Below are 562380 nucleotides of genomic sequence, written 5' to 3' on the forward strand. Positions count from 1 at the left end.
TGTAGACTCGACCGCTCAATCCATCCTACGATTTGTTACTGAATATATTCATCTTAGATGTTCATTCAGTATGACAACGCATAAATAAGAAAGTAGCCTTCGGTCATTAGGTTGGCGATTAAAGCACAGTAAACAACAAATGGCGAGTACATGGTCACAAAATGTTCCCCCCATTACATACATCGCTTATTGGATGTTTTTCATTCGCCCCCGCTCGATATACTTTACCCTAAAATAAGATTGTAAGATGTATATGTTATTAAGGGTCGAACGTCTAGTTCCAACTTAAATGTATTACAAATAATTGAGTAAGCGGGGTTCATATCTTTCTGAAGATTTCGCGCGAAAAGTTCCACCTAAACTCGCGTTGGAAAGCTTGTCAACTTGCATTATCTTATCCGTCTGAAAAAAAACGTTTTTATGTGTACTGGCGACCAGAAATTTGCTGGTCCGTTTGGTGTAAAATCAAAAGGTGGAATTTTTTAAGTTGGTGCTTTAAATCCTTGACAATATATATCGTTAATATTTGGGATCTAGACAATGACACAAAAGAGTCAGTCGCAACGCATATAATAATGTAATATGAATGTATATAAACTGATTTACATTCAATCGTTTCTGTTTTTACTGTAATTTCTAATCAGCTATGTTCGGCGAAATACGCCAGAAGTCTCAATCGAATGGCAATCTCTAGCATCTGATTATACCAGTCTACACCGATAGCATTTATTGTGTATTCTATCCAGATAAGAATATGGCGTCACCTTTTGACATGACTTGTGGAATATGTCTAGCCTCGTTCTTCGAGTTTCTTGTTACAAATGGCGCCGAAAAGCATTATGGTACACGATTCGTGTACCAATGGTAATATGATTATTTTGTCTTAAATATTGGATATCAGAAGCCCATCTTTTCCCGCTAAGATCACAACATCAATGTTGATTTAAATTGACAAATAATTCGTGCTTTCAAAGACTTTGGATGATATTGAGTTAGAGACTTAGCTACTTTAATGTGGGTGTGCTTTCTTTGACCTCCACCTGTTTGTACTTTACACCAATATAATAATAATAGCGGATTTTGTCTTGAATACGACTAGAGATAAGAGCAACGATAAGATAAGGATTAAATAAATCTGGTCAAATTCGGGGCTGAACTAAGAAAGATGAGGTAAGTAAACAGAGTTCCATTATCCATGTGGGATCAATGTTCGATAATCATGGGGCGAGTAGTGTGTGGGGGGGGGGGGGAGATGGCAGAATGGTTAGCACGTGCGTGCTGTACGTATCATGCGGCCTGTCATTGACTCAACTGGCGTGGTTTCGAATTGCCGGTTGTACGTGACAAGGAGTAGGCTTGCCTGTCCAACCTCGTGGGTTTTCTCCGGTTTCCTCCCACTGCTAAAGACCCCTACGCGCAAGCGAATTAATGAAATAAAATTAAACCATATGTTAGTCCAGAAATGACCTAGTTTGTGTCGAGTGGACGTTAAACCCCATTTCTCTCTCTCTATCTCTATTCGTCTTAATCACCAACCAAGTCGCATCTATCATCTACTCTCCCACATTCATACGTCGATAATACCCCGATTGTTGATGTTGATACTCAAGAAACTGAGCTAGGACGGGACGAAGTATAACGCTTGTTGGAACCAAAATCAACCTACAGAAAATAGATTCACCTATATACATGTATATAGTGACGATTGCGGACTCGGGTATCCATGCACAAAATAGTGTGAAAAGCTTGGTGCGTGTTTAGATTCTAGTCTTATAATTGAAAAACATGTCAATCATCTCTGTAAGATATGTTACTATTATTTGAGAGCAATTGGGAAGAGAAGAGAAAGTGTTAGGGGTGTAACATCCACTCGATACAAACTAGGTCATACCGGGACAAATATACTGAGCGCCATAGAAAACGCATCACTTTTTTTCCCAAATATTGTATTACTATAGGTGGTTTTGTATGTATAATATTATGCAATACTATGAATACTATGGGGGGGGGGGGGGGTCCATCAAATGGGCACAAAACCAGACCCAACTTTTCTAGAATAAAATTTTGCGTAGAATACGATGCCGAGTGGTAATCAGTCCGCCGTTGGGGCGTTTTCGAGATATTCGGGGTCAAAGGTCAAATGAGTTCATTTGCACTGAAAGTGAATGCGCAGTCATTCTTGTATTATGAAAAGAAGGTGAAAATGATCGAAAGTAATCACACTTTCAATATAAATGTAAACTTGCTAAATTCACCTTTAGTCTTAGTGACCCTGGAGGTGAAAAGGTGAAATTTACCGTTTTTGCACTAAAGCAATAAAGGGGCTACGTAAAATATAAAAATTAAAGCGAAACCTGTTCTAATTAATAATAGGAACATTTCAAATTTATCTTTGGGTGGTCTTAGCACCGAAATTTTACTTTGGAACGTCGAAAATGATCTTGCATAACAGAACCAACACATTTTGAAACCAGTTTCAAAAATACGTAAAAACTGTCAAATCGAAATCTCTCCGATTAATTTTCACAACGATTGTTATACATAATGATACTAGTTATCTGAAAAACAATTAAATAGTTTCAGTGTTGGACTCCAGCCTGCAGGCCGCGTGGACTTCCGAGAATCCCAGTCTAGGAAAACCGACGTTAATCTGTGAAAACACGCATCTGGCGACGAGATTAAAAGTTTGCAAATTTTTTATGGGTTTTTATGAATTTCGCCGGATCATGGACGCAGATAAAACCGACGAATGCATTGTACATAGTAGTTCACAGGATATATATGTCGTATTGGTAAATGTTAGCGGGGAAAATTTTGGCAGGCTTTGTGACGCGGCCTGCAGGATGGAGTCCAGCCATGGAACTATTTAATTGGTTTTTTTTTTCAGACAACTAGTATCATTATGTATAGCATTCGTTGTAAAACTAATTCAGAGAGATTTTGATTTAACAGTTTTTACGTATTTTTGAAACAGGCTCCGAAGCGTTTTGCTTCTATATATGCAAGATCATTTTCGACGTTCCAAAGTAAAAGTTTGGTGCTAAGACCACCTAAAGATACATTTTAAATGTTCCTATTATTAATTAGAACAGGTTTCGCTTTAGTTTTTATATTTTACGCCGACATTAATTTATTACTTTAAATCTTCCTTGTGCTAAAACGGAAAATGTGACCTTTTGACCTCTGGGGTCACAAAGAACAAAGGTGAATTTAGCAAGTTTACATTTTTATTGAAATTGTGATTACTTTCGATCATTTACAGCTTATTTTCATGATACAAGAATGACCGCGCATTCACTTTCAGTGCAAATGAACCCATTTGACCTTTGACCCCGAATATCTCGAAAACGCCCCAACGGCGGACTGATTACCACTCGGCATCGTATTCTACGCAAAATTTTACTCTAGAAAAGTTGGGTCTGGTTTTGTGCCCATTTGATGCACCCCCCCCCCCCCCCCGCACTGAGCCTCCAGACTAGAACTATTGTTTCACACAATGCTCCCAAACGCAAAAAATATCGGCCCGTGTGCAAAAAAAAAATTGCACGAGATGCACCTGAAAAACCCAATATTCACGTGCAGCATTGTGTGTGATCCCTTTAAAACCATGTTTTCAACTTAATGTGCAGTACATGAACTGTGAAACGTCAATCCGTCGTAATTTGTTGTTTGACGTGTGAAGGAATCGAGCTAGAGATGCCGAGACTTACTGAAAATCAACGGAATGAAGCCATGGGAATGTCAAGGGCTGGCATGTCTACACAAGCTATTGCCAGACACTTCAATTGTCATCAGTCCACTATTGTAAGGTTGGTGGAACGTGTTCGAGTTACTGGATCAACACGTGACCGTCAACGTCCTGGTCCACAACGCGTTAGAACCCAGGCTCAAGACCGCTACATCCGGGTCACTCATCTGCGTAACAGATTCCGCCCAACGACTCGAACAGGTGCAGCAGTCGTCGGAAGATAAGGACCAGTAAGTGCCAACACCGTAAGACGTCGTCTAAGAGAAGTAGGACTCCGTGCACTACGACCTTATGCTGGAGCTATCCTCAGGTATCATCACCGTCATTTCGTTTGATATGGGCTCAAGGACACCAGACATGCATGGAGAAGAGTAGACTGGCAAAGTGTGCTCTTCAGTGATGAGAGTCGCTTTCATCTTTATCACGCTGATGGCCGTCAACGTGTGTGGAGACGTCTTGAGGAACGTCTTGCAGACTGCTGCGTCTTCGAAACGAATCGATGGGGTGGGGGAAGTGTAATGATGGGGGGGGGGGCTTCACATTTCATCACCGGACCACCCTACACATTTGCAGGGGTCGCGTTAATGCTGTAGCCTACCGTGATGATGTCTTGCAACCAATTGTTGTTCCGATGTTTCGAGCGCACTCACAACTTCAGCACTTCCAACAGGATAATGCACGTCCGCTTACCGCCCGTTTTAGTATGGACTACCTGGCTGCTAACAACATCAATGTCTTGGACTGGCCAGCCATGTCTCCGGACATGGCACCGATAAAACATGTCTGGGATGAGATTGGACGCCGTCTGTATCGGAGACCACAGATGCACACCATTGCTGCTTTCAAACATTGGTAAATTCCATGCGACGTCGCTGCATATCGTGCGTAAGAGCCCGTGGAGGACACACACCGCTACTGACATCTGTGTCGTACTTTTGGTTTTGACCCCTCTGATTACAGATTAAACATCCATAAGTGTACAAATGTGTTGTTATTGATGTGTTCCCATTTGAATATTGTTCACAATAAGAAGAAAAATAAATAAGATATGTTTACAGGATCATTTTGTTATACGAAAAACTAAGTGATGCGTTTTCCATGGCGCTCAGTATATATGGTTCAATTTTGTCTCAATAATTGTGTCTTTGGCAGCGGGAGGATATCGAACGCCCCGGAGTAAACTCACGAGGTTTGGCAGGCGACTCTACCCCCTGTCACGTATCGAAATGGAAACCACTCCCCTGGACTAAATGACAGACCTTGACCTAAAGCGACCGCCCCCCCCCCCCCTTCATTAATATATATATTTACATTTCAGATTTGTAATATTACTGACTGCAGCACTGCCGATCGTGCAGAATGCTATTATTGATCAAAATGCTGGTCCAGAAGCAAGGAAATTATACAACAAACTAACAAATTTAGCAAGAGATCCGAAAAAGATTCTGTTTGGTCAGGAGGCTAACACTGTATGGGGTGCTGAAGGTGGGGTCTCTCCATACAGTGTTGGTAGGTCTCATGATGGCAACATCAATGGGTGGTTATACAGGGTTAGTTGTTTTCAATTCTTACAAAACTCAAACCAAGTAATGTACAGATACTTTAAAGTGGGGATTCATAAAAAGTAATTTGAAAAAAACGGAGCTGCATTGTGAAGCCTTGCACACATTTACCACTGACTCCTGTGAGAATATGGGCTGATCTACGCCTGTCGTGTCAGAAAAGATGTGCACCTAATCGTTTGGGTGCATGAAAACCCGCAGCTCGCCCTTTAAATAACTGATAGTGCAGGTATAAAAACATCCACATAAAATTGAAGAAAATGGACCATAGCCTGCCCAGCTACTTACACCCACGAACAGCCACGCCATCACTTATCTATAAAACCACGTTCCAAAGCATTCATAACAATTCGCTATATTTAATCATAAGCTAATAGTGACAGTTTTTGTGCACAAGGAAGTTCACCTGTATCCTTTCCAGTGCATTTAAAACCATTTTGATTTTTTGAGAAAATCACATTGTAGTGACAATTGCTGTGCACAAGGAAGTACACTCTTATCCTTTGTACTACACTTGACTCTAGTCTCGATTGTTTGGGAAGATCATATAGCTAACCCCATTGAATATATAATGACATCCAAAGTCTTTGTTATTTCAGGCAGATATGGTAGAGAATGGGATACCGGACAGCCTATGCGATGTCCAGAGACTAACGGGAGATTATCCGGCTGTCAATGGAATTGGTTATGGTGAACTGGATCACAATAATAAAGTATTGAATGACTATATCGTCAGAAGGTCATACGAACGAGGTGAACTTATAGTTTCCGCTCATCATCAACATAATCCAGTAACGAATGGAACTGCCTGGATAGCTACAGATAAGGGGGATACTCTTCATACAATTAAACGAATTTTACCCGGTGGCGATTTCCACGAAGTTTACAGACGCCGTCTTGATTCTGTTGCAGCTTCTATGAAGGGATTTAAAACGTCATCAGGACAAACTATACCCATTGTCTTCAGACCATTTCACGAACTCAATGGTGGATGGTTTTGGTGGGGTTATAAAAACAAAGCTCAAAACACGGTTCAAGAAATGCAAGAACTTTATCGATATACTGTCAAATATTTGAGAGATACGAAGAATGTTCACAATGTGTTGTATGCCTACAGCCCAGATAGATTCCAAGGTAAAGACGACTACCTGAAATTCTATCCTGGTGACGATTATGTCGATATTTTAGGAATGGACTTTTATTATCATGGCGCAGAATCTACAGATACTTTTGTAAGCAAGGTTATTAATGTCGTTGAGCTAGCTGAAGATCGCCATAAAATTCCTGCCGTGACAGAAGTAGGCATATTCGATAACGGAATTGATAAGATGCCGAACTTCTGGAGTGACCATATCTTGGAACCTTTGAAGAAATCAACCAAAGGGACGCGTATAGCTTACCTTCATGCCTGGGCGAACATCTGTCTTCAAGCATGCCAAAAGTGGACACCTTATAGAGGACATCCTGGTGCAGATGCATTCATAAACAACTTTTACAAAGATCCAGTTATGCTTTTTGCAAAGGACGCCCACCTGTATGATTAATTAACGTGTATAAGTGATAAAATATTGAAAATATAATTTTTTGAATTTGTTTGTATTTGTTTAATTTATTCCAACCTTTCGACACATCCGAACATACATTATTCATGCAACATTATTTGAAATCAGTGAGGCAACAGATTTGGTGACCGAAAACATGCTCTGGTCCAAGCTATGCACATGGGCAACGCACTTACGAATGTTTAGGGTCGATTTAAAAGCAATAAGATAAAATAACTCGATTGTTCAAATCCGTTGCGGTTCCGCGTACAATGGATAATTTGAATTTTTAAAAAAAGAGAGATTGGGTACCTATTATTGTTTGATTAATACGGGGTGGGGATAGCACGTGAGTGTTAGATCGTAAGCATTGAGTCAAATGACGTGGTTCCGATTCCCTGCTTGTACGTGATAAGGATTAGGGTCGCCTTCCAACCCAATTGTTGAAATGAAATTGAACCATATGTTAGTCCCGAAATGATCTATTCTTGGGCGAGTGGACGTTAAACACAATTTCTCTCTGAAGTAGACGTTAAACCCCATTTCTCGCCGATTCAACATTTAATAGGCCAAACCAAACATTTAATAGCTCCATTTCGTCATTCCAATGAATATATTTTTGAAAATACTAATATGCTCTTGAATAAAATACTGTTTAAACCATAACTTATAGTTAAAGTTGGTAGAGATTTTATTAAATTTGGTAAAACTGAAACATTTGTTAAAGTCGGTAGTGATTTTAATAAACTTGGTAAAACTGAACTATTTGTTACCGTACTTTCTTCGCCACTCTAGTGCGTCCATTAATGAAATCTAAAAACGGTGGTAATATTCTACCTTTGTCAGAACATTAGAGGATTTTGGTTTGTAAAATCTAGATAAAGTTGCAGAGAGCTAAAATCGGTGGTAATTTTCTACCTTTGCCAGAACATAGACGTTTTTTTCTTTTTATTATCTCCTGTGGCCTTGTTTTGCTGTGGTTTTCCCGATCTAAAGTGTTGTTGTTATCTCCCTTATCCTTGGTGTTAATAATCATGTTATCTTCTGTAGATGTGTTGTTATACACCTCCATGTGTTTCTCTTACCATCCGTTTCCACTGGCTTCTATAGGTTAACAACTTGTATGGTTGTAATGTTGTTTTTTTTTCAGATTTAGAAGAATCGAATATATTCTTATAGAATTCAGTTTCTTCCTATGATGTTAATTATGTATCTTGTTTATCTATGCTTTGGCAATCTGTTAAACGAATGTATTGCATCTTGTAGCGGCCTAGCGAATATGCACTGTGTGATGCTTTGGCTGTTAACTTTCTGATCCTGTTGTTATTATCTTCTGCAGCCCTATTTTTGCTGATATCTTACTAATTTTACTTCTTTATTCATCCCGTTATTGTTATCTTCCTTATCCTCGCTGTTATCTTCCTTATCCCTGCAGTTGTTTTCCTTTTCTGCGCTGTAGCTGTTATCTACATGGTCCATACTGTTGCTGCTTTCTTGTTTTCTCCTTTATCCCTGACGTTACTGTTATCTATGTTGCTGCTATCTACATTATTCTTGTTGCTGCTTTTATCTCCCGCATTTACACTGTGGCTGTTATCTTCCTGTCCATGCTGTTGCTGTTATCTTCTAGATCTAATGTGATGTTATCTTTATTATACTTGATGCAACTATTATTTTCACTGTCCATGATATTGCTTTTATATTCCCGGTTCAAAGTTTTGCTGTTGCTACATTATTCTTGATGTTGCTTTTATCATCTTGTGGCTGTTATTTTCCTGATCCATGCGGTTGTTTAATGTTGTTATCTCCCGTTTCCCCGTTATTGCCGTTGTCTGCCCGACCTTAGGGGACAATAACACTCTTGCTGACTTGACAGCTCCAGAAAATAAAAAAAATATCCTTATTCTAAGTACAAGATGTGTTAGTGTCTTACCTGTTGTGTAAATTATCCATCAAATCCTATTTTACTTGTCCAGAGGGTTCAAAAATATTTTTAAATTTAAGTCACATTTGAAAAGCTTTACGTCAGGCTTTTCAAATCATTTAGTTGAATTTTTCCAATTTTTTAAATTAGATGTGTTAAGATGAAATTTGTATCATCAATTAATTGGAATACTGTAAAATAGTACAATTTGTTGACCAGAATAAAGATTGGGACATATTCAGTTACAACAAGAGTGGTATTGAGCCTTTAAATAGTTCTTAAATCATAGTTTTTGTGATATGGTATTTATCCTTTAAGTGTTGTAGTTACCTCTCTTGCTTTCCATCACACTCCTCGGTCTAATGTTGTTATTTTATATTTAGAAGAAAATATTTGGGCCAAATTCTTATAAAATTCGGTTTTCTTGACTGATTTTAAAAGTTTTTTGGTTTTTGTTTTGAAGAACTAAATTTTTATTCGTACAATCATCACGGTCTGGATACGCATTATTGGTGTATCTCAATCTGCAAATGAAATAGCTGAAATATTTATTTTTTTATATAATAATATTTGATACCGTATAATTATGATTTACTGATATATACTTTCATTTTTTTGCCTTCTAAGTTTCTGAAATTAAGATATCTTTGATTTAAAAATCTTATCATGAATTATACTTTTATATCTTCAAATCTTATCGTGAATTATACTAAAATTTCTAACATCTTCTACATATTGTAATGATGGAAATGAAAATAAAACAAATGAAATTGCATGACGTAAAATACTTTTCAATGTGTCGACACCGGGAGATTCTCGAATAAAACTTTGTTTGTGGTTTCCAGGAAATTTGTTATAAAATCTGCATTGATGTTTACTTTATTCAAATCGCGTTATTTAGATCTACTTTATTAACCGAACACTTTATTGTACAAAATTAAAACGGGTTCTGACAGACATCACTGGCGAAATATCTTACCTGGAATCCATAGTTGTCGAAAAAGGGTGAAATGTTTGAAAAATATGTTGTTTTGTTTACTTAAAAATAGTAAAACACGTCTTACAAGTTCTGAAACTCTCAGATATTGTGATGGGACAATAGAAATAACGTCATTGAAGTGATTGTGATGTCGTTTGATTATGACGTCGTCTCAGCACGGATTTACCATTAAAGATACATTATGGGAGATTTTTATAGAGAGTTGGCCATTCTTGCTATAACAGTTCAAAAGTAGATGATGAAAGAAGAATATATTGAAAAATTCAGTCAAATTACTTTATTCTGAACATAGTTATCATCTTTGTAATATTTGCCTAGAAATGGTAGCGAAATGTGTCTTGATTGACAGGCGTTAACTCCACCTACATATCTCGATTATCAAGTAAAGTTTTCAATAGCATACGGAAACGCTTTACAGCGGCCTCGCTAAGTACACTCTATCATTTAGCCTCGATCTAACTGACGTATTTTCATCAGGTTACCCCATTCGGCAAACCTCGACAGATTCTACGCATCTAATCTCGGCTGTTTGACCATTTCCGCCATATTTGAACTATTTTCAAGGTTCCAAATGAAAAATGGCTGCCCCCATGGAGATTTCTGTGGAGAGTGTATTATATCAACAAACGTCACGTTTGGCATTGGGTTTGGGGAATTACCAGTGAATTTTATCAAACCAGCAGCCTTGAGACAATATCTCTGCTCATTTAGGTATATACACTCTACAAAAGACGCAATTTGGGACTTTTTTGTAAAAGCGACACGTTTTCCTGTTTAAAGTAAACCGGCAGCCGCATCGCAAATGTATGGGCGTAGGTACATATCACTTACTGTCATACAGCCGAGATTAGATGTAGGGTAACGGAAATAGTCGAGATTTGCCGAGTGCAGGTTACCCCTTATCTGATTTAATCAATTAGTGAAATCCTATTTAAATCCGAGCTGTAGCCGAGCCATCCGTGGGTCTACAGAGTTGATTTTGGTCTTGTTGGTTAAATAAAGATCTAATTTATAATTTCTATAACATCTGAAGCCAAAATTAAGACTTGCAATAATCAGATTTAGCTCTTGCATAATGCATGTTTAATTATATTATAGCCTAGTACGGGTGAGTCCGGGCCAAACAATTTATGTATACATTCCTAATTCATTTATAATTAATTGTATTATCAAAAAATGAAATGAAATGGGGTTTAACGTCCTACTGTTCTGCTCCTATACTGGGCTAATGAAGACGGGCATACGCCATACAGTGTGCTATGAGGGAAATTTTGCCCGGGCAGCGGCACTATCGCCTACTCTTATATCAAATTCCAACTGCCACGGGATCTTTTAAGTGCATTCTAATGTATACATGGGACCTCGGTTTTTCGTCTCTTCCGAAGGACTAGACAGCTGTCCTTGTCAGACCCTCTGTTCTGCACCACTGACAAGGGGAAACCACGTCGGAAAATCCAGATGAACTTTCTCGGCCAATGAATTTGTATTATCAAAATATGTAGTATGTTTCGCTGATTTCAAACATGTATAACATCTATATGTTTGACTTTTGTTATTATTATTACTATTGGTTCTTTATCTGAAATGTTTAATTCGGTTATGTTTATTATTATTGAATGTATACTTGGCAATTTGGTCCGGTCTTCCTTAATTTCATACTATATAATATGTTGTTAGTAAGTACCCATTTAGAATAATTTGAACTTCTCCCATTTAGGCTAACCCCTAAACTTGTCCGATGAGAGTTACTTCCCTTTGCCTACTTCCTTTTCAATTAACGATGTATGGGATTGGTCGATAAAAATAGCACAATCATCAAGGGCGAATAATTTGAAAATGTGTCTCCCCCAAAGATTAACCTAGAGGTTAGTGGAGTAGAACGGAATGAAACCACTGGGAATACCGAGGATGACATAGGTAGGGCTACTAGTTGCTCTCTACAAGGTCGATTTAAATAAGAACATGGAAAATGAACTCATTCAGTAGGAAAAAAGCGAACAGGTAGAATCAGCGACTAATCATTCCCCAGTGACTTGAAAAATTGTGGTGTCAATGGTGCCTATCTGGATGGGGACACAACTTTTAAGAAATACTGCAACTTCATTGGATATATGCAAATTGATTTTACTGGTCAGCCAATCGAATTGCAGTATTTCTTAAAATTTCGATTGTATCTTAGTTTAAGTTTTCGTGAATAAGGGCCCTGAATGTCAACCTTGTTTTTCGTCCGATTTTGGTTACAATGAGACGTTTCAGTTTGTATCTAAACCGATAGGAAACAGCTTTGCCTTAAATATTATTTACAGCCATGTAATTTTCAGACCGCAAAGGAAACATAAATTACTTCTTAGTCTTTTCAAACTTTTTGTTCCAAGGTAAAGTTACATGTTTATTCCAGAAAATTAATTAGTATATTTCCCTGTCTCTTAAACATACATTATGCAAGAACTAAATCTGCCAATTTGCAGGTCTTTCTTTAGGCCTGAAATGTTATCTAAATTATTAATTAGACATCAATTAACTTATCCAGACCATAACTAACTCTCGATGGCATTGCTAGCCTGCGATATTTACTGGATTATGATCCCATTTGCTGCTCGACTTCCATTCATAATTTAATCATGAAATGGATGATCGAGACTATGTTTTTTTATCTACAGACTTCAGTAATGATGATCAAGGCTAGGCTGAAATTTCAATCGCTTAATTCTCGGTTTATAGTGGATCAATTTGACTGAAATTTTCAGCAAATTGCTTTTACATCATATAAAACTATTAAAGACATTAAAAATGGTTTCACTAAACATATTTGTAATATATATATAGGCATAAATGTCTGGGATTATGTTTCGCGGAAATCTATGTTTTATTGTTTCAATGATAAGAAACAGAAAAATTCAAAATGTTCTTCAAAATGGGGTTTAACATCCACTTGACGCAAACTAGGTGATTTTGGGACTAACATTTAATTAATTTGCTTGCACATAAAGGACAGTGACCCTTTCCAATATACTGTCTTTTAAAACAAAGTAGGTAATGTTTTCAACAATATAGTAAACTGAACAAAACTACACAATTAAGTATATCAGATAGTATAGGTGTTAATACAGAACAGAAGTACACAATAACAAGTATATCAGATAATTAAACATAATAACATAAAAAGGCTCAATGATAATGTTTTGATACCATGATTAAAGTCTCTGAGGAATTGTTCAATCTGCCCAGTATTTACAGAGATATAGTGAATGGAAATTATCGCAACATTTGGTATCCTCTGCATAAAAGTTTTCAGGCTGTTTTCAGTTAACGGTCGTTTCGTTTAAAACCCTTATAAACATGCTTGCGCCATCTTTATGTTTTGCTAATATCTTTTGATGGGTCTCTTTTTAATTCAATTGGATCCAAGTCGGATGATTGTCTTTTGATTGGTTAAATAATCAATTGGGATACATTTGTAGGGTGTATTAAGGCATCTAAAATTTGAGATTTTTTGAAGAATGCAAATGACACTGAGAGGCTGTAATGTAACCTGAATGTTGTTGAATGTCTTCATTAATTGACTTACATGTAGTTTTTCCAGTTTCTATTGCTATATTCAATACAGCTGAGGAAAATGGTGTTCACAAGTTTGTGATGCCAGGGTGTACTGCTACAGAGCATTCAGGCCTAGTTTCGGAAAGGACATCAAAATAATATGTAGTTTCCACAAGCATTTTCATAAGTCATATAATTATCTAATCTGTAATAATTCTTATATTTCCTATAATTTTTGTTGCTGTGGGTCAAGAATAAAATTGTGAGCATAAGAAAACAAGGTGCATATTTTTTCCAGCAGTATTAAATTAAGCATTAGTCTTTATTCACAAACTTGAAATGAACCCAGTCTATAACCTTATCTGGTTTTCAAAAATTAAAGATATATAATATAAATTGAAGAAGGCTATGGTATAAAATATAGCTCCAACAGTACACAATGTTTCATTGTGTTTGGACGGATTATTGTTTTTCTTCAGGATAAAAATGTCACAGTTCAAAGTTCATCACATACATGGATGCACAAAATAAATATCACATTAACCATTTAATCACAAATTATTTTTGTAATATTAATTGTTCTATAAAGTCATTTTGTTCACTTTCTTCTTTCACTAAAGCATCGTGTTGAATTCGTAATCTGAAAAAAAAAGAAAAGCCATATAAAAGACATAAGATTACAAACCACTTTAGTAACTTAGGAGTTATCTCTCTTGACTTGATTAATTAAATCATTGATCTTAAATGCACAATGAAGCCATCTGTCCTCTGAGCCCGGGTGCACTAAGTGTACCTTGGACTAAATATAATACATGTATGTATATTAAACTATGTTGCTACTGAACTAATGAGTATGTAAACCTTTAGGGGCATTTAGTAACTGGATACAGCAATAAACTTTAACACATACTTATGAAGAAGAATTACTAAATTATTTGGCTAATGTTTCAAAGACTATTACCCCAAATTAAATGAGTAATTGTTCTTCCATAAGCATGTGTTATAGTTTAATGAGTATGCATCATAACCATGGGTGTGTCTTGGCATAAAGCCACAACAACAAAGTTCGAGTGATAAGGATCAGCAAATCTCTTTAAAGAAATGAGCTGTGTAGAGGGGCATAATGACTTTTAAACACAATATTTTGGTTATTTTTAAAAAAAACAACATACTAAAATATATTTCTACAGTTACAACCATCACGTGTACAGCATGCCCCTTCCAATGGAGTAGCCACACTACTTTAGTCAGCCTCACAGATGCCACCCTTGATATGTCAAACCTGGGCTTGATATTCCCTGACGGTTCTTCTTAAACCAGGGACATTCTAGTCGAGTGTCCAGGTCTGAGGAGCCTTGAGGGCAGTTCACACCAACCAGTCATGATTCATGTATATACTAGTAATATGTTTTCTATTACTAAGCCTGGGATTATCAAGTTTTAGTATTCTACCTTTCTAGCTGCATTTTCTTTTCTGTGATTAGTGCACGCAACTGCTGTTGATGAGATTCTCGTTGTTTTGCTATCGACTTCAATAAATTTCTTGCACCTATAGCCTTCAAGACAAGAAAAAAAAAATGTAAATTTTTGTCAACATTACCAAAATTCTCATTTTTATTTTTAAGAAATCAGAATGAAAAGATTGGTGTTTTGTTTATTCTCTTGTCAACATAACACATCCTGAAAGAACTTGTAATGTTGCAATAACAAAGAAAATTCATCTTCATAATATCATCTAGTATAGTCTAAAAAATTACCACATTTTGTCTAAACAATGCATAGGGTGACTTTGTGACAAAAGCTTTCATAATTAATAATTTACATCGATTCCTTTTACCGTAATCAGTTCTAGATGAATGCATAGCACTTTGAACATGAGCCGAACCCCGATGCTTAGAGATCTATTATGTATCCGGAATGAGGTGTAAACTATATATCACTACTGCTATAAATAACACAATATTTACCTTCATTTTCTCTTTTTCCACCTCTGTAGCAACATTATCAACAACTTCAATAAATGTACCAACTATTTTCTGAAAATCTCCAATTTCTGAATAATATAAGAAAAAACAATGACATTTCTACGTGGTTTACAAGGCAAAATGGCTTTACTGTGTGTTTTGATGCTAGACATTTATATAAATTGTTCGGCTAATTTGGGATAGAAATTTATATAAATTGTCTGACAAGGCATATTAATTGTGTTTGTTCATATTAACCAGTCCTGGTTAGGGTTAGTTTTTTGTTTGAATCCACTCAACTAAATAAAAGCCTTAAGGGCAAATGTATATGACATTACATTCATTGATACGGGACATGGTGGAAATAAACATGAATTCATTTATTCTGACAACCAATTTGTATGGACAGTAAAATTCCCAGAAATCTACCGTATCGCTTAGTATGAAGTCCTGTTAAGGTATCAAGTTTAATATAATTGCCCTTAAATCAAACAGTCCGCTAGTCCAATTTTTCTTTACTCTAGACTCTAGATCACTGCTGGACTTCTTTTGAGCTACTAGTATAATTCGGCGCCGAATTGCAGTCAAATTCATCCGAACAAGTAGACACATCAGGCGAATCCTTAGCCGGATTCACCAGTCGATTGTATCTCCATTCATGTCACATGATTCGACATGGTGACCATGTCTTCAAGCAATCGAGCTTGACTTTTTGATAAAAGTGGTGATTGGCTAATGAATTCTACAATCAGGTGAATGCTTCGGTGAAGTGGCCACACTAGGTTAATATGTTAAACATGTTTGATTTGACTGAATGACACTGTGAATGGTCACACACTGGGAAAAGATGGGCTTCTGATATCCAATATTAAGACGAAATAAACATTTTACCATTGGTTCAGAATCGTGTACCATAATGCGTTTCAGCCCCTTTTGTAACAAGGGACTTGACGAACAAGGCTAGATATATTCCACAAGTCATGTCAAACGGTGACACATATTCGTATCTGTAGAGCATGCACAATAAATACTATCGGTGTAGACTGTAAAAACCAGACGCTAGAGATTGCCATTCGATTGAGATTTCTGGCGTATTGCACCAAACATAACTGATTAGAAATTACAGTAAAAACAAAAACCACTAAATTTGAATGTAAATCAGTTTATATACATTCATAATTACATTATTATTATTATTATATGATGATAATATTATAGGCCTATGCGTTGCAACCCATTTGTGTCAATTTATAGGTCCCAAATATTTGCGATTTAGCTCCTTTAATTTTTATATTTTACGTTGACATTTTATTGCTTTAAAGATGGGTTCCCAGAAAAGTATTTATCGGGTGGTTATTTCCAATAAAAGTATGGTAATTTTGGTATATATGGAAAGTAGAGATATCCAATCTTAATAGAAAAATACTGGATTCAACAAAAATGTAAGGGTTTCCCTAATCAACAGCCCGACGATTAGGAATTTCTGCACACGTGATGTCAAAGGTCACACACGAACATTGAGCGCTTGATGTACAAGTTGATAAACTTTATGAAGAGTTAGACATACAACACTTTCTGAGATAAAAATGACGGAAAAAGACGCAGGTAGTGGATAATCTGAGAATTTAGTTAGGATTCGATATTTGTAATAAATAGTAAGTGATTAAAGACAACATTGTCTTATGTATGCAATGAATTCTCCACTGACTTCCAAGTGAGGTAAGTCACATGACGTAAACATGACCTGGTTTGATCGAATTTTTATAACAGGACATTCCTTCGCAATTACAATGTTTGAGAAGGATTCGAAGCAAAGTTATGAAAAATTAATTAGTTTGAATATGTTTTTAGTCCATATATACCATTAAATCACCCAGTTTGTCCGCGGGGAACTCATCTTTAACTTGTATTGTATATCATTATTAAGTATGAAAACAATCATTATCAATATCTCTCCGGTTTGTTGCAGTGACAAAGCCTAGCTAGTTTACGGACCCTTCTTCATAATAATCATGATAATAAGTTCATAATAAATATAAATAATACGCTAGCCTTAGGCCTATCTATACTCAAAGCCATTAAAAATGCAATGCCTAATTTGTGAAATATTTCTGGTAAACATTTTCTTGGGCTTTCCTATCTTTTATGGCACATAGGTGAAACTTGTGATAGGTCTCTTTTTGTGGAGTTCTGGGTTTGAATCCAATATCAGTTCTCGGCAATGAACTTTGTTTGTGACCCTTTAAATACAGATCAAAGTTTCAACATTCATCACTTCGGAAAAATGCCACACCTTACACAAGAAAACAGGAACAGAGCTATTGGCATGCTGGATCAGGGGGCTTCACAGGTAGCCATCGACCATTGCTCGCCTCAGACGACGCTTCCACGCCACTGGAAGAGTTGCCCATCGACCCCGACCTGGAGTGCCACCTGTAACAACCCCTGCTCAAGATCGCCACATCCGACTACAGCATCTGCGCAACAGGTTCCAGTCAGCTACTGCTACTGCCAGGGGAACTGTTGGAACACGGCAACGTCAGATCAGCCCTCAAACAGTCCGAAGGCGCCTGGCTGCTCTTGGGTTACGCTGCCGTTGACCTTACCGCCGTCAAATCCTTTTGCATCGTCATCGACTTGCCAGACAGCAATGAGCCGCAAATCAGGGCTATCTGCACAACACACCATGGCGAAATGTCATCTTCTCAGATGAATCCTGATTCAACCTCAGTTTTCCTGATGGACGTCACCGTATCTACCAACGTCGACATGAACGCTTTGCTCGTAACCCGATCGAACATCTTTGGGATGAACTTGGACGACGGGTTCGAACTCAAGCCGTGCCACCACAAACTGTTGCAGAGTTGGCACAGGCACTCCAAAATCATGACATACCCGATATTGACTTCAGTTGATCCCTGCTTTGTTTCATGGTTTTCTGACGTTTCGGTTTTGTGCATTTGTAGTGAATTCTTTCATGAAATTATCCACAGATACTTTCTTATCTCGACTTTGTCAACTGTTATGTACATTTTTTGAAAGTTGTTTGAGTAAATAAACTTTGAATTTGGTATTGCGTTTTTTTTTAATGGCTTTGACTTGAGTGTATACATGTATTCATCAAATATTCAAAGAAAAATTATTATTATGCCTAGTTACTTTCAACAAAGTCTTTGCAATCTTCTTTCAATTCCGATGTCTGCTGGGCAACTTCTGGTTCAAGAACTCGTATTTTATTCAGTTCATCAAAGTGAAGTCCAGCTTTTGCAAGAGCTTCGTCTGCCATGTTGTTTTGGAATGTAAATGTTGTTTCTAAGAAGAGTGGCAACAATTACTTTCGTATTCTATTTTTATTTTTTTCCAGTTTCAAGTTCAACGTGCCAGAAAATGTATGTAAAATATTTCAATATTTCACTGATGCCAAAAACATAGTTTTAAATTCTGCAGTGATAAGAAGAAAAAATCTATTTTAGTTTAGTATAATCTTGGTCCAACTTGATTGGGGTCACAATGCTGATCTTTTCGGCCCTTCAATGGTTTACAGGAATTCCCAAGAAGTTTTCAGGCGTCGGCCACGGAAAGGCGTCTAGTCGCTCTGATGGGGCAACAAAAAACAGGTGTGCACCATGGACCGTATAATATATTTTTAAGGTCAATGGTGGGCCCGTAAGAGAAAGAGAACCCTTGACACGTCTAGGAGGTTTGGACAAAATTTCCCTGCGTGGCGTTTGCCCGCCTTCATTTCCCCATTAATACATAGAACTAGATGGTTTCCCCCATTGACGTCATATATATGACGTCAATGGTTTCCCCATTTCCCCGGTCGGTGCAGAAAAGTAGGATGTGGATAATCGAGTACACCTAGCAGACAATGACGTCATATATTACGACTTCCTGTTTGTAAGACGATAAGCAATCTAAAAATAGAAGTCTTTTCAACCTAATATAAGTGCTTTTCGAGTTTATTTATAGTTTATTTCAATGTCTATCGATCTGTGGAGGTGAGGATTTATCAACGAGTTGAGATGGTCGAAGCAGACTGACTGAATTTTCATATGCCAGAGTAATTAAAATCCTAAATCTGATAGTGATGAATGAATTTGACTCTTCTAGTCATCAGTGACTGAGTGAGGAGGAGAGAGGCTGAGGAATCCGAATTGAACTATTCTTTTCAGTGTTCACTTAATCTTTTATCTTTATTGAAAGCGAAGGACCATTCCTCTGACTCATTCAAGTTCTAATTTAACTTTTATATTTGACAATCGGGACAACCACTTGGACAGAGGTCTTAAGTGGGAAAGTGAGTAAACAAAGCTGGAAGTTAATGGTTATATTGTTTCCCAATCCAAAGATTTGAAAGAATTAATACCAATCATGTCTGGTGATTCTCACAAAACTGTGATAAAGGGAAATACATCAAAATATGTTAAGCTCAATGTTGGTGGATCGTTACATTATACAACAATCGGAACGCTTACAAAACATGATACAATGCTTCGAGCTATGTTCAGTGGAAGAATGGAAGTTTTGACAGATTCAGAAGGTATGTTAGAGATCTCATGACAGAGTTTCTTTGCTTATTTACTAAATACCATATACTATTATGCAAAGGGTTTTGTTTTTTACAGGCAACGCCTTTTCAGAGATAAGCATATGCGAAGCCATCAGAGGATGAAGAAATTTATAATTAGAACGATTCAGACTTTTACTAATTGTCTGAATTACTTCTTAATTGAAAACTTCCAAGATTTCTAATATCTAGACAGTTCTTAATACCTGTCACTGCATTTGATCTGTTCAATTTCAGATTTATATTCATTGTTAGCCTAGCTAAGAGATAAAAGTGTCTTACAGATTTGACTTATTAATTAAAATGATTTCTTTTTATAAATTTCAGGATGGATCTTGATTGATAGATGTGGAAAGCACTTTGGTTCCATTTTAAATTTTTTACGAGACAGTACAGTTCTATTACCAGAATTAAGAAGAGAACTGATGGAATTACTTCAAGAAGCCAAGTATTACTTGGTCGCTGATCTAGTCACACAAATAGAAACAGCATTAAAGAGTCGTGAAGAACATGAACCAATTTGTAAAGTCCCTTTAATTACTTCCTCCAGAGAAGAACAACAACTGGTATCCAGTACATTTAAGGTGATTACATAAATATACAGCTACAATGGGGATTGAAGGGGTTAGGAGTTAGTCCCAGTCACCAATCTCTCCCATCCATTCTGTCCAAAACAGGGTAATTGAGCAAAAAAAACAGAAACTTTTCAGACAACGGTATACGACATAGCAGAAAAGAGATTCGACATAGCAGTATAGAGATTCAGCAAAATATTTTGCATCACCCCCCCCCCCCCCCCCAACCATAAGGTATTATAGAGATTCAGATATATTTTGCATGTGTATGGTAGAGAAAGTATACAGGACCGACAGAAAATATATTTATAATCCTGTACATTCTTGTTTCATATTGGCATCTTTAATCTTAATTTTATGGTATTTATATGTTAAATTAATTTTGGTATATTTATTTTCATTTCAGCCTGTAGTTAAATTGATATGTAATCGTCACAATAATAAATATTCATACACAAGGTAGGTATTATTGAATGTACAGAAGGGTTCAAAATATTATTTTCATCCAATTCAACATTCTAGAATTGTATTGTCTCGTTAACCCCATTAACAGAAGAATATCAGGCAACAAAGTAGACAAACTCAGTGAGAATAAATCTCTACCAAATACTGCATGAAATGAGTTTACCATGTTTGATTTCGCCATGATTCTCCTAACATGTATATCATTCAACTCCACATCTTTCGATTGCAAATCTGTCAATTCAAGATGATTTGGAGTCAATCAAGCACCTATTAGAAATGAAATAGCAAATGTTTTTAGAGAATGAGATTTATTAGCCAATTGTAACTATTTAATATTCTCTTCTTTTTTTTATTTTTTCAGTAATTCTGATGATAATTTATTAAAGAATTTGGAGTTATTTGATAAGCTGTCGTTACGCTTTAATAGACGTGTCATGTTTATTAAAGATGTTATCGGCAGTAATGAAATCTGCTGTTGGTCATTTTACGGACATGCTCAAAAAGTAGCAGAAGTCTGTTGTACATCAATTGTGTATGGAACAGATAAGAAACACACAAAGGTACAATATGATATTTTTTCATTATTAGGGGTGGGATTGTATTGGATGAGTAAATCTTCTAATGCACTGTAGATGTATATCTGTCATACATGTACAAGTTTGATCGCAATATTGGATGTTCCTAATCAAGACTTCTTCTGAGATCTCTCTTTTTCTCCCACTTCTAAAATGCTCACATGCAGACAAATTAATAAAAGAAAGATGTATGTTATGTATATGTTCATAATATACAGTTAGAACTCTATTTTCCCAGATATCTGATAGATATTTTGTGACAGATATCAACCTGGTTATGTATCATATGGTTGTATGTAAACACACGCATGTTGGTAGACACCAGTTACATATTGGGTGTTTCAAAATAATGAAATTACACAGAGCTAGATCTTTCATGGTGATCCTAGTTTATGTTTATCACTTTGAATAAGCTTATTCATAACGGCTTCTGCTACTTCAATCTTTCATTAAACGAAAGATCAGTGTATTAATTAATCAAGTAGTGAAGAGTTCTGTGAATCTTAGAAACAGAGGAAGAAAACATTGTCTGAAATGAGATGGCGATGCAGGCGGTATCTTTACATAGAATGTGTCAAGATGCTGTTCCTTAATATTAATTCCCTGTTAACGAGACTTAAGCGGCGTTTACATGATACAACCAATCCATACAACCGTCGGATGCAACATATTGGACGACTGTTTACACCATACAATGGTTCTATTCGTTGTATGGCAACATTTATTCCTTCTTAGTAACTGAATAAAATGACAGTAAGACGACACTTCTTATCCCCGTCTTGACGTCGAGGGTTCAACAGCTCTGTTGTCTGCACCATTTACAATTCTTATATACAAGTAACTCACGATATTACATAATTTTCCATCATGAAGCAGTCAGAAAATGGATTTACATGTACATGCGAGTGAGATACATTTGCTTTGGTTAAACTGTATCCAACTTCCAAGGAGAGAAAGAAACTGTTTTTTTTTTTTAATTTAGGGGAAATCAGCTTTTAAATACATGTAGTTGGAATCTGAATTTTCAATGTGTAAAAATTATATTATATTGGTAGGTTGAGTTTCCTGAAGCCAGAATATATGAAGAAACTTTAAATATTTTGCTCTATGAGCACAGAGATAAAGGTCCAGATGCCGAGTTGATGCAGGCTACTCGGGGATATACTGTTGGACGTAGTGGTTACCATAGTGATGAAGATGGGGAAGAAAAACATGAAAGAGTTGATCGTTTAAGGCGACATTAAGCTAAAGTTTCAAATACGAGTGTATCTTTATGAAACCTGGAACCTTTATCGTGATCTTGAATTGTCAAATTGTTATTCAAAATCGTGAAATGAAACTGATGTTGTATTAGCCTTGACTGTTACAAATAAGAACATTTAAATAGACAATAATAAGTTTTACAATAAATTCTGTGTGTATGGTTGAGGTAGGATGTGATCAGAGTTACATGTATGTGAAGCAGGGGTCAACTTGTTACACATAATACATCATGTTCTTCTCCAATGGAAATGGATTAATAATTAAATTTGGACAATTTATACTGTTATATATCTATTTCATGTTGTAGTGGGATGTTTTCTCAAATTATTCAGCAATGAAAGTGGATTAGACAACTTGTTAGATTGTATTGTGTAGTGTTGAGCTATTCTTAGATGCTTTAGTTGACTGCATTCATAAAGAGACTTTTTTTTTATAGAACAACATGAAAATTGTGTGATATATTTGTAATAAACCTAAAAATTCTGTGATTTACTTTTCAGGCAAACCAAGATTGAAATTAAATTTAAATTAAGTTATTATGTTGATAAAACTACATGTAACTTGTAATATCCACCATAATTAGGACATAGTTAATATTTATAACACTACAGTGTCGTAGTTTGTAGGAACCACTAGAATTAAAGAGTTAATATTTATAACACTACAGTGTCGTAATTTGTAGGAACCACTAGAATTAAAGAGTCTTTCCCTGTATAATCTGTATGATTTGATGATATATTTGGACTAAAAACATATTTAAACTATTATATCTATCAAATGTTTGCTTCAAATCCCTCTCAAAACATTTTAGTGAGAAGAAAAGGAACTGTGCCACAAGGATCTATTTTATCAGCCTTGTTTATTACATGACTTGATTGAGAAAGAATCCATTTTGCTCTTGTATTTGTCGTTAGTTACTGTACATTTGCGTTTAATACTCTCAGTGTTGTCACAACCTTTAGCCATTAGATCAACACATAAGAAGAAGTGCTCCATAGGTCACTAGAGGAGATTGGCTGCCTTTTAGGTATACCCTCATATTTTTGTCTTATGCGCCCCATGGGTGTTTTTTTTTTAGGAATCCACTATTTTTCCACATATACAAAATAGCCATACTTTTATTGGTGATAACTACTCATTAAATACTTTAGTTAGGATGCATATCTTTGATGTGTGGTCAAGATAGTTTCTATATTAATTTTAAGCAGTAATGATATCCATTTCATTAACAAATTTCAGTAAACAAATGTACAAGGAATGGTTATCATCCATAAAAAGATGTGAAAATAACTCAAAAAGAGTTTTTGGGGAAAGCAGATAACATCCCCAACCCCTCTCCCCCACATTGATTGCAATGTTATATGAATTTTACATGTGTCCATAATATTATATTTTGTCATTGAAAACATTAATACCGGTACTGAAAAACATTGTGTGAACAATTACATGTATTTTAAAATTCAGAAAGTCTTCTGTGACAAATGTTTTTTGATTTCTCATTTATTTTGTAATGAAGTATATCTGACTTAATTTAGGGTAAAAGAATTTGATTATCTTTTCTTATATTTTTTATGTGTAAAATATAGTACTATAGAACGTTTGCCAAAATCCAAGTATTTCCATACATGTATATTACAAAAAGAAATTGCCGGAAACATATTTTTTTGCCAGTAAAATAAAATGAGTGGCTAAAAATGCGGCAACCACACATCAAAAAGTTTAGGAGCAATTATATCCAATCCTGACTATTTTCCAGATTTTTAAAAAAAAAATGTATTGGGGCAATTCGGGCTAAAAAAAATTCAAGTCTTTCTTACAGAGTAAATTAACACATAGTTTTTTCAGTCGGACATTTGGCTTATAAAGATGACCCAAAGGGGGATCCAAAGGTAAACCCATTTTACGACATGTTAATGATCATTATTTCAGTGAAAATGTGGTTGATATTCAACAGAGTCTTAGATATTTTATATATATATTATATATTGTTGCATTGCTATCTGTTGCAAGCTATGTTTATATTACAGAATAATAAATGTATAGGACTGATTACTGTCAATAAGATAATTTATTTGTCATTAAAAATCTTATCCAGGAATATTGAAGCAAACTGGGAGAGATTCTCCCAAATGCTATGTTGAGGTAGATATATATGTGTAAAGAAAACTAATTATTTATGTAAATAACAGAACTAAAATAAAAATCCTAAAATATGCTTTGAAGTACTGTTAAACTCCAGACTTAAAAAGTTCTACAATGATCAATTATTGTCTTGCCTCTTTGCTATCCAGGGGGGGAGGGGTGGGTGGCGGAATGGTGAACATAAGCATGTTGCATCATAAAGTCTGTCTTGAGTCAAGTTGCATGGTTTTGATTCCCCACTTGTACGTCACAAGAAATAGGGTTGCCTGTCCAACTGGGTCCTCCAGTTTCCTCCCACTGCTAAAGACCCCCTATGCATATGCAGAAGAGTGCAATCAGGTATCACAATCTTCTTCTTAACATAGGCCAATCTCATCCTGTGTCCAGCTATATCTAGGCAAAACCAAACTATAAACAGACTATAGAAGACATACTTATTATTCTATGGACGTATGCAATAGTCTTAACATTAATTAGCTAAATAAATTTGAGCTCGGGTGTATTTAATTTAGATTAGATAAAAAGTAATACCTGATAGATAATTGTTGAATGTCAGATATTTTCATCGAAAAAATAACCAAAAGCAATGATGAAACATTACAATATTTTGAGTAAGATTTGAGCTACATGCATACAGCCTTATAGTTGACCGCTTCTTCAAGACAACCGTTTTCTATGCTGATGCAAGGATTTCAGATATAACAACATAAATAAAGGGAAATCTTCTTGCATTCAGGCCCTCATTGACTGGCCACCAGTCTATCATAGCTCTGTTATGAGGTGGTACTGGTTGGATTGTCTGTCTTTCTATGTAAAATGGACTGGGGAAGCAGAAATTAGATGGTACTGGTTGGATTGGCTTATGTCTTTGTATGTAAACTGGACTCGGGGATCAGAAATCAAATTTTTGGCAGATTTTTCCATAATGATTAACATCTCAAACATGTTACATACTTAATGACATGATCTGTTGTTTCAGGTTAGCAAGAAGAGACTATTTTTCTTAGCAATGATTTGCAATAGCAACAGCGGCTTACTATCTGTCAGTAATACAAAATCAATCAACAGCATCATTTCAACCAAATTTGCATGGTGACTCCCACCATTGTGCTACAAAAGATTCCACACCCAGTTCTTGCTGTGGTATGATAAGGTAAGGACTTAAAAACAAAACTAGTGGTGACGAGTGTTAAACAATAGTGCTGGATAACTGAATCAAATCAAGGGAAATCTGTTTAATAAGATATACATGTAACAGACAAAAAAATTAACAATCAGATATTCATTTACTTAACAAAATTTTATTAACTTATAATATTCAAGTACATGTACATTTGTACTGTCTCAGTATTCTATATTCAATATAAAAATATACTCTCTCTAATAATGTACAAAAAAGCAATTAATTAACTGATTAGACATGTACAGTTTCTCGCATGATAAGATCTATAGATGAGGGAAAAACATCCATTACTTAAGATTAGGGCAAGAGCTATGAACTGTCAGTAACTTTAAATAATGTTAGTTATCGGCAAAAACTAACAATCACTGTAAAAGCTGACAGGCGTTTTAAAAATAAATAAATTCTTATAGCATGTTGGCATAAATCCAGTTCTATTTAATGATTCTTTTCGTTAGTATGTACATCTACAAGTAAACAAGACATTTTACAAATCAACAATTATATAAAATTGCATTCATCACAAATCAATATGATAGTTCTTTGCATCTAGTACAAATAAGGAAATGTTAATATTAGCTCCATTTCTACAAACAACCTTACAAAAAAACAATATCACACTGGCCTCTCACTTCAGAACAAAGGGATATGAATGATGAACATACATGGATCACACATTCATGATATAATGCATTTATCTTCTTTACTGAGTTATTTGGACACTGGAGGTGGTGGTTTCTCAAATTCTGTCCCAAGTACATCTTTTTCCATGCTATCTAAATCTAGATTTTTTTCTTTAATGGCTTTCTATAAAATAAATAGACCTTATATTGTTAATGTAATATTACCGGGTTAAAATTGTGATATTAATATTATCATTAACACTAGCCTATGGAATTGTCAGGTTTATTAAGTCAGAGGTGAGACTTTAAAAATGTTACGTAACCCATAGGCCTATAATATATTGTTTTGAAGATCATTTCCAAACAAACGGCTCAATATTACTTGACATTCACAGTTGCATAAGCTTACTTAAAGATAACTTCCCAGGTGATGGGACTAAAAACATATTCAAACTAATTAATCTATCAAAATTTTGATTCAAATCCTTCTCAAAACAATGTATTTGTGATTTAATACCCCAAGCTATAAAAAAATCTATTTTCAGAAGTCATATTTGTGTAACGTGACTTAGCTGTCGCGGTACCGAGCAACGGGTGCGAAGCCAGAGGAAAATTCATTGCATATAAAAAACGATGTTGTCTTTAATCGCTGTCCATTTATCAAAGCCTAATTAAATTCTCGGATTATCCACTGCCCACGTCTTTTTCCAAGATTTTTATCTCAGAAACTGTTACATGTTTAAGTCTTTCACTTTTTCCTAGTCAACTTCAGCATCAAGTTTATCAACATATACATCAAGTGCTCCCAAACGCTGAGAGATCAGACTATCTTCGCATGCAATTTAACACCCTCTCATTTGTCCTGTGTGTGCATCAGGAATCCAGTGTTTCAAAGGAATGCAATATTTTTCTAGAAAGATTGGGTGAACCACTTTCCATATACCAAAATTGTCATACTTTTATTGGAAATAACCACCCGATAAATACATTTGTGGGAAAGTATCTTTAATATTAATCAAACTTTTCCATGGAGACATTAGCAAAAACTGTAATTTCTCCTTTGAAAGAAATTGTTGAGTTGGTTTGCTCCGATAAGCTAATTCAAATAATCAATAATGGTATGATAATCTACGATTTCATCAGAAATGTCGAATGTCTCTCAAATTAGAAATGTAAATATTCAGCTTTACCTTGACACAGGTCTGATACACTTTAAAAAGGGGAGCACAGTCGTCCTCATTATTTCCTTTTAAAAATTTCTCTGAAAACCATTTATTAAAGCAATCTTCGTAATTTCTTTTTAGAGTGGTACATTCTTCACCAATACTATTCATTTTGAATTTAGGATAAAAGATTTCAGAACACGTTTATGAAATAACGGAAGTGCCTAGCAACTCCCTGTAAACAAACAACTTTCATTTCCGGTATATAGTCCTGAGAATCATTATTAATTACTAATACCAATCACCGGTGAAATCTTTTAAAACTGCAACAAAAGTGCCATGGATCAATTTATGTTTGTAATGATATATGTTCAAATTATTATCTATGTAGTATTTTAACAAGACCCTAGATATATATCCCTACGCCAATCAAGCAAGTGCCCTTGCACTGTAAATTTTATTTTATGAAAAGAGTCTGGAAAGAATGCAACTGAAATGCTTAAAGTTAACTGTTTTGTTTTGTTAGGAAGGCAATATTTGTTGTACAACAAGCATGTACATACCAAAGTAATTACCGTACGCCGATTGTTATACAATTGATATAATTGATGAAATAAAACTTAAATTGTTAATGTTAGGGCCTAGGCCTACATCAATCAGATGAGTAGCCTTAACTAGTAGTAGTACTAGTATAGTAGTAGGCCTACATTGTGTCAACTAGATTTTGAGTGAGAGGACGTGGTTTAATTGGTATGAAACAGAATTCGTATGATTTGAAACCTGCTAGGGCCCAAAGCCAAAGTGTAGAGATTTTTTTCTGACATAAGAGGGCCTATTATAATAAATATATTCCCATGGCATGGGCAATTATTAAAGGCCTATTGCAAGGCTGACAAGGAGTAGGCCTACCCACCGTTGGTGACAGTCATTCAAAAAGAAAGCGAATCCAATGTCTTGTGCTAAACTTCAGAGAGCGTTGTGGTGACTCCGTCTAATAGTAGGCCTATTGCTGCCCATTTTGAACCATTTGGTATATAGGCCTACCGATAATCCTGCTCTAGATTTTATAATAATAATTAATTTTTTGTTGATCTTCCACTTCAGGTACCTTTGGTTTCAACATGGAATAATTTGAAAAATTCTGAAAACTTACCAAAGGTATGGTTTATAATAATAGGCGCTACTGGGGAAAATAAAGGAGTAAAGCAAAATATTCTATGCATACATACTCATATCTGAAGGATGAATAAGGTCCCTGGACCATTTATTTTTAATAAAAATTTACTATTTCAGGTTCCAAAAATAAGTAAAGAACAGGTAAATCAGTTAGAGAGATTGGGTTTGGTTGAGTTGAATAATGAAGAAGCTATTGATAGATTAACTGAAGCTATAAAAACAGCAAACCAACTCCATGTTGTTGTAACAGAAGGTGTCAAACCTTTAGATACTGTTTTAGAAAACAGGTACTGATGTAAATGTTGTGTGATGTTTTTTTCTGCTTGTACATATTGGGCAATGCAATTGGGATTGTTTCGTCCCTTTTGTCCAATGTTTTTAGAGGGAGGGGTGGATGGCTGAATGGTTTGTGCGTGCGCGCTGTATAATACGGTCTGTCATTGAGCCAACTGGCGTGGTTTCGATTCCCCGATTGTACATGTCAAGGAGTAGGGTCGCCTGTCCTCCGGTGTCCTCCCACTGCTATGCGCAAGCGAATTATTGAAATAAAATTGAACCATATGTTAGTCCTGAAATGACCTGGTTTGTGTCAGGTGGACGTTAAACCCATTTCTGTCTTTCTCCCAATGTTTTCAATTCCAACAATGCTTCCTACTGACTTAGTCAGGGAGGTTTCCTTCACTCAATTGTGTGGGAATTAGAATAGTGACCAAAATGTGTGACACATCTAATCTACATAAAGATTGATTTTTGGAGCTTCAAAGTCCAAAAATGGCAATTTGTCCTATTAGACTTCAGTATATCATTCTCTTTGTGGTAGGTGTAAATATTTTATTCTGTACTCGGTATTTTACAGTATGAAAGATCTGTTACATAAACTTGATGATAAAATGTATTGCAATTGGGTTTTATCAGTTTGACGTCATTTGTAGGATTACCTTGCAGCTTACTCATGACACTTTCCAAGCTCGATCAACCACATTTGATAGGCATACTTGGCTGAAATAAGATGCTAATTTGGATAAAGTTTTCAAGTATATGTTTAAATGTAACTGCATGTTTATGGAATTTAATCCCTTGAAATTTATACACATAAATAGAAAAAATCTCAACTCATGAATATTAAAATGGCTTTTTGATTATTAAATGAATCAAAAGTTAAGTGGTGAGCTCTTGTTGAAGTTTTATGCATTACCCATCACCAAGAAGATTGATAAAGCTTACTCAGGGATTCTAGGGGTGTTGGGTGGCCGAATTGTGTGGTTTCTATTCACCGTTTGTACTTGACATCTCTGGGTCATCCAGTTTTCTACCACGAAAGACCCGTACGTACCTGCAAGCAATTATTGAAATAACATTGAACCATATGATAGTCTCAAAATAACCTAGTGGACCCCATTTCTCTCTCACTCTTATGGTTTCTATTATATTACAGTGCTGTGTATTTGAGGGAAGATGAAGTGATAGAAGGTAACTGTAAGAAAGAAGTGTTGATGAATGCAGTAAAAACAGAAGAAGATTATTTTGTAGCCCCACCAGGTGATTACTTAAAGTAGCAATATTATTATTTTATAAATAAAATTAATTTCAAACTTTAATTCCAAATTTTCTTTTTCTGAGATTCTGAAACACACTATAAATTGCTTTATTGAATGAATTGATTGTTTTGAGGATATTTGATACAGGAGAAATTTGGAAAGATCAAATTTCTCTGAAAGAATATTTTGAAATCTATATTCAGTATTCTCTCTCTGTTTTCCTTTGGGGGTTTGTATTCCTTTTATCATCAGTATGATAAATCTTAACTTGCATATGATTTATTCTCTCATTTCTTGTCTGCTGTGCCAAGGGAAATAACTCTTGTAAGTAGTGTATTCTCTTTTTTAGTTGACACTTCACATTAATTGATAGTCTGTCAAATTTTATCAGTCTTTATTTCTATTTGCAGGAAATATTCCCTTGAAATCTAAGAATAAAGGATGAACTGACTAGTTAAAAAATTCAATAATAATAAAGAATAGTATATGAGTGACAAGATAACTCAAGAGGGTTACAATCACATGGAAAGAGTTTTGGGAAGGATTGCTAGTGTTATGGACTATTTAATAAGAATATACTTTTCAAATATGTGACCAGCTCTGGTTAAAGGATCCTCATAGGTCAAAAAATGAAAACTGAGTTATTGATATATTCAGATTTAATATTTAATTCTAAAGGTTTGTTGTGAAAGCCCTGGCAGTTCGCTTGATATGGTACTGCAAAAACACTTAAATGGGCAGGTTTTTTCCTTTGTGTTAGCATATTGGTTGATGCATGCTACTTTTTACCTACTTATGTACTGAAATACATGTACGATGCTGTGCGCCATGCAGATATTTTAGCTCGAGCGAGTCACATATGATATGACCATGAGTGTGATAAGTTGCATGCGAGAAATGTAAAGAATTTGGATTTGAATAATCTTCCTGCACAGAGCAGATCAATTGAACTATTTGTTGGTTACATGATGTATCTAGTGTAACTTTTTCTTGTGCCCACTTCTGTTTCAGGAACCATACTTACAGTGTAATCAATTTTGTAACCTACAAATAAATGTATTTTTTAAAATTTATAGCTGCTATTGATTTTTCAAAGTGTTGAAAATATGTATTTGGATCCGATTGGGCTAAATCAAAAAAATTACCTGTGTTTATAGTTGCTTAGTCACAAAAAAAAAAGCCTTGTCAGTCAGTCTTTTTTTTTGTGGGGCTTGTGCCAATTTGTGGGGTAAGATTGGATAGAACAGACTGAACTAATCTTTTAATAACCTACATCTATACTTGTAGTTTATAGCGTTTAAATCTTGCAAAAGTGTTTATTTATTTCCCAGCATTTAATTATTGAAAATAATGCTGTTTCGAACTGTTATAAATAAAGAAATTTCAGTAGTGGAATTTGTCTGCAGAAAACCATGCAAAGACAAATTTATAAGACCACAGATTAAGATTTAGGGTTGACGATTTGGGCTACAGAAAAGTAGAGTTGGTCGGGCCTACAGGTAATTTGTATTGTGGCCTTGTTTACCCATGTAAACCAATTTTCCATGTTTATAGAACTTCTGGCAAACGAATTCAATGCACAATGATTGTTCACATTTTACGTCACATACATTACATGTATCTCTTTTCAAATCGACCCTGCTTACCACACAAGCAAAAAAATGTTTTTGGACATGATATGCCCATGAATCGGGTTGATTCCATCAGGTAGTCAAAATGTTAAAACAAACCACAATATCTGGTTAAATATACATGTGTCAATTACCCAACTGATCAACTTCATCACAACAAATTTCAATTTATACATTTTACGTGAAATATCCCCTTAGCAAATGTGCCTCAATTTGGCAATATGTACCCTTTTCACATTCTTTATCCATTGGTTTCACAAGGCCAAACAATGAGGCTTAATCCCAAAGTAGATACATAAACTACCTAAACATGTATGTGTCTTTCAGAATAATCTTTTCTATTAAGCATTTGGCCAACATTTTGCTATCCCTATACTACCCTGGGCAGGAAATGCTCATTATTGAACTTACCGTAGTCCAGATATTGGTGAAATGAAACCCTACACCAAGTTTTATCACTCTCTCAGAATCAAAGTTAACATGTTTCAAAGAATTGACAAATCAATTGCACATTTCTGCTTAGACTAAGCAGAAAATACTCATCTTAGAACTCAGTCAAGTTCACATAATGAATATTTACATCAAGTTAGGACAATCTTCCTCTATTAAAAGCAGTGTGATTGTGTTTCAATGGGTGTGATGAATAGACAAATTCATCCTCCGTGGGGAGGAGGGCTAGATATATGGCAAATGCACACTAGTCCATCGATATCTATTATTGTCATATTTACGACTGATGATCACTTGTAAATGCACACCTGTAACGAACTCTCACAATAATACTAACGCATCCACCCTAACAATGAAATATAAAGCACCCACACTGACATAACACACCCGGACATAACGCATCCACCCTAACAATGAAATGTAACGCACCCACGCTGATAATGACATAACACACCCTGATGTAACGCACCCACGCTGATAATGACATAACACACCCTGACGTAACACACCCAACCTAAAAATGAAATGTAAAGAACCACCCATCCTGACAATGAAATGAATGTAATGATGCACCCACCCCGACAAATGTATGTACGCCATGCACCCACACTGACAAGGGTATTTAACCATTTTTTCCAAGAATTGATTGGACACATTGAGCCAATAGGGAGCAATCAAATGCGCAACATTGTTTTAATTTCCCCATTTTTCCACCAATTGATTTGACACTTTCAGCTAATGCAGAGCAATAAAACTCGCAACAATGTTGCATTTTCTCGTATATTCCAAAAATTCAATCGACGTTTTCAGTCCAATCTGATTAAACTACAGATCTATATTTTGTTTTTTTTTTGTTTTTTTATACTTTCTATGATCTCTACTACATGAGGATCTGACCAGCTGTAGTGGAGGTCGCGTTAGGGGTCATACACGCAGCTTTTGACCCTACATGTATGATGTTAGAATTTTGATTTACTACATGTAATTAGCATTGATGTTTCTACTGAAATACCCACATTTCCGTGCAAAGCACGACAAACACTCACATCAACTATAACAACTCTTCCAGATCCTAGTGTAGTAAAACCAAGTAAAACGAAATTTTGAACTATAAAAAACCGAAATAAAAATAGGATCTGGGTTTTAATCAGATTGTTTTTAGCCAATAGATACCAATCAAATCTACAACTTTGTTTCAACTACATGTACTTACACGTATTCCAAGAATAGTTTAATCGACTAAATTCAGCCAATGGTAAAAAAAGGCCAAATTCCAAACATTGTTGCTATTCTAGTGAACGTGCGGACCTTTCAGATATACAAATAACAACCTTCAGAATTGCATGATATTATTACTTTATTAGACAAAACATGCCATTTTTAAAATCATTATAATGAATTATGATTAATATGTTCATTAGATGATACAATTTAAAACTTTGGAAAAGGACCAATAAAAATGTTCAAAGACGAGGGAGAAAATGAACACACTTACGTTTACTGATTACTTACCATAGTTCCAATGCGAAATTTATTCCTATCCTTAAATGAGGCTCCTTTCCATTATCTTGCCTTGCCGCAAATACAACCTCAGAATGAATTCACTTAGGTGATGATCCAAGGCGAGTTGTTGCAGGCTTAGATTATGAGAAGCTCCAAATGCAGTGACAAAAAGAAGCATTATCATTTAAGATCCGAAAGTTGTTATCCCAACTGCCCGTAAACTTAAATCCAACGTTGTCTTTTCCTATGAATTTCCCATGTATATTTTTTTCCTTTTCCAAAGTTCTATTGGTCCTTTTTCCATCCTAAAAAGAGTCCCTCCTAAGGCATCCATTTGCAATGGTAATATCACACATGGGCCATGATGAACAAATAGGGAACATTTTAAATGTAGATGTTAACGATCCCTTGACATTTTAATTTCAAGATCGCTTTTTTCTAAGCTACATTTAATTTATTTGAAAAAGAAAGATAAAGTCATTCAATTCCCCCTACTTTCCATGCACTCTACATTGTTTTTGGTATAATGCCTAGTCTAAATATTTCACAACACAACATTTAATATTGTGTACTAATTTTTGACTAATGATATATACTACATGAAAGTTCCAATGGAGTATGGACCCACAGTAATCCCTCAGTTTTATTTAAAAAATTCCTATAAATCCTAAAATTCCTATTACATTTCCTATTAATCTCAAAGGTTTTGTTTCAATGATACTGTACCTAACATTCCTTATGGTAAGTGAAGTTAAGTCCCAAGCTGAAATCTTTACAGTAGATACTGAATTCATCCTATCAGACCATAGTTCACTTATGTCTAGTAGTAATCCATTTAGTCTATGATTTTCATTTTGAAATTGAGATTAGTATTCCTTACGCTTAAGTATGAATCCTTCCTAGTAATCCTTAAGGGTCAGTTGGAACCAATCCTATTGATTCTTTGGGTCAGTGTGAACCCACGGTCCGTTAAGTTTAGTTAGAATCCTTACCCATGATCTTTAAGACTTAGCATAAATCCATGCTTGCAATCTCTTAGCTTGAATCTCAAAATTTCATACGGTACAGTTTGTATCCTCCCAATGATCCTTAAAACATCTTAACCTGAATCCATCCTAAATATCCTTAATGTTTAGTTCAAATCTTTATCATGATCCTTAAGGTTAAGCATGAATGCTTCTCTGTTAATCTTAAGGTTAAGCAGGATTCATTCCCCGTGATCCCAATGAATTGCATGAATTTTCGCTAATGATCCTTTAGATATAGCTTGAATCTTCCCCAATGATCCTTAAGGATTAGTTTAAATCCTTCCCTAAAATTCGTAAGGGTTAGCATGAATCCATTCTAGTTCCTTAAGGATGGTTTGAATCCTGGCCAAATTTCCTTAAGGAGTAGTGTGAATCCTTCTCGATACATAGAATTTTTTTCACAATCCTTAAACGGGGGCAGTTAAATCCTTCCTTACGTTCCTAAAGGTGCAGTATGAATTCAGCAATCCTTATGGTTTCATTCTGAATCCATCAAAATTATTTTAGAATCCTCCCTAACAATCCTTAAGTTTCGTTCCAATCCATACTAGCAATTCCTCAAATCGATCCTTACAGTTTAATTTAAATCCTTCCTAGTGATCCTAGATGTATATCAAATCCATCCAAGCAATCCTTAAGGTCCAGTTTGAATCCTTCCTAGTAATCCTTAAGGTATACTTTTGATCCTTCTTTAAGATCCTTGATATTCAGAGCAGAATCTGGTCTCAATCCCCCCAAAAAATTTAACCCCTCTTAGTAATCCTTAAGGTTTGTTGTTTTGCATGATTAAACGCTTACTTTTCTTTTGCCTATACGATCCTCAAGGCTGAATATGGACTTTTTCCATATAATCCTTAAGGTTGGTCTTAATCCATCGCAATTTATTTGGTTGAAATTTTGGAAAGTGACTGTTAGTTTTTACCATCCTTAAGGTTCAATTTCAAGCATTTTAGTATTCCTTGAGATTGCACCTGAATCCTGGCTTGCAATCTCTAAGGATCGTTTAAGTAACACTAACATGATTATTCCTAATAACCTAAATATCGACCGCATGCCATCCTACAAGATTAATCCATTCCAAGAGCGCTAAAGCAACAAAACTGAATTTTGATTCCTTCCTTGTAATTTTTAGCACTTAATGATCCTTAAAACGTTGAATCCTCCCCACCAGTCCAGTATATACATCCCATGTCCCTTGATGTCCATATTGGCTAATGCAGTCCATTTACTAAAGTGAGTGGAATCTTATCCCAGAAAGATCTTCCTAAGACGATTCCACCATAGGAACTGTTCAATAAAAAAGTAAAAAATTATTAACATGTGAACAAACCAGTTGCATTATTATTTAAAAACTCCACACCCCAGATATTGTCATGTCACATTTCAATGACTAGATTTATGGTAATAAGAATGGTTTCATTTAAATAGATTTGATTTTGAAAACTGTGAATATTTATGTTCCCCTGTATGTACAATTGATACGATAAAAAAAAGCAAGTTGATGAAAATGGTTAAAATGCCTGGATAACAATTTGGTGCTACAATTCATGACATGTAATAACTATAAATGATCAGAGTAAAGACATTTTTGTGAAGACACCAGATTGCTTATTAATTAGCTGAAATGTGTTTTAGTTTATTATAATATTTTGTCAGACAAGACAATTAATATGACTAATTTTAAAGTGATTTGGCATTTTCACAAGAATGTTCAATATAATATAATCGTGGTGAAAGGATCCAATCCCTTTTTCAATAAGGTGATCGTGAACGATTCATTCTTCCCCTTTGAGGGTTAAATGAAGGAGAACGTGAACGCATAGGAGAGTATCTTGGTGAACCACGAGCATTTCTGGGTGAGAAACTGCGACTTCGAGATCTTGATGTTTTGCCCATAGCTCCAGCTGGACCACCACCCCTGTAATCTTCCTTTACTCTAATGTATGAATTTTCTCCCTGAAAAATAATACATATCTTCTCAGATTAATTTCGTATATTTTCGTTTAAAGTTTTCAACTACTAAAGTAAATCCATCAATTTGTAAAATATTAACGGTGACTCAGTTTGCTCTAAAGGGTTATAAGGTGGACACCTCAAGTGTTATGGCGAAACCCTAATGTGGCCTAAAAACACATATTTCTGTGTTCCAGTGAAGCCCTAGTGTTGTCAATGGACACATACCCAGAAGCATAGTGAAGCCAAATATAGGAGTAGACAGGTGGGAAGAAAGTATAGTACAAATCTTGAAACACAAACCTCGTGTGATCTAAATTTTGAGTCATCTAGTTTCTTCACAGCATATTTCATATCTTCTTTTCTCAGAAATTCTACGACACCAGTACCATCTTTAAAAACATCTGCATAACAAACATCTCCAGCTTCTCGCATATGATCTTTTAAATCTTGCCAACTACCAGTTGGTGGTAGACCTGAAAATGTTTTATTAATCATTTTATTAAATGCATTTTTATGTGGAGTTATCTTTTAATTCTTGCCAACTACCTGTCAAAATGTTTTTTATTTTCAGTATTCTTAGCCTTTTTATATTATTTTTTTGTTGGATTTGTAAAGATAGTTTGTCAGGTAACAGAAAATGGTCTCCACAGGTTGTCACATATTTATTTTTCTAGGTTATATCAACCTTTATCGGACACTAAAAACTGATCAAGATTAACAACCCATTCAGTAATTATCAGAAATAATCAAAATTTGTTGCTTCCTATTATACAAAACCTATAGATGTACCACCCAAACTACTTGGCCCTTTTAGTTAGAAGTTTCATGTCATAAACTTCTTTTAAATATCAACCCAATGACCTTTATAGGTACAAGATAAAAATAAATAAGTGTGTTGGAATGGGTTTTTATCATTGCAATAGGTGTATCATGGAAAAAGAAACAAAATGACACCAAAATAGTCAAAATCGGTCATGGAATCAGTTATTATAAAAATTTTAGTCTTTGAAAATCGACTTAATTTTCCTGTTGCATCAAATTCATTTATAGAATGATATGTGACTTATATTTTGATCATGTAACCTCAATTGCAATCAAATGGTGAAAGACTAGAATTAGAATACACGCCATTTATTTTCAAATAATGGTTTAATCAGGTCGATTTCAACGGCCATGACGCCCCAAACTAAACCATCAATGCATTCCAGTCAATATTTCAACAATATGAAGATTAATGGTTATTTTAATGTTCCTTATATTTTAGAAAGAATTCCTTTCACTTAATCCGTTATTTTAGGTGATCTGACAATGAGCCAAATTCATCATGAAAAAAAAATTTGACATTTTTGTTTTTGAAAACGAGGCTATACATTTTTTTCCTCTTACGTTATGACATGGAATATTCTAAAAATACCCAACAAGAAAGCAATGAGAAACCAGGTACAAGGGAGTCCCTAAATACGATCGGCAAATTATGCAACATGTCACAGTGGAATGCAATGGCGTCCATGATAATCGGGATAGCCTCATACCTAACCTCTATTTACAGAATTCAAAATGTCATTCCAATTTGTAGTTTTTGTGCAGGAGGAAATTTTGCCTTTTATGATCTAGTAATAGAAACAGTAATTTACAGTAGGTCTAAACTATCATCATACCAGAAACAAGAACTCTAAACTCCGAACGTCGTGATGGGGGCCCGCCTCTACCTCTTCCACCGCCACCACCTCCACCACCAAATCCCCCTCTTTCACTCCGTTGAAATCCTCCTCCTCCTCCTCTGCCACGCTCACTATATCCTCCTCCTCCTCCTCCACCACCACCACCAACGCTACCCATTCCATCACTGGGTCCGCCTCCACCACTTCCACTTGCTCCACGTGGAAATTCGACTCTCAGTGTGTAACCATCATAATTATATCCATCTCTGTGATGTACTGCATCTTCAGCATCCCTTAAATGTAAATGTTTTGGACTAGACTTTTAGAAATTGTAAAATTTAAAATACTTACACTGGCCATACTCACATACCATACATGTGTAGGCCTACTGCATGTACAGTAACCAGGTTACGCCAGCTAGTTAAAAAAATCAATTGTACAGATTCAAATATCACTCCCCGTTTTCCACATTTTTGGTGAACTGCCCAGTCTGCTCCCTGTGGCTGTTCTTACAAACTGAGTTAGCCTACTGTTTTAATTTCTGGAGGACTTTGTTTGTCTTTATAATTATTTGTGCCCGTTTCAATTGGTTTGTAATTTTAAAATGTTCAGAATTATCTTTGCTGTGAATATGTTTGCTTGTTGTCGCATATTTCCCAATCATTCTTCTTTTAGATTTAAATGAAAAACAATGTAAATATGTTTACCTTGGGTCTTCAAATTCAACAAAAGCGAATGGCGGACCGCGTCTGTTTTTCAAGTCAATAAATGTAATTCGTCCAAATTTGTAAAATAAATCTTCAATATCCTTGTTTCTTATGTCTGGTGGAAGATTGCCGACATATATTCTGCTGTCATTAGTTGGTCGGTAAGACATAATTAATTGTTTTGTTGTAGGAAAATTAAAACAAAGCAGGTTAGCTTTTCTTCGAGAAGTCCAAAATGGCAACGACCAGCTCGAAAGGAATTGTGGGTAATTCGGTCGCGTCCCGTATTACCCGAGTAACTCACGCTCGGTAAAATAAAACAATTGACACGAATGATTCACTCTTACAAATGCTAATAAAAAAGCACTGAAGATTAAGTGAAATGAAATGAAATGGGGTTTAATGTCCTACGTTTCTGTCCCGACTGGACTAACGAAGACGGACATGCGCCATACAGTGTGATATGAGAGAAATTTTGCTCGGACAGCGGCACTACAACCTACTCTTATATCGATTTTCAACTAATAAGGGATCTTTAAAGTACACACCAATGTGTACGCGGGATCTCAATTTTTCGTTCGTACCACCCGAACAACTATACGTTGTGTATTGCCAAGCTCTCTGTCCTGCATCACTGACAAGGGGAGGAACCACGCCGGAAAATCCTGATGAACTTTCTCGGCCAAAGCAGGGATCGAACACGGGGACGGTACCTTCAAGTTAGCGAGCAAACGTCTCACTCACTGAGTCACCATGGCTCCATAGTTTAAAAGGACATATTGGACAAAATAAAGCAATATTAAGTGGATTCTCTAAAGTGAAAATCTTAGTGCTACTATTAAGTTTTTCGGAAAATGTGCAACACAAAATAATATGTGCAGGGTGACCGCACTGCACGAAAAATAAAACATACAGGTAACAACATAAATAACCCGTTACGTGGATAACACCAGCTATATCTACATTTCAATTTAAACACTGTGATGTTACTTAGGCCTTGCATGGAGATGGGGTATTTTAATCATGAACCATCATAATTTAATTTTTCGATGTAGAGGTTTCTACAGACAAGAGATATTTCCAAGCCTGGCAGATTATTTTATTCCATAAGCACACTGTCCCTTCTTAGAATTTTGAAAGCCCAGTGATCTCCATTATCAAGAATAACTATATTCATGGAAGTACCGATACTGTTGTGGTGATTCATAGGTATCGAATTGTAACCAAGGACCGTAGAAGGTTTGCTTTTTTTTGTTTTTTATACAGGTCACCACAGCTTATCTTTTTATGTTCATATTGAATAATCATTTTTTTTTATTTTTTTTTTATTTTTTTTTTTTTTACATATTTTGTTCTCTCGGCAATTTCCTGGAATTTCTGTAGGGTGGTCCGCAATGGAGGCAACGTCAAATGGAGTGAATCTAAAACGGCGGGTATGCTTCGCACGTTTGTTTGTTCGACGTTATTTCGATGAATGTAGGATAAGAAATCTTTTGCGCGAGCATGTGTCATTGGACCGTGTCTTATCTGATAACCACGCAACAACACTCACCTCCCCCCACCCCGGACACGCGCCTGCTGTCATGATTTTATCATCTTATTCGTGACGTGTTCGGAGTTCTGATATGGACCTGTCTATATTAAAGGAGCTAAATCGCTAATATTTGGGACCTAGAAATTGACTCAAATGGGTAGCAACGCATATAATAATGTATTACGAATGTATATAAACTGATTTACATCCATTCTTTTCTGTTTTTACTGTAATTTCTAATCCGTTATGTTCCGCGAAATACGCCAGAAGTCTCAATCGAATTGCAATCTCTACCGCCTGGTTATTCCAGTCTACACCGATAGTATTTATTGCGCATACTCTCCAGATAAAATATGACGTCACCATTTGACATAACTTGTGGAATACGTCTAGCCTCGTTCTTTGAGTCCCTTGTTACAAATGGCACTGAAACACATTATGGTACACGATTCGTATACCGATGGTAAATTGTTTATTTTGTCTTTTCCCTGTAAGATCACATCATCAAAGTTGATTTAAACTGACAAATAATTCGTGTTTTCATTGTCAGAGACTTTGGATGATTTTGTATTATTGAGTTAGAGACTTAGATACATTAAACTTAGTAAGCCTACCCTATCCATCGTTTGTTATTGCTGAACGCCTGGCCCCATATGGCGAGTAGCCATTGTCGCGCAGCGACCCATTTCAAATTTCGGGCATTACTGTTCAGAAACAGCCCAAAGGGAATGATGTTTTTTTCACACCTTCAAAAAGTAAGTTACTGATTATGAAAGAAGAGTTCAACCTTAATTGACTTGACAAGGAGAATAACGCGGATCAACCGAGTATGGGATGCACATTTCTGTCCACGATTTTCGTAATACTAGAATTCGAGTTACTCCGCTTCGCACTGATGACGTCATTTGGCGTTTAACGATCAATCCTAGTGATCATCGAAGTTTGTTCTAGTTATCTTAGTTATAGGCCAGAGGCTGGGTCGTTTTTTATGACTTTTTGTTCCACCCATCGGTGTTGTGGCTAAAAATATTTTTGAAAATTCAATAAAGTATCCAAGTTGCCGAAACGAGGTCCCACGCGCGAAAAATCTGCTAACAGGTATTCAAATTATTTTCTTATTTTAATATTTCATTTTGTCGCGGATTCAGCGCAATCTGATTAAAATACAGATCTATATTTTGTTTTTGTTTTTTATACGTTCGACAGCCTACACTACATGATGATCTGGTCAGTTGTAGTGGAAGGTCGCGTCAGGTATTGATTAATCAATCAGCGTTGACGTTTCTAGTGGTTTACCTAAAGTTCGATGTAACAGACCGTTTCATTGGCTAATCCCTCACATCATCCATTACGCGGGTTATATAACAACTCATATAACAACTCTTCCAGGTCCTAGTGTAGTAAAGATAAGTAAGACGCAATTTTGAACTATAAAAAAACGAAACGAAATAGGAGCTGTGTTTTAATCAGATTGGAATCCAGCGATGACAACTAGCAAATAACTGCTAATGAAATCGCTGCGATTTCCAGAATGGCGTCCTTTACGGAAAATGCAAAATCAGATTTGAGAACCGATAAAATGAAATGTTTAGTGCATTTAGACCAAAAAACTACAGGAATAGTTTTGAGTTTCACTGAGAAAACCTGGGATAAAGTTGTTTCGTACGCCAAAGAGTGGATTAAGCTGTGATCTGTGAAGGTAAAAAAAACAACGTCTCTTGCATTATTTGCCAAAAACTTGTATTGCCTCATACATCAGAGTTGCAGGAAAATATATGAAAGACAAGCTTGTTCAGGCAGAGACAACTGATGCAGGTAAGCATATTTAAATACTATATATGATTTCAAAGTAAAATGCAATGAAAAGGAAATATGAATTAACTAGTATCTTTGTAAGACTCCAACTTACGGTAAAGACAGAGAGCAACTGTTTTTTTTAATGTAATGCATCCTTTCTTATACTGTTTAGAGCAATGAATGAGCATGTTCATTTTCGAAATATTTATTTTATTTTTCAATAAAACTGCGTGAAGCGGCTTACAGTTAGTTGGTACTGATTTACATGCAATCTTATTTTAAGAGATATTGGTGCAGGAATAACGCAAAATTTGAAGAAAGGTTCATATGAGCTTTCAGCCTGGGGATGAGGTTGATCAACAAAAATATTGGATTTTCTAGTCGAAAACAACTTGTGTACTTCATTCTCTTTTATATTTAATAATATATATTTATTCGTACTCAAAGTACTATATAATACAATACACTTACAAAAATAAATATATGTCTATAACCTTATTTTGTACACAAGTATTCTAATATACAATTTAGACGTTCTTTATTTTCATTAGGCCTACTTCTGTCAATTCGTAAATTGTCTTTCATGCACCGTCAAAATATTTTTTTCGGGTTCAAGGTCTAATCACCATGCCCATCCCCATCCCTAATTTTCGTTTGGGACGTGGTGCTCGTTAAACTGAATACTAAAATTGTTCATCTCCAGATGGAAGACGACAGACAGACAGGTCTTCTCTTTCCATACCAACATTTTGTTAAGGGAGCTAGGCTTCAGGTAGCTTGCCATCTTGGGATTTTCTGTAAAACTTAACAGTGAATACAATTTTGAATTTTGTATCATAGGACTGACAACAATGCAACCAGCGATGATCAAGTATCTAGCTTGACAAATGGCGCCATAATTTATGGATCTTGCTTGATGAACAGTTTTCTTGTGATGATGTCGAGCAATTATTTGAGTGACACTGTCGACCACCAACTTTGATAAAATCTTCTTCGATGCAAGATAGTTGTGAATACGGAGACCCTGTAATTGACGTTTAGAGATACTCGGGTTTGCTGTAAAACATCTTCAATATTTCGGGCAAAGCTTCGTGTTGAACGTGTCGCAAAGTAACTACGTCAGCTTCCACCAATATCTGACGATCCATTTGTTTCTTCCGACGAATAGGCAGCGATACCAGATATCACAGTAAGCAAAACAAGCCAACAGTGAGGCTGATGTCCCCCGACGCAATCCCAAAATAAATATATAGTTGACACATTAAAGATACATTATTCAAAAGAAAAATTCGCCTACTGCAGGTCTTTCTTTAGGCCTTAAATATTATATAAATTGTTAATTAGACATTTATTAACATGAAAAGACCATAATCAACTCTCGATGCCATCGGATGCTTGAGGTTTTAACCACAGATTAGAACGGTTCGGCCATTTAAGGATTTAATTTAAAATTGAAGAAGCGAGGCTTAGCCTGGAATATACCGGCACCGCGGTTAAGATAATGCACACATCTTGTCAAAACTACAAACAGTGATAACTTGGCTCAGAATAAAGTAATTTAAATGAATTTTTCAAAATATTCATTTTGCATTTTCTAGTTTTAACGAACGACCAGCTCTTTATTTAAATGTTATCTTAATTATAAATTTGACATTAACTAACTTATTCAGACCATAATCAACTCACAATGTCATGGCTAGCGATGTGCAGCGGATTGGAATAAATTTTGTGAAGGACAATTAAACATGCATTATGCAAGAGCAAAATCTGCTTATTACAAGTCTTTCTTAAGACCTGAAATGTTATCTAAATTATCAATTAGACATTAATTAACTTATCCAGACCATAATAAACTCCCGATGTCAAGGCTAGCCTTCGATGTTGGCTGGATTAGATTCATATATGCCGCTTAACGGCCATTGATAATTAAATCAAAACAGTGGATAATCGAGACTATGCTCATAGTGGATCAATTTGACTGAAATTTTCAACAAATATACCTTTACACTATCTAGTTTTTAACTATTATAGCGAGAACTACCATCTCTTTATCTTATCTACAATACGGTAATGTATCTTTACACGTTTAAATGGATAATCGAGGCTTTGTTTTTTGAGGGGTTTTTTTTGTTTTGGCTTTTTCGTATATCGATTTTAGAAATGATGATCGAAGCTAGCCTAAAATTCAGAAGCTAATATGTCGGTTCAGAGTGGAGCAATTTGACTGAAATTTTCAGAATATTCTATTACGTTATCTATTTTTTTAACTATTATAGCGAGAACTGCCAACTCTTTATCTAATCTCCCATTTATCTTTTTGAAAAGTATCGAGCAATGAAATTGATTATCTACACTTAAAGTATAAACAGAAAATGTTCACGGTGGAACTCATTCAAGCTTTTGAAGTACCTGGTAGTGAAACTCTACACTCAGTTTGACAACTCTCTAATCTGATTAAAACACAGATCCTATTTCGTTTCGTTTTTATAGTTAAAAATTTCGTTTTACCTGTCTTTACTACAGGATCTGGAAGAGTTGTTATCATTGACGTGTGAGGGATTAGCCAATGAAAAGGTCTGTTACGGCGAGCCTTTGGTGAGGTACACGGAACTGTGGGTAATCCACTATCAATGTTGATTGGTTAATCAATTGTCTGACGTCATAGGGTCAAAAGCAGCTCGTATGACCTCTGACGCGACCTCCAAAAAACAACTGGTCAGATCTTCATGTAGTGTAGGCCATCGAAAGTATAAAAAAACGAAACGAAATATAGACCCTCATAGCACACTGTATGGCGTATGTCCGTCTTCATTAGGGAGCAGAACAGTAGAACGTTAAACCCCATTTCATTTCATTTCTTTAAAGCATTTATTTAGTATGGTGGCTGAAAGCGTCCATTTAGATCGGCGTGTTTCTAGATACAACGCGAGAGTCGCCGTTAAGCCAGCACGACGAAAAAGGCGCCGATCGGCGACTTTTTCGTCGTACTACCTTATCGGCGACCCGCGACTTTCACAACACGAGAGTCGCCGTTAAGCCACGCGCCGAAAAAGTCGCCGAAAAAATCTGCGCCTTTTTCGGCGACATGCTTAACGGCGACTCTCGCCTCGGAAGTTTATAGATAGTTACATGCGCAATGGCTACATTTTACTTCTTGTATATAAAATGGAGGAGCTTTTGGATGAGTTAGGACTTGTAGGCTAGCCTACTTTCTGCCACAGATGGAGCAACATGTGGCAAACTCTTGCACAAAAGCATGTATGAGGTTTACCATGAAAAACTTGAAATACACAAGCTGGAAGTAGAGACAAGTAAACATGCAATTTTCGGCCCTACATTTCAACCTAACCGACCTCTCAAAATCATGAATATTCACCAAAACCTGGCAGAAAATATATTATCAAACCCCTTTCTTCGATTCTACACCAAAAATCGCCATTCAAAAGGGGGAAAAGGGAAAGGGAGAGAAAGACTAAAAATAACTTTCCCCCTACATTACGGCGTAGAAATATTTGGTGATCTGTGTGTGTAAAATGTAGCCATTGCGCATGTAACTAACTATAAACTTCGAGGCGAGAGTCGCCGTTAAGCAAGTCGCCGAAAAACGCGCCGATTTTTTCGGCGCGTGGCTTAACGGCGACTCTCGTGTTGTGAAAGTCGCGGGTCGAAGATAAGGTAGTACGACGAAAAAGTCGCCGATCGGCGCCTTTTTCGTCGTGCTGGCTTAACGGCGACTCTCGTGTTGTGAAAGTCGCGGGTTGAAGATAAGGTAGTACGACGAAAAAGTCGCCGATCGGCGCCTTTTTCGTCGTGCTGGCTTAACGGCGACTCTCGCGTTGTATCTAGAAACCCGCCGATCTAAATGGACGCTTTCAGCCACCATAATTTTGCGTAAAATTTAAAATGTTAATCATTGACCTCAGCCACTTTCACCTAATAAACATCCACACCAAGTTTTAAACATTCTACCTCAATTAAAATCAGAGCGATGTTCCAAAGACTTGGCTGGCCAATGAAATTGCGTATCGCTAGCCTACTTAGCCTAAGCGGAAAATTGTCTCCATCGAACTTAGTCAAGGTTTTGAATGAATCTATAGGCCTACCCCGAGTTTCATCACTACTGAATTAGAACCAAAGTTATCGTGTTCCAAAGTCTCAACCAATAAAGTTGCTTAAATCTGCTTAGCCTTAGTGGAAAATGTGCAGGATCGAACACTGTCACGGCATTCACATATATGCCTATAGATGGACATTTACACCAAGTTTGAACATTCTATACCCCGATTAGAAAGAGTGTTGTGTTCCAAAGTCTCGACCAATCAGACTAAATGAAATGAAATGGAGTTTAACGTCCTACTGTTCTGCTCCTAACCTGGGCTAATGAAGACGGGCATACGCCATACAGTGTGCTATGAAGGAAATTTTGCCCGGACAGCGGCACTACGGCCTACTCTTATATCGAATTCCAACTGCCAAGGGATCTTTTACGTGCACGCCGATGTGTACACGGGACCTCGGTTTTTCGTCCCATCCGAACGACTAGACAGCTTTCCTTGTCAGCCCCTCCGGCCGTCATCACTGACAAGGGAGAACCACGCCGGAAAATCTGGATGAACTTTCTCGGCCAATGCAGGGATCGAACACCCGACCTCCAGGCTAGCGAGCTACAGCGTCTTACCCACGTGATCCCCCCAATCAGACTAGGCTTAAGTAGAAAATGCTCACCATCGAACTTAGTCAAGGTATTGATGTATTAATGAAACTACTACACGAAGTTTTACCACTCTCAGTCTCATCCAATTAGAATCAAAGCTATCGCCCCGGCTCCAAAATCCCATGTCCGGACGAAGTTACACCAAACTACCTTGGTGTGCTTTTTGTTCGTGATTTAACTGAATATTTTCTACGTGTATGTCTACCAGCTAATAAACAAAAATTGTGTGGGGGGGGGGGGGGCAGGGCCCCCGTTCCATTGACCACGAATTTTAATTCACGGAACATGAAAACTTCTATTATAGGCTAGGCCTATTAACCATAATTTAAACTGGTGGATTTGGAATCAATTTTGGTCCGAGAGGTCCATGTTAAGTGCTTCTGACTCTGTTTGATTAAGCTCCATTCCATACATATTTTTATTCCGGATTGTTCTTCCGTAAGACGCCTTAGACGGGCAACTAGCTAGACGTAATAATTATAGGCTTATTATTATACACGGTCCATGTTATAACTTATACATTTTTTTTAATCTGTTCAGTTTTGACCTACAAGAAAACAGACTAGAAAACGTGTTAGGCATGTTTTAGAATCCCGTTGAGGAGTGGTCATTTGCTTTGGTTACCGAAATCTGGCAATATTCCAATCTTGTCAGTTATGGATACTGTCTTTTGTGTTGTATGTCTAATTATTATGAATGGGTCCAAGCTTGTTTGAAGTTATCTGAAACCAGCAATAAATGCCTTGGTAACCTACAGAGCACGCGCTTTTCGTTGATAGAAACCACTGCGGGAAGACTAAAAGTAGCCAATGGCTACACAGAAGCCATCCAATCAGAATTGAGGTCCAGTGTCTTTAATAGCGAACGTTATATTTCTGTATTCATTAGAGACACAGACAGTGCCAGTTGTTGGGAAGGATATTATATTTTGCATTGAAAAAAATTCAAGACAAATTCAGGTGAGTTATTATAATATTGTTTTTCTCTATCATAACGAAGTAGTCATTAATATCAGTCGAATTATAATCCCAAAAAAGAATAGACGCACTTTACTACTAGCCTACTACGTAGTAGTAGGAATAGGAATCAGGGACAGGATGGGCTAGATCTACCAAAAAAATTGAAATATTTTGTAGAATTATTCAGTTATTAATATTATATTAGATCTATTGAGCTATCTGATTATATCTCTACGTCATACCAATTGCCATAGTCACTAAGTCGGTTCTCCGTGTAGGCAGTTGATTCCAACCATTCTAATAAACCAGGCAGTCCTTGTAGATAGTGGAATTTGAAATATAATCAGTTAGGCCTATTGTTAATTAAATTCAATCATTCTAGACCAAAAAAACATTCCATTGTACTAAACTGACTTATGTTTAATAGAAAAACATGTACTAATTAGACTAATCTTGTTTCTTTCAGTATGACGGAACGAAAGGCCGTTATCAAGAATGCCGATATGGCTGAAGATATGCAAACTGATTCCATTGATTGTGCATCTCAAGCCTTAGAAAAATTTAATATTGAGAAGGATATTGCTGCTTTCATTAAAAAAGAATTCGACAAAAAGTACAACCCAACATGGCATTGTATTGTTGGTAGAAACTTTGGAAGCTACGTTACCCACGAAACTAAGCATTTCATCTACTTTTATCTTGGACAAGTTGCCATTCTGCTCTTCAAATCTGGATAAATTATTTGACTGGACTTAGCAAAATATGTATATTATGGAAACAAACATTAAACTCTCTGTACAGAGCAAGGTTGCTGCAAATGTCATTGATGTAGTCATTTCATTTTATTAAACTACAAGTCGAGCAAAGCTGCTGTCAAATGTCATTGCATATAATTCTCAGTTTGTTGCTTCCGTGATTTATGTTCGATGACCTCCAAATTTATTTAACTTTTATAATTTCTATTTTGTATTTCTTACATTGTTGAGTTTTATGTATCTTGTATAAAATGTGAAGAGCAAGTATATAAAAGTGTAAAATCCTACTAATAGTTTTTAAATGCTTTTCCTCCATCTGCAATTAACACATCCCTCAAGTGCATGTGGATTCAAATGTGTTCTTTCAGGGTGCTTTTTGCATGTAATTCTCTTGGTCAACCACAGGTGCAATTGAGATTTTGCATGCATTGTGCTTGCATCCCAGCTTCTAAAGAAAATGTCATCCCATGAGATAAAGTTAATTATGGTTATCTCATAGAAAGGGGGATAACTCTTGAATTTGGTACCCAATCTTGGGGGAAAGTTTGCTTTGTTGTATCCAGTGAGTTGAAATGCCTCCAATTTATTTTGATGGAAGTCAGTTATTGGGTACCGTATGTCATTTACAGTGGCTCATTGGAACTTAGAGGATATTTTTTAAATTGTCAGGTATGTTACACTCCGCCACAAGCAGTGGCGGTCACAATGGGGGTTTGCTCCCCCCCCCCCCCAATAATTTTAGAAAATTCTACAGTGATTAAATGCCACAACCCCACTCAGTCATAAAATTGCATGTTGTAGAGTTGGAGTGATTTTTTTACCAAGCCCATCCTGCTGTAAACATACTATAAACTATAACACATGAATCAATTGGGAAGTGCTTTTTACGATATTCAAAGTTTTGAGGTAGTGGAATCTGCTGAGGTTTGCCGAATGGGATCGCTGAGTGCAGTTTGGATGATTTGGTAACGAACAGTATGTGTGAAATAGCTTTATTTAACGTCCGCTTCCAACGAAGTGATATCGCATAGTATCTGGTCAGCTCTATTTATCTTGACCAGTGTCTGAAATGCTGCAATTCCGGCAGTCTGTCACAAAATATCGTGGCGAAAATATTCATTCACTTTGAGTCACTCACTACGGATAAAGTAGTGATTTGGCGACAGGCGGTATCTGGTAAGCTCTATTTATCTCGACGCTCAATGCCGAAATATTGCCAGACTGCATTTCCGACAGTCAATTTTTCAAAATTTTCGAGGGCTTCGTTGAGGTTCGCAAGTCCGTTCATTTGACACTTTCCTCTCTGGGGTCGGATAGACTTATAGTGATCAGGCGACAGACTGCATCTGATCAGCTCTATTTATTTCTACAATCGGCGCCTGAATATTGTCAGACAGCATTTCCGACAGTCTATTTTTAAAAAATTTTAGGGGAGGTTCCCAATACCCCCACAAGGACTGGCTACTTTGGTGCTCACAAGGGGATTTCGTTGAGGTTAGCAAGTCCGTTCGTTTGACATTTTGTTCTCTGGTCGGATAAACTAGTGATCAGGCGACGGACGGTATCTGGTCAGATCTATTTATCTTGACGATCGGTGCCTGACTGAATACTGTCAGACAGCATTTGCCGCAGTCTATTTTTCAAAATTTTCTGTGGAAGGTCTCCCTTGGCGCTCGTGATTGGGCTTTGTCGCGGTTCGCAAGTTCGTTAGTTTGACACTTTACCTCAACGATCAGTGCATGAAATACTGCCAGGCTGCATTTCTGGCAGCCTGTTTTTCAAAACCTCGTGCCTTTGCCCCTTAACCTTGGACTTTGCCCCTCCAACCACCGACGGCTGGCGCCGCCACTGCCTACAAGTAAAGGATTCAGTGCATGCTCTTCTGAAAAATGTTACATGTTCTCCCCTTTTTTAAGGCAAAATTAGAAGTTTGGGTTGAGCTAATTAAAAATACCTGTAGACTAATATAGGTATTGTCTATATTCGCCAGGTCATATTCAGGAACTTAATTCTACTAACAGCAGGGCGGGAAATAGCTAAGAATAAATTTCACATAGCAATTCCTGTTTTATATAACCAATTAAATTTAAAACCAGCAATTTCAAAAATAAAGCTTACGAAATGGAGGTTCGGAATGGGCAGCAATTAGTCTTCCAGATAGTATATAAAAAAAAAACCTTAAAAGAAGTTGTCACAGATTCACAGTACTTTTGCAAAATTCTTAATAAATTACATAATTTCCCAAGGGTAGTACTCAATTTTACTCATGTCATAAGTGTTTTCTGACCAGAATTCTGCAAAATCTTCCCCCAAAGTTCAGAAAATGGCATTTCAGGGACTCTATAGATTAAAAAATTCTAAGGGGGAGCATTTCCCCTGCATCCCCCCCCACCCCACCCCACCCCAAAAAGCTTGTGGTAAATGCCCCACTAAAAAAACTCAATATGTACGCCCCTAAATAAGGACTGGGTCACACTAGTGTCGGCAGTTGATTTATCTTGCGGTTTAATATCTATAGGAAAAATCCTTTATTGTGAGGTTTCGATTCCCCGGTTGTACGTGACAAGGAGTAGGGTTGTCTGTCCAACCTCGTGGGTTTTCTCCGGATCCTCCCACTGCTAAAGACCCCTATGCGCAAGCAAATTATTGAAATAAAATTGAACCATGTGTTAGTCCCGAAATGACCTAGTTTGTGTTGAGTGGACGTTAAACCTCATTTCTCTTTTTCTATCTCCTTTATTGTGAATAGTAAAATTAGTTCAAAAAGTTGCAGATTTTTTGGCCTATGGAAAAATCCAAATAAGTCCTATTTAGTTGTCCTCAGAATTCTTCTCAAAATAGCTGACCACAAACCCAGAAGGATTTATTCTTTAAGACTTGCTAGGTTTTTGTCTTGAAGGGTCAATCCACTAGTGAGATTTTGCCTTACCTATAGGTTAGCTACAAGCAACACCATTCATTTTTATTTGATAAATTCACACAAATAACAAGTTTTCAGTAATTTATATATAAATACACTGTATTCACAAGTCTCATCTTCTATACAATTTTAATTTTTATCCTAATTTAAATTTTAAATCCAGAATGTATTGCTGTCACTCCAAATGTTATGTTTTCATATTTTGCCATTTTAAAACCTGCTTTCCTGATCATTTCAGCAAATTCCTCCTGAAAAATAAAAGAGTTAAACAGGTTACAATAGGTAAAATAATGTACCAGATTTAACACATTGTCAAGAAACATGCACTCACCTCTGCTAAAGTCATCTGGCGGTTTACAAAGGTTTTTGTAGGCAACCAGAACATTTAAAAGACAATAAAACCTGATATTTTATATGACTTCGATATCACTTCGGTGGAAGCGAACAGTAAATAAAGCTATTTCACACACACAGGTAATAAGAACTTTAATTACTTACGCTAAAACTGATCAAGAGTAATGACCATAATAGTAATTATCAAAGATAATTTAAATTTGATTGGCTTAAAGTTCTTCGTATTAGACGAAATATGTACCAGTTATCAGATAACTTTAGCTGTTAAAGTTATCTGAAATTCACAATAAACGGGGGAGAGAAAGAGAAATGGGGTTTAACGTCTACTCGACACAAACAAGGTAATTTTGGGACTAACATATGGTTCAATTTTATTTCAATAATTCACTTGCGCGTAGGGGTCTTAAGCAGTGGGAGGACCCGGAGAAAACCCACAAGGTTGGACAGACGACCCTACTCCTTGTCACATACAACCGGGCATTGGAAACCACCGTGCCACGCCAGATAGATGACTCAATGACAGACCTGATTATACAACACGCACACCCTAACCAAGGTCACAGAAGACGGGTATCCAGCTAGTAGCTAATAATCAGGAGCCCTGTTGATGGATAAATTTCAGATGTGAATGGAAAACGATTAAAATATTGTGTGATCACAAATGAGGTTCCAGGTGTGACACATGTAGAGAATTGGTTATAGTTACAGATAAAAAATTATTGTGTGATAACGATTGACATCGGCAACATTTCATTCATAGGATTATAGATAATAATTTGGGATGCCAGGCTACTTACTGGGCGTGTTATAAATAGTTATCTAGCTTATATTTTTAAGTGATATGAAAATTACCCTGCTATTTATTTTCTACATGGTGCGGTGTAGTAATAATGACCCAGTTGACAATCAAAGATTTACTGTGTTACCATGGATGTTAGACCTGTGGATAACTCAGATACAGTTATATAATACACATATTTATAACTGGTGCATTCAAATCCACAATGTTTAATAGCACAGAACAGTGGGATCTTAAACCCCATTTCATTTCATTTAATACATGTTAACCTGAATCCAATTTAATACATACACCATAACAGTTTTATGAACAATATTAACCCAGATAAGGCCAAACAAGAATATAAACATAACAGAAAATCCACAATGTCAAAGTGACTGGCAAAGTCTTTCACAACAACATAAAAAATATTAGACAAACTACCAAAATAAACCAAATGTAAAGGTGAAACAACATTATCAGCTAGGTTGGGAACCTGCCACAGATAAGCCTTAGGACAAAGTGATATAAGTTGTTCCAGAAAGAATAAAGATAGGTTGCCAGACAACATAACATACGCCCACGTACAGCAGCTCAGTTGTCGGGAAAGTCAACAAGGGTTGTCGCATATTTTCTCCTTTTGTCAGAAATGAAAACATTTTTAACACACCATGACTAACAACCCATTCAGCTTCTAGTTCTGTCCTGTTCTAACATTCAGCATACAAAACATTTAATATCAATTGCCATAATCATTGGAAATCATTGAAAATTGATAGGCTTCTTCATCTCATGACCTTAAACACTGTATTAAAGTCAATTGGATATTAACTTAGCCTCTAAAGCGTCCACAAGATTTTTTTGAGTGATCAAGGGCCATAACTATGGCAGTAATTGTCAGAAATCATTGAAAATCAATAGGATTCTTCAGCTCATGAACTTAAATGTTGTGTATAAATCGGATATTAACTTTAGTCCGTAGAGTGTCCACAAGCAATTGTAGAGGCAGGACCAACAGACGGATGGACGGTGGCGACAGTAATACAGGGTTCCTGCAGTCCTTGAAAATCCTTGAATATCCTTAAATTTAAAATTTCATTTTCAAGGTCTTGAATATCCTTGAATTTCGTGGAAATAGGAAAATATCCTTGAATTTCAGTTGAGATCTTTAAGTTTGTTTCAAATGTCTTCAATTCCTTTTAAATATGAGATAATAACAATAGTTGGTAATGTTTTGGTTATTTTTAAGATGAAAACTTTAGGCTAAAAAATGTCCTTGAAAATCCTTGAATTTGACATATATTTATCCTTGAATATCCTTGAAAAAATGTTTGACGAAGCTGCGGGAACCCTGTAATATACGACCCCATTTAAATGTGGGCCTAAAAAATTGAAATGAAATGGGGGTTTAATGTCCTACTGTTCTGCTCTGACTGGGCTAATGAAGACAGGCATACGTCACACAGTGTGCTATGAGGGAAATTTTGCCCAGGCAGCGGTACTATGGCTTACACTTTTATCGAATTCCAACTGCCAAGGGATCTTTAACGTGCATGTCAATGTATACACAGAACCTTGGGTTTTTTTCCCATCTGAATGACTAGACAGATGTCTTTGTCAAGCCCTCCGTCTAGCACCACTGAATTTAAAACCACGCCAGAAACTCCTGATGAACTTTCTCGGCTAATGCAGGGATCAAACACGCGACCTCCAGGCTAGCAAACCAGCGTCTTACCCACTTAGCCACCATGGCTCCCCTCCAGCCCCATACCCGGCCATATACACAACACCTGTCACAATTTGTTGCTATAAGGCCAAAACAGCTAGAGTCTAAAAGGGAAACTATGTCCAAATGAAATTTAGAATAGAGAGAACTATAATGGCATAGAAGGATAACAAAGAACCCCCCACAAAGTCAGGACCTGCAGTAGTTGACAAGACAACTAAGCAGACGTAAACAGTGCTAACTTTATCTAAGGTATTAGATTGAGCTGTAAAAAATGGGGCTGGGATGCAACCAGGGGCCCCAAAATTAAAGGGGCTTCAAATTAGTTCAAACCTTGTTTTATACTGAATTATATAATTATTTCATTTATTATGTTGTATATATTTCTTCCAAATAAGTCTATCTATATACCATACTGACATACAAATTTGGAGTGTGTTGGACAAACTATTTTAGTTCTACTTTCAGATACATTGATTTTTACAATAATCAATTTTTTAACGAAACAGATGGTGGCTAATCCAAGTTTGTTTTGAAAAGAAATAAAATATTTTATCGATGTCATGTGAATTATCTTCTGATATAATTTACAATTCACACAATTTGAAAATACTGCAATTATTTGATGCTTTCCTAGGCATTGTAACAATGTTTCAGCATAGGTCCCAACTCCATTTGATGGTCCTTTATAGGAAATATAATGTAACAGTATTGTAATGTAACAGATATTTCTGTGGAGAGGTTTGGTCATCTCTATTGCAAATTCACTGATTTTTCAGTTCTTAGGAGATGATACACCTTGCTTTGATCTAAGATTGTATGGGTAGTGTGTAAGACCTCACCCCTGCCCCAATATGGCTATAGAATATTATCCATTTTTTTTTTCTGTGTTATGAGAATATTCAGTTAGGGGATATTGTCCAACCATATTGTAGGGTTTTTTTGCTAGGTCACCAGCATAATATCGGTTTTTTTTAGGAGAGGGGATCAAGGGGGCAGTTTACCAAACACCTCTACACTTTAACAACCATTTAGGCAATTTTCAAATTTTGTAATCCACTCCAATCCCACATACCACAGTACCCTCACATTATAGTAGAAGTAATTTCAGTTAATCAAATTTCGTGGATCGAGAATTTTTAAATACATTTATTTATCAAAAAAAGCAATCTAAATCTCATCTCTAATATTTCTCTTATGATGTATTTTAAATATATCCTTCTTGCTATAAATAAATCTGTATAATGGTTATGATTAATATTTTTCATGTTATCAGCTTAAGTTACATGTAATGGAACCCCACCTGTTCCCATTAACATAGATATCAGTCTCTTATCTCACAAAAATAAACATATGAAGTCTTGTCAGAACACCTTACTCTGGTAAAAACATTAACTAATAAAACTCATCATGTAACACTTTTATTGCATAAGCAGACGTGTCAAGGAAACACATACACCTTTCAGTGAATAATGGACTGATCCAAAATATGTATTTGTGAAATGCCCTCATGAAACAGAGGATGAGTCTAATTATTCAAAAAGGGAGTTCTTGCCAAAATAAATAAATAAACATTCAATATTTTCAGGTACTGCTGAATATTCTAGTATAAAATGTTAATTTCTTTTAACTGCTAGTTTGGCTTCATTCCAAATATTTGATAACGCTCAAATCCAATGAGATTTCCAACCAGGATATTGGAGTAGAGGTGGATATGTGCCCTCCCTTTTGTAAAAGTGCCCTCCCTGAAAAAGTACCTTTGCATTTCAAAAGAGTTACCTCATATTATACTCATGGAAATACTGTGACAATGTCATCATTGCCCTAATGACAATATTGTGTCCTCTTTTCCTGCTGCCCTTCCATTGTTCCAACCAAATCCTGTAACCGGCACCATCAATCACTCCTGGACCGCTGGTATTTCTTTTATTTCGGTTTTGATTTTAAAAAGATTGCAGTTTACTACCATATGGCCACAATTCCGCATTTAACCCCCGCATTTAAACAGTCAGGGGTGGACTGGGTAGCTCTAAACCCTAAGACCAACTGGATTCATTGACCCCCAATGAATATTTCTGGCAACATTTCAACAATGGTTCTCTTGTCTTTATCAACCATTCTTTGCTTGATAAAGACGAGATAACCCTCATCAAAACGTCAACATAAATTAAACTTTCAAGTAACAAGTATCCCATATAATTGTGTCATGTGTCATTCTCATTCAGTTACTACATGCCACTCAAACAATTTGTGACATAACGTGAAAATCAGCTTAATTCACTCTTTTCGCACCTTATACTCAAAGATCATTTTTCTCCTCGGATTTAGGCCACTATATTTTTCATTTGAAGCAAAAATTAAATTTAAATTAAATTAAAACCTGTGCTGAAATCGTGTATGTTGTACTAAAATGTAGGTGACTATCTGTGGCCCTGTAATTGTATGTATATAATTATAAGTTTCCAGTATTGAAGATTGTAACATCTGAAGGGAAATACCAGTCACATAAACATATATGATCCTTTGAAGGAAAAAACCCAACAAAATACTGGTTAATAAAACCCTCCTATCAGACATATTCCTGAAGCAATGGCCCGAGAAATCCCTCTCTGGCCATTGCTGGATTAGCTCCTGATACTTGTGCTTTGGAGGGAGTGTGTCTATTCTTCCCATTCAATCAACTCTATAGTATCCCCAAGCACAGCAACATGACAGCCCTTCTTTTAATCAGGGGCCTTCCCTAAAACTTTGGACATTGATTTAAGGTATTAAAAACGGTGAAAGTGTTGTTTGTCTCAAAACAATATTGTTTACATTATATCAGTTTGTCACACAATTAGTTTTTCTGCAATATTCTGCTATGCATATGCACTGGTTAATTGGGCATAATAAAATCGTGAGTCATGACCTAACGTTATGTAAACACATTTGGTCCAATTTGGAGCTCTGTTTGGTATTGTTACGAAGTTAGCTATTGGTTGTTAATCAGACTATTGACCAGTCATAATTTAGAACAAGAATTTGCTTTCTTTACAGCAGTGAGTAGTGGGATTAGCTCTAATCAAACGAAACACTGCGCGGAGTATGCCTATTAGATTCTTTTTTAAGGATTGTCTGAGAACCAGAAATGTTTTTGTATATAACCTAAAGTGAGCCAAACCCAAACCACTGGATGATAGCAATTAAAAATTCTGATAAAAAATTGAGAATATTTTCTACCTGTTTCGGAAATTGTCTGATGCTTTCAACTAGATATTGATAAGATTTCCAGTCTTGAGCTAGGACCTGGCCCATCACAGGTATCACTTGAAAAGAATAACTATCATAAAGTCTGAAACAAAAAAATACATTGGTCTTGACAAAACTGGTGATTTTTATAAATTGTAAAAGTTTTTGAAACCAAATATCTTTGCCTGAATATTCTTTAATATGAATTTAAATCAGGAGTTTGGAGCATTAATATCTCACAAAAGAAATACACATACCATTATGTGCAAATAAAGCTTATGGATGACCGATGGAGACACTATGGCTGCGTCATATGGCACTGGCATACTAACATGGAGGTCCTGGATTCTCCAGCCCGGTTTCTCTTTGTCCGTGATGCAGGAAAAACGAAATGGAATAATAAAACAAAAATCTGATGTCCCTTGTATACCATTGGCAGGACATTAATGGTCCCTTGGCAACGTAGTTAGAAATCAGTATGATAGGAGGCTTCAGTGCCACTGTCATTACAGGAAAGTAAGACACTAAACTCCATTTCATATTTTGCAAAATTGAACGTAATTTGAGAATAATGGTTTAAAGTAACAACATAGGAGATAAAAGTTTTTTCATAAATAAATGCCCTGATTACGACTGAACACTCAACAAGCAGATAAAATTAGACTGTAGTTTGTTTAAGGATTAACTTCAAAATATCTAAATCAATGCTGGAAAACTATAAAATCAAATAGATCTAATATTTTTCAGTATTCTGAGTATCAGATTATCCCTCGAAAAAAAGACAATTGAATCTACTTACTGCTGTATTAAAGGATTGGTCACATGACTAAATTCTAAACACATAAATCTACCACCAGGTTTTAATACTCTATAAGCCTCTTGTAACACCTGGATAGATTATAAACAAATAGACACATTCAAGGCATGTTTCATTGCTACAAATCCAAATCTCGATTCTTTCTAAATACAGAATCTATATTGTTTGTTTCCTAAAGATTATCAATCCAGACATAGACACATCCAGGTGTGTTTGATTGTTGCAACAAATCACATCTAGATTCTTTACAGCTTCAGTATGCATTTTTTTTCTATCCTAAATCTGAATCCAGACTCATAAATATTATACAAAAAATGCCAAAGTAGCCAAATTATTTCATCAAGAAACCAAGCAAAATGAAGCCTACCTTATCTATATGTGTACAGTTTCTGATACCATAGGCTATAGTATACACATCATATTTATTACTTTCTAGAGGTAAATTCTCAGCATTACCTTGGATAAAACAAGTCTCTGAAATACAAATTAAATACTTCATTTTATATAAGAAAGAGTTTTATCTCACATCAAACGAAACGAATTGCAATAGGTTTTGGACCATCCAGGCTAAGAAAGGCGGGATTATGACATGAAGTGTGCCATGAGGGAAATTTAGTCCGGACAACAGTGTTTTCTCCTGCTCTTTATTAAATTCCAACTGCCAAGGGTTCCTTTAGTGTATGCCATTCATCATCTGTTTATTCATGCCGTTTACAAGAATACATTTGTACAATTACCATACTAATTCTCATGATACGCATATCTAAATTTTAACATTACTGTAAGCTAACAGTAACTTGATCATTCTACCGAAGTAAGCAGAGATTTTCTAGTTCTAATGTGAATGCTGCTTCTTCCATCTCTCCTTGTGTATCACTGCATTCATTTCTTTCTCATTCATAAAATAATTAATTTGACAAATCTTTAAAATTAAACAGACAAATAAATGGGAACCATTTCCTGATAACAATGAATCAATTTACGATTGTTCAGGGCTATTTATCAGGGTTGTGTAAATCATAAATGAGCCTTCTAGACATTTCTGAATTCAATCCTAAACATTTAATAGGGTTACTTCCCTTTACTGTGGGAAATATTAGGACCATTTTATTGTTTATTTTTAAAAATAAAAATAGATCATATGGCTCATTTCATGTCAAAGAAGCTCAGAACCAAAGTTTTATTTTTATATGGCCTAAGTGTGTGTATATATATATATGTGCTGACTTACAGTACTGTACCTGATGAAAAACCTAAATTTTCTGCTTTTGATTTTCCTACGTCTAACATAGCTTGATTTATATCACAAACTGTTACAAAACTTTTTGCTTTTTCCGTCTTGCCTTCTCCAGATTCAGAGGTTTCATCTAATTCTGAAATGCTTCGTAATTCTGGAGGAGTTTCTACATCAAATTGTCTGTTTTGATTATTATAATTTTCACTTTCTTCATTTCTAACATAATTCAAAAATCTAAATGCTATATCACCTGTAACAAAATTTTAGGAAAGGTCAATAAAAAAGATATTAGACATGGTTACCCCTTGTCAGTGATGCAGGACGGACAGCCTGATAAGGACAGTTGTCTAGTCGTTCAGATGGGACGAAAAACCAAGTTCCCGTGTACAAATTGGCATGCACGTAAAAGATCCCTTGACAGTTTGAATTCGATATAAAAGTAGGCCGTAGTGCCACTGTCTGGACAAAATTTCCCTCATAGCACAATGTATGACGTATGCTCATCTTCATTAGCCCAGTTCGGAGCAGATCAGTAGGACGTTAAACCCCAATTCCTTTCATTTCAGTAGATACTGCTTGTGTGATATCTTTCATATTCAATTTTAGATATTGCTTTACATGAATTTGATTTATACCCAAAGAAATATTTTTTTTTATTTGTGTGTGTCAGAAAAGGTTAGGTGATAAATAAATCTCATACTCTTCTCTATTTGTCCAGCATTTACATTACCTGAATGAAACGTGCCATCAACAAAAGTTAGAGATATAAGTTTTAAATAGTTATTGGAAAATATTGGAGGGATATGTTTTAAATAGTTATTGGAAAATATTGGAGGGTTGATATATATTAAATAGTTATTGGAAAATATTGGAGAGATGATTTGTTTTAAATGTTCTTTATTGTTACAGATATATCACGATATATCATAATTGTTTTGATCTTATGACTAATCTTGAGTCTAGTTCAACCTATATCATTATTCTCCCCACTCGAAGTGACAGCTTCTTGAATACAGAAACCGGAAATATTTTTAATACCAGTATATAGAACAACAAATTTTTCTTGAATTTGAATAAGGTATAATTTATATTTCAATAAAACTTTTAATGAATGAAATGAAAAAATTATCACAGAACAGATTATAAATTTTGAAAATATGACTAGAAACTTGGCCTGTACTTGACTTGGTATCATTTTAGTGTAGTACCATAATATACAGTACCCAAATAATGTGGGTCAATATGTACCCAGCTTGACTCATTTGCTTGTGCATGACTGAAGAGAAAAAACAAAACCATCCAAACAATAACATCAGTCTTAACTAATTCTGTGTTCGCCTTAGAATGGCATATTGGTTAATACACACCTGTCCCTCCAGCAACATCTACTAATTGCGTTCCTGGTGTTGGTGCCATTTTGCTTATAAAATAATCCTTCCATAATCTATGTATTCCAGCACTCATGGCATCATTCATCAGATCATATTTACTTGCAACATTTTCAAAAACTTTATACACTGCAGCAGAAGAAAAAACAACCCACAAACATGTAAAGCAAAATAATGATATTTAAAAATTTAACTTCAGTTTTAACTTAAAAATAAGCTTATATGTTAGATTTTGTATTATGTTTTATAGACCAGTGCTCCAAATCAGTTCATTTGTTCACAACATTAAATAAACATTTTGAATTTATATTTTGATATTTATTTGGAAATATGGTGTATCAATGGTAAATTCTTATTATAATGAGAGAGAGAGAGAGAGAGAGAGAGAGATGGGAATTAAAGTCCACTCGACACAAACCAGGTCATTTTGGGACTCATACATGGTTCAGTTTTATTTCAATAATTCGCTTGCACGTACATAGGGGTCTTTAGCAGTGGGAGGAAACCGGAGAAAACCACGAGGTTGGACAGGCGACCCTACTTCTTGTCACGTACAACCGGGGATTCGAAACCACCCTAGTTGACTCAATGACAGACCTTATGATACAGCGCACACATGCTAACCATTCGGCCACCCCCACCCCCCCAATATTATAATTAGAATATGGGTATGACCTCAAATAGTTTGTGAAGCTGACGGTTAGATAAATTTGATTTACCGAAAGTTAGGCTACTTGTAATTTCTTCACGATATACACGCCAAAGTAAGTAGCAACACAAACTGTATTGTGGCATATAAAATAAACTCATAAAAATTCCACTACTTTCGATTTATTCACCCGGTAAAAAACGCAAGAATCTGGAAGTTTGTTACCTCTTTCTTCCTTTTCATCTTCGGGAATATTTTCATATCCAAAATGGGTTTGCGAGGTGTGATCCCCACCACTAACCTTTGAAATGGATATTGATCTTTTACATTTTGAAATATTTGTTCTTATATAATTGCTAAAAATGTTATTTATTAGCGCAGAACTTCGTCTCACCATGGGCGCAGCCATTTTTGGGAAGAGTCATTGTGGTATAGGCCTATATACATTCGACATCTAATTCCGTAAATACGTATTTGAAAAATTGAATTAAATTCCAAATGACTACTCTGTTAAGGATTAATAGCCATTGCCGTCACTGAGAAACTAAAAAGTTTGGAGTTAAATATTATTGAAATGGAGACGGGTTGACACTGTACAATGACTGGTCCTTAAAAATTCCAGTTGAAGCATGGCCGCCGAAGTAGAGATGTTTTGCGACAACGACAAATATAAGCGTTGTTTTACATCTTTAGTGACATTTGTTTACAAAGATGAAGATTCCAGTCGAACCAATTTGAATGTTTTACTAGATGAATTGAATTCTGTGGATTATTCCCAAAGTTTAGTTTCACGAGAGGTATGATTTTGCTGTTGCTATGTTCTAATTCTATGAGTCTGACTCACCGAGTATGACATTACATGACAATGTTTATGACTATTCTATTCTGTTAATAACTTCGAAATGTCCGATATTTTAACTTTCTACGTTGATTGTTTTCTGGCAGGAAGTAGAAACTAAGAACTAGTCAATGTTTTTTATTATTATTATTATTTTTCTTCAGCAAGTAGGCCTAGCTAGTAGATAAGATACATGAAATAGTTTCAGGTCAGTTCATCCCACGACTCCACGATCGTTTCACCTCGGGTTGTTTCATCGCAACCTATTTGTGTCAAATATGAAGAAATACCATTTTGCCGTATCAGCTCATTTTGACAACACCTTTATCCATAGACAGTAATTTATTCATGAATTTTACTGATGTGACCATCATGGGATGAAACGACCCTAATAAGTGGGATGAAACGACCCATGTAAATTTTAGATTAAACAGCCCGAGGTGAAACGGTCGTGGGATGAAATGAAATGCTCACCATGAAATAGCAAGCGTGTCACTTTTTTCAGAATCCTATATTTTCTATTAGGTAGGGATTCCGGTACCGTGTATAAAAAGGGTGTATACAAAACATCAACAAATTACAGGAATAGCCATTTGCGAAGGATATTAATTCAAATTGAAGAAGTTTCATTGTAAAACAATAACACGCACATAATTCAGCGCAATAACAATGATCTTCCTGATTTCTAAGTTTTAGTGACTATACCATCACTAAAATCATTTAAAACTCAGGCTACTTAAACATGCATTATGTAAGAGCTAAATCTGCCTATTGCAGGTCCTTCTTTAGGTCTGAAATGTTATCTAAACTATTATTAGACATTAATTAGCCTATCCAGACCATAATCAACTCTAGATGGCATTGCTAGCCTGCGATCTTTGGTGGGTTATGAGCCGATTTACTGCATAACTTTCCTTAACGATTAAATGGATAATTGAGACTATGCTGTTTATCGGACTGACTTTAGTAATGATGATCAAAGCTAGCCAGAAATTTAAACCACGTAATTCTCGGTTCATAGTGGATCAATTTGAATGAAATTTTCAGCAAATTGCCTTTACATTGTCTAGTTTTTAACTATTATAGTGAGAACTGCCAACTCATTATCGAATCTCCCATAATGTTTCTTTAAATATTGTTCAATTAAGATTCTAAGATTTTGAATTTTTATACGCCCACATTGAAATGTGGTCGTATATATTGTTGTCGCCCCCGTGCGTCCGGCCGTCCGGCCGGCGGTCCGGCGTCCACAATTGCTTGTGGACGCTCTAGAGGCTAAAGTTAATATCCGATTGACTTTAAATTTATACACAGTGTTTAAGGTCGTGAGACGAAGAAGCCTATTGATTTTCAGCGATTTCCGATAATTACTGCTAGAGTTATGGCCCTTGATCACTTCAAAAAATCTTGTGGACGCTCTAGAGGCCAAAGTTAATATCCGATTGACTTTAAATTTATACACAGTGTTTAAGGTCATAAGACGAAGAAGCCTATTGATTTTCAGCGATTTCCGATAATTACTGCCAGAGTTATGGCCCTTGATCACTTCAAAAAATCTTGTGGACGCTCTAGAGGCCAAAGTTAATATCCGATTGACTTTAAATTTATACACAGTGTTTAAGGTCATAAGACGAAGAAGCCTATTGATTTTCAGCGATTTCCGATAATTACTGCCAGAGTTATGGCCCTTGATCACTTCAAAAAATCTTGTGGACGCTCTAGAGGCCAAAGTTAATATCCGATTGACTTTAAATTTATACACAGTGTTTAAGGATATGAGACGAAGAAGCCAATTGATTTTCAGTGATTTTCGATAATTACTGCCAGAGTTATGGCCCTTGATCACTTCAAAAAACCTTGTGGATGCTCTAAAGGCTAAAGTTAATCTCATTGACTTTAAATTTATACACAGTGTTTGAGGTCACGAGGCGAAGAATCCTATTGATTTTCAAAGATTTCTGATAATTACTGCCAAAGTTATGGCCCTTGATCACTTTGAAAAATCTTGTGGACACCCTAGAGGCCAAAGTTAATATTTGATTGACTTCAGATTGATACACCGAGTTTTAAGATCTTGAGGCGAACAAGTATATTGATTTTCAATGAATTTTTATGACTTGGAACAGCTAAATCCATGATACAGTATTAAAAGTTTTGTATACAAAACGTTAGCATGGGGCAGAACTTTATAAAAACCAAACAAATTCTAATGGTTTTCTGAGTTGTTGCTCTTAATCAGATTTTAGTGTATTATAAATGTTTCATTACCGAAAAAAGTAAAAATATGCGACAACTCTTGTTGACTGCCCGGACGATTTAGCTGCTGTGGGCGTATGTTTCGTTGCCTGGCAACCTATCTTTTGTTTTTCAGGATGGGAACAGATTAATCATACATCTGTGTAAGACTATACCATTCCATCAGGAGAGAATATTAACCAAAGCTTGTCAAACCATCATCAATTTATCTGTTAGACAACAGGTGGGTATTTAAATTAATAACATAAATTTGACGAAATAGCTGTTGATAATTAACATAAGACATTTTTGTTTTTTTAGAAACCTGCCTTCTATTGTAATTACTATAAACAAGACTGTCATTTTTTATGTTTGATTATTTTATACAGGTCTTATTATATGATCATCATGTTGAAATAGCGGTGGAGTTTTTAATTACAGCTCTACAAAGATGTCCAAATTGGACTCATGCAGACATTCTACATTCATTAACAGCTGTACTTTATAATAATATTGGAAAAGTTTCAAAGGTTAGTATGGGTTGTCCCCCCTGATTTCGATAAATATAACAGTAGGCCTAGAAAATTTAGTTGGCACTCAGCCCATCAATGCTTTTAATTAAATAACATGTTCTTATTTCTTGGAAAAAACATCATGTTGTAAATGCATTAGAGTCCAGGTAAAAACATACTTACTGTGCACAGCAGAGGCAGTCATAGTTCCTTTTGCATAGGATAATTGGTTAACTTCGGTCTAAAATCAAAGAAAAATATTTGAATTTACATTTTCTGCCATGTTTTCTTGAATATTCATGATTTAAAGACATAGGAATCGGGGGGGGGGGGGGGGTAATCAAGTCTGAATTAGGGAAATCACCTTCAGATGAATATTAGGTTTTCACAGCCTTTAGATTCCTTTGACTGGGCATAAAAAAAAATTGAGATGTCTGAAATCTCTACCTCCATTTTTTCATGACACAGATTTATTTATTTCCTTTGTGTTTATTTTGTAGTTTTATGATATATTGTTGGGTAAGGATGGAATATTACCACAGCTTGTAACTGATACAGATATTGATGAAGATGTATTTAGTGGTGCCGTACAGTGCCTTGAAAATCTTACCACAAAGTAAGTTCAAATTTTATGATTCTACTCAGAAAATCTTACCACAAAGTGAGCTCAAATTTTATGATTCTACCCAGAAAATCTTGCCACAAAGTGAGTTCAAATTTTAAATCTACTCAGAAAACCTTACCATGAAGTAATTTAATAGGTATAAAAAACTGAGTTGCCGTGTATTCATTGGCAGTACACATAAATAAATGATCACTGTGTAACAGTGTTGCTTTTTTCAGATTTTTCTTGTTGGACATTTTTAGCGAAAAAAAAGGGGCATAACTCTAATCGTTATTTAAGTTGTGTAAGTAGAATGATAGTGTAGATCAATATGTCACTGTACAGACAACCTATGCCCCATTCACAAAACACATTAATACTTACAGCTGAAAAAAGAGATAGTTTGAACATAAAACCCATCCATGTACTTATATATAGCCCAGGGAGAATGCTAAATGGTTTAACTTGTGCACTTTAGATCATAAGGTCTATCATTGAGTAAATTGGCATGAAGTAGGGTGTCTGTCCAATCTCATGAGTTTCCTCCCACTGCTAAAGACCCCTATGCGCAAGCGAATTAATGAAATAAATATTGAACCTTATGTTAGTCCCTAAATGACCTAGTTTGTGTAGACTGGACATTAAACCCTCTCTCTCTCTCTCTCTCTCTCTCTCTCTCTCTCTCTCTCTCAATACCACAATAGTTTATATAATTTGCTATATTTGTAAAAAATAAAACATAGATATTATTTAAGAGACTACCTCTATTTATTTACAGAGTACCTGGTCAAGATTATCTACCTGAGGAATATTGTATTATATGTTATAATATATTTATACAAGTTTTACATAATGTTCCTAAACACAAGATGGATCCAAATATTCAAAACAAGGTAAATTTGAAATATATAACATCTTCTTTCATGGTTAAATTCAGTTACTTCAGAACTGATATCAAATTCTGGATATTGAATAGGCAGAAATGTTCCCTAGCATTGCACACATGACCATAGCAAAGATAACAACCTAATGTTAGTCTCAAAATAATCAAGGTATTATTATTATTATTATTATTATTATTATCTGTTTGATTTTCAGGTACTGATCTGTGCTTTACGTGGACTTCATAATATACTGTTAACAACAAAGATCAACATTACTAAAGATTTAGGACCATTATTAGCAGCTGTTAGGGTAAGTGTATAACTATCTGAATATATAAGACAGGTTTGGTACATTCATTGTGTATCTGTATATCAATTCTTGTATATAACATGCTTTACATTTTAGTGAGGAAAAAAATGATTAAGACTTGCCTGGATGTTTTGTCCAGTGGTTAATGGTGGAACTTGTCAAATTCCTTTGAAAATATGCATGCAACTTAGCAAATTACATTCCTTAAAACTCTCTTTTTTTATTTACCCCCCATCTCTACAAAATTTAATTCATTTACGCAAAAAATGTTGACTTTTGATGAAGTGTTATCTATACTTTTATGATTTTTCTTTGTTTTTCATTTGAATAATTTACATTATTGTCGAAAAGGTATGCTGCAGATTGAATTATCAAGAAAAATACCTTGTTACGTTAAAAGTCTAGTCGGTCAATTGTGAAATGAAATGAAATGGGGTTTAATGTCCTAATGTTCTGCTCCGAACTGGGCTAATGAAGACGGGCATACAGTGTGCTATGAGGGAAATTTTGCTCGGACAGCAGCACTACTGCCTACTCTTATATAGAATTCCAACTGTCAAGGGATCTTTTACGTGCACGCCAATGTGTACAGGGGACTTCAGGGTTTTTTTTTGTCCCATCCGAACGACTAGACAGCTTTCCTTGTCAGGCCCTCCGTCCTGCATCACTGACAAGGGGGAACCACACGGTCATGTGTATTGTATTTATTATATTGTAGGCCTACATACATCATGGATTAGGTAGTCAGCCTACACATATTCCTGAAAGTCTGTGTCCAACCCCTCTAAGTCAGTATGATCCAAATCCAGCAAAACCTGCTGCTAAACAGACGGCGACCGATACTGAACAGAAGGACACAGATTCCCACAAAGAATCTGGAAAAAACAAGGGAAAGAAAAATCGGAAAAAGAAACAAGAAAAATCAGAAACTGCTCAAGTGGAAAAAAGTTTAGAAAAGCCAGAGATTAAAAATACTGCTAAAGGAAATGAAGAGGATTCCATTCCTTTAAGACCCTCATGGGCCAAATTCCATAGTTCTGATTCTGAATATTCTGATACAGAGGCTGGACAGTCATCGAGAGTTCGCTCTGCGTATACTAAAGTTCGACAGTGTGCACTGAATTGCCTACATACTATTATAAAGGTAATTATTATATCTGCGCCAGATTGTAATTAGATGTGCCTCCATGGCTTGATTTTTCAAAGTCAGTTGTTAGGCATACAGAACCCTTTTTCATTAGGGAGACTGTCAAATTTATTGATCAATAATAATTGATGAATAAATAAATCACTAAGTATCAATCATTGAAATAGATATTGGTAGAGAAGAAAAGAGGGGCTTTAAACTAGACTTTAATTAATGGAGACTGGTAGTATCTTGTACATGTATGTAGAGAATTTGTTTCATTATTATTTCAGAATACAGATAAAAAAATAATATTTGGTTATTGGTCATCTTTTATACCAGATGTTATATCAGGAACCAATGCCACACAATCACAAACTTTATTTACTTCTATACTTAAAGATCCAGCACCTAAGGTAGATAACTCAATCTGATTACTCAATAACTTAAAAACATACTAAAGGAAGATTTTAAAGATAAATTTCCACTAAAGTATCTATCTAGTGTTTATTTTCAATAAAAGAATGGCATATTTGGTATAGATGGAAAGTAGAGACTCTCAATCTTACTAGAAAAATACTAGATTCCCTGAATGGTTAGCATGTGTGCGCTGTACCATAAAGTCTGTCATTGAGTCAACTGGCGTGGTTTCGAATCCCTGGTTGTACGTGGCAAGGAGTAGGGTCGCCTGTCCAACCTTGTGGGTTTTCTCCGGGTCCTCCAGTTTCCTCCCACTGCTAAAAGACCCCTTTGCGCAAGCGAATTATTGAAATAAAATTAAAACCCATATGTTAGTCCCAAAATGATCTAGTTTGTGTCAAGTGGACGTTAAACCCCATTTCTCTCTCTCTCTCTGAAAAACACCCACCAGGTGCGGCAGGACAAAAATGCAGTTTGTACACTGGAAGGCATCTTTAATTTTTAATGTGTATGTTTAAATTCCTTGTATTATGTTGTATTCAGTAAACAAGATTGATATTATACTATTTGAATGTATTGTAGTGTCGTATGGGAGCTTTAGCAACACTGACAGCCATGATAGATGGAACAAAACCATATTTAGCTGCAGCTGAAGATAGGTAAATATATATTTAACATATTGTGATAAAAGTCATAATATATAATTGTTTTATCATGAAACAGCAAATGACACATCTAGTATTTAATTATATATATGAATGAATTTGTTTTGAAACCTATATTGTTCTGTTTTAGCATGGGATCACGATCAGCGTTTACATCATTTTCTGCTGTACTAGGATCCATGATAAAAGAATTACATCGATGTTTATTAATGGCTCTAGTTGCTGAAAACTATCCGGTTACTTTAACACAATTAATAAAAGTATGTGGATTTTATTTTTATAATATTATATATAAGGGCAGGAGGGCTGCACCACAAACAAGACAAAAGGAACGATGCCTTATCCAGATGTCTTTTATTGTCAAACTTGAAAAAAAAAGGAGAAAATGTGTCTGTTTGCAAATTCATTTTATAATGTTTGATATCCATTGATTAAATGATCATTGACAGTTAGTACAGCCACAAGATCAAGCAGTGTTTGATCCCACTATAAAATATTACCAGGTCCCCCTCAAAAAATAAACCAGTCAAATTATCTCCCTTGACACATCAAGTAATAATTGTCTCCCTTGGCACATCAAATTGTTCCATGACATGTTTTGTATATTTGTAGTGTATTGGTATGTTATTGAGTAATGCACCTTATCACAGATTACAACCAGGATTATTGAGTAGAACTGTTAAACAAATCAGACATTTTCTACAACATAGAGGTAAGTAAGATAACACCCAGCTAGAAAAAGGGTTACTTTAATGATAATTGGTGTGCTAACAAGAAGCAGTCACTGGTTTCATTAGATACTCATTAATAAAACTGGGTTTTAGTATCAGTTTGACCACAACAATCTGAAGAAATAGCCCAAATGGCTTGTCTGAAAGTGATCACTAGTATCATTACATAGAGAATCCCACTGTTCAATTGTTTAAGTGTTTACTTAATGCAAGCATGTAGACATGGCTATCCAGGCAATTAGGATAAGTATGGAATTTGGTGACTACTCACCAATACATATGGAAGTATTTGTGTTTCTCAGGGAAAAGACCAGAGCTTCTGATAGTCGCACAAGACTAGAAACTAGGTTTCCAGGAGTCCCCAACACAGAATTAAAGTATTGATTCACAAAAATTATACCAGGAACTGCTCCTTTAATTTCTTGACACATTCATTTCTTGTCTTACATTATTTTATTTTTATTTCAGATCCGAATGTTCGTGTGGCATGTTTGACATGTTTAGGAGCAATAGTCAGTATACAGCCACCATTATTAGAGATATGCCATATAGTTCAACCATCACGACCACCAGTCGGAACCAGAATATATCATAGCGGAGAAAATACAATGAGAAATTCTGTATCAGAAGACAATTCTACACCAACAAGAGATTCCGGATTTAATAGTCAGACTGAAACCTCCACATCTAATGGCTCACTTGAAAACAATTCAACCAATCAAAAAACAGATAACAATTCAGGATCTCGAACTCCTGTGTTGGGTGCATGTACAGGAATACAGACACCAGTTTTCTCGGATCAGACCCTTCAGAGTTACGCTCATGACACATCCTGGGTGATAAAATTATGTATTAAGAACGTTTTGTCACAGAAAGCTGATACTTCAGTTCGGAATGATTTTGCACCTTCATGGGAAACTCCACAGCAAGTTTATGAACCTATCCCTGTTCGACTGGAATCGTTACAAGTTTTAGCCAATCTAACTAAAGGTTATTTCCCTATATTAAGGTTAGTAGACTGAGTTTTGTATTATGTCACAGTTAGCTTTTTTTCAGATAATCTAACTAAAACATTGAAATATCTTTTAAGATTTTATGTTTTAAATATGTTATCAAGATTTTATCAATTATCAAGATTTTATCAAGATTTTACTTTTTCCAGATTATTTTTTTTCTTTTTTTTTCAGATTTTATAAAAAGATTTTATGCTATTATTTTTCAGTTATTATGTTATATATTTTTTTTAATAGTTTGTTTTTTAAGATTTGTTTTTTAAGAATTATCTTTTTGATATAATATCTTATTTTATTTATTGTAGAAAGAGTGTTATATTGATGAAGGATCTGATATTGTCATGTTTAGCAGACACAGATCCTGTCGTTAAATTACACGGTACTAAATTATTGGATGAATTGAGTCAGGTGATGTTACAAGAATTTCAAAATGCAACCAACGTTGGACCAGAGGCCATTACAAAACAACAGGTCAGTATTATATAACATTAGTTATATATAAGCCCATCTGAATGTTGTTGGCATGGTTGTTTTGTATTTTTTTTTATTTTAGAAGATATTTTGTTTCTTCTACCAATCGAAATTGTTTTCTAACAATTTCTGGAATCCAAAATTTTAAAAGCCAAATTTTTATTGTCAAGTTTAGGCCAAGCAAATTTTATATTTAGTTTTTCATGGTCTTGATAAATAAATATATAGCCACTTGAGTTTCATGAACATTGTTTGGTTTGAAATTTAAAATCTGAAACATTTCAAACTGAAACATTTTGAGAAGAACAAAACTTTTTTTAAATTAGCTTTTTTCCCAAAGAAACATTTAGCAACATTTAAATAGGTATTTCTACAGAAAATAAAATTTCAATTTGGTGTAGCCTTAGTAGTGCTTGTACGATATATTGTGAATCGATGTATGCGATTCACCTCTTCACAATTTATGTATTGAATCGCGAGGCGCTGAATCGATGTATAACAATTCTTATTTTTATGTCTTTCTGTCGCTTCAGTATGTAATGTGTCACTCTTAATCATCCACTTCACACATTATCCACACAAACACTCTTAAATTGTTTTGTCCTTATTTTGATTCACATCAATATCATGATATAAAACCGCTTTATTTTTTTGACACATGGCAGGACTAAAAATATCAATTATTCATTTATCCTGTTGTTTTCTTGGTAAATATTGACTGAATCGTAATACATGTCATAACTTGACTACAGAGGCAATACCCAGCATTAAGCCTTAGCATCAGAATAAAATGTCAATTACACTTTTAACAGTATTTCAATGATTTATGTATCGTATATTGTATTTATATATAGATGTTAGAATTCTGGATGTCGTTTTTAAATGGTCCGTTACCTGGTATATTACAATCAGATGGTATAAATCCTGTGAGAGCTAACGCCTGTGATTGTATATCAAATGTTGGTATGGATGTATTTCAAGATTTACCTGTAAGTTTATAACAAATTTATTATAATACAAGATTTACCTGGAAGTTTAACTAATTTATTATAATACCGGTACAAGATCTACCTGGAAGTTTATAACAAATTTATTATAATACAAGATCTACCTGGAAGTTTAATAAATTTGACAATGACTCAAGACTTGACACAATGACAAGAACTTGCCAAATATAACTTACTCAGAAGGGGGCTTTCTTTGAACAAGGATAGTGACAAGTAGTTGGTGTGGTGGCTGGAAACTGCTATAAGCCCTCCGGTGGTGACAATTTTAATGGTAGAAAAACTTGCATCTGGTCCCCCTGTCCATTGAGATGGGAGATGGAATGAGCAGCATTCACATTAAAACTACAAAATCTGTTCAAACAAGACAAAATCTAGATACTGCTTGTGAATATCTAAGTGTTCAGATTACCATACAGTACCAACTTAGATAGATATCTAGACTTATGGCCCATATTCACTTTCTAAAATCTTGTAAACTCGTTGGTGATAAATAATTATTGTTTGATTAGCTTGGAATTCATAATCATTGTTCTGGCTAGTAAAAATGAAGAATTATATTGCAACAATTTCTGATAGTTACTTATAGAGTAATTCATTATGTCAAAGAATCTGGTCAAAATGTCAATAATATTATATATCCAGGATAAAGATTTTACCTAAATATTCACATTACCACAACCTTTATAAACAGCTCGAACGACTTGGTTATATTGCCTGGCAACCTATGTTATATTTTGTTTTGTATATATTATAGTTTGATAAGAGAATAATGTGTATAACACTGGTACTAGGTTTAACTAATGATGATGATAAACTAGTTAAATCTGCTGCTGTACGAGCTCTAGGTGTTTATATTCTATATCCTTGTCTTAAAGAGGTAATATATTTTATTATGTTTATATAGCAGAAATTCGGCCGTGTATCTGTTATCACTCGTCACATCAGTCAGTTATATAGAGGGAAGACTCGTGTTTTCCTTTGGCTATCGTCACTTCCGATTCAGGAAACCTGTATTACTCAGCTATCGTAGCAATGATCTCTGTGTTAAAATTATATTTGGAATGTGTTTAACCAGCTCTATCAAATATGTGATAATGACTGGCACCAATATTGTCCTTTAATATAACCTTGGAGAGACCGAAACTTACATATTTTTACCAACCCCAAAGGACCAATATGTAAATTTCTTATTGGTTGCAGTCCAGAGGTTGTGTTTCAAAATTTTGCCTGTTGCACATATTTAGACGGGTTTAGCGGACGCCAGAAAATGTCAGCTTCAGGAAATAAGGTCAATAATTTCCATATTTTATTCCAACCGACTTCAAAGTTCATGTCAATAAACTCCATAATAATAATAAACTGTCTTGATTTATGCGATAGAAACTGACAGGGAAACTTCCATATTAAGAATAGTATACAATCCATATTTGTACCCCGTAAATGAAAATTTGAGTTTTTAAATTACAAAATGGGTGAGATACAATTATTTCAATTATAAGAAGAGCAGGTTACTCTTACTTGACTTCTTCCTAATTATTTTCTATAGATTGATTAAGTAAATAATTAACTGAATGGGTTGGTGTTTTTTTGTAGAATGTAAATTTTGTAGCTGATACAGCTAATGCTGTGTTAATGTGTATGGAAGATTCCAGTATTAATGTCAGAATGAAAGCAGCTTGGGCCATGGCTAATCTCTGCGATGCTCTTGTCTTAAATAAGTAAGTTACTGTCATATTTAAAGGGTAAGGCATAGTCAATTGTCTTCCATGTCAGAGATTTTTTGGATTGTCTGTGCTGCATTCATGCACTGTTTGTTCCATATTTTGTTGAGATGGTAAAGTGTCTCCATCTTAGTTCGAGGATTTCTATACTGTGAATTTTTTTTACACAAGTATTATGATTATATTTACATAAATACACATGGATGATTTGTTATATAATTGTTATAATTATATTTACATTGATATGCATGAATGACTTGTTATATAATTGTTATGATTATATTTACAATGATATGCATGAATGATTTATTATATAATTGTTTTGATTATAATTACATAGATACACACAAATGAATTGTTGATTTGTATATATTTACAGAGATACTAATGCTGTAGAGTTTATAGAAGATTTTTCTGATATGTTATTATTAAAACTACTGATGACGGCCACCAAATCATCTCAAGATAGTGATAAAGTTAAATCTAATGCTGTTAGAGCTGTAGGAAACGCTCTGAGATATCTGCCTCATAGAAGTTTGGGTAATATAGCATTTTTATACCAGTACTTAATTTCATACTATACTTACAGATGCATTATGTAAGATTTAGATAAAGATCTGACAATTCTCGCTATAATATTTTAAAAAAAAGATAATGAAAAGGGAATATGTTGAAAATTTCAGTCACATTACTTCATTCTGAGCGGAGTTATGGCCATTTGAAAAACAGTGCAGTCTCGATTATCCATTTTTTTATTGGATTATTAACTGGTAATCGTGTTTAAATCCGTTGAAAATCTAAACCATCCGATGCTCTAGAGAGTTGATTATGGGCTTGACATAAATGTCTAATTAATGATTTATATAACATTTGAGGTCAAAAGAAAGATTTGCATTAGACAGATTTAGCTCTTACATAATGCATCTTTAATATCATACTATTCAGAAACATTCTGTTCTTGGCTCAGTGAATAAGGCGCTGGCTGACTAAGCAGGAGGTCCCGGTTTCAATCCTGGTGTTGACTGAGGATTTTGTATAGGTTAATCACATTTATAAATATAGATATTAATTTAGTTCATATCACAAGATAGCAAACTTACCACTGATAACATTTTGTGTTTGAGTCTTACTTCATATTAAAACTTCATCCATCTCATTTCATTTCGCCTTTCATTCATTTTTTCACTCCATCCATCCAATGCGTATATATCATTTGTTTGCATTAAGCTCCAATGTAGATATTTAACAACACATAGACTGAAATAGTTATCATATGAAAGTTTTGATATTTCTATGTATATTGTTTTTCAGGAAAGAGTAATTTTACAGCAGCTATACAGAACAGTGTACAAATATTGGTTAAAAATATTCTCTCTGGTACCATGAAGGTAATACAATTATATATTGTATTTATTGTAAAGAATATTGATTCAAGTGTCGAGATAGTGTACGGCGCATCAGAGAATTGAATTGATTCAAAGTGCCATCACAGTGAATAGAGCCATCTGTGGTGTTGGTGTATAGGTCTACTGGGCTACGACTCCAATCAACATGCCTTCTTTCATCATTGTCATCCATATAAATACACATACAGTTAAATTGGAATATAAATCAAGTGAATGAAATGTTCTGCTCCGACTGGGCTAATGAAGATGGGTATACACCATACAGTGTGCAGTGAGACAAATTTTGCCCGGGCAGCAACACTATGGCCTATTCTTATATCAAATTCCAGTTGCCAAGGGATCTTTTGAGTGTACACCAATGTATACACAGGACCTTGGTGTTTCGTCCCATCCAAATGACTAGACAGCTGTCCTTGTCAGGCCCTTTGTCCCATACCACTAACAAGGGGAAACCACGTCAGAAAATCATGATGAACTTTCTCGGCCAATGCAGGGATCAAACACGCGATATCCATGCTAGCAAGCCAGTGTCTTACCACTTTGCCATTGTGGCTCCCATCAAGTGAACGACTATGTAATATAATTGAAATGTTTTGTAGGTAAGATGGAATGCCTGTTATGCTATCAGTAATATGTTTAAAAATAATGGTTTACCACATGGTAAAACTCAATGGACAGTAAGTACTATATCATATTTTAATATCTAGCCCAAAAAGATACTTATGATCAATTATAAGTTAGAATTGATTGATTTTGATAGCCAGCTCATATAGATCCTTACGATAAATTAAAACATTACAACTGATCGATATTGATTCATATGACAAATTCAAAGTTTTGAATGATTGATTTTAATATTCAGCTCATTTTGATTCTTATATTAAATTAGAAGTAAGAATTGATTGATTTTGATAGCCAACTTCTACATAGATATTTATGATAAATTAAAATTGATTGATTTGAATAATTTTTCAGCTAATATTTTTAGATACACGACTGCTTTTTTCTGACCGTGCCTCTTTGATTATGAATATTAGATAAGTATGAATATTTATTTCAGATTGATATTATACATGCTCTAGGAAGTGTTGTGACAGAGTGTAAGAATTTTAAAGTTAGAATTAACGCTGCTCTGGCTCTTTCATCACTAAAAGACAGAAGTTTCTATGGTGATGTGGAATTGTTTACCTTTGTATGGAAAAGTTTGATTGTTGCTTTAAAAACATCAGAAGATATAACAGACTTCGCGGAATTTAAATACAGGGATAATCTCACAGAACAGGTAATATTGTTTTCTATAATTCAGACATCTTGGTCCGAGAAACCTTGTGTAGAGGCCACAAAATGTTCAGGGACTTGGTAGTCAAAGGGTTGATTGAGGGTCAGAACAGTAATTTTTAGTTAAAATATATTAAGTTAAAATGACTATTACATGTATTTTATTTTAAGCTACATTGCACGTCTATTTTATTACATTACAGATTTTTCAAGATATATTACACTGTGTCTATTTTATTACATTACAGATTATTTAAGCTTATTACATTCTGTGTCTATTACATTACAGATTATTCAAACTTATTACATTCTGTGTCTATTAATTACATTACAGATTATTCAAGATATATTACATTGTGTGTCTATTTATTACATTACAGATTATTCAAGCTATATTTCATTGTGTATCTATTTATTACGTTTCAGATTATTCAAGCTATATTACATTGTGTGTCTATTTTATTGCCGGATGATTTAACAAGCCTGGTGCCATCTCTACAGCAACATAATAGTTTATTACAACCCTATCTATATAAACTACAGAAAAGTGACATCATTAAGACAGGTACATAGCTCATTTAGCTTATTAATGGCTGGCTGGAAATCAGTCCCTGTACGTAGCTATCACTTGTCAAGATCACATGTATTGTGCACATGGTTTATCAATAGAAATTTTTTAGAGAATAAAAGTAGTTGATATTAATGCCTCAACATGAAAGAACAAAGGTTTACAATAAAAATTAAAACCATACACACACAATCAAACATATTTTTATTAATAAATCTTTGGTCCAATATTTATTCACATCAATGAGATGAAACATTCTTGCTGGCTTGACACCTCCAGAAAATAAAAAAAATAGCCTTATTCTAAGTACTAGATGTGTTAGTGTCTTATCTGTTGTGTAAATTATCAATTAAATCCCATTTTACTTGTCCAGAGGGTTCAAAAATATTTTTAAATCCAAGTCACATTTGAAAAGCTTTACGTCAGGCTTTTCAAATCATTTAGTTGAATATTTCCAATTTTTTAAATTCGGTGTGTTAAGATGAAATTTGTATCATCAATTAATTGGAATATTGTAAAATAGTACAATCTGTTGACCAGAATAAAGATTGGGACATATTATTTAGTTACAACAAGAGTGGTATTGAGCCTTTAAGCCATAGCTAATTGAAATATACATTGGGTTCTATTGAACTTTCTCGGCCAACGCATCGAACATCAGACCTCAAGGTTAGCAAGCCAACTTCCTATCCACTGAGCCACTGTGGCTGCCACCTATAAATGGAATACAAATATAGATACTATTCACTAATACAAATGTTATATTTCAGATATGGAGACAGCCATTAACCACCTGACTGAACAAATGGATAAATTAACAACACCAGAACAAACGGAAGCTTTCTCCATGTTTTCATTTGTATTTATGAGTGACCAGGGTAAGATTACAAAATATATTTTTTTTATTACTTGGTTGATTAGCTGTGGTGCTTGTGTGTTTTGGGAACAGGTTCACATTATGTATGTTAACCAGAACTGGACGTTTAACTCAAATGTTCTGGGTTCACATCATGTGTGTGCTGACCAGAATTGGACCAAAAGTGGATTCACAACACAAATGTTCTAGGTTCATATATGATGTGTGTGCCGACTAGAACAGTTAGGATTTTGTAAGTCAGGTTCTCACCTGTCAGGTGTACTGCCTATATGGAAAGTGTAATTACCTCATTTCCATAGGCTAAAATAATGAGGTCCTGTATACAAATTGATGTGCAGGTGGCGCTCATGTTATCCCCCAAGTCAACACATGATTGTTTTAATCCCGTTATTTTCCATTATTGTTTGTTTTGTCTGTGTTCTATTGCACTGTTATCCTGCTTTGTCCACATAGTAAAGTATTCAAATTCTTTTTCATTTCAATTTTTTTCAGAATCTTTTGTTGATGAAATGGAACCAAAAGGAATGACATCCTTCCAACAGATTTACGATTAAAATATAATTTTGTTTATCTTATAATTATTATAAGCTTTGGTTTGTTGCATTTCTGCTTTATGTTATTTGCATAATTACATACAGAAAATGTTGCCTACAAGGTTTAAACTGCCTATTGTTATCTAGTCACAAATTTCTGTAATATCGAAAGAGATACCTTATTTATTTTTTATAAATTTTAGAACCATTATATTGTAAAGGATTTTATATTTAAACTTGCTGATTATTGCACGTTTTTCGAACAATAGCTGAATTTTTCACGCCATAGTCTACACTAAAATATACTCAAAGAAAACAAAAGCAAAATATCAATGGTAGTTAATCTTACGTCTTGAATGCGTTTTTCGAACAATAGCTTAATTTTTCATGCCACATTCTACCCTAAAACATACTCAAACAAATTAAAAGCAAAATATCAAAGGTAGTTAATCTTACGACTTGAATTCAATCAGATTCAGAAAAGGGGCCATTAATTTTACTCAACAGGTAGCTCTGGCTGTTTATATTGCCAGCAGATGATGTAGAAAAATTTATCATATTGTTGGAAATACTTAAACATGCATTATGCAAGAGCTAAATCTGCCTATTGCAGTTCTTTCTTTTGGCCCAAAATGTTATATAAACTATTAGACATTAATTAACAGACCAAGACCAATCAACTCTTGATGACTGCGATATTTAGTGGATTCAAATAGGCTGATTTAGCTCTTATACAATGCATCTTTAACTATGCAGTGGATGAGTAGCTTTTGTCCACTTGACAGTTCTTAATGCTCATTCAAAAAGATTTGTATGCTGTCTCAGTGATGGAGACATTGAGTCCATATTCATGAAAATTTAAACGTCTTAAAACCAGTTACAACTTTAAATAAACTGTAACAGATACTTATGAAAAACAGCTCCTAATATATTTAGTTGACACTTTGAAGAGTCTTCTGTGAAATCGATCCAGTTACTAAATAACTCTAAGAGATTAATACCGAGTTAGTTTCAAAGGCCCCAGGACGACCCGTTATATCCATTCACTAATTAGATAGTCCCCTTCACATTTCTATCTTGAGGGTTTCTAATACCTTGAAGAGATTAGAGTTAGTTACAAAGGCCCCGGGACAACCACTTATGTACAGATAGACCCCTTCATTAAATCCCATCTATCTCTTGTGGGTTTCTAATTAGTTGTCGTTACACATGGTGTGGTCATCCTGTATTTATTATTAAAATCAAGATTCTTATGTTTTCATATATAAATATATTGTTTTCAAAAAGAAAAGATAAGCAAATTGACTGTGATATAATTTTATATAATTTTATTGTCTGTTCATATACAATGTATATATTGATTGTCTTGTTATTGTGACATGTTTATTTAAAAGTACTGTACACAAAGTCTTATCAAATATATAAACAAAAAAACATATAGCAAATAAATAAAAATACAATCAATAATGTGTTGTCATAGTTACTTGTTAAAATTGGTTTGGTTTTCTTGCAGGCAGTTTTTAACCGTGGTAATAATCACTTGTCTTTGGACCTAGTCTCAATTCCTCTAATCCAAACCGCCTTCACTCGACTATATTGGTCCGACAATATTGTTTACAATGTCATAGGTCTTACAGGGATTTGTGTATTTCTTACGATTGGGTGAAATAGAAAATGACCTTCACCCTCACTTTCGAAGTATGCATAACCCTTTTTAACTGGTAGATTGAAACAACACTTCCCATAGGTCATTGCATACACGGTTGTATTTAGTCCAGACCTGTCAAAGGGGAGACAATTTGGGATAGAGCGACCAAGACTACTAAGGACTATATGTAACACTCTTACAATAATTGAAGACATGTTTTAATGATTTTGAAATTTAACCCTCTACAGACAGTTACCATTTGCTTCAATCTGAATATTCCCCTTTAATAACACAAAATTATAAATACAATTTTTGATCAACTTAATGACAACCTGATCTTTATCATTTCTTTCATCTGAAAGTCATGGAGTCTACATTTATAGCATCTCTATCAATTAGAATTGTACAACTGGGTCCAAATCCCAAGTAACAGTGGCGCATGTTAATATGGAACATTTAAATCATGAAGGATGCAGTATGTAGCTCTATTGCAGATGATAAAAATAATATAATTTTCTAAAAATGTATGAAATCTCTTAAACAGGCAACATAAGATGTTATTGTTAATTAATAAAAGGTTAATGGCAAAATTTGTGAAAATTTAAGGTTTGGCTTTTGACAATGCAGACAAAGGGCATTTGGTGCATTGTGGTACATTTGAATCAAGGTTCTTTCCAGATTCATAATCCATTCTCTTTTTCCAGCACAGTTTCAAATCTAAATCAACATGCTTGAACTTGTGAAGAGTCCTTGGTGCAAATTCTTTAGAATCAAAAGGGAGGTCCATCACAAATCAAAAACTGAGCATGACAAGAATCAACACGCCCAGGCAGATTTGTAGATTCAAGTATCTGGATTTGGTTTTGAAATCTTTAGGAAACAAAATGAATATCTCTTTCACAGAAATAGGACATGCCTTAAATTCAGATATGGAAAACATATTTAATTGTGATTTGAATCTATACAGAACATCTAGATGTAGATTCTTGATAATCAAACTCCTCTTAGTACAAGCTTTTTAACACTGTACAAGATAACTGACCTTTCAGGTCACATCAGCTATTAATGCAAACTGGTCCATGCAGAATTAGCACCTTTTAATCATTTTACATACCCATTTACACCAATTGTTTTAGAATTTAATTTGCAGACGAAAAAGAGTTAATATTAAGGGATAATTAACTTGCCCCAAGCAAATATTTACCTGCTGATCAGTTAGCAGGGAGATTCGTTAATGAAAATGCAAAATAAATTACATATATATATATACAATGCATCATAATTTCAATTATACTTATTTCATTTATCTAAAAAAAAAAGGATTTGAATATTGAAAGGTAATTAACAAGGGTTTAAACATGACATAAATAGTGAATATTTTATACATATTATGAATGTAAGAAATACAATTCTTAACCACTTCAATGGAAAAAAAAAGAATTAAAGGATATCAAAAAATGTATTTTCTTTTTAAAAAATAGAAGAAAGAAACAAATTTAAAGACAATGACCAGTTTAAATTTATGTGCATCAATTCAAATTCTTTCAGGAATTCAGTAAATAGAAATACAATATCAAAAGATTTTAAAATTGAAAAAAAGTTATCATAATCTAGTATATATGGCCAGGTGTATAGAAGAAAAAAAAATAAATTTAAAGACAATGACCAGTTTAATTTCATGTGCATCAATTTAAATGCTTACAGGAATTAAGTAAATATGCATTCCATAAAATATTAGTAAATAGAAATACAATATCAAAAGATTTTAAAATTGAAAAAAGTTATCATAATCTAGTATACATATGGCCCGGTGTATTTATAATAATTCACTTTTTAATTATCAATTTTAATATTTTATCATCTCCCCCTATAAACATCTGACATTTTTATAAAAGATAATCCAACAAAAAAACTTCTTGGAATAAGATAAAGTTAATTGATAAAGAAGTTTTTTGGGTTTTTTTTAAATATACTGGGATGGACAAGAAAATACATTTCATTTTCCTTGTAACAAGTCCAATCACAACAGTGATGTATATTTCTTGGCATCATATTATTCTGCTCTGTGTAGTATTATAAATATTTTCTCTGTGAATTAGATGGTGGATGAAAAATTAATGCCAATAGATTTTGTTTAATATTTAGGACAAGGTTATTTATAACCACAGTATTTATGAATAAAGTCTACTTGGTAACAAAAGTGTTGACAAATAAAGATCGGAAGATGTTATTCATAACCACAATGTTTAAAGGAGCTAAATGGCTAATATTTTGGACCTAGAAATTGACACAAATGGGTCGCAACCATACAATAATGTAATATGAATGTATATAAATTATTTACATTCAATCGTTTCTGTTTTTACTGTAATTTCTAATCAGTTAGGTTCGGCGAAATACGCCAGAAGTCTCAATCGAATGGCAATCTCTAGCGTCTGGTTATTCCAGTCTATGCCGAAGGTATTTACTGCGCATACTCTCCAGATAAGAATATAGCTTCACCGTTTGACATGACTTGTTGAATATGTCTAGCCTCGTTCTTCGAGTCCCTTATTACAAATAGCGCTGAAATGCATTATGGTACACGATTCGTGTACCAATTGTAAAATGTTTATTTTGTCTTAAATATTGGATGTCAGAAGGCCATCTTTTCCCGGTAAGATCACAACATCAGTTTTGATTTAAGCCGACAAATAATTTGTGTTTTCAATGTGGAAGATTTTGAATGATATTGAGTTAGAGACTTAGCTACTTTAAGAATAAAGATTACAACCTAAATACTGCATTTATGAATTAAGTTTACCTAGTAAATACTTTTGAAGTATTGAAAGGGCATTGTAAAGGATTACAATTATTGAACTAAAATTAACTAATCCTATTCCTAACCCTTGTGCTTGTTTATTATACAGAGTTTCAATAAAAAATAGTTGCCCTAACCCTAACCACTGTGGCTACGAATCGCATAACCTCTTCTTAATATTGATTTCACCTTGATTAATTACCTCTAGCCAGTCATTTACACCTGTAGAATTAATATGCAAACACAATATTTCATGTTTTCAGTAAAACGCAATTTAATTCTAAGTTTATTATGTATAAACCCTGTTATTGAAATAATTACATCTATAATAAAATTAAAATAATATGGCATGCTCTCTGTTCTATACACAATAAAAACTAATCATACTATTCAACAAAATATATTTAATGCTGGTATATAAAGCACAGTGCACACACTAGCCTAAATGGGAATCTGATGTAGGGTTTGAAAATGGTGAAAATTCTTGTCATAAATGGGATGTGATAGTTAAGTTATTGCATTATATATTGGCTGTGATCCTAGTCCATTTTTGATAAATGAGAGAGAAAGAGAGAGAAATTCGGTTTAACCTGGACACAAACTAGGTCATTTCGGAACTAACATGGTTCAATATTATTTCAATAATTCGCTTGCGCATAGGGGTCTTTAGCAGTGGGAGGAAACTGGAGGACCCGGAGAAAACCCACGAGGTTGTACAGGCGACCCTACTCCTTGTCAAGTTCAACCAGGGAATCGAAACCACGCCAGTTGACTCAATGACAGATCTATTGATACAGTGCACCTGCGTTAACCATTCGGTCATCCAACCTCCCCTGATAAATGCAGATAATCAAAAGATGTGTATATGTAGTGCTCATATTTAGTCTTAAACAAGCACCCAAATCCATCCGTGTCAACATTTTATAGCTCCATCGGCAAGGATGGGAGGTGGTCAAGATATATCTGTGGATCGTTCGTTTGGACCCAAGTGTTGAATTTTAGCGTAGTCCCTTACACTGATTCCAGATTCACACAATTTTATCAAGATGATGCTTCAAGCATTTATGTGATGCATAGCAGAATGTCTGTACTGAATAGTCACATGATTACATAAGACTCATCAATGAGCAAGTTAACTTAAGTGGACGCTCAAATATAATTGGATGATTTAGTTGCCAATAGCAACTGTCTGTGTGCCCTGTGCTTTAAGCTTATTGGATGATTTAGTTGCCAATAGCTTCCTGTATATATGAATGGTAAATGAGAAGATATAAAACTATAAGATACATACTCCAACAAGTCCCTGCCTCATAAAACAAAATATATAATACATATATAGATTTAATAACAATTCATATTATCATCGTTAATAATAACCACACAGTTATATTATAATCACATAACAACAAATAAACATAAATTAAAATACACTAATCATTTACAAATAATCACTGTCTTGCTCCTTATGTCCATTCACAAATAGGGTATGATCAAATATGGTCGATTACTTTATAGAAAATGACCAATCAGAGCACTCTATCATGAGAGAGAGAGAAATGGAGTTTAATATCCACTAGACAACTCTATCATGAAAATCAACCCAAACAGAGTATGATCAAATTTCCATTGGTTGGTTTATAGGAAGTGGCCAATCAGAGCACTTTATCATGAAAGAGAGAGAGAAATGTTGTTTAACATCCATTAGACAACTCTATCATGAAAATCAACCCAATTGAAATGGATATAAGCAAAACATGGATAATTTTCATCCATCTCTGTCAAATTTAGATTGTGTGTATAAGTTGATTTCTTTATCAAATTCGCAACGTTTTCACCATAAATTAAATGTTAGAGATTAAAAGCTTCCAAGTTAAAATATCATTTATCTCCAAGTCTAAAGGAAGGATAACCAAACAATAAAAGTGGCATTTATCTTCACAATAAAAGCCAACATAAGATTAGTGCATTTAAAATTCAAAGAAATTTCTTGTATCATCATCGGTATATTCCATCCAAATAAATACTTAATCCATTTATAATCAAAACACAAATATACAATTGACATACCGTAAAATAATTTTATATCTACAAAATAAACAAAACCCTGGCCAATTTTCTTGAAAGCGTTATTTAAAATAAACGAAAACGCCAATGTTCGATTATATGGGTAGTGTATATAGTGTTATGCCTGTTATTATATATATATTGATGAATGCCATCTATGCACTAATTATGTCCCCTTGTCATCTGGGTATTGAGGCTAAAAGATGGTCAACTCTTTTTTCCCTGAAAAATAGAAGATAATAATTGATTTGGGTTTTTTAATTAAAGAAGTTGATAAATGATGGTATATTATACATTGTATGTAAGATTAAAAAATAAAACAAATTAATAAAGATGATGAGGATGAACAATATATAAAAATATAAAGTAAAATAAAACAAAAAATAACATTCAATTTAATGATTGATTTTAAGACTACAAAAATAAAATATGATTTAAAATTATAATGAAATGGGGTTTAACAGCCTACTGTTCTGCTCCGACTGGCCAAATGAAGACAGGGATACTTGGTAATTACTTGGTAATACTTGGTAATTAAAAGTTAGTTTTCATGTTGCCATGTAGTGTAAGTATGGACTAAGAGAGAGAGAGAGAGAGAGAGAGAGAGAGAGAGTTTAACCTCCACTCACACATATGGTTCAAACTTTATTTCAATAATTTGATTGTGCTAGGGGTCTTAAGCAGTGGGAGAAAACCCACGAGATTTGACAGCAAGTATTGACTGCATTGTATACACTAGTCTTGGAGTTACATAAACTACAAGTACCATATTCATTTGTAGGAGCACCTTTGAGTTTCAGAATATTCAGGTAAAACCATGATTAAATAATTAAAGTCATCAATAAGCTGCTTTAATTAGTTTAAATAGTCTGTCAGATAAATGGAGTGAATCACAGTTATATTTGATTATTGATTTATAATAGCAAAGGAAGAGAATTCCAAGTATAACAGAAATAGATCTAACAACATTTAGTCAAATTGTTTAAGTTTTTGATATAGTAGTTAATCCACGCTCTGATCTATTATCATCTGAAATAAATGACATGCTGAAACAACAACACTAATTCTGTAAAATACACTAATCCATACAGATCAATCAAATACTAGTTCATACAGATCAATCAAATACTAATCCATACAGATCAATTAAATATATTAATAAATTAATAACTATGATCATTACATCAATATGATAAGCACAGCAATGGTAAAACATTCTTCATAAAAAAACATTTGTCATACAGTAGTCGATTAAACATTCTCTAAATTCCACAAATAGTGAAAATCAAAGAAAACATTAGAATATAGGCAGTCTGAACAGAATCTAACATCACAATTCTACTGACAACTCATTTGTTATCGATCTGACAGAACTGTGACAGAAATCAATTCTTTGAATTAGCAGTATTTAGATGGGGTTTGTAATTTAATTCATTCAGTGAGACTCAATCTGATGAGACATGAAACTCAGTCAGGATGTGAAACTCCATCTGAAAGGATATTAAACTCAGCATACTTAACTCAGTCTGATGAGGTACCAGTATGTAACTTCACTCGGTTCAATGTAGTATGTAACAGAAACTGAGTGAGATGGTGTACATGTAATGTAATCTGATGAGTTACATGTAATACGTAATATCTGCTCAGGTATGTAATATGATAGATAGGGTATGTCATACGGTCTGATGGGGTATGTAATGCGGTCTGATGGGGTATGTAATATGGTTTGATGGGGTATGGAATACTACCAGATGGGGTAATACAGTCTGATGGGGTATGTAATATGGTCTGATGGGGTATGTAATCCGACCAAATGGGGTAATACAGTCTGATGGGGTATGTAATACAGTCTGATGGGGTATGTAATACAGCCTGATGGGGTATGTAATACGGTCTGATTGGGTATGTAATATGGTCTAATGGGGTATGTAATACGACCAAATGGGGTAATACAGTCTAATGGGGTATGTAATATGGTCTGATGGGGTATGTAATATGGTCTGATGGGGTATGTAATATCTGATGAGGTATGTAATATGATCAGATAGAGTATGTAATACGATCTAATGGGGTATGTAATACGGTCTGATGGGGTATGTAATGGTAAATATAACCAATTCAGTCTGCCATTCTGTGAGGCATGTAAAAATTTGCATTGCACAATTCTGAATTTTCACGCCAAATCACTCCATGCTGTCTTACCAATATACCTATAACATATCTGAATCCCACGGTTCAGCCCAATCAGGCACACCTAAATCAGCTAACTGTAATATATTTATAAAGTACAATATCAAGTAGTATGTAAAGTACATCTTGATAAGGAGAGAGATAGAAATGGGGTTTAACATCCACTCCACACAAACTAGGTCATTTTAGGACTAACATATGGTTCAATTTTATTTTAATAATTTGCTTCTGTGTAGGGGTTTTTAGAAGTGGGAAGAAACCAGATCGTGGATGATGAACAGGCAACCCTATTCCTTGTCTAAACAACACCAGTTGACTCAATGACAGGTCCCATGATCAAGGAGTACATGTGTGACCAATTTTCCTCCCAACCCCACCCATCTTGATAAGAAGTTGTATCTTTAAAACAATAAGCCTTTATTCAAAAGTAGAAAGGAAGAAGAAATTGTATATTGACAAATTATTTACAGTTATTCTTTATATTATCATTAAACACAAGATTGACTGTTGGGATTATATAGTCAGTAATCTATATCTGTTTTTAGATTCTCGCATTTCAAATTCAAGCCAAATTAAATGTTTCTTTCAGAATCTGAATTGTGGAAGGATCAAATTTTGGAATTATCATTTTATCTGTATCCTCAACGAAGTGAATTCAATTACAAATATAAGGATTCAGGTTTTAAAAGAATTCACTTTGTTGCAATAAAACATGCCATCTGCAATCGAAAACAAACCTTGTAAAGCAACACATTCTCTCATTCCGAAAACACTGATAAAATAAAATTGTAAGAAAAATAACAATCTTTAAAATTAATCAGACATGACCTGTTTGATTCATGTAATAAGACTGATTTCTCCAAGTTATTTTGGATGATCATGGTCATTATAATACATCAGTTAAAATCAAATTTCATCAAATTCAAAGATAAGGCCTTTTAAGTATTTTTTTTCTGTAAATTGTGTTTTATTAGTCAATAAGATTGATGTCAATTATTAAAGCTGTTGAAAATTGAGTACATTTAGGCATGAATTAAGCTGCGAAAATTAGGTACTGACCGAAAAATGCACAATTGAGATGGGCTAAATTAAGCTGGATGATCATGGTCATTATAATACATCAGTTAAAATCAAATTTCATCAAATTCAAAGATAAGGCCTTTTAAGTATTTTTTTTCTGTAAATTGTGTTTTATTAGTCAATAAGATTGATGTCAATTATTAAAGCTGTTGAAAATTGAGTACATTTAGGCATGAATTAAGCTGCGAAAATTAGGTATTGACCGAAAAATGCACAATTGAGATGGGCTAAATTAAGCTGTCAAAATTAGGTATTGACCGAAAAATGCACAATTGAGATCAGCCACTTTAAATAACTAAATCAAGAGCATTACGTATGAAGCAATTCAGTTCATGCAAATACAGCCAACGATTGGCTAGTATTAAGACAAATAGAAGCTACCGCTCTTAAACCAACATTGAGAATATGGTCTTGACAATAGAACCCACAGTACCCATAGGGATAACTCAACTTGTCCATTAAAGCTCAAATACAACGTTGACGCATTTAAGTATTTATTAAGTAACTAGCATTCATGTTGACTGACTTTGCTGTAAAGGCTGCAAATTTGCACCAGCACAGACAGAAATGAACTAAAACTGGACAGTTTTTAGTAAATGTGACATTTTGCCGAAACATAAAAGTAGATTATTATACTTCATGCGATGAATTAAGCACAACATCAATTTGTTATTACAATATTTAGTTTTATATTTATGGTTATAAATCATTAATTTTACAATAACCATTTTGTAGCTGCTTTATTTCGAGTGACGTAAGCTAAAAAAGTTGACAGAATAAAGCTTCTCTCTTTGAACTTTTTTCTACAGTTTCTCATACATTGTAATTAAGGGTCGTATCAACTGCCCTGACTTTAGCTGAAGACGTAGTGTATTGAAATATTAAAAGGAATAACTTATAGATTCTTAAAGATGCTGATCATCGTTTTAGGGATACCATTCTATATTTATAAAAACATGACGAACTGAAATTTTTGCAACATTCGACATCCTCTGCAGACTATATGTAAACAAACCAATTCACAAAGCATTCTCAGACTAAAGAATTTAATCAACTTTCAATCACTGTTTATGAGAAATATCTTTGATCCAGAAACACAAAACTTTGCACATAGTTTCTTATTGATGTATTTGATATATCAAAACAACAAAAGTTAAAGAGCTATATTTTATTTAAACATACATTATGCAAGAGCTAAATCTGATTATTGCAAGTCTTAATTTAGGCTTCAGATCTTATAGAAATTATAAATTAGATCTTTATTTAAACAACAAGCCCAAAATCAACTCTGTAGACCCACGGATGGCTCAGCTACAGCTCGGATTTAAGTAGGATTTCACTTATTGATTAAATCAAATATGGCGCACCCTGATGAGAATACGTCAGTTAGATCGAGGCTAAATGATAGAGTGTACTTAGCGAGGCCGCTGTAGAGCGTTTCCGCATGCCATTGAAAACTTTACTTGATAATCGAGATATGTAGGTAGAGTTAACGCCTGTCAATCAAACAATCGGCCAAGGTTAAGGCACATTAAACTACCATTTCTAGTCAAATATTACAACGATGATAACTATGTTCCGAATAAAGTAATTTGACTGAAATTTTCAATATATTCTTCTTTCATCATCTACTTTTGAACTGTTATAGCAAGAATGGCCAACTCTCTATAAAAATCTCCCATAATACATCTTTAAAATAAGGCAAACATTTTTGAGTAAATTCTTAACTTAAGTCTGGGAATCAACAGATTTTTAATTTCATTTAAACTGAGAAAATGAAAATAGTACAACTTCAGCTAAAGTAAAGGCGGCACATACCAAACAAAATGTTAGTTACAGTAATTATGTTAATGTTCTAATTAAGACAACATTCATTCTGTGTATAAATCTAGTTTACAGGCTGTTCTATCTATTTATAACTTACAGTTAAAGGTGCACTATGATCTCCTTCACTTTCATCAATTTCCTAGTATTTTATATATAATTAAATATACTAACATATATATAATCTATTCTATAATAACTTAAATAAAGACTATATATCAAGGATGTATAAATATATATAAGCTAGAATTACAATATCTACTTTTTTAATCCTCTATACCGGTAATTCTTTCCAAAATGCTCATTGATCAGTGTTGCTTCAGTGTTGACCAATCAGAAAGTTTCTACCACATCTATTACTATCATAATGACATTGAAATTGACATAAAATCAATAGTAATAACATGACCAATAAATATCCAGTAGCTGCACAAGGATTTCCTAATAGGGCACAATTTGGAGTATGTCTCAATTTTGAGGAAATGAGCTGCTCTTGATGAAATCCATCCGCCGTTGTTTGGGGGGGGTTTTGCCTGAAAACCTGTCAATTATTCAATCAATGTCCAAACAAATATGTCACATAATTTTGTATATTCCTTTGGGAGGCATGAGGTGGGAACGCCCACTGAGTATCCTCTATTTCTGAAGTTTCAATTTTAAAAAGATCAATATATACATCCCTATTGTAGTGTTTGAATAATGAAAATAACAGATGAAAAGATGAGGCATGATTGAAACAATAAAATAATTTACACCATGATAGAACTAAAGTAAATAAAAAAAAAAACAATAATAAAGAGCTAAGAAAGATAACGTGTGATAATATTACCGGTAATAAGATGAAAATATCAGACAGGATCTCAAATAACCAAAACACATCCCCATATTTTAGACTACATAAAAATTATTCTGATTTCTCTGTAGTCTGAGATGACAAAGAGCTATTTAAAATTAATAATTATGGAAGTGAATTCCTTAAACAAATGATAACTTTAGCCTGTAGAGTGTTTACAAGATTATTAAAATCATCAAGGGTGGTAACTCTGAGAGTAATTATCAGGAATTGTTGAAAATTAACATGATTCTTTGTCTCATGAACATAAACACTGTGTATGAATTCAAAGCGAATCAAATAATAACTTTAGCCTCTGGAGCATCCACATGCAACCGTGGACGACCCGACAGACAGGGGTGACATCAATTGGCATACAAAAATAAATGCTTCCCTCCCATAGGATTGTCTGATTAAATATTAATTCAAGATTTGATGAAGTGAATTAGTGTATCATACACCCTTAAATAAAATATGAAATTTACGACTACAAACATACCTGATCGACCTCCCAGCCTTCACTTTCTCCCGCTAATTGATAATGTTGTTTACGTAATTCTCCCAGTCTCATTCTCTCTTTCTTTAATTCATTCTCTAATTCTAAAACTTTAACTTGAGCTTCCATCTCCATCTTTTTAGTTTGATACAGTGTCATTTTACTGAAGTCCATTAATCCTGAAACATAATTAGTCAATTGTTGATAGGTTTCACAGGTCAGTACTAGAAACTTAGTTCTTTTATTTCTATTCAGAATTAGTTCTTTAGATGGTATTTTTTATCAAGGTAGTTTTACCTGTATATAAATTCAAACGAATTGGATTGGATTTAACATCTTATCAACAATACTTTGGTAATACTGAGGTATGTACTGTGATTTTTTAATTCCACCAATGAGAGACCGAGAGAGGGAAATGAGGTTGAACAGTAGACCAGTAGAAAACCGATGAGGTTTGACAAGCGACCTACCTTGGGGAATTAAACCATGTCACTTGTTAGTTTAACGTGTCCATGCCTAGGGTCCCTGATCTTTTAATATTTCAACAAAGCAGTGAATGGATATTTGTACTTACCTTGATCTTCTATGACCTGTGAACCAGTTTTAGCTGAAGCCACCACGTTGCCAGTAGCATTATTAACACGTTTTGATGCGTTAGATAACAAGCCTAATGTTTTACTATTTTTATCCGCTTTAACTTTAGATGCAACAACAAGTTGAGCTGTACTGGCTGCAATATCCTGGGCAAATACAATCAACTCTTCAAATTTACCTTCACCCTTTACCACTCGATCAGCAGATTCCCTGGAAAACAATCACATCTTCTATAAAATCAATCACAAAAAATGGGTGACAATTGGAACATCATTTTCTTTATCACTTATTTTAAGAGAAACCCACCACAACAGGTTTTTACTTGAAACTACAGAAATCAAATGAAATGAAATGGGTTTTAACGTCCTATTGTTCTGCTCTGACTAGGCTAATGAAGACGGGCATATACCATACAGTGTACTATGAGGGAAATTGTCCCCGGACAGTGGCACTACGGCCTACTCTTATATCAAATTCCAACTGCCAAGGGATCTTTTATGTGCATGCCAATGTGTACACGGGACCTGGGTTTTTCGTACCATCCGAACGACTAGACAGCTGTCCTTGCCAGTCAAACTAATTAGTAAAACTACTATAACAGATTGATGGGTTATGCTTCATAAACATAAACCAGGACGGAAGGACGGACGGACGGACGTCTGGAAACCAATTCTATATTCTTCCCTTAATTTTGATTTTTCTTCCATCAAATTGATCAGGCTATATAAGTAAAAACCAAATTACTAGCAAGAGTTACTCACATCAGAGAGGAAGCTCCAAATCCAACAGTTTTAGCAGCTGATAATAAGCCTTCTGTCCAACGATGATTTTTCTTATAAAAATCTTTAGCTGATGAAGTTCCCTGTAAAATATTCACAATATCAAAACAAAGTTTTTTTGTGGTTTATTTTTGTCTTTTAATTTAAAAAAAAAAAAAGAAATTGGATACATCTCAAGTCTCAATGGGATTTATTATACATACATTGACAAGATTTCCAGCAGTAGAGCACCACACAGCCAGATATGAGCTCTGTGATAAAAGTGAAGTAGACTTACCCTTCCTTGTGCTATAATTTCTCTCTGTAGATCTCGAGACTGTTCCATTAATTCTTTTATTGCCTGGTAGAAAGAAATAAGATAAAATATCCACATGTACAATCAAAGGAAGAAAACAACCAACTCAAATGAAGTGGGGTTCAATCAATGTCTTCTCAACACAATAATTTGGTTATTTTGAGACAAACATGGTCATTTTTATTTCTAAGATAGGACAATTTTTCCTGGGCAGTGGCATTTGTGCCTATTCTAAGGTTCTTCTTGGCATATGTTTGGCACTGAATTCTAGTTGCAAGTTCAGTATCCTTCCCCCAACCAATTTGACTTATCAGAGGACTTTCAAAGATATACCTATAGACACCCGGCTCATATGTAAGAGGGGTATTTCCAAAGTCCCATAATTTTTTTCGTTTGCTGTTGAAACTTGTCGCTTTGGTGCCATCTAGTAGACGATTCATTTGGCTTTCAAATGATATAATACTTTAACTGTCCAATAAATAGAAAATTGATGCATCACAATTTTCACACATGCACCCATTTTCCAGAATTTCGTCACAAAGTTTTCCAAGTAGCAGCAGGCATGGCATTAAAACCCCATTTAGTCAGTCAGTGAGATATATATGATCATTAGAGTTATATACATACTATCATTAAAGCAGTACAGGCATCTAATATTCTTTCATTAACTTCTAATTCAGTACCAGTTGTTACTTCTCGTGTTTTCTTTAACATTTCCTGTAAAAAATATTATTTGTTTTTATGGAACAGTAACACATGAGAATGTTTATCTCAGAATCTTTGTCAGCCCAACAGCCAGAACACCTGAGAATCTCACTCTATACAATATTCAGATCTAAATCTCAGGCCCCGAGTTCACAAAGCATTTTCAGGCTTTAGTTAAGACTTTACTCAAAATTGTTCGCTTATTCTAACTAAAATATAGCTCTTTATAAAACTTTTGTTGTTTTAACGTATTAAATACATGAATAAGAAACACTGTAAAAAGTTTTGTGTTTCTGGATCAAAGATATCTTTCATAAACAGTGATTGCAAGTTGAGTAAATTCTTAACTCAGGGCCAGGTATTTCTAAGTGCAGATGATTGGGATGATGAATTGATGAATCCAGATATCTATTCCTTAATTTAAAGTTGTTTTTACAAGAAACCATTTGGTAGTGGGGATAATGAATGACATTACATCAAACTAAACCTCTATTATAGACAAGTCTTTAATAGAAAATATCATCTCCAACTTTCTGGGTTAACTATATTTCAAACTGAAACATGTCAAGAAATCAGATTGTCGAAAAATGGTTTTGAAAGGATCTGATGGCTCTTTCTGTTCGAACACACATAAAGGAACAAAATATCTGTTCAAATTATTTATAACTGACCTCTATTTTTGCAGCAGCTGCTTCAATGGCAGCTGTAGTAGAAGACATTTCTTTATCTACTAAATCCCCAATCTCCTCCGCTTTAACATCCTCCATCTTTGGTAGTAAATCTTCTGCTAACTTCACTAAGTTATTAACCTGTTGTACAGTTTTATCTATTTGACTGGTTACATCACTTCCTGTCAACAAGAGATAACTAACTTATAATTGGGTAAGATTTGTCCATTACATAGTAGATACTCACATAATTCGAAAAGGAAACATATTTCTTTAAACTAGAAAACAAGTATGATCATACTATGGACCAAGAACTGACCCATGTTGTTGGATGAAATTCAAAAATCTAATTGAACAAATCGATGCAGAATTGTTCAAAGAAGTAGCATGGCAATTTCCATGACGATCTGACTTGAATTGATGGAACCTTAGGCTTTTTAAAGAGCATCACCCCAAGAACAACAAGAAGAACAAGATGAGTAGCAGTTAGTGACCTGTTCCTGGTCCAAAAATATGTTAGTGTCTAGTTTCCTGTTCAAGTCTAATGAAATGGGGTTTAATGTCTCCCTTTTGTCCACCATTAAAGTGTCTAGAAGGAAAATTTTGTCCCGACGACCTACTGTTATTCTGATTTCCAAATTTTAGGGTATCTAGTATAATTTTCATCCCGTTTAAAACGATAATACACTGTTCTTTGTCAGGACCTCCATTCTGCACCACTGATAAGGAGAAACCAGGTAGAAATATGATGAGGAAGTTTCTTATTCAACTCTGGACAATCAACAATCAAGAAGAATAAAAAAAAACGTACTTTTTTCTACACTATCTAATAATTCTACACCAGATACTCCAACATCTTTACATATTGATGCCAATTCTACAAGAAATAATACATAAACAATTATACTATCAACATTCAAATTTTAAAATATATTCAGCAAATATGTCCACTTCCATTATTTATTTCTTGTCTTTAACAGAAAAAGAAATTGAATGGAATGGGGTATAACATTTCATTAACAAATTACCCTGGTCATTACAAAAACACAATACAGACTATGGTCACTGTGTGCAATGCAAAGAAAGAGAATTCTTCCCAGACAGTGCCTATTATTTTTCAAATCCACAATATGTAAACAGGTTTGTGGACTCCACTTTTCATTTTATCAAAACTTTTAAGTAACAACTTCCTTTTCAGCCTAAAAGTGCTACAATCGACAAATAGGAATCAGGCTTGAACAATCGAAAAAGTTTCCTCAAGGCCCACATTGAGGCATTCTAGTCTAGTTGAGACTCTTGTGGCCCAGTGTTAGTTACCTAATTGGGTCAATAGCCCTACTGTTTAAAGGACAATATAACTGTATAATATATTAACTGATTTAATACATGAGAAGTGGTATCAGGTGTTCTAGATAAAATCTATTTAAAACTTACGTAGTCCTGGTTCTATTTGTGCAGAATGAGATGTAGCAAACCCATGTATTATACAATCTCCTAGGTGATGGGAGAATTCATTTATATTACTTACTAATTCTTCTAACTCTGCAATAAAATAAATATAGAGATAAAATATATTTAATGTTATTATGATGGTCAGATACAAAAATATTAAACTGGTTACAAAAAACTAAAAAGTTGACAGTTTTATCAACCTTCATTTATTACCCATGATATGACAAAAATGAAAATGTAATGAAATGAGGGTTTAATGTCCAACTGTTCTACTCCGATTGGGCTAATGAAGAGAAGCAACGCCATACAGTGGGCTATGTTGGAAATTTGGCCCAGACAGAGGCTCTAAAGCCTACTTTTATATAGAATTTCAACTTCCAAGGGATCTTTTACATGCACTCCAATGTGTACACAGGATGTCAGTTTTTTTTTGTCTAATCCGAGTGACTATATGTTGGCCCTTTCCAGGCCCTCCGTCCTGCACTATTGACAAGGAGGAACCACGCCAGAAAATCCCGATGAACTTTCTCGGCCAACGCAGGGATCAAACACGGGACCTCTAGGTTACTGAGCCAACATCTTACTAACTGAGCCACTGTGACAAAGACAACTGGTAATAAAAGGCTGACTAGTAGGATGCTAATGACAATAGAAGTCAAGAGGGGTTCCAAGAGCCTATATTTCTGCTTAGTTCTGGGTAAAAGAGACTATCATTATATAATTTGGTTACCTTTTTTATCTGTATTATATACATCATAACTGGATTTCAATTTCTTGAGACTAGATAAGGCTGGTTCAGCTCGCAATAATAAATATTCTAAAATTATACAAAAAGCATTTTAACTTAAATCATTGTTAAAGTAAGGTTATTTTGATTAATTAATTTAGTTTAAAGATTTTCTTAAATAAGATTAAAGTTGTGCTTTTTTTTTTCTGCTCTGCTCTACGAGAAGATCTGACAAGTTGTACTTGAAGGTCGTGTCAGGGGTCGTACGAGCAGCTTTTGACTCTATGACGTCAGATATTGATTAATCAATCAGCATTGACGTGGTTTACCCACAGTTCTGTGCATGGCACGCCAAGAAGTCGCCATAACAGACCGTTTCATTGGCTTATCCCTCACTTCAACCAAAACGCCGGTAATATAACAACTCTTCCAGATTCTAGTGTAGTAAAGACAAGCAAAACGAAATTTTGAACTATAAAAAACAAAACAAAATAAGATTGAGTAATATTGTACATAGTTGTACAAACCTGCTGTGCATGTGACTGTTGTATGTGTTGGATTATCATGTTGTTCTAATGCATCTTTTATAATTATTTTACCTTCTGCTACACAACTACCTGAAAATATAATAAATACTCAAATTAGATGTTTACAAGTGAAAGGGAATGAAATTAAATAGTGTGTTTCTTTTAATCATGGAAATCACCAATAAATAGAGTTATAATTATGCAAATCACCAACAGACTTTTAATAATGGAAATCACCAATACACTTTTAATCATGCAAATCACCAAAAGACTTTTAATCATTTAAACCAATATAGACATTTAAATCAATGGGTTTTTTGCAACAAGACCATCCTCATCAACATGTGAATGAAATATATCTTTACCTAGAAGTTTTCTATGTAGTTCATCAATATTTTCTTTAAGTTTAGCCTGCGTTTCTAGACCATCTTTCTCTGTCTGCTCTAATCTTTGCTGTAATGACTGAATATCTTGAGATAATTTATCCTCAGCTGCTAAACGTTCGGCTAAGGTGAAGTCAAACTTTTTCTGTAGATCAGACAACTGTCCACCGAGGCTGCCCTCATTTTTATTTTTTTCTTCGAGGGTTAGGGCTAGTTGTCCCTGTAGGTCTGCAAGTTGAGCTCCTAATTGTTGTTCCTTTTGTTCCATTGCTTGCTGTGCTTCTAGTAACTGGGCTGTCAGTGTGGAAGCAGCTTCATGACTTTCATGTAACTCGGAATCTAGGGTGACTTTACAATTCTCTAAATCTTGCACTTTATTCTCCAATTCCTGAAATCAATGGGATGTAAAATATAATTTTCCATAAGGGCAAACAAAAAGTTCATGATTAAAATTTAATCATGGAAAAATACTCTTCGAAACGTCACTTAAATAAATTTGTAATAGTTTTTCCATATGTATGTGTTATAGATGCTCTATCTAGTTACTTAATGCCTATAAAGGATTTACTCTCAGGATCTCGACATCACCAGCCTTTAAGCTATGAAGGGTGATAGCTTATGAACATTTAGAGATATTTAAGAACATGTCAACAAGAGAGAGAGAGAGAAATGGGGTTTAACATCCACTCGACACAAACTGGGTCATTTTGGGACTAACATGGTTCAATTTTATTTCCATAATTCGCTTGCGCGTAGGGGTCTTTAGCAGTGGGAGGAAACCGAAGGACCCGGACAACATGTCAACAAGAGTTGTAAGAGAGGGAGCGTATATATCAACATTTATCAAACTTCTCACACTTCAATTGCTGACATTTTTTGGCTGTATATTCTAATGATTGGCTCTGCTGGAAATATAGTTTTTTCTGATCTCTATACTGATATTCAAATGGTTAAACACAGCTGATATAAATGAAATGGGGTTTAAATTTCTACTTTTCTTCACCAACTGTGCTAATGAAGACGAGCATACGCCATACAGTGTGCTATATGAGAAATTTTGCCAGGACAGCGGCACTACGTCGTACTATTATCAAATTCCAACTGTCAAGGGTTCTTGTAAGTGCATGCTAATGTGTACATGAGACCTCGGTTATCTGTCCCATCTGATTGACATTGTTGCATGTCAGGTCCTCCATCCTACACCACTGACAGGGGGAAACCATCCTGGATAATCCAGCCAACACTGGGAGCAAACCCCAGACCTTCTGGTTAGTGAATCAGCATCTTACTTACTGAGCCACCGCGGCTTGCTAGCTGATATTGAAATGGTTAAACAAAACAAAGTAATAAAAACGAAGAATATATTATATGTATATATATACTACCTGACTCTTTTGCCAACCTTCATAGAATTGATCTAATCCTGCAGCCTGTTGATAATATAGATATATATATATATAATACCTACCTGATCTACATAGATATTTATATAACACCATGCTGTCAGTAGGTAGGATGCTATGCTTCTCTAAAACTAATCACAATAACACATACAAACAAATACTTACCTTTAACAACCATCATTCACAATAACACATACAAACAAATACTTACCTTTAACAACCATCATTCAAAAAGTAGAATTCTCCCTTCTTTTTGGTAAACATTAGTTCCACAACAGAACTCCTATGCTCCCAAATTCTAGGAAATCTCATTTTAAAAGTGCAAGTTTTCCAGTACAATGACTACACATCACAATTTTAATCAATCATTTCTGCTCCTAAAACCATGGCCCAGTTTTAGACAGATAAAAGTGATGAAAAGGAGCAAATAATATCTGGTTATCAAATAAGTAATTCTTTTCAAGAGATAGAATGAAAGATATGTGCTCATTTTCAATAGCTTAGCAAGGGTTTTCAGAGCCCAAGGAAAGAATATCAATGGCCAACCCCACCATGGGAAGTCCTGATTTCGATCTATTATACTTCTTAAATTGTATAATTAGGCCGAAAAACAAAATAAATGAAATGTGATGAATTTACTGGTAATATTGGTCCAAACTTTTAGGCCTGAAATTTTGCCCGACCTTCAAACACATCCTAATGGGGATAACATAATTCTACTTGCCCCCTCTGTGCGACACCACTGCCTATATGATAAATTATGGTATTGTCAACTGGAAGTTGAATTTTCACCTACCTCTACAACAATCTGAGCCATATTTTCTTCATGAAAGTTTACTCAGAATTAAATAATGTACCGTACCTCTAATAACTGTTGTTGTCTATCATCAGGTCGGTTGGGGAGGTCATTTCTATATGGAAAATTCATCTATTAGTCTTAAAATGCTGAGTTAGTGTTAGGATTTCCTACCCCTACCCCTAACCTTATTCGTATCTAACTAGACCCCCCCCCACCTCCCCTCAACCAGACTGAAAATAGATTTGTCCAATATCATTGAAACATGTTTAAATTATCAATCGACCTCTGGATATCTTCTTCTTTTAGTGTAAATGATAATTAAAGTACACATACTGCCACCAACTACATTGTAGTCTCAAACCTACTTGTTTGTCTATTTCCAGTTGAGATTTTGCCACTTCAACAATAGAGAGTTGTTGTGTGACATCATCAGCACTCTTTTGTAAGGTTTCCTGTACAGCATTCCGTTCTTTCTCTAAACGTTCATTCTCTAATTTACTTTCCTACCAAACAATTAAAAACATGACATGCAGTTAAAAATCATGCTCATATTATCATTTATAACTGGAAAATTGTCAAAACTAATAATAAACCACTTCAAATATCCAAATCGATTCGATAAATAGCACAGTCTGTTCGGTCTGTGTAGTCATTTTTCTATTCGCGGTATCGTCAGTGGTCTCATTCCGTTCCACCCCTCTAACCCCTAGGTTCATCGACATGGGTATGACACAAAATTCATATTATCTGCCTTTTGATGACTGCTATTTTTATTGACCAATCAAAAAAATTGCTAAATACAAAGGAAGTTGGCAAAGGGAAGGGAAATGCAATGAAAAGGGGTTTAACATCCTACTGTTAAGCTCTGAATGGGTTAATGAAGACGAGCATATGCCATACAGTGTACTATGGGGGAAATTTTGCCGGGGCAGCAGTATTATGGCCTACCCTTTTATCGAAACCCAACTGCCAAGGGATCTCTTACGTGCACACCAATGTGTACACAGGACCTCGGTTTTCGTCCCATCTGAACGACTAGACAGCTGACCTTGTCAGGCCCTCCGTCCTGCACCACTGACAAGGGGAAACCACGTCAGAAAATCCTGATGAACTTTCTCAGCCAATGTAGGGATCGAACACAGGACCTCAAGGCTAGCGAACCAGTGTCTTACCCACTTAGCCAAGGTGGCTCTGCAAAGGGAAGTAACTCATCTTTTTGCAACAAACAAGTTGCCATATTGTTGTGAACGTAAGCAATGAGGCTAAGACTGGTTTGTAAACTTTTTTTTGATTGGTTCGTAGCATCAAGAGAGAGAGAGAGAAATGGGGTTTAACGTCCACTCGACACAAACTAGGTCATTTCAGGACTAACACATGGTTCAATTTTATTTCGATAATTCGCTTGCGCGTAGGGGTCTTTAGCAGTGGGAGGAAACCAGAGGAAACCCACGAGGTTGGACAGGCGACCCTACTCCTTGTCACATACAACCGGGGAATCGACACCCGCCAGTGTCGCAGGGTGCTAACCATTCGGCCATCCAATCGCCCCCCCACATGGATGAACCCAGGGTACAGTGGAGTAGAACAGAATGAGACCACTGGGGATACCGAGGATGTCACTTCTTAAAACAATATCCAGATGAATTGCATCCTGGTATACCTAATCATTGTTCATTGAAATGAAACCAAATTACATGTATTCTAAAACAAAATTGCTTTTTTTCTAGTTTTTCGGTAATTTTGTGAGACTTGGTATATCCAGCACACAATCTGATTAAAACACTGATCCTATTCCGTTTCGTTTTTTATCGTTCAAAATTTACTTGTCTTCACAACACTAGGATTGGAAGAGTTGTTATATAACAAGCGTTCTAGTTGATATGAGGTCAATGAAATGGTCTGTTACAGCAAGTTCTTGGTGTGCTCTGCACGGAACTGTGGGTAAACCCCTAAAAGGTGCAACGCTGATTGATTAATCAATGTCTGACGTCATAGGGTCAAAAGCTATTCATATGAGTCTGACGCGACCTCCCAGTACAACTCGTCAGATCTTCATGTAGTATAGGCCATCGAAAGTATAAAAAAAAAAAACGAAATATAGATCTGTATTTTAATCAGAATGTCCAGTACTGGAAATATCTCTGTGGTCTCCCCGCACACCTTTATATATGTGTTTAATTTGGTTAATCTTGGGTTGACCATAATTTAATATTGTCAAAACATGTTTCTTAAACCCCAATGAAGATTGGCACCCTACAATATTCTGGCATAGAAGTAATAAGTTACGAACTTTAATCCTGGTTAGCTCAAAATGGTTTCATAGAATCAGACCACAAATTTCATAGAATAGATCACAAACAATATGCACACAATAATATTAATGCTACAAATTAGAGAGAAGAACGTAGTTTTAATCAGTAGAGTAGATTAGTAATAGTACAGTTGTAGGTAAATAGATAGAGATGCAAAGGCAAAGTTAAATTGCTTGAAATGAAATTAGTTTTAATGGTTAGCATAATTGTGGGATCATATTCACTAAATTTTAATGGTACTTCCTTTTCATTAGATGAATCCATAACTCTGTTTAAATCTCATCCAATGAAAAGATAGTCATTGAAATATTCTATTTTTCAAGAGGGCCTTTGGCCAATACTTCAAGTTAATGTTGTAACAGAGATGAGAAATCTACAATTTGCTAACCAGAAAGATAATTAAAACATGTAACTTTAACAACTAGCAAATGAACTAATTATTACGATAGGTAATTTTAATTAGAATTGAAATAATAAGAATTTACCACATTAATTTATTCACAATCAATCAATCATGCCAAATCTTAAAACATTTTACAATCAATAAAGGATTTACAATGGCCATGTGACTATAATCACACTACATTTCATCAGTCCCATAAAAATTCTACAAAACTTTATTCTTTTCATTTTCAGAAAAATTCTGAAGTTACTAGAATATACGCCTTAAGTTGAATAGTCAAAAGTAATAGCACATTTGCATCAAGATATTTTGGGTATCTGATTTGGATGAAATTAATTTCAAATGCTTATTGTTTATAGGACTTTTAAAATACACAATAATTACATAAATATAAATAAACAGTCATTGAAAATCTATTCTTTTAAAGCGAGAAAAGTTAAGCCTGATTCCAAGTAACGTCTTGGCTTCAATCAGTGCCTTAGAAACTGTTCTTCAGTATTAACATGCTTTATAAATGACAATATTATTACTATTAAACCAATCTATAAAAAGATTATTGAGCCTGCAAATAAGGCACCTGCCACAGACATTGTCAGGCACAACAGCTCTTGTGGATGTCAATTGTCATGACCAGATATTTTCAGTGTTTTACTAATACCTTTACTACATGTCCAAGACAAAATTCATTAGTGCCTGAAATCTTGTTCAACCGAATGACAATTTCATTTGATTTAACCGCACCGCTCTGAACAAATAAACACTTGTTTGAAATAATGGTTATACCAAACAGGTGGAGTCTGGCCATGATTTATTTGACTGGAAGAAATTATGAATTTAATTCTTTTGAGAGAGATCAGGACTAGATGTCACATAGTAAAATGACATGTTATTATTTTTTAGTTTTAGTCTAAAGAGAGAGAGAGAGAGAGGGAGAGAAATGATGTTTAACATCAACTTGACACAAACTAGGTCATTTTGGGACAAATATATGGTTCAATTTTATTTCAATAATTCACTTGCGCATAGGAGTTTTTAGCTGTGTAAGGAAACCGGAGGACACAGAGAAATTTAGTCTATGCCCATCTCTGAAAATGAATAATAATTTTGAAAGCAACATACCTTAATGATCTGTTCTTTTTCTTCTAGAGCAGTTTTATCAGCAGTCAATTGTTTGGAAGCTTCAGCATGCTGTCAAAATATAAAACAATCATTGAATTAGTTACTATATGTATACTTCAAATATATTCTAGAAGATCTTCGATTTTTTATTGGTTGATTTAATATTTTGTAGAACTAACTCAGTTTATTATGGTACATCTTATGAAATCCTGTTTGCACACAAGCAAAATTTCAAGGGAACTAATGGAATGGGGATACTTCAGTCATTTGAGAGAGAGAGAGAGAGAGAGAGAGTTTAACCTCCACTCCAATGGACACAAACTAGGTCACTGTGGGACTAACATATGGTTCAATTTTATTTCAATAATACACTTGTGCATGGGGGTCTTTAGCAGTGTGTGTGTGTGGGGGGGGGGGATGTCCGAATGTACGTGAAAAGGAGTAGGGTTGCCTGTCCAACCTCGTGGGTTTTCTTCGGGTCCTCCGGTTTCCTCCCACTGCTAAAGACCCCTATGTGCAAGCAAATTATTGAAAAAAAATTAAACCATATGTAAGTCCCGAAATGACCTAGTCTGTGTCGAGTGGACGTTAAACCCCATTTCTTTCTCTCTCTCTCTCTTTAGCAGTGGGAAGGAACGGGAGGACTCAATGACATTGTGATTTCACACGCATGTGTTAAACCACTAGAATGCCCAACTCCTTCGTCATTTTGAGACTAACATATAGTCAACTTCATTTCCATGACCATATTTGCAATGAGGGGGAAGAAATCAACCTGCCATGGATTCTTTTACATACACCATTGAACCTTGGTACAATATTTTGTCAGTATCACAGGCTCCACCCCTGATGAGGTATTATTCATACGAAGAAGAATTATTTCAAGCTGAAATAATATAAAATATATAACTAACTGTTCTCAATAACTGTACATGTTCTTCTCGTAATTTACTATAAATATCTTTCATTTTCTGAAACTTTTCTTGGTTAGCCTTACTTTGCTCTGTAAACAAAGAAGAAATAAATCTAATGATATAGTTATAGTTCGTTAAATTAAACTTTAGAGGACAGATCGTTTATATTCAAAAGCGAAAGTTTAAATAAATTTTCGAAAATCAATAATGTTAAACATAAATGTGAACATCAACATCAAACATGAAAACTGAGCAAATTCACATGCAGATGTGACTATAAAATGATGCTGAACATAGTAAATCAGGAAAGGCTGGTAAACTTTCCGAACCATTGTAAGTTCTTATCGTGCCCTGGTTATTAATTCTGAGAAGGGATGTCTTAAGATAGTAGTAATACTGATTTCTCTAAGGAGCGCTATTAGAAGTAGGAATGTGGATAAAGTCCAGCTAATCAAGACAAATCAAATAGTAGTGTATAGCTTATGGAGGACTGGTTAAACATGACTTAAATTATATTCCTAAAAATATGTAACAGTGTTAGGGTGCCCCACCATAAATAAATATCTCCAAACATCTCGACAATTACACCACAATACTTATATATATACTAAGCTTTAAATCAGTTTCGCACAATTATAGTCACTAAATAGACGGTCATGTTGTACTTAATAAGATATGACCATTTAACCATCTATAAATAATACACTGAAAATGGTTCGGAGTGTCGTCCATGACATCCAGACACTTTTGAGCAAAAAATAGGTTACGTGCCCTTGTTTTGAAATTAGTCTCACTTAACCAGTCTACCGACAATTCTCCGTCTGATTGACAGGCCGGGATAATCAAGATTACTTTTTTACGAAACATGACAGAAAGCTAGAACAAAAAATTGAATTTAGAAATAACGCCCGGTGGGCGACACAACAATTGTTTTGAGAACCTTGTAAAAGTAAAATGAAACTACTGTTAGTATCAGTTTCCTGCCCAACCCGCACTATTCAGAGATATTATTTGTACTAAACCAAAAGATGCCACTCCTAACGGTCTAGTTAATGATAAAGCAATTTAAAAAATAAAACGAGCGTAATTTCTAAAGCTGCAGTAATAAACAAAAAGCTAAATATTACTTCTATTCAGAATCATCAACAATAGATTTTTTACGTCTGTAATAGTTATTACAAGTGTTGAGAATTTCACGTGCTGTGGCTATTTATAGACAAAAAGAGAGCCCGAGACTCGTCTGAAATCAATTAGAGTTACGTCACTGAAGCGTGCACATTCAACGTGTCGAGTACAACTTTTAGTAGGGATAAGTTTCGACCACGGGGCACCCTAACAGTGTCAATGAATAAAAATATGAGATTTTGATAGTTTCATATGCAAGGATGAGGTGATCACACTTGTGACGTAAAACACAGATGTAAATAATTGGATGCTATCGATCATTAGGGGTGTTTGGTTGACAGGTAGGAAAGTTCATGGAAATGAATCTTGTCATAGTTATCAAAATGTTTCAGCACTACGATGATTTGTGGAGACATTGTATGATATCTAGTAGGTGAAGGCCTATGCCTTGCTGGATATAAATTCTTTCATTTACTCAATGAACAAGTCTTGAGGGATTGAAAGAATACAATTCAGGTATGTTTAATCATGTATCCATTACTTTTGACAAAATATCATGTATCCATTACTTTTGACAAAATATCAAAAGACGTTTTAAAATAGTATATCAAAACAATATTTGAGTGTCCGCAACAGAAGAAATTCTAGATTAAGTTAATGTGATCGATAAAACTACAGCTGTGTAAAACTAAGACAAGTAACATCTATTAAGCTCTAATTGAGAAACACAGATTTTTAAAACAAAAAAAACCTGGCTGATTTTATTCTGGACAGTTTTGTTAATCTATAAGATCTATTTTTGAACATATTGATGATATACTAAAGCAGTGCTTAATACCCAGTGGTTCATATTCAAGGGCTTTATAAGGATAGTAGTAAAATTCAAGCTTATATGAACACATACGTCATTCATGAAGTATATTAATATTGGTGGCGGGGAAAATTAGTTGTCCATGGAAAGTTGTAAGGAATTAAGCCTATCCATAATACTGTATCTAGAGAATGACATGCTTACCATATATTAATTTGTATATTAAGATTCTGATTTTCTTTTTTTTATTACAATCTAAATTTCTTTGACTAAGATTGTGACTAGTTTTTTTTTATTACAATCAGAGTATTTAATATCTAACTAAATACCATTTTCTTTAATAACACACTGATAAAGGGTGGGGTGGGGTGGGGGATTTACAGATGATGGAAAATTAATAGAATTTTAGGATGGTATCACTGTAATCCGGGTATCATTTAATCTTGTGTATTTAGCACTAATTTCTTTCACATTCATTCAATATCAAATCTTGTTTAAATTTAAACAGTGGTCAGGTAATTAAATACTTGTAAATTGGACCCTTATTATCAAAATTAATCAGTCAGTTTTAAACTGGACACAAGTACAAATGAGATGATTTGGGGTGATTTTAAATGATTTTTACGAATCATTAAACAAAGATTTGATGTTAAACGAATGTGAAAGAAATTAGTGCTAAATACACAAGATTAAATGATACCCAGATTACAGTGTATATAATCATATAATACAAATAATAGATTCAATGTATTAAGATTCTAACAGCTTTCTGATTAAACTGTACTTTAAAATATCTACTTTTTACACTGGTTATGCAGAAAGTGTAATATCAATTTAACTACTGGTGCTTTTTTAATATTGTATACTACAAATATCCTCCTATTAATAAAGGATGTCTATTTCTATAACTATTAATATTATAAATATTATTTGTTAATAAATAATGGAGATTTTAATGGCCTACCATTGGCTGTTTCTGTTAAACAAATAAAACATTGTGAAATATGATAAAAGCTTTATAAATTGTAAGTCCACATCCACTTTAACAATGAAATGCAGTTTAACATCCAACTTTCCTGCACTGACCGGGCTATTAAAGACATGCATAGTTCATGTTGTGGGCTATGAGCTTAATTTTGCCCAGACAATGGCATTTTCGCCCCCTCTTCAACAAATTCCAAACACCAAGTTATTTTTTTTTTATGTACATGCCAATAGAGAACACTGGTGGATCTGGGTTTTTTGTCCCATCCAAATGACTAGATGTATTCCTAGCTAAGCTCTCTGTCATACTATACTGATGAGAGAAAACCAGGCTGAAAAATTCTGAGGAACTTTATCGACTAACACTCGGATCAAACCAAGGAGCTCCTGGATAGGGAGTCAGAGCCACACTCAACAACTTAAATCAGCAAATAGTAGCCGTTAGTTTTAGATAAATCTGGATACGGGCAAGGGGCCTGAAGATATAGAACTCAAAACTATTATTTATTTAATTAAATATCATCCCAGAATTAGATGTGACAAGTCACTAGTCACTTATATATGCCATCAACTTAGACATCACTTGGCTCAATGACAGACCTTATCATTTAAAGTACATGCATCAGATCCTTCGACTCCACACCCCCCTCCCCAAAAGTTGGACAGACTGATCATGGATGGCAATATATGTCTTATTATTATATGTGTGTGTATTCAAGCAAATACTTGACCAATTTGAAGAAGATAATTGTACATACTTTCAGCATCTCCTAGTTTTTCTGCAGCTATGACGGCTACTCTGGCTTCTTCTACTTCTTTCTTTAAACTATCATTCTCCTGTAATATAAACATAAATTAACATTGTCCTGTAATATAAACATAGATTCTCATTCTCCTGAAATATAACCATAAACTACAGTATCATTCTCCTGTAATAGAAACATAGATAATTGTTCTCCTGTTATATAAACATAGTCTTATCATTCTCCTGTAATATAAACATATCTATCAGACTATGTAGAATTACCAACACATGTTAGCAGTGTAATTATAATGAGATCATACTTTCGTTTTTGTTGGGGTTTTTTTTACATTCCCAATACAGCAAGACCGAACAACATCTTTCAGAAGATTGTGTTCAGTTCAGAGCCAAGGAACAAAAGCTTTGACTAAAGCAAGAATGGGTGTAACCGATCAAAGCGGCTACAGTCAGGTGTCAAAAATTTGCTGAAGAAATAGTCAGATCTTGATGGTATGGTAGATAATCTAAATTAAAACTATAATAAAATAGAGATCACAGGTAATTAGTTGTTAGCTAAAATTAAACTTATATAAACCTACTTTCAATGCCTTATCAGCAGACAGACGTAATTCTGATAAAATCTTCTCTAATTTATTTATTTCATCTTTTAATGATAATATCACTCTTTGGTCCTGTAATTATAAAATACATAGCATTGTTAATATCAGTCAACATGATGAAAATAAATATCTCAGATACCAGACAAAATTATATTACTAAGGAAGATTTAGCTGGCTGGATTTGACTATAAAGTTGCATCAGAGTTGGTTCAAATTAAATTTTCATTTGAGACAAATCTGTCATGTCATTGTAGACATATACATAAAATGTAGATGTTTTAACCATCAAGTTATAAACAGTATTTAGTTCTTTTCAAAGATTTTAACATGTGCTCATGCAAATAGAGAAAGAAATGGGGTTTAACTTCCAGTCAACACAAACTATGTCATTTTGACACTAACATATGGTTCAATCTTATTTCAATTATATGTTTGCGCGTAGGGGTCATTAGCACTGGGAGGAAACTGGAAACTCCACTCCTTCTTACACACAAGCTGGGAATCGAAACCATGTCACCTGACTCACGACCTAATGATCTAAAGTGCACACTTTAATTAAGGGTGTCAACTTGAATATGACATCTTAAAATTAATTAAATTCATTTTCTTGATGAGAATACTTCCTAAAAATGACAACAGCTGCTCTGAAATATCACCAGATTGATACAAAATATAGTATTTGACTTTTAATATTTCAATAACATAGGATGTTAACTAAAGAAAATTATCATTAAAAAAGGTTCCTGAGTTGTTTTTTCAATTCTTAAACAATTTTTATCCTAAAATACCTCTGCTTTAACTCGTTGCAGTTCTTCTTTTAATTGTTCTATTTCTTTCTGTAGTCTGTCAATCAACAAATCTCTAAAAGGAGAAAATAAAACATACATTTATAATATAGTTAATATAATATCTGTCTAAATTATCCTAACAATATGTCTATGGAAATATAATTGCTTGGGGCAACAGAGAGAAGATAGAATTTATGGCCCATTGGGAACTATATCTATAACATAATAGGAATGTAGAAAGTTATTGTCAAAACCAGACCAAACACTAGATTTGCATACAAAACAGCATCAACAGAATTGCCTGCAGGATGAGAATTCTCAAATTACCTTTCATCTGGTTCAGGAGGTCTGCCATTAAAATTGAAAGAACCCATATTATTCTGACCGAATGTCTGATCAAACTGATCCGGTTGCTGAAATCAATAATGATAATATTTAGTAATTTATATCAATATTTATATCTTCATGATGTTATGTTATTAAAACATACTTATGATAGCTGGACTGGTTTACCTGATTTGTTGTATAATATGGGATATCTGAATGCAGCCTCTTATTTATTTATATTTTGTTCTTTGGAAACACCTATCTAAATTTTGCATCCTATTTCTTGGGGAAAAAATACTTTAAAAATAATAAAAAAAAAATTGGCTGCTCTTATCAAAAGCTTTAGTTCCAAATGTTTAGGTTTTGAAATTTTAAACCAAAGATTGTTTGCAAGACTTGAGCAGCTATTCATTTAATTATCAAGACCAATAAGATCTACAAATGGTTTGAACTTAAGGCCATTTTAAAAAAAATTCTGGCTCTCGGATAATCCCATCTGCATCACTTAAAGATAGGTTGCCAGGTGACGAAACATACGCCCACAGCAGCTAAGTTGTCTGGGCAGTCAACAAGGGTTGTCGCATATTTTTTTTTCTTTTGTCATTTACAACACACTAAAATCTGATTACAAGTAACAACCCACTAAGTAATTATCAGAAATCATTAGAAATCAATAGGCCTCTTGGTCTCATGACCCTTAAACACTGTGTATAAATTTAAAGTCCACAAGCTTTTTCAAAGTGATCAAGGGCCATAACTCTGACAGTAATTATCAGAAATCGTTGAAAATCAATAAGCTTCTTAATCCCATGACTTTAAACACTCTGTTTAAAGTCAATCGGAGAAGTCATTTAGCCCAGTATAGTAGTGATCCGTTGACAAAATAAAAACCTCTCTCCCACATTAAATTTATCGTAAGGATTTTCGAAGAACCAGAATATTTAATTTGTGTGGCCTAATATACTTTGTTTTATTGTCTCAGAAAATTGAAAAGTTGAAATAATCAATGAATTTGACCACATGGATTTCTTGTTTTGAAGTAAATATTAATATGATATTACCTGTGGATTTGAGAGATCAAGTAATGAATCATCCGGTGTGTCTAGATCTTGTTCTGGTTCTGGATCAGCTTCTTGTGGAACAACAGCTACTGGCTTTACGTGTTTACTAAAATCAGATGCCATCAAAAAATTTGGCGGTTCCTGCAAAACAAAACATGCAAATATATTAAACTTCATTATTATACAACATCCAGATATATTCAGCTTTCATAGATTTTTTGATGAAATATAAATACAAAAGGATTTGTAATTACAGGTACATATTACTAGCATGCTATCACAAGGAGTTACCGTAAAACTATTTTCATTTAGTTCAAAATAAAGAGCTGGAATGGACTGATCTGATCTTTTAGTGGAAGAGTAACTTGCATTTCTCAAACTCAAAACTTTTAGTTTTCTAAGAATTCAAAGAGATCTAGTCTGGTTTAAGAATTGTATATTAATTTATTTATATGTTAAATACCATAGATTTCAACGTCCACTTGCCACAAATGAAGTCATTTCGGGACTAACACATGGTTCAATTTTATTTCAATAATTTGTTTCCACATATGGATCTTTAGCAGTAGGAGGAAACCGGAGGGCCCCAAGTTAAGCCATGAGGTTGGACAGTCGAATTTTCTCCTTGTCACATACAAGTTAGTGTGGGATAGAAACCTTTGCCACTTGACTCAATGATAGACCTTGTAATCTAAAGCACATGTAAAATCATTCAACCATCCAACCCCTGCATAATATGTATTAGATGAACAAACCTCGGGTAGTGAAGGAACTTGGACTAGAGTTTTAAAATACTGTAAGTTACTACTGCTATGGTAAAACTGTTTTAATCTGTAAAACATTCACAAAATAACGTTTGATAATTCTTTAATACAAGGTTATTTTGAGACTAACAAGGTCATTTTTTTTTATAAAATATATCACAGATATAACCTCAAAGAGACAGAATTATGAGGCTTACAACATGAACAGAGCAGTCAAAAGTTGTGAATTTTCTATGTATCTGATGAAGGTCTGACTAAAGACACCAAATTGTTATCATTAAACAGTCTCTGTTCTTCTTGGGTTAGGGGATCCTTTACTTTTTCTATAGATAGTCAGATACTAGTGGAATACTGTAAACACTTGTTGCTTTCTATAACATTGTTGTTGGATTCACTGATATAAACTGAGCATTAGCAAGTTCCCTATCTGTATATAATACTGAAGGGTTTTTCTGCAACACTGTTGACCCCATCTTAGATTCAAACCAATCTAAAATAGAACCACTTTATAGTGAGGTCCCATTTGTATTTATATAAATGTACTCACTTTTTATAACCATTTAAAAATCTCTCTCTGTGGCCAGCTAATGTGTCTGGTGTTAAACCTGTATAGTATCAAATAAAGAAAAAATTCGAATTTGTCATGCGATTAAAAATTTCCTTATTCGAACGATAAATTTTACATTTGAATCTACTCTACATTATATTAGTTCTTATAATTCCAAGTCACTTTTGGGAAAAATACTAATTTAAAAACCAAAAGTCCTTGGTTTGCGCTGTTCCAAATTTTGAAATTTTAAACTAAACATCTTTATTTCATATGATTCAAGTGGCTATTTAGTTATCAAGACCCTAAAAAACAGAAAATCAAATTTGTGTGGCCTTAATACAAAATACCACTATGTACGTACTTGCATGAAGTCTAAATAGAGATTTAACAAGGTAATCATAAAGTTGACAAGAATCCAATATGGCTAATATTAATGGTGCCAGACGACACTGGCCAGCAGTTGTCATAGAATTCGCTCGAGACATGTCCAGGGACCCAAAAACTGAAAAAAAAAATCAATGAGAATGATTTACTGGTAAAATCAATACAAATACAAATATGAATATGATATATTGAATCAATTATGAAATTTATTTTGAATCTTACACTGTTGTCAGCTTCAAATAATTTATTCCACTGAGATAGAAATAACAATAATCAATCAAAAATTTAGATTTTCATTTTAATTAACCTATATTTGCAGTGCAAACCAATGAGTAAATGGAAGGAACTAGGGTCTGGTCAATTAAGACATATATATTAGTTCTGAGGGCATTACCTGTGGTAATCGAAGACCAGAATCATAACTGGGTTTTTCTTATATAAAATGGCCTAAACGCACTGAAAATTGTCTAAAAAATAGTCAAAAACAGAAAAGTTATCATTTTCTTACCATTTTGTTGTAGATGAATGATTTCATCCAGTAAATCTAACATATCAATAGAAAATTCAAAACTGAAAAGACAATGGTAACATGATTTAAGATGGGTTACCAAGAAGTTAAGTCACCCGAGCAATCTATAAAGTTTCTCAGCATGTGAATCGCTTTAATACTGTATGATATCACTGAAGCATGACCAAGATTCTATGGTGCAGTAAAGGGCAATAATTCTAGATATAAGAATCAGGAACTGTTGTAAGTGTTATTCATTGCAAAAATTGAAACAATGAACACAAGTTTAATCAGATGATGATTTTTTTGCTGGTATAGCATTCACAAGTTTCTTTTTAGAGCCATTCTCTTGATATAATTAACAAATTATTTAAATCTAATATGATACAATCAATTCAAGAGGTATGTTCTGTTGCTAGAGTGTCCACAAGATTCTACAAACAGAGCAAAAGCAATAACTGTACTGTTAAACATGCATTATGCAAGAGCATAATCTGCTTATTACAAGTCTTTCTTTAGGCCTGAAATGTTATCTAAATTATCAATTAGACATTAATTAACTTATCCAGACCATAATAAACTCGAGATGTCAAGGCTAGCCTTCGATGTTGGCTGGATTAGATTCCTATATGCCGCTAACGGCTATTGATAATTAAATCAATAAAAGCAGATAATCAAGACTATGCTGTTTATATTAATGATTTTAGTAATGATGACCGAGACTATGCAAAAATTTCACCCGCTTCTTTCTCGGCTCATAGTGGATCAATTTGACTGAAATTTTCAGCAAATTACCTTTACACTATCTAGGTTTTAACTATTATAGCGAGAACTGCCATCTCTTTATCTTATCTCCCATAATGTATCTTTAATTAATGACAATCATTGAAATTTGATAGGCTTCTTTAATTCACTAATTCGAAAAAATACACAGATCAGAAAACATTTGTAGTTAATGTTAGAGCATTCACAAGATTCCACAAAGTAATCAAGGTCAATAACTCTGTAAGTTATCATCAGAAGTTATCTTATTAATGCAAACATAATATAAGTTAAAAAGATTGGGGGACAAAATGTAGCCTGTAGAGAGTTGACAATAATATGTTTAGAATGTGGGAGTAATAACAATTACAGCTGAACAACTGGTCTAAATGGATTATCTTTTACTTTGACCTACATATCCCAATATATAATCTTCTATGTACATATATCTACACATGTATACTGTATTGATTTGCTAGTTGATTATAATACTGATGAGTCATCTGTTGTTATTAGTGACACATAATACTTAAACAATAAACAATACTAATATATAATTTCTGACAATGTGTGATATACAGAGATTACATTTTAAAAAAACCTCTTTATTTACCTAGTAACTAGCCTACATGTAATCTTTTAATATATCTCAAGGCCATATACAAAGATAAACTATTGATTTAATGAATCAGAATCTATTTTGACATTTACTAACATTATTGGAAATCTATAGATTACAAAATTTCAAATAATTATTACACAATAACTGTTTCCATGGAAGCTTATTAATAATCAAAGCACATTAAAGGCACAGCAAGCCATAAAATTCACATTTAATTTATTGGAATAAATATGTACTGCTTTGATAAACAGTTATTATGTATTTCAGTACATTAGAGTATTAGAGAGTACAAGACCTTCATGAAAACTGGGTTGGCTTTTATAAACTGCTAGAATTATCACCAGTATTAAAGATGGGTTCCCAAAAAAGTATTTATCGGGTGGTTATTTCCAATAAAAGTATGGAAAGTAGAGATATCCAATCTTACTAGAAAAATACTGGATTCCCCGAAAAACACTCATGGAGCGTATACAGGACATACATGTAAGGGTTCCCCTAATCAACAGCCCGACGATTAGGAACTTTTGCACACTTGATGTCAAAGGTCACAAGTGAACATTGAGCACTTGATGTACAAGTTTATAAACTTTATGAAGAGTTAGACGTACAATACATTCTGAGATAAAAATGATGGAAAAAGACGCGGGTAGTGGATAATCCGAGAATTTAATTAGGATTCGATATTTGTAATAAATGGTAAGCGATTAAAGACAACATCGTCTTATGTATGCAATGAATTCTCCTTGGACTCCCAAGATGTGACGTAAACATGACCTGGTTTGATCGAATTTTAATAGCAGGGCATTCCTTCGCAATTACGATGTTTGAGAAGGATTTGAAGCATAATTATGACAAATTAATTAGTTTGAATATGTTTTTGGTCCATATATAGCATTAAATCTCCAAGTTTGTAAGCGGGAACCCATCTTTAAGAAATCAACATAAACCAATGTAAATTTCAAATGGCCATGACATATGTTAGTGTTAGATCTGAATAACTATAAAGCGATTTATTTAAAAAAAAAAAAAAAATTGTTTGTGTATGGTCTTAATTATAAACCCTGTATTTAATCATTATTCTGACATGTTGGGGCTTTAAGTGGCAGAAAAGTTATATCTTTATGACACAGAAAAGATATGATAATTCAAAATTGTCCTTCTTACAGACAACAATTCCTGATAAAACTCAAATTATAAACTTACTAATTATTAACATCTGTTCCACATATTTTATTAAATTGATCATCACTCATTGTCAGGTTGCCTGGTATCCGTGGAAACTAAAATAAACAAACATATATTCAATTTATTATTCAACTAATTTTAAGGGCTGATTACACTGGCAATCCATTTAAAGTTTCTCTTGCATAACAGGTATCCGTTACAAATAATGAATGTTATTTTTGTTCAAAGGAGCTAGTAGGTTGTTTGATTCTTTGTACTGTAATGGAATGGATTTTAACATCTAATCAACACTTTACTCATTATAATACAGAATTTTTATTTCTATGTTTATCCGTGCCACATGTGGGAAGAATTTTGGCTTTTACACCTACTATTCTTTTGAATTCCACTGCAAAGTAATCTTTAATATGCACTATCAATTTGTGCATGGGACCTAAATCTTTTTTTTTTATCCCATCCGAGGGAATTGACCATTGAGAAATGGCTTTAAAAGTCCTGAAAATTCATCTCTACCCACACTAGGATATTGATTGTTGGTAACAGTTTGATTGTTCCTACCTTTCTATGAAAATTCAACCTTTGTATTAAAAACCGACAATAGGCTGCTATAAGTTTACCATAGCCTTCTTTTAAATGTCCCTGAAAAAAAATTAAAATAATTCAAAATAAATGAAATTGAAGTTTAAGGTCCTACTTTTCTGCACTGACTGGGCTAATGAAGTCTACATCAATTATAAAACCTTTCAATAAACACCAACAAATATGAAACTACTCAATAAACAGTATAAAACAAGCCAACAGTGAGGCTGATGTCCCCCGCCGAAATCCCCAAATAAATAGATGACACATATCAATTAATCGCACAACTATTTTTTTTCAAAAGTATCGAGCAATCAAACTGATTATCAACTATACACTAAGTTTCATCACTCTCTATCAGATAGAATCAAAGTTATCTTGTCCCAAAGAATCGAACAAAGAAATTGCTTATCTCTGCTTAGCTTTAGCTCGATATGTTAATCATTGAACTCAAGTCAAGACGAACATCTACATCAAGTTTAAACAGTCTACCTCAATTAGAAGCAGAGTTGTTATGTTCCAAGGTCTTGACCAATCAAAATGCTTATTGCTCCTTAGCCGAAGCAGACAATTCTCATCATCGAACTTAGTCAAGGTATTGATGTAATGAATTATACACCAAGTTTCATCACTCTCACTTAATCAGAACTAAAGTTATCGTGTCCCAAAGCATCAACCATTCAAATTGCTTCTACTTAACATAAGCAGAAAATGCTCATCTTCGCAATCTATCGAGACATTGACCTCATAAACACCTACACCAAGTTTGAACATTCTAGCTCAATTAGGAGAGTTATTGTGTTCCAAAGTCTCGGCCAATCTAATTGCTTATCGCTGTGCTTACCCTTAGCAGAAAATGCTCAATATCGAACTTAGTCAAGGTATTGATGTAATGAAACTATACACCAAGTTTCATCACTCTTACTTAATTGGAACTTAAGTTATCGTGTTCCAAAGCATCAACCAGTCAAATTGCTTATCTCTACTTATCCTAAGCAGAAAATGCTCATCTTCGAACTCCATCAAGACATTGACCTAATAAACACCTACACCAAGTTTAAACATTCTAGGTCAATTAGAAGGAGAGTTATTGTGTCCCAAAAAGTGTGACGGACGGACGGACACACTTTTTGGGACACAATAACTCTCCTTCAATTTGACCTAGAAGACAGAGAGACAGACCGACGAACCCATTTTAATAGTCCCCTGCTTTCTTCGAAAGGCGGGGGACAATAAATAAAAATATGTTGCCAGGCAATGAAACATACACCCAGAGTAATTAAGTCGTCAGAGCAGTCCATATGCTTTGTTATTATTTTGTAGGTAAGCCAGAGAGAAATGGAGATTAATGTCCATTTAACACAAACCAGGTCATTTCAGGACAAACACATGGTTCAAATTTTATTTTAATACAGTAATTCACCTGTACGTAGGCGTTTTTAGTAGTGGGAGGAAACCAGAGAAAACCCTTCAGGTTGGACAGTGTAGGTTAAAGAGACACATTTATAAGACACATCCTGAACGTAATAATCAGAAATAATAAAAATTTGATGGACTTTTTCCTAGTGTTATCATGAAATGAAATGAAATGGGGTTTAACGTCCTACTGTTCTGCTCCTATGCTGGGCTAATGAAGACGGGCATACGCCATACAGGGTGCTATGAGGGAAATTTTGCCCCGGCAGCGGCACTATCGCCTACTCTTATATTGAATCCCAACTGCCAACGGATCTTTTACGTGCATTCCAATGTATACACGGGACCTTGGTTTTTCATCTCATCCGAAGGACTAGACAGTGAACAAAACATGTTTCACTAATCACATAATAAGACTTTCAGGTTTCGGTGACATACTTATATAAATATGATGCCACCTTTCGCCTCACTACATCTAACAAAATTCAGAACATTGTCCTTTCAGACTTCTTGTGGACCCAGACTAATTCATTTTTCTCAGCATGGTCTTACTATACATGTAGTTTCAATATGAAAATTGGCCTTATTGGTTTCCAATAATTCCTCCAACTTCTTAGTTCAGATCAAGAAATGGAGGATAAACTTAGTTATAAACTTACCCACAATTTTCCCAGATCTTTTAAATGGCTTCTATATTTCATAGAATCATGTACAACCTAGAAGAAAGAAGAAAAGTATATTTTATATTGAGCTAAAGTGAAATCTATGTTAAAAGTATCATTTTGAATTGTTGTGTATGGTATTCTTTATCATCAAGGGTGATAAAAGGCATTATGGGCTGAGGTCAACAAAGTATCGACATATACCGCATGGATCACTAAGTTTATCAGAGTGTTTAACCAAAAATGAAGATCTCATGTTTAAGATGCATCAAGAACTTTATGTACAAAAATTTTAATTCCATAGAACTCATTTTTATAAAATTGATTATAACTTAAAGGAAATAAACCTCAAACTCAACATATTCCATAATATTTAAAATAAAAAACACAAATTAGAATTCAATATTGATCTATTTCAATCAATACTGATGTTATCTTGCCATTAAAATATGGGATCCTAATCTTCAATATTTAAGACACAATGAACATTTTATTATCAGAATACAAGTCATGCTTTCTATGGTTTCGGGTGCCGTATGTAATGAACAAAGAAAAAGATATCCTACAAGACAATGCAAAAGTAATTAGTAATTGCCTTTTCACAAACGATGAAATAATAAATTGAAAAATGTGTAGAATGAAACTAAGCAGGTGTAAACGACTGTCATTCAAATTGGACAGTTCACATATATCACCACACATAACTGACTAGAAATTACAGTAAGTTTTTAAAAAATCAAATTTATATCACTTTGTACACATTCATATTACATTAATAGGTGCTGTTAAGGCCCATTTTCGTCTATTTTATGGCTGCAAAGAATAGAGCCATACTCCCTTCAAAGAAATAAAGATTTTAAGAAGACTGATTGAACTAAGGACTATTTCAAGAGATTCAAGTTTTTATAGAACAAATTAAAGCCTCTTTAAGGTATATGATTATAGCAAAACAAAAATCAATTCTTTTAAAAATTGAAATAAAATATCATCCCTTCCTCTTTAAAACTTCATGTTACAGGAGAATGATCACTTTCACACTCCAGTGAGCACTTTAACATCAGTAAATTTTTAGCTTCATCGAGATCTTAGAAATGAGTATGGACGGAAAGTCTATATTTGTCTTTTGCTACAAATATCATCTGGCACGGATGTGTAAATCAGTCAATAACACTACACAGAATCTCTCCTCTTAAGGAAACCAAAGTAAAACGATGAGAAGAGAACGAAAGTGTTTCCACGCATTTGTAAATTTAGTAGAGCTTTATCAATTTGAAGGCCTACACCATGAACAATTATATTCAGGAAGGTTTATTTGGTCAATAAAAATAAATGGAGAGGACAAATTCTGGGCAAATATAACTTCAGTGAAGTCCAATAATATAATTTACTTAGTAAAACAAACTTACATGTTGGTGTCCATCTCTCATCAGCTTATGTAGCACATGGCAAAACTTCCAGCAAACAATAGGATTGCCTTGAAGTGGAAGTTTGCCAGTGATTGTCCAAAACATACTTGCTCCTCCATCTTGGAAACTGCCCAAAATTGTATCTTCATAAAGTTAAAGTCACTTTTGTTACCTGTTGGTACATAAACATCTCTAGTAGAGATAGTGGGGATGGGGTGTAACTTCCATTCAACGTAAGCTAGGTCATTTCGGGACTAACCTATGGTTCAATTTTATTTCAATGATTAGCTTGCTCGTAGGGAGGAAACTGGAGGACCCAGAGCAAACCCATGAGGCAGAACAGATTAAACTACTCTTGTTGTCATGTACAAGCAAGGGATCAAAACCACACCACTTGGACTCAATGACAGACCTTATGATCTAAAGCACACACATTAAACCATTTGCAACACTTTGAAACATTCCAAAAATAAATTAGTAATTGTTCTTTCATAAGCATGTGTTCTAGTTGATTTATATAGCTACCACTTTATACAGCCCATGAGATTTCATTTTAATCACCAAATCATAATAAAAAGGATACTTCTAACATGCTTCTCTTTAACTGGTGTTTCTTGACTATTTATAGCTTTATGAATGGCATTCGTCTGAAAAATATAAAGTGAAAAATAATATTATGTCTATTAGACTGGTCGCAAAAATTTATACAGCATATATACACATTAATTTATTCAGTATATACAAAAATTTATACAGTATACAGTATATATACAATTTCTAACAAAAATAAGAACATAGGTACATATACAACTATTGCTTATTAACAGTAAGTCACAATATCAATAATACTTCAGCTAAATTTGTAGTGTTGCACCCTGCACAGACGTGAAGGGCAAAAAGTTTCTCTATAAAATAATTTTCAGCTAAATGTAAGCAGGAAAATTTTAGTTCATGCAGTCCGATGACATTAAACTATTAATAAACTAACATATTGTTCTGCCATGATTTTGTAAAGATGACATAAAACTAAACAATTTATGTTCACAACAGACAACTTTAGTTAATGCAGTCCAGATAATGTATAAGACATAATGTTGTAAAACCAAGACATCATAAAGATGAAACAATTACTGTTCTCCTAACTTCGCATAAAACTTGTTCACTAATTAACAAATTCTACTTATAAACCTACTTCAATATCATTTTACAATTGCTCAAACTTAAACAACAAGCAGTCATTGTTATCTCAATTGGATAATTTACATACCAGCTCCATTTTTTAATTGTTGTAAACTTGTAAAACAACAACCAATAGACGAGACGGATATTTCAGTTATTAACCCTACCCTATAGCACTTGGACTGCATGAAACCAGGCGTAACTGGTTATACCAGCCTATTATTTTTTTAAAATGTGATGATTTTTTAAAGAAATGTTCTTACATGTATGTTAGCTGTTTTAAATAATTCTAAGAAAAGTCCAACAGATAACGAGCTCATCTATAGATTCCTTCTGTAGGTTAGTTGGTAGTGAATCTAGAGGACAAGCCCAAGTCAAAAGAGTAGCTGTGGTGCCTCCATGACCTTTCTCTAATTTTCTTCAAGAAACCACAGTAGTCAATATTTCAAATGAAAGAAGTTTAGCATGCTACTTTTCTGCTCGCACTGGGCTAATGCAGACTGGCGTACGCCATACAGTATGCTATGACTATGAGCGAAATTTTGCCTGGACTGTGGCGCTACAGACTACTCTTATAGGACCTTGCTTTCTGTCTCATTTGAACTAGTATACAAGGAGGAACCATGCCGGAAAATCCAGATTAACTTTATCGGCAAATACCGGGATCAAACATGGGACCTCAATGTTAGCTACATGTACTAAAGGTTTAAGATACTGTACATGTAGTTTGGGCTGATGTGAGTAGTTGTGTATGTTGAAGGAGGGCTCAGCCTGTTATATGAAGGATTCTTGTCCTGAAGGTGAACTTTAAGTAACTTATTTCTGATTTTAGCAATAAAAATAAAACAAAATTGTGACATACAGGTCACTTTAGAACATGAATTTCATTTTCCATCAAATTTAAGTAAATCAAAGCCATTGGGATCCAACCACCTCCAACACTAATGTTTCAATATACATATTATTTAAAAGGAGTATCCAGCCCAGAAATCATAAACAACTTTCAGTCAATATAGTTAAAGGGGAACTCAAGTTGTTGCAGATTCTTTATAATTTGTTTTTATTATCAAGAACAAAATAGTTTCATACATGTACAACCTAATGTGCAAATTGTTTCGATTTTGATTAAAAGGTTGAAAACATTTATTTATTTATCATTTTACTGATTTACAGTAAACCCTCACATCCAACTTGTTAATGCATTAAATTAAATGTAAAACCATTTATCCTTTTCATGTATAGGTGTGAAAATATTTTTTAATACTATATAATAAATAAATATTTTATTTAAAAAAATATATAAAAATCCACACCATCTAAAGTTCTCCTTTAATAAATGCTAGAGCATTGATTATTGATTGATAGTACACCTATACAGTATATAAATGTAGGTTCATTGTTCAGGTATAATAATATACATACGGTTCACAGTGTCTTGTTGTAAAGTGTTTTCAGAACTTATCGTATTCAGAACCTAAAGCTTTCATAAATCAATAAGCTTACTTATTAATTCCACAATGTGCCAGAAGGCCAATAATCATTTAAATTTAAAGAAAATAAGGACATAAAGTATCCTATTAATAATCTAAACCATGAAACAAACATGTAGGTTAGATGCTTTTTTAAGTTCAATGTTTGTGGATAGAAATGAAATATATCGTTCAGGAGTCTGGTAACAATTTTTAGAGAAAAGCAAGATGGTGGCATTAGCAATAGGAACTTCAGATACTATAGCCATAACATGCTTTAAGGATTGATCAATTTAACTAATTTTAGGACCAATATGCTCTTTTGCATTTCCCAATAATGTGTTTGACCTAAAGTCTATAACTGCTTTCAGTTTGGAATTGTGCACCTTTAAAATTATTTATAGGCATGTACATTTCAACATTCATTAGACTGACTCAACTGATACACAGCCACTTGAATTCCCAAACACTGACTACACCAAAATATTTTAACCATGCAATATAAACTTACACCTCTATTGTCATTTTTTTTTTTAGGGGTTTTCCGCCAGTAATACATGTTTTACCATGAGATGGACAGTCTTTAAAATGTGTATGAAGTTTAATTCATTATTTAAACTTGGTTGAGTTTGAGTTTATGTTGTGTGTTTGAGACAGTCTCAGATATACTTTAAGGTATAAAACTGGTTAATTCTGTGAGAAAATCTTTAAAAAACATTTATTCTAGTAACTTAAACCTGTGCAACTATCTGATGTTCTGTGGTACAAACTTTCATATTCAAATTAATCTTAGTCCTCAATTCCTCGCTACAGTATACAGTATGTGTGTCTGGATAACCAAGTATATAACTTATAGTAGTGAGTAAATTGTAGTGCTGATATCAGATAAAGTTTTATGCATCAATGCACTAAAAGCAATCACGACAATCGTATCCATGCATCAGCAAATTTGCTGCTCATTGAAAATCATTATTTGAACAAAAATTCCATGCCTCTGATATAAATTTTGTAAATATGACAGTTTAATACCCAAATTATTACTAGTGCCTACGTTTATTATATATTCGATAATATTTATAGCTTTTTGTGAACAAAACCCTTGATTTATTTTGATTTTATCTAAAAAACTATTTAACCAAAGATGACTGAGTAAAAGTAATCGGAGATACAATTATAAAATAATCATAATATATACCAAATTAAAACCATTGGGTGACAGGTGGGCGTGTGACTTTACTCATGGCCTCAAGGTTATCTTAAAACGCAATAATTTCTGAAATTCAGTGGTCTATTTAGCGATATGTATAAAGTCGAGCGTAAGGCATACTGTTTCCAAAACATCTGGCCCCAGTTTCACAAAGCATTCTCAGACTTGCAGGTCTTTCTTTTGGCCTTAAATGTTATATAAACTATTAATTAGACATTTATTAACATGACAAGATCATAATCAACACTCAATACCATCTGGTGGGTCCGATTTACAAAAGATTTAAATCCGATCAGCGGTTGCGAGACAGGATACGCTCACATTTGGCAGGAGATGGACAGAGAACAAGCTAAAAAAAAAGGGTGTTTACGTAAAATCAGGGGCCATAATTCAGGAAGTTACGATCTGATACCAACAAGTATCAAAAGGAACCTAGATCTTTGGGATATAAACATAAGTTTCATTGAAATCGGTTAAAGAAAAAGTGACCTTTACAGGGTCCACAACCTATTTGCGTACAGAGAAACTCGAAGTCATCTGTCATTATTTTCTAACGGTGATAAATTTAAACATTTTTTTTTTTAATCGGATATAAATTGTGACCTCTTGAGGAACAACAAGCGAAAAACACGATTTTTCATACATGCAGGGGTCATAATCCAGATAATCCATGAAATTATGGTCCGATGTGCGAGAATATCGAAAGGAACTATTTGGGATATCAACATATATTTTTAAAAATCTGATAAAAATTGTGACCTCCAGAGGGTTCACAACATTGGTATTACATACTTTACGCTAATTGCGTTCAAGCAGTGGCCATTTTGTCGGGCAGTTTCGGTCTGATTTTTACGAAATTCAAAGTCAACAATCATCAGGGTGTAACGGTGAAATATATAAACAATTTTTAAAATCGGATAAAAATTGTGACATCAAGAGCCACAAGCTAAAATCGTGATTTTTTGTACGATCTGGGGCCATAACATGCACGAATATCGAAAGGAATCAAGATCGTTGGGATATAAACACATGGTTAATCAAAATCAGATCAAAATTGTGACCTCCAGAAGATCCACAACCTTGATATTACATACTTTAACACTATTTGCATACAGGGAGTGGTCATTTTGTCCAGCAGTTTAGGTCCAATTTTCACAGTGTAACAGGGATATATTCGAAGTTATGGTTTACTTTTCATCAAAATCAAATAAAAATTGTGATCTCTAGAGTGTCCACAAGCTAGAAATGTGATAGTGATGTTTTGTACAATAAAGGGCCATAATCCATGAAGTTAAAGTCTGATACATGCCAATATTGAAAAGAACCGAGATCTTTTGGATATAAGCCTATATTTCAAGTTTCGTCAAAATCGGATAAAAATTGTGAATAGTAGAATGTCTACAAACAAATTGTGGACAGACGTATAAATGTGGGTGTATAAAAATGGATAATAGAGACTTTATTTATTATTGTAACAACGGTAACAATAACAGTGTTATTGAAATGGGGTCTTCTCAGCTCAGACTGAAGTAATTTGATTGAAATTTTCAGCATATTCCCTTTACATTATCTATTTATTAACTATTACAGTGAGAACTGTCAGTTCTTTATCCATCTAATCTTCCATAATGCTGCTTTAAGTTAAGAATCTACTCAACTTTCAATCACTGTTTATGTGAAATAGTTTTGATCACAAGGAGTTCATGGGGTCCCTTACACAACTAAAGTGGTCTATGTAGTGCTGGACATCGTGCATAAGATCAGATATGCATACACTTTTTAAGTTCACCTGATATCCCTTTTCATTAGAAGAGTTCATATGGTCCAAAAATAATGAAATGTTTTCATACAAATAAATATCAAAGTTAACATACATTATGCAAGAACTAAATCTGCCAATTGCAGGTTTTTTTAAAGCCTGAAATGCTATATAAACTATTAATTAGACATTAGTGAACTTATCCAAACCATAATCAAAGCTCGATGTCATTTCATGTGTCGGATTTTCACTGGATTGGAATCCAATCTGCTGCTCAACGCTCATGATTAAATCCAAAAATGGATAATCAAAACTTTAGTAATGATGATCGAGACTAGGCTTTAAATTCAAAAGCTAATATCTAGGTTTATAGTGGAGCAATTTGACTGCAATTTTCAACATCTTCTATTTATGTTATCTATTTTCTTAACTATTATAGCGAGAACAGTCAACTTTTATCTAATCTTCCATTATGTATCTTTATAATATTACAATAATGATTTATCTGAATTCCAGTGGTTTATGTAGTGCTGGGCATTGTGCACAAGACAGGGCATCCATAACCTTTTAAGAGCAGCTGATATCACTCCTCATTTGAGGAGTTCATGTGGTCCCATAAACAAAATACTTTAAAATAAATAAATAACCAAGAGTAATAAACGATTTATCTAAGCTAGGGGGACCTTTAAAAGTTGATATTTATGGTATTATGTACTACTGTAGATAATAAATCTAATAAAGTGTTAAATAATGAAGTGGTTAAAGGTTTGCCAAGTACATATTAGTCAACAAGATATGGTGGGCTGTCAATGTAAAGGTTAGGTCATATATAAGGTTAGCTCATTTAGGTCTTAAGGACAGACCACAAAAGATTAAGTCCAGTATATTTCTATCATTAAATACAACAAAAGCCAAATAAATATATATATATAATAATAAAGTCAAAGTTCAAAACTAAATTACTTTTCTGTCCATATTTAAAGAGGCATTAGCACTTTCAACAAGGAAATAAATGTAATTACCGGTAATTTCATAGATCATATTTAATAGACTTAGATCAAAGCATTTGTCACAAGTGCCTAGTTACTACAACTTGAAAACTGCGATATATCTCTTACTAATGGACATATACAGTAGTTCAGCCAATGACAGCTATTCTTTTATAAAGCAGTCATTTTGAGCTAATTAAAAAAAAAAAAGTTATAGATCAACACTTGGTACAAGTAATAACTGCATGTCCCCTCTTTCAAATGGTATAGACAATGAATTATTTTTACTTATACATCTACACATTCATCTGAATATCAAACATTACAAATGTGGCTAATTCTGGAATTCAGAGCTATGGCATAATAACAACATTAACCCAATCAGGGGGCAAGTCCATGCCTTTACCCTTACTTCATTCTACATGTATATATGGCCTAGTTAAAAATAAGGAAACAAATTGTGTAAGTGATTAGTCATATATGGATCACCAGTAGGCCTACATGTGTACATGAACATGTATGTCAATATCTATTTAAGATCAGCAATAAACAGATCACCTATAATCACGCAATAATAAATGATCAATAATGTAATATGAATAGTCATATTGCTGTTACTCAATCTAATTAATTAATAAATGGTTACTGATATGGATGATAAAATCTATATAAATGTTACGTACATGATTTACATGATGTGATTTCAAACAATCATATAATTAATTTAGTAGGTAGATTATGTAAAGCTAAATAATTTGTTGTCATATCAGCCTTTAAAAAGTTTAAATCTAACTATCAATTTAGAAATAATTTGTTGATGTATGATTGTATCAGCCTTTGAGCATTCCCATTAATTTAGTTATATGCAGTCCTCTTGAATTACTACCTCTCTTTAACTTTGCTCACTATAAACAAATGTCATTTTAATTACCAAATGAATTTAAAAATCTATGTTTTCAAATGTTATTTTAAAAAATCTGATAGTTTGTAGGAAAAAGGTAGCTGTAGGTGGCTACAATTTTTTTTTTATTCAATGCAAAGATTGGACATAATAATTGTTTTATGAATTAATAATACATCACTACTTTAATTATCATATGTATGTCCTGTGTTTCACATATTGGCAGGAGGCGATGGAATAGAAGTGAGTTCACCATCAAATCAATGTGTTACTACATTATGAAACTGACATCGTTAATTTTATTTACTATAATTCTCCAACAAGTCTTTTTCAAATTCTCATTGTCAAGGAAACTTTTATGTGCACATTTGCAAACGGAATGACATGACATGCTTTCTTTCATTGTCAATTCCACAAGTGCTGACTTTGACAGGGAAAGATTCTGCTTGAACCATGGTGGGATTCAAAGCTCATCTCAGACATTTTACCGGTAGTTGGGAGTTCAATGGCTCCACCACCTTATATGCTATTGATTGCAGCACGACACTCAAGATTTAAATTAGCCTACCAGTCCTTGATACCGGTACTCATATTGTATATAAAATGCATGGCACCAATACCCTGGTATATGTACATGTATGTTTTATAAAACATGTGCGTTTCATTGTAAGTTATTAATTTAAATAGAAGTCTCGGTCTATATCCTTACCAAAATAGACCATTCAGTTGAATGGAAGAGTTAAATGCTTCAGTAACCTTCCATGCATCTGCTATTAATTTCAGATTTTGTTGAGACTTTCTTTTTGTCAATCTTGACAATGACTATTATTAGAATATGTTAGTACCAAACCACTGCACCATACTATACAACCAACTAGTAACCCACAAAACAAACACATAGACAGCAAGATACAAAGATAGGTTGCCAGCCCACAAAACATAAGCCCACAGCAGCTAAATCGTCCGAGCGGTCGACAAGGGTTGTCGTATATTTATTTTTTTGTATGTAATTAGGGGCATTTAATATACAATTTCATACAGATGACATTATAATTTTCGTTGTTTGAGGGTTCACAAGGGTCTAAAAACTAAAACTGGGGCAGTAACTCGGTGCAATAAGGTGAAACAAGGGCCATAACTCCAGAAGAAATTAACGGAAGTTATTGAAATTAAATAAGCTTCTTCATCTCACTAATGCAAACAACATGTATCAATTTCAAAACAATCAGATGATAAATGTAGTCTTTAGTGTGTTCCCAAGAAATTGTGGACAATGGACGGACTGACAGGGGCGACGGCAATATACAACGACATTTCCATGTGGGCGTATAAAAAATGTGAGAGAACATAAACTAAATCATTTTGAGACTAAATGTAGTCTCTTTTTGTCTATACAGTGGTTTGCAAGACGCTTTGTGGTATTAGAAGTGGAAGGCACTGGCAAAAAACCATGCAGGCGATGCTACATGTACATGTACCACTTATCATGTAGACCTTATGATCTAAAGAGCATGCGTTATACTAGTCTTACAGAGGGGTGATGGTTAAGTGGTCCAATGCATGGGCTTTAGATCACAAGGTCTATCAAGTGGCCTGGTTTGTGACAAGGAGTAGTGTCGACTGCTAGGTTTTCTCTGGGTCCCCCGGATTTCTCTTTAACTGCTAACAACATTTTATTCTGTCTCCCTCTCTTTACATAATAGAGTATCATAAAAAATATGTGTGACAAATGTGTAACCGGAAATTTTTTATTGACTCATAGGATTTGGTAATCCAAACTTGTATAATTTTCCTGTCTGTGCATTAATATATTAAGAAGCTGCATTTTTTTTTGTAGTAGTCAATCAGATTAAAACAATCTGATTGCAATCATTCTCCATTTAAAGGAGCTAAGTCGCTAATATTTGGGACCTAGAAATTGACACAAATGGGTCGCAACGCATACAATAATTTAATATGAATGTATATAGATTGATTTACATTCAATTGTTTCTGTTTTTACTGTAATTTCTAATCAGTTAGGTTCGGCGACATACGCCAGTATTCTCAATCGAATTTCAATCTCAAGCTTCTGGTTATTCCAGTCTACACCGATAGTATTTATTGGGCATGCTCTACAGATAAGAATATAGTGTCACTGTTTGACATGACTTGTGGAATATACCTAGCCTCGTTTATCGAGTTCCTTATTACAAAAAGCGCTGAAACGCATTATGGTACACGATTCGTGTACCAATTGTAAAATGTTTATTTTGTCTTAAATATTGGTTATCAGAAGGCCATCTTTTCCCGGTGAGATTACAATACCAATGTTGATTACAATTGACAAATAAATTGTGTTTTCAATGTCGAAGATTTTGGATGATATTGAGTTAGAGACTTAGCTACTTTAATGTTACATATTATAAATTAAAGGGGCATTAGGTAAGATTAAATAAAGAGCTGACAGTTCTCACTATAATAGTTAAAAAAATAGATAATGAGAACAAAATGTGCTGAAAATTTCAGTCAAATTGCTTCACTATGAACCGAGACATTAGTCATTGAATTTTAGACTAGTTTCGATCCTCATTTCATTACTGACATTGGTATGATAACAAACAAAGTCTTGATTATCCATTTTTACGTTAAACTATCTATCAGAAAATGTATTCAAATGAGGTAAATATCACAGGTTAACGATGGCATCGAGAGTTGATTGTGGTCTGGATAAGTTAATTAATGTCCTATTAATAATTTAGATAACATTTCAGGCCCAAAGAAAGACTGCAATAGGCAGACTTAGCTCTTGCATAATGCATGTTAAAAGAAGTTGCAAGATTTAACAAGGATTATATTTGGTAAAGAAAAATATTCAACAGAGGATTTTGTGCTAAATGTAACTTGTTTAAAAAATATGTCAACTGTGATCTTTTCATCAACAGGAAGAATTTGAGATTCTTTTATAACTGCTCACCTCAAATGTTTCCGCAGATAATCTTACTCAAGCTTACGATCTCAAAGGTGTGGTAATGAGGAAATTTCTGTAATAGGGGAAGCGAGGGGTATATGAATATTCACTGTTGAATAAGTTTCTGATAATATGAAAAGGTTGTCACTATGACATTATGTTCATACTGTACCGAGTAGATATGCAACCATCTCCTAATTACAAGTTAACTTTGCATACCATATACATGCATGCTGTATAGCAGGCGCTAAAATGTCAAATTCTTGTGTGACAGTATCAGAAGTTTCTACTCCCTTTTATTCTGCCATATCATTCATTCATTGTGTTCTTTACAAGCAACATCTGTCTAACTTTAAGTTTTTCACATTGAGACACCATGGCAATTAAACAATTTTCAATTTAGAATCTCATTACAATGAATACAATAGATAACAGCCCAATGGAATCAACCCCAGGCTATCTGCTGATTATCGTCTTACTCTTTATCGTGTCCCTTTAAATCAACGTTTTAATGAGGTTTTGTTGAGATTTTTATTGCATCTTATCTGAAACAGATGTTTTCAATAAATTTATTCTCCAGTCGTCAGTGAAGACTGTTCTATTTTTGTTCACATTGGGGAGATGTAATTTGTAAACACCATGTTCAACCAATAATCCGTTAGTCGATTGTCAACAAAGGCATCATGCCCAATCACATCCCTGACAGCACATCTGCACTCGGTGAGATTCCAACACAGCCGATTTACATTGAAATGTCAATCACTGAAATGCATTTCGAAACACTTTTGTTATTCTATGCTACTCACCTGTCTTCGTTCAAAATTTTCACGCTCGACCTCAAGGGAACTTTTCCCTCTCTGACTAACCACTCGTGGTAAATGCAGCGATGACATTTTAGACGAAACTAACGGTTCTTAAACTTGGTGGCTAAGTTCTATTGACATTTTAGTGCCTTCGGAACAAGTGCGATATGCAACTCCCTCTGTCGGAGAACTGTCTAAGGGAGGTAACCACTGCATTTAATACACAGTAAAAATTTAATAACCCCTGTAACGCATTTCATTATGATCTAATAAATGATGTTTACATTCAATTATAAACACGTAAAATATTTACGGACATCTAATTGAAACGAACAAAAAAATGTTAAAAGAAAAAAAGCTAGAGAAAATATACATGGTAACTCCCCTTTCCTTCCGCCTTTTGTGAGTCAGTGCGGCCGAATTCCAAGCTCAATTGTTAAGTAAATAGTGGTTCATGACCCCCTATCCATGACACAGCGTGTAAAAAATGTACAAATATACAGATTTAGACGTCAGTTGCCAGTTGTTAATAATCAAGTGACAAACAATATTGAAACAGTAGGCAATATATTTTAACTAAATGGAGAATTGTGGTAATTAGACTTTATGCGGATGTAATATAAAATTATTCTGTACTTCACTAGAATTATAGTAAACGACTTGTAAAATTCACTGTCAAATAATAGTAAATAAAAAAACACTACATTTTACAACTAAAAACTAAGCTCAGGCTGCTATATATCTTGTGAAGACAATTTCTGTCTCGGATTATAATACCTTCATCTTGTCCATCTTTCAATCTTGGAGGCCTAAACATTATTCAAAGAACTATAGATATTGCGGATATGCGGATACGCGTGTGCGGGATATGACATTTGCAAATTAATAGGTATGCCCATATAGAAACAAGGACACGATCTACAAAATTTTGAAACAAAACGCAGAAGAAATTTAATTGAAACCCGTAAACTGAAATGTAGGGGAGGATGCAGAATAATTGGTATGAGCGCGCGCGTGTGTGTGGAGGGGGGGGGGGGGGGGCTTTGGTCCTCCGAGAACATTTTGAAGGATTTATGTGTCAATTTCGATTTGTGGCGCATATCTGGACCCGAATATAACCTTCATTTCATCAGCTACATCATCTCCACAGGCACTTGATGGGATTAAAATAAAACTTCTTACTACTGCTTGACTATATTACAAGAATAACTTGTAATATATCGCCAAGCAGTAGTAACCAAATTTACACTTAGAAACAGAATAAGTGAATTGTTTGTATTATATACTGTCATTAGAAGGAGGAGGGGTGGGGCTAGGACTCCCCCCTGGATCCGCCACTGGCAAGATGGACCTGTGTGGAAGTTATAAACTCTGTACATTTTATAAGGAAATTCGGTTGATGTAGCTAATTGAAGAATTTGTTTATGATTTGTGTTTTGTTGCCTGTCTACTTTAAATGACTAATCAGGGGGGGATCCAGGAATTTTTGCAGGAGGTGTTTTGCTATGTTCCTTAGACAATGCTTCTTTTTTTTTTGGGGGGGGGGGGGGTCTCTCCCCCCGGCTTTGATAATTTTGAGAAATACATAGTCTGTTTCTTCATTTTGACTTATATTTGGAGTAACCAAATGTCACTTTGACAAAACTCAGAAACTGCGATTTTACATAAATAAAAACGTTAATTTTTATTATGAATACATACGATCACATTGTGATTCAATTTCATTGATATCACATATGTCTATATCATTATCTCGCGCTTTGGATGTCCATCCCATCCCACCGTCTGATGATAAAGGATAAAGCACAGATGGCATCGAGGGTTGATTATGGTCTTGTCATGTTAATAAATGTCTAAGTTTAACAAAATAAATAAATTCACTGATGATTAAATCCAAAACTATTTGTTCACATACGCATGACGTCATTGGTATTTGTATCGGCGTGGCTCGATAAATGTTATCAATTTTTTTTATTGTTATTATAGCCTAGCCTATTCAAGATTTAACTTAAAAGGAACCTATTTTTAAGTAAGAAATGGGGTGTTGGTTAGTTTAATTGTCTGTTATACCACCATTAAATTCTCTGGTTGCAAGTAAAGTAAGACTATAATAACAAACTTTTTTCTATAGCCATGTGTTCAATCCTAGGGAGGCGAATTTTGCCCTGACAGCGGCCTTTTAGCCATCTGTAGGCCCACGTCGGGATTCGATCCCGAAACATTCTAGTTGACTATCGCGGTCCCTGCCTTTACACGTCGACGTATAAAGCAGATTAATCCAGTTCCAGTTTGATGTAGGTTGTTAAAAATCAATTTGCTAATAAGAAATCTGTAAGAAAATAGACAGCCTATCAAGAATACAACATCACCTGACCAAGACAAACATAAACAGAGCAACATGAAAAAGTAACCGCTAAAATACGAAACAAACGATTTTAAGGCCATTTCTCCGCAGTGACGCATGGGACGATAAAGTGTTATTTTTGGCGGGAAAAATATGGACGAGCAGAATTCTTAATGGCAACATCCATGGGCGTAAAACATATTTCTTCAATTCTCAACCTATATGGTCCAGTTCGTCAAAAAAAATTGCCTATTATTTATACAAAGAAAATCTTTAAAAAAATAGAAATGAAATATGGTTTAACTCCTGCTAATGAAAGTGGACATATACGACATGCATGCGGTATGCTATGATACTGTCAACTTCTATTTCAAATTCCACGGCGTACTCTTAATTCATCTGTCAAAGGTCCTTTTCAAATTAACTGGTTTCACTTGACAGAACGATTTTAAATCTGAAATAATGGATAATTCCATTCATGTGTGCTGTTAGGATCGAGCTTGTTGCTAACAGGTGTATTGTAAGAGTAAGGGCTTGTCGCTATCGATGTACTGTTTGGGTGAGAGTTTGTCACTAAGAACCAGGTGTACCTTTGTCTTGGCTAATTGTTGCCAAGAGCTAGGTGTACTAGTAAGTGTAAGGACTTGTTGCTAAGAACTAGTTATACTGCTATGGCAAGCCGTTGTTGCTAAGAGCAAGGTGCATGTTCATGTAAGCTTGTGGCTAAGACCTAGAGCTTGTTGCTAAGAGCTAGGTGACCTGTTCTGGTAAGCAGTTATCGCTAAGAGCTATATGTAGACTACTGTAGAGTAATGCCTTGATGCCAAGAGTTAGATATGCTGTTAGGTTATGGCTTGATCATAAGAGCTCGGTGTACTGTTAGGGTACGGGCTTGTTGCCAGAGTTAGGTGTCAATGTTATCTTATGGTCTTACCACTAATATCTAGGTTTACTGTTAGGGGAAGAGCTTGTTGCTAAGAGCTAGGTATAGATTTTGGGTAAGGAGTTGTTCCTAAGAGCTAGGTGTCCTGTTCACGCAAGGGCTTATTACTAACAGTTAGGTGTATTGTTAGAATAAAGGCTTGTCGGTAGAGAAGGTGTATTGTTAGGGTTTGGGTTTGTCATTAAAAGCTAAGAACTTGGTGTACTTTTAGCTTCAAGGCTTTGGAGACTCTGTGCTCACAAATATATATCGAAAGGCTTTAACATTAACTGAATTTTATTTTTAATAGCATCTGCGTAAAGAAAAAAATAAAACAATTTCTTTTTAAAAAGAGCCAGATGTATCTATTAAAAGAAATATTTTATTCTCCTATTCAATAACATTTACGTAACAAAATCTATCACAACTAATAGTTCTCCCCTTCAAATATAACATTTACTTGTTTATTGTACAACTAAAGAGGATAGTCATTATCTTGAAGAACAAACAATGAAGTTCCAGTTATATCAGCTGTCACTCAACAAAAGTTTGGGTACACAGCTTACACATTGAAATCTTTTGCCATGCTTGATAATGGGAGATAATTCATTTTGATAATATTCTGAAAGACATGATTTGTTATATCTTTATGCCAGTTAAAGAAGTATTATGTAAGATTTAGATAAAGAGATGGTCGTTCTTGCTATAATAGTTTAAAAATAGATAATGCAAAATGAATATATTGAACATTTCATTCAAATTACTTTATTCTGAGCGAAGATATTAGCCTTAGAAGGTTTGACAAGATGTGTGTACTAATTGTAACCACCGTACTGATCATTCAAGTCTTAGCCTTGCTTCACTGTTTTTACATTAAATCATTCAATGGCTGAACAGCTCTAATATAGTTAAAAACGGATGCATTCGTTGTCATTAAGAATTGATTATGTTAATAAATGTCTAATTAATAATTTATATAATATTTAAGGCCTAAAGAAATACCTACAATAGGCACATTTAAGTCTGAATAAAATGACAGTGTTCGTCCATTACCAGTATATCTTATACTGTATAGAGATAAATAATTATATCAAACATTCTAAAAACATGATTGTGGTTATTTCTGAAGAGAAAATCAAGCTTTTCAAACATTTTTCAATCTACATGTAATAAAATGAATGTCCGATAAAAGTCATGATTTATTTTATTACTATCACATATCTGTTGTTCTACAACAACAATAAAGTTTTAATTGCCATATCTGATCATTAACAAGAGTTAAAATACAGATGTGACGTCACCCTTTGATGTTGGCATACCATTATTTCAAATAATTGTACGGGCAACTTGCCAATCGTACATTATTTATACTAGTGAAATATTGGACTCACATATTTCACAGTAAAAGCATGTGCAGAGTGTCTGTATTTTAAGTCGTTTAATGGTCTTGAGCTTAAGACATTGCGTAATATATTGTAAAAACACTCGGGCCTCACGGCCCCCTTGTTGTTACAATATATTACTTAATGTCTCGCTCTCGACCATTAAACAATACAGAGAGAGAGAAATCGGGTTTAATGTCCACTCGACACAAACTAGGTCATTTTGGGACTGACATATGGTTCAATTTTATTTCAATAATTCAATAGGGGTCTTTTAGCAGTAGGAGGAAACCAGAAGACCCGGAGAAAACCCACAAGGTTGGACAGGCGACCCTACTCCTTGTCACGTACAACCAGGGAATCTGATGTTGTTTCCTTTTATCACATTAATACTATGCATACAGATCTTCTGATATTTTATCTTGTTCGTAAAGAATATCCTGAAAGAAAAAAAAACAACAAAATATTAACAGGTATAGCTGACTTCAAAACACAGGCATACTTGGAGCCTGTTTCACAAAGTATGCAAATAATTTACTAATCAATACAGATAAGTTTTTAATAGACATGAATAGTAAAATTACATGTCCCTCTACATAAACCGTAATTTCCAGGCAATACAAAAAGTTGGAAAATAAAGAGAAAGAGAGAGAAATGGGGTTTAACATTAAGTCATTTCGGGACTAACGTTTGGTTCAATTTTATTTCAACAATTTGCAGTGGGAGGAAACCGGAGGACCTGGAGAAACCCACGAGGTTAGACAGGCGACCATACTCTTGTCACATTCAAGCGGGCAATCGAAACTATGCCACTTGACTCAATGTTAGCCCTTCTGATCCAACGCACACAAGTTAACCATTCGGCCACCCAAACCCCCGGAAAAGAAACACAATCAACTCTGATCAAGAAATGACAGTGTTACTCACTTCGATTCGGACTTTTTTTCTTTAGTGAAAGTCTGGATGTTGTTCCATCACCTCTCGGTGTTAATGATCTAAATATACAAATACATGAAATTGTACAATATGAAACAAATCTGTTTTTTTTACAATCTAGTTATTGTTGACCATTATTGGGTTCTGGTTCTTAATTTGGATTGGCACTATACAAAGATCTAACTACTTCTTTATCAATTCTCACTGTGCATCAAAGTCTAATTTTAGGCACTATGATAGGTTCATGAGTCATGAAAAATAGCGAGGTTCACCTATTTTTATTACGTACAGGATTTGAATATTTTGTTGACATGTGATTTTTAATTGTGGTATGAATTAAATACCATATGGGAATTAAATATGAAAAATAGCGAGGTTCACCTATTTTTATTACGTACGGGATTTGAATATTTTGTTGACATGTGATTTTTAATTGTGGTATGAATTCTTCTGCTTCAATAACAATAAGAGTTCAGCCCCTTTATTTTCGGTAAAATGTCTGACAAGAAATATTTTGATATCCCATCACTGTTCATGACTGGATGAAAGGTGAGGTTAGGTCAACTGAACAACTGTTTTAAAATAGTAGTTAGGTCCTTACAGTAGTGTGAAAGTAAATAACATAAAAACTTGAAAAGCCACTGAGGGATTGAGGAATCCCTTGCGAACTAAAATTTTGTGAAAGTCTCTACAAGGCCTATCAGTAGTTTAAGTTTGTTTGGTATGACCACAGAGGTTAAATGATGATGTTAAGGAGTAAAAAACAAAAAAAGCTTACTTTTGTTTCTCTGGTGAAGATTTTTCGGAGGTAGGTTCTAAATCACTTTCTTCTATCTTCTCCTGAAATACAAGAAAAATACCCTTTAATTAAACGATGAACTTCTATTTGAGAAATGATAGATTAATGTCCTGACAGTCTTCAAATTGGAGCAGTTCAAGGTATTGTACACTCTACATAGTTCAAGTTAGAGATATTGTACACTCTTCACAGTTCAAGGTAGAGATATTGTACACTCTACATAGTTCAAGTTAGAGATATTGTACACTGAACACAGTTCAAGGCAGAGATATTGTACACTCTACACAGTTCAAGGGAGCGATATTGTACCCTGAACACAGTTCAAAGTAGCGATATTGTACAGTTCAAAATTAGTTATCAGTAGTCAAAAAGAGCAAGTGTCGACAGACGGATACCCATTCTGCAGGGGGCATATGAAAAAATATTCCGTAATACTAACCATGTGTGTTTCTCTTGCTATTTTGCCCGACTGGTGGCTTGAAATGTGTTGTGTTGTCTCCCTTTCCAACGTCAATTTCTTTGTCTCGTCATCACTCATAGAACCAGTTGATGTTCGTCTTGTTCTCATCCGAGTCTCAATACTTCTTGGTGTCTTAGATCTGGTTGAAGTTTCGTTATCAGAAACCGACTTCATACTTGATCTTTTACTGGGTGTTCGTATCTCGCTAATGTGCGATTCTGATGTTGACCGTTTCCGTAACCCAATTGGTGAACGCAATTTGGGACCTGTTGTTTTATGTCCCGTAATCATTTCTTCATCTTCTTTCACGACTTCTAAAATGCCCAACATTTGTTTTCCGGAAAGTTCTTCATTTTTCTCATTTGAGCTGGAAGCTTTATTGCTCAAAGTGTTTAATGCATCATTTGATCCCTTCCGAGAATTTTTGACTGGTCGTGGAGACACAAGAGAAGTGAATTGGATATTCTCAGAACTAGATTCAGACGTCCGACTACGACGTTTTGTTTTCAAATGTGTGTCCGATTCAGAGGATGATGTTTTACGTGATTTATTCAAATGAACAGCCAAATCAGGAATTTCAGAGATTCTTTTCCTGGAACTTCTAAGCGTTGGCTCCATGTCAGTACTCTCGGAGTCTGATATTATTGTATATTCTTTGATAGAAGATTCCATCTTCCTGGTTTTGGTGGAAGAAATTAATTGTACATCGCCTTCTTGGTCATCTGCTGTACTTAAAGACTCAACAGATGAGGGAGATTTTATATAATCCTCTGCTTTCCAAGATGGCTTCCTGGTTCGACTTACTTTTCTAAGGCTTGGAGATTTACTAGCCTCCACTGAACTCTCTGACGATAAGTCAATCACTTTGTATTTTGAGATTGTAGGAGTTTGTTGGGTTACTTGTCTTAAAGGGGAAGTTAATTTTGTTGGAGACATAGTTTTAGGCGATTTTAACCTAGGTGATAAACCAGACTCTTTTGTTGTGGACATCACACCTGACTGCATTTCTCGAACCGGCGATTTAATTTCATTTTGACTGGGTGATCTAATTTCTGGTTGACTGGGTGATTTCATTTTAGGTGATCTAATTTCCGGTTGACTGGGCGATTTCATTTTAGGTGATCTAATTTCATGTTGACTGGGCGATTTCAATTTAGGTGATTTAATTTCTGGATGACTGGGCGATTTCATTTTAGGTGACATAATTTCTGGTTGATTGAGTAATTTCATTTTAGGGGATTTAATTCCTGGTAATCCCACTTCTAGCTGGACAGGAGAGTTCAATTGAACTGGCCTCAAATTTGCTTGAGTTAGAGATTTCACTTCTGACTGACTGGGTGATTTTATATCCGAAATAATGGGTGATTTTATTCCAGAATGATCAGGTGATTTCAGCTTTTGTGACTTAGTGGGTGATTTTGACTTTGGTGAAAGTTCATCTAATAGGTTAGAAGGTGAAATAACGTTTGAATTTGATGGTGATGTACTAATATATTTGGCAGTTGATCTTAATTTAGGGGAAATAACTAATGCATCATTTGTGGCCAAGGTTTTCTTGGGAGACTGGACACAAGTTGATTTGTCTGGTGAAGCTGTAATGTGCTTCTTTTTCTTTCTCAAATCATCTGAAGAAACAGCCTTGTCATCCTCCTCACTTAATGTCACTTGTTTTAATTGCCTATTTGGTGATACTATCGCTATCCTTCTTGGACTAGAATTAATAGCAGGGGACTGCATTGTTGGTTTTCTAGTATTTGCAAACTTTGTTGGACTGACAAAATCTGTTCCATTTAGTGACATGACATTTCCAAAATCCACTTCATCTTTATCATCAGAAATATCCTCCTCCACTGTCTTTACATTCTGAAAATAAAATAAGACCGAGCTTTAGCATATATTATATGAGAGTAGCCAAATTTCCAAATTTTATCTTATCGATAATATTGTTGTAATGCAATTTTACCGATCAATGTCAACCAAAGAAAAATTGTGCCCTTTCAACCAAAGCTTTTTATTTATCTATGTTTTAGTCCTTACGAAAGTTTCCGTATAAAGCTTCAAATACCTATGGGAGTTAATGGCCATTTAACATTAAATAGGACAATTTGGGACGAACATATGGTAGGCCTATATATTTAATTTAATACATTTTTTGGCATGGGTTTTTAGAAGCGAGAGGAAATCAGAGTACCATGTATAAGCCTGGGATCAAACCCATGACTTACATAGATAACAAAGCTTATGATCTTTAGCGAGCACATGTCCACCCAGCCTCCCTCTCTTGCAGTATTGACATGTATTCGGCATCTATACAACACGATTCAGCAAACTTCAATATATGTGTGTTCCTACCATCTCACAATCAATGAATGTATTTTTTGTTTTTTTTCCCTTGAAATCTTGTTTGTTTGAATTGCTCTTGAATCAGTCTTAATTTTTAACAAATTTGAAACCTTTCATTTCACTCACATTGGGCTACTTTGTGTCGTCAAGAGAAAACATATTACACACAAAGGGCGCGAGATACACACAAAATGTCTGTCATAAACAATTATCATTCATTTGTCATATGACCATTTTTGTCAATGATTATGATGTTGGGGGTTTCATAACGCTATTGATCTTGGCAATCTTTAAAACAGATAAAGCAAATTCATTTTGTTTTAGTAGTCGCTTTTACTATTAAATTTTAACCAACTTACTTGATTTTTCTTTTTGTCATTTTTTCCCTTTCTATCCACCATAAAAATATCACCCATATTATCATCCTCAGATGATATCTACAACATCAAGTATAAATTATACTAATTTCCTTTCACAGATCTGGAATATCTTCTATAAATTTCGAACAACATCAAGTATAAATTATACTAATTTCCTTTCACAGATCTGGAATATCTTCTATAAATTTCCAACAACATCAAGTATAAATTTATCTGAATTTCCTTTCACAGATCTTGAATATCTTCTATAAATTTAAATAGATTATTGAAAGGGTGTGTCTTTTACACCCTTGAAAACAATATATTTGAAATGATGAATTTGGTGATTTCTCTGTTATATTATTTGTAACCATTATCTAGATCTATATATTCAAAAAACATGCATGAAAAATTTGTGGACAAATAAATAATAAGAAGTAGAGGTACCTGAGCAGAATCAGGTGATCCAAAGAAACTTGTGTCTGATAAATCTGGATTAAATACCAATATGTCATCTTTATTTAACTTCTGTACACTTGCATTGTCTTCCTCCTCCTCCTCCTCATCTTCATCTCTTATACCTTCATCATCACACAAACTCTGGAGAAATTAATCACAAATTTACATTTGACATTAAAAGGGGGGGGGGGGGCACAGGTGCCATCACTTATAAGTGACTTTTTGTTTTGACTTAAAATGTAGGTTGACGAACATTAAAGTGTCATTTTAGCATCACAATATTGTAAAATATGAATCTCTAATAGGAATATCAGTTTGTTATTTACAAAGATATGTTGAATCAAAATTTCATCGATCTATATTGCTCACTATGTAATAAGCCTGTTGCCATTTTGTTGTAGGTGAACAGAAATTATGGGCCTGTTTTAAATCCAATGAAATCAACGCCGGGAGGTTATCTATTTTGTATTTGGATTTGGTTTTGTTTTCTTAATTAAAATATGTTAAATGATCAATCTAGGTATATATTAGTTTGATTTAAGCCGTGAGAAATTTGATATTTTAGGGAAAAATGCAAATGACACATTGTTACTTAAGTTTTGACAATCTAAACTTTCCATTACTTTCTATTGATTTCAAAATATCATCCCTTTGAACATCAGCCAGTTACTAAAGAATAAGTATTGCTACTCTGTATAGATCATGCTTTTATAAGTAATTAAAGTGAATGGAGGTTTACTTACATCAATAAGCTTTGATTGTAGAGAATCTGTCATATTATCTAATAAATATGTAGAAAGATTATCAACTTCCTCATCTACATCTGTTAACTCTGGTATATGTTCAGCCAGCCATCTTTCTGTTCCTGGTGGTGGAACAATTGTTCTTGCTTTCTAAGAAAATAAGACAAAACAATATTCTTATGAATCAAATGGTTGATTATAGGCGTAAGAGTTCCGCCAGTCTAATAATAAATTACAAGACTGAACATAAGCCAAAAGGAACTCACAAAATCAGCACATAATCAGGCACAGAATTGTCTTTTATCTTGTTCAAAATCCCGACAAAAACAAACTGGGGTTATTCAGACTAGCAACAAAATAATATGTGATTAAATATGGGGGCATAAAAACTCTATAAAGTTGCATTAGGTAAGATCAGATAAAAAGTGGACAGTTCTCGCCATAGTAGTTAAAAAATAGATGAAGAAAAGAGAATATGCTGAAAGTTTGTCAAATTACTTCACTCTGAGCCAAGATATCAGCCATACAAGTTTTTGTCTAGCCACAATTGTCATTACTACGATAATAAACAATGTCTCGATTATCCATTTTTACGGTTGTTTCATCACCCACAAAATGTATTCAAATCCACTAAATATCGGAGCCCCTGATGGTATCTAGAGTTAATTATGGTCTTTGTCAGTTAAGGCAGATTTATTACATAATGCATGTTTAAGTACTGTGCCCTGTTTCGCATTTAATACACTTAAAAAATAACTTTGCAAGATGAGATCGAAAAATTCTGACCCACGCAGGTGACAACAATATACATCCACCAAATCGTATCTGTATCACTAAGAGAATTTGATCATGAATACAGATAAATATTCTACATACTTTTATACCATGTTGAAAAGTAAGCTGAACTTGTTGACTGAGACTATTAATCAGGGCTACAGATAAAATATATTTTATATATGACTGGCTGTCAGTATTATCTGGAGTCGTCTCTACACAATATCTGTACAAAATAATAAAAAAAAACAATCAGAAGTGAAGGGTTTGATATCCAATATTATTTTGTTTAAATATTTTGATTGTGCGCAACTGAAGAAGTGGGAGAAAATAGAAGAATCCAGAAAAAAAGCTAGTTGCATACAACTGAGGACAAACTCAGACGAGGTTTAACATTCACTCAATACAACTTGGGTCATTCCGGGACTTACATTATGGTTCAATTTTATTTCAATATATCAATGCAAGCAGGGAAACTGTAAAAAAAACCCACAAGGTTGGACAGGCGATCCTACTCCTTGTCACGTACAAGCAGGGAATTGAAACCACGGGTTTGAAATTCATGAAGGATTTTCTCAGTTCCACACAAAATGGGGGAGATGGGATGCAAAAAGAAATCTACGAATCAATGTTCATACAGGATATGCATCAAATGTCAAATGGGTTTCCATAATGGCACCATGCTATTGCTAGTCTAATAAGTGAATTGAAATGGGGTTGAACATCCTACTGTTCTGCTCCGACTGGGCTAATGAGAGAGAGAGAGAGAGAAATGGGGTTTAAGGTCCACTCGACACAAACTAGGTCATTTCGGGACTAACATATGGTTTAATTTTATTTACATAATTCGCTTGCGCGTAGGGGTCTTTAGCAGTGGGAGGAAACTGGAGGACCCGGAGAAAACCCACGAGGTTGGACAGCGACTGGGCTAATGAAGACGGGCATACGCCATGTAGTGAGCTATGAGATAAATTTTTCCTGGACAGAAGCACTATGGTCTACTCTTATTTCGACTTCCAACACCAATGTGTACACAGGACCCCAGTTTTCCATCTCATCCAAATGAATATACAGTGTTCCTTGCTAGGCACTAGGTCCTACACCAGACAAAACGGAACCACATCGGAAAATCATGATGAACTTACTTGGGCAACACAGGGATTGAACACAGGACCTTCAGATTAGTGTGACAATGTCTTACTGATAAATCCAACATGGCTCCCACCAGTCTAGGCTAGATCTGAGAGTGAGACATGTGTATCGTCAAATTTGTGTACTCTTGTTTATGATGTTGGAGCCATTTCTTCCAAAAAACTATTTAGATAAAGCCATGTAGCCTCACACAAAAAAATAACTTACTGTATTAAAGGGAAGATGAGTGGAACTTGATCATCTTGCGTCTGAGTTAATTGGAGTAAAACATCATATCTCTGATCGGGAAAATCAGTTGTCATAAAACTTATAAATCCATATAATAATCTGGACAGTTTTATCTTTACTTCTTCATTTCTAGGTAAAAAAAGAAACAGAAAAATTTCTCAAAAGTCTTATCACCTTGCCAAAAGCTAATACTTTAGACCAAAAGTTTAAAGAAGTCAGATCAGGTTCATGAAGGTTAAATGAGCTAAATCTGAAAATCGCCATCACAAAAAGTATCAGTTAATTTGACTAAAGTTAAGGCTAATCTCAATAAGGCCATGATATATTAATGATGCAATAAGGAGAGAGAGAGAGAGTAACATATGGTTTAATTTTATTTCAATGATTAGCTTGCACATAGGGGTCTTTAATATTGGGAGGAAACCAGAGGACCCAGAGAAAACCCACGAGGTTGGACAGGCGACCCTACTCCTTGTCAAGTACAACCAAGAAATCGAAACCATGCCAGTTGACTCAATTACAGAGCTTATGCTTATGCGCTAACCATTCAGCCATCCAACCCCCTGTTGCGATGAGGTCAACTGCAATAATGTCATTAAGTCTTCATGCTTTAAAACAAGTTTTGTTGTCAACTGACACAATGTTATAATAATAAAAAGGTAAAACTTTGACTAACCTAAAGAGGAATACAGACAAATCTAGGTAAACTGATAATAATGATGCTACTAAATCTTTGTAATATGGCTTCTCTTCTTTTACTGCTGACTGTAAAATACAAACAAAACATAAAATATATTGACTATATGGAATCTTTTGATTAGGAGTATTAAAACTTTCAAAAAGAAAATAAAAGTATATTCATAATAACCTTTGATTCATTTAATTATTGAAAACCTAAGCACTGGCTTCCTGAGATCAAGGCATTTTGTATATGCCTGAAAAATTTCAGTTAAAACCGCCCCGAATCCTATATCATCTGTGTTGTCTTCACGGATTAACAGATTGGTGTCACTTTTATAACATAATTTATTTGGAATGGCTCAAGCTTAAATGATTAGTCTTAAACGAAATCAAGTTACGTCAAATTCTATGAATCAGTAGTGATCACCAAAGTGAGGGTGTATCTTTAAATGCTTTTTCTTTGATTACACTCAAACCTGTATACAGGATCCAGATAACGAAATTATTCAAATTTACCCAAGGTGTAGAAATAAATGGGGTCAAATGTCTCACTTGCACAATACTTTGGCCATATTAACTTGCCACCTCCACCCTTTTTACCTGCTATGATGTTTAGGTCGAGAATGTTTAAATTTACATTTTCTGCCAGATTTTGGTGTATGTTTGACCATATGCAGAATAAATCCAGATAGACAACGCTCATCCAAATTTTTATCAGATAATTGTGACATGTTGGGCACTTTGTGACTATAAAGTGGGATATGTTGACCAGAATTCCATGAAATTTTATAAAACTTGTTTGGATTTTTCAAAAATGGCTTAGTAGGGATTTGTTGATACGTCTATTAGAACTTGTGCATATTAAGTGGGCGGACAAGCTCCAATTTTTGTTTTATTATTACTAATAAAATTTACTTTTCTTACCTTGATAGAGTGATATCTCATATGAGACACGTACAGAAGCTTGTGTAGATTTTCATAAACTATAGAAATTCTGAAAATGAAAAGGTTTTAAATAGTTAATTAATGGCATTATTTAAATACATATATTGTGTTGTCCATTTAAAGAAACATCTTTGATTTAAGTCAAGATAAACAGCGGGACTGCAATGATCTTGTGAGTTATATTGTTTAGTGCCAAAACCAGCTTTATACAGTTGAATTTGATGAATTAAGCAGAAATTTATTATCTTAGTTGTTTTAGGATTAAACTGCAGACCTAAAATTTTGTATGTAGACAGATAGACAGAAAAACAAATCAACTCATCAAATTAAATTAAACCAAACCAACACTTTCATGTTTGCGGTTATCTAACACTAACTTGACATCTAACATGCAAGATACAAAATCTGTCAATCAAAACACAGAATAATGAAATATCGAATAAACATTACATATAAGATACATATTCTCAGACATTACATCAAAATGAAAACAAAAAAAAACAAAACGCAAAATATATTTTATCAAAGTCACAACAGGTCAAAGGGGGGTCGGATGGCCGAATGGTTAGCACGCGCGCGCTGTATCATGAGGCCTGTCATTGAGTCAACTGGCGTGGTTTCAAATCCCCGGTTGTACGTGACAAGGAGTAGGGTTGCCTGTCCTACCTCGTGGGTTTTCTGTGGGTCCCCCGGTTTCCTGCCACTGCTAAAAATCCCTATGCGCAAGCGAATTATTGAAATAAAAATTAAATCATATGTTAGTCCCGAGATGACCTAGTTTGTGTCGAGTGGATGTTAAACCCCATTTCTCTCTCTCTCTCAACAGGTCAAAATATATTTGAAAATGTTGTTTAGAATCTAAATATTAAAAAGAAAAAAAAAATACAACAAATTGCTTTAATCCTTAACTTTGAATCAAGAATCTAGTACAAACTTACTTGTTTGTATTTTCTTCTTCCAAATATTTTTCAGTTAATGGCTGCATTTTTCTACAAATATACAATTTAAATAAGATTAAAGGAGCTAAATCGCTAATATTTAGGACCTAGAAATTGACCCAAATGGGTCGAAACGCATATAATAATGTAATCTGATTGTATATAAACTGATTTACATTCAATTGTTTCCTTTTTGACTCTAATTTCAAATCAGTTATGTCCAGCGAAATACAGCATGTGTCTCAAGCAATTTCTAGCGTCTGGTTATTCCAGTCTATTAAGCAGGCTCTCCAGTTGAATATGTCTAGCCTCGTTCTTTCTTGTCACTTGTTGCAAATGACGCTAAAACACACTATGGTACACGATTCGTGTACCAATGGTAAAATGTTTATTTTGTCTTAAATATTGGATATCAGAAGCCTGCCTTTTCCTGGGAAGATCACAACATCAATGTTGATTTGAATTGACAAATAATTCATATTTTCAACGTGTAAGACTTTGGATGATATTGAGTTAGAGACTTAGCTACTTTAATCTTCATAGGCATTTTATATGTATAATAATAATTGAAATGTTATCTAAATTATTAATTAGACATTAATTAACCTATCCAGACCATAATCAACTCTAGATGGCATCGCTAGCCTGCGATCTATAGTGGATTATGAGCCGATTTACTGCATAACTTTCCTTCACGATTAACGATTAAATGGGTAATCAAGACTATGCTGTTTATCGTACTGACTTTAGTAATGATGATCGAGGCTAGGCAGAAATTTCAATCTTTTAGTTCTCGGTTCATAGCGAATCAATTTGAATGAAATTTTCAGCAAATTGAATTTACATTATCTAGTTTTTAACAATTATAGTGAGAACTGCCAACGCGTTATCGAATCTCCCTTAATGTATCTTCAACCAATACAAAGTCAATTCAAATAGCCAGGAAAAAAACTATTCGAAATCAAGTATTAACTTCATATTGAACTTTTATTAGGGCTTCAATAACTGTTGTGTTTTTGTGTCATGGGTCAGCTGCAGTAAACCACTGGTTATCTGAATTGTCTAGCATGTTATTCCATTATTTCAAATATGATTTATGACAAATAAAGAACGTCTGTAGTTTTCAAGATTGATCAGAATTGCGAATAGTAAACACAATAATGGAAATTGAAAATAACAGATGATGTAGTATCACACTTACCTAAGATAGACAGATAAAAGTTTTTTTACAAGTTTTATATCTTTAATTCCACTAGAAAGAACTAACAGTCGATCTAATGCTGTCATAATACTTTTCTCCTGTGTTATACGCTGAAAAAAAAAGATAATATATAGGATCGTGTTGAATTTAACTGATTCAGTACTTTCTTGTATACTTATAAAGAGGGAGAGAGAAATGGGGTAAAACTTTCACTCGACACAAACTAGGTCATTTCGGTTCAATTTTATTTTAAAAATTAGCTTGCAGATAGGGATCTTTAGCAGTGGAACAAAACCGGAGGTTGGACAGGTGACCGTATTTAATGTTATGTTCAAAAGCTGGAAATCAAAACCATGCCACTTGACTCAATGACAGACACACATTAGACCATTCTGCCACCTAACCTCCCTCGTATATTATAATCAATTCTTCCTTTAATTTATGGTGATGTGGTTGGAGTAATAATCCATTTCCCTACTTTGGTTTTATCTACTTAAAATTTCCAGCATTGCATTTCTTTATTGTTCCCGTTTATTTAGTTTTCATTTTCATTGTGAACGAATTCTTCAGCTAAAGTTTTGTTTATTTGTAAAATCATTTTTATAATAATATTTATGGAATTGGATGAATATATGAACTTGAAAGATATGGAGGAATGCAATTCAGGAATTGGTTTAAATAAGGGGAAGTAACTTTGGTACTCAGCAGGTCTCAGCAGTTATATCTCTTTTTCTGTTTCCTCCCCGGTTTCCTGTGTTGATGTTATTGTTTATGTTCCTGGTGTATTTTAGTTCCTGTTTGAGTTACATTCCTGTTTTATTTATGTTCCTGTTTATATTCTGTTCCTGATGTAAATAAATATTATTTTATGAATATTTAATATTGGCTAATAAATCAATTACTAATTTACATTACCTGAAATTCTTTGACTAGTTTAATAACAGCATTCTGATTGTCTTCCTGTTGAATTTTTAAAAGGAAAAAATTGTTTTCTGAAATAACAATATTGGAGAATCAATTTTCTCAGTTCATATCCAGTTTGTATTGCCCACTTCAGATTTGAGAGAATCTTCCTTGGGTGAACTTGATAGAGAAGAATATAATATCTACCAGCTTCTGAATTTAAGAGAAGTGGTAATGGGTGTTCTTGAAACAGTAACTATAGTAACTATACCCTTTACAATACCTGTTAGTATTTACAGCCATGTGGCGTGATAGCTAAGGCTTAGATTACAAAAGCTTAAGACCACCAGCCATTTAATCTATGTAATTAATTATGGTAAAACAGAAAAATATGTCTCAAAAAGGAAAAAATGCTATTTTAAAGTTTAAAGGTCTATATTTAGTTCATACAAAAGTATCTGCACCATTAAATTTCACATATTAACCTATTTCAAATGTTATGCTCTTAACTAAAGACCCACCATGACAACTTGTTGGGACCTCTGTCTATTCTCTAACATCAGTTCCAAAAAGATCTGAGGAAAAAATAACGTACCAACTGTATTATCTTTACTGTCCGGATTTGTCAATACATTTGATCTATCAGTTAAATAAAAATTATAAGGAAATTCATGCTCTTTATTGGTTATATTATATTTATTATCAACTGTTTCTTCTTCATCTTCCTCTTCTTGTACCTCATCTTTTGTGTCATTTTTTTTAATAGACAAAACCACTTCTGACTTATCTTGCAGTTTCTTTATTCTTCTGTTAAAAATAAAATCAAAAGTAAGCTTAAAGATTTTCATTTTCCAAATATCCATTGCATCAGCTCTTCCAAGCTACGAATCACCAACCAGCAGCTTTTTGAAGGGTGACTGTCATGTTTTCAAGGTTGGAGGCATTATCTCTGCGAAAAAAATTTGAACCTGCAAGCGACTTTGAATATAGATACGGTTATGTTGGACCTGGCAGTCACGCAATCCCAGCAGTCTGAGCACTCTCAAAAACTTAAGATATCTCAATGGACAGACAGACGGACAGTCAACAGGGGTGATGACAATATTCTCCCACATGAAATGTGAGAATATAAAATCCAGATACCAATACTTTTGGCAATATCACTTCGGTGGAAGTGGATGTTACATGTAAATAAAGCTATTTCACACACAGCAACTGTTTACAGTTATTGGTCATGAGAATTCCCCACTGTTTGATGTATGTACCCGACACGTAAGTACCAGTTTGACACTGTATTTGGCTTGGTTCCTTGTGCATCATCTTACGTGATTGAATTATGCAGGAAAAGCAGCATGTTAAACCCCATTTAATTCCATTTCATTTGAATCATACAGTTCTAAACCTTGTAAGTTAACTCCCACAATACCATAAAAGGTTTTCTGTGTCTCCAGCTTATTAACTCCTATAATAACTTTTCATCTTGTAACTTACATTTTCAAGAATTCTAAACAGTCTGTAAAATTGTCTAGTAGAACTTTCTGTAATGTACGTTCTGGTAAACCTGTAACAGCTTTAGAAAACTTTTTCTTTAGAGTTTTACTTTTAATAGGTCTATCATCTGAAATAGAGGATACAGTAATTCATTTTAAAATAAAAATTTATATTAATTTTCAGTGAGCATGCAGACAGTATTACTGGATCGGGTTGTCATTGTTATTTTAGCTTTAATATGTAACTCTTAATTTCTACATAGACACCTTATTCACCCCAGCAAAGCCAGTAGATAGAATGAAATTTAATTTGATCTTGTCATTCATAACAAATGACTGGCAGATGCAAATAAGAGATGACGATATTACTTATTGAAGATCTGTTTTGTGATCTTTTATCAGTATTAGAGCCTCAGTGGTAAAAAATTGCCCCAAATAACCATGGAAAATAGCAGTTTACTCTAATTTCAAAATGACTTTAATAAGTTTTATCAAAAATGCATCTTATTTCTACTTTTGTTTTCTTTTCCAATTTATATTTATAATAAACATATAAGCCTCACATAGATAACAATTACTACAATAAATCAATTGGAATGGTTGGCAAGAACTTATAGATAACATTTACAATGATCTATTTAATACCAACCAATTCAAAATTGAGGGATCAACTATAATTTTGTCTTGGCTCTCAAGAAAATTGTCGTCTACTTTCGATTTCAAGATTTTTTGACCTGTTTTGGTTTTGTTATTGGGTAATGGAGAGCATTCTTATATTAAATGTAATCAAAATTCAAACAATTTAAACCTTCGGTCAATTTTCGAGCAAGGGCTTTTAAAAACTTTTTTGATTTTTTGTCCATTTGCATTTTTAATTGACTTCTCCTTGGGGTTCTGTGATGAAATTATAAATTTAGCCCAAAACACGTGTGGTAGATTATTCAACAAACACAGTGAATGGATCAGTACGTGGGACTCTGACCAATCAGATAGCGTGTAATATCTATTGTTAGGTTCGAATATTGATAGCTCATTTTTTCGTATAATCTTATTCATTTATTTGTCTCAAATATAAATTTAAAAATAGACTTTCTAATGATGATAATAAAAATTTGATGAAAAATTTGAAAAATACCATTTAAGTCTACCATTTCGTCATGACTTGTTTTATACGAAAACAAGAGCAGTCTGATTACGGTGAATTGTGGGATCGAGTGTAATTTGTGGTGGAGAGAAGTTTGTTGAAACTGCTGCAAATAATCGGCTATTTATATTGTCATAATACAGATAAGGGGATGATTTTTTGCGTAGGGAAGTTCCTAAGTGTCTACTAAGAGGGACTATGCTTACCAAAATACTCTTAGTTCATCTGGTGAAAGATGGAACATGAAAGAAAAAGCAACTCATGTGTGTATTCTTCATTCTTTGATTGTAAATAAAGAATAAAACAAATGAAGTCACCTCAAATCACTTGTTTTTGATTTTTACTTGTCAACAATCAAATTCCTATTTGTCCACTTTGTTGTCATTATTTTTAATTGAATGTGTCTTTTTCTATTTGCAGTTATCAATGGAGCCAAACAGCAACCTGACAGCCAAATGGATAAAAAGAAGCACAACTATAAGTTGGTTGCTGATCCTTTTATCCATAGAGGGCAACATAAAATTTACCGATTTAATGGTTTAGTTCCAGGGGTAAGCATGAGCCAGAAAATGTCAGACACAATTGTTAAAGATTGTAACTGGCAATTTATGTTGCATTTTGAATCCAACATGCAATTTAAAAAAAAACCCTCAAACATTTGGAATTTATTATACTGAACTTGGCATACACAAATTTTGATTCCTCGATTGTCTTCCAGTATTGTACAAGTTTTGTCGTTTAGGGTTAGGGCTTGTACCAGTATTGTTAACAATATTAGTAAGACCCTAGTCCTAACCCTTATGTACCAGTCTAAAAGGTCTTTTGTTTGCCGAGTTCAGTTTATCCAGAATTTGAAATGGGACAAATTGCCTGAGACCAGGGCTGTCGGTAATTTTTCACAGATGATTAGCAGCACTGCTAATCAAAAAGTCCAATTTTGCCAAATTTGATTAGCAAATTTAAAAATTGATTAGCAGTTTTTCAGTTCCAACATAAAACACCTAAATAACAAGAATATTTTAATTTTAATTGATAACAAATGATTAGATTTCATTCTTAAGATTTTTTAGAATTTTAGAACTTCTACAGGTAGCTGTGAACATTTCTGAATGAATGTAGACTTTTGGTTAGGCCTTATGTCTGAAGCAAATTCTTGGCAGTGGCTTCTTATTTCTTCGTTAAAAAACAATTTCGTCTGCTTTTTATCGTGTGTTATTATTTTTGTTCAATCGGAAGCACGCAGTATTTTACGAATAATCTCGATTAACTAGACGCAGCGATATAAACAATAATAGTTTACACGTATTTATTTTTTATATTTTATTTACAATACGTGGGGGATACACTGAATTTATTTTTTTTCAAATTGAATACTGATATAATTACCCGAAATTGGCATGTCTCGCAACGTGAGTGGTACTACTTGATTCCCTATTTCCGGTTTAATCGTCCCGATTCATAGAGTTATGTCCCTGTATTATATAGTATAATGAATTGAATCTGGATAGTTCGAGAAGAAAATGTCACACGGAGAATTCCGTTTTGTTTATAAAATTTATTTGATATTTTATACACGTTGAAAGTGTTAAGAAATGTGGATAAATCTTTGTGTCAATATCCAAAATGACAGGCATATTAATGATTCGCAGTTACTGCGAATCAAAAACGTTAGATTTTAATTTTTGATTAGCAAAGGACAAAATATGTATCGCAAATTGCGCTGCGATACTGGTTGTCGGCAGCCCTGCCTGAGACAAAAATAACATTGAATTAATAACTATTTTGACAGTGATAAACTGCTGTGTGCATCAGATGCACTGTTATGTAAAGTGGACAATCTGAGTACCAGTATGTTTATTTTGAACAAACACTTATAATTAAAGGGACAATATCACTCTTGCTGGCTTGAAAGCTACAGAAAATAAATAATATCTCTATCTAAGTACTAGATGTTTAATTGTCCTACCTGTTGTGTAAATTATCCATTACATCATATTTTACTTGTCCAGAGGGTTCGAAAATATTTTTAAATCAAAGTTTCATTTGAAAAGGTTTACGTAAGACGTTTCAAACCATTATGTTGAATTTTTCAAAATGTTTAAATAAGGTTGTTAAGATGAATTTGTATCATCAATTAATTGAAATATTCTAAAATAGTACAATTTGTTGACAAGAATAAAGATTGGGACATATTATTCAGTTACAACAAGAATGGTATTGAGCCTTTAATATTGCTCAGTAAACAATCATTTTGTCTGATAAATTCATATTTCTGAAGCAGTGGATATGAGCATTACCAGCTGCATCAAATAGTAATATGGTTCATTGTTTTCAAAAGTCTCCCAAGTTCTCAATACAATGAGATAAGAAAAGTGCATGGCATCTAAATTTCGAAATGATTACTGTATCTGTACTCCAATTGCTTCTCTGACATGAGGTAACCTGGATGTTCACTGGAGGTACTAAATGGTAAATGTGAGAGTAAGAAAGATTCTAAAACCTCGCAAATTTTTTTAATAGAATCTCTTATCTTATGTTTTTGATTAATCATTTAGTGCGGCAATACATGTAGTTAATTAGCTTGTAATGATTGTAACTGTTGGTTCAGGAATATTAAGAAATAGGACTGTCCTGATGATGCTGTGGTCTATAATTTATTTTAAGTCAATTTAATCCGAATACTTATCAATGACATCATACATGTATCTGTTTTTAGATATTATAGCACCAAGTTTAATAACCATTCTTGAGTAGAGTAAATATTAAGGCTCACATATTCCATGAAAAAACTTTATTTTGTCATATACATGTAGCTAGATAAGGTACATGATTTTAAAATTGTTCTTTGATAGTATTGTTAGTGATAGCATTTTATGTATAAATTTGTTCTATCAGTGTTGGGGGGGGGGGGGGTGTCGATGGCTGAATGGTTAGCATGTGCGCCTTGTATCATAAAGTCTGTCATTGAGTCTACTGGCGTGGTTTTGAATCCCCGGTTGTACGTGACAAGGAGTAGGGTTGCCTATCCAACCTCCTGGGTTTTCTCCGGGTCCTCCGGTTTCCTCCCACTGCTAAAGACCCCTAAGCGCAAGCAAATTATGGAAATAAAATTGAACCATATGTTAGTCCCAGAATGACCTAGTTTGTGTCGAGTGGACGAGTGAAAGTTAAACCCCATTTCTCTCTCTCTCTCTCTCTCTATCAGTGTTTCCAGCATAAAATCCATTATTTATACAGATGGACCATTTGTAACTAACTTTGAAAGAAAAGCAAAAATGTTAGATCGAGAGTCCACAGATTTCAGAATCAAATATTTTAAAAGAAGGCACATCTTTCCAGATCAGTAGTTATCAGGAATCGATGTAGACAATTTTTAATTAAATGCAAATATAAATTCATTTCTCTGAGAAATTCTTTTGGCCGCAGCACTATTTACTGATATTATTTATTAAATACATTGTCAAACCACTTATGTATGGCTTTTTTTAACTCATTGTCCTTGATATCACAAGTTACTTTTGGATCCATTCACTTGATTTGATAGTACTTTTATTATTTATTACTTATAATGTTGCCTATGAACTTGTCTTTTGATTTCTATATTGTTGTCATGTGTGGCGTGGATATTGATTACCAAAATTGGTCACACTTCAATGACAATTATTGTTTACTAGTCAACTGGGTTATTTTTGTTGAATGGTAACTTTTGTGGCTCAACAAAGCAAATTTATTTACTTTAGGAGACGAAAGTAGTTGATGTTAAAGATCCTAGACCCAGGTTTCAGAGGATATGGTGTAGAAGACAGCCTGCAGATTTACCTGTTCCCAAATTTAAGGTATATAAAAATAATAGATTAAAGTACAAGTACTTCTACAGGGGTAGAAACTAACCTGAAATGGTCACTAGCCATTTGGGCTAGTAGCTTTCAGATCTGTCTAGCCCAGCCAACATTCTACTAGCCCAGTAAGAAACTGACACCAGATGTAAGAATTCGGATTTAGACTGTTGTTTTGTTCATCATTAATCAATCAAAATCACCAAATTACATGCACTTAAATTTATTTTGGCACATTTAATAATACAACAAATAGACTTTGTTCATTGTTGCCTCTGTTTTTTCATCAAATAATGAATTCATTAATCAGTCATGATGACATATATATTAAAATTCAATTTGGCACATTTCATTTCATATTTCATATCTGTCCTTTGGAAGTTTAATCTTCAATACAATAGATTTTTTCTGTGGCCTCATTTGCATTTATATTTAATTTATGTTTTATAAATTCAGTTGTGATGTGCAAAATAATATGATGTAATGTCCTTAAAATTTAATATCATAAGTTGTCACGGAGTGATTAAGTTATTTATAGCAGAGCATATGTATTTACGAGCGTCTTCATTGCCGTAATATATCGCTGTTATAAAACCTTTTAACATCCATGTTCTTCGCTAAATTGCTTCTTATATATCAACGATTTATGATAATTAACCTGAAATATGACTTAAAAGTTATTCGATTATATCGACTTTCGCTTCATAATTCATCAAGGTATAAACAGAGGCTGTTCCGTACCCTCCCTCGTTATCATACAATTTCAACCAATCAGCAAGCTCGCTTGCTCAGATTTCATACCGGTATGGCGAAATGGAACAGCCAAAGATTAAAAACACATAAATAGTGATGCCAATGATTTTCGGAAGTTAGTTTCATGACAGTGTTCATTAAGTACAAATTATCAATTATTACAACTACCAAAATATCAGGTCGCCACACGGGCTAATTGATTTTGAATTTCATTCGCCCGTACTGACTTTTACTCGCCATGGGCGAGCGTTAGTTTCTATCCCTGCTTTTATGTTTACGGTAGACAAATACATCAAAAGATACCAAATATAAACCACTTTTACTTCATCATTCTGATATACATCAAATCAAAAGTTAGCTGTCTGTCCTTCATAGTCGTCTTCAGATATTATAAAGTATAGATGTTAAAGACTCCTGGTTACAATTTATCGGGCATCTAATGGAAAAGGGAGATAATATAGCTCAATCAAATCTGAGTAGTTTTACAAGGCTATTCGACGTGATATTTTGATAATTGATATTCAATGACAATTAAAACAATTCAATTTGACCGTTTTTTGTCTCCAATTCAAATTTTGATAAGAAAAATATTGATTTATAAGAATGGAGAATCACTTCAGGATATGATAATAAAAAAACCCAAGTTTGTACATGTATATACACATCGGCATAGATGTAAAAGAACCAAGCGCTGAAATAAGCGTCCGGACACGGACAATGTCCGGGCGAATTGACCCCTTTTGACAGGCCAAATTGCCTTTCGTCCGACCATATTTTTGTAAAACATAAGTCAAAAATATTCTAGTCGATCGCTATTTATTATTAGACTCGAAAGTCAAGAACCAAAAATATCAATGACCCGAGTCATAGTGAAAATGTTACTATTTATATCTCGGCCGCGTGCAGATAAAATCTTCAATAATTTTTAGAATCGACTCTTTTTACTCATAGTAAAAATATTACTATTTATACATGTATCTCTCTCGGCCGCGTGACGATAAAATAATGAATAATATTGAGAATCGGCTCTTTTTACACTGGTTATACGAGTCTCGTAGCTAGCTTTGCGTTACTTTCGTTCTTTCGTATATGAAAACATGTCGAATAAAATAACTTTTTACTTTTCCCAACCCTCGGACACGGATATCCCGGCTAGTGGGACCGTTCCAGAAAATTCAAAGACTGGTACTGTGTCTTAATCTTATGTCTCTCATAAAGACACTTCTAAACGGGGGCCATCGCCATTCGAAAATTACAAACACGAACCGTAGAAAAGTGGATCAAAAATGACTTGGCAGATTCTGAACCATTTACGATGTCTATTCTTTAGTTAAATTTGAATCTTAATCAGAGTTTTTAGGATTTAGTCCCCAGCCCCACCAAAGAGATTAATGACATTATATGAACTATAAAGTTGTATTCCATATACATATAAAAATTAAAACTCCAGGTTGTATGTAAGTCATCAATTTATTTTATTAATAAATGTATGTATAATAATAATATATAAACATAGTAAATTTCAACAGTTTTTTGGTTTAATATACTTTATAAAGTATTTGTCAGGCTGAAAATCTGAAATGTCCGGCCGAAAATCAGTTCAGCCTGAAAAGAACCCTTGACCAGTTGGAATTCGAAGAAGAGTATGGAGATGTCGCTATCCGGGCAAAATTTCCCTCATAGCACCCAGTATCGCTTATAACTTTCTTCATTAGTACCAGTTGATGAAGAACAGTAGGATGTTAAATCCCATTTCATTTCAAAATATGTTGAGACAATAAACTATTTCCCTTTTTTTTTTTATTTCAGTATGATCAGTATTTTGTTGCTGTCGTTCCACCTAAAGAGGTTACATTTACCAACCTCAATGACAACATCAACAATGATTTTCTCGAAAATATGTGTAAAAGCTTTGGAAAGATTGAAGAATGCAAGATTTATTTCAATCCTAAGACGAAAAAACATCTTGGAGTTGGAAAGGTAATATTTTAATGAAATAGTTGACAAAATACCATAATCTGTCCACCACTGACATTGTTGTGATTAAAGATATAAGAAGGATTAGTTGGTAGAAAAATTGGTTGATTGATTCTAAAATCACTTCAGATAGATTTTTAGCGATAAAATTTATTCCCTCAGATAATCAAAGTATTGTAAACCATAGAAAATGATTACATTGATGTATGTAAAAAAACATACACATTGTTAAACTTTCTTAGAAATACCATTTAAAAAAGTATTTAATTCTTTATTCTATCTGTTTTACATCCAATAAATATTTTCATGTTTTACATTATGCACTTCTCAGGCCTTTGACTAGCTACAAAAAAGTAGCCTATACCATCTATATCATTTCAGCACAGCAGTATTTAATGATTGGAAAAAAATGTTTCATATTTAATTATAAAGGTTTGGAGCATAAGGGTGTATCTGAACCAAGGGAGCTAACCCTCTATTATATGTTTTTATATTGATTTGTTTTCAGGTTCTGTTTACATCATCTAAAGCTGCCAAGTCATGTGTTGATAAACTCAATCAAACATCAAAGATGGGGAATATCATGACAGTTATCCTGGATACCATGGGTATGTTAATTTTTAAAGAAAAACAAATCTTTTTTGATTGAACCTTTTGGAATTGAATTCCCTGTATACTGTGAAATGTCCCAATTTAAGTAAGCACAAAAATTGCAGGAGTGTTCTAAGTAAATAGCGGAAATAAATAAGATCCTTGTATTTGATTATGTCCCGATTGTACTCTCACCACATCAGTTATTGTGACTTGAGAGAATAGTGGCCGAATTGTTTAACATGTGCATTTTAGGTCATAAGGTATGTCGTTGCTTTTGATTCTACGCTTTTACTGGACAAGGAGTAGGATTGTCTTTCCAACCTCAAGGTAAATTGATTATGATTAATTTTTGTTTTTTATTGTTGTAGGTAAAGAAAGGCAGGTAATGATTGAAACATTAATTGGTGATCGCAAACTAGGTGATGAGGACAAGAAAAGGGAAGCTTACGATCCAGGTGATAATGAATTTGACTTTGGACATCGAAAACCCAAGACAGACGTTTATCCAACTCCTCAGTCTGAAACAAGTTTCTCAAGTCATTCTGATCTTGGATATATCACGGCTACCCCCTCACTAATACCCAATACAGAACCCGCTTTCAATGTGGGATATGGTTACGACACTCCATCGGATAATCTCAATCATCAAAACGTGGCACAGAGTTATGGTTATAGTGCTGAACCTTACAATCAACCATACACGGAGGATTTCAGTCAGCCGAAATATGCAACAGAGGAAAATAATTCCTTTGATAACCCAGCAAAAAATGAACAAAGTTATAACTCGAGAGATTATGATCGCGGGAATAATAAAGGCAGATATGATCGTAATGGCCGTAATAGAGGGGATAGTGATCGCAGTCACCACAAAGGGGACGGGGATCGAAGTCATCGTAGAAGCCATTATGAGCGAGATAGAGAATGGGATAAAAGTCGGTATCGAGATAAAGACAGTCGTTACCGTGATGGTGACAGATACAATCGAAATAGTGAAAGATACAATCGAGATAATCATAGTGATCGTGATAGGTTTGGTAGAGACAGAGATCGTGACAAATCAAGGCATAAAGAAAAGAAACCAGATCCTCCTCCTAGGCCTAAAACACCAGAGGAGGAAGTTCCAAGATTTTTAAGTTTAGAATCACGTATTCAGTCACTGTTGAATACAGGAAGTGCTGATGATAGTAGTGCTAAAAAACCTGTGGATGTGCCAGAACCGGTACATACCAACAATTCAGAAAATTGGTCTCGATCGAAATCAAACTATAGTGATAAGAGTAGTGATAGAAACTCACAGTATTCTGGAGGTCATGATAAGCATAGTCATTCAGATTGGTCTCATAATTCATCCACTAATCATTCATCGTGGGACTCGAGACACAGAGACCGAGGGGGGCGTGGTGATAGAAAATCACATCATTCTCATCTAATGAAGGATTCAAAAAGACGATCTGAGAGCCCCAAACACTCTCATAGTAACACTCCTTTACAAGATGAAAATAGTCGTGGAAGTATGGAATCAGATGATCGGATGAGTTTAGCATCCATCAGCAGTGGAGAACAAAAGTTGCACATGAATCCGCAGCAGTCAACCCCATTCATACCCCCCACCCCTGTTGCATTTACCCCGCAAACCCCTTCATACGGACATATGACTCCAGCCTCATTTAATCAGATCCCACAAAGTCCTTTCATTCCATCTACTCCATCTCCCTTCACTCAATTATCTGGCAGTTCTCCTTTCATGCCTCCTACGCCCTCATCCTTCCCCCCTTCCACTCCTACTTCGTTCTCACAAGCCACGTCTGATGCTTATAATCAGAACACGCCATTTAATCAGGCTACAACCTCTTCTTCGTTCAACGAATCATCTTTTAATCAGGAGTCTGTAAGCGTGGCCGGTGGATGGCCACTGGGATTTAATATGAACTTTGTAGATAGCAATGCTTATAATAGAAACTATATGAACCAGTATCATGATAATATGACAAACGGTAATATGGTTAACTCCACTGATCGCTTGGCCATGAACGATCGCATGTTTATGTCAGTTCTCAATGGTTTTGTGAAAGAATTAAAACAAGTGATGCAGAAAGATTTGTGTAAAAAGATGGTTGTTAGTTCAGCGTTTAAGTGTTATGAAAAATGGTGGGATGATGAAGAAGGCCGTAGTAAGGTAGGAATATACAGGAATGTGGTAAGAATATATGGGAATGTGGTAGGAATATATGGGAATGTGGTACATTGTAGGAATATACGGAATGCAGTAGGAATATTCAGGATTACAGTAGGAATATACAGGATTACAATGATTTGTTAGGTTACATGTATTGGCATGGACAGATTAAAATTAAAGGCACAACAAGCCTGATCATTCATATAGTCAAAAATATGCACTATTTTAATCTAAGTAAGCTAGTTGAGTATAAAATACCTAAATGTAGAAAGGTTTGCCATGTCATTAATATGGTCAAAAATATGCACTATTAAAATAAGTAAACATAATTGATTATAAAAAGACCTTTATGTACATGTAGACAGATTTGGCATACATGTAAGAAATAGAATGTACAATTATTCGTACTATAGTTTGTTTGACCAAGACACTACAATCAGGTTCATTTTTAGACCAAAAATGTTTGTACTTTTGATTGTGTATGGTATTAAACTCTGTCTAATCTGTATTCTGGCATATTGGGGCTTTAAAGCATAACTTCAGCAATTGTTATTTGTTGATGTTTTATTCATTATCTAATATATTAAAATAGTTATTATCAATTTTTATAAGTCAGTTCTGCTTCTTGCTGTGGCATCAGGGAATATGATAAGGCAAAATAATTGATTAGCAATTATTGCATTTTTTTTTTTTTTTTTTTAAAGTGCTAATCAATTTTGTTTCTCTTGATTGAATAGCAAATAAGTAACTTTTCACTACCGTATGTTGAATTGAATGATCTATAAAGGCCATAATATTTACCAATATATACAACTAAAAAGTTGTTTATTTTTATACTTGGTTGAAATGTCATCTCCGCTTTTTCTTGTGAAGTTAAATTGTCAAATTTATTGTGTATGATGTTTCGTATGTACTCTTTTAAGCCAAATAGACCCAGACAATAATTACCCACGTTTCTCTTATAATTTCAGACAGCAAAATTACCTACAACCACAGATAAAACTACAGAAAAAACGGGTGTCAGCAAACCTATTTCTAAAGACGCCGGTCTCAGTTCAACATTAGCATCATTATTTGAAGCTAGACACCCATGGGGTAGAGATGGTGGATTAGAAGCAGGATTAGGTTTTGGCCGAGGTTTTGGTATGGGTGGTTTATTGGGTATTAGAGGTGGAATGCCAAAACTCCCCTCATTTAAGGTAATTAAAATTCATAGCATTTATTAAAAGAAATTTCCGGTGACGATTGTAAATTTGAAAATTTGAAGCAAGGTAATTAGGCTATATGTATATTGTCATAAACACACTTTTATTTGAATTGCAGATAAGCAATTTGATTGGTCGCTGCTTCGGGACACGACAATTCCCATTCTAATTGAATGAAAGTAATTTAACTTGGTGTATAGATTTATTACGTCAATATCTTGACTAAGTTTTATCTATTTATTTGGGATTGACATCAGTCGTTAAAAAAGTTGTCGAGCATAAATCAAACATGGTGACTATTACAACCTGTAGATAAGTTCTACATCACCTATAATTGTTTAAATATATTTATTGTAGAAAAAGTTCCGTCCACCGTCACCACCACCAGTAGAAGATGAAGATTCTAAAACTAACATGTCAGCAGCTACAGTTGAACATGATTCAGGTAGAAAAATATTTCGTAGCAATAGGAAAATATTTGGTAGCAACGAAAAAATTTGGCCTCAACGAAAATATTTGGTAGCATAGAAAACATTTGGTTTGCATAGAAAGTATTTGGTTTGCATAGAAAATATTTGGTTTGCATAGAAAATAAATCAATAAACAATGAAACATACATGTAGCACAAATTGTAGTATATAAGGCTCCGGGCTAGTTAAGACTGATTAATGTAGGGTGTCGCTTACCTGTCGTCATTTGCTATTTCTCCCCCGACAATACTATAATTAATTTTTCACGGTTTAATCCACGCTAATAACATGTATATAGTCAGATTGCTTATTTAACATTTGATTAAGAAAAATCTAAATATCAATGGTAGATTATCTCCCAGCTTGTATTCTTCTGGATTGAAAAGAGGCCCATCAAAAAATTTAAGCACAGATTATAGGAGGCTCTGGCTTGTTTCGACTATTCATCATATTTTTTTTAAAAAATGAAGGAAATTGAACAATTTTTGGACCGATGTTCTTTTTAGAGATCAGCTCTCACAATATTGTACTTTGCAGAGGGTTAAAAATCTCTCATTTGGCTATCAGAAACTTTAATATTTTGCCTAACAGAATATCACTAATGGAAAAAAAACTCGATGTCCACGATGTTTTAAATTGACTCCATTTACAGTGTTCACTTTTTTTAAAACAATTATCTTTATAGTGAAATTCTCTAAAACAATTAGGTTCTTTGATAGAAAAGTTTTCCACTTCATAGCAGAATTTGCCTCTTTATCAAAATCATGATAAATAAAAATCTGCTTTATCACTTTGGTTTATTTTATTGTCTTTTTAAAATTAGATCAAGAAGATTCTGATCGTAAATCAAGAATAAAACGTCCCATAGTTAGTGAGAGTGAAGATGAATCAGAAGAAGAAAAAACACAATCAGGAGGTAAGATAAAATATTATCAGCAGATGGTCAAATTTCTGTGAACTGATTAGGACCATCAAACAATCCTTGGTTTCTTCTGTTTGCCATTAGCCATTTAGCACCAAAAAGTAGGGTGTTAACCGTGTAGTTCTTGGTACATGTAAATATTGACTACAAACCAGTTCCTTGAAAAATTAGAGAATATATCCCGGTATATCCCTGAAATGTATTTCTCTCGTTATAGATGAAGACGAAGATGAGTCTAGTGATGAAAGTAGTGAAGAAGAGGAATCAGAGGAAGAATCATCTGAAGCTGATAGTGATGAAGAAGATGATGATGATGACGAAGATGTAGAGGAGGAAGATGAAGATATGAAAGCTGATGCTAAAGATGGAACTTCTGATAAGTAAGTTTTCATCATTTACTCCTGTTTCAGTATAGAACAAAATCTTATAATTATTGTGAGATTTTCTCTAGTAATTGTATTTGGGTGACCAAATTGTCTAATGTGTTTGCTTTAGACCAGAAGGTCTTTCATTGAGTAGAGTGGCTTGGTTTGATTCCCAGCTTGTATGTGACAAGGAGTAGTGTCGGTCAAAAGTAATGGTTATTCTGCTGGTCCACAAATGATGTATGGCTGAAATATCTTATCAAGACAACCCCATTCATTTTATATGTGTTTTTTTCTAGGGAAGAGATTGATGTTGATGTAGAGAAAGTAACTGAAGATAAGGAGGATGAGGAATCTTCTTCATCTTCAAGTGATGAAGAAGAAGAAAGTAAAGAGGAGAGGTAATTGTTTGTCTTTAAAGAAAAAGTTTCTTTTTAGTTTCAAAGTTTTCTAGAGAGGTTGTGTGTCAGAGAGCTCTAAAACATTGTGTTACAGATCTTCACTCAAATTTGGCAAAGTAGTCACAACTTTGTTAATCTTCACTGAAACAGTTGGCTTCCATTTAAGTTTGCATAGTTTGCAAACAATATTTTTAATCTGGCAGATACACACGATAATGAACTGTATAGATATATGCATAAATCAGGTCTCATTTGCATGAAATTACAAAAAAAAAAAATAACTTGGATCGTCATTGGAAGTATTAAATTATAGGTCTGTCCATCAGAAATTTTTAAAAACGAACCCTCTTGTATTATTTCAGTGAATTGGATGACTCTAAATCAGAAGTCTCAAAGAAACCATTATCTCCGATCCGGGAGGAAGGTGAAGAAGACAAAACAAAATCCAAAATTGAAACAGTTGTAGAAAAGGAAAAAGTAAAGGAGGCAGAGAAAGAAGACGAAGAATCCATGGATGTTGATGTTTCTACTGTTGAGTCAGAAGAGGAATCTATGACCACTGATTCGGCAATCTCTCCTAAAAAGCCTGTTCAGGAATCCAAGACACTTTCAGCATCAACAACTACTGCAACTTCCAGTTCAACTTCCTCCTCATCATCCACAGAGTCCAGTGCATCTCCTGTTAAAAGCTCAACACCACAAAAGGTACCAAAAAAACGAGGACCAAAACCAAAGACACCACCTAAAGCACCAGAACAAATCAAGCCTCCAGAGTTATCTCCAGTACCTGTGGAAGCAACTCCAGAGGTTACCCTCGCAGATATTGAGAAGAAGCCGTATGTTAATCCAGCTATTGCAGAACATGATTACTTTGCGGCTCCTCCTCAGTCTGGATTTGAGTCAGATGCAACAGAATCCGCAGATGAGGAAAGTAGTGGAATGTCGAGAGAAATTTGGATGGATCATAGTTACTGCTTACCTCCAGCTAAATATGATTTTGAGGTCAAAGGGGAAGAAATACAGCTTGATAGTGATACGTCCGCTTGGGCGACAAGTTTTAGTGCTAAAACGGACAATAGTGAATCTGATCTCTCTGATGCTATATTGCAAAAGAAACCTAAAAAACCACCAGCACCGAAAGGCAAGAAGGCAGAAAAATTGAAAGACATTACGAACAAATTAAAAGGCAGTCGTGAGTTAGCGAGTATCTTACCTCCTCCTACGCCGAAACCAAAACCGACTTACACAGCCAGAAGTTTACAAGAAGAACGGCAAATATTTTTTGAGATATTTAGTAAGGGTATCGATGAAGAAGATATTCGGTACATGAAGCGCACATACGATGATCTCATGCAATCAGATGATCCAGTGTTTTATTGGTTAAGTTCTATATTATGGGTGGATCATCCGCACACCAATATACCTGATCCCACTCCACCTAGAAAGAAGAGAAAGCTTGATGAACCGCCACAAGTTAAAACACATAGAACAGGTATACTGAAAATATATTTACAGACGGGTGGGTGGCCGAATAGTCAAACATGTGCGCTGTCGGTCATTGTGTTAAGTGACATGATTTCGATCCCACACTTGTGACAAGGAGTAAGGGAACCTGCCTAACCTCATGCACAAGTAAATTATTGAAATAAAATTGTACCACATGTTAGTTCCAAAATAACCATGCTTGTATTGAGTGGATGTTAAACCCCATTTCTTTCTAAATCATATTTAGCTACAATCTTTTTTTGAAAAATCTTAACTGATTAGTAAAACAAGCTTCTTATTTACCATCTGATACCACTTCTATTTGAGCTAACAAATTTTGTTGTACTTTTGCTTAACTCAATTTCCTCCATTGGATTTTTATACTTTTATCCGGCTATAATTCTTAAAATGGTCTACAATTCAGAGTTTTTTGAGAATTTTATTTGGAACTGTTAGGAATTTTCAAAGGCGTTCAGTGATGATTTTTTTTGCAGAGTTTCAGGCCCTGTCGCCAAAACCTTATAAATTCCCTCTACCAAGTCAGGATTTATGAGATATGGTTTTAAAAACTTGCTTAGCAAGTCCTAAGAGTAAGTAGGAATCCTATTACAATGGGTTTTTGCATGGTATTATAGATTAATAGAACATGTATATTTGTGATTATTACAGGTTGTTGTAGAACTGAAGGGTATTATAAATTAACAGAACAAGAAAAAGCACCATATCTGTGGAATGCCAGGAATGTTTCGAAAGTTTCTGTCTCTAAAGCTGTAAGTATTAACTGTATTTTGTCATTGGGTGGCACAAATAACTCTGGTCTCTCATGGGGAAATTAACCATAATTAACAATAATTTTCATCTGGTGTTTAATTAAAGAATTATCTATGAAAGTCATGTATCACCCCTCCCAACCCAACTAGACAGTGTCTAGTCATTTGGCCGGGACAAAAAAAAAAAAAATATGGTCCTGTGTACATGCATGTAAAAGAACCCTTGACAAAATGTCCCTCAGAGCATACTATATGGCATACAGTCTTCATTAGCCCTCTCGATTTCTCTCTTTATAATTACCACTCTTGAATTTGTCTTGAACTTTTATTAAGTACAATATTTGTATCCATGCATGATTTACTCTAGTATTGGACAGAAATTTTCAATTCTAGTCTGATCACATTTGTTTATATCTCCACTTTATTTTTACAGCAAGCCACTGCCAAAAAGAATGTTCAAACACAGAGGGATGCTAGAAGTGAAAACCGTAGACTCCAATCTTCATTTGCAGCAATTACTGAAATGGGTGATCTGCTTAAATTCAACCAACTTAAGGTATGATTTACTCACCTTGTCTGTCTTTTATACAGTCTAGCTGATTTTCCGACGTGGTTTCCCCTTGTCAGTGGTGCAGAACGGAGGGCCTGACAAGGACAGCTGTCTAGTCCTTCGGATGAAACGAAAACCGAGGTCCCGTGTATACATTAGAATGTACGTAAAAGATCCCATGGCAGTTGGAATTCGATATGGGAGTAGGCGATAGTGCCGCTGCCCGGGTAAAATTTCCCTCATAGCACACTGTATGGCGTATGCCCGTCTTCATTAGCCGAGTATAGGAGCAGAACCCCATTTCATTTCATTTCATTTTTATACAGTCTAGCTAAATCTGCAAATGTAAAGAACTGCTGTCTACTGCAGTTTGTCGTGCCATGGTTCCTTTTGTCTGTTGGGGGTTGGGTGGTCAAATGCTTTAATGCATGACTCAGAATAGGGTCGCTGGTCCAACCTTGCTAGTTATTTCTGTGTCCTCCAGTTTCCTCCAACTGCTAATGACTCCTACGTACTAGTGAATTATTGAAATAAAGTTGATTCATATGCTAGTCCAAAAATGACGGTAATTTGTGACATTAAATCCCATTTATCTCTCTTCCTTTTGTCCATTCTTTGTTGGCCCACATTGACCATTCAACCATGTGCACAGATTTGGGGCTAGACGGAATTAAAATGATGTTTTAGGGGAAGAAAAGATTATTTATTGTCTATGTGTCTTTTATTTTTCCAGTTCCGTAAGAAACAGTTACGTTTTGCAAAGAGTCCTATTCACGACTGGGGTCTGTTCGCTCTAGAACCTATAGCAGCAGATGAGATGGTGATAGAATACGTCGGTCAGAATATTCGTCATTCATTGGCTAATTTACGGGAGAAGAAGTATGAAGAGGATGGTATCGGTAGCAGTTATTTGTTCCGTGTGGATCATGATACTATAATAGATGCCACACGAGTAGGAAATCTGGCACGATTTATTAACCATTGCTGTAGCGTAAGTATATCCTGTACTAATAAAGGGAGTGTAGTGGCTTTAAATCATTTGACTCAAATGACATTGTTTCGATATCAGACTCACAGGCCTCACGTGAGTCTAATGGGGCCCATGAATATCAAAGTTCAATATTGAAATGGGCAATTATGCATGAATTTTTTATTGTTCCTTTGAAGCTTATATAAGTATGTACAAAAGTTTTCACTTTATTGCAATCTGCTAGTGAATCATCTAGATCTGACTAGTGTTGGAAAGGAGATAGGGGGGACAAAAAAAGGTCTCGCCCAAGGGCATTTTTTCCTCTCAAGGGCCCTGAGGCTCGTATCTGACAAGGAGTAGAGTCGCCTGTCTAACCTGGTGTGTTTTCTCTATGCCTTCCTGTATTTTCCCGACTGCTAAAGACCACCTATGTACTCCTTGTGTTTTGGGAAAAGAAATACTGCTGTCCGGGCAAAATTCTCCTGTTTCCTTCCTCTCTTAAGACACATCCCTAGCAATAAAAATTACCATGTTTTAGTCTCGAAATGACTAAAATATACTTATTATACCCCATTCTGTGCCATTTGATAAAGCTAATCCTAGAGACTAGTGTAATTAATATAAAATAATGGTTTTCTATTTCAGCCGAACTGTTATGCAAAAATTATTACCATGGACTCCCACAAGAAAATTGTAATTTATTCAAAACGAGACATTGATGTGAATGAAGAAATAACCTATGATTATAAATTCCCCCTCGAAGACGAAAAAATTCCTTGTTTGTGTGGTGCTCAGGGCTGCCGTGGAACCTTGAATTAAGTTTGATATTCGAATAATTTAATTCAGATAAAAAGATGTAGTTTTGTTTTCTTTAAGAGTTTTAAAATTAGTGGTCATGCTGTTCAAAATTTTTTAGCCATTTTCAGGAAGGATTTTCGGTAAATCTTGTTATTTTTGCATTATCTGTTTATGTTTGTACGCTTGAGAAATAATGAATTGATTGAATTCAAATTGCTTCTAATTTTGTCATATTTGTTATTTTTGTGAATTTATGTTAATGAACTTGATTACAAAGATATAATTAATTAAGGTATTTCAAGGTGCATTATGTAAGAGCTAAATCTTATTATTTTAGGTCTTTTTTCAATCTTTAAATGTTATAGAAATTGAGCAATCTGATTAAAACACAGATCCTATTTCATTTTGTTTTTTATAGTTCAAAATTTCGTTTTTACTTGTCTTTACAACACTAGGATCTGGAAGAGTTGTTATTTAACATGCGTTATAGTTGATGTGAGGAATTAGCCAATGAAACGTTGTGTTACGGCGAGTTTTTGGTGTGCTCTGCACAGAACTGTGGGTAAACCCCTAGAAACGTCAACGCTGATTGATTAATCAATGTCTGATGTCATAGGGTCGTATGACCCCTGACGCAACCTCCAAGTACAACCAGTCAGATCTTTATATAGTGTAGGCCATCGAAAGTGTAAAAAACGAAACGAAATATAGATCTGTATTTTAATCAGATAAATAAATTGGGTAGATTAGACCATCACAGCCATTTAAGAGTTTAACGATAAAACAGATATCGTGAAGTACCTTTACAACGATTATAAACAATCTATGCTACATTTTGTCCAACAATCATAACTTCACATAGAATAAAGTAATTTGACTGAAATTTTCAATATACAGTATTCATTTATCATTATCTATATTTGAACTACTTCAGTGAGAACGGCCAGCTCTTTATCTAATTCTTACATAATGCATCTTTAAAAATCAATAATTACAAAGTCAATAATTAGATAAATAGATTCACCATTATTTCAAAACAATTCAATGTTTTGGTTTAGAATACACTTTTGTGTTGTAATAAATTATAAATCGTACAATAATTTATAGGAAAAAAAATGTCTAATGTCTTCAGTGAACATTTTGTATCGTTATATAGTATTTATTTATATTATTAGTTAAGGACTTCTTGAAATTATAACCAATACCTTAAAGAATGGAAAAAAAAAAAATTCTTTCATAGGACCACACTTATTTGATTTTCTGTTCTTTAGGAACACATTTTAAGAAAAATCTTATTACTTCAGGAAAAAACTAAAAAGTAATGTGTTCGAATATACGTTGCCATATAGTGTGCAATAACAGTTCAGTCTACACTCAATCTGCCTCAATAATATTAAATCAGGCTTTTTGTGAATTGATGTATATTTAACTTTTAGACTTAAGTAATTACATATTTTTCATCAGAGAACAAAATAATGTATTGAAGTTAAGCCACTTATATTTGCACTTCTCTGGCAATATTTAATTTTTCAAAGCTTAATCTATGGTAAAATGTAACCAAATTGCTTATTTAGCATTTTATTAATTTACTCAATTATCATCAACAGTAGATTATCTCATGGCTTTGTTTCTGTCAGATTAAAAAAGAAGCCCATCAAACACATTTAGATGGTGTTGGCTTATTTATATTATTGTCTGCAGGGTATGCTGAATTAAGGAAATTTAATACAGAAATGAATTGTACAATTTTTGGACTAATACTTCTTTTAAAGATTTAATTTTCACAAAATAGTTTGTAAGAAATTCAAAATCCCGAAGACACAGATCACCGGCTGTAATGTTACATGAATCAAGTCAAACTTGATGGATTTCAGTAGTAATCTTGTTCTAGCAGGTTAAAATAATTATTAATTTTACAGAAATGTAGGCAATAAATTTTGAATGCCCGATCTGTATCGGTGTCATTTATCCTGAAATAATTTAACAGTGGTTATAACATTCTACTGTTATTTTGTATGATGTTATTTTCCACAACATAAGTATCCCAATAGTTACATAATTGTGTTAAATTGTGTGCCATTATATTTAGTTAATTGCTTGTGCAAGGTTATTTATGTTAAAATATCATTTTATTCTCCATCTTATCCTTTCATCCGGCTTGTTGAATTCCTCAACTGAATTGTGTTTGGTCTCTTGACTAAATATATCTATGTAGAAAAAAAAAATTAAATCATAAGTGTGTATATTTTTACAAAGTTGTACATAATTTGTTATTGATAATCATTTTGTCATTGTTTTGCATTATGTAAATATAAAGAACGGTATACTCCATTTTCTACTTGTTCAATAGTAAGTCATGTGTAAAGTGTAAATAAAATAACTATAAATTAAACCTGGTTTTCGTCCAATTGAATCATCGAGTACAGAGCCATCATTTCGCAATTAACTGTAATTTATACTGAGGGCTGACACCTTTAATATATCATTGCCCACCAGATTCGACCATCCATTTTTCGAGCAATGTATTTCTGTTTTGAGACCATATATCACAGAAATATAATTGTAAAATGAAATCGCTCGCAGTTTGTTTTGAATACTATAATACTTATGTGGAGCTTTGTGGAAAACTTGTTTTAGTTAAATGAAAATTCTGGTGACAAAGAAAATTTTCAGTAAATAGCCTCAGCCCCTCACCTCCCAACTGAGATTTGCCCCCTACACCTATGATTGCCATAGCAGTGACTTAGGCACTTCTATTTCTAATGATTTTTTGCTGCATATGTGATTGTTTTGTAATGCAGTTCTACTTCATATCACATCTGGCATACACACAAAGACTAAATAAACTCATTCAATTCCATTAAATGGAAGCGGAATAAATATTTTGCAAAATTCTCGAAGTATACTTAGTGTTTTCGACTAAAATCCTGGATGTAGGATTTAAAATGATGGTCAACTAGCTTAGTGTCTGTTCCCAAGCAGAGTTAACTGTAGATCGGTTGCCTAAGTTTAGTATGAGGTAGAATGTGCCAGAATTTCAGAGTGGAAAATTTGCACACTATCAATCAGATATGAGAGTGGCCAAGTGTCTATAGGTATGCACAACATTTATTGGCTTCGCTCACTCATGACTACCTTATTAGAGTCTTGTCATTCTGACAGATAACTCCTGTTGAGACATGATCCTGTGATCTGGATAGCCATGAATGTGGGATACATGGCCAAGTGCCAATAGGTGTGCCCAAGTTTAACTGGCTTCATTCACCCACTATATCTTGACATGTGTTGGGGTCATCTGCCTTACCACACTGGTTTCTTCCAGTTCGTTGATATTTATCCAAATTAAGCAAGGCAGCTTGCACAAAGAAGTTAACAGCGAATATTTCAAATTTCAAAAAACTTAATTCCACTTTCACTCTTCGATTGGATGCCCGTGGACATCCCCCCATCCCACCCTCTGTTCTTCTCTTGGTATTGGGAAGACATGAAACCCCATCTCTCTTTTTTGAATAAAGCATCTGACAGGAAGTTATTATATTAGTGAAATTCCATAGTAAAGTGACAAACTAGAGTTAAGAGTTCCCTTGTCTTTGATCCTGAATGGTAGTCCAAGGTAACACTAAGTACCGGTACTATTAACTTTAAGGAGTTGATATTTAGTCTTAAATTAACATTCAAAGTCAGCTTAAGTGAGAAAGTGGGGGTTAAAAATTTTTTTTTTTCGTCTGGACCTCTTTGATGTTGCAGTGCCGTAATTTGATTTCAGGATTATATACTGTTCCTGCCGATTCGTGCGAGGTTATATTATATTTCACACCACCTTCGCATTTGAGATTGCGATATTATGGTATAGATTTTAGCAAAAATGAGACGTATTTGCTTCTGAGAGAAGTGAGAATAAACATGAAAATGGCCAGTAGATATTGGTGATTACCATGATTTAAATTTTAATGAATTTCAACTATATCGTCTTTTAAACGATACATCTTAGGAAGGACTTGCATTGAATTTAAAAATTAGGGAGTTTTGGAAGTTGCAGGTATTCCATAATTTAAGTCTGTTGACTGTCGTGAAGTTTTACACCTAGCCAAGTATACTTAAAATACAGCTTTTAAATATCAGTTCAAGTTACTCATTTAGCTAAGTAGGTAAATTAAGTAATTTCACTTTAATAAAACCTTTGAATACGGGAATTGGTGGGTTAGTCGTGGAGGCGCGTGTTCGGAAATGTTTTAGAAGAGGGCCACCAACTCACAAAAGGTACACATGTTTGGTCATTGCCCCATCAGAAATCACCGGAAAACGTCATTTTCTCACTCTCCTTTTCTTTAAAGTTTGAATAAATATTTCGTCATATTTCCGTTTAGTTACTTTTATTTTTGACACATGTGAATGAAAACGGTTAACTTGAATTTTTGTTTGTGCGCTTGAAGTCGGTGGTTGGTGCATTCCAACTTGACTACTAAGCTATGCTTTAGATTTGTATTTTAATTATATGGCCATATTAAACAGACTTTTCACTACTGCAGTGTATCCATGTAGGTTGCACGGTGTAAAGAGGAATCACAAGTAAATGAACCGTTGGAAATCAAAGAACAGGATAAATGCAAAATGATCCAAGTATAGTGTTAGCGAGGCCGAAGCCCTCATTCTATTCATTATTGATTTATCTCCCCTTCCCAAATACAGTGTCATATCATTAGTCTATTTTTCTGTAAAAGAAAGTATAATTCGCTATAATTAATTGTAACTCCATTGATATGCAAATGTGTATAAAAGGGCCTACACTTAATACCCTTTCTCAATGATTTTAATCCGAGCGCGCATTCTTGATATTGATCTAAAACGTTGACACTGGTTAATACTATACGTCACTGTAGGCCAAAACTGTGTAGACAGGATCTCACCTGAGCTAAAAATACCATGACCTACTTTAATGGCAGGTAGAAAAAGAATGCAGTCGTCTATGTCATAGAGGACATTTTATATAACTATATCTTTTTTCCATTAAAGCTGCATCCCTATTATATTGTATCGGTGCAGTTATTACGACCTAGGAGCTATAATAATAGGTGAATTAAAGTAAGTAGACGAATATTCAAGATGGATGCCCTACAAGAACTATCGGAGGATTTTCTAACGTGTAGTATCTGTTTGAACATGTACACAGATCCAAAGCAACTTTCTTGTTTACATTCCTTCTGTAGAGACTGTTTATCTGACCATATAAAAGCATGTGATAAAGGGGGTGTCGTGGCTTTTCCTTGTCCAATGTGCCGCAAAAACATCTCTCCTCCAAGCCACGAGTTTTCGGATCCAGCAGACGACTTTCCAGACAATTTCTATATCGCAAGTCTAGTGAGCTCTGTGGCCAGGAAGGGTGGCGGCGGTTACCCGGAATGCAGCGTTAAAGAAAGCAGGGACGACGACAGCTGTCAAAATCACCCGTCGGTTACTGCAGACGAATATTGTATGTCTCAGAAAATAACGGTATGCTCTGTCTGTCGTCCGAGCCATTCCTCCTGTGAAGAAGATCACGTTTCTCTCCAAGCTGCCAAAACCAAAGTAGCATCATTGATAATTGTGCTAACTGCTAAAACAGACACTACCCACAGTGTTTCTAAAGGGCTTCAAGACAAATTGGAAGCAAAACCTCTAAATTTACGCCACAGAAAAGACGAACTTCAGATGGAAATATCAGAGCATTTTTCTGCAATTAGGAATAAATTTGTCAAACATCTTATAGATCGGGAAAAGGACGTCACGACAAAACTTCAAAATATGGTAAAAGAAGAAGAAAAGAAGACGGAAGAAGCAACAGAAGAGTGCAAGAACATAACTCAATCTTGTGAAAAGAAACTGGAGCAATTGGAGAAGCTTTCTGTCAAGGGAACCTTTATGTCACTCGAATATTTGAATACCTTGGAAATCTTGTTAGAAAAATTGAATGAAGATGCGGTCAAAATTGAGTCGAAAACCGACGTCAATAACATTAAATATGTCCCAGACTTAGAAATAGATGACATTTTGAAAAATGTGAAAATAGGAGATGTAGTCGATGGCAGTGACCATGCGCTGGAGAAAACTGAAAAATCACCCAAACTACCGGTATCCACTGTAACGGCGAGTTCGGCCATTCCTTCAGCCCCTCTGCTCGAGCAGTCCTACGAGAGTCTTAATGCCGCAGCAGCCTATCGGCCCTCGTGGCCCCAAACCACTTTGTCGCAACAACCACTTACATACCAGTATCGTGAACCCCGAAGTTATGCTTATGCGCCTCAAGCACCACAAGCTTACGTTTCCCCACCGCCACCATCACCTTATTATACTGTACCTGCACAATACGGGAATCAATCATTTAACCGTTACCAACCGCGAACTAACGTTGCCCAGGGACCACAGAGACCAGCGCAGACCCGTCCATTTAAAAGGTACGTTAACCCGAGTCAAAACCCCGATAGATTTTTCTTGGATCGTGCAAGAGACCGACAGGAAATGGACGAACTTAAAAGAACAGCAACTTTATCATGCCGATTGCCAAATGATTCTAGAGCTTGTAAAATCGTTGGTTTAACTGCTATTAAAGAGGACACATTTGTGGTAGTAGATCGCTTTAATCAAAACATTAAACTCGTTCGATTAAACGGACAGGGAATGAAATATATTCAGTTTGGAAGCAATATGGAACCGTGGGACGCAACTCGGGTGCTATCTTTTGAACGTGAAGAAGTTGCAGTAACGTGTCCTGGTGCCAGAACGATTATTGTTGTCTCGGTCGTAAGCAGCTCTAAAAATAAACGCCTTCATCTCGACTTAAAACTGGGTTCAGAAATATCAACAACTGTAGGATATTCATCTCTGGGGTGCATTAATGACAAAACACTTGTTTGTGGAGTTTGCAATCCCTATGGACCTCCAGAGATTCACGTAATATCCATGAATGGAAGAATTCTCCGAGTTCACAAAAGCGTTGTTACCTATCCTCGGAGCATCGACACATCCCCCGGGAAGATCATTGCTGTGTCTGACTGGACAGTTAAAGAGGTTGTGCTAATGACAGATGAGGGGGAGGTGGTAAGCAGATACAGGGGGCAGGGTAAATGGGATTTAAAAGAACCTATGGGATTGACCTATTACAAAGATGACTGTTTCATTGTCGTAGATCGAAAAACGGGGTTCATTCATCGTATAACGGAAGATGGTGTTCAGGAACGTGTGGGAAGAACTATTGATAATGCCCACATGGTGACATGTGTTTTTACTAGCTCTACTTTCAGTCAAGATGGTCTGGCTGTAGTAGTTGCAAGTGATAATGGATGTATTGCTGTGTATGAAGGATGCTGAAAAATGTGTAACGAATAGGACCATTACACTCACGATTTAGGTATACACAACATGGAGGCGGTTATTGTAAAATGCCCATCTGCCTTATGGGTAATTTAGATACACGCATACTTAATCGAATCTCATCCACTAACATAGAACTTGATTAATCTATTTGGAAGTGGTGGACAAGGAGGGCTTTTTACAACAACCCACATGGACGTTTCATGGCGTATTACAAAACAGTGCCAAGATATTATAGTGTTCGGCAAACAATCTTCCTGTTAAATCCTAATTTTAAAATATGCCTATTTTTTTTACAAAAATTTCAACTCATGAACTTCTCCATGTTGGTAGCATACAACGACACACAGCTGAAAATCCTAACATATATTTTTACAACGTGTAGCCTTTGGATAAAAAATCAATTGTGTGATGCTAAGATTGTGTAAATTTTATTGACAAGACTATCGTCCATGGACAATTTAAAAATTTAAATTGTAAGGGTCATTTTCTCTCTCCGTAAGGATTTATTTCTTAATATCAGCTATTTAAACATACATTATGCAAGAGCTAAATCTGCCTATTGCAGGTCTTTCTTTAGGCCTGGGATGTTATTTAAATTATTAATTAGACATTAATTAACTTATCCAGACCATAATCAACTCTCGATGTCATCGCTAGCCTGTGATGTTTATTGGATTAGGTTCTGATTTGCTATTTGACTTCCATTTATGATTTAATCATGAATGGATAACCGAGACTATGTTTTTTATTGTACCGACTTTAGTAATGATGATCGAGGCTAGGCCAAAAATTCAATCGCTAAAATCTTGATTCAGAGTGGATCAATTTGACTGAAATTTTCAGCAAATTCCCCTTAAATTATCTAGTTTTTAACTATTATAGTGGGAACTGCCAGCTCTTTATCTAATCTCCCATAATATATCTTTAAGTCGTTACAAAATATTTAATTGATAAGTACTAACAAAATAAGTCATTGTTATATGACTTCGCTACCGTATAAAGATAAAATAACGAAACAAGGCATTTTTAATATACCCAAGGAGTATGCACAGTCTTATGACACTCGGCAAACCTCAGCAGATTCCAGTACTTACAGCTAGATGTAGAGTAACGGAATCTGCCGAGGTTTGCCGAGTGAGTCTTATGATAATCATTTTAATTATTTTAACATGCTTGAGAGTATATTATTACATAATGTATACTTATATCACCTGTAAATATCCCTCTTTATCAAAGTCATTGTTATGTATTGCTTTATAATTATAATATATAATATATTATCTATTGCTTTGTTTGCATTGAAAGTTTTTATTGTACATCATTACATATCCTTGTTATTTGTTTTTGTATCGGTCCGGGTTTAGATATAATCGACCATGGAAGTTTTACAGTGAGGTAATTTTGTAAATACATAAAGATTTTATTTTCTTAACCTTAGAGAATCTCTAGTTAGTATTTAGTTGATCAATCGAGAACCCCAGAGCAACCCCTGATGGCAGTTAACAATGGCCTTTTGAATATACACTCATGGTCACTTTAATAGACGGCTTTCGTGGAATATTTTTCGAAATGACCTAGGTTATGGTGGACGTTAAGCACCATTCTCTCTCTCCCTCCATTTTAAAAGATGAACTACTATCAATGTTGCAGTCCTTGAATATATATTTTATGATGTGACATTAGAGAATAAAACTAGTTAATTCTGTGTGGAAACAATTAACCTTCTCCCGAAAAGTTCCAAAAGTCAAAGCTAAATAATGGCGGGCATTTGTTTTCCAAGGTTTATATACAAATACATGTACATGTTCATGTAAATATGTAATATTTGGTTTGAGAAGCTGATTTTTGCCTCTATCGATCACCGACAAGGGCTTTTGCGAAAAGCGCTCAGAATAGTGAAAAAAATGCCAGCCAAAATTCTACATACATCCAAATTTTGACATACCAGTTTTTGGTCACCTTTTTCAGTACTTTGTGTGCTACTGATAAACAAACAACCACCTTGTTGGTTCTTTTTACTTGCCGATATTTAGTTATACTCCTAAAGCACTTACCTAATAACACCCAATAACCACCCAATAACTCCAAACGGGTAATTCGACGCGCCCATATATATAGGCCTATAGAGTTTGTTGAAATTGTATGCTGTCCTCAAAGGACGTTTTAATGCAGTAAAATGCTATTCTATTCTGTTCTATATTAGAACGGTTGATTCGGAAAAGTAGTAAACTCCATTTAATTTCTTTTGGCTTGTTTTACTACCCTGTATATTGAACATTCTGTATGGCTTTATGAAGTTTAAATTATTTAAACGAACATTTGCATAACTATAATTATACTGACTATGCCTGACGTATAATGTGGAAAAATACTTGATCCTGGTGTGTTAGTTTTAAAGAAAAGGAAAATCGAAAGTTCGTGATAAAAATCATGAGTTAATATTGATTTACTAATAACAGAACACAACTATTGCATTAATGAAGTCTTTGATGTTATAAAACTATTCAGAATATCAGTATGTTAATGATCTTCGCCACTTTTTTTTCCATCGGCAAACTGCAGTGTCATCAAGATAAATCACATTGTGCATATTCTTTATTTTAAGACTTCTGATCCTCCTTTGCATTTATCGAACAATATTTAAATTATTTTCAAGGCTTAATTCACGCTAAAGTATACTCAAATTAATAATTTAAAGATACATTTTGTAAGACTCAGATAAAGAGCTATCCATTCTTGCTATAATAGTTCGAAAACAAAATCTATACGGTAGATATTCTCCGAGTTAACACTTAATCGAAATAAAAAGAGATCCATCAAACTTGTTTACCCGACTGCACTTATAGGTGGCGCTGGTCTCTTTGTATCGTCATTCTGAACCTTGAGAAGTTTTCAATTCATCATATCTTTGTAAGTACTGAACGGAATCTGAACCATTTTAGGACTGATATTAATGTTAAAAAAACTGACCCCCCAAAATATGGATAGTGTAAATTTGGACCAAAACGGTCTTACTAATCACCGACAAGAGTGTTTTCCTTTTCTCAATTCACATATCCATAATTTTGACCATTTTTTTATGAATGGTCAAAATTATGGATAAATGAAATTGAGAAAAGGAAAACACCATATATAATAGGTATGCTTATTCATAAAAAAATTGTCAAAATTATGGAAAAATGAAAATGAGACAAGGCTATTTTATGTATCCTTCCTTGTCGGTCACTTTTTGCAAAAAACTTCGGGTGATATTGATCCCCCAAAAAAACAACCCCACGGCGACAATACATTTACAACCAGTGATATAATTAATACACAACACTATGTTTAAAAGTATGTATTTATAAAGGCCAATATATATATATATGCAATCCATGTACATGTATATGGCCGAAATAAATCATAAAACACAACACATTGTTTAAAAGTGTGTATTTATGAAGGCCAATTTAATATACATACGAATCCATGTAGGCTATAATATACAGTATCAACTTATGTACCCTTTTAAGTAACATAAACATATTATTTCAAATAGGTTATTTTGACACAAACAGAAAAATTAAAGACTTGATTTCAGGGTTAATATATATAATATAGGTTGTATTAAAATAAAATGAAATGAAATGGGGACACTGGGATCTAACCTCTTACTGAAATGCTCCGATTGGGATAATGAAGACGAGAAAAGCCTACACCATAGTGTGCCATGAGGGAAATTTTGCCCGGACAACGGCGCTACGGCATTTATATCGAATTCCAACTGTTAAGGGATCTTTTACGTGCACGCCAATGTGTACACTACGGCCTTCTCTTATATCGAATGCCAACCGCAGAGGGATCTTTTGCTTGCACGGGATCACGTTTTTTTGTCCTATCTAAACGACTATATATACGTTGTCCTTTGTCAGGCCCTCTGCAGCCGTCCATCACTACCACTAATTATAGGAACCGAAAGACGAATAAAGTATTTTTGAAATGTTTTAACTTGACACGAAAATGCATCATTATTATTGGATACAAAACAATATCTGGATTAAAAAATTGTATTAATATTTTTCTAAAATAAACTAGCTGCATGTGGCCATGGGTAAAATATAGTGTTCATGTTTTTGGTAATAATCCCATTATTCTAAATTTAGCCTAATTTAGGCCTATTTCATTAAATGTCACAACGATTTTCTGATCCAAAAATGGTAATAATATTATTAGCCCAGTATACATTGTTGCGTGCTGTCTGTCTGAGCACGCGACACGTCTATCTTAATTCTTACCATGGGTCATAGTTCGTCCTTTATCAAGCGCCGTAGCGACACTACTGAATATTCATAAGAAAACAACATGGCGTCGACGGTGGTAGTAGTGGTACTACTCCACTTCATTTTTGAGCAATGTTTACTAACACGGGGATCAATTCACTGGGTTGTAACAGAAGATGGGAGGGTACAATCACAGGTAACTCTTGAAATAATATTTAAATAATATGATTAGTGATGTGTTGATTAATAATTAGCTAAAGGCTGGTAGTGACCGTATCCCGTTCCGTAGCGTAGGTCTGTTATTATGAACTTGTGTGATCCTCCCACTCAATCTACTGTTACCTATGTTTCATCATGCTTTATTTACATAGACGGTCATTTATTAACATTTAAATGCAAATAATTATTTAACAAGTTATTATAACCTTAGGATAAATGTTCTATCGGTAGTCATAATAAAATGGGTATGCACGTTTTTTCATTTTGATTTACCTGTCAAAGTACTCAAAGCAACGGTAATTGTTTAATGACATTCTCATGCATTCCATTGGCAATAATTTGATCTGATGTAATGTATCTGTAGCATTGTGTATCACTCAACGCACAGCTGAATGTTGCTGCAAACTTGCAATGTACCCTGTAATAAAAACTGTTGCGTTTTTTTTAAAGGTTTCTTCAGCAACGTGTCGCAACTTTTGCCCATGCGTTTTAACCATGCACAAGGTAGGGTAATGTCATTCACAAATTTGAAGACATTCACAAAATCTTGTCTTCCAACAATGATTCATGCTCATTCCTGACAATATTTATTTCGATGTATTAATTTTGAGCATCCCATTTCAAGCAAGTATTTAATTTCACTCATAGAAATCCAAATGCAGTGTGGAATTGAGCACAAAGTTTTTGTATCCTTTCAACCATTGTTAGTTTAAAGGAGCGAAATCGCTAACATTTGTGACCTAAAAATTGACAAAAGTGGGTCACAACGCATATAATACTGTAATATGAAAGAATATAAACTGATTTACATTCAATCGTTTCTGTTTTTACTCTAATTTCAAATCAGTTATGTTCGGCGAAATAAGCCAGCAGTCTCAAGCGAGTGCAAATTTCTAGCGTATGGTTATTCCAGTCTACATACGCCGTTTGATTTGGTGCAATTTGTCTAGCCTCGTCCCTTGAATCTCTTGATACAACTGGGGCCGAAGCGCATTATGGTACACGATTCGTGTACCAATGGTAAAATGTTTATTTTGTTTTAAATATTGGATATCAAAAGCCCATCTTTTTCCGGTTAGATCACAACATGAATGTTGATTTAATTTGACAAATAAATCATGTTTTCAATGTTGAAGATTTTGGATGATATTGAGTTAGAGACTTAGCTACTTTAAGTACTGGTAATAAACTTACTTTTATTTAAAAATAATGAATAGAGGCCACTTGTATCTAAAACAGACTGTACATCTAAAGAATCATTCTGTTAATTTAACTGGGAAATGTGACAAAAATTTAACTTATAAGTTTAAAGTAGCCAAGTCTCGAACTCATTATCGTCCAAAGTCTTTGACAATAAAACCCTGAATTATTTGTCAATTTATAATATCAAATCAACATTGATATTATGATCTTACCGGGAAAAGATGGGCTTCTGATATCCAATATTTAAGACAAAATAAACATTTACCACTGGTACATGAATCGTGTACCATAATGCGTTTCAGCATCATTCGTAACAACAAGGGACTTGAAGAACATGCCTAGACATATTCCACAAGTCATGTCAAACAGTGACGTCATATTCATATCTGGAGAGCATGCTCAATAAATACTATCGGTGTAGACTGGAATAACCAGATGCCAGAGATGGCCATTCGATTGAGACTTCTGGCGTATTTTACCAAACATAACTGATTAGAAATTACCATAAAAATAGAAACGATTGAATGTAAATCAGTTTATATACATTCATATTACATTATTATATGCGTTGCTACCCATTTGTGTCAATTTCTAGGTCCCAATTATTAGCGATTTAGCTCCTTTAATCTTAATAGACCAGGCTAATGTTAAATTAGAATTAATAAGATTATGTTAGATATTATTCAAAATAATTTCTTATTCATATTTCCGTAGGAGTCATGTAAAAGAAACCTTGATAGTTGGAATTTGAATTAAGATTAGGTCGTAGCGCCACTTTTCGGGCAAAATCTCCCTCATCATAGCACACTACCACATGGCTATGCATGTCTTCACTCTTCATTAGCCGAGTTGGAGCAGAAAAAGAGGATGTTAAACCCCCTTTCATTTCATTCACCATAATATATATATCAAGACTCAAAAGAATCAATTTCAGTTTCCCAGATTGACGATGCGAGTTCATTGCCATAGTTATGATTAATTATTGATTCAGGTAAGAAGATACAATCAGAATACATCATGCCATGATACACCTGGATAATTGACATTTGAGAATTTAAAAAAAAAATTGTAATTGTTTTTCTTATTGTCATGACAATCTGATTTTCCTCATTGTATGAAAGTTGATAAAAATGTACAGTATATAATGCCTGTATGACAGTGTATTTGTAGTGCTACTATTGATTGTTGTTGAAAAAGGTTCACTGAGAAATTTGAGCTGAGGTCTTTTGTCGCAGATAACAATGTTAGCTCTTGCACACTTACGGTAGACTTGCTGCCTCCTCAAGCATATCTTAAAATGTATAATTTATTGCTCAAATTCTTATGGAAGTGTCTACTTTCAATGTATCATTATTTTTTCTGTGTTCATTGAAATATATTTTGTGGAGAGAAAGAAATTGGATTTTAACATATATGCACTCAACACTAACTAGATCATTTTGGGACTTTCAGTGTAGGGTATATTTGTAATTGAGTACCGTAATTCACTTGCACATAGGCCTATGTCTCTTAAATATGCATTTTATAAAGGCTAAATCTGCCTAGTGCAGATCTTTGTTTTGGACTCAAATGTTACATAAATTATAAATGAGACATTTATTCACATTGACAAGCCCATAATCAAATCTCCAGACCATTGGATGGTCTTGATTTTGAATGGATTGAAACGCAAAGCCATTTAATGATTTAATTATAAAATAGATAATTGAGACTGTGTTTGTTATCGTAACAGCAGTAGCAATGAAAATCAAGACTTGTGTTGTTTTTTTCAAACATTCACAACTTTGTCCAGATTAAAGCAATTTGATTGAAATATTCAATGTATTTCTTTTTCATTATCTATTTTTGAACTATTATATCAATAACTGTCAGCTCTATATATCTAAATCTTACATAGAGCATCTTTAAGAAATGTTCAGTAGTTGACAATTTAGTCAAGTTTAAACAGACAAACACTTATTTCTAATTACTCAATTGAAATGAAAGCCTGTCGAAACAGCACAGCAGATTAACTCCAAATCATAACAGTCCTTCTTCTTTAAGCATTGCAACCACATGTGGTCTAATGTGTGCACTGTAAATCATTACCCTATGCAAATCAGGGGTTTGGTCCCAGGTTGATCCATGATCTGTCTAACCTCATGAGGTCCCCCACCCCCTTCTTCTAAAGACCCTGAATTAAAATAGAAATATACATGTACTCTGTTAGTCCCAAGTGGATGATAAACCCCATTTAGACGCTCTCAGGTTGCAATAACTCAATACTGTGTAATTGTAATACCCATCAATTATATATGTTATACAGTTGTAATGATGAGGCATACAATTAATGACAGACTAGACAAATGTTTATAAGTACAATGGTCATTGATGATAACATTATAACGTGATAGGAAATGATATATACCACTACATGCACACTGTTTCCTATATATATATATATTATACACACATGTACAAATACTATGTATGTATGTTAACCCCATTTCATTCATATTTGATTTTTTTTTACTAAAGTAACAATATTCACTTTTAAAAAATAATGGGAAATGATAAAAAGACACTTTTCTGTTTTTATTAACTGTAGTGTGAATTGAAACTTAAAAAATTTTCACAAATGCTTTTCTGGCATGATGCAGGATAGCAACTATCCACAATAAAATGTGCAATTTTAAAATCTGTTCAAGATATTCAACAGTTTAACTCTAACCATTTTGTTGTTTGCAATATAATGGTGGAAAAAATTCTGCTATGTACAATGTGGCCAAAAGATCTACCGGACCGGTTACTAATATTTCAAATGCGTAAGCGTTTTGAATATTGTGGCAATGATTGAGTGATTTTCTGTCAAGTGAAATTTTTACGACTTTCTCTTTGACAATTAAAATCTATGAATAGTTATAATCATCTCATGAAGCATGAAATAAATGTCATCAAATCTGTCATCAAATCTGTCCTGAAACTTTCAGAAAACACGAAATAGGTCATTTGAAATTTATCTGTCTGCATTATGATAATATTCATGATCATGATAACAACAACCTGATATCATTTGCAATAGTATTAAAGGATGTTTGCAGGAATATATATATTACATACTACACTGTAACCCGGGTATCATTTAATCTTGTGTATTTAGCACTGATTTCATTCACATTCGTTTAAAACTTCGTAAAAATCATTTAAATCACCCAAAATCATCTAAAAAAGGATTAAAGGATGTTTTCAGGAATATAGATATGACATATAATATATTGTAACCCGGGTATCATTTAATCTTGTGTATTTAGCACTAATTTCTTTCACATTCGTTTAACATCAAATCTTTGTTTAAAAAATCATTTAAAATCACCCAAAACCATCTAATTTGAACTTGTGTCCAGTTTAAAGCTGACTGATTAATTTTGATAATGAGTGTCCAATTTACAAGTATTTAATTTCCTGACCACTGTTCAAAAATTAATCATTTATACTATAAATCAATAATGAATTGGGTTGTTTATTTTTGATATTAAATGAATGCGAAAAAAATTAGTGCTAAATACTCAAGATTACCGGTAAATGATATCCGGGTTACACTGTTACAGTGATAGTAGTTACTCGCTCTTAAATTTCTCTTCAACATCTATAAAGCAGTAGAATACAAATGTCAAATGTAAATATTCTATGTCATTCAGTCAAACAAGATGTGGTGGATGCCATCAAGTGTACTTAAAATTAAAACTAAATTCAAATCTCTATTTTAATTGCACTGGGTGTGTTGATTTTACTTAAAATAAACAGACATCTTTTTAATATTTTAAAATGAAAATTTAATCGTATAGTAAGTATTAATCTTGTTCCATCATTGGCATCACTGATTAAATTAAGGTGTCAGATCAACCCAGCTCGAAACTTTACTTGTAACGAAAACATAATTTGTATAAAGTTATTAATATTTTTTTAAAGGAGCTAAATCGCTATTCTTTGGCACCTAGAAATGAACACAAATGGGTTGCAGCGCATATAATAATGTAATATGAATGTATATCAGAAATTTCTAATCAGTTATGTTTGGCGAAATATGAGAAGAGTCCGTATTGAATGGCAGTCTTTGGCGTCTGGTTATTCCAGTATACATGGTTGTATTCTCCTACATATACATGGGATATGTTTAACCTCGTTTATCAAAAAGCTTCATACACATGGCGATACATGTGCCAATTTTAAAATTTTCATTTTGTCTTATTATAGAGCGTATTGCTCTATTTTTTGGAACCTTGAAATAGACAAGAATGGTTCTAAAAGCACATATTATTAGAAGTATGTTATGCAAGAGCTAAATCTGTCTATTGTAGGTCTTTCTTTAGGCCTGAAATCTTATCTAAATTATTAATTATACATTAATTAACCTATCCAGACCATAATCAACCCTAGATGGCATCGCTAGCCTGCGATCTTTAGTGGATTATGAGCCGATTTACTGCATAATTTTCCTTCACGATTTAACGATTAAATGGATAATCGAGACTATGCTGTTTATCGTACTGACTTTAGTAATGATGATCGAGGCCAGGCGGAAATTTCAATTGCTTAGTTCTTGGTTCATAGTGGATCAATTTGAATGAAATTTGCAGCAAATTGCCTTTACATTATCTGGTTTTTAACTATTATAGTGAAAACTGCCAACTCGTTATCGAATCTCCCATAATGTATCTTTAATGTAATATGAATGTATGTAAAGTGATTTATTTTCAATTTTTGAAAAAAATATTGTAATTTCTAATCAATTATGTTTGGTGAAATACTAGAACAGTTCAAATTGAACAGCAGTCGTTTACGTCTGTTAGGTGCATTCTACACATTTTTTAAATTATTATTTTGTCATTTGTGAATTAACCATTACCAATTACATCCACATTGTGTTGTAGGATATGTTTTTATTTGGTCATTACAAAATGGCATCCGATACCATAAGTCTGGTACACGACACATGTACTGATTATAAAATGTTAATTTTTTCTTAGATATTGGATATGAGGATCCTATAGTTTCATGGCAAAATAACAACATCAATATTCATTGAAATTGATCAATATTGAATTCTAATTCATGTTTTTAATTTCAAATATTATGGAAAATATTGAGTTAGAGACTTAGCTCCTTTAAATATTGTATCAGAAGCCCAATTTTTCACAGTAAGATCACAAAATCAATGTTGATTTAAATTGACCAATAAGTTGTGTTTGCAGTGTCGAAGACTGTGGATGAAATTGAGTTAAAGACTTGGCTTCTTTAAAACAAAACCCAACTCAAAACACTTTATTTTGAGCTATATCATAGAGGCTTTTAACTCCTTTAATAAAGCTTATATAATATTAAAACAATGTTTTGTTCACTTTTCAGGCTGATTCCGTTTTTAATTTACGACGACCGTATGATTTAGTAGCGTTTATGAAACAAGAAGATAGGGCTACAGTCTTAAATCATTTAAAGAAAGAATTATTAAATAGAAAAGGTGAAATAGATAAAAGTGAAGAAAGAGATACGGGTAAGTTGCTGTAACTGCAAGATTAGTACACTAGAAGCTCCACTGGAAAGTTCATGATTTGAATTAGAACATACAAAGCCCAGGTCTGTCTTATCAAGGGCTAACAAGGCCTGTGTGTCTAGTCATTCATATGGGACAATAAACTCTGATTCACCTATATACCGGTACATATTTGAGTGCACATAAAAGAACTCTTGAAATTTTGAATCTATGAATGAGTAGACAGAACACTGCTATCTCGTCAAAATTCTCCCATGCACATTTGTTATTACATGTATCTAACTGTATACAACCCCGTTCTCAAGAACATGTTTTAAACCAAGGCTATCAATTTGGTAATATCTGCCAGTCTTGACTGATTCGCACTAAAATTGTCTGGCTAGGTATTTCAAAGAATTTAACCTTTTAAAACAAATAAATACTGGTACAGTTCAATTTATAATAATATAGTCTTTGTGTGTAAACAAATGTAAACACTGATTCATAAATCGGGTAATGCTAAAAATTGTCATATTCTTTAAAACAAATATCTTGCTTATCCGAGAGTAACATATTAATTGGTTTACAAAATGTTGAAGTGAAAGCACTGTTTTAAATAGTGGCACATGCATTGCCTGACTCTCTGGTGAAATGAAGTAACTGCAGCAATGACTTGTCTTCTATCTCATTGATTGATTATTGTTTCCGATACACTTGGATCTGTTTGATCCAACATAATATGTAAATTATGTCTGATAACGATGTGACGATAGCAGGTGTTGCAGTCCAGGATTGGAAAAAAATTTTTTTTTATATCTAACAAAATGTCAGGCACTATTGAACTAGTACTTGATATTTTGAACTTTGTGCTGAGCATGTATTAGAAAATGATGAGCACCAGAGGAATTGTGCCTGACTATCTTTGAATTTGTGCCTGAAAATGTCTGTGACAGGTGCCCTATTCCCAGACTTACGGTTAATTAATTTTATGTTTTGACAAGTTAAGATTGATTGTGTTTGAATTTATTTTATATAACTTATATTATAAGGTGAAATATTGATATGTATATTTTTTTTTTTTTTTTTTTTTTTCAGCTGGTTTAGAGCAAAAATTTTATAAAACCGATTTTGACTGCATGCAAGCAGAGAAACCATTACCAGAATTTGATTTGTATATAAGCACTGTTTTACCACTAGAAAATAAAGGAATAAGGTAAGATCGTGACATTTGACCCATGGACCCGTTCATTTATCTGCAGCAACCATAAATTATGCGACAGGTGGTCTATATCATCAATTCAATTTTGATATTTTATCATTTACTGTCATACTTTAGCAGACGACACTTACTCCTGAAATGTCAGAGAAAGATGTTACAACAACAGGATATACTACTTGACGATTATAATGTAAATAGTTGCTGGTAGATTTTACCCATTTGATCGATATTAATATAGATATTGTAATTGTTGAACAATACATAAAAACAGTTGATACAGTAATACAACACAGCCATTGGTAATTTAAATCCTAGTAAACATCAACTGGATAATATCAAAGTGATTCAAGCTGTTACATAAAATATTAAAGGAGCTAAACCTCTAACTCAATATTTTCCATCATATTTAAAATTACAAACACGAATTAGAATTCAATATTTTTTTATTTCAAACAATATTGATGTTGTTTATTGTTATCTGACTGTGAAAATATAGGATCCTAATATCTGATATTTAAGACACAATGAATATTTTAAAATCAGTACATGAGTCATTTTCTCTGTGGTTACGGACACTATTTGTAATAAACAAAGAAAAACATATTCTACAAGACAATTAGTCTCGGTCACCCAGAAACTCCTAGTCTTCAATGTATGGAGGGTCTGGGTCTGGTGTCAACATTTGATGTCAATATTTGACAAAAAGTTCCATTCCCATGGACAACCAGGAGGTTGTTTTTTTATGTGGTTGATTATCCAGTAAATTTTGCCAAGTCAAGTAAGAGTTTCGCTCGTTCCCGAAATAAATCTCACAATTCATGCATTATTATAATCAACATGAATTGTGTGAAAGTAATTAGTAAAGGCTCATTCACAAAGGACAATATAATAATAAAAAAAAATGTGTAGAATGGACTAAGCAGGCATAAACAACTGCCATTCAATTTGTACAATTCACATATTTCACCATCACCAAACATACTTTTCTTTAAGACCCATTTCGGTCTATTTTAAGGTTCCAAAGAATAGAGCAATTATATACACCCTTTAAAATAAATTTCAAAATTCCTCCTGTTTTGGCGCTCTTTCCCTTTAATCAGAATGTTAAAGTATGGTAGTGATGTTATTGATTTATAAAACAAATCAAGGGCACTCTCTGCACTGGGGGAATAAAGACATACTATATTGTTTTATAGCCATCTACAGACATGCAATCTGATTAAAACACAGATCCTATTTCGTTTCGTTTTTTATAGTTCAAAATTTCGTTTTACTTGTCTTACTACACTAGGATCTTGAATAGTTGTTATCATTGATGGGCTCTGGATGATGTGAGGGATAAGCCAATGAAACAGTCTGTTAAGGCGACTTCTTGGCTGGCCATGCACAGAACTGTGGGTAAACCACTAGAAACGCCAACGCTGATTGATTAATCAATGTCTGACGTCATAGGGTCAAAAGCCGCTCATGCGACCCCTGAGAAAACCTTCAAGTACAACTTGTCAGATCTTCATGTAGTGTAGGCCATCGAAAGTATAAAAAAATGAAATGAAATATAGATCTGTATTTTAATCAGATTGGCAGACATGTGGAATATAACGATCAATTAGTTTTCCATTACTTATTACCTTTTAACTATCCCATTACCCATTGCATGAAATAAAATAAAATGAGTCCTTATTTTCTGAACTCATTACACATTCATTACTTCCAACCGTTCAATGAATACTTTTTAGTACACATTACCATAATGCTAGACTTGATAGATAACAATAGGGAAGTATTTTATTTCAAAATTCCGGAAATAAAATTTGCCAGTCCTTCCTTCCTATGTCTTCTACTTGAATAAATTTGATGATGTTTATTGTTGTTTTTATATTCGTTGAAAAATCAGTTCAAGTATTTAACATAAATTCTTTCCTTTGTGACTATTTTATTTATTTTCTATGTCATTATTATTTTATTAGACACTTCTTGCAGCACAACTGCCACAAATATATTAAATATTATTATTTTTATTACACACTTCTTTGCATCTGTGACATAATAAGCTCATGTTATGAAACAAAACATATTACATTTATTTAATAAAACAGGATAACAAAGAACATATTTGATAAAAAGATAAAATAAAATTCAGCAGATGTTGCAATTATTCAGCAGATGATATTTTATGTACCATGTAATTAAAATAGATCTCTATTAAAATAAGTCTAGATAATTCATCTATTAAGATAGGTCTAAGTAATCCATCTATTAACATAGCTCTAGATAATCCATCTATTAAAATAGCTCTATAGCTCTAGATAATCCATCTATTAAAATGATTACTAAGTTTAGTTTTAAATGTTATTTGTGGAAGTCATGGCTTCAATCCCATGCCTGTCCAACCTCCAGTTTCCCCCCATAGCTAAAAATCCCTACAAGAAAGTGATTTATTGAAATAAATTTGAACCATATGTTAGTCCTTAAATGATCTTAAAGTGGATGTTAAACATATTTTTTGCATACTTTGTAGACCAGAAGATTTTATAGATTTACATGCTTCACCGAGTGATGAACCAATTCCACCAGATTGTACACAAGTCACTGATCTAGATTTTAGTGCACATAGCTTTGAACACTTGGAGGTAAATATTTTAATCTTTTAATTGTATATAATAAGAGAAGACATGAAACTGGTTGATGCTTTTAACAAGAGAAATGAAGAACTATTCTGATGATGGGTTTCCGTGACAACACTAGTGTTTGAGTTTATAACTTTGATTATGAGTTCCACTGATTACACTGGTGCTTGACTATAACTTTGATGATGGACCTCACTAGTGTTTGACTAGAACTCTGATGATGGGGGGGATGGCCGAATGGTTAGCACGTGCATGCTGTATCATACGGCCTGTCATTGAGTCAACTGGCATGGTTTCGAATCCCCGGTTGTATGTGACAAGGAGTAGGGTCGCCTGTCCAACCTCGTGGGTTTTCTACGGGTCCTCCGGTTTCCTCCCACTGCTAAAGACTCCTACACGCAAGCGAATTATTGAAATAAAATTAAAAACCATATGTTAGTCCCGAAATGACCTAGTTTGTGTCGAGTGGACGTTAAACCCCATCTCTCTCTCTCTCTGATGATGGGTTCCACTGACTACACTAGTGCTTGCCCAGAACTCTGATGATGGGTTCCACTGACCTCACTAGTGTTTGACTAGAACTCTGATGATGGGTTCCACTGAATACACTATGTTTTATTGTTAACAGGGAGTTAAAGATAGACATAATCTAACAGGAACTCCTGAGTGGGGATTAAAAAGTGCCATCACCCATCAAGATAATGTTGATGATTATGGACATTTGGTCTACGAAGCATTTAAAAGTGTAAGTATAACTATAAGAATTCTAAAACCACTTCATTTTATTGAATAAAACTGTTTAATTCTGAGTGCAAAGACGTAAAAATTGTTATCCTAATTCCATGCAATCACCTGAAGCTCTGTGTGCGGCGCGCCAACAACCAAGGTTATTGTGTAGGTAATGATTTATTTAAAGACTTGATGCTTCATTTACATTTTTGCTAAAATATCAAATTTCTTACGGCTTGATACACGCTAAATATGTACTCGTATTGATTATTTAAGACATGTTATATAAAAATAAAATCAAAATACCAGTGCTCGATAATTTCTCGGCTGGGATTGAAGCAGATTTAGACTATTGATTTGGACAATTAGCAGTAATCAATTGTTAAATCGAATACCAACCCTGTCTTAATTTGCCACAGATGATTCAAAGATAGCAACTAATCTTGTGTGATTAGGACACTGAACTAAAATACCCTGGGTTCAAGGAAAATCAGTCTAGTTATTTGGATGGTATAAAAAAAAACAAGGTCCTATGTACAAACAGATATAATCATAATCTTTATTCAATATAGAAGGTCATTGACCCATAGTATCCGATGCAAGATAATTGTACACAATGTTGCTACATGTGCATATAAAATATATAAACAATTTCTATCAAAATCAACCATGGAGGAGTCCGTATAGTTTGCCTTAATAATAAGGCCTGTTTTATAAATATAAAGATGGACATAGAACTCGAGTTGATAGTGCATAAAAGATCCTTTAGCAAATCAAATTCAAAAAAGAGTTCAATCAAATGCCTCTGATTTCCAGCCCTTCCACCATAGCTTTCCACAGTACTAAACCATATTCATTATTTTTACACTGATGTTTTTTTTTTATAGAATAAAACATCATGGGTATTATACAATATGGCAGCATTTTACTGGAGAATAAAGGGTGATCCCTATCAAGCTGTAGAATGTGTTAGAAGAGCTCTACATTATTCCCCAAGGTAATGATTGTACTCTCAGATTTCAGTAAAATGTGCAAAGATCAACATCTAGATAAAAGGACATTTGACAGTCGGAATTCGATGTTGTCCAGACAAAATTTTCCTAATAGAACTCTGTATGAAGGAAGTTGAACCCCATTTCTTTCATTCATTCATTCAGTAAAGGGTAATTCGACCTTACCTCGGATATCAACTGGACCATTTCTCAGGAGATCGGTATATTGATCAAAACTAGAAGAAAACAATTTTTGAGGCCCGTGCATGACTTTGATTGGCATTAGATTGGTCTAAATCAAATTTTTTTGTTTATTTGTTGTTTTTTTTTATTATCAAAAATTATTACCTACAACCTTTGTCTAAATATTTGATAAAATAAACTAAACAACAATATGTGTTAAACATTTACAAACATAATAAAATAAATTTGTGATGGACAGAGCTACTGCAGATATAGACTAACGGTTGGTGGGAATTAGCATGGTTCCCAACAGCTTTTATGGTCAAGCCATTGTCTTTATATTTATAATATAAATAACCTGCTATTTGGCTTAACTCAGGTTTTACTAGAATTTCGCTTGCTTGTTGATTGCTATGAATATACAATATAATTCTAAATTTATTATTTTTTTCTTCAAGATTAATCCCCTTTTGAGATTAATCTTGTTAAGATTTATTAAATAACAAGATTAATCTTGTTTAAATTATTCATAGTCAATATTAAATCCAGTAAATAATCATATTTTGTCACAAAAAACATCTATAAAAGGACTAAACATTTATGTTATAATCTTTATATGTATCTAATGAAGGTCGATTAAAGACCGAAACGTCATCAATAAATCCTGTCTTATCAACACAGCTTCTGTTCTTCTTGGGTTAGGGGATCCATCACTTACTTGTTATGAAAAAAAACATGTTTTTGTACTTGAGCACAGAACTTGACATATCATTGTACATTGGCCATTAATACATGTACATCATCTAAAAATATAGTCTATTAGTCAGATAATAATAATGGTTACTTTTCTCTACTTTCAATTTCAGGTTTCATAAAGATGTAGCCTTGATTAGTTTGGGTAATATATTACACAGAGCTCGTTATTCTAATGAAGCAGCTGTTGTTGTTCATTCAGCACTTGAGATATCAAAAGAGCTCAATGTCAACCATTTTACTTTAGGAAATGTTTATGCGGTAAGGTTACTACCTCGCTCTTTGATTTAAGTTTAATATTAAACATTCATTTGGGTTCATCTGATATAGGGGGGGGGGACGAATGGGAGAATGTTTGTGCTTTAGATCATAAGGTGTGTCAATGATTCAATTGGTGTTTAAGTTTGGTAGACTCACCTGTCCACTCACCTGTCCAGCCTCATCGGTTTCCTCCTGAAATGACTTAGTTTCTGTGAAGTGGGTGTTAAACCCAATTTTTCTGTCTCCTCCGAGTTCACAAAGCATTCTCAGACTTAAGTTAAGAATTTACTCAATAGTTAAGAATTTACACAAAAGTTAAGAATTTACTCAAAAGTTAAGAATTTACTCAAAATTGTTCGCCCTATTTTAACTAAAATAAAGCCCGTTATAAAACTTTTGTTATTTTAATGTATTAGATACATCAATAAGAAACTATGTGCAAAGTTTTCTGTTTCTGGATCAAAGATATTTGTCATCAACAGTGACTGAAAGTTTAGTAAATTCTTAGTTGAAGTCTGAGAATGCTTTGTGAACTGAGGGCCTGGTGTGTTATTTTGATCAGTAATGCATCAATCTTCTTAATACAGTTAATTATTACACGACTTAATACAGTTAGTCCTACAGTTAATTATTCATTAATTCAGAGAAGTTGTACTGAACGGTAAAAAAAGAAGAGTTTATGTCATACAGGAAATGAATCATTTATTAAAGGATGTAGTCATTTTTTATAAAACTGTGTTTGTTTAAATAGAATGCTAGTTGAAGTGCATCCAATTCTGGGTCATAAGGGTTATTTGCATTAATTTCACGTCTTAAAAGTTTTTTGTTTTTTTAAAACCATGTTTTTATTCAGTAAATATCTGAATGACTTACCACATGCATTACATTTCAAGGTTTTACATTTATCTCGATCTCATCATCTGTCTGTAGTATTTATAGATATTTACTGATTCTTGTGTTATTTATAGCTCATATTTATTTATCTTTCTGTATTCTACGCTCAATACAAACAACTTTATTTAAAGATGTATTATGTAAGATATAGATAAAGAGTTGACAGTTCTGGCTGTAATAGATAATGAAAAAGGAATATATTAAAATATCAGTCAAATTACTTCATTATGAGTGAAGCTATGAATGTTTGAAGAATAGTGTAGCCATGTGAAAAAATCTGTAATTAAAGTTTATATAACATTTGAGGCCAAAAGAAAGATCTGCAATAGGCAAATTTAGCTTTTACATAATATATGTTTATATATTTCAAAATTAAGGAAATGAATTGATGGTTGTTATATCAGTCAGTTTATGATTATCCAATATCCTCTTTCAGGGTTGTGTACTTGATAATTGAGCCATCGTTATATTTCTGGTATATTTCCGGTTTCTAATTCAACCCTTAATATTTAGTAGACTTACTTCCCTTTACCTTGAATAGGGCTTAACAGACTTTAACATCCTACTTTACTACACAAACCAGGCTAATGGGAAATACAAATGTGTGGTAGTTAAGGGGGCAGGCTATGCGAAAATTGTTGTTTTGAAATGTTAAAGCTATTGCATTGAAAATAATACAAGTAGTTAGAAAATGTAATAAACAAGGGAAAATTAACATTAAAAAATAGTTGTTGCCAGGGTAACTCATTTTTTTGGAAAAAATTACGAAAAACGTAGGTACGCTATATCTCTGTAACTAATTAAGATATCTTCGCCAAATTTGCAGGGTTTTAAAACTAATATCTACTACAGAATCAGACAGAAAGTAATTATGATTAATATTACAAAAGTTATCAAAATATTTCTCCAAAGACAAAATATTGTAGTGAGGCAAATGTTTTAAACATCATTTTCCAAGAAACTATAAAAATTTGGGGTTATTATTAAAAATAAGCAGTCCGAAAATGAGACATTTATCTTTATTATTATCAGAGATATGGTGTTCCTACGTTTTTCATACTTTTTCCCCAAAAATGTGTTACCCTGGCAACAACTTTTTTTTCTTTTTTTTTAATGTTAGTTTTCCCTTGTTTATTACATTTCCTAACTACTTGTGACATTTTCAATTCAATAGCTTTAGAATTTCAGAATTTTTTTTTCGGGTAGCCTCATCCCTTAATAGGAATGTTTATATTTTTAATTTTTTGAAAATAAAAACAGGTCATGCGCACCTTTTTAAGTGACACAGCAGAATCTGAGAACCAGAATATATTTTTTTAAATATGAGCTAAGGCAAGATAGGATATAATATTTTGCCATATACTAACAATGTTAATAATATGTTTGTATAGGTACTGGGAGAATATAATAAATCAGTTATCTGTTTTGAGAACACTCTAAAAATTCAACCCGACTTCGAGGCAGCTGCTAAGAGGAAATATGCTGTGATGTGCCATTCGAAACTAGAGAGTGCTCTTGAAGCTCAACACAAGTAAGTCACAATTGATGATTTAATTATTATTAATCTTCTTATTTGAGATAATCTTGTGCTTACATGTACAATTTGGACAAATTTACTTTCTGAGGTAAAAATCTAGAACTTCGCTCAACTGAAAGTAAAAGGAAATGATCAAAATGCCAGTCTCATTAGAATTAATAGAATTCGAATATATTTTGTTTCAGTTATTTTTTCTGTTGTTTGTTTACCTTATATTACCGACAGATGGCCTACCTGTGTTGCTATTGCAAGCCAGTGCTAATGAAATTAGTCACTTTTCTCTGGTTTGAATCGATATATCACATCAACTTGCTATTTCAGTCATTATTGAAAATTCTGCAAAAGATCTTATTTCTCTGTTCCCCCTTGTTTTTTTTAAAAGAAGACGCAAACAAAAACCCATATGGCAAAACTGTGGACAAGATGCACAATATACACAGACATTGCAAACCATAAACAGCAGACGTATATATCGGGTCATGTGAATGGATACAAAGCCATGTACTACGAGGAATTGGCACATTGAAGAAAACGGTACTATTCATTTTTGAGAAATAAGCCAAGTCTGGATGCAGGTTGTCTCTGGAATAATGTAACTAGTCAATGTATTATAAAACTTTTTCATATCCTGGATCGATCTTGTATTTCCAGATCTTTACAGAGAACTTTGAAAGATTTAAAGGATTATCAGAAGAAACATGATCTATGGCAACAACAGAACGAAAAATTATTGACAGAACAAGTGACAACAGAAGCTAAAATTGCTCAAAGTATTGCTTTGGAATTGAGTAAAGCAAAAAAATCTACACAAGATATAGGTATAAAAGTATTTTTTTGTTATTTATATTATTCTGATATTGTAATATATATTAAAAAGGACTCCCAGACAATTTACCTGGCTGCATTCCCTTGTCAAGTCATGTCTTGTGCTTTAGAGTGACAGGGGATCACAATAATCGAATAGTAAGAGCACAGGACTCTCAATTAGAAAGGTCCATGGTTTGAATCCCGCCTTTAGCTGAGAATTAAAGTAGTAAGATTAGAGTCTATTTGTCTGACAAGGAAACCGTTGTCTAGTTCTTTAAAGTCCACCCATCTAGAGACTGGAGTGCTCATAAATTCCACCTGTCTAGAGTCAGGAGTGCTCATAAATTCCCTTCGTCGGAGACTGGAGTGTTACATAAAGTCCACCTGTCTAAAGACTAGAGTGTAACGTAAAGTCCACCCGTCTAAAGATTGGAGTACTCATAAATTCCACCCGTCCAGAAACTGGAGTGAACTTAAGGTTCATGTATCTCGATACTGGAGTGCTTGTACAGTTCACCTGACTAGATACTGGAGTGCTTAAAGTCCATCTGACTAGACACTGGAGTGCACATAAAGTCCATCTGTCTAGATACTGGAGTGCATGTAAAAGAACAAGTGTAAAGTTCACCCGTCTAGATACTGGGTAAAGTTCACCCGTCTAGATACTGGGTAAAGTTCACCCGTCTAGATACTGGGTAAAGTTCACCCGTCTAGATACTGGAGTGCTTGTAAAGTTCACCAGTCCAGATACTGGAGTGTGCGTAAAGTCCATCTGTCTAGAAACTGGATTTCTCATAAAGTTCACCCATCTAGATACTGAAGTGCTTAAAGTTCATCTGTTTAGAGACCAAAGTGTAGGTAAAGTAATCTGTCAAAATACTGGAGTGCATGTAAAGAACATGTGTTAAGAACCGTACATTAGCTTCCTTTTACGGATCAAGAAAGATAATCTAGTGAGTATAAATATATTATTGTATATTATACAGGTGAATATTGTCATATGGTAGATAGAGATGGTAAACAGGTATTACTATGTACCTGGAATAGAAAAGCACCATCACTGGAGATGTTGGATCAATTTGCTATGGATGAACAGAAGAAAGAGGTAATGTCTAGGAGTAGGCATATTGCACATATCTTACCTTAGCAATAATTAACTGCATGTTAGTCTCAAAATGTCTGAAGTATTGTGTGGATGAGATGTTAAACTCTATTCCAATTTATGGGAAAACCGTGGGTGCTGTCATGTCTCACTGTTAGCATTATAATATTTTAGAAGTTTTAGTTTTTTTTGCAAGAAAATATTGTTAGCTGTTTAAAGCTTTCAGGTGGACTTGTATTTCAGAAGTATAAGTCACTGGTTAGAAAATAAATGTGGGAGCAAAATGGTTTATATACAAAATTACAACAACAAAAAGTTTGATTTGGTTATTTGACCTCTCCTTTTAAGTGGTATCAGTGATTAGTGAGATTTAAATTTATTTTTATATGCAATTTTCAGAGACTATCTATGCAATGGATACACTTTAATGTTTTATGTCTTTTTGATCAGGTTGAGAGAGCCAATCAAACATCCAAGAAATATGAGAAAAAGACTATAGATTTTAATTTCTATTTCTATTTGATTAGGTTGAAAGAGCCCATCAAACATCCAAGAAATATGAGAAAAAGACTATAGATTATAATTTGCCAGTTAGAGCACCACTGTATGTTAAAGAAAGACGACCTGTTCCTAGGGTAATATCGTTAATTATGTTTTACTACTTTATATATAGAAAACGGCTTCTAATTTATTTGGACAACGATTCAAAGAGTATTCTCTCAACGTTATTAAGCTGATAAAGTAATTTAAATTGAAATATCACCTAAATAAATGAACACTTTGAAAATGTCGGCCAAAGGAATTGACTCTTTGAAACTTTTCCCAAATAAATTAACTCTTCGAAACGCCGCCCAAATAAATTAGTAGCTGTTTTCCATCAATTTTTTGCCCTATCCGGTTACTAAATGTCTCTAAAAGATTACTATATTTATATTAGTAAAGACCTTCTAGTAGTGGGGTTCTAGTGGGCAAGTAATGTGCTGCAGATTTGAGGTTTGTTTAAGAGTTATGAATGTACAACTACAACCATATCTCCAACTTATTCATCTGAGCTTTGTTTGATCTGTACATAGTACAACTACAAACACATCTCCAACTTGAAAGTTTTTAATTTTTTAATGTATCTTTCTACAGTATGGCGATACAGATTCTGGTGCTGATGATTGGCCTAGTAAAGAAGAATGTGATACATTTGTACAGAAAGTACCTGATCCACGAAATCTGTCTACTGTTTATCTCTCACCAGAAAATAAAGGATTCGAGTAAGTTAAAGTTGTTTGTTTTTCCTTTTCCCCCTCTAATGTTCAAGTTTATAATTGCTAAAGCCTTTTCATGTCCAATTACTAATAAGGACATTCAACTCGGAAATAGTATCAGAGAATTTATTACATATAGAGATGTAAACTATAATAATGCCAGAAACCTTGAAGAAATTATCAACTATTTATGTACATCATAGAGAAAAGTTTACTTATATGACATATATGTAAATAATTATGTAAATTTGTAATTTAAGTATTGTATCGTGTACTATGAGTACGAAATAAAGCATTATTATTATTATTATAATTCTATATCCATTGATTGGAGAACATATTCATATTACTGGAGCATGTCATATTATGTCCAGACAGCAGTATTTCTGCCTACTTTGCACCAAATTCCAACGTGTCTTTTACTAGCCGACCAACGAGTACAGGCAGCCATGGTGGCTCAGCGAGTAAGACGTTAGCTCTCTCACCTAGAGGTCTCGTGTACACATTGATGTGGACGTAAAATATCCCTTGGCAGTTCTGTTGGAATTCGATATAAAAGTAGGCTTATTGTCGCTATTCGGGCAAAATTTCCCTCATAGCACACTGTATGACGTATGCCCATCTTCATTAGCTCAGTCAGAGCAGAACAGTAGGACGTTAAACCCCATTTCATTTCCAACAAGTACATGTGTGAATTTTATCAAATTCCAACTATCTTGGGTTATTTTAAGTAAGTGCCAACAAGTTCACGTATGGATCTTGCCTTTTCGTCCTTCCCTCGAGTTTTCGTTGAAGGGCTAGATGCTTAGTCCCGTACAGGGTTAAATTTTGTTTCTGCTATTCATTGGGAAACCATTATGAACTGTATGAAATTGTTTACTATGTATCTGCTTTATCTTTTTCAGGGTAAAAGCTTTGTTAACTGAAGCTCAAAACCTGAAAGCAAATGGAGAACATCCGTTACCATGGTACCCTCCGATCTGTGTAACGTTGTTGACTATCAATGAATATGATGAGAAAACGTACGATAACGTTAAATCTGTCAGCATGGCTGAACGTACCAGAGTGCCATTAAAAATGTCAGATCCGTCCATGAGAAAGGTAAAATAGAAGTTTATCATATCAATTCAAATATAACCATAGTCAGTGCAGGAGGACTGCCCTACACACCAGCAAAACTGATAAGACAAACGAGCGTTCGAGACAAACTGCACAGACTTTGCAAGAAATAAAGAACACATATCAAATCAAGTGATTGGATCTGGGGGCCAGCTTTAAGTGTCCACTGTGCTCCACAGTCAAAATGAAAAACAAAGCAATGATTTACAAGAAAGACATCATTGAAATAATGTGACCGGTCTTGACGGTGGTCGTCTGGTCGTCTGACTTTTCTCTGGTTCTTCATCCTGGTTTTAATTTTTTTGGGGGGGGGTTGGATGGCCGAATGGTTAGCATGTGCACTTTGTATCATAAGGTCTGTCATTGAGTCTAGTGACATGGTTTCGATGCCCTGGTTGTATGTGACAAGTTTCCTCTCACTGCTAAAGACCACTACGTGCAAGTGAATTATTGATTTAAAATTGAACCTTTTGTTAATCCCGGAATGACCTAGTTTGTGTTGAGTGGAGGTTAAACTCTATTTCTCTGTCTCTCTCTGGTTTTAATTGGTCTGTACATGTTGATAAGTAATGATGTAAGTAATGAGTGTTTATGTACATGTTGATAATGAGTGTTTATATATGTAGGTATTATTAAGCCATGTTAATGGAGGAACTGTAACAGAAGAAGAAGTAGGACAGAGAATATTATCAGCTATAAAACAGGTAAATGACATTCTATACAGGTGTTTAACAAGGTGAACCTTCAGGATTTTACAAGTCTGAGTCTCAGGGGAATGGAATTTAATAACTCCTCATCATGATATTAAATAACAAACTGTAAATTTTAGCCGTTATAATTTTATCTGTATCTCTGTTCGAAAATATTTTTGTCAATATATAACAGGACATTGAGAAATCGCGAAGTAATATGACTTTTTCAATTTCTGCAATTGTAACACTTTCATTGTCCTGGTCTAGGTTGGATATACAGAATATTCTTATCTAGACCTTTCACCAAAAGCTAGGGGAATCCACAGTGACTCAATGAGTATGGTTCTGACTCATTAACCAGGAGGCCTTGAGTTTGATTCAGGTGTGGGCAATGCAAGTTCCTCAGGTGTTTGCATGAAAGTGCCTCAGGATTAACCAGGCTTCCTCTTGTCAATAGTGCAGGATGGAGGACTAGGTTATGAATAAACTTCTAGTTTTTTGGATGGGCCAAAAATAAAATGAAATCAAAATAGGGTAAAATTTCCCCGTCTTCATTAACCTGGTTGCTGCAAAAAAGGAAGACATTAAACACCATTTCATTTCATTCCCTAGAGCTAGCATAATTCTGTTTCATTTTGTAAATATTATTTATTATTTATAGGAAGTTGGAGCTAGATGGGTGTTGTTTAATTTAGCTGGTTTATACTGGAGAGTTATTGGTAATAATTATCATGGTATTGAATGTATCAGACGATCTCTAGCTCTAGCACCAGATGAATATGCTGATGTACCGCTAAATAATCTCGCTAATATACTTTACAAGTGGGGAAGATTTGACGATGCCATATTGCTCATGAAGGATGCCCTGAAATTAAATGATGCAGAGGTATGGATATTATTGGTCCTGACATTTAGATATATTACTATTTTCTCACTGATTATTCCTCAATAAAATGTACACAAATTGAATATTTAATTAAGAAAATAAAATCAGAATATCAACGGTAGGTAATCTTACTGCCTGATTCAATTTTGATTAAAAGAGTCCTATGATAATGCGAGCTACGGTGGCTCAGTGAATAGGACGTTAGCTCGCTAACCTGAAGGTCCTGTGTTCGATCCCTGCATTGGCCGAGAATGTTCATCAGGATTTTCCAGTGTGGTTCAGTTCAACATATCTTTGTAAATACTGACCGGAGGTTAACCATTTTTGAACTGATATTCCAATAGGGACATAAGGAGTTTTGGATGATTCCATTAATTATGATTCTGAATTCATGTTTTTACCCCAGCTGTCTATAGGTGCACTTTTAGAAAAGTTAGCAGAAATTTACTGACTAATCTAATTTGATCATTCCAGGTGACAATAGAATATGAAGTACAAATCCAACTTCAGTCACAGACAACATATCTTCAAAAATATAAATATATAAATACTTACACATAAGTGTTCTTTATTGCTCGGAAATTGTTACAGATTTTCTAAACATGAAGAATGTATATATTTTGTGATTTCAGCCTGATACCAACTTCCTGTATGGTAATCTTCTGTGGGCTACCAAGAATTATACCGGTGCCGTTGCTCATTATCGTATTGTTCTAGACATAGTACCAGAACATCAAGAAGCTTTGTCGGCACTTCGAGCTCTACGATGTTACCAGAAATACCATGAAGCTGCTCAAAGTGTAGCCCCGGTAGAAACACTAGCTCAACCTGTTGGCAACAACTGTCAACAGAAAGGTCTTGCTGTTAACCCTCAAACAGAAAGTCGGGTCATCTGTAAAACTGTAAGTGAAAAAGTTCTCACTTTATAGGCAAAGTATACTAAACCAAAAGGAAAAAAAATATAGACTTTCAAAATATTTCAAAAGCCGCCTTGTGAAAAAGCATATTGGTATAAAAATATTAAAATCAATCCATCCTTATGTATGTCATGGTTAAATAAAATTCCCATTACTTTCTGTTAATTTCATGATGTCATTACTTTCTGTCTTAGAACATCGGCCAGCTAATGAAGAATAACTCATTTGAATCCATGAACATCAAGGCCATGATAGTCTTTATCCTATGATGTTAAATTTGATGATCTAGATCTCTATCTGAACAACACCTTTCAGGCCTTATTTTTTTTTAAATTGAAATAAGTAAATAGAGGCTAAAAGATAATTTTGGTCTAATTTATATTTTTTTCAACTGCCTTATTTTTTTTAAAATTGAAATAAGTAAAATGAGGCTAAAAGATAATTTTGGTCTAATTTATATTTATTTCAACTTGCATCTGCATATTAGAAATGAAATGAAATGAAATGGAGTTTAACGTCCTACTGTTCTGCTCCTAACCTGGGCTAATGAAGACGGGCATACGCCATACAGTGTGCTATGAGGGAAATTTTGCCCGGACAGCGGCACTACGGCCTACTCTTATATCGAATTCCAACTGCCAAGGGATCTTTTACGTGCACGCCAATGTGTACACAGGACCTCGGTTTTTCGTCCCATCCGAACGACTAGACAGCTTTCCTTGTCAGCCCCTCCGTCCTGCATCTGCATATTAGAGACAAAATACTTGTCATAAATTCAAAGTACATGTAATGGTGATTAAAATTATGGAACAAATGATCTAATTATCCTGGAAGAAAGAAATCTAATGTGCACTATGGAAAGAATTCTGAAAATGTGGTACCACAAAATTTTTAAATGATTTAAAATATTATGTAGAACAAATGTTTTAATTGTCCTTGAAGAAAGAAATCTAATGTAAAAAAATGCTGAAAATGCGGTACCACAAAATTTGTAAATGACTTAAATTGAACTTAAAGGCATATTTTGATTGGGTCAGTTAATTAATGGTCGTTTAAACCACTGTCTTTTTCTGTTATTAACAGGAGAATGGAGAAGAGAAGTGTATTATAGAGACAAGAACAAGAGGTAAAGCTGGTGATTGTAATGGCCATTGTACACAGACATGTACTATAACACCTATTAAACTAGAATCATGTAATGGTGGAGAACTTCCTATTGATACTAGTAGTAAGTTATATATATATATTCATTTATTATTATTAGGCCGAAAAAAAAATACCTGCGTTTATGGTTACCCAACTGACTCAAACGTTTTGAGCCCAAATAGCCGACCTGAAGCTTCCCCTCCCCCCATTTCCCCTAGGTTTTCTGCAGACACTAAAATTTCGATATTTATAACAGTCTGAATTGGCATTATTTTACAGAACCCAACCGACCCTATTTTTTGTGGCCAAGTAACTAGAACCGTAAACATGGGTATTTTTTTATTTGGCCTTGTACATGTATTACGCTATATTTGTTGTTCATTGAACATGGCTGTATTTATTGTTTATTCATGTCAATTAGCTCCTTCCACCAACACAACAAAGTGTATGTAAAAAATATTGATGCTATATTTTATGTTTTCAAAATTAATTATCATCATAAATTGCCATACTTGCCATCAGAAAGATGTTGTAAGGCTATAAAATACTGGTATTCTTGTCTCAAAATCCTATCCCATTACAGCCAAACTAATTCATTTTTTTAGTTCTTTGATAAATAAATAAATACCAGTAGTCTCATGAATGATTTTTTGATGATTTTTTTAATATTAAAAATTTGGATTTTAAAGCTTGGAAGAGAGCATCCAAAATCTAGGAAACAGAAGTTTTTAATAAACGTTTAAAAAAAAAAAATAAAAATTCACATTAACTTTTATTATTACAACTTTGTGTGCACTCTTGTTATGCTTTTGTGTCTGTTTTTTATTGTGCATTCTTCCTGTATTGTCTTTTAAAGAGGTATTATCACTCTGGAGATTTCCAATTTTTGGTAAACAAATGATAATCCATTCAATGTAATTTCACTATACAGTTATATTTGGCAAGTTTAAATTCAGTAGTACCCCAAATTTGTGACAGATTTGTCAAGGTATTGCTTAATTAAATATACAAGTTTTAACTTTCATTTATAATTCAGACAAATTTTTGAGTGCAAAGTTTAACGAACACTCTTGAAAAACATCTTACTCTATTTTTTTTAATTTTATATAATTAGTTGAGTCTAATGATAACCTGAAGATAGAATTATTCAGAATTATTTTCTCGATAAGAATGATAATGCCTCCTGAAGTGCTTCGTTGAGATAATAAAACATGTATTTGATGTAGGTACCATGTTATTTTCAGGACGTTTAGGACTTAGCTGTGTTATAACTCCCCATCCTGAGTGTGATATATTAACTGGTACTTATAGAATTTACGGGGACTGGAATTCATTCATTATATTTGTAAACTATTATATTGAAATCATCAAATAAGGCATGCAGGTTTTATAGGCAAGCACTAGAAACACTAATTCTAAACAATTTGTGTACTCAACTGTTAGACAGCATTTAGTAATAATTGAACAGTAAACAGAAAGTGAAATATGGTCAGAGCTACATTTCTGCAATTATTCATTTGTTCATAGTTTCATTGAAAATATTACAATGCCAATAAAACTCTTGTTATTAATACATTCATGAAAAGTACTACAAAAGTATTAGAACACTCTTTTTTTTCATTTTCATAGTATCCTACTTTTCCCAAAAAATAAAAAAAAGTCAGAAACTTATGAATCCTGAGTATGTCTGACAGTTCAGTCTGTGCATGGAGATAAAACGTCGTATATTTACGGTCATCTAAAAATTTATTAAATGTTACACAACATTTGAAAACTCTAAATTCTTAAATTGATTGGCTATCAAAATAGCGTTTGTTTACAGTAAGCAACATTATCAAGAGTTAAAACAATGGACATTATTCTAGAATATTGCAAATAGCGGACTATTAAAATTTATGAATTAATGTACTGATACATATTCAACAATGACTAGAGGTTGATTGATAACAATACATTATTTGACTTGCATAGAATCGTTGCCACGTTAATTGTAGCTGCAGTGGCTCAGTGAGTAAGACACTGGCTTGCTAACCATGTCTTGGGTTTGCTCCTTGTGTATGGTGTAATTCCTTCTTCATTGACCCAGGCGGTGCAGAAAAATAAGACGTTCAACTCCATTTCATTTCATGCCACTTGAATGATTTTGATATTTTAGTTGTTTTATATGATGAATACATCCTTATAGTTTTAGATTAGGCTATTGTAGAATTCTATGTGTTTTGGTTGAGGTTTATTTACACATAACTCATGCATGTTTAAAACTGATGTGGACAATTGTTATAACACTGTATCCAAGCCTAATAATAATAATAATATTATATCTTTTATTTAGCATCCTTGGTTCAAATCAAGGCAGGGGGTGGGTTGGCCAAATGGTTTCACACATGTATTTTTGATCATAAGGTTTGTCATTCCCACACTTGTACGTAACAAGGAGTAGGTTCGCCTGCTTAACCTCATGGGTTTTATCCTGGTCCTCCAGTTTACTCCAACTACTAAAGACCTAGTTTGTGTTGAGTGGACGGACATTAAACCCCCCTTGCTAGTCATTCAGATGGCGTGTTAAAGCAAGGTCCGATCATGTACACATTGGTGTGCACATAGAATACTGTCTTGCTTGAAATTCAAAGAAGATTCGGCAGAAATGCAGCACATGGCAAAGTTCTTAAATTGTAACATATTTAATGAAATAACCATATCTCAGTTTCAAAATGATGCTACAACATCGTTTTTTTAGGGTTAAATAGATAGTTTTAGTTGTTGACATTTAAAGTTTGCATTGGTTTACATTGATTTCACATAGCCATCATAAAGTTTACCCCCATCCAGAGGTCGTGGTGGATCAATTTCGAGTTGCGTAAAAATACTCAATATAGAAGCAAGTAAAGTCGTTTTGTGAACAACCCTATTTTAAGCGTCCTTATTTTATTGATATGTCTACTGTATTTAGTCTAATGACGACTGGAAGTTAACGGCATGTCTACGATTGACGGCACAGTCATTTCAATCTTTCACTTCGACAGGACGTAAAGATAAAACTACGCTATGAAAGCCAACATTTGATTGGCTGAATGTAAACAGTATGTCTTGTTCTAGCCAATCCCAAGTCTTGTATGAAATGCACTTTATTGCTTTCAATAGGATAGCTACGTATAGGCTTACTGCCATGAACTTATGAATGAAATAAGAGGATATATAAAAAAAACTATGGAGACTACGTACAGTAGAAGTGTGTAAATGCCGGATGAAGCACATAAATTGTACAAACTACGACATAGAATAATTTTATTATTCTCACGTCGGGGAAATTTTCTGCGTGTAAATTACGCAGCGTCCATCAATATTTGCGTTTATTTTGAAAAAAATGCGTGAAATACGCCGATTTTTACGTGACTGCGACCTCTGCCCCCATCAATCATGTAAATAACACACAATATTGACCCAATTCAATATTTTATTTTTACCCAAATCCTTTAAAGTTACAATTTCATATTTTTAAGTTATATTTTTAAAAATGTAATAAAATAAAGCCCTAAAATAGATGGTATCTATAAACAGCCCTTCCTACCTTGTTAAAGAATAATCCTATTAATCCTATAATTTACTATTGCCAGTTGAGAAATTGGCAAAAATATCATTTTCAACTTCAAATTCAAACGTTTGAAGATAGCTATTACATGGTGGGAAATAGGAAAACAAGTGTGAGAAAGATATAACCTATGATCGTATAATAGTGAGTTAACAACCTATTGAGCAAAAGACATAGAAATAATTATGTTTTGACTTTCTTAGAAAATATGAAATTCTAACTTTAAAGCACCCTTTAGTTTAAACAATATTTTATTCAATAAACTGAATTGGATTGAACAACAGGCAAAGACCTATAATATAAGTTCTCTCCAAAGCACCCTTTGACTACCGATAACCCTATTTCTATTTTCTTTTTTATGTTAATCACTATATAGGTTGATATTTGATTTTATCCTAACATTTTATTTTCTGTTAATTTGATAAATATCTGATTATTGGAAAGTTTATTGGACAGGGTTTATGATTTTTCAACAACTGAAAAATGATTATCTTTATAATTGTTTTATGTCGTCTACTACTAAATGACATTTGAATATTATATCAATCTGATCAGTCTGAGAAAGTTGCTCCGTTATCATCGGGTAACTGGTGGGGGCCACAGTGGATCGGTTAGTGTGATGCTGGATTACCAACCAGGATATCCCAGGTCCAATCCTAGTGTGGACAGAAAGTTCCTCAGTCAGGTAACTAGTGGAGTCACAGTAGATCAGTTAGTGTGATGCTGAATTACTAACCAGGATATCTCAGGTCCAATCCTAGTGTGGACAGAGAAAGTTACTAGTGGGGTCACAGTGGATCAGTTAGTGTGATGCTGAATTACTAACCAGGATATCCCAGGTCCAATCCTAGTGTGGACAGAGAAAGTTCCTCAGTCGTGTAAATAGTGGGGGTCACAGTGGATCAGTTAGTGTGATGCTGGATTACCAACCAGGATATTCTATGTCCAAATCTAATGTTGACTGAGAAAGTTCCCCAGTCATGTAAATAGTGGGGGTCACAGTGGATCAGCTAGTGTGATGCTGGATTACCAACCAGGATATCCTATGTCGAATCCTGACGTTCACTGAGAAAGTTCCTCAGGATATTTTATCGTTGGATTGTGTTAGTGGTGCAGGACCAGGCAAGGAAGTGGTTAGTCCTGTGCATACCATTGGAAGCATGTTAAGATCACCTGACAATTAAAAATTGAAATAAGAGTAGGACATAGAACACTGCTGAACATATGCCAGTCTTCATTAGCAATGTTGGCGCAGACTTAATAAGACAGAACCCCATTTTATTTCTGTAACTGTTAACAATTTGTTTTGAAGTTTTGAAATGATCTAGATTTCTCACCCGCCAGCCCCACCCCCTGCAATTCGTATTAACCTAAAACAATCTCATAATATAATTTTCAATGGACAAGAAGGATACAGAATAGCTATAATATGACAAATACGCACAGTGTATAAAATTATATATCGCTATGCTTTGGCTGAAAGCATGTTAATTAAGCATTTGATAACAAATTGAAATAAATAAAGAAGAATAGTTTTAGTTTATGATTAGCACGATATTTTAGTCTATAACATTTATTATTACCATAGATTTATACACCAAAAAGGTCATCAACACATCACAAATTAATAAATTTAGCATACAGATTTATATGCTAAAAAACAAAAGTATGTCAAGATAAACAAAGTCTTCATTATCCATTTTAAATTAAATTATTAAATGGCAATCATATTTTAATCCGTTCAAAATCACAACCATCCAATGGTCTAGATAATTGATTATGGGCTTGTCATTTGAATAAATGTCTTATTAATGATTTATATAACATTTGAGACCAAAAGAAAGACCTGCAATCAAAAGGCAGATTTAGCTTTTACATAATGTATTTATAAACACTTGCTATATTAAAGACATATATAGCTAACAGATTTATATTCACTGTTTGGTTTTGATTGAGTATTGGTGTATTGTGTTTCTATTGTATCAGTGCTATCTTGTCCAGTTTTCTTGTAATATATATTAATTATCTATCTACAGATCCTGTTCAATGTCATCAGAAGGGTACCAATAATCATTGTGGTGGTGATGGTGGAGAAGAATTACTTTGTAAGTTATCTCCCCTTCTATAGCCTTTATACTTTTAACAATAATAGGATAGTTGTTGAAAAGTCGTGTTTATATAATAAAACCAGTGATTGTTTCCCATAAAAATTGTGTTCTGTTTGTAAAAGCAAAGTCCAATAAAAGGATGTCTTCTCAAAGTCAAATATCTAATTTATTTGATAAAAGGATTTGTACTTCCATAACCCTTTACACAGGAATATATTGAACTGACTAGAACAAAGTTATGTTAATTATAGTTGATAAAAAGTTGCATATTTTTTGTATATATATTTATTTTCAGTTACAAGTGATTTTACAGCTAAATTAGATGAAGTTAGTGAACATTATGAGAAGAAAGGAATATGTAAAGGAGATGATTGTAATACTCTTAGAGTGCAGGTAATCATATCTATATTTCTATTTATACCTTCAGACAAGGTCAAGGTTTTATCATATGGTAGGCCTATAGTCCTATAGTGCAACACTACAAGTTTTATTCTGTAATTACATGCAAATATCATTGAATACAGCCTTGAATACAGCCTTGAATACAGCCATTGAACAACCTATGGTTGTATTCAATGGCTAGGACACGTACTACTTTTATCCAGAATGATGTCACTTTCAGAATTACGTCAAACTGTTATGCCGTCGCCACTAGGCAACCACAGTTTTTGTCAAAAAGAAAGAAAAAAGGGTGGAACCTATGATGAATATTAACATTATTGCTGCTGACTTTTTTTCTTTCTTTTTTTGTTGATAATCTGGATAGTACGGTGTATTTTGAGATTTGCATGTGCAGGGATACACTCTCTTGAACCATTGAATAACCCGAGCGGTATTCAATGGTCATTGAGTTCTATCTATTTATGAAACAAACTAAGGTTAAAGCTTTGTCATAGTGCAACACTGGACGTTTTATTAAACAAACTAAAAGAATAGGGTTGATTGATTCAATTTATTATCATAAAGTACTAGGCATCTGACAATTGATCATTTCACTGTTGTGGAATAGGGAACATGGGAGGTAACTATAAAGCCTTATTTGTGTATCACATGATCTCATGTTAAGCTTTGCAACAATCTATCTCTGCTTTAAGTCTGTATCATCAATCAGTTGGAAAGCGTGAAATAACTTATTAATTATATATTAATTTAATAAAACCATGTAATAGTTCATGGTAAGTTAGGGGAATATTACAGCAAAATAAACAATATATAAGTCAGTTTATTTTAAATTTTCCATTGAAATGTCTGAATAATCAAAGCCTTTCAAAAGGTTTTGCAGAATTTTCTGCATACAGGTTTTTATCAATCAGATTTAGCGCCTTAGAGACCGTCCCAAAATTTCAACATTTGAGTCCAAAAGAATAACCCATAGATAGATCTTGATTTTTTATCCAATACCGTCCCACCTGTAAGAAAATGTTGACATATTTCCAGTTATGATTCATTAAAGATGCATTATTCAAGAGCTAAATCTGCATATTGCAGGTTTTTATTTTGGCTTCAAATGTTATATAAATTATTATTTAGACATTTATTAACATGATTGGCAACCCTATAACCAACTCTCTAAACGTCAGATGAAAGATGTATACCAATTGAAATCCGGTCACCATTTAATGATTTTTTTTAAAAATGGAGAAGCGAGGCTGAGTCTCAATTAACAAGTACTGTTGCTATGGAAATAGAACTTCAAACAGTGTTACCTTGGCTCAGAATAAATTAATTGAATGAAATTTTCAATTTATTATAAATTTTCAATTTATTAATTTTGAATTATCTATTTTTGAACTGTGATTATAGCAAGAATGGTCAGCTCTTTATCTAAATCTTACATAATGGATCTTTAATAACCGACATCTAATTTATTATTTTCTATCCGCAATGATGTTCAACTCTGTTCTGCTGGTTATTCGTTTGGACACAAATGTTGAAATTTTGCTACGGTCCTTTACTGAAAGTGTCTTATAAAGATATTTCTTTAAATCAAGATAAATGTTATAAACAAATAAAAAAGTAAACAAACTGAAATGTTGCTATAATTTTAATTAAATTGATATACCATTACAAAGAAAATTCTATTGTAATTTTTTTAATTGTTTGAAAATAAAATTCAAAGAATTTAAAATTGTAAACTTGCCATCTTTCCAGTGTCTTTTACCAATGAAGACTCACTCAGGTCTAATAGCTCATGTGATAACTCCCCCCAAGCTCTTTGTCCGACCAGTGGCTCTGCACTCAACACAGTGCATGGTAGGCTCAGTATACAATTACCTATATTTCAATTAGTGATTTTGATGCCTCTTGTATTGTGGTTATTTATAATCTATGTTTAGCATGATGTTGTCTTAGATTGTATTTTATTGTATTTATTCATTGTTTAGTTTTTTTGTTCTTATTAAAGTTGTTGATCCTGTGCATTTTTCAGATAATATCAGATTTTTCGGATTAATTATTTAACATTTAATTAAGAAAATAAAATATGAGAGTGGCTATGAAGACCTGGTTATCCTGAGTGTCCATAGCCGATCTGGTTGATAAGAAGCCGCTCGTTCAACCTTGACACATAACCGAAGGTGAACAGGCCACAAAAGAGAGACACATACCAGTCGCCTCCTACTTCTGTTTACCAAGGCATAGTCCAAACCTTGACGCTCATATAAATAAACCATTTGATACTACATCGTACCTATATAATCGTAAACCCCTCGGGCGCCATGTTGAATTACACAATATTTAACGTTTTAAAACCTAACTGCTTTATGGAATCAACGACAAATCTAAACTTGGTCACTCCAACCATTTTTGTTTAAGAAAATAAAACCAAAATATTAAAGGTAGTATTGTTTGTAAAAATTTCAGTTAATTATATCTTTGTAAATACTGAACGGAACTGAACCAATTTTTACCATTTAATTGATATTCCTTTTGGATCTGTTTTGCCAACAACAATAATCTGTTAAACATACATTATGCAAGAGCTAAATCTTTCTTTAGGCCTGAAATGTTTTCTAAATTATTAATTAGACATTAATTAACTTATCCAGGCTATAATCAACTCTCGATGGCATCGGATTTCTTCGATATTAAATAGATTAGAACATTTTAGCCATATTTTGATTTAAGCTAAATATGGAGGAGCGAGACTTAGCTTTGAACAATCAGTACGGTGGTTGAAATTATTGCACACGTCTTGTTGAACTTTTAAAGGCTAATATCTTTGCTCGCAATAGAGTAATTTGAATGAAATTTTCAAATTATTCATTTTACATTATCTTTTTCCGAACTATTATAACAAGAATGGCTAGCTCTTTATCTAAATCTTACATAATGTATCTTTAATAATTGTCACAAAAAAATGTTCCTGGAAAACTTATAATAATCTAGTATTGACTTGATATTATTTATGGATTCATTTCAGATAGATATAAAAAGCAATAATTATTTTTAGAATAAGATAATTAATGGTAAAGATTGTTATCTTTTAGACTGGTTAAGCAATGATAACCAATCATATGAAATAGCCTTGAAAACTGAAACAGGTTTACGTGCATAAAGTTGTGGAAGTCATCTAAAGTCCTATGAACTGAAAATGATTGATAAATATGATGAAAAATTAGAGAATAAGAGTAGGAATTTGGCACTTGACTGTAAAATATTGAACACATGTTTCTATTGCAAATTTTTTGTTTATATTTTGACCTCTTGATGGAATTGTTAAAACTTGAGTTTATTTGAAACATGCAATATAGGACGAAATGCTTCATAATTTGTCATTTAGACCACAAAAATATGGGTAGCTTGGATGACTTTGCTGCTGGGGGCTGAGGAATTTGGTGGGGGGGGGGGGCTGTGGGGATGGGGGTAGGACTGTTATCTTAGTATTTGCTTATCTATGTTTTATGTATGTTGGTAGTTTGTTTGTTTTGTATTATAAATGTAGTGCTCACACCAATTCTCGAATGTTTGATTCCGAATGGAATTTTATCGGTTTATTTTTGTCTCATAAAATATTTGATAATATCATCTAATATTGAAAATGAAACTTTAGAAATAATAGAAAACATATTGATTAGAAAGATTCATATTTTCTATAAATCTGAAAATGCACCAGAACTAGTCCCAAAAAATATCATTTCAATGAGTCAACGTGATTTAAAATATTCAAATAGTAAAAATTTGTATTGCTGTGACCACTATATAAATGTACAAAATGTCCAACTAGTCAGAAATAATCATATTATATAGTAGTAATTCTAAAAAAATTTCATTTAATCTTTATACTTTGGGCACTGGACTCACAACTGTAATGTCTCAGAATCAGAAGAAACTCTTTGATATTTTAAGCCTGGTTTCCTATTGTGCAACTGAAAAGGAAAGTGTGTCTTCGTTCGTATGGATAGTCAATATGTAGTCTCTGTCTACGGCTCATGTACAAGTTGGTTGTTCACGTTTATTTGGAATTAAAAGAAAAGTAGAAAGAAATTCAGGTGCCCAGGCAAATCTTGGATTCTCGAAATTGCCAAATTGATGCAAAATTCCATATTAATTGTTGATCTCAGATAAATGTTTTTACGAGTAATCATTCTTTTATCCATTTCTATCAATTTGAACATTTCTTATGTAGTTGTGCATTCATATAAAACCTACTTGTTGATCTATAGTTATAAACGGAGTGTACTATATATATATACAAGACAGTAGCAAAAAAAACAAAGTTTTCCACAATTGGTTACCAGGCAACAAAAGTTGATATAATAGCTTTAGATTATGTGTTTTTCTTGAATTGAATTTTAATTGTAGTCCATGTTGAATTCAAAATCTTGTTTGTTTCACAAGCTAGAATGTATGTGACCCAGATTTACCTTTGTCATTGATGTATCAGTTTTCAGTTTAAAGGGATCTTTTCATCAATGCAGTAAATGGCTAAACGCCTGCCAGATTTGGGGTTATAAAGACATCAAGACCAGTGTACTTAAAGTAGCCAAGTCTTTAACTCAGTATCATCCACAGTCTTCGACTTATTGGTCAATTTAAATCAACATAGATGTTGTTATTTTGTTGGTATCCAATATTTAAGACACAATGAAAATTTTAAACTTGGCACACAAATCGCGTGCCAGAATGCTAGAGAGAGCCATTTGTAATGCGTGACTCGATGAGCGAGGTTAAACATATCTCACAAGGGAAAACTATCGGAAAAGACTGAAATAACCAGACACCAAAGACTTCCATTCAATTTGCACTCTTCACATATTTCGGTGAACATAACTGATTAGAAATTACAGTAAAAATTGAATTTAAATCAGTTTATATACATTAATATTACATTATTATATGCGTTGCAACCCATTAGTGACCATTTCTAGGTGCCAAAGAATAGCGATTTAGCTTCTTTAAACACAGGGCATAATTGTGTGGAATACAATTACGGTTTATTTATTGAGCAACGTTTATATTAAAAACACGTTTGGGTCAAATGGTTAGTTTCCGACCACATGTGAAATCATGTAAGTAATTGGAGTATGTAGTAGACTTGTGAACACATTAGTCATCCATGGTATTATCCACTGGATTGAGTCCAATCTTTCCCTGGCAAGATCAGAGATAAAGTGACTGATGGCTCAACTTGAAATTGCCGAACAAGATGGTTTTTAAAACCATATTTCATTTGTTCTTTTGATAGTGATACTAAACTTATAGAAGAGATTAAGGGACATGGGTTAAGAAATAATTTAAAGTTTGAATGGGCTCTTTATTGGCATTATAGTTTGAATATCAGTAATTTAACCAAACATATTAAAAGCCTCAACATTTCAGAATAAAGATTAGGACCATACCCAACAACCAAATATATTTAAAGCCCCAACATGTCAGAATACTGGTTAACTATAGTGTCTAGGACCATAGATACCCAAACATATTTAAAGCCCCAACATGTCTGAATAAAGATTAAATATAAAGTTTAATTAGAACCATACACAATTGGAAAGATGTTTTATTAAAATAAACAAAACATTTTGGTCCCAAAATTATTCCAATCAATGAATTCTAACTAGGGTTAACACACTGCCAATTTTATCTGTTTTTGACATATATATTGTTAATGGTTCTGTTACCTTTTTTGCACAAATCAGCTCATTCGTTCCCTAGGTTTTTTAAAATACTTATATTTGCTTATCTACATGGTAACAACCTTTACAATGGTATATATTTTTGAGTTTTGAGATATATGTAAACAATCTTTAAATGTTTGTCAATAATATGTAGAAAATTGTTAAAATATTGTTTTGGCAGTGTTTATTTATTAATTTGTTTGATGAATTGTTTATTATTATTATTAATATACTTACATTTATAACTGTGTATGACTTCCCCACCCCCAGTTCATTCATTGCATGAGCTATCCATGGCTTGAGTAGAGTTCTCTCCCATTCCTCATAATTATAATCAGTAGCATTCAACTACAACTCCCCCTTTAATTATTAAGCTTTATCACATAGAACTGTTGGCCTAATTATTAGTTCACTGGCTTTAGTTTAAAAGAAATGGATTAAAAAGAAATATGCTTTATTAGCTCATCTTTTACACAAACAATTAAATGTTAAATTAGATAACACACCTTATTTCTAAATACCTTCTTCATTGGTCATCTTCATCATTGTTAAAAATTAATAATGTTTGCCCTTTAAATAAGTTATCAATATCTTAAATTAAATGAAAAATATTTGTACTTTGTTGCGATTAGTTTATGAGGTTTGAAATATTTTCAAAATATATTTAAAATGTATTAATATTATTTGGTTCATTTATGCCCATAAGAGATATCAACTTCACTTTTATGACTTTGTTTGCTTATATTGTCTTTTTTTTTGTTTCTTACAGCCAGATCAGAAGAAACCCCACATAAAGCTAGAGTTTGTTGATGGCGTTCTTCATCAAAAGTTAATATTCGTACAGTCCGCAAGTGATATCCATGTGGAGGAAGGAGAATGCATAATATTCAGCGATGGGACGAAATCTCCCGGATGTAACCAAGACGAATATAGATCATATGTAAGTGTTACAGCTTGAATCTACCCCAGCTTTCGCTTGTATCTTATGAGATTCGCAGCAATGGGTGAAGGGACATACAGATTGCATACAAAATTGTGATTTTGATAGATTTCATGAACAATGGGAAAATAATAAGATGATTATTATAATAAAAAAAGAGAATAGCCTACTTAAAAAGTTTGATTTTTTTATTCTATTTAATAAATTAATGTCCTGTATATTTTATTTGTGCCAGATTTAACAGAACTCGTTAAATTTCAGCTCCTCATTTTTTAAAAGTAATTGATTAATTAATTAATGATATCTTAATTGTATTTTTTAATTCATACATTTTTACTGTTAAAAGCTAATATGCAGTAACACCTTTTATGAATACTAGTATAGATGTGTTTTTATAAATCAGCTTATATTTGCAAAGTTTTTTTAGAATTTTATATCTCTTCATTTTAGTACCAGTGTAGATTTGTTTATTTCATTGTTTTTAATTCTGTTTGTATAACTACTGGAGGTCAAAATTAAAATTTCCTTGATTTTGATTGTTTGAAAATAGTTGCAATACATAATGCTCGGTGCGAACTCGTTCGCTATTGTCAAAAAATGGGTTAATATTGCTATCCATATTTTGATATGAATTGCACACTTCTAAACTTTATATTAATGAAAACAAGTGTTTGGACACAATAATATCTGGTCTATGTTACAGTAAAACTCTGAATTAAATATGAAAGTAAAATAAAAATCTGTAGGTAAAGTGAAGTGGTATCAGATGTTTAAAGAAGAGTAACCAGGTACGCTGTCTATAAATATATCTAGTTCAAGACAAGAGACCATAGAAAAACCATCAGAATTATGAACAATGAAACTAAAAAAATTTTTAAGCTTTGTTTAGATTTATATAATGTAGTTTTTATTTTTCTTTAACGGTCAACATATAGATAATATGTTAGCCAGGAAATAATGGTGCTTATTTCACTTTCTTTGTTCAGAAATAAAATATGGAACATACATGTAATTAATTAACATTCCATAGTACAACAAGCAGTGTATTAAATTATAAACAGTTAGACACCCCCTCTCTGTCCGCCTCCCCCTCCCCCACCCCATCAACAAAGTCTGTTTCTCAGACACGACGAAAACCACTTAATATGGAGAATAGCGGTTCGGATTAAATCGATATAAAAGAAAAAATGTCTTTGTCCTATTTTAAAAACCCCCCAAAACAATGGAGACTTGACATATAGAAATTGTTTGTTTTTGAGGTTCTATACATGAATTATGTATTCATCAAATGATAGAACTTAAGATTTATGATCTTTATTCAAAATTATGATCTTTATTCAAAATTATGATCTTTATTTAAATTTATGATCTTTATTCAAATTTATGATTTTGTTGCAGCTTGTGATCTTTGTTAGAAACTTACAATCTTTTTTAAATCTATGATTATGTTGAAAGTTTTGATTGTAAATTAATATTTGATACAGATGTAAATCTAACGTCAAGATATCACACCGAGATTTGAACCCGGTTATGATTGTAACTTTTATAGCCAATTTTGAGACACTGCATTATAGCAAATGACTTTAATACTGTCAGTGGGACATGCTATGATGATACCCTTTGGTTTCTAGATTTTGCCCTGTGCTTTAGGAGGCATATAAATTGTTTTTGAACTCAATAAGTTTTTACTTAAATTTTTGTATCTTTTTCTTGCTTGTTTATGTATTAATGGAAATCTCTAATCAAGAATATAAAACAGTTTTTTTGTACACAGTTACAAATACAGCCACATTCTTCATGTTCAATATTCTGCACATAATCTATGGATCAAGATCTGAACATTGACTATACTCAGTGGAGTGAAACCAAAAGTCTTTCCATATCTATACGGTATGGTAAAACAGTCTGATTAATATGGTAATACACATTGCACAGTTTGGTTTATATACGATGTTGTACTACATTGATATTCTCACATATTTGCTTTGAAGACAGTGTTCGGTTTACATCTTCTTTATGGTTGATCAAATTGTTTGTATTGGTATACACAGAGCTTTATGTTGCGGTGAATTATTGGAATTTTAAATTAAAACCCAAGAGTGGATCTGATATTAGCCTTATATAAGTGCAACTAATTGATATAAATAGAACTGTCAATGGCAGAAAAAGGCTGTAAAAGAAAGTAGGTGAGATTACAATGTAGTGTTAAAATCAGGAAACTATAACCAGAACAAGATTGTAAATCTAAATTTTATACAATTAGGATAAAAAAAGCCAAATACTGTAACAAGATTTCATTGGTGAAGCCTATCTACGTAAATTTTCTATTAAATTCCGTCAATTTCGCTTAGATTTTTCCATTATTGTTGATCATGTGCAGAACATATAAGACACAAAGAATGTGGCCCTTCAATAAAATCATTTAAAATATACGGTAATAATTTGTTAATGACATATCATTTGTTTGTTGTCTCTCTTTTAAAAATAATGTCTTATTTTATCTTTTTCCTATGACAGACTCAGTGTTAAACTGTGATATACTGTTATTATTAAACCATTAAAGGCTTGTTTCCTAAAAATATGGAAAAAATAAAATCAATTTATTTATGTCATAAAACTTGATTGTTACTTATCATTTTTAACCGATTCAGTCATTTACTTGAATATTTGGCCATTTATTTATGGTATTGTAAATTTATCTAGCTGAAGAGTACGTTTGCTATTGGTCGATGATGCCAAATTTGTCCGTTTTTCTGACAACTGATTTGGATTGTCTTTGAGTTAGAGATTAATCAGTCTACTTAAAAAGCCAGATTTTGGAATGTTGCTTTCTTTCTTAGTGGATAATACAGTAATTGGGCTTATTATTTATTATATTATTCTATTTAAACCAGCAGATCTCCTGCTTATTCTTTGTCTCTTGGTCAGTGCCAATAAAATAGGAGTGCCTGAAACACTGCACTAGTAATAATGAAAAAAAAAATACATGAGAAATAATAGCTGATGATAAGTCAAGGTTGTCCATCAGAATCTATTTCTTTGATCAGGGGCTTGTTTCACGAAATTTTAACTAAGATAAAATCCAAATTTTAGTAATTTGATTGGATAATATTCTAAAGATTGATTTTAGCGCTTAGCCAATCAAAATTGAAGTATCTACTAAAGTTTAGTTTTTATCTTTAGTTAAGATTTCGAGAAACAGGGCCCTGCTGTATTCAAATAAAGGAGAAGCAAAGAATCCCCATTCTATTTCTTGAACAGTTTCAATATCAGGTCAAAAACTTAATCAGATATATTTTGAACATATATGTACTCCTTAGAATAAGATTTAAAATAGCACAAATTTGAAATTCAAAACAATTAAAAAACCCAGGATGTTTAAAGATACCATGATGTAGACTAAGTCTGGTCCAAAAATGATTAAAATTGACCATTACTAATACAGCTTTAGAATTGTCAGTGAGAGACTGAAGGATATCTCATTTCTATACATGAACAGCAAACTCACTAGGGTTTATATAACTTAGTCTAAATTACAAAACTAAAGAACATTTTTCAGCCCTTATGTTTGTTCAATTTTAATAAGGGAAATGTTACTAAATATAACTACCCGGTATGCATCTATTTAAAGACCCTTAATGACTTGAAATTCGTATGTGATATATGCATTTATCTTTAAGACAAAAGGACAAAATATTTAGTATTGAAGTTGGTGTACTTCATAACATTCATTTTAAGAAAAAAGCTATTGAAAATTACTATAGCAAGCAAAGCATAGCAAATTTCAGGCATTCTGTTAGTTTTTGGCCTATGATATTTGAGGAATTAAAAATAAGGTCATTTTTGAAGGCAGATATGCTGGAAACTCGAAATTGGTAGAATTCATTTTTTTTTAATAACTAAAATAAGGGACCTGTGACATGCATCTCATTTTGAGCTGGTCATAAATGGTTATGGGCCTTTAAGCGTTTTGTGACATCCTAATTTAAACTTCTGTGAATAGGGTCTCATATGTTGCCTAGAGGTTTTAGGGAATTCATACTAGAAATAAAAAAGAGGACACCAGCAGTAGTGTTAAACATGCATTATATTGAAAGAAGGAAGTAAATGTTCCTGCAATGATTCTTCACAGAACTAAGAAACAAAGAAAAGACAGATGAGTTTTCCAGCAAGGGTACAGTTAAAACATGGTATATATGCTTCTAGTCTGTCTGTTGTATCTTATCATAGAGACTCTTGTTTTACATATTTGTTAAATCAAGCATGTTATTTTTTTTTATATTTATGTATGTATATATGTATGTAATTGTAGATGTATGTTAACTTAGAAGTCTAATCTTCACAGTGTCAAGACATTTCTGAGGAATGAAATGAAATGGGGTTTAACGTCCTACTGTTCTGCTCTAACTGGGCTAATGCAGACACGCATTATATACGCCATACAATGTGCAATGAGGAAGATTTGTCTGGACAGCTTCGTAAGATATCTTGTTTAATATCACTCTGAGAGAATTTTTATGTGACTTAGCAAAACAAATTTTTGGGCCCCCCTTCCCACACCTGTGCAAGGACTACGAAAAAATAGGGTTTCTACTAACTTTACTCGCTGCATAGACAGAGGAGAGCATCGGCAATGTACCGGCTTCACACCATATAAATCACATATGTCAATTGTTTTAATATAGTTATTAAAGTTATGTGGATAGTCTGTTATCAACAGACACACTGACTAATCACACCAATAGCAGTGCACATTAAAATCAATGTCTCTTAACAACAACACCATTCACTTGCTAACCCCTTTTCAGAATTTTTTATATACTTAATATAACCAATCTGATTAAATTTAGACCTTTATTCCAGTCCAGTTGCTTGAAAACTACATGAAAATCTTAACTACTTTTTAACAGTTCTCTGTTCTCTATAAAGTCTATACAAAGGCACCGTGATTAGTTAAAATTATTCTTGGCCAGAAAAAGGTTTTACTGATCAGGTCTATTGAAAACTGCTTTAAGACTGTCCTGAAGTGTAATTGGAAATGACATAAAAATACAAAAATGAAAACAAATACAAAAACTGACATATCTTTCATAACACCTTGGTGCTCATTCTGCATTCTGGTGCTCATTCTGCATATTTTATTAAATAAAAGCAGAATAAATACTTAACAAAATTCTCGAAGTATACTTAGGACTTAAAATGTCGACCATCTAGCTTAGTGTCTGTTTTCAGGTGGAGCTAACTGTAAACAGACAGGCTAAGTTTAGTATGCTTGATGCTGTGAAGATGAGAAAATGTACCTGTTAAAGCTCACATTGTTCTTTTTAAATGTATTTAGTAAACTTCTTTATTAGTTAATTACTAATTTGATTATTTATCACTAACTTTAGCTTATCCTGTTAGTGTGTGTAGACTCTTAGAAATTAAAATGTGGGGAAAATACCTATTGAATTTTGTGAAACTGTTCTTCATTATAAAATTCTGAAAGGGGTAGTCAATCTTTTAAACCTTTGAGTGCTGAAGGGTAAATTTGTCAATACTTTCCTGAAAAATTTATCTTTTGTCAATACTTTCCTGCAAAAATTTGTATTATGTCATTACTTGCCTGAAAAATTTGTATTATTTTTTAAAAAAGCATATTTTTTAGGCAGTGTATTAAAGGCTGACTAACAATTTAAATTTAGATATATGTTGTAGAGACAGTAGCTTGTCATAACTGTTGTGTATGTGAATATTTTATTGCTTAGGGACAGTTGTGAAATTTCGACACATGCATCCACTCGAATAACCCGCAGATAGATCTCGAATCACCCACCCACCTGCCCACCCACAGAGTATGAAAATGTTGACATATTTCCACCCATGATTCAACATTTGATTTATCATATGCTATGGTCGTTGTCGTTCCATTCACTGTCCCAGTTCTGCGGTTTATTCATTAAAACACAATTGTTGAAATTGTGCGATGGTCCCTTAGTTATTATATGCATATAATATATCTAATTAAAATTGGTGAAAAATTAAGAATCAGATTTTAATTGGATCATACATACCATTAGATAGTATACAGAGTTATATTTGTTGTATTAGAGGTGTGCTGTGAAATCTGGTTAAATCATGATGTCTGCAGTGAAAGCTGAATAAATATGATATTGATAATCTGCAGTGAAATCTGGTTAAAACATGATTTTTGCAGTGGAATCTGGTTAATTCATGAGACCTGCAGTGGAAACTCTTTAAATCATGAGATCTGCAGTGAAAGCTGGTTAAACATTGATATCTGTTGTGAAATCTTGTTAAATCATGAGATCTGCAGTGAAATCTGGTGACATCATGAGATCTGCTCTGCAATCTAATATCAACAACCTGGTTAAACTGAGAGATATGTTGTATTTAACCATTTTATGTTTAATGTTTAACCAGGTTTTAGATTTATATTTTTGCATGGCTGTATTGATGCATGTCAATATCACCTAGCTTTTATTTTTGTTCAGATTTGGGGTATTCAGTGTATGATGACTGAATAATTGCCCATGTGCTCACAAATGCCAGTGAAAATCATTGTTCCATTAAATGCACATTTGACAATAAAACAGAGCTTGCTTAAAGTTACAATTTCATATTTTTAAGTTTTATTTTTAAAATGTATTAAAATAAAGCCCTAAAATAGATGGTATCTATAAACAGTCCTACCTTGTTAAAGAATAATCCTATTAATCCTATAATTCACTATTGCCAGTTGAGAAATTGGCAAAAATATCATTTTCAACTTCAAATTCGAACGTTTGAAGATAGCTATTCCATGGTGGGGAATAGGAAAACAAGGGAGGTAATTGTGTTATTATTTCCGGTGTGAAGATTTTTAAGTGTGAGAAGGATAACCTATGATCGTATAATAGTGAGTTGACAACCTATTGAGCAAAAGTCATAGACATAAATATGTTTTGACTTTCTTAAAAAATATGAAATTGTAAAGATGTGGTTTTGATGCCACAGATTCCACAACAGTTCATGTTTCCTATACAGAGTTAGTTAGTAGATACTCTAATTCAGTTGCCAATAGGGTTACATCCATTAAAGAGGATAATTGTATGGATTGGTTGTAGTGTGTAAACGTCACTTTAAAATGTCAAAGGGATATAATTCTGAGAGTAATAGACAGATGTCATGTGCACGACTGTACACTATCTTCGCTGACTTAGAGGAATATGGCATTTCATATTCTAAACACTATTTAACTGACAAAATATAAGAACAAGAACTCTACACATATATATTATTACTTATTAGGGCTGTTTAATTTGGATAAAGCCGATGCTATTTCAGACTCCATTTATTATCCTCTGATGACAAAAAATAAAATATCTTGATAATCAAAGCCTTTCATAAGATTTCAAGGAATTTTGTATATCACAGGTTTTAATTGGTAGGTTGATCTGGAGTCAACCAATCAAAACCTTAATACTACTGAATGCACCTTATAAAGAAATATCGTCACAACAAGATGAAGTGGAATGAAAAAAAATGAAAAATTAAGTCAAATAGAACATTGGAATCCATTGCAAACTGCAATAATATGAAATAAAATGAAATGGGGTTTAATTTCCTACTTTTCTGCTAATGAAGACAGGCATATGCCATACAGTATGATATAATGAAAATTTTCCTTTTAGAGGTTCAACTTCCACAATATTGTAGTTTGCAATGGATTAAAAATCACTTGAATTAATAACATAGTTGTTGTCACATTTCATGTTTAATTGTTTTATTCTTTTTTCTTTCCATTTTTATTTTTTTGTTTTTATTAATACAAAATTTGCATTATGTTTTTTTTGTATTGTGATTTTTATTGTTGTTAAAAATACACTTAAGCATGGAATTTGTATAAATATTAATAGAATATTAACACTTCTTTTAACCCCATAGATTATATACATTGACATGCATGTGTATTGTGACATCAAATAGGCTTTGATATTTATGAAACAAACTTATCAAGAAGTTAATTATCTTTATAATAAAAGCCCACTCATGTTGAAGTTAATTATCTTTATAATAATAGCCCACTCATGTTGAATCATAATGTCTAGATTAATACACTGGGGCTTGCTTAACTGTAAAACCAAGGTTAGGGTCTGCTGACTAATGTGGTTAATAACGAATAGATAATGATGACAGTAACTAGAATCATTCAAGGTCCTCACGGACAATTAAAGATTGATCGACATCATTAAGACTACCATATTTTTCAATATGTCCCTTCCATCATGGAAAATGGCAATGTCTTCAGTAAATCGGTCAAATTTGTTTATTTTATGAATGAAAGTGTAGCATTTGTCGTGTTTCTATCTGTTGAAATTGACAGGTGCTAGAACTGATTCTGACTGTGATGTCATCAGCACAATCTAAGCCTAGACAGAAGGCACCTGTCACAGATATAGTCAGACACAAATTATCACACCGTGTTTTATGGGCTATACTATATACACTGGAAAACTGTCGGACTAAATAGGTAACCCGGAGAAGGGCTATACTATAAACCGGAAACTAACCCTAACCCTTACCCTAACCAGGCTCCGGGTTATCTATTTAGGGTATTTTCGGGTATTTAGTGTTTTTTCGGGTATTTAGTGGTTTTCTGGTATTCAGTATAAAATGGTATTTTCCGGGTTGTTTTCCGGTTGTTTTCCAGTGTTTTTCGGTGTTTTCTGGTATATAGTATTGCCGTGTTTTATAATATATACTTTGTGTGATAATTTGTACTTGACAGGTGTGTTAAGTCCAGGCTTGTATATAAATGTTGTGTGATAATTTGTTCTGGACAAAGTCTGTGACAGTGTCCTTATGTCCAGACTTACTTTAATTTAGTGTTGCATTTTAGCAACTGTCATCGTTATCTACATTTATATATTTATTGTTAATGGGAGCTATACTCACCCCTGCTTTATTCTTATTTTCTAAAAACAATTATATGTTTGATATTGTAATATTGTATTTTTTTATTTTATTTATTCAGAGTGAAGAACTGGCCACAAGTAATATTAACATAGAGTTACGTTATTTTGATGGTGAAGGAGAGACAGATGGGCGGGTAACTCACTGTACCTTAACAACAAGTAAACAACCCTCTCAACAACCACAACAACCAGAGGTACAAGTAGCTGAAGATCAAATCGATACACAAGATATATCTAGTAGTAAGTAAACCTTGACCTTTCTAGACACGACTGTCAAGGCTGTGAGTGGCCGTGAGTTTAGAGTCACCTCAATTTCTTGCATCATAATTTTATTGACTGCCACGGGTCTCTCTTTGTTAACCTGCCTCCTGGGCCCCAACTTCAAAATTTTGCATTGTACGCCTATCAATATTTAGGTGGTTCCTTTTGAAATTCTGTAAGTTATTATCCCTACATATAAAAAGATGTGCCTTTCCTGTGTTGAGACTGTTTCATTCACTATTTAAGTGTTAAGAAATGAATTTTATTTAGATATTTTAGATGTTTAGTCAGTGGCGGCTCCAAATCTGGTCTGCCCCCTGTTTGCCCCCCCAATGAAAAAAAGTATTTGTGATACATTTCGGTAATCAACACCTTCGGCGAATAAATCCCACATCCCCACTCAGTCATAAACTTGCATGTTGTAGAGCATTTCCGACAGTCTATTTTCCAAAATTTCTTGGGGAGGTCCCAAATGAACTCGCTACTTTGGCGCTCACAAGGGGAATTCATTGAGGTTCGCAAGTCTGTTTGTTTGACATTTTGTTCTCTGGTCGGATAAACTAGTGATTATGCAACAGACGGTATCTGGTCCGATCTATTTATCTCGAAGATCGGTGCCTGACTGAATACTGCCAGACAGCATTTCCGGCAGTCTATTTTTCAAAATTTTCTGGGGGAGGTCCCCCATACCCTCCATAAGGACTCCCTACTTTGACGCTCGTGAGTGGGCTTCGTCGAGATTCGCAAGTCCGTTCGTTTGACACTTTACCTCAATGATCAGTGCCTAAAATACTGCATTTCCGGCAACCTGTTTTTCAAAATTTTCTGGAGGAGGCTCCCCTACCCCTAGTTGAAGCTCGTGCCTTTGCCCCCTTAACCTTGGGCCTGCCCCAGATTTGCCCCTCCAATCACCGACAGCTGGCGCCGCCACTGTGTTTTGTGTTGTAACCCTCCAAAATACCTTTATTTTATATAAAATTGGTTGATTGCTGGTACATTTTAGGTATAACATTATGGCCGATGTTTAAACGTAAGGTATTAGATGAAAAAGATTTACGCTGTGAAGAATCAACCTTTATAGATTTTTCTCTCTTTCAAAGTACTCATTTAGCTTTTGAAGCCAAACAAATCAAGTAAGCCATCATTATTAATATTTGTCTACTCTCTTAAACAACAGGCTATAGATCGGACTAAACTCTTGTCTATACTTGTCCCACAAAATAATGTACTATTGCTGTAAATATAATTTAGCTTTGGTCGATTTTCTTCCTTTACTTGGGGGTGGCCAATTGGCCTAAAGAGTGGGGCTTTCAATCCCATGCTTGTACGCCCATTTAACACAAACTGGGTCATTTTGGGACTAACACAATCTGATTAAAACACAGATCCTATTTCGTTTTGTTTTTTTATAGTTCAAAATTTCATTTTACTTGTCTTTACTACACTAGGATCTGGAAGAGTTGTTATATTACCAGCATTTTGGTTTGAAGTGAGGGATTAGCCAATGAAACGGTCTGTTACATTAATCAATGTCGGACATCATAGGGTCAAAAGCCGTTCGCATGACCTCTGATGCTACCTTCCAGTAAAACTTGTCAGATCTTCATGTAGTGTAGGCCATCGAAAGTATAAAAAAATGAAACAAAATATAGATCTGTATTTTAATCAAATTGGGACTAACAAGTAACAATACTTCTCTTACATAAGGGTCCGGAAAAAGCCCATGAAATTTAGCAGATAACCCTACTCTATAAGCTTTGGATTGAAATCATGCCAATGGACTCATCTGTTATCTGCACTGGCAGTACTGTAACAGAACTGCAACAGAACATAATTATCTGTAACTTGAATGGAGTTTCGTCCATTAGTAAAATACCAAACTCTAATGGATCTTACCCACCCACATTGTTTTTGAACTGTTATACTATGTATATGTTGATAAATTTCTGTATATAGGAATATATGGTTACTGTATATTATTAGATGTTTCTGTATACATCAGTATACAAGAGTTTATCATTATGTATTTCAGTATAAAAGAGTTTATCATTATGTATTTCAGTATACAAGATTATTTTATTGTGTATTTCAGTATACATGAGTATAATACATGTATTATTATGTATTTCGGTATCAGTATACATGAGTATATGATTATATTTTTCAGTATACATGAGTATATGGATTATAATACAGTATTTAAACATAATTTAGATGAACCTGAGTGTTCAAAAGATGATATTATACCTCAGTTGGCTAGAGATCATTTAGTTAATATTAATAATCAAATACAATATAAAGCAGAGACTGGACTTCAAGAGGTAAGCTGCATATTTTTATGTTCGTCTCAGGAATGAGAACTTGAGTCCCGCGATTCAGGATCCAGTCCTTCTAAAATCCCATCAAAGACCTGACTTGTGACTCCACTTGAAATGTTTATAGAGACTTGGGCAGTTGTGATAGCTCTTGATTTGAAAGATCTAAGGACATAACTCTAATTTGCCTTAATCATGATGAATTGCCGACTCATTTGATGAACTGGCGACTTGAACAGGCCATGGACTTTGTGAAGCCTTGGGACTCGACTTGGACTTAAGGTGCAGTGACTTGGGACTTCTTCCTACATCTGGCTTATGTAAGACATATCTTCTTTTGAAGTAAATTAGGTACTGTAAATCTATTATACATTTTGACAGAAACTGAGATATTTCTAATGAACAGTAAAAATAGAATTCTGGATTTGATCAAAGAGGTCCTTCCCTAAACACCCTCCATTGGTTATGTGCATTGCCTGATTATTGTAGTGATTGTTTCTATTTACAGGTTTTACAGAGTTTGAGTGGTGAGATTGAACCAGTACAAGTTGTAGCTAACAGAATAGCATTAGCTTTACAAAGGGTACAAACTTTAGTTTCTGAAACAAACTGTATCCCTTATAGTAATTGAAATTATCTGTCAAAATAAATGTATCAGATGCTGATTAAAATTGATGTAAATGTATTGGTATTAATTGATCTGAGAAAGTTCAACGGGACAACTGTCTAGTCATTCGGATGGGACGAAAAACTAAGGTCCCGTGTACACATTGGCATGCACGTAAAAGATCCCTTGGCACTTGGAATTTGATATAGTAATAGGCAGTAGTGCCGCTGTCCAAGCAAAATTTCCCTCATATTACACTGCATGGCATATGACCGTCTTCATTAGCCCAGTCGGAGCAGAACAGTAGGATGATAAACCCCATTTCATTTATTGATTGATCCTAAAATATAATCAAATTCAAAATCAATAAATACAAAATATTTCAAATCTTGGAACATGTAAATATAAGACAAATATTTCATCAGGATTTTTCAAGCCTGGACTTTCATCTGTTAGGATGACATGCACTTAACAGAACTCTTGACATAGATTGTAATCGAAAAAGAATTGGCAGGTATGACTCTGCCTGGGCCAATTTCTCTGATCTTGCATTGCACATGAAAAATTAGTATATGTCAGAGGTTGGAACTCAAGTCGCATCAATGACTCGACTTGCGACTCAATGTAAAATATCTATTGCGACTTGAGACTAGACTCGGCAGTCGTGATGACTCTCGGCTTGAAAGAGCTTAGGACTTAAGTCTCGGTGAGAGGGGATAACTCTAACTTACCTTATTCTCCATGAATTGCTGACACATTTGATGAACTAGCAACTGGAACTCAGTACTAAAGTCAGCGACTTGGGACACGACTTGTTCCCACCTCTGACATGTTTTTCTCATAATGACCAAATTATTGTGTTGATGAGACAGTAAACCCTATTCCTTTTCATTCCAATAATAAATGATTTGTGTATTTATCAACATTATGTTTACACAACTAATATATATGTCTACCATGATGAATATTTCTGTGTTTATTTATTTATAGAATAAGACATCATGGGTGGCTGCATCTGCTGCAGGATTGTACTGGAGAGTTGAAGGTGATATTGAGAAAGCTTTTGATTGTTATAGATTGGCGTTGTCACATGTTCCTAGACAGTATTCAGTAAGTTTATACCAACATTGGTTTGCTCTCGGTGTTGTCCGAGAAAGTTTATTGGGATTTTCCAGTGTGGTTTCCCCTTGTCAGTGATGCAGATGGAGGGCCTGACAAAGACAGCTGTCTAGTCGATTGGATGGGACGGAAAACTGAGGTCCCATGTAAATATTGCTGTGCCATAAAAGATCCCTTGGCAGTTGGAATTTGATATAAGAGTAGGCTGTAGTGCGTATGGCGTATGCCCTTCTTCATTAGCCCAGTCGGAGCAGAACATTAGGACATTAATCCCCATTTCATTTCATTTCTTTTATACCAACATTACATTATAGTCTCTTTTTGTAACCTCCGAAAAGTATGGTGACAGTGAGACTGGTCCAAGCAAGAGGGCTTAAAATAAGATATTATTTCTCTTTAACATCTATATTTTTACTATATATATTTGGTGCTACATAAATTTTTATCAGGAACTATTCCGCTGGTACCAAATTACAGTTTGAGATATTGGAAAACAGGAATAAAATGTTTTAGTACAGATTTGTAATAGTTGGTAGACGTAAATGCCACTGTTTGGACAAAATTCACCTAACATACCCTAGACCATAGCCATAAAACCCTAAATACTTATCTGGAAATGATTGAACTTAACAGAGTAATGTCTTGACAATCGAAAAGACTCCATTAGCGATGTTAATGTTAAACCCCATTAGATTTCATTTCATTTCATTCCTTTCCTTTCCTTTTCTTTGACATTGACATCGTAAATGTAATTAATATAAAATTTAAATAAATTACATAACATGTATATGTTATTTACAGGACTTAGTGTTAATTGGTTATGCTAATATATTGCTACAAGGGAGATATTTTAATAATGCCATCGTGATAGTGGATTTGGCTCTAGAAGTACAGCCATCTTTACCTATATTATATTTTACACTTGGCAATATATACGCTGCATTGGTATGTACTTTACTGTCACACTTTCTACCCGGTTTCCTTCCTGACAAGGACAGCTGTCTAGTCCTTTGGATGAGACGAAAAACCAAGGTCCCGTGTATACATTGGAATGCACGTAAAAGATCCCTTGGCAGTTGGAATTCGATATAAGAGTAGGCAATAGTGCCGCTGCCCCGGCAAAATTTTCCTCATAGCACACTGTATGGGGTATGCCCGTCTTCCTTAGCCCAGTATAGGAGCAGAACAGTAGGATGTTAAACCCCATTTCATTTCATTTACTTCCTTACTGTTATCTGTGTATAACCTGTAATTATGATAGCTCTAGCTCACTCATCACGAGGGCCAGGTTTCGCTCCCAGTTTTGGACTAGAAATTTGCAGCATCTTTTCCTCTTGCAAGGGCTTGCCATGGTCAGCGTCTAGTTGTTCAGAAGAGATGAAAAACCGAGGTCCTGTGGACGCGTAAAAGAATATTTGACAGTTTGAATTCGCAATACGAGTAAGCCATAAGGCCACTGTCTGGGCAAAATTTCCCTCATAGTCAACAGTATGACATACACCCGTCTTCATTAGCCCAGTTGGTGCAGAAAAGTAGTATGTTAAACCCCATTTAATTTCTATAATTGTGATACCTTTGGACAACTTCACAAAGGATATATTTTGCTGTGATCTAGTAATATTACTAGATTTTTCACTTGGATTTAACCCATTACTTTCCCTCTGGCCAGACTTGTAAGCTAACAGAAACCTGTTTACAACTGGTTAGACCGTAATATAGTGTATTATTAAACATGAATTATTGTTCTATTTTCAGAACCAATGGGAAACGGCTGTATCATTTTACGAGGCTACTCGATACTATCAAGAGAATTTTGCACCAGCTCTGGACAGACTCCGAGCCATTTATTGCCAAAATTTAATTAAATGATATACAAATTTGTTGAATTTTTATTGATGTTTTATTATTAATGGCTTAGCTTGAAATTAAGATGATGTCTAAATACTAGATACGTCAAAATCCATTTTAACTTATCTTCGGTTTTTATACATTTGCCATCTTGTCAAAATCCATTTGAACTTTCTTAGGTTTTTATACGTTTGCCATAATAGTTTTTCTTGCCAAATTAGACTGATTATTGCATTTTATATGTTGATATGCTGTGTTATATCTGTATGTAGCCAAGTGGACAATTTTTCCTTTTAACCCAGACCAAAGATTATATTGCTTCTTAAAATCTGTTATATTTAGGGCACAGAGTAATTTCCAAATCATAGAAAATATTGATTTTAGATATAGATTTTAATGTGTTTAATTTATAAATAATTGTTTTAAAAATAATATTTACTGTTTAAAGATTCATATGTAATGTTAAATATTTTTGTTATCTTATTATAATTAAAACTGTTGAAATCTTTTTTTATTATTAGATATTTTTATTTGATTGAGGTTATCACCTGTACACACCAAGGATGATTGGCAATCTATCAACAAAACAGCCAGCACAAACAACACCGATTTCTGGTTGCTGGTGTCTCATGAGACAATCTCACGCAGTGGCTTAGTGAGTAAGACGTTGGCTCGCTAACCTGGAGGTCCTGTGTTTGATTCCAGTGTTGGCCGAGAAAGTTCGTGATTTTCTTGTGTTCTCACTTGTCAGTGGTGTAGGATGGAGGGCATGGCAAAAGTAGACCATGACCCTAAACCAATCAAAAGACATACAACATACAGATAATGCCATGTGCAGCAGAGACACTCAAAAGTCAAATGCTGATGTGGTGCCTTTTGCTTTTTTGGGGTGGGTGTAGATTCCGGAGAAGAATCTCTTTGCGAAACTACATACAAGAACATACCACTGAAGTGATGCCGTATGCCATTTTAAAAATATTAAATATTTTTATTCCCATGGATACAATTGGATTTAGTCTCAAAAACTATTAAAAATTATGGAAAACTCTTAACACACAACAAAGGTGTGACCATGCTCCATCTTCTGATGGTTTGTGTTAAACTGCCATTTGCTTAGAAGCAGTGACAACTTCTAAGGCTTGTGCAATAAATAAGGTATTCATTACTGTTGTGTTTTTTTCAGTATGTTGTGCTGCTGTTAAAGATTTGTTCATCTATTCTATACTAATATTTGTGACTGTCGTTTGTCTGTTTGTCTGTTCGGGGTTGGCGGCTACACTAGGTCTGCCCCGAGTCTGAAATTTGGGGTATAGGGGTAGCTCGGACCGGGGAGTAACATAGGCCAGGTGGCGTTAGTCTACCACTTCCGGTTTTGGGGTTATGACCTCCGAGCGAAGCCGGGCATTCTTCTAGTTATACATATAACAAGATGCGTTTCTGTTTATATTTTATCAAACTCACTTTATTATTTAATTTTATCTACAAGTATGGTAATAAGTCAGTAATTCTTTTAAAACATACACTGTACAATATAATAATGGATTTAAAGCATGCTACATTTAAACTAATGGAATGTCCCTTTAAAAAAAACATTCCTTGATATATCTACTCTGAAATTAAATGTTCTCAGGGATACTTTCACTTTATTAAGCTTGAGAATTGAGACATAATATGATAATTATCAATATGGTGAAAATTATTTCTAATTTTGTCCTATCCTTTGTAATAAATGACTCTACTATAATATTCAAGTGTTTACCAATTCAGCCACATTTCAACCTTTTTTTCTCAAAATCACTTTGTTGATGGGTTTGGAAATTTTGTTAAGCCATTCAACTGAAATGCACTGTAGTTCAGACTAGCAAATATTTCCAAAACACTTGATCTCTGATATGGACTTAGTTAGCAAGATATGTGGCCTAATTAGAAATAGTTTTCTTCATGCCAAATGTTAACTAACAACTAAATATTGTTACATGCATCAAATAAATCAGATATGCAAAAGCAAAAAATATTTTAAAGCTCTAAGTATAAACAAATAGTTTATAAAATCAATTAACAAAAATGTAGTACATGGATGATACCAGATCATTCTTCACTGTAGAGATTTATAAAATAAATGACAAAAAAAAAAGGTGCTTTTAAATTACCTGTAGTCAGCTGCCAGAGCTAGATACAGTCGAAAGAAAGAAATAAGACACTTTACAAACTCATGAAAAAGATTTATCTTCAATTTGAAGCACAAAGCATACTATAATATTTCTTCTAACTTTCTGAAAATTATATTTCCACCACTGGAAGACTAGTGTACAATTCATGGAAAAGAGAAATGCTGCTTGTGGCAAAAATCCATATAGTTAATCTTCTAATAAAACACAGCACGAAAACTATTTCCAGAAACATTAACAAAGATCTATTTCTAATATAAAATCTTAATATAAAATTAAATTTGAAACTTGTCAAATAAAAAGATCAATTTTTCTCAGGTCAGTTTACCCTATATCATTCACAATGCTTCATTAGAAATTTACCATCTTAAGCTCCAATCACGTAATTTCTGCAGTTAGCAGTATAAGTAAGTATTGATGGGTGTCGTACACATTCAGGGTAGGCTTACTCTTTTTAGAACACTTGATACCATTTTTCAATTGAGGAATTCATCTGACTAATAAATTTTTGTTACTTTGATTTGGTCCTCATTTTTACATCAATTTATTAATTTACAATTGTGGATTAAGTTATATTGAAAAATATATGGATTGTTTACTTTATATCGAAAAACCATTACAACCAACTACACAACAACATTTAAAAACAATATTAAGACAGAGAAATCTACAAAGTATGGACAAAGTTTCTCGTAAGTTGGCTGATCAATTTTGCTCAACACTCAGAAGAAATCCCACAGATATTTATATCTTATTATCTAGTATTAAAACAGTTTCAAGAATGAACAACCTGAAGAACAGATCACTTCACCTTTACTTAATACGCTGGCAGTGCTTTTACAAAAGGAACTGCTCGTCACCGTAATAAACAAATCCTCACCAAGTGCCATAATAGCTATTCTCCATAATCTGTGTGAAAACACAATGAGAAATGCATTGGATCAAAGAACATTACAGCAAGGGCAGCTTGTTTGTTTATTTACATTGACCGACATTTCCCTTCAGTAGATATTAAAATACAAACAAATGGTAACAGCCAGGGATCTCCTTAAATATTCCCAAAAGAAGTAAATATCAATGTTGATGTGCAGGACTCTACAGTCAGACAAATTTGGCTCAGAATTCTACTTTTGTAATGTACAGCTGAAGGATTTAACTAACGGCCACAGGCACGACAAGGTTTATAATCTTAAATGCTTTGGTTACAACCCCCACATTTGCCAGACACAGAAAGATGCATTTGAAAGAGAGATCATTAATGAACATGTGAAGTGGTGGCATAGCAAAGCAACTAAATATTGTGGAAGTTGTTGGAATTCGAGTGAAGACAAATGTGAGATGATAAATACAACTTGGGTATTTGCCTCAATACTTACATTGTTATTATTCTTCAAACATTATTATAGGTGTTGTTAAATTTACAGGGTTCTTACTTCATTAATTTTTCAGTCAGAATTTAAATTAATTATGCAAGTCTTTTTTATTAATGTTATATTTCTTCAGTTAGGACTACATATTTTGAGAACCCTGTATTATACTATCACACCTGATTTCTAAAACAACTAACAATTATATAAACATGAGTATTTAAAGAAAGAAATTATGGCTGAAAAAATTTAAAAAATCAAAACATTGAGAAGATTAACAAGTAATCCTGATCCGAATATTGACATAACAAATTTAAATCCTTCTGGCTGACCAACTAGACCTCGAATATACAGAAGTCCATTTCCTAGTGTTGATTTAATTTTCAATTCTTTAGATGATTTGTCCTGAAAAAATCAAAGAACCATCATTAAAAAACTTCCGCTTAAAGATACATTATGGGAGATTAGATAAAGAGCTGGCAGTTCTCACTATAATAGTAAAAAACTAGATAATGTAAAGGAATATGCTGAAAATTTCAGTCAAATTGCTCCACTCTGAACCAAGCTAGCAGCGATTGAATATTAGGCATAGCCTTGATCATCATTACTAAAACATAGTCTTGATTATCCATTTTTGGATTTAATCATCAATGAGCATTGAGCAGTAGATCGGATTCAAATCCAGTGAAAATCAGACACATAAGATGTCATTGAGTGTTGATTAAGGTCTTTTTATGTTAATAAATGTCTAATTAATAGTTTATATAACATTTCAGGCCTAAAGAAAGACCTGCAATTGGCAAATTTAGCTCTTGCATAATGTATGTTGAATATTTTGAAACCAATATTTAATCATATACATGCCCCATCACTGATTAGAGTAACACATCATATAAAGGCAATTCAACACTTTATTTTGACGTAAATCAAAGAGGTTTAGTACCTTAATGTTGACTTGTATACACTCCATTTTTACTGTCAGACTATAGTAAATCAAAGAGATTTAGCTCTTTTATGATGACTTATAATAATGTACATTAAATTTGACTGTTGGACTATAGTAAATCAACTCAAACTTACTCCAATTATTCTTTCATGTTGTAAATATTTTAACATGGTTGGTTCATCTTTAGATAGAACAGATATATATTCAGTCATCTTTTTCCTACTCCACCAATTTCTTTTAGAAAATCTGACAAAAATAAAATAAACACAATATAATCAACACTACCATTTATTTTACGGGTTAATAAAAGATGATTTTACATAGATTATTCCCAATCAGTCTAATTATTAATATTTCCTTTAGTTTCTATTATTACTTTCTAACATCTTACATGTTCTGAAATATCTTAGATTAAAGTAGCTAAGTGTCTAACTAAATATCATCCAAAGTCTTCGACATTCAAAGCATGAATTATTTGTCAATTTAAATCAACATTGATGTTGTGATCTTACCGGGGAAAGATGGGCTTCTGATATCCAATATTTAAGACAAAATAAACATTTTAGAATTGGTACACGAATCGTGTTCCATAATGCATTTCAGTGCCATTTGTAACAAGGGACTCGAAGAACAAGGCTAGACAAATTCCACAAGTCATGTCAAACGGTGGCCTTATATTCTTATCTGGACAGCATGCGCAATAAGTACTATCAGTGTAGACTGGAATAACCAGACCCTAGAGATTGCCATATGATTGAAATTTTTGGCATATTTCGCCGAACATAACTGATTAGAAATTACAATAAAAACAGAAACGATTGAATGTAAATCAGTTATATACATTACACTTTCATATTACATTATTATATGCGTTGTGACACATTTGTGTCTATTTCTAGGTTCCAAATATTAGCGAGTTAGCTCCTTTAATCTGTGAAGTTACATACATGGCACATCTGACTAAAGTCGGATGAATAATATTACATAAAAAGTAATGGATGGTCAACCCAGATACACAGCAAGGATAATATTTGACCAACCCAGATATATAGAATAAACTAATGAATATACTTACAACTTATTTTTGGTATCACTGCTGGTAAAATAATAATGATACATGGTGGCCCGGATATATTTTGGAGGGTTAACGGGAAAGGGATTTTTGTGCATCAGTTCAAGTACTTCTTTCTGATTGGTTAAAAGACGATATATGAGATTAACAAACCAAGGATTATTCTGGTAACTACCTAAAGCTGCGAACCACATCTGCCAGTCTAAACGTGGTTGATGAGGAGCTGAAATAGATAATATGAATTTATTTATATAACTCAACATCTCACTATCCAAAATATGTGATCACCCTTCTAATAATATGTACATTTATCCTGCGCACAGTTCCATGCTAGTTCCAAGACGCTACAAAGTCTAAGCGTCATAATATGTTTTTTTTCAAGGTGCTACAAAGTCTCAGTATCATAATAGACTGTATGAGTTTTCAAATTACTTTAGAAAATTTCCGACAGTAGAAGGTGGAGGAGAAAGCAGGTTTAACAGATATTATCAGGTAAGTCATTCTGTCTATGAAAGTTAAGTCATTCTCTCTATAAAAGATAAGTCATTCTCCCTATAAAAGATAAGTCATTCTCTCTATAAAAGATAAGTCATACTCCCTATAGAAGTTAAGCCATTCTCTCTATATTAAAAGATAAGTCATTCTGTCTATGAAAGGTATGTCATTCTCTCTTTATTAAAAGATACGTCTTTCTCCCTATAAAAGATAAGTCATTCTCTCTATAAAAGATAAGTCATTCTCCCTATAGAAGTTAAGCCATTCTCTCTCTATAAAAGATAAGTCATTCTCCCTATAAAAGATAAGTCATTCTCTCTATAAAAGATAAGTCATACTCCCTATAGAAGTTAAGCCATTCTCTCTATATTAAAAGATAAGTCATTCTGTCTATGAAAGGTATGTCATTCTCTCTTTATTAAAAGATACGTCTTTCTCCCTATAAAAGATAAGTCATTCTCTCTATAAAAGATAAGTCATTCTCCCTATAGAAGTTAAGCCATTCTCTCTATATTAAAAGATAAGTCATTCTGTCTATGAAAGGTATGTCATTCTCTCTTTATTAAAAGATACGTCTTTCTCCCTATAAAAGTTAAGTCATTCTCCCTATAAAAGATAAGCCATTCTTCTAGTAACAAGTAAGTCATTCTGTCTTTCTCCCTGCATAGCAACAGTAACAAATAAGTCATTCTGTCTGTAGATGGTTTAAAATGTGATTTATTTCTACTCACCTACAAAAGGAAGAGGTGCTGACACATTTCCTGGTTTATAAAGAAAGTGGTATTCTTTCCAATCTTTATCTAAATCATTACTACCCTCTATAATAACTTCTGGTCGACCTTTGACCCCTGTCATTCTATATAACAACATAAACAATACATGAAATATTTACTGTACAATACAAGTAATAAAATATAAACATTTTTGACAGGCTTTAGAAACATATCTACACGAAACATTTATTGAAAAGCACATATATGTAGTTTTAACCACTTTCGTCCAACTCCGTGTACATGATTTAATAGTACTTTTGTTGTTTATTGTTTAAAATGTCCATGGGTTTGTCATATTGGTTTCTGTTGTTTCTATGTGTTATTTGGTTCTCCTACACTATCTATCACAGAACCTACCATCATCTAATTACTTCCCCTGAATCATTAATTTACGTTACAATAAATTTACATTGTACTTTCCTACAGTTGCCCAATTACAAATATTACTTATCACTATCCCACTATACCAGATTACAGCCTGATAGACTGGAATAAGATAAAGTGTCTTATGCCAGGACACAAGCCTTTGATACTCAGCCAGGGTGGGGATCATTTGGTCATTGAACTAGCACCATAGGGCACTTTGGTCCAAGCATGTGCCCCAATGGCTAATGGCTGGAGTGTCCGGCTGGTATTTGATATAAAATCATTAGGATTACAAAACCATTTAAGATTATGTAAGATATAGATGAATAGCTGACAGTTCTTGCTGTAATAGTTTAAACATAGATAATGATAAAGGAATATATTAAAATATCAGTCAAATTACATCATTCTGAGCTAAGTTATGAATGTTTGAAGAATAGCTTAGTCTCAATGTTCATTGCTACTGTTGTTATGATAATAAACAAAGTCTTGATTATCCATGTTAAATTAAATTATAAAATGGGAATCAAGTTTCAATCCATTCAAAATCACAACCATCCAATGGTCTAGATAGTTTATGTGAATAAATGTCATGTGAATAAATGTCTATTTAATAATTTATATAACATTCGAGGCCAAAAGAAAGACCTACAATAGGCAGATTTGGCTCTTAAACATAATGTATCGTTAATGTCATGTACTCTTACAATGATCGATCTACCGCAGCACAGATAAGTCTAAACTGTATGTTTATATTTATAATATTTAACAAAATATTTTATTCTCTTAGGATAAAAATCAAAATGTTAATATTAATATCACTAAGTACATGGCTAGCATGTGTCATTTATAAGTTACATATATATAACATAGGTACTCAAATTTAACTCAAACACACAGACAAGCATTATTAGTGTATTTCTATTGGCCGTAAGCAAATTGTCAAGCCAAATATACACACAAAATATACTTTAATTAGTTTCTAATCTAAAAAAAATATATTAACAAAAAATAAGAGCTCAGGAAAAATCCAAAAAATAAACCACACATACATGTATATTGCTTGAGTTTATAAAAAATAGAATAAATATAATAGTTCATTCAAGATGCAATCTTCCATACTTAGTTGGTACTGACTGAAATATGCCTGTAGTATACACAAGGGCTTCACTTTAACATGGATGTTGGACCCTCACGACTATACATTCATGTTTTACATTGATACCCTTATACATTATACACAAGGACCTCCCTATAACACTGTTAAAATTTATGCTGACACCCACCTTGTAGGAAACTTGCCTTATAAGAAACAGCATTATAGTGAGGTCTTAGTGTATTTCCCCCCCCCCCACCCTCCCTCACCAAATAAATAAAATAATCCATAAATATCAAGGAGGAATTGACTAAGAAGAAGTAAAAAAAGACTATATCTTTAACGAAAACAAAAATATAGAATAGCTTACACTCTGAAGAGACCATAGGAATCAGTAATTCTAAAAGTATCAAGTTTTTTATGCCATGTATGGACTGATGGCCATAATAAACTGTGTGTTTTACCATCTAATCGGCTATGGGGAACCTGGAAATATACCATACAACCTATAGAACCACACAACACACACATCACAAGCCTAGTAGACAACTTGTTTTGATAAAGAGAACAGTCTATTTTGTCATCTTCCAATTTAAGACAAATAGGGGCCACTTGAGATAGTTTTTGTCTACAATCTAATAAAGTCCAGATATTATTTTTGTTCTATTTATTCAGATGTCAAAAACATGTTTAACAAAAGTGACAATAACATCATTGTATATTTGACTCTGATTAGACACCCAATCAAATGTCTGAATAATTAAAACCTCCCAAAAGATTCTGTGGAGTTTTCTGAATCACAGGTTTTGATTGGTAGGTAAATCTGGAGTTGACCAATTACAATCAATACTTTACAGAATAGTTTTCTTTTTAAAAGGCCAATAAATTGGAAGAAGGACACTTCTCTTTTTAAAAGTATCAAAACAAACTGACTTGACTGTTCCCTCTGAATACCAAAGCAGACAAGAACAAGGTCATGACCTCATGTTATCACTCAGTGCCGAATATCTAAACAGCAAAAATTCAAACAATTTAAGGTGTTGCATTCAACTCAGCTTTCCAACTCATTCATTGAAGAATATATTATTTATCCATAAGAATATTATCCGTTGAGATAAACCTGAGTAATAACATACAGGCCTGGGCCCTTATTCACGAAAACTTAAACTAAGTTACAATCAAAATTTTAAGAAATACTGCAATTCGATTGGCTGACCAGGGAAATCAATTTGCATATATCCAATTTGCATATTGGTCAGCCAATCGAATTGCAGTATTTCTTAAAATTTCAATTGTATCTTAGTTTAAGTTTTCGTGAATAAGGGCCCTGATCTTATGTTATGTATGTTAACAAGCGATCAACGATCAAAAGGAAATGGTTGTCACAAAATGTATTTTGGACACTGGAACCAAATCCACAATAATACTGGTAGTGGTTAAAATTAATATTTTAAATAATTGCTCACACATCTAGAATGGTATACCTGTATTATATCATATGTATGTAAGCAAGGGTTAATACAAAAAACATGCAAAAACATAAATTGGAATCCAGCCACCAAAGCTACACAGAAAACATTTAATAACATCTCCATAACTCCATTATCAAAAATAGCCCATCATCAATGATAAACATCAATTTAAATGATCTGATTTTACTAGGCCAAAGCAAATAAATATTTTATTCTTTGGGGTCTGGATAAATGAACAATTCTTTAGTCTAAAATTCAAAATGTATTAGTCTGGAATTAAAATTCTTGGAGAAAGCTAAAGTACTTCTTGTTTTTAAACTATTTTTTTCCCAGGAAATAAGAAGCAAAATTTTAACAGATGTTCATGAAGAGCAAAAGTTTAAACCGCTGTGGCCTTACTGGCTACTTTTTTTTCCATCATTTATTGCTTCAATCTATGGATATCCCTAAAATGATGAAAAATTTCAACCAATTTCATCCATGATAGGTATTTTTTAATAAATACATTTAGAATAAGAACCAATAATCATGCAAGACATATATGAATGTATAACTAAATATAAAAGCATGCATAATTAAAAACTATTATTTAAAATAAACAGGTGACTGAAACGAGAATATAAAAATATACCTTCGAAATAAGCCATATGATGATGTTATATGGTACCTGTGTGTTATAGCATGATAGTCCAATAAAGATGGCCATAGTGCTTTCTGGGAAGGTTTGTGCACCACTGAATGTGGTACCTACATGTATAAATAAGGCAATATTTTAATAATAAAAGACTTTCCAACACACCCACAGCATACATGCCAAATTCCACGTGCATGAATATCCATCATTTGCAGATCATTGAGATTATTAATTATATGGTTTAAAAGGGAAACTAATTATAATGTTTCAATCTATGCCTTATATACAGTAGTATAGCTAGGCTTTGTGCTGCCCCGAGTGATCTCCCTTCCCTTGATGAAATAACAACACAATTTTAATGTCAGGTATGTCTAACTCTAAGTTGGGTTTTTTATGGGAAAAATAATTGTGTCCGACGTATAGTATCTTTCTACTGTCCCAACATACAATTATTTTCCAATGTTGTAGACCAAAAGTGCAGCCGCCAAACAATGCAGTGTGGGGCAGACTAGCCCCATCCCCACGCCCCCTTCCTAGCTACGCTACTGCTTACTGTATGCAGAAAAGATCTGTAGTTATAATCCTCTGCCAACAATCTGCATATGATCACTAGATATTGTACAGTACTGGGTGTATTATGTAAGCAGGGAGCATACTATAACTATACAGGGATTAATATACTATTAGTGGTATCTATACTGCTACAAGATAACATAATTGAAAAATATTTCAATTTTAACATTATATTCTACAAGCAAATTCCTAAAAGTAAATTCAACTAATTTGGTGTGATAAAGCTTTTCTCTACTGTTTGCTAACAGCATGTTGTTTTGTTTTCGTTTAGCAATAATAAGTCAATATATGTGTCAATGGAGATCTATAAAGCAAGACTTAGTAAAGTTTTATTATTGCATTCACTGTAGTTAGTAGATTGTTAATATACTATTCAAAAAAAGTAGGGGATATTTGATTTTTAAGTGTTATTAAAGTCACCTAATGAAACTGATGAAGAAACAAATGACAAAATGAAATGAAGTTCACATTCATCGATTTATTCCAAATGATCGTTAGACTAAGTAAGGCACAGACTGACCATTATAAGGGTAAAATGATACCCGGGGTCAAACAGCAAAGTTACCACAGCATCACAACCAAGTCAGTAACGGGTAAATCCTCCTCTGTTTGCCAAACAAGCATTGATCCGACGTGGCATACTCCTAATGAGACGTCTAAGGTCATTTTGGTCCAGATTGTCCCATTCCTGTTGCAACGCAGCAGCAAGTTCTTGGACATTGGCAGGACGTTGTTGACGTTGACGTAACCTCTGTCCAAGCATGTCCCAGACATGCTCGATGGGGGAGAGGTGCTGGCCAAGGTAATGTGGTGATGTTCTGTTGTTGGAGGTAACCTGTAACGATCCTGGCCCTGTGACATCTTGCGTTGTCATCCTGGAAGATGAAACGGCGGCCATGACGTTGTGCGAACAGCACAACATGGACTGCCAAGATGTTGTCCCGGTAGTACTGGCCTGTAACACGCCCTGCAACAACATGTAAAGCCGTTCTTCCAGCAACAGTGATGCCTCCCCACACCATAACAGAACCACCCCCAAATCGATCATGTCTGATGACGTTAACGTCTTGGAAGCGCTCGTTTCGACGACGCCACACCCTCCTACGTCTGTCCAAAAAATCAACAGTGAACCTTGACTCATCTGAAAACATCACATTGCTCCAGCGTCGATTATCCCCGTGTTGACGATCCCTACACCAACGACGTCTTGCCTGAATGTGATGATCTCTCAAACAAGGGATCACGCGAGGACGTCGGGCGCGAAGGTGACCCCTATGCAGTCGATTCCGAATCGTCTGGCCACTCACTCTCACACCAGTGTCTGTTTGAAGACGAGCGCTGATCTGATTTGCTGTGATGACACGATTTCTCAAGGCCAAGGTACGGATAAATCGATCCTGGGCTTGAGTTGTCGCCCTTGGTCGACCTGAGCGTGGTCTGTCCTGTACAGATTGTGTATCACGGTATCTGGACCATAGCCTGCTTATGACAGACTGAGAAACATTCATCGTCCGCGCCACAACCGCCTGTGTTGTGCCGATCTGTAGCATGCCAAGTGCACGTAACCTTTCATTTTGGGTAAGCCGACGCATATCAAAATTTGTTTTCTGGTCACTAAAACAATTAAACTGATGTTTCCACCCTGGAATTCAATGCCACAATGACTAACATTCAAAGTCAGAGTCGTGCAAATCTTGGGTTGGACCCCCATGATGATCCCAAGCATCACCTGCATTCCATGCGGTAGCTATTGGTGCGTTTGGGCGTCACATGTAACTGGAAATGTTTCTTCTGTTAGGTTCTATAGTGACTTTTTTCGTAGTCATTTGCATATTTTAGTATTATGCCCCCAAAATCAAATATCCCCTACTTTTTTTGAATAGTATATGTGCTGTGCTTGTAGTAGAATAAAATACAAAATGACATATTTTTAAGGAGATAAATTAGAATTACAGAACAGTAGAAATAACATTGAAGACCAACGAAACCTCCAAAATAATATGTGACAATATGTGCGATCTGCAAGTCATTGTTGTATAATGTGAACAGAAAAGTGAAAATGGGATGAAAATACATCTTATTTTTCATTTGCATTACAGGTTAAATCGTAACTTCCATCTTAAAAAATTGATACTTTTACCCTACTCAAAATAGTCTGTTAATTGCCAAACAGCCTTCCCATATTTCTCTCAAGAAGCGACTAGATCCGTGCAGTTCGAACTCTTCTGGCATAACTGAATATGTGCATTCGCCCTATATATATATCGATTATTGTATAAAGATGTTCGACAGGAAAATTGCTGTTTGAATTATAATTGTTCAACAATAACTTGTGACTTCTGATTCATGGTGCGGATGACATATGATTTACGTATAATACACATGCCTGTTAGAATATTACACAAGACACATCTAGCTGTGTTTTACTTTCACTAAATACACATTAGTTTAAAAGCAGGGTTTGGTTAACTAGACTAACATTAATAATATTACATATACAAACAATATAACATACAAATATAACTATACTAAACAATTACAAGAATTGGTTTGGTAGGGTTGAAAAACTATAGCTGCATCTGACGTGTGAGTAATATATAAGCTTTATGGTTCAAAAGCTAAGTTGTGAGATAATGTGAGTGACAGATATTTCATTGCTCTAGTTTATAGAAATAACCAACACTCTATGGTACCAAATTATACATTAACTCACAGTTTCTAATTCAACATGACACCATGTGGTAACAGATTTAGCCTACTGGCACTAACGGATGTGCTATTTCTCTCCCCAGCATGATAAAGTTGGAAATCATACTAAGGGTAGTCATTAATGGCGCGGTCAGGGCCAAATTTCCCTCATAGCACACTGCATAGCATATGCTAGCCTGCATTTGCATGGCTGGTTCAGAAAAATAATATGTTAAACACAGTTTCTTTTTCTTTTCTTCCTTCCCCAGATATATTTTAATTCTAATGACATCAGAACTTGTTCCATCCTTTTTAATAAAACAGTTGAGCCTATTTCATGTTAGTATGTTTATACTTACTAAACTCAGTGTAAACATGCCCACTGCTAAACTAGCAAATATAACTGCTTGTAAAACTGACCAAAATTTCATTAACATCTTCTTCTCATATACTAAACAACTGAAATAATAAAAATATTTACGCATGATAAACACAATGTAGGAAGGTTACTTTTATACAACTACCCCAAAACTATTAATATATTGTTTTAACCAGGTCCCATATCCTTAATGCACGTCTAAACCAGAAGAAATAAACAGAAATTGTTGAAATGTGATAGGTTACTCCTTTTTACTAATTTAAATAATGCACATAAATAGGGCCATAAGTCCCAAAGGTATTAAAGGAAATTGTTAAAATGCTATAGACTTCTCCATTTTAGAATTTTAAATAACAGTAATGCACATAAAATGCATATAGGCCGGGTGATATTTTTTGTGTTCACAGGGTTCTACAAAGTGATACAAGGGCCATAACTCTATAAGAAGTTCTTGAAATTAAATAAGATTCTTCATCTCTAAATGTAGTTTGTAGAGTGTCCAGTAATTGTGAACAGATGGGTGCAACAACAATATAAAACCACATTTCCATCTGGCTGAATAAATAACCTAAGACTATGCCAATTCAAGTACCATCATCATGGAACTTGGCATGGACTATTTCACATCGATTAACGAACAAAAATAATCAGTTTGAACAGCTTTGAAAACTATCTGAATTCAAATATTCATGTTTGCACTACAATAAGATGTACCTTTTGACACAGTTTATCATATATTTTATTTTCTATCATTGGAAACATTGATTATATATTATTTTTAAACAAATCTTACCTGATAAGAACCATTAATACCTCATAACCCAACGATATTATACCCAGACCTATAGTATATGGCATAATAAACTCTAACCACTTACTGAAATCTCTCTCAGTAAAAGCTGAAAATATTAATACATACCATTTAAACATTTATTAGTGATACCGTTAAAACGGAGAAAAACAAAATAACCCAAAACAACCCGCCAGAATATCTATAATCATACAAGACTGTTTGATATTTTTTGCATCAGGGGTTCTGGGTTCAGGTTCCCAAACTACTCTATCTTTATCTAATATTGATTAAGCTCAATATACCGTCACAACAGTCTGTTTTAAGGATACGAATATTGATACTATTGATTCTCAATGCCTGATAATGACTACAGATGGCTAGTCGAAATGTCACTCAGTAGTAAGTCAGTTTTCAATGTGTTAATTTTCACAGCTTTTTGGCCGGTTACATGGAAATGCTTGCATTACATTTGCCATAAGACCTCCTTTTTGGCGGCGAAAACATGCGCAAAACCTCATACATGCATAAGGGCACATAAGCAGTAATTGTATTCCATAGAATTTTGACCTGTGTACAATTAGTGAAATTCTTGATACTAGAACTATAGATTGGAATATTAGTCTTGAAGATTCTTGTTTGAATTTGACACCCAATGTTCCAAAAGTGTTCAGTGGCCAAGATAGAAGGCAATGAACAATATCTGGAAATTTAGGACCCTCCACCTCCCCCCAAAAAATTGTTCCGCATGCTAAAATTTTAGTACAAGGATATTCAATCCAATCATTTAGGGTTTTCCCCACAGAGTTTGGAAGAACATGTTAAAAGGTTTCTCATTTCTCACCTATCTTAGAATCAATTGTATTATCATTATTCAATTTAATACTAAACAAGCGAATAGTCTGGTATCCAAGGTAACCAAGAACTGCCAGGGGTGCTACAATATTTGAAATCAACCGTAGGACAGACCATGATCCCTTCTTTTTTCTGCTCTCTAAAAAAATATATAGAAAACATAATATCAGAAACACTTCCACGATAACTGATCAATGACATTCTCACACTTCACGAATAATTCTCATCCCAGTGAGGGAGCCACGGTGGCTAAGTGGGTAAGACGCTGGCTTGCTAGTCTGGAGGCTACGGTCTTCAATCCCTGCATTGGGGGAGAAAGTTCATCAGGATTTTTTGGCATTATCAGACCTGATAAACGTGATCCTGAAGATATACTAAAATTTATTACTGTAAAGACACATCATGTAAGATTTAGTTAAGGAGCTGACAGTTACCCTATAATAGTTTAAACATGAAAAACAAATATATTGAAAATTTCAGTCAAATTTCTTCATTCTGAATGAAGTTTTGACTGTTTGCAGAATAGCATAGTCTTGATTGTACATTTTTAAATTAATTGTGTTTCAATTCTTTCAAAATCACAATCCTCCGATGGTCTAAAGTTGATTATGGACTATTCATGTGAATAAATGTCTTATTAAAATTTATATGGCACTTGAAGCCAGAAGAAAGATATGCAATAAACAGATTTAGTACATCTTTAAATGAACACATTATAACAACTTACCTCGTTCACCAAAGAATTTATCATCAAGAAGTGGTATACATAATGTTATTGTCAATAAATTGAAGAAATTATAGTTTCCAGTTATAATGATGCACACTTGTAACAATAACTGAAAATAACAGAGAGAGATACTAAACAGTCTGGTATAATAATATAGAATTATCAATAAGGATAACATTTGTCAATTCATTTAAAGAAAGGATGCTAAGAGGAACAGGTTTTAACAGAACACAACATATTCACCATGGTAAAATATATAGACACATTATGCATTCAGAGATTATTTCAACAATGCAATAAATGCATTCAGACCTAGTATAGCGATAAAAAAAACCTTCTTAATTTGGCCACTGACATTTAACGGATATAACATTTTGGAAAAGAGATCTTTATTATGTTGTCATTGATATTTAATGGATAATATAACATTTTGGAAAGATATCTTTATTATGTTCAATGTTTTATTGTGTAATTTGGTTGATCTCTGTTGCATACTGTTTTTTTTCCAGTGTATGAAACAAACATTTTTTAATTGTAGAGGGCATGCATGTTACACAAATCACTGGTTTCACATAACCAAGAGCTTTAGTATCATTAATGTTGCACATGTTTATAGTGTACAATTTCCATAATAAATAAAGTAAAATACAATACAATGTGATATTGAAGTCAAAATAAAATTTTACCAGGAATCATTTTAAAATTCAGTAATATCAAAAGTACATGTGGTTTACATAAAATAACTGATACATGTACATTACCTAAGAAAGTGTGTTTTTATAAATACGGTCAATGACAAACAGGTTCTGATAGTTTAAAGTAATTTGTTCCAGAGTAACATGAAATATTACCAAATGAACATAAGTGTACAGAATGTACTACTAAGAAAACGGATATGTTGATTTCTTTTTCGGGGACATAAACTTGAAAGGTGAGAGAAATGGGGCCTAACATCCTCTCAATACAAACTAGGTCATTTCAGAACTAAGATAAGGTTTGATTTTATTTCAATAATTTGCTTGGGAGGAAACTGGAGGACCTGGAGAAAACCAATGAAGTTGGACAGGAGACCCAACTTCTTGTCACAAGCATGGGATTGAAATCATGCCACTTGACTCAATGACAGACCATATGATCTAAAGCACATATGTTTGACCACTCATCCACTCCCATATCGATAATTCTCTCAGTTTATATCTCAACTGTAAGTTTGTCTGATTTATTAATATTATTCTTCCCTACCTTTTATTTCTTGTTAATGATTGATTCTGCATCCTTTTTTCAAAAAGGGAAATAAATGTAATATTACATTTTTATTCAAATTAAATCAGCTGAATCTTATTAACCACCCCATCAAAATTGATTAACCATGTAATTAACCTTTGACTTGTCACTGACCATATCCTAACTCAATAACTCATCAGTAGTGTTAGGCAAAAGCAGCATTATGTTAATCCTAACTAACGTCTATTGTAAAAAGGATAATCCCTTTACACTATAGTGTAACAATAGTCCCTACTTAAATATCTGTAGTCATATACGCTTCAATGACTTGTTGTTAGGGGGCCCAAAACATTCATACAAGCATATTCTTATCTCGCAACAAGCTCATATAATTTATTTGAGAGGCTAAGATAGTCTTCACCTGTGATAAAAACATGTTTTATGTCTAAAATCTGTTACAATGGACTATAACAAATTTCTAGAGCAAAACTGAATTTTTAAAAGTGACAAAAGGTATGTAAATTGTAGGTATTTATAATTTATATCATACAGTGACACAATACAATGAACAGCTAAGAAATACGTAACTGTGTACAACTAGAGCTCACAAACATATTTAAACACTCTAATTTGAATAGTGTTTCAAGGCTATTGTTAATCGATATCAATTAAAACCAATGGAATTAGATCTGTTATTTGTTTCATGGTAATATTTACTAATATTAAAGCTACGTTCCCAGAAAAGTATTTATTGGGTAGTTATTTCCAATAAAAGTATAGCAATAGGTATATATGGAAAGTAGAAATATCCAATCTTACTAGAAAAATACTGGATTCCCTGAAAAACACTCATGGAGCGCATACAGGACAAAAATGTACGGGTTTCCCTAATCGACAGCCGGATAATTAGGAGTGTCTGCATGCATGACATTGAAGTTTGCACGCGGAGATTGAGCGCTTGATGTACATGCTGATAAAACTTTATGGAGAGTTAGGCGTACAACACTTTCTGAGATAAAAATCACGGAAAAAGACGCGGGCAGTGGATAATCCGAGAATTTAATTAGGCTTCGATATTTGTAATAAATAGTCAGCGATAAAGGCAACATCGTCTTTTGTATGCAACAAATTCTCCTCTGACTTCGCACCTGTTGTGTCACGTGACACAAACATGACCTCTTTTGATTTTTATAGCCGGGTATTCTCTGGCAATTGCAATGTTTTGAGAAGGATTTGAAGCAAAATTATGATAATTTAATTAGTTTGAATATGTTTTTAGTCCAAAAATATCATCAAATCACCCAGTTTGTACCCGGGAATGTATCTTTAATTAAAAATAATTGGTATTGTCTCCTATGGAATATTTACTAATCGACTAATGAGCAATATTCCAATTAAACAAACATATAAGGGAAAATATATTGATCAAAAAGATTTATAGTTTCTATTAATCTAAAAATTTATCATATCCATTAAATAGTCAAATATCATTTGAATAATGACTTGGAATATTTGAATAGAAAAATCTGCATTTGATGAGAGCTTTAACTCTTTTATTAATGAATAAAGTTACACAGCTAAAAGATTGTGTTAAAAATTTATTATTAAAAAAGTCATCGAAGTACAATGTATAAAATACTATACTATATCAGATGATATTACAGAAAGAGGAATCAACATTCTTCAATCTTTGTCTAGGATTTAAATTATTAGAAAAACAAAATTAGATTACTGAGTTTAAAACCTGAGTTTTTATATTTGTACATATACGGTAGGTCTAACAGTAGTATTGACATTATCTACGATACGTAGAGAGGTAAGTAAATATAAGTAATTGACAACTACTTGAAACCTAAAATACATATATGAAAGGTCAAATAATTTCCATACATCTATATAAACGAGATACACTTAAAATCTTAAAGCAGGTGAAGAAGATCAAACCATATCTTATCACAACCTATATCCACACAGTATTATATCTTATCACAAAGCTTTACTATCTTTTATATTTAAATAAAAAATACACAAATTGCATTTGTTGAAGTGACATTATAACTTTCAAGAATAAAACTGTTAATATAATTGAAAATAAATATTGTCCTACCTAATGCCAAGTATTTTGCATGAGAATCCATTAAATTCCGTGAAAAACACTTTAAGCCATAATAAATCTTAATATGTTTGTATCTCAACAATGCATTGACAGATCTGTCTTAAATTTATCATACAATTTAATTTGATATTAACTGTGCCATCCTAACAAACCAGCAAAAATCATCAAAATGCCAATACTTCTTAAATAAAAGCATCATCTTAAATAATTTTATATAATAAACACATTTGAAAAATTAATTCCTTGCTTGTGGCAGGAAATGCTTAGTCTTTTGTTTCCTATCAGTCTGCTTTTTTTGTTGCCAATACCTGTTTAATATATTTGCCTATTTCTATAGCTAAAATTTTCTTGTCCATGTGTATTCATTATAAGAAAAGTTTTAGTCTTTTGTTTCCTATCAGTCTGCTTTTTTGTTGACCAATACTGTGATTCGTGTTGATTATGAAATATTGGTTTTCATTTATTAAAGATTTCTGACACATTGATAAAGACATTAATTATGCTATTATTCCATTATCACTGTGCATTAGAAAGAAAAATCAATTTATTGTAGTGTTACAACTGTAGGTGCCAGGTAGAATATTGACTACATTCAGTACTTCATAATCTGATATAGATTTACAGTAATCAATGTAATAACAAGCCATGCATTAAAAATCATCTCTGTGTTATTTATACTGAGAGCTTATTGTGTTTGTAACAGAACATTGAGAGCTTACTGAGACAGATTCTAACCCTTATGGTGATTGCAACAGATTCTAACCATACTGGTAATGAAGACACAGTTCATGCGTATAAATCTCAAATGACACTTTTAAATTTTTTGAAGTGTACAAGTAGCACAATATATTATTTAACAACTAAAAATTATCACCACTCAATATTTTTACAACAGATCGAAAATACTATATAGGCTTAATCACAGACAAAACCAATTGGGGCACTTTATTATAAATCCAGGAAATGCAAATAGATTGGCGGGAAGCTGGAATTCAAATATGGGTTGTGCCGTTTGACTGTTTTCGCATATTTGACAACCCCAGATTTTTCCGTCACACGGAATTCCCTTTGGCTCCATATCGATTCTATGTCACAGGTTTCAATTCCAGCCAGAGTTGCTTATAAGAGATGCCTTTGGAATGCTTTTGTTAGAATCTGAAATACTGGTAATAAGCTTTTCCTATTGGACATTCTATAAAGCCAACTGGACTGTTATTACAGTATATATGGTAAATCTATAGTTGATATTATTTTGATATCTTCTTAGTGAAAAATGTACTTGTTATAACATGTTTTATATACTTATCATTAATATACTCTTGAAGACTGTAAACACACGCTTTAACAAGTCAATCTCATATACCTGTATTTATAGAAGGATACTGGGGGATTTTTTTAAGAGATTCGTTATTAAAAGTAACTTAGTATTTTAATACATGGTTTAAGGTTGGTTCTTAAAAATAACTTAGATTAGAGTTATTTTGTATTTTTAAAAGTCAGATTTGAAAAACATTTTATATACATGTGCTTAGTTTCAAAATATCTTAATATGCCTAAATCTCTCTGATTTGGTTTAAAAAGTTTTATTACTCTAATTTGTAGTTCGTGTCTGTCTATATTTAAAATTATAAGGGACAATGTCGATATAGAACTGATTTTGTGTTCAACTGTCAACAGATTAATCTAAAATCGAAACTAAGATCAGTATGAAAATTCTCTTGTGAAGCTATTAGTTTCATCAGGCTTAAGTGTGATTGTGCGGCTTTTCCCTTTATATAGTGGTCGGAAGCAGCGATTGCTCCGGTCCACCAGCGACTTCTACTGTGCTCAGGCCTCTGACGACTATACAAAGGGAACAGCCGCATAAGTTAAAGACAAAGGCTTTCCCTTAAAATTGCTGGAAGGTGAACACTTTTAACAAAATAAATTATTTAATAGAAATTGCTTTTTGTTTTTCAGATCTGAATAAGCAAAAACAGAATGTCTTCCCAACCTCCAAGATCAAAAGGGTCCCCGTTACCAGCACCAAATCGCAGAGGATCACAGGCCAGTTCATTCAGTAAAAGTCCACCTCGAAGAAGTAGTAAAACCCCTTCACCAACAAGGAATCATAACCAATCTCCCATAAGAGTTGCATCTGCAAAGAGCAGAGATGAATCAGCCAAAAGCAGAAATGGTTCTTCCAAGTCCCGATCCGGCTCAGCAGGGAAGAGAATTGAATCTGGAAAACTTCAGTCAATCAAAAGGACTGGATCAGCCTCTCCCCTACCACCAATATTAGACAGAAAGCAACAGAAACCTATAGGAAAGAGTCAAGGGGAATTAACTAAGAAAGGAATGAAAATTGTTGATATGTCTGGACAAGGAATGACGTCTATACCTGTTACTGTAACAGCAAGTAAGTAAAATTAAAGCAAGCAAGCTCAAATTAAATTTTATGTCAAATTTAGAATTTATGAGTTTGAAATGAAATGGGATTTAACTTTATACTTTTCTGCACCAATCAGACTAATGAAAACAGGCATCCATGACCCTGACAGCACCACTACTGCCTATTAATATTCTGATTCCCAACTGTCAGAGGATGTTTAATCACTTATTTCTTCCTACACTGTAAGACCCTCCACACAGAACTATTGACAAGGGGAAACCAACCCTGAATATCCCGAGGAACTTTCTCAGCCATCCCCGGGATCGAATCTGGGACCCCTAGTTAGTGAGCCAGTATCATTCTTGATGAGCAAAGTACATAACTCAACTATGTTTCCTTTGGATAATATAGATAACCTAAGGGTATCCTCAAAATGATCAGATATGTCAAAGATATCTTGCTCCTTTAGAGATGAACATGAAATAAACAGAAATAATTAGTAACAATAACTAATTAACCTTTCACCAGACAACAACCTTTACCGTTTAATCAATAATCATCATCTTAACACTATACATCTTTTATTTCAGCTAGAGATATTGGAGAATTATGTCTGGCATCCAATAATTTGAGGATTCTTCCAGCAGATATACAGAAGTTAGTCAACTTGGAGAAACTGGATATTAGTAAAAATGGTTTACGCTGTGTCAATCCTGAAGATTTCTCTGGGATACCGAAAGAATTCACTAAACTTACGCAATTACAGGAACTGAAAATCAGTGAATGTAATCTCCCCTTTATTCCACCAGCCATCTGGACTTTGTGCAACCTCAAGGTTCTGGATGTCAGCCGGAACAAAATCAACATGCTCTTACCAGAAGTAGGAAATCTTGTGGCTCTCCAAAAAATCAACCTGCAGCAGACAAATTTAACATCGCTACCTCAAGAAATCGCATACTGTCAGGATCTTGAAGAAATTCTACTGTGGGGTAATTCAATAGAGAGTTTACCAGAAACGCTACCTGAAATGCCTAAACTACGCAAACTCGCCATTAACTATCGAAGCTTCTGTTCCGTTGTTGATTCGTACATGGAAAATCTTTTACGCAAAGGTCAAATTAGATCTGAACACATACCAAATGTAGTATTTGAATTGCCTGCATTAGAATGTCTGGATTTAGAAAGCACAAAAATAAACTTTCTTCCGGACATTTACAACATAAATCTTCGAGAATTTTATGCAAGTAAAAATTTTCTTCAAAATGTTCCAGACACCATCTATAACCTAAAGCATCTCCGAATGGTTGATATGTCACACAACCTAATAATGAACATACCAGAGGATTTAGGACAACTACGAAGCCTGACATCTCTTAAACTAAATAACAATTTATTCGAAAAGGTACCAGTTACAATAGGCAAGCTGTCAAATCTGGAAACACTTGATATGTCCAATAACAGAATCCGACATCTTCCCCCAGAAATCAGATCCTTGTGTCATCTGCACACCCTTCTATTAGAAAATAACAACCTTCAAGCCTTGCCTGATACAATCTGTGAGCTCACAAGCCTAGAAACTCTTGATGTCACCAAAAACTCACTGAAACACCTTCCCATGAAACTTTATATGCTGTCCAACCTGACAGTCGCTCATAGCTATCGTAAACTGCACAAACACGGACTTTGGCTTTATCAAAATCCATTAGAAACTCCCCCACCAGAAATATGGAAAACGGACAAACCAGATCAAATATATGATTTTTTAAAGAAACAACATATTATTAAGATTGATAATCTCCAGAGACAAAAAATTTTGATGTTTGGTGAATCACAATGTGGAAAGACGAGCCTTGCTTATACGCTGGTCCAGAATAAATCCTTTTTAACACGAGAAAATGTTGATAAAACTCGAGTTCTGAAACAACTTTTATGGAGGACAGATAACAAGGTTAAGTTTCTAATCAATGATTTCGGTGGAGATAAAGTGTACAAGATAACTTATCCACTTTTCACAGACTCGAAATCTCTGGTATTCGTTGTTTACAACAGTTCAACATTTCATGAGAAGAATTACCAGGTAATGATTGGTAAATGGATTGACATGTTAGTCTGCAATGCACCTGGTACAGTTGTGAAAATAATCGGTACAAAGAGTGACCTTGATCCCTACACGATTAACTATGAACCTCAAAAGGAAACAATCATATCTCTTGTGCAGAAACAATTGTCAGTCTATTATAAAAACTTGACTGATGAACTAAATGCCGTGGAACGAGATGTGGAACTTATCCAAGCTGCTCAATCTTCTGTTGACAATTTGAGGACAGAAGCGGAGGATGCCATTCTGAAACTACTGCAAGTCAGACAGCGTAAATTAATAGAACTCAAATCTTGCCAGCTTCGTATCAATCCCAAAATAAGCATCGTTAGTTCTAGTGAGGGTATCAGTGGCATACCAGAACTTATCAGTGATGTTGAATTCTTGGTTATTGATAAAACACTGTTTCCACATGCACAATGCAAGATACCCGAAAAGTGGGAAAAATTCAAAGCTCAATTGAAACGACATAAATCAACTTATTTATTATGGGATACGGTTGAAGAAATCGCTGAAAAGTCTAAAATAAGCTCAGAAGAAATGGAGTCCTGCATCCAACACTTCCACGATATAGGGGACATAATTTGGTTTTCAGATGTCCCTGGTTTGTCAGAAATACTTTTCCAAAGACCGAGAGAACTTTTTGATTTGTTAGGAACCTTATTTAGACATGACATGGATGACTTCCTGCATTTTGAAACTTGTAAATTATTCAGAAGTCGAGGAAACTTTACTGCTGAAGAATTTGAAGAAGTTCGAGAACGCTTTTTGTTGTGTGGACAGGTATCTAGACCGCTTTTAAACTGTTTTTTATTTTATCAAAATGTTGATCAGCATCTTATGTCTGATTTATTAGAGTTATTGCCCTTGTTAGATCTATGTTATACCATACCCGAACCAGAATCACCGTCCGGTCATTTGTTCAGCTTGCCGTTAATGGTATTACCCTGGTACAATACAGATACCCAACTCGATGAAATAGCAGACGTGTGGCCAGAAAAACCACCAAACAATGAAAAAGAAGCATCAGTGATTTATTCCTTTCCATTTCATGGTACAGACACCATATTTGAAAAATGTGTAGCAACCATTCAAGATCTGGTTCTGACTAGAATGGATTGGAAATGTGCTGTGTATGCAACGACTGAGGATGAATCTGTGCTGCTTCGAGAAGGTGTTGACATTCAGTCTTGTCCAATCATAAAATTAACTGTACGAGGAATAGACTTTTCATCAATACTTGAACTTCTGACTGACTTGGTTCAAGTGATAAATACTTTATTAATTCGTCATCCAGGAATTTACTGGAAAATAGACTTTCCCATGAAAAATATAGATTTCTTGTCAAAAGTAACATCAATGCCGGATGTGAAGTTTGAAAATACTGATCATATGCTGCCAGCTGTATCCAGCTAATAGACCATAGACCATACAGACTAACAGCTAAAATCAAACATTAGTACATGTTATAGCACAGGGTGAATTAATCAAGCTATCAGCAATGTGAACCCATACTCATAATGTGTTTATGACTGTGTCTAGCTAAAATGTGAAAAATCTGGTAATGTGTTGATGACAGCATTTAGCTAAGATGTGAAAATATTGATAATGTATTGATGACTATATGTAGCTAAGATGTGAAAATATTGATAAACGATTAAATAGCCAAGATGTGAAATTAGCTGATAATGTGCTGATGACTGTATCTAGCTATAATGTGAAAAAACTTGTAATGTGTCAATGACTGTATCTAGCTATAATGTGAAAAATCTCATGTGGCAATGACTGTGTCTAGCTAAGATGTGAAAATATTGATAATGTGTTGATGACTATCTAGATAAGATGTGAAAATACTGATAATATGTTAGTATCTAGCTAAAATGTTAAAATGATGATAATGTGTTCATGACCTTATCTAGCTAATATGTGCAAAAACTTATAATGTGTTGATGATGTTGCAAGGCATAAACACGAGATATCCTGAACTGTTTTCTGTGATATTAACTAAAGATATTCTATATGTATTTCAGTTAGAGAGTTTAGATGAGTTAAAATAACTGATAATGTGTTGATGTTATCTAGCTAAGGTGTGGAATATACTAAAGATATTCTATATGTATTTCAGTTAGAGAGTTTAGATAAGTTAAAATAACTGATAATGTGTTGATGTTATCTAGCTAAGGTGTGAAATATACTAAAGATATTCTGTATGTATTTTAATTAGAGAGTTATTTACTGTCTGTGCTAATAGAACAACATACTTAAATTTAATTGTTGTTATTTACATGTACTTCAACTGTCCACCTAAATACCAATAGGACATACTAAATGCTCTCTTCAGGACTATGGTTTACATTTATAGACCTCTTCCAAAGTTTTTACTTCCAAACCTAGTGGGAGTTTTGGTGGCCGACTGGTTAACATGTGCACATTGGATCATAAGGTTTGTCATTGTACGTGACAGGGAGTAGGATTGCCTATCCAACGTGTGTTTTCTACCCGGCACTAGCAAATTATTAAAATATTCAACCATGCGTTAGTCCCGAAATGACCTAGCTTGTGTGCTGTGAACATTAAACTCTCTCTCTCTCCCTCCAACCAAACCGAGTGCAGGCAGTTATTTGTCATAGTTGTGCCAACCATAATGCAACAAATAAACGAAGCGTGTCAATTTAAGTGTAGACAAGACAGCTTTAAAATAAATTTTTAGGCTTAATAATCGAATCGTAAATTCTTACTGAATATCCAGAAAAAAATTTACCTAATACTTTTGAGGGTGTGAAAGCTAATAACCCCAGTGCAGGTTCTCTTCCAGATATAAATTTCTTAGAAATGAAAATAGTGAACATACCTGTGCGAAAAATGCAAATATTCTCAAAGATCTGACAGGTGCAAAAAATAGAAATGGGATTGGTATCTCAATAACATAGGTGAGGGCACAGCTTAGTTTCAGAAACCATGTTGGGAATTGATGCCAAAACCATGCGAATGTTGTAGGAATACACTGAAATAAAAAATCAATCAAATTATTATTAAAGATGTAATCCTTTAAGGGGAGGGGCTTGGGTAGCCTAATAGTTTAACGTGTCCACTTTAGTTCATAAGGTATGTCATTGAGTTAAACAGCATGGTTTTGAATCCCAGCTTGTATGTGACAAGGAGTAGGGTCGTCTGTCCAACCTCATGGGTCTTCTCTGCTGCTATAAAGACTCCGAGGCAAAAGCGAACTATTGAACTAAAATTGAACCACATTAGTCCCAAAATATCTAATAAATGTACCAAGTAGTCACATCAAGCAGACAAAATGAAATGTTAAAATCCTACTGCTCTGCTCCAATTGGATTAATTAAGATGGGCATACGTCAGTGTGCTATGAGGGAGATTTTGCCCGGACAGTGTTGCTATGGCTTACTCTTATATTGAATTCCAACTGCCAAGGGGATCTTTTACGTGCAGGCCAATGTGTACACAAGACTTCATTTTTTTTGTCCCCTCCGAACAACTAGACAGCTGTCCTTGGCAGGCCCCTCCGTCCTGAACCACTGTCATGGGGAAACCAAGCCGGAAAATCCTCTTGAACTTTCTTAGCCAATACCGGGATCGAACCTGCGACCTCCAGACTAGCGAGCCGTCTTACTCACTTAGCCACCATGGCTCCCTCAAGCAGGCGATAAGCTTGACCTGATAAAATTTAACTGTACCTGTGTTTCAAAGTGATGGGTTAGAGCTGTTAGACCCCACCATGTTGGACATTTACTATTCAACTTGACAACACCAGATGCAAACATCAGCCGAAACAACAACCACTTGACTAACCACATGGTTATCTTATCATGACGATGAGATGGAGCAAATTTCAACTTGGGGATCTGTATCTTAAATGGTGCGATAAGAATAGTGAGGAAACCAGCCTCCAGCAAAAGAATATCCCTGAAAAATATAAATATGCATAATCATATTCATTAGAGTTTGAATTTAATAAGCAGAAATTTTGAATTTGAATATTCCTTATTTATACATTGTAATTTGTAAATGAAATGGGTTTAAAAATATTGTGTTTTCCGCACCAACTGGGAAAATGGTGTGGTGGCTCAGTAGGTAGGACGTTGGCTGGCAAACCTAGCGGTTCTGTGTTCATTCCCAGTGTTGGCCAAGAAAGTTCATCTGGATTTTCTGGGGGGGGGGGGGGGGTCCATCTTGTCAGTGATGCAGGAAGGAATGCATGACAGGGGACAATGTATAGTTGTTAAGATGGTATAAAAAACTGAGAGAGAGAGAGAGAAATAGGTTTAATGCCTACTCAACAAAAACTAGGTCATTTCGGGACTAACATATGGTTTAATTTTATTTCAATAATTTGCTTGCGCGTAGTGGGAGGAAACCGGAGGACCCGGAGAAAACCCACGAGGTTGGATGTAAAAGAATCTTTGACAGTTGGAATTCAAAATAAGAGTAGGCTGTAGCTTTGCTGCCTGAGCCAAATTTCCCTCATAGCACACTGCATGGTGTATGACCGTCTTCGTTTGCTCAGCTGGTGCAGGAAAGTAGGATGCTAAACCCCATTCCATTTCATTTATTTTCATAATAGTTAAATCTAAGTCTTCACCAATTGGGCAAATGAAGATGGGCATGCTCCATGCATGTAGTGTACAATCATGAGAAAACGCTCTCACAGCGGCCCTACGACCTACTCCTAATTCGATTTCCAATCGTTTGGTTTAAGTGCTGTCAAAGATTTATGGAAACTCAGATTTTTATGTTTTTTCATAGCCAGAACCTCCGTCCGGACGAAAACAGGGATAGGTGATCGCGAAGAGTTCTATCTGCCAAGACCAGGATCGAGAGAGAAAAATGTGGGTTTAACGTCTACTTGACATTAACTCGACTAACATGGTTTGATTTTTTTACTTCAGTAATTCCCTTGCACATAGGGGTCTTTAGCAGTGGGAGGAAACCTGAAGACCTGGAGAAAACCCACGAGGTTGAACAGGCGACCCTACACTTTGTCACATACTACCGAGGAATTGAAATCAAGCCATGTGACACAATTACAGAGCTCATGATCTAAAGCTGAGCCACCAAACCAGGATCTTACCTGGGACCGTTCGGTTAGTGTGTCTGAGACAGCAAGATGCTCACTAAGCCACAGAGGCTCATATTGTTAATCAGTTTGGTCAAGAGCTGACATACAAACCAACCCAAAGAACAACATATAGTCCTTCGGATAGGAAAAGATCCTGTGTACACATTGACGTGCACGTAAAAGACCCTTTGACATTATTCAAAATAAGAGTAGACTGTAGCTCAGCTGCCTTGTACAAATTTCCCCAATAGTACATTTTATGTCGTATGCCAATCTTCATTAGTTCAGACGGTGTAGAAAAATTGGAAGTTTAACCCCATTTCATTTTATTTTATTAATAATTAAATCTATGTCTCATAATTTGCTGATTAGAATCCGAAAAAAAATAGCCTTCTCAGCAAAATTTTTTCTCAGTTCTCTGAGTAGTGAGTACTCACTATAAATAATATAATATAAATAATAATCTATTTATTAACAATAGACCTATATAACTATTTCTTTATTGTTATACTTACCATTGAAACCACATGAAAGTCTGTCCAACCTAAAGTAGAGGATAGAAAAATCAATATTAACATATGGTAGAGTGCACTCCACATTTCATCGCATATCAATTTCCATATGGTTGTTTGGTATACTAACAACCTTATTGATTCCACATAAAAACAAATTAAACTAATTGAATCTGATAAAACAGATAGCAGAAAAGCACATTATGGCAGGCAATCTGTAATCTATTTCTTGTGTCAATCATTACCAAAGGGAAATAACCCAAATAAAAACCATTAACCATAACCAATCATCATACTGGGGGTTACAGGAAGCTTTTTCTTGAAAACTTAATGAGCGAGATAATCTGACATTTACCAATGAATTTCATGAAAATTAAATCTTTTTCTAAATTTAGCACATCTCTATGAATTTATTCAAGGACACACTGTTGTGACCGATATAATATTGAATGCATAGAAACTTGGGAGTACAGTGAAGCTAGCTTTATTAATAGATCAAGCTCAGTACATCGAAATTCAATTATGGCATTTAATGTAAAATCATTGTGGTGTGTACAAACGACAAATTACCTAATTAAAAAGATTTGTAATAACATTGTTAAAGGGAAATGTAATTCTCTGGATCCCAATTTTTACATTAATATCAATGTTTAGTAAATTCAAATGGATAGAACTGGATGTATCTTTTTGATCTTTTTCTATAATATCTAAAGTTGTGGGGTTCTTTTTTTTAATTTTTTTTTACTTTATTTAATAACTAATAAAGTGATGTTTTTATTTACTCTACATGTATATTTTAAAATCATAATTTGTCTGTTAATATTATAAATTTTAGTAAATTAGGTTAGGAATTATCCTATTTGACCTTCAGTTTTTTGAATAAGCTTTTAAAAAATTGTCTATATGATCAAGGACTATAACTCTGATAACAATTAATACTCTGTGTAATTTTTTTAAAGTCAATCATGTTATAATCCATGTGACACAATTTAAGCTAGAGTAAGTGCAGAGTACAAGATGTATCCGGATAATATCGCTCAAATTTACCTGGTACATGGAAAGATACAGCATCCATAATAAAGTAAATGATACAACATCTCGTCCGCCTCGGCATACCATACAGAAGAATGATATGAGAATTCCTCCAAGACACAAGAGATCCATGCCCGTTTGTACATCTAAACCAAGTTTAGGTGTCAATTTCAATAATGTTGGTTGTCCATCTAAGAGTTCTTGCCAAGAATTGGCCTCTACAAAAGAATAAATTAATCACATACAATTATAAAAATTTCCTATTCAAACAATATATGCAAAAATACATGTTAGAAACACAAAAACACAACTGTTATAGATTTCCATTTTGAATAATTTGGATGACTTGTGTAGATGTCAAATTTTATTGGGGCATTCTTTTATTGTCTCTTGTTAATGGTCAAGGGTACTTGCATGTCTGGAAATTATGTAACTTAATTTATGAGACTAAAAATGAACAATGACTGTAAGTAAGTCACCGTAATTTAGTTTACAGCACCAATCACTACAGGAGCCATGTGTAATTGGTTACCAGTATAAAAGTTTGATAATAAAAGTGAACTGACCTGTATTGAGAGCCAGTTTGGCAGGTAATACACCATTATCTCCATATAAACCTGTTTAAAAATGAAAGTAACATTATATCAATTGGAGCGTAACATACTGAATAATTTCATAAAATATCTCCTAAAAAAAATAATTTATAATTAAACTTTGGTACATACAGACATTTGGGATAGTCAGGTTTACATATTGTAGGCATTGAAACGCTTTGTTCCAGTAATTGTTTAGTTTGATGGAGATACATAACAAGATGTGGTAGAATTAAGCCTAGAGGCACATATTAGGATACCAGAAAAAAACATGTAACCGATCTGGTTACATTAATATTGGATTATCATATAGAAGGAATTTATAACCACAGACAAAGATTGGGGATCATAAATATTCAGAACCATCAGTATCAGTAATAAGACTTTCATCATTTTAGATACATGTATGGTAACAGTCAATTCTCTGTGACTATGATCTCATTGATCTGATTATTTTACTGATGGTAGGAATGCAGTCATGTTTTTGTGAACCTTAATTGAACGTTTTCAAGGCTTTTTGTGCATTATCATACAAATTCTTGTATCTATTTCTGAGATATTGGTATGTACATGTAGCTTAATTCACCAAAACTCTGGGCTTTGGCATATTGATTAGTAATTATATAGGCCTATATGCATGCATATCAATCAATAATTGGATGGTTCTGTATTTGCAACTCAGCCAACTGATACTATTATTGGCATCTTCGCAGTTCAAATTTCTTTACACTCACACTAGAAGCAGAAAAAATACAAATGAAATGTGCGCCCTAGTTTATGTAAAATGCAACGCATGCTATTTAGCGTGTTTATAATTACCTGGTATTTGCACATACAAAGACGCAAATGCAAATAAGTAAACTACAGACATGCACCACAGAAAAACATCACGTGTCTTTTTCATCTCAGGCATGGTCAATCCTTTGTTGTGATTAGTATTCTAACAGTAATTATTGCAACTCAACCGGTACGGCTTCACACCAAACAACGTTAGTTAGTCGGTACCCGGAAGTAAGTCCGCGAATACAATAGTTCATCAGACAGACTGTCTGCAATCAAAAAGCCAGTTGATATCAAGTCATACTATGAATGAGCTGTATCGAAATATAATTTTATTTTAATTTTCATTTGATTTGTAGTATGATTTGTTTTTATTCTATGAAATACAATTCGCGCACTAATACACGCTTAATAAATGTAGGTCAAAGGGATTGTAAACTGGCTGATGATTGGTTTATATATTTTCATTGATGGAATATTGCCCACTTTTCAACCAATCACTGGTGATATACTATCAAGATTAAAAAATGGCGCCCGCCAGTTTATAAATATTTGTTGATGGTTGTGGAACTTGGCGGACTTCGCTCAGTTATCCCTTTTTTGGTTACTTTTTCTTTGACCTTGTTGTAAATTCAGTTGTAGGTTTTAATCAGGATAGTGAAAACCATAAAAATGACCGTGTAAGTATGGGAGCAGATGAGCCAAGAGTGGGAAAAAGCAGTTGCAACTTTGTGATACCCGCGGTACTGAGTCACTGACACTACTTTTGTTGACGTTTTGTACTGTCAATGCCACTGACACTCACAGTCTGACAGGTGTAAAATCACACTCACAGTCTGACAGGTGTAAAATCTTGACTACCCAAGAAGTGGGATTGGGATTGCCTAGTGGTCTAGAGTGTTGCATAAGGCTTAAAGCTCTAGATGGCTGGTCACCTGGCTTGCAGTTGTGGTTTCAATCTGTGATGTAACTGAGGGTATGTGGTTTGGAGATAAGCCTTAAGAGATGCCTTCCTGGGACTCTGGTTACCTCCCTGGGACTCTGATTACCTCCCTGGGACTCTGATTACCTCCCAGTACTCCCACAGGGAAAACACATCTGGCGCTCTAAGATAATAAAAGTAATATCATAAGACAACTTTTCTGTGATATCACCCTTGGTGGAAGTGGAAGTTTTCTACATACAACAACAGTGAACTGTGAATAGTGTGAACATAGGTCTCATTACACTCGCCCTGTATGTTCAGGAACTGTCCTATTGAATCCTTGTTCAAAAAGAATCGGCCCCCAGTCAATTTTTCTGCTAAACGATCGTGTGTCAGTCTCTGTGAATGCCTGAACATTGTAAAGGCAAAGGAACATTTTAGTGAGAAAATAAGACCTTGCTTATCTCGTTAGAGTCAGTATGTGCAACACAACATGCTGTTATAAATAAGTCCCCTTCTGCTAAACGGCTTGGCAGAATCCATTCAAATCTAAATATAGGGTAACACACAAATTTATGTAACTCGGCCATATAAGACGAAACAAAATTTCTGAAAGACATTGCATAATAATGAAATAAAAACACACTCCTTACTTTTCATTTTAGTGGAAATGGCCATAATGAACTGGAAGATCGATTTGCACATCTCTTGCAACCGATCCGAGACTTGGCTAAATCTTGGGATGTTGATATTGCCAGCTATCTTACAGATTACTTGGAAGAGGTAAAACAAAGCACAATATTAAAATAAATTGAGACACAATATTTTTAAAAATTTCATTAGGACAGTGGAAGAAAAACCAGAATGTCTTTGGTTTAAATTCTGACTTGCTCTGAAAAGAACGTTACTGTACTTTGCATGAAAAATGCAAAGAGCCAAAGTCCTCTGTACAAAATTTGTAGCTCAGTTAGAAAATTTAGTTAGAGGTGACCATATCAAATATACATTGACATTTTATATGATTACTATTGATTAGTCTCAATTTCAAGATTATCAACATATGAATTATGATGTTATATATATCCATTCTTTTCTCATTAAGCTGTACACGATTAAAAAGTTGTGACTTTTATTTTTACCCACCATGAGGACAGTCTCTATCCACAAACAAAAGTGACACATTTTTGGAATGTATCTACATGGATCTTTATGTATTTATCCTCCAACAAGGATGATGCTTTATTAGAAAGTATTTATCCGCTTACAAGGATGTGACTTTATTAGAATGTATCAATCCACAAACAAGGATGTGACTTTATTGGAATGTATCAATCCACAAACAAGGATGGGACTTTATTGGAATGTATTTGTCCACAAACAAGGATGGGACTTTATTGGAATGTATTTGTCCACAAACAAGGATGAGACTTTGTTAGAATGTATATATACGCTTATAAGGATGGGACTTAATTGGAATGTATTTGTAAGGATGAGACTTTGTTGGAATGTATTTATCCACAACCAAGTCTTTTATTGGAGTGAGGATGAGACTTTATTGGAATAATAAGAATAATAGCTTTATTCGTACTTAAGTGTAAACATTCAAAATAAAAATGACATGATATTTACAATACTTAGGATCTTGTATTGAGTCTTTAAATAACATTAAGTCTCTTATTTTGTCAGCTACAAATACATTATTTACACTATTACGTTCAGTGTCACATTTATTAATCATATTTAGTATATTTACATTCATGTCGCTAATATATTTTCACAAATAACAACGACACATCATTGAAATGTGCCTTTTCATAAAAAAAAAAAATGAGGCATGCATGGAATTTGAAATGTATCTATCCATGATTGAAATGTATCTATCCATAAACAATGATGATACATGATGAAAATGTGCCTATCCATGAACAAAGATGAGAAATTATTGGAATTTGCCTATCCATAAACAATGGTGATGCATAATTGAAATGTGCCTATCCATAAACAAAGATAATGCATTTTTGGAATGTATTGATTGAGAATTATTAGACTGTAAGATTACCTACATGTATTATTTATCTTTAGTTTAAAGTGTAAGTTTTTAGCTTTCTATATTTCAAATATGGTGTTTATTATTATGTTTGATTTTGTAGTTGGAACGAGTTACCATTACTTTTGATGAGGGGAAAACCACCATGAATTTTGCAGAAGCAGCTTTATTAATTCAAGGATCAGCTTGTGTTTATAGTAAAAAGGTAAGATATGTATAAACACAAGCAAGTGAAATTAAGTATCTATTATTTCTTAGGGAGAGGGGGTTTACATAGGCTAAGCCTGTTCCCCAATCCCATTCAGACAACCTGAATAAAAATATTGTTTAAAAAAAAAAATCAAAAAAAATCAATTATTTCTCAAAATTTGTAAACACCTGTGTTTGTAAATAAAGATGTGACAAGGAGTAGGGTCGCCTGTCCAACCTCGTGGGTTTTCTCCGGGTCCTCTGGTTTCCTCCCACTGCTAAAGACCCCTACGCGCAAGCAAATGATTGAAATAAAATTGAACCATGTGTTAGTCCTGAAATGACCTAGTTTGTGTCGAGTGGACGTTAAACCTCATTTCTCTCTCTCTTGTAAATAGAGCATGTTAATGCTGTATTCCAGTGTGGCTTGGTGAGTAATGTACTGGTTCACTTACCAAGAGATCCTGGGGTTGATCCCAAGCTTGGCTAAGAAAAATTCCTTGGAATGTTCCAGTCTGGTTTCCCCTTTATCTGTTGTACAGGCTTCAACAGGAAATTTGTTTAGTCAATCATGTCTACAGATTAATGATCACCCAACAGTTGAAAAATAAGAGTATGATGTAGGTCTGCAAAAACCAAGCATTATTTTCTTCATAGCACAGAACATAACATATAACTGTTTTAGAAACATGGTTTAGAAACATAATATGTTAAACTACCATTTCCTCTTTAAATGTAAGTTTAAGAGCCAGAGAATAACCATGTAGTTTTCTTGTTAAACATAGTATAGTATGTAATCTTTTTTCTTCAGGTTGAAAATTTATACAGTTTAGTTTTCCAAGTTATGGATGTTATTTCAAATAAGAAGTAAGTTTGTTACTGTTAGTGTGTGCATGTAATCCTATTCACACATTGTTTAAGTTAGTACCGTAAAAAAAATTCTGTGGACTTGCTGAAGCTCTCTTTTATCAGTTTTAAATTTAATGTCCTAATGTTCTGCTCCGACTGGGCTAATGAAGACAAGCTTATGCCATACAGGGACATTTTGCCTGGACAGTGGTACTAAGCCCTACTCCTACTGCCAAGGGATCTTTTATGTGCACACTAATGTGTACACAGGACCTCGTTTTTTTGTCCCATCCAATTGACTATACATTGTCCCTTGCCAGGCCCTCTATCCTGTGCCACTGACAAGGGGGAACAATGACAGAAAATCCTGATAAACTTTCTCGGCCAACGTAGGGATCAAACACAGGACCTCCAGGTTAGCATGCCAACGTCGTACTGACTGACTGAGCCTCCCTTAGTAGAGTAGTAAATTTTAAAACTTATATAAAAAGAAATGAACAAGGAAAGCCTTGTGAACTCCACACATAAACATGTGGCACCTGTAATCTTTCTCTGATTGCAGTGTCAGATTTAGATAAAGAGTTGCTCTAGACTATTCCACTTATGAAGCCCCTCCCAATCTCCGACCTTCCTGACTAGATAAGGATGAAAGTGTGTTTTAAACACAATTGAGCAAAGGCATACAATGCAAGAAAGGCATACAACAGTGTCAAAATCATTTTACACCTTGGTCGAAGGCCCCCTAGATTTTGAGGCCCTAGGCTTCAGCCTGCCAAGTCTATAGCCCTATAGGTAAATCTGGCACTGCCCGTCTGTTGCATGAGACATGTAACCGACTTGATTCATATTTTAGACTTTAGATGTCAGAAGTTGATTTACAAAAATTGATTTTATCCCAATCAACGTTTTTATACGCCCACATAGAATTTCAGCAATTTCTGTTTATTATTTCTAGAGTTATGGCTCTTGTTTCACTTTGTTTAACCTTGTGAACGCTCTAACCCCAAAAGTTATCATCCTATCTTTCTGAAATTTATATGCATTATTTAAATTAGTGAAACGAAGAAACCTATTTTATTTCAATAATTTCCGTTTATTACTTTTAGAGTTATGGCCCTTGTTGCACTTTGTTTAACCTTGTGAACGCTCTAACCCCAAAAATTATCATCCTATCTTTCTGAAATTTATATGCAGTATTTAAATTAGTTAAACGAAGAAGCCTATTGAATTTCAGCAATTTCTGTGTATTACATCTAGATTTATGGCCCTTGTTTCACTTTATTGAACCTTGTGAACGCTCTAACACCAAAAGTAATCATCCGATCTTTCTGAAATTTATATGCATTATTTAAATAATTGAAAAGGAGAAGCTTATTGAATTTCAGCAATTTCTGTTTATTATGTCTAGAGTTATGGCCCTTGTTTCACTTTATTGAACTTTATGAATGCTCTAACATCAAAAGTTATCTGCCGATCTGTATGAAATTTACATGCGTCATTTAAATTAGTAAAGAGAAGAATCCTATTAAATTTCAGCAATTTCCGTTTATTACTTCTAGAGTTAATGCCCTTGTTTAACTTTGTTCAACCTTGTTAATGCTCAATTGATGAAAGTTATCATCCGAAATGTATGAAATTTATATGCATCATTTAAATTTGTGAAACGAAAAAGCCTGTCAAATTTCAACAATTTCTGTAGATTACTTCCAGAGTTGAGACCCTTGTTTCAATTTGTAGAACCTTGTGAAAATTCAAACGGGAAAATTAAAATCTGATCTATTTGGAACTGTCTTGTAAAGGCCCCCAATTACCTACAAAGGAATAAATATGCGACAACCCTTGTCGACCGCGCAGACGATTTAGCCACTGTGGGCGTATGTTTTGTTGCCTGGAAACCTATCTTTATGTTAATTTGTTTTCCAAATTTGTTGTGTTTTTTTTTTTAAATTCTTTCTTTGATGCATGTATGTTTTCCTATTTGATAGAAACAAGCAGAAGAATTCAGCATCTGGTAATAATGATAATGATGGTGGTGATGATGATGATGAAGATGAAGAGGTTGGTCTTCAAGATTTTCTGAATATGATAAGAACATTTTACATTTGATTTGCATTTTGTTTCAGATTGCACATATAACTATGGAAACAGCGAGTCGAATGACCTTGTGGTTTGACTTGTATGCTTTAAATCTTAAAGTCTATCAATGGGTCATGTGTTGTGGTTACAATCCCATGCTTGTACATGACAAGGATGGTTGCATGTCCAACCTCATGGGTTTAAAGCCTAGCTTATGTCGCCCTACGACGCGATAAAACTGACAGAGACTCGAAATCGGCGACTGGTTTACGATCATGTGGAACTGATCAGTCGTGACTATGAGGGCGACCTGAGCGCTCTTACGACTGGTGTAAGTCGGACGGCAACCAGTCGCCGTCCAGTTTCTCTGAGTCGCACATGTTCTACTCTTACGACTGGAGACAACTAGTTGTCCCTAGTCTCAAGCGACATGAGCGCACCTACGACTGGCTTAAATCGGCGCTTCGCTGACGTAGCCAATAAGGTTCAGTTATTTAGTCACGTGGTACCCAGGGGCGGTAACAACCACGGGAGACAAGTGGAATGAGGCCATTTTGAAGGTTATCACGTGTCAGTCATGTGATGAGTTGTGGCTCCGATTCTTCAACTGATGCCGGGCGAAATGAGCAGGCTTACGACTATGATCAACTGGTTGCTCGTGGTTGCGTCCAGTCGTGGATAAATTCAGTCATAGCGACATAAGCTGTTGGTTGCCGTTAGTCGCCGCCAGTTTCATTGTGTCGTAGGGCGACATAAGCTAGGCTTTATACAAAATTTAAGGATTTCCCAAAAGTACTATCCAAGTTTCTTGAATTATATTTGGATGGTGAGACTCAATGTTTGAATCATTGTGTCCAATGTTTTCTAGTAAGTTGGATATCTGAAAAGACAAAATCAAGACTGTCTGTCTGTAGGTGTGTCATCAATGCTTTGTGGGTTCTGTTGCCTACCTATCCGCATGTGGGTCATTTTGTGTAATTTTTCTTTATTTTCTGCATATTTGTGTATTGCTTTGTCAAAGACCTTTTAAATGACCCTATTAATGACTTTCTGTGTAACTGAGATAATGATTTCATGAATACAGGTAGAGGTGCTATTTAGGTCAAAGTCCTGCTGATCATTTATTTTGTCATTTAGATTATTCATACTAAATTTCATCTTAATCCATACTAAAACAGGTCTTTGGTGGATTTGTTGTAAAATGACCCTGTTGCTCTTACCAGGTTTCCATTGAAGGCAAGCAAAATAATAGAATGATGTTTAAAGCATTAGTCCCGAAATCAATGGACATTTCATCCCATATATAATGATAATAATAGAATGATGTTTAAAGCATTAGTCCCGAAATTAATGGACATTTCATCCCATATAAAATGATAATAATAGAATGATGTTCAAAGCATTAGTCCTGAAATCAATGGACATTTCATCCCATATATAATGATAATAATAGAATGATGTTCAAAGCATTAGTCCTGAAATCAATGGACATTTCATCCCATATATTGTTCTCTATGCTTGTTTGTACTTAGGTTCAACTTTCTCTGTATGGAGATGCATTCCGTCTGCTGTGTGTTGTATATCTGTATTATCTGTATTTGTTTCAGTTTTTATCGTTGGATAATATACCTATTGGTAAGAATATCACAATGAGAGAGGGTGATAAGGTGAGTACATTCAATGTTTCATCTCTCTTCTTTCTTTGCCTGGTGGTTCACCCTTGTCAGTGATGCAGGATGGAGGGCCTGACAAATACAGCTGTCTAGTCGTTCGGATGGGACGGAAAACAGAGGTCCCGTGTAGACATTGGCATGCACGTAAACGATCCTGGCAAAATTTCCCTCATAGTACAATGTATGGCGTATGCCCGTCTTCTTTAGCCCAGTACGGAGCAGAACTATTAGGACGTTAAACCCCATTCCATTTCATTTCTTTGCCTGTCCATTCTCATGGGTTTTCTCGTGGTCCTCCGGTTTCCCCTCACTGCTAAAAACCCCTACGCACAAGGGAATTATGGAAATAAAATTGAACCATATGTTAGTCCCAAAATGACCTAGTTCATGTCGAGTGGACGTTAAACCCCATTTCTTTCTCTTTCTTCTTTCATAATATTATAGCTGAAATTTGGGTTGTGTTAAACACTCCTGCCCTCTCCTGGTTTTATATTCATCAGTATGACATTAAAAGTGTGTAGGAGACTAGAACAAAATAGTTATGTTAGTTTACAAAAGAATTATTATGGCACTCAACTCAACAATCTGGAATTGAATTCTCCCCATATGTCAAAAGGTATTAAGAATTTCTGGCTAGAAGTCATACCCGTATGGTAAACAAACACCACATTTGTTTTCTTTGTTGACAGAACTGTGAAACTCTATTGCCATTCCACCAATTGACATTGTTGTGTAATGATCATTGAGCACCCCATGTATAATTTGTAGAGTAAGAGTATTTAAAGGGAATTAACTCTTGTATTGCACACTGGAAACTGTCACTCGCCTAATACCTCAGCAGGCTCCAGTACCCTACATCTCGCCTCGGCTGTATGACAACTTCCGCGATTTGGAATTACTTTCAAGTTCCCGAATTACAAATGGTGGCACCCATGAAGACGCCTGTGAAGAGTGTTCTATCATACAAAGCTTTTAATGCCTGAAGCTGTTTTTCTTTCAAGTTTATCTGATTTTCTTTCAAAAAAGAAGTACTTTGCAATGAAAACTCTACACACTCTTTGAACGATGCCATTTTTATACGCCCACATGGAAATATGGTCGTATATTGCCATTGCATCATTTAAATTAGTGAAACGAAAAAGCCTATTGAATTTCAGCAATTTCCGTTAATTACGCCGTGAGTTATGGCCCTTGTTTCACTTTGTTGTACCTTGTGAATGCTCTAACGACAAAAGTTATTATCCGATCTGTATAAAATTTATATGCATCATTTAAATTAGTAAAACAAAGAAGCCTATTAAATTTCAGCCATTCCCGTTAATTATATCTAGAGTTATGGCCCTTATTTCACTTTGTTGAATCTTGTGAATGCTCTAATGACAACAGTTATCATCCGATCTATTTGAAATTGATATGCATCATTTAAATTAGTGCAACGAAGAAGCCTATTGAATTTCAGCAATTTCTGTTAATTACGCCGTGAGTTATGGCCCTTGTTTCACTTTGTTGTACCTTGTGAATGCTCTAACGACAAAAGTTATTATCTGATCTGTATGAAATTTATATGTATCATTTAAATTAGTAAAACAAACAAGCCTATTGAGTTTCAGCAAATTTCCGTTAATTACATCTAGAGTTATGGCCCTTGTTTAACTTTGTTGAATTTTGTGAACGCTTGAACGACAAAAGTTATCACTTAATCTGTATGAAATTCATATGCATCATTTAGATTAGTGAAATGAAGAAGCCTATTGAATGTCAGCAATTTCCGTCAATTACTTCTACTAGAGTTATGACCCTTGTTTTACTTTGTTGAACCTTGTGAACGTTCGAACGACAAAAGTTATCATCAAATCTGTATGAAATTTATATGCATTATTTGAATTAGTAAAACGAAAAAGTCTGTCAAATTTCAACAATTTCTGTAGATTACTTCCAGAGTTACGGCCCTTTTTTTAGTTTTTAGAACCTTGTGAACCCTCAAATGACGAAAATTAGAATGTCATCTGTATGAAATTGTCTATTAGATTCCCCTAATTACCTACAAAAGAATATATATGCGACAACCCTTGTCGACTGCCCGGACGATTTAGCTGCTGTGGGCGTATGTTTTGTTGTCTGGCAACCTATCTTTAGAACTTCTTTCTAAAAGTGGCAAGTTTTTCTGATATGTAAACCGATAGCTGCATCGCAACTGTATGGGTGTAGGTACATATCACTTACCGTCATACAGCCAAGGCTAGATGTAAGGTACCAGAATCTGCCGAGGTTTGCCGAGTGTGGAAACTGTCTCCCTGTGGTGTAAATAGTTTGGTTGAGAGAGTGTTGCCTATCCCACCACAGTATTATAATGTTTTTGGAGATAAACATTCCCCTGAAATAACATAGACATGGTTTTATTCTGAATTTTCCTCTGACAATGGACTTTGGTAGCCATTTGACATATGTATTTTTTTTCTATTGTAGTCTGTACTACCAGTAAAACTAACACCATTAGCAATTATTCCATTAGGAAATACAGAAAGAGGACAAAATCCTTTATTAAGGTATGTAGAATAATGCAGAGAAAGAATTTAGGCCATATTATCTTGCGTCATTTAAGAAAAACAAAAGAAAAAAATCATTCATATCAATTACCGCATGTAAATGTTTTTACTCAGTTACAGGAAGTAACTATATAAAATTCAGTGAATCCAGAAATGTTGTGTAGGCTCATTTATCAAGTACACAACCCTGATAAATGTTAATGACAATCATAAATGATACTGGATAATCATACATTCCTATAAACAGATAAATGTATTGCCTCGCAATGTGATGTGTAGGAGAAGTCATTTAGCCCAGTACAGCAGTAGTGATTCTTTGACAAAATAAAAATCTCCCTCCCACATCTACAGTGGCCCATATACGACTTTTAAATATTTTTTAGTTTTGGGTTTTGTTTTTTAGTTTTAGGTTTGTTAGGTTTAGGTCAGTGGAAACGTTTTCACCTAGGTGATAACTTATCACCTCGGTGGAAACGTTTTCACCTAGGTTCCAAAGAAGAGCGCAAATTAACTACACAGAAAGTGACGAGTATAACTACATTCTGAAAAACAAGAAAAGTATGTCATTCAGCAAAAGTGACGGATCCTGCCCGAAAACAAAAGATATTTGAAATAAAAAATACATAAAAAATTTGATTAATGTTTTATACGCTCAATATTATTTCGCTTATATGGCGATGTTGCCAGGATTATTGGGGGTGGGAGGGAGGTTGTATTTGTTCCGATAATTCCACATGGGGTCATGATCGTCAAAAGGGCGACGTCGCAACAGAACATGTAAGGGTAGGCTTCAAAACAATTTGAAGTAGATATTATCGTCTTTCATATGAAGCATACTTTATATTTAAAGTGAACATATAAGCTAAAATAAAGTATGCTTCAGTTGGGGCCTCCGCTACAACCCAAGATATATCCTTCCTTTAATTTAGGAGGGCGCAAGATCCAACACTAGGGAAAGTACCAAAATTTGTCGACCGGAATATTCTCGACCGGCCTTAGGTGGGATGGTTGCCAGGAACCGACTTGAGGTGAGGTCGGGGGCTTCCTTCGGGCATTGATCCCGGTTACCCCCTCCCACCCCCAATAATCCTGGCAACATCGCCATATAAGCGAAATCTTATTGAGCACATAAAACATTAATCAATCAAATTGTTTTATGTATTTTTTAATTTCAAATATCTTTTGTTTCCAGACAGGATCCGTCACTTTTGCTGAATGACATACTTTTCTTGTTTTTCCGAATGTTTTTCCGTAGGTATGACTACATTCGGAAAAACAAGAAAAGTATGAAGCATACTTTATATTTAAAGTGAACATATAAGCTAAAATAAAGTATGCTTCAGTTGAAAGACGCCACATAAGCTTCAGTCAATCAATCGATTAACATGACTTAAATATATTTATCCTGATGGTACTTAACGTAACTGTATAGCGAACAAATAATGTTTGGTGGTTTTATTGGTCGCTAGGATCCAACGTGAGGTAGGGGGCTTCTTCCGGGCATCGATGTACATTCCCTTGAAATTTGAAAATTTGTCACATTCACGTTGCGGGTGTTGCTCTGTTGTAAATACACACATTGTTTTATTCCATCAGATCTGTAATGGCTTTTTATGTTTCAGTAAAACAGGAGAGATTTTGGGTAGTAGAGATGATTTTAAAATGAATACATGTTATATACATAAAAGTGGCGCCATGTTGTTAGACATGTCATATATGGCTCTTCTACAGATGTCATTACAATTCCCACATTTACATAGTAAGTACAAGTCTTACATATTGTTCTTTTCTTACCAGATGGGACTACTGTAGTTGTGTGGTTTGGTCAATGACCCAGATACAAATATCTTTCAAACCAGGAATTAGGCAACTGTTACAGACATTGTCGGGCACTTATTCTTGCCTTGTCAGATACAAACATTGTCTGGCACTTATTTTTGTCTTATCAGACACAATCATTTTGGTTCCTGTCATTTTGTCCTGTACAGATTTGTCTTTTTGTGGTGTTTTCATTGATGTGTTTGATACGTGTGTACAGATTTGTCTTTTTGTGGTGTTTTCATTGATGTGTTTGATACGTAAAAAATATCAGGTACTAGTTACAAGGAAAATATGTCAGAACATCTGCATAGAACAAGAAAGAAGCCTCATGCACGATTATTGATAGTGCATGTAGCAATTGAAGTGCTGGGTGTTGCCACTGCAGTCACGATACAATACGTATTGCGATTCAGGTACTATATGATACGATTCTTATAACTATTCATAACCAGGTCAATATTTACCAAGAAAACAACAGAATAAATGAATAGTTGACGTCGAAGGGTATGGGAAGGATATTTAATTAAACGCCCGTCTGTTTATCTTGGCATTGATTCTATGTTATCAGGTGTGATTTATCTAGTTATTTCATTTTAGATACTGTTGAACCAATGGTGCCTATAGCTGAGGTTCCTGAAACAGACACGACCTCAAGTGCTACTTTAACAGAACAAATGGAAGAGTTACCTACCCCACCAGCAGCCGATGTATCTAGTAAGTGTTGGTTTCACTTTTATCTGAAATATCTTACCACAGTTTGGGCATTTTATGAAATTTTTGTGGGATAATTTTCAGCCAGATAGTGTGAGGCACATGTGGTCCTTTATGTTAAATCACTGAACACTCTGTAATTCATAATTTTATTATTCCACACTACAATCTGAAACCACATGGTCCACCATTCAAACTTCCACTCTTCCCAACCAACCCCACAGTCATTTCCTGTTACAGAACATACTGGAGTAATAAGCCAGACAGAGTTATGTCCCATGAATTACTTCACAGGTACAATGTACATGTACATGTATGTTAACACACTCCCCTTTTTTCTTTAAAGAAAAAGATTAAAGAATGTCACTGCAGAAAGTAATAAAAATAAATTGAAGTGAAACATCTATTCACCCAGTGGATAGTCAAAATTAAAAGTAAACATTGAAAAACAAAAACACATTAACATTAATTCAGTTTATCTCAAAACACTAGTCATTTTCATAGGATCTATTCAAAACTGCCACGTTGAAGAATGTTAATCAGGGATTTATTGGATGCGCCATGTTTTGTAAGACAGTCCGATAATTGATGGCAAGCTTCAACCCAAATGACTTTAGAAATGTCTCCATTACTTAACATCTGTTTAATACTCGCAATATCTATTCTGAGTCTTTTTTCATTGACAAGTTTGGTTGAATGTATATTCTCGAACAAGGATTTATTGTCCGTAAATATTTCAATTCTAAGTCGGTTCTGTTTCACACAATACAAAATTTCACTGTACAGACATCCTAAGAAATAAGCAGAATCTATGGCTTCTACCATGGATAGAGTTTCTGCAGCTAACGTACTTTTCACAATACGTCTTATTTTGTGGGACTTCCATGTAAGGGGACAACATTTACCACTAGAGTCAATAAGGAATATGATGTATCCAGCAGCACTTGATACTCCGTCACATAAATTTGCGTATGATGCATCACAATACACACCAAGATAAGCATTAGTTAAGTCAATTTGTGGAAACTTGATGGATACATCATCATATCAAATTTTCTTCATGAGTTTATTGACGCGAAGAAGATCTTGAACTTTTGGATCTTTAACGGATAAGCTTAATTCAAGTGCATCGAAACTTGCATCAGGGCGCGTTTGGTTGGTAACCCACAGTATCTGTCCAACAGCACTACGCAACTGTGTCAGTTCATTTTGATTGAGCGGTTCAGATTTCTGAGAAGCACGATTTGACGAAACAACAATAGGTATGAGTTCTTCTACATAAGATGACTGATTAACGACAATGGAGTCCAATCTGTGATTTACTTGTAAACCTATGTAACTAAATTCCCCATCTGCTCTTTTACCTATTTTAAAAATGTTCTGTAATTTATCCATGACTCTTTCCTTAAATGTAGGTGTGCCACACCAAATAAAATCATCAACATGCATCACTATTATTCCATTCAGAATGAAAGAAAAACAGCCCAAAGTCTATCTCACTTTGTTTACATTTTAACTTGACCAGTTCATCGCAAACTCTAAAATACCACTTTCGAGATGCATCATTGAGTCCATATACGCACTTTTTTAGTTTCCACAAAACTGAGGTGTCCTCATACTCTGTTGGTGGTGAGATATAAACATCTCTGTCCATATCTTGGCCTTGAAGGAAGGCAGCTTTAATATCTATTGTATTACATTTCCAAGAAAACGATGAAGCTAGAGACAGAAATATACGTAAAGTTTCTTTACTAGCTGTGGGTGAATCTGATTGGATAAATTCTTGTTCTTCAAAGCCTCTGGCCACCAGTCTTGCTTTTACACCTCTTTTTCCTTCAATTTCTTTTTCTGTTATCACCCATCTAGTAGTCAAATAAGGTTGTCCACAATATTCAACTTCATCAAACACGTCAAAATTTCTCCAGTTCTCTATCTCCTTATCTTTTGCTAATTTCACATCATATTCATCATGCCATGAAGGGGGTATAAACACAACATTACAGTCTGCTTGGTTATGATCAGCATCAGTGACAGTAGGATCATTGGTAATATTGATAGTGTCAAGTTTTGTCCACTGAGTAACACCATTATCAAAATTTACTACTTCAATGGAACTGTCACTTAAATGTTCAACATTAAACCAATGTTTATATTTTCCGGTGCTTTTACCAGCTCTACTTACTATTTTGGCTTGTATCCAGTTTCCATCTTTTGACTGATATTTAATTGTGTCATCTATTTTAAGTGATTCTGGAAGATTTATATGTGTTTGTTCACTTTTTTTTGTTCCCGTGCCGATTTCTGGTTCTCTATTGTTTGTTAGAGATGTTTGATTTGATGTGGGGGTGAGGGTATTTATAGAGGGTTGTTCTATGTCAGTGTCTTTGTTTTGAAATTCCTCGTCAACTCTAATTACTCGATATGCTGCTACGTGGACATAAACACTGCCATGTCTAATAAATACAATTTTATGGTCTTGACCTAAAACACGTCCAGGTCCTTTCCATTCGTTGCTAGATTCACGTTTATAATAGACTTTCTCACCAATACTAAAAATATCTCCGCATGGTCTTATTTGATGGCGAAGTGCGCGACGAATACGTTCTGATGACTCTGATTCAATGAATGATTTTCGTACTGAATGTAAGGCATTGAGATGCTTATAAAATACTTCGCTGTTTGTTGTGCCTTCAAGTGCCGGAGGCTTGTTTACACAAACGGAGGGTAAATTGGGGTTTCTACCAAAGACTAATTGGTACGGGCTATAACCATGTACCATCTGCAAAGAATTTTTAGAGTTTATTGCCCAAACCAATGCAGTCTCCAAATCTAGTCCTGGATTTTCTGACAAAACTTTAGTTACATTGTCATCAATAATAGAATGATTCCTCTCACATATCCCATTTTGCCACGGACTCATTCCGGCAGAATTCCAGACTTCTACATTAAGATTCTCCGCCATATCCCTGTATAAATCATTTGAAAATTCACCGCCATTGTCAGTAAGAAATTTATTTGGTGGGCCCATTCCACTTCCAATCCACAGTCTCATTACTTTATCAATAATTGTTGATGGAAGTTTATTCTTTATGATCGCAGCTAAACTAAATCTTGTTGCTATATCTATCAGATGGAGGAAATACACACCAGGGCGCCATTCTTTCAAGTCCATTGCCACTATATCATTGAATTCCGTTGTTAATGGCAATGAGACAACAGGTCTGGGTGGAGTCTTCTTAAAGCGTTTACAAATATCACAACTATTTGTAACATTTTCAATAATTTTGGCAGTTTCAGGACTTTTATCACCAGCGTCATTTAACAAAGCTTTTAGTCTCTTGCTTGATGGGTGGGCAAATTGTTTATGTAATTTTTCTAATGCCTTTTCTTTATCTCCCTCAATCAGATTATGTATATTGAACAAAACGTCAGTTGTTTCTGTCGGCATATTTGTATTACAAATCGGGATACTGTAGTGGCCAGCTGATGTGCACTGTAAATCTACATTTTGTCCAAATATAGTTGCCTGATCTCTCCTTAGATCTAAGACAACATCAGCTTTCTTCATTGTTGGTTTTCCAAGCAATAATGGTATATCGCAATCAACCACATCTGCAGATATACGACATGACACACCAGCGATTTCACAGGGAAATGTCACTTTTTCTTTGGACTTAAAACACTGGCCACTACCAAATTTAAAGATAGTATTACTGTCGGTTCTCTCAACAGTTTTTAATATACTATTCAAAAAAAGTAGGGGATATTTGATTTTTAAGTGTTATTAAAGTCACCTAATGAAACTGACAAAGAAACAAATGACAAAATGAAATGAAGTTCACATTCATCGATTTATTCCAAATGATCGTTAGACTAAGTAAGGCACAGACTGACCATTATAAGGGTAAAATGATACCCGGGGTCCAACAGCAAAGTTACCACAGCATCACAACCAAGTCAGTAACGGGTAAATCCTCCTCTGTTTGCCAAACAAGCATTGATCCGACGTGGCATACTCCTAATGAGACGTCTAAGGTCATTTTGGTCCAGATTGTCCCATTCCTGTTGCAACGCAGCAGCAAGTTCTTGGACATTGGCAGGATGTTGTTGACGTTGACGTAACCTCTGTCCAAGCATGTCCCGGACATGCTCGATGGGGGAGAGGTCGGGACTCAGTGCTGGCCAAGGTAATGTGGTGATGTTCTGTTGTTGGAGGTAACCTGTAACGATCCTGGCCCTGTGACATCTTGCGTTGTCATCCTGGAAGATGAAATGGCGGCCATGACGTCCGAACGGCACAACATGGACTGCCAAGATGTTGTCCCGGTAGTACTGGCCTGTAACACGCCCTGCAACAACATGTAAAGCCATTCTTCCAGCAACAGTGATGCCTCCCCACACCATAACAGAACCACCCCCAAATCGATCATGTCTGATGACGTTAACGTCTTGGAAGCGCTCGTTTCGACGACGCCACACCCTCCTACGTCTGTCCAAAAAATCAACAGTGAACCTTGACTCATCTGAAAACATCACATTGCTCCAGCGTTGATTATCCCAGTGTTGACGATCCCTACACCAACGACGTCTTGCCTGAATGTGATGATCTCTCAAACAAGGGATCACGCGAGGACGTCGGGCGCGAAGGTGACCCATATGCAGTCGATTCCGAATCGTCTGGCCACTCACTCTCACACCAGTGTCTGTTTGAAGACGAGCGCTGATCTGATTTGCTGTGATGACACGATTTCTCAAGGCCAAGGTACGGATAAATCGATCCTGGACTTGAGTTGTCGCCCTTGGTTGACCTGAGCGTGGTCTGTCCTGTACAGATTGTGTATCACGGTATCTGGACCATAGCCTGCTTATGACAGACTGAGAAACATTCATCGTCCGCGCCACAACCGCCTGTTTTGTGCCGATCTGTAGCATGCCAAGGGCACGTAACCTTTCATTTTGGGTAAGCCGACGCATATCAAAATTTGTTTTCTGGTCACTATAACAATTAAACTGATGCCTCCCCACACCATAACAGAACCACCCCCAAATCGATCATGTCTGATGACGTTAACGTCTTGGAAGCGCTCGTTTCGACGACGCCACACCCTCCTACGTCTGTCCAAAAAATCAACAGTGAACCTTGACTCATCTGAAAACATCACATTGCTCCAGCGTTGATTATCCCAGTGTTGACGATCCCTACACCAACGACGTCTTGCCTGAATGTGATGATCTCTCAAACAAGGGATCACGCGAGGACGTCGGGCGCGAAGGTGACCCATATGCAGTCGATTCCGAATCGTCTGGCCACTCACTCTCACACCAGTGTCTGTTTGAAGACGAGCGCTGATCTGATTTGCTGTGATGACACGATTTCTCAAGGCCAAGGTACGGATAAATCGATCCTGGGCTTGAGTTGTCGCCCTTGGTTGACCTGAGCGTGGTCTGTCCTGTACAGATTGTGTATCACGGTATCTGGACCATAGCCTGCTTATGACAGACTGAGAAACATTCATCGTCTGCGCCACAACCGCCTGTTTTGTGCCGATCTGTAGCATGCCAAGGGCACGTAACCTTTCATTTTGGGTAAGCCGACGCATATCAAAATTTGTTTTCTGGTCACTATAACAATTAAACTGATGTTTCCACCCTGGAATTCAATGCCACAATGACTGTAACATTCAAAGTCAGAGTCGTGCAAATCTTGGGTTGGATCCCCATGATGATCCCAAGCATCACCTGCATTCCATGCGGTAGCTATTGGTGCGTTTGGGCGTCACATGTAACTGGAAATGTTTCTTCTGTTAGGTTCTATAGTGACTTTTTTCGTAGTCATTTGCATATTTTAGTATTATGCCCCCAAAATCAAATATCCCCTACTTTTTTTGAATAGTATAGTTCAGGACCCAAAGTTTCTAGATAGTAGTTCATCCATGTTTCTCCTGCAACTGTTGAGCTACAAGCGCTATCTAATATGGGAGAGAGAGAGAAATGGGGTTTAACGTCCACTCGACACAAACTAGGTCATTTTGGGACTAACATATGGTTTAATTTTATTTACATAATTCGCTTGCGCGTAGGGGTCTTTAGCAGTGGGAGGAAACCGGAGGACCCGGAGAAAACCCACGAGGTTGGACAGGCGACCCTACTCCTTGCCACGTACAACCGGGGATTCGAAACCACGCCAGTCGACTCAATGACAGACTTTATGATACAGCGAGCGCACGCTAACCATTCAGCCATCCAACCCCCCCTATCGAATATGGCTGAATTAAATGTCTCATTCAATAAAACCTGCATTTCCCCATTATGACTTCCTGTAAAAAGCACACCCTTTTCACCTGAAATTTCTGTCTCATATACATGTACCCCTTTCTCCTTTTCAATGTTTTCATAAGAATGGGGGCAATTTTTGGCAAAGTGCAAAATTGATTCACATATGACACATTTCATAGGAAAACCATTTTCATCTACTGGATTTATCTGTCTGTTGGGGGGGAAAGAATTTCCCTGAAATCTTGGCCTCGGTAACATATTAAAATTTCTCGTATTTGAATCATAAGCTCTTCTTGAATAAGTTTGATAGTTGGGTCTGTTCATGCCAAAACTTCTCATATTAACAGCATTTGGTGGGGTTCTTGAATAACTTTGTCCTCGATTATTGGATCTAAATCTATTTTCAAGTTGAAATCTTCCTAAAAATAACTTTGGCCCTTGTTTCGTGGGTGACGGCGTAGAAATATTTGGTGAGCTGTGTCCTATATAGGGGTGGAACTTCAGGTATCACCAAAAGGTCCTTTTTATTTGCTTCCCGTGTGTTCTGGCAACATGCTGGTGAAAGGAAATCAAAATCAAAGAATAACTGCAAAAATGATGGCCTTTTAAGTATACATGCTGCTTTATGTACAGTGGTGCATCTCCGGTCCATGGGCCTTTTGTGCTAAAATTTAAAAATCTTTCTTATTAGGGGCAGGATTTGAGTTCTCCGAAAAAATTAGACAAGTTGCAAATAAACTACATAGAAAACAATCATAATTTGGAATTTTTTTCAAAAAAATAATTTTTTACTGCCATGTCATGAAAAATGTACAAAATTTACATGTAGCATCTTTCAAAATACTAATAATTTTCCACTTTTTTAAATATCCAGACTGGCAAGAAATATATTTTTAGAATCTGTGGACAATATGCAAACAGAAAAATTGCAATATTAGAGATTTATACTCAAACGTGTATCCCTACCCCCTGAACATGCCACAGATTGAATCAATCTAATCTTTGGTTGCAGAACTAACATTATCAAAGGAATCTGTCTAACAGCTATGTTTTACCATCCCTGGCTAACATATGTGCATAGAAACTAAAATAGGTGTAATGAATATGAATTATGGTTTAAAATAGGCCTTGGTGAATGAAAAAAAATGCAATATTTAGTCTATGATCACTCCTCTCTAACAAAAGGGTCACAGATTACACAGATTACACATTTTTCACAAATTTGGGAATATTTCAATGTTTCCAACATCTCAAACCTCAGAGGCATCATACAAATTTTTATTGCAATCCTAGTGCTGAAGCAAAATGTCTGGATCTTTACATCAATTTCCTGAAAAAATGAAGTCAAAAAAGTGGTTATGACAGAATTGACAACAAAAAGGAGGCCTGAAAAGGAGCAAAATGTACATTTTATTGTTCTATAAGCAACATAAATGCAACAACCACCACAAATCCTAGATTTTGATAAAAAAATATTGAACATTAAACTGACATTTACAGATCTACACCAGTTTTGTACCAGGGTGTGGTCTCATTGGCCTAACATGTCTTATGGTTCTAAGTTTGACTTTAAATAAAAAAGGTTAGAAATCCTTGAAATGTACAAAATAACCATTTCTTGGTGCAAAATAACATTCCTAGCCGCAATTCAACCACAAATTCCAATTTCTATCATTTAATTGTCAACTCAGGTGCAATTAAATCTCTCAAAACACATTAATAAAAAAGGGTGGGGTGGGGCATTTATAGCCTCTCTAAACAGAATGATGGCCTAAAAAATGTCTAGAAAGACTGGGATATTGCTTCCTACATGAAGCAAATGCAAGAATTTAATGTTTCTGAGAAGAAAAAAATGCTTATTCTGGGTAAAATAGTGGCAAAATTGAGCCAACCCCTGTTTTGAACATTTTGTACAAACCCATCTGCTGTACATTATTAACTGAGTGTCACTAAATTTCAATTTTCTGTAGGAAAGCTGGAGCTATATGTAAACCTGACAAATTTATAGATCCCATCTAAGTTATATTAGCAATGAAAATAAGGGCATTTTTAGACATTTTGACTCATTTGAGTAGTCATGAAAGCATTAATTTCTACCTCGAAATGGGAGAATCTGGAGATTTTCTGTGAATATTCCTGATTTTTAGACAAAATTAGGTGAAATTACAATACTGTTCACTTTGTCTGTGCTCTCTTAGGCTGAATAAGCCAAAATTGGACATTAAAATATTTTTCTTACTGTTAGAAATTAAATAAAAACTGAAAATTGAGAAATTTGCAGTAAAATCACAATTTTTCGCCAAAATCGATAATTTTTTTTAAGATTTAACATTTTTTTTAGTTTTTCTGTACTCAAAATATTTTATACATATTTTCTGATAATTTAGTCTTCATATTTTCAAAATTAAGGCATGTCAGTCACAGCCTTGTTATACACAGACAGGCCACAGATCACTAATTATTTCCCCATTGACTTTAATGTTAATTCTCGTCTCTTAGACTGGCTCTAACTTTTTCCCAAATTTTCGTTGGGTAGAACGCTTTCTGCCACAGATGGAGCAACATGTGGCAAACTCTTGCCCAAAAGCATGTATGAGGTTCACCATGAAAAACTTGAGATACACAAGTTGGAAGTAGAGACAAGTAAACATGCAATTTCCGGCCCTACATTTCAACGTAACCAACCTCACAACTCTTGTATCCTTCCACCTTAAAATCATGAATATTCACCAAAACCTGACAGAAAATGTATTTTCAAACCCTTTTTTTCGATTCTACACCAAAAAGTGAACAAAAATCGCCATGCAAAAGTGGGAAAAAGGGAAAGGGAGAGAGAGACTAAAAATAACTTTGGCCCTTGTTTCGTGGTGAGCTGTGTCCATACTGGAGTAATAAGCCAGACAGAGTTATGTCCCATGAATTACTTCACAGGTACAATGTACATGTATGTTAACACTTTAAGCAGATTTTCGTTCTCTTTTGCAACAATCAGTGTTCTTAATAAGGAACTATCGTTTAATTTTTCAAAACTGCTCCACTCTACCAATCTGATTAAAACACAGATCCTATTTCGTTTTGTTTTTTATAGTGCAAAATTTTGTTTTACTTCTCTCTACACCAGAATCTTGAATAGTTGCTATATAACCTGCATTCTGATTGTTGTGAGGGATTAGCCAATGAAGCGGTCTGTTATGGCGATTTCTTGGCGTGCTGTTTACGGAACTGTGGGTGAATCACTTGAAGCATCAACGCTGATTGATTAATCAATGTCTGACGTCATAGGGTCTTTGTGAACACTGACGCAACCTTGCAATATAACTGGTCAGATATTCATGTAGTAGAGGCCATCGAAAGTATTAAAAAAAAAAACGAAATATAGATCTGTATATTAATCAGATTGTCACTCTGCTGGAGGTGTCTATCCTTTTAGCTCTGTCAATACATTTACAGAGTAGGTGATTCAACATGTTTAATCACGAAATGAAATGGGGTTTAATGTCCTACTGTTCTGCTCCTAAACTGGGCTAATGAAGATGGGCATACGCCATACATTGTGCTATAAGGGAAATTTTGCCTACGGCCTACTCTTATATTTAATTCCAACTGTCAAGGGGTCTTTTAGGTGCATGCCAATATGTACATGGGACCTCGGTTTTTCGTTCCATCCGAACGACTAGACAGCTGTCCTTGTCATGCCCTTCGTCGGAAAATCTGGATGAACTTTCTCGGCCAATGCAGGGATCGAACACCCGACCTCCAGGCTAGCGAGCCAGCGTCTTACCCACTTAGCTACGTGATCCCCATGTTTAATCACATCTGTTTGCTAACTTGAATGTCATCTAAAACAATAGGTCATACGAAAACAGAATTCTGGTTATTATTATGATAAAGATGGCAGTGTGAGATTAATATATACCAATGTAAACTTTAAATGACCATACCATAAGATTTATTATGGAAGATTTGAATAACAATAGGCCATATAAAAACAAAATTCAGATTCTCAGATACCTCTGTGTCAATTAAAAATGTCTGCATTTGAAAAAATTAAAACATCCTAATTGGGCGTTCTGGAATTGAATTCTCTTAATCTCACAAATGGTGAAGAGGGGGATTTGGTGTAACAACAATGTGCCAGCTACATATTCGTTGTGTTTAATTACGCCAAGATTCTACGCACACCACCTCCGTAGTCGATACTGACAGAATTCTGTATCACTCAATTGCAATTCTGTCAATTCCGGATGTTCCTTGGAGCCACGGTGACTCAGTGATTAAAACACTGGCTTGATAGTCTGATGGTTGTGGTTTTGCTCCCGGTGTTGACTGAGAAATTTCGGGTGTAGTTCCCTCTTGTCAATCTTGGAGGATGGAGGGTCTAGTCGTTCAGAAGGGATGAAAAACTGAGGTCCCATGTACAAATTGACGTGGGGATCATGGTAGCTAAGTGGATAAAACGCTGGCTCACTAGCCAGGAGATGGGATGTTCGATCCCTGCATTGGCCGAGAAAGTTCATCCAGATTTTCCGGGGTGGTTCCCCCTTGTCACTGAAGCAGGATGGAGGGCCTGGCACGGATAGTTTTCTAGTCGGTCGGATGGGACGAAAACCCCAGGTTCCGTGTACACATTAGCGTACACGTAAAAGATCCCTTGACAGTTGGAATTCGATATAAGAGTAGGCCGTAGTGCCGCTCTCCGGACAAGATTTCCCCGATAGCACTCTGTATGGTGTATGCCCATCTTCATTAGCCCAGTTTGGAGCAGAACCGTAGGATGTTAAACCCATTTGTTTTCATTTCACAAATTGACGTGCATGTAAAAGATCCCTTGGCAGTTAGAATTGCTGCCCGGGCAAAATTTCCCTCAATGTATGGCGTGCGTCTGTCCTCTTTAGCCCAGTCAGAGCAGAGCAGTAGGATGTTAAACTACATCCGGTTAATTAAATGTTGTAATTTTTCTTCAGTGAATGAAGAAGCTCCTCCATTATTTGAAAATGATGAAGGTATAGATGAGAATATACCACAAGTACCAGAACCAGAAATAAGGGTATGTTTTGGGGCAGGGGTGTAAATTTCTGTCCCTTTTTTTTGCTTGATATCTGTTATGGCTGTGAACAATAAGCCAGGTCATTCACATTTATTCCCTAAGTCAAAAGTTCAACCTTGTGGGTTTTCTCCCACTCCTAAAGACCTTTACAGTTTGCTCCTTACTTCTTGTCAAACTGAAAGATTAAAATGACTGTGTCGTCAACCTCTAGTCTTCATTAGACTAAATACAGCATCAATAAAATAAGGACGCTTAAAATAGGGTTGGTCACACAACTTAAAGATTATGAATGTCTGGATATAAAAACCTACGGAGACTACTGTAGTGGTTTATAAATGCCGCGTGAAGCATATAGAATAATTTTATCAGTTATCTAAACATAATCTAATCATTTTGTGTGTGTAAATTATGCAGCGTCCGTCATTAGACTAAATACATCATCAATAAAATATAGACGCTTAAAATAGGGTTGGTCACACAACTTAAAGATTATGAATGTCTGGATATAAAAACCTACGGAGACTACTGTAGTGGTTTATAAATGCCGCGTGAAGCATATAGAATAATTTTATCAGTTATCTAAACATAATCTAATCATTTTGTGTGTGTAAATTATGCAGCGTCCGTCAATATTTGCGTTTATTTTAAAGAAATTGCGTGAAAAACGCAGATTTTTGCGTGACTGTAACCTGTGATTACTGGTATTTTAAATTTAAGATTATTAGTATGCAGGGCTGTCGGTAATTTTTCACAGATGATTAGCAGCACTGCTAATCAAAAAGTCCAATTTTGCCAAATTTGATTAGCAAATTTAAAAATTGATTAGCAGTTTTTTAGTTTCAACATAAAACACCTAAATAACAAGGTTATTTTAACTTTAATTAATAACAAATGATTAGATTTCATTCTTAAGATTTTTTTAGAATTTTAGCACTTCTACAGATAGCTGTGAACATTTCCGAATGAATGTAGACTTTTGGTTAGGCCTTATGTCTGGGCAGTGACTTCTTATTTCTTCGTTAGAAAACAATTTCGTCTGCTTTTTATCGCGTGTTATTATTTTTGTTCAATCATAAGCACGCGGTATTTTACGAATAATCTCGATTAACTAGACGCACGCGATATAAACAATAATAATTTACGGGAATTCTTACTTTGATTTCTCATTTTACAATACGTTTACACATATTTATTTTTTATATTTTATTTACAATACGTGGGGGATACACTGAATTTAATTTTTTTCAAATTGAATACTGATATAATTACTCGAAATTGACATGTCTCGCAACGTGAGTGGTACTACTTGATTCCCTATTTCCGGTTTAATAGTATGTCCCAGTATTATATAGCATTGTTATATAGTATAATGAATTGAGTCTGGGTAGATCGAGAAGAAAATGTCACACGGAGAATTCCATTTTGTTTATAAAATTTATTTGATATTTTATATACGTTGAAAGCGTTGAGAAATGTGGATAAATCTTTGTGTCAATATCCAAAATGACAGGCATGTTAATGATTCGCAGTTACTGCGAATCAAAAACGTTAGATTTTAATTTTTGATTAGCAACGGACAAAATATGTATCGCAAATTGCGCTGCGATACTGGTTGTCGGCAGCCCTGTTATTATGTAATTAAGCATATCTAGTTATAAATAGATCTTAATGACAATGGTCTGGCTTGTGATAGCACATGCACAATTATTATTATTATTATAATATCCAAGAGAGATAAAGGTGTTCAATCGGAGCTTGTACATGACAAGGAGTACGGTCGCCTTTCTAACCTGGTGAGTTTTCTCATTGACCTCCAGGTTTTCTCCCACTTCAAAATTCCCCTACATGCTAGGATGACCCGTGCACTTTACAGAAAGTTGGTCTCGACACGGCTAAATGTGCACGATTCAGTTGCGTGTCTCGAACTGATTTCTGACTACCCCGCACTCGCTTTGAGTCGATAAATAGCCATGGCACGTGCAATTCTCTACAAATATATCAACTATTACAGCCGTAAAAAATCTATTGGTGACGATTTTGAATAGCAGTAAAATTCAGCTTCTTGGTTATTACAGCAGCTTTAGTAATTACGTTTGTTTTATTTTTTAAATTGCTTTATCGTTAACTGTACCGTTAAGAGCGGCATCTTTTGGTTTAGTACAAATACTATCTCTGAATCACTTTCTTTAGCAGGAACATGATACTAGCAGTAGTTTCATTTTACTTTTACAAGTTTCTTAAAACAATTGTTGAGTTGTCTAAAGTGCTTATTTCTAAATTCAATTTCTTGTTCTAGCTTTCTGTTATGTTTCGTAAAAAAGTAGTCTTGATTATCCCGACCTGTCAATCAGACGTAGAATGGTCGATAGACTGGTTAAGCGAGACTAATTTCAAAACAAGGGCACGTAACCTATATTTTACTCAAAAGTGTCTGGATGTTATGGACGCAACTTGGAACCAGTTTTCAGTCTATTATTTATAGATGATTAATGGTCATAGCTTATTAAGTACAACATGATCGTTTATTTAGTGACTATAATTGTGTGAAACTGATTTGAGGCTTGGCATATATATAAATATTGTGGCGTAATTGTCGAGATATTTGGAGATATTTATTTATGGTGGGTCACCCTATACATGCCACTGATATATTGTAATAAAATTGTACCATGTGTTAAGACTCAAAATGACCTAGTTTGTGTAGAGAGGGCATTAAACCCATTTCTCTCTCTCTATTTTACAAAGACCGTTTCAGCCATTGTAAGTGAACCATGTTTTTTTGAGTGCACAGTGTTTGTCCTTTGCATGATTTATGTGTCAATATATTCAGAAATTTAAATATATTATAGGAGAGATTAAGAGTCAGAAAACCTATAATAGAAAAAGTTGTCACAAGAAAACCGGTAAGTTCAATTTTACAGTCCCACATTGAAATGTCATCACCCCTGTCTGTCAATTTATCTCTCCACAATTCATTTTGAACACTTTATAGATGCAAGTATTCATCAAATTTATGTTTAGTTTTTATACGCCCACATTGAAATGTGGTCGTATATTGTCGTTGCCCCTGCCCGTCCTTCCTTCCGTCCACGGTCCGGCGTCCACAATTGCTTGTGGATGCTCTAGAGGCTAAAGTTAATAGCCGATTGACTTTAAATTTATATACAGTGTTTAAAGCCATGAGACGAAGAAGCCTATTGATTTTCAGCGATTTCCGATTATTACTGCCAGAGTTATGACCCTTGATCACTTCAAAAAATCTTGTGGACGCTCTAGAGGCCAAAGTTAATATCCGATTGACTTTAAATTTATACACAGTGTTTAAGCTCATGAGACAAAGAAGCCTATTGATTTTCAGCGATTTCCGATAATTACTGCCAGAGTTATGGCCCTTGATCACTTCAAAAAATCTTGTGGACACTCTAGAGGCCAAAGTTAATATCCAATTGACTTTAAATTTATACACAGTGTTTAAGGTCATGAGACGAAAAAACCTATTCATTTTCAGCAATTTCCGATAATTACTGCCAGAGTTATGGCCCTTGATCACTTCAAAAAATCTTGTGGACGCTCTAGAGGCGAAAGTTAATATCCGATTGACAAAGTTTAAATTTATACACAGTGTTTAAGGACATGAGACGAAGAAGCCTCTTGATTTTCAGTCATTTTCGATAATTACTGCCAGAGTTATGGCCCTTGATCACTTCAAAAAACCTTGTGGATGCTTTAAAGGCTAATGTTAATGTCACGAGGCGAAGAATCCTATTGATTTTCAAAGATTTCTGATAATTACTGCCAAAGTTATGGCCCTTGATCACTTTGAAAAATCTTGTGGACGCTCTAGAGGCCAAAGTTAATATCCGATTGACTTTAAATTTATACACAGTGTTTAAGGTCATGAGACGAAGAAGGCTATTGATTTTCAGCGATTTCCGATAATTACTGCCAGAGTTATGGCCCTTGATCACTTCAAAAAATCTTGTGGACGCTCTAGAGGCCGGGGATTCGAAACCACGCCAGTCGACTCAATGACAGACTTTATGATACAGCGCGCGCACGCTAACCATCCAGCCATCCAACCCCCCATCTTGAGACGAACAAGTATATTGATTTTCAATGAATTTTTATGACTTGGAACAGCTAAAGTTTTATAAAGTTCTGCCCCATGCTAACGTTAATACTGTATCATGGGGCAGAACTTTATAAAAACCAAACAAATTCTAATGGTTTTCTGAGTTGTTGCTCTTAATCAGATTTTAGTGTATTATAAATGTTTCATTACCGAAAAAAGTAAAAATATGCGACAACTCTTGTTGACTGCCAGGACGATTTAGCTGCTGTGGGTGTATGTTTCGTTACCTGGCAACCTATCTTTTTATATGCAGCTACATCATATAAAAACTATTGTTTTTATTTGTATCATTGTTGTTATTTTTGCACGCTTTTTAGGAGAAGTACACATTCGACTCAAGACGAAAATACACCAATATTAGACACCAAAGGAAACTTTTTATACGCCCACATTTTTATGTGGACATATTATACGGTTGCCCCGTCCGTCCATTAACATTTTTATACGTCCACATTCATAATGTGGACGTATATTGCCGTCGCCCCTGTGTGTGTCTGTGTGTCGCCTACAGGCCACAATTCTTAAGTGTTCATCTTGAAACTTTACATACTTATTCCTTATACCCTAAGGATGATCCCTATTGTCTTTGGTGCATCCCCGAACCCCAGTGGCAGAGCCTCGCCCATTTTTTGTATTTGTTTGTTTGTCGTCTACAGGCCGCATTTCTTAACATATCATTTTGAAACTTTGCATACTTATTATTTATACCCTAAGGAACATTCCTATCATTTGGGGTGCATGCTCAACCCCCAGGGGCAGAGCCACGCCCATTTTCTTTTTGTGTGTCTGTGTGTCGCCTACAGGCCACAATTCTTAAGTGATCATCTTGAATCATTACATACTTATTCCTTATACCCTAAGGATGATCCCTATTGCTTTTGGTGCATGCCCGACCCCCAGTGGCCTAGCCACGCCCATTTCTTGTATTTATTTGTTTGTCATCTACAGACCGCATTTCTTAACGTATCACCTTGAAACTTTGCATACTTACTCCTTCTATCCTAAGGAACATCACTATTGTTTGTGGTGAATACCCAAGCCCCAGGGGCAGAGCCATGCCCATTTTCTTTTTGTGTGTCTGTATGTCACTTACAGCCTTCAATGCTTAATGGACCCTAAGCCTGACCTCTATTATTTTTGGTCCATGCCCGACCCCCAGGAACAGAGCCACGCCCAATGTTTATGTGCCTTTTGTGTCGCCTACAGACCGCAATTCTTAACAGATCCTTTTAAAACTTTGCATACCTATTCCTTATACCCTTGGTGATTGCCCAACCCCCAGGGGCAGAGCCACACCCATTTGTTCTTAGTGTTTCTGTGAGTTGCCTACAGGCCATGATTTTTAATGGATTGTCTTTGAACTAAGGATATGCATTCCTTAAGGACAACAACTGCATGTCCTGACCCTCAGGGGGCGAGCCACGCCCAATTTCTGTGTTTATCATTTATAAGCCGTAATTCTGAATGGATCAACTTGGTACTTGGCATATGTATTCCTTATAGCCTAAGGGCGTCAACTATTCATTCTGGTGAATGCCCCGCCCGCCAGGGGCAGAGCCAGAGCCACGCCCAATTTTTGCCTGTAGCGCCCAAAGGCCACAATTCTGAATGGATTATCTTGGAATTTGGACATTATTTGGTATACTTATTCCTTATACCCTAAGAATGGAAACTATTGAGGTTGTCATTTCAATAACAGGGTGGTACCTATTTATATTGTTCCATATCCCACCCCCAGGGGCAGAGCCACACCCATTTTTTGTATTTATCGTCTACAGGCTGCAATTCTGAATGGATCATCTTGGAACTTTTCATATTTATTCCTTATACCGTAAAAACAGCAACTATTTATTTTGATGCTTCCCCCGACCTCCTGGGGCAGTCTCACACCCATGTTTTTGTTAGTATTTTGTCTGTAAATTTGGCAAAACAAACCCAATGCCTAGCCTTCTTTGCCTCCTATCATATTACAGCCATCTCATATTTCATTCTCTTCATTTTAAAAAGTACCATATCAATCAAAGCTGGAATGTGGACGTATATTGCAGCGTTAGCAATGCTCTCGTCTTGTGTTTGTAGACACTCTATAGGTCACAATTTTGATCAGATTTTGACGAAACTTGAAACATGTTGTGAATTTGCATCTTGCTCCAATTTTTTGGTTTATGGTTATGCACAGGAATAACTATATCACAATTCATTTGTTGATTTTATGTCGAGCACTGGATACATAGGTTGCAAACATTGATCACAAATAAAGTCATTCTCTACTATCTCAACCCCAAGAGTTTACAGACGGAAACCCACAACATCATATGGCTACATTTCCCACCTGTTAGAATATGCCTGGTGGTCTATATGATTTCTTCACTGGGAACTCTGAATGATGTCTGTTTTCCAACCTCTCAGCCAAGGAGGCTGTGGTAACATCTTTCTGAGAAAACGAAATACTGTCTTCATCAGGAACTCTAAATGATGTCTAAATAAACTTAATCATGCTCGTTCTTATACAGAGGATACGTGCATGACTTACGTACTGACCCCCGGGACAGTGGACATTTACACTTCTATGGCATTTATACCCAGTGCACTAATTCATAAAAAGAATTGACAGCCACTAGATAAGAGAACACGAAAGAAAAACAGAAAAAGTCTGTGCATTACCATGTTTTTATAAGGCATAGAATGAATATAAAAAAGGGGATGTACAGACTATTTTTCTCGTGTTCTCTTATCTAATGACATACAATTACTTTATTGAATTGTCAGGTATCCTCTTACAGTCCCATATAACAACTTTTGGTCTGCGAAGGAATTATTAGTGAGCAGAAATTCGGCCGTGTATCTGTTATCACTCGTCACATCAGTCAGTTATATAGAGGGATGACTCATGTTTTCCTTTGGCATTCGTCACTTCCGATTCAGGAAACCTGTATTACTCAGCTATCGTAGCAATGATCTATGTGTTAAAATTATATTTGGAATGTGTTTGACCATCTCTATCACATATGTGATAATGACTGGCACCAATATTGTCCTTTAAGGGACCAATCATATCAGTAATTGCACAGATTCAGGGTCATGAAGAGACTAGTCTGTGCGTGAAATCATGACAGACTTTTAAGGCAGATTTCATTGGATTCCAGAGAGATTACCATCTGAGTTCCTAGAGAGCAGACAGATTCTGGAAGGGGAAAGATGTCTATCAGCAGACTCACCCATCGAGTCTGGCTGGCTAGTGTTTGAGAATGACTTTAGTATTGTAATCTATACCATGCTTGTATCCATGTATCCGGCTATGATATATAAAATGTAAAAATGAACTGTTGCATTGTTATTCCTGGAAAGACAAACGTCTTAACTAACTGAGATAGACAAGAAGAAGTAATTACACAACGTGAAGGAGGAGCAAAGACGACAGGTGAAAATACTAGATGATCACAAGGCTTGTATGCACTAAGAAAAGATGCATGGGTCATATATAGGATGTGGGGACCGAAATCACTGGCCCGCTCTCAACGTCTGACGAAAGACCCATGGTGCTACACGACTTCAATACATTAACCAGAGCATCTTTTAGAGAACTTAAATAACCTCTTACAGTACATAGGCTCTATAGTGTACTAAACAGCAAAAAAAACCAAACGTTAATACGATTTCAAAATCAGAGAGGCACTTTAATCAAATCATTCTAGAAAACGACATACTAAATGGATCAAAGCAATTTTTTGTGAACAGTATGTTGACAAATTAGTGATTAATTTGTCACCATGGTCTGTCAGGACCTTATAATTATCTTTCTATGGTTGAATTAATTATGGGTTACCTTAACATTGATATAACATCTTAGAGCATATTTCTATTAACAAGCAAAATTGTCCGATCGGGAATATGCCCAATCGGACATCAAGACATGGTGAATAATATTCAGAATTCCAAAATTAATATAGTGTTCTATATAACTACCACTCAACCCCGATTATCGTTGATAATAGACTGGATTGATTAGGTAATTAAGTGATCAACATATTTATCGTGTTATACCGTCTGTACACCTACCTTGATTAACTGCTTAATCTGCCATGATTGACTGATTTAATCCTTTGTCGGACAATTCCTCAATCTAATCTTAAACAGAAGTCATTGCTTCCCCTTTGTCGGATTATTCGTCAATCCAATAAGAGTGATTATAATTTGAATCCACATGTTTACCCCCTGGTTTCTCCATTGTCAGACATTTTAAAATCGCATTGATGTGAGCTGACAGCATCTATAAACTAGTCATAGATGTCACATACTGTGGTATACACGCGATTGAGATGAAGGATGGAAAGAGTGGGGTGGGGGGAGGATGGCTGGAGAATATCATGTGATTGCAGCTGCTTGTGAAAAAGCTATTGCTTTGATGTCGTATCATTATCGCATAAACCTTTCTGACATGTATAGACCTTTCTCAAGCTAAATTCGAAAAACGAGGCTTGGTATACAAATTATATCGTAGTCAACAATTGGACGGTCTAGAGCACAAGTGATCTAACTACCAACCGTTTTAGTTGGTTGTTAGATCACTTGTGCTCTAGACCCTCCAATTACTAACTGATAATCTTGACTTTATTTATAATTATTCATATAGCAAATAATTTTAGTTCATAGATGGTATATATTTTGACTGCAGAGGAGGTGTGGCCCAATTTTTTTTTCCTTACCCAGCCCCCCCCCCCCCGGATTCCTGTTTAAAGAAGGTTTAATTATACATTCTCAGGAGAGTATTTATCAGGTAGTATTTCCGATAAGAGTATGACCATTTTGTTAAATATGGAAAGTAGTCACACCCAATGCTGGATTCCCTGAAAAACACACAAGACAAAAATGTAAGGTTATCCCTAAATGACAGCCTATCTCCTCTGTTGACATAAGGAGCGGTTTTTATGTGTGGATCTAATGACCAACAGTTGTGAGAACTTTAAAATAATTAAAGGTCCAAAAAGAAGCTGGCATAGGATAATCCAGGAATCTTTAAAGTGCACATAAGATGGGCAAAAAAACTTTTCGGTACCTATAGCCAATGGTTACTATAAACACTTTATGGCAAGTTCACACCAATCTGATTAACATTAATTTATCTGTTAACGCTTAAGTATCCAACACCCCAAAACACTTTTCAATTTTTCAATTACAACCTTAATCTGGTTGATTGTTTTGTGACGTCACAGAGACTACACATTGTATATACATTATCTATACAATATATAACTGTCTGTACAATATATTACTGTCTATACACACCACCAGTTGACAAGTGTCTATTGATGGTCCAATTAACACATGTCTGGCCTAATCATAATCACCAAATTATCGTTTTGCATTGGTATAGATTAGACATTTGTGATTAGAGTATTTTAGAGTGAATTTAAAATGCTGTATCATGCTGTAGATCCATTTAAGTTGCTTTTGTTTAAATAGGCCACGTGGCAAATGAAGACGATCCAAGCAATTACAGTACACTTCAGGCGGAAGTATGAAAATAGTCCTTGTGGGCGTTTTTTCCGCTCAAAAATCGCGGTGTTTTACCCATATACACTCCGCGGAATTAGAGACGGTCTGGGCGGAAAAAAGCCCGCGAAAATATAAAATTCGCGGTGGATTATCGCCCGCGAAAATATTAAATTCGCGGCGGATTATAGTCGGTGGAAATATCAAATTCGCGGCGGATTATAGTCCATAGTGATTTGAAATAGTCAGAGTAATTTAGTCCATATTGCCACAACGTTATTAGAAAGAAACAAATATTTAATGGAACGATATCACGAGTATACATGTATTAGTCGTTTTAGTTCACCGGTAATTCATAGATATTCATAATACTCTTTTCAAATTCCGTTTTGATTATTAACTAAAGTGTACCAATGTATTATTGTATTCATATCCTAAAATGTCCGTTATGTTCTATTCATTTATAATGTACATCTACATCGGTATTTAATTCGTGAATCACACCATAAAGCACAGACACATAGCAATTTTCTATGTCATTAGTTGATCCGACAAGCAGACAATGAAACCATGTTTCGTGAATTCTGATAACAATGTCTGAAAATGGACGACAATAAACATATATAGAAGGCAGCGATTTGCACGTGGGTGTTTTAAAATATGCTGTATTTTATATACTGATTGATTATCCGTTTTAATTATGAACAACAGTTTAACGATATTCGTAGAAATAAACGAATTAGCATAAATTGCTAGGAAGGAATATTTTCTCCTTTAACGGTAATTCAATTAAAATGACGATTCGGCTCCCAACGTTCAATATATACATGTACTTTATGTCCCCAAAATTAAAAGTCATATTGGATAGAAGCTGGAAGATTGTTTACTTATTTCAGTTTCGTATTTGACTTTACAGATTCCCCATTCCCCACACTGCAAAACAGATCAACACGTCAAATCGTTTCAGTTACAGGTATAAGGCTTAAAAATATCATGTCTTAAATAGCCCCTTCAAATATTTCTTTTTATACTTTAACTTATAAATGCAACACACAAACTGCTTACCGTATTTATACAGTTGACGATAAATATCCTAAATAATAATCCGGTTCGGTTTCTTTCCAATAATTATCAATGAACATATCGAAGAACCTTTAATAAAACACCTAACAACCAGATCTTATGACTGGGATCTTGTCCGGACAGAACTTAGATTAATAGTAACTGATCAAAGAGTGAACATCAAACAGAACAAAGGAAATTGCCTCACAAAAAAGCATGCGTTAGTTATAAGGGATGATTTGTGTGCCAAATTAAAAATATTATCACCGACAGGGGTTCACTAGTCCGCCGCTATAAGAAATACTATAATGTGGGTATCAATAAACCTAACCCTAACTCAACCCTAATGATAGATATCGGTGGACTAATGAACCCTAACCCAACCCTAACCCTAAATAAAGATATCGGAACCCTAACCTAACCCTAATTCATCGTAGCCTGTTAGTAATTTAGCCGTGACAACCGCACCTATTTAGTGTGAAAATCCAGTTTGTTGGCGCCCCAATTGTAATTATTCTTTATTAATGAAGTCAACTATTTTGGGTAATGATTACTTACTGACAATTCAGAATTAAAGTATTGTCTACAAGACTACGACATGGTAACAATTTGTTGTTAAAGGGGCTTCTATTATAGTCAATTATCAATTCCCTTTGATGACACGTGCGAATTCACATAATTTGGAAACTTGATTGACAGTATGCATTGACTCAGACTCTTTGGTGCCGAAATGAATAGGTCATCATGGTATTATGTACATGTTTGCGTCAAGGTTGACGTTGACTTCTGGCGAGGTGTGCATTTAATTCATTTGTGATTTAAATCCGAAGATATAATACTTCAGGTGTGATTTACCGATTTACAATGCATTGTGAAACTTATTTGTCAGAATGGGAATGGATATTTTAATGGACAAAACCTTTCGCCCACGGTAAGACCAACATCTATGTGTATAAATTTTGAATGTCTTAAAAATGTCGAACATATTGATGAAGTAATGAATCGTACAGCCATAACTCTGTTTATTATATTATATAAAAGCCTGCAAATTTTTGATATTTGTTATATTTTCAATGTAAGACAGCAAAATCTGCGTGTCTAACCGTGTTAAATTAATCTTTTTTTGCATGCCGTATTAGCTGATATTCGACTACGATATGATGACTGCGGTGCAATTGCACTATAAATAAACCTAGCTATTTTAAAACATTTACATGTACGGATGTGCTGACTGTACATGCATGGAAAGTCCGACTTAAAGGGGCACGGTGCGATATAAGGGATGGTTTTTGTGCCAAATTAAAAAAAATATCACCACCGGTTCAACGAATGATTTTAACAGAATATGTCACCTGCGAATATGATGATTAAGTATTCTTTTCACACGGCGCATACGCTAACCTTTAAGTCTGTGCAGATTCAAAAATTGAATTATCTTTTATATCCACATTTTTAAATCCCGAGTTTTATCGTAAATAAAATTAATAGAAAGTATTGTTTACAAGAATACGACATGGTAACAATTTGTTGTTAAAGGGGCTTCTATTTTAGTCAATTATCAATTCCTTTTGATGACACGTGTGAATTCACGTAATTAATTAGGAATCTTGACTGACAGTATGCATTGACCCAGACTCTTTGGTGCCGAAATCAAGGTATTATCCGACTGATACATGTGTTCAGCAAGGTTGACGGTGACTTCTGGCTATGTGTGGTTGAAAACAGGAGATGAAGGCATATATTACTTGTTCGGGTGTGATTTATCAATTTAAAATGCATTGTGTGACATATTTGTCCGAATGGAAATGGCTATTTCGATGGACAAAACTTTCGCTAACGGTAAGACCAGCATCTATGTGTGTAAACTTTGAAATTTTCGTAATTTGAATGAGTTTGAAATAGAAGATCGATGCAAGTCTTAAAAATGTCGAACATATTGATGAAGTAATGTACGGTACAGCCATAATTCTGTTAATTTTATTATTTAAAAGCCTGTTTGATTTTTGTTATCTTTCAATATAAGCCAGTAAAATCTGCGTGTCTAACCGTGTTAAATTAACAATCTTTCTTTTGGCATGCCGATATTCGACTACGATATCACTGCCGTTGAATCGCACGATAAATAAACCCATTTCAAACCAGCTATGGATGTGCCGACTGTACATGCGTGGAAAGTCCGACTTTTTAAAATTTCGCGGTGGGCGGCGGTTTAAAATAATCGCGGAGGTCGGCGGTTTATTTAAATTCGCGGAGGAATTTTAGAGCGGAATTTTGAGCGTGGCCAGAGCGGATTGATTGACTGACGTCCGCGATTTTTCATTTCCGCCCAGGTCGGACCTCGGGGAAATTTAGAACTTCCGCTTGAAGTGTACTGTAGTGCATTTGGATAACCCCGTAATTGGCCGTAATACTTGATATCTCAAACTAATCCCAAACTACAGAAATACAAATGTTGCCAGTCATTTGTTGATATATTAATTATTAGCTATATATAATAATAATAACCATTTCTATACACAAACAACAACTTTTATCGTAACTCCATTTGAAATTCACTGCAAATATAGAATTTTCCGATGACCATGCATAACAATAGATCATCTTATCACAAACGTTTATCCATCGAATAATTTATATTCTATGGTAGAGGGACTCTATCAAAAAGTCACAGTTTTAAAATGGGTGTCGTGAGAAGATAGGGTGGGACATTATAAAACAAATTCTAAAATCAGCGATGTAGCCAGGATTTGCTGAGTGGTGGAAAAAATATCTGCAGAGCGGAGCGAGGAAAAATATGTTTGGAGGGGGTGGGGGGGGCGTGGTCTTTTATTAAAATTCAACCCTTCTGGGTGTATTTTCAGAGCATCTGCTGCCTTTTTCATTTATATATTCAAATTTTTACCAAATTCACTTAATTATCATCAATGATACAGAGACTCAGCCAGGGATCTAAAAACTTTTTGACACCAACCGACCGAGCATAAAATTGCCCCACCCCACTCTGTTTCTCAGTTTTTTGTTGTTTTTTTTCAAATATTGCGTTATTACTTTGAGATTAAAAATTAATGTGATTCTTAAAACGTTTTTTGTGTTTTATTTAAGTACAGCGAATTATGACAACAGGTAGATATTGATAATTAAAACACGTTGATTTATTTGACTCTTGTCTCACGAATTACAACACCATTTACGACATCCAAACCTTTAACATTGGAGTGCCGTAAATTGGTCTGGGTTTTACCATGGCTTTGCCGTTTCCCGTGGTAAATTTCGAGCGCTGAGTTTTTGTACGTACAGAGAGAGGCGAAGGGGTTTAAATACGACTGTGCGGCTTTCTTCGATTTTTTCTTTGTGCTGGGCGGCAAAAAATAGTGACGGGCTCAAGCGCCCGGTGCCGCCCGGCGTGGTTACATCCCTGTAAAATGGATCTTAAATTAAAATATATTACAAAACAAATTGCTTTATTTAATTAGGGGATTAAGGAATCAGTCAGGCGTTAAGGAATACACACGCTGGCTGTATATAAGTAATTAAGGAATAAACATTCTGTATATGCATTCGGTCACTGAGACGTGACTAGCTTCTCATGGAATTAAGAGTGTTTTCTATAGTTGGCAAAGTCGTTTTTAATCAGATTGGTGTGAACTTGCCGTAAAGTGGATATATACTAATGTCCAAAAGAAAGTATACACTGTGCATTTTGTCGTTTTTCCATGGTATACAGTATTTGGGTAGAATGTCAATTTGTTTTACATTTTTAATTTGCTTAGAAATGTTGAGTTTGGACGCAAGAGACAAACTCAGTTATGCTTTATCAAATGTTTTTAATCTAAACAAACCTTATTCATACTTTTAGTGTGTATACTTTCTTTTGGACATCAGTATAGTAACCATTGGTTGTACGTACATAAAAGTTTTCTCACCCATCTTATGTGCACTTGAACAACCACTAGAAATTTGTTCAAGTTGAGTTGTACACCAATAACTGTCGTTATTATCTATGTACAATAGAGTCTATATCATTGGACTATAGAAATATTTAAATAAAGTAATAAATAAATTATTGTATCTTTTATTCAAGCTCACCCTTTATATAGTTTTAATAATAAAATTTGTTTTTTATTCATTTCTGTTTTATACATTTTTACAATTTTGCAATTCTTCTTCTTTTAGCATGGGCAATATCTTAAGAATGTCCATGATACCTTCCTCCACTGATATTGTGGATTGGAATCCTAAGTTTCGTATTTTCTCATAGCTGACTTCGTAGTCTCTTTTGTCTTGGTCTGTTCCAGTTGTATTCGTTGAGATTTTGCAAGACGGGACTTTAGACTGTATTATCTGTGCCACTTGAGCTTTCGTATAGTTCATTTTTTCGTCTCCAACATTATAAGCTTCACCTTTCATTACTTTATAGTTTTCCAATGCAAAGATAAATGCCCTGGCGGCATCTTTCACATGTAAGAATGTGCGACGGAAATGGCCCTCATACAGATCAAAACTTTTATTTGTAAGGGCTTTGTGGGTTAGATCGTTAACCAATAAATCTAGACGGAGACGAGGTGCAATGCCAAACACAGTTGCCAATCTCAAAGCCACACCTCCAGCTTCCAGTACAACCTTTTCTCCCCCTGCTTTACTGCTTCCATATAGAGAGATAGGACTTATTGGTGTGTTTTCCGTGCACATACCATCAATGGCCCCGTAACATGATCCCGTACTGGCGTAAATCAGTTTTTGATCAGAGGTCATCAGTTGTGTTATATTACTAGTACCATCAACATTTGTTTCCATAGCTTTCTGTGGATTTTTATCACATGCAGGGTAACCCACGATCGCCGCTAAATGGATAATACCAATCTTTCCTTTCATCACTGGTTTCAGTTCTTCCGGTTGACATATGTCTCCTGTAACAATGTGAAGCTTGGGATGAGAAGAGATGAATAGTAACGGTTTGATTCCCCAGAGAAATTTGTCAAAAACTGTCACCTCATATCCAGCCGATAATAACATGGGTACAATAGTCGTTCCGATGTATCCAGCTCCGCCTGTTACTAAGACATGACCATTTCCTTCTACTCCAACATTACTTCTGGTGTTCATAATACAAAACTCCATTTTTATCTGATTTCAATCTGTAATTAGAAACCTTTGGATGTAGAAATACATTTATTTAAGATGATATCTATTTATTTGTGACTGTTTAACAGATGAATATGTAGTAGATAGCAACTGCTTTCCAAGTTGTTGTTCGAAGTAAAAATCCTAAGGGTAGAGCCTGCAGGTTATATTTTGAATAACAACCGTTGAACTATGTTGACTTATCCACACAAACTATAATGATTACCCCCTAGTTAAGTAGTTTTAACCACCGCTCACCTAACAGGAAATTGGAATTCAAAGCATGTGGTTATGGGATTATTATTTCTTCAATATCAATCCCTAATGTATTTAGAGAAGGTTGATATCATGAATAGTTGCCTTACATCAAAAGGGGCTAGACGATAAGATCTGGAGGTGTGTTAGATAAACATGTCTATGTGATTAAAATTTGGGCTTATACTGTCATCGGTGGATCACAAAATCAACATTGGCATTTTAAAAGGCTATGACCCTATTCTTTTAAACCTTAAATGGGTCTAAAAGCACATGTTAATATAATATGAATGTATGTAAAGTGTTTTATATTGAATTTTAAAAAGATAATTGTCCCCCACTTTTCAAAGAAAGCAGGGGACTATTAAAATGGATCTGTCCTTCTGTCCCTCACTCTTTTTGGGACACAATAACTGTCCTAATTGAAGTAGAATGTTCAAACTTGGTGTAGGCATTTATTAGGTGAATTCCTTGATGGAGCTCGGCTAAGCAGAGATAAGCAATTTGATTGGTTGATGCTTTGGGGCACAATAATTTTGGTTCTAATTAAGTGAGAGTGATGAAACTTGGTGTATAGTTTCATTATATCAATACCTTGACTAAGTTTGATAATGAGCATTTTCTGCTCAGAATAAGCAGAGCGATGAGCAATTTGATTGGTCGATACTTTGGAGCTCGATGACTTTGTTTCTGATTGAGCGATAAGCAATTTGATTGGTCAAGACTTTGGAACATAACAACTCTGCTTTTCATTGCGGTAGAATGTTTAAACTTTGTGTAGATGTTCATTGGTCGATGCTTTGGGACACAATAACTTTAAAGGCTCAATACCACTCTTGTTGTAACTGAATAATATGTCCCAATCTTTATTCTGGTCAACAAATTGTACTATTTTACAATATTCCAATTAATTGATGATACAAATTTCATCTGAACACACCAAATTTAAAAAAATTGGAAAAATTCAACTAAATGATTTAAAAAGCCTGACGTAAAGCTTTTCAAATGTGACTTGGATTTAAAAATATTTTTGAACCCTTTGGACAAGTAAAATAGGATTTAATGGATAATTTACACAACAGGTAGGACACTAATACATCTAGTACTTAGAATAAGTCTATTTTTTTTTATTTTCTGGAGCTGTGAAGCCAGCAAGAGTGTTATTGTCCCTTTAATTCTTACTAATGGAGAGTGCTGGATTGTGACGGAGTTCGATTGTGAACATTTTCTGCTTAGACTAAGATACTTTTCAACGAGATAAATGTGAAATTAATTAGTATGTATCATTCATCTATTTATTTTGGGATTTCGGCTGGGGACATCAGGCCCACTGTTGGCTTATTTCTAATCAATTATGTTCGGTGAAATATGTGAACAGTTTAAATTGAATGGCAGTAGTTTCTACATGTTTTTTGTTATTATTTTGTTGTTAGTGAATCAACCATTACTAATTACTTCAGCATTGTCTTGTAGGATATGTTTTTATATGCCCACATGGAAATGTGGTGGTATATTGCCGTCGCCCCCGGCCGTCTGTCGGTCCGTCTGTCTGCAGTCCATGCGAAAGCCGTCGGACCGTCGGTCATTACCGATAAAATAGCTCTCGGTCCGGTATTTTCATCATGAATACCGGCCCAGTTGTCAGGAAAGATTCTGGACCCGGTTTACTGACTGCTGGTTGTATTAAATCATCGCCGTATTGGCACTGACTGACAGCACTTCGTGCACGGACTGTTGAATTCTCGTTTAATTTATTGTGTTAATTTCACTATTGTTTAAAATGTAAACAAAATCTTATCTCGAGTACGTACAGTGTAGCAGTCGCTATCGTGTGCAACGATAGTCGCGGGACACGATAGGCCTCGGTGTAATTTTACATGCAAAATTAACGGTTATATTTGTCATAAACAATCGATGTCAAAACGATATACTGCCACGATGTTATGAATGTTGAATATTTTCGTTAATAATACGGACGCGTTAGGTAAAGTTGTATAGTAAGAACACGCGTGTTGACATATTCTGCACGATATATGCGGTTACATTTCCAACCAGTCATGTAAAGCTGCATGTCTACTACATTTTGAAGGACACGTATGCATAAGACTATACATGTTTAGAGTGCATAGTTAAGAATTACTCTCGAATCACGGCAAAGATAGACTTTAAAATTGCAAACTATAACTGTATTTAGGTTACCGGTCTTACAAATAGAAATAAGACAAATAGAACTTGCAACGGGAGTCGAAAGCGCTTTCAAATCAGACATAAGAAGCTCGTACTTACCGCAAAAATGAAATGAACGCGACACAAGTCTCCGATGTCAGAGAATATTAGTAAAGTATAACCACTATCAAATCCACACAAATTTATTTTAGAAAAGAATAACTGTAGGCTCGATAGAAGAGTCTATTCTACATGAACCCCAAATCAATGGTAACTGTCAACTTGTATGTTGTCATTCTCGTGCAGATTTGTTTGAATAACAGAAATGTCCTGTGAATCAAAGATCAAAGAATACAATCGCACGTAGCCACTCTTTGTTGTTTTTATGCGAATTCAATTTATCTAAAAGGGACTCCGGCGCAATTTAAGGAATTATTTTTGACCCAATATTAACCATCGCCAATTTTTTAAATCATGGGATAAAGTCAATTAACAAACAATACGGGTCTACTTTATTACAAAAACATTGGTGAACTTACCATTTTGTCTAAAATCATAACGCTAATCAACAAACAATACTATTATTCTTTATTACAAAAACATCGGTGAACTATATTGTTTTTGTACATATTGTATTTATTTATTTGTTTGTACTATATGTTATACCTGATGAGTCTTAGGCTGAAAGGAATAAAGAATTTGAACTCGAACTAATCGCTGTCGGGATGGCGAACCAAGCTAGTTGATTATTAGGTAAATAAAACAATATAAACAACCAATGAGTAAAACTGATCTATTCTAATCAATTAAATAATATACAAGTCAAGTACCGGTATTACCTTAACCGTGGACGGGTTTGCTTGTGGACGGGTTAACGGACACTCAACTTACAAATATTAAATCATCGCCTTATTGGCACTGACTGACGGCACTTCGTGCACGGACTGTTGAATTCTCGTTTAATTTATTGTGTTAATTTCACTATTGTTTAAAATCTTATCTCGAGAACGTAGTACCGTATATTGAGCTAGTCTAGTAAGTAGTAGGCTAGGTTAATCCAGACTAAAACGAAAGTCCTTTTATTGTGTTAATAACATTGGCTTCTGGTAGACTCGATTGTCATCTAAGGGATTATATTTTCTTTGCGCGGTCTATTTATTGTTATCATTAACACAAAATGACAATTAAGGAAGTGTGCGAAAAAATCTTTATACAATAGATAATCTTTGTAATAAAGTAAAGTATTTTCCCCCTTATATATACTGTTTGTTGTTTTTCGAGTTTTAGGCCATTATTACTTATTTTATGCATATTTTTGGTATGAACTTTTTTGGACCAGTAAAATCTCATTCGGTCCAGTAATAGTTGGAATAATACCTGCCCAAATGTCCAGTAAAAAAAATATCATTTTGCATAGACTGGTCTGTCTGTCAGTCCATCCGTCCATCCATCGTCCACAATTTCTTGTGAACACTCTACAGACTACATTTATCATCTGATTGTTTTGAAATTGATATATGTTTGTTGCATTAGTGGGATGAAGAAGCCTATTTAATTTCAATAACTTCCGTTAATTTCTTCTGGAGTTATGGCCCTTGTTTCACTTTGTTGCACCTTGTGAATGCTCTGACGACAAAAGTTATCAACCGATCTGTATGAAATTTATATGCATGGTCTAAATTAGTAAAATGAACAAGCCTATTGAGTTTCAGCAAATTTCCGTTAATTACATCTAGGGTTATGGCCCTTGTTTCACAATGTTGAATCTGGTGAACACTCGAACGACAAAAGTTGTCATCCCATCTGTATGAAATTCATATGCATCATTTAAATTAGTGAAATGAAGAAGCCTATTGAATGTAAGCAATTTCCATCAATTACTTCTAGAGTTATGGCCCTTGTTTTACTTTGTTGAACCTCGTGAACGTTCGAACGACAAAGGTTATCATCCGATCTGTATGAAATTTATATATGCATTATTTGAATTAGTGAAACGAAAAAGCCTGTCGAATTTCAACAATTTCTGTAGATTACTTCCACTGTTATGGCTCTTATTTTAGTTTTTAGAACCTTGTGAACCCTCAAACGACGAAAATTATAATGTCATATGTATGAAATTGCCTATTAAATGCCCTTAATTACCTACAAAAGAATAAATATGTGACAACCCTTGTCGACCGCTCGGATGATTTAGCTGCTGTGGGCGTATGTTTTGTTGCCTGGCAACCTATCTTTCTATGTTCATTACAAATATTGCCTCAAACCACAGAGTACATGACTCATGTACTGATTTTAAAATGTTCATCGTACTTTTAAATAGATAATAAGGTCCTATATTTTCACTGAAAGATTACATCATTAAAGATACATTATGGGAGATATTTATAGAGAGTTGGCTATTCTTGCTATAACAGTTCAAAAGTAGATGATGAAAGAAGAATATATTGAAAAATTCAGTCAAATTACTTTATTCTGAACATAGTTATTGTTGTAATATTTGCCTAGAAATGGTAGCGAAATGTGTCTTCACCTTCGCCGAACGTTTGATTGACAGGCGTTAACTCCACCTACATATCTTGATTATCAAGTAAAGTTTTCAATGGCATACGGAAACGCTTTACAGCGGCCTCGCCAAGTACACTCTATCATTTAGCCTCGATCTAACTGACGTATTTTCATCAGGTTACCCCTTATCTGATTTAATCAATTAGTGAAATCCTATTTAAATCCGAGCTGTAGCCGAGCCATTCGTGGGTCTACAGAGTTGATTTTGGTCTTGTTGTTTAAATAAAGATCTAATTTATAATTTCTATAACATCTGAAGCCTAAATTAATACTTGCAATAATCAGATTTAGCTCTTGCATAATGCTTGTTTAATATTGATTGATGAAATGGACCAATATAGAAATGTATTTTGTGTTTTTAATTTTGAACATAATGGAAAATATAAAGTTAGAGATTTAGCTGCTTTAAGGGACGTACCTGCCTAAAATATGTACAGATATGGAGCATACATTACTAGAAGGTATTGATTACCGAACATATCACAAATCTTTTATTTCATATTTTAAAATTATTGGGGGGATGGGGGGTTGCTGGGCAAACAGAGGGCAGACCAGATTTAAGGCACTGACGACACTGCTTGTAGCAATGCTTCTGCCTGATATAATGTTTGCTTATTAGTAGCTTAGGTATTTTTATTGAACCATAGATAAACATTTATGTATATCGTATGTAAGGCTGGAAAATAATTTCAATAAATCAATACATCGCAATTTGTAAATTTTGTTGGAAATATTTTGTTTATCATTACAAATACCGCAATAATTCAATATATTATTGCCTTTCCTCCAATAATATTTTCTCAAATATTATTGTATTTTATTGAAACAAAGTATAAATCATAATTCATATTTCAGACTTCCATACTTAACACAGCTGTATTAAAGCATAAAATTTGTGTTTAACTAGAGCTAGACAATAAATTTTATATCACAATATGTAAATTTTATTGACAATAATTTTTTGATACTACAATATTACTTGCCTCTATCTCTCTTGAAAGAAAAATTGTCCTGAAAGTATTTATCGGGTGGTTATTTCTAATAAAAGAATGGCAAATTTGGTATATATGGAAAGTATAGACATCCAATCTTACTAGAAAAATACTGGATTACCCGAAAAACACCCATGGGGCAAGCACTGGGCAAAAATATCATTAACTGGCAACCCGACTGTTCTTTGCCAGCTTAATTAAACAACGTAAAAAGTTGACAGAAAAAAATGAAAAATTGACTTAGGCCTCAATATGTATGCTACATGGAAAGTAAGTAATGAAAAATACAATCTGAAAAATGGACCCTCTCTCAAACAAGTGGTGTGACAATCATGACTTCTAAGTCTATTAACAACAGTTTATTTATAGCTTATGAATGTATCTCCCCGCATATACAGAGTTTTGAGAAGGATTTGAAGTAAAGTTTTGATAGATTAATTAGTTTGAATATGTTTTTTACTCCAAATATATCATTAAATCACACAGTTTGTGTGCGGGAAAGTATCTTTTAACTAATTATATTCTCTGAAGGAATATTGTACTTTATTGAAACATGTTATCTTGACCTTACAATGATTTAAATTTATATGCTTCTCATAAAACTCTATTTGAAGTGTTTGCCACCTCTTTTCAAGCCCTTTGTCTTTAAGCAGTATAATATTGCAATAATGGTAATATATTGTGGATTTTTATATTGTTATCGCAATAATGAAAATTTCAAATATCGTCCAGCCCTAATTTGTATATATAGTCCCTGTGACGTCACCGCGAATCAAGCTGGACGAAGGATGCAATTGAACAACAACTAAACAGCAATATATCGAATAATGTTAATCAGATTGATGTTGAATTACTGTAAGATGTATATAGTAAAAACTAGCGTTAAAGTAGCTAAGTCTCTAACTCAATATCATCAAAAATCTTCGACATTGAAAACACGATTTATTTGTCAGTTCAAATCAACATTGGTCTTGTGATCTTACAGGGAAAAGATGGGCTTCTGATATCCAATATTCAATACAAAATAAACATTTTACCATTGGTACACGAATAGTGTAGCATAATGCGTTTCAGGGCCTTTTGGAACAAGGGACTCAAAGAACGTGGCTAGACATATTCCACAAGTCATGTCAAGCGGTGACACTATATTCTTATCTGGAGAGCATGCACAATAAATATCATCGGTGTAGACTGGAATAACCAGACACTAAATACTGCTATTCATTGAGACTTCTGGCATATTTCGCCGAACATAACTGATTAGAAATTACAGTAAAAACAGAAACGGTTGAATGTAAATCTGTTTAAATACATTCACATTACATTATTATATGTTTTGTGACCCATTTAGCTCCTTTATCTACTGTAAATATAATTTTCTTTGGTCACTTTATGTGCTCTTTAAATTCTAAAGATTACTATAAGGTTGATACACTTGCAGTGAATTAGTTAAACTCTAAATCAAGGAGATTTTTTATATGTATAAGGGGCCCTGTGTTCTAATTTATAAAATCTTTTGAAGATGATATAGGAAGTTAAAAAACTTTGTTAGGTGTATAGTATGAGGAATTTGAATATCAAATCTTTTGAGTTAATAATTTTAAAATCTTTTTGTGGAGTTTGTTGTCACATTTTTACTCTTCAAGCTATGGACAGAATTGAGAATGAATTTTGTTTCAAAATTTGCTTTTTAAAGCTACCACAGAAAAATTTATTTCTGGTGAGGTTATTGAAGGGTGTATATCTGACATGCCCTTATCTATGTTTTTGTTGTTTGGTTTGAAATTTAAAGATACATTATGAAAGAGCGAATTCTACCTATTGCAAGTCTTTATTTGGCTTCAAATGTTATATATAATATAAAATATTATTTAGACATTAATTCACATGACATATAATCAACTCGCTAGATCATCAGATGGCCGAGGTTTACATGGATTATAATACCCAGGAAATTTTGAAATTTAGCGATAAAATGGATAATCGAGACTTAGTCTCTGTTGTCAAGTACCATTGCCATAATAAGCATTATATGACAGTCATAACTTCACTCAAAAAATAGTAATTTGAGTGAATTTGCAATATATTTATTTTTCATTAACTGTTTTTGAACTATTAAACATGCATTATGCAAGAGCTAAATCTGCCTACTGCAGGTCTTCGTTTACCGGTTCGAATCCCCGGTTGTACGTGACAAGGAGTAGGGTCGCCTGTCCAACCTCCTGGGTTTTCTCCGGGTCCTCCGGTTTCCTCCCACTGCTAAAGACCCCTACGCGCAAGCGAATTATTGAAATAAAATTAAACCATATGTTAGTCCCGAAATGACCTAGTTTGTGTCGAGTGGACGTTAAACCCCATTTCTCTCTCTCTCTCTCTCGTTTACCGGTAGGCCTGAAATGTTATATAAACTATTAATTAGACATTTATTAACATGGCAAGACCATAATCAACTCTCGATGCCATTTGATGCTTCTGATTTTCATTACATTTTCATTCCGATCTGCCGTTCAACATCCATTGATGATTAAATGAAAAAATACATAATCAAGACTTTTTTTTAATTTCGTCACAACAGCAACAAAGACATTCGAGGCTACAAGGTTTTAAAATGAGTATTTCTCAGCTTAGACAGAAGTAATTCGACTGAAATTTTCAGAATATTCCCATTACATTATCTATTTTTTTAACTATTATAGTGAGAACTGTCAGCTCTTTATCTATTTTTCCATATTGTATCTTTAAAGCAAGAACAGTTAGCTTTGTATCTAAATCTTACATACACATTTTTAGGTTATTTTCTAAAGATTTATATATTATTCAGTACACATGTATATTATTTAGTAGTGAATATAGTATTATGAAACAATAGGTTTTGTTTAGTTTTATAAAGATATTCTTTATGGTTTGTTTTTTCAAAAGTTTATTTCATTTTCAACATGTATGTTTAATAGTGAATATACAATGCTTCAAACATAAGACAAAGAATGTCACAAAAAACTATTTCAAATATATTTCAGAAATTTAAAAATCATTTTTATTTAATTAATGATTATTTTATTTTTACCACTGAGTTTATCTATAGAGTATTTATATAATTTGCTCGGTGGAAGTTGATTTTGCAATAACGATAAAAATGATCTTTTATTGGTGAGTGGTGACCATAGACAAACTAAACATTTCCTTAATACATGTAGCTCATAAAAGTGCTCTCATTTATCTAAGGTACATTTATTTTATTTATATGTTATTTGAATATAGTGATATAACATCCCTGAGATCTATCATTAAAAATTTACCTTGAGTCAAACTCCAGTATGTTGTATCCAGCTGATAAGCCGTTTTGAATTGATGAAATTTATATCAACCTATTTATATGTCCTCTGGTGAAGTGCAACATTATTTGTTTTGATTTGATTAGTCTTTTTTGTAAAGTGGTATAAGTATTGTTTATTTGTCCTCAAAAATAAACAGGTGCAGTTAAAGATACATAAGTGAAGAGTTTAATTGGAGTTGGCCATTCTTGCTATGATAATTCGAAAATAGACGAGAATTGCTGATCGTTTGATTCTCAATTATAAAAGTAACATTCTCAATGGCTACGGTACCCTCGATTCAGCCATGTATTGATTTAATTATCAAGAAGCTGTCTGATGTTCTACAGGATTTTTTTGAGCTTGTCATGTAAATAAAGGTCTAATTAATAATTTCTATAACATCTGAAGCCTAAAGAAAGATTTGCAATAGACAGACTTAACTCTTAATGTATCTTTAAATTTAAAGGGCATGTCTCAGAGTTTGCAGGGTCTCAAAAAAAAAAACAAAAAAAAATATTTGTTTAAGTTAGGTATGTTAATGTATGCAAGTCTCAAATCAAAATGTGAACAAATAGTCTGTTTATCAAGACCCGAATAACTGCTAATTGTCTTGGTTTAGCCTTAAGTATATCATTATCACATGATATTTTTCAAACATGATATGTACAATACCAATATCTACCCCATACAGATTAAACTTGGATTTCACAATATGACCTAGGTAACAGCATTAGGTTTAGTCATAACAGTTAAATCTTACGAGCACTATTTTTATAAACCTACATTGAAATGTGGTCGTATATTGACCTCGCCACTGTCCGTTTGTTCTTGTGAACACTCTACATATTACATTTATCATCTGAAATTAATATGTTGTTTACATTAGTGAGATGAAGAATCCTATTAAATTTCAATATATTGTTAATATCTTCTGGAGTTATGGCCCTTGTTTTACTTTGTTGCACCTTATGAATACTATAACGTCAAAAGCTAACATCCGATCAGTATGAAATTTACATGCATCATTTAAATTAGTAAAATGAAGCAGCCTATTAAATTTCTGTTAAATATGTCCACAGTTATGACTGTGTTTCACTTTGTTGAATCTTGTGAACATTTTATTATTTCCTTCAACATTGGTCTTTTGCATCGTAACTTTTTACATAGAACACAAACTCAAGCCAGTAGTATGCAAATTAGTTCACACAGCACCATCAGTAGCAGATTATCAGTGAGGCTGCAGCCTCAGGCCCAAAGATTTTGTAAATAATTTTTTTTAGACTTGTCTGATAGGATTAAAAACGCATAGACAATGAATGTTAGGAGGGTGGGGTTTAGGCCCAACGGGAATCAACATAGGCCCTGACCCGAAATTAATTATGCCCACGCCATTTTAAATAGGCCCTATTGTTTGGAGATCTAATCTTATTTTTTAAACGTAGGCCTACAATGTACGTTAAATCCTTGTAAGTTTTCGGTTATGTCTTGCTTTATATATTGTATCTGTGTGACGTCATTTATGGGCATATAAAGTTACATTACGTTTTTAATGTTAGCAACTACCTTGGCTCTAACTTTAAAAAGCTTAATCCGCCACTGAGCACCATTGTTTTTTGCCCAAATCATCCTAGAATGGTTAGCATGTGTGCGCCGCTGCTGTATCATAAGGCCTGTCATTGAGTCAAGTGGCTTGGTTTCGAATCCCTGGTTGTATGTGACAAGAAGTAGGGTCGCCTGTCCAACCTCGTGGGTTTTCTCTGGGTCCTCCGGTTTCCTCCCACTGTTAAAGACCCCTACGCGCAAGCGAATTATTGAAATAAAATTAGATCATACGTTAGTCCCAAAATGACCCAGTCTGTGTCGAGTGGACGTTAAACCCAATCTCTCTCTCTATCATCCTAGAATAGATATTTCTGTAGCATTGTGTGATGTCCTATCTGTTACAACCCTAGCACTGTAGTAGCAGTGAAAGTTATATAGACTTGAAATTTATATCAGTGTTTACTGTTCATGATTTTCAACAATTTCTGATAAAAACCGTCACATATATTGCTCTAGATTACCTGCAGTTATTATCAACGAAGGGTTAGTCAAGAGACATCTTAGTGATCTATTCTAAGTAGATCAGAGATACTTAAACAGTTTATACTACTTGAACTGTACATGATACAAGAACTCCTCAAACTTCATTATACACAAACATAATAAGTCCCCAAAATATTACTTCTCCCAAAAATTGAATATCTGTCTGTTGGAAAACACTTGATTGATTTGTTTTAGTATTATATTAGATATAAATATATAAAAAGACTTACATGAGATTATCTGTAATATAAAGATTATGTGTAACTGTCACATGTATTTATATTGCAGTTATCAGATATATTTATAGAACTTGATCCTTATAGTTTGTCAGATAAACCAGATAAAAATATCGGCAAAGGTGAGTTGTCTAAAATATCCGAAAAGCTTTGATTTTTTTGCTATGGTTGAAATACCAGACAGAAATAGCTGAAATCAATTATTGGATGAAATCAATTATTGGAATATATCGTATGAAAGAATACATATCCGACTCCATGGAAGAAATAGTATTTATTAATTGACTGTATCTTACATAAATATTCTGCTACACATAATGGTTTCGATTCCCGACTTATATTTGGCAGGGAATAGGGTTGCCTATCCAACTTTGTGGGTTTTCTTTTTGTCCTCAAGTTTCCTCCCATTGCTTAAGTCCTGATATAACCTAGTTTGTGTCAATGGACCTTAACCCCACCCCCTCCCCCCTCTCTCTAAATGCATTATTGTGCCCCAATGTTGGAGAAGTATTGGATTAAAAAAATGTCTTATCCTGTGAAAAAAAAAAGCTTTAGCACTTTGTAGATGATAAAGAAGAACCAAAGTTCAATTTTGTGATAAGACATTGTGCAATTACAAATTTTGAAAGAAGTTTTATGACACATCGTAGTAATTTTAACATTTTACAACTCGTTTTCAAAATGTTGAAAAAACATTCACTCAAAATAGCTTTTCTAAGTAGTTCAGTTCCGTCTAAGATTTAGGGATTCTAAGGTTATTGTGGATTTTGTAAGAATGATAATTTTCTTTAATTGTCTTTCTTTATTTGTATTTCTTGAATGATTTTTGTAGGAAAGGTTTTAAAAACACCCGCAGAATTGAAAGATGATGATGATACAAACAGAAAGAGAAAGCGTAAACCAGTTCCAGAAAAACCAAAAGTACCGTTATCTGTTTTTATTCAAAAATCATGTAAGTTTGTTATATATAACTGTCTGTATTTGTCCAGTTGGTGCTGAAGAGTCGTAAATTAAACGCCATTTCTTTTTGTTTTTATTCCAATAGGATCTGACAAGGACACCTGTCTAGTCGTTTGGATGGGATGAAAAATCAAGGTCCCATGTACACATTCGCGTGCATGTAAATGCAGTTGAAATTTTACCCGCTGTCTGTGGAAAATTTCCGTCATAGCACACTGTATGGCATATGCCCATCTTCATTAGCCCAGTTGGAGCAGAACAAAATGTTAAACCCCATTTCGTTTCATTTCATATTGTAATTGAATGAAACCAAGGCCATATTTCGTATTTTATAGTTTAACTTTCTTTTTTATACATCAATATTTTATGTGAAAGTATATTGTCATTATCCATGTTCATCTGTCCTGTCACCTACAATTCTGGGACAATGTTTTGGGGTGGAAGGTGTGATTCATCAATGAGTCTTAAACAGAAACCCTATTTGAAATTGTACAATGATTTTACCCTCACTTTTCGAACTTGTTGGGATTGTTCAGCTTGTCCTAAAATAGAACCCAATTGAAATATATTTTTTAGAGTTACTGCCCTTGTCATGTATTGTACATTTTATAAAGTCAGAGGTTTGGGGATATTGTTTTCAAACTTGCTAGGATTGTTTAGCTTGTCCTAAGGAGTCATGCAGAGAGATATTGCCACTGTTGATGAAACCTGGTAAATGGTATAAATGTTAAGATTTCTTCTTCAAATTTATTGAATTTGTTTGGCTGGTTCTAATAGTAAGTGCATAACCTAGGGTCAGGACATAATATACAGACACCACAAACCGTATAGAAGCCTTTAATGTGGTGTACTGTTCAAAGTTTTTGAGATCTTTTAAACTTGTGTAACACTTTGGCCCTTGAGATAATTTTGGGTCTTTATAAAATTGTCTCTTCAATTTTGTCTATAAAGTCAAATCACACGTACTTAATGAACGTGGGTATAGTTATACATAAAAAGCAGTGATATTTTGGTCAAATTATAATCATTGTCAAAATAGTCATCAAATTCTGGTTGTTTATTGACCTATGGTTGTTAGATCAAATAAGGTAATATCTATCTCTGTTAGTGGTGGGAAATAAACAAGTTTATTACGTATTTTCAATGGAAAAGTACCAAGGACCTGCCGAAATGAGACAGGTATAAATTGAAAGGTTAAAGTGAGTTTTAACTAGACTCGCACCAGAGCATTCAGATTTTCCAGCGTGGTTCCCCCTAGTCAGTGATGCAGGACGGAGGGCCTGACAAGGACAGCTGTCTAGTCCTTCGGATGATACAAAAAAACAGAGGTCCCGTGTATACATTGGAATGCATGTAAAAGATCCCTTGGCAGTTGGAATTCAATATAAGAGTAGGCGATAGTGCCACTGCCCGGGCAAAATTTCCCTCATAGCACACTGTATGGCGTATGCCCGTCTTCATTGGCCCAGCATAGGAGTAGAACAGTAGGATGTTAAATCGTTTCATTTCATTCCAAGAAGCCATTATATATTTGAGAACGAGGAACCTGCAAGGTTATTCCAGTTTACCAATAAAACTGAAATTATTATTACTTTAGTATTATTAACGATCACAAGGAAACACAACAAAAAAAGAAGTCCATAGTACTACACTTGTCAGAATTGCTCTGTTTAATGTGTTATTGACTTGCTCATAGATTCTAGCATAGGTAATATTCTTGACCCCAAATCTATGTGTGACTTTTCTGACATTAGGATCTCGGTTTATTATGTTTACTTATGAAGGCTTTATACGGTTATTCACCTGTTCATTCCTCTATTTAAACATGTCCCTACCTCATTTTGAAATTTTATATATTTAAAGAACAATGCAATCTGATTAAAATACAGATCTATATTTCGTTTCGTTTTTTTATACTTTCGATGGCCTATTCTACATGAAGATCTGACAAGTGATAGCGATAGGTCACGTCAGGGGTCAAAAGACCAACTTATAACCTATGACGTCAGACATTTGATTAACCAATCAGCATTGATGTCACTAGTGAATTACCCACAGTTCCGTGAAAAACACGCCTAAAGCTCGTCTTAACAGACCGTTTCATTGGCTTATCCCTGACACCATTCAGAACACATGTTAAATAACAACTCTTCCAGATCCAAGTGTAGTAAAGACAAGTAAAACGAAATTTTGAAAAATAAAAACGAAACGAAATAGTATCTGTGTTTTAACCAGATTGAAGAACAATGTTACTGTCCACAACTTGCTTTTTTATGTAAATACTGGCGCATGATAATTCAATTGTTCTGATTTTTTTTTTTTTAATTAACAGTATATGATTTACAAATAATGAGTAAGCCTATCTCTTAACTGTCACAAAACCATTAATAATTGTTTTGTGTATTTGTATTCCACACAAAACAAAGTTAGGAAGTGATATTGAAATGGGTTCAGTCCGTGTTTCTGTCTTTCCCTCATAGTAGTTGTGCCTTTTGCTTATTAGATATTTCCTTGATGTATTAATTTTACTGTTTCCATGGGAACACTTTTAACTTAGTTTCTGGTACACAGTTATTATTTCAGAGCATATCTACTATTATTTGTTCAAGATATCTTTCTGAAACTTTGTACACTCATCACAACCTATTACCTACCGGTAGTTGTGTCTTTCGGCTATTGCTAATTAGAAATTTCTCAGATTTGATTATTTGTCACATGGAAACAAATACAGTGCTGTACAAATGACTTTTACTGTGGAAATAATACATAGTAATAGTGTCTCTTCTTTCAATCTTTTTGTTCTTATGATCTTTAGGTTTCTCTCATCATGAAAAATATACAAAAACAGTTTTTAACACCCCAACTTTTGAAGCTTTAGAAAATCAGTTTTGGAAAGAATTTGTACGAAGAAAACAGATTTGGACTAAAGAAAAGAAACTTATTGTAAGTCAGACTTGTAATTAACTGAATTTATTTTTTAATCTTCTTAAAATCCATTTAAACTGGGCTACAATTGTTCCCTAAATGTGCCATGTATTTTGGTTTAAAATTTTCCCCTAAATGTACCGAGTATTTTGGTATAAAATTTTCCCTAAAGGTAACATGTATTTTGGTATAAATTTTCATGTGGACGTATATTGTCGTCGCCCCTGTCCGTCCGTCCACAATTGTTTGTGGACTCTCTACAGGTCACAATTCTTATCCGATTTTGACGAAACTTTAAATATAGGTTTATCCCTAAAAGATCTTGGCTGCTTTCGATATTGCAATGTATCGGATCGAAACTTCAGGGATTATGGCCCCTGTTTGTACGAAAAATCACGTTTTTAGCTTGTGGACCCTATAGAGGTCACAATTTTTATCCGATTTTGTTGACACTTCAAATGTAAGTTTATAACCCAAAGATCTCAGTTCCTTTCGATATTCGCACATATCGGACCGTAACTTCCTGAATTATGGCCCTTGATTGTACGAAAAATCGCGTTTTTAGCTTGTGGACCGTATTATTATATCACCGTTACACCCTAAGGACGGCTGAGTTCGAATTTCGTGAAAATCGGCCCTAAATTGACAGACAAAATGGCCACCGTTCGTTCTCAAATAGCGTAAAAATATGGTATATCAAGGTTGTGGACCCTATAGAGGTCACAATTTTTATCCGATTTTGTTGAAACTTGAAATGTAAGTTTATAACCCAAAGATTTCGGTTCCTGTCGATATTCGCGCATATCGGACTGTAACTTCCTGAATTATGGCCCCTGATTGTACAAAAAATTGCTTTCTTTTTAGCTTGTTCTCTATCCATCTCTCGAAAATGTGGGCGTATACTGCCTGACAGCCGCTGGTTAGCTTGTGGACCCAATAGGAGTCATAATTTTTATCTGATTTAAAAAATTGTATTATTATATTACCGTTACACCCTAAGGACAGCTGAATTCGAATTTTGTGAAAATTGGCCCAAAATTGACAGACAAAATGGCCGCCGTTCGTTCTCAACTAGCGTAAAAATATGGTATACCAAGATTGTGGACCCTATAGAGGTCACAATTTTTATCCAATTTTGTTGAAACTTGAAATATAAGTTTATAACCCAAAGTTCTCGGTTCCTTTCGATATTCACGCATATGGGACTATAACTTCCTGAATTATGGCCCCTGATTGTACAAAAAATCGCGTTTTTAGCTTGTGGACCCTATAGAGGTCATAATTTTTATCCGATTTAAAAAACCGTATTATTATATCACCTTTACACCCTAAGGATATTCACAGTTGTGGACCCTATAGAAGTCACAATTTTTATTCGATTTTGTTGAAACTTGAAATGTAAGTTTATAACACAAATATCTCGGTTCCTTTTGATATTTCCACATATCGAATTGTAATTTCCTGAATTATGGCCCTTGATTGTAGGAAAAATCACTTTCTTCTTAGCTTGTTCTCTATCCATCTCTCGAAAATGTGGGCGTATCCTGCCTGCAGCCGCTGGTTATCAGATCTTGTTGAAACTTTAAATGTAAATTTATAACCCAAAGATCTCAGTTCCTTTCGATATTCGTGCATATCGGACCGTAACTTCCTGAATTATGACCCCTGATTGTACGAAAAATCGCCTTTTTAGCTTGTGGACCCTATAGAAGTCATATTGTTTATCCGATTTAAAAAAACGTATTATTATATCACCGTTACACCCTAAGGACGACTGAATTCATATTTCGTGAAAATCGGCCCAAAATTGACAGACAAAATGGCCGCCGTTCGTTCTCAACTAGCTTAAAAATATGGTATATCAAGGTTGTGGACCCTATAGAGGTCACAATTTTTATCCGATTTTGTTGAAACTTGAAATGTAAGTTTATAACCCAAAGATCTCGCTTCCTTTCGATATTCGCGTATAAGGGACCATAACTTCCTGAATTATGGCCCCTGATTGTACGAAAAATCGCGTTTTTAGCTTGTGGACCGTATTATTATATCACCGTTACACCCTAAGGACGGCTGAGTTCGAATTTCGTGAAAATCGGCCCTAAATTGACAGACAAAATGGCCACCGTTCGTTCTCAAATAGCATAAAAATATGGTATATCAAGGTTGTGGACCCTATAGAGGTCACAATTTTTGTCCGATTTTGTTGAAACTTGAAATGTAAGTTTATAACACAAAGATCTCAGTTCCTTTCGATATACGCACATATTGAATTGTAATTTCCTGAATTATGGCCCTTGATAGGTGAAAAAATCACTTTCTTGTTAGTTTGTTCTCTATCCATCTCTCGAAAATGTGGGCGTATCCTGCCTGGCAGCCGCTGGTTTTCTATCACATAACTTGCAAATTGAATTAAGTTTTTATTCATTTGTCCATGATAGACACACGGCACAGTGATCATGTGACAACCATAATTGAAATTGCTTTAAAATAGAATTCCGTACAACTATGCTATATAGCTTTCAATAATAATAACGACAATATTTTAAAAATTAAACCCCTGTCAGCACGTGTATGAAATAAAAAATCATAACGGTAAACGCAATCTGATTAAAACACAGATCCTATTTTGTTTGGTTTTTATAGTTCAAAATTTCGTTTTACTTGTCTTTATTACACTAGGATCTGGAAGAGTTATCATTGACGTGTTCTGAATGGTGTGAGGGATTAGCCAATGAAACGGTCTGTTATGGCGAGCTTTAGGCGTGTTTTGCACAGAATTGTCGATAATCCACTAGTGACATTGATACTGATTGGTTAATCAAATGTCTGATTTCATAGGGCCAAAAGCCGCTCGTAGACCTCTGACGCGACCTATTGCTACAACCGGTCAGATCTTCATGTAGTGTAGGCCATCGAAAGTATAAAAAAAACTAAATATGGATCTGTATTTTAATCAGATTGCGGTAAACGCTACTTAAAACTAAAACTAGCATTGCCGGTTTATTGACATAATTCCAACCGATGTCGCGTGTCATTGGGGGATTCAGCATTGGAGATGTTGTCGGAAAAATATATTATTAATGACTTATTCGGTGTTCTATCCAAGGATTATATTCAACTAAGATTTAAATTTATGATCCAATTATTATTTTTAATATCTACCGGTACCTGGAATTCATACGAAGCGTCGAAGACGTGAGATTCCTGAGCGAGATGCACAAGCCAAGGCGAGGTATGACTGTTATTGTAGGCAACAAGCAAGTTGATTGACTACTTAATCAAAAAGTAATAATTATTATTAACCCGTTAAATTTAGCCGAAAGTTTTACAGTCTGCTTGATTGAAGTTCAAGCCGCTAAAGCCGAATAAAAAAACAGCTACAAATCAGAGGCTGGTTACGCGAGTCAATGTTTGGAAAAACAGCAGCTTCTGTCATGTCGATGACAAGTAAACAATAACCGTCAACTATCGGATACTTGAAGGTTGCGTTTCTATGACAGTTCTATCATTTCCAGAATTGTCGGATGTGGACACTAACAATGCAAGATAACAAGACGAAGGCCTGGCAGACCTGAGTGAAATAGGCAAGCAGGAGTTCTCAAATAAATCAGTTGGCCTCGGGCCTACAGACCGACGTTTGTGTCGAACACTGATTGGGACAGTGAACTTCAGTAGTTGTTATTCGTCACATTTCCCACAAGCGACCTAGTTGAGTTCACAAAGTAAATTAAAGTATGAAATATTTTGTATTGTAGAATTTTTTAGTATTGTGACCGTGAATTCAGTAGTTGTTATCTGTCACATTTCCCACAAGCGACCTAGTTAAGTTCACAATGGGGAGGTGTAATTGTCCTATTTTCGATATAGTCATTTATCGCGATATGGTATTTTCAGACCCAACTACGATATCATGTGGCCAAAATTCGTCGATATAGTGGTTTATCGAATATCGCCAAAAACTTCAAATATCGAAAAAAAATTATCATAAAAATAGATAATAAATACACTATACAGCAGTGGAAATTAGCCGACGGCAATAAGCTATAATAAAACTAATGTTTTGAGTATCGTTAAATGTTGAAAACACTTGCGCAGTGTCCGCAGCCTTTGTTCACTGCATCGTGTTTGCGTTACTTTTACTTTGTTTTTAGTCGACAATAATTTGTAAGTTGTTGCTACATGTAAAGCTTAGGCCTACTAAACACCTGAAATTTCCCACTACCGCGGCTAATTACCAGGCTATAAATAGGTTGTCATATTTTTAAAATAACACGATCTATAAATAGATTACTGTCACTGTTAGGCCAGGAGTACCGCAGCCAATCGAATGCTTGAATGGAAGATAGTCCGGATCATTTAGTATTTGTAAAACTGTTTGAATTTACAATACAAGACTTGTGACCGCATCTACTTACTTCCACTGCATGTGATATTTGAACATTTTCTTACACAAGGTCACAAGCAGACGCTTTTTAAACATCAGCAGTTTTTAACGGTTGTATTTAATTTAATTATGGAAAACTTAGCAGTACAAAAAGCATTGAAACGTTTTTATCCAAAAAGGATTTTGTTTTGTTCATTTTAATAAATCTATATTATAAAAAAAGTAAAGTTTAAAGTGTATGAATTAAGCAATTCTTACCCACAATTCTTACTCACACTGTAGTCAGCTTTAATGCACTTATATTTAATTTATTTAATAGCAAAGTGACATTATTATTAAATATCGCGATATTTAACTATACCGTTGAAAAAAATGCCAATATAGATATCGTCCCTTTTTGCAATATCGTACAGCCCTAAATTGTCCTCACTACAATAGAAAATACTCTTGGATTAACATCCAAATTTATCATTATTTGTCAATGTTGTATAAACTTGCAATATTTCTATTTAAAGGGAACATTCCAGATTTTAACAGTTTTTGAAACAAAAATGTATGTATGAAATTTAAGCGCCAAATTTTAGAGGAATGATGTATTTACCTTCTATCAAAATTGCAGTGCGAAATATTGAGTCCTTTTGACGTCGACGTCAAAACCGCTTATCCGGATACGTAACCCTTTTAAGGGTGCGATATCAATTTTTTTCGTTTAGTGACCTTATATTCTATTGCCGTTCCTTTAGAGATCCATACAGTGTATGACCCACATGCTGTACTTGATAACGAAAGGTACATTTTATCTACACGTTATTTTTATAAGGTAAAAGTCTGGTTTTATCCAGCCACCGTATAATACTGCTTTGGACCCCGGTCTCTGTTTCGATATGAAGACTGACAGGTTTAATTTCTTTGAAAACGTATCATGTATATTGAGTTAGTTGCTTGGTCCAAAGGTAGAGGATTTTAAGGGTTTTTAACACACAATTAAACAGTTTTATTCTCCAAAATATAATTGAGATTGGCCCTTTAAATAAGACCCCAGATGTAGGCTGGTCACCTGGAAGATGAAAATTTAATTATCATTTTTAATAAAATTGTTCACATCGCCCCACTTGGCATGTCATTATATAAACATAAATTGTTTCTATTTCATGTTTCAATGGAATTTGATTGGTCATTTAGATACTGCTTTTGCAATTTTTATAAAATTTCATGAGGTATATTAAATATACTATTAAATATAATATCATTTTTTATATAAAAAATATGAACAGTATATTTTTAATTATTGGTTTTGCTCTGGCTGTTTTAAAACTTGGCTGTTTTTTATTTCTTACATCTCTTTAATGGTAATATTGTGTAACACTCTTTTAATGCAACAGATGTCATTTATATTCGATTTTGCTGGTTTTTTTTCTCTACATAATTGCTTGAAGTGTCACCAAATATGCTGTCCTCGATACGTTCGGTGAGAATTTAGTTTGACTGAACCCCACCCCACCCCTTTTGAAAAATCATGTATCCACCGTTGTAAACAATCCCATAGCCAGAGTTGGTGGAGGTGGAGCCATTAGTAACAAACAAGGAATACCGCTGGCTTTTTTCCGTATGTCATTATCAAGGTTGTAAACTCTTGGTCGTTCCTTCAGGAACATGCATCCATTACGGCCCCAAAATGTCTTACACTTTGTTTTGTTTTGTTTTGGTTTTTATGGGGGTGGGGGTGGGGGTGGGGAGTAAATCAAAAATATATATAATTATAGGCAGACAGCGTAAGTTCAGTATGCAAAGAGTGTGTGTGAATTATAGAAAAAGGGAGATGTATGGTGTTAAAAAAAGGAAGCTTCGTGGGTAAGATGCTGGCTCGCTAACAAGGAGTTCTCGTGTTCACTTGCGTTGTTGGCCGAGAAGGTTCATCTGGATTTTCCTTTCTGGTTGGTTACCCTTTGTCAGTGGTGCAAAACAGGAGGTGCGAAAAACCGAGGTCTCGTGGACCTAAAAGAACCCCTTACTACAATCGGAATTCGAAATAAGAGTAGTCCGTAGTGCTGCTGTTCTTGATAAAATACTCTGATGGCAAACTGTATTAGCCCAGCAGTAGCAGATAAGGACGTTAAACCTCATTTCATTTCATTTCATTTCAAAATAAATTTTGTTTCATACTTATTTGGTTCATAACTGCATAACTCAATGCATCATAATGGAATATCCATAGACTTAATCCTTTCTTCAAGTACCCACCTGAGATGACAAATATTTGGGGTGACTTAGTCAAAGGTTAAGTACAAGTCAACGATCCAGAATATCACATTTTATGGTATTCTCGAACAATGATTAACTTAATGATTATTAGGCTAATCAAAGTTTATAAAAATCTTAGTTTAAAATTTAGTCAGCTTTCCAGAATATGGCCGGTCAGAAAATCGTATATTAAATCTCTACTTTCGAAAATATTCTCCTTAGTAAGCTAGCTGAATTACTTCTTATTAACAAGTAATAACCTGTTGTAATTGATCAGAAAGTAGATACAGCCTCACTCATAGGTACCGACTGATTGATAAATAATATTTATTAACCTCGGCACTCTATAAACAAAGCCTCAAAAGGATACAGAATAGTCTGATGTGATACAATAATATTAAAATAGACAGTACAGTAAAATCATTTTAGTAAGGGAGCTAGGTTCAGGTTGTTTCGAAAATTGCATCCAAAATTTATACTATGCTAGATGAGTGGACAGCGGTGACTGATACTCTGAACCTTGATTCTTAAGTTGCGGGTCCCCTTCCCATGTTAGTGTTGTGTTCTAGGGGACCAATAGTGAAACTTTTCTTGAAAAAATGAATGTTGTACGCGGAAGTCGAATTAACTCATCTTTCAGGGGGATAAAGTAGGTGTTCTTAAGGAAGGAAGGAAGGGTATGCACGAAGTTGATCGTTGTATGCAATGTCGAATTAAATCATCATTTTGGTCATTTCACCCATGGGCCCCCAGTTTTGTCGTTCTTATCCGGGATAGAAGGGGCTACTGAAAGGAACATGTGTAGTAAATTCTTTGGAAATATAGCTGACATGTTAAATAGTCAAACCCTTTTTGTATTTGAAAATCCAAAGGCACACTTTCAAATATTTATGGCATAACTAATCAATTAAAGACTTAGGTATGGGGGGCATTTTTAAATAAACCTGCATGCAACTGGTCAATACGTGATGTCAAAATATGTGATCTGTCAAAGTACCGGTAAGATGGAGAAATGAAATACCAAGAATGAATGGAGTTTGTGCTGACCGTTAATTTAAAAGCTATAATACTAGTAATTTAGACCTGTGACACAAAGTCATCCTGTATAAAAATTTATCATATGTGAATAAATTTTTTAACGTAACCAATATTTCAATTTGCGTAACCAGGAAATCGGTCACATGATTTTGAGTTGGCGCGACTGCACGTAACCGATTGGTATCGTTCGCATGAAATTTCATGACCCTGTATTGTCAATATCCAATCAAATGGCCAGTTACAAAGTTAGAGTGTACTGGCCAATCAGAAGCCATTTCTTAAAAGTCCTGACAGAAGCGGCTATTCAAATTTGTTCACACAACCTCTGCATTTAATTGCGAAATGTGGTCAAATGGTATTAACCCAATACTAAACGAAGGCCTGGAAGTAATTGCTGTCTTTAAGGGAGAGCCAATATTTGATACCAATAGTGAATAGATGCTTATGTGGAACACATAACATTAGTGTGTATTTCCTGTATCGTTCATTATCTCATTGGCAATAAATCCCACCAATGACTGAAATTATTGATTTGGGTATTGTTATAGAAAGGTCTTAATAATTAATCAAATTATGGGGGTATAGATTTGAAATTATTAGTCTCTTCGTTCAGTTGAGAAAGAGGACGCGTCATTAGAAACTAACAGTAGAAAGAAAAAAAGAAGTACAATGTATGTAAGTATTTACATTATGTCTTGTATAGGCGTTAGCTCCTCCCTGTCTCACTCCTTGTTAAGTGCTCTCTCTCTCTCTCTCTCTCTCTCTCCCCCCACCCTATTAAAGATACATTATGGGAGATTAGATAAAGAGCTGGTAGGTCTCACTATAATAGTTAAAAACTAGATAATGTAAAGGGAATTTGCTGAGAATTTCAGTCAAATTGATCCACCATGAACCAAGTATTTAGCGATTGAATTTTGGGCATAGTCTCGATCATCATTACTGAAGTCAGTCGGTACGATAAAAAACAGTCTCGATTATCCATTTTTTGATTTAATCAGAAGCAGCAGACAGGGTTCTAATCCAGTAAATATCACAGGCTAGCGATGCCATCAAGAGTGGATTATGAGCTGGATAAGTTAATTAATGTCTAATAAATAATTTAGATAACATTTCAGGCCTAAAGAAAAACCTGCAATTGGCAGATTTAGCTCTTGCATAATGTATGTTTAAGTGTTGAGTGGATATCAGATTGTTCCTCTCTATTGTCCCCTTTCTTCCCACTCCCACAAGACTGAAGTATAGGACATAGTACTCAGTTTAGAAATGTGAGAAAGGAAGATATTTTAAATGTCCAACAGTTGACAACAATAATTTCAAATTTCAAACACACCTAAGCAAAAACTTATTTGGCTATGTGTTAAATTAACACAACAATATGTTACCAACCCATGTAGTTTGATTCTGTCTACGACCACGTTGAATCATGCTGGTGGAATTTTCCATACACAATTTCAATTATTATTTCAGAATTTGATATTTTAAATTACTTTTTTATTTCAAGATAAAAAGAAATTATCTTCTATAAAAATAACAAGGGCTTCTTTTACTACACAAGTTTCTCTAAAATTAAGGTCTGTATTGTTGTTAAAATATCTGAGATCATATCCTGTATTATTACTCTATATTGAGGTAGTTACTCAACATTTCCTGCAACACCATTCCTTGCTTCCTTCCACCGCTGAATTATTGATGTAAAATATATTTCAGATCTTTACCAGAACACCAGCTTGACACGACAATTATGGATAATCTTCAAATTAAATATGAAATAGTTGAGAATGGAACAAAGCGGGGTAAAGCAAAATTAGTAACTTCTGATGGATTTTCTTTCACAATAAAGGTGAGTTTCCTTTAACTGCTTGAGGAAATATCATTTAACTGTTATACTGTTTGAATGGCATTTAGTAATTGAACACATTAAAATAAACACAACAGTTCTATGGATAACAATTTCTATATTTCTATAAAGCTACGTTTTAACAAGGCTGAGGCTATTTGCCACATGTGGTAAGACAATCCGGAGACTATTTGCCACATGTGGCAAGTCCCCGTACCGCAATTATCAACCGATTCCCATGAAACTTACAGAATATGATACCTTTAATAATATCTCAGAGTACGCAAAGTTTCGGCCACTTCCGTTTAGTGGTTTCCGAGATATCAGGTTACCTCACATTTCATGTGGCACGACTACAGACCACAATTATCAACCGATTTCAATGAAACTTGCAGATTATAATTACTTTAATAATATCTCAGAGTAGGCAAAATTTCGGCCACTTCCGGTTAGCGGTTTCCGAGATATCAGGTTACCACACATTTCATGTGGCACAGCTACAGACCACAATTATCAACCGATTTCCATGAAACTTACAGAATATGACAACATTCATAATATCTAAGAGTAGCCAAAATATCGGCCACTTCCGGTTAGCAGTTTCCGAGATATCAGGTTACCACACATTTCATGTGGCACGGCTACAGACCACAATTATCAACCGATTTCAATGAGACTTGCAGATTATTATTGCTTTCATAATATCTCAGAGTAGCCAAAATTTCGCCCACTTGCGGTTAGCGGTTTCCGAGATATCAGGTTACCACACATTTCATGTAGCACGGCTACAGACCACAATTATAAACCGATATCCATGAAACTTACAGAATATGACAACATTAATAATATCTCAGAGTAGGCAAAATTTCGAAAACTTCCGGTTAGCGGTTTCCGAGATATCAGGTTACCACACATTTCATGTGGCACGGCTACAGAACACAATTATCAACCGATTTGGATGAAACTAGCAGATTATAATTACATTAATAATATCTCAAAGTAGGCAAAATTTCGAAAACTTCCGGTTAGCGGTTTCGGAGATATCAGGTTACCACGCATTTCATGTGGCACGGCTACAGACCACAATTATCAACCGATTTCCATGAAACTTGCAGATTATAATTACATTAATAATATCTCAGAGTAGCCAAATTTCGACCACTTCCGGTTAGCGGTTTCCGAGATATCAGGTTACCACACATTTCATGTGGCACGACTACAGACCACAATTATCAACCAATTTCAATGAAACTAGCAAATTATAATTACTTTAATAATATCTCAGAGTAGCCAAAATTTCGGCCACTTCTGATTAGCGGTTTCCGAGATATCAGGTTACCACACATTTCATGTGGCACGGCTACAGACCACAATTATCAACTGATCTCCATTCTGTAAGTTTCATGGGCATCAGTTGATAATTGTGGTCTGTAGCCGTGCCACATGAAATGTGTGGTAACCTGATATCGCGGAAACCGCTTACCGGAAGTGGCCGAAATTTTGGCTACTCTGAGATATTATTAATATTGTCATATTCTGTAAGTTTCATTGAAATGGGTTGATAATTGTGGTCTGTAGCCGTGCCACATGAAATGTGTGGTAACCCGATATCTCAGAAACCGCTAACCGGAAGTGGCCGAAATTTTGGCTACTCTGAGATATTATAAATGTTGTCATATTCTGTAAGTTTCATGGAAATCGGTTGATAATTGTGGTCTGTAGCCGTGCCACATGAAATGCGTGGTAACCTGATATCTCCGAAACCGCTAACCGGAAGTTTTCGAAATTTTGCCTACTCTGAGATATTATTAATGTTATCATATTCTGTAAGTTTCATGGACATCAGTTGATAATTGTGGTCTGTAGCCGTGCCACATGAAATGTGTGGTAACCTGATATCTCGGAAACAGCTTACCGGAATTGGCCGGAATTTTGGCTACTCTGAGATATTATTAATATTGTCATATTCTGTAAGTTTCATTGAAATGGGTTGATAATTGTGGTCTAGCCGTGCCACATGAAATGTGTGGTAACCTGACATCTCGGAAACCGCTAACCAGAAGTGGTCGAAATTTTGCCTACTCTGAGATATAATTAATGTTATCATATTCTGTAAGTTTCATGGAAATCGGTTGATAATTGTGGTCTGTAGCCGTGCCACATGAAATGTGTGGTAACCTGATATCTCGGAAACCGCTTACCGGAATTGGCCGGAATTTTGGCTACTCTGAGATATTAATGTTATCATAATCTGTTAGTGTCATGGATATCGATTCATAATTGTGGTCTGTAGCCGTGCCACATGAAATGTGTGGTAACCCCCATATCTCGGAAACCGCAAACCGGAAGTGGCCGAAAGTTTTGTCACTCAGAGATGTTATCAATGTTATCATAATCTGTAAGTTTCATGTGGTAAGCAAGAATTTCAATATAGCCTTACGACTACATTGAAATTCTTGCTTACCACATGTGGCAAATAGCCACTGCCTTTTAACAATGGTGCTTGATAACGACAAGAGAATCATTGTTGAAACGTAGCTTTATAGAAATATAGTAATTGTTATCCATAGAACTGTTGTGTTTATCATTTAACTGCTTGAGTAAATATCATTTAAACATACACTATGTAAGAGCTAAATCTGCCTATTGCAGGTCTTTCTTTAGGGCTGAAATGTTATAGAAACTATTAATTAGACATTTATTAACAAAACAAGACCATAATCGACTCTCGATGGCATCGGATACTCAAGATTTTAACTAGATTAAAACGGTTTGCCATTTAAAAATTAAATTTAAAAATGGGAAAGCGAGGCTTAGTCCCGATTATACCAGTCCCCTGGTTATCACATCACTTATCTTGTCAAAACTACAAACAATGATAACTTGGCTCAGAATGAAGTAATTTGAATGAAATTTTCAATATTTTCTTTTTTCATCATCTATTTTTGAATTATAATAGCAAGAATTACCAACTCTTTATCAAACTCTTAACTAATGTATCTTTAATTAACTAGTTACTGATCACAAACAGTCATTGTTATTTGTAGTTTAGAGCAGAGTCGAAAAAAGCTCCCCTTATTCAACAAATTGAAAAAATCGCTCCCCTAAAAAGCTCTGCCAGTTTATATAAGAAGAGTGATTTAGAAATTAAGGAGAGCGATCTGATATGAAGGAAAGTGATTAGTTGTGTGTAAGGGAAATGGTTCTGAAGATCAATAATTCCATGTCAGGGGGTCATTCCTGGTTTCATAAATGATAATGCCCCCACCCCCCACACCACACACGCACACATGACTTTGTAAAGGAGAGCGGTTTTCAATTTTAAGGGGCGGGAGAAATGCCTGCATTCGGTCGACATTCAGTTGCGTGGCAGGTGATCGAGAGCGATCGCTCACCTTAATAAACAACGACAGCAGAAAACAACAATTGTCACTCCGTTTTAACACCGTTATTTCTGTATTTCAGAGATCGTCACCTGTCTCTACGTATTGGGTTTGTTCCAGAAAGAGTAAAAGTATTCCGTGTTCGGCCACAGTGACACAACGTGGGACTGATTTCAATCCAAATGATAACCATATTCATGACTGTGACCCCGGCATTATGAAAAATACTAAACTTACGGCAAAGGTATGTGTGTTAACAATTGAATATGTGTGGAATAGATAGGGTGTGTGGAAAAAATATGATGTAACATAATATAATTACTATTTTAATTGATATAATTACTATTTTAATTGATATAATTACTATTTTAATTGATATAATTACTATTTTAATTGATATAATTACTATTTTAATTGATATGATTAATATTTTAATTGATATAATTAATATTTTAATTGATATAATTAATATTTTAATTGATATAATTAATATTTTAGATCAAATCTGCTGCACTTGACCAACTCTTTAGACCTGCTCTGCAAATTGCTAAAATGGAAATTAAAGAATCCCACCAACGGACTGATGTGCGAGTACCCAATCCCATGTTGTTAAAAAGAGTGGTGAATAGATACAGAGAAAAACATCGCCCCACAGAACCATCCCCCACATATTATGTTTGAGGTAATTATATTTCTTTTATGTTTTTTTAATGTACATGTATATACTATTATGTTTGAGGTAATTATATTTATTTTATGTTTTATAAAAAATATACTATTATGTTTGAGGTAATTATATTTGTACTATTTTATAATATACATACTATTTTATAGTTGTAATTTATACTATTTAATGTTTCAGGTTAACACAGAATTTCTGATTACTGAGGTGACATTCTTTAATATGGCATTAATGTATTTCAGGATGGCAAAGACGTCTGAATTCGAGGTCTATGGGAGCTGGTATCAGTTTTTACACATTGATTTCAATATTAAAAGAAGAAATGGCAGATAGTTGAAGAGGGGTTCAATTTCCAAAATTGTAGAAAAACATACTGTAAAATAAATGAAAAGATATTTAATGCATGGGAAAGATATTCGAAGGGATCCATAACATCAAGTGTCTTTCTTAAGTTGGCAGGAAATTTATATGGACGCAGATGAAAGATAAACTATAACACATACTTATGGAAGAAAAGTTACTGAAGAGTACTCTCTCAAGTGCATTGACATATTTTTATTGTTATTAATGTATAAATAAAATATTAAAAATACCTGTAATACTTGTTTTTTAATTTGTCGGATGGAACGACCTGAAAGTGGGATGAAACGACCCATGTAAATTTGGAATGAAACAGCCCGAGATGAACCGGTAGTGTGATGCAATGACCTGCTCCCAGACAAATTGTCCTATTTCCCGGATATGAATATGGCGGCAAATCAAATTATCGAGATGACATCCATGTGATTAAGAGCCTTGACAACGTAAAGAATCCATGGAAATGGAGTTGGTTAGAGAGGGAGGTGGGTGGGAAAGCGTGCACTTTTTCGTTAGAAAATTATGTCAACCGAAACAAGGCTACTGCCGGTATGTTGTAAGGAAATTTACCATGGAAGTCGGGGGGTGGAAGTTCCAACAGTGTGTGTGAAACTGTGAATTAGTTATTAAAATTGTGGTGTGTGAATTGAATATACGTCTTTATTGGGACCGTCCTGACAACTATTATTACGTCGTTATACGTATGTCCCAATAGTTCATTAATACATAGGTGTGTAAAATGAAATAGAAGTAATTATCAGGACATTCCAGAGGTTCATTAAATCCTGGTTGTGTAATGTGTTTATAATAATTGTAACAATACGTCTTTAAACTAGATTTATCATACAAGGTCCCAACAAAGTGTCCCAACAATCTCATTTGCTACTGTTTAATATTAAAGATATATTATGTCATATTTTTCATTACTAGTTGATGCCATGCCCAATTTTTGTGTTTATTGTCTACAGGCTGCAATTTTGAATGGATCATCTTGGAACTTTGCATATTTCGTCGGTGAAGTGTCCAAAGTACTCCAAAGGGTGTATCTAAGAATTTCTAAAGATTAAGAAATAGAACTCTTTGCATTTCAAAATTTCCACAAATCAAGATACAACATTTGGACACATGATCCCAGAACAGTTCTAATTGGCGTAGAGATGAACAGCTTAGATAGAAATGTGCATATTAATTGGGAGAGTTTAAAAATGCAAAAAAGTGTATTTGACTATTTTCCCGAGATACACCCTTTTGACACTTCACCGACGATTTATTCCTTATACCATAAAGACAGCAATTATTTATTTTGGTGCATGCCCCGACCCCCAGGAATGTGGACGTATATTGAAACAATACCGATGCTCTTGTATTTTACAGAAATCAGTAAACTCCAAACAGTTAGAAGAATTTGAAGATAGGGAAATTGAAATCCCAGATGGTAAATATATTTATATCAGTGTGCATGGGTGACAGTTTACTGTTTATATCAGTATGCATGATTGACAGTTTACTATCAATCTGATTTCGTTTCATTTTTTATAGTTTTACTGTATTTACTACACTAGGATATGGAAGAGTTGTTATATAACCCGCATTCTGATTGATGTTAGGGATTAGCCAATGAAACGGTCTGTTACGGCGAGTGTTTAGTGTGCAGTAGACAGAACTTTGGGTATCCCAGTAGGAACATCAACGCTGATAAATAGTGATTAAGAAATTAAAAGCCTGACATCATAGGGTCAAAAGCCAGTTGTATGACCCCTGACACGACCTCCCACTACGTACAACTGGTCAAATCTTCATGCAGTAAATGCTATCAAAAGTATAGAAATCAAAACGAAATATAGATCTGTATTTTAATCAGATTGGTTTATTATTTTAATCCTTGAGTGGCGTTTAGCAATTGAGCACATTAAAGGGACAATTGACAGCCCCAGAAAATAAATAATAGCCTTATTCTAAGTACTAGATGTTTAAGTGTTCTACCTGTTGTGTAAATTATCCATTACATCCTATTTCACTTGTCCAGAGGGTTCGAAAATATTTTTAAATCCAAGTCACAGTTGAAAAGGTTTACGTTAGGCTTTTCAAATCATTTAGTTGAACTTTCCAATTTTTTAAATTAGGTGTGTTAAGATGAAATTTGTATCATCAATTAATTGGAATATTGTAAAATAGTACAATTTGTTGACCAGAATAAAGATTGGGACATATCATTTAGTTACAACAAGAGTGGTATTGAGCCTTTAAAAAAAAAAAACACAACACAATTTAAATGAAAACAACAATCACTGGTTTGTACACATATAGCATGACATTTCGATTAGTATCCTCTTGTCGTTATCAAGTACAAGTGATTATTAGTAAACTAAAAGGTAATATTTATATGTTAAAACAAAAAGGAAGCCATAAGACCTTTTTAGTTAAGCTGAAATCCATAGTGCACAATGTTGTGTTTTTTTGGTTTACTATTTATATATGTGTACATGAGTTTACTGTTTATATCAGTGTGCATGGGTGAGAGTTTACTGTTTATACAGTGTAAACAGTGGTCATGGGTCAGAGGTTAAGTTTATTTTGATGGAGGGCCTTTCAAGGAAAAGTGTCTAGTTGTTTAGATGGGTTGAAAGACAGAAATCACATGTACACCATTGGCCGTATGTCTTAAGATAGTTTTAAAGCAAAATAAGAGTAGGCTTAATCCCTGCATTCTGGGCAGAGTTTCCCTAATAGCACACCGACCGTATGGTGTATACCTGTCTTTATTGGTGCAGAAAAGTTAAACTTTAAATCACAGTTTACTTTGAAATTATACTGACAGACTGACAGTTGTTTTATTTACTTTTGGTGCTTCTCTCTCAACAATTATTACAGAGAAACCATCAAGGTTTCTAATACTTGCTTCAAAATGTATCATTGTACAAAAATGTTGCTTTGCTATGGTTTTTGAAGTTAATGGAGGGATATTAAAATGCCTATCTTCCGTCCCTGTTTTGTTTCAAAAGTATATTTCGTAAGATATCTTTATAAAACTTTTTACACTCACACATCAATTTGTTATAGTAGTTTGCTAATTACAAAATTCTTGGATTTAATCATTTTGTGTTTAAAAGGGAAAAAAATGTGACTTTTTTTTTTGGTATACAAGGGTATAGGATGTTGATGTCTGAATCTTCTGGTTAATATTTTGTTACAGCTGATGAGTTTGGAGGGGGAGAAGATGATGTTGATGATGATGTTGTTGATAATGGGTTAGAAGCAGCACCAGCGTTTGATATATCTGTTGGTCATGAGCGTGACATGATTCGTAAGTTTCTGTATTTTTGATTTTATGACTACCTGTTCTCAAGTATTACAGACCCCATTGTTAAACCCCATTTCATTTCATATTAACCAGCATGGCTTCACTTTGTAAGTTGTGCAAGGAACAGTGTATACATTGTCATGCACGTAAAAGACCCCTTGACAGTAAGAATTTGAAAGTATATACATGTAGTTTGTCTTGGTTTTTGTTTACAGTTTTATTTATGTGTATTTCCTTTACAGATAATTTTACTTTTAATAGAGATGAACTTACAAGTTATGAAGAATTAGCAAGACAACATATAGTAAGTTTTTATCTTTAATAAAATCCATTATAAGGGGGATATGAAATATAAAGGGAGATGACTCAAATATTATGTTTTGACAGTGTAAATGATTTATACCTATAGTGGACATTAAAAGTCTGATATAAAAGATGAAAATTGAAATCTGAGTTTAAAATTAATTTCATCAGAGTATGCATCCTGTACTCAAAATATCATTTCTAATGTGTTAAAGATGCATTATGTAAGAGCTAAATCTGCCTATTGCAGGTCTTTGTTTTGGCCCCAAATGTTATATTATTTACACTTTTATTAACATGACAAGCCTATAATCACCTCTTTAGGGATTTGAATGGTTGGGATTTAAATGGATTAGAATGCCCGTCAACAATAAAATAGATAATTGAGACTTCATAATTAACAATCGATGCTACAGCTTCCCACACTGATAACTTTGCTCAGAAGGAAGTAATTTGAATGAAATTTTCGATATATTCATTTTTCATATTAATTTTGAAACTACTATAGCAATGGTCACAATCTTACATAATGCATCTTTAACTAATCCATTGTTTAAATGTATAAAGATTCTTTATTTTGTAGATAAGTATTCTCAACATTTGTCACATTAATGGGCAGGGGAACAGCTCTCATTTTAAACAAATATGGACTTGATCCAGCAGTCCTGAATTTCTCTAGTCCAGAGACTTTTTATAGGAACCCTAATGTTTGGATTGAAGGGGTTCCGCTGTATAATACTGTTGTTTATATTTTAACATTGTTTTTTTTACGTGATCATTAGTCTGTATTGAACTATGTTTTCAGGAAAGGTTTATGGCCTGTGGTAATTATTTTCATACAACAGAAATTGCTCAGAAAGTGGCTGAATGGGAAGAAAAGATATTACCTAGGCTAGAAGCAGAGGTATGGCCATCTTTTATTTTGTTTGTGGATTGCATTACTATTTTAATCTGTCATCTGTTAATTGAATAAGCAGATTTTCATGTACAGGTAGATTTCCAAAAAAGAATTTAAGAAGGGAATGTTCTGGAAATAACCGTAAATATCTTATAACAACAAAGGAACAATGTATTCGCAACTGAAAGAGAAAACAATTTCCACCAGTAAACAGAGTTTAAACATGTTTTCTGTGTTGGAATCAGTTACAATTCTACTCATATCACAGTACTAAAATATCGCTCAATTACTATTCTGTCTGCTGTCATTTATAAAGTTCCCAGATACACAATTGTGTAATAACTATGTGAAATTCTCAAATGAGAAGTGATATTGGGTTTTCTACTAAATTTCTAAAGGAAGCGATAGTTGAAGCTAGGTTTTAGAAGTTAGAAAATAACCTTGAAGTGAAAATAAAACCACTGACTAGGAGAGTCACAAGCACAGTGATACAGTGGGGAGAGGGGCACGGCTATGCAGACTGTAGAGGCCTACTGGTGAAGCTATGAAAATAATTTTCATTTTTGATACAGCTGCATTGAAATGTGGTCATATATTGATGCCTGTAGTTCGTCGTCCACAATTGCTTATGAACACTCTAGAAGCTAAATGTTACACACATTGTTTCAGTGTTTCCTGCTCATTGTATACACCACTGGCTATGTGAACTCAATGAGAAGTGACATCGGTTTACCTTAACTTGGAGGTGGGGGCGGGCTCGTCAGCTGGATTGTTTAACACATGCACATTAGATCAAAAGGTCTGTCATTGAGTCAAGTGGTGTGGTTACGATTCCCCGCTTGTACGTGACAAGGAGTAGGGTCGTCTGACCAGCCTAGTTGGTTTCCTCCCACTGCTAAAGACCCCTATGTGCAATTGCATTACTGAAATATAGTTGAACCATATGTTAGTCCTGAAAGGACCTAGCTAGTGTCAAGTGGATGTTAAACCTCATTTTTATCTCTCCTTTTATCTAAACATGTACATATTTTCAGGAACATCGTCCAGCCTTTGATATTCATCAATATGGTAGCCAGATATTGGACGAATTAACTGTTAAAACAAGAGTTAAATTTGCTCACATTGCTGCTGGAAAACCTGATCATGAAATCTGTCGTTTATTCTCATCACTTTTACAATTGGTAAGTAAAATCCTATTATAATGGGAGATAATCAGTCTTTAGGTTATTGTGGAGCCCTAGCAGTTTCTTTAGTCACTTTTTTGTGCAAATTGCGAAAAGCTTACAATTTAACGCCCCCAATATAAGCAGGTCAATTAAATTGAATCACATCCTCGAGAATGCAATTCGGTTCCAACCTAACGATTAAGTGATTGTAAAAATTTGAGCTGTTAAATTTAATGAATTTCTAAGGCACAACCATCTGAAAAGTTATCAAACAGTTAAATATCATGTGACCAAAAGTGTTCATAAAGTATTCTTCATGCACAAATATTTCTTTCATGCAGTTCCTTGCTAAAATTTAACCGAAATACAAAGGGAAGAAAAGAATCAGTCATATGCATTTCCTGTTTCACAATATTGTATAATAGTTTCATGCCTACAATTATTGTTCTTATTATCGGCGGGAATTGAGGTCATCTAGGTTAAACATATATTATGCAAGAGCTAAATTGCCTATCGCAGGTCTTTCTTTAGGCCTGGAATGTTGTATAAATTATTAATAAGAAATTAATTATGTTATCCAGACCGTAATCAACTCTTGATGCCATCGCTAGCCTGTGATATTTAGCGGATTGGAATACATTTTATGAAGGATGATTAAACATAAAAATGGATAATTGAGACTTCGTTTTTTATCGTACTGACTTAAGTAACTGTAACGATGTTCGAGGCTAGTCTAAAATTCAAAAGTTAATATCTTGGTTCATTGTGGAGCAATTTGACTGAAATTTTCAGCATATTGTATTTACATTATCTATTTTGTAAATATTATAACAAGAACTGTCAACTTTTTATCTAATCTCCCATAATGCCCCTTTATGGTTAAAGTACATAAAATAGGATGCCATTTCTTCTCAATGATGGGAAAATTGTATTTGTTGTTATATAGGAGATTTTACGTTGGCTTCCACCTAGATGATATTGCATTGTTCGGGTTATCTTATTTATAGAATACAATGTATTGTAAGGCTAGAGCCATTATATATTGATGCCCTGTCCAAATGTACATGTAGTAATAATTTATATATATATATATATCGAACAGAGCACCACATCAACCGGTTGAGTGCATGTTAAACCCCATTCCTCTGTTTCTCTCAACCTGTAGTAAGAAAAAAAATCTATTAGTGCCTAAATCTATTATGCTATAGATATTAATTTGGGTTTATTAAAGGAGCATTATGGGAGATTAGATAAAGAACGCAGTTCTCACTATAATAGTTAAACAATAGATAATGTAAAGCGAATTGAAAACAAGTATGGCGATTATTTAGGGCTTTAACTTTTTTTAATTTAATTTCTGTAGTTTTGTTATTGGAGTTCAGCTTTAAGTGTATAAATAAAAACACACAAATTGACAAATTAAAGATATATTAAGAGCTAACTATTGCAGGTCTTTCTTTTGACAAAAATCCAATCTCTAGATCATCAGATGGCTCCAATTTTAAGTAGATTAGGACGCCTCAGCCATTAAATGATTTAATTTAAAAATTGAGAAACAATACTAAGTCTCGAAATAACAAGTACCATTATTAAGGAAAATAAACCTTCAATGCTGACATCTTATCAAAACTACAAACAGTGATAACTTTGCTTGGGATAATGTAATTTGAATGAAATTTTCAATTTATTCATTTTGCATTATCTGTTTTAATTCTTATATAATGCATCTTTCATGTCAGGCTAGAGGAATTGTGCCTGACAAAGCATGAATTCATGCCTGACACTGTTAGTGGCAGGTGGTATATTTCCAGGCTTGCTCAGTTGGTCATTTTACCCACTAGTTGAAATTAACCACAGCAAATTTGGTAAAACCCACAATTTTATACGCCCACATTTTCATGTGGACATATATTGTCGTCGCCCCTGTCCGTATGTCCGTCCACAATTGTTTGTGAACACTCTACAGGTCACAATTTTTATCTGATTTCAATGAAACATGAATTATAGGTTTATCACCCTAAGATCTCGGTTCTTTTCGATATTGGCATGTAACTTTATGGATTATGACCCCCGATTGTAGGAAAAATCATGTTTTTAACGTGTGAACACTGTAGAGGTCACAATTTTTATCTGATTTGGTTTAAACTTGAAATGTATGTTTATAACCCACAGATCTCAGTTCCTTTTGATATTCACGCATATCGGACCATAACTTCCTGAATTGTACGAAAAATCACATTTTTAGATTGTTGACCCTATAGAAGTCACAATTTTTATCCAATTTAAATGCCTGTTTATAACCCAAATATCTTGGTTCCTTTCCATTTTCGTACATAACTTCCTGAATTATGGCCCCTAAGTGGACGAAAAATCATGTTTTTAGCTTGTGGTCCCTCTAGAGGTCACAATTATTATCCGATTTAAAAAAAAGTTTTAATTTTTCACTGTTACACCGTAATGTTTGTTGAGTTCGAATTTCGTGAAAATCAGGCCAAAGCTGCCGGACAAAATGGCCGCCCCTCATACGTAAATAGTGTAAACATCTGGTAAATCTAGGTTGTGGCCCCTCTAGAGGTCACAATTTTGATCCGATTTCGATGAAACTTGAAATACATGTTTATAACCCAAAGATATTGGTTCCTTTCAATATATTCGTGCATATCGGATCGTAACTTCCTGAATTATGGCCTCTGATTGTACCAAAAATCATGTTTTTTATTTTGTGGTCCCTCTAGAGGTCACAATTATTTTTCGATTTAAAAAAAAGTTTTAATTTTTCACCGTTACACCGTAATGTTTGTTGAGTTCGAATTTCGTGAAAATCAGGCCAAAGCTGCCTGACAAAATGGCCGCCCCTCATACGTAAATAGTGTAAACATCTGGTAAATCTAGGTTGTGGCCCCTCTAGAGGTCACAATTTTGATCCAATTTCGATGAAACTTGAAATACATGTTTATAACCCAAAGATATTGGTTCCTTTCAATATATTCGTGCATATCGGATCGTAAATTCCTGAATTATGGCCCTTGATTGAACACAATTTTAGCTTGTGGTCCCTGTAGAGGTCACAATTTTTATCCGATTTAAAAAAAAAAGGATGAATTGTGTAGAAGTGTGTAATACAAAGGTTGTGGACCATCTAGAGGTCACAAGTTTTATCCAAGTTTGATACGAAGGTTGTGGATCCTCTAGAGGTCACAATTTTTATCTGATTTTGATGAAACTTAAAACATATCTTTATATCCCAAAGATCTCAGTCACTTTTGATATTTGCACATTTCAGGCCATAACTTTCTGGATTATTGCTCCTGATTATACATAAAATCGCATTTGTTTTTAGCTTGTTCTCTATCCATCTCTTGCAAAATGTGGGCGTATCCTGCCTGGCAGCCGCTGGTAAAATTTTCCAGAGCATGCAATGCATACAGCAAACAAAAACATATTTTTATACGCCCACATCGAAATGTGGTCATTTATTGTTGTGACCCCTGTCCGTCGGTAGCTCTAGAGGCTTAGGTTAATAATTACTGGCATTCTTGTTGTCGCTCTGGACTCTAAAGTTAATATTCGATTGACTTTAGATTTATACACAGTGTTTAAGGTCATGAGACAAAGAATGCTATTGATTTTCAATGATTTCTGATAATTACTGCCAGAGTTATGGCCCTTAATCACTTTCAAATATCTTGTGGATTTTCTAGAGGCTAAAGTCAATTTCCAGTTGTCTTAAAATTTATACACAGTGTTTAAAGTCATGAGACAAAGAATCATATTGATTTTCAATGATTTCTGATAATTACTGCCTGAGTTAACACAATGTTAAAGGTCATATGAGAAGATTGACTTTATATTTATACAGGGTTAACAGTCATGAGACGAAGCCTATCTATTTTCAACGATTTCGAACAAAAGAAAAAATATGCGACAACCCTTGTTGACTCCCTGGACGACTTAGCTGCTGTGGGCATATGTTTTGTTACCTGGCAACCCGGAAAACATGCAGTGAAAAAAAATCATATATAAATTTGAGACTTTTGTTGATGTTTGAGTTAAAAAAAATTTGTTTTGTATGTGAACAGATGTCTCTATGTAAAATCTGATGCAATATTATTTTATCAATATCATGATGACCTAAATCTATATCTACAGATCAAATTAGATATAATAATCTAAAGTGGTATTAATATTTGGAATGGAAAATAAAAAGGAATAATTAATTTAATGCACAATATCATATTAAAAATACCCCCCAACTCATGTATCATAATGGACTACTTTGAGTGAAGTATTTGCATATTTTGAGACACCATGAAAACCACTATAAAATATGTGCATCTTATCTTAATATATTGTTAGATCTGTTTCATATTTTGCACACAACTGTTAAAAACCCATTTAATAAAACATTTGTTTTCACCAATTGTTGACGAGAGTGATATTTATGTAATACCTTTTAAGGGTGTTGCCATGTCAAACCTATGATAACTTTGCAATTAATTTTATATTATTTTTCAAACTCTGCTCCACATAAATTTGGTATGATCTTTAAATAGACATCTGAAGCTGCGATTCAAGTCATAGTTTGGGCACATATCTCTTGTGGTTTTAAATTTTAAAGATATTAAATTTTGAAATCGGCTTAAAAATGATAAATTTTTGTCATAAATCTAAAAAGTTCTCAGACTTGCCTGATCCGAATTAAATAATTTTTGGCATGCAAATAGCTAAGCTAGTGCTTAATAAAATTACAATAGTGTTTTTTGATGGTGCCAACAATAATACCAAAATTACAGAAAATCAAAATATTTCATAGGTTGTTATGTAAACATTGAATAAAATCTTATTTCATATAAACGTTGAATAAAATCTATTTCATATAATCACAATTCGTCCCAAAGAAATATGTTCTTTCGAATGTAAGCTTCAATTTGACGCCAAGTTTGTTCAAATCGGTTGAGTAGAACTTGGATTTTTTCATCGTTTCCCTTGGTTTACAAAAAAGGTCCTTTTGAATCGTGAAGTATTCGTTTAATAAGTAATGCGATGTGTAAACAATTGAACAATTGTTAGTGTATTTCATGAAAAATAATATGAGATCTTCGTCCCATAAAACAAAGGAAAAACAAATAGAGCCACCTTTACGTTATCGGCAACTGTCAAAAAGACTGGTCATTCGAGATCAAAGGAATTCCCCCTAGGCCTAGTCTAGTTGTTGTGTACCAGAAATGACCAAAACAAGGCTACAGAAGCATATTTCTATGCAGAAACAAAGACAACTGAGCTACTATATTTACCGTGACGTTCAAAACAAATTCAGATTCCCTATTGACCTATCCAGATTGACCTATTCGGTGAAGTGAACGTTTCTTTCTGTTGACGATTTATGTTTTTAGGGGAAAAGGAGACAGGTACTAAAGTAATTAAACATATTTTGACTTTTATGAGTACATGGATAGTTAAATAACATGTTTACACTTTAATATCATACAATAAATCAAGAATATCATTTTTTACAATTTAACATTCTTAGTTTGAACTTATTTTATTGCATCAACATTACATTTTCAGTACAGATGGATTGTACCAAACTAAAACAACTTATTAACCTTTTTCATTATATAAAAATGTAATCCTTATAAGACATATAGAGGTAGATTTGCTTGATAACGATATCTGTATGTGTATCGAAACGTAGCATGTTAATAAATTCAGAAGTAGTATATCCATATAAGTGTTTTTAATTTATATAAAAATGCTTCAAATGATTACTAAGATAAATGAAATAAAACAAGTAATATGGTGGAATATTAACTAAACATATTCACGTATAACATTAAAAAAAAATAGTACTGATACAACATACAAGTGCACAGGATCTTCTATGGATGTAAAGATACTACAAATTATAGTTAATATCTGAGTTTAAATTTATACACAGAGTTTATGGTCATGAGACAAAGAAGCCTTTTGATTTTCAACAATTTCCGATAATTACTGCTAGAGTTATGGTCCTTGAATATTTGAGAAATCTTGTTTACGCGCTAGAGGCTAAAGTTAATATAAATTGATACAGTGTTTAAGGTCATGAGACAAACACTCGAAACACGTTCTAATGATTTCTGATAATGGGTTGTTACTCGTAATCAGAATTTAGTGTGTTGTAAATGTGTCCAACCCTTGTTGACTGCCTGCCCGGATGACTTAGCTGCTGTGGGTGTATGTTTGGTTGCTTGGCAACCTATCTTTAATTGTATCTGACTTCAGATAGGTCTATGAGAGAAATGCTCACCTTTTTTATAGGACACTCCTACAAGCATAACGTTAATTTACGAAGGTTTCCTCAGATTCAAATAGGGCTGTATGATATTCTCGATATAGTCATTTATCGCGATATGGTATTTTCAGACCCAACAACGATATCATGTGGCCAAATATCGTCGATATAGTGGTTTATCGAATATCGCCAATAACTTCAAATATCGAAAAAAATTATAAAAATAGATAATAAATACACTATACAGCAGTGGAAATTAGCCGACGGCAATAAACTATAATAAAACTAATGTTTTGAGAATCGTTAAATTTTGAAAACAGTTGCGCAGTGTCCGCAGCCGTTTTTCACTGCATCGTGCATTACTTTTACTTTTACTTTTGTTTTTAGTCGACAATAAATTGTCAGTTGTTACTACATGTAAAGCTTAGGCCTACTAAACGCCTGAAATTTCCCACTACCGCGGCTAATTACCAGGCTATAAATAGGTTGTCATATTTTTAAAAAACGAATATTTTTAGAAAACTCTAAGAAACTTATTTATGTTAACGGTTTTGGCTCTTCATGTAATATGTGATTAAAGTATTTGTTTCATGGCTGTGGACTGTTAAATTATTTCAAATGTGACTATAAAGTGTTAGAGGACCTATAAATACCAAGTATAATATGCTTTCAACAATATTTTGCATCTAATCAGCTATAATCAATTTTTTATATGAATTCGAAGAAATCAAAGATGGCTGCCAACAACGTAGGCCTAAACAACTTAATTTCTGTAAATAATTGTCAATTTAACGATTCTACACAACCTTCCACAGTTACTGCTTTAAATAACTATACATTAAATACTTTAGAATGCATTAAAAAACTAATTTCGGCTACATTTAGAGACAATATTGAAATTACCAGCAAGGCACAAGGAAAGTGCATAGTCTTTCACTTCAACTCTGGATTTTTCCTGATATTCATTAGATGTCTTCAAATATACTACAGAACTCTTTCTAAACAGGACTATGTCAACTTTGAAATCACTGAACGATTGGATAAAGAAGGCAGAGTGGCAGCAAGAATATATAGAGTGAATTTGCAGAAACGATCCTGCACCCTAAGCCTTTTTCCCACCCAGTGCTCTGGTCTACTCAATGGTCAATGTATTTCTTTATTCCTTTCTGATCATCTTTTAGCCATATTAGACTTAATTAATGAAGATGAGGCTACAAAACTTAATCTTTGTGTCAGGGAAAAATTCAACCAAGTCATCAGAGAAAAGGCAAGAGAAGATCATGGGTATACTAATATAAATGCTAACTACTCTACATCACCTTTAAAGAATACAGGCCTAACCTCGAGTACCCCTACAACCTCCCTCGAAGACAATTTTTCTCATAATGGCAGCAGTAGATACCTCACCCTTATTCCCAACGAACATGATACTGCGACTATCTTAACTTTGTCTCCACTGAGCTTACTGTCCCCAATTATTTCGAATTCACTATATACAACTATTGACAGCACCAACTGTGAAGATAGCCAGCAGAGTAAATTCAAGCAATCCATCACACCATCTGTTGTTAAAACATTATTCACAGATTCAAAATCATCCCCAGATCAAAATAACAACAATCCCTCCCCTAATTACGAGGACATTTGTGTAAATAATTCATGTCATCTTAACCTATATGATCAACTGAATAAAATTGGTGAGGCTATTGATCGTTTATCCAGTCAATTACAAGTTTTAACCAAGTCCCATGAACATTTAAAAGAAAAAGTTAACAAAATTAATACAGATGAAGAAATTACTATTAATCAATCAACACATATTACCAATAATGACTGCTTTCAATACAACAACAGAAGAATTAAACCTTTAGACTATAAACAAAATGTTCTTATTGGATCTTCATTATTTAAAGGAATTAATGTACGATCAGTTGATAACACCAATTCTACTGAAATTAGAACAATGCCCGGTGCCTGTATTGCTAATGTGATTGACTATTGCCATTTTTCTAATACAGTATTAAATATTATTTTTCTAATTGGCTCCAATGATTCAAGTAATTCCCCCTATATAGACTACACAAGATCCCAATATAAATCCCTTATAGAAAAGTGTCATCTTAAATTCCCCAATGCAGTCATTAAATTCATCAAGCTTCTACCAAGAAAATCCAACAAAGTAAATAGTGTCATAAACAGAATTAACAACATTCTTTATGATGTTTGTAAACAATATACCAATGTTATTTTCTTAGATCATTATGCTCTATTTTATGATTTTCCTGCTCAATTCTATCAAATTCACTTGTATCAAAGTTCCACACATTTAAATGCCACCGGTTGTAGATTACTAAGTGCTTTTATTTGTAATAATCTTCCTAAAGTTAAGCACCATAGTGGTTACTATTCAAGATTCTTTTAACATGTCACAGCCATGTAGCAGGCCTAATATTGTAATTTTCATTACTCGCATTTGGTCTTAATTGATATTAATTAGTGTATTATCTGTGTCTAGTCACATAACTGTTCTTATTGTGTGTATGTTATATTTTACAGTTTACAGTTAGTTATTTATGAATACAGTTCTTACTAAGAAAGGACTACATGTTTCTCATTTGAATGTCTGTCACTTTGTAAACAAACTATCTGAACTTAGCATTTTTATTCAACAATTTGATATTTTTGGAATATCAGAATCTCATTTACATAACTTAGATGTTAATACTTTTGATTTAGCTATATCTGGATTTAGTTTACCTTATAGAAAAGATGAATGTAACTCAAGTCATTCCAGAACTTTAGTATATATTAAATATCACCTCTCAACTAAAAGAAGGGATGATTTAGAAAACTAATATTGAAGTTATTTGGTTTGAAGTACATTTTACTAATTCTAAACCACTATTATTGTGTAACTTATACCGAAATCCTTCTTCCACTAGACAATGGCTAGATTCCTTTACTATTATGTTAGAAAATGCCTGGAATTGTGACTATGAAATTTTACTATTTGGTGATATAAATATCGATATAAGTAATAATCAAAACCTATATTGGCCTGATCTACTTTCACTTTATGGTTTATATCCAATAATTACTACACCAACTCGTATCACCAATTCATCTTCTACTATTATTGATCACATTTTTGTTTCCTGTCCTGAAAATATTACAGAAACCTCTGTTCCAACCTATTCAATTTCTGATCACTATTCAGTATGCTGTACATGGAATAAGAAAGGTACTAAAATCACTAAAATTGGTCACACTTTTATTACTTATCGCTCTTTTAAATCATTTAATAAAGAGGCTTTTCTGCAGGATGTAGACAATGCTCATTTTTATGTTTATGAATTTAATGATCCTGATCTTGCCTTACAAAGTCTTTATTCTACATTACAACCTATTATAGACAAACATGCTCCAATTAAGACAAAAAAAGTTAAAAATTATTATAAACCCGATTGGCTAACTTCTGAAATATTAACATTAATTCATAGAAGGGATAAGTTTAAGAAAGTAGGTGATATTGCCAATTATAAAATATTAAGAAATAAGATTAAGTCTAAAATAAGGGATAATAAGAAAAAGTGTCTAGAATCTTTAATTAAAGATAGAAAAAACAGTAAATCTATTTGGAAAGCCATTAATACAGCTAAAAGTGAAGGAGGTAATAACAATACTATTTCAGATATTAGTGCTGATGATTTTAATATTTTCTTTATTAATGCTGCATCTTCCATTATTCCGAATTCTACTACTCAACTAAGTAATGACAATTCTAACTTAATTTCTAACTTTGTATCTGAGCATATTGATAATAAGACATTCTGTCATGTTCCATATATGACTATAAATCAAGTATATAAACTGCTCTCTTCTCTTGATCCAACTAAATCTGTAGGATTAGATAGACTTGGTCCTTTCTTCATCAAACATGCAGCCTATTTTTTATCTGATTCATTAACCTATATTTATAATTTTAGTATTGATAAAAATATATTTCCTTCTTCTCTCAAACATGCTAAAGTTTTACCATTATACAAATCTGGTGCTAAAAATGATCCTAGTAATTATAGGCCAATATCTATTTTACCTACATTATCTAAACCATTAGAAAAACATATTTCTCAATCCATTAATTCTTTCCTTGAGAAATATAACTTGCTTTATTCAAATAAATCAGGATTTAGATCCAATAGCTCTTGTCAAACGGCATTAACTAATATTTCTGATAACATTTATCATGCTATTAATAATAATCTGTATACAGGTATGGTATTTATTGATTTCCGCAAAGCCTTTGATTTAGTAAATCATAATCTTCTACTTCAAAAACTGAAATTATATAATTTATCTTGTACTCTTATTAAATTGTTAACTTCCTATTTATATAATAGACAACAATGTACCAGTATTGGACAAACTTATTCTGCCCCTGCTATGATAACTCAAGGTGTTCCCCAAGGTTCAATCCTTGGTCCTTTGTTATTTAATTTATTTATTAATGATCTACCTTTACATTTACATGTTAATAGTGATTTATTTGCTGATGATACTACTGTCTATTTCTCATCTTCTGATGTTACTTCATTAATTACCACACTGCAAAATGAAACTTCTATTATTCAAAATTGGTGTTCCACAAATGACATGGTAATTAATGAAACCAAAACTAAAACAATGAGTATTACACCTTCTTCAAATTACTTTCAACAAAATTTCAAATTCACATAAATAATTCACCTTTAGAAAATGTCTCTACATTTAAACTTTTAGGCATCATTTTTGATGAAAATTTCACTTGGTCTCCTCATGTTGATCATTTATCTAAGCTTCTTCGACAGAAAAATTTTCAATTACGCAAATTAAAACAGTTGCTTCCTACTGAAGTACTTAAATTGTTCTATTTTGCTCATATTCAATCTCATATAAATTATTGCTCCACTATTTGGGACTCTTGTTCAATTACATCTATATCTAAACTTGAGAGACTTCAAAAATTATCCTTTAAATTAATTTACAATAGACCTATCTCTGATCATTCCTTCTCATCTAATTATCAGTTTTTATCTTCATCCTTAAATCTTCAAACTATTTATCAAAGACTTTTAATTAACAAATATATTTTTGTTTATAAAATTATCCATAAACTTTGTCCATCATATTTATATAATATTTTTCATTATAACACCACTCCATATTCATCTCTCAATAATAGACTTTCTATCTGTAGACCTAATAATGAAATATTTAAATGTAGTTTACAATATAGAGGCACAGTGCTTTGGAATTCTCTCCCATATTCACTTAAAACTATTAAAAATCTTCATTTATTTAAGAAAAATATCACTAGGCATGTTATTTCTTCTTCTTAACCTGTAGCCTATATTTAATATATCAACTACTTACTACATATTATCTATCATATTACTTTTAGTTTTGAAGTTAAACTATTTAGCTTATCAATATATATTTGAATGTTTTGTGTGTGAGTATTTGTTAAGTGTCTTGTTCTGTTACTGTCTTTTTCATTTCTTTGTTATAAAGGGCAAAATTGTAAACAGGCTCTAAGCCTAATTTTTCACCTTTGAAAATAAAGATATTATTATTATTATTATTATAAAGCAAGAAGAATAAAACGATCTATAAATAGATTACTGTCACTGTTAGGCCAGGAATACCGCAGCCAATTGAATGCTTGAATGGGAAGATAGTCCGGATCATTTAGTATTTGTTAAACTGTTTGAACTTACAATACAAGACTTGAAGACCGCATCTACTTACTTTCGCTGCACATGATATTTGAGAATTTTCTTACACAAGGTCACAAGTAGACGCTTTTTAAACATCAACGGTTGTATTTAATGTTTATCCAAAAAGGATGTTGTTTTGTTCATTTTAATAAATTTTATATTATAAAAAGAGCAAAGGTTAAAGTGTACGAATAAAGCAATTCTCACCCACAATTCTTACTCACACTGTAGTCAGCTTTAATGAATTTATATTTAATTTATTTAATAGCAAAGTGACATTATTATTAAACATGCATTATGCAAGAGCAAAATCTGCTTATTCCAAGTCTTTCTTTAGGCCTGAAATGTTATCAAAATTATCAATTAGACATTAATTAAATATCCAGACCATAATAAACTCTCGATGTCAAGGCTAGCCTTCGATGTTGGCTGGATTAGATTCCTATATGCCGCTAACGGACATTGATAATTAAATTTAAAAAAAGTGGATGATCGAGACTATGCTGTTTATATTAATTATTTTAGTAATGATGACCGAGACTATGCAAAAATTTCACCTGCTTCTTTCTCGGCTCATAGTGGATCAGTTTGACTGAAATTTTCAGCAAATTACCTTTAGACTATCTAGTTTTTAACTATTATAGCGAGAACTGCCATCTCTTTATCTTATCTCCCATAATGTATCTTTAAATATCGCGATATATAACTATATTGTTGAAAAAAATGCCAATATCGATATCGTCCCTTTTTGCAATATCGTACAGCCCTAGATTCAAACCCCTCCTTCAAATTGATGTGTCATTTTATGGCTATTTTTTGTTTAACTCCAGGTCAATGCAGGAAATATCCAGATACATAAACATGAGAATTTCCTGAAAGCAATGGATGAATTTGAACTGGAATTATTGAGTATGGTACGACATCATGAAGAGTTAGCTAACAAACAATACGATGCACCCTCACAGTCAAATTCTGGTGAAGCTATTTCTGTTTGATGATCAACTGATGTTTTATTTCTACAACTATGTTTTTATTGACAAAAATATATGAACATTTTTCTTTATTGGAAATTGTCCTAACTAGCTGGTGACTTAATTGTACATGTATTCAATTCATGTCACGTAACTTGCTGTCTTAAAGGGCAACCAAATAGATAGTCTATGAATATAATAAAAACTCTATATCCTTGAAGGAATATATCCAAACAACTGCTGGGAAAGTGTATCATATTTATATTTATCAAGATATTTCAAGGGAAGATATTTTCACCTTCGAAAAATTCACCACCATTATTTAGTTCACTTGGAAGATGATCAATCAAAGAGTATCAGGGTTACCGTGCAATGTACAAGTAATAAGAGTGCCAAGATATCAAGTTTCATTTATTTTGGGTAATTAAGTGATTTGAATCTGCATGTATATGATTTTGTCCTGGCCATTAGAAATATTTAAATGAAAAAATAAGTTCTGCAGTTTGAACATATAACCTAATTATGTTTTTTCAAGGCAATATTTATATTAGAAGACTGTCATTAGAATTGAAGCACAAAATATTTACATGTATATAGGAATGGCCAGACTTAATTCAGAACTTAAAACACATGAAATTAACTGTTTGAGGTGTACCTAAATTACCATTGTTATTTATTGAATTAAGTTGTGATAAAATTTGTAAACCTTTTGGGGGAGATGGATGGCCGTATGGTTGGCACGCGCTGTATCATACAGTCTGTCATTGAGTCGACTGGCGGGGTTTCAATTCCCCGGTTGTACGTGACAAGGGGTAGGGTCGCCTGTCCAACCTCGTGGGTTTTCTCTGGGTCCCCCGGTTTCCGCCTACTGCTAAAGACCCCTACACGCAAGTGAATTAATGAAATAAAATTGAACCATGTGTTCGTCCCGAAATGACCTAGTTTGTGTTGAGTGGACGTTAAACCCCATTTCTCTCGCTCTCTGTAAACCTTTTGGATATGATCATTTATTAAAAGGTAGATTTTTACGTGAAGTTATGGTTAATTCTTTTAATAACTGGATTTTTAAATATGTAAATAAAATTGAAATATTTGATATACTTGCCGTTTAATAGAAATTGTAAATACTGTATATAAAAAAAGTAATTATATATCTTAATATTTTAGTTTTTTTATTTCATCAATTACCATTTTTAATGTTAATTTTTATATGCCCACATTTCAGTGTGAGTGTATTATGTCAACACCTGCTTGTTAGTCTGTCCGTTAACAGTTGACTTTTTCAAAAGGATTGAGCAATCAAACTGATTATCTATACTTAGATGGAAAACATGCTATACACTGTACCTCAATTAGAAGGAGAGTTGTTGTATTCCAAAGTCTCGACCAATCAAATTACTTATCGCTCTGCTTACCCTAAGCAGAAAATGCTCATTATCGAACTTAGTCAAGGTATTGATGTAATGAAGTTTACTCACTCTTACTTAATTAGAACTAAAGTTATCATGTCCCAAGGCATCAGCCAATCAAATGGCTTATCTCTGCTTACTCTAAGCAGAAAATGCTCTTCTTCGAACTCCATCAAGGCATTCGTCTAATGAACACCTACACAAAGTTTGAACATTGTTCCTCAATTAGAAGGAGAGTTATTGTGTCCCAAAGTCTCGACCAATCAAATTGCTTATCGCTCAGCTCACCCTAAGCAGAAAATGGTCATTATCGAACTTAATCAAGGTATTGATGAAATGAAACTATACACCAAGTTTCATCACTGTCACTTAATTAGAACTGAAGTTATCATGTCCCAAGGCATCAGCCAATCAAATGGCTTACCCTAAGCAGAAAATGCTCATCGTCGAACTTCATTAAGGCATCCTACACCAAGTTTGAACATTGTACCTCAATTATTGTATCCCAAAAAGTATGACCGACAGACAGACTCATTTTAATAGTCTCCTGCTTTCTTCGAAAGACGGGGAACAATAATGGAAATTGTTGAAATGAAAAAAGCTTCATCTCGTATATAAATTTAAACGATTGGATGATAAATGTAGTCAAATAGAGTGTTCACAAAAAATTGTGGATCACAATATACGATCACATTCTATGTGTGTATACGATCACATTTTATGTGTGCGTATAAAAAAAAACCATATGCAATATTATCAAATATAGCTTCGAAACGCCTAAATTTTAAGATATTGCAGTCTGAATAAAAATAAAAGTGACTTGCTTTGATTTCACAACAAAACAACTCATGGTTTCGAATAAAGTCTCTCCTTGTGACGTAATTTCATCCACATATTTCAACACCACTGTAGGAAATGTACATTCTTTCATATAGCTATATATTAAAATATATTAATAGGGCATTATCGATATCAACAGATAATAACTGTAATCAATTTGAAATAATCAAGTACTAGACTCACCTAATTTTAGAAAATCTAAACACTATCCTATAAAATTATAGTGTTTTTACAAGATGTTCATAGAAACCTCTATAGGCTGGTAAGGGGTAGACTCCTATTAAATTAAAACTCAAAATGTCTAACTTATGACTTGACAGATCGGTCTTAAATTTTGACACATGTAGAAGTAAGATTGAAATGAGGTTTACTATCTCATAAACATACGGTAATAAATATTTTTCCCTCACCATTCGTTTCTTGACTGCGTTCAGTGATGAGTATTTTCCGCTTTTGTCCATCATATCTTTTGGAATATTATAAACCTGTAACGGTAAATCTCTTTGATCTTCTGGGTATATTCTATGCCCGGAATAACTTGCGGTCTGGAAATCGTGGGTGGCTTTGGATATATACAGGGGAATTTGGGGTTATTCTTCTGAAAATTTTTCTTTAAACCTGTACCGGGTTATTCTTCCAGGGTAGGTTTTTTTGTCCCCCGCCTTTCGAAGAAAGCAGGGGACTATTAAAATGGGTTCGTCCGTCTGTCTGTCCGTCCGTCCGTCTGTCTGTCCGTCACACTTTTTGGGACACAATAACTCTCTTCCTAATTGAGCTAGAATGTTCAAACTTCGTGTATGTGTTTATTAGGTCAATGCCTTGATGGAGTTCGAAGATGAGCATTTTCCGCTTAGGGTAAGCAGAGATAAGCAATTTGATTGGTTGATGCTTTGGGACACGATAACTCTCTTCCTAATTGGGCTAGAATGTTCAAACTTGGTGTATGTGTTGATTAGGTCAATGCCTTGATGGAGTTCGAAGATGAGCATTTTCCGCTTAGGGTAAGCAGAGATAAGCAATTTGATTGGTTGATGCTTTGGGACACGATAACTTATAATTGAGCTAGAATGTTCAAACTTGGTGTATGTGTTTATTAGGTCAATGCCTTGATGGAGTTCGAAGATAAGCATTTTCCGCTTAGGGTAACCAAGATAAGCAATTTGATTGGTTGATACTTTGGGGCACGATAACTCTCTTCCTAATTGAGCTAGAATGTTCAAACTTGGTGTATGTGTTGATTAGGTCAATGCCTTGATGGAGTTCGAAGATGAGCATTTTCCGCTTAGGGTAAGCAGAGATAAGCAATTTGATTGGTTGATGCTTTGGGATACGATAACTTTAGTTCTAATTAAGTGAGATTGATGAAACTTGGTGTATAGTTTCATTACAGTAATACCTTGACTAAGTTTGATAATGAGCATTTTCTGCTCAGGGTAAGCAGAGCGATACGCAATTTGATTGGTCGAGACTTTGGAAAACAATAACTCTCCTACTTTGATTGTCCCCCGCCTTTCGAACAAAGCAGGGAACTATTAAAATGGGTTCGTCCGTCTGTCTGTTTGTCTGTCTGTCCGTTCCGCTTATTTGTGATAAATTTATATGTGTCCTCTAATTATTTTCCTATTTCGGCGGGGGACATCAGCCTCACTGTTGGCTTGTTATCCATAAGAAAACATGATATAAGGTTTTTCTTAAGTAATTCTGGGATATTCTCATCTTGCGTACATGTAAACATAGATGGTTTATAAGCAAGATAAAGTCCTCGACTTAAGTTATGCTGGGGAAGAAAGACTTCAGAAAAAAACCCTCAACAGAAAAACCTTGGCCGGCCTCGGTTATTCTTTTTCTCTGGCTATTTTCTTGGGCAATGTGAGGTAGTAGAATTTTGCCCTGACATTGACATTTCGACTTACTTTGCCCGGACACTGACATTTCCACTTACTTTTTTTTCCCCCCAACTTCCAAGGTATCTAGGGTTAACTGGAAAGTTAAATCACCAGAAATAAAGTTGTTGACTGGCAAAGATCATCTAAGCACTAATACTTCTTTAAATGCCTTAAGACTATCTATTTGTCATCCTTTCCATAATAAAACAATATACAACTATGAATTTTTAACTAAATTTATTGGGATTATGCAACTGTCATAAATTATTGTCAATATATATTTACATAATCAACACATGAATCTTACAAATGATATATATATATATTATATATATATATATATATATATATATATATATATATATATATATATTACAGGTAATATAATCAGACATTTGTCTAAAGTTACATTTAATACTGGTATTCACCTGTTTGCATAACCTAACAATTGAATTAAGTTTCTATTATTTGTTTGAATTTTGGACTAACTTAATAGAGTAAGAGATTTTATCATTTAAATTTAATGTGGATATTTCTAATCTGTGCAGAACAGTTGCATAAGTAACGGTGACTTTACATGTATCTTACTGTTAATTGCATCATGTTGAATTGGTTACAAAAATAAACTCTTTTAGCTTTAAAACATGTTAATGATCATAGTATGGAATGTCTAGTAACTCTTTATGGAAATAAATTTATACATTTAAAAACATGAACATCCTACAACTAAAATATCTAACTATGGCCACACCAATATAATTTTCTGTTCTTCAAGGTCCTGATAATGATAAATAAGTGAATTATGTAAAAGATGTTATTATGTGAAAGATGTTTTGTATTAACATTTCAAAACTTAAAATTTGTACCTAAATTCTTTAGAACAATGCCACCAAGTTCTTTTGGATTTTAAATAAGTTTTTCTTTCTGAATAAATAAAGAAGGAAATTTTATACAGGTGTTCGTCAAGAACAGAAAATCAAATTGGTGTGCCCTAAGGTAAGGGAGAAGAGAAAACAAAAAAGGTGAATGATTAAAAACTTGTATAGAGCTAAAAAATAATTATATCAGCTTGGCAAATCAAATGTTGTTTACTTATAACTACCCTGGCACAGTTTAAATAATTATTGTTGGGAGATTTGTCTGCGTATCTGATTGACTCTTTATATAAACACAATCAGCAGGACTATAGAAGTAATGACTTTAATTCCACTTGGACAAAATGACAGGCACTATTAATTAACACTGTTCCTGACATTTTTAATAGAAACAGACAAAATCTGAACCTGTCCCTAATGAACCTTGAATCTGTGCCCCCACAGTTTCTGACAGGTGCCTTATTTCCAACCTTGACAGACTAGGGTCAAGGCAACAATAATATAATGCAATGCTTACACATTGTAACAATATGTATGTAGTAAACATAAACAATTAATACAACCAAAAGTCCTACAACAAAACAAACAAATTTATAATTTAATTAATTGTCAAACTTCATGTAGATGTAGCCATGGTGGTATAGTAGTACATACATGTATTGAATAACAAAATGATCCAAAAAAAAAAAAAAGCCTTTAATCTAATATCTACATATTTATCACAGAACTTATTAATCACCATCAAATATTTAACAATTACCCCACAATATGTAATTAAAATGGAGAAATTAAAAATAACGAACTCCACGACTTCATCACAACAATAACAGAACAATAATAATGTTTAGACAGGTGACATAATCATTAAATATAAACATATTTAGTCTCTTGTATGTTTTTGTTTAGGTTATATACAATGGCTGATGAAATAATGAGGTAAGGCCATTAGAGGTTAACAACTGTAGGTCTAGACTGGACTTTATAAATCCTATTCAAAGATTTTATTGCACATTTGTTGTTTAATTCTTGCAATGTCTATATAGTTTGTTTTGTTTGCAGTCTGCTGGTTTGTTTTGTATGTAGTTCGGTCCTTCTTGTGTATTGAGCTATGAACTACTATCAATTGGTCCGATTTATAAAATTCCTTAATTCTTCAGTGTTTTCTACATTTTCAGTAAATTAAATACTTCAACATATAGTTGGTTAAATTTCATCTCTGGGGTGGCAAAATCTCTCAGGACCCAAACTTCAAATGTTGCAATTTACCCAAATAAACAGATTAATATTGAAGTATTTACTTAAACCCAAAAATATTTTGGCCTCCTAAGTTTTTACTTACATCATTCACAATTTTGCAATGTGAGAGTGTTACAACAAGATGCCAAGATCTCCCACGGCCTATAACCACAATGACTAGGAGGTTTTGCCATCCCTTTGATGATACAGTTTACTGTTTATCTGAATGTAAAGATTTATAAATTTGAGATCGGTGACTCATTTTTAGGATGGGGGAGATGATTTTTTCAATGTCTTGAATCCTCCGATGAAATCTTTCCCGGTCCCTAGCGTATTGCTCCCATGGGCCTCTACGACATGCTCTGTAGGCAAAGGACCAAGCATACATTCGATGTACGACGACTAATTTATCTTCATCTGCAAAATGTACCTGAAAAATAAAATATTTCCAACATTAATATTGAAATCAGTGAAACTGATGGAAGTCATATTCATTCAAATTTTCGATTATAATGATTCAGAATATACATACACTGGCCACTAATGATGGGTGTGGCCACCAGTATTGAAACATCACAAGACAAGCCCAAATACAGAAAATGAAAAGTCAAACTGATACTGATGTAATATTTATTGATAATTGCCATCTTTGTTTCGAGGTTTTAGATTTTTCTGCTATTTTTTTTATCATAAAATCCCAGAACAGTGCAACCTTTTTGGATTTATTCCTGAAAATATCTATTCCCCTTCTTCATTTTAGATGGGGGGTAAATTTCCTAGAGTGCTAAAGCATATCATCTGAGCAGCTACTGTATCCAGGGCTTGAACATAGTCAATTATTTTTAGAGTTAGTTATCATCATCATCAATACAAATACAGTGACTTATTGGTAGTCGGTATGTGCTCGCAATTTGCCATCACAACTGAGTGAAAGAGCTCTATAAGATTGTCTAACAGTAACTACATGTATCTCCTAACCAAAGACACCTTTTATACTAAAGTGGGTAATGGGGAAGACCTACATATTTGACTGGTATTACCTTTTTAGTTTTATTTTCTGAGCAATTTGATTGTTCTGTATCAGTTTTATTATCTGTAGAATGAATGTTCCAAGAAATGTTGAGTGATTCTATATTATTGTTGGTTGCACTAGCACATGTACCGGTACTTTGTTTTGGTATGGTTGATATATGATCTTTAAAGTTCATGGGATTCATTAAGTTCTGGGGAAACATTTCATCCATATTTGACCAATCATTATCATCATCATCATCGTCAATACTATCCCATGAATCATCAGTTTCTGTGTCATTGTCGCTAGCCACAAACTGAAAGATGTGAGATTTTATGGGACTTTGAGCGGTCTTCACTCCAACATAAAATGATTTAGGGCTTGGAGAAGAATGAAAGCTTTCAGATTGTTTTTCTTTTACGCGACGTTTTTTGGTTTTCTTTGAGTTATCTCGAACTAAGAGAATTATGGAATGCTTGCAACCGGCACTTTGCGGAAATTCCTTACATTCAGGTGTTACCCGTGTTATGTAAGCTGTACAGATATTGCACAATTTTTGTGAATCTTTATCTTCTTGCAGAACAGAAGTAGGTTTGATTTCTTCAGACTGAATCCCACGACAGTCTTTATTTTGTACAATTCCCAGTTCATTTTTGTGTTTTTTCTTTCCGATTATGTTCAGATGGATTTTAGTGGGTGAAGGGGAGGGATGACGATTATTATCTCCAACACATGACTTAGATACCTCATGAGCAGGATTCGATTTTTCGGCAGAATGAGTACTATTAGTCTTTCCTAGTTTTTCAATGAAAGGTAAAGCTTTTCCCAGAGAATTAGATAGCTCACAACCTGGGTGTGGGGTTACACATTCAATGTTACAATTGATTTCTTGTTTAGGCTCATTGAAATTCACTTTCTGTTCACAAACTTCACATTTCATTTTTATATTCGAATTCACTTCCTGTTCGCATTTCGTGTTAGAAACTGTCTGTGGTTCACTTTTGTCATTAATAATGCTATCTTTAATGACACTGTCAATATCTTTAACGACACTGTCACTGACAGCTATCGGTTTTGCGCTTAGTTCTTTCTCCATTACCGTAGGATCACATCCAGCACTTTGAATCACAGAATTTGATTTATTATCTTTCCTTGCACCCGAACATTCAGTGTTTTTATTTGAATAATGTTTGTGTTTGCTTTTTTTCTTATCAAATTTTCTATAGGCATTTCTTTCTGCTGTTGCTGCACCATTGTTGAAGTTATTTTGGTGAAAATATCCGGAATTGACTTTAAGCCATGGTGAATCTGGATGGATTGGAGATTTAAAGACTCCAGGGGACGACGTGTGACGTACGTAAGCTTGTTTACCAAGCAAACCTTGACTAAAACTCCAATGGTTTATAAACGATGATGAATAATTGCATTGTCCTCGTGTTGACCCCTGATCAAAATCTGAGGTACCGGTAATATTCATTGTCTTTTTATTTAAAGATCTGAATGGTGATTTCTGCATCAGCTCTTGACAACCACCGACTCCGAAGCCATTTAATGGCTTTGTATGAATACCGCCACCCCTACCATTACAATAATAATATGGTTCCATAATGGGCACTCTTCGGTTTCCGAAGTTTCTTTGACTTTTCATGTTGTCTTTTTTCGTTAATATATTTATTGGCGGAGGTGTAAATTCACAATTTGGACTGGAATTTTCGGATGAAACTTCTCCAGTACTATCTAGTCTTAATAGCTTTGGTTTACTCAAAGCACTAAAAGTATTTGACAAAAGTTTAATTGGTTCAAAATTTGTCCACATTTTGAACTAATTTAATTACAATAGTGTCACTTTCACAGTTCATAAAATTTTGTGGATAAGTTCAATTTACATAGCCATAAAATTATCCCAGTAATGAGGATAAGATTGAAATACATGTAAGTCAAAAATCACATTCTCCATATTTTTATTAACGTGAAAACCACCAGCTGTCTGAAATCCTCGCCGCGTGTTTTTATCAGAAATGAACATTTTTCTGGCATTAAGTCCTCTCTTGTCACTCAAAACATTTTCTGTATCTTCTAAAACACTTATTACACTCGATACTGCTAGTTTAGACATCTTAAAACTTAGTTGGTATATCTATTTTACGTCCTTCTTGCTTGATTGTTGTAAACATGTTTCATTATCTGTAAAAATTGAAGTCATGTCGGAAGAATCTATTTTTAGAATTGACCTTTCAACAATTGAAAATGGCGCCATATAAGATGTAGTTCCTACTTTTTCTGCCTTTTTGCCTGAAGATCTTGTTTCCATTTCTCCAGTATTAATATTTTCCTTAATTACATATCTATATGAACCCTATAGCATTGTTTTCGAGAATATTCATGCTTTTCGAATATATTTCAGAGTTAACATTGAGTGCTCTGGCTTGACCTATATTCATAAATATGCCAAGATAGGTCACTGTTGAGATATTGCATCAGTCGTTTTATAAAACATGCCAGTTCATGACACAAAGCTGAAAGGCGATCACGTAGTTTTTAACATGTCCTTAATGCGTCTTAACGGATATGTGATAATAGTCACGTCAAGATTTAATATTTAAAATTGTTAATAAATATTATAACTATGTCCTTTTCGATATAAACCAATGGGGAATTTTCTTATTTTTTTTTAGGCGGATGAGAATTTTCTCGTATTACGTAGAATGTCATGTGACTTATGAATCATCCAGAAGTTGCGCCTTTAATGATAATAAACAATATATTATCTGGAATGGAAACGAATGAAATGGGGTATACGTCCTACTTTTCTGAACCAACAGGGACGACATTGTGCAGTGTGGTCAGTGCAGGGTGAATGCTAGTGGTGTCTGACGAGGAACAGTGTCCAGTCCCAGTGCATGGTTCGTATGGGGCGCAAAAACGAAGGTCCCATGGGCATGTTAATGATGTGGTGTACCGACCGGTACACACGTGCACGTATTTAAATAACCCTTGGCAGTTGGAATCCGAAATAAGAGTATGCCGTTGTACAAATTTCACCCATATAATACACTACAAGTAGGCCTATCTTAGACAGTCATTTTCAAGCGGCGTGCCATCGAATTACAACTTGTATTTACAACCACAAGTGCACGACCCTTGCCAAAATACCACTGAAAATCCCAGAGAATAATCGACCATGACAAAGTGGGTGACTGAACAATTTGGCATTGTTGAAAATTGAAAATGACTTTATATTACTCCGCAATATTCATGTAGGCTTAATTGATTCATATTAAGGCTCGTAAACAAAGAAATAATATGATGTGATTGAAGTTTGCCTAACAACAATTTAATTTGATAGCCTACAAAAATTGCTAACCATTGGGCATTCATTGATTTGAGATTGTATAGGCCCTACTTTGTGTTTAACACACAAAAGTTCATCTACTATTTAATAGAGTAATAAGCGAATAGGCCTAGAATACATTTTCCTATACCCTATTTAAATAGAAGCCTTCTCAAATTATCACATCGTGGTATTTCTTTGCAATACCGGTACACCCCCATGCTTCGGCTTTCGACGGATTACGACACCGTCTTGAATACTTGATCGTATAGCCTAAGTCGTAAAAGATATGCATAGGCCTATTATATGTATTACCAATAATCGTATTATGGTAATCTTATTAAATTGCTAAATCGCCCCATAATTATATGTGCGATCTCCAGGTCAAACCGACTGACATCAGATTTAAGAGTTGGACCAGGGCCAGTGACAAGATGACACCGTGGGGGGCGTCCGGGAGTCCTCCCCGAGAAATGCTGGTCTGTGGAGTATATCCCGGGCGGGAAGTCATATACTTAGTTATATAAGCAGTTAGTTGAGTTAGTGTCGATCTAGATTGCGGGTCTCCCTAGCTAATAATTTTAAAACCCATTGAAAATATGACACTTTGTTTCACGATTTTTGGAAAATGGGTTTTCATTATTTCTTTTCAACAAAATATGAATTTTTTTATTTCTTTGTTTTGCCACCAAATCGTCGGTCCCGGGCCCTAGGCATTTGCCTCATTTGCCCGTGAGGCGGGGTGTGGGGCACTCGGGGGTATGCCGAGTAATGTTTTTTATAAAGATGTTGGGATAAATTGATAAATAGAGGATATTTGTCGTTTTAGAGTGAATAACATATTTTATTTCATCGAGAAGCAAGAAAACTTATATTTTCACGAATGCGTAGCATGAGTGAAAATATAAACGTTTTCTTGCTTAGAGATGAAATAAAATATGTTATTCACGACAAAACGACAAATGTTCTATTTATTTTATGATTTTACAATCAGTTTAGGTAAAAACGACATGGACTACTGCTAGCCAGTGGAATAACACTTTTATTTCACTGATAAAACGCGGTTTTCCACTACTGATCATAAAATAAAAAGAAATACACCATTACTTGATCGTAAATTAGAAGAAAACCCGTGATTGTTCTGAATGTGTTCACCTAATGACGTGTGTAGGTTTAGAATCCGATTGTCAGTCCACTGTTTTGCAAAAATTGATGAATTCAAAACTAAAATCTACTAGATGTGGCTCTCGTAAAAGAACTCGAATATTCATTAATTTGTTAATAATTTTCAGCCTCTCACTCGAATGTACTAATGTTTTGTTGGCCGAAAAAGTTCCTTGTGTTTTTCCAGCGTGGTTTCCCATTGTCAGTGGTGTATAATCTGGCAATTAGGAAGATAGTCTTTCGAATGGAACGGATAATCGAGGTACCGTACAGTAGAGGAGGCCTACAATTGATAAATAAAAGCCCTTGAAAGCTGGAATTCGATAAAGGGTAACCTAGGTGGTAAAGACCCTGTCCTGGCAAAATTGCAATTATACTACACTTCATCAGCCTGGCTGGCGCTGACAAATATGACTTTAAAAAGTTGGACCCCATTTTATTTTAAATAAGGAAGTGTAGGTGTTTGAATCCCGCTCTTTTTGGAGTCTTGACAGAGTTGCTTTCCCTTTATTCACCCACTTCCGGCGAGTTATCGTTCTTTTTTAAGTCAATCACATTGACGGAAAGGTGCAACTGTCCTTGGTCGTGCCAATCCAGGCTCATCCAACACCAATTCGTCTTCTAAGATAAACTGAAGTTATAAGAAAACTACCAAAATGCCCCCTAAATTCGACCCAACCGCAATCACTGAAAGTAAGATGTCCTGTAATATTTATTTTCAGCTTTGAAAACAGCGATGTGATGCAGCGAAGAAATGGCCATGCGCCATGTTTTATAATAAGGTCTGCTTTCACTGCTGTGTTGTAAATAATTAAATAAAAAGTATTAAATATTCGATGTATTGAAAACATTATTGTCAATTATTAATGGTAATAATCAAGAAAATATTTTTTTTCACTAGTAACAATGTTGTACGTATATTGTGTATTTTTGTGAATTCAGGTTACGTGATAACAAAAAACTAACAATTGTGGGCCTAAAAATTGGCTAAATTCTTAATAATTTAGCAGTCTTAGATGTAGTTTTTAAATTAAGTTAGCAAATCTGATGCCAAGGAATATTCTCTTTGGAGAATGGAAACAAAAATAAGCTTTCAGTTTCAGTGAGGAACAAATTTATTCATGTTTGCCATCATATCATATCAATTCAATGCGTAAAATTTTACTCGATACCACTATCTAACTAATGAAATTGTGACGAATGACCTTATTTGTATGCTTATTATTGTAAGGTGTCGGGTTAGGTTTTATGGTCTACAACAAGCGTACACATAAGATCCCTTGGCAGTTGAAATTCAATTTAACAGTTTGCTGTAGTGCTGCTGACTGGGCAAATTTTCCTCAGTCATAGCACACTGGCGTATGCACATCTGAATTAGCCCAGTTGAAGCAACTAGTGGGACGTTGAACCCCATTTCGTTTTGCAGTCTAAAGTAAGGTTATACCATCAGGGTTGAGATTTCATCTATGTTTTTATAGCTACATGTAAATACTGCCTGCTGGTTTCCTAGATGTATTTAGATAATCACCAAACCAAAATCCAGTCCTGTGCTTAATTTATTAGTTGCCTAAGTTGGGATCAAGAACCGGTCGTTATCCACTTATAGAAAATACTGGTATGCCGATTAGCCGGTACAATTTTTCAGGGGTGGATGTGTATCGATATGATCTAGACTTCAGGTGTAGATAAAATATGCCTGATTTAAGTTTTCAAGAAAGTTTAAGTAATATAACCATTTATTTTTCCAGTCTTTGTCAGGGCTGTTGGCGGTGATGTACCAGCCACATCATCACTTGCTCCTAAGATTGGTCCCATGGGATTGGTAAGTACTGATAATTTGTGCTATTTTAAGTTTAGCATTGGCTTTCGCACATATTGTCAAGTTCATTATATCGACTTGTATTGCTCTGGTTTCAAAAACCAGACATACAATTAATTATGCATTATGTAAAAGTTAGATAATGTTTAAATAATTTATAAACTTGGAAGCTGGAAAAAAAGACCTGTAAAAGGCAGTTTTAGCTCTTGCATAATGCATATAAGATTTGTAGGTTGATTGACTATTAATAGCATTCAAAGGTGGTTTGGGTCACAATTTTGTAACGATGAACAATTTATTTTCCAGTCTCCCAAGAAAGTTGGTGATGATATTGCTAAAGGTACCACAGAATGGAAGGGCTTGAAAATTACCGTTAAATTGACAATTCAGAATCGACAAGCTAAAGTATCAGTAGTTCCAAGTGCAGCTGCTCTTATTATCCAAGCTTTAAAAGAACCCCCAAGGGACAGAAAGAAGGTCAAGAATGGTGAGTTCAAAATTAAATTTATCAAGTGGTTACATGTTCTGTAAAAAAAAAATGTCAATAAATGATTAATTTGGCATATTTAGGGAATGTTTCAATATTTCCTCTTAGATACATGATGTAGATACATGTACATATAGGAAAGACCTACGAGCTTCCAAATATTACCAATATCCTAAAATAAAGTCCACCCCACCCTTTTGTCTGATTGTGCAGAATACTGCTGAAAAACATTTAACTGTAATAAAAACAAACAGCACACTCAATGTGACCGGCAAAAGCCCATAACTCAACAAAATTAGACAAATATTGAATTAACAAAATAAAGATGAATAATACAGCCTTGACCTTTAATGAAATGAACAAAAGTTTACATGATTTCTTTATTTTTAAGTGAAACACAGTGGAAATCTGAGTTTAGACGATATTGTTGCCATTGCTCGACAAATGAGACCCAGAAGTATGGCAAAAACATTAACTGGTACAATCAAAGAAATTCTTGGTAAGATATTAAGTCGATTGTCTGTCTGCAAATCTACATGTATTTGCTTGCACTACATGTGCAGCATACAGTGACCAAAGTTGGTTTCTTAACGATGCATTATGTAAGATTTAGATGAAGAGCTGGCCGTTCTTGCTTAATAGTTCAAAAAGCTGATGATGCAAAATGAATATATTGAAAATTTCATTCAAATAACTTTTATTCTGAGTGAAGTTATCGATGCTTGTAGTTTGACAAGATGTCTGCATTTATTGGTTATCGTAACCACAGTGCTGGTTATTAGAGACTTAGCCTGGCTTCTCCGTTTTTAAATTGAATCAGTAAATGGCAGAAGTTCTAATCTACTTAAATCGGAACCATCCGATGTCTTAGAGAGTTGATTATGATCTTGTCATGTTAATAAATGTCAATTAATAATTTATATAACATTTTAAGACCTGCATTTTAAGGCCGATATCTCTTGAATACTATATCTTTAATTTAGTTTAATTCTATATGTGATTTCATTTGCTAGAACATGATTTGCCTGCAGTTAAAACTGTAAAGAACTATGTAATAGAAATGTGTGAGATGTTATCAATGTTATTTATGTTACAGGTACTGCCCAATCAGTTGGATGTACAGTAGAGAAAAGTCATCCACATACAGTTATAGAAAATATTGATAGTGGGGAGCTCGAGGTACCAGATGTAAGTACAGATAAATGACGATTCTTTTAATATTCTGAATTTTAAGATAAAATAAAGAATGCATTTTGATTTCTCAATATTTGCATGATGAACCTCATCTGTGTAGTAAGATACTGGACGTGTGAAATATTTGGGTGGGTAGGTGGGACTGGTAAGGCCCAGGAATTGTCTAGTAATGGATCAATAGTTAAGATTTGAATTCCTCAAAATTAAAACGGGCTGCAAACATTTATCTTGAATAATTCTTTTTCGTTTTCCATTTCAGGAGTAAATCATCAGAGTTATCAAGTAAAAGTTTGAATAAAGTTTTACTTGAATGAAATTAATCTTTTTGATTTTTTGCTGTTTTACTATATTGCACACTTGCCTTAAGTACTGTCTGTAACTTTACTTAACAATTACTGAACATGGTTGGCGGACTTTTTAAATTGAATTAATAACGAGTTGTGGTAATGGTGTGGGGTGTGTTAACGGCATAAAGCATGTTCCTGAAGCAACGACCGCGAGTTTAACAACACCATGACATAGCTAGATTGCTTGGCAATTCCCGAACTTATAGCTACTTTACCTCCCTTTACTGTAGACCAGTGAATAGTAGCGTCCAGGTTGACACAACACTCGAATCAAACATGGCGGCCATTACGAAAGCCTTGACATTGAATGAACCTTTAAGTTTGCAACTCGATTATAACAGGGTAGATATTTGAGCTGGAAAGCGCGAGACTTGGTATTGCGATGATTGAAGAATCTGATATGCTCTCGAAATGGGTCAGTATCCGATCGAAATATGCAGGGTATTACGTGAAGGGCTTGATAAGCAGTAGGGCGATCAAGCCATGTATTGAAGATAAGCATAAAGAGGTAGTACCTGGTTGGTTGACATGGAAAGATTTTTTACTGACTTTTAGATGAGATGTAAAATTGAGGTCAACTGATTCATTCTTTGGTGACCCAATCCTGGCCTCAAATAACCCAAACTAATTGTCCCACTAGCAAAATTTTGAAATGGCATCCCTGTGTTGTACCATACATGTCGTTCGAATATCAACTTAAGAAGAAATGAAATTGGGTTTAACGGCTTACTGTTCTGCTCTGACTGGGCTAATGAAGACGGACATGCACCATACAGAGATATGAGGGAAATTTTGCTCAGACAGCAGTACTAAACTGCTCTTATATCGAATTCCAGCTGCAAAGGGATCATTAACATGTATGTGCAGTACCTCGTTTTTCTGTCCCATCCAAACAACTAGACAGCTGTCCTCGCCAGGCTTGCCGTTCTGCACCACTGATAAGGGGGGGGGAACCACATCAGAAAATCGTGAATTTTCTCGGCCAATGCAGGGATTTTAACACGCTAGCCAGCATCTTAGCCACTGTAGCTCCCAACTTATGGAGAAAAGCACCCTTAGGTTTCACTAGTCTATTACCAAAGAAAGAAAACGTCCAAATGATTAATTCAAACAGATTCTAGTGCCCTCATTGAGACCACTTAAATGTGTCATGCATATTTTTTTGGGAGGTGTCTGTTAAAGATACATTATTGGAGATAAGATAAAGAAATGGCAGTTCTCGCTATAATAGTTAAAAACTAGATGGTGTAAAGGTAATTTGCAGAAAATTTCAATCAAATTGATCCACTATGAGCTGAGAACGAAGCGGGTGAAATTTTCGCATGGTCTCGGTCATTATTACTAAAGTCATTAATATAAACAGCATAGTCTCGATTATCCACTGTTGTGATTTAATTATCAATGGCCGTTAAGCGGCATATAGGAATCTAATCCAGCCAACATCGAAGGCTAGCCTTGACATCGAGAGTTTATTATGGTCTGGATAAGTTAATTAATGTCTAATTGATCATTTAGATAACATTTCAGGCCTAAAGAAAGACTTGTAATAAGCAGATTTTGCTCTTGCACAATGCATGTTTAAGTAAATACCAGTTATACAACTGTATGGAGAGTTTTGATTGGTTTATTTAAATAACCATATTTGTATATTATACAAAGTAACTATTCTACTACATACTATTATAATATACAGATGTAAAATCATCTAAATACAATGTACACATAATAAACAACAACAAGCCAACAGTGAGGCTGATGTCCCCCTCCGAAATCCAAAAATAAATAGATGACACATATTTATTAATCGCACATTTATTTTTTTCAAAAGTATCGAGCAATCAAACTATACACTAAGTTTCAGCACTCTCCATCAGATAGAATCAAAGTTATCTTGTCCCAAAGCATCGACTAATGTAAATCATTGAACTCAGCCATGACATGACAGCAGAGAATATTCATTATCGAACTAAGTCAAGGTATTGATGTAATAAAGCTATACACCAAGTGTCCTCACTCTCACTTAATTCGAACTAAAGTTATCGTGTCCCAAAGCATCAACCAATCAAATTGCTTATCCCTGCTTACCCTAAGCAGAAAATTCTCATCTTCAATCTCCATCAAGGCATTCACCTATCAGACACCTACGCCAAGTGTGAACATTCTAACTCAACTAGAATGAGAGTTATTGTGTTCTAAAATCTTGACCAATCAAATTGCTTATCTCTGCTTAACCTAAGCACAAAATGCTCATGTTCGAACTCCATCAAGACATTGACCTAATTAACACCTACACCAAGTTTGAACATTCTACCTCAATTAGAAGGGGAGTTATTGTGTTCCAAAGTCTCGGCCAATCAAATTGCTTATCGCTCTGCTTACCCTAAGCAGAAAATGCTCATTATCGAACTTAGTCAAGGTATTGATGTAATGAAGCTATACACCAAGTTTCATCACTCTCACTTAATTAGAACTAAAGTTATCGTGTCCCAAAGCATCAACCAATCAAATTGCTTATCTCTGCTTACACTAAGCAGAAAATGCTCATCTTTGAACTCCATCAAGGCATTGACCTAATAAACACCTACACCAAGTTTGAACATTCTGGCTCAGTTAGAGAGAGTTATTGTGTCCCAAAAAGTGTGACGGACGGACAGACACACCGATTTTAATAGTCCCCTGCTTTCTTCGAAAGGCGGGGGACAAAAATACAAATATTATATAATAAAGAAGTTAAATAACATTTGCAGGAAAACGGAATATGAAAATCGATTCCCTCCTTCCACTACTTATTTATGAGGGCTATCCAGTTATATATCAGCTAAATTGCGATAAAATAATATTTTATATCAATAATTATTATAGCTTGTGCCATCGTGTATTCTATGCCGTTGATTGTGTGTCAACCGAATAATTATTATCTAGTTTATATGCTAAAAACTGTATCACCAAAGGGGGATAATTTAGATAACAAGGTATTACTGTAATGAAACTATACACCAAGTTTCATCAATCTCACTTAATTAGAACTAAAGTTATCGTGTCCCAAAGCATCAACCAATCAAATTGCTTATCTCTGCTTACCCTAAGCGGAAAATGCTCATCTTCGAACTCCATCAAGGCATTGACCTAATCAACACATACACCAAGTTTGAACATTCTAGCTCAATTAGGAAGAGAGTTATCGTGCCCCAAAGTATCAACCAATCAAATTGCTTATCTCTGCTTACCCTAAGCGGAAAATGCTCATCTTCGAACTCCATCAAGGCATTGACCTAATAAACACATACACCAAGTTTGAACATTCTAGCTCAATTAAAAGTTATCGTGTCCCAAAGCATCAACCAATCAAATTGCTTATCTCTGCTTACCCTAAGCGGAAAATGCTCATCTTCGAACTCCATCAAGGCATTGACCTAATCAACACATACACCAAGTTTGAACATTCTAGCCCAATTAGGAAGAGAGTTATCGTGTCCCAAAGCATCAACCAATCAAATTGCTTATCTCTGCTTACCCTAAGCGGAAAATGCTCATCTTCGAACTCCATCAAGGCATTGACCTAATAAACACATACACCAAGTTTGAACATTCTAGCTCAATTAGGAAGAGAGTTATTGTGTCCCAAAAAGTGTGACGGACAGACAGACGGACAGACAGACAGACGAACCCATTTTAATAGTCCCCTGCTTTCTTCGAAAGGCGGGGGACAAATATAATATACTTGTAACAACTGTAGCACTGAATAAATCTTGACAGGGTTTAACATCCACTCGATGCAAACTAGGTCATTTTGGATTAACGCATGGTTTAATTTTATTTCAACAATGTACCGGTAGGTAGGGGTCTTCAGCAGTAGGAGAAAACCCAAAGGTTGGACAGGTGACTATTCAAAACCATGCCAGGGACCTTATCATCTAAAGGCCATGCGTTAAACCATTTGGTCACACATTGACTATTCAAAACCATGCCAGGGACCTTATCATCTAAAGGCCATGCGTTAAACCATTTGGTCACACATTGACATCATAAATCTCGATAATCCAGTCCTCTGGACAACTTTTAAAGGGGTAAAACTTCTAGTACCATTGCAATCTGTTTCACAGAGAATTATGAGTCTTCTCTAATATCTCTGTAAAAGATGACTGCCTTTAACACGTGCCGTCACAGCACGCGGCGGCAATCATTGGCTGAATGGTGCGTGCATTGTTTACATAAGACATCACTGCTTCGGGCAGAATGCTGCCTTTTAGTCATTTTAATACCGATTTACACTAAATAGGGAATAATTTTTACCTACAAATACGTCAAACATCTTTCTTTATTTTTCTAACACGTCAAAAAAAATGTTTTAGAATTTAATTTGTCGGTGGAAAAAAGTTAATATTTGAGACTCATTAAGTCGCATTGATGTCATCCTTATCAGTGATTGTAGCGGCCTAGTGAATATTCACTGCTGATCAGTGTGGTACGATTGTTAAAGTATAGTAGTAATAGGCTAAACTACATGTATAAGTTTTCCCAGTGTTGCACTTGACAATTTCAGCTTCATAAACTTGTCTGAATTTGACCACACAGAAATTATATCACCTTAGTAGCCCAAGACTTATAGTACAAATGGTGTATTTGTGAGTTGGTCAGGTGGTTTATTAAGACTAGGGAAATGTCAGTTCATGTTGACTGATATTGATGTGGTAGTTGTCATTCTATTGGCTTGATTCAAAACTAGGTTCATTGCAACATGAGCACAATAAATAGAAGTAAACTGTTCGATACGAACATCTAAAAATAAATATCATCACTCAACTGACAATATTCTTCGTTCTCAAGAATCCACTTCTTTTTTTCTTACTGTCTATCTGTTTTGGAAGAATCTAGGTCAGTGTTAAAAGGTAAGAAATCGGGAGCCTTTGACAATTAAATGATTTTTTGTTCGTCTTATGTACCATAGCCTTAATCCTCAATTCAGATTAAAATGGAACAAACAGCTCCTCCGTATTCTTGACGTTTTCATGTTGTCAAGAATGGTGTCTCAAATACGTCCATTGATTCTCGGGTTGACTAGGATAAAGTATGAGAATAAATTTTCAGTGGTCCTTTGTGACAAGGGGGCAGTTTCTCTTACATTACGTAGGGGATGGTGGATTGACAGCCGGGAACATTCCAAATTGACAGAATTGCAATCAAGTGACACAGAATCAACTCCTGCAACAGTTCTGATAACTGAGGCAGTGGGAGTAGAACCATATCATAACAAAACAAAGTGAATAGTTTCAGCTGTCTTGGTTTGTTGAAATATTTATTATTCAGTTGACCCCTGAAATCACTTTTTTCACTTGATTGCCATTATTCATAGGATTAAGAGAATTGAATTCCAGAACATCAAATCTAGCATCCCCATATTAAAAACCCTTTGCATAAAAATAAAACTGGACAATTTCAAATAAACTATTTCCTTTTGTTTGTTTTTTTTAACAACAACCAAAGTGCCAAAATAATCAGTGTCGAGTAGGGTGAATTTTTGGTACCGATGACTTTTCTTATTTTTAATCAAGGGCTTATAACAATTGATATGTCAAAAATATTATCTGATCTATTAATGTATGAAATAACAATATGGTATATTTATACCTGTGGTTGTTAAATTGTATTTTCATATGTCTTGTAAAAGAATATCATTCATGGATAGATGAGCTTTCATGAATTTTGAAAAATGCAAATTTTGGCACCAATAAAATTGTTTATGAGATTCCAAGACATAATGCCCTAAAATAAAAATATACTGTCCTTCTAAACAAAATAGGCTGCCAACTGAGACATTTTGTCTTTTGGTTTTCCTCTTCCCCTCCCTCTTCCACCGCGACCTCGTCCTCTTCCTCCCCTACCTCTCCCCCCTCCCCGTCCCCTTGAAGCCCCTCCACGAGATGCTTTGTTTTGGAAGAAGTTACTGGCGTGATGTTTTTCCATCAGTGGTTTGAGAGCTGGATCACAGAAAACACAGCCAGTATGTTCTTCTGCACCTTCTGGTAATTTTGACTTCCCCTAAAATAAAGGTAAAAAAGTTAACTACATTATAAATTTGCTTGAAACGTCGCTTTAATTAAAATAGTAATTGTATTCCATATTGCGTTTTTCTGTTTATTAGGTGTGTCAATTGCTAAATGCCACTCAAAGAATATATTAATCAAATTAACAAGGATGGATCAGCATCACACTCTTTATCAGAATACAAGCAAGGTCCTTTGACTGGCCCCCAATCCATAGAAAATACTAATTACTTCTTTGATTGGCATTTAGTAATTGAACGTATTAACACAAGGTACAATTTTATGGATAAACAATTACTGAGTTTAATACTCAGTAATTGTGTATCCATAAAATTGTACCTTGTGTTGATAACCAATTTAATTGATTTTATTCTTTTTTCCCCACAGAAATCAGATCTTCTAATCTTAATGACCTGACCTCCCAAATCAAGGGAGCAAGTGAGTGAAAAGGGATCATTTTCCTCAGAAATAGCTAGCCACTGCAATGGAAGTGTATATTCAAAGTCTGATTTCTGACAATATTGTTGCCACATTGATTCTGAGAAAGTTCATTGAATAAATATAGTAGAACAATTTTTCTCCTTTGGTGATGGTTTGTGGATGACCACCATTTGTTTCCATTGCCATAATTTATGTATATAGACATCATGACACTCATCACATGAAAAATAGTTTACTTCATACACACAAGTTCTTTTTCAAGAACCTGTGTAAACGGTAGGGAATTCTTCACTGTTATATTCTTCTGGTATCTTCTACTCATAGGCATAAATAATCACAGGGTTTTGGAGAAGGGGAGACATCCTGTAAAATGTCTCCCACATAATACATTGTGCTTTTTGGGTTGAAAGGTAGTAAGCTAACAGAGAATTATTACCTTGGGGAAAGTAGCATCGACTAGATTAGAGCCACAATCACATGTCTCTTCATTAACACTGATTTTAGTTGCATGTTCTAGAAAATGTATAACAACATTACACCTGAAATATAGTATAAAATGTCTGGTACAAAGTTGACAATGTTCAGTAGATTAGTGCCTGATATTTTGTCAGACATGATTATTTGGCTTGCATGGGCGGAACTGAGGAAACGCCCCAGAGGTTACGTATGTCATGTACAATCAAGGGATATAACGTGCAGCTTACAGAGACCATACACCTTTTATTACTGGTTGATGCAAAATTAGCCCATTTTTCGTCAATCAAATTCTGTAGATCCATTGTCCAATCATCTGCTTTATAACTAAGGTTAATAATACAGCCATGTTTACAATTCCAAGATAAACATATTGCTGACACATGGACTGTGCTAGCCGACAGGATGTTAAGAAAAATTGCAAATACTATGACATGTAGTGGTTATAAATATTTTGGATGGAGGAACAGGGAGGTGGAGAGAGAGAGAGAGAGAGAGAGAGAGAGAGAGAGAGAGCAAACCGGAGGACTTGGAGAAAACGCACAAGGTTGGACAGGCGACCCTACTCCTTAGCACGTACAAGCAGGGAAAAAACATATTGTAATGCTCTTACTTGTTACAAGCCATCCTCCATTTTGGACCCGAAGATTGGTCTATAACTAGAATGCCACGATCACACTCCACACATTCTGAGACACCATTTTTACTGAAACTATGCGGACATGTTGGATGCGTACACTCGTTACATCCCATTCCTTTCCTCATATCATTAAACGGTGGATTGTTGTAACAGTAAGGACACAGTTGATACGTCTGAAAGAATAGGGTACGAATATATTAAATACTACCAGATATAACAATAGTTAAGAGTGACAGTCAGGACAGTTTATCTCAAAGAGGTTATCAAAATGAGCCAAAAGTGAGACTGATTTTCCCAACTTTAATCCCAAAATAAACAAGCGACACATGTTAATTAATTGTACATATATCTTTTTGTTATTTAATAGGGTTCTTCGTTTCACACATCTAAATAAATTTCATACAGATCTAATGATAACTTTTGTCATTTAAGCGTTAAAAAATTCAAAAAAGTGAAACAAGGGCATAACTCCAGAAGAAACAAGCCAACAGTGAGGCTGATGTCCCCCGCCGAAATCCCAAAATAAATAGATGACACATATTAATTAATAGCACATTTATTTTTTTCAAAAGTATCAAGCAATCAAACTGATTATCAACTATACACTAAGTTTCATCCCTCTCTATCAGATAGAATCAAAGTTATCTTGTCCGAAAGCATCGACCAATGAAATTGATTAGCTCTGCTTAGCTTAATGTTAATCATTGAAATCCGTCAAGACATCCATTCAATGAACATCTACATCCGGTTTAAACATTCTACCTCAATTAAAAGCAGAGTTTTTATGTTCCAAAGTCTTGACCAATCAAATTGCTTATCGCTCCTTAGGCTGACCTTAAAAATATCTTTGTTTCACCAAACCCGACCCACAATCGAGGAGAAGGGTCGGTAGGTCGGGTTTTTTTTCATATTTTTTTTTAAGAGCTAATTTGACAGCTTGATAATTTTCCGGGTGCAAACATTCGTCTTCTTTTATTGTCAAACAAATCAATGACATCGAGATTTTTCGTGATGCACGACTCGCACACGAATTGCCAGAAACTGACGTTTGAAACTCCCTCAACACGTTTTTTAACGATCGTGCGGGTTGTGCCTTCATTTTTCTCGAAAACGGATATTCAATATCCGTTTTCGAGAAAAATAGAGGCAGAATCATTTCGTGGGAATGGACGTGCTTTCGTCTACAACCATTTTGTTGAGAAGCGACACCTATGATGCTTTCGTCTTGATCAACCAGTTTCAATAATGAATCAAACCATAGCCATAGTAAAGGGAAATAACTCTCGTGATATATTTCAGGTTGACACACAAAATAAAATAAAAAGATCGTGGAAAAGTGCAATAAAATAATTTAAGTCGGGGGTGGTTTTAGTTAGTCGGTCGCGTTAGGCGAAACAAAGATATTTTTAAGGTCAGCCTTAGCCCAGGCAGAAAATTCGCACAATCGAACCTAGTCAAGGTAATGATATAATGAATCTATATTCAGAGTTTCATAGCTCTCACTTCATTATAACCAAAGTTATCGTGCCCCTAAAGCATCAACCAATCAGATTGCTTATCTCTGCCTACTGTAAGCAGACAATGTTCATCATCGAACTCCATCAAGGGATTCACCTAATGAATGCCTACACCAAGTTTGAACATTCTACCTCAATTAGAAGGAGAGTTATTGAGTTCCAAAGTCTTGACGAATCAAATTGCTTATCGCTCTGCTTACCCTCAGAAGAAAATGTTCATTATCGAACTTAGTCAAGGTATTGATGTAATAAAGCTATACACCAAGTGTCCTCACTCTCACTTAATTAGAACTAAAGTTATCGTGTCCCAAAGCATCAACCAATCAAATTGCTTATCTCTGCTTACCCTAAGCAGAAAATGCTCATCTTCGAACTCCATCAAGGGATTCACCTAATAAAAACCAACACCAAGTTGGAACATTCTAGCTCAATTAGGAGAGTTATTGTGTTCCAAAGTCTAAACCAATCAAATTGCTTATCGCTCTGCTTACCCTGAGCAGAAAATGCTCATTATTGAACTTATTCAAGGTATTGATGTAATGAAACTATATACCAAGTTTCATCACTCTCACTAAATTAGAACTTAAGTTTTTGTGTCCCAAAGCATCAACTAATCCAATTGCTTATTTACGCTTACCCTAAGCGGAAAATGCTCATCTTAGAACTCCATCTAGGTAGTGACCTAATAAACACCTACACCAAGTTTGAACATTCTAGCTCAATTAGAAAGAGAGTTATTGTGTCCCAAAAAGTGTGACGGACGGACGGACCGAAAATAATAGAAGTCAGCCTTAGGATATAAGGAATAAATATAAAAAAGTTTTCAAGATGATCGATTAAGAATTGCGGGCTGTAAGTGATACACAGACACACAAAAAGAATATGGGCGTGGCTCTTCCTCTGGGGGTTGGGCATTCACCACAAACAATAGGGATGGATGTTCATTAGGATAGAAGAAACAAGTATGCAAAGTTTCAAGGTGATGCCATGCGTTAAGAAATGCAGTTTGTAGATGACGAACAAATACAAGAAATGGGCGTGGCTCTGTCCCAGGAGGTCGGGTATGCACTAAAAATAATAGAAGTCAGCCTTAGGATATAAGGAATAAGTATTAACAAGGCATTGACCTAATCAACACATACACCAAGTTTGAACATTCTAGCTCAATTAGGAAGAGAGTTATCGTGCCCCAAAGTATCAACCAATCAAATTGCTTATCTCTGCTTACCCTAAGCGGAAAATGCTCATCTTCGAACTCCATCAAGGCATTGACCTAATAAACACATACACCAAGTTTGAACATTCTAGCTCAATTAAAAGTTATCGTGTCCCAAAGCATCAACCAATCAAATTGCTTATCTCTGCTTACCCTAAGCGGAAAATGCTCATCTTCGAACTCCATCAAGGCATTGACCTAATCAACACATACACCAAGTTTGAACATTCTAGCCCAATTAGGAAGAGAGTTATCGTGTCCCAAAGCATCAACCAATCAAATTGCTTATCTCTGCTTACCCTAAGCGGAAAATGCTCATCTTCGAACTCCATCAAGGCATTGACCTAATAAACACATACACCAAGTTTGAATATTCTAGCTCAATTAGGAAGAGAGTTATTGTGTCCCAAAAAGTGTGATGGACAGACAGACGGACGGACGAACCCATTTTAATAGTCCCCTGCTTTCTTCGAAAGGGGGGGGACAGTTAAAGGGAATTATTGAAATTAAAAATGCTTCTTCATCTCACTAATGTAATCAACATTATTATATCAATTTCAAAACAATCAGATGATAAATGTAGTTGTGGACGACGGAAATATATATGACCACATTTTCATGTGGGCATATAAAAATGCTCATCTCGGAACTCCATCAAGGCATTCATTTACCTAACAAATACTGATAGACAGACAGACCCATATTAGTAACATCTTCCCTATTTAAAACTTTATTTTGCCATAAATCAGGAAGTATTACGGTATATGTAGGTTTATAGTTTAATTTCAGATACCACATGTTTGCACTTACCTTTCCCTTAGTACCAGTTGTCCACAACACCAATTCAAATTCATCTAATGGACATTTTAATTCTTTATATAACTTAATGTTACCATTTTGTGGAAGGGAGAATGTTTCATCACAGTTGGGGCAATGAAGACGACTTGGTTTAGCTTGAATAAATTTCATAAATCTTCTACATTTACCACATCTGTTATAAAAAGAGAGATATGGTTTAAAGTTGCAATTTCATATTTTTAAGTTATATTTTTAAAATTTATTAAAATAAAGCCTTAAAATAGATGGTATCTAGAAACAGTCCTACCTTGTTAAAGAATAATCCTATTAATCCTATAATTCACTATTGCCAGTTGAGAAATTGGCAAAAATATCATTTTCATCTTCAAATTCAAACGTTTGAAGATAACTACTCCACGGTGGAGAATAGAAAACAAGGGAGGTAATTGGGAGGTAATTGTGTTTTTATTTCTGGTGTAAATGAGTTTTAAGTGTGAGAATGACACCTATGATCGTATAATAGGAAGTTGACAACCTATTAAGCAAAAGACAGAAATAATTATGTTTTGACTTTCTTAGAAAAATATGAAATTGTAACTTTAATCATATGAGAATGAAATGACATGGGGTTTAACGTCCTACTATTCTGCACCGACTGGTTTAATAAAAACTGGCATACGTCATACATTGTGCTATGGGGGAAATTTTGCCCTGACAGTGGCACCAAGTCCTACTCTTATTTCCAATTCGAACTGTCAAGGGTTCTTTTACGTGCATGCACAGGACCTCAGGTTTTTTTTGTCCTATCTAAATGACTAGACACTGTCCTTGCCAGGCCCTCCATCATGCACCTCTGACAAAGGGAAACCACTCAGGAAAAAAATCAATGGAAATTTCTGGGCCAAGACCGAGAGCGAACCCAAGGTTTCCTGGATAGCAAACCGCCATCTTACTTACTGAGCCCCCGCGGCTTCCCGGAAATTACCTAAGATGTAAAACTGAATTACAATCTAATATTATCAGGCGTCAATTTATCTAACAGTACCAGATTATCTGTCATCACATGTATCTTGTATTGCATATGGTATGAAATGAAATGAAATTAAATGGGGTTTAACGTCCTACTGTTCTGCTCCGAACTGGGCTAATGAAGACGGGCATATGCCATACAGTGCGCATGAGGGAAATTTTGCCCGGACAGCGGCACTACGGCCTACTCTTACATCGAATTCCAACTGTCAAGGGATCTTTTACATGCACGCCAATGAGTACACGGGACCTCGGTTTTTCGTCCCATCCGAACGACTAGACAGCTGTCCTTGTCAGGCCCTCCGTCCTGCATCACTGACAAGGGAGAACCACGCCGGAAAATCTGGATGAGCATATGGTATGAGTTCTCTCTGGATCTCACTTTGTCATAAATATAGATCTGTATCTTAAAGGGGCATTATTTACGATTTAGATAAAGAACTGTCCGTTCTCGCGATAATATTTCAAAAATAGATGATGCAAAATAAAGATATTGAAAATTTCATTCAAATTACTTTATTTTGAGCCAAGTTATCAATGGTTGTAGTTTTGTCAAGAGTTGGTAATGGTCTTGTCATGTTGATAAAAGTCTAATTAATAATTTAATGCCCAAAGAAAGACCTGCAATAGGCAGATTCAGCTCTAATGCCTGTTTATTTTGTTGAAATCACACACAATTTTTTTTTTTTACAGCAACCCGAGCGAGAAATGTTTTTACTATTCTTTGATTTCCAATTGTCCAAGAGTTCTTTTACAAGCACACCAGTGTGTACCTGGTGACCTCGCTTTTTGTAACATTCAAACATAAATAATAATAATAATAACATTTATATAGCGCTATTCCACACTGTGTAGTATGCTCATAGCGCTCAAGTCAATTCTGCAAAGTCTGAACAATATACTGTGTCATCTCATTACATATAGCGACGGAACAGATGTGTCTTCAGTGATGATTTAAAACTTGCTAGGGACGGACACTGTTTTAAGGAAGTTGGGAGTTTATTCCAATGGAAAGCAGCTTGATATGAAAATGTTCTTGCTCCAAAAGTTTTTAAATTGTATGTTGGTAATTGTAGTTGACAAGTGTTACTAGATCGAAGGTTTTTGACTGGTAAATGTTCGTTAACAAGTTCTTGAAGATAAACAGGTGCAGTCTTATAAACAGCTTGATAAGTTAGGCACAACAATTTGAATTCTATACGTTCATTAATACGAAGCCAATGAAGAGAGGATAAAACTGGAGATATGTGGTCACGGACTTTGGTTCTTGAGACTAGTCTGGCTGCTGAGTTTTGTATACGTTGGAGGCGTTTTGTTTGCTCATTGGTAATCCCAGATAACACACTGTTGCAATAGTCGAGGCGAGAGAGGATAAGACATCGGACGAGGGTAGCTGCAGCATCTGATGTTATAAAATGACGTATTGAGCCAATATTCCGAAGGTGGTAGTGACATGTTTTACACAGAAAACTGATGTGGTTTTCCATAGACAAATTCGTATCCATAATAACACCGAGGTTTTTGACGTATTTTGATGGATTGATGTAAGATTGTTCAATTTTTAAATGGGTTATGTCGCTCTTATGTAGTCTGCGTGTAGGGGCGATCAATAACAGTTCTGTTTTGTCCGAATTTAGTTTAAGCATATTGTTTGTCATCCAGCTTTTTACATCTGTCACACATGTTTCAATTTTTTCACAACAAGATAGTTGACTATTTTGTTCAGGGAGGAAAAAGTCCATGATCTGAGAGTCATCAGCATAAAAGTGGTGATTTAGATCCTTTTTAATGAGAAGATTGCTGAGTGACTTTGTGTACATACAGAAAATAATTGGTCCCAATACTGATCCCTGTGGTACACCACATGTAAGATCGACTGTGTTAGAAAAGGAGCTGTTAACCATAACTGCCTGTGTTCTACCTATTAAATATGATGAAAACCAGTTTAACACAAGGCCATTGATACCATACTCGGATTCCAGTCTGTTGAGTATTCTGCTATGATCCAGCGTATCAAAGGCAGCAGATAGATCAAGCAAAACGAGCATAGCGATGGAACCTTGGTCAACTCCACTTCGGATCGTATTGAAAACGTGGTTTAGAGCAGTTTCGGTACTGTGGTTGTTTCTGTAAGCTGACTGGTACTCGTACATTAAACTGTGATTTTGCATATGTTCCAACAGTTGTATTTTGACAACTTTTTCTAAGATTTTGGAGATAAATGGAAGGTTCGAAACAGGGCGATAATTTTTTAATACTTCCGACTCGAGAGATGGTTTCTTAAGTAAGGGCTTGATCAAAGCATGCTTGAATGGCTGTGGCACAAAACCAGAGTTTAAGCTGTTATTAATGATGGCTGTCAGGATAGGTAATAAAACATCCAATATTTTTAGCATAAAGCTGGTTGGAATTGGGTCTAAAACACAAGACGTTGGTTTTGAAGATAAAATAATTTTCTTTAGTTCATCTTCAGTCACTTCCTTGAATGATGTGAATGGTTTACCTTGAAAAGTGTTGACTTGTTGATTTTCATCTGTTTCTGGTATTAGTGCAGATCTGATTTTGTTAATTTTATCAGTAAAATACTCACAAAATTTGTTGGCTACATCAGATTCTTCACCTCGAGGCAGAATGACATCCTGTGATTTCCCCAAAAGTTTGTTGAGAGTTGAGAAAAGAACTCTTGGATTCTGTTGGTTGTTATTAATAATAGTGTTGATGTGATCAGATTTAGCGTTCTTGATCATTAAATTTACGGAATTACGAGCTGAATTTAGTATTTGTCTATCGATTTCAAGTTTTGATTTTCTCCACTTACGTTCTAAACTATGGCGCTTGTTTCTTGCTTCTAAAATATCGGGTGAAAACCAGGAAGTGTTTTTACGTTGACGGATAGTCTTTGTCTTTAATGGTGCATATTTATCTTATTTATGCCCATCTTCATTAGCCCAGTTGGAGCAGAATTGTAGGACGTTAAACCACATTTCATTTCATCTTTATTTATGCCATTTTATATAACTGTTGGATTGAGCTTGAATCTTGCACAGCAGATTGATCACAACTTTTAAGCTATTCACCCTCCCTTCCACACCCCTTCAAAACCAACACACCCTAAAAACTTACCAATCAACCATACTTTAAATATTTCTGTTATAAAATAGCTTACCGAGACAATGGTTTACCAATGGCTGCTAGAGGCGAAAATGTTACTTCAAACAGTTGGTCCATTCCCTGAATATTCTCAACAAAATATTTAAATTTTCTATGAAATATGTCGATAGCGTGTTGCTTGACATCGTAGAAGTTTGCTTTACCTAACGCTATAAGATTTAACTGTTGTTCTATTGATGATCGCATTGTACACAGAACTAAATCAGAATCAATCTGAAAAATACAAATATTTGAGTTCAATATCACATAATACAAAGATAGGTTGCCAGGTAATGAAACTTAAACCCACAGTTCAGCTATGTTGTCCAGGTTGACACTGCCTGAATCTTAAGATAAATACAAAGCAAAATCTTTATACATGCACTGTAAAATATCAATGAAGCGCTGTCATGATTCTACAATATAATCAAGGGCAATAACTCTTAAAATAATTTTCTGAAATTGTTCTTATTTGATGGGCTTATTGCAAGCAACAAAAGCAACACGTAAAACAAAGAACACAAATTCAAAAAAGATTAGATGATGAGTTTTCTTTTAAAAGCATTCACAAGATTCTAGAAGTAATTACAGAAATATTAGACAAATCAGCTGATAACATCTATTATAAGTGTTTACAAGGTTGCACAAACAAATAAGTGATAATAAGGGCAATAACTCTGGATGTACGGTAATGGAACTGTACAAGTTTTCCCACTCTCATCTAATTAGTTATCACATTCCAAAGTCTCAGCAAATGAAATTGTTTATCTCTGCTTAACCTTAGCAGAAATACTTATCACTGAACATGTTCAAGCAGTCTATGCGAAATGATATTTTTTTTACTGGACATTTGGGCAGGTATTATTCCAACTATTACTGGACCGAATGAGATTTTACTGGTCCAAAAAAGTTCATACCAAAAATATGCATAAAATAAGTAATAATGGCCTAAAACTCGAAAAACAACAAACAGTATATATAAGGGGGAAAATACTTTACTTTATTACAAAGATTATCTATTGTATAAAGACTTTTTCGCACACTTCCTTAATTGTCATTTTGTGTTAATGATAACAATAAATAGACCGTGCAAAGAAAATATAATCCCTTAGATGACAATCGAGTCTACCAGAAGCCAATGTTATTAATACAATAAAAGGACTTTCGTTTTAATCTGGATTAACCTAGCCTACTACTTACTAGACTAGCTCGATATACGGTACTACTTACTCGAGATAAGATTTTAAACAATAGTGAAATTAACACAATAAATTAAACGAGAATTCAACAGTCCGTGCACGAAGTGCCGTCAGTCAGTGCCAATACGGCGATGATTTAATATTTGTAAGTTGAGTGTCCGTTAACCCGTCCACAAGCAAACCCGTCCACGGTTAAGGTAATACCGGTACTTGACTTGTATATTATTTAATTGATTAGAATAGATCAGTTTTACTCATTGGTTGTTTATATTGTTTTATTTACCTAATAATCAACTAGCTTGGTTTGCCATCCCGACAGCGATTAGTTCGAGTTCAAATTCTTTATTCCTTTCAGCCAAAGACTCATCAGGTATAACATATAGTACAAACAAATAAATAAATACAATATGTACAAAAACAATATAGTTCACCGACGTTTTTGTAATAAAGAATAATAGTATTGTTTGTTGATTAGCGTTAGGATTTTAGACAAAATGGTAAGTTCACCAATGTTTTTGTAATAAAGTAGACCCGTATTGTTTGTTAATTGACTTTATCCCATGATTTAAAAAATTGGCGATGGTTAATATTGGGTCAAAAATAATTCCTTAAATTGCGCCGGAGCCCCTTTTAGATAAATTGAATTCGCATAAAAACAACAAAGAGTGGCTGCGTGCGATTGTATTCTTTGATCTTTGATTCACAGGACATTTCTGTTATTCAAACAAATCTGCACGAGAATGACAACATACAATTTGACAGTTACCATTGATTTGGGGTTCATGTAGAATAGACTCTTCTATCGAGCCTACAGTTATTCTTTTCTAAAATAAATTTGTGTGGATTTGATAGCGGTTATACTTTACTAATATTCTCTGACATCGGAGACTTGTGTCGCGTTCATTTCATTTTTGCGGTAAGTACGAGCTTCTTATGTCTGATTTGAAAGCGCTTTCGACTCCCGTTGCAAGTTCTATTTGTCTTATTTCTATTTGTAAGACCGGTAACCTAAATACAGTTATAGTTTGCAATTTTAAAGTCTATCTTTGCCGTGATTCGAGAGTAATTCTTAACTATGCACTCTAAACATGTATAGTCTTATGCATACGTGTCCTTCAAAATGTAGTAGACATGCAGCTTTACATGACTGGTTGGAAATGTAACCGCATATATCGTGCAGAATATGTGAACACGCGTGTTCTTACTATACAACTTTACCTAACGCGTCCGTATTATTAACGAAAATATTCAACATTCATAACATCGTGGCAGTATATCGTTTTGACATCGATTGTTTATGACAAATATAACCATTAATTTTGCATGTAAAATTACACCGAGGCCTATCGTGTCCCGCGACTATCGTTGCACACGATAGCGACTGCTACACTGTACGTACTCGAGATAAGATTTTGTTTACATTTTAAACAATAGTGAAATTAACACAATAAATTAAACGAGAATTCAACAGTCCGTGCACGAAGTGCCGTCAGTCAGTGCCAATACGGCGATGATTTAATACAACCAGCAGTCAGTAAACCGGGTCCAGAATCTTTCCTGACAACTGGGCCGGTATTCATGATGAAAATACCGGACCGAGAGCTATTTTATCGGTAATGACCGACGGTCCGACGGCTTTCGCATGGACTGTGTTCAAGGCATTTACCTAATAAACATTCCATCTGAATGAGCAGAAAATGCTCACTATCGAACTTAGTCAAGGTATTTACCTAATAAACACCTATACCAATTTTGAACATTCTACCTCAATCAGAAGGTGAGTTATTATGTTCCGAAGTCTCGGCCAATCAGAACATGCTCAGCATCGAACTTCGTTAAAGTATTGAAGTAATATGAAACTATACACAAAGTTTCACCAGAGTTGTCGAGCTCCATAGTCTCGACCAATCAAACTGCTTATCGATCTGTTTACCCTGAGCCAAAAATGCTCATTATCGAACTTAGTCAAGGTATTGATGTGATGAAATTGTACATAAAGTTTCATAACTCTCACTTAATAAGAACCAAAGTTATTGTGTTCCAAAACATCAACCAATCAAATTGCTTACCCTAAGCAGAAAATATTCATCTTCAAACTCAATCAAGGCATTCACCTAGCTAATGAGCACTTACACAAAGTCTGAACATTTCACCTCAATTCGAAGGAGAGTTATTTTATTCCCAAGTCTCAACCTTAACCCGAGCAAAAAATGCTCACTATCAAGGTATTAACCTAATAAACACCTACACGACTACACCAATTTTGTACATTCTACCTCAATCAGAAGGCGAGTTATTACGTTCCAAAGTCTCGACCAATCAGATTGAAGTCTCTACTTTGCCTAAGCAGAAAATGTTCAGCATCAAACTTTGTAAAGGTATTGATGTAATGAAACTATACACGAAGTTTCACCATTAATACTCAATTAGAATCAGAGTTATCGAGCTCCAAAGTCTCGACCAATCAAATTGTTTATCCTCTGCTTACCCGGAGCTAATGAGCGCTTACACCAAGTCTAAAAATTTTACCTTAATTCGGAGGAGAGTTATTGTGTTCCAAAGTCTAGACCAATCAAACTGCTTATTGCTCTGCTTACCCTGAACAGAAAATGCTCATTACAGAACTTAGTCAAGGTATTGATGTAATGAAACTATACACCAACTTTCAGTACTCTCACTTTGTTAGGACTAAATTTATCGTGTCCCAAAGCATCAACCAATCAAATTGCTTATCTCTGCTTACCCTAAGCAGAAAATGCTCATTTTCGAACTCCATCAAGGCATTGACCTAATAAACACCTTCACCAAGTTTGAACTGATTAGCTTAATTAGAAGGAAAGTTATTGTGTCCCATAGAGTGTGACTGACTGACAGACAGACAGACATACAGATGGACAGACAGACCCATTTTAAAAGTCCTATGCTTTCTTGGAAAGGCAGCTAGGGGACAAATTAATAGTTTATATAAAATTTAAGGCCTAAAGAAACACCTGCAATAGGCAGATTTAGCTTTTACATAATGCCTGTTTAATTTAGAAGCAGAGTTATTGTGGGACGCCAGACAGACAGACTCATTATAATAGACCCTTGCTATCTTTGAATATAGGAACGGCCAGTATTCATTTAATTTCTATTTTCACTTTCATTTCTAATTTCCAGAAATTAACATACTATGTAGAAGCAATTCACTAGAAGAATCCATTCTATTTTTAGAATTCTTGGAAACATCCATGTCAATAATAGGCCACTGATAATATAATCTTGATCAACAAGACTTCTATCAATATCAATAACACAACACAGATAACTGGATAAACAAAACTAGACTTGTGACACCAATGATGTAATGTAAATTACATGAGCTATATTTTTAGTGGAAATGAGGGGAAAACCTATTCTACGAAAGATATAACATTTAAGGGTTGGAGCGATAAATTCATTGTTCAATATGCAAAGAGACAGACAACACAAGATGAATATGAAAGAGGTAAGCCATGTTTAGTTTTGCCTATATGATGATTTTTATATGCATGCATACATTTATTTAGTTTGAACTTTTATTGTCATGACCTATGTCTTGTCTTTTTGTCAAGGTATTTCTTAAAAACCTGTTCAGTTGCATATGTTGACAATGATTTTAGGGCTGACATCCGACCAGTTTTCAGGATATGTTATTTTATTAGGGTGTCTGACTATGAGGGGGGAAGGACTTTTTATTATTTTATTAAGGAGCAGGACATATTGTTATTTTATTAAGGGCCGGATTGTTTATAAATTTACCTAGGACCCTAAATTTCTGATACAGCTGGTGATAATATCCTGAAGGACACTATTCCATTAGAAAGATTAAACTGACATTATATAAGATCTAAATCTGCCTAGTGCAGGTTGTTCTTTAGGCCTTAATTAAATGTTATATAAACTATTAATAAGACATTAATTAACATGACAAGACCATAATCAACTCTCGATGCCATAAGATGCCTCCAATTTTAAGTAGATTGGAACGGTTCAGCAATTTAATGATTTAATTTGAAAATGGAGAAGCAAAGCTAAGACTCGAATGACCAGTAGATTAGTTGCGATCAATGCACACATCTTGTCAAAACTACCCAGTCTATGCGAAATGATATTTTTTTTACTGGACATTTGGGCAGGTATTATTCCAACTATTACTGGACCGAATGAGATTTTACGGGTCCAAAAAAGTTAATACCAAAAATATGCATAAAATAAGTAATAATGGCCTAAAACTCGAAAAACAACAAACAGTATATATAAGGGGGAAAATACTTTACTTTATTACAAAGATTATCTATTGTATAAAGACTTTTTCGCACACTTCCTTAATTGTCATTTTGTGTTAATGATAACAATAAATAGACCGCGCAAAGAAAATATAATCCCTTAGATGACAATCGAGTCTACCAGAAGCCAACGTTATTAATACAATAAAAGGACTTTCGTTTTAGTCTGGATTAACCTAGCCTACTACTTACTAGACTAGCTCGATATACGGTACTACGTACTCGAGATAAGATTTTGTTTACATTTTAAACAATAGTGAAATTAACACAATAAATTAAACGAGAATTCAACAGTCCGTGCACGAAGTGCCGTCAGTCAGTGCCAATAATGCGATGATTTAATATTTGTAAGTTGAGTGTCCGTTAACCCGTCCACAAGCAAACCCGTCCACGGTTAAGGTAATACCGGTACTTGACTTGTATATTATTTAATTGATTAGAATAGATCAGTTTTACTCATTGGTTGTTTATATTGTTTTATTTACCTAATAATCAACTAGCTTGGTTCGCCATCCCGACAGCGATTAGTTCGAGTTCAAATTCTTAATTTATTCCTTTCAGCCAAAGACTCATCAGGTATAACATATAGTACAAACAAATAAATAAATACAATATGTACAAAAACAATATAGTTCACCGATGTTTTTGTAATAAAGAATAATAGTATTGTTTGTTGATTAGCGTTATGATTTTAGACAAAATGGTAAGTTCACCAATGTTTTTGTAATAAAGTAGACCCGTATTGTTTGTTAATTGACTTTATCCCATGATTTAAAAAATTGGCGATGGTTAATATTGGGTCAAAAATAATTCCTTAAATTGCGCCGGAGCCCCTTTTAGATAAATTGAATTCGCATAAAAACAACAAAGAGTGGCTACGTGCGATTGTATTCTTTGATCTTTGATTCACGGGACATTTCTGTTATTCAAACAAATCTGCACGAGAATGACAACATACAAGTTGACAGTTACCATTGATTTGGGGTTCATGTAGAATAGGCTCTTCTATCGAGCCTACAGTTATTCTTTTCTAAAATAAATTTGTGTGGATTTGATAGCGGTTATACTTTACTAATATTCTCTGACATCGGAGACTTGTGTCGCGTTCATTTCATTTTTGCGGTAAGTACGAGCTTCTTATGTCTGATTTGAAAGCGCTTTCGACTCCCGTTGCAAGTTCTATTAGTCTTATTTCTATTTGTAAGACCGGTAACCTAAATACAGTTATAGTTTGCAATTTTAAAGTCTATCTTTGCCGTGATTCGAGAGTAATTCTTAACTATGCACTCTAAACATGTATAGTCTTATGCATACGTGTCCTTCAAAATGTAGTAGACATGCAGCTTTACATGACTGGTTGGAAATGTAACCGCATATATCGTGCAGAATATGTGAACACGCGTGTTCTTACTATACAACTTTACCTAACGCGTCCGTATTATTAACGAAAATATTCAACATTCATAACATCGTGGCAGTATATCGTTTTGACATCGATTGTTTATGACAAATATAACCGTTAATTTTGCATGTAAAATTACACCGAGGCCTATCGTGTCCCGCGACTATCGTTGCACACGATAGCGACTGCTACACTGTACGTACTCGAGATAAGATTTTGTTTACATTTTAAACAATAGTGAAATTAACACAATAAATTAAACGAGAATTCAACAGTCCGTGCACGAAGTGCCGTCAGTCAGTGCCAATACGGCGATGATTTAATACAACCAGCAGTCAGTAAACCGGGTCCAGAATCTTTCCTGACAACTGGGCCGGTATTCATGATGAAAATACCGGACCGAGAGCTATTTTATCGGTAATGACCGACGGTCCGACGGCTTTCGCATGGACTGCAGACAGACGGACCGACAGACGGCCGGGGGCGACGGCAATATACCACCACATTTCCATGTGAGCATATAAAAACATATCCTACAAGACACTGCTACACTGTACGTACTCGAGATAAGATTTTGTTTACATTTTAAACAATAGTGAAATTAACACAATAAATTAAACGAGAATTCAACAGTCCGTGCACGAAGTGCCGTCAGTCAGTGCCAATACGGCGATGATTTAATACAACCAGCAGTCAGTAAACCGGGTCCAGAATCTTTCCGGACAACAGGGCCGGTAATCATGATGAAAATACCGGACCGAGAGCTATTTTATCGGTAATGACCGACGGTCCGACGGCTTTCGCGTTTTCTTAGAAAATATGAAATTATCTCTTTAACTCGCATAACTACAAGCTGGATTAAAGGGGCATTATGTTCTCGCTATAATATTTCAAAAATAGATAATGGAAGATGAATATTTTGAAATTTCATTCAAATTACTTTATTATGAGTGAAGTTATCAATGGTTGTAGTGAAATTTCAAAATATTCATCTTCCATTATCTATTTTCTAAGAAAATCAAAACATAATTATTTCTATATCTATTAACTCTATTATGTAATCATAGGAATAAAAAAAAACACTGGACATAATACCTCCATCATTTTCTATACCTCCATGCAATTAGCAAAGCTCAATGTTGAAGTTTCAACTTGAAAATGATATATTTGCCACTTAGTGAATTACTGGATTATTCCATAACAAGGTAGGACTGTGCATAGATTCCAGGTGTTTTAAGGCTTATTTTAACATACGACTTTAAAAAAAGGCAACTATTGCTTTAATCTGTGTTGAATTTTGTCTCATTTCAGAATCTTTTATATTTACAACCAAATATTTTAATAACGGTACAATGGAAAGAATCTTTACCTGTCCACCAAATAATTGCCATTGTCTACAATACACAGACTGGCGAAAAAAGTTTTTATTTCTTTAATCCCGGTGGGCCTTGGCTGATAGACAAGGGAGATGATCCAAAAACAACGCTTAAAATTTCCTTATACGGCATACAGAAGAAGTCATCAAGAATCTTAGTGAGCAACAAGTACATTATATCTCCTGCTTCAAAAGGCTTTCAAGATTGTGTTTTAGAAGGTCACACAGAAAAAAATAGTCCACTAAATATCAAAAAGGTAATTAATTATAAAATCAGAGAGAGGGAGAGAGAGATTAGTGTCCACTATACAATCTTGTTAAAATACCGATCTATATTTCATTTTGTTCTGTCTTGTATACTTTCAATGTCCTCCACTACATTAAGATCTGACCGGTTGTAGTGGGAGGAGGTTGGATGGCCGAATGGTTAGCATGTGCGGTCTGTATCATAAGGCCTGTCATTGAGTCAACTGGCGTGGTTTCGAATCCCCAGTTGTACGTGACAAGGAGTTGGGTCGCCTGTCCAACCTCGTGGGTTCTCTCCGGGTCCTCCGGTTTCCTCCCACAGCTAAAGACCGCTACGTGCAAGCAAATTATAGAAATAAAATTAAACCATATGTTAGTCGTGAAATAACTTAGTTTGTGTCGAGAGGACGTTAATCCCATTTCTCTCTCTCTGTAGTGGGAGGTTGTGACCCTATGACACAAGTCAATTGATTAACTAATCAGCGTCAGTCTTTCAAGTGGCTATCCAGAAGTACAAATTTTGCTTTGTTTTTTGTGTTCTATTGTTGCAGATTTAGCCACAGTTCCCTGCCACAGACCATTACATTGGCTACTCCCAATTTCAATAATCTGCTTGCTCATTGATAGTCTTTCGTATGCCCATCTTCACAAGCCCTGTTAGAGCAGACAAGTATGATAATAATCCCCATTTCATTTTATTTGATTTCATTTAACCAACTCACAGAGTTCTGGTGGTTTTAATAAATTAGTCCGTTAAACATGCATTATGCAAGAGCTAAATCTGATTATTGCAAGTCTTAATTTAGGCTTCAGATGTTATAGAAATTATAAATTAGATCTTTATTTAAACAAAAAGACCAAAATCAGCTCTGTAGACCCACGGATGGCTCGGCTACAGCTCGGATTTAAATAGGATTTCACTAATTGATTAAATCAAATAAGGGGTAACCTGATGAAAATACGTCAGTTAGATCGAGGCTAAATGATAGAGTGTACTTAGCGAGGCCGCTGTAAAGCGTTTCCGTATGCCATTGAAAACTTTACTTGATAATCGAGATATGTAGGTGGAGTTAACGCCTGTCAATCAAACCATCGGCGAAGGTGAAGACACATTTCGCTACCATTTCTAGGCAAATATTACAACGATGATAACTATGTTCAGAATAAAGTAATTTGACTGAATTTTTCAATATATTCTTCTTTCATCATCTACTTTTGAACTGTTATAGCAAGAATGGCCAACTCTCTATAAAAATCTCCCATAATGTATCTTTAATTTTTTCTCATTTTTTGCAGGAAATAAAACCTCCATTAATACCGATAACAGTGGATCAGAGGGTCAACAAAACCACACAAAAATCCTACGTCGTTTTCCAACGCTGTACACCTTTACCACGACATGCAGAATATTATATACAGATAGTGCGACCGATAAATACACGAGTCAAAGCATCTCCTTTCAAGGAATATATCCAATTGAAAACATGTATGAATAATGAAATAGCTTGTGCATGGTATCTAGAATCAGGCTGGCAAGTTACCTATCAGATATTAAATGGTTTTCTCACAGAAGAGATAAATGAGTTGGCTATAGCTGGGGCTTCTGATGTAGCATCTTTTATAACTCGTAAGTATTTTGTATGTACTATAAATCAGTAAGTCGGTATTTCCTTTAAAGATGCAGGTTGAAAGAGGCATTATTACTTTCAACCGGTGCCGTTCGTTCGTTTCTGGAGTTTTACGTCCACTTCCACCTAAGGTGATATCGTAGACAAGACACATATAATTATTATAATCCGAGCACTGGCCAACTTAGAACAAAACTCCTTCAAAACCACTACAGGGAATATCTTCATAGAAAAAATTGACCCTCTTAGTATTCCTTCCTTAAGTAAAAAGAGAAGAGCTCTTCAGTTAAGGTCAGGTCAAAATAAAATGTTGAAATGTGTTAAACTGAGTCAAGCTCTATACAAATAATTTTCATATAAGTAGACTTGGGTGTCTGCAAATGTATTTTTGTTTATTTACTGAAAGGGTAAAGGGGGGAGTATGAGCCGCTCAAAACATGTTTTAGTTTTATTCGAGACTATTAACTTTGCATTTAGTCTCTATCATCCAGAAAAATATTCTACGAATATTAGTCTGGATGGGTTGTCAACATTTGAGAAAAATTGGCTAGATAATCCGGTCTATTACATTGTCATAAATAACATCTAAGGGAGGTAACTCCTTTTAAACAAGATGTTTACGCCCATGAAATTAATTAAAGAATGTCATTTCAAAAAATCAATGTGATTGCATGCGAGTTCAATATCTAACACTCTTAATTTTTTATTGTAAAATTTCTCTCTTCATGGGCCATATCTATGCTTTGAAAATTAATCCTAATTCGTCGTCACGATTCATGTTTGTTTATATTAATGCAAGAATTATGGGATTTATTGTGGGAAGGGGCGCAACTCTTACTTGACTTGGCTAAAGAGACTGGATAATCAACCACATTAAAAACCAAACTCCCGGTTACGCATGGGCAATGGACTTTACGTCAAATATTGACAACTTTCCCAGACCGTATGTTGAAGACTAGGAGGTTCTGGGTGACCGAGACTACTTTGCATTACGAAAAACAATCAGTTTTCAGTTCATGTCTTTGTAAATAATGAGTGAAACTGAAAACTGAACTTTCATAATATTGTCCTTTGCAAGGGATTCCTCAATCCCTCAAACACAGATTAGAAACATTAGCAGTGATTACTTTGTAAATTAATGTTTATAAAATCAAATATTGACAAAGTATAATAGTATATTTAAAATACATATCCTACATATTTTCTTTTTTTACCCATATTTTAGACAACACCAAAGATGATGTTCAACGGTTATTTGACATGGCAGAAAAATTAAGAGGGGAATCATTTACGAGAAAAAAGTGTACCAAATCCATCCCTATTCCATATCTGTACCGAAATAAACCCAGTAATCATGAAACTATGTTAAAAGCTGAAGAAACAGGCATTATATCAAAATACCTAAAAGATAAAAATGGAGACCAGGCATCCAGTATTAATGAAAAAATCAAGGGACTTTTCTTTAGTGCATCAGCCAACAAGAAAACCAAACAGCCGCAAGAATTCAGTTACTTTGGCAATTATCGGATAATGATAAAACCAGAACTTTTGCTCCCTGGACTTAATCTCTATTTCGCTGATTTTTATTGTCAAGGAGAAAAAAAGCAGCATTATGTGACTCTGGTTTTAACAACCCCCGATAGCTTGGAAGATCGTTACTGTCGAGACAGACTTGTTAAACTTGATATCAATAACAATAATTTCTTGTATTATCAAAAAAAAATTGGATATCGTGTTACCAAGGCAATGCTCGTAGAAGTTCTATACACAGAGGATGTGGATTTAACGAAACTGAGATCTAAAAAAAGTGGTTTTGTGGAACAGATAATACCGAATCGAAATGTACTTGGTCGAGGACAAAGTAAACCAGAAGGTATTCCAAAATACACATCATGTGATAAATGTAATCTCCATTAATTCTATAAATAGAATTTGAATATTCAAACTTCCTTGATTTGACTAAAATATTACAAAACGAAATGTCAGTGGTCTGGGACAAAGTAAACCAGAAGGCATTCGACAAGTAATAGCATGTGATCAATGTAAAAATCTTCCTTAATTCTCTTATTTTACAGAGAGAGAGAGAGTGAGAGAGAGGAGGGGTGGGCGGGGTAACATCCACTCAACATAGTTTATGTTTTATCATTTAAACTTGTTTAACTTTCAAAAAACTCAATATTTTATTTTTGACTCTGAATTACCTGAATTCGATAATTTGTACAGTGTATTTTTATACTTGAGTTGATATTAATTTATCTTTATAATGTTATATGTTAATAAATCATTAATAAATATAATGTTTCTTACTTATTTTCTAATAATATCTGAAAATCAAAAATTTCTGACATGTTTTTTTGTTGGAGTTGTTGTAAAGAAATGGAATGGTGTTTAACGTGCAGCGATTTGGCTAATGAAGATGGGAATGCGCCATATAGTGTGCTTTGAGGGGAATTTTGCCCGGACAGTGGCACTATGGCCTACTCTTACATCAAATTCTAACTGCCAATGGTTGGTTCTTTTACATGCACATGGATGTGTACACTGGACCTCGGTTTTTTATCCCATCTGAAAGACTATACATTGTCCCTTGCCAAGCCCTCTATCCTGCACCACTGATTTGGGGCAACCATGTGGAAAAACCGGATGTATTTTCCAAGCTACCGCAGGGATGGAACACAAGACCTCCGGGTTAGCATTGAGCCTCTGTGACTCCCAAGTTGTAAAGAAACATGCAATATAATATAAAAATGTAAAATGAAGATGTGTTTGCTGAAATGGGGTTTAACATCTTACAGTTCTGCATCAAACAATGCAGTGTGCCACGAGGGAAATTTTGCCCAGACAGCAACGTAGCACGTGTACTGTATCATAAGGCCTGTCAATGAGTCAACTGGCGTGGTTACGAATCCCCGGTTGTACGTGACAAGGAATAGGGTTTCCTGTCCTCGTGTGTTTTCTTCGGGTCCTCCGGTTTCCTTCCACTGCTTAAAAGACCCCTATGTGCAAGTGAATCATTGAAATAAAATCAAACCTTATATTAGTCCCGAAATGACCTAGTTTGTGTTGAGTGGAAGTTAAACCCCATTTCTCTCTTATATTTATGTTTCATGATTGAGCCAATCTGATTAAAATACAGATCGCTATTTCGTTTCATTTACACTACATGAAGATCCGACCAGTTGTACTGGGAGGTCAGGTCAGGGGTCATACGAGGGGCTTTTGACCCTATGACATCAGATATTGATTAATCAATAAGAGTTGATGTTTCTAGGGTTTTACCCACAGTTCCGTGCCGAGCAAACCAAGAAATCGCCTAACAGAAAAATTTCATTGGCTAATTCCTAACACCAACTAGAACGCCTGTTATAAAACAACTATTCCAGATCCTAGTGTTGTGAAGATAAGAAAAACGAGATTTTAATCTATAAAAAATGAAACGAAATAGGATGTGTGTTTTAATCAGATTGAGATTGAGCATTAGGTTTCAAAGAAAATATCTGGATCTGTTTCTATCAAATACAAGATTATCCAGTCATTCGCACATATGCAGAAAATTCAATTAAACCAAAAAACATATGGGGAATGTTCAGTCTTAAACATACATTATGCAATGGCTAAATCTGCCTAATGCATAGAACGATTTCTTCAGCATACCCGTTTTGCATTTCTTGTGAGGGATATTACGTAATCGTATTATATTTTGTGCAATTACGCTCGTACATAACTTAATAATTTCGATTTGTTGCAAAACTGATAGTTTATTAACCTTTTGGCGTTATTTTATCTGGATTATCGCCCTTTTTATTGTGGTGTTTTTGTCACTTTCTATAATTTTGACGTCATTGACAACCTACCGTCTTTTTACGTTACGTCATTCAGTCAGCAGACTTTCGAGGCGGTCTACATTTTTTCATTTGCTTCTTTGTATTCAGTATTGTTCGTTTTTTACTCTGTTTTTGTGATAGGTGGAACACTTACCCTACTGTATTCAATATGCCTCGATTCTTTTGAATACTAAAACGTTTCTTAATTGACTTATAGCATTTAGTTTTAGACTACCTGTTTTTTTATACATTTCACCTATATGGTTACTTGTATACATGTAGTTAAATTTTACTACAATATGCTTACATTCATATTTCTTGTAACATATAGCAGATCATGACTCATGCTGGTATTACACAATGGTTTTTGTTTTTGTGTAAATTATGTGTGGTGCAGTCGGCCCTGCACTTACTATTTAGGCCTCCCATGTGTATGGCGCTATTGCGTGTCGCATTTGCATCTCATTGGTTCTGTTGGGGCGATAAGTTCTTCATCTATGAACATACTCTCAAAGCATGTCAAGTGTCCATGACTATTTATCATATCGCAACCTGCATAGGTATTTGCATTTCAATATCCCCTACTTTTTTAGAAGAGTATATCTGTTTAGAATGGAGCAATTTGACAGAAATTTTCAACATATCTATTTACGTTATCTATTTTTTTTTAACTATTATAGCGAGAACTGTCTACTCTTTATCTTATCTCCCATAATGACCTTTTAAGGCAGGGTCTCCATTAAAGAGGGAATCAAGCTGAATTTTTTTGTTATTGGTTATTGTTTATTAAATCTGATTGAAAGAGAGATAGATGGGGTTTAACGTTCACTCGACACAAACTAGATCATTTCGGGACTAACATATGGTTTAATTTTATTTCTATAATTCGCTTGCACATAGGGGTCTTTAGCAGTAGGAGGTAACCAGAGGACCCAGAGAAACCCCACAAGGTTGGACAGGCGACCCTAATCCTTGTCACGTACAACTGGGGAATCAAAACTATGCCAGTTGACTCAATGACAGACCTTATGCTACAACACGCACCCGCTAACCATTCGACCATCCAACCCCATTATCTTGATAAGAAGCTATATCCTAAAAACACTAAGCCTTCATTTAAAAATAGAAAGGAAGAAGAAATTGTATACAGTTATTCTTTATATTATTATAAAATACAAGATTTATATATTTGGATTATATAGTCAGTAATCTATATCTGTTTTTGGGGGGGTGAATGGCCGAATGGTTAGCATGTGCGCCCTGTATCATAAAGCCTGTCATTGAATCAACTGGCGTGGTTTCGAATCCCCGGTTGTACGTGACAAGGAGTAGGGTCGCCTGTCCAACCTCGTGGGTTTTCTCCGATTCCTCCGGTTTCCTCCCACTGCTAAAGACCCCTACGCGCAAGCAAATTATTGAAATAAAATTAAACCATATGTTAGTCTCGAAATGACCTAGTTTGTGTCGAGTGGACGTTAAACCCCATATCTCTCTCTCTCTCTCTATATCTGTTTTTAGATTCTCGCATTTCAAATTCAAGCCAACTGACTGAATCCAAATCAGGAGAATATCTACCATGGATATTTTGGTTTTGTTTTCGTAATCAAATGTTAAATATTCAATTTGATGACATTGGATTAAGCCATGAATAGTTAGATTTTGTCAATGGTTTAAATAAATCATTAGCTTTAAATTGAATACAATTAAATTTCTAGGTTTATTCTCTTACCTTCTGATAGCCATGTACCAAGACGATGCCAAGAGGTGTAGGTTTTAGTTTCCGACCGGGTATGATGTTGACGTAATTCCGCTCACAGATATTATTGATATGAACAGGTATACTAGCATCAGTACCGATTCCATTCTTCTCCATCAGTGAAATAAGTTCTGCTTCTGTTAAATAATCCGGGGGAGATGTTTGTCTTTCTACAAGTTTAGCCTAAAATATAAAAACCATCAAATTATTGTCTAAATATGAAATCAATAGGCCTAGGACGCACAGTTGTATTGCAATTTTTAAACCAAACCAAAGAAACTACAGTCAATCGACATGTCTGAGTCAAAAACCTGTCCCAATCTGGACAAAGTTATCTTCCCTCACACTTAAAGACCAATATTCCAGGTGAAAAAAGACTTCCAGTCCATACACATTCAACAGCAGTCTTTGAAGAATCAGTTTGATCAATATCCATTTAAAGTTGCTACGGATTTTCTGCGATCTTTGTCTTAGACGTGTCAGTCAAACACTAAGGGGTAACTCATTTCTATTTACGAAAATCAAGCTCTAGATAGAATCTAAGCAAGGGTTTTTGTTTTTTGTCATCTAAATTACGATCTAGAAGAAAGTTTACAGACTTTATTTTCGTGAAATTTAAATAATGAATTATTCAAGCCTGGATATTAGGAAATTGTCGCAGACATTGTCAGGCACAAATTCAAACTTTATCAGGGACAATGTCTCTCATTTTGTCTGGTACAAATTTGTGGTTTTTTTTCTGTGTTTTTATTGATATTATTAATACATGTCCAGCACTAAGTTGAAAATGGCAGGAACTAGTTCATTAGTAATCTTTAAGTGGCATTTAGCGATTGGGAAACACATTAAGGGGAGGCACTGCTCGACAAATATGAATTTTAAAATAACTGGCTTCTAATAATGTTATCAACTTAGGCAAAATAGGCTAATCGGCAGTTTTGGGGGAATCTGCTTTACTGGTTACCATGGAAAAAAAAAAAATCATTTTTACTGCTTAAAAAAAATCGTTCTCTGAAAGTATCAAAGGTAGAAGCCTGGAACTTTTTTTAAAATGTTCCTAGGACATTTCTCTGTGCAATTATCAATATGGTGTTGTTATTGTGTCCTTACATGTCATTCTATTCAACAAAACAAAAATTATGAAAAATGTTGTTTTCAATGAGAGATTTCAAATGCCAATTTACTACACTAAAAATTCATTTAGAGTACTGAAAATCCTTACTTGCATGGAACTAACATTACTTAAGTATGTGTGTAAGTTTCAGACATATCTGTTGTAAACTTTTCAAGAACGATTTTTTGTAAGGTTGTCGACTGTTGATATTTTACTTTTTGAGAAATTAAGACATAAATAGGTAAAACAGCAAAATTTGAATTGCAAGAGTGTTTAAAAGTGCATTTTTTCTATCATAAACCACTTTATATGTATTTTCTTTAATTACAAGTGAAATAAAAATGAATGAACATCACAAATATGCAAATATAAAAAATCGATAATTTGAGTCAAAATTGACATTTGTCGACCCTTGCCTCCCCTTAACAGAACACAATTTTTATGGGAAACAATTGTGCTTGATAACAACAAGAGGATACTTGTCGAAACGTCATGCTCTTAGAATAAAACCAGTGATTGTTTCCCATAAAAATTGTGTTCTGTTAGTTCATTAGTGTCTGAAATTTTGTCAGATAAAACTGAAGCTGTTATATCCTGGTTTGGAATTATTCGTCGTCTGGCTATTAACTATTGTAAATTAAAATGTAACATTCTTCTTACTTACATGATCTAATGGTATAATTTGTTCCCGTGTAAATTGTGGCATTTCTTCATCACTACTTAACGCTTGCCATGGCATGACGGCTGTATAGCCTGCATCTAACAGACGATTACCACTCGTAGAAAACTTCTCTAAACCAATCTCAAAATGTACAGTGGTCTGTAGATATCGGCAATCTGGTGATAACTATAGTAACGAAATAAACAAAATGTATGATAGCCTGTAGATATTGACAATAAATGAGCGGAACATGGTTGAAAATATCGCCTTAACACCCCAAACTTCTCTATATATACTTTGTCTTAAAGAAGTACAAGTCACCTTCATTGATTACATTTCACAATATTTGTTTTTTTGATGTTTATAGATCTCCCTGAAGCATTAGTAAGGAATCCCTATAGTAACCCTTCACTCTGTGACCTCGGTACTGACACTTCTCTTCACTTTGGCCTAAACAATAAGAAATTAAAAGTGACCTGTTGCTAACATTTAATTCTAGGTTGGACCCTGCTATGTAATTAATTCTCTACTCACGGTTCCAATAAAATGTCTGGTAATATAATCATATATTCTCCATGAATCATGATCGAAATCGCTTTCTCTGGCCAACTTCATTGGTGTAATAGGTGGATGATCACCAGCATCTGACCCTTTCCTATCAAAAAAAATAAAAAAATACATAACATGAGGTTTAACTGCCACTCAACACAAACTATGTCATTTTGTGACTAACCTATGGTTCAGATAGAAAACCCACAAGGTTGGAGACTGGAGAGGCGTTTCCACTCCTTGTCATGTACAAGCTGGGAATCAAAACCACACCACTTGACTCAATGACAGACTTTCTGGTCTAAAAAGCATGGTCAGACCATTCGGCCACCCTCCACCCCTCATTGACCTCTCAACTAGAACATTCTGTGTTCAGATCCTGAAACTTACCATATGTTAGTCTCAAAATTACCAAACTATTGTACTGACGAGACATTAAACCCTATTCCTTTCCACTACATTATATTCATATTCTCTTTCTCCATTAAAAATGGGGGGGGGGGGGGGATGGTTTAATGGTTAGCACGTGCGCGCTGTATCATAAAGTCTGTCATTGAGTCATCTGGCGTGGTTTCGATTCCCCAGTTGTACGTGACAAGGAGTATGGTTGCCTGTTCAACCTCGTGGGTTTTCTCCGGGTCCTCCGGTTTCCTCCCACTACTAAAAGACCCCTACGCGCAAGCGAATTATTGAAATAAAATTAAACCATATGTTAGTCCCGAAATGACCTAGTCTGTGTCGAGTGGACTTTAAATCCTATCTCACTCTCTCCATGAAAAATGACTAAAGTCATTCACAGAGTGACATCATTAAGCCACTAGCGTGACTTTAAAACAAGTATTGTATAAAAAATATTTTGAACTTACTTTGGTTTTTGGATGCCTTCATTAAGTAATTTAGTGACTAAATCTCCCCAGTTTGGACTAGATTGTTGTTGACGCAAGGTTCCTCTGAAATAAAATAACAACAGATTATTTCTTTATTTTTATAAATGTCTATATTGTGTCTTGTACGCAGGTTTATCTTGTAGAATTTGTTTATTTTTTGCAATGTCTATATTCTGTCTTGTCCGCAGGTTTTTCTTGTAGATTTTGTTTTGCGTGAAGTGCGGTCCTCCTGCACTTACTATTAGAAAATTCAATACAAACAAAGCATTGGCTGTCAGACAACCAATGTAAAATATTTCGGGTTTAACAGCTTTAGTCGCGCATTCCGAAATAAACAGAAATACGGGACATATTCTCAAAATTTAGTAGTTTGTATCTGAATGAGGATTGAGGTTGGGGATCAGGCGAAGCCTATATTTGGTAGTTGGTCACATATTCATTCTATTAATCAGATTTCAGCTTTTCTTTCAGCTTAATGGATGTGGTTATAGATGCACAGTTATTTCCAATACTTAACAATACTTATTTCCAATATATGATCTATGACTTACTTTAGATCAAAGTTTTCAGGATATTGTGTAGTTTCCGTTCTAGGGTAACTTATGTAGCCTTGTGTATAAAGCCTTTCTGCTACCTGCATAGTATGATGTGGTCCAATACCTACAATAACAACAGACATTATCTATTTTATAGATTCAACAAATAAAAGTACATACTTGTAAACTATCACCTGCGCTGATATGTTTGATATAACATATGGCGTTTAATGACATAAAATGAGGTTTAACATCCTTCTTTTCGGTACCAACCTGGGGTCTATTTCACGAAATTTTAACTAAGATAAAATCCAAATTTTAGTAACTTGATTGGATAATATTAGATTGATTTTAGTGTTTAGCCAATCAAAATTGAAATATCTACTAAAATTTGGATTTTATCTTTAGTTAAAATTTCGAGAAACAGGGCCCAGGCTTCTGAAGATGGGAAAAGTCTCAGCTATTCTTTTAGACTAAGATACAATCTTTTTTTCAATGGTTACATGTACACATCCTCGCAAAATTTAACCCCTTGCATTGTACACATCATCCTCGGTGGTCTCAATCCCTTCTACGTTCACAACAATATGTTGGCTTGTTCACTCAACCATGAGAAAGTTTGCAACAAGACACCAAACAAGATGAGACTTACTTACCATCGCCAACTTTCTTTATATTTAACGATTTTTTTGAATGATTGATAGGGATAGCATAATCATCAAGGGCGGATAATTTAAATATGTGTCTCCCCCATAGATGAACCCAGGGTTTAGTGGCGATACAGAGGATGACATGTACAATTCAAGGGGTCAAATTTTGCTCAGTGAGCTAAATTTCTGTCTATTCTTCTTCAAATTCCAACTCCATTGGCTTTTGTGCCATCCGAATGAATATGCTCATTTACATTAACAGGTCTACAGAGAACCCAGCATACAAATTCGAATCCTGGACACTCTTGTTCAGAGCCCAGTGTCCTAAAAACTTGGCCCCATGATCCCTTTGATATCATAAAACATGAGTAAAAGAGATTCTCTATTTTCTACAAAACTTACCTAAACCCGAACTAGCTACTCGCAGTAATTCTACTGTATTTAAAGCTATTGGTCGTGCTTTTGTTTTTTCTTTCTGTGTTGTGGTTACGACTCTACAAATAAAGCAGGTAAATAAAATAAGAATTTTGTTTTTCAGGAACAGAAATTGATGAATTTAATGATGTCAATTTTTCTAGAGAAGTAGTGATTTTGAAAAAACATTTTATTTCTAGCTGTGTATTATCAATGTGTATAATGGAGCCAAAGTTTGTCCCATCCCATATATATATCCATGCCATATCCTGTCTATTTGTTTTTTAAAACCCAGCCCTTGATTTCAGTTAGTTGGCTCAGTGGGTATGAAATTGGCTCACTAAATAGGGTTCTTCGGGAATTTCCCATCTGGTTTGTCCTTGCTAGTGGTGCCGAATGGAGAGCCTGGCAATCAAAAACTTGTAGTTGTTAGGATGGAACAAAAAAACATATGTCTGTTGTATACAACTGGCAGCATTGAAATGGGGGGTTTAACGTCCCACTGTTCTGTTCTAACTGGGCTAAGGAAGACAGGCATACACCAAAACAATGTGCTACGAGGGAAATTTTGCCAGTACAATAGCACTTTGGCCAACGCTTATATCGAATTCCAACTGCCAACGTTTCTTTTACAGGCATGCCAATGTGTACACAGGACCTCGGTTTTCCATCCCATCCGAATGACTATGCATTTTTCTTTGCCAGGCCCTCTGTCCTGTACCACTGACAATGTCTAGTCTCAAACCATTGTTGGCAAATTGTTAAAATTTATTGAGAATCATCGAAAAATATTGGATTCCTATTGTCACATAGTTTAAATGGTTCGTCTAGATTAGTTAATGAGTGTCAGGTTTACAACTGTTTACTTTCCTGAGTAGTGTTGAGTAATTAACAGACTAATTAAAGATACATTATGTAAGATTTAGATAAAGAACTAGCCATTCGTTCTATAATAGTCTGAAAGTAGATGATGTAAAATGAATAATTTGAAAATTTCATTCAAATTACTCTATTGCAAGCGAAGATATTAGCCTTTGAAGTTTTGACAGACGTGTGCAATAATTTCAACCACCGTACTGGTTGATCGAAGCTAAGTCTCGGTCCTCCATATTTGATTAAATCAAAGTATCGCTGAACCATTCTAATCTATTTAATATCGGAGAAATTGATTAAGGCCTGGATCAGTTTATTAATGTCTAATTAATACTTTAGAAAACATTTTAGGCCTAAAGAAAGGCCTGCAATAGGCAGATTTAGCCCTTGCATAATGCATGTTTAACAGACTAATTAATTACTATGATAGTTTTAATGATGATATTAATATATATAAACTGTACAGTACATACCTGGCTTCTTCACTACCTTTGATCATATTTAAAAACATGAGAGCTATTTCTTTATCAAATAATCGAACTCTCTCCCATTCTAATTTTAATGACTTGCCACCAGGATGAGTTATCTACAATATCAACCAAATATGCAATTATCACCACAGATGTTTAAATTTGATTATAGTTTTTTTAAATACAATACAAGAGAAATATGGAAGTTGTCTTTGAATAATATCAAGCTATACATTCAATTTATTGTAAAACCTGTCATTAAACTGACAGTTAGTTCCTTCTTACAATCTAACACAACTCATAGTGACATATGGACAAAGAGGAACGCCATCATACAACAGTCCTTGTACAAGACAATTTCCATGCAAGGAACTAAAATTGGCCTATCTACTGGTCACCTAAACGTTTGTAATATTTAAATAGTTGTAATGGTTTTTACAGATTTAGTACAAAAACAATGTTTGTTTTCTTCAATATGAATAATATATTCTCTTTTTCCATTTGAATTTCACCATGAGAAAATTAAATGATAAATAAGAATAATAACAAAAAATTTTTTTTAATGAAAACAATAGGGCTTCTTCTAGCTATGCCGTAGAGCTCCCTAATAATAAAATAAATTAATGAAAACAATTGGTTTACACTAGCAGAGCCAGACGGCACCCTATAAACCTCTCTACTATAAAGTGTCAACCAATCAACTTAACTACGGAAAGCACCAAAGGTACTAATTGGAGGTACAGCGGTAACCAGGTTATCAGTTTATTTTCGTTCCACACCTTACACAATTTACAAATTAGTAACAACAATGCCTACCTGTACATCTATAACCCAAAATGGTTCTGGTTTAAATGATTGTATTTTATCATGTCTTTCTACACAAAAACCTAAAGTTGGGGTCTGACATGGACCATATGATATTAATGTACTATCTAAATCACCATATTTACCCTGAAAAAAATAAAATAAATAAATAACTGAGCAGGACGTCATTGCTGCCATTTTGGAAGTGTGACATCATATTTAAAATTGAAGTCTGTCTATCGATGCACAATTAACCATGTAGTTAACAGTTAATATATTATATTATGTATATTATACATGTAGATAACAGCTAATATATACATGTAGATAACAGTTAATTCTACTGAATTCTGCCTGTTCCGATCTAGTGGCAATATAAGGTAGGCAAAAATCTAAAAGTTTTCGCCTGGCTTGAAATACTTTCTGTCAACTCCATTTTTTTATCTACCTTACATCTAATAAAAATTTAGGGATTATTTTTTATTAAAATTAAAGAAAACCCAAGAAAAGGATGGTCATTTGGAGACACATGTATATATTTGTACACAAAATTTAAATCAACACTAATATTATTATCGTACCGTGAAAAGATGGGATTCTGATATCCAATATTTAAGACAGAATGAAAATTTTAAAAATGGCAAAGAAGTCTTTGAGCGCCATTTGTAATGAAGTGACTTGATGAACGAGGCTAAACAGCAATGAAAGACTGGAATAACCAGATACCACAGACTGCCAATCAATTTGGGCTCTTTGCGTATTTCGCCGAACATAACTGTTTAGAAATTACAGTAAAACAGAAATGATTGAATTTAAATCAGTTTATATACACTCATTTTACATTATTATATGTGTTGCGACCCATTTGTGTCAATTTTTAGGTTCCAAAGAATAGAGATTTAGCTCCTTTAATGTACATATGTTTCTTTCTTGGACCCACAACATGAAATGAAGTAGAACACTGTAAAGATCATTGTCTCTAAGTGTGCTGTATCAAGATTACAAGATCTTCAGTTTGGATATAGTTTTTAAGTCATTCTATTTTCTGCCTTCTTTATAGATATCTATCCTATCAATCTTCTACTTTACCTGAAAGAATTTTGTTTGATATCTAGTAAAAGCACATCCAATTCTTAAATCTAATTCTTGTCTGGCATCTACAGACTGGGCTTCATTTTTATTAGGGGATACCAGATTCTGCATGGCACGTTTTATATCTGTATCTGTTATAGCACTGAATCGTGCTCGATATACTTGCTGAAATACATAATGTTACACATACATGTACAGCATACACTCAACATAATGGTCAATCTTGGATAAATACAATTAGAATTTTAAGATTTTTTTCCACCCCTTCTCAAAAAAATTTGCAAGATTTTTTTCCACCCCTTCTCAAAAAGATTTGCAAGTACCCCAAAACGTTATCATCAAAATTATCGTCAAAATCAAATTTTTAATCACAACTTTCATTTTTTAACGCAAATTGCAACTTTGGTGAATGACAGCGCGAGTCGCACATACAGGTGGCATATCTGGTGAATAAAAAACACATATTTCTAATTTTTGTTGTTCAGGCTCCAAGAACAAGACTGATTCTATTTACAGAGAAAGCATCAAGAATATTCAGTGATTCGTAGCACTTTCAGTGGCATGCAGCAGTTTGGTGATCCCTAGAGTCAACTCATTTTCTTTGTATGCTCCCAAGACTCATATAAATAAGGTGAAATGAGATACATCCTGAAGGCATTTCTCAATCCTTATTAGTGTTATCAGGGGAAGGACAACTAATAACTAATGCTACTAACCTGACCTTGAACTCTGTTCATAGCACCTATAGTACATTCCATGACTTCAAAACAAATATTCTCACCTTCTTTATCACAATCTAACCATAATACTAAATAATCTGCACCTTGTGCCTACAAGTACAAATATAGCAAACATCAACAGACTTGTCAGATCCCTAATACATGTATGAATATCACAAGCAATGTCAGCCCTTAATAGCTAATTAATCTTTTTACCTCTCTCCTTAAAAAGTTTGGCATGTGTAAATTTGGTGAAGCTTCTTTTTTCTGAATTGGAGCAGTAAACAGTTCTGCCTAAAAAAATAAAATCTTTCTTCATATATATAATAATAAACATTGAATAGTTTACAAATGAATAGCCAACATGCATGTAACATGCTTATCCTGTAAATGGGTCAGTCACCACTTGGAAGTCCTACAGCATTCCTTAATTGTCCTCCAGACAGTTTTCAAATGTAATCTTTGTAGTTTCTTGTATTAGGAAACTAGCATACCAGACTGACAACAATTTAAGCAGGGTCAACAAAAAGTAATATATGCACTTCTTGATTTGGACTGTAATAAATTCTGTGAATATATCTATGTGGATCTGGCATATACCATACATGTAATATCTGTTGAGTGGAAAAAGTTTGGAATACAGTGTAGGAAGGTGCTAACTTTAAGTCTTGATGGATTTTAAGCACACTATTATTAATAGAATTCAAATATAATGTACATGTATGCCATCCCTGTACCCACGGTATTACATTTTAATTAATAATTAGGAGATAGAGAGAAATTAGGTTTAACATTCACTCAACACAAAGTGGGTCATTTGAATTTGAGGAGTACGGTAACATATGGTTTAATTTTATATAAATAAATCACTTTATGTAGTTGGAGGATCCAGAAAAAACACATGTACATAGTACTACTACTAGTGACAGACCTTCCTAGACTAGACCATTTGGCCACAAACAAACCTCCCTTCATAAATAGGAATACATCAGCTAAACCTACAGGGTCAACTTTATCCCAGCTGTTATATTTGCCAACAAAATCACAACCCATGACATGACCACACACAGACGTCATTTTGAAGGTAACGTTTTCTCCGTTGAATTTTCCTCTGTATTCGTGAATTGAACAAGCTCCATTTGAACCTTTTCTACTTATGCAACTTCCATTTGACAGAATTTTCGCTAGTGACTGGGCTAAAGATGGCTTTTCTGCCACCATAAGCACAGTTCTCATGATGCCTAACTAGATTTTTTGTCAAAAATTGACTAAAATGCTCAAAAATTAAATAAATGTTATAAAAAATCTCATTTGCAAGTTTTCGTGGGCGCTGCCATATTTGGATTTCTTGCGAAGGGCGGATAACTCTGGATAGAAAATGGCGGGACTTTTGTATATTAATAATATTATTAGTAATAATAGTAAATAAATGTTTAAAAGTCCAGGAGAAACATATTGAAAGTTTCACAAATATGACATCTGAAAGCGCCAGAGAAGACGAAAAACTGAAATATCTTGGTAGATTTATTAAGTTTAGTTGAAGCAGGAACAAATGGATAAATGATCTAAATATAATTTTAAGACATATCGGTCCGACCTAAGCTAGGGAATTCGGAACCTTCCGAATTCGGAATTGACGGAATTAAGTACAATCACACGTGTCATGTTTCTAATAAAGTTCCGAATTTTTGGAATTGTAATCAAGTAGTTACTTTAGTAACGTAAATTGTATCAGCTCTGCTTTCTACTGATAAAGTAACTAGCAATCAAGTAACACTCACACAGAATCGAGTCTTGACACAGTTCTGTCAGTCGGAAAGTGATATTGTAGTGTCATGTCAATTTGTCAAGTTTTTGGAATGACAAATCATAAATAAATGACAGCTTTTCAGGGATCGGTTGATGAAGCTCGTTTTGATATTTTAACAAAAACAACGAAATATACACAAATCTTCAACAGTTATCGAGTCCAAATAGTCGTTATATAAGCCCAAATTGTTGTCTGACTGAGTCCGAACTGGTGTTTCTGTGCAGTCTGAAATGTCACCACAGGACCGAAATGTCATGATACCAAATGGTTGTTTCCAATTCTATGTTGTCTATATCAATGAGTCTTGCCTAGTATTGCTCATTAGGAAGACAAATTTCAGTTTTATAAATGTGACTTTATTATTGTAGTTTAAGATAGATTGTTCCGTAGCATGGTGACTTCTTGTGCTCAGACTTAAGGAATATGTTGTATAATTTATTTTGTCACGTGACTCATACATTTATCATCAAGAATAATAGTAAAATACAGTACATCACAATACTTTCTATAACTATAATATTTTATTTCCAGAAATTGTAAAGATCTACGCTATAGACATCCATCGAGCTGAATTGATAACCATAGTACAAGATGAAGATGATGAAGAACATTTTTCTATATCTATTGAGTATGTCATGAGAGTTTAAAGGCAAAACAAGCTTGTATATATATCCTAAAACTAAAAATCTGCTGCTGTTCATCAGTGTTGCATGGGGAGAGTCGTCTGACTTGTTTCAGATAGACCTTATCGTGAAACCAGAAGTGGTCTAACTCCGGAAGTGGTAGTGTAACTCCACCAAGACCTATATGTCACTTCCCAGCTCAAACTGCCCTTATGGCATAACTTTCAGCCTTAGTACAGCTTCCGAACCCCAAACAGACAAATGACTGTAACAAATATAGATTTTGATATAAAGAGAGATGCTAATTCATAGTAGGGCATTTTACAAATTAAATCAACCACTCCTATTTTCTATAAATAATGCAACTATATGGCTATATGGATCACTACATATTTTATATTTTATTTTTCAGTGCCTTGACCTTGTTCGAGTCTAATATGGCAATATGTGATGTACTATTATCCAGTCCTCTACTGATTTTACCGTTATTTGATGTAGCCTTGATTGAAGCTCAGCAGCACATTATACGAGATATGACAGATTCCACTTTGGTAAGTTTTGATTTATGTCTGTGTTCATTACCCCTGTTGGTGCAGAAGAGTAGGCTGTAAAAATTTGCATTTCATTTGTAAGAGTCACTGCTAAATAAACAACACAGAACATTATCAAATAGAACACAAATCTATGTGTATGTGATTTATTTAAACAATTTCAAAGTAAATTACTGAGGAATAAAGATCCTATAACATGGACAACTACTATTTTAATTGGGGAGCCACGGTGGCTAGGTGGTTAAGACGCTGGCTCGCTAGCCTGGAGGTTGGTAGTTCGATCCCTGCATTGGCCGAGAAAGTTCATCCTGATTTTCCGACGTGATTTCCCCTTGTCAGTGATGCAGAACAGAGGGCCTGACAAGGATAGCTGTCTAATCCTTCAGATGATACGAAAAACCGAGGTCCCGTGTAGTGTATACATTGGAATGCACGTAAAAGATCCCTTGGCAGTTGGAATTCGATATAAGATTAGGCGATAGTGCCGCTGCCTGGGCAAAATTTCCCTCATAGCACACTGTATGGCGTATGCCCGTCTTCATTAGCCCAGTATAGGAGCAGAACAGTAGGACGTTAAACCCCATTTCATTTCATTTCAATTTTTATTTTAATTGTGTTTCAGACAGTGAAAAAGAATGTGCATGCAAGAATAATGGCATTACCTGTTTGTCCAGAACTAACAAGAACTACACTGCCTAAAACAGCTGATGTTGGCAGTTTTCTTTCTATTACTGGTAAGCAATTTAGATTAAATAATAATATTAAAGGGAAATGTTTCTCTAACTTACGGAGAAACCCCAGATATATTTTAGTGAATAAAGCAGGTTAATTCTGTGTGGTACTCTTAGAACCCTTTTAGAACCCTTTATTAGAGTCTCAAGCAAATATCTGAACCCCTGGGATAAATTTTTAAATATATACTAAGATCCATTTGTTAGGTTTGTTAATTAGCCAAATATTTGGTTGATTAGCTATCAAAATTTGTTGAAGCCATTTTGTAGACAGTTGGCTTCATTCATTTACCCAATGTTAACAGCATGAAAGATTAGAAATACTTCAATTCATATTTTGAGCCAAGGCATATCCAGGCATCTAATAATTCCACTGAGCCAAATATGGATTTCTAAATTTTTGTTCCTGCCTTTTAGGTACAGTCACTGACACAAGGACTTGTTTGATATGTTTTAGGTACAGTCATTAGAACAACATTAGTAAGAGTGTTAGAATTTGAAAAAGACTATAGCTGTAATAAATGTAGAACCATGGTTACAGCTAAAGTATGTACTCCTTAATCACTTGACTAGATATGGCAGACAAGCCTATGAAACTTGTGGGTAGAGTCAGTCGCTGGTTGGAGATAGATGAGCAATACAGAAATTTTACCGCTTCCTTTTCCTTAGTTAAAGACTCAAGTTTCCGAGGGTGGTATTAAGAATCTATGATAGGCTCCATCCGGAGGCTTTGCTCCTGGCAACAAGTAGTATAGAGTGCCTAATCTAGACCAGTGATTCTCAACCAGTGTGCCGTGAGATCTTCCTAAGTGTGCTGCAAAATCTTGAACGGCACACTAAGAAAATGTGAAAAACCATTTGATCCCAATTGAGTATTCACTGGTGTCTACTGATAAGTTCATAGCTTTTCTTTTTTTAGTTTGAGTCATTCCATGTGTCTATGACTACAGTTGTATTCCGTCTGACTTACCATGTTTTTATTTTGCAAAATTCAAATATTTTTCATATATATTTAGCCAGATGTGCCGCTATTTCTTCATGTATTCCAAGGTGTGCCGATGGCAAAAAAAGGTTGAGAACCACTGATCTAGACCCTTGATTAGATGGTGTGCATGTACAGTCTCTCCCACGTTGCCACCAGAGCAATCTTACTTAGTGGTACTTTTATAGGGTCTGATTGTCCAGTCCCGTATTGTTTTCTGCATTAAATGTTAGATAATCGATATATTATCATCAAAGAAATGCAAATGATGATTTGCTAATTTCTGAATTAATTAATTAGATATTTTTTTTTTTACCAGTCTGATTTTGAAAAGTATTACACTCTGAGTAAACCAACAAAATGTATCAATGAAGCTTGTAATGGAACAAATTTTACACCTATTAATGACAGAGGTCAGTGAATCATACTGAGATCAATCAGTTCTCTTTATTTACTGTAACCGGGGTTGGGGGGGGGGGTATGGCCGATTGGTTAGCACGTGCACTCTGTATCATGAGGCCTGTCATTGAGTCAACTGGCGTGGTTTCAAATCCCCGATTGTAGTGACACGGAGTAGGGTTGCCTGTCCAACCTCATGGGTTTTTTCCAGGTCCTCCGGTTTCCTCCCACTGCTAAAGACCCCTACGTGCAAGCAAATTAATGAAATAAAATTAAACCATATCTTAGTCCCGAAATGACCCAGCCTGTGTTGAGTGGACGTTAAACCCCATTTCTCTCTCTCTCTCTCTTGAACTTTACTGTAATTTATACTGATATTAAGGAGCATTGTCATTGAGTACTGCTTCATAATTCTTTTCAGATCTCTAAAACAGTCTTCTTCAATTCTTCAGAGGCACATATAATCAAGCATATTAAAAACCCACATCAAAGCAAATTTATTTTTAGTTTTCAAATAGCCACGACTACCATCCTGTGAATGTTTTGTTTGAATTTTCAAAGCTTAAAAATTAAAAGCTTTTGATTTTTAAGAACCAAGTACAATACTTTCGAACTAAAAGCTTTTGAGAAATTGAACCAAGTAAAAAATTCAAATCACCGTTGCCTAACAGTTTAAAATTTGTTTGTAGTTTCCTCTCCGCAGAAATGTCGGAATTATCAGGAGATAAAGATACAAGAACAGGTACAGAAATTAACAATGGGAACCATACCTAGATCTATGTGGATTGTTTTAGAAGACGATCTTGTTGATTGCTGTAAAGCTGGTGATGATGTCACTGTCTGGTAAGAATTGATTCTATTTCGTCTGGACATCTGGACATGAAGTCAGTTTCGGAATGAAGTTAGAATTCTATGGAATGAAGTCAGAATTTACTGTTAGCTATCTCAGCATAAAGACATGATCTTGCAAAGATTAGCATAACTTCTGGGCTATTTTAAAGTTGTTATGCACTATTTTGTTGAAAAATGGTTAAAAGTTAAAAAGAACAATACACAGTTTAAAGGAATGCTTGTGAGTTGTGTCTGTTGTCAAAGGGGAAATAATATTGTGTTGAGGACTCGAGTAAACAGTTATCTCCCTTTAATATAATCAAACACTAATTATATAATTCTAACTAATAATTTGACAGAAGAAAGCAAAGATTTGAATATCTTGTGATATATTTAAGACAGAAAAACTGATATGTACAGGGAAATATTTTAGACAGGCACAATATTCCAGATGAAAAAAAAGACAAATGTAGACTTTTAAGGCCTCACACAAGATAAACAGTAGTATTATTAAAATCAACCAATCCTAACATTATGACCATTTACTAAAGTTCACATTACTTTCTATTGATTTTATTACATCATCATCTTCTGTCTTATAACGTCAGTCAGCTCTTGAAAAAAAACTAGTTTCTGTCCATGAACATCAAAGTCAAGATTGTATGTAACCTGGATTTTGTATTGTTCCCCATTTTATTATTATATATTTAATTCCCAAAATGACTATTATTATATTAACCTTATCCATTGAAGCTTTAAGGTAAAAAAACCCTGCTTTTTAAGTAAATAAAATTGACATTTAAAATGTATTTTATTTTGTTATTATAGTGGTACGGTGAGAAGAAGATGGAAGAATTTAACAATGGAAGTCAGATGTAATATAGATATTGTTTTACATGCTAATCATGTCCTAGTTACTAACGAACAAAAAAACAACATCCTCATTACGCAAGAACTGGTAAAATTTCTCATTATACATCTACATTTTCATGTCGTCGCCATGTTCATCCGTCCACAATTTGTTTGTAAACACTCTACAGGTCACAATTTTTATACGTCCACATTGATATGTGGTCGTATATTGTCGTCGCCCCCGTCCGTCCGTCGGTTCGGCGTCTACAATTGCTTGTGGACGCTCTAGAGGCTAAAGTTAATATCCGGTTGACTTTACATATATACACAGTATTTAAGGTCTTGAGACGAAGAGGCCTATTGATTTTAAGGGATTTCCGATAATTGCTGCCAGAGTTATGGCCCTTGATCACTTTGAAAAATCTTGTGGACGCTCTAGAGGCCAAAGTTAATATCCGATTGACCTTAAATTTATACATAGTGTTTAAGGTCTTGAGACGATGAAGCCTATTGATTATCAACGATTTCCGATAATTACTGCTAGAGTTATGGCCCTTGATTACTTTGAAAAATCTTGTGGACGCTCTAGAGGCCAAAGTTAATATCTGATTGACCTTAAATTTATACACAGTGTTTAAGGTCATGAGACAAAGAAGCCTATTGATTTTCAGCGATTTCCGATAATAACTGCAAGAGTTATGGCCCTTGATCACTTCAAAAAATCTTGTGGACGCTCTAGAGGTCAAAGTTAATATCCAATTGACTTTAAATTTATACACAGTGTTTAAGGTCATGAGACGAAGAAGCCTATTGATTTTCAATGATTTCCGATAATTACTGCCAGAGTTATGGCCCTTGATCACTTTGAAAAATCTTGTGGACGCTCAAGAGGCCAAAGTTAATATCCGATTGACTTTAAATTTATACACATTGTTTAAGGTCATGAGACGAAGAATCCTATTGATTTTCAGCGATTTCCGATAATTACTGCCAGAGTTATGGCCCTTGATCACTTTGAAAAATCTTGTGGACGCTCTAGATCCCAAAGTTAATATCCAACTGACTTTAAATTTATAATATAATAATAATGAAGTTTTATATAGCGTCTTCTCCATGTTGACACATGCTCAAAACGCTTTTTGTAATGGCTCTACTGGTAAAACTGTTGAAACAGGAAAGTCTTTAGTGCGGATTTAAATTGATTAAAAGTTTGTTGATTCTTGATCTGTTGTGGAAGTTCGTTCCATAATCTAGGACCAGCTGAACTGAAAAACCTATACCCATATGACTTCAAATTATATCTTGGAACAACTAGTGACTGTTTATTTTGAGAGCGAAGTGATCTAATAGGGTTGTAGTCATATAAGAGTTCAGATAAGTATTGAGGAGCTGCATTATTGCGACATTTATACACTAATGTTAGTATTTTGTATTTGACTCGCGCCTCAGCAGGTAACCAATGTAAAGAAGCCAGCACATTCTGGATGTGATCAAACTTATGTGTCCTTGTTACTATTCGAGCTGCAGTATTAAGAACCTTTTGGATCTTGGCTAGAAATGCTTGTGGGATTCCATAGAGTAAACTATTACAATAATCAATCCTTGATAAAATAAGTGATCTCACAAGTAGTTTACAAGCGTCAGCAGTGAGATAGTTTCTGATGTTGCATATACAGCGTAGATGATAGTAGCATGTATGGCATACCATATCAACCTGAGCGTCCATTGTCAGAGAAGGATCAAATATCACTCCAAGGTTTCGAACATTTTTGTAGAAATTTATTTCTGAATTACCAATGGTGATTTTAAGATCAGGTAGTAACTTGAGTTGTTGTGATGAACCTGTTATACACTGTTATACACAGTGTTTAAGGTCAAGGGACAAAGAATCCTATTGATTTTCAGCGATTTCCGATATTTACTGCCAGAGTTATGGCCCTTGATCACTTCAAAAAATCTTGTGGACACTCTAGAGGCCAAAGTTAATATCCGATTGACTTTAAATTTATACACAGTGTTCAAGGTCATGAGTAGAAGAGGCCTATTGATTTTCAGCAATTTCCGATAATTACTGCCAGAGTTATGGCCCTTGATCACTTCAAGAAATCTTGTGGACGCTCTAGAGGCCCTTGATCACTTTGTGACACTCTAAAGGCTAAAATTATCATCTGATTGACTTCAGATTGATACACAGAGTTTAAGATCTTGAGACGAACAAGTATATTGATTTTCAATGAATTTTTATGACTTGAACAGCTAAATCCATGATATTAAAAGTTTTGTATTAAAATTAATTGTTTAATTATATTTCTCATTTGATCACTGTTCAATTTAAGATTGTGTAATTTGATCCAATTTGAAATTAATTACTTTATTATGTTTCCGGTTTGTTGAGTTCAATATACATTCCAATTAGAAATTTTAATTATAGAATTATGTTTCCGTTTGGATGGAGTTAAGATGAAATCTTTTTTTTAATTTAATATATATATTTAAATTACTAGATAAAATATATTCAATTTGATTAACATTTTTTAAATTTCTTTTTTGGACAGAAATCTGAAATATCAGAATTTTGGCAAGACCATGTGAACAGTCCATTAACGGCTCGCAATAAGATTCTAGCTAGTTTTTGTCCACAAGTTTATGGTCTGTATGTTGTTAAATTAGCTGTTGCTGTTTGTTTAGCTGGTGGTGTACAGGTAAGGTATATCATAACACCACGTGACCACATCTACTAATTTAAAGATAAAAATTACTGATTTCCATCAAGATTACTGAACTTTGATTGAGTTACAAATGAAGATTACTCTAATCAAGATTAGTCTAATCAAGATTACTGAAATTTATGTTTTTTAAGATTTTGTTCACAAAAACAGGAAGATCGTGTAAATTAAAAGTTTTCTGTGTAGAAAACAAGAAAATATTGTAAAAAAGGTGAATTGCGGTTATCATACTTAGTGATTATTTTTCAACAAGAATACATATCTTGTTGGTCATTAAAGTTCCTCAGGACTTTCCAGCGTGGTATCTTCTTGGGAAGTCTGGTAAAGATCTGAATGTAGTTCTTTTGATGGGAAGAAAAAGCTGAGGTTCTGTATACACGGAGTGCATGTAAAAGATCCCTTGACAGTTGGATATTGAATTAAGAGTAGGCCATAGATATGCTGTCTGGGCAAAATTATTCTCATAGAACACTGCATAGCATATGGCCATCCTTGTAAGCCCGGATGGAGCACCTATCAACAAATCATTAGGGGATGAAATTATAATGCAAATAACAAAATTATTTCACCGACTAGTTTGTTAATTGGTATGTTTCATGTATTTTAATAGCGAGAAGATGAAAGTGGTTCTAAAGTTAGAGGTGAAGCCCATCTTTTACTAGTTGGAGATCCAGGTTATTAGATATTGGTATTTAATTCATGGACCGTGATCTGGGTCCCAAGTGCTACTCATTTTGTTCTTGGAAGCGATGTTCTTCGAAAAAAGCCTATAGCTCAACCAAGTCATGTACGATCGACATGGAACTTCGCATGCTTCTTCCTTGGACAATTTTGCATTGATATGGGATTGTAATTCCAAGATGGTGGTGATGATGTCATGCTCTATTCTTGTCCATAATACGCTGGTACAAGTTTTTAACTGATTGGGTAAAAAGAAAGTGTCCGAGAGTGATTTAACGTTTGCACTGTAGATGATGTGCCTATTCACTATGCAAGTCATGGGTTTGATGCTAGGTTGCTATGTAATAAGATATTGAGTCGCTTGCCTTACCTCGTGGGTTTTGTCTAGGTACCCCTGTGTGAGCAGGCGATTTATTGAAATATATACCATATGTTAACCGTGAAATAATCTGCTTAATGTCAAGTGGATGTTAAACCTCAGTTTTGTCTGTTTTTCTTGTATGGTCATTTTTCACTTGATATCACTACTGGGTCAGAGTTTTTAAATTTTTATTTATGAAAATCTTTAATGAAAACTTAAGTAGTATGCAAGGATATAAATGTGTTTAATCATGAAGTGTCCTTATTTCCTATGACAGGTACTGGAAAATCACAGTTTTTAAAGTATGCTGCTAAGATAACACCTCGATCGGTATTAACTACGGGTATAGGCTCTACTAGTGCTGGTTTAACAGTTACAGCAGTAAAGGTAGGTATAACATCTTATTCTGTATTAACTACTGGTATTGGTTGTACTAGCAGTTACAGCTGTAAAAGTAGGTACTGATTAGGGAGGCTTTGGCTTGTTAAAGTTGTTCTGCATGTGTATCTCTCTATTTAGCTAAAAGTAGTGATGAGGCAGGGGATGCTTATTCTTTCTTAAACAACTTCCATAAAAACGTTTTAATTTGAACTTTCCATTTCAACTAATCGAAATCATTTCAGTTTTTATAGCTTACGTTTCCTGCTGTTTCGTCAATCAGACATTATTGAGAGATGGGCATTGTTTTAGAATATTGCAATACAGCCCTTAAACTGTTAGAGTTATCGTATGATTAAATGTTGACTGATGATGAAAAATTATTCTGGCTTACCTAGAGTCAATGCCACTTTAAGAAGGCTGTATTCCAGAGTGTCATTAAGTTTTACTTTTTCCCTCAGGATTCTGGAGAATGGCAGCTAGAAGCAGGTGCTCTAGTATTAGCTGATAGTGGTTTATGTTGTATAGATGAGTTTAATAGTATTAAAGAACATGATAAAGCCAGTATACATGAAGCTATGGAACAACAGACTATCAGTGTAGCTAAGGTAATGATATAACTATTCACTGTACAGCTATGGTACAACAAACTATTAGTGTAGCTAAGGCAATAATTGCACTATTCCCTGTACAGCTATGGAACAACAGACTATCAGTGTTGCTAAGGTAATGATATAACTATTCACTGTCTCACTGTACAGCTATGGAACAACGGACTATTAGTGTTGCTAAGGTAATAATATAACTATTCACTGTCTCACTGTACAGCTATGGAACAACAAACTATCAGTGTAGCTAAGGTAATAATATAACTATTCACTGTCTCACTGTACAGTTATGGAACAGTATACCCTATGAACAACAAACTAGGGAACAGAATTTTGTGAGACTGCAGAATTTCTATATTTGATCAATGAATCCTGTCAAGAGTTCTTTGACATGCACACCAAAGTAGACCCAAGTTTATTCTGATATCCGAATGACTAGGCAACACCTTAGTTGTCAGCTCCGTTCTTAGATTCTTCTCCTCCTGTGCTGTGATTGAAACCCTGTATCGTCACATTTTGACTACTGATTGATTTTTGTAGAAGAGACGCTATAAAGCGGAAGCAAGACTTATTGTGAGTGTTCTGTAAATTTCGACCACATCTGCCATAAGCCGAAATAATAAAAGTTCACAAATTGTTCCTCAATGTCTGCTATTACAGACCTATATGAATTTTGTTGTATGGTTAACACATACACATAAGGTTACTCAGTGTTACAGACTAGACTAAAATAAAAACAAATTCTTGAATTGCTCTGATATTCTGAAAACTAATGTATCTATTGTGTTTATTTCAGGCAGGATTAGTTTGTAAGTTAAGTACAAAGACAACTATATTAGCTGCTACAAATCCTAAAGGACAGTATGATCCGGAACAGGTATATCATTTAATAAACATATTCATCAGTTTCTTGCATGGATGGTACTTCTCCGGTATATTCCGGAATTTACTCAGCCAACGAAAAGTGTCTAGTTGTTCAGATGGGATGTTAAACCCCAATTCATTTCATTCTATAATCATTTGATAAAGTTACAATTAGTATATTGTTTCAGTAGTGTCCTGATAAAGCATAGACAATATTGAACCCTCTGTTCAAGTTCCATAAATCTGATAAAGTTTTTCAAGTTTAAAAAATAATAATAACATATACTTTTAGTTTTATTACATGCATATATATAAGATATTGTTTATATTTTTCAGTCTATTTGTGTAAACGTGGCTTTAGCTAGTCCGTTATTAAGTAGATTTGATCTGGTGTTAGTTTTATTAGATTCACAGAATGAAGATTGGGATAGAATGGTATCTAGTTATATCCTAGAAAATAAAACTATTGGGGGTAAGTATTACAAATCAAACATATTCTAAAGCAATGCATTATGGATGTTTCGTCTGTTACAATCTGATTAAAATACAGATCTATATTTCATTTCTTTTTTTTATACTTTCCATGACCTACACTACATGAAGATCTGACCCTATGACGTCAGACATCGATTAATCAATCAGCGTTGATGTTTCCAGTGGTTTACACACAGTTCCGTGCATCGCACGCCAAGTTGTCACTGTAAGTGTAACAGATGGTTTCATTGGCTAATCGCTCACGCCATCCAGAACGCAGGTTATATAACAACTCTTCCAGACCCTAGTGTAGTACAGACAAATAAAACGAAATTTTAAACTATAAAAAAAGAAACGAAATAGGATCTGTGTTTTAATCAGATAGGGTTTGTTATTATTATTACATTATCAGTGCTCAATCAAATGTTGTTATCCAGCCAGATAAATCTATTATGTGTTTGATGTGATGTCTTTATTTTATTTTGTTGTCCATCCCAGATAAATTAAACATCTGTTATGTGTTGTTTAGACCTCTTTATTTTTTTATGTTATCCATCCCAGAGAAATACTAAACTTCTATTACGTACATCTTGATAAGACATCTTTGCTTTTATTTTATTATCCAGCCCAAGTAAACACTAAACATCTATGGAGTATGGATAAGATGCAGGCTTATTTAGCCCTTATTAAAACTGTTGTTCCTACATTAACTGAAGGCTCGACTAGGTCAGTATTACCTCAGTATTATGTTTATATACATGAGTAAGTCTATCTACAAGACATAATAATAATGTTGTCATTAACCAGTTTTTAATCGTACTAATTTTTGAAATTCAAACAGTTTAAATGAATGAATGAAATGGGGTTTAACGTCCTACTGTTATGCTCCGAACTGGGCTAACGAAGACGGGCATACGCCATACAACGTACTATGAGGGAAATTTTGCCTGGACAGCGGCACTACGCTTATATCGAATTCCAACTGTCAAAGGATCTTTTACATGCATGCCAATGTGTACAAGTGACCTCAGATTTTCATGCTATCCGAACGACCAGACAGCTGTCCTTGTCAGACCCTCCGTCTTGCATCACTGACAAGGGGGGACCACGACGGAAAATCTGAATGAACTTTCTCAGCCAATGCAGGATCGAACACCCGACCTCCAGGCTAGCGAGCCAGCATCTTACCCACTTAGCCACTGTGACCCCCAAACAGTTTAAAACTCACTAAAACCTATCATACTTTACTGCACTAACTGGTCTAATGAAGACGTGTATATGCCATGCAGTGTGCTATGGGGAGAACAGCATTTCCGTTTACTCTTGCAACTGCCAAGGGTTCTTTTACATGCACATCAACGTAAACACAAAAGACCTTGATTTTCGTTCAATCGAACAACTAAATGCCGTTCCTTACCATTCCCACCTTCCTAAACAACTGGCAAGGGGAAACCACTCTGGAAAATCCTGAAGAACTTATATGACCAACACTGGGATCAAACCCACGACCTCCTGGTTAGTGAGCCAACGCCTTACCCATTATCATGGCCAGTGTGAAATTATATTATGTTATATAGTATTATTTTATCAGGGTATTACAAGCTTACTATCGTGCTCAACGTGGTGCTGATAATCGTAATGCTGCTCGAACTACCATGAGATTATTACAGAGTATGATTAGATTAGCTCAAGCTCATGCTAGATTGATGTTTAGAGATGAAGTATTAGTACAAGATGCTGTTGTGGCTGTCACGCTAATGGAATCGTCTATGCAGGTATTTTTTGTATATTTTTTTTCCTTCGATGACAACGAGATCAATTTAATGAGGGGATGTTTTTATTTCCTGTACAGTGCACATTAAAGAATCCTCGGCAGTTAGAAAAAGAGTATGTGTAAACGCCACTGTCCTGGTCAAATTCTCCTCTTGCATTGCACATGTATCCTTAGAAATGAAACTTACCATATTTTAATTTAAAGGGCAGTGTTGGTGTTAACCAATATTACATATGTGATGGATCTGGTTAAACACATTCCAAATCTAATTTTTGAACAAAGACTTGAAGATTTAGGAAGTGACACAAAATAAGGAAAACCTGAGAAAATTCATTTTCTTCACTGTTTATTTATAGGGAGCTGCTCTATTAGGTGGAGTGAATGCCTTACATACAGCATTTCCTGAACAAGCTGAAGAAGAGTATTTATTACAAGGTATGCTATTTTTATTTCTTATTACTTTACACTTTTCACTTTACTTCGCAGGATAGACCTTGGGCATACTGGTGACAAAATACTAGGGACTCACCTGATATAGTTCATTGCACTGATTATTAGTCCAAAACGATACCAGATCAATTGCACGACAACATCGTTAAGATAGGAAGTAATATTTTCAAAATGGTGGATCTGTTCTGTGATAACTTTTCATCCATTAAGGTTTATCGGAATATACATTATAGGACATAAAAGAGAAAATATATAGGTTCATTTGGTTTTGTTGATATAAAAAAGTTGTTTTCAGGTTGGTAATTACCACCACAATGTAAAAATTAAAATTTTGAAAAATAAGGTTAAGTTTACTCTCATCTATTTTATTTGTTGTTTCAATATTTGAGAAACGTTCATTTTGGGGTGAAATAATGAAATACAGGTTGAATTATGGGTGAGATTATTATCGAATACCAACAATTATAATACTTTTGTATTAATTAAAAAAAAAAAAAAAATTTAACCATGAATTTTCACAAAACCAAAGTTTATTCCTTTGGAAAATATCAGAGACAAATATTACACTGTTACGTCTGCACTACCTTGGGAGATTGAGTAAGTGGGTCATTGTTCGGAGAATTTCTCATGTTACTTGATTTAGGTTCCGTGTATTCTATGAATTCTGACACGGAATCAAGCACCCCCACGATATACAGATTACGTCTCATTTCAATGAATTGGAGCAGGGTTAGGTGACCAAATGGTTAATAAGGTCTGTCATTGAGTCAACTGGCGTGGTTTTGATTCCCCGCTTGTACATGACAAGGAGTAGGGTCACCTGTCCAACCATGTGGGTTTTTTTTCCAGGTCCTCCATTTTCCACACTCTCTCTGTCTCTCTCTCTCTCTCTCTTGCTCTCCCTCTCTCTCTCTATTCAATGAATCGGTGCATATTGTTAAAAAATGTATTTATTTTTTATTCTTTTCAGCTGAAATGATTTTAAAAAGACTTGATCTACAAGATTTATTGAAAACTGAATTAGAAGAAATGAAACGTTTAGCAGACAGACGTCAAGAAGAAAATAATACAAACAGACCTGGAAATTCCCCTAAAAGTAACCCAGGTTATCAGACCAGTGAACCTCATCCCGTACATGGTTCAAATACACTAAACATATCGAATAATGATCATGACAATCATGCAGACGACAGAAATAATTCAAACGTAAATTATGTTACTAAAATGTCCAGTGATAAAGAGTGTCCTAGTTATAGCCCAAATGAATCGTTAGTATTAAATTCCTCGGCATTGTCAGACTTACTAGATTTTAGTACAGATGACATAATTGAGGAATCTACTCCAAAGAAAACTGGTAAAAAGAAAAGTAGTCCTGAAACAAATTCGGTGGGCAGAAAGAAACATAATTTCGCACCGTTAATTACAAATGATCCGATTGTGAAATCAAATTCCGAGATAAATATACCAAGTTGCGATTCAAATAAAAATCTACTAATTGAGACAATACAGAAGAGAAAATCGAAAGATGATTTAACAGAACAAGGCGATGAGTCAAAATTATCGGCTACCACAAATACATCTGCTTCGAAACTAATTTATGTAAGAGATACAACAAAGAAACTGCCGAAAAAGCCTAAAATCAACATGGCTGCCAAACTCAGTGCAAAGATGAATTCATCTCTTAGTAAAAAAGATTTGTCTAAATCAAAAGATTCCACATTTAAAAATCCCTCATGTACAAGTGCTAGCCTGACACGAAATGAGTTACATGATACATCTGCAGAGTTTGAAGCAATCAAATCCCACAATACTTCATTATCAAAAGTATCGCCAAAAACAATTTCAAAACTTAATAAATTTGCATTCACGGAGCAAGAGAAAAAGACAAATCACCCGGCTAAGATAACAAATATTGAATTCGACACTTCCGTAGAACTCTCAGAAAGTCTTTTGTCCGGAAATTTATGGGCTTGGGCAGACCGACATAGGAACACAGACAATAATCAGGCCAATTTGAAAAGAAAATCAACTGAGAATCTTTTTGAAACTTCAATGGTGGAGGACAATGACAACATTTTAAATATGGAATCTCGAGAATCGCCTGATGCACAGATTTTTCCTGTCAAATCACATTTGGATGGTAATCATAACAATTTATTCATAAATTCAAATAAAAACGATTCAGAAATGAATAAAAATTTGGGTTGTCGTGGAACGGATTTCAATTTTGCAAAGAAAATTCCTTCAGAATCCAATACTGATATATGTGGTGACAATTCAAAAATAAATTTGATCGCAAAAGGATCAGTGAACAATAAACAGGTTGAACACGAAAATGTAAACAAAAAGGAACACCTGGCATCGCAGGATCTGTCTCTTAATCTAAGTTCAGATGAGGAGGATGACATATTCTCTAACATTTTAACCAAGAAGGCGCCAAAAAGAGAGAGCAGGATGTTGGAGGAACCAAATATGACAGCCGGATTATTTTCTCAGAAATCTGTGACACAATCTCAAACCTTCAAAAGTCAAAGTAAAGTTATGTTACCACGTATTGGACCCACGCCACCTAATTCACAAAATGGGCCAATTCTACATGAAAAGGTTGATAAAAGTGCAGAGCCTTTGTTAAATTCAGGCAATTTAGGAAAATCGTTCAATTCTGTGAAACTTACACAAAAAGTTTATCAATTTAAAAAAAGTCCCAGCATTAGTAAAAGTGTAGATTTGAACCAAAAATCCATCACATCAGATAACAATCAAAGCCAATCCAAAAATATGATGTCAAAAGCAAACAATGACACTGCAAAATATCCCAGTCCAAGGTTGAATAATGGTGTGCCTTTGGTCTGTGGTTCAACAATTGGGATTAAACCACAGAAATCTCAAGTGATGTTTACCATAGATAATGATGATGATGAGGACTTTGATTTAGATTTAGACTTTAATCCTAGTAAAAAGAAAAAGATTTTCTAACTATTTCAGTATAGTAAAATTATATTGTAAATTCACAGACATGTAAATTATTATAATTGTCATATTATTATTGTCTGGTCTGTTTATTAGGGGTGCTCCATTGAAATTTCGGGAAACTGATTTTCTCAATTTTAGACATACACAGTAACAGACAAAACAAATATATCTCCCAGGGGTGGGAAAAGGGTGTGGGGAAAAACAAAAGTCTTGGCAAGTGTTAAATGAAATTTCTTACTTTTCTGTGCAAATATATCTCCCAGGGGTGGAAAAAAGTGTATGCGTGCAAATGAAAGGCCTGTCATTGAATCAAGTGGCCTGGTTTCGATTCCTCTCATGTAAGGGACACCAGTCATTATTGTGGTTGATATTTTCTATGTCAATGTGTGAATAAAGTACTAAAGATATACCCTTCTGTTGGTTTCAAAACCTAAAATTGGGATTCTTTTGATCTCTGCTATTCAGCAATATTCTCCAATGATATAGATATTTGGATGGATTGTACAAACTATTCGACCGAATACCGCATAAGCAATATATATCGACTATACGGTGAACCTCCATTACCATGAGAATATATAAATTTCTACCCAATTAAATTAGTCCAGTCAGTACATGCCAGATATTACGTCTGTGCCCGCAGATTAAATAAATAGAAAACTAACAGGATTGTTTCAGCATTACAGCACCCTCATATGTACATTGATACTTATTTATAATATCTTTTCATAGTGTATGATATTATGAGTGAGAGAGAGAGAAATGGGGTTTAATGTCCACTCGACACAAACTGGGTCATTTCAGGACTAACATGGTTTAATTTTATTTCAATAATTCGTTTGTTTGTGAGCAGGGGACTTTAGCAGTGGGAGGAAACCGGAGGACCCAGAAAAAACCCACGAGATTGGACAGACGACCCTACTCCTTGTCACGTACAACCGGGGAATCGAAACCATGGCAGTTGACTCAAAGACAGACCTTATGATACACCGTGCATGTGCTAACCATTCGGCCATCCACCCCCACCCCGTTATCATGAGCAAGTCTAACTAGTTTAGGCTACATTAAAAAGGTTATGTGTCCATGCAGAATATCATTAAACTCAAGACAATCTAGCTGAAAATAAAATATTTGTTATATTCTATGGTATGCTTACTCTTTGTCGAATCCCTGATACCACATTTTGTCTATTATTCATTTAAACCACTGGAACTCAGCCATCGTGGACCCCCCTTTAGCACACAGGTTAAAAATAACACATCTTTTATTTATAAACAATACCTTTTGTCAATAAATACCATAACCCCCTCTCTCTTCAAAGATACTTTGTAACAAGTATACAAATATAGCCAAACTGATGGTACAATCATCCTATATCCAAGCCTCACAAAGCTAATTTACCATACACAACATGTAGCACATCTATTGATTTTAAAAGAATACCAAAAGGTGGAATATATATGTTATTGTGTCCCAAAATATGTGACGGACAGACGAACCCATTTCAACAGTTCCCTACTTCAAAAGGTGCGAGACAAAAATCCAAATGTCATACCTAAATGTTATAAAATAGTTTATTATTATTATTATATATAGCCAGTACATTTCTCAGTCAATGATGTACCGTTCTAAAATATGAAATATTACATTAAAAATTTCTCATTTTTATCAAGTGCTCAAATTTAATATCTAAAAAGTAAAAATTCTGTGAATAACCCAAACCCTACGAAAAGGTCAAAGACAATTCTTATATTTTCTGGATCCTGACCCTGTCGAGTTTATGGTTTTGTTCTTTATTAGTTATTCACAATTTATAGCAACACTTACCTAGAATAACAATTAATAGCAACAATTACCCATAATAGCAACAGTTACGGAGAATAACAATTAATAGCAATAGTTACCCAGAATAGCATTTAATAGCAACAGTTACGGAGAATAACATTTAATAGCAGCAAATAACATTTAATCGCAACAGTTACCCAGAATAACATTAAAAAGCAATAGTTACCCAGAATAGCATTTAATAGCAGCAAATAACATTTAATAGCAACAGTTACCCAGAATAACAATTAAAAGCAACAGTTACCCAGAATAACAATTAAAAGCAACAGTTACCCAGAATAACAATTAAAAGCAACAGTTACCCAGAATAACAATTTAAAGCAACAGTTACCCAGAATAACAATTTAAAGCAACGGTTACCCAGAATAACAATTTAAAGCAACAGTTACCCAGAATAACATTTTATAGCAACAGTTATCCAGAATAATAATAATGGTATGCAAAAATGATTATGGGGTGTATATCTCAATTCTGGCCTTGTCTAGAGACGTAAAACATTCAATAAAGACAGATTATCATCCCACAATACAAATCAACACATAAAAATCCAGTCAAATGGACATTTTTATTTTTGAGCCAAATCTGATTGACCAATCAAGATTCTGGAGTTATAATAGTATCATTTAATACAAAACAGACATTATTCAATCTCCTCATAATAGTAATTCATTTAATATCTCAAATGTATTTTTAATACAAACAAATGCAAAAATATGCAATAACAACTGGCTATGTAAACATATAATTGCTATAAAAAAATTACTGTCAAATAATGACATAAATAAAGAGAAAAAAATATCACAATAATTCTAAAATACCTCTTGTTCATTTACAGATCGCTTTTCAAGTAAAATTAACTAAATAAAGAATCAGACACATTTTAATCTTTTAAAACCACCTGATACCACTTCCCCATTAAGATGTCTGGGTAATTATTTAACCTCATAGTGTTTGGGTTTCTTAACATTGTTTTGATTTAGGTTTCCCCTTTGGGACATTTAGCACCTTTTTTTACCAGCTTAAAGCTAAAAACAAAATATAACATTTCATCAACAACAAATAACAACCTCTACATATAAGATGACCATTCACTGAAAAGTATGCATACCATTCATTGAAAAGTGTGTATACCATTCAATGAAAAGTGTGTATACAACTCATTGAAAAGTTTGTATATATAATTCATTGAAAAGTCAGTTTACACTTAAATAAAAGGTGTATAAATAATTCATTGAAAAGTGTGTATACAATTCATTGAAAAGTGTGTATACAATTCATTGAAAAGTGTGTATATATAATTCCTTGAAAAGTGTGTATATATAATTCATTGATAAGTGTGTATATATAATTCATTGAAAAGTGTGTATATATAATTCATTGAAAAGTCTGTTACACTTAAATAAAAAGTGTATAAATAATTCATTGAAAACTGTGTATACAATTCAATGAAAAGTGTCATCATGCCATGTAGTTTGTAAGATGGATTGGTTCACACTGTTCACACAGCCTCATTAAGACCATTAAATGACCCTAACTACAAAATGATGGAAGTACAAAGTACACCCCCTCCATCAACGTATGTACATGTAATTCAAAATGGTAGAGCTCTTTTTTCGGTCATAATTACCACCCTTGACTGGCAGAGAAATTTACACTCTAATGTTTTGGTGCCTCTGTGGTAACCTGAATTAAGTCCTTAATATACAGTAGATGGAAATTTTTAAAATGTAAAGAATGGCGATTTAATGCCCATGTTTTATGCCATTCACAGCGACATCATTGTCTGAGGATCTGCAGACAATCGTAATACCGGTAATATGCCGGACTACAAGGCTTTCACTTCAGTAACAAGACAATTTTTAGCATTATTCCAGATAACTTTGCCAGCCAGTCAATTTCACTGCAAGTCAGTCAATTCTACTGCAAGTCAGTCAATTTCACTGCCAGTTAGTCAAGACCAGTTAATACAAATAAAATGAGAGGCCTGGTGTAAAATAAATACTGTATGTGGAATGTGTTATGTACATCTCTAAAATATTGGGAACCAGTTGCCAGAAAGATTCTAATTTTCCATCAAATAAGAATATAAAGTTTCAACAAATCAAATTGAGGTCTCACTTAGCCTAAGCTGAAATTCTCATCACGGTATTGATGTAATGACACTAAGTTTCATCATTTTCAAATTAGAATCAATTATTCCAAAGCACTGACCGATGAAATTGCTTACTCTGCTTAGCCTTGGCAGAAAATGCTGATTGTCAAAATCGGGCCAAATCATTCACCTGATAAATAACAACCCTAAGTTTGAACTTTTTACCTCAATTAGAAGCATGTTCTTGTGTTACAAAAAGTGAGATGGACAGGCAGACGAACAAACAAATCAATTTAAGCCAATAAAGTTTGAATCTTTCTGGTAACTATAGTCCAATATCTAACGTTGAAAAAAAACATTTTGATTATCAAGGCAAAATCTATACATTCATTTTGGACATGGTATTTTTACCAAAAACTCTTTCAAGATTGGAATTAAGGAACATGCCATTGGGATCCAATCTCTCTCGGATTTTACAGAATGTCTCAAATTGTGGATACAGCTTAGTAAATTCTTCTCTGCCATATTTATGATCCTGGGAAAAAAAAGATGCAATTTGGATAAGTAACTGCTGGAATATATTTTTAAACTTTCCTATGTTACAGGACTTGAGATATTGTGGTCGCAGTTAGACCTCATTAGAAATGCAGGGTACCCTAATATGGCATGTGTAAAGGGGACAGAAAGGCACCATTTGCAAACCATTAGATTTCATGATTCTGTGAGATACATGAATGTTTCTATTTCACCATTTCTAACATCCTCTTTCAAGAAATTTGTGTTGAAATGCCTTGACTTGATCTTTCTTTAGCCAAGAAACAGTTGCTTTTCCTTCAGCAACAATGGTCTTAGCCAATCATAAGGGCTTAAGTTGGATTTCAAAGAGAACAGATAACCACTAAAGGAGTAGTTGCTGAGTAGACTAACCGCATATCCTAGTCGGTACGAAATAAAGATCTAAACACTTCCAGAACACATTTTTTTTAAAACTTGAGTGATTTTCTGATAACAAATGATGATTTGAACTGTTCTAAAACAAAAGTCAGTTGATGATTGAACCATTTCACGGTTACAAAATTCTGTGCTTATGGCTTACCTTAGCCCAGTGTGGACGGCCCCCGTAGTCAGACATAACCTTCTCAAAAGCTTCCCAATATTTTTCTCTTGGTACAATTTTGTTAAATGGCCTGTAAGAGAAGTAACACAGTAATATAATAACAATAACCACACAACAGAAAATAACATAAAAGCATCTGTACACCAATATTAAAGCTGGTTTTTTTTACCAGGTTTCCTGCCCTGCCCTGCTGACGATGGTCAACCAGACTGGAATAGCATAAAGATCACAACAGAGACCTCACTGAGCCACGGTGTCTCCCAAGATTGTGAGAGAGAGAGAAATGGGGTTTAACATCCACACAAACTAAGTCATTTCAGGACTAACACATCAATTTTATTTCAATAGTTTGCTTGCGTGTAGGGGTCTTTCGCAGTGGGAGGAAACCGGCGGACCCGGAGTAAACCCACGAGGTTGGACAGTAACCCTTCTCCTTGTCACGTACAACTGGGGAAACTAAACCATGTCAGTTGACACAATGACAGACCTTATGATACAGCATGCACATGCTAACCATTCGGTCATCCAACCCCCCTCCCAAGAATGTATGGGTACATCATCAAAAATGAAATGACCTAGACAGCAGTACTATGGCATGCACGCCAATGTATACACAGGACCTTGGTTTTTGATCCCATCTGAACAACTAGACAACTTTTCTTGTCAGGCTCTCCATCCTGCACCACTGACATGGGGTAACCACATCGGAAAATTGCGATGGACTTTTGTCGGCCAATGCAGGGATCGAACATGCGACCTCCAGGCTAGCAAGCCAGTGTCTTCCCCACTTATCCACCGTGGATCCTGGTACATCATCAAAGAAACTAGTGTTAAACTATACTATACTTACGTATACATGATGATGTTAATATAACATGTATCGTTCCATCCATATGCTGGACTTAAATAAATACCATCACCTTTCACAAATCTAACTTCAATAGGAAAATGGGCTGGGAATTTATTTTTTAAAATCCAATCTTTAATTTCTGTCAATACTGGTGCAGTTTTATCTCTGTTAAAATAAAATCAAATAATCATTCTAAATATTCTTAAAAGTACTCCGAGGCATATAAACAACAGTGACACCATCTTTTTTTATAATAAAGTAATTCAATATTCCAACCAGTGATGGGATTTCAAAATTTTTGTTGTCGGACATTTTCTTCCCGAAAATAAAGGGACATAACTCTTATCGTTATTTAAGCAGGCGTTTTCAAACAACAATTAAGAATCATGTGTCAACAAAATATTCAAATTCATACGTAATAAAAAAAATAGGTGCACCTCGTTATTTTTCACATTTAATTCCCGTACGGTATTCATATTTATGTCAATAATATTCCTACAAAATTACATGACATCGTAATACCATAGAATGAAAGCGTGCCGACTACTGCCCATCCGTACCGGTTTCAAATTCCCCCGAAATTACCGTATTTTTCGGGTCATAAGTTGATACATTTTTCAGCGAAGTCTGGCATTCGACTTATACTCTGTTTCGATTTATATACGGAAGGTAAAAAAAATGACATCCAGAAATTTATTTGACCATAAACCGTAGTAAAGGTCGCTCTTTAATACAACGAGCGAGTGACACCAACTGCTAAAAAATCCCATTCGACTCTAAGCATGCGCTCTCGTCTAAAACAATTACCGTAACTACTTACGTTATTCCAATCAAAATATTCGTCAACATTTTTTAGCGTGTTTATTTATTTATTTAAAAACATAAACCCCATTCAAAATATGATCATAAATCCGACAATATGCCATCAAAATAGAATCTTTTCTCCCGACATCAGATGTGTTAGATTCGGCACAATTACACCTCTTAATTCCACGTGTCTCGCAAGATTTCTACTTTCATTTTGCATGTGTGTGAAATAGCTTTATTTAACTTCGGCTTCCACTGAAGAAATATCCCAGACAAGTTATCGAACACAATGTATATTGATTTGGGGTGTTATATACTATTAGGATATGTGACATATATGACTAATGTCTACGGCCGACATCAAGGAGATTAAAACGTGAGACAATGGAGAAATCAAGGGTTAATCACAAAGATTAAGTTTATGGGATTGATATATAGTCTGACAAAGGAGAAGCAATGACTTCTGTTCAGGATTGAATTGTCCGACAAAGAATTAAGTCAGTCAATCAAGGTATGTGTATAGACTGTATAAATCGATAAATACGTTGATCACTTAATTACCTAATCAATCCAGCCTATTATCAACGATAATCGGGTTGAGTGGTAGTTATACACTCAGTACACTATATTAATTTTGGAATTTTGAATATTATTTACCATGTCTTGATGTCCGATTGGGCATATTCCTGGTCGGACAATTTACAACGTTTGGAAAATAGCGTCGAACATGTCCGGAATATACAGGCAAAATCCCATCACTGATTCCAACAGTATCAACAATTACATTCTTTCAATTATCTAAACATTAACTGTTTCATCAGCTAGGACCTGGTCACCTGTTCGTCACTCGCTTCATAAATCATCTGTGGCACTCAGTGACCCATCTTCAATAGACGGCTTGATCTCGCTTTAACTCTGTACATCTTATCAAGCCCTTCCGTAATATTTCGGCACTAATTTCGATTGGGTACTGACCCAGCTTGAGAGCCTATCAGATTCCTTGATCATCACGAATTAAAATGTCTATCTGTGATAATCGAGTTGCAAAGTTCAAGGTTCGTTCAATGTCTTGGTTTCCGTGGAGGTCGCCAGTTTGATTTGAGTGTGTTTGTGTCACAACCTCTGATTGGACGCTACTGTTCACGTGTCTGTGGTAAAAGGAGATAACATCGCTATAAGTTCGGAAATTGCAAAGCATTGCAAAGTCTAGATGTTGTAAAACTCGCGGTCATTGTTCAGGAACATGCCAGTGACCCAGCTCCATTCTAGGCTTAGAATAGCAACAAACACAGGGAGAGAGAGAGAAATGGGGTTTAACCTGCACTCGAAACAAACTAGGCCATTTCGGGACTAATATATGGTTCAATTTTATTTCAATAATTCGCTTGTGCAGTGGGAGGAAACCGGAGGTCCTGGAGAAAAACCCATGAGGTTGGATAGCTGACCCTACTCCTTGTTACAACCGGGGAATCAAAACACAGTAAACAGAAAACCACAATGACCAATTAGCTAAACATCACCATAGAACAGAAATACACACTGAAATTAAAGTGACTGTTGATAGATCACATTTAACACATGAATTACTTGCCCACATTAAGATTAAAATCTTCCCTTATATATTGACTTGTAAATCATAAGTACCTTGGTATTGACCATTCTGTGACGTACTGTTTAAATAAACAGTTGAAGTTAAAGATCCGATCACATCGATCTACTTTCTCCTTCTTGTGAGCGTATAACAAATTATAAAACAGTCGATTTAATACGGGTACCAAGAACGACATAAATGTACTGAAAAATTAAAAAATTTGTATCAAATTAGAAATGAACTATACTACATGGAATGAAACTAAGATTTTAATGTCTTACGTTTCTGCACCAACCAGGCTAATGAAGACGGGTATCCGCCATGTAGATAAATTTGCTGATTAGAATGCAATTTCAATCTGAATAATTGTTGTATACATGGCACCAACTTTGCAAATCGCAGTAAATCGGCTCACAATCCACTAAAGATCGCAGACTAGTGATGCCATCTAGAGTTGATTATGGTCTGGTTAGCTAGGTTAATTAATGTCTAATTAATAATTTAGATAACATTTCAGGCCTAAAGAAAGACCTGCAATAGACAGATTTAGCTCTTGCATAATGAATGTTTATGTCTGGTGTTTTGGTGCATTTTTTCTTGCACTGTCAACTGATACAATGATAATCTAGATAGGTGTATAAATGAGACCTAGAATGATAATATTTACAGGTGTACACTATAAAATGAGACCTATTTTAGAATGAAAAGTGTATGAAGTCTTTAGTTTACTTACCTTAACCAATACAAGGCCTGGAAGATATGATATCCAACTAATGATTCCCAAAACCAACTAAAGGATAAATTCTTCTCCTAAATAAATAAAAACAGGTTTGTTTAGACTTCTTTAGACTGCAAAATTTAGAGTAAAAGCCTTAAGATCTAGTAACAGCCTTTAGATCTAGTGAAGGTCTTCAGATAAGGTAAAGGCCTTTAGATCTAGTAACAGCCTTTAGAGATAGTCCTTAATCATTCGACATTAATCATTCAACACATCTATTTAGTTTTGGAAAATATCTTTTTTACTAATTTATTTGAACACAAGACACTTTAATGGTCAAGGTGACTAACAAAATATATGTTCTTAAGTTGCTGACCGTTTCCTATACCCTTACCTTTTTAGTACGATTAGCACTAAAACATAAAGTATCTTCTGTATGTGGAAAGTAAAAAAATCGGAAATGTTCGGAACCAGTCACATATTTATCAAGATTTTTCAAAACCTGAAAAAATAATGAATAAAATTAAATGGTCTGTCTTTTTATACTCAATGAAATATTACAATATTATATTTTCTATCCAACAAATTATTTTAAGAGTAAATGCAGGAGAACTAAGAATATGAATGGAATGGGGTTCAACATCCCATTCACAATCCGTATGTCATTTTGAGACTAACATGTTTATATCATATTTTCTATTTTAACATTTTTTCACATATCGTTACAAACTTGTAACTCATTTTGCTGTCACAAGTCACATATTTATCAACCTAGACACCAAAATATGTCAATGCTATGTTAGGCATGTAAATATTAACAATATTTTTATGACCTCCATATTTTTTTTGTAAGATTAGCCTACTTTTGTGTGATAGGACTTTTGTTTTGTGGTCCCTTTGTCAAGCTTTTGAGCTTGTTTTGTGATAAGAGTGTGCGGGAAGGGTAGTTAATTCATGTTCATATCTCTTTTATACTATCAGATCACTTATTTGGCACGTGTAAATACTGACAAATCCAGTTCCCTGAAAAAAATGAGAGAAAACTGGTCTTTTTTTCAGCAAGTTTTGTAGCTTATTTCAAAACCACCAGTGCTCCGTAGACCAACTCAAATCTCCTTATTCACAGAACTAAGAAACGGTCCTCAAATAGTTCCAAATATCTAAATGACTCATGTGTTCCGATGCCGAAATGCCTGTCCAACCTCGTGGGTTTTCTCAGGGTCCTCCGGTTTCCTCCCACTACTAAAGACCCCTACGCGCAAGTGAATTATTGAAATAAAATTAAACCATATGTTAGTCCCGAAATGACCTGGTTTGTGTCGAGTGGACGTTAAACCCCATTTCTCTCTCTCTCTCTCTCCGATGTCGAAGAGGAAGCAATAGTTTTGGGTTGTTAAAGACTGTCCAAGTGTTAAAGGGTTAATGATGTTGATATATAAAACATATCTTACATTATCTAGTTTATCAGGAAACTGTTTCTGTTCCAGATTAAAGGCAGGTTCACACTGGAATGTTACGTGTAGTATAACACCAAGTGAACCTAGACTCACGGCAGCAGCTGGAAATAAATCAGCGTTTTGGTCTTTTGATATAGTTAGAATTTCTCCAGATGCCGTCATCAGGTCCAACTCAACAACCTAAAATAGAAAAATCAAGTAAAATCAGTTAACCAAACATAATAAAATTGTCTAGTTAAGCAATGCTTCTGAAAACATAGATACCAATCCGCAGAAGAAGGTCCATGCCAGATCTAAAATAAATGTCATCAATTGATGTTGATCAACTTTTAAAATATCAAACAAAGTTTTTAAAATTCCATAGAGAACTCTGCCCTGTACCGCATGCAAGGTTTAAAAGTCAAAATATGAATGGAAAGTTAATTCCACTGAAAGGGTTACACCTTATGGGGGTGGCAACTTCATGTTTTATGATCAACATATTATGATCACCTTATGCGCCAACCCAATGAAGACAATCCCGTCAACTTTTAAAATTTTTTACTTAAAATGAAGACGGCCATAAGCAATGCAGTATGCTATAAGTATGAGGCAGACCGTCTAACTTTTGTCGAATTCCAAGGTTTTTTTACGTTCAAGTTATTGTGTACACAGCCCCCTTTTTTTTGTCCCATTTGAATGACTAGATACCATTTCTTGCCAGGCCATTCATCCTGCACAACTCATAAGGGAACTTTCTCTATCCCGGATCTCTTGGTTACTGAGTCAGTGCCTTAAAGATGCTTCTCATCAAGTTCACCTTGGCATTTTCATTTCAGGTGCATGCATGTACAGCATTTCAACAGATGAGTAGTCAGTTTAATGAATTTCGATCATATCAGGTGCATGCATGTACAGCATCTTAATAGATGTGTAGTGAGTTCAATGAATTTCGATTATAATCTGTTTAAATTAATGGACGTTTGATATCCACACAATATAAAGATTAACTTACAGAAGAAGATATAATTCCCATATCGGCACCAGTTCCATGTGTTCCTGTAGAAATAACACCTGCGGCTGTTAGTTCTGATACGGTACCTTGTCTAAAATACAAATAATACATATCAATAAACAACACCTGCTACATGGCCTAAAATAAACTTCTGGTCCTGTGACAATCAACTACCAAATTTCATCCACTGTGCACGATGATGAAAGTCATAATAAAATCTGTTTTAGAAAGAGAAATGGGGTTTAACATCCACTCAACACAAACTAAATCATTACGGACTAACATATGGAACATTTTATTTTAATAATTCATCAGAGGAACACATAATGTTAGACAGTCAGGTCTGGGATCGAATCCAAGCCACTTGATTCATTGAAAGATCTAATAATCTAAAGTTCATGCGTCAGATTAGATGATACGAATTCTAGTAAACCAAGCTGTTATGTAATTATTTAAAGATAGGTGGCCAGGCAACAAAACATATACCCACAGCAGTGAAGTCGTCTGAGCAGTCAACAACAGTTGTCGCATATTTTTTCTATTGTCGGTAATGAAACATTTATAATACATTAAAATCTGATTAAGAGAACTACTCATTAAGTAATTATCAGAGAATCATTAGAATTTGTTTGGCTTTTAGTTCTGCCCCATGGTAACGTTTAGTATATGAAACATTTAATATCATGGATTTAGCTGTTCAAATTATCAAATTTCATTGAAAATCAATTAATATACTTATTCATCTCAAGACCTTAAACTCTGTGTATCAATCTAAAGTCAATCGGATGATAACTTTGGTCTCTAGAGCATCCACAAGATTTTTCAAAGTGATCATGGGCCATAACTCTGGTAGTAATTATCGGCAATCATTGAAAATCACTGGGCTTCTTCGTTTCACGACCTTAAACACTGAGTTTAAATTTAAAGTCAATCGGATATTTACTTTAGCCTCTAGAGTGTCCACAAGATTTTTCAAAGTGATCAAGAGCTATAACTCTGGCAGTAATTATCGGAAATTGCTTAAAATCAATAGGATTCTTCGTCTCATGACCTTAAACACTGTGTATAAATATAAAGTCAATCGGATATTAACTTTAGCCTCTAGAGTGTCTACCAATACTGACCAACGGACCGGGGTGACGACAATATATGACCACATTTCAATGTGGGCGTATAAAAATTGTTATTTGAGGTTGAATATTCAATGGAGTAAATTAAAATTTTATTAGAACCCATTCGACTGTGTAGGGCATCATAAATAGTATAAGTATTTAATTTGCCTCAAGATTTTTAATACTTACACACTAAAAGCAAGCCCATTTGCTGGTAAAATCTTTTCATTTAAATCTTTAATTAAACAACCACCCTGAACATTGACTAATCCCCTTTCTTTATCAATCTGGAAATAGATACAAATATATCTTTTTTTGCTTAATATAAAAGACACTGCACTACAGATATTAATAATTGTAACATGCTTAAGGGTGAATCTTGCGTTTTGATTGGTCGATTAGACACTGTCTATTGGACAATAACACCCCTCTAAATTAGAAAAATCACTACGTATTAATATTATGCGTACTACTTTAATGGCGATAACCACAATGGAGACAATCAATTTTGATCTCGGTACATTAGATGAAATATTTGGAGATATGTCCGAAGATGCACTTAAAACGCCAACCCCTATCAGGTAACAGCTACAAACAACAAAATATTCAAAAATCTATTACAGAAACATAAATTTTGTTTCAAAAACTACTTTTAAAAAAATGAAGTGAGAATTTTAGGGTTTTTTTTGTGTGTCTATACTCATACGGCTACTATAGCAACCAGACGATAAGCGAGCCAAATCTAACATGAGCAGCCAGTTACCCCGCTACGTCACGACGTTTTCATTACGTCAAAATTGATTTCTTTGTTTTTTATGTCACTAAAACCGATTTGGAGCAAGACGAATTTTGAAGTTTACACAATAAAATAAGTTCTTTAAAAATTCTAAAAAATAGCATGTTACAATGTCGATAAACACCTCCTGTTTCGCATTTAGAGGGGTGTTATTGTCCAATAGACATGTCCTGAGATTTTACATTAGAACCCGCGACGCTAACGCGTCTTGGGTCCTAATGATCTCAGGACATGTCTATTGGACAATAACACCCCTCTAAATGCGAAACATGAGGTGTTTATCTCCTAAATATATCTATAAATGTTTATCAATGATATTGATGATCTATAAATAGATACAATTTGCTTAATATAAATAAAACTGCACTATAGATATCAATCAATATATGTATAAATGTTTATTAATGACACGGATGACCTAGAAATTAAAATTTTATTATTCAACAATTAGAGCTTCACTTGTGATCTACTGAACTGCAGCCTTTTTGAGGTCATCTCTATGGTTACTGTGCAAACCTTTTCAACAGCATTTATAATCATAAAGAGGCATAGTTTACAACATCAATACTTTATTACAATATAAGGTACCCTTAACAAACTTTCAAATATTCCTGGTATATTGGTTACCTCATACAGAAAACAGAATAATCCACGAAACTGCCATATGATGATGGATCGTTAAGGAAAGGAATTAAAAATGATGGGGGTGGGTGTCAAATCAGCCCAGACAGTAGTATTTCTACCAATTCTATTTGGCAGGTTATACACAGTATTGATTGCCAAACCAAGTTAGGGCAGGATATTGATTACAATTGTTTTGATTTTTGTTTCCTGTGAATATTTCATTAACAAACAAGATATCTTTAGAAAACTTTATACTCAGATCAACCATGGATCAACCTATTATTACAGTAGTTGTGCCTTTTTCAAATTAGAAATTTCTCAGATTTGATCATTTTTGTGTTATCATGGAAACAAATTTGACTTAGTTTTTGATACACAAGAGAAGGAAGTTGATGACCAAGTTTTCTTGTTTTCTTTCCTGTAAACGTAGGTGAAGTTATATGTAAATATCTCACCTTTATGACATGATTATACCGCTTTAAACTAATCATATAATCTGTCGTACATGCCAGGTCCGAGGGTGAATGACCATTTCCAATTACTTTCACTTTTTTACCTTTCTTCTGGGCAAATGCCAGAATCTGTAAAAACACAATTTATCATTATAATTTCATAAGTATTTTTAAAAGCAAACATAGACATGGGCTTTTCAGACAAATGAGGAATCTAAACCACGCCAGTTGACTTAATGACCATGTTTGAAGGACCATAAACATCTTAATGTCTTGTAGAAGTATGATCAAAATCGAAAAGAAGAAAACGTGCCTAATCTCACCTGTGATACAGATAAAAGTTGAAAGAAATTAAAACCTTTTTGATTCAGGTAAAAGAAAAATGTTAACATCCACTTAAGTAGATAATGTTTATCATTGTGAACCAAAGTTCAGTAATGTATTGTATCATTACAAACCACAACAAAGACATATTATATCGTATTAATAAAAAACACTTTCTTTCCTTAACAAATGGTCACATTTAATGGACTGGTTGGTGGCTTCTGTAATGTCCACATTTTTTAACGATAAAATCTGAATGACTTCCATCTACAATAAAAACCACTGTCTCTAAAGTTCCCAAATAAATGACAGGTGGTATCAGGTGTTCTAGAAATAGTAAGCACACCCCACTTTGTGTATAACACCTGTAAATACAACTTATAAAGCTAGTTTAAGCTACATTTTGAACAAGGTAAGATACAACGTAGGATACCTGAGATATTTCTTCTGTTGTTTCTGGTTCAAAATATAATTCAGGATGACAGGAATATGTGGTGGCCCAATTTGTAAACTTGAAACCAGGTTTACCTAAAGACTGAAATATATAAAACACATTTATTAATCCCTTACATCGCTGTCCATGTTACATCATTTAAAGTTGCAATTTCATATTTTTAAGTTATATTTTTAAAATTTATTAAAATAAAGCTTAAAATAGATGGTATCCATAAACAGTCCTACCTTGTTAAAGAATAATCCTATTAATCCTATAATTCACTATTGCCAGCTGAGAAATTGGCAAAAATATCATTTTCAACTTCAAATTCCAACATTTGAAGATGGCTAATGCATGGAGGCAATATGAAAACAAGGGAGGTAATTGCATTATTATTTCCTGTGTCAATGATTTTTAAGGGTGGGAAATAATGCCCATTGGCGTATAATAGTGAGTTGATAACCTATTGAGCAAAAGACATGAAATAATTATGTTTTGACTTTCTTAGAAAATATGAAATTCTCGCTTTAAGAGATAAGACACAGTCAAGATTTTGCACTAATGAGATTTCATTTAAGACACAGTCAAGATTTCGTCTTTTAAGGGGTAAGACACAATAGACATTTTGTAAATAAATAAATATTGTTAACATCACATCTGGCAGTCTTGAGTTACTAATCATAATATTCAAATTGACTGGATCGAGAATCTAACATGTCATAAAATTAGGTATTTCAAGTAATTTAATTTCAAAACACAATAAATACCATTAGATTTACAGTTGTTATGTCTAAAATAGGTCAATATTGATTAATAAATTAAGATAAATTGACATATTCTTAGAAAAAAAAAATCCTGTCCATGTGTAAAAAAATTGGCTGATAAAATATTGGAGTGGAAACCCTGGTAAGAATCAAGCACAGTCAAATTTAATTTGGTGTGTGTAATCTAAATAATTTGTTTTGCCTGTATTAGACACACCCGACCCCATGGAACCCATTAGAAAAGTTTTTTTTATCAAAAGGTGTAGAGTCATAGGTGTATGAATCTTAGTCATTAATTTTCTTAATTACAAAAATATTGTCAGTTTAAAATAGACTAATGTGGTTAAAGACACCCATATGCTGGATGTATGATTCATCGGCTTGTGTTTATGAAATGAAATGGGGCTTAACGTCCTACTGTTCTACTCCAATGGGGCTAATGAAGACGGGCTTGTGTTTATATTTTCTAGACCGACGCCTGACATGTAATTTTTTTATTAATAACGCTGTACATGGTTCATTTTTTTTGCACATTAAAATAAAACACAGAAGTTCAATGGGAAGCAATTAAAACACAATAATTGCTTTACATTGAAGTTTTCTGTTTATTCTAATACCAGAAAACTTTTTTTTAATTAGGTGCTCATCAGCCCTTTAGTATCTTTTTTTTAGAATTTTAAGAGCTTCACTATATCCCATAAAAAATCTTTGTGCCTCTACTTGGTCCCATAAATGAATGTAGAAAAATGACGCTGTACATAGTTAATTTTTTGTTACACATTAAAATAAAACACGTTCAATGGGAAGCAATTAAATACAGTAATTGCTTTAAATGGAACTTTTCTGTTTATTTTAATACTGTGAACACACAGATTATTTTTCTCCTCAAATTTATCACATTATATTTTTCTCTGGATGTGAAGATTAATTTTTTTCAAAATATATGTCAATTTATCTTTTTTCAGTCTAGATAATCCGCCCCTGTAATTTCATTTGTGTAGCCATAGATAACGTATTATCTATGGACTATGGTTATGGCTAACGGTATTATCTATGGTAGTATGGTGTCGCTTACCGATACCGGTAAGGTCCTATTAATTATTACATTCCAACAAACAATTCCACGTGATTAGTATTGCTAAAAGTTAATTGATGCCAACTGGTAATAAATTCATTAAAATACTTACTCTAACATCAGATGCCATTGCTAAAAGATGACAGTGTCAGTGACAGGTGTGGTCGGTGTCGGCTTCTTTGATTTCTTTTATTTACAAATACAATGTCAATATCGAACCTAAAAATAACCCGATGTTGTGGTACGACTTCTTCTATCGTAAAATGGAGAGAGTCTGTGTGCAGTTGAATATTCTGTAGACTTTCAACGGCTGAACAGTTCCTGCAGACGTTATTAGAACAAGACAACCTGCGTGTTATGAATTACATCTCGTGTCGGTGGTCGATGTTATATAAATTATTTTCACGCCATTCAGACCACGTGCCTTTGTAACGTAACGTAGGATTTCCCCTGCTCACTGACTGAGCACGTGACCCAGACTGACACACATTCTTCAGCGAGCGGGAAATCCAAGTTAAAGGGAACACTTAGAGCCAGAGAGAGAGCGATAGTTTAACACAAACTAGATCATTCCGGGACTAATGGGTCCATTGTTGGCACGTGATTGTTGGCGAGATTGTAGGTTTGCGACAGGCCTGTATAGCCAGCTTGCTGGCTGCGTGGGGGTGGTGGGTTCACCCGTCACAGTCTATATATAGTATATAGGTTTGCGACAGGTCTGCTGTTTAGCCAGCTTGCTGGCTGCGTGGGGGTGGTGGGTTCACCCGTAACAGTCTATAGTACGTATTCTAGAGCTATGGTCGGCAAAATTTTTTTCGGGGGTTAAAACATTTTTTCAGGGGGACATTGCCCCCCCTCCTTGCCCCCCGCTGGCTACGGGCCTGGTTTGTGATAGGGTAGCCTAAGCATTAGGGCTAGGACTAGGTTCAGGTTGAGGGCTAGGGTTGGGATTAGCGCTAGCCCTGTTTACGTCTCGTGACCTTTGACCAAACTTTAAGTTGACCTTATCAAATATAGCCTAACCCAATCATTGACAGACCTTATGATAAAACTCGTCCGCACTAATACCATCCTACACCCCTTCCACGACACAATTTCATAAATTTAACATGGCGAATTTAGTAAGTTAAAATATATCGCGCATAAAAATAAACCAAAATTGAACGATAAGAGATTGGAATAATTTAAATTCAAGAGAAATCATCAAACACCAAAAAAACAGTCCACTTTTTCAGACCTTGTCAGATCACAAAGATAGGCCCCTACGACTAAATTTGGACTCTTGATACGACGTGTTTTCGGTCAAAATGAGACATTTTTTTTGGCACCTAGCATATTATGGTTTTTCTTCCAGTAGTAGTATAGTAATTTCAAAATTAGGTTTGAGACCTCTCTTCCATTTTGCAAAATATAAATTATCTTTCAAAATATATTGTCCTAAATATTTTATTTAAATCCAATTTAAAAAGCGTCATTGAAATCAAATTATAAAAACTGATAAAAAAAAATATTTTACACAATCATTCTTGCGCGTGACTAGAATATGGCGTGACTCTGCTATTATTATTTGAGAGAGAGAGAGAGAGAGATGGGGTTTAACGTCCACTCGACACAAACTAGGTCATTTCGGGACTAACAAGTGTTTTTTTTTTAAATTTTATTTCAGTAATTCGCTAGCGCGTAGGGGTCTTTAGCAGTGGGAGGAAATCGGAGGACCCGGAGAAAACCCACCAGGTTGGACAGGCGACCCTACTCCGGGGATTCGAAACCACGCCAGTTGACTGAATGACAGGCCGTATGATACAGCACGCACGTGCTAACCATTTGGCCATCCAACCCCCCTATTATTATTTGAAAGTGAAAGAATAAAAACATATCTTTTGATACTCGATCGTGATCATAATAAATGATAGCAAGTGATATTTTAAAGACCTGTGTGGGTCAATTTATAGGCAAATTGATATGATAGCAAAAATATAATAGCAAAGAAAAAAATCCAACAACACCCGAGGTGACTGAAATTTCACTAATCGGTATAAAGAGGGGCTTATGTCGACTTACCAGTCGCAGTCCGCGACTCGAAATGGTCGGAAATGGCAACGTTTCATTTTAAATTGTTTAAATTTTCTGCCGAAGGCCACCCAGATCTCGTGGATTGCCGCTACCCTGCAACGGAGATCTGAAATCCTGGATCCGCCGGTATTTACGGTTAGTCTAACTAATTGTTGCGAGGAGAATTTGAATATAACAAGCAGATTCCAGTCATTGGCCCAGTCGGAGCAGAACAGTATAATATAGGACGTTAAAGCCCATTTCATTCCATTTCAATTATACTTTTGAAATTCATTTTAAAAAAAACGCCACTTTAAAGCTTCGGCACTTTATCTCCATAATCTACACCGATTATTATATTGATTTAAATATTATAGCTTGCATGCACATTGTGATAAAGAATCAATATTGATAAAGAAATCACCACAAGCCGACATGCGATGGACTTAATGAATGGCTATAGAGGTATATAAATAGTTCAACTCTTAAGCCGTGTTTTATTTTGAAAAAGAGGTATTTACGAACATTGCGATACCAAAAAAAAAAAAAAAAATGTCCCTTTACACATCTGATTTTTATTCTGTATGCCATGTAAACTGTATGCATTTAGTTTAAATATAAAATAACGGTGGGAAAAATTATAATTGTTTTAATTTGTAGTTACACTACTAGGAGGCACTACGATAAATATGTCTGTAAATAAAAAAAAATCCCCTGAGATAATGGCATTTATTTCTGGGTTAAAGACTTTTTCAAGAATGCGGACAAAAAGTTGCCGCACTTTTTTCAGTATTTCCACAGGCCAATCTTATCATTTTCGACGAATTTGCCTCAATTTCGAATTTTCGCAAGAATATGATACACATGTGCAAGAGTGGCATAAGGAAAAACAAGGCGAATGCTAGTAAATCCTTACAAATATCTTACGGTCACTATAAACGCCTTGTTATCAATAAGAATGACTTGTGATTACTTTCGAAAAAGTTCCTAATATTTGCAACAGTCAATAAAAGACCGCGAATGCTCACGGCGACCACCTACGATTGCTACGAATGTCTAGCGATCACTAAAAAGATGTCCATCAAATATTCTTGTATAACTGAACGGAATTCAACGATTTATTGGCTGATATTCCTATTGGTGATTCCACTATCAAAATAGTATATTTTTCAAGGAATTATCAATCCTTCAAATGGCATTCATAGAGAATTGTATGCTATTTACTTTACATAAACTCTGTAAGGTGGGTTGGATCAATCATTGGTCTTAACGTGATTTACTCTTGTCAGTATAGTGCAGGACCGAGGGCCTGCAGGCAAGGACAATGTCTAGTCGTTCGGATGATAAGATAAACTGAGGTCCCGCGTACACATTGCCGTGCACGTAAAAGAACCATTGGCAGTTGGAATTTGCAGTCTGGACACACTTATGACGTAAGTACGTTTCATTAGCCCAGTCGGTGCAGAAAAGTAGGACGTTAAACCCCTTTTCATTTCATTTAAAATATTGCCCAGTGTACACTGGGCTTTATAATTCTCTTTGTTATAAAAAAGTTCACCATCCACGTGATAGGTGGAATGCCCAATGATTCAGCATAATTTTGTTCTGCAATCATAGATCGTGTTGAGACTATGATAAGTCGCTATATGTAGGCTAACAATAGGCTACAAATGATCAAGCATAAAATGTACAGTCTGAACTGTTTGAAGACTCAGACGCGATAATATTGTTTCACCATAGATTAATTAACATGTACAATGGCCCGTAGCAGAGGGGGCAAGCCCCCCCCCCCCCCGAAAAAATAATTCCCCCCCCCCCCCCCGAAAAAACATTTGCCGACCATAGCTCTAAAACACCTACGGTAGAATGTGCCGGGTGTCCCCCCACCCCCTAAAAACTTCACTGCCCCTCCAAAGCTAGCAAGCTGGCTACGGGCCTGGCAGTGTCTGGCTTGTTTATTCACGGAAACTTGGACGGCCGTTACATGATTTTGAGTAGAAATATATATAGGCCTACTGTCGTACCAACAGCATGTAGGCAAGGAACTATTTCCATTAGGTAACAGGTTTACCGACAGTACCAGTCGAAGATGATATTTTTTTTTTTTTTTCTTTATTTTAAATAGAAGAGTCAATCCGTGGTTATGATTCTCCGATACTTATCGTCTGCAATATGCAAATAAGGTTGTTTGCCTTCGTGCATACATGTTGTTGGCCAATAGCTGCAGTAAATTTTCCCGCGTTTAGACGGCTCGAAACAATGGTAAAATTCAGCCATTTTATAAAATTTCGTCTTGATGGAATATGAATAACAGAAACAATAAAATGATGATTATGTCGAATTGGTTAATATTTTTTTTAAAACCGTTTTTTTGTATTTTCTGTTAATTGCTTGTTTAACTACATAGATCGTCTTGGCTCAGCTTTAATTGGCGTTCAGTGAAATTTTACTCCAACAAGTTTATCTCCAGTTTTATGTTGCAACCAAAGAAGGGCACATTTTTGTCCCATATCAAAATTTCAAATTCAGAATTTGGTTCAGAGAACAAGTGTTGAAAGAAAATATAAAACTGAACTCGACGCAATTTAAATATAGGATTATTTTTATTTACAACCGAATTTAGGCAATTTGTTCTTTGTTTTTAGATGCGCTATGCCATGCTTAAATTTTGATATTGTCTTCAATTCTTTCGTGGAACCGCAGGTCAACTCTTAAATCCACTCTGTACTCTAATGCCCCATTTTCTGTTATCTATTAATTGTTTGCAGTAAAATTAACACAATAGATATAAATCGGCTTCATACAACGAAAATTTATAATAATGCATCATTAATTTTGGTTTAATCATGTGCGAGGGTAGATAACAAACCTTAAAGGACAATATTGGTGCCAGTCATTATCAAATAATATGTGATAGAACTGGTTAAACACGTTCCGAATATTATTTTATCACGGAGATCATTAGATGAGTAATCAATGTTTCAACAATAGGAAGTGACGAACGCAAAAGGAAAACACGAGTTATCCCTTTATATAACTGAATGAAGTGACGGGTGATAACAGATACATGGGCGAATTTCTGCCCACTAATAATTCTTTCGAAGACCAAAAGTTGTTGTATGGGACTGTGAAAGGATATCTGACAATTCATAAACAAAGACTCTCACTATAGATAAGAGAACATGAAAGAAAAATAGAAAAAGTCCGTGCATTACCATGTTTTTATAAGTATAGAATGAATAAACACCCGTGAATGTACGGACTGGTTTCTATTTTTCTTGAATTTTCAGATATACTCTTACAGTGTCATATAAATATTTGAATTGATTAAATCTATGTATAAAAATACATCCTATGTGGTGAAACACAACAACTCCATTTCAAATAATATTGATTCTACCATTGGAGTTAAGCAAGGATGTGTTTTAAGTTCTACATTTTTTAATATTTATACCAATGATTTAAACCAATACTTAGACAATTCTACAGACAGTGATAATTATCCTATATTAAATACTACTACTCTATCCCATCTGCTCTTTGCTGACGATCTTGTGCTGATGTCAGCTACCGAAATAGGATTACAGAACAACCTTGATAATTTAAAACGTTTCTGTGATGACTGGAAACTTGACCTCAATAAAGATAAAAGCAAAGTTATGATCTTTAATAACAATAAGAAAAAAACAATAAAAAAAATTGTCTTTGGCCACGTCAATTTAGATATTTTAAAATCTTATCTTTACCTAGGCATTTTCATAAATGATAACGGATTTTTTAAATCAGCTATTGTGAATTTTGAAAAGAAGGCTAGGAGAGCCTGGTTTAGCTTAAGACATAAAGTCTGTACATCTAATCGCCTTCCAACACATGTTCTGATAAAACTTTATGAATCAGTCGTGAAACAAATAGCTTTATATGATTCAGAGGTTGTTTTTTTTTTGGGGGGGGGATAATTTAGTGTTCAGTAAGAACTTTGAGATAGAAAATTGGGATAAAATAAATACGAATAAAATGACCATTAAAATTTGTAAATCTATCCTGACACAGCCATTAAAAGCATCAAATATAGGCTGCTTGGCCGAATTAGGAGCTTTCCCTGTTAATATCGATATATTCCAAAGAATGGCTATGTACTATAAAAGACTAAACGAAAATAGCATTAACTTAAGTAACTCATTACTGAATTCTGCATACCAGGAAGACATAAATATTTTGCAATCAAACCCAAAACTCTCCTGGTATGCGGCTATCCAAAATATCTTCAAAAAATATGACATTTCTCCAACAACAATTTCGAGACAGAATATTAAAAGTTCAATAGAAAGTAAGTTTAACGATCTCCTTGCTGAATCTTGCGGGCCGAACCATAAACTCAGAACCTTCGGATTATTCAAAAAGAAATTCAATAAACACTCAAAAATATCTAGAGTTTGTTAATAATAAGAAGTTCAAAATTGCGATGTCTACCCTGCGATTAAGTAAAAAATGCAATGCAAGCAAAATTGAATCTGAACAACATTTTCTTATGAAATGCCAAAAATATGAAGATTTAAGAAAAAAATATATTTTTTTAAACTCTTGACAATACTGGTCTAACCTTTTCCTTCGAAAATATATTCGACCCACCGAGTATTATAGCCACAAGTGTCGCAGCCTTTCTACTTCTCTTTTCTTGGGAGAGACATCTGAACTGTTAAAAATGCATGATATTTTATTTTCTTTTATGTGCGCACGCTTTGTTTTGTATTTTGATATATTATGTACCCTGTATGTGGGTTTTATACTGTCGAGTTATGTGATTTAATACTTTAAGTCCGGTTTTGTTTCATATGCAGGTTTCATCGATACTAATATTTGTGACTGTCGTTCGTTTGTCTGTCTGTCTGTTTGTCTGTCTGTTCGGAGTTGGCGGCTACAGGTCTGCCCCGAGTCTGAAATTTGGGGTGTAGGGGTAGCTCGGACCGGGGAGTAACATAGGCCAGGTGGCGTTAGTCTACCACTTCCGGTTTCGGAGTTATGACCCCCCCCCCCCCCCGAACGAAGCCGGGCATTCTTCTAGTACTGTTTATTTATGAGTGCTCTGAATTTATGTCCGTCCATAATTCTGTATCGTGGCACCAATATTGTCCTTTAATCTCTCAACCCTATCTCAGCGTTTTTACTTTTAGTTACGTTCTCGTACTGTAGCTATTGCGAGGGTGACATATATATATATGTATCGTCTGCTACAGCGCAGTATATTGTCATTAAAACAACAACAAAAATAATTTAGATGATATGATTTGAAAACAGTAATTGATCACGAATGCTACACGCAACTTACAACAAGAGTGGTATTCAAGAATACGTTTTCATTAAAGCATAGAACTAGAATACTAACCTAGTTCTATGATTAAAGAGAAAAAGACTAAAAACGTCATTTTCCCTAGCATTCGGCATTTGCCGAAGAATCAGAGCTAAAAATAGACACCGGATATACGTCACACGTAAAATCTCCTGAGAAGTACCCGTATTAAAATTATACACAACAATACTGAACCATCATGTCTCGTGGGAATAAAGTAGCTTATGTGGAAAATGATGAGCCTTCATTTATAAAAAGATTCAAAGAGAGGATAGGCTATAAAGAAGGACCCAATGTCGAAACAAAGAGGGAATTGCCCGATTTTAATGATGAAGATGAAGAGTCTAATAGTAATAAAGACGACGAGAAGCCAACTATAGTAGTATTAAAAAATGGAGATTTAACATCTGAGGAAGTTGAACAATTACAGCTTCAAATAGATAAAGAAGAACCAGCACACAACATTGGAGATAAGATAGTTTTTAAACGACCTCAAAAAAGGCAAGCTGAAGAAGAGGGTGATAGTGGAGCACAAGTAAAGAAAAATGGAAAAACAAAAGGCAGTAAAATTAACCAAAAATCCAAAGAGAAAAAATTAAAAAAGAACAATCTGCTATCATTTGATGAAGAAGAAGAAGATGATACTTGAATAATTGTCATGTTTTAGATGATTTTGATACTGTGATATGCCCGGAAATTAATTCCTATGTATTGCAGCTTTTGTGCAAAATATTTCAGTGTAATTCTTCTGAAATGAGCCCTTAAGAATATTGACTATGCTAATCAGTGGTCAATATGGAGAGTAGTTATTACAAATACAATGCATTAAATTCTGAACTTTAATATATGTTTGGTGGTATCAGTTTATAAATGTCATTTAATATGTGACATTGATTTAAAGGGATTCTCTAATGCAGTCTAATTACCAAATTTTCAATCTTCATCTTCAGTTTGTTTACCAGATTCCCATAAACTCTGAAACTGTACACGTCAAAAATTTTATTTGATTATCAATAGTAATATTGTGTAGCGATTAGCAGTTATTAAACATGAAATGTTAGATAAAATTGAAATGGTGGGGGAAAAAAAAATGAAACAGACTGCTATGGTAGTAGTTTGTTGATGCTTATCCATTGATGGTATGGATTAGAATGTAAAACCAGAATTTAAGATCAACCATGTTTATTTGGTCTCGTAGTTATTCACACTCGAAGTCAAAGATTACATAATGGGAGATAATTCCAAAAGACTCCACTAACTAATATAATAAAGGGGAGAAAAATGTTCCATGAAAGGTGGTATTGGCATACATTGTATGGCGGATATGAGATATAACTACTATAGGACACTACATAGTGGACCAGAATTACTTGGGAATCTACATGTTTTACGTTTGAATTAAAAATTTGTAAGCTTGTCAATGTGATACATATTATAAAAAAAGATTTTTGATATTTAAAATTCATCTACTGTTTTTATTGCTAAACCGTCCATCTCCCCCACCGAATTATATAAATCTTTTGGGGAATTCCAAAGTCTGATATATTAGGCTTATTTATATTTTGTTATTTTTCTAGAACAGCTGATACCACTTTTTATATGCCAACATATGTCGTTACCCTGCCCGTCCGTAAACAATTGGCTTGTGAACGGGACAGAGAATAGAGTTTTTGACGGAATATTTTAAAATTTTGTGTGAAGCATCGTAGTCACGAGAGGATGAAGACTTTCAATTTTCAAGTAACTGATTAATCTATATATAATGAGTACAAGTTTACCAGTTTAAAATCATCTTAGTAGTTTAAAATCAACTCAGTTTAGTTTTTAAAAAAAAAGTCAATATGTATTCAGTGAGTGCTAGTATAACAGTTCAAAATCATCTCAGTTTAGTTAATAGAACAGGTTAAAATCATCTCACTAGTTAGTAGCTTAATCTCTATTCAATGAGTAACAGTTATGCTCCGAAAACCTTGTATTTATACACCATTTTCAGTGTATAGTGATTTTCTGTTCTGGTGTTTCTCCCCTTTCTGAAAACATTGTGAACACAGTAGAGGCTATACATGTTTTTAATGGATTTCTTTCAAATTTGGGGTCATGAGAGGATGAACCCTATCGATATAAACCCTTTCCATTCCAGAGCATCCTTCCCTTGTGAACATGATAAAGGCTGTAGTTTTTAATAGATTTTTGTAAAATGTGGTGTGAAGCATTGGGGTCATGAGAGGATTGACCCTATCCATATTCAGCTTTCCGAGACTTTCTATTCCGGAGTTATGCCCCCTTTTCCGAAAAACCTTGGGAACGTGACAAAGACTATGGTTTTTAATGGTTCTTTTTCATTTTTTCATATTTGGCTTGGAACAATCCGCAGCGTTCCGTTCCTGAGTAATCCCCCCTTTGTTGAAAACTGTGTGAACGCGATAGAGGCTGTAGGTTTTAACAGATTTTTCCCTAGAAATTAGATTTCTTCAAGGATCCTTAGATCCTTGTCAAATTTGCTCAACATAATTCAAGTTTTCCATTTGAATAAGCTGCACTTGTGACAAAGCTGCTGGGCAGTTGGAAATAAAAGTAGACCATAGTACCGCTGTCTTGGCAAAATTTCCCTCATAGCACAATGCATGTCATAATATATATCTGTCTTCGTTCCCAGCCGGTGCAGAAAAGTAGAACTTTAGTTTAAGCCCCATTTCATTTCATATCCGTATCAGGGTTATTTCCCCATTTCTGAAAACTCTGTGATCATTGATAGAGGCTGCAGTTTCTTTAAAGCTAGTGAACAGGATAAAGATCAGATTTCTTGACAGACCCTTTCCTTTTCAAGTTTGGTCAACATGCAAGTTTTTCTTTCAGATAAGTTGCTGTCGAAACATGGCTGCTGTTTGGGTGTGTTTGCCTGGTTATTTTTTATAAAAAAAAAGGACAAAATATTTGTCTATAAAAATAGTTTATATTTCTCTATTTATTTATATAATAAAAACATTTACATCATTCAAATTAGAATATAATGCATAATAAATATCACAATAAAACTATTTAAACATACATTATGCAAGAGATAAATCTGCCTATTGCAGGTCTTTCTTTAGGCCTGAAATGTTATCTAAATTATTAATTAGACATTAATTAAATTATCCAGACCATAATCAACTCTCAATGTCATCGCTAGCCTGCGATATTTACTGGATTAGGATCCCATTTGCTGCTCAACTTCCATTCATGATTTAATCATGAAATGGATTATCGAGACTATGTTTCTTATCGTGCCGACTTTAGTAATGATCATCGAGGCTAGGCCGAAATTTCAATCGCTTAATTCTCGGTTCATAGTAGATCAATTTGATTGAAATTTTCAGTAAATTGCTTTTACATTATCTAGTTTTTAACTATTATAGTGAGAACTGCCAGCTCTTTATCTAATCTCCCATAATGTATCTTCAAATCTATAGAACATTACTGTCAAGCCAAAAGCCTATAAAACCACAGTCTAGACAACAGCCCATACAACTACAGTCAAGAAAACAGTACTGTCAAGACAGCAGCCAATACTGCTGCAACCTATAAAACAAATGTCATGACAAGACAACAGCCTATAAACCACTGCCAAAACAAGACAAATCTATAAAACTGCAGCCAAGACAATGCCATATTAAACTTCTGTCAAAACAACAGAGTATAATATAACCTATATCAAGACAGTCTACAAAACTACTGTTAAAATTGTAGTCTATAAAACTACAAAAAAGACAACAGAATATAAAACTACTGTCAAGTCAGACAACAGCTTACAACAGTTTCTAAAATAAATAATAAAAGTTAATATAGGCTTTTTTAATGGTTGAAACTGTATGTTGAATTTCCATAAAATCAAATCAACTGATAATACCCAATATGTTAGTATGTGTATTTTAAATGAAAATTAAGATTATTTGGTCGACTAGACAGTAGCAGTCAAAACTGTAAATATATTCAACCATAAACTTTTGAAAATTTAATAATTCAATTTTTATACTTAAAGTATTTAGCCAAAAAGGATTTAGCCAATCACAATCGCAAACAGCAGATTTCAAATAGAACAGATGACTAATAAATATCTATCCAACTAGGAATGAAATTAAGATCCAATTTTAATTAGACTGTCAATTCTTATATTTACAGTTATTTAAAATAATACTTTAATTCCAATATGTAAGTAAGAGCTTGTCGTCCTATGTATTATCCTACCTGAAGCTATTCAAATGACAACTGTTCTAATTCTACATTAAACTATAATAAGATTATTTGAATTCTTCGATTTCTTCTTCTATTTCTTGTTGTCTGATGAGTTCCCAGTATAAACCTTTTTTCTGCTTTAAAGTATTATGATCACCCATCTGGAAATCAAATAAATAAATGAAATAAGTAGGTTAACATCCACTAGAGACAAACTAGGTCATTCGGGACTAACATATGGATGAGTTATTTCAAATTAAAGATTTTGGCAATGTTGAAATGAAATGGGGTTTAAGGTCAGATTTATGACGATAACCATATGCCACGTAGTGTGCTATGACAGAAATTTTGCCCAGATGGCAGTGCTACCGTCTGCTCCGAATGTCAGGGATATTTAACATATGCTACCACTGGTATTCACAGGATTTTGCTTTCCTTGCAACGCTCTGCCCTGAAACACTTACAAGGGGAAATCTGGCTGGAATATCTTGAGGAATGTATGCAATGTACGGCCTAAGAACGTCTCTTTAAATAACATACCTCTACAATCTGACCATGTGTTACTACTGCTATGAGGTCAGCATCTCGTATAGTACTCAATCTATGAGCTATAATTAACACTGTGCGACCTTTAATTACGTTATCTAAAGCTTCTTGAACTATTCTCTCTGATTCAGCATCTAATGCACTGAAATATTAAAAACATAATATATAGATACAATATCTTTCAACTAGAAGTGTTCATCTATTCTCTTATGTTACGGTATAAGGCTGTGGGGGTGGGGGGTAGTGGATCAGGTCTCAGTGTTTCATTTCATGAGTTTCTACAACTGGATTTTTTAAAGAATGGATCCAATTTTAAGCATCTATTCTGAAATATTGGTAGTACAGAATTTGGTTTACTTGTCTTCACAACACCAAGCACGGGAAGAATTGAAAAAGCAAAAATTATATTTCTGTATAGGAAACACCGACGCTGATTGGTTAATCAGTGATTCAGAAGTTGCCTTGCTGCATGACCCCGGACACGACCTCCCTTCATGTAGTCGAGGCCATCGAAAGTATAAAAAAACGAAACTAAGAATATATCTGTATTTTAATCAGATAGTAAAATAGTTTGAGTTACCTAGTAGCTTCATCTAATATTAATATAGAAGGATTTTTGATTAAAGCTCTGGCTATAGCTATTCTCTGTTTCTGTCCACCTGATACTGTTACACCTCGTTCACCTAGTACTGTACTATAACCATTGGGAAATGTATTAATAAAATCATCAGCATGGGCTTGTTTCGCTGCCTCTATAACCTGATAATATAATAGATAATACATAGATTAACCATCAACATCCTTTACCCTTGTATACCAAAAACTAAGTCATGGAAACAAAAAGGTTATTAAATCAAAAGAATTACTAATTAGCAAACGCACAACTACTATAATAGGTACAATCAGTGAAGCTGAAACATATATCAGTATTCTGTGTTTGATTACATCCCGAAATCCACACCTAGACAGGAATTGATCATATGAGATCCAAATTGCAATTGAGAACATTCTTGACCCCATTACTTCTAGGCTTAACGGATATATGTAGGTCTGAGTCATCCATTTTGCTAAGAGAAATTGTTACAAGGGACTACAAGTTTCATAACTGGTTGCCTTTAAGCAACAAATACTGTATCAATATTCGCTTAAATTTTGTATACAATTATTTTTATCATATTTACCTCACTATCTGTAGCATCTGGACGACCATATCTAATATTCTCCATGACTGAAGTAGCAAATAAAACTGGTTCCTATACAAATAAAAGAATCATTTAAAAGAATGTCTATTTGTGTGGTTTAACCCCTGAGGACATTTACCAAATAAAAATGGATGTATTGTGACCTAATTAATTAAATATCACTTGCCCAGTAAAACTTGAATATTCTGCCGACATGTTTCACGAGAGAATAATTCATAATAAAATTAAAGTACAGCAATTCCTACACAAATATTAGTGTACTTATGAATGGTGAATTGTGATATACATTTTGGGTTCCATGGATTAGAACTAAATAAATCAATTTTATAAATGACACAATGCCCTATTTTGTGCAAGAGAATAATTATATACAACTTAAATATGCGATACTGACCTGATTAATGAAACCTATAGCTCGACCTCTCAACCATGTTGGATTTAAATCACGTATATCTTGACCATCTATAGTTATCTGCCCCTTATCAATATCATAGAATCGTTCTAACAATGCTGCTACAGTAGATTTACCTTCAAAAATAAAACATTAACTATACTTAGCGACATACGTATACCACTCCTTATTACACGACTAACACATATTGAATGTTTTTGTTGTGTACCCTCAATATTCTAGTGTTCCACCTAGTGGTGCTAGACTAATAATTGTTTTTCGGAGTGAGAGAGAGAGAGAGAGAGAAATGGGGTTTAATGTCCACTCGACACAAACTAGGTCATTTCGGGACAAACATGGTTTAATTTTATTTCAATAATTCGCTTGCGCGTAGGGGTCTTTAGCAGTGGGGGGAAATCAGAGGACCCGGAAAAAACCCACAAGGTTGGACAGGCGACCCTACTCCTTGTCACGTACAGCCGGGGAATCGAAACCACGCCAGTTGACTCAATGACAGGCCTTATGATACAGCGCGCACGTGCTAATCATTCGGCCATCCAACCCCCCTTTGTTTTGCGGACGCTTGGAAATAAACCAGTGGAAGCACTACATTGTGGTGACTTGAATTTCACGGCCAACATATCAGCTCTCTGCCAATCCTACACAAATTTCCCCCTTAATACCAAACAAGATAACATCAGAGTAATAAAATTACCTCCTCCAGATAAACCAACAAGAGCCAAAACTCTTCCACCTTTTACATCTAAACTAAAATTCTTTAATATCATCTGAAATTAACAAATAAGCCATTTAAAAATATATGTTACACTTAAAGATACATTTCTACGAAAGTATGTATAGGGTTATTTACTTCCAATAAAAATATGGCAAATTTGGTATACATGTATATGGAAAGTAGAGACACCCAATCTTACTACAATACTTGATTTTTTGAAAAATACCCACGAGGCATGCACAGGACAAAAATGTAAGGAGATCAAATTGTACAAGCTGAAAATGGAGTACCCCTCGGCCCTCAATCAAGTCACGTGACAAACAAGATTTCGTAATATAGAATTTTACATCTTCAGTTAGTTATCTTCAGATTATAATGTTTTGAGAGGGAATTAAAGCAAACTTTTTGAATATGTATTTAGTCCAAATATATCATCAAATAAAACAGTTTGTACATGGGAAGGCATCTTTAATTGTATGGAGTTTGATCAACCCAAATTGAACATCAGATCAACCCAAATAGAACATCAGATCAACCCAAATGGAAACTGAAAAAAAAAAATTCTACAGATGAACATACCTGTCCTGGCCGAGTAGGATATGAAAAATTAACATCTTTAAACTGTATATCACCTTTGAGACTATGAAATGGTATTATTTTACCACCTTCTAATGGTATCTTTGATTCACTATTGATAAACTGAAACAAGAAAAACACAAATCTTATACAAAAAAAAATATTCTGGTTCTATGATACTGTTCTGGCATAAGTTTTTATTTAATTAGAAAAAAAAAAAATATTTGTCATCATTATGTAAAAGTATAAATACTTCCACAAGGAAATTGCTGTTTTAATTAAAGTCTCATTCCGTCATTTTCGTGCAATAGGAATCCCTTGCAAACTACAATATTGTATTAAAATTCACTTGCTCTGTAATAAGCCTGCGCCATTTGGTTGTGGGCAAACAGAAATGATAGGGCTATTCTAAATCCGACTGATTCGAATCCGGGAGATTATCTAGAATTGGTATTTTAATTTTGTTTTCTTAATTATTTTGATTTTGTTTTCTTAATTAAATAATCAATTTTAGTATATACTGTATTAGAGTGGATTAAGCCGTGAGAAATTTGATTAAACACAATAGTTCTATAGAAAACAATTACTGCACTTTAATTGGAGCTACATTTCTATAATGATTCTCTTGTCAACTAAAGTACAGTAATTGTTTTCCATACAACTCTTGTGTTTAATCTAATGTGTTCAATTAACAATTCTGTTTAAACATTATAGAGAAATTTGATATTTTAGCAAAAAATGCAAATGATGCATTGTGACTTGCAGAACACAGGAACATTCCTACCTCAAAAACTCTTGCACCTGCACTAATCCCTTTTACAACTTGTCCAAATAATAAAGACATATGGGCTAAAGATCTGTAAGGCAAAATAGAAATCAATCATTTATAGAAAAGACTATTATTGAAACATCTTTGAGTATTAAGTGTGATTGTCTGATTTCATAATGTTTTTCATCCATCAATGACATCTACGTCCTTTGTTTGAATATTACAGATCAGGGGGTTTTGTTTAATGGTAATGATTATAACGGTAATCGTTAAGAGTTTGACCCAGTTACTGTAACTCACCTGTGGATTTGGGACACATATGGTATGGCACTTGTTTTAAAAGGAGCTGTAGAAAGGTGCGCCTAAACCATGAATTTTTTATTTTGCCTTGAACACCTCTGACAAACTCAGTTTGTGCCTTAAATATGCATGCGTCTAATCCACCGACAATTACAGTAGATTGTTACCTATATGTATTTACCTTTCTATTGTTTGTGTTGCTACTAGAAACGACATCAGATCACCAGCAGATAATTCATGTAATGACATCATATATCCACCAGCAAACATAGTTCCTAATACAATACCTAAAATAAGTAAAACATAATATATAATTGTGTATTCATAAAATTGTATCTTGTAACAGTTTATGTAACAGCTAAACTTGCCTATTGCCAGGCATTTTGCTGTATTCAAATGTTATATAAATTATTATTTAGAGATGTATTCACATGATAAGCCCATAATCAACTCTTTAGATCATTAGATGGTTTAGATATTGAGTGGATTAGACAATGTCCGCCATATTGCATTAAACGATAATATGGTCAAAATTACTGTTAAAAGGACTGACAACAAGACTTTATTTAAATGGCAATAGTACTTGAACATCAAGACTATTTAATTTATTGTCAAAACTTCAAACATTCATAACTTTGCTCAAAATAAAGTATGCTGTCTTCATTAACCTGGTTGGTGAAACAAAGTAGCATGTTAAACCATATTTCATTTCATAAAATCCAGTGAAATTAACAACTATAATTTTGCTTCAGATAAAACAGGGAGTGCCATTTTAAGTTTTAAATGACGACAAGAAGTTGAAATTTGATTAAAATATATTCTATAAGACACATTAGTAAGAAATATCTTACCATTTAAAGCTACCGTATATTTCCAGTGAAATTAATAATCATAATTTTGCCCCAGATCAAACAGCATGAGAGAGGGGTTTAAAGTCCACTTGACACAAATTAGGTCATTTCGGGACTAACACATGCTTCTATTTTATTTCAATAATTCGCTTGCGCATAGGTCTTTAGCAGTGAGAGAAAACCCACGAGGTTGATTGGCGACCCTACTCCTTTCATGTACAACCCGGGAATCAAAACCACACCAGTTGACTCAATGACAGATCTTATGATACAACACGGCTAACCATTCGACCATCCACCCCCACCCCCACCCCAGCCCACCTATCAAACAGGGAGTACCATTTAAAATACACTTTAAAGACTTTATCATAATAAAAATATATCTTACCATTTAAAGCTATATTGGCTAAACCCTGAAATACACCTATACCAACACCAAGTTGTATATTTAACTTCCTAGCTTTATTTAATTCACTACCATATAATCTGAAAAACAACATTGTATCTTTAAAGAGTCAACAACAATCGGTGTGTCTATTATTAAAGTGTTTTCTCTTGTGTTGTTTTCTTTTGTACTGATTTGTTTTATCTCACAACTTTTGAACATGACAAATTAAATGACTTAAAAAGAAAAACCAACTGATAAATCATACAGACTTTTCTAAAAATCATACAGACTTTTCTAAATATCATACAGACTTTTATTCAAATCATACAGAAATCACAATGACTTTTCTCCAAATCATACAGAAATCACAATGACTTTTCTCCAAATCATACAGAAATCACAATGACTTTTCTCCAAATCATACAGAAATCACAATGACTTTTCTCCAAATCATACAGAAATCACAATGACTTTTCTCCAAATCATATAGAAATCACAATGACTTTTCTCCAAATCATACAGAAATCACAATGACTTTTCTCCAAATCATACAGACATCACAATGAATTTTCTCCAAATCATACAGAAATCACAATGACTTTTCTCCAAATCATACAGAAATCACAATGACTTTAATACAAATCATACCAGTTTTGGTTGTCAGAACAATTATCCATTATTTATGAAATATAAATCATATCTAAATACAGTGTACATACTCATTTTCTTTTTTCTCCATTGCAAAAGCTCTGACAGTTCTGACATTACCTAAAGCTTCATCAGCCACAGCTGTTGATTGGGCTACCTATAATAAAGTATAATATGAATGAATAACAAACAGCAACATGAATAATGCATATCAACTTGAATTTACTGCAATTACAAATAGTCTACAACAATAGACTTAACCACATTTCTCATTTCTAATTGTGTTCGTTCTTGACCACATGAAGTTTCCCTGTAAATTCGAAAAAACTCTTGCCAAAAACATGGACCTGTAGAGTATTCACAATAAATTGGAGGCTAAATAGGAGCAGTGGATACAATGACTGTAGCATGTTATGTGTAGGTATCAAGATAAATTTCTCATTTAAAATGCAAAGGAGGACAGCAATATATGTAGCTGAGACTGGAATGAAATGTGCACTTAACATTGTCATTTTTGTGCCATATTAGGGAAATTTTGCTTGGAAAGCATATTTCTAAGAAAAACAATTCTGAATACCAGCTTCCATGTGATTTTCGTGCAATAGGAATTGATATATGAGATCTAGATTTTCCAAGATACTCTTACCTTGTCAATCTTAAAGTAGTTTCATTACTGGTATGTATTATTAAAGATGCCTTCCCACGTACAAAATTGTGTGATTTGATGAATCTTGGGAGGAATGTATCTTTAAATTGTCTTTTCTTGTACAGTATAAATAATTTGTAAAATAAAATTACCTGAGTTTGTGCATCTTTTGATAATTTTCGTAAAGTTGAACCTATTAATGAACCGCCTATAATAATGGCTGGTACGACAGCTAGCATTATACCTGTTAATTTAACAGATATTAGTAATAGAGTTGCTACACAGCCGATTGTCTACAATAAAATATATAAACATAAAAATATTAAACATAATATTATAGGAGAAAAATTGTATTAATACCCAAATCCCCAGTGGTATCATTCTGTTGTACTCCACTAAACCCTTGGTCGATTCACGGGGGAGGCACAGTCAAATAATTCGCCCTTGATACTTGTGCTAATTTTATCGAGCAATCAAAAAACCTGAAATGAAGTGGGCGAAGGGTAGTAATGTGCATCTTGATACAACAATCCAACTGAACCTGTTGTTTAGTGTGTATGTCACTTTATTTTTTATATTAAATGTCTTTGTGAGTACTATGTGAATGGTCCCAGGGGTTAGTGGAGTAGAATGGAATAATACCAATAGGGATACCTAGGATGACCTAAATATGGAAGTTTAATGTGTCATCTATATATACTTTGATCATTTTGAGATAAATGCCTCAATTTCTGTAGTTACCAGTGCAATGCAAAGTTTGCCAATATATGCCCAGACATTGGTCTTCCCATCTACTCTTCTTTGATTTCCAACAATTGAGGGTCTTTTTGTGCGCATGCTAATGTGTACATGGATGAACCTCAACTTTCCGCCCATCCAAATTGCTTGGCACACTGATTTGTCAGGATAAGTGATGACCACACTTGAAAAATCCTGAAGGTTCTCCTCAGCCCAGGCACGGATTTGAACCTGGGTGTAGGGGAAATTAACTTATTTCTTTGCATAAACACACAAAACAAATCTCTTAAGTGATTAGTTCTATTACCTGAGTAACAGCTCGTAAACCCTGAGATATACATAACTTGAATGAACTTTTAAAATCTTGAACATCAGATGTCAACCTGTAAATAACCAGACAAACATCTTTATCATATACAATCATAATTTACCCAAAGGACATACTTTCATCTCTATTACCATATATGGCTCTATACCATATAAGGCATTGTTTACTACAAAAGATGTACTAAAAAGGTTTAATTTAGAAGCCATCAATCTATCGATGTAATTTGAAAATACACTTTTGTATATAAGATGTTTAGACACGATTCTGATAATGTAATTTTGTCTTCCCGTATCTATCAAATAAGCGAAGACAGATACTTATTTAGGTATAATATTGACATGAACTTGAGCAGGTGTACCTATTTTTCGTTATGTCTTTGTGGTAATCATAAATACTAGCTTTTTCAAGAAAATGATATGCTACATAATGTTTTTAGTTCAAGTCTGTTAGTATTAAAAAGATGCATTATGTAAAATTTAGATAAAGAGATGACAGTTCTCATTATAATAATCTGAGAATAAATAATAAAAAGGGATGAAATAAAATGAAATGAAATGGGGTTTAACGTCCTACTGTTCTGCTCCGAGCTGTGCTAACGAAGACGGGTATACGCCATACAGTGTGCTATGAGGGAAATTTTGCCTGGACAGCGGCACTACGGCCTACTCTTATATCGAATTCCAAATGTCAAGGGATCTTTTACATGCACACCAATGTGTACATGGGACCTCGGTTTTCCGTACCATCCGAACGACTAGACAGCTGTCCTTGTCAGGCCCTCCATCCTGCATCACTGACAAGGGGGAACCACACTGGAAAATCTGGATGAACTTTCTCGGCCAATGCAGTGATCAAACACCCAACCTCCAGGCTAGCGAGCCAGCATCTTACCCAATTAGCCACGTGATCCCCCCCCCCCCCCCCAAAAAAAAAGGATGAATACATTGAAAATTTCAGTCAAATTACTTTATTCTGAGTGAAGTTATGAAGGTTTAAGTTTTGATAAGAATAATGTAGACTCAATTTTCATTTTTACCATTCAATGTTACGATAATAAACAAATTCTTGATTATCCATTTTTAAATTAAATTATTAATGGTCGATCGTGTTTCAGTCCATTAAAAATCGTGACCATCTGATGTTCTAGAGAGTTGATTATGGGCTTGTCTGCTTTGTTATTTAAATACTGCCTTGTCATGTAAATAAATGTCTAATTAATAATTTATATAACATTTGAGGCTAAAATAAAGACCTGCAATAGTCAGATTTCGCTCTTACAAAATGCATCTTTAAAGGGAATCAAAGATTATTGAATCTGTTTCCTAAAGTTGAATTCAGTTTAATGTGTAAGACCTACCTATCTATTAACTCCCCTGTTTTATATTTATCAAAGAATTCTATATCCTGTTTTATTAAAGATTCAAATAAACGTTTCCTCATCCTGGTAGAAACATTTTCTCCAACAGTAGATAGTAATGTTATATAACAAAATGTTAATAAACCCTGAAATAGACAAATCAATAGGACAGAGCTAAAGAGATGGGGTTTAACGTCCACTCGATACAAACTAGGTCATTTCGGGACTAACATATTGTTCAATTTTATTTCAATAATTCGCTTGAACAGGCGACCCTACTACTTGTCACGTACAACCGGGGAATCGAAACAAGCCAGTTGACTCAATGACAGACCTTATGATACAATGCGCACATGCTAACCATTCGGCCATCCAACACACCCTATAGAGGTGTATGGTGAAGTCATCCAACCAACCATTATGTTTGTGACTTTATGGTTAACCATATTACTGTGATCTGAAAGTGTCGCCATAATTCAAGACTCAAGCACATGAAGTACATGTAGGGAACATGTGACTATGCTTTATCCTAAAAAAACTACATAGTATATTTTGCAGAGCGTACTGTACCATAATTTCTTTATAAGGAACAATGTATTAGACTCTTAACAGTTAGTCACACCATTTGAATAATGGTTAGTAGTGAGCCTTTGCAATACCCACGGAACCAGTCGGATATTGACAGGTAAAAAAAATCCTAATTAAGAGCTGTGTACTGACCTGGACAGAATATAAAACAACTAGTCGTAAAGCAGGTCCTTTAATCTGTTCCATAAATAACTCGGCAGTTTGTGAGGTAAATTGTGAAATAACATTTACAATTTCTCCTAACATTATTGGGATTTTAACATTAACTAAAGCCACTGCCAGGGCACTCTGAAACAATATCAAATTAAAATCTTACTTCAGTAATAAGAATGTTTAAGATAATCTTTTGGCATGAACTCAATACAATTAAAAAGAGAGAGAGAGAGAGAGAAATGGGGTTTAACATCCACTCGACATAAACTAGGTCATTTCGGGACTAACATATGATTTAATTTTATTTCAATAATTCACTTGCACATAGGGTTCTTTAGCAGTGGGAGGAAACCGGAGTACCCGGAGAAAACCCACAAGGTTGGACAGGTGACCCTACTCTTTGTCACATACAACCGGCGATTCGAAACCAGGCCAGTTGACTCAATGACAGGCCTTATGGTAGGTATAGCGCGCACGTGATAACCATTCGGCCATCCACCCCCAATTAAAAAGAGGCCCAGCAACAGATTTTACCCAACACTTATAGATGGCTCTGGTTTGTTTATATTGTCTGCAGACTATTCTGAATGTCTTGAAAATTTCAATTCATCAATTCTTTGTAAATACTCAATTGAATTGAAAAATGTTTGGGACTAACAAATTACTTTTAGAGATTTAACTTTCACAATAATAGTGGAGTAAACTGCCAGGAAATAAACTAATATTTGCCAGAAAAAAGGTGATGGGTTCTGAAAAACATACTCTTGGAAAATTTGTTGCTTGGGGATTCTTGGTGTGTCCACTTATTGTGGCTCTTCTGAATGTGTTAGATATGTATGTTCTCATGTGCTCCAGTTTTCTGGGTGTTGTATGTCAGGAACCATTATTTTTCTAAAGGACAAAATCGCTTGCAATGGACTTCTAAAGAACAGATATTGAGCGAATGTATTATCAAAATAGGTATATTTCCACCTCCATACAACATCACATCTCAAGCACAATTATTCAAGGTATTGATTATTACGTACTTAAAACGGTCAACCACAAAATAGGGGACATGTTGTGCTCAACAACATTTTCAGTCAGAGCGGTAAAATAGATGTTAATAAAAGCTAAATGGTTAGGTAAATATCCTTGGTGGTTAAAACATTGTTCGTTCTATGTTTACAGTGTATGTACCATTAAACAAATTGTAACTTACTGCCACTGACGCCAATAAATACCATATTTCAGGCCATAACATATGTAAAAATTCTTGCCAATCAAAATCTGGATCTGGCGTGTCATCTTCTTTTTTATCTAAAAGTCTTGAATTACTCTTCTTAGTTTTACACTGTGCTATATTATCCTTCCGCAAGTACCATGCTGTGCCAATTCCTAACAACGCTAATGGACTTGCCCCACATAATATATTAACAGAATATTTCTTAAGTGTATTTTTGACTAGTGTGAGATCTCTACTGTACAGCTGTGAAATTCTATGGCCTAAAAACACTCTACATATATCAGATTTAGATGTAAAAGTTTTTCCAGCATTTCGTGTTAATGGTTTAGTAATGGTCTGGTAAAATTTTCTTGTCCCAAACCTGAAAGGAAAAGTTAAAAACACTTTAGATTAATTAGGGAATGAATGAAATGGGGTTTAATGTCTTAACTTTCTGCAGCAAACAGGTATTGAATCAAGAAAAAAGGTCCAATCTGTATTCCTGATTGATGAGGGGATAATCTGTGTTCATCAACAGATAGGCCTATACAATTACCTTCCTTAAATAATATCGCTCCATTTATTTTTTTCAATGGTGCCAGGCCCAATCTATTTCAGGTCAGGAATCAGAAGATTGCAGCGATTTTGTAATCCCAATCGATGTGTAGGCCTATCTCACCAAGTATAAAAAAATTATTGAAATTAAGCTTGGATTGATCTCCAATATTGGCTACTTTGCTGTACGCAGTAGCATATTCAAGTTCTGAATTATATGTAATAAACTGAATATCAAATCAAAATGAGGGTTGGCCGTCATGGCTCCAATGGCTCCATAAAATAGGGTCAGCTGAGTATCCATAGTTATTTTGTTCTAACATAAAGCTTAGATCTATAAATATGGATCAGAAACGGAGAAGATAAAATGAGCTCCAACGAAACCATTGTGAGTACGGGCAGAAACTCTTTATGTCTGAGAACTGAGACTCGCTGGGTGTAGACTACTGCTTGTGGACTTTGCCCTTTTCATGTGTAAAACACTTTGACTTTTTATCATGGAAATCATCATATTCTTCAGCCGTCTGCACATCACCAACAACTACTGCTTATAACATGAATTTAGAAATATTAGGATATACTTAACATTGTCTGAAATTATTGGCGATGCTTAACTAACTTTCAAAATTGTACCTAAAAAAAATGATAATGACCTTTGGAAATTATGACATAATGTCATTGACCGGTGAAAATCGATGACATCGAACTTCTTGAAGTTCAAAGGCCTTCTAATCAATGGTGATCGTGAAGTTGACGCCAAAAGAATTTTCCATGCCATAGTTGAAAAATAGATGTCTGCACACGAACTGACTTAGACGACCCCGTTGGTATATTTAACTATTAAGTTCATTTAAAAATCATTTATCGTCGACTTTGACATGTTTACAAATTGTTCATGGGCGCATCCATCTTGGCGAAGCTAGCATATTTATTTTCGTATAAAATATATTTTTAGTCGTTTTTTCATATATTTTAGTTAAATTACACAGGGGTCGCCCAGTTGAATTTGTTTTGAATTTTTGAGTTGTTGAGAAAGTAACTTGATTTGTCTTATCGCCATAATAATCGACAATAATAGATTTTTTCATATTTAGACATAGTTTCGTATTCCATAAAGATGGTTGCATGTTGAAAAGAAATCTGAAAGTAAAAAGTTTTATTTAGAATAACATCTATGATAGAGAGCACAATAAGAAAAGTAATATCTAAGGATACATTATTTAGATAATGAAGGAGTATAAGGATGTCTAATAATGAAGATACACCTCAAAATAATGAAGTAAACAAGGAAATTGAACTTAAAGTCGAAGCTGTGGCCACTGTGGGTGACAAGCCAACAACAGAAACTGAAATAGAGGAAGGAAATCCCCCAGAAATTAAACTGAATGACGAAACTTATTCAAAAGCAGATTCTTGCAATGAGGATGAACCCATGCAAGTGGATGATGCGAATTCAGATCAGATAAGTGACAACCTAATCGGTAATACAGATGATTATTATGCGAGTGGGGGCAGTGGAAGTGAAAAGGAGTTGCGAGCACTGAAACATGATCATGAAGATGTGAAAACGAAGTCCAAAAAAGTTGTTAAATCTAAAACGCGAGGTAAAACATTAAAGAACCAGAAGTTGATGACTGATTACGTACGGCCAACTTCCAAAGAAAACGTTTCTGGTGTAAATCAAAGTAAAAACTCAGATTCTGGTTCCAGTAGTGCCAGTAGTGATACAGATAGAATTAGTAATACCGAGAGTGACAAAGAAAAAGAGAAAGAAAAACCTGTCAAAACAAAAAAGAAGAAAATGGGAAATGCCATTAAAAACCGAAATGCTGCAAAGCGAATTGTAAGATTGTTTTCTAAAATCTGACTATAGTAATAGTTTATCAGCATGTAGGCCCTATTGGCCCTATAATAATATAGTTTAAAAAAAACAAAAACACAAGTTTATGTCAAATTTTTCACCTTTTCTGACCAGTTGATTGTGGAGTGATTAATGAATCTTTCCACTAATAATTGTTTAACTATGTGCTGAGGTAACCCAGGTTCGCTGCATGTACTACAGCAGACAGCTACAGTGATGGTGGGCAGATTCTGAACTCTAGCCTGGACTTTATCCATGTGTTAAAAAGATAGTTCAATATATTTTTATGAGTTAAAATACATCAGGTCATCACTCAATAAACACCTCTGTCTGTTTAAACCTCTCTTTCTGTGTACTCAATCATAGAAAGTAAAAAAGTATATCATGACTCTGATGTATGTTACTAGTATTAATATAATCCTTTTATTTCGTTTTTGACAAGATGTTAAACCACATGTATTCCCTTCTTGATCAACGTGATGTGGTTATATATGATATGGGTAAGACAAAATTAAATCAATTAGAATCATTTTTACTTTCAGATGACCAGATCTAAAAATAAAAGTTCTGACAGTGACGAGGATGCTGTAAGTTTTTTTTTATAAAGGTCTTCTTTGTTTTTTAAGACATTGGCACTGATTACCTCATTGACTTATCTTGTTTGGGTGGTGTTTCATTAATGATTCTTTCATAGAAATGAAGTAAATTCATTGACATCAACTCAGTACCTGTTAGATACCTGTATATGTCAATTTATTTTTCAAAAGTGGGTAGAATAAGTGGGAACTTTTACTATTTAGTAAAATACTAATCTCCTAACAGATTTCAAATTTGATTACATTGCCACTTTATACACAATATGCTTTACATATAGACTTTTTAATATACTTTATATTTTTTTTTTATAAACAATATTTTATTCTCAAAGGATTGAGGAACAGGCTAGCTGGCCTATATATTACCTTTCTCCTGTACTTTATATGACACTCATCTCATCTGTACTGTAATATGTGTGTAAAATAGATTTAATTAACATGATATACTCAGACTCATATAGACTCTCACATATACAGTACTTTAGACTTTCTAATATACTTTACATGTCGAATACACATATAGACTCTCTAATATATTTTATACCTCTATCAGTCTGTGCCTGTCCAACCTTGTCGATTTTCTCCAGGTCATCCAGTGTCCTTCCACTGCTAAAGACCCATATTGAATTATTGAAATAAAATTGAACCATATGTTGGTCCCAAAATGACCTAGTTTATTTCGAGTGGAAATTAAACCCCATTTTTCTCTCTTTCTTTTACTATAATGCACAATATACATAAATTATACAATTAACAATTAAATTGATGGTTCAAATTTTGACAAGAAAATTTCTGTTGGACATAAAACTTTGTGTAGCGAAGTATTAATACTACCCTGTTACAAGATGATGCTCTATTCTAATAATACACATTATATTTTATTACAGTGGGAAAGACCAAGTAGATTGTATAAGAGGTGGAGTGACCGAGATACAGAAACATACAGAAATGGCTATCCTGTAAGTTATCTCCCCTAGATTACAAATTCTTTTAGACCAGATAACCATTTATGATTATTTAAGGCTAGCACACACTGCAGTATTGTTTGTACTTTTGACTTTTTTTTTTATCTGATGGTGTGACGTTTACACTAGTAGCAGACACCTTTCTTTGAATATGCGATTTAATAGTTAGAGCTTCATAAATCTATTTCCATCTGATTGAACTAAAAAAATATCTAGTTGATCAATTTGTGAAAAAATGGTTAATCAATACACCCATTGTGGTGAGTCATGGCTAATATAATTCACCAGTAAGAAATTCTGGGAAATAATACAGAATGTGTATTATATAGATACATGTACTCACCCGTTATCAGACAACATATAATATTCAGTATACGGATTGAAGTTATTTGAAAAACTTTAAAATACTGCATGTTCATAAAACAAAATTCATTAATGCCATAAATAGAAATGATAATTGGTTTTAATGTCATTTACATGTAACATGTAGTAAATTTTGTTTTATTCTAGGGCAAGAAGGATGATCCAACAGCCGTATCAAATATGGAGTTTTATAAAAACCAAATATATTCCCGACCAGATGGTAATTATTATAATATGTATATATAGGTTATTATACCCCTGGCCAGGTTATTATAGCCCTAGCCAGGTTATTATAGCCCTGGCCAGGTTCTTATTCTTGATATTTGAAAATAAAATATTTCATTGTACTAGAGCTATATTTGTACTAGTAATTCAACACAATGGCCAATGAAGCGTCTGCATTCTTAAAATATTTCTGTTAAAGTTATTATAAATGTGATCCCAATGGTTAACGTTGTTAATGCTATACATTAAAGTTAATATCGATGCAGAGTGGTTTAACTTATTCCAATTCTTCTCTATACAAAGGATCCACTGTGGCTAAGTGGGTAAGACGTTGGTTCACTAGCCTGGAGGTCGCGTGTTTGATCCCTGCATCGGCCCAAAAAGTTCATCAGGATTTTCCAACGTGGTTTCTCCTTGTCAGTGGTGCAGGACGGAGGGCTTGACAAGTACAAGTGTGTAATCATTTGGATGGTACGAAAAACCTGAGGTCCCGTGTATACATTGGCATGCACATAAAAGATCCCCTGGATTTGGAATTTGATATAATAGTAGGACATAATGCCCAGGCAAAATTTCCCTCATACCACAGTGTATGACGTATGCCTGTCTTCATTAGCCCAGTCGGAGCAGAACAGTAGGACGTTAAACCCTATTTCATTTCATTTCTCTATACAGAATTGTTTAGCCACTAAAACATGTTAGTCTCAAAATAACCAAAGTGGGCCATTAAACCCCATTCCTTTCTTTTCTTTTCATTTCTCTTATCTCAGTAAATAGATGATGCATTCAAAAATGTGACATCTTAATACAGAAATAAATAGTATGACTTCTATTTTTGACTACATGTATTTATTAAATTGATGGTTTAAATTTAGGTGATAAAATAGATGATATACACAAGAAATGGTGGGGTAATTTTGGTTTATTAGAAGGACATCATGGTTATATTCAATGGTATGTAACTTTCTCATCTATGGTAGATAATATTATTAACAGGCCAAAACATTTTACCATTGACTTATAAGTGACGCTGTCTTAATATTGAACCATTTTTTGTATGATATTCCTTGTTTTAGTCGCCTGTCCAACCTTGTGGATTTTCTCCAGGTCCTCCGGCATCCCAAACTTAGGCTGCCTGTCTACAGCTAGCTTCGCCTGAGAACAGGCCCTAAGCTAATTACCCGACATTTTAATTCCTACACTGAGTATGCTTTTTTAGTAATTTTTAGAAGTATTTATTTCTCTTCTATTGTCATATTAAATGAAATTAAATATGTTTATTAAGCCGCTGTGAGTATGAAAGATGTCAAACTAATCAAAGCCGAATCACAAAATAGTCCTCTAATTATTCAATATGGCGGCGCCCATAAAAGGTAATTTCACAGAGGGGGTTTTGTTTGCGAAGACAAATTTAGGAGTATCTAGCCTTGTTTTTAAAGATAAACAGATTGAAACTCTAAAGACAGTTTACAATGGCAAAGAATTTATTGCAATATTACCCACTAGTACATATTATATATTGCTTTTACCGGATTGGCAGAAGTTTACATTTTGCTAAAGACACGTGTTTACATAAAACACGTGCGTGCTCGGGTTATTTCTACTCTGTTGTGTACCCAAAACGTTAGTCCGGCCGATAAGTCCCTCCCCAAAGTGATCACGTGGGCGTTTTAAATGGCGGCTAATTGGGGCAGTGATCATAATGACGTATGACGTAGATGGATCGCTGCGTGCAGTTTGGTCCTCCGGTTTCCTCCCACTGCTAAAGACCCCTACGCATTAATAAAATAAAATTGGAACGGTGGGTTACTCCCGAAATGACCTAGTTTGTGTCGAGTGGACGTTAAACCCCATTTCTCTCTCTCTCTCCTTGTGTTAGATATTCAACTTTCATAATGTAGTTTTTGATCAGTGGCATTAATTATTAACGGTTTGTTTTGTTTATGATTTAGGTTGTTTCCAATCAGAGAAAGTGGAATGAACTACCATGCTCAAGAACTTCAGTTACATGAAATTAAGGTATGGAACAATTAAAACACAGAATCTATTTGTGGATTTGGTGCTTTTTTATATTTTGTAAATTACTTTACTGTTATTTAATAAAAGCTATATTTGTTAGAATCTAGGCAGTTGTGAATCTTTTAGAATCTATAGCTTTCTGCTTTAAGCAATGGGTGTATTCACATATCAGCGTTTTTTGGGGGGGGAAAGTACAGAAGTCAGCAAGAAACAGCATTGTGTTGTTCAGATTGGTCCAAAAAAACCTGAGATCCCTTGGCATTTAGAATTCAACGAAGATCAGGTGGACAAGACTCTATTCGAGCAAAATTTCCCTCATGGCTCACTGAATGGTGACGTTTAACCCCATTTCACCACTTTTGACTTTGGCGTAGACACCCAAAAGTTTCACCAAAATTTGAAGATACCTCATCGGACAAGATACAAGATAAGACATTGTTTATGGTTATTTAAGACCTTTTTTATTTTATCAGGCGATAGTACAAGATAAAAAGGCACACGCCCGGGTTCTCAAGTCTTATGAAATGATGTTAGATTTCTATGGAATGAAAATAATTGATGAGAAGACGGGAGAGATTGGAAGGGGAGATAACTGGCAGAGTCAGTTTGCTCATTTAAACAGGTAAATGCAAATTATGTATGGGCTATGATATTTTTTCTAGTAATCGATATGGAGGACAGGACAGAAGGCCAATTAAATTTGTAGAAAAATAATGGCCTAAAAGTATTATTTATAGTGTAATCTCCCATTGCTCAAGTGAATTATTGACATAGATAGTAATAATTATCAAGTAATGACCCAGCTTAAATTCATACAAAGGAAGGAGAATTCATTCATGAGTATAAACTTGTTTTGAAGCATTTTATTACGAATTAAAATACCTAACTCCAAAAATAACATTAGCGATTTTCCTGGATTATATGTGTTGATTTGTTTTGTGGGATGATTGATAAACCGAGTGTTGAGATACATGTATAATTGACACAGAAAGCCAAAACTTAAACTAAAATGATCCATGGTTACAAACCACTGAACTAGCGTCATTACACATCAGATCAACCCAATTCATATCTTTATTTTGACTTAAAAGGTACATTATGTAAGATTTAGATAAAGAGCTGGCAGTTCACGCTTAATATTTCAAAGATAGATAACGCAAAATGAATATATCGGAAATTTCATTCAAATTACTTTATTTTGAGCAAAGTTATCACTGGTTGTAGTTTTGATAAGATGTGTGCATTGATTGTCACCATCGTACTGATCATTCGAGTCTTAGCCTCGCTTTTCTATTTTTGAATTTAATCATTAAATGGTCGAAGGTTCTAATCTAATTAAAATCATGGCCATACGATGGCATCGAGAGTTGATTATGGTCTTGTCATGTTAATTAAGGTCTAATTGAAAATTTATATAACATTTAAAGCCCAATGAAAGACATTCAATAGGTAGATTTATAATGCCTGTTGAAATCAGAAAGTTTAATATTTTCCATAGATTCATCCACGCTAAAATCTACACAAATTGATTATTTAGCAATCAGATTAAAATGAGGCCTATGAAAAGACAGGTGCCGCTGCCATGTGTGTTGACTATATCCTGTATATCATCTTTAGCATAAGCTGTATGTTCACAAATTTTCAGTTCATCAGATCATTGTAAATACTTAAGTTACTTTACAGAATTGAACCATTTTTGGTCTGATATTTCACAATATTATAGTTAGCCAGGGATTCCTCAATCAAACGATGATCAGCGACTGTTAAACTAATATATATAGTTTTTACTGTTAATACAGCATAGTAACATATATTCCATTCCTGGTATCTTATTCAACTGCAACAAAATGGTTCAAATTGAGCTTTGTATTTGCTGAGCATGACCCTGGTAAAATCCCATTCTTGCTCTGTTTGTAGTGGCTTAAAGAGGATACAGTATGATAAATTAATAGTAAATAGTCAATCTTTTATAAATTCACAGTATGATTTGATAAGACATATCAGTATCTTGAACAGTTAAAACTAGGTTTCTTAAGTAAATATCAATATATTATCTGTACTGACCAGGTCAAATCATATTATAATAATGATGATAAAAGCCCTTTAGATATTGACCCTAATCATTGAGCTATTATAGGGTCAGAACTTAGAAACACTGATGTCTTATAAATGTGTAAAGCTGGCGATCAATCGTTTATTAGTTATCAACAAACAAACAAAGATAGGTTACAGATTAAATAACTGGTCACTTAGTAATATTGGCTTCTGTCCACTGATTTGACATTGAAAGTTAATGCCCAAATTAAACATTGTGTTTAACTTAAAGAGAGCAGTCCTCTCTGAACTACTGCCTCATGTAAGGACTTTGATTATCTCCCTTCATGATCATCTAAACATGATTTGCACATGTACAAGTGACAGACATACAGACAGTGTGATTCCTATACACCCTGAATATACCCTATACTTAGAGAAAAATAAAATGGCAACTTTATATAGACATAATTTCTGATAAGATTAATCTGTTTGAATAATGTTTAGACCAATACACTTTTTGGTAAACCTTACTTTACTATGGATATTCTGAAAGTATATATTTGTCATTTAGTCTGGAAGAATGGGTCTTTGAAATGTCTGTTGAATAATGACTATTTGTCATATTGTCTCTTTAACCACAACGTAATCATGGGTAATGATGTTTTTATTGCTTTGTTTTGAGTTTCTGTCTACAATTTTGAGTTTCTAATATTTAATCAATAAAACTAGTAGACTCCTTTCTTTGTGAAATGTGTCCCCCCTAAATTTAAACACATCATACTCTCATGAGCTCTTATGATCTCTGATAGTCTTTACTTACATAACACTCTGGAGGTTTAGTGGTTTAACGCGTGTACGTGAAATCACAAGATCTGTTATTGTGTCAAATGGCATGGTTTCGATTCCCTGCTTGTACGTGACAAGGAGTAGAGTCGCCTGTCCAACCTCGTGGGTTTTCCCCAGGTCCGTCGGTTTCCTCCCACTGCTAAAGACTCCTACGTGCAAGTGAATTATTGAAATAAACTTGAACCATATGTTAGTTCCAAAATTACCTAGTTTGTGTCGAGTAGACTTTAACCCCTCTCCCGCTCACATAAACTACAATATTTTGATATTTGAATGTCTCAAACCAATATCAGTCAAATTAGGTTCAATACCGTTCAGTATTTACAATGACATGATGAAATGAAAATTTGGCAACAAACAGCATTCTCTGCCGACAATATATTCAAACCGGCACCACCTATTAATATCTTTTGATGGGCCTCTTTTTAATCCAATTGAATCTAAGATATGGGATTATATATCATGGATATTTTGGTTCTTAATCAAATTAATGTTAATAATCAATTTGAGTACATTTTAGCATGGATTAAGCTGCAAAAAATTAGCTATTTTTTGAAAATGCATGATCGTGTTGAGTGACTTAAATTTATCGTGAATAATATAATTTTTGAATGGGATATGACATTTGAATGTAGCTGGTTTGCATACATGTTTTTCACAATTTGACCTCACTCATGAACTATGACTTGGTGTACAGTAGATACTTTCTTGAAGAACATTGCATTGACAGTGGAATCTATCACTTCCGTCATTGTACAGGATTTTTAAAATATTCTGGATTACACAGCATGACGGAATTCTCAATACCGCAAGAGGCACTAAAGATTGATAGTTGCCATAATTTCTACAAAATTTATGTAGTCATAAATCCAAATACGAGGGTCCATGGTGATTAATATCCATTTTGAACACGTGTGTGAAAAATTTATTGAAATTGTCAACAGAGATACGGAATGGACACGCACACTGATTTCTAAAGTTTAGCATATATATTATTCAGACGACTTTTTATTGAGACATCTTAATCAACAAAGATCAACACAGTTTTAATTTCATTGATAATTGATTGGTGATTGCTTGTCAATCATTTGTAGGTTAACACCTACTAATTAAAGGTTCGATTGCAGACGGTTGATTCAATGCAATTCATATGACAGGACCGCTAATTGATGTCATAATCTGTAATATTCTGAATACGGAGTATGCTGAACTTTGTTGGTTGAAGTAAGATGGAAAAAATATCGGGACTAAAATGATGACGGATGTCATAAAATGCTGTAGTATTCAAAAGACGAATATGACAGATTCCACAGTATTTAGAATTCTTTGTTCACCGACACCTTTGCCATTAATTGGAAGCCAACTTCATCAATATTAGATTGATCGCTATGAACCTTTAAGACCTATCATAATTAATTTCTCTTTATTAAAGATAATATTGGAATGTTGAGGGTAGATTAAAAGATTATCAGGAGATTTTACTTTATCAACTTTGATTATAGTTTCCAAATATTTCTAAGATAAAATGAAATGAATGGATTTCAAGATTATACAAATGTAAACAATAGTCAATGAAATATTCCCAATCTTCTGTGGGTATTTAGAAAAAATATTGTGGACAAGACATTTTATAGGATATTCAGCTATATCACAATCTCTTTGGAAGTATGATACTTGTCTTTTTTATACGTCCACATTTTCATGTGGATGTATATTGTCGTCGCCCCTGTCCGTCCGTCCATCCATCCGTCCACAATTGTTTGTGAACAGTCTACAGGTCAAAATTTTTATCCGATTTCAAAGAAACTTGAAATATAGGTTTATCCCCCTAAAATCTTGGTTCTTTTCGATATTGGCATGTATCGGACTGTAACTTCATGGATTATGGCCCCTGATTGTACGAAAAATCACGTTTTTAGCTTGTGAGCACTGTAGAGGTCACAATTTTTATCCGATTTGGTTTAAACTTTAAACGTATGCTTATATCACCGTTAAACCCTAAGGACGGCTGAGTTCAAATTTCGTGAAAATCGGCCCAAAACTGACAGACAAAATGGCCGCCGTTCGTTATCAAATAGCGTAAAAATATGGTCAAGGTTGTGGACCCTATAGAGGTCATAATTTTTATCCGATTTTTCGAAACTTGAAATGTAAGTTTATAACCCAAAGATCTCGGTTCCTTTTGATATTCGCGCATATCATACCGTAACTTCCTGAATTATGGCCCCTGATTGTACGAAAAATTGCGTTTTTAGCTTGTGGACCCTATGGAGGTCATAACTTTTATCCAATTTAAAAAAAACGTATTATTATATCACCGCTATACCCTAAGGACAGCTGAGTTCGAATTTCGTGAATCGGCCCAAAACTGACAGACAAAATGGCCACCGTTCGTTATCAAATAGCGTAAAAATATGGTATATCAAGGTTGTGGACCCTATAGAGGTCACAATTTTTATTCGATTTAGTTGAAACTTGAAATGTAAGTATATAACCCAAAGATCGTGGTTCCTTTCGATATTCGCGCATATCGGACCATAACTTCCTGAATTATGGCCCCTGATTGTACGAAAAATCGTGTTTTAAGCTTGTGGACCCTATAGAGGTCATAATTTTTATCCGATTTAAAAAAACGTATTATTATATCACCGTTACACCTTAAGGACGTAACTTTACACGTTCATCCTATTGGCAAATCTAAACAACACATATAAGCCTTGTAGGTATTACCCCTGGTAAGAAGGAACAGGTATTGACAAATCCTGAGATTCTTCTTGGCCCCTTAATAAATGGAGGTTACCTTTAAAGATGATGACTGAGTATGACAGAATATATTTATAAATCAAATAATATATTTTAATATTAATTTCTTCTTTTTACAGATCAATGCACAATTATCTGAGAATAACAAGAATACTGAAATCCCTGGGAGAATTTCAATATGAACATTACAAGGCACCATTTGTGAAATTTGTGATGAAAGAAGCATTGGAAGAAAAGACATTAAAGAATGTTATAAACAGTTGTATGAACTATTGGGTTGGAACTATAAAAGATGACAAAGAACGACAAGAACTTCGAAAATATGCAATAGATAGAGGATATAAAGACACCAAATATTAACTTTAGGTCTCTTAGCAGACGGTCACGAGTTACTTCACAGCTAGCTTTGGGAGTATCGTAAATTAAGGGTGTATATACATACTCTGACCCTTATTTCCGTGTTTTTTTGTTTGTGTTAGAAAATATATCTATATTTCACAAGTCACAGAGAATTGAAAATATTAGATAGGATGCAGACTTTTTTTTTTTTTTTTAATTCAGATGTTAGAATGAAAATTGAAAATATTGGATAAAATGCAGAATTGTTTTGTTATAATTTCAGATGTTTATATGAGAATTGTAAACTTTGATAATATAATAGAATTTAGTAATAGCATTGGAGATATTATTCCCATTGTTTTAATTTTTTTGACCATTGAAGTTAATCTTAAAAGCTAGATGCGACATTTTAGCATTATAGGAATCACTTGCAAACTACAATATCATAAGAATGGTTCAGTTTTGTTCAGTATATACAATGTGGAATCAAAATTTCATCGATCTTTGGGGGGTTGGATGGCTGAATGGTTAGCATGCGTGCGCTGTATCATTAAGTCTGTCATTGAGTCGACTGGCGTGGTTTCGAATCCCCGGTTGTACGTGACAAGGAGTAGGGTCACCTGTCCAACCTCGTGGGTTTTCTCCTGGTCCTCCGGTTTCCTCCCACTGCTAAAGACCCCTACGCGCAAGCGAATTGTTGAAATAAAATTTAAAAAACCATATGTTAGTCCCTAAATGACCTAGTTTGTGTCGAGTGGACATTAAACCCCATTTCTCTCTCTCTCATCGATCTTTACTGCTTGCTACATATAATAAGTCTACCGCAATTTTGTTGTCCACAGAAATTTATTGGTAGGCCGGGACATTATCTATTAATGGTATTTTGATTTTGTTTTCTTAATTTAAAGTAAAGTAATCAATCAAAGTACATATTAATATAATTTGATATTTTAATGAAAATGCAAATGATGCATCGTTACTTTAAGATCTACTTTGTAGTGTGGGGGGTGGGGGTGGCCGAACTGAATCTCTCAGTTTATAGAGTATATTATTATATTAGAAACAACTATATCTCTCCATCAATACATTCTAAGGAATTTGTATGTCAGTTATTTATAAAATAATTTATTTTGATTGGTATGATTGTTTATCTTTGCTTCACTTCCCTCACTGCTTTTATATATGTATGTTTTTGTTTTATAATAAGTATAGTATTTGAAATGAACGGCTGTATTAAATTTGAGTTAAAAGAGAAGTGGCTTTAACATACATGAGAGATGTTGCTGATGTCCCACTCAGTATACAGGTCACTCACGTATACATTTTTATTTTAAAACGTTGTACCAATTCTGTATTCTGAGGTTTTAACTTGTATATAAAGACCACTCCACTATTAAGGCCAATTTATATTAGTCCAACATCTTGTCTTAATAGCAAGATTTTACTGTAGTGGCCCATATTGAGATTCAGGATACTGATATTGTCAGTTTTTGACCAACTTGTATATTTGTTTACTGCATTTTTAGTGTTACTATTCCTGGTAGCTGCATTTAGTCAGCATCAAACAGCTAAGATAAATACAGTGTATTTTTTATACAGAACATAAAGCCAAACTTATTTTAGTTAGTTCAAGGCAGGGTATGCTTACATGTTTTAGAACACCTGATGTCACTTCTCATTGTTTTATGGGATTCCACATTGATTGAAATTTTTGTTGTACTATTATTATTTTATCAGATTTATAAATGAATGAATTTGTAGGGATTCAAGATGATATTTTAATCATACAACAGATTGTACTCTTACACTGCAACTGTAATATATTATGTATTGCAGTATACAGTGAAGAAGGTATTACATCTTTTGGAGTGAATAAATTTAAGTGATTAAAACATAAGTATTCTATAATGTGATCACTTATACATGAATATTTCATTATCAACATACATTGAGCATTTCTGACAGATTTTGTAAATAGGCAAAACAGAACCTTATTCATGAATATTTAAGCTAAGATATTTTAAGAATACAGTCTGTCCATGGACAGAGAGTTAAAAATCTTTGCACAGATGCTACATTCTTAGTTCGTAGTTTTGGGTGAAATATAGATAAAGATTTGAATTAGGTTGATCTTATGTATTAGTTTGAGTAATGTTGGGCTAGCTCTATACAATTACATTATTGTTTCAAAATATGGAGATCATCTTTTTTCTTATCAGTTATGGTTTAATTTATAGCCTAGGCAACTGTTTCGACATTGGACTACAAAATCTCAACACTACCTGTAACAATACATGTCAAATTGTAAATTAACACATATTGTCATCCCATACAAAAAAATCAACAAATAAAATCTAATGAAATTAACAGTTTATTTTTGACCCAAATTAAATAGGTCCACCGGTAGTGATTTTAAAATATTTTGGTTTTAATTTTTTTTTGAATAAGGACCAGTTGTGTATGTTCTGAGAATCACAGATTCATTGTTTATGTTGTTGTGGATAGGTCTCTTTCATAGAACGATGGCAGATGAGACACCTAATCCATGGAAAAATGGAAAATATATCATAGGGAAGTTTAAAAACTGTGCTCAAAGCAATAACTATACCAGATGGTTCATTAAAGCAAACATAACATCTCTGTTGGTCAAACCAAATATTCATCAATTCATTAATTAAAAGTTTGTATAATTGTATATTTATTATGGGATTATACATAAAAACATCGAAAAGAAATAATATTTTTTTTACTTGATTTCAAAAAATGATGTTTTTACCTGGAAATACATTTCTAACTGGTGTTTATCTATCCAAATGATACTTTATAATTTATGGTGTTGTTAATATTAGGTCTTATAAGAGAATCAAGAATTTTGTTATTTACAATAAAAGTTGATAGACTAACAACTGTGAATATATACATATATTGTTGATAATTATATTTTATTATTGGATTAAATATTGGGTGTTAATTTGGATACTACTTTGTCATGAGAACACCCTTGGAGTAGAGGGGGTTGGATGGCCGAATGGTTAGCACGTGCGCGCTGTATCATAAGGTCTGTCATTGAATCAACTGGCGTGGTTTTGATTCCCTGATTGTACGGGAGTCGATCCTAGTGGGTTTTCTCCTCCCACTGCTAAAGACCCTTACGCGCAAGCGAATTATTGAAATGAAATTGAACCATGTGTTCGTCCCGAAATGACCTAGTTTGTGTCGAGTGGACGCTAAACCCCATTTCTCTCTCTCCCTTGTAGTAGTTTATTACTGTAGACTTATGGGCTTTGAATTTGAGTTTTTTTCTTGATTAACTGGCAGTGATATTAACCTTCTGGAGAACTGATCTGTCAGTCATGCTATATCAGTAGAATTTTAAAGAAATTAACCCTAAAACACAATAAATTCAGTTAAATTTATATGTGTTATGTGTAAAAGAAACTTTTAAAAAATATACATAAAAATTGAGTTAGTTCTAAACTTATCTGTCTAATCGAAGGTGAACAAAATAGTCAAAAAGTGACCGGGTAGAAAAGTGATGACACTACACAATATTGTTCTTTAATCGCTAGAATATCTCTTTAATTCAAAGATTGTATATTTAAAGCTACACAAATATTGTTTTATTTTGTACATATAAAGTCACCCAATGATATTTTATTGTTTGAGTTTGTATTTGGTTTTTATATTTATTAAGGAATGAATTAAAGATGGGCCAGGAACAGATGTAAACTTGTGTTAATAGGAACAAACTAGTTAGAGTTTAAAACTTCTCTGATTGAAAGATGGATGGCCAAAACATATTACTTTCCTGTGCACATGTATCTTTTTGCTTATAGTGTGTATATGCCCCTCGAAATGTATTTACTCTGGTTGCCTCCTGTAGCGAAATTTGTATCGAGTGGGTGTTGAACCCTATTTTTCTTTCTCACTGTCTCCTAGAAATATCTCAGTGGGGATCTGAATGGGATCTGGGGTTGTAATAGCTTGATGTAGTAGAGTCAGATATAATACAATGTAACTTATCATCATACTAGCATGAATAGACCTTATTATTATTATTATTAGAGACAGAGAGATCATTGTTTTTTTTTTTAAAGAATAAACTTATCATGTATGATATATTATTAATTGTTTATAGTATCAACTTTGAATTTGTAATATTAGGGAATTCATTGTCAATAAAATGAACCATAAGAAACTATAATTGTCAAATAGGAGAAGGCTTACAATAAAGCTGTTTTATTTATTACATGTAGTTCTGGGTTTTTTTAAAATGACATTGTAATATTTATTTATGTGACATACAAATGAGACATTATCACTTTTAAAATTGAACTATAACATATGCCCGCCTCCAGCATCAATCCAAAATGCACCAGAAATGAATTAAATTTCAAATCAAATCTCCACACGTTATTGATCCTCAGTTTTCTGAACATTCGAGGTCTGGCTGAAAAGTTCTAAACCTGTCTGGAACAGACCTGTACAAAGTCGAGAGTTTCCATTTATTGGTCTACATGGTCCCCTTCGAGGTGTACACACTTTTGCCAAAGATGTTGCAAGGCCTGGATGCCGGTCAGGAAGAAAATTTATTCCGCCACCCTAAAGAAAAAGTCGTTCACAGTTCACATGACGTCATCAATGCTAGCAGCTTGACTGAATTTTGGATTCTGATTGAAAGTGATGAATCCAGGTCTCACCAATGGTTACAAATCTGAACAAACAATTATCAGTATCTGCTTCAAAACGTTGCAGATTGTCACGGGACGTCAGGAATCTGACACGTTTCTGAGCTTTGGCACCCATCTTGCAGAAACTTTTGTCATTTTGGCGATAATGTGCTGAACCCTCTCATGAGAGATGCCCACCACACTGGCAATATGCCGAGTGTTCAATCGTCGATCAGCCATCACCATGTCATGCACCCGGGTAATGTTTTCTTGAATAGTTGCTATTGATGGCCTTCCATTACGCGGGTCATCTTCAAGGCTCTGCCACGCTTATGTTCTACAGCCTATCTCTGCCCATGATCTACACATGCCTCAGTTTTCGTCCCATTCGAATGACTATTTACGTTTCAAAACCGACCGTCCTGCACCACTGACAAGAGTAACCAGAGGAGAAAATCCCGGAACCTTCTGGTCTGTGAGTAATGCAGGAGCACCGCACTACACATAAAACAAAACCGACAAGACAAACCTACGGACAAGACAAACTACATAGACATTGCAAAAGAAATATAAACAACAAATGATGCAGAACTTCACTCAAAATGACTAAAAGACCTCAAGATCTTGCGGTCAACCAGATTGTATGATATTTTTGACCTTGTCATAAACGCTTCTTATACGCTATGTAATCTTAAACATCTGTCATCATCCACGGCTTTGCTAAATTGTGTTTAAAATACACCTTTGTCTTCTTCTAGCCGTGAGAATGTGGGATTGGGAGGGACCTCATAGGTGGTATAGCCTAGAGGCTCTCTTCATCTAAATCCGGTCCAGTTAGTAGGTCACTTCCATACGCACCGAGCCACCGTGGCCTTCCGAATCTTAGTAAAATAAGGTATAAATTATATATATAAAATACTGACAGAACCCCTCTTAAACCATAAGTGTTGTAAACAAACTACATGTAGAACTATTTTATAAGTCAAGTAGTTTATAAGATCGACAACATTTTGACATTTACCATTTTCTTTAAAGTGTTTAAGGCGGGAAACAATGTTAGTAATAGGCTAAAGTTAAGGTTTAGTACTAAAAGTGTTGGGTGTCTGTTTGAAGTTAGGGTGGTGTTCTTACATTATTAGTGATGCTACTCAACAGCATCACCTCTTATATCAAAAAGCGACGTAATTCAAGACTCTAAAGGTTCCCCAAGCTACGTGAGAACATTAACTTTTTTTTAGGGTTCCCCTACTGGCCCTAGTCCACCTTGGTTCCAGCTGCAATAGGAGGACGTCCAGAATCGGACTGTGTTGACGGTAATCTGTAGATTGCAGATGGATTCACATTTTAAGTCTTTGTGCTGCTTCGGTCATTGACACTCCTTCATGAAGCCAACCAACAGCTCTTTCCTTATAGTCAAATGTTGAAGCATAATGGAAAAATAAGTCGTGCTCTTTATATGGCAAGTTTATTCAATCTATAAGAACGAGAAGATGTGAAGATATGGCCAGTGATGCTAGGATAATCATACAATAATCACTATTATCAATACAGTGAGAATCATTCTGGTAGCTATAAATATTCCGTAACCACATTCATCAGCTTGGTCTAGCATTTGTATGTTAACGACTATAAAAGTTTCAAATCGTTCACAGTTTTACCTCAGTACATCTAATTTAAATGTCAACATCTTAGAAAGTCGACATAAACTGCACATTCTCTAGCGCACCAATAAGATTTAAATTCTTTAAGGAGTTTGAGTTTACCGGTATCTGAATTGACCCCTCATTTATCTAATGAAATTATGCTTTTCCTTTGCAATAATGGTCTTAGTTTATCACAGTGGCTCAAATCAGATTTCAAAGTTCAATAAAAAGGTATTTAGGTGTTATATAGAGTAAACCATCAATATATCTAAGTTGACCGAGTACGAATGAGATAATAACTAATTTTAAGATAAACTGAACTTATTTTATGTTCATGTATCTATATTCCATATGTCATTAACTAAAATATCGAGCTGATGCCTATTATTATGATTAGATACAAGTAGTTACGGGTGTCGTGAACGAATCAGATTATGCTTACTTTTTCTGGAACAACTGATACCACACCTCTTTTGAGGAGTGGCCGATGACGGCCCCTGACCCCGCCGTTATCTTAACCCTAGAGTCCTTCGAATTATAAAATGAAGGTCCAAACCATCGCTCCATTTAGCTAGGGTATGCTTCCGTTGTCAAGGACAACACAGCTAGCAAATTTTCATATTTTTGCATTGGGTTCTATTCGAAAAACATTTGAATTTGCCCATGTCTAGGAGTAGCACAATAAAACCGAATGACCCGGTACTCGGTCACCTTTCGTAAGTGGTCAATGTTTTTCATAATATATGTACATAAAACTACATTTAAGTAGCTAGTCGACGCCATATTACGGCCGTCTGATGAGAAAATGACATCATGGGCCTATTTACAGATTATGACCCACTACATTTAATAATGTTTTTCATATAGGATCATAAATATCAAAGCGTTATAAAGTAGATTTTAATATTTATAAGACCCCGTGTTTTTATGCCATCCACAGTACTTTTACACATAATAGTTATGCCTATAGAGAGAAATGGGGTTTAAAGTCCACTCGACACAAGCTAGGTCATTCGGGACTAACACAGCTCAATTTTATTTCAATAAATCGATTGCGCGTAGAGTTTTCAGTAGTGGGAGGAAAGGCGACCTCCAAATCCTTACCAAGTACGAGCTGGGAATGGAAAGCACACCACTTGACCCAGTGACAGACCATATGATCTAAAGGCCACGCCTTGGGTCATTAGGACATCAAAACCCCCTTATATCTGTAGAGTATGATATTTGTAAATTGAGAAACTTTATCTTTTGAAATCTACTACACTGACATGTGTAGGTGTTTATGTAGGGTGTTATTGTTTCCTTGTTTTGTATACAACCAAAACGTTTATTTTATTACAGTCGTTGGGTGCAAATCATTTAACAAGTTTCTAAGTTTATGATTTTTTGTTTATGAATTATAATCAGGACTCCTTTAAAACATGAAATATAAAGACTATATAACGTTCAATTTGAGACAAACAGACGGTTTTTCAATCTGTTTCATCTGGGCTTCACTTGCCTCACGTCATGATTCGAACAGGCGACATTCCAGTAGAAAGCCGAGTTACATTACCACTCCTCCCACTCCCCCACCCCCAACACCACCCCCACCACCACCCCAACCCACCCCATATGAAGTATATCAGACAATGCAGGAAACCTGAACGCCAAGACATCAACTTAAAAAAAAATCCCCAAAACACAATGCCAACACTAAATCCAAATGTCAAAGTATTCAAAACGTTACCTAAATATTTTTCTTTCTTGTTTACGGCTCCGGTAAACTATCGTCTTGGACAAAAACCGTTGTTTTTGAAACGATTAGTAAAAGCTTTATCCACAATCAACATCGTTATTGTTATCAATGCTATGGGTATGAAAATTGTCCATTATCTCTACCTTGGAGTCTATGTTCCCATTTTCTATCAAATGAGTAAATAATAAAGTGCGAACATGATAATTGTTTTATGTAAAGGATTTATAAATTTATTTCAATTGAGAAAGAGTCTGTTAGTTCGATGGTGTTTATTTAACAAGAAATAATAAATTCCCCCCATGGCACCGTTATGGCGGAGCATTTTCTTTTTATGTGAATCTCTCGAGGAAGATAGCTGTGATGGATGCACGTTTGGTTTTCTGGCACTGTTCGTTTTCTTCCCATCACTTGCGACGTTAGTGATGTTTTTATATGCTATATCCTATTAGGTGTGATCGAAACTTATTCTAAATTATGCTACCAAATTTCAGATTATATGAAAAGTTGGACTGACTGTACTAAGTTTGTTATCAGAGATTTCATCCAACTGCAGACACAAACGTCGGACATTTTGACGTTTAATCTGTCGCTAAACAAACATAACATGTATACGAAAATAGTGTCATAAATTATCACCATTTTAATCTCTCTAAGCAGACGTAACATGTGTGAGGACTTTCATCAATTATCATGACACGAAAAGAACTAAGGCGCGCATTCTGGTCGCACGAGAATTTTCCCCTTTCATTTGCTATCATTATAAATTGATTGCAGACAGACGGGGCCAGCTCTAAGAACATGTAATAGTGACATGCGCAAATAGATAACACTGACTTCTGACTTATTGCGGACAGGTGAAATCATTTATATATGTTCTCAAGTAGTCGTTTATAAAATGAACGTCTTTAAGCGTGATTTATAGAGAAGATTAGTCAACCGATTATTGCATGATATCTACTAATTCTAAAGTACGATAATAAATCTCACAAAATGCTAAGCAACGTTATGACCGTTTCATTTACTGACATGTAAAAGAGGCTCCGACATTTCTTATTAAAGACACCTGGATTTATAATATGTCCGATAGATAGAAAATAAATTATGTTATATCGATACATTAAAATATTTATAAGACTACAGTCATATAGTAAGGCGAGATCGTCGTGAAAAAAAATGATATGATCTGGGGTTAGACTGTGAGAATGCCCAACGGTTCGTAACTTCACTGGTCTGACACCTGTTATAAAATAAGTATCCTCATTGTCGATTGGTTTGTAACATACGAATGGATGAATGAAATGGGGTATTCGTTCCGCTTTTCTGTATTGTAAGGTAGGAATAGAGAACCGACTTGAAGTAAGATTAATATAGCATGTCTTGGAATCTATCCTATTCCCAGCCACATCGATTATGTTCTGTGTACAATTTATTTAGAAAAGAACTGTACATTGATGCTTACATTTTTCTTTATATACTTTCACTATATATTATGGTTTCACCTATAGCTAATAAAGACAGTGCACGACCCTGGACAAGAAACAAGAACTGGAACCTATTTTGTCAATCTCGAAGGCATGGATCGGATAAAAATTTCGTTAATTCAACTGTTTTCGATACAGACCAAATCAAGTCCAATAGAATTGTAAAATACCAGTGCAATCTGAAGGGTAGGAGAGTACTTTAACAGGTCAAAGGAGCAAGGGGACACTTTAACAGACCAAAGGAGCAGGAGGGTACTTTGACAAATCAAAGGAGCAGCTAGGAGACAAAATACCCCCCCCCCCCCAAAAAAAAAAACAAACAAACAAACAAACATCAACACATTAACAAACCAGGGAGGCTTTCCATCGATTCTGCTATAGGGAAAACGTGTATTTTAATCATAATAAGCCATCAAAGTCATATATAATTACATCCACATAACATAATTATCACATTCCCTTTAACGTGGGTAGTTTAACTTTAAACATAGATATGGTGGCCTTTTAAGAAGAGATGCCTCGTTATCTCGGTTTAAAGATACATTCATTAAATGGGAAGAACCAATTGATCGTGTAACTTGATCTAGATCTGTTTCGATTTATTTAGTGGACGCATTAATTGTATTTTCCTAAATTAAAAACCTGCCATCTTGAAATTTAGTTTATAAAATGCCCAAACAATCCCAACTTACAATATATAGAAATGATTTACTTAATAGAAGGAGTACACGTATTTCCCTAAATTATAAATTTTACGATTGTAAAATCGACCATCTTGAAATCCGGTTTATAAAATCCCTAACTGTCGACAGTTTATATATTATACCCGTCAAAACTTCATGCCATTTCGCAATTCCTTGTAATCCCGCTTCTATAAAGTCTAGCTTATCAACCGGGGAGGAGAACCCCAAGTCCTTAACGACATATACAATTTATCGCAAGGAGTTCCCCAGTCCAAGATACCAATTATGGTCGAATAAACAAACCGGTTTCTATCAAGCCGTCATTCAAAGAAGTCAAACTTGCTTGATTTAGATAAAAATAAAGTATTTAATTGAGTTGATTATATTTCATTATTGATGGTATAAGTGCTATAATATTATTGATGGTATAAGTGCTATAATATTATTGATGGTATAAGTGCTATAATATTATTGATGGTATAAGTGCTATAATATTATTGATGGTATAAGTGCTATAATATTAAACTTTTGTGTATAACATTAAGAGGAAGTGGGTTTGTCTAATGATTTTAGTTTCATTCATGGTTTCCTGCCTTGACACAGATAGCATGCGGTAATGGCTCAACATTGGCTTTATCTATATTGAACCTCAATGAACAATGAAAAATGAACTTTTTAATATTCAATAGAATTATTTATGACACAGATCAATAAAGGGGTACATTTTAAATTAAAAGAATTCCTTATTCTTTCTTTATATTAAAAAGTCATTTATTGGCGGGAATGTCAGACGTTTCCGCCACAGAGATGGTTAAAACTAACCCTAACCAGTTGGCTTTTCTTAGCACCGGTTAGCACTCAAACTTCTTGGTCCGAAACCTTTTTGTCTGTGACCGAAATGTCTTCTACTTTTGAAGAGCACGCTATATGTTCTAAACAGAGCCCGCATACCAGCAATGGGTATAAATAAATAAAATTCATACAATGGCCAAGTCAATAAATATAAAATTCTACTTGAGCGACTTAGGTGGTCAGGTGGTTCGACGTTTCGACGTTTCGGTCAAAGAGGTTATGACCACAGAGGTTAATTAGGTGCTAACTGGTTAGGAATTGGGATAGGATTAAAAGCCTATATATATTGGTCCTGTTTGGTGAAAAAAATTCTCTTTTGTAATCAGATTGGTATTTCCATCATCATTTATCTTTCTTGAATTAATCCGGGATGGAGATAGACAAGCTATAATCTGATCGTGATTAAGTAATTAAACCTCCCCAATCTGATTAAAACACAGATCCTATTTCGTTTCGTTTTTTATAGTTCAAAATTTCGTTTTATTTGTCTGTACTACACTAGGATCTGGAAGTGTTGTTATATAACACTGACAGACGGTTATATCCAATGAAACCATCTGTCACGGCGACTTCTTGGCGTGCCATGCACGGAACTATGGGTAAACCACTAGAAACGTGAACGCTGATTGATTAATCAATGTCTGACGTCATAGGTCAAAAGCCGCCCGTACGACCCCTGACGCGAATCAGTACAACTGGTCAGATCTTCATGTAGTGTAGTCCATCGAAAGTATAAAAAACGAAACGAAATATAGATCTGTGTTTTAATCAAATTCTAAACCTCCCTCACCTTTTATGGAACAAAAACTTCATTATCAAATAGAATCCAAGATCTGATTTATTGAAAACCGGTGAGCTGTTTTGGGGTGATTTCAACACTTTTAACATTTGTTTTGTTTCTTTATTTAAAAAATTAATTATGAAAATGATAAAGAAAAATACGACGCTAGTAATAATTCATTCATATCAATATAATTACAGATAACTCCTCCATATTGATGGTTTGAATGTCAGGAGTGAGCATGACTCTTTAAATGGGTAGGGCGATTTACCCAATACAATCCAATACTAACTAAATACTACCAAATACCATCACATACTACCTGATTATTGTGAAAAACGAATAGAATAATTTTTGAAAAATTGAGTTAATTCGCAGAAAACATGCCAAAAATGCAGGGCAAATATGCAGGGCAAATGTGATGGTCAATGTCTCGCAATTCCAGTTATCTCTTATCAATAATGAGGTATTGTGAGATGGTATTTGGTATTGGTAATAGTATTGGGCGGTATTGGGGAGTATCGGATAAATCGTCCTCTCGCTTTAAATAGATGATCACGCCCTGGAGTATATAAAAGTAAAAGTAAACTATATACTGAACTGATAATATATATACACTGTATGTATATATACGTCTTATTACCTATTTATTGTATACTCTTACTTATATACCGCCTTGTGTTTTATTGTTTAACGATCTATAAGTGGTCATCAAACTTAATACGGAACCAATTACTACAAACATAGCGGATGTTATTGAAGCACCATTATTCAAGGAGATGTTGATATAAATTATTTAGGGAGTGTGTGAGGTTTTGTTATTAAGAATCTTATTCGAGTCAACAAGAATATTTGAAGTGTCTCAAGGATTCTGTGAACAATCTAACATAATGCCTTTAGTGAAGTAGTAGAATCTGGTGCCTGTGTTTTGTATTTGTGGACTACCATCTCTATTGACGCACCAGCACCTGAAATTCAGAAACAAAGGATAATATTAAGAAAGCAGGGTAAGTTTTTTTTAAAAAGTTTTTCTGGAGTGTCAACTTTCATATATTCCCCAACTTAGAGCCCATAAGTACACAGACATATTGTATACCGACGTTTCAGGTCACAGAGGTTAAACATCGGTGCTTATAAGAACAAAGGGCTTAGGGTTAAAAACACCCGTGTGCTCGAAAATTCGTACATTCCAAAATTAATCCTGACCATGTAATTTATGAAGGACATTATATAAATATAAAAATACATATATGTAATTCATACAGATGATCATTTGCCATGGAGCTAGATATATTGACCAATATTATCGTACGGAGCTCTATGGAATTTGCCAAGCCACCGCGATATGCGCCAGATAACTAGCCACAAAGTCATACGTGACACCCATCAATATTGACGACAAATAGTCAATTACGACATAATAATAAATGGATCGCGATCTATAATAAATTAATTATGACCTAATAATAAATGAATTGCGATCTATAATAAATAAATTGCGATCTTATAATAAATGAATTGCGATCTTTATTCAATGACCTGATAATAAAAAAAAATCCAAAAAGTATTTTTAATAGACAATTATCCCCAAATCATACCCAATGGATGTCTTCATTATGATTTCCTGAACAAAGACACCCATTTTCAAACATTCTGTTTGTAGTCGATTATCTATATAGTTTTTGCGAGATTTGGAAGTAAAAATGTTACATTATTTAGGGAATGTGGTTCTGCGATTTGTGACTTGTATATTAAAAATTCTGAATGTCATTTGGAGTCTTCTTTATGACCCAATATGAACGCTATCTGGTATCGGTAATTCTTAATGTCAATGGGTGAATTCAAATATCACAAATCTGTACTGTAAAGGCGAATTATAAAGACTGTTATTCATCAAAATCTAAAAGTACATTCTCTACTTGTGTTAGTCTCAGACTGCCTAAACCCTTAAAACCCACGAGTAGCTTGTGGCTTTTAATGAAATGAAATGAGGTTTAATGTCCTGCTTTTCTGCCTCCACCAGGCGCTACAACCTACCCTTATTTCGAATTCAAACTGCCTGCAGGGTTTGTTTTTAAGTTTAAACGACAAGGCGCTGTTCCATGTCACGCCCTCCGCCCTGGATTCAGCTCAGCGAGACAGAGCCTTACACTCAATGAGCCACTGCTATTAATAATGAGTGATGAGGTTGTGAAAGGTTCTGTATACAGCGTAATTCCCGCGAAATGCTAGGTGTACCGTGTGCACAGTTGCCTATTATCATATAAGAAATTAACAGTTTCTGTGAAAGGGGGCGTTGCGAAGAGTTTCCTTTAATTCCAAATTCCTTAAAGGTAGGAAATGAAATGAAATGAGGTTTAACGCCCTACTGTTCTGCTCCGAACTGGGCTAACGAAGACGGGCATACGACATATGAGGGAAATTTTGCCCATCCGAACGACTAGATAGCTGTCCTCGTCAGGCCCTCCGTCCTGCATCACTGACAAGGGGGACCCACGCCGGAAAATCTGGATGAACTTTCTCGGCCAATGCAGGAATCGAACATCCGGCCTCCAGGTTAGCGAGCCAGCTTCTTACCCACTTAGCCACCGTGCCCCCTTCCCCGCCCCTTAAAGGTAGGATATCAGTCAACGAAAGTGTTCCCATTACTGCTAAGTCTCTCACAGGCATTCTACAATGTTACCCTGTGATTATTTTATAAGCATACTACATTTACAGATGCTAAAATATGAAGTAATTACTAAAAATAAAAATGAATGCATTATTATAACTTGAGCCTATAAAGCCCCCCACAAGGTTCTGCAAAATGAGTTAAAGGCAATAACTTTGAAAGTAATTAGTATTAAAAGTGTAAATAATCAGTACAGAATTTTAAAAATGGACGTATATTGGTATGAAACCTTTACATTTATTGATAATGGAAAATATACAGACATCGTTTTTTCGTTCTTTGATTTTTATTAAATTTGATCAGTGTAATTTATCAGTGTATTCAAAGAATGAAACTACAAACAATTTCAAACAGATTAGAGTGGATCCCCAAAAAAGCTTTCTGTTATAAAGTAAGCCCAAATTTAAGAACGTGAAAACGTGCATGTTTCAATTCAAATTTAGTTGATTCATGGGTCACATTTCTCATACAAAGATTACGAACCGTACACAGATCATAAGAAAATCAAACATTTGCGTTGATGTAATTACAGATGAAAAATGAGACTAAACACCTTATACGGGACCTTATTTTACTTGTTGATAATAATATATCATGTTTACATGGGAGGCATGCAGGGAGACGTACTGGGTCCTATTCTTTCTTGCACCATAATACAAGAAATCTGACCTCAAAGTACACATAACTGCCATAGCGGTTTATGAATGTGGTAGGTAAAAGGCCAGTATAAAATAGTCATGATAATATAATGGTGATTAAAGGTTAATGGCGATCATTGAAACGAGATAAAAAAAGATTTTAGTAATAATATTACCATTAACCTATTACCAATGATATAAGATAGAATTTGAAGCTGATAGATAAGACTGAATTGGACGAAATTGGGGTTCTGCAGTGCATCAACGACGTCGCCTGGGCGCCGTAGAATTTGCCAGATAAAAGCGCTTCATCTGGCAAGGGCCGCAAGGCAGTCTGCCTACAAGACTGTATGGAAAATCAATCTAATTGCATTTTCCAAGCTATGGAATATAAAATTATAATACATGTACTTAAAAAATCATAACTCATGAAAAAGCAAAATTAGTCTAAAATCATTTCTCTGACAACTTTAGGCTTAAAGGGACAAAACTTTAACAGAAATGATAGCCTGACAAGGACTCTTCCTACCAGCTCTCAAATTTCAATCAATTGATCACCCCCCCCCCTCTCTCTGAATCACTATCTCAGACGCACACGTGTGTTTTCTCACTATTTCGAACCGTTTTAAAAAATTACAGGATGTATGTGCCGGGAGCAGGGTGTGTCATGGTTACGTATACATGATGTCATTTAAACAGCTGTATTTATTAAAGTATTAAATAAAAGTTATAAATGTATTATAGGATATTGACTTGGATCACTTGAAATACCTATTTGTATCGATAAATAACGGCGTTTAAGGGGAATTTAATATCTTCAAAGAAAAACCATGTGTATGTTTATAAAGTTTTTTTGGAAAGGTCAAGTCTCCGGCTACCCCGTGTTAGTAGTTACGGGTGTAAAAATTGGTATTTTGACTTGTTCTACAAGCTATCTTGCACGTTGTTATATTTGATTTAATGATTTCATAAATCTAAATACACAATTCAGATAACATTACTGGATATAGGTTTTAAAGTTTTGACACATGCCTAAATGTATACATGTTACATCGCAGATATACCATAATAAATCTCAGTTTTTTTCTCTCAATGTATAATCAAAGATAAAACATTTGTCTGCCCTTATATCAATATAAAACTCCTTAACTGAAACGCTTGTTATTTGTCTTTTTGTTGATGTCATAAGTGTGTTCGTCATACATGTTTTTTGTTTTGTTCACTTTATTGTACGTGCTATACACAATGTATCTACGGCATTATATTCATTATTTATCTACGGCATTTCTTTTGCTCTATTATATTCATTATTCCATAAGTCTCAATACACCGATTCGGTTCACTACTCACGGCAACTGTATGGCGCGTACAGTGAACGTGGCTTAGGGTTCAGGCGATGTACAAGACAATGCAAAATGGAAGAAGAATACAATTAATCACAGAGCTATTTACAATAACATAACAAAAAAATGAATTTGCCAGATAAAAGCGCTTCATCTGGCAAGGGCCGCAAGGCATTCTGCCTACAAGACTGTATGGAAAATCAATCTAATTGCATTTTCCATGCTATGGAATATAAAATTATAATACATGTACTTAAAAAATCATAACTCATTGAAAAGCAAAATTAGTCTAAAATCATTTCTCTGACAACTTTAGGCTTAAAGGGACAAAACTTTAACAGAAATGATGGCCTGACAAGGACTCTTCCTACCAGCTCTCAAATTTCAATCAATTGATCACCCCCCCCCCCCTCTCTCTCTCTCTGAATCACTATCTCAGACGCACACGTGTGTTTTCTCACTATTTCGAACCGTTTTAAAAAATTACAGGATGTATGTGCCGGGAGCAGGGTGTGTCATGGTTACGTATACATGATGTCATTTAAACAGCTGTATTTATTAAAGTATTAAATAAAAGTTATAAATGTATTATAGGATATTGACTTGGGTCACTTGAAATACCTATTTGTATCGATAAATAACGGCGTTTAAGGGGAATTTAATATCTTCAAAGAAAAACCATGTGTATGTTTATAAAGTTTTTTTGGAAAGGTCAAGTCTCCGGCTACCCCGTGTTAGTAGTTACGGGTGTAAAAATTGGTATTTTGACTTGTTCTACAAGCTATCTTGCACGTTGTTATATTTGATTTAATGATTTTATAAATCTAAATACACAATTCAGATAACATTACTGGATATAGGTTTTAAAGTTTTGACACATGCCTAAATGTATACATGTTACATCGCAGATATACCATAATAAATCTCAGTTTTTTTCTCTCAATGTATAATCAAAGATAAAACATTTGTCTGCCCTTATATCAATAAAAAACTCCTTAACTGAAACGCTTGTTATTTGTCTTTTTGTTGATGTCATAAGTGTGTTCGTCATACATGTTTTTTGTTTTGTTCCCTTTATTGTACGTGCTATACACAATGTATCTACGGCATTATATTCATTATTTATCTACGGCATTTCTTTTGCTCTATTATATTCATTATTCCATTAGTCTCAATACACCGATTCGGTTCACTACTCACGGCAACTGTATGGCGCGTACAGTGAACGTGGCTTAGGGTTCAGGCGATGTACAAGACAATGCAAAATGGAAGAAGAATACAATTAATTACAGAGCTATTTACAATAACATAAAAAAATGAGTGTCAAAATGGCTACATGAACTTGCCATCGCCCCCCTCCACCCATTCATTCATATAAATAAAATGAAATGAGGTTTAACGTCCTACTGTTCTGCTCCGACTGGGCTAATGAAGACGAGCTTACGCCATACAGTGTGCTAGGAGGGAAATTTTGCCCGGACAGCGGCACTACGGCCTACTCTTATATCTAATTCCAACTGCCAAGGGATCTTTTACGTGCACACCAATGTGTACACGGGACCTCGGTCTTTCGTCCCATTCGAACGATTAGATAGCTGTCCTTATCAGTCACTCCTTCCTGCACCACTGATAATCCCGATGAACTTCCTCGGCCAACACCGGGATCGAACCCGCGACCCCCATGATAGCGAGCCAGCACCGTGGCTCCTTCCATTCATATAGGGCCAGTAGCAAGTGGTAATGGATGTTACGGAAGAGTAAGGAGAGCATATCATGCCTCGTGCTCAACACACCAGTCACAGATCACAACTGGTTCCAAAAACATAGGTGGATGTATTCTGAATTTAGTGCTATGATCTGTTCTTAACTACTTGACTATAGAAAAATCAACCCCAAAAGTGTGACAGTAAGTAACCGTTAGTCTATATGAACCAGTCCCTTCAATTTATATTAGAAATAAAGTTAATCTTTAAAATCTCTTAAAACATTGAAATTAATCTCATCGTCTATAAGTATGCTAAATAAGCTGTTCATTTGACATTATCTTAAATTTATACCAACCGTAATAAATGATATTAAGTTTTTGTTTTCACCCTTTCGGTGATAAAAACACGTGTCTGTCAAATTAACAATGGGAAAGCCAATAAGTTTTATTTATCTCACTATTACGTGTACTCATATACAATAAAATCAAGGTGTCTTCCCCCTTGCAGAAGACTTTCCTTAACTGGCCCTCGTTCCTAGAAAACATTATTCGACCAATCCAGATCCCCATTCTTCACACGCTGTACTTTAGTAAAGAAATATACTTTCATAATGATGTTATTATTAAAATTATTCAACTTACATGTACTCGCTGCAAGAATAAAACAACTTGCACCCTAGTGCGCCTTTTAACGTCAATATATGACTTCAGGTTTATGAAAATATTTGAGATCGTGAGGATACATGTAATATATAATAATGATATACACAAAATTATGGCGGTGCATTGCCCCACCCATTTACGTTAGTGTGTTTGTTACTTTCCTACATATAATATAATTAAAGGTTGACCGTATGATATTGTGCCATGATATAAATTCTTCAAAAATTAAAGCTAGGGTCTTTTTTGTAAACTCTAATATGAATAGTGTCAAAAGCTTATCATAGAAATTTATGAATTGATTGAAAGGTGATCAATATGAAAGATACGTAAGATTAGATAAAGAGCTGGCAGTTCTCACTGTTACAGTTAAAAACTAGATAATGTAAAGGGAATTTCTGAAAATTTCATTCAAATTGATCCACTATGAACCGAGATTTTAGCGATTGAATATTGGGGCTAGCTTCGATCATCATTACTAAAGTCGATAGGATAAAAAAACATAGTCTCGATTATCCATTTCATGATTTAATTATGAATGGAAGTCAAACAGCAAATTTGAACTCAATCCAATAAACATCGCAGGCTAGCGATGCCATCGAGAATTGATTATGGTCTGGATAAGTTAATTAATGTCTAATTAATAATTTAGATAACATTTCAGGCCTAAAGAAAGACCTGCAATAGGAAGATTTAGCTCTTGCATAATGTATGTTTAAATCTTCTTGTTAAACATACATTATGCAAGAGCTAGATCTGCTTATTGCAGGTCTTTCTTTAGACCTGAAATGTTTTCTAAATTATTAATTAGACATTAATTAAATTATCTAGACCATAATCAAATCTCAATGGCATCGCTAGCCTGCGATATTTACTGGATTGGAATCCGATCTGCTGCTCAACGCTCATTGATGATTAAATCAAAAAATGGATAATCGAGACTATGCTTTTTATCGTACCGACTTTAGTAATGATCATCGAGGCTAGGCCGAAAATTCAATCGCTAAATTCTCGGTTCAGAGTGGATCAATTTGACTGAAATTTTCAGCAAATTGCCTTTACAGTATCTAGTTTTTAAGTATTATAGAGAGAACTGCCTGCTCTTTATCTAATCTCCCATAATGTATCTTTAAAATAACTATTATTTGATAAATATTATAAATATTCAAGTGGGATTGGGTTTAAGGACACAGGCTCGTAGTTCGGCTTTTTGTACAAAACAATTTTATAACTTTAAGGCTAAGGCATGGTGTGGATTTGACTTCAAAAGCAATGGGGGGGGGGGGGATTACTAGTCTGAATCCTGGAGCAATATTTATTTTGGAGAACACTATCAAGAGTAGCTTCCCCTTAGTCGTCGTTCCTGCTATGCCAATCACCACCCACTATTAGACTTTTATCCAGTCGACGACGAGATCAAGGGCTGTAATATGGATTGAAAGTTTGTAATTTATAGGTTTACAATGAAATAGAATATAAAACCTCTTCTTATTGGCTTTAGATGTGAAAGAAAATTCTGATTTTGAAATGAAATGGGGTTTAACGTCCTACTGTTCTACTCCGACTGGGCTATATGAAGACGGGCAAACGCCGCGCAGTGTGCTATAAGGGAGATTTTGCCCGGACAGCAGAGCTACGGCCTACTCTTATATCGAATTCCAACTGCCAAGTGTTCTTTTACGTGCACGTCAATGTGTAGGTACAGTGGTACACGGGACCTTGGTTTTTCGTCCCATACAAACGACTATACGTTTTCCCTCCGCCCTACTCCACTGACAAGGACAACCACATCGGAAAATCCAGATGAACTTTCTCGGCCAACAACGAGATCGAAAACTAAACGGAATCTCCAGGTTAGCGAGCCTTCGTCTTACTCCCCTGAGTATGAAGAAGCAAACGAGTGAATTTCGTAAAATATGCCAAAAACCACTTGTATGGGTTTTCTTTTTACACTCTAAGACTCCCTCTTTAACCTAGTTTAAGACAACTAATGCGAATTAAAACGTGAATGAATAGGCGTGGAAAACACATGTGCCCATCAATATGTGAACATTTCTCTGTTGCAGGATTCCACCTGTCGGGTTGTATGTTTTTGTTGTTCTTATTATATTTAAAGCTAATATCATTATAAATGATGAAACGTGTATATTTTGACAAGAGATATTACCACCGGAAATTACATAGCTGATCTGTCAACCACCCTTGTTTTGGGCTGTGGTTAACGTTCATCATGTTAAAAAGGGACGTCTACAAATGAAGTTTTCTGTATTTTATTATATATATAGTAATAATGTTTGATTGTTAGGGTTGAGATAACAATATGAAAAGAAGTCTTGTTAACAGAGAAATAAAATCTCGCATTTCATTGAAAATCAAAGTATTTTTCTATTTAAAGATGCATTATGTACTTAAGCTAAATCTGCATATATTGCAAGTCTTTATTTTGGTTTCAAATGTTATACAAACTATTATTTAGACATTTATTCACGCGACAAGCCTATAATCTACTGGCCGAGATTTAAATGGATTTGATTTTATTAAATATTGAACGATAAAATAGATAGTTGAGATTAGTCTCAATTGTCAAGTACCGTTGCTACGATAATAAACAATCTATGACACATCTTCAAACACTCCTAACTTCGCTCAGAATAAAGTTATCTGACTGAAATTTTCAATATTATCCATACTTCATTGTCCCTTTAAGAACTATTATATCAAGAACGACCAACCATTTTATTTAAATCTTACATTGTGCATCTTTAAGAAGAATAACAAATAGATGTATTAGACACCACCCCTTTAAATATATGTTTTAATTAACTTCCCGCTGTTTATGGTTAATATGGTTTAAGTAAAGGCAACATGGTACATATCTCATAATATACCAGTTCTTTTTATCATTAACTTATGATAGATAAGTGAGTTATCTTTATTTATCGCCATACTTACTCTACATGTATTAATTAATAACCAGTATAACATTTCCACATCGCTGAAACAACAGTCAAGCGTTCAATAGCTTCCAAATGCATGCACCGTTGGGTACGAGAAAGATGTTTTGGTTTTAAATGCCTTCATACTCCATATCCCACCTGCCTTCAGGATCATTTGGATGATCGAATCCCTGGCCCTAACCCTGAAATTGGTCAACGGCATGGAAGACGTTGAGAGGTTTGCTTTTATGATGGGGGCGGGGGCTGTTTTAACACCAACACGGAAACTGGTTCAAGTGATCTTGCATAGTAAGCACATGCTTACATTTTCTATAACACCTAATAACACCCCTGAGCTTCTCCCTTAGCCGAGCAGTAGCTATCGGATTTTGTGTTGAAATCCGGGACAAGCGAGATCGATTAAAAATCGATTAATGTTATTAAATAATGTGTCCCGGTGTGTAATTATTAACATACCTATATAATACAGGTGTTTTTATAGTTAATAAGTCAGGTAAGTGTTTTATAGAGGTTATGTACCTAGTTCCACCCTTATTACTGGATGCCATTTGGTGTCGATAATGATCCTAGTATTATTCACAGATTAAATATATCGTTCCAATATTAGACCATTATTATACACTTGATAAAAAATAAAATCAGACTTGATTCTTTTATTATTCAGGACTAACCTATCGCACAAAGTAGCTTAACATCTGATATCACTTCTTATCTATTTATGCAGTGCAATATATGGCCCCCGACAGTCGCTAACGTTATTTAAAGATACGATGTGCGGCATAAGGTCAATACGCCGTTTCCTCTTTTAAATTTGATTAATATGATGATCTTTAGGCACTCACCTAGATGATTAAAACAAAAAAAAAAAAGTTCGATACTATTTTAGTCCGGATGTTCATTCATGCGTTGATAGGCGATTACAAGAAATTAAAAATGGTCGAGTGGCTTAACATGTGCGCTTTAGATCATAAGGTCTGTCATTGAGTCAAGTGGCATAGTTTTGATCCCAAAGAGTAGGGTCGCCTGCCCATCTTCATGGGTTTTCTTCGGACCCCACCATTACTACTTTGTTATTTTTATTAAGTTAATTATTACACTATTTTATATTCCCGTTTTATCCTTCTTTATATAATTAGTGGAATAATTGGAATAGTACCACGGTACCATATAATAATCCTGAAATGACCTAGACGATAAACCACAAACTCCATTGGTTCGGATATTGTAATGGACAGATTTTTCCGCACCAACTTTTCTATTTGAATTTATGAGGAACTGACATGAATGGTGTTTACCTACCTTTGTAAATAACATTGTTTAGCTGTGAAGGAACCATCACTATGACAACTCGGGGAAAACCCATTACTGGATGCCAACATGGCCTGAGCCCAACAATTATCCAGCATTGCCGGTTCCTCCCAAGATATTTCTGTAAAAAGAGAAATGTAAGATCAAGTTTTAAATAAAACAATTTTAATCTTGGTTTGAGCCCGAACTTTGAGATATACAAATTATCGCTGAGCTATTCTACGAATACCATCTATTCGTTCGTGGTTATGTGACTACGTTTGTATTACCTACTATTCGGAGCGTTATGGACAATAAGACAAGGGATCTTTTCATTTCCAGGAGACTAATACCATTCTGCAGTCTCGAAGAATGTCACATAATTTGAAATTTCCCTGTGATAACAAGACTCACTTTTTTAAAAATTCATATTTCTTGGATTTTTTTTTTAAATCGATATTTCTTAGAAAGTCAGGCATTAGAAAATAATAAAGTCCAGTTTCCGGAATTCCAGTTAGCTGCCCCGCAGACGCTAGTCTGGATACGCTACAATAGGAGGAAATTTCGTGCTATTGAAGACGACAGGGGCCCCCTATTCCAGTCATACTTGGTTCTATTCACCATTACTATATGAATGTTTTGTTTCATGATTAATGATGTTCATGCCGCCTAAGCCGTCTGCAGAATGTTATCACCGCCATATCTGTTATTGTGTTTCTCACTATAACTGTTTTGGTCTTAGAGATGGCGTGAGACAATACAAAGATATTCCATACAGCTAATCTCTCACAGATCTCAATTGTTTGGGTTTAATATTAGGAAGGCGAGATCGGCCACCTTTGACCCAGGGGTTATATGTCATTTTTAACATGCTTTTGTGTGCGAACTGAGTAAATGTTTAGAATAATCATGGTCTTACATCTTTATAATATGATTTTTGAATTCTACCGAAGACATTACTTTTATGCTAAGTTACTTTTACTTTTAACACGTGGATAAAAATGGCACTTGGAATATTTTTAGGGGACAGAAGACCGCCCGACCCCTCACCTGCAGGATCCGCACATTGAATTTTTGAGCCAATGATATTTCTCAAAACAATATACGATAAGAAGAAATATTAGAAGTATAGTTGTGGAACAGGATTACTTGAACTCTGTGAGGCAACAAAGTTCTGGGCATCTTGATATATTGGTTGTCGGTATACAACTGAAATCTCCGTCTCTTACCACAAGCAGTAAAACCATTTTGAAATTTACAGGAATGAATTGTATATTTTGTTGTTGCTAATTTTAAATGTTCAACTGTACCTTCAGACATACATACATGTATATACAAAGACGATGTTAACAATAAAATAACGTATTATAATTCTTATCTCTAATCATTAATTGGCCGGGGGGGGGGGGGAAGCTGGATGGCCGAATGGTTAGTGCGTGCGCGTTGTATCATAAAGGTATGTCATTGAGTCAACTAACGTGGTTTAGATTCCCTGGTTGTACGTGACAAGGTATAGGGTCGCCTGTCCAACGTCGTCGGTTTTCTCCGGGTCCTCTTGTTTCCCCCCTCTGCTAAACTAAAGACCCCTACGCGCAAGCGAATTATTGAAATAAAATTGAACTATGTTAGTCCCAAATAACCTTGTTTATGTCAAGTGGATGTTAAGCCCCATCTCTCTCTCTCTCTCTCTCTCTCTCTCTCTCTCTCTCTCGCAAACGAATAACCCGCGGAACTCGATATGAGGGGGTTGAACGGATAGAAAATGACGAATTAAATTTCTGTTATTGAATCATGAACTGAAATACTGAAGTATGTCAACATTTTCTTCCTCGGTCTGGGCAGGTGGGTGAGTCGAGAACTATCGCACTCCGCAGTTTCGTTCGTTTGGACGCATGTGTTGAAATTTGACGACGGACCCTATAAGCGTATAATATACCGTCTTAAAGTTTTGACCAATTGGTATTCACGCACAGTGAAACCCTACAACATGTAAATTAAAACATGTTTCTTAAAATTTGTGAAATATTCTGCCGTGCATTATCATGTCAATCATAAAGACGTTTCAAAAAGCATGTCTATAAGATGGGTTGCAGGTGCAGTACCTGAAGGGTTTGAATTAAAAGCCGAACCAAACTTGCTATCAGCTTCTTCTTCTTTACCTAATGGCCCAAACGGTTTACCACCCAATGGTTTAAGATGAGTCTCATAACTTCTTTTCTTCCGTTGATGTTCTATTGTTAGGATTTCTGTTGCTGGGAACTCGGCTCGGGGACCTTCATAAAGATTCAAATCATGAACCCCTAAGCCTTCTTGGTTCTCAGCTTCCATGATATCAAAGTTTTCGTCTTCGTCAATATTAATTTCAGAGAAAGGGGCGGTATCGGTATCTGTCAAATCATAATAATCCAGTTCATCACTTTGAGGAAGGACTCCTAAAATTTTAAAATAGCCATAAATAAACCTTAAATTTCCGTTTAAAAGAAATGACTCGCGGATGTTAAACATCCTACAAATTATCCTAAATTTGAACAGTAATACTTTAGAGATCTAAATACCCAGTACCCCCTCCTCTCCTTGTTGATTTATTAAAGAGCCAAGCTTGGCTTACTTCTATAGTACTATTTGATCATCAGTTCATCACCAGTATCTCTAAGTAAGAAGATCATTGCCCATATCTATTCTCGACAGTCTATTAACGAACAAAACTGAACTCTTCTACCACTCTCAGATTTTGTACATTCGTCAAAATGATTTTATGCTGTGCCCAGGTAATTGTCAGTGATGCAGGTTGGGGGGCCGGGAAAAGACGGCTCCTATATATATAGTTGTTCGGAAGGGGCGAAAAACTGAAGTCCCGTGTACACGTTGGCGTGCGCGTAAAAGAACTCTTGACAGCTGGAATATGAAATAAGGGTTGACCGTAGTGCCTCTGCACGGGCAAAATTTCTCTCATAGCACACTGATGGCGTATGCCCGTCTTCATTAGCCCAGTCTAATTCATTCATGTAATTCCCCATACCCCCAGTCTTCAATGAGCTACAAAGTACAAAGAGTTACTAATTGGAAAAAAGATATATAATAAGAAGACACACAAGTATAAACTTAATAAATGTATTTATTAAATAATTAAGCATTGCCCGAAGTACCTGCTTGTCGTTTTATTCTTTTTGACTTTCTTGTTGGAACATCAGGTTGACTTTCTTTCGTAAAATAGTCAATGTAATCATTTCCGTCATCATCGTAATTACCAACGCCTGCTGCGTACAGATAGTCAGCTTGTCGTTTTATTCTTTTTGGCTCTCTTCTTAGAACATCTGGTGGACCTACTGACGCATTATATTCATAATCATTATCAATGTAATCATTCCCGTCATCGTCGTAATTACCACCGGCCGCTGCGTTATAGTCAGCTGACTCAGCTTTGTCGTAATTACCACCGACCCCTGCGTTATAGTCAGCTCTGACGTGGATACCACCGCCCCCTGCTTTATACACATAGGCAGCTCTGTTTTTAGGTGGCATAGGGAATCCATATTTGATAGCCCCCAAAATATCATTTCTTATATCTTCAGGTGGGGGTTCGAAGCTTCTTTCTTCGCTTATGTCTTTATGTTTAGGTGGCACAGGGAATCCATATTTGATAGCCTCCAAAATGTCATTTTTTATATCATCAGGTGGGGGTTCGAAGACCTTTTCTTGCCTTATGTTTCCTTTAGGTACCGGCTGATTCATTTTATTTTTTAAAATATCTACAATTTTCAGTTTTGGTGCAAGTAAGTCTTGTGGCTTCGAGGATGCCCTTCCTTTGAGTAGAGCAATCTCTTTACGCCTTTGTTTCTGAAAAAAGGGGATAATTTTCTGTAATAACTGAAGATGTATTGGTCCAAGTGGACCTGTGGGTAATGTAGGTCTTGTCTCTGGTAGTTGTAAGATCCTTTGCATTGTCTGGGCAAGTTGACTCTTTTGTTTAGGGTCTACCTGATCTTCAATCTTTGGTAAATTCGTAGAATTGTTTTCCGTGCTGATATTTTCAGGTGAGCGTTTGATTCGCTTCTGGACATGATGATTGGTTGTTAGGTCCGGTAATTTACGTTGTCCAGATGCTTCAATAAATTCGTTGTTGTGGGCTAAATTGGACAGAGCTTCTACGATTCTTGAATTCAAATCGCTGAGTATTGCCTGTGAATCCGAGTTAGAGGAGCGCTTTTCCCGCGATTCTAAATAGTCGCCATCTCCTCCATATTGATAATCGTCCTCGTCCTCGTCCTCGTCGGCATCGTAGTAATCATCATTTTCATAATTTGTTCCACTTTGTTCCCAGCCCTTTACACCATTTCTGATCCTAAATGTTTTACCGGGGTCCACAAACATGAAAGCCGCAAGAATAAGTATTATTAATAGTTTTGAAGTCTCCATATTTTCATGTTTTACATATCTTTCTAGAATCGTGAAAAATGTTTTTCCGTGAAGCCATTTTATTTTCTCTATATGACGTCAGTTTGTCAACGTGACGTAATATCGACAATACGTCACGGTGAAAACTGTTACGTTATGCTTCGCGCCATAATAATCGCTTAAAATTAGATAAAATTAGATTTCATAGGCCTATTTCGATCCATGACAATCAACGACAGCTTTGTTTCAATTCAATTCAAGAATGAAAAATTTAATGAACGATAGTATTTTTTCAGATCATGAATGGTGTTTCAAGGGTGATCTAAATGAAATCGGTTGTTTGTTTTAATAACGATGTGATTCCTTTATATCCCTCGACCTTTCTTATTTGATAATTTGAAGAATTTTCTATAATAATTGAATATGTATTGGCCCAAGTGGACCTGTAGGTAGTTGGTTGATCTTTTGCAGAACACAACACGGGAAAGTTGACCCCCTCTTCTTTGGGCTACATGATGTAGGCCTAGGCCTACAGCTTTGGTAACTCATTCGTAAAAGTGTTTTATGTGCGGATCTTTTCAGATGAGCGTTTGATTTGTAAATTTGTTGTGCAGTAATTTATGTTGTTTTGATCCTTCATATTTGCCGGGCTGTATAGATATGAAGCTTCCAAAAATCTGAATTGCAACAGTCTATGAGACCACAGTTTTTCACGTGACTCATTAAGATTTTCTTTTCTTTATATGACGTCAGTTTGTCAGCGCGTGCAATACGTCAATAATGTGTACAATACGTCACTGTGGAAGCTGTTACGCCTTATTTAGCGCCATATAATCACTTACGGTTTAAAACAAGATAAAATTAATTTAGTTTAAAAACCGTAGAAAAAACGATATTATCGGCTAAACCAAATTAGATTTCATAGATCGATAATGTAATTCCTTGACATTGTTTCAATTCATTAATGAAGAATTTTATTTAAGTTGACAAAATTTACTTTCCAAGAAGATATCTCCAGGCAATCTAAATGAAACCGGTTGTTTGTTTGAATTACGAGGTGATTGTGGGTTAATTTCTCAATTACTTATAACCTACAGTTTTTTGGCTATTTTTATAGACTTATGTCTTGTTCAATAAACCGACGCATTAATTTAATTTAAACATCTGTTACTTAATATTCACAAAAAGACGGGTTACCTCATTAAACGAATATTTTCTGATCGGCAGGCACATGAAAGATGGTTTCTACCATAGGCCAAGCTGATTTCATGTGTAAACTTTTGTGGAATTCATAGTTATATGTTCACTGATTTTTCTTCATTTTTGTAAATCCACACGTCATTTTCATGTGGTGGTTAGGATTTAATTTGACACTAAGTGGTCGTAGTCCTTCGTCTGTAACAATTGATGAAATGAAATGGGGTTTAAAATAACGTCCTACTGTTCTGCTCCGACTGGGCTATAATGAAGACGGACTTGCGTCATAGTGTACTATGAGGGGAATCTTGCCCAGACAGCGGTGCTACGGCCTACTCTTATATAGAATTCCAGCTGCCGAGGGATATTTAACGTGTACGCCAATGTGTACACAGGATCTCGGTTTATCGTCCCATCCGAACGACCTTGCCAGGCCCTCGGTTCTGCACTAGGCCTATAGAGGAACCCCGCCGGAAAATCCCGATGAACTTTGTCGCATAACGCAGGCATCGAACACGGTTAGTAGCGGGACCTCCAGAATAGCGAGCCAAGGAGGGCCCACTTTATTCCCTGCCATTTAGGTTGGGTTGGATATATATTGTATGGCTTGATGGATCAGGCCAGAGTCCGCTGTGTTCCCTCTAAATCTTATTCAAAGTGACCATGACATTCTATTTTTCTCGTAAAATAGTTTTAAGACGATCAAGAAATTGGGTTCTTGATATCGGGTAATTGATGTAGGCCTAGGTCTAAAAATGTATCTCACGATCACGGAGGAGTGTTGTTGAAAATACTATTACTGACAAGTTCATCTATGAGGTTTATATTTCTGTCAATTTCAATTTCTTCATATCCACGTCTGAAGCGATCGACCAGCACGTGGTAGTAAAAACAGACGACCAGCATAAAAGGCGGGAAAATGAGCCTCACAGCTTGACCTGTTGTCAAGAGCCAGTGAGAAATCTCGGTCGACAGGTAAAGAAATATTGAAACGTAATGACATCCACAGCTATGCCAAACCGTTTATTTTGACCATTTCAATGAAAAATGGGGAAATGGAGAGATAAATAAAACGGTTAGATATGTGTTAAAGTAATAATTTTAGATATAAACACATGTAATTTGCTTTATGGTATTAGATTCTTGATGAACTGCCAGTTCCATTTTTCATATTATAATGTATAGGCCTTTTTGTTTACAAGTTATTGAATGAAACTTCTAAAAGTAATGCTAGATAATTCCCCATAGCTTTAACCCTTCTATAGACGTGGTCGATTTACCGAATTATATAAAATTAGCCTGCTTTAAAACGTGTTAGATATGCTATCACGTCTTCTAGAAAAAATAAGCATACCACCCTCCGTGCACGACATCGGACGATAGCGCGATAGTTTAGAGTAAAGTGGCGTGGTTTCGATTTACCGCTTGTATGTGACAAGGAGTAGGATCGTCTGCCCAACCTCGTGGGTTTTCTCTGTGTCCTCTGGTTTCCTCTGAAAGCTAAAGACCCCTTATATACGCGCGAGCGAATTATTGAAATAAAATTGAACCATTATATTTAGTCCGGAAATGACCTAGTTTGTGTCGAGTGTACGTTACCCCCCCCCCCCTCTCCCCCCCCCTCTCTCTCTCTCTCCGTCACTTTAAATCATGTTGAGATTTTCTGCAACGGATGCTAAATGAAATTTACAAACAAACGGTGATATAGATAAAGAAAACATAAGTTACAGATTGTACTCAGTGCTAAGAAGAATAGAATTATCATTACATACAATCTTTGTGAAGTAGACAACGGAATGCTTTAACGTGCTACGTGCAATTATAAGTGTAATACGTCATACTTATATGCCGACATATTCTACCATGTTTATCACGTCCAACAAGTTCATTTACATATTCTGTCTGTACACAATCTTTTCTTATCTAATGACAAATCACAACCAATTAACCAGTAACTAATTCTTCGGGTTGTGACAACCGGATATACTCCAGCAACCAATCATTTTAAAGTATCGAAATAGTCTCGTCGCCTGACAATGAATGGGGTATCAGCTTATCAGATTAAACCTAGCATGCATAGAAAATAATTGTGGGCGGCGCTTAGGGTTGGTGAGCTTGCAGTAAATTAAAATCTAGAAGCATGTTATACTGTTAGCAGACATACACTCACTTATTAGTTTTTCATTGGCCACAGTTTACAATCAGAAGAATCAGCTTCAAACATTAGATTTGTGTTCTGGGCATTCGCTTGGATTGCGGTATAATGAGTGAATTAGGTCCACGATTTCCCGAAATCGCGTTAAAAAACCCCAAAAAACCCTACCAATCTGTTCAATCAAAGCGATTTTCTGCTACTTAATTCTTTGTTATAAAGAACAGTCAGAACTTAGTTTGAATAAGTCATTATTAAAAAAAAATATTTCCAGAAAAATATCTTCTGATTATATATAGGTAAATAATTATTTCGAACCATGTTTAATTTATTTGAAAATGATGTTGTTCAGTGTAAAGAGCTCATGATTATATGGAACAGAGATGAGGAAATGAAATGTAGTGGTGTTGAACGCCCTACTGTTCTGCCCCGACTAGGCTAATGAAGACGGGCCATACGTTATACAGTGTGCTATGCGGGAAATTTCGAATTCCAACTATCAATCGACCTTTTACGTGCACGGGACCTCGGCTTTTTGTCACTTCCGAACGACTAGGCGGCTGTTCTTGTCAGGCCCTCCGCCCTGCACCACAAGGGGAAACCACGTGGGAAAATCCCGATAAACTTTCTCGGCCAATGCAGGGATCGAACACGTGACCTCCAGGCAAGCGCGTCTTACTCACTTAGCCACCGTCTGCAACTTTCTATGATACAGGTGGATATCGAAAAGTGCAATAAAGGAATGCACAACAATTTAAAGAATTTTACTAATGTCTTTTAAAAGTTTAAAACTATTGTATGAAATTTCCTTAAAAGAAAGAAGGTTTAGCAGTGTACACTTCTGATTTAGGTCTCACCATTGATTGTAGTAAAACGTAGAGGGAAGATGCAGGTCTATTTGTTACCGAAAGCACGGACATTGGATTACCACCAACTCTCAATATGTCGCACGCGATGTAGTAAACAAATAAATTGTTTATTTCTTGTTTTTAGCGAGTGTACAGAATCTTATGCTGCTAAGAAAGGTAAATTAATTACGGAAATTGTTCAGTGAAAATACCCCTTTAAGATGGCTCGTCTTGCATGCCAACTTTATTGTAGGAGGATAAACTACTTTCCTGTCGCGTAGATCAGCGTTTCCTATGCTGGGGACCTAGAGGGGTATATGGGGTGGGGGTGGGGGGCAGCGGGGTCAAAAAGCGGTAGGAAATAGAGCGGTCAAGTAATATCCAGAATTAAATTGTTCACATCAGTATCTGATATCAGAGTCACTTTAATAGAAAATAGAACTGGTGATCATCTTGCTCATTCTGTTTTGAGAACTATCTGCTTTGAGAATATGATCTCTGTCCTGAATGGCCACCATGTCGAAAAGCTACTGTACTATTTTGTTATGCGGTGCGGCTCTGATTCTTTCATACATACGAAGACTAAATAAATATTACCATTTTCATTAAATAGGAAAATGCAAGTATCATTAAAATATTCGCGAAATTCTCAAAGTAGGCTGATTTAAGATGTCTGTCAACTAGCTATAGCTTTCTGTCTGTTCTCAGTTGGATCAAATTGTAGACAGACATCGTAAGTTTCGTATGAATCTTGCTGCACGGATTGATATACACGTTTTTGATCAGAATGGCTATCAAGATGGTCAGCGTTAGCGGTTATCAAACATTGGTGTGAAAAGTGACGGCACACGCACTAATATAAGTCAAAATGCCCAAAAGTACGTTAAATCTGACTGATTGGGGGAACCGGCTCAAACATAGTGCAGACAATTTCTATTTTCAATCAAGATACAACTATGGTGGTTTGTAATTAAAAGAGAAACATACACAGTGAATCAACAGACTTTAAATGTCAATAACGTTTAGACCTTACTTCTGTAAAGTTCATGTGAAAATCAGTAGAGCACCTACCAAGATGTGAAACCACCCCGCCTCAACTTTATCAAACACTGTTTTTATCTTAGTGGGGGCAATGAGTGAAGTTTTGTAGTAAACTTAAACATTCGATATGAAAACAAGGAAATCTTAGAAATATCGCTCAGTCTCGCTTTCACTAGTGATGGGTCTCGTATACTAGGCAGGTTATGCTTACTGAATCTAAAACACTCGATCCTACTTCTCAATTACGTAAGAAGTTCTCATTACTTCGATTCCACAGGGAAATGTCGCCCCGTCTCGCATTCAGTAGTGGTGGGTCTCGTATACTGGGCAGGTTATGCTTACTGAATCTAAAACACTCGATCCTACTTCTCAGTTACGTAAGAAGTTCACATTTCTTCGATTCCACATAGATCAAATACACACTCAATAAACCATCACTCCTTTTAATAATCTAGTGGCCAGTCTCGTGTACAAGGCATTGTATGAATGATATGCCTAGAACACTTGACATCACTTCTCCCTCATCATATTTATTGTAGTTTTGTTTTCAGAAGAGGGAAATTATTAAGTTTTCTTTTCTTTTACAGTTTACTGTTTAGCTGGAGTTTCCTATTCAATCTCTTTAGTTTTTATTTCATTTACACTGACCATTGCATCGTTTCGTTTATATCGAAATTATAAAATATCGAAATGAAATGTAGATCTGTGTTTAGCACCTATTTTATTTTAAGTGACCCCCCCCCCTCCAAAAACAAAAAAACCCCCAAAAAACCCAGAACAATGCAGTTTTTTTTCCTACCAAAAGTTTTCACTCTTCCACATAGTATTGTTAGTGTCGTGTGTACAATATTGCTTTGAAGAGTCGAACGTTTTTGAAGAAAAAACACGATATCCGTCCAGCAATAGAGACAATCCTTCGTAAAATATTATCTAATACGTAACGTCTCACTGTTTACAAACATCTAATCTATCAGTTACATCGTCTGCAATCAGGAAACTTGAGCCGCCATTTTGAATTGATTTATTTTATTTATTTAAGAATATTATACATCAAGAACAAAGTAAAAACTGCAATGTTTGGTATGTTATATACGATATTGATATACCCCCAGTCGTTCGTATTCTGACGTCTGCTTAAATTGATTGTTATGTCATACATTCATAACTGACATATATGCTGACATATGGGATGTTAGAAATGATACCTTTACAATTTGCAGGACTTGTGGAGAGATTCTGTTTCTGCTGGAAGATGAGTGTCTATTTATCTTCTGAAAAATTATCTGGTTTTGTTGCATTTGTGGCCTAACACCAAAGCATATCTATAGGTAACAGCCCAATGAATAAGGAACGTAAGACGGTGGTTATTACGTCACTCGACCTTAAAACATGATCCGTCCGGACTCCGATGTCAGTTTTGCAGGACGAGTGGGCATGACAAGGACAGTGTCTAGTCGTTCGGGTGGGACGAAAAAGGAGAGACTCCTTGTACACATTATCCTGCACGGAAAATAGCCATTTACAGTTGGAAATAAGAGTAGGCTCTCCGGACAAAGCTTCCCTCATAGCACACTGAACGGCGTATATCGTCTTCATTATCCCAGGAAAGTAGGACGTTAAACCCTAAAACATATAACAAACTAATAATTTAAAAGACTTGTTGACGATTCTAGTGGATTGAGTCGCATCGAGTTTCAAGAGTAGACAGCACAAGACAAGTAGGCTGTGTGTTGAGATGTATGAGCATTCTCCCCTGAAAAAACACCCCCCAAAACCCACACAACTAACAAGTCACCCATCATAGAAAGTTTTATCAATTATATTCTGTTGACTGCAATAGTCGTCTATGTAGTAATCTTCATTGCCTCTGTGAAAATATCAAACCAGGACGTCCCGGGTTCGATCTCCGAGACTTTCCGGTATGATTCCCCATGTCAGTGGTGCAGAATGGAGGGTCTGGCAAGTAACAGGAATTGGAAATAGCGCCGCTGTCCGGACAAAACCTTCCTTATAGAATACTGCCCGTCTTCGTTATTTTGGTTGGTGTAGAAAAGTAGGACGTTAAACCCAATTTCATTTCCCTAAAACATCAAGCAGTTGTTTTGTATTTTCAGCCAATCTTTTATGGAAATAAATAATCGCAGGACAAGAGTGCGAGAGTTCGAGGGTGTTGTCGCAGGAGTTAACAGAAAATTAGTTTCATTTTGATAGAGAATGTTTTAATAAGTCACGTAACGTCGTTTAACTAGACACGGATTTTAATTGTCAACAGACAGATTTAAACTTTTTCTTACGGCATGTTTAACAAGATCAAGGCTGGAACTTAGTGTGTGGGTGTTACATTTGTATATACCAGCATACCCTGTATTGTATAATCAAAATTACCACGTGTAAAGAATACGAAACGAATTTTGTTTCTTCTCCACCTTTATTAAAAAAATGTTCTTATTTTATTTTTCTTGTCTTTTGTGTGATCCTATTTATGTACATTTATATAGAAATTGTTAGCTAAGTATCTACAAAGGAAGGTGAATTTTTTCTGTGTTGATTTTCACTTTCTTGTTTATGAAAGGTTTGGCACTACGAACAGGTGTCTTTACAATTTAAATATAACACGTATTCATATTTCATCGCAGCTGATTTTCAAGGAGCAACGAGTCAGTCAGTTAAACTAAATTTACAGGAACAACGAGCCGGATATATTTAAAGTGAGAATACTTTTTGAAGGAGCAACGAGTCATATATCTCTAAAGTGAGAATACTATACTTAAAGGAGCAACGAGTCATATAATCTCTCTTGTCTGCGATATCCATTCGGTGGAAGCGGACGTTAAATAAAGCTATTTCACACACATATATCTCTAAAGTGAGAATGCTATTTAAAAGAGCAACGAATCATATATCTCTCTTGTCTGCGATATCACTTCGATGGAAGCGGACGTGTTATGCCCCATTTACTGAATGATATCTCTAAAGTGAGAATGATATTTAAAGGATGAACGAGTCGGATGAGAATAACATTTAAGGGAGCAACGAGTCAGATATCTCTAAAGTAAGGAATGGCGGAAAAGGTATCGTAGAAGTGTGACATTTTTTTCCAAAGCAGCAACGAGTCAGAATGTTATAATGAACATTTTAAGAAATGTTTAATAAAATAGGAAAATTCCTTTTACTGGAATTTTTTATGTGACGAATTAAAGTGCTTTTGTTCTAACTTGACAAATTGATTTACAGGTCTCTTGACTAATAGTTGATTGTGCTATATAGTTTACATTCATTAATGAACAGGAACAATCAGTTAGGTCACAAAACAGAACCTTCAGGTACTCCGTTAACATCAGATTTAAATATATAATTATTTCCAAATATTGTTACGACCGAAGATGAAACGATAATTTCCCCAAATCGATCTATGATCAGTTTCGGGGACTTAAATTTAATAGTAAACTTATTTTAAATGTACCTTCTTCGCACACGCCAGTGGTTTTGTTACAAATGCAAATAAAATTTGATGGATGATAAATGAGGGGAAATGTAAGAAGTTAACATGTGTTTACAACAAGATGATTACCATGCGAACATTAACTGGAGTAAAACTTGTCTGTTTTCATTTCGACGAGCACATACTTTAAATTAGCTCTGAAGAAAGCCAGATACACAATGCACCTTTAAGGAAAGATAGACAATAAGATAAAATACACTCAGACATGATGATTAGGTAACAGGTACTCCCAAAATAATCGACGAATTACCTTACAGACAGAAGTGAGCCGAATGACTTTACAAATTTTATTTTTAACTTTCGTTTCGTTTCATTTTCTACAGACTGACATCATTAGATCTGCTCAAAAATGAAACATTGTCGTTCAAGACATTTCACCGCTAGCTAACCAGGCAACAAATAGAAGGTGTGAAACAACTAAGAAGTCCGAGAGATCACCAAGACAGAAATCCGATAAATATGTCCGATAAACCGGCATCTATTGATAGATTCGTCTATACTTACACACCCCCTCGCTTTCGCTACTGGGTTGCTCTTGTCAAGGGGAAATGGGCAAAGTTTCCTGAATTTTTCCAGAAGTTTTACATGAATAAGACTTGTGGATATTTTGTATGTCCCGAACCGATACTACTAAACTGACGATAATAGAATACTTATCGAAACGTCGTGCTTATATAATAAAGCCAGTGATTGTTTCTCATAATCGATAAATGCCACCCAAAGATTGTACTTTATTTTTTATTCTACGAAAATATGATAGACAGGGCATTTTACCCATACTAATTCATCCACCCTATACTTGAGCCACGACATAATTAGAAAACATACTTGTTGCTGTTATTGAAGATAAGTATATAATATGTTTTAGCTATGAGGTTAATAATATCGGTTATAGTAGTTTTATTTCCATCACTCAACACTGAAGACTAAAACTGGCCAATTGTGTTTGATCTTCTCCCCTGTTTGGTATAGTATTTTGTACACAGGGAATAAAACTACAGCATCTACCATAGATTAAAAGCTGTTTTTTTTTACGGAAAATCATGAAAAATATTATATTGCATTCCTAAAAATTAAAACTGTCAATAGTGGTGACTGTTGTATTTTACCGGTATTTCCTTGTTCTTTAAAGTTCCAATGCGCCATTGTCATTTTTCACTAAAATATCAAATTTCTTACAGCTTAATCCACGCTAATCATATACTCAGATTGATTATTTAACATTAAATTAAGTAAACAAGATCAAAATACCATGTTAGATAATCTCCCGGCTTTAATTTAATCAGATTAAAAACAGGTTCATCCATTAGATTTCACGAAACCTAAACATAGATCGATGGAATTTCAGTTCATCATATCTTTGTAAATACTGAATGGAATTGAACCGTTTATGGCCTGATATTCATGCAAGTGATTCTATAGTGTCCAATTAACGCGTTAGGGCCTTAATCGCATTGTCTATGCCCAGTAGAACATAGGGCCTTTACAGTAGATGTCCATCATTTAAGGCACAGGGTTACCGTCTTTACTTATCCACACCTGAGACTAATGGTCTTTAATTTCGGGTCCAGATTTCTCTCCAAGTTTATCGCTGGCAGTCTGCGCTTTAGCTTGTCCTGTGGGATCCGATCTTATATCTTCTGTAAAGTTTGAATGTTCTTAATATGACTTGTTTCAAATTAATAATTAGGATTGTAATACATCTTCAACGACCACACAAAAATTCGCCAGTTTTAATACAAATTTGTTTACATGAAGTGGTTCCAACAATTAGGGAATTATAGGATAGCGGGGTGAGTGTGGTAGAGTCACAATTGGAGTCACAACATGTTCGCCCCCTACCGATGTTTTTTTTTAAATAGACTAGTTGCTTTGGGCGTTGCTTATTCAGATTTGCATATGAAGATGCTCGCTTCTCTCCCCAAACCGCACGGTGGATTTCAACAAACTTTGGTTGTTATATTGCTTGGGTGGTTGTGCTTCAAATAACGTTAAGTGGATGGTACTTATTCGCACTATAGCCATTACAAGAGCTATTGAAATCTTTCTTTCTGTGTGGGAAAGCGAAAGCATTATATAATCACCATCCCCTGAAATTTGAAAACAAAATTGTTTATCGTTCTACCTCTCAAGGAAACAACAATGGCTGTTAAAAGCTTGCAAAATGACGCATCTCAAGAAACAGTTTTGTAAACATTGTTTATCGTCCTACCTCTCAAGGAACACCAATAGCTGTTAAAAGCTTTTAATATGATGCATCTCAAGAAACGGTTTTGTAAATATTTTGAGGTGTAAGTCCATTGCGGGTTTCATCTTAAGATTTCCATTCAGAATTTTCAATAGTTCTTGATGAAAATGACATGGAAGAGTCGCACCTGCTTACGGGACCTTTTGACAGAACTCCAGGTGACCACATATAACTTTCATCAACACTCAGTGAAAATATCAACTAAATCACATTTTAAACTTAAATTTAATACATATGTATTTCATGGAAAACCCTATAATTGTATACAGAACACCTGTTCCAACAGTGTAGAAAAAAATATGGTCTATCTGTTAGATTTAAGAGCATATTTCTACGACAAGTAAATATTGTATACACCGGGTTTAATTTTCTTTACATACCTAGAACATTCTTTTATTGTTGATGTTAGCAGGATCACGATAAGAATATTTGAGTACTGGGGTCCCTAACTTACTCATATTAACCATAATTTTTAATTTGAATCTGGGGAACCTAAAATTGCAAATTCTTGTATTGTTGATGTTAACAGGACCATGATAAGAATATTTGAGGACTGGGGTCCCTAACCTACTCATATTAACCTTAATTTTTATTTTATAATTGAATCTGGGGAAGCTAAAATCTGGGCTGGCAACTCCCCACTGTGCACATACGATGTTGTGCCTTAATCGTGAAATGCAGTCTGAGTCCACTTGCTAAAGACAGGCTACTCATGTTTTATTTCATCTATCCTTTTCTCTTCGTTTATATTTTGTATGTTTAGAGTTTTTCAAACGCCTGAACTAGTTTATATTTCATTTTTCCCTATGTTAGTTATATTTAAAGTAAAATTTGACACACAAAAATTTAAAAGAACTGTCTGAGAAATACTTTATTTGGAATATGTCTTGGATATGGAACACCAGCATCAGAAATAATTGCATCTTAACATCGACCAGGAAGCGGGGAAATAAGCTCAGGGATATTAAATACGTGCATTAAGTTTTGAATTTCTTTTATGTGCATCGGAGAGGTCGAGGGGGGGATATTTTTATTCAATTCAATGTAGGTGCGGTCTTTCATATTACACGCCTATACCATTACAACCAAAGTTTCTTTCCACGGTGACTCCGTGAGTAAAACGTTGGTTGGCTCGCGTGTTCGATCCGGGTTTTCAGCGAGAACGTTCATCTGGATCTTTCAGCGTGGTTCCATCGGTATGTGGTGCAAGGGCTTGGCAAGTGACACAACGTATAGTCGTTGGATGAGATGAGAACCCAAGGTCCCGTGTACGTACACATTGGCGTGCACGTAAAAGAACCCTCGGCAATTGGAATTCGACACAAGAGTAGGCTGTAGCGCCGCTGCCCAGACAAAATTTTCCTCATAGCGGAGCAGAACAGTAGGACGTTAAACCTCATTTCATTTCATCATCACGGCACATATTCTTGCAAATTCATATTCTATATAAAAATATAATTGTTTTAGTGACTATTTAAAAGACAATATTGGTGTCAGTCATTATCATATATGTGCATGATAGAACTGGTTACACACGTCTCAAATATAATTTTAATACAGGGATAGATGCCCAATGAGGATTTCAAGAAACGAAAGTGGCGAAAACAAAAGGAAAACACAAGCTATCCTTCTATATAACTGACTGAAGTGACGAGTGATAACAGATACACGGACGAATTTCTGCTCACTAATAAACCTTCGAAGACAAAAAGTTGTTATGTGAGACTATGAGAGGATATCTGACAATTCAAAAAAGTAATTGAATGTCACTAGATACGAGAACACGAGAAAAATAAAAATAGCCCGTAGTTTACTATTATATAAAAACAAATTTAAAGGCACAAACCCCCAGATCAAAACCGAGCTCCCGTCTACACCTTGGCGTGCACTTAAAAGAACCCTTCACTGTTGGAATTCAGTCGCTGTCCAGGAAAATGCCTCTCATAACATACTGCATGGCGTATGCCAAAATGAAATGAAATTAACTGAATTAAATGAAGACGGACATACGCCATTCAGTGTGCTATGAAGGAAATTTCAACCGGACAGCGGCCAAGGGATATTTACGTGCACGCCAATGTGTACAAGGGACTTGGTTTTTCGTCCCATCCGAACGACTAGACAGCTGTCATTGCTAGGCCCTCTATCCTGCACCCCTGACAAGGCGAAACCAGGCCGCAAAATCCCGAGGAACTTTCTCTGCCAACACCGGGAGTGAACCTGCGACCGCCAGGCTACCGAGCCTGTGTCTCACCCACTTAGCCACCGTGGCTCCGCATGGCGTATGCCCGTCTTCATTAGCCCGATCGTGCCGATCAGTAAGACGCTACCCCCCCACCCGTTTCATTTTATTCATTCATTATTATAAAAAACATATTGCCCAAAAGGGTATTCGACATATGACATTAGTTTCTACTGATTTAACGCCGCCATCTTTATGGGTCTATCTGTGATGGCTTAGGATGGGTCTGATTTGTATCCGTCAACATCGACGTCAAGATATTACCAGGTTTACAATTATTATCTAAATTTCATCCTTTTATATTGCCTATCATTTGTATACTAAAATGTCCCTTTAAGTAAGTTTTTAAAAAATATATATTAAAAAAATATAAATGTATTAGAACATGATAGAAGTAGGCATAACAAGCTCAGAAAAATTCATGTTAAACGTGTAGGAACTCCGCCTTGTTTCATCCCCCTCTGACACGATACTCCATCATAAAATGAAAAGTTTAATCCCTTTTTTGCTCAGTAAAATAGTTTAGAACAAAAAAAATGATGTTTGTTATTTGAGTTGTTTGTGTGACATGTTTATACAGAAACCAAGTTACATGGATAGGAATTATGAATAAATTTGCTTTCCCCAACATGTGCACAATTCTTTGTGACGTTTTTGGACCGCCATTAAATAAAAAAAATAGCTGACAGATCATGGGGGTGGGTGGAGGGAGGGGGTGTCCTTGAATTCAAAATTTAACAACAAAAAAAAAAAAATATATATTATAGTCACAAAGGTCGAACCATAACATGTTAGCTATGTTAACGTCCCAAAAAAATAAATGATACAAAGCGTATAAAGAATAATAATGCACCGCCACGTGTACGACAACTAATGATGAAACGTCGAGTAGACCCCACATAGGAGACATTCGTTTAACCTTCTGTTTTTCTATCTAATGTAACCTTTTAAAAGATGGCAAGACCTTAGATAACGTTAATTAATTAGGCAAAATAAATGTTCCTGTGCTGACCTTCGGCTGGTTTCATTTACAAGCACAGAAATTAGAATTTTAATTACAGCCAGCATTAAGCTTCTGTTTTTCCCCGCTTCATCCACCATATATATATATATATATATATGTAATTTAAACTCGGTTCACAAAATAGGAAAAAAGGCCAAAAACGGAAACAAAATCTAAAGGCCTATGTCTGCCCAAAGGGTCGGATATTGGCATTTCATATTTTAAGATTTTGCATGGCAGCCATGATGATGATACAAGACCGGAAACACAATTCTGTGCTGAATAATTTAAGGGGCGAACCTGACATGCCATCACTAGAGTAGCAGGATGCAGTAGGAAGCTATTAAAAATAATCAAAAACTTAAACAGACGGCTTATCTACCGATTGAACCGTTGCACCGATGAAACAGATAGCCCCCTCTCGTGGCTAATAACCACATTAAAGCCATGTTATTTATTTTCGTAGTATTTTGATTTGGGTTGTATGCTTTTTGAGTTTTCATTGATGGCTTGGTGAAGGCTGTCATATAAGAATGATGATAATATTTACACGTACCGTATGACCGTGTTTCTATATGTGAAGATATGCGAGAGGTTGGTGTATATTGAATGGATGTAGATATATTTGATATACTACACGTGTTTTTATCAGATGTTAGAAGTCAATAAGATCAATCTTCAAGGTTAATATTGATCATTTCAAATATGTACTAACCAATATTCTTTCAATATATCTGGTGGAAAATTATGGAAAAAAACATCTTCTGGCAATTTAAATGAAGTTATTTTTTATTTTGCTAAAATTAAATACGGTTTTAAACTTTATGCACAACGGAAACAATATAGTAAAATTTCTATGCAGAGGTAGCAACATTTATGGGCAGAGAGAGGTAGCAGAATTGCTTTGCAAAGGTAGCGAAATTTCCTGGCATAAGTAATAAAATATCTCTTCAGAGGTGGCAAAATTTTTGGGCAGTAGTAGTAAAATTTTAGACATGAAGCGATATCTCATACGACAAGTTGATTTCGAAAATATATTGCTTTGGAGAGAGAGAGAGAAATGGGGTTTAACGTCCACTCGACACAAACTAGGTCATTTCGGGACTAACATATGGTTTAATTTTATTTCTATAATTTGCTTGCGCGTAGGGGTCTTTAGCAGTGGGAGGAAACCGGAGGACCCGGAGAAAACCCACGAGGTTGGACAGGCGACCCTACTCCTTGTCACGTACAACCGGGGATTCGAAACCACGCCAGTCGACTCAATGACAGACTTTATGATACAGCGCGCTCACGCTAACCACTCAGCCATCCACCCCCCCCCCCATTGCTTTGGAAGTAGGATCCCGATGAGCTATTCCTGGCCGACATATAAACATATCTTATCTTTTAAATCGTAACAGCTTTTATGTCAAAAATCATTCGTCATTCTTAATATTGTTTTATATTTTCATGAATGGTTCCCTCATTCCATATGCCATTTTATATTAAATGGTATATGATAATAAAAACAAGAGAGAACAACCCCCCCCCTCCCAAATGAGCTTTAACGTCCTATTTTTCTGCCCCCACTGGGCTAATGAAGACGGGATGTGGATAAGAGTTTTCAAGAATAGATTCAAATTTTTATTGCTGTTGAAGTTTTTATTTCTTGTCTCGGATTAGATTAGTAAATTAAACTTAAGAGTTTTAGTACCTCCTTTATGAAAGACTGAAACTTTAATAATATACATGTATTCGACCTCCCTCGGCGTTTGTTCATTTCGGGTATAATTGGGAAGCGTATTTGGAGAGCAGCCTGCATGGAGTACCTGCTGCGAGATTGAATACGATGGTTAAAGACACATCTATGTTCATAAAAAGATAAAAGATCGTGATAAATAGCGAGTCGTCATAAAAACGCCATACATGCAATTTAATATGTACATATGTATGGAAATATGTTAATCGTTGTTATTGACTGACACCTCTTGTACTCAGTGACATGACATCCAACCGCAGTTATAATTTTAACCGTCCAAAATCTGTAATTGGATCAATCAGTGTCCGGAGACTTTTACTGTAATAGAGTCCATATGATGATGTTCAAGAGAATTTGGTACTTTAGGTAAGCCATAAAAAGATAATTAATTAATTAGGATATTAAATATATAATATTTAGATTGATTAAGACTCGGAGATGAGGTGTCTATTAAGTGCAGATACCTTGGTCGTAAAGGCAAGGTTACCTTGACAAATATATTTAACTTAATTGATGAGAGAGAGAGAGAGAGAGAGAGAGAGAGAGAGAGAGAGAGAAAGAGAGAGAGAGAGAAACAAACTCGACACAAACTAGGTCATTTCGGGACTAACATATGGTTTAATTTTATTTCAATAATTCGTTTGCGCGTAGGGGTCTTTAGAGGCGTAACAAACTAGATCATAATATGATATAGGCTGGAAAGACCGAGACTATACAAATTAAAGAATGATCAATGTGGAGAGAGAGAAAGAGAGAGAGAGAGAAACAAACTCGACACAAACTAGGTCATTTCGGGACTAACATATGGTTTAATTTTATTTCAATAATTCGTTTGCGCGTAGGGGTCTTTAGAGGCGTAACAAACTAGATCATAATATGATATAGGCTGGAAAGACCGAGACTATACAAATTAAAGAATGATCAATGTGGAAAAGAAGAGAGAGAGAGAGAGAGAGAGAGGGGGGGGGGTTACCAAACTAGATCATGATATGATATAGACTCGAAAGACCGAGACTATGCAGATTAAGGAATGATCAATGTGAAAAAGGAAAGGGATACGGACGAAAGCGAATTAGTCTTTAGATTAAAATAGTACACATTTAGGACTTTTAAAATACATGTGAACGATCTGGTTTCTTGTGTAATTATAAATATACAACAAGTTCATTAGAACTGGGCTTGACTTGTTACACTACTGCCGGGGTTCAAATTGCTTTAAAATATTGAGATGTATTGTAATATATCAAAGGTTTCATTCACAATATTTAAAATATGTCAGATATTTGCCACACTTTCTTTCTTCACGGGATGTAGGCACCATAAAGCATGAGATACGAACAGCACGTGACCTTTAGCCGCACATATTTAAATTTGATATTGATAGGAAATGAGATAGAGGCGGCAAACTGTTAAAACTAATTACTATATTAATTAATACATTGATGGTGATATGTAAACCTTTAATCAGTCGTGTAATTAAATATCAAACATGTTTTTATGTATGTGGTTAACCATTCATATATACACTGTAAACTACTGGTGTTATTTTCGACACCATTGATGATGATATGTAAACCTTTAATCAATCGTGTGATTAAATATCAAACATGTTTTCATGTATGTGGTTAACCATTCATATATACACTGTAAAATAACTGGTGTTATTTTCGACACCAGTGAGGTGTCTCTATTTAACAACCAAAACTTGTGTTGAAACAAGAAAACTTGTGTTGAAACACGGATCAAGTCAAACTTCTGTTAAATTTTACCACATAACACGAGTTTGTGTTGAAATGTCAAATCAACACAAACTCCTGTTAAAGTTTACCAAATAACACAAGTTTATGTTTAAAATTGTGTTGATATATTCATATATAGGGTAAAATAAAGGTGAAGTTTATCGGGTGCGTATATATATTGTAATTGCTGTTGTTGATACGGCTTTGGAGATAGTGGACAATTGGTACGACGCCGAATTTTATTCTTTTGGTGTGTGTGTGAGCACCTTGCCTTTAAGTTATGTCCGGAGGGAGAGAGATCGCGAGAGAGAGAGAGAGAGAGAGAGAGAGAGTTTAACGTCCACTCGACACAAACTATGTCATTTCGGGACTAACATATGGTTTAATTTTAATTCAATTATTTTTAACAGGGGGAGGAAACCGGAGGACCCGGGAAAAACCCACGAGGTTGGACAGGCGACCCTACTCCTTGACACGTACAAGCGGGGAATCGAAACCACGCCACTTGACTAAATGACAGACCTTCTGATCCAACCCGCACGCGTTAAAAATTCGGTCATCCCCCCGGCCTCACGCCAGCGTATAACCCTTTTACTAAAAATTTGGGCGCCCACTGATGAGTTTGGCATAGGGCCCACAAATATGGTTAAATCCGGCCCTGAATGCACTGTTCAATCTTGATTAAAAAATGTACTCGAAGTAAATATATCTGAATCTGATTGTGTGGAGATAGAAGAAAAAAAAACGAATCATAAATAAACTTTGTAAAAACTGACAATGTATATTGACATACCAGGTTTAGAAACACAATCACAAAATAGTCATCTCACGTTTTTACGTCATATTATTCGTGTACACCATCTGAAATTTCAATTCATCCACCATTCACAAAGACAGAGAAATGTTCCTATTAGAAAGAGAGGTTTTATCTCCCTGACTTTTAACAGATTAGATATAGTATTTATCTATATATACATCAATGTGTTGGTGTGTGTTTATTTGTTTAATAAAAACTATATAAAGACCACCCTATTCTGTTGAAGACATTCACAAACTAAGAAATATATTACTCAATATTTATTCAAACAGTTCATGATTATCAACATTTATGTCAATGCCATGTGGATTTTTCCGACAATATTAATATGCTTAATCCATACTAAAATGTACTGATAATGCACTAACTCGGCTGATAAAAACGGACATACACCATGCAACATGCTATGGGGAAAATTTGGCACGGACAGCAATTGAATTCCAACTTCCACGGGTTCTTTTACGTGTACGCCAAGGTGTACATGATACCTCGTTTTTTGTCCCATCCGAACGACTATACGGTGTTTCTTAACACACCAGTTTTGAAGAAGCGGAGAAGCCTCTGTTCGTGTAAATTGCTTCTCCGTAGCATTACACACATTACTACATAAAATGTTGTAGAGACATGGACGCCTACCCTTTCAGATAAAAACTAAAATTCCAAAGACATGCATTAATACTCATACATTTTCTACAAACTTGGCATCGTTTGGTTCTGATATCAGGAAAATTATTTCGTTATCTTCATATTCTCTAATCGTGAGTATAAATGTTGGCAAGTGTTAACTGATAAATTGACACCTACACTGTTGTACCAAGCGTACAAGGTTATATAATATTCCCATTGCAGTGCTACAATATTTGTTTAGAAAATATACATATGACATATTGTAGAAATGCCAAATGCATGTTTTATAATTCAACACACTAGCTAGATACATGTATTTTATATAATAGGTGAACGAAGATCACACTGTATTTCTGGATAATATATTACCTTTTTCTCATTGGGTCTAAATACTGCCAGTGTGCATATTATTATAAATATATATAGACATTGTATAATATCCATACCCACCACCTTTTGTCACTAGGTCAGCAGGAAAAGCTAGGGTAAAACCGTGGAGCTAAATATATAGAATTAATTTTGAATACATTTGAGAAAGAGCTATAAAGAAATGTGATTTAACTAGGTCATTTCGGTTCAATTTTATTTCAATAATTCGCTTTTGGGCTGTGGTCGCTAGTAGTGAGAGGAAGCGGAGGACCCGAAGAAAATCCAAGAGGTTGGACAGGTGACTCAACTCCTTGTAACGTAACGCGTTTCAAGCAGAAGGGTTGCCTTCTTAACCTTGTGTGCGTTCGGGGGTTCCTTCTACTTGTAAAGGCACCGGGGCGCGCAAGTGCATGATTGAAAACACAAATACACAATATGTTAGTCCCAAAGGTTTTGTTGAATCGGTTATAACCCCTCTCAGTATACACTCAACTGTATTCACAATCATTTATTCGGCTGGTTTCGACCAGAAAATATAACGGAACGAAACAGAGAGAGAGATAGAAATGGGGTTTAACGTCCACTCGACACAAACTAGGTCATTTCGGGACTAACACATGGTTCAATTTTATTTCAATAGTTCGCTTGCGCGTAGGGGTCTTTAGCAGTGGGCGGAAACCTGAACGAAATAAGACTGGTGTAAATGGTTAGTATGTGGGAGGATCAGGTGTTTATTATTTATAATATAGATTACACTACATATTTTTAAATCTGCATATCAAAATGTCATTGTTATAGTTGTTGTTTTTACAACCTTTTATTGGACAGTAAGACAGATGGTTAGGGATATTAAATCTCTAGGGTTAGGTTAATATGACTAATTGTGGGGGAGGGAGTGAACGTGTTGATAAAATCATTGTTTATTATCTAAACCTATTGAAATATGTTGTATATTTTTTAAAAAATACATATCGGTTTCGTTTGACTATTATTGTGAACTGAATCATCTTAATAAGTTTTAAATTATATCTTGCTGTACACCTCCAATGGTTATAATAATCTGTATTTAGGACCCTGTCTCCAAAACCCAAAGCGCACAATCAAACAATGATCACGTCTCTTAGGAACACATATTCACCTGGCCGTCATAGAGATCCGAGGAGGGTTCGTTTCATTTCACTTCTAAGTTTTAATCGAACCAACATTTACCTTTAAAGGCTCAATACCACTCTTGTTGTAACTGAGTAATATGTCCCAATCTTTATTCTGGTCAACAAATTGTACTATTTTAGATTATTTCAATTAATTGATGATACAAATTTCATCTTAACACACCTTATTTAAAAATTTTGAAAAATTCAACATAATGGTTTGAAACGTCTAACGTAAACCTTTTCAAATGAAACTTCGATTTAAAAATATTTTCGAACCTTCTGGACAAGTAAAATAGGATGTAATGGATAATTTACACAACAGGTAGGACACTTAAACATCTAGTACTTAGATAGAGATATTATTTATTTTCTGGAGCTTTCAAGCCAGCAAGAGTGTTATTGTCCCTTTAAGAATGATCTTGACATATTGTGTATAAAAAATTTCTAATTGAGAAATAATGCGCGTTGTCTTTAATTCCATTGTTAGAATTCAGCTCGATAAAATATGAAAGTTATAAAACATTTCTAGCTTATTACAAAATACACTTACTTAAAATACCGCCAATTACTTCCGGCAACGTCTGTATTGTACTGGTGAAAATTAATATTTAAAAGTTCACGTGTTCTTAGAATTTGGTTGATTTTATACCTAGAACAAAAGACACGATTAAATATGAAAGTTATTAAAATTTAGTCATCACAGAAATTTTATATCTTATTACAAAATATATACACTGAAAATATCGTCAGTTACACTCTACAGCTAGTCTGTATTGTACTGGTAAAGGCAAAACCCCCAAAATGTGAACGACAATTCATGTATATTAATCATAAAGTTGAAATGTAAAGAGTATAACAAGTTCTGTTGGCATGTTACAGAATTAGCATAGCCAGTGATGTTTTGGGCGATGGATTCGGAAACTGAAGCTAATGGATAAAGGGTAATCATGGTTCCGGAACCAGTCACCAAGCCTGTGGTTTAAATTACTAAAGTTTACTAGGTACACACGAAGTCCTCAAATAATTATCGTCAACAAAATGGTTATATTTGGATCAAGAATGCCGACACATACTCAACTTATAATTGGTGAAGTTAACACTTGCCTTTATAAATGATCCAGTTTCGTTAAGTCCGTTTTGTTAATGATATATTATACTTCAATTGGTACCGGAAGTCGGATAATTCTACTTACCGGAAGTTTTATCAAAAAGGCCTGCCATCTTTATTTTCATGTGGAGGATATAATCACTCAAAATGTATTGCTGCAAATGGGTGTTGTAAGGGTCTAGTGGTCTAGAGTGTCGTGCATCGAGCTCTACCTGGCTCGTCACCTCTGGCTTGCGGTCGTGGTTTCGACCCCTGGGCATCACGTGGCTAAGTGGGGAGACCGGGTGTTCGATCCCTGCATTGGCCGAGAAAGTTCATCCAGATTTTCCGGCGTGGTTCCCCCTTGTCAGTGATGCAGGACCTGACAAGGACGGCTGTCTAGCCCTTCGGATGAGACGAAAAACCGAGGTCCCGTGTATACATAGGAATACACGTAAAAGATCCCTTGGCAGTTGGAATTCGATATAAGAGTAGGCGATAGTGCCGATGCCCGGGCAAAATTTCCCTCATAGCACACTGTATGGCGTATGCCCGTCTTCATTAGCCCAACATAGGAGCAGAACAGTAGGACGTTAAACCCCCATTTCATTTCATTTTCAATCCCTGTCTGTGCGTATGTGAGCGTGTGTTTACTCCGGGTACTCCGGTTCCCCCCAGAGGAAAGGACCCTGCGCGTGCGCTAAGCATACTAAATAAGACAACTTGTCTGCGATATCACTCTCAGTGGAAGCGGACGTTAAACAGTAATAGAAGGAGAATTCTCGCAAATTAGTATCGACGATTTACATTTAACAACTTTCTATTTTTCAAGACGGATCATCTGCGTGTTTTTATTTGATAAGTAAATCTGGAAGTTTAGATTCGCAAGTAAAACAGCGTACATCTATTTATTCTTACTGTACAACTATTTTCTGAAAATTGATGTTTTCCACTCGTTTCAAGTTGATTTTCTTTTGCAATGACAGAACAGTTTACTGAAAATTTTAGGTTTGTAGATAGTCAGTTGTGTGATATAACCGATTTTGTGTTCCACTGTCAATATTGTAAATGAACTTCCGCTTAGCCTCCCGAAACGAGAGAGCTGTAGGGTTCTTCAGTAGGAGGAAACCGGAGGACCCGAGAAAACCTACGTGGTTTGACAGACGATCCTTCTGCTTGACACGTACAATCGCGGACTCAAAACCACGCCATTTGACTCAATGACGTACATTGTGATTTAACGCGCATAATGTAAATTAAACCATTTGGGCACCCATCTCCCGAAACAAAAATTCAGTCGTACAGAGCTAATCTTACCATTAATATTAATAATACCCCAGCTTGGCCCAAATAAATTTGTTTGCGATATCACCCTAGCTGGAAGCGGACATTAAACCCGACATCAACTTAAGTCAAGAGCTAACCAAAACAGATTTATCCGCTTTAAAGTTTTTAATAATATACTATTCAAAAAAAGTAGGGGATATTTGATTTTTAAGTGTTATTAAAGTCACCTAATGAAACTGACGAAGAAACAAATGACAAAATGAAATGAAGTTCACATTCATCGATTTATTCCAAATGATCGTTAGACTAAGTAAGGCACAGACTGACCATTATAAGGGTAAAATGATACCCGGGGTCAAACAGCAAAGTTACCACAGCATCACAACCAAGTCAGTAACGGGTAAATCCACCTCTGTTTGCCAAACAAGCATTGATCCGACGTGGCATACTCCTAATGAGACGTCTAAGGTCATTTTGGTCCAGATTATCCCATTCCTGTTGCAACGCAGCAGCAAGTTCTTGGACATTGGCAGGACGTTGTTGACGTTGACGTAACCTCTGTCCAAGCATGTCCCAGACATGCTCGATGGGGGAGAGGTCGGGACTCAGTGCTGGCCAAGGTAATGTGGTGATGTTCTGTTGTTGGAGGTAACCTGTAACGATCCTGGCCCTGTGACATCTTGCGTTGTCAGCCTGGAAGATGAAACGGCGGCCATGACGTCGTGCGAACGGCACAACATGGACTGCCAAGATGTTGTCCCGGTAGTACTGGCCTGTAACACGTCCTGCAACAACATGTAAAGCCGTTCTTCCAGCAACAGTGATGCCTCCCCACACCATTACAGAACCACCCCCAAATCGATCATGTCTGATGACGTTAACGTCTTGGAAGCGCTCGTTTCGACGACGCCACACCCTCCTACGTCTGTCCAAAAAATCAACAGTGAACCTTGACTCATCTGAAAACATCACATTGCTCCAGCGTCGATTATTCCAGTGTTGACGATCCCTACACCAACGACGTCTTGCCTGAATGTGATGATCTCTCAAACAAGGGATCACGCGAGGACGTCGGGCGCGAAGGTGACCCCTATGCAGTCGATTCCGAATCGTCTGGCCACTCACTCTCACACCAGTGTCTGTTTGAAGACGAGCGCTGATCTGATTTGCTGTGATGACACGATTTCTCAAGGCCAAGGTACGAATAAATCGATCCTGGGCTTGAGTTGTCGCCCTTGGTCGACCTGAGCGTGGTCTGTCCTGTACAGATTGTGTATCACGGTATCTGGACCATAGCCTGCTTATGACAGACTGAGAAATATTCATCGTCCGCGCCACAACCGCCTGTGTTGTGCCGATCTGTAGCATGCCAAGGGCACGTAACCTTTCATTTTGGGTAAGCCGACGCATATCAAAATTTGTTTTCTGGTCACTAAAACAATTAAACTGATGTTTCCACCCTGGAATTCAATGCCACAATGACTGTAACATTCAAAGTCAGAGTCGTGCAAATCTTGGGTTGGACCCCCATGATGATCCCAAGCATCACCTGCATTCCATGCGGTAGCTATTGGTGCGTTTGGGCGTCACATATAACTGGAAATGTTTCTTCTGTTAGGTTCTATAGTGCCTTTTTTCGTAGTCATTTGCATATTTTAGTATTATGCCCCCAAAATCAAATATCCCCTACTTTTTTTGAATAGTATATGTTCTAGCGTAAAGCTGTATAAGGAAGTTTACTAACTTTAACAAAGGGCTACTTTAAGGAGAAGTTGCCCCAGATATTTCGGACAGTTTATTTTTATATAATATAATGTAGACTGGTTTCGGTATTTTTTGCAGAAGTTTGATGAGTTATTTTTCAATTCTTTAGGACATTGTTTCCGGGCAAATGATAAATGAATGAAGGAGATGGGGATTAGCGTCAGGGAAATGAAGACGGGACATTTTGCTGGGGTACTGACTCTTTTATATCGATTTCATAGTGAGATGAAGTCTATGACGTGATGCCAGGGTACTGACTCTCTTATATCGATTTCATATAGTGAAAGGGGGGTCTATGACGTGATGCCCGGGTACTGACTCTCTTATACCGATTTCATAGTGACAAGTTGTCCATGAAGTGGTGCCCAGGTACTGACTCTCTTATATCGATTTCATAGTGAAATGGGGTCTATGACGTGATGTCCGGGTACTGACTCTCTTATAATGATTTCATAGTGAAATGGGGTCTATGACGTGATGCCCTGGTACTGACTCTCTTATATCGATTTCATAGTGAAATGGGGTCTATGACGTGATGCCCGGGTACTGACTCTCTTATATTGATTTCATAGTGAGATGGGGGTCTATGACGTGATGCCCGGGTACTGACGCTCTTATATCGATTTCATAGTGAAATGGGGTCTATGACGTGATGCCCGGGTACTGACTCTCTTATATCGATTTCATAGTGAAATGGGGTCTATGACGTGATGCCTGGGCACTGACTCTCTTATATTGATTTCATAGTGACAAGTTGTCTATGAAGTGATGCCCGGACACTGACTCTCTTATATCGATTTCATAGTGAAAGGAGGTTTATGACGTGATGCCCAGGTACTGACGCTCTAATATCAATTTCATAGTGAGAGGGGGTCTATGACGTGATTTCACTGGTATAAACCGGACCCCAGATTCTCCTCCCATCCCATTCCACTGAAACCAGGTTGGAAAATCCCGGTGAATGTTCTCGACCAACAAGGGGCGAAACTGGGACATCCTGGTTTGGGAGACGGCACCCTAAGCACTGAGCCACCGTAATTCCACTTCGAAGTATAACGGCGGTGTACCTTTCATATCATGGTTCTTATAATCGGCCTAACCCAACGAATATAAGCCTTTCACTGCCACTAAAATCCCTATGAAATTTCTCGTCCAACCGTTAGCGAACCTGGGACATCCTGTTTAGGGAGCCGGCGCCATATTCACTGAGCCACCGTGGTTCCTTTTCGAAGTACAACGGAGGTGTACCTTTAATGTCGTGGTTCTTATAATTGGCCTAATCGTTACAAGATGTGTTACGTGAGCTCCCGTACAGTGTTTAGCCATTCATTTATTTTGGCACATGTGCTTGAAACATATACACAGACAATTTAAGATTAGCTTCAAACATTGTTTTACGTTCACATGTGACTTGTATTGTTTTATATACACGTTTGGGAACTTTGAACCATTCCTTAAAAAATAGCATCTAATTTTTATATAACGTGTGTGTATATGAAGTTCGCGCCAAAAATGTCTTCCTTTCACAAAAAGATGAGCACTTGGCTGGTCGCTTCCGTTAAAATAACAAAAGAAAATGCCGATATTGTTTCCTTATAGTGTTATCGCTTGTCGGTCGTCAATATTTGGTCTGGTTTTCTTTTGCGCTACTGTTTCAAACCAAACATCACTTTAACAGAAATTCCATGTTATTTCAACTGCATCGCGGGATTTCTGTTCTAATAGTTTGAATTGGCAGATAGAAAATTTTTAACTTAAAGGTGGTTTATGTATGATAGTGCTGACCGTTCTTGCTATAATAGTTCAAAAATAGATAATGAAAAATAAATGTATTGAAAATGTCAGTCAAATTAATTTATTCTGAGCGAAATTATGAATGAGTACATGTATTTAAAGTTTGATCAATATAGTCTCGATTGTCAAGGACCATTGCTACGATAATAAACAATCATCCATTATTTCATTAAATGGCGATTGTGTTTTAATCCATTCAAAATCACAACCATCCGAATTACTAATTGATATAACATAATATGAAGTAAAAATGCACTTACATACTGCATCTTTTACAAATGGGAATTGAAGTTGTATCGGTAATGTACGGGAACTTTCAAACATAATGAAATCAGAATCTTAGGGTTCCCAAGAATGTTATTTCTATGCTATCATTTTTAAACAAAAGATGTGGAAAGTCGTGTAAGATATTCTAGAGTAAGCATATACTGCACCGTTCAAAACAACGACATCACAGAATGTGCAAAAAAAAAATGGATGTTTTCTTATTTAAGAGTAAGACCGTAGTGTCAATTGTATGGGGAGGGACCAATGTCACGTGTTCTGTAAACCTACCAAAATTTAAACTTACTAAAGTTTCTTTGGGGAGTTGGATAATGGTTAGCACGTGCGCGCTGTATCATATTCATAAAGCCTGCCATTGGTTCAACTGTCGTGGTTTCGATTTCCCCGGATGTACGTAACAAGAAGTAGGTTCGCCAGTCCAACATTGTGGGTTTTCTCCGGGCCCTCCGGTTTCCTTCCACTGCTAAAGACCCCTACGGGCAAGCGAATTATGGAAATAAAATTGAATAATATGTTAGTCCCGAAATGACCTAGTTTGTGTCGAGTGGACGTTAAAACCTCTCTCTCTCTCTCTCTCTATGTATATATATATATATATATATATATATATATATATATATATATATATATATATATATATACTGCTGGTGTTACCGTTTAAATAACCACATGAGTCAGAATAGATTACGTCATGGCCGTCTGTAAATTATTACTATAACAAATAATCCATTGTTTTATTTGTTGTTCTCATATTAATTATCTTATATAACAAATATTATTATCGGTTTAATTGTAATCTTTTGTCAACCCCCATTTATCTATTGAATGTCGTTGCACTTGCTAGTTGGGGTTCCCGAAACATAGAATGAAATGGAGTTTAACGTCTTATTTTTGTGCACTAACCGAGACAATAAAGACTTACCCTGTGCTATTGGGGATATTTTACCAAAACAACACCTACTCTTCAGGGAATACCAATTGTCAAGTGTTCTCTTACATGTACGCTAACATGTATATGAGACCTCCAAACGACTGCGAAATCCCGAGGAACTCTCTCGATCGAACCACGGTGCCCTCGGTTAGTGACCTAGTGCCTTACTGATTGAGCCACAACCACTAATTGCTTCTAACCAAAACAATGGTTGTTTTCCTTTGTGTGCCCAACTTCCGTTTTGCATGGGTCAAGGTCAGGGCTCAACCGCGGTAAATATCTTTGCTTAGAATCTAGTAGTACTAGTAAGTGCAGAAGGACCACACTACACACAATCAAAACCGACAAGACATTCTAATATAAGTTATTTTATCATGTAAAACTCATGGACACCAACAATATCTTTTAACTCTGGCTACCCCATTCGTACGTTTAAGTGGCTCAGTGGGTACGACGTTGACTCGCTAACCTGGAGGCCCTGTGTTCAATCCCTTGGCCGAGTAAGTTCATCAGGAATTCCCGGCGTGGTTCCTTCCTATCATTGGTGCAGGACCAAGGGCCTGGCAAGGGACAACGTATAGTCGTTGGGTGGGACAGTTGAAATTCGATGTAAGAGTAGGCCGTAGCACCACTGTCCCGGCAAAATTTCCCCCATATCACACTGTATGGTGTATGCCCGTCTTCATTTAACAGAAGGACGTTAAACCCATTTCATTTCATTTCTCATTTTTAAAGACACACTCTTGCCACTTGATAGTATACTATTCAAAAAAAGTAGGGGATATTTGATTTTTAAGTGTTATTAAAGTCACCTAATGAAACTGACGAAGAAACAAATGACAAAATGAAATGAAGTTCACATTCATCGATTTATTCCAAATGATCGTTAGACTAAGTAAGGCACAGACTGACCATTATAAGGGTAAAATGATACCCGGGGTCAAACAGCAAAGTTACCACAGCATCACAACCAAGTCAGTAACGGGAAAATCCTCCTCTGTTTGCCAAACAAGCATTGATCCGACGTGGCATACTCCTAATGAGACGTCTAAGGTCATTTTGGTCCAGATTGTCCCATTCCTGTTGCAACGCAGCAGCAAGTTCTTGGACATTGGCAGGACGTTGTTGACGTTGACGTAACCTCTGTCCAAGCATGTCCCAGACATGCTCGATGGGGGAGAGGTCGGGACTCAGTGCTGGCCAAGGTAATGTGGTGATGTTCTGTTGTTGGAGGTAACCTGTAACGATCCTGGCCCTGTGACATCTTGCGTTGTCATCCTGGAAGATGAAACGGCGGCCATGACGTCGTGCGAACGGCACAACATGGACTGCCAAGATGTTGTCCCGGTAGTACTGGCCTGTAACACGCCCTGCAACAACATGTAAAGCCGTTCTTCCAGCAACAGTGATGCCTCCCCACACCATAACAGAACCACCCCCAAATCGATCATGTCTGATGACGTTAACGTCTTGGAAGCGCTCGTTTCGACGACGCCACACCCTCCTACGTCTGTCCAAAAAATCAACAGTGAACCTTGACTCATCTGAAAACATCACATTGCTCCAGCGTCGATTATCCCAGTGTTGACGATCCCTACACCAACGACGTCTTGCCTGAATGTGATGATCTCTCAAACAAGGGATCACGCGAGGACGTCGGGCGCGAAGGTGACCCCTATGCAGTCGATTCCGAATCGTCTGGCCACTCACTCTCACACCAGTGTCTGTTTGAAGACGAGCGCTGATCTGATTTGCTGTGATGACACGATTTCTCAAGGCCAAGGTACGGATAAATCGATCCTGGGCTTGAGTTGTGGCCCTTGGTCGACCTGAGCGTGGTCTGTCCTGTACAGATTGTGTATCACGGTATCTGGACCATAGCCTGCTTATGACAGACTGAGAAACATTCATCGTCCGCGCCACAACCGCCTGTGTTGTGCCGATCTGTAGCATGCCAAGGGCACGTAACCTTTCATTTTGGGTAAGCCGACGCATATCAAAATTTGTTTTCTGGTCACTAAAACAATTAAACTGATGTTTCCACCCTGGAATTCAATGCCACAATGACTGTAACATTCAAAGTCAGAGTCGTGCAAATCTTGGGTTGGACCCCCATGATGATCCCAAGCATCACCTGCATTCCATGCGGTAGCTATTCTGTTAGGTTCTATAGTGACCTTTTTCGTAGTCATTTGCATATTTTAGTATTATGCCCCCAAAATCAAATATCCCCTACTTTTTTTGAATAGTATATGTATGTCCCCTGTCGTGAATAATTGGAAATAGGGGATACCTTACTAAAGTTGTTTAATATAGGTACATAGTAGTACATTAACTTAAATTATAACCCAATAAATTATGAATTAACTTAGTATATTACTATGATAGGTAAACAAAACATCAACTTACCATCATTTATTACAAATTATGATTTATCAGCGAAGATGACAACTTTAAGTTACCAAATAATATTTCATATATTCAGTGTAGGATAAAGCACGAGACTGAGGTTATGCTGGGGAAAGAAAGACTGAAGAAAATAACCCGAGAAAAAGAAAAACCGAGGCCGGTAGGCCGGTACGCGCTGTATCATAAGGTCTGTCAACTGGCGTGGTTTCGATTCCCCGGTTGAACGTGACAAAGAGTAGGGTCGATTTTCCAACCTCGTGGGTTTTCTCCGGGTTCTCCGGTTTCCCCCCACTGCTAAAGACCCCTACGCGCAAGCGAATTATTGAAATAAAATTAAACCATGTGTTAGTCCCGAAATGACCTAGTTTGTGCCAAGTGGACGTTAAACTCATCTCTCTCTCTCTCTCTCTCTCTCTCTCCGTAGGTTGGTCTTGTGTAATTGTTTGTGTGAGATAACAAATCGATTTCAACTATACTAATAATACTTATTTTGTTTTCATTGTGATGTTTTATCATAACATTCCCCATTGGTACATCTTCAACTGAAAATTGTTGTATCAAAACGAAATGCTCACGGGAAAGCTACTTGCAGAAGCATTTGATGTTTCCGGTGCTCTTTTAGCCACCTGGAACCTTATTCGTGTATTGTCCAGCCCCAACGAGTTATGATTACATTCAAGGTGAAACGGAATGGGGTTTAACGCCATATCAACACAATACTTCCCTAATTTTGAGACTAACATATAATTTCATTCCAACAGTTGATATGGAGAGAATGTTGCACATGAACGCGGAGATGCTGAGGATACCTTTGCGTGCACCCCAAAAGTGTACACGAACAAATCTAAGGTATGTGTGCCATTCGAACGACTATACAATCTTTGCTTGTCAGTTCCCCAGCTTCTTCTCAACCTACCCCGGGATTCGAACCCGAGACATTCTAGTCGAGGAGCATATTTGAAACGGTGTCTATTGCTGTCCGGGTCTTTCTAAAATATAGTAACACACCGTTGATAAAACAAGTTAGCAACGTAGAGTAACAGGCGGCGCTGTGATGAAGTTTGTTTCTGACGATTACAAAACAAACAAATTTGAGACGCGGATCATCATGGTTTGTGTAAAATTTGAACCGGCACAGAACTTGATCAGAAATGTCTGTATACTGTTAGAAGTGAAAGGTATACCATTTTTTTACAACTGCTTCTCGTCTTAGTTTTGTTTTGTTTTGAAACAATGGACATAGAAGTGGTATATTCACATGTGTGGTCTCTGGGTTAGTTTAAGATAACTACTTGGATGTTGATATCCGGTTGACATTGCTGCATGTTAGCGCTAATTGATATAAATTAAGAAAACCCTTAAGACTTTAAAATAGTGTGAAACAGTGATCATAACGTAAAATATTTTACTTGTTAAAGGGCCATCATTACATAATATTAAGCATATCTAGATGTGATATAAAGGTACTCTTACCAAAAAACATATTTGTCAAAAGAATATTATTAAATCATGGATATATGCAAATTGATTTTACTGGTCAGCCAATCGAATTGCAGTATTTCTTAAAATTTCGATTGTATCTTAGTTTAAGTTTAGGGCCCAGTCCTAACATAAATTATGACAATTTGAAGTTTCTAGTTATTTCACTCCGCCATCTTTATGCATCTGGGATGTAATAACATCTAGATCAATAACCTTCTTAACATTTTTAGTCAACCTTTCTTTGTTGGCCTCTCATCATGTCAGGAAAATAGCACAATGGTGTTTTAAAACAGTTATGATTAGTCGCTTTAACCTTAATGTTTATTTATTGTCCATTATGTGAAAGTTATTGTCTATTTGTTATGGGAAGGTTATTTTTGCCTATTTGTTATGGGAAAGTTATTGTCTGTTATGTGAAGATTATTTTCTGTTTGTTATGTGAAGGTTATGGCTGTTTGTTATTAGAAGTTTATTGTCTATTTGTTGCGGGAAGGTTATGGCTGTTCGTTATTGGAAGTTTATTGTCTATTTCTTATATGAAGCTTATGACTGTTTGTTATGGGAAGGTTATGGCTGTTTGTTATGGGAAGGTTATGGCTGTTTGTTATTGGAAGTTTATTGTCTATTTGTTATGGGAAGGTTATGGCCGTTTGTTATTGGAAGTTTATTGTCTATTTCTTATATGAAGGTTATGGCTGTTTGTTATGTGAAGGCTATTCTCTGTTTGTTATGTGAAGGTTATTATCTGTTTGTTATGGGAAGGTTACTGTTTGTTATGGGAAGGATGTTGTATTATATATTTGAACTAGACCAGAGTATACCTGTATCTAGTATTTTATATAATTAGAGCTCAACTATATGGTTATTTATGGCCGACTTTGTTCTCTTTAATCATAAAGAAAATATGTTTGTGCTGAATTGTCATTTATTGAACATGGGTTATTTTGTCTTTTAAACTCTGAAGGTTAGCCCACGTTCAGAATTATTTGTAGCAGTCGTTATGTATATCGCGTCTGTTAAAACCACTGACAGTTATTTCAGGGATTCTGAACCAGATAATACTATAAATTTTATAAAAGTTGAATCGCACATTCAGTATTTACAAATATTATAAAAAAAAGTTCTCAATATTCGGCCTGTCCAACCTCGTTGGTTTTATCCGGGTCCTCCGGTTTCCTCCCACTGCTAAAGACCCCTACGCGCAAGCGAATTATTGAAATAAAATTAAACCATATGTTAGTCCCGAAATGACCTAGTTTGTGTCGAGTGGACGTTAAATCCCATTTCTCTCTCTCTCAATATTCGGCTGCAGACGATGTACACCGCCCAGTGCCTCTTATAATGGGTATCATTCTATTCCAGTTGAACCCAAGTCGGGAGATTATCTACCGTTGATATTTTTATTTTGTGTTCTTAATTAAATGTTAAGTAGCCCATCTGAATACATTTCAGCGTGGATTAAGTCGTAAAAGATTAGATAAGGTCCGGCAAATGAACAACCTTCAGCACCAAAATACCCAAGTGTTAAGTAATCAATTTGAATACATTTTAGAGTGGATTATTTCGTTACAACAAAGACACGGCCAGAATAAAAATGACTAAAAGAAAAAAAAACAGTCGAAAGTTTCAGGATATTACATTTGTAAAAACAATGAATTGTGATATGAATGTGTAACACTCTAGTTTGACTTGTTAAATAAATGGTCGGAAGGAAATTGATTTCGGCAAATTTAATTAATTGTTATCAAGAAGACAGCGCGTACACCTAGAATGCAATTAATTTCGAATAAAATATACGAATAAAGATTGGTCAGTAAATCAGAATAATATTGGTTATTGTTATTAAATTATAAACCAATGACATTGAACAAACGGTCATTTAGTATTTATGTGCAGTATTGCACGGTCAGTTCAGGCCATTCGATATTATCAATTTCATTTATGACCACATATGGCGGCCATTGATCCACAGCTGTGCGTGAGAAATGACGGGATAAAAGGGAGATAATATTTATGAGATTTGTATCTTTAAATGATGTCAGTATTTGAGGAATATTAAATACTATTGGATTCTCATAAAACCCTTAATAAACTCACATAAAACCCATTTATTAACCTCATTCAATCACACTTATCCAGGCATGAAATCATTTTGTAAGTGTAGTTTTAAGGCTGAAAATTCAGATGCAAGATAACCCTAGAATGAAAGAATGCGGTTCTGAGTATTGTTCCTCGAAATTTTATAAATTAAAATTTTATGAATTTTAGTTTGTTTGTAATATGCATGTACATATGTAATACATGCACAATCCGACTAGATGGGAAATAAATAACGATTGACTGAACGTTTCATAAAAGTTTGCAAAAATAGATCTATGTGCATGATTGGGCTTCAAAGCTATCTCGCGGTAGCAAAAAACTTTTTCTACGCTTGGTATCAAACTCGAAATCCGTTAGCCATATTTTCTACTGCCAACATGGAAAAATTTGATTCAAAGTATACTTTACTTCTCCAGAGCTAGCCCATTAATCAATCCTGATTTCACCTTAAACGCTATGCAGTGTGATTATATCTTTAGTTTTTCTACAGGTTTTCTATACTTAACATACCTAGTCGTTATCTGTGTACAACCACGGTACTATACCATTATTTATTAGGACTAAACGTTGGGTTTTAGCAACAAACAGCCATTATTGTTATTTATTGGGACTAACAAGTTCTTTATTTAATCTCGTGGCTACAAATCAGTCCCGAGAAACAACTGTTTGTAGTGAATTTTACAGCGTTATCTTTAGATGCTGCTCTTTATATTGATTTAAAATCGTGTAGTAGATTTCAGAACAGCCACAACTATCCACGTCAATTGTGGGCTTAGATTGAACAAATGTATTTACTGAACAAATGAATAATGAAATGAAATCGGGTTTAACGTCCTACTGTTCTGCTCCGACTCGGCTAATGAAGAGGGGCATACGCCAAACAGTGTGCATTGAGGAACATTTTGCCTGGACAGCCGCGCTACGGTCTAATCTTCTATCGAATTCCGACTGCCAGGGGATCTTTTACGTGAACGCCAATGTGTATACTGGACCTTGGGTTTTTCGTCCCACCCGAACGACTAGACAATAAAACGAAAGTATAGATTAGAACCGAAACGATATACAATCTGTGGTTTACTCAGTTCGTTACACATGTGGCGAATTGTATTCGTGTCGATGCAAATTACTTTGCCATTATAATATTTCGGATTGTCTGTCCTCATATGTCAATGTGGGGCAGTATTCTACACTGTCTATTTAGTAAATCTTGTCATGGAAGTACATCCTGCTTTCATGATCTGGGGGTCTTTGTTTTTCGTTTCGTTTTGTGCTATCAATAGCAAATCTTGAATGAAATGCTAATTCTCGGAGTAACACCATGAACGCAGAATAATACTCTGCACTGAATAACTTATTTGTCTGGTAAGGATCAGAACACATGCGATAAATCTTCACAGTTACTTGCTAACCGCCTACAATGACACAACAACAAAAGATTGTGTCGTGAATTGAATAAAAAAACGCGACCCTTCAATAACCCTAAGCGATGACCCCAGTGATGCTGCAATCTATCTCTTGTTTTACAAAAGTTTACGTCTGCATCTCTCTCCCGGGGTAACACGAATATTGTAATCCGTAACCCCATGTAACACAAATACTTACACTCGTCCAAGGTCATTCTCATTTCAAATGTCCTTTGTAATGTAAAGTTTTATGTATACCGGATAACGTTAGTTTCCTGACCGTGCATTTTAATTGAATAAAGTATCAATGAAAAGGGTGTGTAGTTGGCAATGGTTACACTGGGGTACTACCGACGTCCGGTGCATACAGATATAAACGCTGTTTGAAAATACGCAAAACTAGAAAGTAAAACATATAGTAATATTTCAAATGCTGAATAATAATTTAATGTGTCGCCAATGCATTCATGAGAGAGAGAGAGAGAGAGAGAGAGAGAGAGAGAGGGAGAGAGAGAGAGAGAGAGAGAGATGGGGTTTAATGTCCACTCGACACAAACTAGGTCATTTCGGGACTAACATATGGTTCAATTTTATTTCAATAATTCGCGACCCTACTTTTTGTCACGTACAACCAGGGGATTGAAACCACGCCAGCTGACTCAATGACAGACCTTATGATGCAGCATGCACAAGCTAACCATTCGGCCATCCAATTGACGCCGTTTTATGCTAGCCCGCAGAGCATTACTACTATGCTTCACAACTACACGATGCTGAAAAACACTATACGTTCACCTAGGAAATGCTTGGTCGCTCATTCCGTTCAAACCTTCTTTTCGCTGGGCTATATCAATATACAGAACATAATTATATAGAATGCAATTCCTGAAAATTCAACTAGGATTCACGTATCATGCAAATATTTTTACTGTTATCAGAAGATCAGAATTCGTCGATCTTTAAATCACTGCGCCAGCAACTTTTAATTCCAGTTTCTGTAACAACCAAACACTACGTTGCGCATGATCAATACGGTGCTTTTGGTAGTTTGAGGATCAACAATCTGTGGTGAAACTAAAGCATTATTTGGAAATAATCCGAGCAAAGGTTAATTTACCAAATTAATCAATCTGTCATGCTGCAAACATAGCTGACAACCATTTTGCCTTCTGAACATGACTTCCATTATCACGTGCGTAAAATTGTATTTGTAGTGCATTTAGCTAAAGGATTCGTCATTGTATACGGTTGAGACACGGGTTCGGTTAATGTGGCTTCATACCCTACCTAATAAACTTGCACAATTCAACTTCGGGTATCAATAGTATTCGCCAAATCGACCATCTTAGATACAGTATTCCCCTTTTATGACCAAGAAGTGCCCGTAAACGGGTATCGAACAAGCTCTTATTCACTGTTCTGTAAATAGCCGAGTTAATGTCATTTAACCCTTAATTTGTAACCGTGCACTGAAGTACGAAACCACGAAAGCTATATTTTGAAAAGAAGCCATAGTTCAGTGGAAGTAAAATAGAGAAGGGTTGGAGGGTCCGCACCTGCTCGTGTTGAAAACGCGGCTATTGAAATTAGTACCGAGAATTTGCTATTAGACTGTACAAATGAAATAAACAATACAGTCAGAGCTATAAACTATTCTTATAATCACTGGCTAACGGGCATGTTTTGTTTTTGGGTAATTCTGTTAATTTTGCGTTAAACACCGACGTGCGTGCTACGGATGCTCTTAGTAAATACCACTCGTATTTATCATCTAGTATTCGTCCAGACTGTGGCCAAACGATATCTTTGAACATACAAGAGTAAAAGGTGTCAAATGCAAACTTTGATAAGATTCTTGTGAAACAGACCACCTATTAACATTTCTACTCATTGCACTTACCTCATTACCTTAAATAAGAAATAAATACATTTTCTGGCATGTCACCGCAACTTGTAAATTACCCCAACTATTGATGGCGGGGTGCAAACAGAAATAAAACTTTTATTAATAAAGTTAAATGGCTTTTGGTTAATAACGTTAGCGTGTGTAATTATTTGCAACAAACAAATGACACCATTCTCTGATGTTTGTGCCCGAAAAACGGAAATACATTGCCCAAGAAATGCATGGTTCACAGAATGTGCCCTCTCCCCTCCGCGTCACCCGGCTCCTACGCCTATGACTCTGACCTGTAGAGTATTTACAACGCCTACCAATTTGAAACAATCCATGAAACTGATGGGGGACAGATGATAAGACGACGGACTTATTATGATATTATTTTCAGTCCATGAATTAGCCATACTTTTTTTAAACCGACATTTATCGCGAGAGGATATTTTAGGTACAGAATACCAATATATTATATAGTAAAGAGAAATGAGCAGCATGGTGCATTTATAGAAGCATGTTGAATATAAATTGTAAAAAAATGTCGGAGGGTGATTATTCTATCCACTTGTCATCATTTAATAGTGGTACTAGGTAGATAAGATCACAGTTCCTGGCACTAATTACACACCCCTGTGACACCATCAGGTAAAATATTACAGTAAATGAACGAGAACCCACGAACTGAAGCATTAGGTGAGATAAACTGGCAGAAAAAAAAGTTTGACAAATGCCGAACCGTGTAGTGTTTAATAGGAATACTGATAGGTGCACGATATGGTGGTGTATCAGGGTTGAAAGTCTCATAAATAAAACTGGAAGCTAACGAGAAGCAAAGACAGCAACAATATATTTTGTAGTACATGTACACGTAAATACGAGAAATAAATTATAAAAATCGATTTCATTAAATATGGAGTGCATATTTTTATTTAGAGGTGTAAATTTGTCTACATTTCAGGACCAACACATGGTTCAATTTTATTTCAATAATTCGCTTGCGTGTAGGGGGTCTTTAGCAGTGGGAGGAAACCGGGCGACCCGGAGAAAAACCCCCGAGGTTGGACAGGCGACCCTACTCCTTTTCACGTACAACCGGGGAATCGAAACCACGTCAGTTGACTCAATGACAGACCTTATGATACAGCGCTCACGTGCTAACCATTCGGCCATCCAACTCCCGTCTACATTAAAAAATTTACGTTCGTAGATTAGTTCAGTGTTGAGATATAACAGATTTTTCGTTCGATTGTTCACGCTTAACCTCAAAAACAAAACTTAAAAAATGGGCCAGATACACCCCTTTGTGTAGTGAATGTTGAGTCACTGTCAGTGTGGATCCGTAATAGTAAAACTAGATACAAATATTATGACACATTTCGCCGAAATGAAACGTGACGTTATACACATATACTGTTGACGTAACGAGCAAAATCGGTGACAAAATGAAATGGCATGGATTCCTGTCATGCGTCTTAACCACGGGTGGTCTTAACTTGATGGTTACATGGGGCCACCTGTCGGTCAGTTAGTACTTGCTGGACATTTAACACGGCACGTTAACCACTTCACTAAATAAATAAGCGATTACCATTTTAATCCGGTGCTGTGCGTACTGCGATGCGTTAACAAAACTTTGTGATCCGGACTGAATCTATTCTAAGACGGCGATTGGATGCACGTGACAAAAATCCCCACGGGAGACCAGCTGTTGTCATCCTTCACCTTTTGTGACCTTTCTTCATATTGACATTTTTTGAAAGCAGGTGAAAATAAATCTTGAACCCTCCTTCCGTAAATATTCCAACATCTTAAAACGACTTGTATACATGTATATAATGGTTTACGATATGACGTTTAAACAAGACAGACAATTCACATGTCGCTGCACTATAAAAAATAAAGTGGAAAATTGACCAGTTTGAAATGGTTAAATTGTTCTGTATGGTTCAAATCAACGTAAATTTTTTGGAAAAACGTACATTTCCATGCTTCTGTAGAAAGAAAAGTGGGTAAAAGTAGTTCGTTTATGAAATATGAAATTATTGTCTCCTTTCCGCTTTGGTTAAAAAAACAATTAAAACTTGGGTTTATATTTAGTTCTTCTCCCTTAAAACAAATTTTAAAAAGTATTTCTAATAGCAAACAATTTGGTATACAGGGGTGCACGAGTGTGTGTGTGTGGGTGTGTGTGGGGGGGGGGGGATTCCTCCAATAACCTCAATTATTTTCCAACTGCAATGCATGCGTAACAATAGAAATACAATTAATAAAATATCGTGTTAATGAGGCGATAAATACAAAAAATAAAATAAGAATACGTTAAGAACTGTTTTCTTTTTACAGTGTTAATGTTTGTTTTCTTAAGAAAAATTTATTCAACATGCTTCTCAAAAACTCTCAACATATTCCTCTGCTTGTTTTAATCAAAATGTCTCCAATACCATTTTCTTATTTGTATAAACAAATTTATAGACATAGCGAATTGGACATTGTCATTATTTGTTAAATTCCTAAATTAACACCGTGGCATTAAATACAAAATTTACAACCATAATTTGTTTATAATTGTAATGTTACAGTGTAAATATGGTGGTTTTCTCAATGAGAACTTATTCAACATGTTTTTCGACAAATTCTCGACATATTCCTCTCCTTGTCTTAATTAAACTGTCTCCCATACTTCAACTTTTTGACGCCGTCTTCTATTTGGCATTTTTCCGGCGTGGATCCCCCTTGTCAGTGATGCAGGACGGAGGGTCATTTTTCCGGCGTGGTTCTCCCTTGTCAGAGATGCAAGACGGAGGGCCTGACAAGGACAGCTGTCTAGTCGTTCGGATGGGACGAAATGAAATGAAATGAAATGAAATGGGGTTTAACCTCCTACTGCTCTGCTCCTAACCTGGGCTAATGAAGACGGGCATACGCCATACAGTGTGCTATGAGGGAAATTTTGCCCGGGCAGCGGCGCTACGGCCTACTCTTATATCGAATTCCAACTGCCAAGGGATCTTTTACGAGGTCCCGTGTGCACATTGGCGCGCACGTAAAAGATCCCTTGGTAGTTGGAATTCGATACAAGAGTAGGCCGTAGCGCCGCTGTCCGGGCAAAATTACCCTCATAGCACACTGTATGGCATATGCGTCTTCATTAGCCCAGTTCATTTCATTTCATTTCTATTTGGCATAATCTAATTAATAGGAATGGCGAATTGTGCATTATTATTTGTTAAATTCCCCAATTAAAATCGAGGCGCTAAATAGAAAGAATACAATAAGAATTTGTTAACAACTGTAGTTTTACAGTGTGAATATGGTTGTTTTCCCAAGGAGAACTTATTCAACATGCTTCTCCACACATTCTCGACAGATACCCCTCCTTGTCTTAATTAAGAGTTTACTCAAATCTTTTTCTTACAATATAAACACATCACCTGCAATACTATATCTTTTAATGTAGAATATTTGACTGCCAACAATCTTTAAATTGTTCCCATGCTTCAAATTTTTGACACCGTCTTCTTGTTGGCAAAGTCTAATTAATAGGCATGGCGAATTTGACAAATAAATAAACCATTGTCAACTATTTGTTAAATTCCCCGATTAAGAGGTAATCGTCATTATTTTATAATCGAAATGAACTGAGGTTAAACATCACACCTTCCTGCCAGGCCCGTAACTAAGGGGGGGGGGGGATTTTACAGCACCCTCTGGGGAAGACTTTCCGCCCCCTCGTTACTCTGAGCTAGTTACGTGCCTACTTTCGGCACAACCGCTAATGAAGACGGACATACGTCATGCAATATGCTATGAGAGAAATTTTGCCCGCAACAGCGGCTCTACGGCCTACTCATTTTTCGATTTCTAACTATCACGGGATCTTTTACGTGTTGCCCTTTGCACACGGAACTCGTCTCATCGTACCTTCCGAGCGACTATACTCTCATGCCGGGTTCTCCGTCTTGTACCTGGGGAAACCTGGCTGGAAAACCGCTCAACACCGATATCGAACCCGCGATCTTCTGGTTATTGTGCTAGCGCAATGCTTATCTAGCCATCTAATACATTTCTATGTTATTACCTGGGTAATTATTTGCAAGTTAATTTAGTTCGCAACTGCTTAAAGATGCTACGTGTTTTTACCGGAACAATAGCGAAGATATAAGATGATGTTTTATTCAGACCCAATCTATCGCAGCAATTAACTATAGCAGTGGTGGTTGTCGTGCACTGAGTAGTATATGTTTTACTGTTTTCACACCACCCGATAAAAGGGATGGTATCCCGGGGAGATACACGGTTAACACTCCATTTGGTATTCAACTGATTTTCATCCAGGACTTTGAATCAAATCGGAGATATACCATTTTAATATTTGTACCCTAGGACATCTTTGTGTTGCTCGTACCAATCCTGTCTATTGAGAAGACGAGCACATCAATAGTCAAGAACCATTGACTGCCTCTGACCACTCAGCGTGGTATTAGAAACCCAATCGTACGCCTTGTTGATCTCTTTATTTGAAATAAACGGAACCCTACTTGACCCCTTCGCCATCTGTCAATCCCACGATGAGATTAGACCAAAAGTGAAAGTTTAGAAGAATGTTAATTCAGCAATATGGCTGGCCTATCCTATACCAGTTTGGTTTTATAGTTGGATAAATTGTTTGAATTGATGAACTAGACACTGTCACTGAAAACAAAAATAATCTGGAAACATATATCTTTTCCGTGAGAAAAATCTTAATCTCACATTATTACATATCCACCAAAATTTAATTTTCTTGAGAGAAAGAGGGGAGAGTGGAATAGAAAGATGAGTTTAACGCCGAAAGAGTATTTTTGTTTGTGCGCAGGGAACTTTAGAAATGTGGGGAAAAAAACTGGGTATCCGAGGAAAGCGCAAAAGGTTAGACAGGCGACCATATTCATGCGCAAGCAAGACCTGGCACATAAGTTGCATTGATAATAGACCTTACACAATCCACAATGCGCGAGTCTGGCAATTCGTACACCCGGCCTCTTTAAAGCCGCTTGACGAAACGCAAAGTTACTCGAATTGAGTTTTGAACAAATTCTTGTATTGCTGTCAATGTACCTGTACTACTGTAGACGTTCTTTAATGGGTTGACATTCTTGTAAACAAAAAGTGTGGGCAAATGGTAACAAATACAATAGTTGTTGATTTCAGTAATTAATTGGTAGCAGTAGGTTAATTTAACGCTAGATTGTGCTTAAACTTGGCCCAAACTCTCGTTGTGTTTAGGACTGCTTTTTAGAAAATTGGCAAGTACTTTTGGTTTATCTTGAAGGAGCATTTAAAAAGTTGTTTTCGGTGGTGCATGACTAAACTTCTGACAACGAAAAGGTGTGTAGTCGTTCATATGGGGAGGAAAACCGAGGACAACAGGCGTAAAAAAAACCTTTAAAAATAGACGACGCATTTCCATCATAGCACTTACTGAGCTTGGCATATTCCCATCTTTATTAACACGGTTGGTGTAATAAAATAGCTCATTAAAAACTCATTTCATATCATTTCATTTACATAATGAAAAGATGCGAAATAAATTTGACTAACTTTTCAATTTTCAATGATTGGTCATTAATTAAGTATTGTAATTAATGTTGAAATACGTTTGTTACCGGTATATTAGTTTCGGATACAAAATTATTTAAAATGTAATAAACATGTTCAGTTTAATCATTGACGCTTGACGATCTTTACGATTGAAAATATTACGCCATAAGTAGACAGTGGCGCCCCCTACGACGTTGACCGAGTGACGTACCGTTTTCAGCGGGCGGCCATCTTAAATCTGTCTGCGAGCCTATTAAATCCATGAAATAATTAAGTTAGTTTGACAGTTTATGCAACACGAGATTAGATTATTAGCCCTATTTATCATACTAAAAGGGCATCGTCACTACAAAGCATTAGGCGTCTTTAATGTTCGAGTGGTCAGCCAATTGATCAAAATGGACATTTAAAGGACTGGCCTAGCCAATAAAAGTCTAATTTTAAACTCTTTTCAAACTAATGTCATGTCAGATTACACTTAATGTCATCTATACGTGATCAACAAAAGTGCATAATTAAATGTCATGGTATGTGCGGATCTTGGTATGTGGGGTTACTATGTATTCAATCAAACGTTAAAACTCAATCGCTTCCTTTCTCAATAGACAGCCATTGAGTGCAAGATGTTTGTCCCACCATTATTAGTCCGCCGAGGGTGGGGTGGGTACGTTTTGTCTCTGCTTACTAGATTATTTACATGATTGTAAGGATAACTTTTGAAAGTATGAGCGGCGAACCAATGACAATTCTTCAAAATATTGTCACTGGAATGCGGCTCAAATGCTCATTTTGGGTCATAATGGGCTTGTGTTGGTTGTTTGGGTTTTATGTTCGCCTTTCACTGATGTAATATCGTAGACGTTGCTTATTTACATCCCAACCCTTTTCTACCAAAATCTATTTAGTGGCGCTACTTCCAGACCTGTGTCCAGTTTTATGTTTGTACTCGTGCATTTGTTTTCCTGAACCGTCGTGGTCGTTAAACACACCAATCAATCAAGATTCATCCACAACTCCGCACCAAATTTATTCACTGCGAACCTGAATTACCTGCATAAATACATAAAACTTAGAGAAGGAATTCGTCGTTTTTACTAAATAAATGTTTGAATTGTCTCTATAATTTGTCAGTTATTAATTATCAGTGAAGAATTTATGTAAATGTATATTATTACAAGTGAGGTTAATAGGGTATTTCATTTTTTCTCTTGCAGTGCAAATTATCCGGAACGAAATAACATCTTCATTATACATATTAACACTTGTTTTACAAGGCACCATAAAAACACTGTTTACAAATTTACGTCGTTTTTCGACCGGCTTGAGATGATTTCATCTGACAGTCGACAAGCAAAACATGCTCGTTCTGTCGTCGCTATTCAATGATAAGGCTTTGATACATACTTTAAAGATGGCGGCTTATCAAAACATATTTTAGCAAGAAAACATATTACCTTACCGTTCCCATCCATCATAATGTTTTGAGACCAAACATCCTCATATTATCTGTATTATATTCATTATTACAGATTATTTACGAAACCGGGGCTCCAACTATTCAAATCTGATAGGTAATAGGATTAATACGTAAAACATTTCATAGGTAAGTGTAACATTTTTACGTGTTATGAAAATAACAATGAGGGCTTAAAGAGGGGAACAATCATATCTTTAGAATATAAACGTGTCATATTTTCATATTCTTTGGGAATGTCAGGTTTCATTTCTCAAATTAAGTGGTTTTGGTATTGTCAACAATCAATAAATTCTATTTTAAGACATCTTTTTGTAAGGAAATTGTGTTATAATTTGAAATAACATTACGCACTAACGTTTCCCACCGTTTCAGAAGTATTTTGTGTATTTCTAATTTCGTATTAAATCCTCCTATTAATTTTGAAATTCTATGCTCCATTACATGCCATAATATCACTTGTTTATCGCTCGGTAATATCACTCACCATATAGTAACGGTGGTACGATGAGAATTCCGCTTCTCGCTAACCAAGATATCCCGGGTTCGATGCCGTGTTCCATGTTATTGTCCAGCCTGTTTTTCCCTTGTCTTGTCTTTTGATGGAACGTAAAACCGAGGTCCACCTGTGTACTCGTTGTTGGTATGCACGTAAAAGAAGCCCTGACAATGAGAATTCGATGATGAGAAGACAAGCAAATGTTCCCTCATAACCGGGGGTCATTATCCCCGTTGGTTCAGAAAGAGAAGACGTTAAACCCCATTTCATTGCATTCCATTTCTCAAATAATATAATAAGCATTTGAGTTTTGAACCATTGTATTTGGGAAATGTGGAACTATGTAGGATTCAGTTTTGCGCCATATAAAGACAAGACCTCGGTTGGCGAAGTAAAGTATGACCGAGTATATTTCTCTTTTTAGAACACTTGATACCATTTATGAATCTGAAACTTCACATATAAAACATTTCAGTATCAACACAAAATGTAGAACAACGTTACACGTGAAATTGAATCGATTGTATATGTCTTTAAATGATTTTAATTAACCAATATATTATTCGATAACTTTACAGATTAAAATATGCTAAATGTTGGATACGATTTCGATTTAAACTAAATTTTATTCAATATCTTTGCAGAATGAATATGATATTAATATAGGATATGATAAGCTTTATCAGCTTATATCGAACCGCCTCCTTGGTATTTTAAAGATTTTAGTGTTCTGGGAAATTTTGTAACGTAACAATTCTTCTGTAACATATCAGATAAACATGGAATCTTTCCCAGCTGGTTTGTTTTTGTTATTAGGAGTGAAAGAGGCGCGGGTCAGTAAATAAAACAGAAAATCTTAATACAAGTTTCTTAACACTTAAATTACTGGGGATTACCTCTTAGAGGAAATTTGAAATAGACGTGGACGCTCATACATAAATATATTTAACACCCAATTTCTTTATTTATTTATATTAATAACATATAAAGTATACAAATATATAGTAGATATATTTAAAGATAATCTGTAGTATCTATATAAGTTTGAGTTTAAACCACTGAAGTTTTATCAACTGGGTATTATGCTGACATCGTCTTGGTCAATACCAAACCCCGAAAACTTGTGTACAGATTACTAATAGTAAAAGGCTAAGTACACGGTTGAATAGAGAGTATTTGGCTTTCAGATGTATAGCCTGTAATTCAATGCTATTTAATAAGGTGAACATGATTAATACTAGTATCAAAGGGTGTTGATATTTTATATACCATCTCACACCTGTCCGTATTAAGTATAGGTATTTGACTGGATATTAAAGGGGTCGCGATTTTCTTTAACTCCTTTACTTTGGTCCTCACTTTGTTGTTATTGTTTATTACAATTTTAACGTCCAATACATGATAGACTTTTCTTATCCAACTTTTTCATTTGTTGGCGTACAATTCATGGTGCCGTTATTGAAAACCAAGCGTTTAGAGATGGCTTTATATTATTTCAAGCACACACAAAATTCTTATCTATATATTTTTTTATGTTTCAAAAGTAAAAAAAATTGATGAAGTCTCTGAAAAACTGAAATCGCGATTCAACAATACCACGACCAAAAACCCACCCAGGCGTACCCTTTGAATTCGTTGCAAACATGGTAATCACGATTTTTTTAACGAAAATTTGGAAGGTTTGAATGACTTTTGTCAATTTTGTTCATAAATAAAACCAATTTTGCGCTTTGCAAGATTGAATTTTGAATATTCGATTTTGAAGCTGATTCTTTGTGTATTTTGCAAAGACTGTCATCGCCATTTCTAAAAATAAGATATTTTGTTTGTAGAGGAAAGACTGAAATTTTCCCGTGTCTGTCTATAGATAGGTCAGATATAATTGGTATCAGCTATATAGTATACATGTGTAGAATTTGTTAAAGGTATTATTATCAAATATAGATGACCTGTGCTTACCTGTAGTTTATATTGATATAACATATGTAGGTACATAGATATAGTCTGGTATGAATCAATATTGACTCTATGTTTACAGGTAAACGATATAAGTCAATTTACATGTAGATATACACAAGTATACAGTAGCTAGAAACATTGACCATTGTTTACTAACTTCATAAATCATATACACCATGTACACTTGTTGTTGCTCGTTTCTAACGGGTTCGCCCATTGAACTCTGGTGAGTTCGTCCATTGAACTTTGTTTTTTAACTTTTGGTTAAGTATGGATTGTGTGTGACTGTTTTTAGAATTTAGAGGCGGCTCGATTAAACATGTCTGGTTCGCCAGCCTGGAAGTCGCAGAGTCGCTCCCGGTGTTGCTCGAGAAAGATCATCGGCGTGGTTTCACCTTGTCAGCGGTGCGGGACGGAGGACCTGAAAAAGACAGGTGTCTAGTCGTTCGGATGGGACGAAAGACCAAGATCCCGTGTACACATTGGTGAGCACGTTAAGGATCCATTGGCAGTTGGAATTCGATATAAGAGTAGGCCGTAGCGCATTTGTCCGGGCAAAAGTTCCCCCATAGTACACTGTATGGCGTATGTCCGTCTTCATTAGCCCAGTCGGAGCAGAACATTAGGATGTTAGACCCCATTTCATTTCATTTCGATTAAATGTTTCAGAATTGAATTATTTCAATCCCTGGAATAGTGACAATCGAGTATGCACCGACTTAAAGGACAACACTAGCATCATCAGAATTTATATGAAATAACCAATTAGACTGACACTAAATATAATTTGAACATCTTTACTACGTTCGAATGGTACTAATTAAACATTCGTCCAAATATTTTTATTATGCTTACTCTCATGTGATAAAGAAATTTAAGTACAACGCTTGTATCTGACAATGTGACAAGGAGGAGCACTATTTTCCTAATTTGGGGGGGGGGGGGGGGTGGATACCTGAATGGTTAGCGTGCGCGCGCTGTATCATAAAGTCTGTCATTGAGTCGACTGGCGTGGTTTCGAATCCCCGGTTGTACGTGACAAGGAGTATGGTCGCCTGTCCAACTTCGTGGGTTTTCTCCGGGTCCTCCGTTTCCTCCCACTGCTAAAGACCCTTCTGCGCAAGCGAATTATTGAAATAATATTAAACCATATGTTAGTCCTGAAATGACCTAGTTTGTGTCGAGTGGACGTTAAACCCCATTTCTCTCTCTCTCTCTCTCTCTCTCTCTCTCTCTCTCTATCTTCCTAATTTGGTTTTGTCCCTTTACTAAACGAATAGTTAAAAAATTAGTCTCGAAATAACCTAGTTTTATTTATATAAGAAGTCAAAACATTCCACTAACCCACTAGTTTGAGTTAGTCGAAACTCGAAACATAAAAACCTAGAAAGATTCCATTCATGTTATTAAAGTTGAATTGGTATGATAAATGACCTACAATGTGGAGGCGTCGTCCAGACCAGCCTAATCCTTTGATTGTTCATAAGAACACTATTTTACCTTTTAACTTTTTAAGTTATTCATATTTAAGTCAACTTTGACCTCGGGTTATGTTCACGGCGATAATCAGGTTTTGTTTGACCGAATAAGGACGGTTTTAGGCCTAGAGCCGTTCAGGACAAACTCTACTAAATTCCTTGGTGGTTAAGACCAACCCAAAATACAAAAATAAAGTCGACATTTACACTGCGACAATTCCACTTAAAAAGCAAATGAAATGAAATGGGGTAAACGTCTAACTTTTCCGCACCACCGATCGGACTAATGAAGACGGATATAGGTGTGGGGTGTGGGGTGTGGGGGGGGGGGGAGAAGATGCTACGGCCAACTGTTAGCGTTATGTCGACTTACAATGGTCTGGTGATTTTTAACAAGCTGTCCAAGATATACACGAGACCACAATTTTTCGTCGATTCTGAATGATGTGACGCCCTTTATTTTATAGCAAATAAAACAAGTTACAGGGCTAATTGGCGAAAATCGGTATACTGAAATACTTAGAGAATAAATCCCAAATACTTTATAACCCCTAGTGTTAATTTAATTGGTGTAAGAAATAGGTAACACAAATACTAAAATACTTTAGGGAGATATATATTTCTATAGTTTTACACATAGTTAATATCATATATCATATATTGATATACCAGGATTAGTACGGATATATCCAATATACCAATCTTAGCACCTTTAGGCTAGAATCTTGAAGAAACTCGAAACTGAAGGGCAATACACGCTGTAATAATTGTTCTCATATTGTCTTGTGGTAGGCACTACTGAGTATAGTCAAATAGGCGAATTTCCGTAAATAAGATATCAAATCTCCTTTAATCCCCAAAATATTATATTCATGTTTATTACGTAGAATCGACGAAGGATAACGATCGTGTTCCAACTAATAACATTTTTATTCATATTTTTATTACGTTCAGATGATGAACAAAACGCACTCGAGTTCCATCCTTATAAAATAGCGCTATTGGATATCAGGCGTCGATGATCGTATACCACTCTTTCGCTCGAGTTCCATCTTTATAAAATAGCGCTATTGAATATCCGATGTCGATGATCGTACACCACTCGTTCACTCGGCTAATTTTACTAGAAAAACACAAAAATTGAAAACGCCTGGAGACCACTTACTGTTTGACCAAATTAAGATAAGGTCAAGAAGGGGGTGGTGTTACCTGAGAGGTATAAAAAGTTGAGGGTCAACAACTACCGACAGTTAATGGTGACACAAACCCTCCCGAATCTCAATTTATTCACAACTTGGTAATAGATACTTTACCTCGTTCTTTTCTGACTCATTTACTAAGAAAATAACGACATTGTTCAAACATTGGCGATGCCCTGCTGATATTCGTAATTAATATTTTGACTATATTTATAATTTCCTTCCGTATAAAAACATCTCAAATTTTGTTCGACTGACCCCGTTCAGTGGTCGCTTTGTTTCATTTAATAATGTTTTATTCATTTTGTCTGTTATCAATATACACATTTAGTATAATATAAAAATGTATGGAGATTTCTATATAGATTAAATATTTTATTTGGTGACCCCGAGTTCGGCTTGATTAAATATATCGTTTTTATCATCTTTAATTATGCCAAGGGTAATCTCTTAATGGGGTATATTAAATAAAAAATGTTAAATAGTTTTATGACGCTTTCAAAGTCTCCCCAAATAGTGTTTTAGGTAACCAATTGATGAAAATGAAAATATAGACCCCCCCTCCACCCCAACCTCGAATGACACAGCATAGATTATATGCCTGACAAATCGAGGTCTAAATAATCATGGTTTAACAATCGTTCCATTTAGTTATATAATAATGATGGGTGTCGTACACGAGAAATCGTATGTATACCTTTCCAGAACACCTGCTACCATTTCTCTCTGGCGCGGTAACATTGGCTGTACCTTTGTATTTTGTAAAATGTAATTCAATAATACATTTAATGAGCTTGAGATATCCAGCAAAATTATATTAACATTTATAAACCTTTTTTGAAATTCAACTGCAATATATTAACAACTATACATTACGAAAATTTATAACTAATATAACTGGCAATCTTATCTATCAGAAATATATGCATTTATTTTAATAGTTTTTAGGGGAGTTGGATGGCTGAATAGTTAGCGTGCGCGCGCTGTATCATAAAGTCTGTCATTGAGTCGACTGGCATGGTTTCGAATCCCTGGTTGTACGTGACAAGGAGTAGGGTCACCTGTCCAACCTCGTGGGTTTTCTCCGGGTCCTCCGGTTTCCTCCCACTGCTAAAGACCCCTATGCGCATGGGAATTATTGAAATAAAATTAAACCATATGTTAGTCCCGAAATGACCTAGTTTATGTCGAATTGACGTTAAACCCCATTTCTCTCTCTCTCTCTAATAGTTTTTAAAGCAAAATGGGTATAAAATACACAGAACGACTTTCAAATTTCACCCTAAGATGAAACAAAGACTCCAGACGCCTCATCTTAAAAGAATTAATCTAAGTTTGATTACCCTATACAAACAAATTAAATACCATATTCAAGTGTTAATTGTTTTTATAGTAAATCGAAATCAGATATGGAATTTGAGTGAACGAAATAAAATGGAATGAAAACCGACGCATCTTAAATAAAAATAAAAATACATGAATGAGGCTAATATTAATATATGTAGAAAATCCTTAAATACTATCACGTGGGTAAACTAAACAAAGAAGTCTTGGAACTAAGAGTTAATATTGTTGATAAATTACCATGAGGGGGTCAACAAAAGTTCCTACATCAAAACTTTTACTGTTCTAGTCCATTACAGTAAAAATATAATAATGGGTATAATAGTGATGAGGAGAAGGATGAAGATGGATGGGGGAGTTGATAAGTTGAACAACTGCTACAACAATCACAATTCTGACCAGTCAATAAAAACTGTGCAGCATTAATGTTCCCCTTTCTCTGTCCGTGTTCATGCTCGTAAGCCATTTCTGAAATAGTCTACATTGATTTAAACAATTTATGAGACTAGTAAATGTGAAAGAGCTGAAAGCAGAGTAAAGCTGCCATATAAGAATTGAAATAGTTAACTGCAACTCTCAATTTAATCTGGAAATGCCTATGTTAGCCATTGCGCTGGTAAGCAACTGTTCAGTACTCAAGGCATCACAGACCACCTGAAACAAATGGAAGAGTTTTGTCAATATTTGTATCGTGTGTCTGTGTATGTGTGTGTGTGTGTGTATGTAAGAGAGAGAGAGGGGGAGAGAAAGAGAGAGAGAGAGAGAGAGAGAGAGAGGGAGAAAGAGAGAGAGAGCTATGTTTCTTATATTTTATTTCAATAATTCGCTTGCACGAAGGGGCCCTTGGGAGGGGGGCAGAGAAACCGGGACAGCCACAAACCCCTAACGGGACCCTATTTCACGAACAAACTGGGGATTAAAACCGTACCACTTTACTTAGTGGAAGACCTTCCTATCTAAAACGCATTCAATCACCCCCCCCCCCACCCCCGTTTCAAATCAGATGAGTCAGTTTTACTTCCATCCGAGCTACTCGATAACTTAAAAAAGGACATATATATCTGCATATAATTTTGACATCAATCATGTTCATATAAACGAGCCGACACATAGATCTAGATGTAAACTACTGGCTTACGAGAACTAATATTCGATTCTAGACAGCTTTACGGGCGAGTAATTTGTCTGCAATATTTCAACTGACTCAAAAAACTGATTATAAATCAGAAATTAACCGAGGTCTGATTTACGGCAAAATAATCACTGAAAGAACCAGGCCATTGAGAATGGAAACTATTTATAGACCATGCTGAACGATTCCCGATCAAGCGTATAATTATTTGATGTCGAGGATGAGGAATCTTGAAGTGCAGTAGATTAAAACCAGAGATAATAAAAACACGACCGATGGATTCAGATTACTGATTCCCTCCCCCATTGGCTTCAATTCTGTTTCTTACCTTACAATATCTACTGACTAGTAATATTAGTCTCTTCCCCATTGGCTTCAATGTTAAATCCACGACATTTCTTGGCCTCAGCCATTTTTTGGAAGATTCCGATCATCTCAATTTTTTAACCACAAAGAGTGCAATATGACACAATCTATCTTCTATATATATATTTGTGACTGTTGTTTGTCTGTCTGTCTGTCTGTTCGGGGTTGGCGGCTACACTAGGTCTGCCCCGAGTCTGAAATTTGGGGTATAGGGGTAGCTCGGACCGGGGAGTAACATAGGCCACTTCCGGTTTCGGAGTTATGACCCCCCAGCGAAGCCGGGTATCCTGCTAGTGATCTAATAAAAGTTAAAATGGGTTGACAAGTTCGATTATTTGCCAGGCCTGGTCTCATGGAAAACGAAATGAAATGAAGTGAGGTTTAACGTCCTACGGTTCTGCTCCGCATACAAATGGGGCACAAGGGAGAGAGAGGGAATTGCAATAAATACAGGACCTACAAATCGTTGGTAGGAAGTACTTACTAGTTTGAGACCCAATGTTCCAGTGATTTACAGACGTACGGATGATTCAGTGGATTTTTGATCTCTGGCACAAATGGCGGCGTAAAAATAACTTTTAATGTTTACAGCGCAGACTCTATCTAATGATTGTTGAAATATTTGGTCGACTTTTATTATTGCAGACAAAATTCTTGCTCTCATTTGTATGCTTTACCCAGTTTGTTCCACCATTAACGTTGTTTTGATATTCGTCTGAAGCGATAAAGGGTTAATTAAATGCAACCTATAATCTGTACTTCTGTGTATAAATGTGGGTATATGACGATGGGTAATTTCTTATGGTAATCTGTAATATGTACTTATTGACTTTACTAACCTATCGCCTACTTCATTGGTATTTAGGGTATAAAGAGTAGCTCGCGGTTTGAATTCTCAACAATAATAAATAATTATAAATGATGCTGTGAGAGGGTCCTTTTAAGACAACAAAATTGACGTTTTATCAAAGTAACTTATTGTTTTGGTTAAATCTGAACAAAAATTTAAACCAATATTTAGATACCAAAGAACAAAAAAAGAGTTATAGCTTTGTGAAAGTTTTAAAATTAATAAGAAGTGGTGGGCATGGTTCTATTAAAGATACCTTCCCGCGTACAAACTGAGTGATTTGATGATATATTTGGACTAAAACATATTTTCAAAGTAATTAATCTATAAAAATTGTCGTCAAATCATCTCAAAACATTTTCTAAGCGAGAAAATATCCCAGATATAAAAAAAACCTATTTTTAAAAGCCATGTTTGTCATGTAACTAGATTGAGGGAGTGGGGGCTTTTTTCAGTATGTACTTACTTACTATCCATTATATTGAAGCCTATGTAAATTCTTGGGTTATTTTCTGCTTCCGCCGTTTAATTGCAGTCTTTTGTAAGCTTAAACCCCTCAATGTTCGCAAAACAGCCCAACTATTCGATCAAGAAATAACAAGCGCTTCCAAAGTCAAGCTGGCAGGCAATAAGCCGTCGGGTTGCCAGTTAGTGATACTCTGATATTTTTGCCTAGTGCTTGCATCATTGGTGTTTTTCAGGGAGTCCGGTATTTTTCTAGTACGATTGGGCGTCTTTGCTTTCCATTTATTTCAAATCTGCCATACCTTTATTAGAAATAACTACCCTATAAATACTTCCATGAGAATGTATCTTTAAGAGTAAACATATACTTAGGACTAAAAGATTATGATAAAAAAAATAGTTTTTAGATATATGTATTTTCCAAATGAATGAAATGTAACATAAGGTGTACTAGAGCGAATAACACACTCTCTACTCAGGACATTTAGATAGTTTAATATCTTGGATTTATATCTTCTAATATAGACGATCTGAATAGGTACTTGTATATAATTGTCTTATAAATGTAACAAGTTATAGTATTTAACGTACTTGTACAAAGTGAGATCTGTGAAGATCGATAGTAAATGTGATTATTAGTCAGATCATGTAACACACCGCGTGTGATCGTTTGTAAAATGATGATATACGGTGATAGATCTAGGTATTAAATGATCTCGATGGTCAACATCTTGAATGTAAAACGAGCGACGAATTTCCCTCTTTATTTTTATTGACATACACAAGAGACTACCCAATTACCGTGCTGAATAATGATTTTTCCTCGCTGTGTATTAAACCTGTGTTTCCCTTAACCTAGTTCCTCTGCATTCATTTTGGGATTTTCCGTCGTGCCCCCCCACCCCCTTTATCGCTGTTGCGGGACAAAGGGCATGGCATGAGTCAACGTATAGTCGTTCGGGTGGGACGAAAACCAGAGGTCCCATGTACACATTGCCGTACACAATTAAAAGAACCTTGGCAGCTGGAATTCGATATAAGAGTAGGCCGTAGCATAATGTATGCTCGTCTTCATTAACCCAGCCAGAGCAGTACGACGTTAAAACCATTTCATTTATTTTTGATAATTTCCTATTTTCTCTAACACAAGCAAAAGTAAACATTCTTTATGATGCAACATATTATATGTGTCAAGGTATAAAACACTTAACATGAAAATTTATACGAGGTTTTGATGAAACATATATCTACAAATTTTTTAAAAAAATCTTTACGAGAACATAGACTTCTTTAAATGATTCTTTTATTTGTTAAATTTTTAAGTAGAACACTTCAAATTCTTTCTTGAAGCAAGGTTTAACCAATTATTTATTTTTTGTCATTTTTATTTGTGTAATAAAGACTGAAAATGCGCGGTAAACAAGTTTATTAACCTTTTCCTGTAGAGATGGCATGTTCCCTTTCTTACTGAATAGATGTAAAGATTTATCTTATTACCCTCTCTGTTATTTTAATTTCATTTTCATGGCGTCTCTGAACACAGATGTTGAAGTTTTACATATAGCGAGGTACAATGCTAATCCTTTTGATTTATAACAACCGAGCGGTGCGTTACATCATAAATACAAAACCCGAGTCTGTAATGTTGACATTGTGTCGTATATGTAATTTATGCCATGATTAACATTGAAATTATCTCTTTTCAAACTGATGAATTCGTCATCTGATACTGTTTTCTTCCATCAAGATTTTTGCTTTTCAAGTGTATGCACTAGGGCGTAGGCGATGTAAATATTAATTTATGTTTCCCACCTCTTGAGAAATTTATCGATGTTAATAAAAAAGATTTTGTAAAAATATTTATATTTATATATGTAAATGATTAACTTTCCAGTCGGGTTTAT

General features: G+C 34.7%; 24 protein-coding genes and 2 long non-coding RNA genes across 40 annotated transcripts; 14 read left to right on the top strand and 12 right to left on the bottom strand.

Moving 5' to 3' along the window:
• The first annotated feature begins 1066 nt into the window (after window positions 1-1066).
• Window positions 1067-6901, top strand: LOC126824623 (mannan endo-1,4-beta-mannosidase). Its single transcript, XM_050553888.2, has 3 exons — window positions 1067-1170; window positions 5067-5298; window positions 5910-6901. Exons 1-3 carry the CDS (start codon window positions 1166-1168, stop codon window positions 6852-6854), a joined length of 1182 nt encoding a protein of 393 aa, XP_050409845.1. The 5' UTR covers window positions 1067-1165; the 3' UTR covers window positions 6855-6901.
• A 5959-nt stretch (window positions 6902-12860) lies between these two features.
• Window positions 12861-18607, bottom strand: LOC126823550 (intraflagellar transport protein 20 homolog). Its single transcript, XM_050552449.2, has 4 exons — window positions 18436-18607; window positions 15280-15365; window positions 14765-14868; window positions 12861-13952 (listed from the first exon to the last, which is right to left on the bottom strand). Exons 1-4 carry the CDS (start codon window positions 18560-18562, stop codon window positions 13871-13873), a joined length of 399 nt encoding a protein of 132 aa, XP_050408406.1. The 5' UTR covers window positions 18563-18607; the 3' UTR covers window positions 12861-13870.
• A 553-nt stretch (window positions 18608-19160) lies between these two features.
• Window positions 19161-24939, top strand: LOC126823549 (BTB/POZ domain-containing adapter for CUL3-mediated RhoA degradation protein 3). The gene is made up of 5 exons (XM_050552448.2): window positions 19161-19819; window positions 20174-20430; window positions 20828-20880; window positions 21248-21446; window positions 22517-24939. The coding sequence occupies exons 1-5, from the start codon at window positions 19651-19653 to the stop codon at window positions 22703-22705; spliced, it is 867 nt and encodes a 288-aa protein (XP_050408405.1). The 5' UTR covers window positions 19161-19650; the 3' UTR covers window positions 22706-24939.
• Window positions 24940-28094: 3155 nt separating this feature from the next.
• LOC126823321 (glutamyl-tRNA(Gln) amidotransferase subunit C, mitochondrial) lies at window positions 28095-31619 on the top strand. Of its 2 annotated transcripts, none has more exons than XM_050552081.2 (5): window positions 28095-28408; window positions 28937-28990; window positions 29126-29295; window positions 30444-30547; window positions 30957-31619. In XM_050552081.2, exons 1-5 carry the CDS (start codon window positions 28328-28330, stop codon window positions 30989-30991), a joined length of 444 nt encoding a protein of 147 aa, XP_050408038.1. In that variant the 5' UTR covers window positions 28095-28327; the 3' UTR covers window positions 30992-31619. The 2 variants fall into 2 exon arrangements, with proteins under 2 accessions (XP_050408038.1, XP_050408039.1); XM_050552082.2 differs by having other exon boundaries at window positions 28242-28399.
• A 2344-nt stretch (window positions 31620-33963) lies between these two features.
• On the bottom strand, window positions 33964-39737 carry LOC126823320 (serine/arginine-rich splicing factor 1). The gene is made up of 4 exons (XM_050552080.1): window positions 39483-39737; window positions 38773-39068; window positions 37415-37587; window positions 33964-37114 (listed from the first exon to the last, which is right to left on the bottom strand). Exons 1-4 carry the CDS (start codon window positions 39650-39652, stop codon window positions 36911-36913), a joined length of 843 nt encoding a protein of 280 aa, XP_050408037.1. The 5' UTR covers window positions 39653-39737; the 3' UTR covers window positions 33964-36910.
• A 12492-nt stretch (window positions 39738-52229) lies between these two features.
• Window positions 52230-62764, bottom strand: LOC126824146 (2-methoxy-6-polyprenyl-1,4-benzoquinol methylase, mitochondrial). 2 transcript variants are annotated; one of them, XM_050553319.2, is made up of 7 exons: window positions 62564-62764; window positions 61669-61818; window positions 60306-60551; window positions 59432-59538; window positions 59047-59135; window positions 58239-58350; window positions 52230-52409 (listed from the first exon to the last, which is right to left on the bottom strand). In XM_050553319.2, the coding sequence occupies exons 1-7, from the start codon at window positions 62745-62747 to the stop codon at window positions 52308-52310; spliced, it is 990 nt and encodes a 329-aa protein (XP_050409276.1). In that variant the 5' UTR covers window positions 62748-62764; the 3' UTR covers window positions 52230-52307. The 2 variants fall into 2 exon arrangements, with proteins under 2 accessions (XP_050409276.1, XP_050409277.1); XM_050553320.2 differs by lacking the exon at window positions 62564-62764 and adding an exon at window positions 62409-62489.
• Window positions 62765-62970: 206 nt separating this feature from the next.
• On the top strand, window positions 62971-80851 carry LOC126825621 (HEAT repeat-containing protein 6). The gene is made up of 23 exons (XM_050555317.1): window positions 62971-63135; window positions 65548-65655; window positions 65801-65941; window positions 66424-66539; window positions 67306-67420; window positions 67626-67721; window positions 68440-68865; window positions 69141-69263; window positions 69850-69926; window positions 70063-70192; window positions 70545-70644; window positions 71132-71672; window positions 71982-72147; window positions 73002-73136; window positions 73909-74031; window positions 74748-74872; window positions 75255-75415; window positions 76187-76263; window positions 76881-76958; window positions 77342-77563; window positions 77986-78124; window positions 78898-79005; window positions 79497-80851. The coding sequence occupies exons 1-23, from the start codon at window positions 62986-62988 to the stop codon at window positions 79556-79558; spliced, it is 3519 nt and encodes a 1172-aa protein (XP_050411274.1). The 5' UTR covers window positions 62971-62985; the 3' UTR covers window positions 79559-80851.
• On the bottom strand, window positions 80851-132278 carry LOC126825622 (huntingtin-interacting protein 1). Of its 3 annotated transcripts, XM_050555319.1 has the most exons (32): window positions 132108-132278; window positions 121431-121494; window positions 120848-120990; window positions 119439-119495; window positions 117343-117423; window positions 116803-116879; window positions 114216-114277; window positions 113685-113825; window positions 113321-113378; window positions 112765-112840; window positions 112010-112150; window positions 110949-111034; window positions 110622-110694; window positions 109813-109905; window positions 109230-109308; window positions 105552-105640; window positions 104638-104706; window positions 101169-101306; window positions 98584-98989; window positions 98219-98308; window positions 97695-97781; window positions 96947-97054; window positions 96324-96389; window positions 95516-95694; window positions 94767-94856; window positions 94122-94184; window positions 93827-93927; window positions 93046-93275; window positions 92475-92650; window positions 91244-91285; window positions 88260-88316; window positions 80851-86271 (listed from the first exon to the last, which is right to left on the bottom strand). In XM_050555319.1, exons 1-31 carry the CDS (start codon window positions 132192-132194, stop codon window positions 88260-88262), a joined length of 3309 nt encoding a protein of 1102 aa, XP_050411276.1. In that variant the 5' UTR covers window positions 132195-132278; the 3' UTR covers window positions 80851-86271. The 3 variants fall into 3 exon arrangements, with proteins under 3 accessions (XP_050411276.1, XP_050411277.1, XP_050411279.1); XM_050555320.1 differs by lacking the exon at window positions 88260-88316; XM_050555322.1 differs by lacking the exons at window positions 88260-88316; window positions 91244-91285.
• Window positions 132279-135732: 3454 nt separating this feature from the next.
• Window positions 135733-152101, bottom strand: LOC126823918 (muscle M-line assembly protein unc-89). Its single transcript, XM_050552987.2, has 17 exons — window positions 151972-152101; window positions 151165-151291; window positions 150269-150480; window positions 149686-149762; window positions 148771-148880; window positions 147570-147620; window positions 146611-146680; window positions 145682-145770; window positions 144985-145134; window positions 143728-143851; window positions 142852-143001; window positions 142097-142249; window positions 141650-141727; window positions 138927-140810; window positions 138467-138528; window positions 137680-137747; window positions 135733-137192 (listed from the first exon to the last, which is right to left on the bottom strand). The coding sequence occupies exons 1-17, from the start codon at window positions 152030-152032 to the stop codon at window positions 137170-137172; spliced, it is 3489 nt and encodes a 1162-aa protein (XP_050408944.1). The 5' UTR covers window positions 152033-152101; the 3' UTR covers window positions 135733-137169.
• Window positions 152102-152383: 282 nt separating this feature from the next.
• On the top strand, window positions 152384-171971 carry LOC126823772 (histone-lysine N-methyltransferase SETD1A). The gene is made up of 16 exons (XM_050552743.2): window positions 152384-152570; window positions 152728-152858; window positions 156048-156143; window positions 158706-158876; window positions 159382-159481; window positions 159836-161643; window positions 162615-162842; window positions 163206-163293; window positions 164142-164234; window positions 164458-164620; window positions 164905-165006; window positions 165369-166498; window positions 167161-167261; window positions 167695-167817; window positions 168545-168802; window positions 169427-171971. Exons 1-16 carry the CDS (start codon window positions 152543-152545, stop codon window positions 169598-169600), a joined length of 4794 nt encoding a protein of 1597 aa, XP_050408700.1. The 5' UTR covers window positions 152384-152542; the 3' UTR covers window positions 169601-171971.
• A 2500-nt stretch (window positions 171972-174471) lies between these two features.
• Window positions 174472-178253, top strand: LOC126823988 (uncharacterized). Its single transcript, XM_050553058.1, has one exon. It carries the CDS (start codon window positions 174683-174685, stop codon window positions 176921-176923), a length of 2241 nt encoding a protein of 746 aa, XP_050409015.1. The 5' UTR covers window positions 174472-174682; the 3' UTR covers window positions 176924-178253.
• Window positions 178254-181219: 2966 nt separating this feature from the next.
• LOC126823398 (tetratricopeptide repeat protein 17) lies at window positions 181220-233608 on the top strand. Of its 3 annotated transcripts, XM_050552214.2 has the most exons (29): window positions 181220-181384; window positions 187996-188140; window positions 189215-189332; window positions 191857-191968; window positions 192594-192710; window positions 193582-193691; window positions 194736-194883; window positions 197169-197308; window positions 197966-198132; window positions 199108-199226; window positions 199751-199858; window positions 200358-200485; window positions 201385-201580; window positions 202225-202302; window positions 202952-203176; window positions 203809-204078; window positions 205177-205321; window positions 206484-206540; window positions 210865-210933; window positions 211232-211329; window positions 213088-213189; window positions 217822-217992; window positions 227009-227189; window positions 228214-228343; window positions 229378-229531; window positions 230034-230108; window positions 231123-231242; window positions 232053-232196; window positions 233007-233608. In XM_050552214.2, the coding sequence occupies exons 1-29, from the start codon at window positions 181271-181273 to the stop codon at window positions 233118-233120; spliced, it is 3855 nt and encodes a 1284-aa protein (XP_050408171.1). In that variant the 5' UTR covers window positions 181220-181270; the 3' UTR covers window positions 233121-233608. The 3 variants fall into 3 exon arrangements, with proteins under 3 accessions (XP_050408171.1, XP_050408172.1, XP_050408173.1); XM_050552215.2 differs by lacking the exon at window positions 206484-206540 and having other exon boundaries at window positions 181225-181384; XM_050552216.2 differs by lacking the exon at window positions 213088-213189 and having other exon boundaries at window positions 181229-181384.
• A 931-nt stretch (window positions 233609-234539) lies between these two features.
• LOC126823424 (lipase maturation factor 2) lies at window positions 234540-265524 on the bottom strand. 2 transcript variants are annotated; one of them, XM_050552261.1, is made up of 15 exons: window positions 265349-265524; window positions 264503-264553; window positions 263952-264154; window positions 262908-262936; window positions 261011-261239; window positions 260161-260313; window positions 249501-249609; window positions 248763-248912; window positions 247922-248027; window positions 247109-247208; window positions 241753-241868; window positions 239879-240003; window positions 238656-238875; window positions 237715-237826; window positions 234540-237039 (listed from the first exon to the last, which is right to left on the bottom strand). In XM_050552261.1, the coding sequence occupies exons 1-15, from the start codon at window positions 265440-265442 to the stop codon at window positions 236884-236886; spliced, it is 1953 nt and encodes a 650-aa protein (XP_050408218.1). In that variant the 5' UTR covers window positions 265443-265524; the 3' UTR covers window positions 234540-236883. The 2 variants fall into 2 exon arrangements, with proteins under 2 accessions (XP_050408218.1, XP_050408217.1); XM_050552260.1 differs by lacking the exon at window positions 241753-241868 and adding an exon at window positions 243486-243601.
• LOC126823423 (malignant fibrous histiocytoma-amplified sequence 1 homolog) lies at window positions 251099-259997 on the top strand. The gene is made up of 3 exons (XM_050552259.2): window positions 251099-251237; window positions 254800-255238; window positions 255802-259997. Exons 2-3 carry the CDS (start codon window positions 254821-254823, stop codon window positions 258723-258725), a joined length of 3342 nt encoding a protein of 1113 aa, XP_050408216.1. The 5' UTR covers window positions 251099-251237; window positions 254800-254820; the 3' UTR covers window positions 258726-259997.
• A 321-nt stretch (window positions 265525-265845) lies between the features above and the next one.
• On the top strand, window positions 265846-354522 carry LOC126824902 (condensin-2 complex subunit H2). Of its 4 annotated transcripts, XM_050554331.1 has the most exons (20): window positions 265846-265989; window positions 266900-267017; window positions 268385-268486; window positions 269282-269337; window positions 271305-271377; window positions 273003-273062; window positions 275535-275614; window positions 277237-277373; window positions 278033-278149; window positions 289387-289469; window positions 292319-292372; window positions 316943-317012; window positions 317723-317842; window positions 320666-320793; window positions 336075-336135; window positions 337894-338004; window positions 338244-338305; window positions 339110-339208; window positions 340237-340383; window positions 353229-354522. In XM_050554331.1, exons 1-20 carry the CDS (start codon window positions 265982-265984, stop codon window positions 353391-353393), a joined length of 1851 nt encoding a protein of 616 aa, XP_050410288.1. In that variant the 5' UTR covers window positions 265846-265981; the 3' UTR covers window positions 353394-354522. The 4 variants fall into 4 exon arrangements, 3 of the variants coding, with proteins under 3 accessions (XP_050410288.1, XP_050410289.1, XP_050410290.1); XR_007681674.1 differs by lacking the exon at window positions 320666-320793; XM_050554332.2 differs by lacking the exons at window positions 265846-265989; window positions 266900-267017; window positions 268385-268486; ... (5 more) ...; window positions 278033-278149; window positions 289387-289469 and adding an exon at window positions 291622-292229.
• LOC126824906 (GDP-D-glycero-alpha-D-manno-heptose dehydrogenase) lies at window positions 304215-355819 on the bottom strand. 4 transcript variants are annotated; one of them, XM_050554340.2, is made up of 2 exons: window positions 355802-355819; window positions 304215-305291 (listed from the first exon to the last, which is right to left on the bottom strand). In XM_050554340.2, the coding sequence occupies exon 2, from the start codon at window positions 305272-305274 to the stop codon at window positions 304291-304293; it is 984 nt and encodes a 327-aa protein (XP_050410297.1). In that variant the 5' UTR covers window positions 305275-305291; window positions 355802-355819; the 3' UTR covers window positions 304215-304290. The 4 variants fall into 4 exon arrangements, with proteins under 4 accessions (XP_050410297.1, XP_050410293.1, XP_050410294.1 ...); XM_050554336.2 differs by lacking the exon at window positions 355802-355819 and adding an exon at window positions 314552-314717; XM_050554337.1 differs by lacking the exon at window positions 355802-355819 and adding an exon at window positions 307819-307961.
• On the top strand, window positions 330076-335366 carry LOC126824909 (uncharacterized). The gene is made up of 4 exons (XR_007681678.2): window positions 330076-330281; window positions 333744-333905; window positions 334160-334343; window positions 334586-335366. It is a non-coding gene; the product is annotated as an uncharacterized LOC126824909 (long non-coding RNA).
• Window positions 355820-359088: 3269 nt separating the features above from the next.
• On the bottom strand, window positions 359089-363110 carry LOC126824901 (uncharacterized). The gene is made up of 2 exons (XM_050554330.2): window positions 360656-363110; window positions 359089-360045 (listed from the first exon to the last, which is right to left on the bottom strand). The coding sequence occupies exons 1-2, from the start codon at window positions 362441-362443 to the stop codon at window positions 359827-359829; spliced, it is 2007 nt and encodes a 668-aa protein (XP_050410287.1). The 5' UTR covers window positions 362444-363110; the 3' UTR covers window positions 359089-359826.
• A 2543-nt stretch (window positions 363111-365653) lies between these two features.
• Window positions 365654-368938, top strand: LOC126824908 (60S ribosomal protein L12). The gene is made up of 6 exons (XM_050554344.2): window positions 365654-365815; window positions 366871-366944; window positions 367248-367428; window positions 367820-367927; window positions 368525-368616; window positions 368882-368938. Exons 1-6 carry the CDS (start codon window positions 365779-365781, stop codon window positions 368885-368887), a joined length of 498 nt encoding a protein of 165 aa, XP_050410301.1. The 5' UTR covers window positions 365654-365778; the 3' UTR covers window positions 368888-368938.
• A 5310-nt stretch (window positions 368939-374248) lies between these two features.
• On the bottom strand, window positions 374249-410126 carry LOC126824900 (DNA topoisomerase 3-beta-1). 2 transcript variants are annotated; one of them, XM_050554327.2, is made up of 17 exons: window positions 409787-410126; window positions 409001-409078; window positions 408782-408895; window positions 408063-408230; window positions 406986-407120; window positions 406173-406285; window positions 404815-404906; window positions 403778-403886; window positions 403206-403289; window positions 402325-402445; window positions 401794-401976; window positions 399989-400198; window positions 384295-384512; window positions 380112-380292; window positions 376542-376741; window positions 375891-375993; window positions 374249-375008 (listed from the first exon to the last, which is right to left on the bottom strand). In XM_050554327.2, the coding sequence occupies exons 1-17, from the start codon at window positions 410018-410020 to the stop codon at window positions 374757-374759; spliced, it is 2595 nt and encodes an 864-aa protein (XP_050410284.1). In that variant the 5' UTR covers window positions 410021-410126; the 3' UTR covers window positions 374249-374756. The 2 variants fall into 2 exon arrangements, with proteins under 2 accessions (XP_050410284.1, XP_050410285.1); XM_050554328.2 differs by lacking the exons at window positions 399989-400198; window positions 401794-401976; window positions 402325-402445; ... (7 more) ...; window positions 409001-409078; window positions 409787-410126 and adding an exon at window positions 387547-387636.
• Window positions 388741-396712, top strand: LOC126824904 (phytanoyl-CoA hydroxylase-interacting protein-like). Its single transcript, XM_050554334.2, has 4 exons — window positions 388741-388964; window positions 392498-392818; window positions 394104-394434; window positions 395661-396712. Exons 1-4 carry the CDS (start codon window positions 388926-388928, stop codon window positions 396350-396352), a joined length of 1383 nt encoding a protein of 460 aa, XP_050410291.1. The 5' UTR covers window positions 388741-388925; the 3' UTR covers window positions 396353-396712.
• A 51-nt stretch (window positions 410127-410177) lies between the features above and the next one.
• Window positions 410178-420347, top strand: LOC126824899 (DNA helicase MCM9). The gene is made up of 12 exons (XM_050554326.2): window positions 410178-410302; window positions 411126-411222; window positions 411630-411768; window positions 412391-412502; window positions 412957-413045; window positions 413801-413894; window positions 414570-414723; window positions 415540-415669; window positions 418119-418265; window positions 418900-418963; window positions 419609-419718; window positions 420171-420347. Exons 1-12 carry the CDS (start codon window positions 410257-410259, stop codon window positions 420327-420329), a joined length of 1341 nt encoding a protein of 446 aa, XP_050410283.2. The 5' UTR covers window positions 410178-410256; the 3' UTR covers window positions 420330-420347.
• An 8063-nt stretch (window positions 420348-428410) lies between these two features.
• On the bottom strand, window positions 428411-444350 carry LOC126824905 (L-gulonolactone oxidase). Its single transcript, XM_050554335.2, has 12 exons — window positions 444019-444350; window positions 442065-442166; window positions 441311-441436; window positions 439625-439722; window positions 438324-438414; window positions 437324-437509; window positions 436267-436374; window positions 435888-435964; window positions 435208-435357; window positions 432757-432921; window positions 431886-431976; window positions 428411-431324 (listed from the first exon to the last, which is right to left on the bottom strand). Exons 1-12 carry the CDS (start codon window positions 444034-444036, stop codon window positions 431169-431171), a joined length of 1368 nt encoding a protein of 455 aa, XP_050410292.1. The 5' UTR covers window positions 444037-444350; the 3' UTR covers window positions 428411-431168.
• A 9895-nt stretch (window positions 444351-454245) lies between these two features.
• On the bottom strand, window positions 454246-468402 carry LOC126823404 (mitochondrial potassium channel ATP-binding subunit). Its single transcript, XM_050552226.2, has 17 exons — window positions 468150-468402; window positions 466939-467323; window positions 465717-465872; window positions 464997-465142; window positions 463619-463694; window positions 462726-462866; window positions 461999-462084; window positions 461280-461377; window positions 460222-460327; window positions 459756-459828; window positions 458975-459094; window positions 458375-458447; window positions 457663-457796; window positions 457248-457319; window positions 456647-456825; window positions 456061-456208; window positions 454246-455681 (listed from the first exon to the last, which is right to left on the bottom strand). Exons 1-17 carry the CDS (start codon window positions 468272-468274, stop codon window positions 455586-455588), a joined length of 2214 nt encoding a protein of 737 aa, XP_050408183.1. The 5' UTR covers window positions 468275-468402; the 3' UTR covers window positions 454246-455585.
• A 206-nt stretch (window positions 468403-468608) lies between these two features.
• Window positions 468609-483759, top strand: LOC126823405 (opioid growth factor receptor-like protein 1). Its single transcript, XM_050552227.2, has 8 exons — window positions 468609-469339; window positions 469900-469944; window positions 470841-470912; window positions 471429-471501; window positions 472382-472460; window positions 473459-473525; window positions 473999-474147; window positions 479291-483759. Exons 1-8 carry the CDS (start codon window positions 468740-468742, stop codon window positions 479529-479531), a joined length of 1326 nt encoding a protein of 441 aa, XP_050408184.1. The 5' UTR covers window positions 468609-468739; the 3' UTR covers window positions 479532-483759.
• A 7768-nt stretch (window positions 483760-491527) lies between these two features.
• On the bottom strand, window positions 491528-534963 carry LOC130013193 (uncharacterized). Its single transcript, XR_008788549.1, has 4 exons — window positions 534834-534963; window positions 528245-528343; window positions 502632-502761; window positions 491528-492326 (listed from the first exon to the last, which is right to left on the bottom strand). It is a non-coding gene; the product is annotated as an uncharacterized LOC130013193 (long non-coding RNA).
• Window positions 534964-562380: the final 27417 nt, after the last annotated feature.

The sequence above is a fragment of the Patella vulgata genome, chromosome 6 (genome assembly GCF_932274485.2).
Source record: "Patella vulgata chromosome 6, xgPatVulg1.2, whole genome shotgun sequence".
In the NCBI taxonomy this organism is placed as follows: Eukaryota; Metazoa; Mollusca; class Gastropoda; family Patellidae; genus Patella; species Patella vulgata.

Bases quoted from the DNA above. Each gene is read 5' to 3' on its own strand.
- LOC126824146 (XM_050553319.2), bottom strand. From the start codon at position 62,747: ATGGCTGCGCCCATGGTGAGACGAAGTTCTGCGCTAATAAATAACATT. The intron at 60,552-61,668 runs GTGTGTATTAAC...ATTTTGTTACAG, and splicing joins AGATGTTGCTGGAGGGACAG to GTGATATAGCATTTAGATTT. The intron at 58,351-59,046 runs GTAAGTAGATTC...TTTTTGTTTCAG, and splicing joins ACCAATCCTTTAATACAGCA to ACTTTATGATAGTTATTCTT.
- LOC126823321 (XM_050552081.2), top strand. From the start codon at position 28,328: ATGCTTAAAGTTAACTGTTTTGTTTTGTTAGGAAGGCAATATTTGTTG. The intron at 29,296-30,443 runs GTACTGATGTAA...ATTATATTACAG, and splicing joins GATACTGTTTTAGAAAACAG to TGCTGTGTATTTGAGGGAAG. The intron at 30,548-30,956 runs GTGATTACTTAA...TTCTATTTGCAG, and splicing joins TTATTTTGTAGCCCCACCAG to GAAATATTCCCTTGAAATCT.
- LOC126824899 (XM_050554326.2), top strand. From the start codon at position 410,257: ATGACATCTGAAAGCGCCAGAGAAGACGAAAAACTGAAATATCTTG. The intron at 414,724-415,539 runs GTAAGAATTGAT...TTGTTATTATAG, and splicing joins GGTGATGATGTCACTGTCTG to TGGTACGGTGAGAAGAAGAT. The intron at 415,670-418,118 runs GTAAAATTTCTC...TTTTTTGGACAG, and splicing joins TCCTCATTACGCAAGAACTG to AAATCTGAAATATCAGAATT.
- LOC126823405 (XM_050552227.2), top strand. From the start codon at position 468,740: ATGTCTAATAATGAAGATACACCTCAAAATAATGAAGTAAACAAGGAA. The intron at 469,340-469,899 runs GTAAGATTGTTT...TTTTACTTTCAG, and splicing joins GAAATGCTGCAAAGCGAATT to ATGACCAGATCTAAAAATAA. The intron at 471,502-472,381 runs GTAATTATTATA...GTTTAAATTTAG, and splicing joins AATATATTCCCGACCAGATG to GTGATAAAATAGATGATATA.
- LOC126825621 (XM_050555317.1), top strand. From the start codon at position 62,986: ATGTTTTGCGACAACGACAAATATAAGCGTTGTTTTACATCTTTAGTG. The intron at 70,193-70,544 runs GTATGTGGATTT...GTATATTTGTAG, and splicing joins CTTTAACACAATTAATAAAA to TGTATTGGTATGTTATTGAG. The intron at 70,645-71,131 runs GTAAGTAAGATA...TTTTTATTTCAG, and splicing joins ACATTTTCTACAACATAGAG to ATCCGAATGTTCGTGTGGCA.
- LOC126824623 (XM_050553888.2), top strand. The intron at 5,299-5,909 runs GTTAGTTGTTTT...TTGTTATTTCAG, and splicing joins TCAATGGGTGGTTATACAGG to GCAGATATGGTAGAGAATGG.
- LOC126823549 (XM_050552448.2), top strand. From the start codon at position 19,651: ATGTCTGGTGATTCTCACAAAACTGTGATAAAGGGAAATACATCAAAA. The intron at 20,881-21,247 runs GTAGGTATTATT...TTATTTTTTCAG, and splicing joins AATAAATATTCATACACAAG to TAATTCTGATGATAATTTAT. The intron at 21,447-22,516 runs GTACAATATGAT...TTATATTGGTAG, and splicing joins CAGATAAGAAACACACAAAG to GTTGAGTTTCCTGAAGCCAG.
- LOC126824906 (XM_050554340.2), bottom strand. From the start codon at position 305,274: ATGGAGTTTTGTATTATGAACACCAGAAGTAATGTTGGAGTAGAAGGA.
- LOC126823988 (XM_050553058.1), top strand. From the start codon at position 174,683: ATGGATGCCCTACAAGAACTATCGGAGGATTTTCTAACGTGTAGTATC.
- LOC126823772 (XM_050552743.2), top strand. From the start codon at position 152,543: ATGGAACATGAAAGAAAAAGCAACTCAT. The intron at 156,144-158,705 runs GTATATAAAAAT...TTTTTATTTCAG, and splicing joins TACCTGTTCCCAAATTTAAG to TATGATCAGTATTTTGTTGC. The intron at 164,235-164,457 runs GTAAGATAAAAT...CTCTCGTTATAG, and splicing joins AGAAAAAACACAATCAGGAG to ATGAAGACGAAGATGAGTCT.
- LOC126824904 (XM_050554334.2), top strand. From the start codon at position 388,926: ATGCAAAGAGACAGACAACACAAGATGAATATGAAAGAG. The intron at 388,965-392,497 runs GTAAGCCATGTT...GTCTCATTTCAG, and splicing joins ACAAGATGAATATGAAAGAG to AATCTTTTATATTTACAACC. The intron at 394,435-395,660 runs GTAAGTATTTTG...CCCATATTTTAG, and splicing joins TGTAGCATCTTTTATAACTC to ACAACACCAAAGATGATGTT.
- LOC126824901 (XM_050554330.2), bottom strand. From the start codon at position 362,443: ATGTGGACAAATTTTGAACCAATTAAACTTTTGTCAAATACTTTTAGT. The intron at 360,046-360,655 runs GTAATACCAGTC...TTTATTTTTCAG, and splicing joins CAGAAAATAAAACTAAAAAG to GTACATTTTGCAGATGAAGA.
- LOC126823424 (XM_050552261.1), bottom strand. From the start codon at position 265,442: ATGCCTGAGATGAAAAAGACACGTGATGTTTTTCTGTGGTGCATGTCT. The intron at 261,240-262,907 runs GTAAGTATAACA...TATATTTTTCAG, and splicing joins ACTTTCATGTGGTTTCAATG to GGATATTCTTTTGCTGGAGG. The intron at 237,040-237,714 runs GTAAGTTTGAGT...TGATTTTTTCAG, and splicing joins AACATGAAAGAATAATTGGA to GACAAATCATCTAAAGAATT.
- LOC126824905 (XM_050554335.2), bottom strand. The intron at 438,415-439,624 runs GTAAGTATTAAA...TTTGTATTTTAG, and splicing joins AATGGGCTTGCTTTTAGTGT to ACAAGGTACCGTATCAGAAC. The intron at 435,965-436,266 runs GTAAGGGTATAG...TTATTTATTTAG, and splicing joins GTGCTAATCGTACTAAAAAG to GAGAAGAATTTATCCTTTAG.
- LOC126823398 (XM_050552214.2), top strand. From the start codon at position 181,271: ATGGCGTCGACGGTGGTAGTAGTGGTACTACTCCACTTCATTTTTGAG. The intron at 200,486-201,384 runs GTAAGTTAAAGT...TATCTTTTTCAG, and splicing joins CCAGAAAATAAAGGATTCGA to GGTAAAAGCTTTGTTAACTG. The intron at 202,303-202,951 runs GTAAATGACATT...TATTATTTATAG, and splicing joins TATTATCAGCTATAAAACAG to GAAGTTGGAGCTAGATGGGT.
- LOC126823550 (XM_050552449.2), bottom strand. From the start codon at position 18,562: ATGGCAGACGAAGCTCTTGCAAAAGCTGGACTTCACTTTGATGAACTG. The intron at 15,366-18,435 runs GTAACTAGGCAT...TATATTATTCAG, and splicing joins TTGCAAAGACTTTGTTGAAA to AAATTGGAGATTTTCAGAAA. The intron at 13,953-14,764 runs GTAGAATACTAA...TTTTTTTTTCAG, and splicing joins AAGAAAATGCAGCTAGAAAG to ATTACGAATTCAACACGATG.
- LOC126823404 (XM_050552226.2), bottom strand. From the start codon at position 468,274: ATGGCATGGAAAATTCTTTTGGCGTCAACTTCACGATCACCATTGATT. The intron at 459,829-460,221 runs GTAAATACATAT...TTTGCCTTACAG, and splicing joins GCAACACAAACAATAGAAAG to ATCTTTAGCCCATATGTCTT. The intron at 456,826-457,247 runs GTAAATATGATA...TTATATTATCAG, and splicing joins CAGATGCTACAGATAGTGAG to GTTATAGAGGCAGCGAAACA.
- LOC126824908 (XM_050554344.2), top strand. From the start codon at position 365,779: ATGCCCCCTAAATTCGACCCAACCGCAATCACTGAAA. The intron at 365,816-366,870 runs GTAAGATGTCCT...TTATTTTTCCAG, and splicing joins CCCAACCGCAATCACTGAAA to TCTTTGTCAGGGCTGTTGGC. The intron at 366,945-367,247 runs GTAAGTACTGAT...TTTATTTTCCAG, and splicing joins AGATTGGTCCCATGGGATTG to TCTCCCAAGAAAGTTGGTGA.
- LOC126823423 (XM_050552259.2), top strand. From the start codon at position 254,821: ATGTCTTCCCAACCTCCAAGATCAAAAGGGTCCCCGTTACCAGCACCA. The intron at 255,239-255,801 runs GTAAGTAAAATT...CTTTTATTTCAG, and splicing joins ACCTGTTACTGTAACAGCAA to CTAGAGATATTGGAGAATTA.
- LOC126825622 (XM_050555319.1), bottom strand. From the start codon at position 132,194: ATGTCATCGCTGCATTTACCACGAGTGGTTAGTCAGAGAGGGAAAAGT. The intron at 120,991-121,430 runs GTATCCTTTTTA...AACTTTATGAAG, and splicing joins TAAAGAGAAGCATGTTAGAA to ATACAATTTTGGGCAGTTTC. The intron at 113,826-114,215 runs GTAAGAAAATGA...TTTTTTTTTCAG, and splicing joins CATTCATCTACAACAAAATG to TTTTTGGGTCCCTGGACATG.
- LOC126823918 (XM_050552987.2), bottom strand. From the start codon at position 152,032: ATGCAAATGGACAAAAAATCAAAAAAGTTTTTAAAAGCCCTTGCTCGA. The intron at 147,621-148,770 runs GTAAGTGTGATA...GTATATTTGTAG, and splicing joins CTTTTATCTGTCTATCTTAG to AAAAATGCAGCCATTAACTG. The intron at 140,811-141,649 runs GTAAGTTGGTTA...TTTTATTTTCAG, and splicing joins ATGACAAAAAGAAAAATCAA to AATGTAAAGACAGTGGAGGA.
- LOC126824900 (XM_050554327.2), bottom strand. From the start codon at position 410,020: ATGAGAACTGTGCTTATGGTGGCAGAAAAGCCATCTTTAGCCCAGTCA. The intron at 404,907-406,172 runs GTATGTACTGTA...CTTTATTTGTAG, and splicing joins AAAGGTAGTGAAGAAGCCAG to AGTCGTAACCACAACACAGA. The intron at 400,199-401,793 runs GTAAGTAAGAAG...TTTATATTTTAG, and splicing joins AAATTATACCATTAGATCAT to GCTAAACTTGTAGAAAGACA.
- LOC126824902 (XM_050554331.1), top strand. The intron at 268,487-269,281 runs GTAAGATATGTA...TTTTTTCTTCAG, and splicing joins CTTGTGTTTATAGTAAAAAG to GTTGAAAATTTATACAGTTT. The intron at 289,470-292,318 runs GTATGTTTTGGG...AATATATTATAG, and splicing joins TACCAGAACCAGAAATAAGG to GAGAGATTAAGAGTCAGAAA.
- LOC126823320 (XM_050552080.1), bottom strand. From the start codon at position 39,652: ATGTCTTACCGACCAACTAATGACAGCAGAATATATGTCGGCAATCTT. The intron at 39,069-39,482 runs GTAAACATATTT...TTTACATTTAAG, and splicing joins GTTGAATTTGAAGACCCAAG to GGATGCTGAAGATGCAGTAC. The intron at 37,588-38,772 runs GTATGATGATAG...AAACATTTTCAG, and splicing joins GTTTAGAGTTCTTGTTTCTG to GTCTACCACCAACTGGTAGT.